At 46.1% G+C, this 576,716-nt stretch overlaps 6 protein-coding genes and 1 pseudogene across 14 annotated transcripts; 3 read left to right on the plus strand and 4 right to left on the minus strand.

Annotated features, from left to right (window-relative positions):
• Positions 1-70,649: 70,649 nt before the first annotated feature.
• Positions 70,650-398,192, plus strand: CACNA1E (calcium voltage-gated channel subunit alpha1 E). Its single transcript, XM_088673714.1, has 46 exons — positions 70,650-71,025; positions 111,878-111,983; positions 116,986-117,125; positions 170,746-170,849; positions 172,485-172,637; positions 175,291-175,472; positions 199,488-199,591; positions 250,717-250,832; positions 252,384-252,437; positions 252,789-252,875; positions 258,016-258,225; positions 264,530-264,642; positions 265,235-265,347; positions 265,695-265,826; positions 267,518-267,590; positions 270,082-270,199; positions 271,957-272,024; positions 276,132-276,229; positions 286,560-287,129; positions 291,538-291,830; positions 300,392-300,554; positions 304,953-305,082; positions 309,439-309,498; positions 313,040-313,146; positions 331,888-331,984; positions 333,447-333,607; positions 337,681-337,818; positions 338,931-339,132; positions 339,734-339,898; positions 341,908-342,018; positions 343,405-343,488; positions 343,723-343,848; positions 347,228-347,293; positions 348,124-348,215; positions 350,388-350,553; positions 351,633-351,760; positions 361,229-361,325; positions 365,698-365,803; positions 367,967-368,074; positions 368,925-369,025; positions 370,905-371,011; positions 375,494-375,602; positions 381,014-381,142; positions 384,435-384,615; positions 392,039-392,229; positions 393,958-398,192. Exons 1-46 carry the CDS (start codon positions 70,760-70,762, stop codon positions 394,495-394,497), a joined length of 6,765 nt encoding a protein of 2,254 aa, XP_088529840.1. The 5' UTR covers positions 70,650-70,759; the 3' UTR covers positions 394,498-398,192.
• Positions 120,761-122,581, plus strand: LOC148684974 (uncharacterized; annotated as a pseudogene). The gene has a single exon (XR_015950912.1). The product of XR_015950912.1 is annotated as an uncharacterized LOC148684974 (transcript).
• Positions 398,193-426,189: 27,997 nt separating the features above from the next.
• On the plus strand, positions 426,190-433,212 carry LOC118089290 (uncharacterized). The gene is made up of 2 exons (XM_035123822.3): positions 426,190-426,493; positions 427,911-433,212. Exon 2 carries the CDS (start codon positions 427,989-427,991, stop codon positions 429,123-429,125), a length of 1,137 nt encoding a protein of 378 aa, XP_034979713.3. The 5' UTR covers positions 426,190-426,493; positions 427,911-427,988; the 3' UTR covers positions 429,126-433,212.
• On the minus strand, positions 429,752-463,693 carry LOC118089056 (flavin-containing monooxygenase 1). 6 transcript variants are annotated; one of them, XM_035123429.3, is made up of 10 exons: positions 463,405-463,693; positions 457,053-457,137; positions 452,068-452,204; positions 449,566-449,754; positions 448,014-448,176; positions 444,630-444,772; positions 440,782-440,981; positions 438,214-438,569; positions 436,487-436,559; positions 429,752-435,080 (listed from the first exon to the last, which is right to left on the minus strand). In XM_035123429.3, exons 2-10 carry the CDS (start codon positions 457,063-457,065, stop codon positions 434,738-434,740), a joined length of 1,617 nt encoding a protein of 538 aa, XP_034979320.3. In that variant the 5' UTR covers positions 457,066-457,137; positions 463,405-463,693; the 3' UTR covers positions 429,752-434,737. The 6 variants fall into 6 exon arrangements, with proteins under 6 accessions (XP_034979320.3, XP_034979319.3, XP_088529841.1 ...); XM_035123428.3 differs by lacking the exon at positions 463,405-463,693 and adding an exon at positions 459,396-460,144; XM_088673715.1 differs by lacking the exon at positions 457,053-457,137 and having other exon boundaries at positions 452,068-452,202.
• A 12,573-nt stretch (positions 463,694-476,266) lies between these two features.
• Positions 476,267-499,660, minus strand: LOC118089176 (dimethylaniline monooxygenase [N-oxide-forming] 2). The gene is made up of 9 exons (XM_035123597.3): positions 499,529-499,660; positions 494,567-494,704; positions 492,563-492,751; positions 491,384-491,546; positions 489,547-489,689; positions 488,128-488,327; positions 481,935-482,290; positions 480,470-480,542; positions 476,267-479,708 (listed from the first exon to the last, which is right to left on the minus strand). Exons 2-9 carry the CDS (start codon positions 494,696-494,698, stop codon positions 479,357-479,359), a joined length of 1,608 nt encoding a protein of 535 aa, XP_034979488.3. The 5' UTR covers positions 494,699-494,704; positions 499,529-499,660; the 3' UTR covers positions 476,267-479,356.
• A 3,985-nt stretch (positions 499,661-503,645) lies between these two features.
• Positions 503,646-524,764, minus strand: LOC118089188 (flavin-containing monooxygenase 3). 3 transcript variants are annotated; one of them, XM_035123627.3, is made up of 9 exons: positions 524,628-524,764; positions 521,998-522,135; positions 517,126-517,314; positions 516,007-516,169; positions 514,696-514,838; positions 511,861-512,060; positions 507,721-508,079; positions 506,128-506,200; positions 503,646-504,667 (listed from the first exon to the last, which is right to left on the minus strand). In XM_035123627.3, the coding sequence occupies exons 2-9, from the start codon at positions 522,127-522,129 to the stop codon at positions 504,325-504,327; spliced, it is 1,602 nt and encodes a 533-aa protein (XP_034979518.2). In that variant the 5' UTR covers positions 522,130-522,135; positions 524,628-524,764; the 3' UTR covers positions 503,646-504,324. The 3 variants fall into 3 exon arrangements, with proteins under 3 accessions (XP_034979518.2, XP_088530989.1, XP_034979519.2); XM_088674863.1 differs by having other exon boundaries at positions 524,633-524,717; XM_035123628.3 differs by lacking the exon at positions 524,628-524,764 and adding an exon at positions 523,738-524,259.
• Positions 524,765-538,818: 14,054 nt separating this feature from the next.
• Positions 538,819-552,161, minus strand: LOC118088642 (flavin-containing monooxygenase 5-like). The gene is made up of 9 exons (XM_035122525.3): positions 552,030-552,161; positions 549,793-549,930; positions 548,403-548,591; positions 545,900-546,062; positions 543,409-543,551; positions 542,669-542,868; positions 541,408-541,763; positions 540,957-541,029; positions 538,819-539,696 (listed from the first exon to the last, which is right to left on the minus strand). The coding sequence occupies exons 2-9, from the start codon at positions 549,922-549,924 to the stop codon at positions 539,342-539,344; spliced, it is 1,611 nt and encodes a 536-aa protein (XP_034978416.1). The 5' UTR covers positions 549,925-549,930; positions 552,030-552,161; the 3' UTR covers positions 538,819-539,341.
• Positions 552,162-576,716: the final 24,555 nt, after the last annotated feature.

Genomic DNA, 576,716 nt, shown 5'->3' on the forward strand with positions numbered 1-576,716 from the left:
CGCAAATAACCCACCTGCTCCTTCTCTCTCACCCTTTGCTAATGCCACATGTTGGGCTGCTAATGTCAAACGGGGCAGTTGATCCTTTGCAGTGAGCCCAAAGCGCCTATTGGCCAAAGGGAAACAAAAAAGAGAAGAAAGCAAGAGCACACCATGCTATCATGTCAGGGGAAACACAGAGTCCTAGGTATGTTCCTAGGTCAGTTCCAGCCTCAGGCCAAGAAGCTCCAAGTTGAAGCCTCAGAGTTGCCCATTGGTAGTGCTGAGTTTGAGAGCAGACCCAAGCAACTTGTGGTCACCTACACACTATCCTTTGCAGTGTTGGGTAGGCACTTATTTAACACCCTCTGTGGCACCTTATATATGGCCAGTGAGGTGTGTTTGACTTGGAGAGTCGCAAGTTGTGTGTACCTGATTTTAGGAAGGGCAAAACAAAAACTGTAGGATTCTACCCTTTAAAGATCTGCAGTGCTGAGCAATCTTATTTGTTGCAAACTCCTGCTGTAATAGAACTAGCTGAGCTTTGCCGGGATGGTTGCCAAGTGTTTGAAACGATAGGGAATGTCTCTATGCTAAAGCAAATGCCAGCTAAATATCTTGCTTCTTTGTTATCCTGTGAGTGCACAACGGCACATTCCCCTGGGATCAGCGACTGACTGCTTACTTGAAGATTGAATTCTGTAAATTTTGAGAATAACCTCCTTGCAAAATAGTAGGGCAGGCCAAAGTTTAATACTGTGCATGTTTTAAGATATGGTGGCCGTTTATCTCTTCACAGAGCTGAATAAATGGGAAAACCAAGGAGAGATAATCTGTTGTAGCATATTATCCAGTTGTCTCTATTTTGCTTAGGACAAGTCTGATTTTTCTGGTGCCTCTCCCTGGTGAATCGCTGTCCCTATATTTTGCTACTTGATTCTTGTGGATGGGGGAATGTGCCTTAAATGTACGGTCTCTTTGCTGCCAAATCAATTTAAAATGGATAACATAGCTAAAGTAACTAGAGGAAATTCAGATGGCTTGTGTGTGGCTTGTCATGTGCAGGGCATGCACCAATATCATTGCCCCACTATGTCATGTGTGCTTCCTGGCCAAAGAAATGCACATGGCAGATAGTTAACTATTGTCAAAGATTGCAATTGCTTCTACAGTCCTGAATACCTACGCTCAGTAATCTAGCATCCAGGCAGCTATTCCCAGGTCTGCGCTCTATGGAGCATGTGGAAAAAACACGGAACCACTTCCCCTCCACCAGTTTATGCACCTTCCGCTGGTGGGCTGTACACTTGCAACTGGAGACTACGCCTGCAGGGAAGCGTCCTCTACTCACCCCTCTTCAATCCCCTCCTGGTTCTGGGCAGCGGCGGAGAAAGCCAATCGGGTGCCTGGGGCGGCACGTGTGCCCTGCGCCCAGGGGTGGGGCCAGATGGGGCAGGAGACTCCACGGGGCCTCCGAGGAGTCTGCCTGCCTCCTTCCCCTCAGCTGCCCTACAGCTTAGGGGGAGGTGGCGGGCAGACCGTTTGGGGCAGCGTGGAGCCTGCGGTTGCCCAAGCCACCCCGTCACTCCCAGGAGTGTGACGCATGGCTACGGTATGCTGCAGGCCCCGCGGTGAGTGCCGCCTGGCATTTTGTCACCCCCCTCAGCCTCAGTGGTGTCACCCGGGGCGACCCACCACCACCGCACCCCTTCCTCCACCCCTGGTTCTGGGAGACAGTGGTGCAGGAGAGGGTGGGGAAGCACCCTGACTGTCACGGTCCGGTCGGCGGGCGGTTGAAGCCCTGACTGGGGACGTCAGGACCAGAGGCAAGATGGTGATGTAGAAGCAGGAACAGGTGCAGGGCTGAGGGTCCAGCAGCAGGCAGTCGCAGGGTCAAGGAGCAAGGCAGAGGCGAAGGTCTGGGAGTTAAGGAGCAAGGCGTCAGCAAGGCAAAGGTCCAAGGGTCGAGGATCAAGGCGTCGGCAAGGCGAGGGTCCAAGGAGCAAGGCGTCGGCAAGGCAAGGGTCCAAGGAGCAAGAGGCCAGAGGCAACCAGGCAGGGGTAGCGTTGCTGTGGCAAAGAGCTGAAGGGAAATGCTGAGCTTTTATCCCTCCCAGCTCCTGCCACCAGGTGCAGTGAGGTATCAAGTGGCCTCACCTGAGTGGCCACTCCTTGCTTCTCCAGTACAAGCTGAGGCAGGCCCCAGTCCTACAAAGCACTACAGGCCCCAGAGCCTGACTCCTGCCCATACTCCTGACACTGACCTTACTTACCTGACCTTCTTCCTCCTCTTCTCCCAACCCATCCTGTGCTCCACCCTCCAGCTCTGAAGCTTCCCCTGCCTCTAAATCTTCTCTCCCAGCTGGTACAGGTCCCTGCAAATTATCGCCCGCCTCTTCTGGGTCAGATTCCAGCTCCCCTTTTCTTGATGCACCCACCAGCACCCTCCCGGTCCCTGACACACGGAGTCTTGCTGGCCTTTGCGACAGCTATGGCCTGCACAGTGGGGATTGATAAGATGTCTGGCGTATTTGGGATTGTTCTGGCTAAAGTTCCCTGATGATTATCCGTCAAAGTGCATGCACGTTTGAGGTCTGTGTGCGGATAAATGGTTTGCTGCTGCTGCCTGCTGCTCCAGGCCACATGCAAATTTATGACATAATCAGTTGCTGAGGGGCTAAAGGCCTTGGCAAAGGATTATTGCAGGGGTGAGAGATATATAATGGAATACGTTTTGGATTAACAGTCTCTCAATCCGGGACAATATTTACCATTAAGCAGAGGTAGCCAACAAGTTAGACTACAACTCCTGTCATACCTGACCATTAGCAACACTGACTGGGGCTGATGGGAATTGTAGTTCAACAATCTCTAGAGGGCACCTCGTTGGCTGTTATGGATACATAGTCAGAAACTTCCAAACCATTTTGGCAGCACCAAAGAAGCTTCCACTTAAGTACGTTGTGTATCATTGAGCGGCTACCCCAGAAGAACCTCAGCATTGTCCCATTATTCATGATGCAGCAGAAGGTGCTGAAGACGGACTCTGGGTGTTGGCATTAGCTTTTTACCTTTGCTGCAGCTACAAATGCTTTGGTTCAAATGGAATTATTATTGCTGAAACGTTGTCTTCTCATGCATATTTATCCCCCCCCCATTTTCGTAGTGAACAAAGCTGAGGATGTGATAAAACTGGGATTGAAGACTCTTTTCTTTTTCAAAAGCCCGAGCTCTTTTTGTATCTGCGTCAGCAGAAAGAACAGAATCCCCTATTCATCAGTGGCAAATTGCACCGAGACAGGAGGGAACGCAACAGGAGGTGGAACAAAGAGAGTGAGAAGGGAAATAAAAGCTGCAAACTTGAGAAGCAGAGTTGCCTAATTGTGTGCATGAGGTTCCATGGTGAGAGATGGAAGAGCAGTAGCCATCCCTTGAAGGGCCAGGGCAAGAATTAGGGGAATGCAGCAGTTGTGTGGCAATGTCCCTCCCTCCCCAGGAAATAAGACACAAGACACAGTGAAATGAATTTAAGTGGGCGAAATGGCCACAACTTTATTGGTTTTGGATGTTGAGCGGTATTGGCTTAGGCATTGGACCCTAACCGGCTATATCCGACTGTAACCCGTGTGTTACAGTCTGGGAGAAATTAACCACCAGAAAGGAGCCCAGTGATGTACATCTACTGGGACACCTCCTGTGGCCACCGTTGGGGGGTGCCATAAGGCCCTGACCTCCGTAGGCTCAGGACAAAGCTACCGCCCCCGGAACCCCTTTAACGGGATTAAATCTCCAATTTCGGGCAGAGGATGACGTAATCTGCCCCCCTTCTTTATTTATGCAAATTTCCAATGCCTAACCGCCAAACCAAGTTGTGACGAATTGCTATGAGGTAGGCGAAAAACCAGTTTGGCTAATCCAAGTGGGAAAAGTCCTACCAGGCCCCCCCAGCCAACCAAGGCGACCAACCGAAGTCCATACCAGCGTCGGCCTAACCTGCCTAACCTAAAGGGCGGGTGGGTGGGTGATCCGATCGCTCTAGGTGCCGGGGTGAAAAGAGGCTGCGTTCCCGCCTCCGACTTGATTTAAAAGAGAGGAAGCCCCGCCTCCCGGCCGACCCTATTGGTCGGCCCGGGAATGACGGAGGCGGGAACTCCCATCCCGCGAGGGGGCTGAGCTCACAGCCCCCATCGCGAGAATTGAGTCGGGCCATGCCCACAACACCACCTCCGTGTAATGCGGAAGTGGTTTTTCCATGGTTGCAATTCTGGAACTGTTATGTTCAGCAGCTGTTCCACTCAGGTCCTTTTTGTGGGCTTCCCAGAGGCATGTGGTTAACCCCTGGGAGAACAGGATGCTGGACGAGATTGGTCTTTGGTCAGATCCAGCAGGGTGTTCCTTGCCTTCTTATGCAGTCGCTAGATCCTATTACTCCAGTTTCCGAAGAAGTCACAAATGGCTGGATTCCCCCTTTAAAAACAAAATAAAAATAATTCATGATTTTCAGGTTTATACATTTCAATAATTTTACAATCATTTTAACATTTCAAAACTCGACTTCCTTCCCCCTCTTTCTGTGCTACCTTAAATTTATTTTTAACATCTTTTGCATATCCAAATTGACTTAATTTGTTCATTCATTCATCTACTTTAAATACATACCGGTACTCTTATGAATCTGCAGTTTATTACAATAATCCCGCTGATGTTCTTACCTGTTTACAATTTGTCTGAAAATATCCAATAAACCATTTCCATTCTTTTTTAAAAAATGTTTGTTATCTTGATTTCTTATTTTTCTGGTAAGTTCTGCCATTTCTGCATATTCCGGACTTACTAGCTGCATTCCCCTTGATATGCAAGCTAGGCTTGCAACTGCAGGTCCTCTTGGCTTCCCAGCAGCCATTATTTTGTCTCTACCACCTCTCTTGTTCATCAGTCCATCCCTTCCTTGCTTCTCTGTTCCTCTGCCTTTCCCGTTATACTCTCTTTTCATTTAACTATCATCAGGGCTCCCCCCCCCCAGCTGGAACCTGCTGGAACTCAGTTCCGGCACCTCTCAGGTGGACGCCATTGCCATCCTAAGAGAGCAAGGGAGATACTCATGGTGAGTTCTGGCACCTTTTTTTCCTGGAAAAATAGCACTGCTTATCATTCTCTAGCTAACTTCAGTTTTCAGGTTCAGCTGGGCTTCCCAGACAAAACTCTTTATGTTCCCTAACTTTCCCATTCTACTCCTTGTATTAATTTTACAGATTTTAAAAAATAACGTATTAGCTAGGTGGCATTTAACACTACCGGTAGTTGGAGAAAGATCTCCCTGAGGATAAGTGATCAGTGTTGGCAATGCCAGGCACCCAGAGCTATTTTTCAGTATTTTATGGGCTGGGTTCAGAGGTCAGCAAATGCTGGGAATCTTTGTAAGCCTAGAAATAAATAAATGAAAATTCTTCCTAGAGATCCCCTTGTAATATTATGCAGGTATCTAATAAACAAAAACATGATATCAAATTAGGACTGTGAAATGACAGCTCATCTGTTGACTGCTGCTAAAATGGCAAGGTGCCAAAACTGTCTCCGATTGATAAGTGGCTGGTTAGAATTTGAGACATGGCACGTATGGTAAAATGAACAAATGTAATCAGGGTGAGGGAGGGAGACAGCAAGATAATTTGTGCATAGAAAAGCAGAGCCTGTTTGGTCTCTGTTGGAAAAACTAGGTAATAGTAAGGTGTCATAACTCATTATTATTATTATTATTATTATTATTATTATTATTATTATTATTATTATTATTTTACCCAGCCTTCGCCCGAAGGTCCCAGGGTGAATCACAAAAATAAAGCAAGTCCTAGAATTCCACGTGGGTGGTGCTGTGGGTTAAACCATAGTGCCTAGGGTTTGCCAATCAGAAGGTTGGCGGTTCGAATCCCCACAACGGGGTAACGGGGTGAACTCCCGTTGCTCGGTCCCAGCTCCTGCCAACCTAGCAGTTCGAAAGCACGTCAAAGTGCAAGTAGATAAATAGCTACCACTCTGACGGGAAGGTAAACAGCGTTTTCGTGTGCTGCTCTGGTTTCAGTTTTCCGTTGTGCCAGAAGCGGCTTAGTCGTGCTGGCCACATGACTTGGAAAAACTGTCTGCGGACAAACGCCGGCTCCCTCGCCAGTAAAGTGAGATGAGCGCTGCAATCCCAGAGTCGTTCATGACTGGACTTAACTGTCAGGGGTCCTTTACCTTTACCTTTAAGGGCTGCCACAAAGAATGCCCTCCCCTCTGTCTTTTCAGGACTCGGCAGGAGAATAAAGTAGACTTGCTTCCCACACCAACTGAATCCCTGTGTACACATCCCTGTATATTAATTCCCTCACACCAGTCACTCCTATGGTAAGAGATAAAGCTGTGTACTTGGAGAACCCTTTTGTAGTGAGAGCAAAATCTGTCTTTGTCCGCCCTTGGGTGCGCATACCCCTCTCTTGTGGGTGTACAGTATACAGACCAGAGTCGGCCCACCCATGAAGCAAGGGGAGGCAACCACCTCAGGCCCCAGTATCCAGAGGGGCAGCAGACCCCAATGTAGATATGTAACTCCCCACTTGTTCCCGATAGAGATCTCGCTCACCCATTCTTCTCTGGGGGGGAGGTGGTGTGCCATTTTGTGGTTCACCTCGGGTGACAAAATCTCTTGGGTCGGCTCTGATACAGACCCTACCTCTGCTATGACCCCTCTCTGTCCATCATAAAGAGAAGCATGTGCCTACCTGCCTTTGAAGGCTGGTGAACTCAACTCTCAAGGGAGGTTCTGCCTTGGTTCCCATGAGATACATGGAACAAAGTCTGCTATCTTTTTATGGAACTTTTGTTCCATGTAAGTGAATGCCTCTCCCGCTGCTCCTTGAAACTTGATAGGCATGGGCCTTTAGTGAGCCTTTTATGAAAAACGCAGGGGATTCTGGAGTAGGGTGGGCCTTTTTACAGATGTCTTCCTGCACAATAAAAGCCTTGTTTGAGAGAAAGATGTGCTCCTCCCAGCACAAACCCCTCTGAGCTTCCGTTTCTATGGGATCCTATTGTTCTAGCCTCTCCAAAGTGTTCTCCTGACTCTTGCGCGCCGAATATGATGTTTGCATGATCTCATAATTGCTTTAGTAGGTCGATTTAAGTAATGACATATATTGTGGCTTGTGAGTCACTGTGGCAAGCGGCAACAATTGCAATGAGAACGTGTCCTAGACGGCTCCGCACAGTTAAATAAGAACTTCGTTATGATGATGGTGATTATTAATTGTGCGAACAGTATGGGAGTCTACCGGGGAAGGAGGCAGACATGAAAAGAGCAGCAAGAAATCCTGGCGGATTAGGAGGACTGCAAGGACGAAGCCTGCAGAACGAAGCCTGAAGGGGTGGTTGGTTTTTCAGAGAGCTTTTGTTCTTGCCAAGGACACGGTTGCTCTCACTCCCAGAGTGTTGCGTGTTTAATTAGAGCCTTAGACTGGATTTTAAAAAGGGGGAAAAATATTCTGAGATTCTGTGTTCTTTATCCCACCCTCCCCTGTTACACTCAAACTTTTTAGATTTTTGTTGGCATCTTTAGGGGGTGGAGTGTGGTGGAGCTAGAGGGAGAAGACGAGAGCTTTGCAGTCGTAGAGGACTATCTCCTGGAAGGAAGGGAGACAGCATCTATTCTACTAAGCAAGTAACACCAGATTATTACCACAGTAGCAGTTAATGAAATGTTTAATGGATGCTTGTATGATAACAAATCATAGAATCATGGAATTGTAGAGCTGGAAGCGAATCCTGAGGGCCATCTAGTCCAGGGGTCAGCAAACTTTTTCAGCAGGGGGCCGGTCCACTGTTCCTCAGACCTGGGGGGGGGGGCAGACTATATATTGGGGGATGAGCGAATTCCTTTGCCCCACAAATAACCCAGAGATGCATTTTAAATAAACAGACACATTCTACTCATGTAAAAACATGCTGATTCCTGGATGGTCTGCAGGCCGGATTTAGAAGGTGATTAGGGCAGATCGGCCCCCGGGCCTTAGTTTGCCTACCCATGATCTTGTCTAACCCCCTGCAATGCCGCAATATGTAGCTGCCCCAAAGAGGGATCAAGCCTGCAACATTGGCATTATCAGCACCATGCAAAAGAAGGCAGGGCTCCTGTACCTTCTCATACTTGTCTGGGAGAAAGAACTTCAGCAAGTGTAGCTTTCCATGCTATATTTCAGGGGTAGCCAACATGGTGCCCTCCAGACTATAACTCCCATCAATCCCAGCCAGCATGGTTACTATTCAGAAATTGAGGGTTTTCCAATGGTCTCTTCCTATCTCTGCTTCCCCTTGAAAATGAGCTAGGGACATCCCTTCTTCTGCTTCACGGGGAAAGGGGAAAGAGGGTCGCTCACTTAGGAATGGCGAAGGCTGGGCGTGCGAGCAAATGCCTGAAGCCCAGACAGTAAATGGCTGGCAGGCTGGGAGCCTCGATGAAGCCCCTATGGAGGCTTCATCCAAGGCAAAAGTCCTTGCTAACCTCCCCCCACCAGCTATGACACTGGGGAGTTCCCAGTTATGCTCATGCAGTGGCCCAGAACAGAACCCCTGCATAAGCCTTGTATCCCTTGTATCCTGTGTTGGGAATTCCATTCCTCCCGTGCTGCAGGTGTGTGGGATTGTTACATGTCACATGTCTGTGTTTACATGACAGCACTGATTGTTGGAATCTTGTGACGGGAAATTGAGAGACGCTGTTTCGTTCTGTATAGCTTTTGCTTTTGCACTTCTCTCTCCGAGGAAGAAAGACACAGAAAGAAGCCATGTTTTCTTTAAAACAAAATTAAAAAATCCTTCCAGTAGCACCTTAGAGACCAACTAAGTTTGTCATAGGTATGAGCTTTCGTGTGCATGCACACTTCTTCAGATACACTGAAACAGAAGTCACCAGACCCTTATGTATAGTCAAAGGGTGGGGAGGGGTATTACTCAGAAGGGTGGTGGGAGGATAAGAGGATTGTAGAGGGTTCTTAATTCTAAGACCCTTGGGTATTATGCCCAGGTTCTTGCATTTAGTCAGAAAGAAGATGTCCATCTGTCCTGTGCAAGTTTCTTAGTGAGGTTGATGGACTTCCATTTCATGCGGCTCAATGTGGTGCCTTCCATAGTACTAGTTACAGGTCTTAGAATTAAGAACCCTCTACAATCCACTTATCCTCCCACCACCCTTCTGAGTAATACCCCTCCCCACCCTTTGACTATACATAAGGGTCTGGTGACTTCTGTTTCAGTGTATCTGAAGAAATGTGCATACACGAAAGCTCATACCTATGACAAACTTAGTTGGTCTCTGTCAGGGTTGTTACGACTACTCCTGAGTAACGACTTTCCACATGCTTGTCTTTCAAAAGTCTTTATTAGTGCACATTATTTACAGTGTAGCGAGCTGCTGGTTTCATGTCTTCTCATTCCGAATCAGAATCCGGCACTGCCCCTTTTCGCGATTTTGACCAACATAAAAGCCTCGGGACAGTGAATCTCCTCCCCTTTCTCCTCCTCCTCAACACCGGTGTCGGGGGGGAAGGGTCTACGGTCTGCCTTCTGCCTGTCCCCCCCCTTCCCGCCTCTCTCTCTCCCTGCCTGTGGAGCAGGGGCTCTCCAATGCGGCCAGAGCCCTGGCACTCCTTCTCCGTCTCCTGACTCACCCCTTCAGACCCCGCGCTTTCATGACTGCTTGGAAACGGGGCTGCTACTGATGAGAGGGGGGGTTCTCTTTAATCCCTCCCCCTTACAGTCTCTAAGGTGCTACTGGAAGGATGTTTTTATTTTGTTTTGACTGCGTCAGACCAACACGGCTACCTACCTGTAACATGTTTTCTTTGTTACGTTACGTTTGATTTTGTGCGCAATAAATTAGGCTTAGATGTTACACCTCAAGGCTCAGCTTCTGTTTGGACTCGGCTAGTTGTGTGCTTAGGAGAGCTGCAGAAAGAATGTGGCTGGTCAAGTGAGCCATGGACTAAAAAAAGCTTGAAAACCTGTTCCATAGGCTATAGACCACTGGGCACAGCACACAACTCGATCTTGCTGGTTCTTAGTACTTCTGGATCAGTGGTGTTAGACTGGGACTGTTCTTGATTGTAGGTGGAAGTATAATAACCAAAGCACTGAACGTGACTGTATTTTGTACCTGGGCAGAACGTGACTGTATTTTGGAGGAAGGGAAGGGCCCAAGCCTCATGATAACCATGGGCAGTTTCAAGGCCCCTGAAGTTATGCTTCACATTTTTTTTTTTAAAAAAAAATAGTTCTTTATCTTTAAGCCAGACTTGGACCAGACAGCCCTTCAAATGGAGGATGTAAAGAATGAAATTGTTGCTTTTTCATTAGAGGTTAAAAGGTTGCAACAGAAGTAAAACCGCAGATGTGCTTAGGAGCTTCTTTTTAGGATGGCTTGTGGTTAGGACTCAGAAAAAACAGGGGGGCTTGCTGCTAGAATGTGGTTTATCTAGACGCTTTAGCAGGATAGAACTCATGTACGTGTGGCTTTATCGCTGGGGTAAATGTGTGAGAGCATAGGAACACGCTTCCTTATTTGGGCAAAAGTAATTGAGGGTGATGATCCCTAAATTCAGGGGAATGGGAGATGTAAACAGGAGCTGAGAGTTTAATATTTTAATTAAGTGGTCGTGATAGATGTGAACCTTGCACATCTCCAACCAACAGAGAGGCAATGGAGGGAACTTTGCACTCAGGGAAGGTGATATAAACTTGTGTTTTACTGTACTGAACTTGGGTTTGCCTGCTTTCAGACAGGCACCCATCCTTACAAGAATGTAAAACCAACAAACTATTTGCTGCCTCACCAACTTTGCTCAGATTTTATTTTAAGGGTCCCAGGACCCCAAGTCTTGGGACCAGTGTTTTATTTACAACAGAGGACACCCTCCAATGGAGGGACGCCCTCAAACGCGTGTCCTATGTAAATTAGGACATGTGGCCATCTTTGGAGACAGATGCCCTCAGGATTGAAGGCAGGAATGTGGCTGGTGTTTCTGGAGTGGTTGCCAAGTGGTTTCGTCGTTGGCTGAGACTGCTCCCTCTATCATCTTACTAGGAACAACTTGTAATAAATGAGGTCTGCATGTTAGTAAGTTTACAGGTAACTGGAAATATATGGTTTCCCCTGGTTAATAGTGCAGGTATGTTTGTGATGTCTCTACTCTTTTCTGGCACCTTTTAAAGTCTTGAGAAATGTCTGCTTTGGCCAGAAAGTGCTCCATGGAGAATAACAAAGGAGGAAATTGAACTGGATTAATTTTTTCTTTATGTCTCAGGCCAGAAGTGTTCATAAGCCAAAGTGAGTGAAAGAAAAAGCTCCAAGGGGAAATATTCTGTCTTGGATGGAAACCCTTGCCTCAAGCATCTAAATGGCTAACTCAAGAAGACTTAGCTCAGTGAGATTTATTGGCGCTGTATTTCTATTTTAAACCGGGGGTGACCAATGGCTCTCTTCTCAGGAACACAAATGTTCTGACGGTGGTCCTAGGGCCAGAAACAGATTTGGTTGCACCGATAGAGTGGTGATCATTACCAGCCCTGCACAGAGCAGACATGGGCGTAGGCGGGGGGGGGGCAGGAGGGGGCAATTGCCCCCCCCCCAGAAGCAAAAGGCTAAGGGGCGCAGCGTGGCAGCCCCAGGCTCCCGCTCCTGGCGTGAAGCTCCAGAGGCGTGCGGGGAGCGTAAGCGGAGGAGCGCTAAGTGGGAGCGGGGAGCGCAAGTGGAGGAGGCAGCCACAGGCTCGCGTTCCCTGTGCGCCTCTGGAGCTTCCCGCTGGGAACGGGAGCCTGGGGCTGCCTCCTCGGAAGACCTGGGAGGCGCGGAGGAGGCAGCCCCAGGCTTGCGTTCCCCGCATGCCTCTGGAGCTCTGCTCCCGGCGCGTGGGGCTGCCTCCTCGAAAGAGCTGAGCGGGCGCAGGCCACGTAGCCCCGCCCACATTCCCACTGTGGCCCCTCCCGCCCCTTGCCCCGCCCCTTGCCCCCCTAATTTTGATCCTGGGTATGCCCCTGAGAGCAGACCCATTGAAGTTAATGGACACATGACTAACTTGATTTCACGATCTCCAACCATAAATCTTGAGGGTGGTCCAGCAACACTTCCTAGCTTACAGAGTAATCCCACAGCTTCGCGTTGAAGGATCAAGTTGTACAAGGCCGATGGCAATGAAACACTCATGGCAGCAGTAAAGCTCAGTCAAGCATTGTTAACTTGAAAGGCAATAGCTATCTTGTCAGTAGAAGACTATTTACAGCTTTACTACCACACAGATAGTAAAGGCACACTTCAGTTCTTCATGCTGTCTGCACACAACTCAGCAGATCCTCCCCTGTAGGCATCGTGCATGTCCCCACATAAGTGCTCCACAGCTATTCATAACTGTTGTAGACTAAACAATCTTACACCTCGATGCTTCAAGAATCTTGAAGAATCTTCTCACAGTTTCTGGAAACGAATGGCTCTTTCTCACTTGCTCTAACCAGTCCATTAATTCCAGGGGGTCTACTATGTGTAGGACTTAGTTGAAGAGAACCCATGGATTCTATAAGATAATAATAATAATAATAATAATAATAATAATAATAATAATAATAATAATTTATTATTTATACCCCGCCCATCTGGCCGGGTTTCCCAAGCCACTCTGGGCGGCTTCCAACAAAACATTAAAATACAGAAATCAAACATTAAAAGCTTCCCTAAACAGGGCTGCCTTGAGATGCCTTCTAAAGGTCTGGTAATTGTTGTTCTCTTTGACCTCTGGTGGGAGGGCATTCCACAGGGTGGGTGCCACTACCGAGAAGGCCCTCTGCCTGGTTCCCTGTAACTTGGCTTCTCGTAGCGAGGGAACAGCCAGAAGACCCTCGGCGCTGGACCTCAGTGTCCGGGCAGAACGATGGGGGTGGAGACGCTCCTTCAGGTATACTGGACTGAGGCCAACAACAAAAAAGTTGTTGCCATCGAGCAGGAAGTACTTTGCGGTTGTGAAACACATACAGCCAAGCACAGCAAATTATTGTTGCATTTAACCTTGTAACAATATTAAATGATAGATTCCTTTCTGCTCTAATCCTGAAATCCCTTCAAATGGTTATTAATTTCCAAAATACAAATTACCCGTAAAATTGTTGATGTAAAAAGTGTTTGATATCGCAAGTACTGGTATCACGGAAGTCTCTGAGAAATGGGTGAGAAGTTACTTTTAATGATCTTCTCGATTTAAATACATTCTTTTGTTCCTCGAGTCTTATTACAAATTTTATAGCCTCTGATGTTGTCTCTGTATTAAATAACTTCCCATGTCGCACATTGAAGGCAAAATAAAAAATATTAATTCAGCCTAAAAAAATCCAAGCACACAGCTAATAAGATAGAAAACAAATTTGCCGTATTGACAAAGCAATTAGGAAGTTAATATATTAATATTCTCATTCAGCTTCCAACATCCAATGTGGCATACAGTCAAAACCGAACAAAAAGTTAATTAAAAACAAAACCAGTACTAACAGTAAAAAACAAAAAAGCCAACAGAAGGTGGCAAAACTATATTCGGCTTGCTTTTTTCTTCCTCCCAGTCTCTCCTTTTCGTTTCTGTCCTGCCTTTTCAGTAGAAAGCCTGCAGGCAGGGACCCTGTCCTTGGCATTTGTAGGCTTGCAGCAATGGAAAAAGTTTTTGCCTCAAAAACAGTATTTTAAAAAATGTTTTAAATGAATATGTAAGAATACCTGAATGATTGCACTGTGGGGTGGGGGGTGGATGGAGCGCGAAAATAATATTTTTATGCCCCACCCTAGGGGCCGGATGCGGCCCAATTGCCTTCTAAATCCGGCCCGTGGACGGTCCGGTAATCAGCATGTTTTTACATGAGTAGAATGTGTCCTTTTATTTAAAATGCATCTCTGGGTTATTTGTGGGGCATAGGAATTCATTCATATTTTTTTTAAAAAATATAGTCCGGCCCCCCACAAGGTCTGAGGGACAGTGGACCGGCCCCCTGCTGAAAAAGTTTGCTGACCCCTGGATAGATGGTTCACTTACACCAGGGGTGCCCAAACTTTTTTCAAAGAGGGCCAGATTTCATGCGTGAGGGCCGACCAAAGTTTTTAAGCTTTTTTTAGGATTGACGTTGTTGAGCTCACAGGATTAACACCCCAAAAGTCTTCTCCCATAGCTACAGCAGCATTAGTTTCAAACACAAAACAAACATGCTTTCCCCACTGCCTCCAGACTTGCAGCCTGCAACTATTTTCCTCCTGTGCACATCATCCCCAACGGCCATCCTAAACTCTCTGCTCTGCTTTGTCTCTGATAACAAACTCAGAGCTCAGGGCAGGGCTTCACTCCTCTGCCATTACAGTCATATCTTGGTTTAAGTATGCTTCGGTTTGAGTACTTTCAGTTTAAGTACTCTGCAGACCCGTCTGGAACGGATTAATCCACTTTCCATTACTTTCAATGGGAAAGTTTGCTTCAGGTTAAGTACACTTCAGATTAACTACGGACTTCCAGAACCAATTGCACTCATACTTCGGGTTAAGTACGCATCAGGTTGAGTACTCCACGGACCCGCCTGGAACGGATTAATTCACTTTCCATTACATACAATGAGAAAGTTTGCCACAGGTTAAGTACGCTTCAGGTTAAGTACAGACTTCCTGAACCAATTGTGTACTTAAACCGAGGTACCACTGTACCTTCCTTTTATTCTCCTTAATGGCTCTTTTCCTGGGTGATTTCTTGAACGCAGGAAGCTGTTTTATTTGTCAACACTCGCTAGATCCTATGTCTGGCACCCAGGTTAAGACTCCAAGCATTGATTAAATTCTAATCCCCACTGCGGGGGGATTCTGGCATCCCAAACTCAATATTATTCCCAATAAAGAAGCAATAGTAAGAGACAACCCTTGAAGTATTTTTTTCTCCACAAATGCTTTTTAAAGAGCTTAGCAGGACTTACTTTTAATACACACACACACACACGCACAAAGTGCTTTTTAAAAAATGTTTAGGGGTATGTGTCCCCCTGCGTCCCCTCCACCCACACCCACCTTGTCTTTTTACTTCTCTCCTCTTTCACCCTTGTTTCACTTTACCCACAGTTTCAACAAAATACTTCTCTTTACACAGTGGAAAATTTCAAAAAATCTTATGCTCTGTCTGAAAGATAGCCCTGCTTTTAAAACTGAATCTGCCGTTACTTGGAAAGAACCCTAGCATTATATTTAGAGACAACCAACCAGCACTAAGACCCCTCAGTCATTTTCTTCTTCATATAAAAAAACAATGTTTCCCCCCAAAGATCACTTGTGCAAAGCGGGTTGTAGATGGACAATGTGAAGATTTCAGTGGTTTCAATTTTAATATGATGTAATAAATTAAAACACCTTCTTTCCTTTCCTTGGCTTTGCTTTAATCATGCCAGGTAGTGGGTGTGGGAGGAAAGTATGAATCCCCATGACCCACATCGGCTGTATGCCCTGGTCTAAACTGACCCCAGTAGCAAAGTTTAAACTCACAAAGTCAAGCAGCACAGTGAAGCTTCACTTCCTCCCTTACTGGGAGTCTAGGAACACAGCTCTACTTTCTTAACCCCTTCATGTACTAACTAACCCTATGCTTGTTAGTTGTATTTGACTGCAATCTCCCACTGTGGGGTCTTCAGAACTAGAGGAAGGAGCTTAAGTCTTTCTTTTGGATTTTTTTCTGAGGTTTGGCAGGTGCCCAAATGCAAGAAAACAGCATGCATGTGTACCAGTGGCCCTCATGTTGCCAAGGCCAGACTCCCGTCTTCTGAGATCTTCCCTTGGCTAATAGTGTTTTGGTCCTTACTGTATGTTAGGGGAGATTTTGTACATTGCTTCACATAGTTTCATGTGCATACACAAGAGCTTCATTTTTCAGCCCCATCCTTCAGGTCTCTGAGTACGGCCTGGATTCAGCCTGACTTTAGTTCATCTAAATGCAAGTGCCACTGTTTCATACAGTGCAGCTGGTTTGTTCTTTTGAATTCATAAGCAGGGCAGCAAATTGTGGGACAATCTGTATTTTTCTAGCATATATTTTATTTAATCAAAAGAACAAATACGCTCTTTGCTTTTAAATTGTGCTATTCATGGCAGCCTGCTCTTAATTTGATTGTTTTACAAGCTACAGACCTAACCACACCTACCTGTAGGGTGTTTCTGCATAAGCATGCATTGGGTTGTACTGTATATCGTCGAAAAACAAAATGCATGTGCCACAAAATAGGTTGTCTTCCATTTCCCCCATAACTGCCTATTCATGTAGGGCTGTGTGCATACATTAGCGTTTACTCCTTTTCAAGTGCACTCTCACTACTGGTGTTCGAAGTTGAGTACGCATGGAATAGCGTTTGGCGTTATTTCAAGTGCAGGAAAACAGGTCAGGTAATGATGGGTACAGCAATGTAAACCATGGCTTGAAACACAGCATGGAGGAAGGGAGGGGGGGGGGAGAAACTTAGTGTTTGGTGCCACTAATGTGCATGCCCTAAGTTGTCCTGTATGGTTTTTGAGTTGCAGCTAAAAATTCATAGAGCATAAACAGTGTGAATTCAATGATTCTCCAGTGTGAGCTGTAAGATTCTATTGCACATTCCTTACGTTGAACAAAGTGTAACCGTTTCACAGTACAATGCTGTTTATGCCTACTCAGAAGTTAATCCCATTGAGTTCCAAAGGGCCCTTGCTGGTATTTGAGCCTACTTGGAGCCTTAGTCAGCTTCATAGCTCATGGGTAGGCAAACTAAGGCGCAGGGGCCGGATCCGGCCCAATCACCTTCTAAATCTGGCCCGCGGACGGTCTGGGAATCAGCATGTTTTTACATGAGTAGAATGTGTCCTTGTATTTAAAATACATCTCTGGGTTATTTGTGGGGCCTGCCTGGTGTTTTTACATGAGTAGAATGTGTGCTTTTATTTAAAATACATCTCTGGGTTATTTGTGGGGCATAGGAATTCGTTCAATTTCTTCTTCTTCAAAATATAGTCCAGGCCCCCACAAGGTCTGAGGGACAGTGGACCGCCCCCCCCCCCCGCTGAAAGAGTTTGCTAATCCCCGTTCATAGCTGAAACAAACATTTGTAAATATTCAAGGAATGGACAATTTCCTAATTTTGTTTGTGCAGCATTTTTTTGACTGAGAAATGTCGAGGCAAATTTGCAACTTCATACCTCGGAATTTAAACTTTGAATGTGTTAGACTTGCTATTTCTCTTGACTGTTTTTACACTGGCAGGTTTCAAATATGACATCTCGTAAGCTGCCAACTGTCAAATGTTAATTACCACTATGTTGCGGTTTGTGTCCAAGACAAATAAATGTGAACTGAATTGTCGCTGCGTGGTATCTATCAAATGTTGTCAAACAGTAAATGCTGCAGAATGTCAGCTTCAAATATGGGCAAGTGTTATTGCATGCCAACCACCAGATATTGCCATACAGTATATTATATGCTACTGGCATAAGTCCCAGGGAATCTGGGATGTTTGGAAGCCTGGAAAGTGTACCTCAAAGAAAGGAATAGCTGAAAGATTGCTAATCTACCACTAATGATCTTCCTCTACAATGTTGACTCTGACATCCTCCTCATGGGTTATGACCATGGGTCGGCAAACTAAGGCCCAGGGGCCAGATCAGGCCCAATTGCCTTCTAGATCTGGCCTGCGGACGGTCCAGGAATCCAGGCAGCTGGCATAGTGATGGTTTTTGCAACTCAGCCAGGTTTGGGGGTCAAAAGTGAGGCAAGCAGCTGCTTAAGACAAGCCCCTTCTCCACCCGTCGCATGCATGCAGCAATCTTTTCTTCCGGGGTGGGGGTGGGGAAGCGGAAAAGTAATACGGTAATAATAATAATAATAATAATAATAATAATAATAATAATAATAATAATATATTATTTATACCCCGCCCATCTGGCCGGGTCTCCCCAGCCACTCTGGGCGGCTTCCAACAGAAGAATAAAACACAATATCTATTAAACATCAAAAGCCTCCCTGAACAGGGCTGCCTTCAGATGTCTTCTAAAAGTCTGGTAGTTTTCCTTTTTGACATCTGTTGGGAGGGCGTTCCACAGGGCAGGTGCCACCACTGAGAAGGCCCTCTGCCTAGTTCCCTGCAACTTGGCTTCTCGCAACGAGGGAACCGCTAGAAGGCCCTCGGTGCTGGACCTCAGTGCCCGGGCAGAATGATGGAGGTGGAGACGCTCCTTCAGGTATACTGGACCAAGGCCATTTAGGGCTTTAAAGGTCAGCACCAACACTTTGAATTGTGCTCGGAAACGTACTGGGAGCCAATGTAGATCTTTTAAGACCGGTGTTATGTGGTCTCGGCGGCCGCTCCCAGTCACCAGTCTAACTGCCGCATTCTGGATTAGTTGTAGTTTCCGAGTCACCTTCAAAGGTAGCCCCACGTAGAGCGCATTGCAGTAGTCCAAGCGGGAGATAACTAGAGCATGCACCACTCTGGCTAGACTGTCTGCAGGCAGGTAGGGTCTCAGCCTGCGTACCAGATGGAGATGATAGACAGCTGTCCTGGACACAGAATTGACCTGCGCCTCCATGGACAGCTGTGAGTCCAAAATGACTCCCAGGCTGCACACCTGGTCTTTCAGGTGCCACAGTTCGGATTCCCACCATGGAGCCGCCGGTGACTGACCTCAGGAAGCGCAGTTGTGGCGACGGGGGTCGGAGGCGCCTCGGGAGCGACGCCTGCCGGCGTCTGTGGCGGCAGTGCTCCACGCCAGAGGAAGTGGGGAGCACCTGGGCGGCTGCACTCCGAAGCAGTTCTGCACTCTGCTGGGGAGGCTGCTTGTTAGCTACACAGTGTGCGGCCCACAGAAAGGTAAACAGCCACCGCCTCGTCGTCGTCCCTCTTGCGGGGAAAAGAACATTTTTGCTTGAGCAGCGCCGGCTTGACTTAGCGTGGCTAATGGCTTTTCCCTTCACACGCTCTCCGGGGCTGACAGGAATGGCGCGCTTACCTCAGCCCCCCACCCCCAAGGTTTTGGTAGAACAGCAGCAAATGGGGTGCGAGTGAATTGCCTTAGGAGTCTCCACTTACTGGGTGCAAACCAAGCATGCCTTAGAATCACTTGCAAATTGCTGGGATCCTATGGCAGACATGCAGAATTCCTTTGGCTTAACATCCATGTGGGAACTGTTCTCTGAAGTAGAAAATCACTGATATCTACTTACACATTGATGTGCTTTCGAACTACTAGGCTGGCAGGAGCTGGGACCGAGCAACGGGAGCTCACCCTGTCGCGGGGATTTGAACTGCCGACCTTCCGATTGGCAATCCCTAGGCTCAGTGGTTTAGACCACAGCGCCACCCTAAGTGTAATAAACCCGCCAGCTTGCCATGTCTGAGAGGGACACCATAAATCCTGACACCCATGTTGGCACATCATGGGGGGCTGGGCCTCGGTGGTGGTAGCCTCTCCTCATCCTCCTGACCCGCTCTCCAGCAGCTGCTACGAACTGCCCAAGGGAGGGGGGTGGCAGCAGCAGCGTCCATGAAGAGGCAACAGGGGAGCGTCCTTGCAGCCACCACTGTTTCTGCTGCAGTCGCTGAGGACAAGCACCAGCAGCCTCTCCTCCTCCCTGAGCTCAATAGCAGTGGCATTGGTGGGGGAAACAGGGATATTCTTGTATCAATCAGAAGCTGGGCTGGCTTTTGTAATTCCAGGACTGTCCATGGGAAATAGGGACACTTGTAAGGTATGATGTCCCTGTTTTTCATCTGCTTTGTCTTTTGTTTTGCTTTTCTGACTGAAAGCACTCGCCAGGTTTAGTCCAATCTGAACTCTTACCTCCGGGCACAGCGGCTGCCTGGGTTCTGGGTTGGTTGTGCAATGAAATAACAGCTTTGCATTTCCAAGTAGCTGTGTGCGTTGTGCTCTGAGCTGCTTCCCTGCTGCTGGAGCCTCCCTAGGAAGCCCAGGCACAACAGGGCAATTTACAACTTGGGAAAATTAAGATAAGAAGTCTAGCAGAACAGTTCTTAGTCAATCAGCCACCTGTTCTTTTGTAGGGGCTTGTTGGACTTAATTCATTCTTATCCGTCTCACCCTTTTGCACACTTTCCCCTCTTATTCTGCATCATTAAATGAGTTCTTCCCTTTCCTCTCACCTGCCTGTGACCAGTGACTAATGTGCTGTATGCTCAAATAGAATGTGCGGGGAGCAGAAAAATAGATTAGCTGCCTTGATAATTACCTGGCCCAAGATATAGTGGAGAAGTGAAGCGATTTAGACAGCTGAGAGACAAGCAGAAATTCTGGAGTGGCAGGAGACAGGTCCAGGCATTCGGAGGGTGAAGGCAGATGTAATGTTTTAAGAGCAGTGACATGTTCTGAGAGTGACATCGCCAGCCTCAAACACATGTGGCTGGCTGGCGCTGATGGGAGTTGTGGTCCGAAACATCCGGAGGGCGCAAGGTTGGCAAAGGCGGATGCAAAGTGTAGTCTAGTAAAGTACAGGGATGGAGTCGAGACCTAGGGCTCCTTCAGACCCTGCGCTTCCATGGCTGCTTGGGGAGGAGCTGCTCCTGATGATAGGGGGAGGTTCTCTATACTCTCTCCCCCTTACAGCAACTTTGGCCATGGCGATGCAGAACAGCACCTTAGCATTTGCAAGAAAGAAAAGAAAAGAAAAGAAAAATATAGCCCTCGTGTTTGAAAGTAGAAGTAACAAGCAGGACTCCCAGGGTGCTGCAGAGCAGGCAAGGGCAGATAATAATTAAAAAGATCTGGAGAGAAATGAGCAGAAGAAGCAGCTTTGGTGGTAGAGTAAATTATTGGGTTGCTATCCAGCAACACTAGGCAAGGGAGGGGGGGGGCAGTCCAGTACCAATTCTTTCCCTACATTTACCTGTTTTGCAATTAGGAAGCCTAATCTAGCATGAAGAAGACAGTTTTGCGTAAACTGTTTAACTGAATTATTAGATTGAAAGATAAGCCGTTCAGCAAATGTGTCTGTTTTTACTCTGCTTGAAGTTCCAGAAACCTGATTTTCCAAATTGTGGCATTTTTCTTTTGAATTGCAGTAAATGAAAGCTGCTCTGTTCGCCCCATTTGCCCCATTATAGGTGATGGATCTGGTACCATCTTGGTTAGCAAGGCTGGGTAATTTGACTGATGACATATTCTCTCTGCTTTGCTATCTTCTTAATCAATCCGTTCCAGCAATCTTCTCTTTCTTTCTTTCTTTCTTTCATTTTTCCTTCCCCAGTTTTAACACTTATCCCTTATTTCCTGACACAGGGTGCCTCTAGGTTGTCAGCATTTTGCGGGAGAATATCAGGCACAGTTTGGAACTCGTGGTTTGTGCAGTGAAAGTGGATTAAAGGGCTCTCCCGCCCAAGCACAACAAATCTGTTTTTTAAAAGAATGGGACTTTTTGAGGTTTGGAAAGTGAAAGCACTGGAAAGCATGGGTCGCACAAATGACTAATGGGGTGATATATGAACACCCCATAGGTAAATGAGGATGAATTTTCATTGTCATATAACCACCCTGAAAACATATCCGAAGGAATGCTTAATACAGACTGGATATAGTCTAACCTCTGTACTGTATAAGCTTTGTGCAAGCCATTCAGGATGAATGCTGAATAAATTGTTTGTCCGGATGTGCCAATAAAGTCCTGACCAGCTATTCCACAACACAGTAGACCATCACCCCTAGGTGTCTGGAGGTAGAGATTGACGCAACCTGTATACAGTGGACGCTCGGGTTGCGAACGTGATCCACGTGGGAGGCACGTTCGCAACCCGCAGCGTTCACAACCCGCAGTGCCACATCTGTGCACGCGCAGGTCGCAATTCGGTGCTTCTGCGCACGCGCAAAAGCGCAATTTAGTGTTTATGCGCATGTGCGAGCGTTGAAACCCAGAAGTAACCTGTTCTGGTACTTCCGGATTTGGCGCAGTGTGCAACCCGAAAACGCACAACCTGAAGCGCCTGTAACCCGAGGTATGACTGTATATAGTTTGTGTACAGGCAAACTGAGGGAATGGCCATTCGCTCTTGCTTCTTTGTACGGTTAATAGCTGGATATTTAATAAGCCTCAGTGGCTAGAAAGATGTTTGCTCTGATGAACACTTGTGGCTGGTAGCTACCAGGTGCTGTACATACCGCAGCTGCTTGCGTAGGGCTGGAGAGCAACCATTTGGCAGTTTGGATTAGCCAGCAAAGGAGACAAAGGTTGAGTTTCTGGAGCAGTGCAGGAAGCCGGAGCAGTCAGTCTTGCTCTTTGCTCTGGGGAGAACTGAGGGTGATTTTATGTCCAGCGTTGTCTGCCTGGCTGCCTGGCTGCTTCTCTATAGCAACTGGGACACGGGTGGTGCTGTTGTCTAAACCACTGAACCTCTTGGGCTTACCAATCGGAAGGTCAGTGGTTCAAATCCCCATGGCGGTGTGAGCTCCCATTGCTCTGTCAACCTAGCAGTTCGAAAACACACCAGTGCAAATAGATAAATAGGCACCACTGCGGCGGGAAAGTAAATGGCATTTCCGTGCGCTCTGGTTTCCATCACAGTGTTACATTGCTCCAGAAGCGGTTTAGTCCTGCTGGCCACATGACCCGGAAAGCTGTCTGTGGACAAATGCCGGCTCCCTCAGCCTGAAAGCGAGATGAGCGCTGCAACCCCATAGTCACCTTTGACTGGACTTCACCATCCAGGGGTCCTTTGCCTTTTTTCTCTTTTCTCTAGCACCTGCATTTGTAAATAAGCAGATATTGCAGGCAGCTCATAAGCCAAGGATGGGGATTTTCAGGCCCAGACCTCTTTCTCTGGTCCTCAGGACTTCTCCCCAGCCACCCACCTCTGTCTAAGCAATGCCCCTCACTAGGCCTTCTTCAAACCCTTCTTGGGAGTTTTTGCCTGGCTGGAATGTCTCCTGGAACTCGGCTTCTTCCTTGCCTGGGTGGAGGATAAAAAAAGGGTGTGCGAGTCCATGTAGGAACAAGCCTACTGTGCAAAGTCAAAAGCCATAGAAACACCTGAAGCCAGCTTATACTGAGTCTGGCCTTTGGTCCATCTCGCTCAATATTATCTACACGGACTGGCAGCAGCTCTCCAAGGTTTCAGTCGTGAGCCTCTCCCAGCCCTACGTGGAGATTCCAGGGGTTGAATCCGGGATGCATGCATCACAGATAATAATTTTTTACTTATACCCCGCCCATCTGGTTGGGCTTCCCCAGCCACTCTGGGCAGCTTCCAACAGGATATTAAAAACACAAAGATCAAACATTAAAAACTTCCCTAAGCAGGGCTGCCTTCAGATGTCTTCTAAAAGTCAGATAGTTGCTTATTTCCTTGACCTCTGATGGGAGGGTGTTCCACAGGGAGCAGGGGCATAGCGAGGCGCCGCGACACCCAGGGCGGCAAGTTGCCATGCCCCCGGGGGTGGGGCGCCGCTACATAACGACGCATGCGTTGCTACGTAGAGGGGGATCGCAACCCCCCGCCAATTCTAAACGGAGCCTGGACGCTCTGTTTGGGCTCCGTTTAGAAGTCGCGGGGGCGATCCCCTCTGTGTTGTACGCATGTGCAGCATCCCGCTGCACATGTGTGCTAGGTAGAGGGGGGGGTCTCCCCCGCGACTTCTAAATGGAGCATCCAGGCTCAGGCGTTGATCGCGGGGCGGGGCCCTGAGTGCCACCCCCCCTCCGGCAGGCACCCGTGCGACACCCAATCACTCGGCCAGCGCGCCTGCAGTTTTCTTAAATTTTGTTCCCCCCCGGCTCCCATGCAGAGGTGAGGGGGGGGCGAGGCCACGAGTGACACCCCCTACAGGGTGAACTGCCCCCCGCTTGCTCCACCCCTGACAGTGAGGGTGCCTCCACTTAGAAGACCCTCTGCTTGGGTCCTTGTAACCTCACTTCTTGCAAGGAGGGAACTGCCAGAAGGCTCCCAGTGCTGGACCACAGTGTCCGAGTGGAACGATGGGGTGGAGACGCTCCTTCAGATGCTCTTTGACTGAACTACAGTCCCCCCCCCCCGCGCGCGCACACACTGTTAGTTCCACCAGAACTATTAGTTGTTGTGGCCAGTTTAGTTTCCTCTGTCTTCCCCTAGCTTTGGCATCTGGCCTTCAGAAAGTAGCCCAGAAGGGAATGTGTCTGGAAAAGGTCCTCTTTCTCTGCCATTAGCCTTCGGGTGCACACACTTATCCCAACGCTGTTAGATCCTGCCCTAGGCTTGCTTCTTTTGGTGTGAGAAATCTCATCCAAGAGGCTGGATTTGCATCTTTGAGGATGGAAATGACTGTGTATTCATCTGTCTCTGTGAAAAATCTGAGCAAGATTAAGCAGCTCTGTTCTGCTAGTGATTGGGCAGCTAATGGTGTTTGTTCCAAAGCCACTTAAGAGAGCCAGAACGGAGAAGGTGGATATCCCTTCTTCAGTTTATGCTGGCTGTTTGGCCGTAATGATAAACATTCAAACCTTCTTCAGTAATTCCCAGGCTGCATGACTGAGGAGAGCTGCCAATGTGCTGCTGCATGAAGAAAATCCATTAAGCGATTTAAAGGTTGTTTTCAGTCCAAAGGAGCGAACCCGCCTCGAGGGGGTGGCAGCCCAGTTTAAGGCAGCGATGTAACAATTGGGGTTTGGCTTTTGCTGCCCAACTCCCCATGGGACTCTGAGTCCCCTAAGTCCATGATCAGTCAGAGAAGAATGGATGGAGGCAGGATCCAGCGGAAAGCAAGGCAGATATTTATTTTTCTGTTGCAACAGAGTTCCCTTCCCTCCTTCCAAGGAGGGAGAGACCCTGTGCAGGAACCTTTAAAGACTTTGGACATTTCCCAATCCCCTTAGCAAAAGACCACCCCAAAATCATCATGCATACATCACAGGAGGTGGGTCTACAACAGAAATCCGGTCTGCCAGGATACCTAAGAATGGTCATGATTGCATTTCCTGGGCAGCCTGGCCATTCTTTGGTGATGGTTCATACTTTAGTTCCTGAATGCAGGTCACAGGTTCACCCGATTCATACACAAATATGCCCTTAAATCAGGATTTGCAAGTTAAAAGACAATGGGAAGGCTTTCCCCATTTGCCTCCCTTACTGCAGAGGAATATTTGAGGTCAAAAGGGCTTCAGGATTGCTCTCCTGTACTACCTATTTAAGACACATGGTTTATATGTATTTAGATATGTGTGCATTTATGAATATTTATTCTATATTTGAGACCTTAAAATTCTTATAACAGTAGCCACGCACAATCAGAGGACAGTCCAGCTGAAAAATAGTGATGCTTAAGAGGGGAGAGCAAGGGGCGCAGGGCCCCCCAGAAGTGAGCAACTGACAGCAAGCTGAGCAGTCGCAATCCTGATCCCAGTCTTTCCCGCTAGGCTGAGATGTATAGGCTGAGATGTATTTCCCCTTAAAGCACAGTAATAATTTCTAAATCTGCAACTCTACCGTATGTATAAATTTAGCATATACGACTGTTGTGCAGTTCTGTGTCCCCTTTTGATGCTGATGCATTTTCTCAGGCAATGCATGAATAGCAACCTTACAGCCTGTTGCATCTATGCATGATAGAGGGTAATTCTGCTGCAACAGGGGATATTGAGTGAACAGAGATGCAACAACGACAGCATCCTCTGAGGAGCCTGTACGTTCTGTATCAGCCTGAATCTCCCTGCCCTGGGATTGCCTCCTTCTGAGGAGGAGTCACATTGTGCGATGAAATTCAGAGAGTGGCCTCCTCTGAAGACTGGTGATTTTTATTCTTATACCCTCGATATGTCAGACTGCAGTTCAGAAACATGTGCCACATATTTCAGACTTTAAGGGGTCTTTTACCCTGGTAAGTGTGTTTAGGGTTGCAACCTTATTGAAATGGCCCAAGCTATGTTCTCGCAAGATGCTTTAAAGCAGTGTTTCCCAACCTTGTGCCTCCAGATGTTTTTGGACTACAACTCCCATCATTCCTGACCACTGGTCTTGCTAGCTAGGGATGATGGGAGTTGTAGTCCCAAAACATCTGGAGGCACAAGGTTGGGAAACACTGCTTTAAAGCACTCTTGCTCCATTCTACATGCTCTGTGCCACATGAATGTGAGAACAGAGAAAGAGCAGAAAGTGAACGTGTGTGCTAAGCTTCTGATAATTCCCTTCTCCTTTCCAAAGCAGATTATTCCATATTGCCAATTCAAAATTCGTTTTGTTCTGATTACCAAGGAAACTCTCTGGCAGATAAGACAATATTCTGGGGACCCACTGGGTGTCTGGACCTGCTATTAGACAACTGCTGTACTCTTTTTGCTCTGCATGACCTGCTGCTCCCACCATTTGTCAGGATACTGTCTGTGGCTCCTGGCTGGTTGCCCAGGAAAGTATAAAGCCAAGGAAAAGTTTCTTACCATCCTTTTTTATTTCAATCTTTACAGAGGGTGGCTATAGAACCCAGCCTCTTGGATAATGGTGTTGTCTCGAGTGATTCTCCACCCCCCGTCTCTCCCACTTCCTCATTTGTCACTTCTATGGGTGCTGCTACGTGCCCTCTGTCTTTGAGCTCTTTGCTCTCCTACTTTTAAGGCTCGCCGGGTTCTGGGAGATGGAGAGTCTGGGATGCTTTCCAATGACAACGTTTCAGCCTCTCCCATGATTTCCCAGCTTTTCCCCTCATCTGCCTCTGAGCTGCGACCTCCCTCAAACCCCCTGTTGTAAATCTATACTGTCTTCTTCCTCTTCCTCCTCCCTGGAAGGGTCAGGATGGGGAGGCGGTCTCCACCATTCCTCCTTTGCCCAGTCCCTGACACCAAGCTTCTAAGTGTTTCATTAACCCCATTGAAAATCTGTTTATTCCAAATGGAAGAGAAAACCTGATGGGATGTAAAGCTATTTCAATTTTCAATGTATCACATGATCTTTGGCATCCATTTTGGAGCCCTGGCAAGGCTGCCCCACAATACTGACTGAGGGAGCCAACTGCCTTTAAGTACCGAGTCAGCTGACTGATGTTCACCATGGACACTTGCAACTAGCCCATGGCATAATGAGTGTTAAGAGGCCCTCTTTGCAATGGACCCCTTAGTCGCCACATTGAGGTTCGCCACCAAAGGGACAGATTGCCACAAAACCTTTTAGGTTCCTCCAGATAATCTAGCTGCCACCCCCAGACCCCCACAGCACAAAAAGTGAAAATTCTGTGCACAGATTGAAAAACGTGAGTGCGAAAACCTGCCTTTGATGGCTGACACACACAAACAACCGCAAGGGGATATTGAGTGGCGCTCTTCCAAGTCCATTTTAGCTTGGCTGTTGTTGCTTCACCACATACCCAGTTTACAGCTCCAGCTGCATTCTCTGTGCCAACGCAAGGAGGTGCAATTCCACAAAGCCACATGGCCCTATTTGAAATTTGGCCGTGGCCCACTTGACCTTTGCATCCACCGAGGCAGTTTCATTGCGTCAGCCAGCTCCGAACCACTGTCATTGCTCCAGTCAATTTGAAGTGGTTCAGAGATACACCAGGCTCCCCCCCCCTATCCGGCATCTGGCTAAGAAATGCAGATGGTGCTGAAACTGTTTTAACTTCTGCCGCTACGCAGGGCGTCTCTTACACAAGAAAGGTGGTGGCGGCTCTCTCAGACCCTCTGCCAATTGTCTCCTGTAGATAACAAGACAGCATCATTAATCCTTTATGGGCTTTGACAGCTAAGCCTGAAGATGCTCAGGGTGTTCCTTTTGGCAAGCGATGCAGCTGTTCTTTAACTGCTTCCTGCCATGCCCCAGAATTCTAGCATGGAGGGGAGAACTTAGCAGGGCTCTGCCTGCTATAAAGAGGAGCTACTGCTGTGCTAGATTGTGGGTTTCCATCGCCAGCTCTTTATTACCCCCTCGGCCACACTGGGTAAGCAGCGGGTGCAATTATATTGTCCTGTCCTTTCTTGTTGCTGCTGCAACTCCTTCTTTCAGCTGTGTTCTGGGAAAGAATGATTCACAACTTTTGCCTATGGCAGGGTTGGGAAAGCCTCTGGCATATTTGGGTATGTGTAGTGTGTGTGTGTGTGTGTGTGTGTGTGTGTGTGTGTGTGTGTGGATAGCCGTGTGAACATGGGGAGGCAATTTTAGCCCGCCATTAGTGGTCACCCTCCCAAAATTAACCTACCTATTCCAAACCCTCCCAGTCTGGATCCCCCGACAAATGGCAGAAAAAAACTACACTCGTTTATTTCCCCACACAAAAACCCCAGGAATAAACTCCAAATACCTACACCTCCCCTCCTCAGTAGGAGGGTGGGGAATCCCCAACATAGAGTTATACAACATCACCAACCAAGTGGCTAAAAAAGCCAATGCAATTCTGGGTTGCATCAATAGGAGTATAGCATCTAGATCTAGGGAAGTAATAGTACCACTGTATTCTGCTCTGGTCAGACCTCACCTGGAGTACTGTGTCCAGTTCTGGGCACCACAGTTCAAGAAGGATATTGACAAGCTGGAACGTGTCCAGAGGAGGGCAACCAAAATGGTCAAAGGCCTGGAAACGATGCCTTATGAGGAACGGCTTAGGGAGCTGGGTATGTTTAGCCTGGAGAAGAGAAGGTTAAGGGTGATATGATAGCCATGTTCAAATATATAAAAGGATGTCATATGGAGGAGAGAGAAAGATTGTTTTCTGCTGCTCCAGAGAAGTGGACACGGAGCAATGGATTCAAACTTCAAGAAAGAAGATTCCACCTAAACATTAGGAAGAACTTCCTGACAGTAAGAGCTGTTCGGCAGTGGAATTTGCTACCAAGGAGTGTGGTGGAGTCTCCTTCTTTGGAGGTCTTTAAGCAGAGGCTTGACAGGCATATGTCAAGAATGCTTTGATGGTGTTTCCTGCTTGGCAGGGGGTTGGACTGGATGGCCCTTGTGGTCTCTTCCAACTCTATGATTCTATGATTCTAAGTGTGCCATCCTAGAAAAAGGTAAAAGGTAAAGGACCCCTGACTGTTAAGTCCAGTTGCAGACGACTCTGGGGTTGCGGTGCTCATCTCGCTTTACAGGCCAAGGGAGCCAGCGTTTGTCCGCAGACAGTCTTCCCGGGTCATGTGGCCAAGATGACTAAGCTGCTTCTGGAAACCAGAGCAGCGCATGGAAACGCCGTTTACCTTCCCGCTGGAGTGGTACCTAGTTATTTACTTGCACTTTTTTGGTGTGCTTTTGAACTGCTAGGTTGGCAGGAGCTGGGACCTAGCAACGGGAGCTCACCCTGTTGCGGGGATTCGAACCGCTGACCTCCTGATTGGCAAGCCCAAGAGGCTCAGTGGTTTAGACCAGTGGTCTTCAACCCCCGGGCCACGGACCGGTAGCGGTCCATGGATCAATTGGTACCGGGCCGCCTAAGGATCATTAAATACAATTAAATTAAAATTATTAAATCAAAACAATCTAAATAAAATATAAACAATAAACGCCCCCCCCCCCAAGCGGGCCACAGTAAAATTATCAAACGTTGACTGGTCCGCGGTGATAAAAAGGTTGGGGAGCACTCGTTTAGACCACAGAGCCACCCGCATCCCTATACATTCTAGAAGGCGAGACAAAACGATAGGTACACCTGGAGAGAGACATAATTGAAAAGACCTCCACCACAGCATGACCATTCCTCCCAAACCAGCTAAGGAAAATCCCCACAACACTAAACAGGTTCACACAGACCATGCTTTAAGCATGGAAGGAAGAAGCAGGTAGACTGTCCCCAACCCCAGCTCCACTAACCCCCTGGCACACCACCCACTATTCCACCACACAGCACAAAACCTCCAGATAAAAACCTGGCAAGCTAAAGGCTTATACCGCCTAGCAGACTTTTACAAAAGCAACAAACCCATATCAACACAAGAAGCAATATAAAGTTCTGATCATGGTGAAAATGATGGCCCACCCGCCCCCATCCAACAACCACCACAACAAATATGACAAAGTAGACTTGTGTTTCCTTAAAGTCTAACAAACGTATTACAGCGTAAGCTTCTATGGAGTACGGCCCACTTCTTAAAATGCATGAATTACAAGTATGGTGGCTATTTTTTGGCATGGGAATTGTAAACAGTGAAGTCAAAAAGAAATGAATTGCAGAAAATACAGAAAGGGTAGGAATTATGGAACTCACAAGGGCAATTCGCAAAACACTTGCTGATAACGCAGACATCCTGGCATAGGCAAGGAAATTAACACAAACAGTTGTACCGATTCAATCGACAAGTGATAGCGCCCAACTTCTTGATCTGTTGAAATTCATATTGCAGTTTCTTTGCAACTGACTTGAAGGTGGTCTTTCTTCAGATTGTCCTGGGCGGTCAAAGTGTTGTGCCACCCCCTCCCTGCAGTTTTTTTTAAATACTGCAATTTATGGTGTCATCTTTGTGTCTGTTTATTCTTTTCTGTAGAGATGAAACAGGGGACCTGGATAGCCCTGTGGAACGAGTGGTGGAGCTTCATTCTCCGGCACTGGGGGGCGGAGAGCAGGCGGGGCGAGGCTGGCGAGCATCCCGGAGGCGTGGTGCACCACCTGCAGGGGTGTGGCGCCCAGCGTGGGCGCGGACGCAGCCGCGATGGCACCCCATTGGGACTGTGCTGCCAGGGGCGGTGCGCTCCCCCCCCCGCACTCCTCTTCCTCCGCCAATGTGTGGAACCACCCTTGAAACAACACCTCCCTGGCAATGGAGTATGATTAAGGGGGAGTTAAAAACTGCACTGCTCAAGTTGTGAGCAGGGAGTTCCGCAGACCCCTAATTGTGAACCACTAATCTAGTGCAACCCCTTGCAATGCAGCAATATGCAGCTGTCCCCTATGGGTATCGCACCTGCAACCCACAATCCAAGCAATTGAGCTACCCTTCCCCCTGTGCTTCCATAGACAGCCCCACCACTCTTTAATGCATCTCCCTCATCCCTCCCTGTCCTTCCAATGGTTGCTTTGGGGAAAAGGGAGGGTGAGCCTCTGAATGAGTTTTTTTTTATGATGAAGATGCAGCAAAGGGACATCAGTATGATAAGATTCCTTCCTCACCAGTGGATCATCCCTAGACATTACCTAACAGACAGTAAAAGTGGTGACAGTGAGACTGGCATATCAGTGTTATCCTTTGGGTTTTGTTCCACTTCTGCTTTTGGGTTAAGTTAGGAGCAACCCTTGTTTACAATGACTCCTGATTCCACATGCTAAAATGTGCAGACTGGACGTCTGAAAGATGAACAGGGCTGGGATGTCAAGTTAGCTAATGACTATGGCAGCACCCACCACCCTCAAACTTCTAAGTAGCCTTTCCTGCATTGCATTGTCTGCCAAGGAATTCCTGGACTGCATTCCACCCACCTGCAGACACAACCTTGGGACTTGAACCAGGAGCCTTCTGGTCTTCATGCAGTGCCTCCTCGTGAGGAGCTAGTTGGACCCTGCAGCTGATCTGGCTTAGTTCCATGACTTCCTTTGGTGGAAAGCTGCCTTATTGCTCAGAGGAGTCCTGCTAGATTCATGCTCCTTGCTCCTTACTCCATTGCACTAAAAATGTGCTCAAATGCCACAGAGAGCCATTCTGCTGCACTTCTTTCCAAAACTTGCTGACTCATTAACAGTCCTGCCCTTGCAAATGTGCTCAGGTGGGGGAATGAGATCACACAGTACACAAGAACCAAAACAAACGCTACAGGTAACAGGGAGAGTTTTGTATCTTGAGGTACAGCACCACCTACTGCTTGAGATACCATCTTGCATCTTTCAACGTTTAAGGTAACTTTGCTACGTCGGAAAGAGTTGGTGTCAGAGAGGCACCAGTAAGGGAGTAAGCAACTATCGCTGGGGAACGTTAGAAAAGTTTTGTTTCAAAAAGTTTTGTTTCAGGTCGCCTGATTTAACTGACCACTTCATCAAACTGAATTTATATGTTCACTGCTGGAACTCTTTATTGTAGGGTGATTATATATGTTTTGCATCAACAGAGGTGATGCAACAGTTCATCAACAGTGGTGGGGCTGTCTATGGAAGCATGGGGGGAAAGGTAGCTCAATTGCTTGGATTATGGGTTGCAGGTGCAATACCTATAGGGGACAGCTGCATATTGCTGCATTGCAAGGGGTTGGACTAGATTAAAAGGTAAAGGTAAAGGGACCCCTGGCCATTAGGTCCAGTCGTGACCGACTCTGGGGTTGCGCGCTCATCTCGCATTATTGGCCGAGGGAGCCGGCGTATAGCTTCCAGGTCATGTGGCCAGCATGACAAAGCCACTTCTGGCAAACCAGAGCAGCACATGGAAATGCCGTTTACCTTCCCGCTGTAGCGGTTCCTATTTATCTACTTGCGCTTTGACGTGCTTTCGAACTGCTAGGTTGGCAGGAGCTGGGACCGAGCAATGGGAGCTCACCCCGTCACAGGGATTCGAACCGCTGACCTTCTGATCAGCAAGCCCTAGGCTCAGTGGTTTAACCCACAGTGCCACATTAGGGGTCTGCGGAACTCACCCAGGGGGTCTGCAGCCCAATCCCTTGCCTCCCCCAACTAAATTTTTGTCATTTCTGATCATCGAAAGGTGACATGCTAATCACCTTATGACATATTAACGGTGCTGTTGCCGCTGATAAGCTGTATCAAACTATGTTTAATGGACCTAAACTAGGGCTTATCCACACTTTCGGATGACCCATATTTGGATTGTATTGTGTACTGATTAATTCCCCTGCCCGTTGTCGTTCTGTGGCTGTGCCTCGCGAAACTCCTATCTCACCCGCTGAATTGAAGCTCACTTAAGCACAAAAAACACATCTGATAAGATTCAGTTCAGCTCCCACAGATCCATTTCCCCCCTCCCACACCCCAAATCCACGTTAGAAAAGGCTGTTGAACTCACTGGGTCACCTCTCCCAGAGAGTTGGAAAATCCTGCCATTCATCAGGCGCAGAAAACATACAGCGGAATGTACAGAAGTTTTATTTTTTTTGGGGGGGGGGAGAAGAAGGTGTGATCATAGCCCCTTCACAAATTCACTGAACCCTGATAGCAGGTTGGTGTGTCATAATCTGTTTCTTCTTCCCTCTGGAGGACAGCTTTCCTCCAGATAACTTAATTGGAGGGAGCAAAACCTGCAGGTGCTGTTGACTTGAAGGAGCCATACATAGTCTCATGAGGAAGCAACTTGCTCTGTAAATGATAATATATGACATTTCCATTGATAATGCTTCTTGCCTACCCGAATGGGGCAGGGGCAGATTTTGGTGGTGTGGTGCGCTGAGTGAGGACGAAATCTGCCCTGTGCCCCTATTTCTTATTTTCACAGTCATTCCTTTTGGTACACGCGGTACTTATGACTGAATACTGCTTTCTGAGTTGAAACTTGCACTCCCTTGGCTCGTCACTCTGAGCAGGAGAACTTCCTGCACCATCCTAAATCTGGTGCTGGATGAAGGATTGAGAGGCATGTGCCAGTGAGGACAAACCAGCCTGCTGTAAAAAGGCAAAATTCACATTTGCTGCTCTGTTCAGGTTCGCCTCTTCTTCCTCCCATCAATGGAATAATAATAATAATAATAATAATAATAATAATAATAATAATACAGTGGTACCTCGGTTTATGAACACAATTGGTTCCAGAAGTCTGTTCATAAACTGAAGCGTTCATAAACTGAAGCGAACTTTCCCGTTGAAAGTAATGGAAAGTGGATTCATCTTTTTCCAGATGGGTCCGCGGAGTACTCAACCTGAAGTGTACTTAACCCGAAGCATGGGTGTAATTGGTTCCAGAAGTCTGTTCATAAACTGAAGCGTTCATAAACTGAAGCAAACTTTCCCATTGAAAGTAATGGAAAGTGAATTAATCCATTCCAGATGGGTCCGCGGTGTTCGTAAACCGAAAATTCGTAAACCGAGGTGTTCATAAACCGAGGTTCCACTGTAATAATAATAATAGATTATTTATACCCCGCCCATCTGGCCGGGTTCCCCCAGCCACTCTGGGCAGCTTCCAACAAAACATTAAAATACAGAAATCCATCAAACATTAAAAGCTCCCCTAAACAGGGCTGCCTTAAGATGCCTTCTAAAGGTCTGGTAATTGTTGTTCTCTTTGACCTCTGGTGGAAGGGCATTCCACAGGGTGGGTGCCACTACCGAGAAGGCCCTCTGCCTGGTTCCCTGTAACTTGGCTTCTCGTAGCGAGGGAACCGCCAGAAGACCCTCGGCACTGGACCTCAGTGTCCGGGCAGAACGTTGGGGGAGGAGACGCTCCTTCAGGTATACTGGACCAAGGCCGTTTAGGGCACGTGGGCCCTGGAAGGAATGGGGCTCTCAGGTGGAGAAAGATGACCTGCCCCTGACTGATGGTGTTGTACAAAGCTGACTTGCACATAATCCGATTCGTGGTCCACCTCACTTGGCATTGCCTGCACTGGCTAGGAGTTCAAGGTTTCAGATAAGGGACCTTCACAACCCGACCTGAAGATGACAATAACAATTTAGTATATATACCCCACCCATCTGGCTGGGTTTCCCCAGCCACTCTTGGCAGCTCCCAACCAAATATTAAAATCATGATACAGCATTAAACATTAAAAACCTTCCCTAAACATTTAAAACCTTCCCTTATTTCCTTGACATCTGATGGGAGGGCGTTCCACAGGGCGAGCGCCACTACCGAGAAGGCCCTCTGCCTGGTTCCCTGTAACCTTACTTCTCACAGCAAGGGAACCAGCAGAAGACCATTGGAAGAGGACCTCAGTGTCCAGGCAGAACGTTGGGGGTGGAGACACTCCTTCAGGTATACTGGGCAGAGACCATTTAGGGCTTTAAAGGTCAGCACCAACACTTTGAATTGTGCTCGGAAACGTACTGGGAGCCAATCTAGGTCTTTCAGGACCGGTGTTATATGGTCTCAGTGGCCACTCCCAGTCACCAGTCTTGCTGCCGCATTCTGGGTTAATTGTAGTTTCCGGGTCACTAGTCCCATGTAGAGTGCATTGCAGGAGTCCCAAGTGGGAGATAACTAGAGCATGCACCACTCTGGCGAGATGCCAGGGGGTTGAACTTGAGCTCTTTTGCATGCAAAACATGGGACGTGGCATACAAGTTCTGTGCTCAACTACATTTGTGGGATGGGGTGTGTGTGTGTGTGCCTGAACCTAACCCTTGCAGGCTAGAGAACAATTCATATGACCCTCCTGGAGGTGCTGGGTAATGACTGTGGCATTTCAACCAAACAGAGCCTTGATCCTTTGTTATTTTCTGCTTTGTGTTGATATTTTTTGAGGGACACAATTTATAAAGATGGCAGCGCCCACTTCCAGTTCTGCAACCTGAATCACACACACACACACACACACACACACACACACACACACACACACACAAAACAGTTCCCAGAAAGAAGCCCGTTGGTAACTTTTCTTGCCCTTTTGTTCCTTGTTCCTAGAGTGATGTTCTGCAGCGGCGTCCATGATGTTCAGCCTTGGCACATGCTCTCTCAGCGCTCACATGCTCCCCGAATCAGGCTCCTACCCTCCCGGCGGCAGCCCTGAACTGGACAGTGACTCGCAGAGGTGCATGCTGGCTTTGCCGGAGGAAGAGGCATGGCGGAAGCACCGGCTGGGTTTGATGCAGCCCGCTCAGTCCTGCAGCCTGCTCGAGCCGGAGACCTTGACGGACACACTCATCTCGCGCACCACCAGCTTCGACGGCCTCTACGAACTGCACTCCCAGGAGAGGGAATCCAGCCTGGGGTTGGAGGGCGGCAGCACGCTGGATGTGGGGCAGAGCCAGCTCATCCCCGTGAGCCCAGAAGTCATCAAGCGCAGGCGAGGGGGCCTGATTGAACAGCGGGATATCATCAAGGCGCACGAAGCCCACAAGATGCAGAGCACGCCGCAGGCGAGGCGGAAGGAGTGGGAGTAAGTACATAGCCGAGCTCACAGACTGTTCCTCCCCGTCCTCTGAGATTGTCAGGGAAATGGGCTCTGGGTCCTCTCCATTCTGGAGGTGAGATTGGTGGTAGCTTGGAGCAGGGCTTTCCCAGTACAGCCGTACCTCAGAAGTCAAATGGAATCTGTTCCAGAAGTCTGTTTGACTTCCACAATGTTCGGAAACCACGGTGCAGCTTCCGATTGGCTGCAGGAAGCTCCTGCAGCCAATCAGAAGTCTCAGAAGCCGCGTCAATCATCTGGGTTCCAAAGAACATCCGCAAACCAGAACACTCACTTCCGGTTTGCGGCGTTTGGGTGCCAAAACTTACGAGTGCCAAGGCGTTCGGCCTCCAAGGTATGACTGCACTAGAAATGGGCGATACCTGGTTTTCAACATCGTGATATATCACCAGCTAAACATCGTGATATATTGATATATCGCCAGGGCTCCCCCCCCAGCTGGAACTCATTGGAACTCAGTTCTGGCACCTCTCAGGTGGGCACCATTGCCATCATACGAGAACAAGGGAGGTGTTCATGTTGAGTTCTGGCACCTCTTTTTCTAGAAAAAAGTACTGTATATCACAATGTCTGAACTAAGGATGGAGCTATGTAGAAACATTGGCTGGTTTCATGGCTTTTCCCACGTTGTGATTTTTGCATAGCATATATACACACACATCATGATTTGCAATATATCACCAGGTTGAAAACTATGAAACTGATATCATGATGCAGATTTCAAACTGGTTTTGGATGATATCTTTCCCAGCCCTTCCCAGTACCTGAACTGGTGCTGCCTGGGAGTGTGGAGAAGAGGCCATGGCACCATTTACAGTGGTACCTCTACTTACGAATAACTCTACTTACGAATGGAGCTCTGTCCGCCATCTTGGATGTGGTTTAGATAGGGTTTTTTTCTACTTACGAATTTTTAGATAGGGTCGCTTCTACTTACGATTTTTTTCTCCCAATGCATTCCTATGGGATTCAACTTACAATTTTTTTCGACTTACAAATGTGCATTCGGAACGCATTAAATTCGTAAGTAGAGGTACCACTGTACTTCCAACTTGACTGTATGGGAGAGAGTTCTTTCACCAGCGTGGGCCATCTGGCTTTGCTTGATATTTCTGCTACAGAGTCACAATATGTTTATTTAGTATTTGGATTGTTAAGTTCTAGTTTTTGTGGAGCACATGCCTTACATGCAAATGATCCCCTGTTCATTCCTGGTCAAATTCAGGCAGGGCTGCCTGAAAACTTGGAGTGGCTATGACAGTCAGTGTTGATGATAGTGAGCTGGATGAGCCAATGGTTTAAGGCACCTTCCTGTGTACTTATTTGATTTTATTGTGTGGTGCCTTGCATTTTGAGTAGAAAAGCATGCAATAAATTTTAAGAATGGTGATAGCAAGGCTGGAGGGAGCAAGAAGCCACTGGAGGACAACTCCTTGTTTTCAGATGATAACCTGCAGCATCGCAAGAGGTTGGACCATTTGGATCCTTCCCAAATCTACAGTTCTATGAACTTCTTCGTTTCAGTGCCTGACCAATGTGGACGTCACATCAAAATTCAACTCTTGTTCCCATCCCCCCACCCAGTCTTCTCTGTCTGCACTCAACCTGGGGTCAGTGATCTCGAAGAAAGCTGTGCCAAAAATATGGCAGCTGGCCAACATCCTCAGGGTGAAGTTGAAGCTCCACCCACAGCTTTCTAAGAGCACCAGAAGCTGCCTTCTACTGAATCTGACCATTGGGCCAGCTAGCTTGGTATTTGTTGTCTGCACTGACTTGACTAGCAGGGGCTCTCCAGGGATTTCTTAGCCCTACCTGGAAGATGCCAAGGATTGAATCTGCCACTTTTCGCATTGCGAGGGCAGGATGCAGAATGTTCTGGTGCCCTATGCTCCCATTTTGAAACAAACAAACAAAAAATGCAAAACATTTCCCAGGCTGGATGGATTTGAGTTCTGATCTGATCTAATGCACTCAACTCTTGGAAGGCTTTGGAGACAGCACGGCCAGCTTCATAAGAGAGGGAAGGAGTATTTTACTGAGTATCAGGGACTCAGTCAGCCACAGCTCTACAGTCCCCTCATTTCTCCTTTGCCTGTCCTCCAATGGTTGGCTAGCATGGACAGTCCTCATGGAGCTGCTTTGGTGTTTACACAAACTTAGGACTTACTTTCCTAAATATTGTTGCACCTTAAGCCTTTTGGCATGCCTAACAACAACAACAACAACAACAACAACAATTTATTTATACCCCGCCCATATGGCTGGGTTCCCCCAGCCACTCTGGGCGGCTTCCAACAAAACATTAAAACACAGAAATCCATCAAACATTAAAAGCTTCCCTAAACAGGGCTGCCTTAAGATGCCTTCTAAAGGTTTGCTAATTGTTGTTCACTTTGACCTCTGGTGGGAGGGCATTCCACAGGGTGGGTGCCACTACCGAGAAGGCCCTCTGCCTGGTTCCCTGTAACTTGGCTTCTCATAGTGAGGGAACCGCCAGAAGGCCCTCTCCGCTGGACCTCAGTCTCCAGGTAGAACAATGGGGGTGGAGACGCTCCTTCAAGTATACTGGACCGAGGCCGTTTAGGGCTTTAAAGGTCAGCACCAACACTTTGATTTGTGCTCGGAAACGTACTGGGAGCCAATGTCGGTCTTTCAGGACCGGTGTTATGTGGTCCCGGCGGCCGCTCCCAGTCACCAGTCTAGCTGCTGCATTCTGGATTAATTGTAGTTTCCGGGTCACCTTCAAAGGTAGCCCCACACAGAGCGCATTGCTGTAGTCCAAGCGAGAGATAACTAGAACATGCCTATTACTAGATCCTGTTTGTGGGGGGTGGCATTCCATTTTGCTTCTATAAGGATCCGTATTCAAAGAACTGACTTTGCCATTCGTATATAGGATGCTTGCTATAATTCTATAATATACATAGGATATATTATATACTAATATATTGATAATTAATATGCTGTAGTTGGGATTCACCTAAGAAGCTCTATAGGCAGAAGCCTGTGCAAGGACTTGCACTTATTCAATCCATCTCTCCCCCTCTCCAAATTGGCTCAAGGAGGGGGTCAAGAGAAACTCCAGAACAGCATACAGGTGGGCAGAGGGGGGTGGGTCATACTGTCTGGTGGGCTGAAATGTCCCTAATAGCATGGCATTGAATTCCACTCTATATCATGATTTCTGAAAGTTTACGCTTCAATAAAGTTGTTGTTTGATCTGCAGGGGGAAACATACAAGTACCCATGAATCCTGTTTTGTTTTTCCCTGCAGGGCAAATGGCACCTTTAGTAGAAGGGAGTTCAGTTGGGAAAATGGTGTGTGTAGAAAAAGGGTAAGTGCCCTTCTCTCTCAGCGCCACAATCCTGATTCATAACTGCCCTCCTGGCATCTTCTCTGATCATAAAAAGACATGCAAGGGATCCTGATCACAGACCTCCCATAACCCGAAGTGGGTGGGGGGTTGGGTTGGGTGCCATTTTCAACTTGACACCTTTCTAGGAGGTGTTGGTGTTGGTGTGGTCTAAGTGCTCCGGTGGGATTGATTCCCGCTTTCGAGAAACCTTTCCAAGGATGCCATGGAATCTGTCTGCTTGCGTTGACATTAGCTGCCAGGCAAGAGACAGTCTCCATGGCAGCTTTGCCTTGAATAAGTCAAGCCTTGAGCAGAAGGGGGGAAAGAGATCCCCCTCTCCCTAACTGAGCCAGAGAACAAATAGAGAGAGTTGCTCCTGAGCACCCCCCACCCCACCCTTCGTCAAGCATTGCTAGGCAACTGGGAACTTGCATTCCTCAACCCCTGGAGACTGTGGCAACTCTTTTCAACAGGGGTTGTGAATACACACACACACACACACACACACAGGCGTAACCGGCTGCTGTAACAAGTCATTCAAGAATTTATAGAGACCATGTAAAATAACATAAATGGCACAACCACGTGTTGCAAAGCATCAGAAAAGGACTTAGTCCAACATACATGCAATGTCCACAGTCATAAGTCGTAGTTCATATGTCATAGTTCATATAAGGTATCCATATGAAAGTAAACCAATTCAAAAGTGCATGCAAATACAGTAGATGTAAATGCTTGAGTTCCACCGTTTAGGTAGGTGGCAACGAAGCTTCCGAATGAAGATCAGGCGGGGCATGGGAATATCCACAGGTGACGACAAGGTTCCTAGGTTTTATACCTTGTTTCGTCACAGTTGGCTTTCTCAGTATGCATGTAGTTATGTATCATAAAGGAGTATCAAGTGACCTACCTAAACGTTGCCATTAAAAATTGTTTAATAGGGGCCTTCCTGATCAGGTTGTAAAGCCCTGTTTTCCAAGAGTTGTTGTTGTTGTTGTTTAGTTGTTTAGTCATGTCCGACTCTTCATGACCCCATGGACCAGAGCACACCAGGCACTCCTGTCTTCCACTGCCTTCCACAGTTTGGTCAGACTTATGTCCATAGCTTCGAGAACACTGTCCAACCATCTCGTTCTCTGCCGTCCCCTTCTTCTTGTGCCCTCAATCTTTCCCAACATCAGGGTCTTTTCCAGGGAGTCTTCTCTTCTCATGAGGTGGCCAAAGTATTGGAGCCTCAGCTTCATGATCTGTCCTTCCAGTGAGCACACAGGGCTGATTCCCTTCAGAATGGATAGGTTTGATCTTCTTGCAGTCCATGGGACTCTCAAGAGTCTCCTCCAGCACCATAATTCAAAAGCATCAATTCTTCGGTGATCAGCCTTCTTTATGGTCCAGCTCTCACTTCCATACATCACTACTGGGAAAACCATAGCTTTAACTATACGGACCTTTGTAGGCAAGGTGATGTCTCTGCTTTTTAAGATGCTGTCTAGGTTTGTCATCGGTTTTCTCCCAAGAATCAGGTGTCTTTTGATTTCGTGACTCCTGTCACCATCTGCAGTGATAGAAGGGCTAAATGTTTCTAATATTCCTCCTTGTCCTAGTTTCATCCTTTACTTGAGAGCTGTTAAGTCATGTGCAGAGCCTCCATGAGGACTTTGGGAGGATCGAAGTGCAAATATCTCCATAATTCTCGTGATTGTACCAAAAATATTTAAACCAGTACTTTTTGAGTGTGGGTTGAATCATTCAGTTTCTGAACACAATAATATGTGGATGTTACTATGCGATAGTAGCAGCTCCTTATATTGTAATTATTGTACTAGGAGGTGGATTGGCACTGTGCCTCCTCGCCCAGCCAGGATTGGGCTGCAGGAAGAGCTGGGAGAAGCTCCTGCCATGCTGGCTTTAGCTTTGTGTTGGAGACCTGCAGGGGCGTAGGAAGATAGGGGCGGTGGGGGCAGGCCTCCCTGAGCGGCGGGCTCCAAGGGGCGCCATCACGGGTGCCCACCCTGCCCCCCAAACGCGCGCCCTGCCCCCGGGAGGCATGCCACGGCCCTCTGGGAGGCACACCGTGTCCCCAGAACGGGCCCCCATGAAGCTCTGCCACTGGAGACCTGCTTTGCAATTCACATGCCGATAACTTTGCAGAATTCATCATGCGAAAGGCTGGACTAGATGAATCCCAAGCAGGAATTAAGATTGCCGGAAGAAATATCAACAACCTCAGATATGCAGATGACACAACCTTGATGGCAGAAAGCGAGGAGGAATTAAAGAACCTTTTAATGAGGGTGAAAGAGGAGAGCGCAAAATATGGTCTAAAGCTCAACATCAAAAAAACCAAGATCATGGCCACTGGTCCCATCACCTCCTGGCGAATAGAAGGGGAAGAAATGGAAGCAGTGAGAGATTTTACTCTCCTGGGCTCCTTGATCACTGCAGATGGTGACAGCAGTCACGAAATTAAAAGACGCCTGCTTCTTGGGAGAAAAGCAATGACAAACCTAGACAGCATCTTAAAAAGCAGAGACATCATCTTGCCGACAAAGGTCCGTATAGTTAAAGCTATGGTTTTCCCAGTAGTGATGTATGGAAGTGAGAGCTGGACCATAAAGAAGGCTGATCGCCGAAGAATTGATGCTTTTGAATTATGGTGCTGGAGGAGACTCTTGAGAGTCCCATGGACTGCTAAATAAAAAAATTCCTTCAGTAGCACCTTAAAGACCAACTAAGTTTATATTTTGGTATGAGCTTTCGTGTGCATGCACACTTCTTCAGATAACTGCTAGAAGATCAAACCTATCCATTCTTAAGGAAATCAGCCCTGAGTGCTCCCTGGAAGGACAGATCGTGAAGCTGAGGCTCCAATACTTTGGCCACCTCATGAGAAGAGAAGAATCCTTGGAAAAGACCCTGATGTTGGGAAAGATTGAGGGCACTAGGAGAAGGGGACGACAGAGGACGAGATGGTTGGACAGTGTTCTCGAAGCTACGAACATAAGTTTGACCAAACTGCGGGAGGCAGTGCAAGACAGGAGTGCCTGGCGTGCTATGGTCCATGGGGTCACGAAGAGTCGGACACGACTAAACGACTAAACAACAACAACAACAAAACTTTGCTCTTGGCATTAGTGGATCAGTGGGAAAGGGCTACTGCTCTGTGATAGAGCTCTCTGCACACAGAAGGTCCCAGTTTTAATCCTAGGCATGCCCCATATCAAACCCTGGAGATCTTGGTTTGAATCAAGATTCAATGGCAAAAATATACCAAGGAGCTGGCTATAGTGGAAACCTCACTTATTCCTTCCACCTGGTTTGGCGTCTGGTTGTGGGGCTGCTTGCAAATCAAGAATGATCCCATAGCCGTGGTGGTACTTCTGTAACACATTGGGTTTTTTTTGGGGGGGGGGTCTCTTTCTTTCTTCATAAAGCCTTGAGGGCCTCTTAAAACATTATAGGTTTTAGGTGTAAAGCTAAATAGAAAAAGTGCATCAGATACTGGTTTGCAGACATAGATATTGTACAGGAAGAACTGGCTGTAGGTCCACACTGTCTGTAACATAAATACCATATACAGTACAGTACTTGGGGCAAACTCAGGTTTGCCTCTGCATAATATGTGAAACGGACCTCAGTGAAAAGCAAACAGAGTTGGTCTTCTTCCTCTTTCAAGCTCATTATATTTATGTATGTAATTGGTATGGTTTTACTTCCCAAGTTTAAGCCTCTCCTTACCCTTTGGCACTAGAAAAAGTGCAATGTGACTTTGAGCACAAGATAGATATGAAATGGAATTGAGCAAGATCAATGCCTTATTACTGGCAGTGAGCCAGGTGTTTTTTGTGTGTGTGTGTGTGTGTGTGTGTGTGCGCACCCCAAATTAATAAATAATTGGCAGGCAGAAGACCGAGGAAAGGGGGTCACTCATTGATATGCAGCTTGATACCTACAGCGGCTGTTTCTCTAATTAACACCCTGTCATCCTGTTTGATACTAATGAGATCTATCAACTGTCTTCGCTGCCTGATCAGGGGCATCGGTTTTGGTGGGATGTGAGATCCATTTGTGCATCTCTGCAGCATGGAAAATGCAGAATCGAAGAACTTGTGATCCACTGACATGAACGTGACTCACCAGGCAGACATAGCAGGCTCCCCAAATATTCAGAAAGTCAGCCTTCGTTGCCATATTTGGTACATGTCTGTGGGGAGGGATATTGTGGTATGTGAGCGACAAACACAATATGTGGCTGGTGTACGGCACTTGGCTTGAGGGCTTGCTGACTTTGCAGGCCAGCTCAAAGATGTGCCTTAGAGAGCAGCTCCTTCATCCTTCGTGTGAAGAAAGGGCAAAGGAGAAGCTTAATTACTGTCTCCAGTGCCCTGGAATGTTTTGTTACTGTGTCGAGTTTGGGGATTGTTGCATAGAAAGCTCTTTTGTCAGGCCATCAAAGCCCTACACCAGGATTTCAGAAACTTGGCTCTTCAGCTTATTTTGGACTACAACTCCCATCATCCCTAGGTAGATCCCAGTGGCCAGAGATGATGGGAATGACCGTTCCCCACATAAAGGGGAGGCGCATTTTGCGCAGTGGCGTGCAGCCCCCTGGGATCCCAGAGGCAGCCCTGGAGGTTTGGAAGCCGGCACTGCCTCCCTGGGGCTGGATACTGGTGTTCTCTGCCCACTTAGTTAGCCGTCCAATCCAGTTTAGGGAGGCGTGCCGGGGGGGATTGGCCAGGTAGGAACAGGTAGCCTTACCTTGCACACAGTGAAGTGGAGCCATTCTTGGGAAGCAGCCGAAGGATTCAGAGCTTTCCCACCCTCCACTCCCTAAATTAATGCTTGCATTACAGGTTATACCCTTCCACAGGCGTACACGCACGCAGGCGCTGCTACGACAAGGCTGCTGTTGAAGGGCCGGAAAGGAATTTCCCTGCATTGGCAGGTTTCGCCTTTCCCGTGGCAATTCGTCACAACTTGGTGGATGCAGGCCTTGGGCGGAATCCTTTAGTCATTTACATAAATGGGCGGGGTGTGGGGGCGGTGACCCCCCACCCCATTGCGGCGGCGATAACAGGGTTCCTGTAAATGGGGCTAAGGGGGAGGCATTGACCATACGCAATAAGCTGCCATTGCCCTCCCCCTCCAGCGGCTGCGATCGAGGGGGGCGGGCTATCTGCTTGAACATATGTTCTCCAGAGTTAGCCCAACCCCCACACATGCTGGACAACCCTGAAAATTACCCCACCCCCGGCTGGGGGCTGGGAGGGATATACGCCCAATGCCTGAGCCAAGGTCTCCCTACAAGTGAACTCTTAATAAAGTTGTGGCCAATTTTAATCCCATCAAACGTGGTCTTGTGTCATCATTCCGCTCGGGGATTGCCCGGGGTTTTGGGGGACTCCGCCTGACTGCGCAATTGTCATCCAAAAACAGCTGGAGACCCAAGTTTGGGAAACCCTGGAGAGCAGCAGGGTGCCAGGGAATGAACTGGGGACGATTTGTATGCAAAGCGGGAATTTAATTCCCTACCACTGAGCAAAGGCCCTTTCAGGTTTTGTAGGGGATGGAGGAGGAGCAGCAAAGGGAATTAAATAGAACCAATGCGCCGTGAAGGAAATAAGACTTGATTTTTGAGGGGCTGGGGGTTAAGCAGTTGGCACCAGTGCATGGTGAAGCAAGAGATACTCGATAACGCAACACACTGCTCGAAAGACCATCTCTGCCTCAGTTAAAATGGATCCCCCCCCCCAGACGTATGTGAAACTTAGAAGATAGATTCCACAAAGAAAACGGCCAGTCTGAGCCAGGGTTTCCTAGAATTTCTAGCTCTCCAGATCATACCTGCCAAGTTCCTCTCTGAAAAATAAGGGTCCAGACCAAAAGTAGCATACCGGAAGTAGCGCGGTGGCCATTTTGGAACTGGGTGGAGCATGCTCAGAAGTGACTTTTGATGCTGCTGTGCCCAGTTCCAAAATGGCCACTGCACCAGAAGTCGCGCTGCAGCCATTTTGGGTTCTTGTAAATGGGACAAGATGGGTTCTTCCAAAATGGCCACCGCGCCAGAATAAACCAGGAAAAAACAAAAAAAATCTGTTTTTCGGCTGGGGACAGCTCGAAAAACGGGGGTTTCCCGGGGAAAACGGGAGACTGGGCAGCTATGCTCCAGACCCATTATGGAAGTTGCGTGCAGGTGGGAATGGAAGTTCACCAAATGCCTAGAGGTCTTACTAGGCCTTCCCAGAGTCATAAAGATCTGTTGCCAGGGCTCACAGGGCTCTGGACAGGCTGTAGCCTGCATAGCATGGGTCAGGTCTTTCTCTGCATCCTTAAAGAATCATTGCTTCGTCTGCCGTAAGGACGGCCATTTTGTAACTTTCAGGATCAGTGCTGTGAAAAGCTGTACCATTTGCGACAAGGATGTTACCTGTTCGTGACAGCAATGTGCCTGTTTATAGTAACTGCATGCAAAAAGAATGTAAAGGCTAGCTATGGCTCTTCTACCGGTGATAAGTTTATTTGTCTGGCCTTCGAGGCTGAAGATGCTTCCCACACCATGTATAAACGTGGTTTTTTTAAAAAATTACATTAATCATGAGCAATTAGCTTTTCTAAAGTATTGGCCTAGATACCTCTCAACTTCAGTAGCTCCATCTGTTCCAAAAAGCAAGCGATTGGCTTAAAAGGAACAATATTTTAAAATAGATTCACATGTGTACACATATTCAGCCTGCTTACACACATCACACTCTCTACATCAGTGTAAGCCCACACAATGTTGTGTTTTTGCAGCATTGGATTATTGTGTTCAGTCCTTTTGATTCTCCTGAATCTCCCAGTGGCTTTAGATGCTATTGACCCCAAAGTATCCTAATGGAGTTGGGGGCACCATTTTATGACACGTTCCCTCCTTATCTACAGGTTCCAGACTGTAATATTGAGTGAATGTATCTTGATCCCCTGGCAGTTGATCTTCAGGGTGCCACAGAGTACAATTTTGTCCCCAGTGCTTTTTAATATCTATACAGTGGAACCTCGGTTTATGAACACCTCGGTTTACGAATTTTCAGTTTACGAACGCCGCAGACCCATCTGGAACGGATTAATTCACTTTCCATTACTTTCAATGGGAAAGTTTGCTTCGGTTTATGAACGCTTCAGTTTATGAACAGACTTCCGGAACCAATTACACCCATGCTTCGGGTTAAGTACGCTTCAGGTTGAGTACTTCGCGGACCCATCTGGAACGGATTAATCCACTTTCCATTACTTTCAATGGGAATGTTTGCTTCAGTTTATGAACGCTTCAGTTTATGAACAGACTTCCGGAACCAATTACACCCATGCTTCGGGTTAAGTACGCTTCAGGTTGAGTACTTCGCGGACCCATCTGGAACGGATTAATCCACTTTCCATTACTTTCAATGGGAAAGTTTGCTTCAGTTTATGAACGCTTCAGTTTATGAACAGACTTCCGGAACCAATTACACCCATGCTTCGGGTTAAGTACGCTTCAGGTTGAGTACTTCGCGGACCCATCTGGAACGGATTGATTCACTTTCCATTACTTTCAATGGGAATGTTTGCTTCAGTTTATGAACGCTTCAGTTTATGAACAGACTTCCGGAACCAATTGTGTTCATAAACCGAGGTACCGCTGTATAAAGCCCCTGTGGGCAGTCATTAGGAGATTTCAGAGAACTAAGCTGTTTGAAAACCAAGGTATGACTGTATGTCAGATAGATGGAAAACAATCCTTTCAATGCTAAGTTCAGTATCCAGGTCATGCGCTTGTACTCTGCTCTTAATGGTCATGGCTATTGTAAATGACCTCATTAATAGAGCAGACCACACTTTCATTATTTAGACAGTAAGTGTCTTTTTGTCTCAGCTACCAAGAGTTATGGCCGTTATATCCTCCCTATTTTGGTATTCATGTCGCTAATGCTCTGCCCATGGTTTCTGAAGACAGAATTTAATCAGCAAAATACTATGTTAAAGTAACGTTTAGCTTGGCTGCAATTCCCGCAGAGCTGGAAAATTCATGGGGAAAGGTACCAAATCTCTCAGTAGAGCTTTTCAGTTCTCTGATTATGATATCAGAACTTACGGATGACATCAGTTTTGTTCTGTGCACTCTGGTCTAGTATGAACAAGCCAGATCAGCTAAACTCCTGATATGTCCACACTTTCAACTGTCCCCTCCCTTTGGATGATTAAAAATGCTCCTTAGTTGCTATTGATTGGTGGCTTACTGTTTTAGGTAACTTCTGCCATCAAAGCAGAAGTCATCAGTTGAAATCAATGGAAACACTCCCGTTCTTCTACATAAAGGGTGGTTGTATACAGTAGAACATTGATTTTTGCTGCTGACTGACTTCTTTGGGTTCTAATAAGTAGCATCTTCTATAACATGCTGCAAGCTCTGCCTTAGGGGTCATACTCTCCCCACTGTTGCAAACTGGCTCTACTGGGGAGGAGGAGTAGTAGTAGTTTGGATTTGATATCCCGCTTTATCACTACCCTAAGGAGTCTCAAAGTGGCTAACATTCTCCTTTCCCTTCCTCCCCCACAACAAACACTCTGTGAGGTGAGAGGGGCTGAGAGACTTCAGAAAAGTGTGACTAGCCCAAGGTCTCCCAGCAGCTGCATGTGGAAGAGCGGAGACGCAAACTTGGTTCCCCAGATTATGAGTCTACCGCTCTTAACCACTACACCACACTGGCTCTGGGACATACAAGAATCTGGATTCTTGTTAGTCTGGATGGATTGCAAGACCTCCTCCAGCCCCAGCCTGCTTGTGAACTTCCCAGGAGCACCTATTTCGTCAATATTATAATTCTCGACCAGCAAGACCTTGCTCAGATCTGAGGAATTCTTATGATTGTTAACTAGTCAGAAAACGGTAGCAACTGATGCTTAAAACATACCCTCCAACATTTCTCCAGTGAAAATAGGGACATCCTAAGAAAAAAGCGGGACATTCTGGGATCAAATCAGAAACCAGGATGGCTTCTGTAAATCTAGGACTGTCTCTGGAAAATAGGGACACTTGGAGGGTCTGTTAATATTGATTTTCTGTTTGTGCGTATTGTTTGCATTAATGGAATATGAAAGAAATGAATGAGTGATGATGAAATGCACTCAGTAGACTTTGGTTGCTTGCAGTCTTGGAATTAGATGAGCATGCTTAGTATGCGAGCTTAGGAAGCAGACTTGTTTCTAAGTCAGAGGATTGGTCTGTCTAGGCCAGGACTGTCTGCTCCAAAGGCCAGCACCTTTCTAGAGTCTCGGTCTGATTTCTCTCCCAGTTCTCTAACCAGTTAGTTGGAGATGCTAGGAGCTGAATCCTGGGACTTTCTGCATGCTAAATGTGTGGTCTCCAAGGAAATCAATTTTGCCTCCACCAACACAAATGCACATGCTGCTAATTGCAATGCGTTACATGGTGTTTAAAACAACAACAACACAAAACCATAGGTGCCGTAGAAAAGGCATAAATATATACTGGCCCTGCCTCCTGTTTGATTTATATGACAACAGTAATGTCAACACTATGCTAAAAATAAAATCTCAAAGCTAGAAACTGGGGGAGGAGGGGAAGGCCAAACATAATTAGACATCCACCAGTTGAAATAAATAAGTCTAGACATTTGTTTCAAAACAGAATCAGTCAAGGATAGCTGCTGGTAAAGAGTTCACATGGAACAATAAGAGAAAAGGCACAACAGTGCAAAACAGAGGAAGAAGTATGGTGTTTAATAAGCAACAAAGTGTCAGAAGGGTGCAAAACCAAGAAAGAGAATATAGAAAAATCAGAGGAGTAAGATCAATAGGGTTAGAGAGCGGACACATTTAAAAGTAATGAACAGAATCTGAAACTAAATGTGGAAAAGAAGAAGCGTCCCAAAGCAAAAAGCATGATTATATTTGCATGTGTAGGGAAATAAGATTGGCACCAGATTGCAAATCTAGTGTGCTGCTGTGGTTAGAGTGTTGAAACTGGTAGACCAGGGTTCATTTCCTACTCAGTTATGTAAGTTGGTGGTGCGTTAGCATTGCGCCAGTCAGGGCGAATCTACATTAGTCAGTTATAATGTTAAGAATGTGTTATAAAAATGTGACACCTGGGGGTGCTGCAGAGCAGTGATCTATCGGCAGTGGGAAATTGCATTGAGAGCCATATAACTTAATAGCCTTTAATGGCGTTTTTACAGATCAGTGTAGCTCCAGCCTCAGTCTCAGCAAAACCACACCATGAGGAGAACATGGGGAGGAAGAGAACCATCTTGTGACAACGGTGGTGTCCCTGGAGGCAAATATACATCTTTCTTTTGCATCATTTGAGAGTCACACTCTCAGGGGTGAATTCAACATTGCAGTAAAGTCCCTTAGCGGTGTACTAGTTGTGCTAGTGAAATGGCTTGCACGAGAGAAGGGCAAGAAGCCAGCACGGTTCTTGTAGCTGGTTGCACAACAGATTGCTGTAGCCCCAACGCCTGCTGTTGCACAACTGGTTGCACAACAAGCTTCCGTTAGTGCAACTGTTGTGTTGGATTTCATATTTATCGCCTTAACGCTGGCAGTCAGAAAACACCGAATCCGAGCCAAAGTGTACAGCTCAGGACATGCTTGTCCTCAGTGTACAGGAATTGTAGTGATCTGATACTGTACAGAGTCTTGCATAAAAACCTTCCTGTTACATAGCTTTTAGAAATCATTTTGGGGACTGTATGTATGGCTGTGGGTATCTGTTAGCAGGACATTCCTAAAATACCAACACCTGTTTCATTTGTGCAGACTGTATCCCCCCCCCCTTCTGAATTTATCGTTCTCGGTATGTATGCATGTGAGTCTCAACAGCAGGTGCATTTCTGAAATTCTATTTAAAGACTGACAGTTTCCACTTTCGAAGCGAAGTACGGGGCATCAGACAATATATTAAATAATGGGTGATTATTTTGTGCCTCCTTGGACCTGGTGCTGAAACACAGTTGCCTAAGGCTTAGCCCAGGAAATTGCCATGTTTTCCAGGAGATGGAGCTGAGAATATTGTGTCAATCAACTGAAATGACAAATATTTTTAGGTGATCGGAGAAGCCATATGCCATCTCTGCGTGAGAACAGCCTTCTGTTATTTCCAGATGGTGGCCATTGACAAATTGTCAGACACTGCAGCCCATACCAAGTCTGACAGAGGCTAGATCCAGATGCCATCCGGTTTGTAACAATGGATTTAGCATCATGATGTTTTTTAGCAGTTTGTGCTGCATGTTTGGTTGTTTGAATTATGGGCTCGTCCTCACTTCCCCTTGCCCTGTGCCTATAAAGCCTGGGTCTGAGAAGTTCCCCACTTCCTGCCCCATGCTTTCTAGGCATGGGCCCAAGTGTCATGGGCTGGTTGGACACAGAGGGAAGGTGGGAGACGTCAGATGGGGAACCCCCAAGGGAAGAAGAAGGCTCAGAGCCCAGGGATTGGTGGTGGGAAGACGATGACTGGTCAGAGGGAGAAGACTGGGAGGTGTCAAAAACTAAAGAGGCAACAGGGCTTAGTGAGAAGGGAGAGTCTGTGGCAGAGAGAAGTCCAGAATCAGAAGATATATATTTTTTTTTAAAAAAAAATAGCTCTGAAATAATATGAGGGTTTTTTTTTAAAGCATCCTGTGAAATTAGAATTATGAAGCAAAGGTTTCTTGCTTTCAGGTCAAATGGCAAGAATGACAGCTTCATGGAAACACAGTCCCCAAATACTGTATTTTGACATTTTCAGAACAGCAAGACTTTCATAGCACCGCTCACCCTTATACTGTGTTATGGCTCACTCTTTACCACTGTGAGCTACACAGGCTGTGATTCTGGATACAAGCATGATTAAAAGGACGCAGGGAGCTACCTGTCTGCAGGTTCATAATTGGAAGCCTCCTTTCCTCCTGTTTGGGAGCCCAGGGTGACAACCCATTATCCCTGCCTGCTGTTTTGTTCCTTGGAATTTAAATGGCATTCGAAGGTGGTAATGATGCCGACTGATGTCCGATTCCCTTTCTTTGAAAGCAAATTAGCTCACATTTGTGGAATAAACGTCTATTGGCTGGTTCATTTTATTGTTCAGCCCTTGGGGAGGGTTCTGGAGGTTCTGGTAGGTGAAATAGTCTCTTATTTAGGGGCACAGTTTCCCCCCAAGAGGCGTGCTCTTCCTCTTTCAAGGAGTGGGCTTCTTAATGCTCCCAGTGCCAGCATTTAACCTGAACTTTCACTACTGATCCTATGATTATTATTATTATTATTTTGGTAGCATGATTCAACTGATCTCGGTGGTTGGGTGGCGGCAGTGTAGAGCAAGTAAGAGACATCTAGATCTGCTTTGATAAGATCACTTCCTAGCTGTGAAAAAGTGTGTAAGCTTTTGAGTCACACACAACTCTTCATCAGGCAGAGCACACACAGAGAGCTTATTTTTGAACATGAATTGTGTTTTGAATTTTCAAGGTATTACAAGTATTGAAGAAATGAACACTAAGTTTGAAAATAAGTAAATTACATGACCCTGGTCCTCCTACAAACACAACCTATCTAGAAGGATGCTGTTGAATCTCATTATAGACATATATATGCCGTTGTAACATTAGTTTATATTCTTCCAGCATTGCTTATTATTCTTACCCAAAGAACTTGGAAAAGGAGCCAGGTATCTAGGAACTGATTTCCACATTTCACATGCTCTGTTGCATAATTGTCACGGCCCAGCAATCGTTTTCCAATTGAGCAATTGTCAGTGGGTGTCTTTCCACCGTTCAGCCATACACAGTTTTACCATCTAGGGAGATACTTGCCCAATAAGTTACTTATGCCATTGCAGTTTGATAATGAGCACTCTCACTTTACATTTCTGGGATCGCGCATGGTGCTAAAATTCCCAGGGAGCTTACTGGCAAACAGGGGTTGGCTTGCCTCTCAGTGTTAATTTTTGGAGGTTCACGCCCAGCCTCAGTAATCAAGTTTCTTGCTGGAAGGTGGGACCAGCCCCATTTATAAATAGGGGGTGGAGCCAACAATAGCCAGGCAGTCGGCTCTGGAGATTCACCCTCCTTACCCTCCCCTTTGTTTAATGTTTCTTGTTTGCAGGTTAACTTTTTCTTCTTGCTTAGTGGGCGCTACTACGGTCTTTGGTTGCTGTTGAAGGACCGGGAAGAAATTTTCCTGCATTGGCAGGTTTTGTCTTCCCCGTAGCAATTTGTCACAACTTTGGTGGTTATGGCCTTGGGTGCTGGGGCACTGTTATACAGTGGTTCCGCTCCTTCCTCCTGGGCTGTGTTCAGAAAGTGGTGGTGGGGGGATGAGTGTTCAGACCCCTGGGCTCTCACTTGTGGGGTGCCTCAGGGTTCTGTCCTCTCCCCCATGCTTTTTAACATCTACATGCAGCCGCTGGGAGAGATCATCGGGGTTTGGGCTGGGTGTTCATCAGTATGCGGATGATACCCAGCTCTACCTCTCTTTCAAATCAGAACCAGTGAAGGCGGTGAAGGTCCTGTGTGAGTGTCTGGAGGCGGTTGGAGGATGGATGGCAGCTAACAGATTGAGGTTGAATCCTGACAAGACAGAAATACTGATTAACTTTGAGATATAAGTGATCCTGTTACCGGTTGTATTTAAACCATAGAACTTGGGGAGCAGATTTTATTTCAGGCTGACAATGTTTTGTTTTTTCAATATCCCTTAATCTAATTTGGATATTGCGATAAATATATATTGCTCACTAGAATTATATCATAATTCCAAGTCAATACCAATAGATCTAATTTTGCTGTGTATGAGCTGGAGCCATTCTGATTTATAGGAGTCCTTAAGTAATTCGGAAAGCAGACTTGAAGGTTGGGAACAAAAATGGCAACGCAGCCAGTGTTTTATAGTGCTGGTCCCTCATGTGTATACCTAATTCTGCACACATTGTCTCGTACGTGATTGAATTGGGAGCCCAAGGATACGTCTCAAGAAACTTGTGTGTATCTTATCTAAATCACAATTTATCTCCTTGACATCTGAAGGCAGGGCGTTCCACAGGGTGGGCGCCACTACCGAGAAGGCCCTGTGAGACTCAAACCTCTGTGCAGACTGCCGCCTGTTTTGCAAGGTGACTGAGCCACAGAGAGTGGATGTAATATGCCTTGAGCACTGCATAAGAGCCTGTTACTGTTGGTGATTCCTCCGGAACCCTGTTTGCTAGGGAGACCAACATAGCTTTTTATGTGTTACCTCAATAGGAATCTAACATAACTGCGTTGTCCGTAGGAGAAAATGGCTGCATTAGTTGTGGTTTGAAAAGTAAAATGGAGGTGGGGAAAAAAAGACTCACCCACAGACTAGCAAGCAGTTCATCTCAATAATCTGTTGTGTTTTAAAAAAACAAAACAAAATCTGGTTTGAGTTTGCTCAGGACTTCAGGCCTGTTTGATTTCACCCACGTAGTTACCAATGGGACATCTGCTGTGTTGAGTTAGGTATATATCACATGCTGGGGCTGGCATATGGAAGTCCTTTAGATTCCGATATGCTGGTTTAAGTATAAGCATAATGCTTTCATACGCCCTTTCAACAGAAGAAATCAGTCCACCAAAGAATATCACATTACTTTCTTTTCACCTGCAGTTGGCAAGGCTGGCTGAATCCATCACAGGAGTGATTGAAATGTGGCATGAGAGCCACAAGCAGCAGCAGCAGTCGTGGCATGCCCAGATAGGGCAAGGAGGGCATAGTCAGACTCCCTGGTTCTGAATGGGGTATCTGTGCCCCTGAAGGACCAGGTGCTCAGCCTGGGAGTCATTTTGAACTCACAGCTGTCCAGGGAGACGCAGGTCAATTCTGTGTCCAGGGCAGCTGTCTACCAGCTCCATCTGGTACGCAGGCTGAGACCCTCCCTGCCCGCAGACTGTCTCTCCATAGTGGTGCATGCTCTAGTTATCTCCCGCTTGGAATACTGCAATGCGCTCTACGTGGGGCTACCTTTGAAGGTGACCCGGAAACTACAACTAACCCAGAATGTGGCAGCTAGACTGGTGACTGGGAGCGGCCGCTGAGACCACATAACACCTGTCTTGACAGACCATCATTGGCTCCCAGTACGTTTCCGAGCACAATTCAAAGTGTTGGTGCTGACCTTTAAAGCCCTAAACTGCCTCGGTCCAGTATACCAGGAGCATCTCCACCCCCATCGTTCTGCCCAGACACTGAGGTCCAGCGCCGAAGGCCTTCTGGCGGTTCCCTCGCTGCAAGAAGCCAAGTTACAGGGGACCAGGCAGAGGGCCTTCTCGGTAGTGGCACCCACCCTGTGGAACACCCTCCCACCAGAGGTCAAAGAGGACAACAATTACCAGACCTTTAGAAGGCATCTCAAGGCAGCCCTGTTTAGGGAAGCTTTTAATGTTTGATGGATTTCTGTATTTTAATGTTTTGTTGGAAGCCGCCCAGAGTGGCTGGGGGGACCCAGCCAGATGGATGGGGTAAAAATAATATTGTTCCCTATCCCTGGCCAGTGCCCTGTGCGATGCCAAAAATCAGCACCCCTCCTTTCACCTTTCATGCTCCACTCTAAATCACAGTTGTGGCGTCCCTGGGGCTCTGAACCAGTCGTGTCCCCCTGTAATCTGCCTCTGGCCTGTCGCAGGGCTCCTTCGAAGCCTTGATCCCTGTTCCTTTTGAGACAAAGGGGGCAAACAAACTCTTTGCCTGGGTTGCGGCTCATGTGGGAATGAGGCAGGTGGCAATCCCAGTTGGGGCCCATTGCCCCTTTAAAACAGGGTCTCTGTTGAAAACTTAATTGAATTGAATTTGAATCATCATCTAGTCCAACCCCCTGCAACGCAGGAATCTCATTCATGACAGATGGCCATCTAACTTCTGCTTTAAAACCTCCAAGGAAGGTCCACCACTTTCCAAGGGAGTCTGTTCCACTGTCAGACAACTCTTACTGTCAGAATGTCATCATCGTCATCATCATCATCATCATAAATTATTATTTGTACCCCCATCCATCTGACTGGGTTGCCTCAGCCACTCTGGGTGGTTTCCAGCATATATAAAAGCATAGTAAAGCCTTAAACCTTAAAAAAAAGGCTTCCCTATATGTACAGGGCTGCCTTCAGCTGTCTCCCAAAATATATTTCATTACTCATCTCCTTGACATCTGATGGGAGGGCATTCCACAGGGGGGGGGGTGCCACTACCAAGAAGGCCCTCTGCCTGGTTCCCTGTAGCTTTGCTTCTCGCAGTGACGGAACCGCCAGAAGGCCCTCAGAGCTGGACCTCAGTGTCTGGGCTGAATGATGGGGGTAGAGAAGCTCCTTCAGGTATACAGGGCCAAAGCCATTTAGGGCTTTAAAGGTCAGCACCAACACTTTGAACTGTGCTCAGAAACTGAAATATACACGGAGTCGAGAGTGAATTTCATGCTCTTTATTCAGCTTGTAGTCATCAAGGAGAAGAAGAGAAGAAGAATGCCCTTTCCCCAAAACCATCTGCTTATATACATTATTTACACAATGGGCTTTTTGTGATTGGCTACTTCAGGGCTACACCTGTGGGCCAATCAGTTTGTGGATTGACTTCTGCCAGCAGCCTGATTGGCTGCTCCTGCAGGCCAATCAGGTTGCGGATTCACTTCTGCCCGCCGCCTGATTGGCTGCTTCTGCAGGCCAATCAGGTTGCAGATTCACTTCCACCTGGAGTTGGATTGGGTGGCTCCTGCGGACCAATCAGACTGTTGATTCTGGATCCTATTGTTCTATGATTCAGCTCAGTACATAACAGAAACGTACTTGGGAGCCAATGTAGGTCTTTCAGGAGTGGTGTCCTGAAATCATCTGTAGGGCATCAAGTTGGCAAAGGCTGCTCTAGGGGGCTGTGCGCAGACTGCTTTCATAGGATCAAGGACTATTTGCCATTCATTTAGGAGCCCTCAGCAGAAACTCCACCTGTTCCGAAGCCCCATTCTGACAGCAGCGCTTCCCATGGGAAACCCTTTCCAGCCTTCAGCAGAGCTAGGACTGCTGTTGTCTGCCTTCTGGGCTTCCTGCATTGCTCGGCTTCTTCCATTCCCCTTTCATTACACCTTCCTCATTCCTTTGTGCCGCCAGGAGAAGATGGGTGGTGCCAGAGGCTGGCAGAGGTGCTGTTGAGCCAGCTGGAAGAGGATTCTCTCTGGGCAGCTGTGACAGCTTTCGGAACAGAAGACGGCCACAATCGCCCAGAGGCTTTTGACCACTTGGATGCTCAATTTAGGACTTGTGTGTCTTACCAGCCCTGTCACCATCTGACCAACAAGATGGTGCCAACGCCTTATATTGCGGGGGGGGGGGATACTGTATTAAGTCTCCCTTCAGCTCTACCTGCTAGTAGGATGATGGCTTCAGGTGTCTTGCATAGATGGATTAGAGAGAAACTGACCCACACCTTTTCAGCTGTGCGATCTACAAATGCCAGGAAAATGTTGTTTATGTCTCAGGGAAGCTGAACTACGGTCAAACCTACCGTGTTCCTTCTTGCTTCTTTTTAGTTCTCTGTGCAGACCCCCAGGCAGCTAGCCATCTGCGCTTTGCTGCTCTCTGTCTACTTCTTCTTTTTTTAAATAGAACGTGTAACAAAATCTGTTGTTTGAATTGCTCGGAAAACCTATGCCTGATGACAATTTCAAGGAGATCAAGCTCGCTGCACTTCTGAAACAATTAGTTGGTCCAATATAATAAGTAACATTTTGCCTGCTGTGTTGCTGACGTCAGCCCTTATGCATCTTAAGAAACATTTCCCCACTGTTACTTTTTAAAAAAAAAAGTGTGACAAAAAGTAGGATTTTGGGGCCGCTTTCCCATCATGCTGGGCTACTTGCACCTCCCTTCTGTTTTGCACTTAGCAACGTTTCTTCAGCCCAGGCATGTCAGTGCGCCCTGGGGTTTGCAGTGCCAACAAGCCTTGGATTCTAATTCTGGAAGCTGGTCACAATCTCAGTTTGGGAAATGTTGCCTTCAGGACATTGTAGCTTATTTTCAAAACAGTGAGATAGTTTGAGTTGTCAAGCCATTGTTCCCCCACCCATCTGCTCCCAAAGCTTTATAGTGTCAAGACTTAAAACTTTCAGCAGATTCTGAACCTGAGAGATACCAGGCTGTGGGAATGGAAATAGGCACTGGGAGAGGATCTGTTATTTAGTTATTATCCTTCCTTGCTGGAGACTGAAAGCTGGACTAGATGAAAGTTTTGGTCCAGTCCAGCTGAGCTCTTTTCATGTGGACATCTCGTGGGAAGGAGAGGATGTCCTCTTCCCATTTTCATTACAGCATTGATCTTTTTACAGCAAAGTTACTAAATTACCCAACCGCTCCTGTTATAAAACTAATCAAACTTGGGTTTCTTAATGGCACAGACTACGTATCGGTTTTGTCTGTTCCTTAGAAAATAATCACTCCCTCTCATAGCAAATTCCGGTGCTGCTGAGGGCCTATGGCCTTGTAACCAAAACAGAGTCACAGAGAAACAAGAAAGAGCTCCCATCCTGCTTTGGGGAAACAACAAGGTTTGTGGAAGTACAAAATATATGGGGGGGGGGGGACGACGACGACCCCAAATGAGGCACCCCTCCCCTGCATTCAAAACAATCCCAAGCAGCTCATTGTGAACTGAGTGTGTTCATTGATCACAGAATGCTGAGTGGCTGTGGGTGCAAGCTGGAAATGAAGAATTCTGGAAGAGGGCTTTTATGTCTGGGACACTAAGCACACCACACTACAACATTTTGTTGCAGTTTATATGGGTGCTTCCTGGGACGAGGGTGGCGCTGTGGGTTAAACCACAGTGCCTAGGGCTTGCCGATCAGAAGGTCGGCGGTTCGAATTCCCATGACAGGGTGAGCTCCCATTGCTTGGTCCCTGCTCCTGCCAACCTAGCAGTTCGAAAGCACCTCAAAGTGCAAGTAGATAAATAGCTACCAGTCTGGCGGGACGGTAAATGGCATTTCTGTGTGCTGCTCTGGTTTGCCAGAAGCGGCTTCGTCCTGCTGGCCACATGACCTGGAAGCTGTATGCCGGCTCCTTCGGCCAATAAAGCAAGATGAGCACCGCAACCCCAGAGTTGGTTACGACTGGACCCAATGGTCAGGGGTTCCTTTACCTTTACCTTTATATGGGTGCTTATTACTCTCTAGGGCCATGATCGCTTTGATAAGATGCTTCATCTGTGTAATGGTTAGCTTTCATTTGTTTGGCGAAATTTCTCTTCTAAGCTTTGGATTTCTATGGTCTCTCCACAATTGTCCATTTCTTGAAGTTTGATGCTGACCCACCCATGCGCCCTGAACTATGTTCACTTCACACATTCATTATCTCCACCCCCCCCCCAGTGCTAACCATTGTGGATGATTGGCTCGCCATGCACAGATTCGAACCAGACTTTCCCCATCATCGCTGTTCCAGCCCTGCCTTCTTCTTGGCACAGGGATATTTTGATGCAGTGCCAAGCCTTTCTTCATGCTGAGATGCCGCAGCTGGGCCACAAGAAGGCCATCTCATGCCTGCAAGTTCCATGAGAATCTTTTCAAGCGAGGTCAGAAAATGCCGTCTCTGCGAGAGACCGATAGGAACAAAGAATGTAAAAATAATGGTCCCGAAATGTTAAATGCAATTGGAGAGATTATTCCATTAGCCTGGGCGAATTATCCAGGGAACAATCTAAAATTGCAACTCTCTAGATTTTGTTCACATCCTTGCATATTATTCAACCCACGTTATGCAAATTGGGCTGGATAATGTGCGCCTGCAAACTCAGCCTCTTTGTTCTGACCTTAGCAGGAGTAGGCAGCATGCTACCACCCAGATGTCGCCAACTCCTAAGATACCGGACCATCAGCAATTTGGTCTTGGGATGATGGAGGTTGTAGTTCAGCGACATCCTGTTGGGGCAGAGGCACAGCTTACTACACACCTCTCAATTAACCAGCATGATCCGTACATTTCCTAGCCATTGGATTTTGCAGGTTGATTTGGATGTCGTTCAGTGATGCTATTGCAAATAGCCAGTAGATGGCACCTTAGTTGCAGGAAGGAAGGAACCAAGACCTTTTGGATTTACAATGGGGTGGAGAGGAGCCTCTTCTTCTTTCACGGTACCTTTGGAAAAACGTCACTGTGTGGGCTTCAGATCTGGATTACTGAATAACGAGAACATCTGCACAAAATTGCAGATTTCAAATGCCCAATTTCCTTTATGAAATGTTAAAGTAATCTATAATAATGCTGTGGTGTGGTACAAATTTGAAAATAACTGATTCTGAAAACTCGATCCAAACGCCTCACTTGGCACGCACAAGTGAATTGTTCCCTCCCTGCTTGCATGACTATGTGACAAATATTAGTGTGGTTGTACATGGAAAATATGGTTTGAAGCTCAACATAAAAAACCCTAAGATCATGGCCGCTGGTCCCATCACCAAATAGAAGGGGAAGTAATGGAGGCAGTGAGAGATTTTACTTTCTTGGGCTCCATGATCACTGCAGATGGTGACATCAATCACGAAATTAAAAGACACTTGCTTCTTGGGAGAAAAGCAATGACAAATCTAGACAGCATCTTAAAAAGCAGAGACATCACCTTGCCTACAAAGGTCCGTATAGTTAAAGCTATGGTTTTCCCAGTAGTGATGTATGGAAGTGAGAGCTGGACCATAAAGAAGGCTGATCGCCGAAGAATTGATGCTTTTGAATTATGGCGCTGGAGGAGACTCTTGAGAGTCCCATGGACTGCAAGAAGATCAAACCTATCCATTCTGAAGGAAATCAGCCCTGAGTGCTCACTGGAAGGACAGATCCTGAAGCTGAGGCTCCAATACTTTGGCCACCTCATGAGAAGAGAAGACTCCCTGGAAAAGACCCTGATGTTGGGAAAGATGGAGGGCACAAGGAGAAGGGGACGACAGAGGACGAGATGGTTGGACAGTGTTGAAGTTACCAACATGAGTTTGACCAAGCTGCGGGAGGCAGTGGAAGACAGGAGTGCCTGGTGTGCTCTGGTCCATGGGGTCACGAAGAGTCGGACACGACTAAACAACAACACAGGTAAAATGCCCTCTGAAGTGGGAAAAGTCAATTCTACTTTCAGATGGGGAGAGTTCCGTTTGGAAGCACCCAATGTAATTGGATATATTTTCCCATGAAGATATATATGTTCAAATGCTTTGTCAAGTTCTGCTGTAAGATGAGCTGCTTGGGAAATAGCAATGCTTGCCATTTCTTTCAGTAGGATGAGTCATATAGGGTCCATACTCATTAAATATATGAGTTGGAGCATCATGGTATTTATGAGACTGAGTTAAATTATGAGCAAAATAAATTTGATGTCATTTATTATGTAGGATTTGCAGTTTTAACTGTAATATATGTTTAAGTAAATTGCAAAACTGAAGTTTTTTGCTGTAATACATTTAATATTTTAGGAGATGGGATTAATATGTTGGTTATGTTGCATGTTAGTATGGGTAATTGTGTGTGTATGGGTAATTTAGATGAAAGGAAATGAATGACCTTGTTCAATGACATATTTTGGGGCTGTAATGGATATAATTAATATTAATGTTCATTTTTTATTAGTCTAATGCTTTTTTATTAGCCTAATGCTTGATCAGATTTGGAATCTCATTTTAGAGAGTTAGACATTGGTTATTAATATGATGTCGTTATTGATATGCATCAATAAAGGAGAAAGTTCCAAAATCCACCATAGGGCAATACATTTATTATGATAAACAAAAAGCACATAATATGGCGAGTAAGCTTTTGAGTTCTTCTGTCAGTCTGGTTGCTTTGCAAGATAGCAGGTTGTGAAGGGAGAGTGAAAAAAAGCTGCTTTTGGTGCTAAAGGTGTAATATTTGCATTGGCCTCAGTCTGAAGCTGGAGCAGAGGGAGAGGTAGAAAACTTGCAGTCCAATCCTATATGCGTCTGCTCAGAAATAAGTCCCATTGAGTTTCATGAGGGTCATTCCCACTGAGGATAGGTTGGCAGCCAAAATCAGATTAGGCCCTCCTAGGTACTGTGCATGTTTTTGGTCACATCTCAGGATGCTAGAATCCCCCACTTTAGAAAACATATAAAATCCAACAGTTAATCAGATCCACCTGCAGCAGAAACCCCGCTGGCAGAATTAGACTGTACCTTGTAAAAATAAATTGCTAGATATTTGTTGGAATCAAAATAAATAATACATATACTACTGTGCAAAAATATAAAGGAAACAGATAAAAAATCAGCAAGTTTAATTGGAAGTCTGTTCAGATTCTGGCGAAGAAGATGCAACGGTGAAAGTAATAGAACAATGTGTTTTTTTAAGATTAGTGTGGGTTTATTTATGTGTTTTGTTATGTGTCGTGTGTTTTGGTGGGGGGAATTTATGTAGGTATGTATGAGTTAGTCAAGTGTTAGAGAGATGTGATTTTTGTGTCTGTAAATGTGAAGTTGCGAAGATGTTTGTCAACATAATAATTGATTGATTGTAGTGGTTCAGTTTGTTTTTGTTTTTAAATAATAAAGATATATATTAATAATAATAAAAGATCCACCTGCAGCATTTAGGTTCCTTGTCGCAGAAAACAGTAACCAAGACAGAGAGAGTTGTAGAACTGAGAGATGAAGCCCCAGGATGCAGAAGTTACTGGGGCCTGCTTGGGTCGTGTTGTAAGGAAGGCAAAGTCAGGTGGAGATGATTCTTATCCTTCCTCCCACCCTCCTTTAGTTTATATACTGTAGTTTATAACACATTATATATCAATGAGTATTCCATGTGGGCTTCTTTCTGCTGTTAGTGACAAACTCTATCTCTGTGTTGGTGGGGATCTAACATCCTGGAGGATGCATGTCATCATATATTTTGGGGAGTCTGACTGGGGCTGATCACCGCTGTCAAGGCGACTTGACAAAAGACTGTCCAGGTTTCTTCATTACCAATCGGGCAATTCCCTGGCAGGAGAGAGAGAGAGAGAAAAGATGAGAAGGCATTTCTGAACGGAGAGAAACAGAGGCAGTGCTTTGGAACTGAGATGGCTGAAGGTCAATCACTTTGAGTTGCAGGTTCTCTCTTTGAGAATCCAATGTAGCAATGGTGGACCTACATTTGGGGGACCTTGAAGCTTGAACTGTTATGGGGGCCCCTTCATAACCAGCAACAAGGTCTGGGTAACCACTGCCAGCAGTGTATCTGATGAAGTGTGCATGCACACGAAAGCTCATACCAAAATAAAAACTTAGTTGCTCTTTAAGGTGCTACTGAAGGATTTTTTTTTATTTTGTTTCGACTCAGACCAACACGGCTACCTACCTGTAATGGGTAACCACTGTTATGGATCTTCTTCAATGGGTTCTTCCAAAACTGATCGCCACAATTTGTGTGTGTGTGACTTTGTGTTTTTCGGTATCTGCTTGAGTACTTTCATGAGCTCATTGTTGTCCCTCTTGACCTCTTTTTAAAAGGGAGGAAACACATTCGCTGCAGCAGAGCAGCCAATATACCATAACATTCCGCCTTTGCAACATCTGTGCTACTGATGCTCAAAATTTGGGATTATTGACGTATATACAACAAAAGATTAATCAATTTGAGTTGTGTGGCTCAAACATGGCCTAGTAGAACCAAACCTTTTAAGCAATGTGGGCGAAAGTCACTTCTGGGTCCCCTCTGTGATTAGGGGCCCTGAAACGTAAGCTTCATCCGTTTCATAGAAGATCCACCCTCGGTGGGAACCTGTGGTCCTCCAGGTGTCGTTGGACTACCTTTTCCATCAGCCCCAGCAAGCACAGTCAGTGGCCAGGCATACTGGAAGTTGCAGCCCAGTGGCATCTAGAGGGCCAAAGGCTCCTCACCCCAGTAATACATGGTTGCTGGACTTGTTGTAGGTATGCCTGCTTGCATCCACCTTGCATTTTTGAAAAGTGTAAGTAAATCTAAGGAAGCCAGCATTAGTTGCCATGTTCCGCCACCTGAAGGACGCAAACAATGTAGGCCTATGTGGTGCAATTGGTGAGTGTGTCTGGCTGCTAACCAGAAGGTTGGTGGTTTGAGCCCACCCAGGAATGGCCTGCATTGCAGTGGGTGGACTAGAGGACCCTTAAGGTACCTTCCAGCTCTACAGTTTTATGATTCTCTCTCTCTAGTTCCATTACATGCAATGGAACTTACTCCCAGGTGAGTGCATAGAGCAGGCTGGTTTAATGCGCAACCCTCAAGGCTTGTTTGGCAGCCCTCTGCAACATTTGACACCCCTTGCAGCCCTCACGCAGCTTTCCCAAAGCCAGTTGAGGCACTGAACTTTGGAAAGGAGGCCCGAGAGCTCTGTCTGGGTCCTAGAGTCCTCGCGCCTCCTTTGCAGCTTCCCAGGTTTGGGGAGGGGTTGGGAGAGCTCTAGGACCCTGCCAGAGCCTCCTTACCAAAGCCTGATTCCTCACTTACCCTGTTTTGGAAAGGCAGTGCGAGGGCTGAGCTGGGGATCAAATTTGGTTGTGTCCCCCTACTTTGGACAAGGCAGTGTGTGGCCCGTGAGCTCCATGGAAAAGTACTCCTGCAGTCCACTTGGTATGAAAAGTTTGGGTTCCCTGGAATGTAGGATTGCAGCCTAAATCTGATGCTTTTGTTGCTGGAACTTTTCACAATATCTTGCTCAGTTGTTAATGCCTGAATGGAACAGAGAATTCCCAAAGCAGTAGGAAGCATGGGGTCACATGCGCTGCCCTGCCACCAATGTTCCTGTGTGTACTGGACCCACCCTGACCCCTTTGCACTGAGTGGGGAAGTCCAAAGGGGGCTTCCAAGGAAGCCTCCATACAGTTGCTATTTGGGGGTGGGATTCAATCCCAGATCAGCAATTAAAGTTGATTTGGCACAACAAACTCTCTCCCCACCCCGCAAAAGCTAGGCTTCTTGTGATATGGAAAGTTATGGGAAACTGTACTGAAAAGTGTGGGATAACAATTGCTTGGCAAGACATTGTAAGGTAAAGGTACGCCTGACCGTTAGGTCCAGTTGCGGACGACTCTGGGGTTGCGCCATACTTTCCAAGTCTCTCGCGGAGAAATCCGGGATCGGCAGCCGCGCGACACCGGAAGTTGCATAGACGCAACTTCCGGTGTCGCTTTGCCCATCTATGGGCACCAAAAATGGCCAGCGCTGGCGCCGAAAGTCGCGTCTACGCATGTCCAGAAGTTCCGGTACTGGCCCCGGCCATTTTCGGTGCCCATAGATGGGCAAAGCGACACCAGAAGTTGCGTCTAGGCACTTCCGGATATGCGTAGACGCGACTTGGTTTAGACCACAGCACCACCTATGTCCCATTTAAGACATTGTATAACCCCCCTAAAAACAAATCAAAAGGAATGCTCAATAAACAGCTGATACCTAAGCTTCCCACAAACTTTGTGCACACAAATTGGGATAAATGCTCGATAAACAGGTCACCTGGAAGCAACCGAAATGCATTCGGGCAAACCCACCTAGGATCCTCCATACAAACAGTAGCACTGGACTCTTGGGGACTCCAGGTTACGTGACGGATCCTCTCTGCAGTCACACAAATCAGAAGGCCCCTTCAGACCTTCCCACCCACTCAATGCGTAAATGCTGAGGATGGAGGGGAGGGAGCTGCTGCAGGAACATTGGGGTGAGAAGGTAGGGAGTGTGCATGACATCACTTTTTCAGACAACGACTCATGCATTGAGATTGGGTGAACTGGGGAACATGAACCAAATAGATTGCTTTCTTCCTAGTAGCTTGAGGTCAGAGTCTTTTATTTCTGGATATTGTAGCCTATGTGCCTCCTTCTTCCCAATTAACCTCCTTGTTTAATGACATGTTTAATGACAAGGTGACATTAATCACAGTAGCTGCCTGCGTATACTGGAGGAAAGGGAAAAAACGTGCAAGATTTCACGGCGGGATGCTAAACCTTTTGAATGCCTTTATTCACTGTCCGTAATTAGAAAGAACTTTTGTGTTTGGATGTGCAACCGTCGGTTATCGCCTTGACCAAAGGCCGTTGCGATTAATAAAACAGAAAGTGTCTGTTGCAGTGGGGGCTGTATTCGCTCCTGGTGCACTGAAATCTTATTTGCTGACTTCAAATGAATGAGGCAGCACTAGCACTGGTGCCTGCTGGCATATCAAGCCAGGGAGACTGGGATGCTATCAGGCTGAAACGAGACTTTGGCTGGGAGTGGGGATCGTTACTTGGCACCTGGCCATGCTACAAGCTTAATTAACATAAATGTTAGGAGTTGCAGCGGCAGGATCTACACCATCATTCTTAATGTGCTGGGCAGAGAGGGAGAGAAGGGGGGGGAGGACCTCTACAGACCACATTTGATTAGTTTACGGCAGCATCTGGGCCCAGAAGGAATAAATCACTCTATTTAGTCATCAGTCGATACTTCCAACCAGCCATATACGTAGCAGAGAACTAGCAACAGCTGGGAGGACTGCAACCGCACCCTTGGTCAGCCTGGACTGCCATGTATGTTTCCCTCAATGCTGGTGGGCATTGGCATTATAATCCAGCAACTCTGGGCACTTGGGCACTACCTAGGGTAGGGATGGAGGCAGAGGAAGAGACACGGGGCTGGTGTCTCTTTGAATCCTAGGCTGCTGTGACTATGGGAGAAGCAGGACCCACTTGGAGTGCGAATGCTGTGGGCCCGACCGTTGTGCACTTAGGCTGCATATATGTGAGAAGAAACCGTGTGTTATAAAGTCTTTGCTGTGCCTCCTTTTCCAAAAGTAAGCCCGGGGCCTGAATAAGCATGCCTGGAACCCTGGAATCTTGGACCACTTGTGGGACCACAATAGGTCGTGAAACTTTAAGAAGCCCTGCAGCAGAGATTCTTTTTGGGTACCTTGTCTTCCAGGACCAGTTGGGTAGCCGCCATGGAGAGCGTCTTTTCTGTGGTGACATCCCACTTATGGAATGCCCTCCTTAGATAAATGAAGGAGTCTCCTAAAGTGACTTAAGTTAGTTGGCAGGTTAAAAGGGTTTTTTGTTTTGTTTTTAATTCAGCAGAGCTATTAGCATCTGGTCTGTAATCCGCTGTTGCCTTATATGATTGCTTTCTATGAAACAGATTCTTTTCCTGCCCCCCCCTTGCTGTTTCTGTTTTATGGGCACAATGGTTGGTTTTCGTGGCTGCGTTGTGATGCAATTGCTTGGTTGTGAGCTGCTTTGCAAAGTGGGAAAGGGGCATATCACTACTTAAATCGTAAATAACATGTGCTTATTCAATTAATATGCAGAGGGATGAGATATGCAGCAGGAGGAAAGGGCATGAATTCCTTTGGTTTTATTCTGTTGGCTTATTTCAGACATTAAATTAGCATCCCACCCACTCTTCTCACCCAGGTACAGATGCCCCTTCTCCACCTAACCCATCCATCCATTCTCCTCTTCACTGGATTATCACTTGAGCTTTTTCATACTCCCCACACTTTATTTATATGCCACCCCCTGACCCCCACCCCAGGAAGAAAGAATGGACTTCTGTGTACCTGTAAGATTATTGCTGCTTGTAAACTCCCACCCCCACCCCACGTGCCCCAATTATGCTCAGGAGAAATGGCTATTAACCAGGGAGGTAGCCTGCAGAAATGAGGCATTTTCAGGAAACCAAGAGGACCTTTGAATTTATCACAAGAGCCAATTAAAACTGCGCTGTGTGAAAGCACCCTGAGAGACACAAGATGTGGTGAAAAGCCGGATTGCAGATTTCACAATACTCTGAGTGGATCTGACACTCCTGCCAAAAAAGGGTGGTTTACTTAGTGGTTTTTTTTTTAAGTGTCATCCGTGTGCATGGTGTGTGCAACCTAATTTAAACAGAGAGGTCTCTGCTTCCCAGGAGCTTACAATGTAAATGTACAGGGACACAGGGTACAAAGGGAAGACTTTGCATCTAGCTCACACACCAGATGCCATTGCACAACTGTTCCTGGATTGCTCCACTTCAGCCTGCAGCTAGGAGGCAACACATCCTTGGGACAGGGGGAGAGTGGGGTGGTGGCAGAATCCCAGCAGGTAGAAATCTAGCATGTCAGGGAGAAGACTCAACTACAGATCTTCTCCATGACATCTAGTTTTGGTTTTGGTTTTGTTTTAGAAAATATGTGTGGAGTTTTATTTGTACAGTATGTAGAGAACAAACTATTATGGGGATCCTTGCTGCAGGCTGTGAACTAGGCTTCAGGCTGTACTTTAAATTAAATTAGAGTAGTGAGGATTAATGGGCTGAGCCAAATGTTTCATGGACAAGGTGATTAGGATGAGCATGATAAAAGCGAGAGAGGTGATCCGATGGAAGTGTTCTGGGACAGAAGGAGTTACAGACTTAAAGGGAACTGAGTTACAGTACTTAAGGGGGCAGAAGAGAGCCCATAGACCACAGTTCTAGATTAACAAAATGGCACACTATCTTTTTCTCCCAGTCCCCCCTCCCCTTATTTACCGCTGTAGCAATAAGTTGTGAAAGTGTGCCTTTTGGGAGTATCAGGCAAAGTGACATGTTTTGTATTGCAGTAGCCAATTGGTGGGTTGGCTGCTGCAAGGATCTCTCTATGGGGTCATCCTTAAAACATTCAGAAGCTTGCATTTCTGCAGAGAATTAGGGGGGGGTGTAATGCAAGTACTTCATGAATTCTTTCTTTTCTTTAAAAAAACCCCAAAGAAACAAGATTGGCAAGCTGTTACTGATTTGTTCCCCCCCCCCCTAACATACATAGGAGCAGTTGGGATGCAGTGGGAGGGAAGTGAGAAATGTTTGTTGTGTGCTTCAAAACACATAGATTTCTCCCCACCATGCTTTTAAGATCATTAAGTCTGTGGTCTAAAATCACCCATTGACTCTGAACCCTATCATCTTGGAGATTTAGCACTAGTTTGCTCTTTTTATTTTTATAGTTTACTTACAGATTTATAACCCGCTTTTCAACCAGCATTCTCACAATGATTTTCATTACACATGGAAACACATGTCACAATATTGTTATAAGACAGGAGGGGGGTTGAGTTAGATGACCTCTCAGGGTCCCTTCCAGTCCTGTGTTAGCTGTCAAATGTCATTCAGCTCCATTCCCCAATCCTGCCTCATCCCAGGATCCTTCGAATCTGTGGGACTGGCTGAGTGTTTTGGTGACCAAATGTTGGCTGCAGTGAGAGGCTCTAAGATGCCAACAGAGGCCGTCTCTTGGCTGACCTCTTTGTACAGAGATCCAGGTTTTCCGTTCTGCCGTTCTACATGCTTCTTGATGTATTACGACATTTATAGACAACCTTCTCCACCTTGCTCAAGGAAGAACTCAGCATTTAGAAGCACAACACAAAAGGCAATTACAAACAGATAAGAACTCCCCCAAAGTTCAAATGCCAAGCACCAGCCCAGACAATAATCAAATGTTAAAATTCACAAGCAGAGCCCAAACTAAAGTTTACTCCACTCCAAGTTAAAATACCAGAGTGCCCCTTTGGAAAGAAGCAGGGGTATCTCTGGGGAAGGGATGGGTTAGGGACCAGAAGGGCATCTTGGCTGTAAACACCGAATTGTCATTTTCAGGAGGAATGCCTCTGTCCCAGGGGTCAGCAAACTTTTTCAGCGGGGGGGGGGGGTTGTCCACTGTCCCTCAGATCTTGTGGGGGGCTGGACTATATTTTGAAGGGGAAAAAAAGAACGAATTCCTATGCCCCACAAATAACCCAGAGATGCATTTTAAATAAAAGGACACATTCTACTCATGTAAAAACAGGCCGATTCCCAGACCCCTCTAAATCTGTGGGCTGGATTTAGAAGGAAATTGAGCTGGATCTGGCCCCCCGGGCCTTAGTTTGCTTACCTATGCTCTATCCCATGTCAGTTTCGCTCCTCCATTTCAGCCACCACTTCCCTAAATACAATAGAAGAGATGACCTTATCCTTATGTTGTGCCTCATGTGAGAGATTGGGGAGGGGCAGCAGCGTGTACCAAACCTATCTTGGAAGGGGATAGTGGTGAAGACCAGCCCCTGAAGGACAACCTCCAGGGAAGCCTGGAGGGAAGATCTGGAGTGTTTCAAAGTTTGTGGGTGCAGAGGAGGGGAGCTGCTCTTCGAATCCCAGTTCTTAACCCAGCTTCCTCTTGAGCTGGATAAGGAGCTTGGGATTTTTCAGATAAGGAACAGGGGAACCAACTCCAGCCTCCTCAAGCGACCAGCTGAGGAGGAAAAACTCTTGACAGGCTGCGTTTTCTTGCTGCTCAGCAATCTTCCGCTGCCACCCAGGGACTCTGAGGTGATGTCTTTGTTCAGTCGTATAGACCCCTCCTTTCTCATCCTCCCTTGGAAGAACTAATTTGGTTGCTCAACAGAAGCAACCCTGTGTGTGTGGGGGGGGGGGGAGCCAACCATTCCTAAAAGCTTGAGGGCATGAAAAGCTTAGTCAAACCCATTGTTAGCACTCCTCTCCCCGCCCCAGCTCCGCAACACAAATGTGATTAATTCTCTTGGGAGAGGTACATATGGAGGAGGGGGAGATGCGAGCACAACTCCTTCTCTCTCTCTCTCTCTCTTCGCGGAAAAAGAAAATGAGATGATCTTTCTCTTTAGGAGGAGAAAGGTGGAGCCGATTGCGAGGAAGTTAAACACTTCTCTCCCTAACTAGGCTGGAGTGGGTTGCAACCTGTTTCTCCACCTCTTCTCATAGGCGCTCGCCCAATTGCAGTCCCCCCCTCCTCTTCCTGATGGGCAGATGGGAGAGCTTGAATCGCTGCCCCTTTGCTGTCTGATTTTGACAAGCACCCCGAGTGCCTGTGGACTGGATCCTTCGAGGTGGTCCAAGCAAGGAGGTGGAGTGTGTGTGTGGGGGGGAGGGGGAGCCCCCCTCTTTTCTTTTCTTTTTTGTTGCCTCTAAACAAAGCCAGGAAAAGGAAGAGGGAGGAGGAGGACGTGTCTGATTTAAAGCCCAGCCTCGGTGCAGAGAGCTCCGCGTAAAAAGAGGCAGAATCTGAGCTCGCCTCCCCAGCAAAAGCATCAGCCAGCACCTGCTTCTTTTTTAGGAGAAACCTGAACATTGCCTGCAAATTACAACATGGCTCTTTTCGCTTGCTGGGTTGGCCGGTTTGGGTTGGGGTGATTTTTTTTTATCATGACTCTTTTGCAACGCCTTGCGTGTTGTGTTAAAAGAAAAGGATTGCATGCCTCTCGGCTAAACGTTGCTTCCAGAGGAATGGAGGAGTCGTTGAACGTGGGGCTTTAAAAGCATCACCGAGAGAGAAAGAGAAAGGAGGAGGTGCTCTGGTGTGAGAACGCCAACCCCCCCTCCCCTCATACACACCTTTCCTGTTGCTTGCTACTTTCTGGAAAGGAGGGGGCCCTGATCGGATCACCTCTCTCTTTTCCTTCCAGGATGGCTCGCTTTGGAGAGGCGATGGCTGGCAGGCTGGGATCCGGAGATGGAGCTGCCGAGCAGAACAGGAACCGCCAGGGAGCCCCTGCCCCTTCAGGGGGGACCCCGGGAGCATACAAGCAAACCAAAGCCCAACGGGCCAGGACTATGGCACTGTACAACCCTATACCCGTCCGTCAGAACTGCTTCACAGTCAACAGATCTCTCTTCATTTTTGGGGAAGACAACATTGTCAGGAAATATGCCAAGAAGCTGATCGATTGGCCATATCCTTTTGCCCTGTGTCCCTTTTTCCATTCGATTCCCAACCCCTCCCCAATGTCTTCCCGTGACTGGTACCTGCTGAGCCAGCAACTGTGGGCAAAGGTAAGCTCCTGTCTCCCATTCCATTATGTAGCTGGAGGACCACACGGAGAAAGAGTGAGACCAAACCGCATGCATGCCCCAAGACTCTTCCTTTCCTTTCCATTCCCACTAGCCCACCTAGGCATGCTTGCAATTCTAGCCTTGCTGCTTGGGGAACCTGTATCCCTCTTCACCTTGCTCCAGCAGTTTGCACTGGGCTGGGCTGCGGCGGACAGGCTGGCTTAGCTCTTTAGAGACAGCCACAGCCCAGCCTGTTGGCTGAAGAGATCTGGAACAGAATGCAATAGGATCCAGCCAACTCTAAAGACTACAAGTTCTCTGGCATCTAGGGGCATGTTCTGATGGCAAAATAATGCCTGAGCAAAGGGGAACTTGAGTTCATATTTAATCGTTAGTTCCATGCAAAAGCCAAGGTTCTCATTTTCTCAAGAAATGGAAGGGTTCCCTGGGACTTAATCAGTGTGCTGCCTCAGTAAAATATTTGGCCTTTTCGTAACAAATACATGCCAAGTGGGCATTGCGGTGCCTTTGATTTTGGTGCGGCGCAAGAGTAGGCAAGCTTTCAAATGGCACAGAATTCTTCATCAGGCAAGGAAATGCATCCCCCCCTTTTTTTGCGCCAATGGAAGTTGACCTGGTTGTAAGAATTGCCTGCCATTGGTTGAAATGGAGATATGTGCAGAACACCCCCCCTTTTTGGACACAAACAGTCCCTTGAGCAGAGTAGAACCCCACTGATTAAATGGGTGAATTATAAAATTTGAAAATAAACAAAAAAATTCCTATCCTTCTCTTTCTCTGCGGCAAATAATTGATTTAAAACAAACAAACAAACCTTATTCTCAATTCACTTTATGCACCATATTCACCATAAGTTAGCACATTGATGACCAACTTGCCATGCGGTTCTTGCCAGACTCTCTTCGTTTGCACCCTGGCTGTTTGGTAACAGCACCCCTATAGAATTGGCTGTGGGAACAGGTGTGCTACTCAGGTGAGGCATGTCCAGCCCCAAACGCTGCATGCCAGCATCGCCACTGATCCTGGGTGGGAGAGGCCATGTGCTCTTCTGTCACCGAATGGACTCCAAAGAGTTAAGAGGCTGGGCTTAGGGCACCTGAACCAGAGTAAGCTGACTGGGAGTTAAATCTGACTGAGTTCCGCACACACACCTTGGCTATTTACAGCATCAGCATTCGCTGATAGTTTGCCATGAACTAATTGGAGCTGGAGCCCTCCGTCCCTCCCCTCCTTTTGGACTCCAAAGCACAAGACACTGATGCATAGCACAAGTGCCTTAACTGCCTCAAGCCCACCCGCCGCCCACCCTTTCTCCCTGCCAGGCTTTTGTATTGCTGATTTCCAGTTCTAGCTATTCCGACAAACAGCTCATTTCACTGCACTTGGCACACCCATGCTGCCAGTTGAGGGGGCTGTGCCCCGCTGTCAAGGGGATTGTCCCTTTGTCTCGTTGAACTGAGCAGCCTAAGCCCTAAGCAATACTGAGGTCGCAATCAACACTGCAGAAGGTAACCCAAAGACCTCCAGCCCTCTCCATTCAGCACTAAGGACAGCTCCCAAGTCTCTCTCTCTCTCTCTCTCTCTCTCTCTCTCTCTCTCTCTCTCTGGCACATGCTCTAGATTTCTTAATGCGGCCTTTGCCAACCTGGTGCCCTCTGGATGTTTTGCACTGCAACTCCCATCAGCCGCAGGCCTGGGCTGGGCACCAGGTTGGCAAAGGCTGTTGTGACACTTAGCACTCTTTTATCTACCTTAGCTGTTGTCGTTGTGGGGTTGGTTAAAGAATATTATCATGGCTAGGTCTTGCCATATCGGAGTATGTCGATATATGCAGCAAGAATTCTATTTAGAGTTACCGATTTCGCCAAATGAGCATATATTCAGAGCGAAGGGGTGTGTGATCTCACGTAAGCTTGGTGTGGACTGCATCGGATGCCTCTTGCTGTTCTTGGCAGCCCTGCCCAGAACTGTGCCTCTCAAAGAGTGGTTGGTTCTTTGGATTTCTCTCTGTGTTTGGCAGAGGATGTGCGTTTGTGTGGAAGGAGGGCCTGCATAGAACAAGCATCCCCGTTCACTAGGCTCACAGAGACATGTTGCATCCTCCTGGTCGTAGAGACTAATCCACCCAGTGTCCAAAGTGGAAGGCAGGTTCTACCTCCACTGCAACTGTTCCCCCAAGTGTAACTGTTCCTTCACAGGCCACCCACATCGAGGAGAAAGTAAAAGGGATGCATTTGGAGACATTCCTGAGATGGGAAGTAACTGCAGCGTTTGGAGCAAGGCTTGTCACCTCTCCACAGTGTTTCAGTTCGCCCCCTGTTTCCTCTCTATAAAACTCAGTGGAAACTACTGAGAATTGATCCTGCTTCTGTCTGCTCCTTCATCCTCATAGCCCCACCCTGGCATTTGTCTCTGGCTTATCCTCAAGTGTGACTCTAGTGTGTGGTCAAATCCAGATACTGACTTTTATAGGAAGCAGGAGGCTTGCACCAATCCTTGGGGGTACCCGGTCCTTTCACGGGGAATTTTGTGGGTGTTCGGGCACCCAGGGCCCCAGGGAGTTAACACTTATGATAGGAAGGTAGATGGCCATTCCTTATTAGCACAATGACATGATTTCTCTTCATTTTTGCCAACACACGTTTTTCAGCACCAACCACTTTTTCAGAAAACAAAATACCCAGAGTGCCTTATTCTGCAGAATCTAGGAGCAGGGTTTCATTGGCCCACAGAGTATTTTCAGGTGCAGGGGACAGTTCCATAAGTTCTTAACCAGGCAACGTAACTATAAGCAAATGACCATATAGCAACATTAGGGGGGGGGAGGGACGACAAGCCCAGGGCAAGAGATACCTACTGTAGCAACAGCTGGAGGTTCCTTGTGGAGACCTCCCTCCTCATACTTTTCAAAACAATGTTCCTAGAGCAGGGGTGCACAACCTGCAGTGCTCCAGATGTTTCTGGACTACAACTCCTATCATAGCCAGCATAGCCAGTGATCAGGGATGATGGGAGTTGTAGTCCAGAAACATCTGGAGGGCCACAGGTTGTGCACCCCTGTCTTAGAGCATTTATTCTCTCCTCTGTCTCTGTACACGATAGCAAGGGAAAGTAAAGGGAGGCACAAGAGAGGCTGATTTTGTGCTACCAAGAGTTGCAGCCATGTTGCAGGCAGAAATTGCCTTCTGCTTTAGATGCCGCATCTGTGCCTGGACACTGGGGCTTGGCCTTCATGGTGGTGGCTTTTGACAGGGGCTTATCCATATCATTTCTCTCTGTCTGTGTGCGCACGTGTCTCAGAGCCTCATCAGACGCAGCAGATAAATTAGAGGGTGCAACATTAGCCTTCGTAGCTGGCAGGTATTCCAAATATAAATTGGAGCCTGCCCAATTTATAAATTGGGAGCCTGTTATAAATGCTAGGAGCTTGCCCATCTGCTTCCAACTAAACAGCAGAGCAATCCCTCCTGCCGGCTGCACATCACACTCTTGCTCCAGCAATTTACCTCGGGGTGCCCTTGCTTGGAGAACTCTGCTCCAAATATGGGTCCAGGAACTGCACTGTTGTTCCGGTTATGTTGTTGTTTGTTGTTTAGTCGTTTAGTCGTGTCCGACTCTTCATGACCCCATGGACCAGAGCACACCAGGCACTCCTGTCTTCCACTGCCTCCCGCAGTTTGGTCAAACTCACGTTGGTAGCTTCAAGAACACTCTCCAACCATCTCGTCCTCTGTCGTCCCCTTCTCCTAGTGCCCTCAATCTTTCCCAACATCAGGGTCTTTTCCAGGGAGTCTTCTCTTCTCATGAGGTGGCCAAAGTATTGGAGCCTCAGCTTCACGATCTGTCCTTCCAGTGAGCACTCAGGGCTGAATTCCCTCAGAATGGATAGGTTTGATCTTCTTGCAGTCCGACCTGGCCAAAGGTGACCTTTATACCTAGATGTGGAGGCTAAGGAGGCTGAGAACCAAAGGGCCATAAAACATACAATGAAGCTGTGCGGAGATTCTTGCTCCTTGAGTCAGCCCACTGACAAGTGCAGCCCACCTGGGAACTGCATGCACGCTCCCCTGACAGAGAAACGTGGGGAACAATGGGCTTATGTGAATGTGTTTGCTTACTAAGTCTCACTCAGTGCATGTCTCCATTTGGTCTGGCCCCTCTGCACTTTCAGCTTCCCGTGGAAGAGTTGGTTCTCCCCCCCCCCTTTTTAATATAAAAAGACTTTATTAAATATTTCAATCGTACACAAAAATAAAAAAATTACAAGAAATTACATCTCCATTACAAATAACAAATTATAATATACATAGTATCTTTCACCCTCCCCCACCCCCCTATTCCCTCCCAATCCCCACCCTTGAAGCTTCTCAGCCTGGACTGGACTTATCTCTGCCTAACCTTCTGTTGACCACACACTGTACTCCTTCCATGCTTATTTAATTTACAATGCAATAAAATAAATTCCTTTAATCTATAATAAAATACTCTGATTTATCAAATATCCCTGTAATATTTGTTTAGCTAATTTAATTTCTAGAACCCTTAAACGTCCAAGAGAAGGGTCGGTTTCTCCACAAATGTATTTACATAATCCATAAAGGATTTCCACTTACTTTCACTTTCTTCCAAATTCATTTCTTTAATAGCCTCATGGTTTTTTTTGCGAGATTATAATATAATAATAACTTTTGCAACCAATCTTCTTTATTCGGAAGAGTTGGTTCTTTGCTTGCTAGGTGCTGGGCCCAGTGGTAAAGGAGATGCGACGCATCAATGTAGTTCCACTTTTCCTGCTTTTGTGTTAGTTAGACTTTGCTCTGCCATATTGAACGGTTTAAAAGCTAAGCACCTCCCTATGGCATTGGTGCTTGAGTTTTATGCTGGTTTCTAAAAATAAAAAATTGGGTGGGGTTCTCCCTGTTGTGATTCATCTTTTTCTGGTTTTAGCATTTTCTTGGAAATTGCATTTTGCTTTTAACGTCTCTGTAAACCACCCGGAGAACCTGGCTGGATGTGTGCACTATGCAATTCAATAAGTACTTACTTTTCCTGACTTGCAGCAATTGGGCAACATCCATTGGGTCTCTCTCCTGCAGGTGCCCCGCTGGAAATAAGCAAGACAAGAAGACAGGTCTGCTCTTTTACAGGTCATCATTTACTTCAGTGGGGCTTGCGGTGAAAATGGTGCCCAGTATGGGAGGGTTGTTCATTGGCAGCGTGCATGAGGCAGATATGCAATATTGCTGGCACTTTCATATTTAGCTGGCTACAAATCTGCTGAAAATATTTAGCTGCTTATTGTATCTGTACAGTTTATGTCCTACAGTTCATGCGTCTTGCGCAATGGCAGATGGGCTTAACTATGCAAAAGCGTTATATATCCTTGCCTAACTTCTTAAATAGGGGACGCGGGTGGCGCTGTGGGTTAAACCACAGAGCCTAGGGCTTGCCAATCAGAAGGTCGGCGGTTCGAATCCCCGCGACGGGGTGAGCTCCTGTTGTTCGGTCCCAGCTCCTGCCAACCTAGCAGTTCGAAAGCATGTCAAAGTGCATGTAGATAAATAGGTACTGCTACAGCGGGAAGGTAAATGGCGTTTCCGTGTGCTGCTCTGGTTCGCCAGAAGCGGCTTTGTCATGCTGGCCACATGACCTGGAAGCTGTACGCCGGCTCCCTTGGCCAATAAAGCAAGATGAGCGCTGCAACCCCAGATTCGGTCACGACTGGTCAGGGGTCCCTTTAACTTCTTAAATGAGGGCTCATCCATGGATTCAATGGATGGAGCAATGGAGCAATGGATTCAAACTTCAACAAAGGCCTGGAAACGATGCCTTATGAGGAACGGCTTAGGGAGCTGGGTATGTTTAGCCTGGAGAAGAGAAGATTAAGGGGTGATATGATAGCCATGTTCAAATATATAAAAGGATGTCATATAGAGGAGGGTGAAAGGTTGTTTTCTGCTGCTCCAGAGAAGCGGACACAGGGCAATGGATTCAAACTACAAGAAAGAAGATTCCACCTAAACATTAGGAAGAACTTCCTGACAGCAAGAGCTGTTCGGCAGTGGAATTTGCTACCAAGGAGTGTGGTGGAGTCTCCTTCTTTGGAGGTCTTTAAGCAGAGGCTTGACAGGCATATGTCAAGAATGCTTTGATGGTGTTTCCTGCTTGGCAGGGGGTTGGACTGGATGGCCCTTGTGGTCTCTTCCAACTCTATGATTCTATGATTCCATCCTTCTGCTTATCATGTGCCTAGAAAACATAGGTTTGAGTAGTTCTCCACTTCTTCCGTGCTTTCTAGGCATGCATCCAAGCAGTTTTGCCTTTGCTCCGCAGCTTTCCCTTGGAAAACGCACACTTCACAGTGAATTGAAACAAACAGCAATCCATGGGAAATCATTTTGGTTTGATTCAGCAGTTTTCAGAGGTGTGGACGAGCCCTTTGTTTAACGCTTGCATGATGTTTAATGGAAACATGTTCATGCAAATAATTATCCATAGGTGTGCATGAGCACACAGTAGGCCATCTGAATCCTAGCCTGTAGTTAAGACCCATTAAGAAGAAAATATCGAAGAATAATTCCCCCACCCACCATAAAGTGAACTTTATAAGAGGGGGGGGGGAACTTCGTTCAAACATTTCTAGCTATTCTTCCTGATCAATATGCTTTTTGATGATGCTGGAACACACTGGAAGGAAGCTGATCAATGCTCCTAGCCATTGCAACTAAATGAAAAGTTTGTGTTCAGAGACAGCCTGCCATTGAATATTTGATGCTGGAACAACCCAGGGGGGATGCTATTGCTTTCCTGCCCTGCTTCCTGGAAGCATCTGGTTTGGTCACTGTTGGAAACAGGATGCAGGACTCAATGGTCCCTTGGTCTGATCCAGCAGGGCTTTACTTTTGTACTCAGAATGAGTTCTGCTTCTGTATTTGGAAATACATTGCAATAGAACGTTTTCAGAATGAAGCTTATAAAAAGAAAACCAGCTCCATTTTCCTCCCTACAGCATGTTGTACATTTACACCGAGAAAGTCATGCTGGCAGGCGTGGGCAAGGGGAAAATGTTTCCATGTGCATTTTCCAAATATATCCATCCTGATTTTGTGAAGGGAAATTTCAAAGGCTGCACATAGTAGCCCAACCTGCACCCCTAAAAGCCTGTAGGTGAAGTCTGGATGTGAGCAGCTTTTCTTTCTGAAACTCTGACAGTTTCAGTCTCCTATGTTCTGGCTCTAAGCAGACACATGCAGAGGATATTATCCTGCAAAAGAGAAAAAGGCACCACCCATGCAATTCTTTTTTGGTGTCTACCATTTATTAGCTTAACGTGTTTCATTGCCAAGAATTTGCCAAGGTATTAGTCATCTTCATTGCTGAAGGGGTTTGTGTCATTAATAGCTTTCCATTTCCTTCCTTCTTTCTTTGGTGATCCAAGTTTGCCTTCCCTGAAAATGGTTTGGGGCTTCCGGTTTTCACTGCGGAACGGGAAGGAGCGCGAGGTGATCTCTAGGGAGAACCTCGAGCCTTGCAGGGGGAAAAAGAGGTTTGAAAAAAATGGTTTGAACAGTGAGTCCATAAGTGACCGTGGAGACCAATTCTGGATCCACATGTCCTTCCACAATGGGAACATAGGTTTCCACGGCAGAAGTTGATTATGGTGTGGGTTTGCCAAGCGTGCCTTCCTCTTAGCACGTTTCTCCCTTTTCTCCTGAGTTTGAGCATCTTCAAAGCCCATGACACCTTTGCTGAAGGCTGTTCTCCAATTGGAGCACTCGCAGGCCACTGTTTCCCAGGTGTCGGTGTTTATGTTACTTTTTAATGATTTGTCTTTAACAGGGGTCAGCAAACTTTTTTAGCAGGGGGCCGGTCCACTGTCCCTCAGACCTTGTGGGGGGGCCGGACTATATTTTGAAAAATAATAATAATGAACGGATACCTATGCCCCGCAAATAACTCAGAGATGCATTTTAAATAAAAGGACACATTCTACTCATGTAAAAATACGCTGATTCCCCAGACCATCCACGGGCTGGATTTAGAAGGCGATTGGGCCGGATCTGGTCCCCGGGTCTTAGTTTGCCTACCCATGGTCTTTAAAGTGGAAGCTATTCTTCTAATTCTTATAGTGGAAGCTATTCTAATTCTTCACAATTCCAATGCATACCAGGGTAGGTTGAATACATTTTGTTGCCTGACGTAGGAAAATTCAGATGGTGCCTCTAAATGTTCTGTGGCACATGATGCTCTGCTGCAGGTCCTTTTCATTTCAGCACTGCTTTGGCAGGAGGACATCCCCTAGGGACTAGAGCTTCCTAGTCCCTCTCTTGGTGCCCTTAATGGAACTCAAAATCTACTACTCCACCTCGTCTCATGGCAGGCCCACCCATACTGCACTAAACACATGCACATAAGCAGGTACCCTACATTCAATGGGCCATCGAGGCAATTACTGCCTATTTCCACCCATGCTAACTGAGATCCTTCACCAGGAGAGGCTGGGGATTGGGGGTGGCCCCATACGCATGAAGAACATGCACTCTACCTCTAGCTATGAGCTTCCCTCCCTCATATTGATTATTGGCATGTCCTCTACAATGAGGAAAAGTGGAGTGTGTGTTTTCAGTTCACTGGCACTCCATCACTCCTTACGGAAGTCAGTCTCGTTGCATTTTCACTGATGGCATCAAGACTATAGGAACATAAACCGTTGTTGGGGAAGAGGTGGGGAACTTCAGAGCCAGTGGTGCAGCCCTCACTATCTTGACCTCAGAACTCTCTCCAAGCCTACGGAGCAGTATCTTATCAAAGGTCTAGTGGCAAAACATGGATGGCAATTTGTCCAAAAATACATACTGAACTGATGGTATTCATTGGCTTGGCCCTGATTTTTGGGGGGGTGGAAGAAGAGGTGCTGCGGCTTAAACCTGGGCAGAAACCATAATATTTGCAAGACCTTTGTCCCTAATATTAGAAATTGTATTTGCAACCAACCAGAGGAGCATCTATGAGCTGTGAGTTCCCTCCCTCCCTTCACACGGTTTTCTCATTTACTCCTATCTTGCAGTTCTTTATTGCCCTTACTTTAGTCAATTCGTAGGATTTATTTCAGTCCTGCAAGTGTCTTTAAACTTCTACAGTTCTTCTCCATATAGTCCACAAATTTGCTCCAGTCTTTTTGGAACCTTGGTTTCGGACCTTGCAAGTCAGTCTTGCTAAGTCTGCATAGTCTATCATTTTCATCTGCCACTCATCATTTCATTTGCCTTCATAGCAGTCCTCTCGTTGTTTGTGAGGCCTGAACAACTTCCTGGAGGGATAACCATGCTAAACTTTTTGCAGCAAAAGGCCAGTAAAGAAGTCTGGTAGGACCATATAGACTTAACAGACTTACTGTGGCATAAGCTTTTGTGGACTAGTGCCCACATAATCTGATGCATGAAATCTTATTCTCGGTTGGGATAAAACAAGTGAGGTTTTTTTTAAAATAAGAAATCTAGACGATGATTAAAAACCTATACACCTTCTGTCCTTCTTGTTTTTCATGGACATTCAGCTTCACCTTCAATCTTCGCCCTGCTGTGCGGGTGCACACGTATGATTTTAGACAGCTGATTAAATGAGCCCTTGTCCACAGAAGCTTATGTCACGACAATAAATCTGTAAAGAACCAGAGGACTTATTTATTGCTTTTGAGCTAGCCCTCTAGTGACTGGTTGAAGGTCACCCAGTAAGATGCATCATAGGTCAACAATGATCTCCTTGGTTGATGTTCAACACACCCAGCCTACCACACAAGGAATAGAGCACCTGCTGAAAAGCATTGTTCCCAAAGCCAAATGTAAAGTTCCAGCTAATGTTTCATAAATGTGAATGAAATATTGAATGAAAGTGGTTAACCATCTACTAAGTATTCATAATGAGCTGGGAATCTGACCTCCTTATTTCTTCAGTCAACATAAGCCCCCATTCTCTGCTCAGATGCCTTTCTGTGTCTTAATTAGAAAGGATGGAACTCTAATTTTCTGCATCCTCATGCAAACTCACTGAGCAGGCACCAACCCCCTTATTTCCAGGGAGCTTTCAAAGAAATTTCTGAACTCTTATTGTATGATACAGGTATCTCTCTTGTACCGATGGTGTCCTATTTATTTAGAAGCACATAGCTCATCAGGGCCCAGCAGGATCCAGGCTTTTAGTGGACCTGGCTTCAGAGTCCTGAGGGGGGTCAAGGCTCAAAGGGTCCTGGGGCAGGTTATGCTGTCCCAGGTGGGCAAGAGGTGAAGTTATAGAGAGATAGCATGAAAGGTCAAGGGGTGGAGGTTTAAGGCAAGTAGCTGTTGAGCTTCCCAAAAACAGCAGAGTAGGATCAGGAGCTTAGCTAGGCAAGGCCATTCTTTTCTGAGATGAATGCCTCAGACTGAGGACTAAGTGTTGAGGCCAGGGCTTTTTAAATTTAGCTGGTTGGTGTTGGGACCCTTGAGATTTGTTGTTGTTTAGTCGTTTAGTCGTTTAATCGTGTCCAACTCTTCGTGACCCCATGGACCAGAGCACGCCTGACACTCCTGTCTTCCACTGCCTCCCGCAGTTTGGTCAAACTCATGTTAGTCGCTTCAAGAACACTGTCCAACCATCTCGTACTCTGTCATCCCCTTCTCCTAGTGCCCTCCATCTTTCCCAACATCAGGGTCTTTTCCAGGGAGTCTTCTCTTCTCATGAGGTGGCCAAAGTATTGGAGCCTCAGCTTCACAATCTGTCCTTCCAGTGAGCACTCAGGGCTGATTTCCTTCAGAATGGATAGGTTTGATCTTCTTGCAGTCCATGGGACTCTCAAGAGTCTCCTCCAGCACCATAATTCAAAAGCATCAATTCTTTGGCGATCAGCCTTCTTTATGGTCCAGCTCTCACTTCCATACACCACTACTGGGAAAACCATAGCTTTAACTAAAAGGACCTTTGTCGGCAAGGTGAGCTTAGTTGACTGTACACTCCATCCCAGTTGCATCATCATGTAACCAGTAATTTGAGCAACTAGGGCACTTTGCAGTATTCCTTGTGACATACAACGACTCATTCAAGATGAAAGAAATCTCCAAGTGTCACTTCTCTCTGGTCCTATGTGTAAAGCAACATGATTGTGTCATTATCAACATGTGATGACTTGGTGATGCAGGGACAAAGGAGCTGAGAGATTCAATGTGACCAGAGCTGACATTTGGCAGGGTGGGGAGCAGCTCCCAGAAACAGATGGGCTGGGATCAGATGCTGTATAAAGTGTGCACCAGGCAGGCAAGGGCATGCTAGCTGTTGCCCAAGTAAGAAGCCCAGGCTAACCTAAAAATAATTATGCCCAGGCCAGTGAGGTAAGATCTTGTGTTGCAGCCAGTGCTTATATGAAGTTGTTACAGTAAGTGCCACACTTTTTAACAACAACAACATAAAGGTGCTGGTACTTCGTACCCTTGCAGTGCCATCTGAAAGAAAACCACTGGTTGCAGCCATGCTTGAGGCTGGCAAAGAGAACGCCACCCCTCTTTCTCCTCTACGTTGCAGCTGGGTGTGGTCAAATCCTGGGGTCTCTGAAACTAGTTTTCACCGGGATGTTTAGAAGGCACATGCCAGCATTGCCTACCTGTCAGTTCCTTTGAACCAAAGCAGAAAGTGGGATGACTTAGGACAGAGCTAACTTTACCAACATTCTTCTAATGAGGGGGCACTGTAATTGCATACTATTATCAGATAATGTAGCATTGCCTACTTATTTTCTCTTTTGTAATTGTACACTGGGGGAATCAGTTTTGGTTGCTTTTAACCACCTCTTGACAACTTGCGCGCTTCTGTCTGAACACCCTTTTGAGGCACTGCAAATCCGAACCCCCCCAGGGCTTTCTTCGTCACCTTCCCTCCGTCATACTTGCTTTGGAGAGGTAACTCATGGATCTAATCAATCTGAAAGGAATCTGCTCTTTTAAATGATGGTTTTTGAAAGGCTGTTTTCTGCAATCAGCAGCATCGGGCAGTGAGGTTTTTCATAAATGGAGCCACTTCAGATGGGAAGGATGGGATGGTGTGTGAGTAAATGCTCTCCTCTAGCAGAAAAACCTCCCTGCGTGTAGGTAGGTAGCAGGTCAAAAGGAATGCTAGGCTGAACCCTTTTTCCTGACAGGTTCATTTCCTGGCATTTAGGGAGGGGTTTTTTTTTGTGGGGAAAGGGCCAAAAACATCTTACCATGCAGCCTGTCATTTGCAGCCTGATGTGGTATAGTCTAGGGAAAAGCTTTGTTGCCTGATTTTGCTAATTCCACAAATCTGCCCTTCCATGGATGACTTAGAAGAAAACCAACTGGTGGAGGAAATATTGGGTTCTTCATCCAAATCCAGTTGACTAGGTAATAAGGATAAAAATAACTAGGAGGTGGTGATTCAGTTCTGCATATCTGCTGGGTAAATGTGTAATTATTCCAGCAGCCTGTGCCGTTTTGCTCTCCAATGTAAATATAGGGTGATGCATAGGTTGGAAATATGAGACAATCGTTTTTTTGTTTCCTGGGAAGCAAGCGGGTCTCTGGGCATTTCAAGCCTAAAAGCCAGATTTAGTGACATCTGAGTGGAGCGGCTCTTTTTGCGGTTAATGTGGGTAGCAACAAACTGCATTTATTTTGGCCATTGCTATGGTATGGAAGCATCTTGGGCAGTTTGGTATAGAAAAGAATTAATCGATTGAACCCTGAGTGAAAATCTAATGCAAACCCAGAGACCGTCAACCTTTGGTCTATCAGCTGAGCAGCAGTCAGTGGCCAGGCCTCCTGCCTTGATTTCATTTACATGGATGCTTGGAAAGTTACAATTTGGTTAGACTGTGAGATGGAAAGCGCAACCCATCAATATCTGCTCAATTCATCTTCTATTAATCATATTTGACCGCAACAAGAGGCCCCAAACAAATGTCCTGGCCTTATAAAGGCTAAGCGTGGAACACTGGATGCTTGGGAGAATTATGCATTGACAGTCCAAGCTCCTGCCAAAATTACGTGGCGTGCAATGCTGACAGGCCAGATCCTTCAGCTGGAGTTGGGGGAGAGGCGTGGGCTTCTTTTGGAGAAATAGCTTCACTTAACCCACTGGAATGACCACGTGTGATGCACACTGTGAGGGAACTGCTGGCTGTGGGCCACTTGGATTCTACAGTTCCGCAAGGCATTGTGTTGCAGAATTCAGATTCTGAGAAACTCAACTTTCAGTGGGAAAAAATGAGAAGGGTATGATCCATCCAAATGCATAACAGAGGATCCCCAAAGGCAGGGCGCAGCAAACATTTTCAGCAGGGGGCCGGGTCTTTTGACCTTTTGGGGGGCCAGACTTTGAAAAAGAAGAAGAATAATGAATTCCTATGCCCCTCAAATAACCCAGAGATGCATTTTAAATAAAAGCACACATTCTCGTCATGTAAAAACACCAGGCAGGCCCCACAAATAACCCAGTGACGCCTTTTAAATAAAAGGACACATTCTACTCATGTAAAAACATGCTGATTCCCGGACGTCCACGGGCTAGATTTAGAAGGCGATTGGGCTGGATCCAGCCCCCGGGCCTTAGTTTGCCTACCCGTGCCCAAGGGCATTATGGAGTTCCTTCATCCAGAGGCGGAGCTAGCTACTCTGGCACCCAGAGCGGCACACATGCTGTGCACCTGTGGGGTGGGGCGGGACTAGCTGCCTGTGGGGGTGGGGTGAGTGTCCCAGGGGGACGCCACCCGCGGTGAGCAGTGAGCATCCCAGGGGATGACACCCGGGGCAGACTGCACCTACTTACCCCTCCAGTGCCTTCATCCCGCCCCTTTTCCTCAGCCACTAACTAGCCACTGTCTGACCACCACCCAGAATGGGAGGCTCATCCACATCTACCATTGGCCGTGCTCTTCAGGGCTCTTTGTGCATGTGTGCAAGCTAGGAGCCTGTGCACCAGAACCCTAGGAAAGAGGAGGCCACTGGATTCCTCAGTGGGAGACACAGATGGGCCTCCCATTCACAGCAATGGTCAGATATAGCGCTATGAGCCCATCATAACATGCATTTGACAAAGGTTGGTTGCAGGCAGGAGAAAGGGCTCCAGAATATTGCCCTATTAGAATTTTGCTGTTTTTTTCAAGGGTGGGAAAGGTTGCACTGAAATTTGCTCAGAGCCTAGGTGCAGCCAGCAATTCCAGGCAGTCACTTACCAGGGTTCAGAAATGTATCCTACAGAGGTAGCACTGTGTTGCCCATTCAAGTACTCTTAACAGTGTGTGATGCAAGGTTGTGGGAACTTGGTCGGTGTCTTAGGAGAATATCACATGGTGCAGCAAAATTGCATAAGAGCATTTGACTGTCCAACAGTTGCACAATATGGGTAGACTTTGGGTATTGCTGCGGTTAATACAGTACAGGGCAAGGGATATATAAAGTGGGGTCCCTGTATGGCTTGACCTAAAGAAGACTTCCAATCTAGTCGGGCCAGGAAAGAGAAGACAACTTGTTGTGGAACAACATTGTGCCGCCTAATTTTCACCACCCTGATCAACTAAAACAGGAAGCACTGACTGTCTCCAGTTGTTCCACAGGCTCCAAGGCCTTTGGAGCCACACACGACATTTGCCGTAGGAGAGCAATCCCACATGCAAAAGCCCTGCCTGATTCAAATCTGGAATGTTCCCCTGATAACAGACCGAGAACATTGGAGGGGATAGAAAATGCACATTCAGAGAGCAAAGGAGGAGTCGCTGGCTTCCTTTCCGAGTTTTCTCTCTCCTCTGCTAATTTCCCCTGTGTGTTGGAGGGTAGGGAGTAACAAGAGAAAATTAGGTACACAGAGGAGAGAGAAGGGAGTGAAAGAATGGAATGAGAAAGCTTTCTGTCCCCTCCAACTTTCTTGCCTGTTAGCCTTCCTAATTCTCAACAGGTAGAGTATTACACATTTACAACACAATCCTGTGCACGTTTACTTAGAAGTAAGTACCACTTAGTCCAAAGAGTCTTATGCTCTAGACACTGGGTTTAGGATTAGAGACTTAGGTTGGTTTTTATACCCTATTAACTGCCCTTGGACATATTCTCTCATTTGGCATAAGAAATGCCTGTAGTTTAGCTGGCAGGGAAGTTTTATTTTCAAAATCAGGTTTTCCTTTTCTTCTAGGCCAATGAATATGTAGCATTCTATGAGTCTGTGAGCTAGTCACTTTTGTGGAGTTGTTTTCAAGGATGGCTTTTAACTACTTTGAGTTGCTTCCAAGCAGAGATATGGGAGCTGTATTCCCTCCAGAGGTTGCTGTACTACAACTCTGATCATCCCGTTGTTGTTGGTTTTTGTTATTATTGTTAATTTGCAAATGTAACCCAGAAGAGAAAATAAAATAAAAACGAAGGAAAGAAAAAGAGTTTCTACGGTATTGATGATGATAACAACCATTGTCAGCTCACATTAAGGTTACAGTAACTGTCAGTACAACTATCTTAGGGTAAAGGTAAAGGTAAAGGGACCCCTGACCATTAGGTCCAGTCGTCAACGACTCTGGGGTTGCAGCGCTCATCTCCCTTTATTGGCCAAGGGATCTGGCATACAGCTTCCGGGTCATGTGGCCAGCATGACTAAGCCGCTTCTGGCGAACCAGAGCAGCGCACGGAAATGCCATTTATCTTCCCACCAGAGTGGTACCTATTTATCTACTTGCACTTTGTGCTTTCGAACTGCTAGGTTGGCAGGAGCTGGGACCGAACAACGGGAGCTCACCCCGTTGCGGGGATTCGAACTGCCGACCTTCTGATCGGCAAGCTCTAGGCTCTGTGGTTTAACCCACAGTGCCACCCGCGTCCCATCTTAGGCTAAGCATATGAATTAATATAAGCTGTCCAGATGCCAAAATAGGTGTCCACTCTAACATCTATAATAAATATATTGAAATGTATCCAGGACAGTAAGGTCGTAAAATCTTTGTGTAATAGCTGATGGTTGTTTATCCTTCCAAGTTCAAAATTCAAGTCTCTTAGCCACCCTAAGGTGTCATTCATGGTCATTGGTCATGCTATCGGGGATATATGACATCATTTGGAGACCACAGGTTCTCCCCCCCCCCCACTTTGAAAGATCTTGGGAATTGTTGTTAGGTAAAGTTCTGTGAATTTCATGAAAGATCCCTACCACTGTTCACAAAACTTAAATTCCCAAGGTGAAGAAGGGATGGGTATTAATGCAGTTTTAATTTCTAGAGCTGTTGCAACGTAAGAGGAAATACATTTCCCCAAAACTAGAGATGACTGATCCAATCAGTGTTCTTGTGCAGCCCATATTCTTTAAATTAGACGTGCACAGCAGGACTTCCTGGTGGATCATGCTCCAAGCTTTAAAACAAATCAATGGTTAGGTTGTGTTGACCCTTGGTTTTACGCAAATAAATGATTGACTGAATTAATGTGCATTTATTTTGCTGCCAGAGGGGCAGGGGAAGAAACAGGATATCGTTGGCCAATGACCGGGATAATTAGATTTTCTGCTTTCTTAGAGAGTGATTTCATTTGTTTGGCATCCCACCCCCAAGGAGCCAGGGAAAGTGTACACAAGTCTTCCTCTTATCCCCTTCATCCTCCCATTAAACTGGTTAGGCTGAGAGTTCACGTCTGACCCCAAAGTAGCCAGCAACCCTCAAGGTGGATGGAATATGGCTGCAGTCCTGGATCCTATCCATTACACCACAGCAGCTCTCCTGTTTCATTTCTTCAATGGGCTTGTGTAGGAGAACACCTTAATGGATAGCACCCTGGAATCTTGAATAACAGAATAACTGAACATATTCAACAACCATCCTTAGCTGATACTTGCACGCATCTCGTGATGCGATAAGATCATGCAACAAAAATATATGGCAATGAAAACCATCTGGGACCAGTTGTCTCTAGCCTGTTGGAATGTTTTTTGTTGTTGTTCTTACACAGTACTGTTTCTTTTGCCTTTCATTCATTAGATTTTAAGCTTTGTTTGGGAATAGGTATGATGGCTGGTCCATCTTTTTGACAGATGAAGCAAACGGAGGGAGGGAGAGAGGTGCCTTGTCAGATGGTGAATTGAAACAGAGGCAGTAGTTGTCATGGAGATGCCAAGTTGCATCCAATTGCTATGGCAACCGAAGCTTGCTTTTTTTAAAAAAAATATCTGATAAGGCAAGTAAGGGGGAAAAAAAACCCCACATGGTATACTTTTGTTTTAATGAGGAATTGGAAATCAGAACGCCTTTTGGGCCAAAAGGACATTTATGTACTGCTGTTTATCTGTGGAAGGTTCATCTTTAAAAAAACCCCGAACCATTTATAATTCCCTGTACAGTTAAGAAACAGATGACGGAATTTGACCAAACACAAACCATGATTTATGCAGAACTGCTGGTGTTGGCATTTGTTTAGATCTGTTATCCCACCCAATCTTAAAGGTTAAAATCAGTTTACTATAGTTAAAAACCTCAGGTGCAAACATGAACATAACATAACAAAGATAACAACAAAGATATCAACAATAAAGATATCAACAATAAAAAGATAACAATAAAAGATAACAACAAAATAAACAAGCACCAACAACCCCAGCTTAAAACTAGCCTTTATTTTTAATTTTATTTTCAAATCCCTTTAAATCAGCCTGGACATGCCTGTCTGTTCCAAACAGCCTGCATTGGTGGTTCCTTAAGGCAGCTGCTGCTTTGACTAGGGAGGTGCAGAAGAATGCCTTTTATTTATTTATTTTTCATTATTTAAAACAACTGTATCCCACTTCATATTTTTTTTCTTTAAAAAGAGCAGCATCAAAGTGCAGGCCGAGTGTTTACTGCCAGACACTCAGCAGGGCAACCCAGAGTAAGGCTCATGCCGTTCCAGTTTATTCGACAAAAAAGCAAACTCAGGTGATGTGCAGGATTGGACACAAAACTCAGGAACAAGAGGGAGGCGGTGGCATGCTCGGGGGGGACGGGACCTTGCAGTTTGCAGGAGCACGTAATTTATTTTTAAAATCACAGAGCCTCCAACCCCCCCTCCCCCACTCGCAGAAAAACAACAGACAGACAAGGATGGAACGTAGCTGCAGAATACAGTGGTGCCTCGGGTTATAAACACCTCAGGTTACAGACGTTTCAGGTTACAGACTCCGCTAACCCAGAAATAGTACCTCGGGTTAAGAACTTTGCTTCAGGATGAGAACAGAAATTGCGTGGTGGCGGCGCGGCGGCAGCAGCAGGAGGCCCCATTAGCTAAAGTGGTGCTTCAGGTTAAGAACAGTTTCAGGTTAAGAACGGACCTCCAGAACAAATTAAGTTCTTAACCTGAGGTACCACTGTATAGTGTGGCGAATGAAAAAATGAAAGATGGGGCAGAGATGGATAGACTGCAACCTTTTGTTGTGGCTTCCACCTGCCTCCTCTGAACAGTCAAAAAGGATGAACTCGGCCAAGTGTCTCCTGCAGGGTCAATGTATGGTTTGTGGGGCTTTAGAAGAAAATAAAGGAGGAATAGATGGTAGCCTGGAGCTTTGTATAAAGAGGGCTTGGATATTCTCAGCCATGTATCAGCATCTGGCTTGGTTTGTTACAGGTTGTGCAGGCCTGACCTAGAACGTTTGACAGCGGAGTGGTGCTTTTTGGGAGCTCCTGTCCGACAGTGATATTTCTTGGTGGTCTAAACCTGGTGGGGTTTTTTTGTTTTGTTTTTACCATGATCCCTTGGCAAATGGACTGCAACAAGCCTTGGAGTGTGGCATGTTGTTGTTGTTGTTTAGTCGTTTAGTCGTGTCCGACTCTTCGTGACCCCATGGACCATAGCACGCCAGGCACTCCTGTCTTGCACTGCCTCCCGCAGTTTGGTCAAACTCATGTTCGTAGCTTCGAGAACACTGTTCAACCATCTTGTCCTCTGTCGTCCCCTTCTCCTAGTGCCCTCAATCTTTCCCAACATCAGGGTCTTTTCCAAGGATTCTTCTCTTCTCATGAGGTGGCCAAAGTATTGGAGCCTCAGCTTCACGATCTGTCCTTCCAGTGAGCACTCAGGGCTGATTTCCTTAAGAATGGATAGGTTTGATCTTCTTGCAGTCCATGGGACTCTCAAGAGTCTCCTCCAGCACCATAATTCAAAAGCATCAATTCTTCGGCGATCAGCCTTCTTTATGGTCCAGCTCTCACTTCCATACATCACTACTGGGAAAACCATAGCTTTAACTATACGGACCTTTGTCGGCAAAGTGATGTCTCTGCTTTTTAAGATGCTGTCTAGGTTTGTCATTGCTTTTCTCCCAAGAAGCAGGCGTCTTTTAATTTCGGGACTGCTGTCACCATCTGCAGTGATCAAGGAGCCCAAGAAAGTAAAATCTCTCACTGCCTCCATTTCTTCCCCTTCTATTTGCCAGGAGGTGATGGGACCAGTGGCCATGATCTTGGTTTTTTTGATGTTGAGCTTCAGACCATATTTTGCGCTCTCCTCTTTCACCCTCATTAAAAGGTTCTTTAATTCCTCCTCGCTTTCTGCCATCAAGGTTGTGTCATCTGCATATCTGAGGTTGTTGATATTTCTTCCGGCAATCTTAATTCCGGCTTGGGATTCATCTAGTCCAGCCTTTCGCATGATGAATTCTGCATATAAGTTAAATAAGCAGGGAGACAATATACAACCTTGTCGTACTCCTTTCCCAATTTTGAACCAATCAGTTGTTCCATATCCAGTTCTAACTGTAGCTTCTTGTCCCACATAGAGATTTCTCAGGAGACAGATGAGGTGATCAGGCACTCCCATTTCTTTAAGAACTTGCCATAGTTTGCTGTGGTCGACACAGTCAAAGGCTTTTGCATAGTCAATGAAGCAGAAGTAGACGTTTTTCTGGAACTCTCTAGCTTTCTCCATAATCCAGCGCATGTTTGCTATTTGGTCTCTGGTTCCTCTGCCCTTTCGAAATCCAGCTTGCACTTCTGGGAGTTCTCGGTCCACATACTGCCTAAGCCTGCCTTGTAGAATTTTAAGCATAACCTTGCTAGCGTGTGAAATGAGCGCAATTGTGCGGTAGTTGGAGCATTCTTTGGCACTGCCCTTCTTTGGAATTGGGATGTAGACTGATCTTCTCCAATCCTCTGGCCATTGCTGAGTTTTCCAAACTTGCTGGCATATTGGGTGTAGCACCTTAACAGCATCATCTTTTAAAATTTTAAATAGTTCAGCTGGAATATCATCACTTCCACTGGCCTTGTTATTAGCAATGCTTTCTAAGGCCCATTTGACTTCACTCTCCAAGATGTCTGGCTCAAGGTCAGCAACCACACTACCTGGGGTGTATGAGACCTCCATATCTTTCTGGTATAATTCCTCTGTGTATTCTTGCCACCTCTTCTTGATGTCTTCTGCTTCTGTTAGGTCCTTACCACTTTTGTCCTTGATTATGGTAATCATAATTATGGAGTGTGGCATATTATGCATATATTCAAATGTATCTGTGAAATGCATATGTATATACAATAGATCAAGGACTCTGTAGTGCATTCGCCTAGGGGGAGCTTTGATGACACAGTGTTTTCAAGTGGCGTTCTCCATTGCCCAATGAAAATGCAAGTCTGTAGGATGATACTCTTTGGAGAGAGAGAAATCCAGAGGGGACTAAGATTTTCAAGCATCGAGGCAGATTGTGGCTTGATAGATAGATGGTTATCAGAGGTTTAAGAGCAGCTGGATCATTATTTAACGTCATGTTCTGAGCTAAAATGCAGAAATGTAGAAAGAGTGTCCTTTCCTCACCCCAGAAGAAGAATTAACTACAACTTACTGCTAAAGTAGCTGAAGCTGATTGGCAATAGTTTCAGGCCTGACACACAATATGAAATTAAGCCACAGAATTCACTGCTACAAGATCCGGCAGTGACCACAGGCTGAGATGACATTTCGGCAATGATTAGATGACTACATGGAAGTAGACCTACCTTTCTATCAGTAATATTTGCCACGATAGCTGAGAAACAGTATGTCTCTAAATACCAGGTAGCCAAGGGCAAACTCTGGGGAAAGCCATTGGCTGCTGTTGGAAGCAAAATGCTGGACTAGATCTGGACCTGAGTGAGGAAGGTGATGTACTTAAGCCAGGAATGGGGATCCTGTATCTCTCCTGTATCGGTCCACTGCATCTCTGACTATTGGCTATGCCACCTGTGATAGATGAGCATTGAAGTCTGACAACATCTGGAGGACCACATCCTCCCCATCCTTGTTTAAAGGAATACAAGCATAGGACTTTACATTTTCTTTGAGGTCTTGTCACATTAAACTTGTCCCAAAGGTTCTTACCTTGTTCTTCGAATAAGGAGGGGCTGATGAAAAGGACAGAGATACCAAGAGTCTCTAGCTCACATCCCTGGTGCATTAAAGCTTTAAGTGGCTGTAGAGGAAGCCAGAATCTTCTCTGCCTGAAGTTCCACTTTGTGGCAGAAGCTGATATTCTGCTGGGCAACTTGTTTTCTTGGCAACTAGGGAAGCGGGCTTTCTTCTCTGCTGTTGAAATGCTCATAGCTGCCAAGTACCCCGTTTTCCCCGGGAAACCCCCGTTTTTGCTTATCTTTTCCCGGTGGTCCCCCGTATCACTTCGTCTCCCATTTTTCTCCATTATTTTCTCCTGCCGGCGGCCATTTTTTCTTTCTGATTTGCCCTTCTATGGGCACCAAAAATGGCCACCGCCGGCTTCAAAAGTCGCATCTACACATGACCGGAAGTGCGTAGATGCGACTTCCGGTGTTGGCGGCGGCCATTTTTGGTGCCCATAGAAGGGCGGGGCGACACCGGAAGTTGCGTCGACGCACTTCCGGTCATGCGTAGAAGCTACTTTTGAAGCCGGCGGCGGCCATTTTTGGTGCCCATAGAAGGGCAAAGCGACACCGGAAGTTACGTCGACGCAACTTCCGGTGTCACATGGCTGCCGGTCCCGGATTCTGCAGTCCGGGACTTGGAAAGTAAGGAAATGCTTGGCTGAGGATGCTGCTGCTACAGTTTGCCTCTGTCCAATTCCACATTGCCTTCCCAATCCTTGTTAGAACCAGTCAACATTTTGGTTGACATCTGTGAGTCTCAAGAGACAATGGAAGAATGAGCCCACAGAGCCTTTCTATTTGGGTGTTCATCACGGATGAACTGTGTGGCCATGAACATCTGGCAAATCAATCCAGAGTCCAAAGGAATGAGAAAATCTGATTAAATGGAGCCCGTACCCAAGATGTCGAGCTCTTCCTGCTGCCCTCCAAGGGAATAGCAGAGACAGGATGATATGTGTAATACAGGCTGGAATCTCCAGGCCAGCAGGATATGACAATTTGGATTGACCCACCCCAGAAGCATCCATGCAGACTGACCCCGACTTGGTTGCAGGCATTGCCAGAAGGAGATGTATAAGGTAACAGCCAACTGTCTTAGGTAGTCCTCTCCAGATTTGTGTGGGGTTTACTCCTTAACCTTTTCTTCTCCCAAAGCTGTCCCACAAGGCAGTGGGTATGGATTTTTCCTTGGGGTTTACTCCCGAAGCCTTTCTAATGGATGAGTGTAGCCACAAGGCAGTGGAGCTTTAGGACCAGGGCTTTTCTTCTCTTACCTTTCCAGGTTGACGAGCCCCATCTGTTCCTCATTTCCTTCTACAGCATGTGCAGAAACCCCCTTCTTGACTGTTGGACCCGCTGTTGGTCTGGTCTGCTCAGTCCACCAGAACATGTCTTGGTATGCAGGGAAGGCTTGAGACCCATCGGTTACCTTCACCTGATTTAGCTGACCAGTCGGAGCAGTTTCCCAGGATGTGGCTGCTGTCACATGCTGAGAGCTTCTAGGAGCCGGTGGCAAGAGTTGAGTGCTGGAGGGACCCTAGGGGGCGAGGTCCCTTTGACCCCATCAATAAAATATTTGACCCCCCCCCCAAGTTGATGGACATTGCCATTCAAATGGTGTGAGTGTGCTGCATCTTGTGATTGACTATGCAGGGCTTGGCTTATCTCTTCCCCCCCCAATATGCTATTCAAGTTGGCACCCCTGGTGGGGACCAAAAGTGGACAAACTGCCCCAGAAGGAACACAATGTAAGATAAGATAAGATATCTTTATTGTCATTGTCCCCTTGCGGGAGCAACGAAATTCCTCGGTTGCTACATCCACTCAGATAAAGCATTCCGCATAATCCAAAATTACAAAACCTAATTAAAAACAGTAAATATAATACAAATAACAAGTAAAATAAGATGACTTCAAAGTCCAGGCTTTCCATTTAAGGCCAAAATCGCTATAGAGAAGAAACTGTTCCTGAGACGACTCGTTTTTGCCTGCATAGTTCTATATCTCTGTCCCGATGGCAGGAGCTGAAAGAAATGGTGACCAGGGTGCGTTGGATCTCTTGATATGTCTAGTGCTTTTCTATGGCACCTGGTGGTATAGATTTGTTCTAAGGTGGAGAGTGAGCAGCCAATAATGCTCTCTGCTGTTTTAATAATTCTACACAGCCCTGCTCTGTCCTGAGAAGTACAGCTTCCGTACCACACACATAAACCGTACGTGAGCACGCTCTGTATGGCACAGTGATAGAAGGTAAGCAGCAGCTTTTGTGAAAGATGGTTTTTCCTTAAAATTCTCAAAAAATACAGTCTCTGCTGCGCCTTCTTCACAAGCCCCCTTGTATTAACACTCCAGGACAGATCCTCCTGTAACTCAATGCCTAGAAATCTAAACGTTGTTACCCTCTCCACACAAATTTCGTCAATCAAAAGTGGCTGGACCTCCTTCTTCTGTCTCCTAAAGTCCACCAGAAGCTCCTTTGTTTTCTTTGTATTTATGAGCATCCTGCCCCCCCCTTCCAGGTTGCCCTAGCCCTGCAAATGCAGTGGCTGCTGCTCTGCTTCTTCCTAAAAGCTGTTCTGGGCTTGAGCCTGCGTCCCTCTGTTCCTTGCCACACACTGTCACTTACAAAACAGCACCTTCCGGCCCATACCACTTCAAAGTGCTAATTTCACACAAGGGAGGTGTTTTGGAGGGATGCTCTGCAGGTAGAGAATCCTCTCCTCCCACAAGAATCCGGAGTGCTTTTCAGTAGGGTTGCGAGACCTTGCCGGACTAGCTTTGGGTAGTCAAAAGGAAGGTTATAAAGAGCTGCCGAGCTACACAATCCAGAAAACGGTCCATGGCTTTTACATGCACAGCTGAAAAGAGAGACAAGGCGGCAGAAGACTCTCCCAGTCTTTTTGCCTCCCCTTCTCTGCCAGCTGTGGAGGAGAGGATCCCAGGCATGGTCTAACCCTGAGCTGATATGGAAGGCTTGGCTTTAACCTAGTTGGGGGTTCTTGCCTAATAAGCGCTTCTTGGCGTCTTGTATGACTCCTTCCAGCAACTCCTTCAGCCAAGCTGGTGCCGAATGTAATTACAGTGGCACCTCGGTTTATGAACACAATTGGTTCCGGATGTCTGTTCATAAACTGAAGCGTTCATAAACTGAAGCGAACTTTCCTATTGAAAGTAATGGAAAGTGGATTAATCTGTTCCAGACGGTCCGTGGAGTACTTAAACTGAAGCGTTCATAAACTGAAGCGAACTTTCCCATTGAAAGTAATGGAAAGTGGATTAATCCGTTCCAGACGGGTCTGCGGAGTACTCAACCTGAAGCGTACTTAACCCGAAGCATGGGTGTAATTGGTTCCAGAAGTCTGTTCATAAATTGAAGCGTTCATAAACTGAAGCAAACTTTCCCATTGAAAGTAATGAAAAGTGAATTAATCCGTTCCAGATGGGTCTGCGGCGTTCATAAACCGAAAATTCATAAACCGAGGTGTTCATAAACCGAGGTTCCACTGTATCTGCTTTCTTTTGGACCACATCAGTGAGGCTGAGAGGGGGGTCTTGTCACCTGGCCATCCCTGGAGGATCTCCATACACACTGCCCAGGCTTGTGCCCTAGAGAGGTCACTTCAGTGTGGCTAAAGCATCAAAAACAAAGTGGGAGGCAGCGGTTAAGAGTTACCGGTCTCTGCAGCCAGTTGCTCTGGTTCTTCCAGCAATTTGACTTCACCCTCCAGAGGTGCACTCCATTGTTTCTTGGGACAGACAGGTGCCGGCAATTGCTTTTATTTTTGTAAGTGTCCTGTTTCCTGAACACGAGGCAAGAGGTGGGCTCAAAATGAACTTAATCCACTAATCTGGATCAGGATCACTGCTCAGTAACTGCTAACACAGCAAGCAAAGAAAATTTTTTTTTTGAGGAAACAAAGGTGTGACTGAAATTGGTATCTATAAAGTACTTCTCCTGGCTGGTGAGCCTACCTGTAGCTAAGGTAATTTAAGGCTATTGGGCTGAGGTCTATAAACCAGAGCAGAACATATTTGCTTTGGGTCTTCTGCTGCCTTGTATTAGAGTTAAGGCTGCAATACTAAACGCATATGGCCCTTTCCCACAGCCTCTCTGGGAAACCGCCAGAGCCAACAACCGATAATGGCCCTGTCCCTTCTGTGCAAGGAGGCTGGGTCTATGAGCTGCCCATCATTTAATTACCCGCATCCTTCCACTTTAGTGGAAACCATTTTAATTTCCCGTAGTATCCTGGGAGCAACAGTACATTGGAGCCATTATCGTGGCTTATCTTGGCAGATCCTCAAACTCGGAAGCTTGGTGAAGAGTGCCAAGCTCTCCCCTAGTTGCACTCACTTTGACCAACTGTGACCGAGAGGCAATGAAAGCATTCATCCCGGTGCCATGAAATGAGCCACCTGCCCATTGCTGCAGGTCCAGTCGCTGTTACAGGAATAGCACCAGGGGCAGTGAAAAGTTGGCAATTCTGCTATTTCAATAGCCAGCTCTGGTGCTGAGTTTTAAAGCCCAGTAGGTATCAGTAGGCTCAGGGGAACCCCAAGGTTTGCAAAAGTAGAAACACACACACACACACACACACACACACACACACACACACACAGTGGTGCCTCACTTAACGAATGCCCTGTAAGACGAAATTTTCGCTTAAAGAAAGGATTTTTCTAGTGGAGGTTGCCTTGCTAGACGAATTTGTTTTACGGAAAATTCGTCTATCGAATCGCGGTTTCCCGTAGGAATGCATTGAAATTCAATTAATGTGTTCCTATGGGCAAAAAGTAAAATAAAATTAATTCAATGCATTCCTATGGGATTCGCTAGACGAATTTTTCGTTATAAGAATAGACCCGTGGAACGAATTTAATTCGTCTAACAATGCACCTCTCTCTCTCTCTCTCTCTCTCTCTCTCTCTCTCTCTCTCTCTCTCTCTCTCTCTCTCTCTCTCTCTCTCTGTGTGTGTGTGTGTATGTGTATATATATATATATATATATATATATATATATATATATATGGGGGCAGTGTTTTTTTCTGGGGGCAATCAAGGGTACGTAGTACTGGCACAATTTTTTTCTAGAAGGAAAGCGCTGGTTGAGGATGGGGGTGGGGGAGAGAAACTAAGATGGTCTACCCCCCTCCCCCACCACAGCACAAAGAGGAATGAGCATGCTGGATGTCTGTGGGGAGGCGGGGGGTGGGAGTGGTGGAGTGGAATATGCTAAAAGGAGGTGTGCCTGGCTGGGTGAACAGTAGCACGGAGTACTGCAACATTTTGTTCCTGATCCCACTCATCATTATTATCTGGCTAGATTCCAGTTCTGATTTAATCTAATCAATTACATATTTTTATCAGGACCTCTCTGTTCAGGAGGGAGCTCGCAGCATCTCGCTGCTTATACATCACTGAAGTATATAGACGCAGATGTTGAAATGGTAGAATTGAATCAGGCAGGGCCCACAGCAGCCCCTTATCCAGAGCTTCCTTACAGCCGCTTGGGTACTATCAGGACCATAAAATGGGTGCTATCAGGACCATAAATCCTTCTGAGCAATCTCATTGTATTAGCAACAGGCTCTGGCCCAGCTCTTATGATCTACTTTCCTTCAGTCAGCTCTTTTACTCATGTATATTCTCTTCTCGAAATGGGCCAATTTTATTTATTTTTTTATTTTATTGCTGCTGCTGCAAGACTGGCCACCATTTTGAATCCTCCATTGTGGCCCAGGCCTAGTGTCTTTCCAGGGTCAGTTGGGGTGGGTAGATGGCAACCATCTGAAAAATATGGTGGATAATACTTGGCAAAATGTTTTTTTGAGTTACAGGTAGGTAGCCGTGTTGGTCTGAGTCAAAGCAAAATTAAAAAAATTCATTCAGTAGCACCTTAAAGACCAACTAAGTTTTTATTTTGGTATGAGCTTTCGTGTGCATGCACACTTCATCAGATACACTGAAACAGAAGTAGCCAGACCCTTATGTATATTCAGAGGGTGGGGGGTGGGGGTGATGGGAATGGGTGATGGGCTGATAGGAGTGGTAAACCTGTTGATGACTGTTAACAACTGTTAATGACTGCAATTGGTCTTGCGGGGGGGGGAGCAAGGGCTGAGGTGCTAAGGAAAGCTTGATCATGTATAATGAGATAAGAATCCTATGTCTCTGTTCATTCCAGGTGGCTCCATGGTTTTAAGCTTGCTAATGAGTTGCAATTCAGCCCCACCCCCACCCTCTGAACATACATAAGGGTCTGGCTACTTCTGTTTCAGTGTATCTGATGAAGTGTGCATGCACACGAAAGCTCATTTTTATTTTGTTTTGTTTTTTGAGGTTAGGGGCGCAAGAAAAATAAACTTTGCAGAAAAATTATCAGAAAAGTCTCTTCTGGGAAATTTTGGCTCACCTTTCTAAGCCTTGCCAACATGTGGTCTGCCAAGCCCACCAGCCACACCTAGGGTTGCCAACTTCGGCACAAAGATGCCTGCCCTTAAATATCTTGATGCAATGGGAGATGAGAGAGCATCCTGCTTCTCCTGATATATGCTTCCTCAGTCCTATTTTCTGTTTCCCCTTCATCTGCTTCCATGCTCAGCACCCAGTGAGGCTCCAGGTGTGCCATGCAGAAAGTTAGGGAGGGTGCCAGACAGCTGCAGGGGAGAGAAGTTGGGTGAGAGGACCCACTGTTTGCTTGTATCCTGCCATAGCAGGTGATTTAAGAATGGTCCTCACCGTGGTGGTGAACCCATATCTGGAGCATAATAGTTCTCGTTGCAGCTGGGGGGGGGGGGCGGTCACTTGACTCAGTGCTCTTCCATTAAAAAAACCCACAACCTTGTGGAAAACTGATACATCAGCACTGCTAGCAGTGTGGGGGTAGGAATTTCGGTTCCATGGGGTCAGGATCGTTAGGGAGTAGAGGTTCTCTCTCTGCCCCCCCACCTCCCCGTGAGCCTGATGCAGCTTATATCGTTTTCAGCAGGAATGCCAGTCTTTTCTCCACTGAGGGGCTGCTTGGCGCTTGACTGGTGGCACAGAATGGTTAAAATGAGCATAGTTAATTAAAAAGAATGATTTATTGTAAACAACAAACAAACAAACAAACAAAAACCAGATAGTTATCTACTTGCACTGGTGTGCTTTTGAACTGCTAGGTTGGCAGGAGCTGGGACCAAACAACGGGAGCTCACCCCATTGCGGGGATTCGAACCTCCGGCCTTCTGATCAGCAAGCCCAAGAAGCTCAGTGGTTTAGACCACAGCGGTGGCACAGTACTATTGAAGCTGGAGAGAAGGGCAGATGTGGTTTCTTCCTCTCTCCTGCACATTTGGTCTTTGGTCAAGTCATTGCATATCTCCCTGTATGGCTGGCACACCTGAAGTCTTGCCTGTTGTAACTGGGGCGGACAGCAGAGCTGTAGCTACAGGGGGGATTACGAGGGGGGTTTTTTGCCCCAGGTGAAGCCTCCAGAGGGGCGCCTTTGAGACTCCCAGCCTGAGTGTGTGTGTACGCAAATGCACGTGGTGTGTGTGTGGGGGGGGGAGGGGAGATGGAGGCAGGGGAAGGAAGTTGGCAGGGCCATTGCTGCCTTTTCTCCCACTCTGCTGGGAGATTCTGTGGTACCCCTGGTGTTGGGGTTGTGAGATGGCAACCCTGTTGATCTTAGTTTGGCCAGATGGAAGAAAGAGGACCGAGCTACTATACTGTACATTTAACCGTTGTGTTGAAGAGAGAATTTCAGCAAGGTTTGTTGCTTCTGCTTGGACTTCGGGGGTGATCTGGAGTGATCTGGCAGTGTGTGCCAGCTGACTGCTTGTTCGACAATAAACTGTGGTTTACGGGTTACTGTGTTGTGGGAAAGTGGCCATCAAATGAGTATTTGGTTTTAAAAAGGCAGGCAGTGAATCAGCTAAAATGCCCATAATTGGTTGACATGGATGTTGGCAAATTGGATTTTTTAAAAGGCAAAATAATATTAGAATTGGAGCTGTGATGCACAAGGGGAAATGTGTTTTAATGCTCAGGAACTTGGCAAAGTCTTCTTTTTTATATTATGGATTTTTATTTTATGGATGTATGTTCTGTATTAGTTTATTAATACAATTGCCTAATACAAGTTTGTACTGTAATTGCCTTTGGCTAGAGCGATACACTTATGAACTTGAAACTATAATTGGTTGACAGCCCTAATTGCAATCTATTTTACCCAGAAATTGCCAGGTTTTCTAAGGCTCAGGGCGTGGTGCCTAGTAGGCATGCAAGTAAGAGTGACCGACCGCTTGGTGGCAGGGGTGGGGCATGATGGTGTCTGGTGAGGGTGGGGAGAATCTGCTTCTGCGAGGTTCTAAAGGCTGTCACTGGATTGACTTGGGGGAAGGAGGAAGCAGATGACAGAAGCTCTCAAGCCAAGCAGGAAAATAGCCTGACCCATTGTCCTAAGAATTCAGTCTTTCTCTTGGAGACCCTGAAGGTTAAACTCAAGAGACTTGGCAACTTAGGAACCTTGTGTAAATTAGAGGTGTACATCATTGGTTGCTTGTTTGTTTTAGGGAGGGATATATATCCTCCCTAAAAGAGGGCACGTGTTGGAGACTGACCTCCTGGTTGTGGGTGGGTCTATTGGATAGCCACATCACCTGATTGGTAGGTCCCTCGTTGCTGGGTGTAATTTGGCCAATGGGTGCAGTCTAAAACGATCAAGGGACCTATATAAACCTATGCACATGTCCCAGAGTCTCTTTCAGCTCGTGTATCGGAACACCCGCCCACCTCTCCCTATTTTTAGGGCATTTTGCTATGCCATCATGTGTTGTCTGTCGTTGGGACAGGGGCATGGCAGCAATTTCCCCCACTTGGCTGATTGGCTGCGGCCATTTGTGTTTTGCCTGTTGCATAGCAATTTGTCACAACTTGTAAGGTTGCGGATAGGCACTGGTTCAGGTGATAGGGATGGGAGAACGGTCTCATCATCCCTATGGGAAGGGTATTCCGTTAAAGGAATCCAGGGACTCAACTTGGTTTAGTCAACCCCTGAAAGAGGGTTGTGCCCGTGTCCGAGTCCAGGGGAGTATCTGGGGAGGGAACAGAGTCTGTTCCCAGGCTTTTCACCTACCTCAGGTGTTCACCCTTGGCTGACCTACAATAGAGTTCTGGGTGCAGGGAGCTAGTCGAAACAGAGCCTATGCAACCACTCACTTTTCTGTAATCAATAAAGTTGCGGCCTAAATTCTGCCAAAAACCAAAACTAAAATTTGAGTCAAATGTGTCTTTATTTAGGGGTGGTGGTCTTTGGGTCTGAACACGCATACACCCACCCATTCACCCACACAAATAAAATTTATTTTCCATTTAATAATATACATTCACATTATTATCCACTTTACCTCACTGGCTCCTTAAGGTAAAGGTAAAGGGACCCCTGACCATTAGGTCCAGTCGTGACCGACTCTGGGGTTGCGCGCTCATCTCGCATTATTGGCTGAGGGAGCCGGCGTATAGCTTCCAGGTCATGTGGCCAGTATGACAAAGCCGCTTCTGGCAAACCAGAGCAGCATATGGAAACCACTGGCTCCTTAGAGCCTGTCAATTTCCTTCTCTCCCGCCTCATGGCTTTCAAAATTAACTTTTGTATCATTGCATTTTGTACGTTTTCCAGTTCTAATTACGCTCATTACTAAATAACTCAAAAATTCAATAAATATAGAAAGGTAGAAAATTTCTCATTACAAGGCTTCAGGCAACCCTACTAGTGATGTTAATTGCTTACAATAATCTTTCAGATGTCATATAAATTGACTCCAGTCCTTTCGGAATACTTGATTACGCTGGTTTTGGATTTTTCCTGTCAGCTCCGTTCTGCAAAGTCCATCACCTGCCACTCTTCTTTTGTTGGTACTCCTTGTTGTTTCCATTTTGGGGCTAAAAGAAAACCACTTCCGCATTTTACGGAGGTGGTGTTGTGGGCGTGGCCCGTCTCGACCCTTGCGAGGGGGCTGAGAGTTCAGCCCTCTCGCGAGATGGGGGTTCCCGCCTCCGTCATTCCCCGGCTGACCAATAGGGTTAGGGTCCAATGCCTAAGCCAATACCGCTCAACATCCTTAACCAATAAAGTTGTGGCCTTTTCACCCACTTAAACTTACTTCACTGTGTCTTGTTCCTTATTTCTGGGGAGGGAGGGACATTGCCACACAATTCTTGCCGCAGTTGTTGCATACGTAAACAGTCTTTTATCTTCCCTTGGAATCCCTTCACCCACTATGCCCAATAAAAAGGCTTCTGGTTTTTCAAGAAAAGTATTTTTTATAACCTTTTCTTTAACTCATTATGGCATATAATGAGTTAAAGAAAATGTTTAGAATATTTATTAACTACCATTTCATTAAAAGATTCCAGGCAGTGTGCAAAAGTGAGAATATAATTAATTCTCACATCTAATAAATAAAATAAAATAAAATATAAATGCAATTTAAAACCAGCAAGTAAGTATTAGAACGAAAATTTTAAAAAATATGAAAAACCGAAAACAGAACAGAGCACAGTTCCAAAAATAGGTACAAGTAGGACCGGCAACTCCTCAGGGTTTATTCCCCCATCCTCAATTTTCTGCAATATTCCTTCTTTCCTGCAACAGACACTAGTATTCTGTGACCAGTGAGCATGCTCAGTCCTTAATGGATTATTTTCGGGTTCCTCCTGCTTTTGTCAGAAGGTTTCCTATCCTTCCCACCCCTCATCCCGCCTGCCTCAGCTACATGGATGGTGCTATAAAGGTAAAGGGACCCCTGACCATTAGGTCCAGTCGTGACCGACTCTGGGGTTGCGGCGCTCATCTCGCTTTATTGGGCAAGGGAGCCGGTGTACAGCTTCCGGATCATGTGGCCAGCATGACTTAAGCCGTTTCTGGCGAACCAGAGCAGCGCACGGAAACACCTTTTACCTTCCCACCGGAGTGGTACCTATTTATCTACTTGCACTTTGACGTGCTTTCAAACTGCTAGGTTGGCAGGAATGGTGCTATATGTTGTGTTTAAAGCGGGGAAATAAAGGACGTTAATAAAATTGAAATTCAAGGAAGAAGCATTAACGTTGAGTGCCTCTTTGCCTGCTCTGCCTTCACTTCTAAGTTAGGAAAGTGCATCTCTTACCCGGAGGGTTCGTCTCACAGCAGCAACGCTAATGAAGTCCTTGTTTCTCTCCTTTTAAGCCAGTGTTAGTTGCTTACAGATTTTTGGGAAATAGAGAAGAGGAAAATGAAACAAAAATATAAATAGGCCAGTGGCTCTAGTTCAAATTATTTGGTTTTCCATGTCTTTGGGGGAAGTTGAAATTTTTGCTGATTATGTGTAGGTACTGGGTTAAATACTTTAAAATGGAAAGCGTCAACAAAAGAGGTATAAATACTGTCTCAAGGCAAATATTTAAAAATGTAGTATAAACACTGGCAACTGGGAAACACTGGCCTGCGAGTACTCCAGTTGGAGAACAGCCTTTACCAAAGGTGTCATGAGCTTTGAAGAAACTCGATCTCAGGACGAAAGGGAGAAATGTACTAAGAGGAAGGCACGCTTGGCAAATCCACACCATGATCAACTCCCACCCGGAAACCAATGTCCCCACTGTGGAAGGATGTGTGGATCCAGAATTGGCCTCCACAGTCACTTAAAGACTCATTGTTAAAACCGTGTTTATGGACGACAATCTTACTTGGCTACGAGTGATCACCAAAGAAAGAAGAAGAAATACTGTACGTATACCATGAATGCCAGCAGTTAGTTTGGATCATCTTGCATGGGAAAGAGAAGTGTTCTGGAAAAAATACTTGGAGAACTGGACGACTTTAACTAATGCACTATCTTTAGTTCAAAGCTGAGTGAGGTTAGATCATGGGGTGCCCCTATAACTACAGCAGGCTCACTCCTGCAAATAGCTGGTTCATCCAGGTCGTCCACACAGGGTAACATGGCTGGATGGCCACCTGTCTTGTGTGATCTAGTCGAGATTCCTGCTTTGCAGGGGGTTGGACTAGAAGACCCTTGGGGTCCCTTCCAACTCAATTGTTCTGTGACACATAGACACCTTTGACAATGCACTATTAACCGGATGGCAAGGCTAAGGTCAGTTTCGACCCTGTTATTACAGAGGCATCTGCCGCGCAATGGGAATATAACCAGTCAGCGCTGGCCCCCTTGTAAGTGATGTGCCAACGTTCGTATTGCTTTCATTGAGGGCGGGAGGGACAGAGGAAAACAACACACTGTGGACTTGCAGCCACTGCTACTTAGCAAGTAATGCAGGGCACTGAGAAAATGTTCAGCCTTGAATCACCCATAATGAGCGTCATCTTCTCTGATGCCGGAAATTGGGTTGATCTTTGTTTCAAGCCTGTGTTACGACAAGCAAAAATGCTGGTTTGCGGAGGCAAAGCAGGCTGCTTGAGTGATGGCCTCCCCCCCGGTTAATATCATGAACCGACTACATGTTGTGTTGGCATGATGTATTTCTCCTCTGTTCTCGAGCAGCTTTTCCTAGCCTCCTATTTAACACCCTCTGGATTCTGATCACTAAATTAAACAAATTCTCTAGCTTTGCTTCAGGGCATACCTTCTGTACAAATATATATTGGTCTTCATTCACTTTAACTGGCATGGCTTCCTAGAGAATCCCGGGAATTGTAGTTTGGTGAAGTGCAAAGGGTTTTTCCATGGAGACCCCCAGCCTCATTCCAGACCACCCGTTTCTGGGATTTCCTGTAGGACAAGTTTAAAGACTGTAGTGTCTTGTTTATGCTCTGGTACCATGCATCTGCCAGAGACAAAGGGCTGCTAGTTTGCATTTGCGTAGATTTTGCTTTACAGTCATACCTCATATTATGTCTGCTTCAGGATGCGTATTTTTGGGATACAGATGTGCCAAAGCCGGAAATCCCGGAACCAGTTACTTCCGGGTTCTGTGCGCATGCGCAGAAGTGCTAAATCCCGCTTTGCGCATATGCAGAAGCACCAGATTACATCACGCACCTGTGCTTCAGGATGCAGCCTTTTCATGTTGCGAATGGCCCTCCGGAATGGATCCCGTTTGTAACCAGAGGTAACACTGTATTACAATCTACTGTAAGCCACCTTGAGGAGACCAGGGTTCAAATCCCCACTCAGCCATGAAGTTCACTGGGCGACCTTGGGCCAAGAGTTGTTGCCAGGTTAATATGGGGAGGGGGAACCATGTTAGCAACCTTGGAGGGAGGGTGGAATATTATATATAATTATTGTTGTTGTTGTTTAGTCGTTTAGTCGTGTCCGACTCTTCGTGATCCCATGGACCATAGCGCGCCAGGCATTCCTGTCTTGCACTGCCTCCCGCAGTTTGGTCAAACTCATGTTTGTAGCTTCGAGAACACTGTCCAACCATCTCATCCTCTGTCGTCCCCTTCTCCTAGTGCCCTCAACCTTTCCCAACATCAGGGTCTTTTCCAAGGATTCTTCTCTTCTCATGAGGTGGCCAAAGTATTAGAGCCTCAGCTTCACGATCTGTCCTTCCAGTGAGCACCCAGGGTTGATTTCCTTCAGAATGGAGAGGTTTGATCTTCTTGCAGTCCATGGGACTCTCAAGAGTCTCCTCCAGCACCATAATTCAAAAGCATCAATTCTTCGGCAATCAGCCTTCTTTATGGTCCAGCTCTCACTTCCATACATCACTACTGGGAAAACCATAGCTTTAACTATATGGACCTTTGTAGGCAAGGTGATGTCTCTGCTTTTTAAGATGCTGTCTAGGTTTGTCATTGCTTTTCTCCCAAGAAGCAGGCGTCTTTTTATATTATAATATAATATAAAAAGGTAAAGGGACCCCTGACCATTAGGTCCAGTCGTGACCGACTCTGGGGTTGTGTGCTCATCTCGCATTATTGGCCGAGGGAGCCGGCGTACAGCTTCCAGGTCATGTGGCCAGCATGACAAAGCCGCTTCTGGCAAACCAGAGCAGCACATGGAAACGCCGTTTACCTTCCCGCTGTAGCGGTTCCTATTTATCTACTTGCATTTTGATGTGCTTTTGAACTGCTAGGTTCGCAGGAGTTGGGACCAAGCAACGGGAGCTCACCCCGTCACAGGGATTCGAACCACCGACCTTCTGATCAGCAAGCCCTAGGCTCAGTGGATTAACCCACAGCGCCACCTGGGTCCATAATATAATATAATATAATATAATATAATATAATATAATATAATATAATATAATATAATATAATATAATATATAATATATAATTATTATGCAAAATAACAAATATACTGTGTGTGAGTGTGTGGTAGCTGCCTTAGATCAGGCATAGGCAAACTCAGCCCTCCAGATGTTTTGAGACTACAATTCCCATCATCCCTGACCACTGGTCCTGTTAGCTAGGGATGATGGGAGTTGTAGTCCCAAAACATCTGGATGTCCGAGTTTGCCTATGCCTGCCTTAGATGGTAGTTTGGGGCGGGGGCATTCAAATAAAACATTACTTTGATTTTTACATCCAGGGTTCCATGCAGTTTAGGATGGTGCCATCAAATAGGTGATTGGATGTGATCCCACGAAAGCCTGTCAAGTTTCCCCTTGTGTCGCCAGCCCTTCACGGCCAATGGTTTTGAAAGCCACAAAATATATGCAACTGGAACAAGCAACAGGTCCTATTCGTTACCAGCTGGAGGTTGTTGGCAGGGTTCATAAGTCCTGTCTCTTCAGCAATTGAGTCACAGACTTATTTTGCTTCTGGTGCACAGAGGCATTGTGGACCGGCCTCTCTAGCAAGAAGAGGGGATTTAGCTTTCTTGGTTTCTCATTATTTCTGAAGCCTCATGATTCTCTACCCCCAAATTATATTGTGACTAAGATTCTATTCTCCTGCTTCCCATCACCATGGCTTTTTTTGGGGGGGGGATGTTTTGCAGGAGGAAGTAATCCTAGCCGTGTCCGATTGTTACTTATAAATTCATGACAATAGTGTTTTGATTGCCAAGAGTTTTTAAAGGTAAAGGAGGGTTAGGGGAATTTTTCTGGTTTGATTGACTTATGGGTGGGCAGTACAGTTAAGCTCTCAATTTCCGTGGGGATTACGTTCCAGGCATCACGCCTAAAGCCAAAATCCGTTATAGTCAAAGGACATTGGGTTCAATGGCAGGTGGGGTTGCCAAAGCCACTTTTTCCTGGAACGCCCCCCCCCTTCTGCTCCCTTTAAAATTTTTATTCGAATTGAATGCACACAAGTTAAATGCACGTAAGTTGCAGGCTTGCTGTATTCATTCTGCTGGGCAATAAGCTAGACATAGCCAGTGAGAACAATTCCTTCATACGTTGGACTTGCTAAATGCTGACGCTAGGAATCAAGGGATCTGGGCCCTGTGTTTCTATCTTAAGGTTACCAGACATCCCTGTTTCCCGGGAACAGTCCCCAAATTTACAAATCAGTGCCCTGTCAAATTCCTGTCATTCCGGCTGAAGTTGAAAAGTGTCCCTGGATTCGTTGAAAAAAATCTGATAACCTTATCTGCTTTTAATAATTGGGAAGTCAATGTTTCCCCTTCCCAAAACTTTACTGAAAGAATAATTATATGTTGATTTTTACGCGGCCCAAAATCAGAAGGTTATAGTAGACTGACTGTCAAATCTATCTACCTTCTGTGATTTGCACCTGTAGTAGCAGGAGGGCGGAGGTGTAACCAGAAGCCCCAACAACCTTTTTTTAAAGCAGTTTTGGAAGGTAGGATTTTAAAAAAAACAGTAATTGAGGCAGACAAAGGATTCCTCCTTTTTCGGTAAGCCTCAATTAATGTTGAGGCAGGACTTCTACCCTGGGTCAGCATTGCCAGATTAGAATCATAGAATCATAGAGTTGGAAGACACCACAAGGGCCATCCAGTCCAACCCCCTGCCAAGCAGGAAACACCATCAAAGCATTCCTGACAGATGGCTGTCAAGCCCCCGCTTAAAGACCTCCAAAGAAGGAGACTCCACCACACTCCTTGGCAGCAAATTCCACTGTCGAACAGCTCTTACTGTCAGGAAGTTCTTCCTAAGATTATCAATCTGGGAGCCACAAATCTTTTAAATGCTTGATTTTTTTGGCTCAGTGCTCTTCCATATGGCTGAGAGGTGTAGATTGCAACTTTGCCCTCCTTCTCTGCCTCTCGACCTCCCTCGTCCCATTCTCCTGCTTCTACTTCTTGGCTTCTCTCTGCCACAGGCTCTGCCAACTCACTAAGCCCTGTTACGACTTCAGCTTCCAACACCTCCTCTTCCCAGTCTCCTCCCTCTTCTCCATCTGGCTACCCATTGTTGTGCCATCACCACCCCGGGTTCTGTGCCTTCTTCCCTTGGTGTTTCCCCAGCTGTTCCACTATTCCTCTGCGTCCAACCAGTCCATGACCACATGAGACCTCTGGATTGATCAGAACTTGTATGAATAGCAGTGGCTTTGCCTTCTGTCTTTGGCTGCCTGGTCGATAAAGCAGTACTTTCTGCCTGCTACACTTCAGTTACTGCCAGAGGTTCTTGCAGCTACTCTTGAGTAACGACGCTCCACACCTGCTTGTCTTTAAGGTGTTCTTATTGTGCATTCTATTTACAGTGCAAAGAGTCTGGAAAACATGTCTGCTTAGTCTGAGTCAGAACCTCGCAATGGCTTCTTTCTGTTTCGTGCCCAACTTAACAGCTTGGGAACACCAAAGCACCTCCCTCTCACCCTATGGGGTGCCATGCACCTCATTTCAGGCGTCCGGGGGGGGGGGGAAGGGCTGCCCTTCTGACTGCTCTCCCGTCATTTCCTCCCCAGCTGCCTCCTTCTCTACTCAGCGTTGAGGCTCTTTCATGTTGTCAGAACCTCTTCCCTCCCTCTCTACTTCCTGACTCCTGTAATCTGATCCGCTACTGGACTTGCTGCTCTGAGAGGAACTCGACCTGATGAGGGGGGGGCTGTTCCCTATAATCCCTCCCCCTTACAGTTACCAATGCCCTCAACCTCTCCTAGGTGACCCTAGGCTGGAGGAGAACACACTCCCTGGCTCCAGATGTATGTATGGCTGCTTAGGGCTCCAGTGTGGTCCTTAGAGATGCATAGCTACAAAGTTATCCCTTTTTTAAAGGGATTTTCCCTTATGCTGAATAGGCTTCCTCGCGAGAAAAGGGAAAACTTGGCAGCTATGGAGATGGCCACATCACACACATGGTCCCCTTGGTGCTGAGTGGACCTTCTCTCTCTCTCTCTCTCTCTCTCTCTCTCTCTCTCTCTCTCTCTCTCTCTCTCTCTCTCTCTCTCTCTCTCTCTCTTGCTGGTGTGTATCCAGACACTTGTACTGTCGTGAATATGCCATGTCTGCTGTACATGTCTGCCATTGGACTGAAAGAGTGCCAACAGGGAATGCCCAGTTGTTGTTGTTGTTGTTGTTTAGTCGTTTAGTTGTGTCCGACTCTTCACGATCCCATGGACCATAGCACGCCAGGCACTCCTGTCTTGCACTGCCTCCCGCAGTTTGGTCAAACTCATGTTCGTAGCTTCGAGAACACTGTCCAACCATCTCGTCCTCTGTCGTCCCCTTCTCCTAGTGCCCTCAATCTTTCCCAACATCAGGTCTTTTCCAGGGAGTCTTCTCTTCTCATGAGGCGGCCAAAGTATTGGAGCCTCAGCTTCAGGATCTGTCCTTCCAGTGAGCACTCAGGGCTGATTTCCTTAAGAATGGATAGGTTTGATCTTCTTGCAGTCCATGGGACTCTCAAGAGTCTCCTCCAGCACCATAATTCAAAAGCATCAATTCTTCGGCGATCAGCCTTCTGTATGGATCAATGCCTTGCCGTGGCGAAGGGGCTTGAATAACTCAGAGAAGCTATGAGCTATGCCATGCAGGGCCACCCAAGATGGACAGGTCATAGTGGAGAGTTTTGACTAAACGTGATCCACCTGGAGAAGGAACTGGCAAGCCACTCCAGTATCCCTGCCAAGAAAACTCCATGGACAAAGACAACAGGAATGCCTATCGTGTTTCTCATATTATAAGACATGTCTTATATTTATTTTTTCCTCAAAAAAACACACTATGGCTTATTTTCAGGGGGTGTCTTATTTTTTTTCTTCCTCCTCCTGCCGCGGCCGGCATTGCTGCTGCACCTATCACTATGTCTTATTATCGGGGTATGGCTTATATTCCTTGAATGCTTAAAAATCCTGCTATGGCTTATTTTATGGGTATGTCTTAAAATATGAGAAACAGGGTAGTACAAGAAACAAATCTGAACTGGCATAGTCTTGAAGATTGTTAAAGTGCTGTGTTGACCGTGTAACAGGAGGAGGGGTGGAAATCAAAATATGTGCAAGATTGGACTTGGGGTGGACGGGGAATGGGCCTTAATGCAGACTTACGGAAAGAGCAAAAGGGTTGGAGGAGGTCAGAAGCGGCTCCTTTTGACTTGAAGTATTAATTGTTTGAGAAATTGGTTCATCCCTGCATTAATGACCCTGGCAACTCTTTAAAGCCACTTTAAAGTCAATCTCCTCCTCCTACGCAGTCAGTCAGGAGTGGAACTCTGCAGCAGGTAATATTAATAACAGCAACAATAATCATATTTTGCAGCTTTCGAAAGCAGTTTTCACAGAGACAACTTCCCTTCCTGCCCACCTTCAAGCAACAATTGAGCTGCCAAGAGCAGAAGGTGACAGATTAGTCTTTTCAGTTGCCCATGCTGGAGCACTTAGTTTAATGCAAAAAAAAAAAAACCCACCACCCTCTTGCATGGCATCAGCATGGGGTGAATGTGAATGCTGATTGGTGCTGTTGCCCTGGGGCCACCACAAAAGGAGATTATTATACACCTTTTCTGTAGAAAAATCTATTTAAAATACAGTCTAGATCTTTGCTAAAACTCATTCACTGATGTTTTATTCCACTCTTCCTCCAAGGATTTCCAGGCTGAATACTTGGAATGATCCTATTTTATCCTCACAACAATTCTGTGAACTTTGGGGCTGAGTAAGGATTTGAACCCGGGTGCTTCCATTTCCCCCCCTGCTGGATGACACTGGCTTTCCAGCAGAACTTGAAACTGCTGAGGTTGCTTGTTAATAACAAGGAACTCGTATCAGTAGAAAGAGACAACTGTCAATATACTAGGCTCGTTCCTCCATCACTCCTGTCGCTTCCAAATAGCTTTATCAGGACACTTCAGGGTATTGCCCACGAAAATGGAAGGCTTAACTTCCTATTGTATGTGAGATTCGTGAAGGTTCATTGAACAACCATGGATGTAGTGACAAAAGGGTTGACCAAGTGATTGAGAAAGGAAGGCAGTGAAACTAGAATCTTGTCATGCTTCTGTTTTGTCTCTGTGTATTCCTTAACCCTTTCATGCACTCCTTTTGAATACATGATTCTGGCAACCATCATTGCAAACTGCATCGTTCTGGCCCTGGAACAGCACCTTCCTGAAGATGACAAGACACCTATGTCTCGGAGATTAGTAAGTTGACTTGGGCGGTGGGGGTGGGGGTTGGTTCTTATGGATTCCACCGCTTCATCTCTTGGATGTAGATTCAAGTAAGTTTCACCACTGTAAACCTTCAGTCTCAAAGGTGACGGGTGTCGGAGTGCCAAAGGAAACTCTGAGACCCAACAGGAAAACCTAATAGGATGTACTTCAGGGCTTCAGTGTTATAATGGTTCAGAAATAGCTCCTCAGTCTTTCAACAAGGGCTGGGACTGGTGTGTCTATAGATCAAGGACATTTGTTGTTTCCAGGTCCAGTCTCTCCATTGAATGGATGGAACATTAGCCCAGGGCACCTAATCAGCAAAAGGCACTCTGATTATATTTATTTACTTAATTTAGCAGATACCCAGTAATTGTCATTCTCTGGGTGACATGCAAACTTGATAGACAATTCTAGGTACAGGTAGGTAGCCGTGTTGGTCTGAGTCGAAGCAAAATAAAAAAAATTCCTTCAGTAGCACCTTAAAGACCAACTACGTTTTTATTTTGGTACGAGCTTTCGTGTGCATGCACACTTCTTCAGATACACTTGAAACAGAAGAGCCAGACCCTTATGTATATACAGAGGGTGGTGGGGGTGGGAATACAACCACCAGACTTAACATGGACACTGGTACCAGAGTCTGCAATAAACCCAGATGCCAACTTTGCTGCCACATACACCCGGACAACACCATTACTGGCCCCAACAACATCCAACATACCATCTCAGGACTATTTAATTGCTCATCTTCTAACTTTGTGTATGCCATCAAATGCCAACAGTGCCCTTCAGCTCTCTATATTGGACAAACAGGCCAAACCCTACGCCAAAGGATAAATGGATATAAATCTGACATCAGGAACCTCAAGACAGAGAAACCAGTAGGAGAACACTTCAATCTCCCAGGGCATTCTATACAAGATCTCAAAGCAGCTGTTTTATTACAAAAAAAAATTAGAAACAGACTGGAAAGAGAAGTTTCTGAATTGGAACTCATTACCAAGCTTAAAACCATGGAGCCACCTGGGATGAACAAAGACATAGGATTCTTATCTCATTATGCATGATCAAGCTTTCTTTTTTTTTTTAAAACATAATTTTTATTGATTTTACAAATTACAAAAGATGGTACATACATATACACCTTTTCCACCTTCTTCCCACCCCCCTCCATGGGTCCTCCCCTGCCACAGAAGTATCCCACGCAGGTGAACAGTCAGAAGTGGTCCATTTTATGATTGGGTTTCTGTCCTCCTCCCCCTCCCCTGCCCCCGAAGCCCCCCCTGCCACCAGGGAGCTCCAGTGAACCAGGGCAGTACGCAGGAGTTCATCCATCCAACCATCTATTGTCATACCAAAAAAAAAAGAAAATACAAAAAGAGAAAAAGAGAAAAAAGAGAAGAAAAAAAAAGACAAAAAGGAAAAAAGACAAAAAAAAATTCATCATAATTGTTAAATTCATAATTGTTAAACCATATTTTGTGGGCTTCCCCACCCTCCCCCCTTCCCCGGTTTTCCTCCCTTATTTATCATCTTCAACAGTTTCATAGTTCATATTTTATAACATACACCTTTATATCTTGTACCACTTTTAAACTAACTATTATCATTTTCGCCTATTGTCCAATCACTGAGAAATCAAACTCCCATTTTTTCTTCCCGTGCCTAATTTTTACCCCTCTATAGGCCTCCATATTTTCACCTTTTCCAGAATCAATTCACTTTTTAAACCTATAATTATTCCCAAACTAACCTTACACCCCCCCGAGTACTGGCTCCACCCCACCAATCCAGCAAGTTCCATAGTCAGCAGTCCAGTTATAGTCCTATTAACCCATCCTTACAATCACAACTTCACTTTCCCTTCACCCCACCCCCTGTTTACAGTCTTTTGCCATCCAGGCCTCCATATCAGACCCCTGAGCTTCTTCTCTTCTCTGCTTAATTTTTCCTTCTTCCCTGTGGTCATTCTGGAGTTCCAGTAAGTCCAATCGTGCCCCCCTCGAAGGGGAGGCACTCCATCCAACTTTTTGTAGAGTAAAATCATCATTTTTTTTCGTGATGGGCTTCATTTTGTGTTAAGTCATCACAGTCCTCATCATTGTCATTCTCACATTCGTCTTCTTCAGTTTCAAAAGCTTCATCTTCTAAGAAATCATATTCTGCCATCATCATCTGGAATTGTTGCTGTAACACTTGCCGTTGTGTCTCCTCTTGACATAGTTCTATTCTTGCTTCCCACATTAAGGTCAAAACAGTCCGCTGAAACTCAGGCGGGTACCTTTTTGTTGACATAGTTCAGTCCTGTCAAGGTCAAAACTTGTCACATGGGGTGGAATATAATCGCAGTCTATTTTCTCGACTCCATTTTAACAAGCTGGCTGCATTCTTAAAAATAAAGTTCGAACTCACATTTCAAAAGTATATAAACCAAAAAAGAATTTCCAAAAAGTCCAGAGATAAAGATAGAAATAGAATTTAACTATAAATCCTGATCAACTCACTGGATTGTCTGGGCTGCCGGCTCCCGAGGAACAGAAAGGTCTTTCTTAGTCTTAACTTCTTTCTGCAGGGCAATCACAACCACAGTCTCTCTCCCCTTTTACCCTGCATTTAGGGGAGATTCTCTTTGATGCCTTTGAGGAATCCTTTTAAGTTGAAATCTTCTGTTTACGGCTTCGGGTTTCTGTTTACTGTCTCTTATGTTACCGTAGGGGGGGGGGTGGCTTCCTCTTTTCCCCTCTCTCCCAGGTCCAAATTGTTGCCTTAATTTACATTCCAAAGAATCCAAATTACTCACAGTCTATTCATTTGCTGAATGTTCTTTGAAGAATTGGCCACCTCCACTTCCCAGACTCGCAGCTTCGCACTCTCAGAGCAGCAATGTCAGCCTGTCCGCCGCGGTTCACCTCCTCGCTCTCGGGGGCTTAAACAAAGCCGATCCGGGGAGGAGAGAGCCCGCTTTTGGCGCCGCCAGGCAAAATCTGTCCCCAAAAAGCTCGATTTGGGGCTTTTAAGGAGGTTTCGCTTCGCTGGAACGATTCCCTCCACCTCTGAAGCGCCGAGGTCCGCTCCGCTGTGCGGACCCCCGTCTGAGCAAGATGGCGTGGTCAACCGGAAGCTGATCAAGCTTTCTTTAGCGCCTCAGCCCTTGCTTTTCCCCCGCAGGACCAATTGCAGTCATCAGCAGTCGTTAACAGCCATCAACAGGTTTACCACTCCCATCAGCCCATAACCCATTCCCATCACCCCCACCACCCTCTGTATATACATAAGGGTCTGGCTCTTCTGTTTCAAGTGTATCTGAAGAAGTGTGCATGCACACGAAAGCTCATACCAAAATAAAAACTTAGTTGGTCTTTAAGGTGCTACTGAAGGAATTTTTTTATTTTGATAGACAATTGTTATCCCGGCTGTGATTTAGTCCAGGGCTAACTTGCCGCTTTGTTGGCTATGAGGCATCGGAAAATGGTAGCACATGTGCAAAACTTCTGGGTCACTAGAACAGTGTTTCATTCATTTAAATACCCCGGGAGCTTTGAGGGCGCGAGGAGTTGAAGAATTTGGAGGTGAGTAGCGTTGCTTTTGAATTACACCTCAACTTTCAAAGAAATTTGAAATTTGAGGTGAGTTTGAAGGTTTCTATCCGGGTAAAGTATTTAGAGTGACTCTAACAATAAATTAGAAAAAAAAAATGTTTTCAGAATGAGAAGATAGGGAAGGGAGTTCCATATATTCCTAGAAGCGTAGAAAGAACTAAAAAAAAAAAGATTGGGTTCCGGGATATAAAATAATACTGAAGCATGCCACATTTCGAAATCTAGTAATATGCATGCATAGATGCCTTCAGAGTAGCACAGGAGCTTGTGAAATAAAGTTTCACTCCTGGTTCCCAGGCTGCAGGGTACCAACTTGAATAAAATATTGGGGGGGGGCAGGTAAGCCTCACCCCACATAATAAATCACAAGACGTGGCACACACACACACACACCATTTGCATGACAATGCCCATCAACTTTGGGGGCCCTGGCCCCTTCTGATATGTTATTGGGGAGGCTGAAGGTACCTCGCCCCCTAGGAGTTGGCTCTGATGCCAGACTGGTAGTACCAACTGCATGTTTAAGGGGAAGCTTGTATGCAGATGGGTGCAGAGGAGGCATGGCCCCGATGAAGCCATAAGTCCACAGGTCAGTGGGATCTTCTCACATGTCAATATTCATGCCTTTATAATGAAGGACTCATGAACCCTGAGCTGTTGGTTGAACATCTCTTCCTGGAAGAACATACTGCATGTATGTAGATAACCAGTTCACTGAGAACTGACCCGTAGACGGCTTAGAAAGAACTATTCCCATATTTGAGTTTGCCTGGTTTTTCCTCTTGTTTAGAGTTTCCACTTAAAAGAGCAGCTTTAGGGATCAGCAGCAGCGACAGCAGCAACAACTGGAATTGGGAGGTTGCTAAGGAACAAACTCCTCCAGTTCACTAGCTCCCTCTTTTTTTGAACTAGGCCCAGACCCCCTCAGAAGTTAGACTTAGTTAAAAAGAGGTGTGGTGCCCTCGCTCTCCATTGCCCAGCTGGCCCCACTTTTCCAAACTTATCGTCTTTGGGAAGACAGGGCAGGCTACTGGGAGAGCTTCCATTTTGGGGGGAAGTGAGTCAGGCTTAATGCTTGAAATATTTGGTCCTAGCACTGGAGTGCAAATCTCTGGATTTGGGATGTGGACTCTGCACTAAGGAAAGCCCTGCAAAATCAGTGGGGCTAGTTAGATTTGATCTAACGGGACTTGGGGACAGCAAACATTGTCCATGAGATTGTGAAGTAAGCATTGAGCAGTAAGATGTACTAAGCTCCGTGGGGCTTCTTTCTGAGTAAGCCTACCGAGGGTCCGGCATCAAGAAGCAACCAGATATTTCCCAACATGTAGGCAGGGTATAATGCTTGTCGATTCCCTTCTCTGAACTGCTCATTTGTTACCTTCCTGTAGGAGAAGACAGAACCTTATTTCATTGGGATCTTTTGCTTTGAAGCCGGCATTAAAATAGTCGCTTTGGGATTCGTTTTCCACAAGGGCTCCTACTTACGGAATGGATGGAATGTCATGGATTTCATTGTGGTCCTGAGCGGGTAAGTTCTTTACATTCCTGGAGGTTGTGTGATGGTGGGGGGGGGGGTAGAGTCTTGTGACATAAATTTTGAACTTGCAGGGTACAGGTCAGCTCTTCTGCTTCCTCCCCCTGGAAACAGGAGGAAAATGTCCTCTGCTACCAACCTGGTGCAGTTCTCATTCTCTAGTGAAAGCTGCTGCTGCTGCTCAGCTCTGAAGGTGGCAATCTGAATTCAGCCGATGGATTTTGCTTGCGAGCATGTCAGGGTGTATGTGTGAAAATGGCACCTTAAAGCAAAAGCAGCTCCAGGTGGCGAACATCTGGAATAGGGATGGGAGGAGGTGTGTTTCATTGTGTTTCATTTTGGTATTTGTTGGAAGCCGCCCAGAGTGGCGGGGGAAACCCAGCCAGATGGGCGGGGTATAAATAATAAATAATAATAATAACATGTTTTCTCTGTCCATCATTCTTCTGTGCCAGTGTGTTGTAGTGGCTAGAAGGTCAGACTAGGACCTGAGAGCATAGCTGCCAAGTTTTCCCTTTTCTCGCGAGGAAGCCTATTCAGCATAAGGGAAAATCCCTTTAAAAAAGGGATAACTTGGCAGCTATGCCTGAGAGACCAGGGTTCGGATCCCCACTCGGCTATGAAACTCACTGGGTGACCTTGGACCAGTCACTGCCTCTCAACCTAACCTACCTCATAGGGTTGTTGTGGGGGTTAAGTGAGGAGTGGGAGAACCAGGCACACCAATTTCAGCTACTTGAGAAGGAAAGGTGGGGTGTAAATGAAAGAAATAAAATAAAATAAAAATCATAAATAAATCAACCCTCAAGCCAACTAAGGAGGATGGATGGATGGATGGAGGATGGATGGCGGCTAACAGATTGAGGCTGAATCCTGACAAGACAGAAGTACTGTTTGTGGGGGACAGGAGACAGGCAGGTGTGGAGGACTCCCTGGTCCTGAATGGGGTAACTGTGCCCCTGAAGGACCAGGTGCGCAGCCTGGGAGTCATTTTGGACTCACAGCTGTCCATGGAGGCACAGGTCAATTCTGTGTCCAGGGCTCCATCTGGTATGCAGGCTGAGACCCTACCTGCCTGCAGACTGTCTCACCAGAGTGGTGCATGCTCTGGTTATCTCCCGCTTGGACTACTGCAATGCACTCTACATGGGGCTACCTTTGAAGGTGACCCGAAAACTACAACTAATCCAGAATGCGGCAGCTAGACTGGTGACTGGGAGCAGCCACCGAGACCACATAACACCGGTCTTGAAAGATCTACATTGGCTCCCAGTACGTTTCCAAGCACAGTTCGAAGTGTTGGTGCTGACCTTTAAAGCCCTAAATGGCCTCGGTCCAGTATACCTGAAGGAGCGTCTCCACCCCCATCGTTCTGCCCGGACACTGAGGTCCAGCACCGAGGGCCTTCTGACGGTTCCCTCGTTGCGAGAAGCCAAGTTGCAGGGAACCAGGCAGAGGGCCTTCTCGGTGGTGGCTCCTGCCCTGTGGAACGCCCTACCATCAGATGTCAAAGAGAAAAACAGCTACCAGATTTTTAGACGACTTCTGAAGGCAGCCCGCCCTGTTTAGAGAGGCTTTTAATGTTTAATTGTTTTATTTCATTTTTCTGTTGTAAGACGCCCAGAGTGGCTGGGGAAACCCAGCCAGATGGGCGGGGTATAAATAAATTATTATTATTATTATTATTATTATTATTATTATTATTATTATTATTATTATTATTACCACCACAGGGTTCCAAAATTTGTGGTCCCTTCCCTTCCCTGCTTCTCAGCTTCAAAAATGACCCCTCCCCAAGCTGTTTTTATTTCAAGAAAAACAAAGGGGTTCTGTTTTGTGCATTCTCATCCCTTCATCCGAAAGCTCGTGGTTGTGAAATTGAGAGCTGCTATTAGTCACAATAGACAATACTGGGGTAGAAGGACCAATGTTCTGACTCATTGTACGGCTGCTTTATGTTTTGACATGTTCATCATATATAGATGGCTTCTAACTGTATTGTGTGTGTGAGTATGTTTGTGTTTGTGTATTCTTCTACTACTGATGGCAGTTTTCTCCGCTCCCCTTTTCCTCACCTGTCTGCCTGGCTGCATCTGGAGGAGGAGGAGGAGGAGGAGGAGGAGGAGGAGGAGGAGGAGGAGGAGGAGGAGGAGATGCTTTGTCCTTCACTTCAGTATGCGAGTATTGTTGGTCCCTCTAGCTTCAGTACCTTCAGAAAACAACAGGATGTTGCTATGGAGATACTGCCCATGATAGGTCAGCGAAGGTAACCAAGCCGTGCTCCTCCAGCCCCCTAACTTGGAATTACAGAAAGTGACTGAAGCAGCAACTGTGTTGAAAGGGAAAGGTGGTGGGTGAAGCCCACCACCAGTATAGACAGTCCTAGTTCCAGGGCATGGGTCTGAAGGCACATGAGGACACCACTTTACTGAAGCTAAGCAGGTCTGGGTGTGATCAGGGCCTGGATTGGCGTCTGCCCAGGAACCATATGAGCACCATCTTGGGTCCCATTGTCATAGCTGCAAAGTCTCCCGTTTTCCCCGGGAAATCCCCGTTTTTCCAGCTGTTCCTAGCTGAAAAAATACAGTTTTTTTTTCTTGGTTCATTCTGGCATGGCAGCCATTTTGGAACTGGGCAAAGCAGCATCAAAAGTCACTTCTGAGCATGCTCCGCCCAGTTCCAAAATGGCGGCAGCACTACTTCCGGCCTGCTATTTCCGGCCCGGTCCCTTATTTCTCTGACAGCAACTTGGCAGGTATGCTCATTGTACAAGAAAAGTGGGATAGAAATATAAGAATATAATAAGAAAGAAATTGTAATTTAGAGGGATGACTCATATTACAATGCAACACTTTTGCTTGTTTTAACTTTCACTTTGGTAGGGAAGGAACTAAGCTGAATTTTACCAAGCTTAATTGCATTAAGAGGTGCCTATCTAGTTTGATTGTGGTGAAATAATGCTCAATATTGAGGATGCATTAAGGGCCAGATGGCAGTTTTTCTGTATTACAGAGTCTGTGCTGTGTTATTTATTAGTTGCTGTCAAACTTTCCGAACTCAGCACCCACCCACCCACGGCCGTCTTTTCAGCACACAAAATTCTAATACAGTTGCATGTTTGCGGCCAAGGACATCTGAGTCTATTGAGAATTGCCTTCCTGAGCTGTGACAGAATCAGAGTCTGCAGGTCAAGATGCAACCAGTCATCGGCCAGGTGAAGCCCAGAAGGAAAGAGCAGAGACTAAAGGTCAGAGTCTTGAAGCAGCTGCTACTGCTGTGGAGGAACAAATGAGCCAGAGGCAAGCAAATAATCTTGATTCCAAGGCTACTGGAGAGTAAAGAGTTGGAACCTAGGAGGCTGATTTGCTCAGAGCAAATGGCAGAAATTGTAAAAAGTCAGAGGAAGTAGCACTGGCTTCTTGGCCACTTGAGGAGGGGGACTTGCAAAGGTCCCTCTGCATATCATGATGTGCTCAGCAACTCCTTCTGCAGAGATGCTATGCTGTGCTGTTGGTGCCAACATGCTGTCTGCTGGAGGTCCTGTTTTGAGATGTCTGCCATGCCATGCCCTGATCTATGCACCCACATCTGTGGGTTGGGTCATGAATCCAACACTTGTCTTATGAAAGATGTGTGTTCCTAGCACTGGGAAATGGGGACAGTTGATTCTGCTGGTTTACCGCCTGCCTCGTTGCCGACAGTCTTCCTGCCTGATCTGACAGAGCTGGTCTCGGGGGCGGTGTTGAAGACTCACAGATTGTGGGTTCTGGGGGATCTCAACAGAGGTGACTGGCTCTGGACTTCATGGCTGCCATGATGACCATGAGACTGTCTCAACAGGTCATTGGCCCAACGCATGTGGCAGGTCACACTCTGGACCCTGTTTTCTCAACTGGGCAGGAAGAGGGTGATCTGAAAGTAGGGGATATTGACATCAGTTCCTTGTAATGAACAGATCACTTTCTGTTGAGATCTAGGCTTTCAGCATCCTTTCCCCTCTGAAGAGGCATGGGACCGATTAGGGTGCTCTGCCTGTGGAGGCTGATGGGTTTCCAGACAACTCTGGGGGATTTTCTGGCTGCTATGACTGGCACACCTGTTAAAGCCCTGGCTAACCTCTGGAACATCTGAATGGCCTGAGCCATTGATATGATCACTCCTGAGTGCCCTCTGCTGCTTTGTGGCACCTGCTTGGCTCCTTGGTGTACTCCAGAGGTTAAGGCAATGAGGCAAGCAGGAAGATAGCTTGAACACAGGTGGGGGAAAATGCCAGTCAAACACTGGTGAGAGCCATAGGTGCCAACACCCAGATTGAAAAATCCGGGATCGGAAGTCGTGCTGTGGCCGGAAGTCGCGCTGTGGCCATTTTGGAACTGGGCAGAGCAGCACCAGAAGTTGCTTCTATGCATGCTCTACCCATTTCCAAAATGGCAGCAGTGCCGGAAGTCATGCTGTGGCTATTTTGGAACTGGGCAGAGCAGCATCGGAAGTTGCTTCTATGCATGCTCTGCCCATTTCCAAAATGGCCGCAGCGCCAGAAATCGCTTCTGTGCATGTACAGAGACTCCAGACATGCGCAGAAGGAGCCTTCCCGGGCCGGTAAGAATCTGGGGGATGTACGGGGTTTTTAAAAAATCCGGGCTGCCAGCGGGAAACGGCTGGAAAAACGGGGGTTTCCCGGGGAATACGGGAGACTTGGCAGCTATGGTGAGAGCTCATCATCAAGCCTACTTCCTGGCAGTGAATGCAGCAGAGAAGGCATACTTTGTTGCCTCCATTGCATCTTCACTATGCCATCTTGCACAGCTTTTCAGGGTAGTACGGGCCCTTATACAGCCTGGCCCAACGGAGGCAGTAGAACTGATGGTAGCTCTCTGTGACTTGTTTGCAAAGCATTTTGAGGATACAATTTCTTGCATCCACTGGGACCTTGACTGCATTGTTCCAGTAGATGAATCTCAGAAGGTATTCAGAGCACTGTCAAGTTCTTTTATGTTGGATGAATTTTAGCTAGTAAGGTACGAGGATGTGGGCAAGGTGCTTGGATCAGTCTGGGCAACTGCTTGCTCTGGCAGACTTCAAGACATCAAGAGTATGATATTGTGGCAGCATTTGGGCCAAACCTTAAGGTTGTACTAGCAATTGCAATCTGTACCATTTGTTGCTGCAATGTAGATATCTTAACAATACCTGTTTTGCTATTGTTTCCTGATCTATAATATTTTTGGCATGCAGGTTAATCTGGCCCTGCTTGTTTGTTTCTCTGCTGTTTTTGCACAGCCTGTTTCAGTCCCAGTGCTTTTTCAAAGGAATTTTCACTGGTGGGAAATGAACTCAGGAGGACGCTTCTAACTATGAGAAAAAGCACTTTTAAACATACATCAAAATACAAACTGCATAGTAAAAGCAATACGATGGTAAATGCATACCATCGTTAAATGTCTTGATAATAACTGAAGAAGAACAAGAAGAAGAAGAAGAGAAGAAGAAGAAGAGTTTGGATTTGATATCCCGCTTTATGACTACCCGAAGGAGTCTCAAAGCAGCTAACAATCTCCTTTCCCCTCCTCCCCCACAACAGACACCCTGTGATGTGAGTGGGGCTGAGAGACTTTGAAGTCACACTTCTTTGAAGTGTGACTAGCCCAAGGTCACCCAACAGCTGCATGTGGAGCAGCGGAGACGCGAACCCGGTTCCCCAGATTACGAGTCTACCGCTCTTAACCACTACACCACACTGGCTCTCCACCAAACTGACTCCATTGGCTGCCAGCCTGGCACCCATGGGTGACATGGTTGGTGTCATGGACTGGCTGGGAGGCACCAGCTGGGGAGCCTCCCAGGGGAAGACAACTTAGAGCTAGGAGACTGGTGGTGGTGGTGGTGGTGGGGACTAGTGGTCAAAGGGAAAAACCAGGGAGGAGGTGGTGTCAGCAGCTGAAAAGGTAACCAGGGTTAGTGAGCAGGAAGAGCCTGTGGCAGAGAGCAATACAATACCGGAGGCAGAAGTGGAGGGTGGAGAGCAGGGTGGGGGTGGGGTGGGGGTTCCAGTGGCAGGGATCAGGCAGGCTGCCGAAGAAGCCAGGGAATCTTCCCCTCCTGCTGTGACCAGCTCCCCTCCCCAGTCTCCCAGAACACAAAAAGCAGAGACAGGCAAGGGAAATAAATCTTAGGTTGTTCGGGGCAGACCTGGGGGTGAGGAAGGAAACTTAGGGAACTGGGGGAAGGCAGGGACCTGCCACATTTGGGCTGTCGCTGTGATCACTCTGCCCGAGCTGCTTCGGTTTCTTTGAGTGGAGAGCTTTATGTTTTATGGCTGACCTGCTGTTGACAGTTGGTGGCTGTGAGACGTTCCTTAATGCCCCTGGGATGAACCACAAGCCCCAGATTCCTAGCTTCCTTCCTTCCTTTTTTCCAAATAAACTTCTCTACCATTATTCTCTCTTTTTGTGCGAGAAAAAAGCTTGCTCTGACCTCTCAATGTTTTACTCTCCTCCTCCTTGGACTCCCCCCCCAAAAAAAATCCTGTGGACTCCCATTTGTGAGAGAGGGGAGGATACACTTGGGCAAGGAGAATGAAATGTGTGTGCACGCCTGTGGTCTGTATGTGGCATTTGTGTGCTTGTGCACAAGAGATTGAATGTGGTGTGACACCTTGTAGGCTTTTCCTTTTTTGGTCTTTTTGGTACTGGGGATTGTTCCTTGTTGCTATTAGACAGCAAAAGCCTCGCTGTGTGTACTTGGGAGAAATCAGCATTGCCTGTTGCCTTTCTTTAAGCTTCCTTTGTGCATTTCTTTTAGCCTTTGGCATCACACACATGTACATCACCCCAAATCTCTTAAACTTTTTGGGTACAGACCTAAATTCACAACTTGGATTGAAACTTTGGGCCTTCCTGTCTCACCATAGAGACAACTTCATTATACACCTTTCGGCGCCAGGCAAAAACGATGCTTTTTAGCCAGGCTTTTGGCTGATCTGATTGGCATCCTATGCTCTTTTAAAATGTGACTCTTTTCTGAGGGGGGGGGGGGGAGAGGGGTGTTATTGGGTTGTTGTTGTTGTTTTAATTATATTTTAGTTTGTATGTTGATCTTTTTCTGTGAACTGCCCTGAGACCTCCCAGTATAGGATGGTATATAAATTCAATCAATAGTAGTAGTAGTAGTAGTAGTACCGGTAGTAAAGGTGAAGGTAAAGGGACCCCTGACCATTAGGTCCAGTCGTGACCGACTCTGGGGTTGCGCGCTCATCTCGCATTATTGGCCGAGGGAGCCGGCGTATAGCTTCCAGGTCATGTGGCCAGCATGACAAAGCCGCTTCTGGCAAACCAGAGCAGCACATGGAAACGCCGTTTACCTTCCCGCTGTAGCGGTTCCTATTTATCTACTTGCACTTTGACGTGCTTTCGAACTGCTAGGTTGGCAGGAGCTGGGACCGAGCAACGGGAGCTCACCCCGTCACAGGGATTCGAACCGGCGACCTTCTGATCAGCAAGCCCTAGGCTCAGTGGTTTAACCCACAGCGCCACCTGGGTCCCCTGTAGGAGTAGTAGTAGTAGTAAACTGTAAACTAAGAAGAAGGAGGAATTGGCAAAGGATTAATCAAATACAGTACATGTAGCCCAAGCCAACTTTCTCATTTCCCCTTTGATGTCCAAAGTCCTCTCTTATTTATTAAGTATTTAACAGGACAGGGTGAGATTCTCCCCAGCACCATCCTCTTTCTAGCAACAGGAACAATGCAGTAAGCTGCAAGGAAATTTTCCAGATGGCCTTCTGTCCATTTGCTGTGCCTAGATAGAAAGCTTTCGAGTGGGCAATCGATATCTCATCAGGTTTTCATCCCATTAACACATCCAGTAGCAATGGTTGTTGCAGCGTGGCAGCTGCGGTCACCTGACCTCCTGCCACCTGTGTTTCTGTGGTGTACCAGGAGGAAGAGTGGTACCTTGCCTCCATCTCATCCCTCCTCCTCGGAAGCAGTGCAGGTGACGAGAGGTCAGGTAAGTGATGCCGCTCGGCTGCCATCAATCCCTGCATTTATTTCCACGAAGCCCAGTCATCTCGCTGATGTTCACAGCTACCGTTACTCCAACAACAGACCTTCAAATAAGGTCCCGTTGTTTTCCACGGGCGTTCTTGACATTTGTTTTGCTCCTGTCCCCTGCCTCTGTCATGCTTTGAGCAACACGCTTTGGTGGGGGCAGTGCAGAAAGGTTGTTTGAGGACGGGCAGTATTGAGTTGACTGAAAAGGGGCACAAGATGATGGGTCAAGGGAGCCAACAAAGAAGCTGAGTGAACTGAAAATGGCACTCCACTTTGAGGGAAGTCTGAGCTCGTTGGGGGAGAATTTCCCCACTACTTTATATGTTTATAAAACCACATTTGAAGGCAGATGAAGACGTCTGGTTGTGCTGCTGCAGGTGGACCATGGTGTTTCTTCTTTCTGTAACAGTAAAGGTAAAGGGACCCCTGACCGTTAAGTCCACTCGCGGACGACTCTGGGGTTGCGGTGCTCATCTCTCTTTACTCACTGAGGGAGCCGGCATTTGTCTGCAGACAGCTTCCGGGTCATGTGGCCAGCATGACTAAGTCACTTCTGGCGAACCAGAGCAGCGCACGGAAACACTGTTTACCTTCCTGCCAGAGCGGTACTTATAAGAGTAAACTTGTGTTTAATCTAATAGCAGAGGTCATATGCTGTTGAAAACCAAGGCTATGTAAAAGAAGGCAGGAACAACTTCTTCTTCTTCTTCTTCTTCTTCTTCTTCTTCTTCTTCTTCTTCTTCTTCTTCTTCTTCTTCTTCTTCTTCTTCTTCTTCTTCCTCCTCCTCCTCCTCCTCCTCCTCCTCCTCTTGCTCCTCCTCCTGCGATCCCTCATAGCCGAGTAAGATTGTCTTCCATGAACACGGTCTTAACAGTGAGTCTGTAAGTGACTGTGGAGGCCAATTCTGGATCCACACGTCCTTCCACAGTGGGGACATAGGTTTCCAGACGGGAGTTGATCACGGTGAAGGTTTGGCAAGCGTGCCTTCCTCTTAGCACGTTTCTCCATTCGTCCTGAGTTTGAACGTTTTCAAAGCTCATTACACCTTTGGTAAAGGCTGTTCTCCAACTGGAGCACTCGCAGGCCGGTGTTTCCCAGTTGTCACGTGTTTATACTACTTTTTTTAGATTCAGGAACATACATTTCTGGAAGATACAAGGCTTCTGTATAACTATTTCTACCAGGACTTTGCTTCCACAAACATCTAATTACCAACTTGTTTTATTATCTATTAAGGCAGGCATCCCCAAACTTCGGCCCTCCAGATGTTTTGGACTACAATTCCCATCTTCCCTGACCACTGGTCCTGCTAGCTAGGGATCATGGGAGTTGTAGGCCAAAACATCTGGATGGCCGCAGTTTGGGGATGCCTGTATTAACGTTTAGTTAAACCAGGAGTTGGGTGCATTTTACAACTATTTTCTGCATTAAAAAGCAACAGGGGATTTTTCCAAGTTTGTGCAGTAGGAACAGGGCTGGCTCTAGGGGTAGGCTGGGTGGCGCGGTGCCGGCAGGAGGTTGTCGTGCGCTGCGCCCGCCCACCAGGGCGAGGGCGCCAGAGCGATCTCCGCACCATGGCGCCCGGGCGCCCGACATGCTTGAGGCGGCCCTGAGTAGGAAAACCCCCAAATACATTCAGGTGGTATCCTTCTCTGGCATTCCTCAGTACTTAACATTTAGATAGTTGCAGAGCTCCAGAGTGACCCCTTTCCAGTTCTGATCAGCTGCTGTTAGGGTACCAATTTTTGAAATGCAAAAATCTGCTTTTTTTTGTTTCCATGGACCTTATTCACGTTGCCAGCTTCTGAACAAAATGCCTTTAAAAACACTGTTCAGAACTGATATGCACCATCTCCCCCTCCCTAGTGTATTGTTCCAAAGTTCCCTGCTCTTTAGAAATTCCGTTATGATTGCACCCTAATTTTCTTAATTTTGAATAATAATCAAATGTAAAGGTGTTCCTGGGGAATAAACGCACTATTCCAAAACAGAGTACAGGTGTTCACCCCTCCCTTTCTAAATGGTACCCTGCTGCTCACCATACTAAAAACAAAAGAAAACACCTTGATGTCTTGAAAGAGTTTGAGAAAAGGGGGAGGATTGTTATTTCCTCTTTGTGGAAAACAACAACTGATTTTGTATGCAGCTCAAAAATGACCAAAACTTTGAAACTTGAACCATTAGCAATCACTGAGTGGGATTAAATATGGGGGGGGGGACACATTAGTTTCTAATTAGCATACTTATCAATAGAAAGTTGCCTCTTAAGCATGCTTGCAGTCATAGCATTCAGTATCTGTGGGAAATAGGACACTATTCTAATTACTTGTATAGTGACTCTAATTACTATATTTTACTTTCAGTCTCAGCAGGAGCAATATCTGAGGAATGAATGGACCTGACTCTTTATGTTTCCCCAAGGAGTAGGATGGGGGTTGTAATATTTCACCCACCAGGCTGTGTGAAAAGCTGCGGGGGACTGTGTTGCATCTTGCAGCAGAGTAGCTAAGACAGCAAGCTATGAAAGGAGAAGACCTCTGGTTCAAAGCTCAGCTCAGAGATGGGGTTAACCAGATAGCCTTTGCAAAGCTCTAACCTCAGCCACCCGAATGTGATGTGGGGTTTGTAGCAGAAGTAGTAAGACTTGCCCATTGGCCTGTTTCCTGCTGGTCTGCTCAGATCTCTCTTAAGTCCCCAGAAAGGGGTGGGCTAATCCTTCCATTTCGGTTTTCCCTCAGTTTTTCACTTTTTCAATCTTGTAAGTACGATCCTCTACATCTCCCCATCAATTTGTGAAGAGGGCCTTCTCGGTAGTGGCACCCACCCCCGTGGAATGCCCTCCCACCAGATGTCAAAGAGAAAAACTACCAGACTTTTAGAAGGCACCTGAAAGCAGCCCTGTTTAAGGAAGCTTGTAATGTTTGACGGACTATTGTATTTTAATATTTTGTTGGAAGCCGCCCAGAGTGGCTGGGGAAACCCAGCCAGATGGGCGGGGTATAAATAATAAATTATTACCCAGATGGGTGGGGTATAAATATATTATTATTATTATTATTATTATTATTATTATTATTATTATTATTATTATTTTAAAGAAAAGGTCCTCATGATAACACACCAGCATTTTGGTGTGAATTTATCCCAGTATACACATTTTTAAATGCAATTTTCGCTGTTATGTACATTTTTGCAAAGCAGTTTTTCCTACTGCAATGCTTTTTGTATGTTATTTTCACTATCATTCATGTGCATTTTAAAGCACACTGGTTCAGCCTGTTATATGCTTTTTTTTTTGCACAAACTGGGCTGGAGCACTGCGTTGCAACATTCAGATTATTGTGAATATTGAACGCTAGCTGTGTTTCAGTTCACACATTATTTCAGAAAGTGTGGATTAGGTAGGTTTGCCTTTAAGAAATGAAGTGAATCAGATTTATTCTTCATTCCTATTCCCAGGGTCAAGAGCAAGTGAGGAAATGCAAAGGTGTGGAAAGAGCAAGGACTATTGCAGGAGGTTTGGGCCCCCACAGAAATGGGGAGAAAGAGACTGTTATAGTTTCAGTGAGCAGGGCTTTAAGAAAGTCTGGGTGGAGTGGTGAGGGGAGACCGAAATGGGGGCAGGATGCAAACTTTGTTGTTGTTCAGTCGTTTAGTCGTGTCCGACTCTTCGTGACCCCATGAACCATAGCACGCCAGGCACTCCTGTCTTCCACTGCCTCCCGCAGTTTGGTCAAACTCATGTTTGTAGCTTCGAGAACACTGTCCAGCCATCTCGTCCTCTGTCGTCCCCTTCTCCTTGTGCCCTCCATCTTTCCCAGCATCAGGGTCTTTTCCAGGGAGTCTTCTCTTCTCATGAGGTGGCCAAAGTATTGGAGCCTCAGCTTCACGATCTGTCCTTCCAGGGAGCACTCAGGGCTGATTTCCTTCAGAATGGATAGGTTTGATCTTCTTGCAGTCCATGGGACTCTCAAGAGTCTCCTCCAGCACCATAATTCAAAAGCATCAATTCTTTGGCGATCAGCCTTCTTTATGGTCCAGCTCTCACTTCCATACATCACTACTGGGAAAACCATAGCTTTAACTATACGGACCTTGTCTGCAAACTAGCGGAGAGAAATAGAGCTGTATTAGGAGCTTCAGCTCCTGGAATAGAAAGGCAGCCAGGAACTGTTTGGGCAGATGGAAACCCCGTGGCAACAAGCCGGCTAGCTTCTCCTTGGCATGGAGGTTGTGGAAGGGACAAAGAGGAACCTTGCTTTAAGTAAGGAGATGCTCGATCTGGAAAGACAGGACACAGGAAGGCAGTTTGCTCACCCAGTGTTGCAGCCTGCGTGTGGGAGAAAGCTTTCCTGTGTGTGAATAACCTTGCTTACCTGAGGGAGTAGAGCATCATCCCACAGGGAGGACACAATGGTGCATGCAGGCCTCATTCCCCTCAGTAACAAAATTGACACGTTACCACGTTAATACGTTTGTGAAGTGCTCACTCAGATGCTTGGGCTGGGGGGTAGCGGAAAGCACAAGAAAAGAGCAAGATTGTCAGTCCATTAATACCTGTAGATGAATCATCTGCTCTTTTAACTGAATCATTAACCAACGGATTAATTAAATTTAAATTTGCATACTATCCAAACCTCAATAGGGGAAACTTTTCGAAGTGTAACTTAAAATACAGTAGACAGGTAGATGCTGCTCATTGTCTGAAGGAAGAACTGCCTTTCCTGTTTTCTATTTCGTTCAGTCTTTCGGAAATACATTGCCAAAAAAATGAACAGGTTTGCATAAAATGTGGATATGTTAATTCATATGTCTAGATGCAGGTGTAGACAGGAAAATGCAATATATGGAAATACAGTTTACCTGTCAGGCTTGAGGAATTCTCTCCCTCCCCCAATGACATCCAGAAGCAGGGAGGAAACAAGAAAGGTCTTACTGATGATTTTATTTAGTCACCACGGTGAAAGACAAAGAACTCAGTCATCCCTCTATGATGGCGTTGCTCACACTGAGTTCCTCCCCTCTCCCTTCTAGCAACAGCGTTTGCCTCTATGGAGTCTGCCCATGGTCAACTGTCTCTGCGCCCTTTGTTCTTGCACTCTTAACAAACGCAGAGTTTTGGGAGAAGGGGGGGGTCTGTTATGCTGTCCAGTGACGTGCCAGCTGGCTGTTCTGACTCACCTCCTCCTCCTCCTAACACCTCGTAACTCTGCTGTTCACCTGCCTCTGATCTGTGATCTCCCTCAAAGCCCTACTGTAATTTGATACTGCCTCCCTTTTCTCTGGAAGGAACAGGAGAAGGGTGTGTGTGTGATCTCCACCATTACCCCTCCTCTTCAATCCAGTCCCTGACATTACCTCACTATAGGATGAATGACCAGGTAACCAATCTCTGCTGTCTATGGTCTGCTGCCTGGGTGCTAACTGTGACTGGGTAACTTTGAGGTCCTTCTTCCTCTCCATAGCTGCCAAGTCTCCCGTATTCCCCGGGAAACCCCCGTTTTTCCGGCTGTTCCCAGCCGAAAAAACATATTCTTTTGTTTCCCCCCAGTTTATTCTGGCGCGGTGGCCATTTTGGAACTGGGCGGAGCATGCTCAGAAGCAACTTTTGATGCTGCTCTGCCCAGTTCCAAAATGGCTGCAGCACGATGTCTGGTGTGGTGGCCATTTTGGAACTGGGCAGAGCATGCTCTGCCCAGTTCCAAAATAGCGGCAGCGCTACCTCCGGTCTGCTACTTCCGGTCCGATCCCTTATTTTTTCGGCAGGAACTTGGCAGGTATGTTCCTCTCCCATCTTATGGTTCTTCATCTTTAGCCTAGACTTGGACTGGACAGCTCTTCAGATAGAAGACCGTTCCCTGTAACATTGGACACATGGCTTCCTTGTGCTTAGGGAGTAGCGTAGCCATGCCTTGAGGGTTTTTCCTTCAAATACAGTCAAACCTCATGTTGCGGCTGCTGCGGGTTGTGTTTTTTCGTGTTACAAACGCGGCGGACCCGAAAGTGTTTACTTCTGGGTTTCGTGCACGCGCATGCACAGAAGCGTTCTGCGCGCTTCATGCATGCGCAGAAGTGCTCTATCGTGCTTTTGCACATGCGCAAAAGCGCCGCTTGGGTTGGAGACTTTTTGGGGTGCAAATGGCACCCCAGAATGGATCGGGTCCGCAACCCAGGGTACCACTGTAGTGGTCCTCTTGTTTCATTCACGAAATGCTTCTGAAACACACCTCTGTTTCAGTGCAGAAATTGCCTAAATGTAGAAATTGTTGTTTGAGTTCAACTCAAAACTCCTTTAAAAAGGTAAATGACCCCTGACAGTTAAGTCCAGTCATGAACGACTCTGGGGTTGCAGCACTCATCTCGCTTTACAGGCCGAAGGAGCTGGCATTTGTCCGCAGACAATTTCTCCAGGTCATGTGGCCAGCATGACTAAGCCGCTTCTGGCAAAACCAGAGCAGCACACGGAAATGCTGTTTACCTTCCTGCCAGAGCAGTACCTATTTATCTACTTGCACTTTGACGTGCTTTCGAACCGCTGGGTGGGCAGGAGCTGGGACCGAACAACGGGAGCTCACCCCATTGCGGGGATTTGAACCGCTGACCTTCTGACCAGCAAGCCCAAGGCTCAGTGGTTTAGACCACAGCGCCACCCGCATCCCAAAAACTCATTTAGGCGTATGAAATTAGAATCATAGAGTTGGAAGGTACCCCAATGGTCATCTAGTCCAATCCCCTGCAATGGGTAGTGTTGAGTCTTCAGGTTTTGGCCCCTACACACAGTAAAGCTTCTATTCTATGGATGTTTACTTTTTGACACCATTCCTCTTACATCAAACATCCTTTTGAGGCAACAAAGTGCTTGCTCAGAATGTTGATATCCTTGGGTATCACAAACATGTATAGTCTCCTTGTAATAATTATAATAATTTGACAGCAGAGGGTGAGAAGCAAGACATTCCTTTTCATCTGAAGGGAAATACGTTTACAAAAATCAAGAATGAGACCGAATCCTGGTTTTGATATGACAGCTGCAAAACGTCAACCTTTTTGCTGCATGTGCTTATTGGGCAAAACTCTTCTGATACGTTAGGTCTTTGGTTTATGTGTCAGAGGCATCGACTGACATTTCACTCCTTTCAGACTTAACAAGTGTCTTCTCAAATGATGGTCTAGGGAGGGGAGGGAGGGAGAGAAGAGAGAGAGAGAGAGAGGGAGAGGGAGAGGGAGAGGGAGAGAGAGAGAGAGAAAGGTATCAAATCAATCCATACAGTAGTAGCAGTAACAACAACAACAACAACAACAACAACAACAACAACAACAACAACAACAATTTATTACTTATACCCTGCCCATCTGGCTGGGCCTCCCCAGCCACACTGGACGGCTCCCAACAGAATATTAAAAACACGATAAAACATCGAACATTAAAAACTCCCTGAAACAGGGCTGCCTTCAGATCTTTCCTAAAAGTCAGGTAGTTGTTTATTTCTGGTAGGACCTCACTGTGGTGAGATGTTTCTAGGTGTGCATGCTGGAAGAAAACAAAGTTACTCGAGGCTCAGAAATGTGTCTTTTCCTTCTTTGCAGAGATGTAGCTGTTGGTTAGATTCTAATCTTCTTTTTGTAGCCAGTGACAGCTTGTGCTCCTTTCCTGGTGGTACATGGGATGAATGCCCCATTTATCCTTTTGACGGGCCACCCATTTGGATTCTGCAGTCAAGGTGTATCTGCTATTTTAGGTCAGATTCAGTTTGCACATATCTTGCAGTAGTAAAAGTCTTCGTGTTGCTTCCTTTGGGGCTTAGTTACCTTCCCACCGATTTCCGCTCCCTCCTTGCATCTTATTTCTGACATTCCTCCTTGCCATAAAAAGCTGTCAAGGTCTTCTGTGGCTGTCCATCTATATTCAGCAGCTTGTGAAGCTGCTGAGGAATGAGCCCATTAAAGTTTGATGTGTTCTCTGGAGCTGCCGAGCAAGCAGAGGTGTGTGTGTGTGTGTGAGAGAGAGACGTTTTGGGTCCTCCCTCTGAATCTGCTCCTGCTCTGAGCAGAGCATCGGCTAGAGTGATGCAGGACTTTCAGCTGAGTTTTTCATTCTGCCTTGGGTTTGCCTTGCTTGTGAGCTTCCGTTACTCCATACCAAAGAAAACTCTCATTGCGTGCTTGGAAATAAATTGTGCAAGTTGGCTCCTGTGCCAATGCGTTTCTTTTGAGAATACATATTTCACTCGATTTACAGAATTGGTGTGAGATGGGTGGCACAGTATAAGCAAGTATAAGGAATTCTAAAGTTGAAAGGGATTTGAGGTGTTATGTAGTCAAACGCTCTTGATGAAAGGTAGAGGTCTATGTCGGTACTATTTCATGGCTTCCCTGTTCTGAAATTAATCTGAATTTTCAGGGCCAACATCAGTTAAGCTATTTCAGAAAGGGGTGTTTTAAAATCATGCTATTTTTGTTTTCTATATAAAACCCAAAATATATATATTTCAGAATTGGGAAGCCACACATATATCTACATGTGTGCACGCACACACACACACACAAGTTGCTTTTAGTTGCTTTACAAAAATGACTCATCCAGTGACTTAAAAAAGTATAAACACTAAAACCAGTTAAAACAAATGATGATGATGAAGAAGAAGAAGAAGAAGCAAAAAAGCCCCCATAGCACAAAAGCCCTAGATCTATACAAACAACACACATCTTGCAAAAACTGCTTCGCTAAAAGAGACCAAAGGGACTCAAAACCCTTCAGATTACAGGCTAAAATCCTCAGCAAAAAGGGAAGTTTTTCCTGCTGCCGAAATATAGATAAAATGGCACTAGGAAAGCCTCTCTGGGGAGAGAATTCCACAAGCAGGGAGTCACCACTGAAAAAGCCCATTATTGTATTGCCACCCTTTAGACCTCCTTTGGATACAATACAATAATGGGCTTTTGGAGGTCTAAAAGAGTTGAATATTGTGGGCAATCAATATGAAAATAAGGATCAAAAGTTGATTGATCCCTTTTAGTTATTTTAGTTTATTTCAAAAAGTTGTGTTTTTTTTAAAAAAAATTTTTAAACATTAATCATGTAAAGTAAATTATTGTGCTGGTCGGTGACCATAATAAAGATTTATCTATCTATCTATCTTGTGGGCAATGGCGTGTGGTGAATTTTTCCGCAGGTGAATAGTTGGGGCCAAAGGTGCCAGCTTGCGAGGACAATGGGGGGGGGAGGCGACATCACATGGGTGAACATCATGCCTCCCTAAACTAGGCAGAATCTTCCAGGGTTTGGGGAAGGTGCCGGAGGACATTTAGGGGACTCGCCCAGTCCCTCTAGTCCACTGACTGCACACCACTGTCCATGGGGCATGCAGGCAGTGGAACTGTGGGCTTCTCAGTGCCACGAAAAGCAATCATCACATATTAGTATATCTCCCCGCTGTGCTTTTTGCAAGCCAGTTGCAAAACTCCGACTGCTATCCCCTTTAGTGGACACATTCCAACTTTCAACCTGCTTCTCTCCAGCCAATCTTTTGAAGGTGGGGTTTGTCTAGCACAGCGGTCAGCAAGGTTGACCTTGCTTGGGCCGGTTCACTCCAGCGGAGATCCCTCTGTGGGCTGGATCGCGTGCGCGCCCGCGATTTCTGGCGTCTGCGCAGACGCGATTTCTGGCACCATGGAAGGGGCTCCCCGCGCTGCGCTGTGCTGCTTCAGCACAGTGCACGGGGACTTGCCGAGCAGGTGGCCTGGTCCGGAGGCAGCTTGTGGGCCAGTTAAACGACCCCTGTGGGTCACTTGTGGGCCATGGGCCTCAGGTTGCCAACCCCTAGTCTAGCAGCTTGTAGCTAACAGCAATCAGAAGCCATCAAACCACATCATAAAGCCTAGAGTACACCATTGTTTAAATATGTCTGCTTTCTTGATTTTTGCAACAATGGCATGGAAACTTTTAGGGAGCAATCATTAGAAATCTATTGCTAATGAATGCGGTTTGCCAGCTTAAGCTTACTATGAAACATCTCTTGCAGAGTTTCCGGTAGGAGATTTGTCCTAATGATTGTCCAAAAACATGCCTCTCAGTTTAAGCCCATTGCTTCTAATCCTGTTCTTGCTCTAATAGATTAATAACTGCTTTCCTTTTCCTGGAGTAGGGAAAACATGTTGGGAAGATCTGCTCTCGGAAAATGAGTCCTTTACAGCTCCTGTTTGTCAAAATACATATCCATAGCTATGCTTTTTCTGTGCTCTGCACTGGCTTTCATCTGTGAATAGTAGGTGGGGAGGCACCAAACACATACATCCCAACACACACCCTAGGGCAGGCCTCCCCAAACTTCGGCCCTCCAGATGTTTTGGACTACAATTCCCATCAACCCTGACCACTGGTTCTCTTAGCTAGGGATCATGGGAGTTGTAGGCCAAAACATCTGGAGGGCCGCAGTTTGGGGATGCCTGCCCTAGGGTACATGCAACCCTACAGATTGGTGCCTGTCATCTTTGTGTGCTTCTTGCTTAAGGGGCAGATCTCCAAACTGCAGCATGCTTTCACACTTCACTTGCAACATATATGTGTGCACAGAATTGCACCAACTCCCCGTGATGTCACTATGAAAGCTTGCTGTGAGGATATAATTTGGGAGGTGGTGGAGAGAATACTTGATGCCATTTTAAGCATTTTGGAGGGAGGGTTGGACCCAGACATAAAAGATTAACTCTTAAGCGTAAAATTGCTCTCCTCCTTTCATGTCTCCCCAAACCCATATTTTGTCTTGTGCACGGATGGGTCTGCTACAGCTTTTTGTAGGGCTGCGAGTCCGGCCCAATCTCCTTCTCAATCCAGCACGCGGACGGTCCGGGAATCAGTGGTTTTTTTTTTCATGAGTAGAATGTGTCCTTTTATTTAAAATGCATCTCTGGGTTATTTGTGGGGCATAGGAATTCATTCTCCCCGCCCTTCAAACTATAGTCCGCCCCCCCCCCACAAGGTCTGAGGGACAGTACACCAGCCCCATGCTGAAAAAAGTTTGCTGACCCCTGACTAGGGCAAGTGACACAGGTTCCAACTGCCTGGTTGTGGTTTCCTTGGGAGTAAGGAAACAGTTGGCTGAATTCCATTTCTCCTGCTTGGCAACTTTAGCCAGTCTCCACTCCTGCTTCCCCAGACACTTGAACAACTAGTAAAGCTTATATTAGAAATAAAGCACTATACCAGACTTTTGGTCTAACTATTCCTACACTAGTCCAAATTTACATTTGCAAAACTTAGGTCTTATCTACATTTATCTTTTGCCCCACTCTTTCCAGCAGAGGTCCACAGTTTAATGTTCAGTCTCTGAGTACTTATATTTTTATTTTACTCTAAGCTTTACCATGAAAACACGCTCTTGAAAGCTGAGCCAACATCAATTTGGGTTTTCCATGGATTGATGTTTACTCTGATTGCACTTTAAATAATGGATTTTTGCAGGGAAAGCTTCAGAGCTAAAAAGGAAAAGGAAAAAGGGGGAAGGGGGTTGTTCTAGGACACAGAGCTTTAAATGCATCCCTGGGAAGAGCAGAGAAAAGGTATGTGTGGATTAGCTTAATACCTGCCAAGTCCCGGACTGCAGAATCCGGGACCAGCAGCCGCGTGACACTGGAAGTTCTGTTGGCGCAACTTCCAGTGTCGCTCTGCCCATCTATGGGCACCAGAAATGGCCACCGCCACCAGAAGTCGCGTCTACGCACTTCCGGACATGTAAAAAGGGCATGTGGGTGTGTCTCCACTTTTCACCAAAACCGCTTTACCGATTGGGGTGAAATTTTGACACAACATCACATGCGAATGTCTGAAGGATCTTATAAAGTTTGCTAAGACAGATGTCACACCTGGGCCAGGTAAACCCCCAAAACCACGTGTTCCAGAATTCATAAATCAGATGAAAGCCCATGCTGGGAGCACAGCAGAGGTTGCAAAATAGCACCCTCTAGCGACGGCTACACTGGTACTACACCTAGGAAAACTTTCCTCTCCACAGCATCTCGGCTCGGCTTTCCATACTGGGCCGGGTGGAGGTGGGGGCTCGCCTGGGTGGGGGATGGGGGGAGGAGGGGGCGGGATAGGTAATGGGTCAGGACAGGGTGGGGCCAATCACAGGGATGAGCCAGGGGGTGGGGAGAGGAGGGGCCGGGATGTAAAACAGGGGGACTCTGAAGGTGAGGGGAGTCTGAAGGTGAGGGGGACTCTGAGGCTCCATTTAACAGACTGAGCCACTGCAGTGCATGGCAGGGCCAGCTAGTATATGTATAATGTCAGCAGAAGTACCACTGCTTTCATCCAAATAATGTTTGATGGTATGCTGCATATCTGATTTCTTTGGAAATATGGTAAATGGGCAAGCAGACTGCCCTACCCTGTCATGGACACAGCAGGCTGAAACATTAGTCGCGGCTACAGAATTAGTTGAGGGTGAAGTGGACCGTCTCTGGTGACAGATTTTGAGTTACCATAAAGCACGGGTGTCAAACACAAGGCCCGGGGGCCTAATCCGGCCCGCCAGACCTCATCATGTGGCCCGCGTAGCCGCTGCTGACAGTAGCTGCTGACAGTAGTTGCTGACAGTAGTTCTGGAGCCTGCGATTGGCCGAGGGTCAAAACCGGAGGCGGGGCTGCAGGTGGAGGCCGGGGCGCTGGAGCCGCGCTGACGGCCTTGGCCAGGGAATTTCAATTTCGAATGAGGCTGAGGGAGGCAGTGGCTCAGCGGCCAGATGGGGAAGTGAGATGCAGGAGGAGGAGGAGGAGGAAGCCCGCCGAGGAGGTAGGAAAGCCCTACAGGCGCCGCTGGCAAAGTTGGTGCCGGGACAGAGCAGCGCTGGATTTTTTTTTGGCGGGCTTTGTTGTTGTCTCTGAGAGCGAGTGAGGCGGCACTGGGGAGCCGCCGCCCGCTGCTTCCCTTCCTCTCCTCGGCTGCATCCGGGAGGTGGGCGAGCGAGCGGGCGAAAGGGACACGGAGTGAGCCTGAGGGGGAAGTAGGCGAAGCGCAACAGTCACTCTCTTGATGGAGCCAGGTTTCTCTTCCCTCTTCCCCCATTTTCTCCTCATAGACACTCGGGAGGGTGCCTGGCTTTTGCTCTGCCCCCCACCCCCGAGCCGCCCTTTGGCTTCTCAGTTCCGGCGGAGCTGCTCCCCAGGGGGCGGCCGGGAGGGAGGCAGCAACGACGGCACAGGTTCCTGCTCTTCCCGCTCTGCCGCCGCCTCCTCTCAGCCCCTCGTGATGTAGGGCTCCAGATGGAGTCGCCTCGCGGTTTGAGTAGGTGGGAGGGGAATTTTTTTTGGGGGGGGGGAGGTTTTCAAGCCTCCTCTGCCTGCAGTCCCGGTAGGGAGAGGCGGCGGCGAAGATGACAACAGCGCGGGTGGGGGGAAGAGCAGCTCTGAGGCGAAGATGCACATCCGCTGGGGCTGCCGCCACCTTCCTCCTCGGGAAATCCGCTGCCCTCCCTCAGCGCGAGGGGAAGGGACTCTGGCGCTGAGGAGGGAGGATGCAAAAGCAAAGCAGGGAGTTGGCGCTGCACCGCATGTTCCTGCCCCTCTCCAAAGCATGGGGTGGGTTGCAGCATGTGGCATCCTGCCTAGCGGGGTTTGGGTGTGCGCAGGGCGGGAGAGGGAAGCCGTCTTTCCATCTGCAGGTTTTCAATCCCAGCAGTGGCTTTCTCCTTCCTGCCGAAGGTTTAGTTGAGCCCCCCCCCCAAGCCGTCGATCCCCACCTTTTGTTCAAATTTCCCTCGTTTACATCCCCTCCCACACACGCGCCACGACGCAGGAATGTGATCCGCATGGGGGTGGGAATGAGCTTACATTATTACAAAAAACAGTAATAATTGAATGCAGTGACAATAATTTATGATAATAAAGAGTGGACACATAGTCCTACAGACACAACCGGCCCTTTGAGGGTGACCAAACTGCTGATGCGGCCCCCGATGAATTTGAGTTTGACACCCCTGCCATAAAGGGACAGCAAAATGGTCGGTTGGCTTTTGGCTTATTGTTTTTACAATTATGGACAGTGCCATTTGAGCTTCCTTCCTCGGGTAGCTTAAGCCACCTTTGGATGGGTCCCCGGCCTCCTTAGGTGGCTATTGCAGTGTGTCGCCCCCTCGCATTAGATATTTAGTGTTATGTTAACCAGCACAGACTGGATCTTCTAGGGGGATCTTTCCTCTGCAGACCGGAATTCAGTTTCCCTACCAATCAATCCCCAGGTGGTTCCTTGGTATTTGCAGCTTTTTGTCTCAGGCTGGGATTCATGTTAGGCTCCCTGCAAAGCAGAAGAAAAAGGATACGGAGCCTCTGAAAGGGTGGGTGGGAGCAGGCCAGAAGGACACAGATGGGAAATTACCCATGGTCCTGAGGAGCAAGGAAGTCATCCAGGATTTTTAGAGTACGGAATTACCAGTGAGGTAGCCCCATAAAGATATGCAGGGCTTCCCAGAGCTCAGCTCCATCTTCTGTTTAAAGACTTGAGCCCTGAGAATACCATACCTGCTGTTTGGCTGCCAACTCGATGGAGGAACAAAACAGAGCCACGAGCTGCCTGGTTTCTTTTGTCCATTGGCCAGATTCCGGGAAAGTTTCACAGAACTCCCTCATGCATCTGACAAAGCGGATTCTGCTCCATGAGAGCTTATATCGCAGCAAATCTGTTAGTTTGCAAGCAAAAACCAGCCTGGCTGCCCCTCCAGAATTTATCATGTCTGATTGGGTCATGAGCCCTCCCTAAATATATGTACCCAGTTGTATAGAGGGGGTTATTTCCTCTGAGCTCAGGTCTCTGAGGATAACAACAGAACCAGGAGGCTGGGAAGAGGCTCTAACATCATAGCCTCGCCAGCTATCAGTTGCTGCACCACCAAACATGAGCTTGGTGTTGGGGCTTCATAAGAATAAGCTTCAGGCTTGAGGGATGGTTCCCTTGGGCTCCATAAGAACAGCTGTTGCTGGGACAGCAGTAGACCAGAGATGGGGGGAGGGAAGGTTTAACCTCACATGTGGGCGTGTGTTTGTGTGTGTGCTATCCCAGCTTCTCTCCTAGTTGTTGCACCACCAAGATAGGGTTGTAAGCCGGGTTAGGGATATTTCAGATCTAAAGGTAGGGTATATATATTTCAAGTATATTCTTTTTACAAATCAAGCCCTGCAAATATGGTCTGCAACAGGGCACCTTGCTCATTCATAGGCACAGTTAACCCTACAGGAGGAGTCAATGGTCCAGTAATCCTAGAATCTACATGTATTGGATTTCTATGTTCTTTATTCCAAGAAAAGAGTTTAGATTTGTCTCTACAGAATGCACTTGCTTGCTTCCACCCACCTTGCTATAGAGATTTGCTTCTTTTGCTATGAAGTGGCTTCTGAGCGGGTTGTGGCTGAAAGGGTGCTGGATGAGCAGAGGAACAAAACGTTTGATAGAATCCAATGATGGAGAAGTAGTTCAAGAACAGACATGTGTCCCAGTTTATAGTAGCAGTTTGGGCATTCAGCCCCTTTGCATGATCATAATTGCATAAAGCGGGACCCAGGTGGCGCTGTGGTTAAACCACTGAGCCTAGGGCTTGCTGATCAGAAGGTCGGCGGTTCAAATCCCTGTGACGGGGTGAGCTCACGTTGCTTGGTCCCAGCTCCTGCCAACCTAGCAGTTCAAAAGCACGTCAAAATGCAAGTAGATAAATAGGAACTGCTACAGCGGGAAGGTAAACTGTGTTTCCATGTGCTGCTCTGGTTTGCCAGAAGCAGCTTTGTCATGCTGGCCACATGACCTGGAAGCTATACGCCGGCTCCCTCGGCCAATAATGCAAGATGAGCGCGCAACCCCAGAGTCGGTCATGACTGGACCTAATGGTCAGGGGTCCCTTTACCTTTACCTTTAGTCAACCATTCTGTTGCCGCAAGGGCTTTGAGTCCGCAGGGTATAACGGCAAAGGCCTCCCGCACGATGGGGACAAACAACAGAGGCAAATGGACAGGCTGTGGTTATTGAATTTCCATTGACTGTTATAGCTAAAAGCTATCCTCCATGAATTAGTAATATCCTTTTTACAAGCCCCATGTGTTTCCCCTTTCATATGCATTTGTACACACAGCCACAGTTTACCTGTGCCATGATATCCATGGGGTGAGGGAGGTATGTGAATGAAGCAGTAGCATATATTAGGGTAAGTATAGCCAAAAACCTACTTCATCAGGTGCATAACATGAGCAGTGAATGTATTCGTTTATTAATAGGATTTCTTATCCACCCTTCGCTGTAAGGCAGGCTACAACGATATAAAAATACAATAGTAGAATTAGCTAAAGCAATTGACATCAAGAGAATAGCATGAGTTCTAAAAAAATATCCCTCAGGTGTCAAAGGCCAGTGTGAAGAAGTGTGTTTTCAGTAAACAATGAAAAAATGAAGGTGTCGGATGCACCTCTGTTGGGAGGGAATTTCACAATTTAGGGCAGGGGTAGGGAAGTTTTCACTGCCGGTAAGTGCCACGTCCCTTGCACTGCCGGTAGGCAAGATCAAATATATTTAAAATAAATAAAAAATTGTCCAGTAGCACCTTAGAGATCAAGGATGCGGGTGGCGCTGTGGTCTAAACCACAGAGCCTAGGGCTTGCCAATCAGAAGATCGGCGGTTCGAATCCCCGCAACGGGATGAGCTCCCGTTGCTCGTTTCCAGCTCCTGCCAACCTAGCAGTTCAAAAGCATGTCAAAGTGCAAGTAAATAAACAGGTACCGCTCTGGCGGGAAGGTAAAAGGCGTTTCTGTGTGTTGCTCTGGTTCGCCAGAAGTGGCTTAGTCATGCTGGCCACATGACCCGGAAGCTGTGTGCAGACAAATGCTGGCTCCCTCGGCCACTAAAGTGAGATGAGCGCTGCAACCCCAGAGTTGTCCACGACTGGACTTAACGGTCAGGGGTACCTTTACCTTTACCTTTACCTTTACCTTTACCGAGACCAACTAAGTTTGTTCTTGGTATAAGCTTTTGTGTGCATGCACACTTCTTCAGATACAGGTTTGTTTGTTTTTCCAGCAACTCCATCCAGTTGAGAGTTGTAAATGGTTTGTCTTTCCTTGTGGAACTCTTGCCAAGCTGGGTGATTCCTTGTACAGTTGTCCAGTACAGAGAGCTTCTCCTTCATTTGCTTCTGTTTAGAGTACAGAACGCTGATAAGATGTTTGAGCAGCTTCTTTGAGAAAGCGCGGCATAGTTTCCTTGCTTATTCAGTAGGATAGGTGGATTGTAGAGGGTTCTTAATGCTAAGACCCTCAGGTAGAATGTCCAGGTTCTTGCATTTAGTCAGAAAGGAGAGATCAGTCTGTATCTGTGCAAGTTTCTTTGTGAGGTTGATGGACTTCCATTTCATGCGGCTCAATGTGGTGCTTTCCATAGTTCTAGATTCAAGTAGGGAGCCGTGTTGGTCTGAGGCAGTCGAAATACATTTTAAAAAATTGTTCAGTAGCACTTTAAAGACCAACTAAGTTTGTTCTTGGTATAAGCTTTCGTGTGCACACTTCTTCAGTAGGCAAGATCATCATCTCCCCAGCTCTGGTGGGCCAAATCTGACCATCAGCTGATGTCACTATGATGCCAGGCGACGCTCCCAATTCTGCCTCAGCTAAGCATTCCACGAGGATACCATGGTTGATGTGTAGTATCAAGTCACTGAGAAATCAATAGGGTTGTACTATACCTGTCCATGCACTAGGCCAACTAACACCTTTCCAGTTCTTAGACCAACCTTAAATCCAAATCAAAAAGAATGTAAATAATCCGTTTCATCCAAGGGCATGTATCAAATCTTGCCATGGATAGGACTAAGAAACTCTTCCTTAGTTGAGGTTGACAGCCCATCCTATTACAGTGGTACCTTGGTTCTCAAACATAATCCATTCCAGGAGTCCATTCAACTCCCGAAACTGTTCGAAAACCAAGGCGCAGCTTCCGATTTGTTGCAGGAGCTTCCTGCACTCAAGCGGAAGCCACACCAGACATTCAGCTTCCGAAAAACGTTCGCAAACTGGAACACTTACTTCTGGGTTTGCAGCATTCGGGAGCTGATTTGTTCAGCAACTAAGCTGTTCAGGCACCAAGATTTGACCGTACTTAGGTTTTGGGTGTGCACCACAACTTTCTACGGTACATCCTGGCAACAACTCTAAATTGTAGGGGTGCTGCTACTCCAGTTTTACAGATGGAGAAGGTGCGGCTGAGAATGCCTTGCCACCTCCTGCCCCCAACCCCATCCTTCCTCCTGCTTATTTAACAACCATCAGAGAAACATAGATTCACAGGTGGAGCTTTCCCTGCATTTTGACGAACTGAGTAATTTTTAAAATAAAGGAGCAACTTGAAAATATTGCTTAGACATTTTTAAAACCATGTTATTATCTGTATGCTGGGAAATATTTCACACCTTTGATTCCTGCATTTCAGACTGTTTCAGGAGGAAGGGGGCTCTCTTATTTTTTTTTTTTGTAGCAAATGACAATCCCTTTCAAAATGCCAGCCCAGGGCACTGTTTGCAAGCTGTGATTTGCATCCAGCAACTCCTCGAGCACTGACTGCATCCCCTGGATCAGGCCAGTTTTCAGCTTGCCCTGGCTTAGCATGCAATGTGGCCCACGTGCAAATAGCTTGTTTTGCTGATGAATGGGGTCTGTCTTAAAAGGCAAACAGTGGACGGCACAAACTAATTATCTAATCAGCTCAGGCAAGACCTTCATTCCTTTCCATACCCCCTGCCCACCCCTTCCTTCTCTCTTTGTGAATCATGACGCCTGCCAGTTACCTACATGAAACCTTCCAGTCCTCTCCCTCTCCCAGACAATTAGCAAAGTGTTTGGTCTTCTGGTTTGGATGAATAATTAATTTGCCCACTTTGTGAATGATTCATAGGCCATATGCTAGGGTGGCAGGATGTGTGTGTGTGTGTGTGTGTGTGTGTGTGAGAGAGAGAGAGAGAGAGAGAGAGAGAGAGAGAGAGAGAGAGAGAGAGAGAGAGAGCCCTTGTGGCATAGAGCACTATTGTTCTCCTTCCACCAAATGGAAGAAGAGTAGAGCGATGGTACTTTGGGTTGCCAACTTCTTTGCCTCCTCCTGCACCAATATCTTTAACAATATCTTGATCAGCAGACATTAGCATCTGATAATGCTTATCTGCTATGCCTTGGGCAGTTTTGCCTGTTGAATTCAAAAGATCAAAGAGCTGCAGTTGCTTTCCTTCTGTTTGTAAGCTTACCACTTGCCTCTGTGTGTTTCTGGGTGGGTGTCTCCTTCTATCCACTTTGGTTGCACTCCTCAAGTGCTCAGGATAGACAAGCTGAACCCACAATTCCCCATTCCAACTCATTTTTTAATTCTCCATTTTATTATTTACTATCAGGGTCAGCCCTGCACTGTCTGGGAATTCAAAGAAACACACACACAGAGGGGGGGGGGGAGAGAGAGAGAGAGAGAGAGAGAGAGAGAGAGAGAGAGAGAGAGAGAGAGAGAGAGAGAGAGAGGTTTGAACAGATAGCGTAATTTGTGAGTTTGTAGACTGTGTGTACACACATACGTGCACAAGCCAGGGCTCTAATCTGACCCAGGGAACACCTAGTTTGGCCCCCAATTATTTTGTGTGGGTTAGAGGGTTGCTAATGTTTAATTACGGCATCTGGCATCTAACACAGATACCTCCTCTACCATGGAAACCCTTGCTCCAAGTTGGGCAGAAATACCTTCAGAGCCATCTAGGTCGGTGCTGGTTGGAACTGTCATGCCATATTTGGCAAAGTCAAGTCAAACTAGATAACAGTAACTTCAAATCAGTGCAGTTTTGGACCCTTAGCACCAAACTGGGCAAACTCATGCCAAAGTCACGTTGTGTCCACTATTTTGATTCAGAATGGTGCCTGGCATTCAAACATAGAAGAAGGCCAGCATCTCCCCCTCATGCCAATAACTTCAGAGGCATCCAAATGAGAGAGTATCATCCCACCAAATATTGCAATAGTATCTTCAAAGCTGTCCAAACTGCCACAAGTTGGGCCTGTCACACTGTTGTAGCCCTATCCAAGTCCCGTTGCTGAACAAACAAGGGCTAGGAGTCTCTGAGGAACACTTTCCTGAGAGCAGAATCCACATACAAAGTCAAATAGTCCACAGGTCAGGGAATTCAGATGATCACAGAGTCAAGTATCTAGATGGAGAGCAGGAAGCAGCAACGTCGGACCAGGAACCACAGGCATTGTTTCCAGCATATGACTGCTGCTGAGAGCTCTGTTTAAAAAGGCGGAAGCCAGCTGGTTCTCACCAGTGCCTTCTCCTCCTGTCCTTGAAACTGCAGGTGGAGTCATTCATTCCACCTTCTCCCCATTCTGGTTGCTCTTCAGCAGGTGAAGCTGACTCATGGCCCATGACACACACCAACTTTGGAGATGCTCTGCCAAATGGAGCACCAATATCTTCAGAGACGTGCAAAACAGTGCAGCTTGGCCTGTTACACCAAAAATCAGGCACAGCCATACCAAAGTTATGTTTTGGATTGCCATCTTGATCTAAAATGGTGACAAGCAGGCCAACATCGATGGAAGCTTCTGCCTCCCCCCCCAACCTGGTAAATTTGTGTGCTATGATAAGCAAAAGTGACAATTGTGTGTAATAACTGGGGATTGGGGAAGACTAGTAGAGTCACTTGAATTGAATGAACTGTATGCTTGAGGCCTAACCGCAGCCCCCAACACACAAAGTGTGTTCTTGGAAGTCTGGATGTCTGATCCAGGTCAGCCATGCACAATTGTGGCTTCAAGTGTGTGAATGACATCTGTTTACAACCATGGTGCCTCTAGTGGTTGGTGCCCATCAAGGTTGGCATGGCAGAATGCAGGGAGTCCAAAAAGTATGTGGAGCCAAAGCCAAGTTTAGGGGATGCTAATGTATCACATTAATGTAATGCAATGTACATTAAAGTAATGTAATGGACACGAGTGGCGCTGTGGTCTAAATCACTGAGCCTAGGGTTTGCCTATTGGAAGGTCGGGAGTTTGAATCCCTGCAACGGGGTGAGCTCCTGTTGCTCAGTCCCTGCTCCTGCCAACCTAGCAGTTTGAAAACACGTCAAAGTACAAGTAGATAAATAGGTACCGCTCCAAGCGGGAAGGTAAATGGTGTTTCCATGTGCTGCTCTGGTTTCGCCAGAAGCTTGCTTAGTCATGCTGGCCACATGATCCAGAAAAACTGTCTGTGGACAAACGTCGGCTCCCTTGGCCAGTAAGGCGAGATGAGTGCCGCAATCCCAGAGTTGTTCGCAACTGGACTTAACTGCCAGGGGTCCTTTACCCATTTTTTAATGTATCTCTAATGAATGGGTAGGCAAACTAAGGCCCGGGGGCCAGATCCGGCCCAATCACCTTCTAAATCCGGCCCACAGACGGTCCGGGAATCAGCGTGTTTTTACCTGAGTAGAAGGTGTCCTTTTATTTAAAACACATTTCTGGGTTATTTGTGGGATATAGGATTTTTTTTCACGCCCCCCCCCAAATAATCCAGCCCCCCACAGGGTCTGAGGGATAGTGGTCCAGCCCCCTGCTGAAAATGTTTGCTGACCCCTGTTCTAATGGCTCAACCTCCACTGCTTTGTGTGTTAGGGGCATTAAACAATGTAACATGCGGCTTCCATATCGATACCCATCTAAAAGGGCCCTTTTTTGTAAGAATTGGGCAATTTGTGAACTGGCCTTGAGGTTCTCATGTAGAAGGTAGAAAGCAAATGCGAAAACTCATTAAATAAGATGCAAAATGAGAGATCAGGATCGGGGTGGAGGGGAAGGGATCTCTCTTCTTTTTCACAGCTCCAGTCACAGCTCAAACAGAACTGTTAATATTTTTTAATTATTTTTTTTAAATAAAAACCTGCTAGAAAAGGTGAGATCAGCTGACACAACTGCAGCATCACACGTCTTGGGTAGAGGTGCCAAAAACTCTTCTGCAGGAAGGGATTTAATGTTGCAGGATGTTACCTGAATTCAAACTTTTCAGGGTGCAAAGAATGTTTGATATTATTATGGGGCTTTTGTTTTGGGTCATATCCAAACTTTCCAAACCCCACAGTTGAAAGCCGGCCTTGCCATATATGTGTGGCATCTGTGCGGTATTCTGTGGCACAGTAGTTCCCTGCTCCCAGAGTCCTGTCTAGTCAAATTGTGTGGGATCAATTCCAATTTGTTACCTTCGAGGATGTGGACAAGCTGCTTCGACGAGTGAATCCGACCACCTGTCTTCTTGGAGAGGCAGTGTGGTGTAGTGGTTAAGAGCGGTAGACTCGTAATCTGGGGAACCGGGTTCACGTCTCCGCTCCTCCACATGCAGCTGCTGGGTGACCTTGGGCTAGTCACACTTCTCTGAAGTCTCTCAGCCCCACCCACCTCACAGAGTGTTTGTTGTGGGGGAGGAAGGGAAAGGAGAATGTTAGCCGCTTTGAGACTCCTTCGGGTAGTGATAAAGCCAGATATCAAATCCAAACTCTTCTTCTTCATCATCTTCTTGATCCTTGCCCATCCTGACATATAAAAGTGAGCCAGGCAGGGCTGGGCGATGGGCTCTGCGGGGTAGTGAATGCTTCCCTCTGTGAGGGAGTCTTCCCAGACCTGCTTAAAGAAGCACTTATTAAACTGCTTCTTAAAAAGCCATCCTTTGACCCGGCCACCATGGCCGATGACTGCGATTGAGCGGGTGGTTGCTGAACAACTCCAGGCATGCTTGGAGGATGCGGACCGTTTGGATCCCTTCCAATCGGGATTCAGACCTCATCATGGGACTGAAACTGCCTTGGTCGTGCTGGTTGATGATCTCTGGTGGACTAGGGACCAGGGCCGTCTCAAGCAGGTCGGGCGCCCTGGCGCCGTGGCGCAGAGATCGCTGGTGGGCGGGAGCAGCGCAAAGCACGGCTTCCGCGCAGCTTTGCCACGCATCTCCCCCCTGCCGGCCCAGCGCCCTGGCGCCCCGCGCCACCGAGACTACCCCTAGAGCCGGGCCTGCTAGGGACAGAGGTGAAAGTTGTTTCCTGGTCTTTATGGATCTCAGCTGCCTTTGATACCATAGATTATGACATTCTTCTGGACTGTCTAGAGAAGCTGGGATCTGAGGGCCCTGTTATACAGTGGATCTGCTTCTTCCTCCTTGGCTGTGTCCAGAAAGTGGTGTTGAGGGATGAGTGCTCAGACCCCTGGGCTCTCGCTTGTGGGGTGCGTCGGGGCTCTGTCCTCTCCCCCATGCTTTCTAACATCTATATGAAGCTGCTGGGAAGATCATCAGGGGTTTGCTGGGTGTCCACCAGTATGCAGATGATACCCAGCTCCACCTCTCTTTTAAATCGGAACCAGTGATGGCAGTGAAGGTCCTGTGTGAGTGCCTGGAGGTGGTTGGAGGATGGATGGCGGCTAACAGATTGAGGTTGAATCCAAACAAGACAGAAATTCTTTTCTTGGGGAATGGGGTGGGTGGGTGTGGAGGACTCCCTGGTCCTGAATTGGGTAACTGCGCACCTGAAGGACCAGGTGCGCAGCCTGGGAGTCATTTTGGACTCACAGCTGTCCATGGAGGCACAGGTCAATTCTGTGTCCAGGGCAACTGTCTACCAGCTCCATCTGGTACGCAGGCTGAGACCCTACCTGCCTGCAGACTGTCTTGCCAGAGTGGTGCCAGAGTAGTTATCTCCCACTTGGACTACTGCAATGCGCTCTACGTGGGGCTACCTTTGAAGGTGACTTGGAAACTGCAATTAATCCAGAATGTGGCAGCTAGACTGGTGACTGGGAGTGGCCGCCGAGACCGTATAACACTGGTCCTGAGAGATCTGCATTGGCTCCCAGTGCGTTTCCGAGCACAATTCAAAGTGTTGGTGCTGATGTTTAAAGCCCTAAACGGCCTCAGCCCAGTATTCCTGAAGGGGCATCTCCATCCCCATTGTTCAGCCCAGACACTGAGGTCCAGTGCCGAGGGCCTTCTGGTGGTTCCCTCACTGAGAGAAGTGAGGTTACAGGGAACCAGGCAGAGGGCCTTCTCGGTAGTGGCGCCCGCCCTGTGGAACGCCCTCCCACCAGATGTCAAGGCAATAAGTAACTATCTTACTTTTAAAATACATCTGAAGGCAGCCCTGTTTAGGGAAGTTTTTAATGTTTAATGCTGTATTGTGTTTTTAATATTCAGTTGGAAGCCGTCCAGCACGGCTGGGGAAATCCTGCCAGATGGGCAGGGTATAAATAAATAAATAAATATATATATATTATTATTATTATTATTATTATTATTATTATTATTATTATTATTATTATTTAGTACCCCTAAACATTTTTTTAGAAAAAAGCACTGGGTGTATATAAATTTCTCTCCCCACCTCTGTCCCCAGGTTCCAAAAGTGTATTTGCTGGTGTAGAATTTCATTTGCTGTCCTCCACAACCCCAAGATCTTATTGACAGTTGTGCTGGAGAGCTCCCTGAAAACATCAACTGAGTGCAAAGCAGATGCGAAAGAGGCTGGAAGTAAAACTTGTGTAGCAATGCCCTCCGATCAGCGTAATAATGACACGTGACACAGAATTTAAAGGTTAATTGGGTGGTTCAGGCCACAACTTTATTGATATGCATGTAGAGCGGAATTGGCTTAGGCGTTGGAACCTATCAGACTAAATCCGACTCCAACCCGTGTGTTGAAGTCCGTGAGAAGTTAACCACCAGTAAGGAACCCGGCGATGCCGATCAACCGGAACTCCTTCTGTGGCCACCGTATGGGGCGTGCCTTACGGCCCTGGCGACTCCAGGCTCTGGACCAAGCCTCGCCCCCGGAATCCTTTAACGGAATTACTTCTCCAAATTTGGGCAGGTGATGACGCAATCTGCCCCTCCTCCATCTTATTGTTATGCAAATTTCCAACGCCTAACCGCCTAACCTAAGTTGTGACGACATGCTACGAGGTAGGCGAAAAACCCATCATGGCTAGCCCAGTATGGGAAAAGTCCTACCCGGTCCACTGACTAACCAGGCAACCGACCAGGTCCGCAGCAGCGCCCCCTATTCTCTTTTTAAGGGGCGGGTGGGCGGGTGCTTCTGTTCGCTCCGGCGAACTGGGAGAAAGAGAACGGGCCCCGGCCGCGCGAAGGGGTTTAAACGCTGCGGCCCCGCCCCCTCATCCCTATTGGACAAGGGGGCGAATGACGCAGGCGGGAACTACCATTGCGTAGGGGCTGACACTGCAGCCCCCACGCAATGGGCTCGTCGGGCTGCCCACAACCCCACCTCCGGCAAAGGCACGGAAGTGGCTTTCCAGTATTGTAATTCCCTTATACAGCTGGATGTTGCAGCCACAGTTGAAATATCATGTACTGTTGTACTGGGTCTTTTCCTAAAAGAAAACTAAAAATTACAAATAGAGGAGATACATGTCAAAATGAGTTTAGACCCATGAAACATGGAATTGGGGGGGGGGGTTGCTGCTGTTAAAAGTTCTGTTTCCAGAACTTCCTACCACATGGGAGGGAGATGACAGCAACAAAACATTATAAAATAAGTTTTCTCCAAATATGGCAACCATATCCATGTATTGCAGCTTCTGAAAAATCTTGTCCTCTTGGCTCTAATCAACATTCAGTCCACTGGAATTCTTGGCATATTCTAGACTCATATCTCATTCTTTGCAATAATGATGATGGCGATGATAATTCTCAAGTGGCTTCTTTTTTAGAATGGAGTTTGAGGAATGTGCATTTTGCTTTGCATTACTTCCCTGTTCTCTTGCTTAAAACATGTCAGCTCTGCTGCCATGGAGTGGTGGAATAACATAAGGCTTTAAGTGCACAACGGAAGATATAAAATGAAGAGGGAAAGTGACCATTATGCAAGACTATGGGGGACAACTTGTTTAAAATGAATACATTTTGGAGAAATCTGAAACGATAGGTGCTGTTTTAGCAGTTTCCCCAACAGTATTAAATGGGGGCGGGGGGCGGGATTACTGCCCAGGACAGAATCCCTATATGGGTCATTACAGCCACTTCATTTTGATTTTAAATATTAATCTGCGGTTAAGCTATTTTCTGGGACGCAGGTGGTGCTGTGGGTTAAACCACAGAGCCTAGGGATTGCTGATCAGAAGGTCGGAGGTTCGAATCCCTACGACGGGGTGAGCCATGAAAAGGCTACTGTGTCCTGTTGTTTATTTTGCAACATCTCACATTCTGAGATATGCTTCTTCTAATCATGTTGTTGGTTAGTCGTTTAGTTGCTCCGACTCTTCGTGACCCCATGGACCAGAGCACGCCAGGCACTCCTGTCTTCCACTGACTCCCGCAGTTTGGTCAGACTCATGTTGGTAGCTTCGAGAACACTGTCCCACCATCTCGTCCTCTGTCGTCCCCTTCTCCTTGTGCCCTCCATCTTTCCCAACATCAGGGTCTTTTCCAGGGAGTCATCTCTTCTCATGAGGTGGCCAAAGTATTGGAGCCTCAGCTTCACGATCTGTCCTTCCAGCGAGCACTCGGGGCTGATTTCCTTCAGAATTGATAGGTTTGATCTTCTTAGAGTCCATGGGACTCACAAGAGTCTCCTCCAGCACCATAATTCAAAAGCATCAATTCTTCGACTATCAGCCTTTCTTTATGGTCCAGCCAAGCCCTATTTGACATCTCATGGCTAATACTGACTGAATTATCTTCCATGAATTTGTGGTGTCCTCTCCCCTTGCACATTGTTTTGTCAGTTCTCCCGACCACCCCTAGAGCCAACTTCGGGAAGAAGTGGAGAAGACCCATTTCACAAGTGGAAATCCTTGAGCTGGGATTCCACTGATCTGGGGCTTGTTAGGTGAATTCTTCCCAGTGTGTCAAGATAAAATAGCCAAAGAAGGAAGTCTTGTAGTTTTTTTTTTTTAAATGTGCATGAATAAAATCACAGCCTAATTTCATGTTCATCATCCTCTTCCCCCCACTCCAACCTTGGTCTTTTGCATCTTTCTTTTTAGTGTGTTTCTCTCCTCCTGCTTCTGTTTTAATTGGCATTTTTGAAATAGATCTTAGTAGCTGTTTTTCTATTTTGATTTCCTTCCTCTCTCATTTTTTCCCTGAAGGAGTTACAATATATCCTTTTACCTACCTGACCTATAAAAATAAAATCCCCCCCCCACTCTTTTAGTGCATATGATGAAAAAGCATGAGATCACTGAGATTTTTTATAGATCAAACCTAGCAGCATTTCCAAATTAAATCGGGTGGTGAGATGCAATTTTAATGTGGGCCTCTTATCTAAAAATAAGAAATAATTTTTCATTATTAATAGAACCAGCCTGTGTAAAGTGAGTTGGTTGTAACTGCTAGGTTGCTGTGGGTGGGTGGAACAGTGGTTAAGTATTCGCAGTACCCCCCTGAGAGATTTTGCAAGTCTTTCTGGAAAGTTTTGTTTTTCTTGAAACTTTTCAGACTTTTCTCCGGAGCGAAGATGTCTAAATCCCAACATTTTGTTTTGGCTAATATTTAGCACTAACTCTAGAGTCCCGTCAATTTTGTCCACCATCTTCAGTCACCCAGGGGGAAATCCAATGGTTTAGGAATCACATTCAGCATTGCCTAGGACAGGCATCCCCAAACTTCGGCCCTCCAGATGTTTTGGACTACAATTCCCATCTTCCCCAACCACTGATCCTGCTAGCTAAGGATCATGGGAGTTGTAGGCCAAAACATCTGGAGGGCCGCAGTTTGGGGATGCCTGGCCTAGGACTTCCATACGTCCGGGATTAGGCCCCACCCCCCCAAAAAACCTCCATATTTTCACTTTTTGACATATGGCAACCCCAGTATTAAAACATATTTTAGGTTGGGTTTGTTAGGGGGTCTTGCAAGACCTTAATGGTCTTGATTCTGGCAATGGTTTTGGTTTCATGATTTTTTAAAAATTGATTTATTGTCCCATTTTCTTTGTGGATTGTTTTTATGTGCGCCACTTAGGAATGTCTAGAAATGTCTTGAATAAAGAAAGGCAGTAGAGCAAGAAATTCCTGCTGCCAGCAACCCAAACAGGGGTTGCTCTTAATCCATAATACTGTTTCATGCTATGAGCCCAGCTTTTCTGCAGGAGTCTGGCAGCAGCTCAGAGATTTGCGAGGCAATTGTGTGGATGCGGAGCTTTTCATAAGCTCCGAGAGTCCTTAATCCTCCCTGTTAATTGTTGGTTTGTATCTGAATCCATATATGCTGTAGAGCAGGCAACCCCAAACTCGGGCCTTCCAGATGTTTTGGGACTACAACTCCCATCATCCCTGACATCTGGAGGGCCGAGTTTGGGGAGGCTGCTGTAAAGGATATTCTCTCTAAATTCCAACCTTCTGCTCAGTATCATTTCAGATTTGTCTGTGTTTTCCCCCTCCTTGCCCTCTCCCTTATTTCATTTTGACGTATTTTGGTATATTTTGCTCAAGTTGGCAGAGGGTTGTGTTTCCCCCCCGAAAAACTGCAAATGTTTTAACATGGAAAAGATGAAAATAGTCAAAAGAACTTGTGAGATTGTGATTTCAGTGTCATATTCCCCGCCCCCTTTGACTGAGATTGTAGGAAACAGAGACCCAAATGCTAGTTGAATGAAAAGAAAAATATTTCATCAATAAATTACAGTTCTGTAGACATAAAAATATGCTAAGTTCAGGCACTGATCCAGTGCCATCTTGTTATGCTAACCAAACTGCTTTGATCTAGGGAAAATATTTAAACAGGGCTTGTGTATGCTATAATTTGATGAGAGTGCAGAAAAGGTGCAGATTCTGGTACTGGGTTTGGTGTAGGATTCATTCAGCTTCCTTATAATCTCCTTCCTTTATTTTAAAGCTATTATTTCTAACCTATTTTAGCTCAAAGAAGCTGTGCAGATTGCTGAAATCTCAGAAGTCAGAGGGTGGTGGCTATGTTTTCCTTTGGTGGCCTGCTACTATTACCTTTGCTCCAAGCATAATGAGAAATATGCAAAATATGAAAATTGAGGAAGATTATGCAAAAGAAGAAATTGTGCAGATTTGCATAATTTATGCACTTAATTGTGGGGCGGTGGTCGTGGTGCAGAATATGGATTTCCAGACATAGGTGCATATTTAAACTTTTTAGTGCTGCGTATGTTTAAACTTCAGATACCAAAAATAAATAAATGCCACCATTCTCTAGGGAGAATTTAAGAGCACTTATGATGCACGTAAGAAAAATGTGCAGCGAGTAAGAAAAGAATCAGCCTCGATAGTGGGCAAATTGCTGAGCTTCCCAAAGGTGCCAAATTGTGTAGACTTCTCCTGGCTCCCAGCACTGCAGTGGGCTTTGCACAATATGACCCCAGACTTTGTCCCCTTGGCTTCAGGGCTGACCAGAGAAAAACTTTGGCTTCATACACACTATAACTTTAGAGCACATTCTCCGCCCCCCCCCACTGAATCCTGGGCAGTGTAGTTTTACTGCCCACAGAATTATAATTCCTAGCAATCTTAACAAGCTACTGTGCCCCAAAATTCTTGTTTGCTCCCAATGGACTTTAAAGGTAAAGTGTTTATACCACCTTCATCTTTGGACTAAGTGTTGAGCACACTACTTTATGGAAGTGAGTCGTGGGCAACTTACGCCCTCCAGGAGCGACGTCTCAATGCCTTCCACATGCGCTGTGTCAGGGAGATTTGGGGCATCGCATGGCAGGGCAGAATCGCAAACAACGATGTGCTCTCCCAAGCCCACATTCCCAGCATGCTTGCATTCCTGTCTCAGTGACATTTACACTGGCTTGGTTATGTCTACAGAATGGAAAATTGCAGGCCTTTCTGCCAGGTGAAGCGTTGCAGTCCTGTGTAGACATGCAAGTTTTTTAGTGTGGTGTCCACAAAATGCCAGCCCATCTCTCTCTCTCTCTCTCTCTCTCTCTCTCTCTCTCTCTCTCTCTCTCTCTCTCTCTCTCTCTCTCACACACACACACACACACACACACACACACCTATTTAGCCTGGGTTTTTTCTTTCTGGGGATGATCAGAAAACTTAAGACCTGTTGCAGATGACCTGTTTTGCAGATTAAGCGCCCTCTCTGAGGCTTACGTTTTGTTCTTCGCAACTTTTTCATGGTACCCCATCATTTATTGTTCTAGTTGAAGTTTAATGGGGTCAACTTTCCTTTTCTCACACTCAATGAACAGGGAAAGCATGAAAACCTTAAGGTGGAGGGCTAGAACGGTGTGGGAGTCTACGTATTTTCCTTTCTGGCTTGAGGGCTTTTGCCTGCATGGACCAGCCAGGTGTTTCCTTCTCAACCCTGCTAGATTCCATTCTGTCCCATCAGGATCTGAGCACCACCTTTCAGCTCTCAGACTTTGCCCCAAGGCTCCATAGGCCTGGTAGCCCTGACTTTTGGACCCTATTCTGCTTCCTTGAATGGCATCGGAAAACTGCCAACTCTCTCATTCCCAACCCTCATGCCTTTGCTTTAAGGCTGCAGTTGCCATTCAAGGGAAGAGGTGAGATTTGCAGAATTAGAGACAGTGGTTGGTGACATTAGAACCAATTAAGCAAAGCACATCTTCTTAGAGCTCTGGGCATTTTGACTTAATTAGACCCCCAGGTCAGCAAGCACTGAAGCTTGTGCCCAGTTGAGATCAATGGAACTCCTTTTGTGCCTAAGCAGGGCACATGCACTGCTCATTTGCACACCAACTGTGCTGTGGCATCAGAGGGAAGCTATCAGTGCCGATGATGACTACCAGTGTCTTTTTTTTAAAAAAAGGACATCTGGATGTACCTTCACTCCAGATTCAACCATCCCCACCAAAGTTTCACAGAAGGAAAGGGGCGAAGAGAAAGCACCACTCCTGTTCTCACACCCAAGACCACACTGTTACAGCAGCCAGTGGCAACCTGGTGCCCTTCAGGTGTAAAAAGGTAAAGGTAAAGGGGCCCCTGACCACCAGGTCCAGTCGTGTCTGACTCTGGGGTTGCGGCGCTCATCTCGCTCTATAGGCCGAGGGAGCCGGCGTTTGTCCGCAGACAGCTTCCGGGTCATGTGGCCAGCATGACAAAGCAGCTTCTGGTGAACCAGAGCAGCGCACGGAAAAACCGTTTACCTTCCCGCCGGAGCGGTCCCTATTTATCTACTTGCACTTTGATGTGCTTTCGAACTGCTAGGTGGGCAGGAGCTGGGACCAAGCAACGGGAGCGCACCCTGTTGCAGGGATTCGAACCGCCGACCTTCTGATCAGCAAGCCCTAGACTCTGTGGTTTAACCCACAGCGCCACCTGGGCCCCTCCCTTCAGGTGTACTGCGCTACAATTCCCAACAGCCTCTGCCAGGCCAGAACATCAGGGGGGGGGAGTGTCAGACTGGCAGAGACTGCCCTAAGTTGTGCACTTCTGAAAGGATTCTGAGTAAATAATTTCCTCTTTTAGAATTAAGAATGACAGAATGTTTAATCTCACAGGGGATCTGGTTATGCTTAATTATAGAGTAGGCTGAGTTACAGCTAGCTCACATACAGTCAGCAAGATTTACTCTGGGCTCTTGCAGATGACCTGTTTATTGAGCATTCATCCGGATAAGCGTTCGTATTTATGGAAGGTGCTTCACATACATTATCCTTTTGTAATCGTCTGGCAGACCAGCAAAGGAAGTCAGTATTCGTACCCCAATATTGCACAACCACTTTTTTGATTTCATGATTACATAGGTGAGATTTGATCCAGGGATTTGTTGAGTCACAGCTCGGTTCATCAGCGCTGCATTGCACCAGCTCGAATTCAAGATTCAAACTCATATTCTGAACTTGAAATGTTACCTCTGAAACGTGGGTCCCTTTTAGTGCCATCCGATATGTCGTGTTGGAAGTAGGTCCCATTGAGTTCCCATAGGGCTTATTCCCAACAGCATTTGTAGCCTTCAAACATACCCTGTTTCTCCAAAAATAAGACGTAGCCATAAAATAAGCCGTAGCAGGATTTTTAAGCATTCAAGGAATATAAGCCATACCCCGAAAATAAGACATAGTAATAGGCACAGTAGCAATGCCAGCCATAGCAGGAGAAGGAGGAAAAAAATAAGACATCCCCTGAAAATAAGCCATAGTGTTTTTTTTTTGAGAAAAAATAAATATAAGACAGTGTCTTATTTTCGGAGAAACATGGTAAGCTGTCAGCTGCCAAAAACGCTCGACACCATCTTTCCAATGTTGTTGGATGACATTGCATGCCAACAATCAAATACTTTAAGCCGTTAATGCTATTGCTTATCAGCTATCAGATATTGACATAAAATACAATGAGATGTGAAATACAGGTATCAAATACGCCGGTAGCAACTATCAAATATTGTGAGTATTCAGTGAACACCTGGAGAATATTTTAGAGATGGACCAAAGATTCTTCAGAGCAACATTTCTCTGAATTCACGAGGTGGAAATGAAAGAGGGAAGTGAAAACTGCTGCCTAGTTGCATGGCAAGGTCCCAAACCCTCCCAGGAAGTGGAATAAAGACACATGAAACAGTATTTTAGGTTAATGGGCGAAAAAGGCCACAACTTTATTGGTTACCTAATGTGAGCGGTATTGGCTGCTTAGGCATTGGAAACCACACAACTATATCTGACTCCTGCCCGCCTGCAGGAAGTCTCTGAATGGTTAACCACCAATAGGGGGAGCCCTGCTGATGCACATCAACTAGGGCAGGCATCCCCAAACTTCAGCCCTCCAGATGTTTTGGACTACAATTCCCATCTTCCCCGACCACTGGTCCTGTTAGCTAGGGATCATGGGAGTTGTAGGCCAAAACATCTGGAGGGCCACAGTTTGCCTGAACTAGGGACTCCCCCAGGGTGGAATAGCCTTGAATTAGGAGAGGTAGGTGATGGCTGCTACCTCCCCTCCCCTTCAACCTAAATCTCCAATGCCTAACCACCAAACCTTACAAAGTTGTGACAATTTGCTACGAGGTAGGCAAAAAGCCCAAATGGCCGGTGCCAATTTGCCAAGTGGAAAAATTCCTACCAGGCCCCTTGGAAAACCAAGTTGACCAACCGAGGGCCATAGCAAGGTCAAGAAATAAAAAAGCCTAACCTGAGGGAGGGAGGGAGGGAGAACTGGCTGAGCAGGGAGAAAAACAGGGGCAAGTCCTCGGCCGCAGGCAGTATAAACATAGCTGCCAAGTCTCCCGTATTCCCCGGGAAACCCCCGTTTTTCCAGCTGTCCCCAGCCAAAAAACCGGGTTTTTTGTTTCCCCCCGGTTTATTCTGGCGCAGCGGCCATTTTGGAACTGGGCAGAGCATGCTCAGAAGTGACTTTTGATGCTGCTTTGCCCAGTTCCAAAATGGCTGCTGCGTGATTTCTCGTGCAGCAATCATTTTGGAACAGGGCAGAGCAGCATCAAAAGTCGCTTCTGAGCATGCTCTGCCCAGTTCCAAAATGGCGGCAGCGCTACTTCCGGTCTGCTACTTCCGGTCCAGTCCCTTATTTCTCAGGCCGGAACTTGGCAGGTATGAGTTTAAATAGCCCGTGCCACGCCCCTGGACCATCTTAATTGGACGTCCTAAGGGTGACGTAGGTGAGGACCATCCAATGGCGCAAGGGCGATCCCGCCCTGCGCGCATGGGGAGGGCTTGCTCCCAGCCCACAACGATATCTCCCCGAGAACGGGAAACGGCTTTGGGAGGAACTCTTAGTATTCTGGAGCAAAGGGCTCACTGGGAGCGGTGGCTGTGTTTTTCTCTCTCAAACGTGGCTCCACCACGGCAAACAGTGACAGAGCTCCAAATCCTGTGAGTCAACACGTCCCCCTGTGCTGCCTGTTCCAACGATGGCTGTTGCATCATCTTGAAGCAGCCATCCCCATCTAGGGATGGCGGAAAAGAAAGGTGGGAATCTCAGGAGTCGTCGGCTGCTACTTGATCTCAGAAGTAAAAGGCAAGTTCTCTGATCCATGACATGATAACTGCCGATGATAATAACCACTAATAGCCCGATCCCAGGCACAGTTAGGTTGCGCCAGTTCCCCTGAAAACAATGGCTTAAGTGCCACTAACTCGGCATAGAACCAGGCCGCCAGTCTTGGCTGTGTGCCTATCTGACACAGGCTCTCTCTGTAATCCGATGTGTCATATAATTAAAGATTGTGGGAGGTAGGAACGAGAGCCAAAGAGGCCCTTGGATACAAAAATCGTATTTGGAAGCTATTTGGACTGAAGCCAGAGGTGGCAAATATCCAGTTCTCCTCCCTGTGCAGCCTGGTCCTGGTGTTTCCCTTCCCAGGATTATTCTCATTTGTTTGTTGCTCAGGTGGTGGTGGTTTCATTTTTGTTTTGTTTTTTGAAAATCCGAACGTGGAAATGATTTGTTGGGGAATGAAGAAATCCTAACTGGCTGGTATAGGCATAAATATGAGAGTTTTAGGAGCCGTCATGCACCAGAAGAATCATTATGGGACGTTACATATCAGGATACAGGTTGTGCATAGCTGCCAAGTCTCCCGTATTCCCCGGGAAACCCCCATTTTCAGCCGTTCCCAGCTGGAAAAACGGATTTTTTTGTTTCCCCCCGGTTTTCTTACCGGCCGGGGGAGGCTCCTTCTGTGCATGTCTGGAGTCTCTGGACATGCGCAGAAGCAATTTCTGGCGCGGTGGCCATTTTGGAACTGGGCAGAGCATGCTCAGAAGCGACTTCCGGTGCTGCTCTGCCCAGTTCCAAAATGGCCGCAGCGCGACTTCTGGTGCGACGGCCATTTTGGAACTGGGCAGAGCATGCTCAGAAGCGACTTCTGGTGCTGCTCTAACCAGTTCCAAAATGGCGGCAGCGCTACTTCCAGTCTGCCGATCCCTTATTTTTCCGGCAGGACCTTGGCAGGTATGCAGGTTGTGTGTTATGATGACTGGATGTTCTCATTTGATGTTTGGGGAAAAAACCTAATCTCCCAAGTCAAACATGTTTTCTTTCCAATTCCTCTCTAGCTCAATCTTCTTGTGATTTGAGATCTTGATAGACCACACTTGCAGCCTCCCCATTCTTCTTCTTCTTAGCTACATGTTTCCGATCCTTACTAATTTTCTCTCTTATTGTTTATTGTTTATTATTTATTGCATAATAACAAAGAATTCAAACAAAACAAAACCACAACAATACGATCTTTTACATATGTATCTAATTAGTTAAATTCATTCTGTACTTTTATCTATATGGTTCTTCTCTTAATTCCTTTTTATAAAACCATGACTTCCCTCCACCCATGTATGGCTTCAGTCCTTTAATTTTGTTTGCTCTTGTTGTGTTATGGATGTATATTTTACCTATTTACCCATTGCACCCATTTCTCTGTTTTACCTTAACTTTGCAAACTGCCATCATTGCATATGAGTGTTTTTTCATGTATTCCTTGGCACTATCCCATTTTGATTTGATTGTCCTCTAACTATTGCTGTTATTTTTGCCAATTCAATGAATTCACAAAATTTATTCTTCCATTCTGATTTTGTAGGGACTTTATCTCCCTTCCAGTTCTTTGCTATACGTATTTTGGCAGCCGCAGTTGCATAGAGGAATACCTTTTTCTTGTCGCTGGGAATGTCTCTTGCTATTATACCCAGGAGAAACACTTCTGGTTTCTTATTCCTTACCAATTTTCTCATACTCCATCAATCCATCTTTGAAAGAGGACTTCTTCTGGGCCTGCTTCCACATGCATTGCTTCTCTGTAATCTTTTCCCCAACCCACTCCTCTCCATATTTTGTGACATGCATAATCCACCCACCACAAAGAGTCACACTTTATTGTATTAATCATCACCAGCTTTTATCTGCTCTTAGCTCGATTGTATCCTATTCCGTAGTTGGATCATGAACAAAATCGCTTCTGACATTGTTTCGGAATTATCCTTGCTAGCTGTATTTTTAAGTGTGGCTCAGAACACAGGTTCCAAGGCTGGGCCTTTCATTGGTTTCTAGTTGAATGGGGAAGGACTGTGTGAGGTAGGTTTCAGATTTGAACCTTTCCCCAGGGACTATGGGCCATCTAATGCTGACAACAAAACAATTGTTTCTCAGCCATCTACATCTAAAATTACTCATAACAAAATTAAAAAATTCCTTCCAGTAGCACCTTAGAGTCCAACTAAATTTGTCATTGGTATGAGCTTTCGTGCGCATAGTGCATGCACACGAAAGCTCATACCAATGACAAACTTAGTTGGTCTCTAAGGTGCTACTGGAAGGATTTTTTTCTCCCCGACTACAGCAGACCAACACGGCTACCTACCTGTAACTAAAATCACTCATGTTTTTCAAATGAAAGTGTATGGGTCCTCCTGGTTTGCCATACATGGAAATGCCTGTGACATTTCTCAGGTCCTGTAATTTCAGTTTCTGTTCTACATTACAAGCATCAGTCCGCTGTACTACATTACAAGCATCAGTCCCTCTCCAAAACCAAACCAAACATTTTGTAATAAAGTTGCTTTTGTTACACATCCTTCTCTTCATGATACTTCACGATACTTTCCATAGAAGTGTGAATAAACTGGCCACCTTTCTTTCTGGGGAAAAAGGCACCCATAGGACCCCTATGTGGAATGTGTGACCTGCTGAGAGGAGTGCCATGCCACCCAATGCCCACCTCCCTTACCCACTGTCATGGGTTAGCAACAGTACAGGACAAATCCCCCTGCAAGTTATTTAGCTCCTGGCCAAGGACCTGGCTTTCTGCATGTTAAGGAAATGTTGGGTTGCCATACATCCAGGAATTCCTCAATGTCCTCAGTGGCGGGACCTAATGCCCATTTTACATTTTAAAGCAAATGTCCTGGATTTAGGGTTTAAATTTTTCTGTGTGTGCATGCAGGTAGCTCTGGTTCAGGCTCTGGTGGGGGTGGTTTGGGTTCAGCGTCGACAGAGAGGCTATTGGCTGATTGCTCCACAAATTTTTGTGTCTGGATTTTCACCTCTTGCAATATGGCAACCCTAGGAAATCTCTCTACACATGCTTTAAGTATCTGTAGTCTTTCCAAGGGGCACCCTTGGCTTAGTGTAAACTCAGGAGCTCCTGGAAATGGGCTCGCGGGCACTTTCCCGAGCCTTTTCGTTACCGCATTGTAGCTTAGCACGTAGCCCAAACCCAGAATTGCAGTTCAGCTCTCCCAAGCTAACCAAGAGGCAAAAGCCAAGAGCAAACCTTGGTTAGAGCTCATGGTTAGCCTGGAGAGGGCTAAATCAGGAGCCCACGTTCAGCCAACTTTTTAAGTCAAACCTTGGTTTAGCATGGTGCAGCAGCAAAAGGGAAACTGGCTGTGAGCCTGCCTGTTCATGTGTTTGTGCTAAACCACACCTTGGTTTAGTGTGCCGTGTGAACCAGGAATATGCAAATGTACCACTTGCATTATAGTTCCAAACATCAAGAAAAAGGGATTACAACTTAGTAAATTTATTTTCATGGCAGAAATATTTGTGGTTGAAAGTATAGATATATATAGGGGTTTTTTCTGCTGCTTTTTTCCTTCTTTTTATTTTTATTGATATTTCACTAAAATTTACACAAAAATTAACCATAATCAACATTGTAACGCACTGTTACAATAAATCGAATTAATCATGAATTTACAAATAAATCAAATTAATCATGAATTTACACAAAATAACTAAAAAAACAATACCCTCAAATTCCTCACCACCACTCAACCCTCCACCCACCCTTTAGTGCTTCCAGCCAATCTCATATTGCGCTTCCCCCCCCTTTTGCTCTTGCGTATACCTGTTTCCTGACTGTTTCAATGATCATTATTTTGAGCCTTCATAGGTCTTTTGAGAGATCGGCATTCTCCCAAAAACTAGTTGTATAATCTTTAAATTTTTCCCAATCTTTGTTCTTATTTCCTTCTTTTATCCCTTTAATTTCTGCTTCTTTTGTAGCCAGATTATAATAAGAAATCATTTTTAGTTGCCAATCTTCTTTTGTTGGTATAGATAAGTATAGATCAGGGGTCACCAAACTTTTTCAGCAGGGGGCCGGTCCACTGTCCCTCAGACCTTGTGGGGGGCCGGACTATATTTTGAAAAAAAAAATAAGAACGAATTCCTGTGCCCCACAAATAACCCAGAGATGCATCTTAAATAAAAGCACACATTCTACTCATGTAAAAACACCAGGCAGGCCCCACAAACAACCCAGAGATGCATTTTAAATAAAAGGACACATTCTACTCATGTAAAAAAATGCTGATTCCTGGACCGTCCGCGGGCCGGATTGAAAAGGCGATTGAGCCGCATCTGGCCCCCGGGCCTTAGTTTGGGCCCCCTGGTATAGGGGTGGCAAGTGGATTCAGGGATATCATTTAGTTGTCTCCACCTGGATGCTTCAGACCACGTTCAATTGGTTTTTGTGAGGATCACATTTGTGCCTGGTTGTTGTGAAATAACCACAATAATGCTTTAAAAAATACACTTGTTTTACAGTTTCATTTTGAGCAGCCGTGTTAATTTGTGGTTATTGATATTACCAGCTTCACACATCCAAGCATATCTTTATGACCGTGAAGGTTAGAAACATGCTGAACAAATTTTTGGAAGCTGTATTTGGGAGTCAAATGCCACAGTTTGTGGCTGTCTGGGACTCCCATAGACTAGGAGCACACTGCACAAACATACACACACACACCCCTGCTTGTATGGAGCTTTTGGCAAGTGTTTTCAGCAAAGGCCAACCGACAAGAACCTCAGCCACAGTCGACTTTCTGGTTAACCTAATGATGGATGGACTAACTACACCTTTCAATTTGCCCCTTTCAAATTTGTCATAATAAACAGGAGGAGGAGAAGGGGAACAAATCTGTTGCCACAGCTTCTTCGGTTGATGTGAAAGAGTTTCCTCCTGTCTCAGTATCCAAGGAAACGGAACTCTTGTTTCTGAACGGAGCCAGATTTTTATCCAACTGTATACTGCAGAGAGGGAAATAATAATAAGAAGAAATAAAGGTGGTTAATTGCCCAGCAAGGGAGACATAGCCAAGAGCTGTGCTGGCCTGTAATTAGGTGAATTAGTAGAACAATGACCCAATTTTGTCTGGTTTCTGGACGGCTGCGCAAAACTGGGAAAGGCTGCTTATCTCTGCCTGATTCTGCTGGTTTCTGTGCTTTTCTCTTTTTGAATCTGGCAGATGTGACCTCCCTACATTTCTCGTAAGCACCCTGTCTGTCAGAATGTCACCATGTGATAGGATGACACCTGGAAGGTCTTCCATCCTTGAGAAGGGCAGGAAAATCTGCTGCGGGATTTGGCAGCTCTTGGTCAATTCATTAAGACGATTACATCCAGACCAGTCGGTATTTTGTGGGAGGAATTTTAGGTTTGGACAATTAAAGGGAATCAATGCGCTCTGCTGCCCCTGCACAATAAATACACAACAGCAGTTGTTTTTTGTTTTGTTTTGTTTTTGCAGTTTGGAAAGTGATGAGAAAATGCATTGAAAAGTGTGGGGTGAAGGATTAGTGGGAAGAATCGCGAGCATCCTGCAAGCTAGTCAGGATGAATGCGCATTGTCATATATCTAAGCAAATCAGAACAAAATGTTCAATAAAGACAGGAAGTAGTCTAAACTCCATGTAAGGTTAGTGCAAGCAAACTGAGATAATGCTGACTTCCCAGGTTGTCCAGAGGAGCTGCCTCTGTAGTCCTACCTATAAAGGTAAAAAGGTAGAGGTAAAGGGACCCCTGACCATTAGGTCCAGTCGTGACCGACTCTGGGGTTGAGGCGCTCATTTTGCTTTACTGGCTGAGGGAGCCAGCGTACAGCTACCAGGTCATGTGGCCAGAATGACAAAGCCGCTTCTGGCGAACCAGAGCAGCGCACGGAAACGCCATTTACCTTCCCACCGGAGCGGTACCTATTTATCTACTTGCACTTTGATGTGCTTTCGAACTGCTAGGTTGGCAGGAGCTGGGGCCGAGCAACGGGAGCTCACCCCGTCACAGGGATTCGAACCGGTGACCTTCTGATCGGCAAGCCCTAGGCTCTGTGGTTTAACCCACAGCGCCACCCGCGTCCCTTGACCCACAGCGCCACCCACATCCTACCTTTATAAAGCGTTCAGAAGCTTCTGCTGGTGCAGAGCATCAACAAAAGACCGCATACACATCCCTCCAGAGCATTTTATACCAGTGATCCGGCATTCATGCTATCTCTCTGTTCTTTTGGAGGCAGAATTCAAGGTGCTTGAGTCCTGACAGCCAAATACATTTTGGGTTCAATACTTAGAGGTGAAATGAAAAATGATATACCAGTTCTGAATGGTCCTGTTCCCGTGTCATCCTGTACTTTGTGTGTGTGGAGGGGTGTTTACACCTTACTTACCCTGTTTCTACAGATATCACTGGCCTTTTCTCTGTGGCTTATCTTCACTGCTCCCCTCCTCTGAACGAGCTTCAGTCTCTGGGACTTGTTTGCCAACCTGGCAGAATATGGTCCTCATCCCAGCTGCTGTGTCTTCTGCCCACTTCCCTTTTGCTAAACTCCTCCTGGCCGATCACTGCAGCTTGTTTACTGGCTTGCGACGTTGATGTCTCAAAGGAGCATGCACCTTCTGATTTGAAGAATATTAATCTTGAGAAGTTGACACTTGTTACCTGGGGAGAGACTTCTGCCTTCCCGGGGCTGTCTCCACGTTGGATTGATTGTGCCCTGCGGGAAGATTAAATTGATGCCATAAAGAAAAGTAGCAATTTTGAAGAGCAACGTCTCGACTGGTTTGGGAGCCTAGGATATAATTACACAGGACGGCACAACTCTGTACTGGCTTGGTGGTGGAAGGCAACTGTAATTGAGTATACCTGGTCCACAGAATTGGGTTTTTTACTCTTGTTCCACTTGGTGTCCCTTAATGACCTTCAGCGAAATTGTGGTATGCACATTGCTTCTGCTCTCTCCTGAATACTCCTGACCTTTGAAGCAGAGGATCTCTATGCCGTTCAGTGCAGAGGAATGAGATACGGTTGTTCTGGAGCAGGGGTCCCCAAACTATGCCCCCCAGGCCGGATGCGGCCCAATCGGCCTCCCAATCCGGCCCACGACGACCCCCGCCTTAAAAATCGGCAAAAAATCGCCGAAAATCCTTTGTGCGCATGCGTATGGGCCTCTCCCGACCCAGAAGAGGTCATTTCCGATGCACCTCCGGGTCGAGGGAGGCCCATACGCATGCGCACAAGCGATTTTCGGCGATTTTTCCCCGCCTGTGTGCGTGTGCGCATGCGCGCGTGTGCGCATGCGCACGGGCGCGCGCTCCCCTGCCCTCCGGCCCGCTGCGCGCGCACTCCCCTGCCCTCCAGCCCGCTGCGCGCGCACTCCCCTGCCCTCCGGCCCGCCGCGCGGTAAATCTGGGGACCCCTGTTCTGGAGCAATTCCAGAGGCATGATTTGGCAAGGACCCGTTGCTTCAGCAGCTTTGCCGTCCTCACTTCGCATGGTGCACTGAGGAGATCAGAAGCCATTTGAGAGATTCCTCACATTCTAGACCCCTCCTATTTTGAGGATAAAGGGGCCAACTGAGGGTGCCTTACTTAAGAGTCCCCAAAATCGGATTCTACAGATTCTTCTCTGCCGCAGACAAAACGAGGGTCCCTAGGTCAGCTCTCTCAAAAGATTTTCCACCAAATAGTGTGGCTTTTTTTAAAAAGAAGATTTTTCAGGGGGGGGGGGACATGCTTCCAAAACAAAATTAGCATCATGGCAGTAGAATCATAGAATTGTAGAATTGTAGTGCAGGAAGGGACCTTGAGGATCATCTAGTCCAACCCCCTGCAATGTAGCAATCTCTACTAAAGCATCCATGACAGATGGCCATCCAACCTCTGCTTAAAAACCTCCAAGGAAAGTCTACCACCTTCCAAGGGAGTCTGTTCCACTGTCAAACAGCTCTTAGTGCCAGAAAGTACTTTCTGATGTTTAGTTGGAATCTCCTTCCTTGTAGCTTGAAGCCATTGGTTCGGGTCCTGCCCTCCAGAGCAGGAAAAAACAAGTGTGGTCCATCTTCCATGGGACAGCCCTTGAGATATTTGAAGATGGCTATCCTCTCTCCTCTCAGTTTCCTCTTTTCCAGGCTAAACATACCTAGCTCCCTCAACCATAACCCATACGGTTTGCTTTCCGAAACTTTGATCACCGTTCTTTGAACAGGGTCCAGGACTTTGGGTGGGATCTGGCCAAGGCAGAATAGAGCAATACAGTCATACCTCAGGTTACGGCCTCTTCAGGTTGCGTCTTTTTGGGTTGCACTCCACGCCAAACTCGGAAGTACCGGAACGGATTACTTCTGGGTTTCGGTGTGCGCGCATGCACAGAAGCACTAAATGCATGTTTAAAGGTAAAGGTAAAGGGACCCCTGACCATTAGGTCCAGTCACGGACGACTCTGGGGTTGCTTGTTTTACTGGCCAAGGGAGCTGGCGTACAGCTTCCGGGTCATGTGCCCAGCATGACTAAGCCGCTTCTGGCGAACCAGAGCAGGGCACGAAAACGCCGTTTACCTTCCCGCCGGAACAGTACCTATTCATCTACTTGCACTTTGAGGTGCTTTCGAACTGCTAGATTGGCAGGAGCAGGGACCGAGCAACGGGAGCTCACCCCATTGTGGGGATTCGAACCACCAACCTTCTGATTAGCAAGCCCTAGGCTCTGTGGTTTAGACCACAGCACCACCCGCGTGTTTACTCAGAAATAAATCCCCCTATGATTTAGAAGGCCTTAAGTGTGTTTAGAATTGCAGGCATACTTTTCTTCCAACACTCTTGAGCTGTCTGCATAAGATCTTTATAGCTTTTACATAACTACAGTGTCTGGTCATATAATTGTCTACACACAAATTTGTTGCTATTAGCAAATGAATGAAAAGTCTTTCGCAAAAACAACATTACATATCTTTTCAACCACCATTCAGCATTCATTTTTGAAATAAAATAGCCTTTCTCCACATCATTGCCAATAAACACCCATTACCTTTTTTGCATATATATCTAATTTACATTGGTTATATACCATTTATTCAATAACCTTATCTTTAACTTCCCAGAGAGAACCACTCTCAATAATGGAACCCTTCTTCATCAGTTCTGTTTCTTAATCCTGCTCCCTTTTAATGCATTAGCAAAACCATAAACACCTGTAAAGTTCTGAAATCCAACCTTTAGAATATATTACAGCTCAGTCCTACATATTATCTACTCAGATAAACCTGTTGGGTTTAGTTGGATTTATTCCCTGTTAATAATAATTGATTGATTAAACCCTTCACACATCTCAGGGCAGTTCACAAAAAAGATTAAAAAACACAAAATACATAATAAAAAACAATGACAATAACACTGTGTGGGGATTGTTTTGCATGTAAAGGTATGTTCATCATCGAACCCCCACCTGCAGCCCAAACACAGGTGCAGAAAGGACCCCCATCAAATCCATTTTTACCTTGTTAAAATGTGTGTGAACATGACAAACTTTCTCATTTGCAGATTTTATGAGTTTTCTTTGCTTAGCTTTACATGCAAGTTTGCATATGTTACAAATTCTCCCCCATCAATAGCGTCTGAAAATGTGTCGAATCAGCAATCTGTTCTTGTATGCATCTTCCCATCTAAAATGAGGAATAAATATAAAACTAATAGATAAATGTTGACACTGGTCCCACATTTGTGGGATGCGATTCTCTGGGCATCAAAACAGCTCCATCACTTTCAGGTTTGAAACCAACCTTAGAGGCCCCTATCTTTGTGGCAAACTTTAGCAGCTAATTAGTTGTGAGTTCCAAAACTGGTATCTCTGGCTGGTTTTGATAATTTTATATATGTCAAAACTTGGTTTTTGGCATTGTTTTGAAATATTTTGAGGCTTTTGGAGTGCTCTAATAAGGTGGTAAATTGTGTTTTATTCTATGACACGTGGCTCGTGAATTGCTTTGAGTTTGTTTTTTCTTGCAAAGAAGGATGAGACTTTATGAAACAACTACATCAAACAAAACTCTAGGGCTCATAGTTTCCCAGCGGTTGTTCCCCTCCTCCCACCCCTCCTTTTGTTAAAATACAGAATTGAAAGTTGTACTTCCCACAGCTGCTTTTCAGGTTTTTTGTTTGTTTGTTTTTTAAGAGTGCAAAGAATGTGGTGTGCATTGCCTAGCTTGGCCCTACATTTTAACAGTTGGGGAGATAGCAGAGGGAGTATACAGAGAGAAGGGGAAGAGAGAGGCTATACACACATGCACGCACGCACACACACATATACAGTGGTGCCTCACAAGACAAAAGTATTTCGTTCTGCAAACGAAAAAATGAAAGGCACAAATCTGCAAAAAAAATGAAAGGCACAAATACAGGATGGGTTACACCTGGCTTGAGAGCATTACATGTGAAAAGGATCTAGGAGTCCTGGTAGACCACAAACTTGACATGAGTCAACAGTGTGATGCAGCAGCTAAAAAAGCCAATGCAATTCTGGGCTGCATCAATAGGAGTATAGCGTCTGGATCAAGGGAAGTAATAGTACCACTGTATTCTGCTCTGGTCAGACCTCACCTGGAGTACTGTGTCCAGTTCTGGGCACCACAGTTCAAGAAGGATACTGACAAGCTGGAACATGTCCAGAGGAGGGCAACCAAAATGGTCAAAGGCCTGGAAATGATGCCTTATGAGGAACGGCTTAGGAAGCTGGGCATGTTTAGCCTGGAGAAGAGAAGGTTAAGGGGTGATATGATAGCCATGTTCAAATATATAAAAGGATGTCATATAGAGGAGGGAGAAAGGTTGTTTTCTGCTGCTCCAGAGAAGCGGACACAGAGCAATGGATTCAAACTACAAGAAAGAAGATTCCACCTAAACATTAGGAAGAACTTCCTGACAGTAAGAGCTGTTCGACAGTGGAACTTGCTGCCAAGGAGTGTGGTGGAGTCTCCTTCTTTGAAGGTCTTTAAGCAGAGGCTTGACAGCCATATGTCAAGAATGCTTTGATGGTGTTTCCTGCTTGGCAGGGGGTTGGACTGGATGGCCCTTGTGGTCTCTTCCAACTCTATGATTCTATGAACTTCGTCTTGCGAAGCGCTGCCATAGAAAACTTCGTCTTGCGAGTTTTTCGTTGCGCGAGGCATTCGTCTTGTGAGGTACCACTGTGTGTGTGTAATGGCTTGGGATGAGGACAAGCAATGCCAGAGGCTCTGCGGAACAGGGGGAGCACAGCCCCAGTTCAAGCCTCCCCCCCCCCCCGTGCAGAGGTCGAGCCCGTGAGTGCTGGTACGAATGCAAGGCTGGCTGGATCAGGCTGAGCAGGAAAATGTGAGTCTCGGCACCAGTGTGTATCTTTAAATTGCTGCTCAGCTTAAGGATGCTAAGTTTAGACCTAGAAATGGCTGTTGACTCACAGTGGAGGGTAAGGTGCACCAGTTCCGGCTGTCAGGTGCCTGGTGTGCGTAACGCCCCCTCCTGCAAGCAGGCAGGCAGGCAGGCAGGCAGATGTGCTTTGCCCAAGATCTATGTTTAGTAACTTTTTTTTCTTGTTTGTCTCCAGCATCCTCGCCACAGCAGGGACACATTTCAACACCCATGTGGACCTGAGGACACTGCGGGCAGTGCGAGTGCTCAGACCCTTGAAGCTTGTCTCAGGCATTCCTAGTAAGCATCTGCTTTCTCCCCATCCCTCCCTCCCTCCCTCCTTCTCCTCCTGCTTCCTCGCTGAGAAGCATTGGTGTTTACAGTGTGAATCCTTCGTATCCCGCTGTGCTGTTCGCAGAAATGCTTTACTCAACCAGGGGGGGTTATTGCAGGAGATGTGCATGAAATGCCCCGGGTTCACACATTCTGGGATGCTGCATGTGGGGTGATTGGTAACAACTGAGTTGCCAGCTCTCATGAACCTGAGGCAGGGGCGTAGCAAGGGGGGGTGATGGGGGCGGGTCGCCCCGGGTTCCAGCCTGGGGGGTGACACTTGGCATGCCCCTCCCCGCCCCTCACCTCCGCCCCCGCACGCCGTATGGACATACACGGTTCGTATGGGCTGCCGCTGGTGCACGAGTGGCATCCCGTTATGGGCCGTTGTATGCAAGTGGCAGCCTGTGGGGCCGCTGTGCACCAGCAGAACCCCGTACGGACTGTGCATGTGCAGCATCCTGCTTATGCACACTCCATACAGGGTGGTGCACATGCCCGGTCCGTACGGGCTGCTGCTGCCGCTACCGTAAGGGTAGCACCCCCCAGTGACTCCAAAGCCAAGTCTCAGCCTCCCGGTAAACAGCGCTGAGCGGGCTGTTTACTGGGAGGCCGGAGGCTCAGTTTTGGAGTCATGGGGGGGCGCGACCCCTCTACGTAGAGCACATGCGTGGCGTCTTTACATAACACCACATGCATAGTGATGCTACGCATGTGCGCTGCGAGTGACGCCCCGCCCCCGGGTGCACAGCAATTTGCCGCCCCCGGTGACGCAGCGGCTTTCTACGCCGCTGACCTGAAGCCCTGGGAGGAGCCTGGTGGGCAAGAGCTTGCTGGATGCTGGAAATGGTTCTGGTGGACAGCCCTTCTTTTGGCTAATGACTGTCCCATTTCTACCAATTCTGTGATGTGCTGCCAGACCAGCACCTACTTTAGTCCGCCGGGTCCCATTCGCCCTGAAACCCCGCATAGACGAGGAAAGGGGTGTTATGTACTGAGCTGAATCATAGAACAATAGGATCCAGAATCAGCAGTCTGATTCTGGGTCCTATTGTTCTATGATTCAGCTCAGTACATAACACTTTACCTCCCTCAGACTTTAGCATTGTAGTAGCCAGCTTTCCAGAAGTTTTTTTTGTAACCACTTCAGTCTTTGGGCTTATTCATACTTACCTTTTCCTCTGCTCTTTCCAGGCATTGTCTGCACTTTAAAGCTCTGTCCCTGAGGCTGAGCACCCTTTGTTTTTGCTCCGGAGCTTTTCCAGAAAAAAAACACCCAAACACCACTCTTTAAAGCTGAATTGAAGCAAATGGCAATATGCAGAAAACCTGAATGTGGGGAAAGCTCTGGGGCAAAAGACATGGAGTTTTAAAGCAGGGACCTATGCCTGGAAAGGGCAGGGCAAAGGGGAAGTGCAGATAAGCCTTAAATTGACTTCTTCATATTGTAATGGCTCTTCCTCCTTCTCCTCCCTCCCTCCCTCCCTCCCTCCCTCCCTCCCGAGCTCCTACATACTGTATAGGAGAGATAAATTGTCCCGACCGCATCTGGCGATGGTACTTCTATTTTTAATTGCATTCTCCCCCTTTCCCTTCATCAAGGTTTACAGATTGTGCTCAAATCCATCATGAAGGCCATGGTGCCTCTCCTGCAGATTGGTCTCCTCCTCTTTTTCGCCATCCTGATGTTTGCAATCATTGGCCTGGAGTTCTATAGCGGAAAGCTTCACCGGGCTTGCTACGTAAACAATTCAGGTGAGGAACGTCGCATGTCCCCTCTCCTTTCCCAGCTCAGTTCTTGCCTTTGACTTCTCAAGTGCAGCCATAGCAAACACAGGAAGCCATCAGGGGCTTCCAGGGTGGCCACCAAAGCACCGATTTTCCCCACGGGATGTTGCATCTTGGTGCCACTGCTGGCGGGAGGCTGCTTCAGTCATTCTTCCCCACCACAACAGGAGGAGGAGGTGAAGGAGTTTTGCCACTGGAGTCGCATCATGCTCGCCTCTGTGCTTTTTGGATATGGGGGGGATTGTGGGCCCCACCCCAAAAAATATTGCAGGGGGGGCAAAAGGGCTTGGCCCCCAGGAGCTGGTGCCCCTTCCCCTGAACCCCACCCTACCCCACCCCAAAAGGCTCAAGGAAGATAACAATAGAAACATTGCTAGCAATAAAAAAAAAACTTATTATTTATACCCTGTCCATCTGGCTCGGTTTCCCCAGCCACTCTGGGCGGCTCCCAACAGAATATTAAAAATATGATAAAACATTAAACATTTAAAACTTCCCTAAACAGGGTTGCCTTCAGATGTCTTCTAAAAGTCAGATAGTTGTTTATTTCCTTGACATCTGACGGGAGGGCATTCCACAGGGTGGGTGCGACTACTGAAAAGGCCCTCTTCCTTGTTCTCTGCAACCTCACTTCTCTCAGTGAGGGAACCACCAGAAGGCCCTTGGAGCTGGACCTCAGTGTCTGGGCAGAATGATGGAGACCAGGGCCGTCTTAAGCACCTCTGGCACCCTGGCACCGTGGTGCGACGGATCCCTCCGCCACCCCCCGCCACCCCCCGCCACCCCGTTTTCCAGTGCCACGGGCAGGCGGGCGGCCGGGCTCAGCACACAGCGCTGCTGCCGAGGGCGCTGCTGCGTGGCGGAGCGGCCGGCGCCACCCAGCCTGGCCGTAGGGCCGGCCCTGATGGAGACACTCCTTCAGGTATACTGGACCGAGGCTGTTTAGGGCTTTAAAGGTCATCACCAACACTTTGAATTGTGCTTGGAAACGTACTGGGAGCCATTGTAGGTCTTTCAGGACTGATGTTATATGGTCTCAACAGCCACTCCCAGTCACCAGTCTCACTGCTGCATTCTGGGTTAGTTGTAGTTTCCGGGTCACCTTCCAAGGTAGCCCCATGTAGAGCACATTGCAGTAGTCCAAGCGGGAGATAACTAGAGCAAAGCCAAATAAAAGTTCATCCAATTAAAATCCTCACGGAAATATCCTTACTCTTTGCTGACCTCACCCTAAAACAGGCATCCCCAAACTGCGGCCCTCCAGATGTTTTGGCCTACAACTCCCATGATCCCTAGCTAACAGGACCAGTGGTCAGGGATGATGGGAATTGTTGTCCAAAACATCTGGAGGGCCGAAGTTTTTGGGGTGCCTGCCCTAAAACATATACATGCACACACATTTTGGAGTTTTATGCCAGATTTCCCAACACCAAAAACAACTACACAGGAGAGGATTTTGCTTTGGGATTTGTGGGATTTTTGCAACGAGGTGCATGGATGTTTGCAAGGCAGCACAGATAAGTTCAGGACACAAACATTAACTGAATCGTTTTGTGATGAGAGGGTGGGGGAGAAATGGAAAGACCCTGAGTTGTTGCAACACCTCCCCACCCAGCACCACCCAGTGGAAACCAGAACACTGCCAGATGGCAGCTGTGGTTGTAAGGTTTTGCATTTCTAAGGCAATGGAGTTATGAGAATGGATATTTTAAATGCTTGGATTCAGAAGCATAAATCACTTACTCTGCTGCATCCCCACATTTTGTGCAGGGTGTGTGTGTGTATGTAATATAGAATTTGCAACACTCTAGTGCCCCTCTTGAATGTGACGAAGAACCTGAACCCAAGGTCAGGCTATGGAGAAGTCGGGTGAAGCTAGTTGGATAGTTGTTGGCCCAGCTCTCTGTTGCACCCGCTCAGTTCTTTGGGGAAAGTAACTAGAATGCAATGGTGAGACCGCGTAAGGAGGGCCAATACTTAGTTCCTCCCACAAGGAACTGGAAGTCTCTAAGAGCAATTGGGCAGTTTTAACCCACCCACCCCAAGAGTCCTCCTGGGTGCATTGCAGTTGGGGATAATGCCCAATGAGGGCAAAATTCTGGTGCTGGGGAGGCCCAGCCTCCTACAGAGAGAGGATGCAGTGTGGACCCATGTGTGCTAACTACACAGAGATGTAGTTCTCTGTGGAAATTCTTGCTGCATGAAAGCTACAACGTCACAACCTTTTTATGGGGCAAACCAAAAGTCACAGAGCTGTGAGCAAGTTTTTTTTTTGAATTCCCTGTAACTTTTCATCAGTTGTCCAGTGAAACAAGAAGTGTGTGTGTGGGGGGGTGGCCCCCTCCTTTTTGGTTGTTTTATTTTGTATCTTGACAGATAAAGAGTTCTGGAGAACTCAGAAGCTTGTCCGCAGCACTGTAACATTTGGTTTGGTTGCAATAAAGGTTATACAATACTGTGGATCTTCCCTGCTCTTGGGGACATTCCTTTTGCTTTCCGTTGATTCACCTGTGTCCTATTGGTTTAATCTGTGTATGATTTCAGGTGAATTGCAAGACATTCCTTTTGCTTTCTGTTGATTCGCCTGTGTCCTATTGGTTTAATCTGTGTGTGATTTCAGGTGAATTGCAAGAGTTGGACCCGCCTCATCCCTGTGGAGTACAAGGATGCCCTACAGGTTATGAGTGCAGAGAGTGGATTGGTCCCAACGACGGGATCACTCAGTTTGACAACATCCTCTTTGCTGTGTTGACTGTCTTCCAGTGCATCACCATGGAAGGATGGACTACAGTGCTGTACAATGTGAGTAAAATCTGCAAGGAACGACTCTGAAGATAATTAGATCTTCAACTTAATCTACATTGTGATGTCTTCAGTTTGCCATTATTGCAGTGTTTTCACTTCTTTTCTCTCCACATCCTATATCATGTAGGTCTTGCCCAGTTCACCTTGCTCAGCATATGCCCACTGCAAGTGAGAATCAGAATCAGAAAATCTTTATTTGCATCAGCCACTAGCCATAACAATAAAATAAAATAAAATGTGCTGCAGATAGAGGTAAAAACTTAACTATACAAAGTACATTTGGGAAGTTTTATATCAATAATCCAATAATAGATCTTATTCTAATTGCCCCCGCTAAAAACCTTGCAGTTTTTTCTGTCACCTGATCATCTTGATCTGCTAATAGAAAGGACACAGTAGCAATGGTTGAGTCAGGTGACATGGACAATAGTAGAGGAGTAATAACCTCACTCCTCAAATCTTTATAAAGATTGCAAGCCAGAAGCACATGAGCCACTGACTCAATACTGCCACCTGCACATGGACACAACCGCTTTTCCAGTGGAATTTTTTTGAAATTGACCCTTAGGTACAGCCAAAGGCAGCATACTCAATCTTATGAAAGTAAAAGCGTGTCTGTATTTTGGAATTGTTAAATTTTGTGAATAGGGTGCCAAAGTGTCAAAATGACTAGGTGGAAAATAATCCTAACCATGGACAAAATTTCCTTATTGTGGCCAAATTGTTCTATCGCTCGATATCATACAGGCGCTGTCTAATTAAATTATGCCTGTTGTCTTTGTCCATGGAGTTTTCTTGGCAAACTACTGGAGTGGTTTGCCAGTTCCTTCTCCAAGTAGATCACATTTAGTCTAAACTCTCAGCTATGACCTGCCCATCTTGGGTGGCCCTGCACGGCATAGCTTGTAGCTTCTCTGAGTTATTCAAGCCCCTACGCCACGACAAGGCATTGACCCATTAACCTGGACCATAAAGAAGGCTGATCGCCAAAGAATTGAAGGCAATGATCCCATTCTGAAGGAAATCAGCCCTGAGTGCTCACTGGAAGAACAGATCCTGAAGCTGAGGCTCCAATACTTTGGCCACCTCATGAGAAGAGAAGACTCCCTGGAAAAGACCCTGATGCTGGGAAGGATTGAGGGCACAAGGGGAAGGGGACGACAGAGGACGAGATGGTTGGACAAAATGGACAGTGTTCTCGAAGCTACGAACATGAGTTTGACCAAGCTGTGGGAGGCAGTGGAATACAGGAGTGCCTGGCTTGCTCTGGTCCATGGGGTCATGAAGAGTCGGACATGACTAAACGACTAAACAACAACAACAAATTAAATTATTTGCTTTACTGAAGCTGAATGTTAATAACTGTTGTGGTGATAAACCAGAAAAGTAAAGCTTTTGGTTGACAATTTTAGTCCAAGCGCTGTCATGGCAATCCTGCGATACTAAGGGTAGTAGACCAGTGGGGTTAAAATTTAGTGAACAAGTAAGCTTGTTTCTACTTTTTCACAGTATTACATCTATTCCCTTCAGTGCTTCTATATTAAATTGTATAATGTGTATGAGTTGTGGGGGTTTGGTACATCCTCAGGCATTATTTTAACAAGTGAGCTGAAGCTGCAGTGTTTTCCTGACTGTGACGCCCCTAGCTTTTGGTACAGTAGCACCATGTTAAACCACACCTGCCTCCCTTTCCCAAGTGTGGACAGTGTGGACAGCAGGCTCGCATAGACTTAATGTGTGGTTGCTATTGAGAAATAATATATATATATATATGTGATAAGAATAATATAGGAGAAAACTGGGTATTGAAACTTGCTTAATCTAAATCATATATCCCAGTTTACAGCGGCCCTTTAAAGTACGCTTCACACAGAGTATACGCAGTCAGAAGTTGACCTGGCTAAGAAAACACTACCAAGAGCGTAGGAAACTATCTCCCTTAAATGAAACCCCTTACTAGCTGTACGCTTGTAAAAGCATACAGAAGAAAATACAAACTGTTGGGTTTCTTTAACTGAAAAACAAACTTACTCTAAAGAGACTTTAAACTAAAGATAAACGCTTTCTCTCTTAGCAACATTCCAACCTTCAACCCATTCCAAACCTCCCACAAACTCCCACATAACTCCCATTAAAAGAATTAACAGTAAACTAGCTTTATAACTAAGCAGCTCTCAAACTAAGATTCAACTAAGGAATCTCTTAAACTGAGAACAACTGAGAGAGTGATCTACTAAGAGATGAATCAAACTGAAAGATCTAACTAAGAGATACAGAAGGCTTTCTGGCAGAGCCTTATATACAAGAAGCAGAGCCCACGCCTGTGAGCAATTAACAGAAACACCGGCACCTGTTTCTCTTAAACAGACAGTATTTACATTAGACCGGCTCTAAAGTAACTTGACTATTCAAAAAATCCAACAGTTGCCTGGAGTGAATAAGTACCTCCAGATTGCTAAGTGAAAAAACTTGAAAATTGGAATAATTTATTTGTTTTCTTCTTGCTGTCTCTTTGTATGTGTGAGTGGGCAGGGTAACTTTCCTTTTTTTTTTTTGTTTCGCAGACTAATAACTTTTTCTTTTTAGGAAAGTTAAGGATTTTTCTTTTTCTTTCTTGAGGAAAAGATCACAATCCGTGATGCGTACTTTTCTCTTACTGTACTTTTAATTCTGGTAAATTTCCCGTGCTTTTGGATTTCAAAAACCTAAACCTGTTGCACCAGAGGCAAGAGAGGAAAAAGTCAAATACTATGTACATCATGGGATGGTATGCTTCTGTCAAACCTCTTACATCTGTTGTGTTTTTCCCCACTGGGGGCCTGTAGGGCAGACCAGAGTTGGACAGGACAGGGAAAAGGTTTCAGAAAATGGAAATTTCAGCTAGATAAAAATGGGATGGTGGTGCAGAAAAAAACTCAAGGGAAACATTTTTTGCCAGATCTTCGGCTGACAGTGTGCTTTGACAACTTCCAAGGCTTTGACAGAGCCAAGGCAAGCAGGCTGTGATGTATGAAGTGATTCACCTCTTTAAATTGTATATGCTGTAGTGTCATGAATGAGCCAGCTCCCAGGGAAAGGTTGCCTTGAAGAAAGCAGCCAAGGACAGAGAGGGTTAACTGCCACGCAGGATGAGCATCGACTAGTGCCAACTCCCCCACCCCTTGTAATGCCGACTGATAAGGGAATGACTGGGAGCAAGCTAGAACACAGTCAAAGTTCGCTGGAAGCACAAAAAGGTGAGAAAAGGTTAAGAGACAGCCTCTCAGAGAATGGGGAAGAGGAGGGAGCTGACCCATTCAGTCCGAGATCTTGACGAATAGGAGGGCTGCAGGATAGGAAGCAAAACAAAAGGCATATGAAGCGGAAGTTCAGTTGCTTCTGGTCACGCCGGAAGCAGTCTTCAGAAGGGTCATCTTGATTGATGGTGGTGGAGGCTGTGTTAAAGCCTCCCAGAGCTATCTGCTTGTTTTGACAAGAAATCAGCCGGGGGCTGGACTTCTGACATCTAGCTTAGAACATGGGACTCATCCAGTGCTCTGTTGGTTTCTCTGCAGGTGCTCAGGCAAGAAGGACTGAACAAATGTAGGGTCATGGCAGGTGGTGGGGCTGACTGCTGAGGGAGCTCCAGCTGGACCCTTGATTTGTGTCTGGTTGTGCTCCTCTCTGGGTGTGTGCTGCTGGATCATCCGGTCTGTGTGGTGCCTCCTAAGCCACATCTTCTCTGTTGGCAACCTGGGTGCATCCTGGCCACCTCCTCCTAACTTTGCAGGGCACTTTCATAGAAAACCACTGTCAATCTCCGCAACTATATTCAACTGCAAGACACTGTTCCAGTGTTCTTTTAGGTTTGTTGCTGCTGCTGCTGAAGATGAATAAAAATAGAATTGGATGAACACCTGCATTTGGGTAGCCTCCCCCCTCTTTTGTGACTTAGCCATATGGCATGATCTGTACACCCATGCAGCTGCTGTCATAACATCAGGCATGGGGGAACCAGCAAGGTATACAAGTTAGAAACAGCGATTAGGCTCCTGACAAAGCAAGTCTTCTGAGGGCAGACACATTTGCTAATTATCTAAAATAAGGCGTCTCAGCAACCCCCATCAAACTCTTCCTGTCCCTTCACATCTCTTCCTCCTCCACCCCCCCCCCCGCCATGAACTGCGGTAGTACATGTATTGAAGCGAAATAATTCCATTATAAGTATGCAATACAACTCCTATAGGAATCTGATCATGTAACCGTGCTTAAAGGCTTGGCAGACTTCCTTCGGTGAGGTAGGCAGCAAGAAAGAACATAGTTCTTAATGATGGTGCCCAACTGCAGGCATGGTGGCTGTGTTCCCCCAGCTGGGAAGTAGCAGAGCAGCTAAGTGCTCAGATTGGTGCCTTCCCCTTTCTGCTGGGAAACAAAGCCCTTGTTTCTTGGTTCCTGTGGCCTGTGCTGCTGTAAATAACTACAAATAGCGACCATCGGTGCCTCAGCAAGGCTACTGTAGAGAATAATTATTAGTGTTTCGTCTCTGAGAGATTGAGAGACTGGACTACTCTCTCAGGAGACCAAAGTTATTTGATGCATTCAGCTGCGAGGGAAGTGAATATCAAGAAATGAATTCATTCATTTCCTTCTATTTTATCCGTTTATTTTTCAATGCCATTCCTTTTTTTTTAAAGCAACCTCAGGGCAGCTGACAACAATTAAACGGGACAACAAATTCTGATCAACACAATTTCAAATGCAGCTTGAACAACAGTGACTTATAAAAATAGCAGCATGTTTTAATAAAGCTTTGGTGGCATTTGGAACAAAAATAATATATTTTCAATTACCTGCCAGGCAAGCACTCCTCCACAGACTGTGTTCTTGCCAGGCCTTGTGTTACCTCTCCTCCTAAGGGGCTGGGGTGAGTCTGGGGTTGGGCCAGGGGTTCAAGCACAACATGAGGGGGGGTGTCTCTGAGGGAGACAGGCAAAGGGTTTTGAGGGGGGGGGAGATTCAGGCATCTTGAATGTGACAGCATGCTCTTCAGGGTCCTTAGTGACATGGAAGGTTTCTGCACAGCCCTAGTCCTGTTCTTCACATAGTCCCCATGGAGTCAAAGCGAGGCTGGACACACACACACACACACAAAACCACTAGAGGTTGTCATGGGGGAGGCTGAGGGCTGTCAGGTCAGGAGGCCATTTCCTATCACTGCACGCTGCCACATCCTTGGTTCCCTTGAGGGTTGACAACAGAGTGTGGGGGTCAAGCACAGGGGCAAGATTCAGCCCAGGAGCTGCCAGTTGCTAACCCCTAAGCTAGAGACAGATACATTTGTGATGAAAGTGATGATCAGTTCCAGGCAAGGTGGTTGTTAGAAACATTCTCTCTTTGGCATGAGTCAGGGGATATGCATGGAGAGAGAACAAGTGACACCTGCTTTCCAAAAGGGAATGCTAACAAGCACCGAGAGAGCAGAAGTTATTCTAATTAAAATGCATGCTCAGGCAGAAAGACAGAATAGAGACCAGATTTGTACCCAAAGGCGCTTAGAGCAGATACAAGGTTGTGGAAAAGGGACCAAGCAGAATGGTGCAATGTTATACGCACAATTAATAAGCTCTCTTGTTTGGGAAAAGCAAAAGTTGCAGGAGAGAGAAATCAGCTAGCATTCCAGAATAATTTACACAAAAAAACCATGTTTCCCTTTTCCACAAAAGAAAATTGAATATGTGAAATATCCATAATAATAATAATTAATAATAATTAATAATAATTTATTATTTATACCCCACCCTTCTGGCTGGGTTTCCTCAGCCACTCTGGGCGGCTTCCAACATAATATTAAAATTCAATAATCTATTAAACATTTAAAGCTTCCCTAAATAGGGCTGTCCACTCTAGGCAACAGGAAAATGTTGCACTTGACTGCTTCAGTGATCATACATCCCACACCTTCTCCCCCTAGACCCCCCACTTTTGTGTGGAATACAGTGGTACCTCGGGTTATAAACACTTCGGGTTACAAACTCCGCTAACCCGGAAGTAGTACTTGGGTTAAGAACTTTACCTCAGGATGAAAACAGAAATCGTGTGGTGGCTGCGCAGCGGCAGCGGGAGACCCCATTAGCTAAAGTGGTACCTCAGGTTAAGAACGGTTTGAAGTTAAGAGCGGACCTCCAGTACGAATTAAGTTTGTAACCAAAAGTACCACTGTATGCTGGAAATTGTGGTGTGACGCCCCTTCCCACTTTAGCAAACCCTCTAAAGGAGAATGGAGGAAGAAAGGAAAATACCCTTGGCTATTCCAAGTTTCCTTTGTGACCTCAGAATGAGGTAGCTCTGAGCCTACCCGCCAGTCTGTAGTTAAGGCGGGCATCATCTGGGTCCTAATCCCTGTGTGAAGTCCAGATTAATAATAGCATAAATAAACCACTGAGCCTAGGGCTTGCTGATCAGAAGGTCGGCGGTTCAAATCCCTGCGGCGGTGTGAGCTCCCGTTGTTCGGTCCCAGCTCCTGCCCACCTAGCAGTTCGAAAGCACATCAAAGTGCAAGTAGATAAATAGGGACCGCTCCGGCGGGAAGGTAAACGGCGTTTACGTGCGCTGCTCTGGTTTGCCAGAAGCAGCCATGTCATGCTGGTCACATGACCCGGAAGCAGTCTGCAGACAAACGCCGGCTCCCTCGGCCTATAGAGCGAGATGAGCGCCGCAACCCCAGAGTTGGACACGACTGGACCTGATGGTCAGGGGCCCCTTTACCTTTACCTAAATGGAAGCAGAAACCAGCCCACCAGCTCCTTTTTGGAACTGTGGACTGAATCCCCAATAGCTCTGCGACAGTGATGGTTTTTATGCGTTTCAGCTTACAGTTTGATTGGGAATATGAGTCATTGTTCAAGTTACAAAGCCTTATCATCCATGAGTAATAAAACGTGTAACATTGGTTCGCCTGAGGCAAACTTACGCCTAGCGGCCCACTTGTGCCAATCACAACTCTAGATTCTTGGTTCCTAGATTTTTCCATCAAACCTGTTGTTGTTGTTGTTGTTGTTGTTGTTGTTGGTGTTGTTGTTGTTGTTGTTTACCAACCTGAAGGCAGTAGCAGGTTGTGACTATCTAGGCAGGTCATCCCAGTAATAGGTCATCGTTGTATTTTAACATATGGAATTGCAGGCTGGTAAGATTAAATGCACATCTGTATATGGCAGGACATGGTGTGCCCTGCAGATCTGACAACCAGAACATATGCCCACCGTGGGCAAGTGGATGACATGCTTGACTCTTGATGCTCGTGTATGTGTGTATATTTCCTTCTAGGATAAAATCTGCAGCCCAAATACATGCTTATTTGAAAGTCGGTTCTAGTAAATTGCAGATGACTCCCAAGCAAGCATAGGATTAAAGCCTAAAAGCTTTCATTATATAATAAGTATCTAAATGTGCAGTTATATATATAGAGAGAGAGCAATCCAGCCAAATTTAAACACTTTTAAATGCAATTTGTATATCCACAGGTGATTCTTAAGCACATGTTTTAACACTTCCATTTAAATCAATGGTGCTTAAAAGTGAATTTTGACTACCGTAGATTGTGCCCACTTGCTTTATAGAAAAGGAAACAGTACATTCACATTATGTGGATAAGTTCACCACAATTTTATTTTATTTTAAATTGGTCAACACATGTTAGTTATTTGTAACACACTGGTGGACAAAAGGGGGAAGACTCAATTGCCTTCCTCTTTTTTAAAACCCCGCCTTATTGTCTGAAGGCCATTCTCGCTTATGTTGACTAGCTGGGTATCTATTTGCAAGCCTGCATTTTGGTACATGAGCAAGCCAAAGCTATGAGTTGCACCATGATAGCTAGGCAAACTCCGGCCCTCCTGATGTTTGGGACTACAATTCCCATCATCCCTGACCACTGGTCCGGTTAGCTAGGGATGATGGGAATTGTAGTCCCAAACATCTGGAGGGACAGAGTTTGCCTATGCCTGAGCTAGTGTCACTGCACACAGTAACCTTTTTTTATTATTATTAAAGAGGGGGGTATTTTCACAATTTACCTTACAAGTCCCATTTTCACAAGGTTGATTACACATAACTAGATTTTACTCTCCCAGGTCTTACTTGCAGAACAGAAGCAAAATACATAAATCGATTTCAAGCCAGCTGAAAAGGTCTACTTAGTCCGCATTCTTGCTTTGCGAAAAATCGATGGAGGATTTGCTATTCATTTTTGTTCCATGTGCAAGCTTGGGTCCTCAGATAACAGACAAGGTGTGGGTACACATTTCGTTCACACCAATGTTTGTTACACCATGTCAGTGAGGAGGCGGAAGCAACGCACACCTATTTAAAAGGGACTGCTGAAATTTTTGCAGTTAGGATAAGGGTTTCTGTTTGTCCCTGCTTCTCTCCCTGGTCGTTTCTCTCTCTGCACTTTGGCACAACAAGAAAGGGAATGTTGTGTTGCGTTTTCCCTTTTTCTGGCAGCCGCCCTTTGATGTTGAAAGAGAAGGCTCCTCTCTCCAGGAGACTTTTGCTGTTATTGGGCTGCCACAGCCTTTGGCTTTTCCAGGACTGCACTGGGGTCCTCTGGGACTGTGGTTGCACACATCAGAGCAACAGTTTCGAGACTTAATTGAATCCATGCTTGCTCAGGGAAGCTGGAGATGTAGACATTTGAAACAAAGAGGGCAGGAACGGGGCAGGCAAAGTGGATTAAGGAAGATTAATCCTTGTTCACAGGCAGTCTGACAAGGGGATAGAAAGTTCAAGAGGACGGTTTCTCAACTGCAATGAGCTAAATGGCCCGAGAAACTTGTGGAAAGCTGATAATGAGCTGGGATTACTAGAGGGGGCAGAGGATACTCCTGCTGACTGTGCACTGACTTTTCATACACAATATACCTTCAAAGCACACTGAAAGCACATTTTAGTGTGTACACAGTCTAAGGCTGCAATCCTGACTGTAATCAGAAGTAAGTTTCACTGAACGGAGTGTATGGAGTTTTAGGGTAGGGGTAGCACCTCTCTTGGGGGACAAATTGTGCTCCTTTTTTGTCCACCTTTGGTCCCCACCCTGCACTCAGCTCTCACCTGTGGCCCCTAGAAGCTGTCAGCATTTGACAGCGGCCACATCCTGGGAAACGGCTTCAACTGGCCAGCTAAACCAGGTGAGGGCACCTGATGGGTCTCAAACCGATGGTGAGTCAGGAACTTCCCATGCAGGTGGCGCTGTCGTCTAAACACCATTCTTCAACATCAGCTTTGTAGGACTGGTCATGTTGTGCAGATGCCTGATGATCATCTTCCAAAGCAACTATTCTATTCCGAACTTTAAAATGGCAAGCGTAATGTTGGTGGTCAACAAAAAAGGTTTAAAGACTGTCTCAAGGCAAATCTAAAAAAATGTAGTATAAACACTGACAACTGGGAAACACTGGCCTGCGAGCGCTCCAGTTGGAGAACAGCCTTTACCAAAGGTGTCATGGGCTTTGAAGACACTCGAACTCAGGACGCAAGGGAGAAACGTGCTTGGCAAATCCACACGGTGATCAACTCCCGCCCGGAAACCAATGTCCCCACTGTGGAAGGACGTGTGGATCCAAAATTGGCCTCCACAGTCACTTACGGACTCATTGTTAAAACCGTGTTTATGGAAGACAATCTTACTCAGCTACAAGTGATCCCCAAAGAAGGGCTAAACCACTGAGCCTCTTGGGCTTGCTGATCAGAAGCTCGGTGGTTCGAATCCCCGTGACAAGGTGAGCTCCCGTTGCTCTGTCTCAGCTCCTGCCAACCTAGCAGTTCGAAAGCACACCCGTGCAAGTAGATAAATAGGTACCACTGTGGAGGGAAAGTAAATGGCATTTCCATGTGCTCTGGTTTCCATCATGGTGTCCTGTTGCGCCAGAAGTGGTTTAGTCCTGCTGGCCACATGACCCGGAAAGCTGTCTGAGGACAAACGCCAGCTCCCTCGGCCTGAAAATGAGATGAGCGCCACAACTCCAGAGTCTCCTTTGACTGGACTTAACCATCAATGGGTCCTTTACCTTTTACCTGCATGTGAAGACAGGCTTTGGTGAATTGAGCAGACAAGACCAATACTGGGTCCAACAGTCGAGAAGTCAGTTTCTGCACATCCTGTAGAGGGAAGTGAGTAGCAGATGGGGCTCGTCAGCCCAGGAAAGTAGCCCATCTAGGAAAAGGAAAAATCTGATCCCAAACGCCCGCTGCCTTGTGGGACAGCTTTGGGAGAGCTAAGGAGTAAAGCCTATACACATCTGGAGTGGAGTCCCTAAGGTGGTTGGATGATGCCTTGTATACCTTCCTTGCAGCAACTTCTGACACCCAGCTGATGCCAAACATATTGCTTTCCTTTCCTTTGAACCACATCAGCGAGGCCAAGGGGGTTGTGTCTTGTCATCTGGGCAATCCAGGACCCCCATAGACACTGCCCAGGCTTGTACCCATGGGAGGGCACTTTGGTACTGCTTATACAGTGGTTTGATTTCACCACCGGAGATGTGCTTCATTGTCTCTCAAGACAGATGGATGCCAACAGCAGCTCCCATGTAAGTGGATTTAAGATTGCAGCCTTGAGTATTTTCAGAGCCAGTTCTACCTGCTGGCTCTCCCTGAACTCCACCTCAAACCATGTGCCCTGCTAGCTCTCCAACTCTCCAAAGCACCCTTCTTTACTGGGTAATAGTGGGAGCAGCAACAACAGCATGTGAAGAAGAGCGACAAAGGGGAGGTCTTTCTGCATTCTAAGACCCTTGGTGACGGCATGCTGGGATAAAAGACCTGGTGATATCATTTGCACAAGGGATGTAGAGATGGATGTCTTCTTGTCAGCATACGGAGAACAACAGGCATGTGATTCACAGCAGTGGTTTGGATCTATGTTGCAACAACAGCCTATCGGTGTTGAGAGATTAGGGCACTGAACATGCAGCATGCAATAAGGCAAATGGTTTCAGACTCTGGGACCCCATTTTCACACACAAAAGTAGTGCATTTCTATTCAGAAGGGTCCAGTGGGGGCTGGGATGGCTCCCAGGGAAATGCAGAATGACAGCGTATAGGAACCTTTGAGTCTTGCTCATGCCATTTGTGTGGATGTTGTTAAAGCGAGGAATAGGTTTGCACCCAAATTAAAGTCCCGGGGGAAAATAGGAACTTTTAATGTCGCATGAAATCACTCTGTATCTGTTACAGCGCTTAAACTTTACATTTAATGCTCTCCCACTCTCTTCCCTGGACAATGGGCGGATTTTGGTGTCCCTTTTCGCCTACCTTGTGACGATGCTATCAGGGATGGATTCGTCACTTAAAGATTCCAGCACTTAGAAGCAGGCAGTAGCTGTTGTGGGGAGAAAAGTTTGGCCCACATAGATGAGGCATGTGTGAGTCACTTGAATCCAAACTTCCTCTCCTCTCAATCTACCCTCAAGGCATATGGGCTCGTACACGCACCTACGTACATACAGCTTTTAATTGGTTCCTGACCTATTTAACAATTATAGCTCCCTGCAAAGCCATCTTATTGTATTGTGACCATTGATCCGCCGTGTCTGGTATGGTCTACTCTTGTCTGGAAGTGACTTTCTAAGTTCTCAGGCCGAGGCCTTTTTCCAGCCCTGACACCTGACAACCTTTTACTTGAGATACTTAGGACTGAAGCTGGGATCTTCCACAGGCAGATCCCATGCTCCATCCATCAGTTATGAATTTTCCAATCAGTTGACATGCAATCATAGTTCTCTGAAGGAGCTTGTGATTCCTAACCAAGAATCCACAGCACCTGTCATGAATGCGCCAGCTCCCAGGGAAAGGTTGCAACCAGCTCCCAGGGAAGGAAAGTAGCCAGGAAGAGAGAGGGTTAATTGCCAGGCAAGATGAGTATAGCTTAGTGCTAACTCCCGCACCATTAGGAATGCCAGTTGATAAGAGAATAAGGGAGGGCAAGCCAGAGCCCTGCCAACGCTCTGGAGAAGTGCAAAAGACAGCGAATAGAGAAGGAAGCAGGCAGGAAAGGGTGAGGAGACAGTCCCTCAGTGAATGAGGAAGAGACGGGGGCTCACCCTCTTAGTCCCAGGTCTTGGTGAATGGGAGGGCTACAAGATAGGAGGCAGGGCAAAAGAAGTCAGAGGAAAAAGTTCAGCTGCTTCAGGTCTCGCAGGAAGCAGTTAGAAGGGTCATCATGATTTATGAGACGGCATGTTAGAGCCATCCGGAGAACACTGTTTGTTTTTGCAATAAATCTTCCTTTTTAATTAGCCATGCTTGCTGTGTTCTCAAGCTGGAAACTGGGACTCCTGACAACACCTTCTCAGAATTTGCTGAGGGTAGCCATGTCGGCAGCTAAATTGGTTTGAGAACAAATTCAAAGTGGTCTTCACTCGTCCATCCACATTCATTTCATTTCTTACTGTCTCTGTTCAAAGGAAGCTCATTTCCTATTGGCTTTTCTTGTTCCCTTCTCTTGCTCCATGGTTGATCCCTTCTGCTGTGATACTTCTCATGTCTGGAGCAAGAGAAGCCTATTCTGGCCTATCCCTATTGAGCCACCTTTCTGTTTCTGCCTTCACATCCCTCCTCAAAAATCTAATTCTTTGACCAAAGTCTTTCCTAGAGCAGAAGTATAGCCCTTCCTGTACTGTACTGTTGGGGCCCCCTTGTTTTATCTCTTCTTTATTTTGGTCTCCTGTTGTTAAGGGACCCAGGTGGTGCTGTGGGTTAAACCACAGAGTCTAGGGATTGCTGATCAGAAGGTCGGTGGTTCGAATCCCTGCAACGGGGTGAGCTCCTGTTGCTCGGTCTCAGCTCCTGCCCACCTAGCAGTTCGAAAGCACATCAAAGTGCAAGTAGATAAATAGGGACCGCTCTGGTGGGAAGGTAAACGGCGTTTTCGTGCACTGCTCTAGTTCGCCAGAAGCAGCTTTGTCATGCTGGCCACATAACCTGGAAGCTGTCTGCGGACAAACGCTGGCTCCCTCGGCCTATAGAGTGAGATGAGCGCCGTAACCCCAGAGTCGGACACAACTGGAACTGATGGTCAGGGGCCCCTTTACCTTTACCTTTTACCTGTTGTTAAGAAACCAAAGTTCTTTAGTACATGTATTTTCATATGGCTAGCGACAGAATTTGTGAAGAGGGTAAATGATGTAAAGGTGGCTCAGTTCAGAGAGAGTGAGAGAGCGCTTAATTGTAAACACACGCACACACACACACACACACACACACACACACCACAAAGTGGTTTACAAAAAGATAAAACAATAAAATTGGGTGTGTGTGTGTCACATACGTGAATCTGTGTATTTGTATTATGAAATCATAGAATTGTAGAGTTGAAAGGGACCCTGAGGGACATCTAGTCTAATTCCTTGCAATTCAGGTATCTCAACTAGATCATATCCAGTAGGACTTCTGGAGCATACTCTTGCAGTTTCGGAAGAATATCAGTATGATGTTACTGTTTTGGCAGATACACAACAATATGCACATTTTTCATAGTCTTTCATTGTATTCTGCTGCTTTGTGATGTTTCTTGCAATCCTTTTGGGGTAGCCCCACTTCCTCTCTTTTGTGATACCGGGAAGTAGCTTACACTGCTGATTCCAGTGGCTGCATGAATATTCCCCGCAAAACCCAAAAATAATGAGAAGTGCAAATGAAAACAAGAGATTTAAAGGATGAGAAGGTGACAGGATCCCAAGCGATCTGGAGTGTGCGCTTGAATTATTAGAGCATGCGGAGAGCTTGTGTGAACAGCTGGAACTGTGCCCTGAAAGTTTTTGAGCTGGCAACATTTGCAAAATAGTCCCATTTCTTGTGTCTTTCCTCCCCTCCCCTCTCTGTTCAATCTGTCAAGATAGGTATGAAAATTTAATCAACACCCTCTGTTGTAAGTGCCAAAAACCTTAAAACACGCACACCACACACAAACCCCTACCACCAACAGCCTTGTTTCCTTTGCAGCTTTTTTCTGTGCAAATCTAGCACTCTCAGCAGCATCTATGCCCAGAATGTGCAAATATCTCAATGCTGACTCCACCAGTAAGAGCAGCAGAGTTGGAGGCCAGCCTGAGAATGCAGCTGGGGATGGGGAGAGGGAGAGGGGTGGCACACAGAGCAGTCACGGAGATTGTTATTAACTGGCGATGCTACTGAAACCCATATTCTCCAGGTTTGGGGTGTAAATCCGCATAGCTAGCCCATAATGTAAAATGAATGGAATGTTATTGTTCTCAAGGTTTAAGGTATTATAACATAGCACAACAGCACTGCAAGTCCATTTTGATCTGTCTCAGGAAAAATGTTGTTTGTTTTTTTGCAAGAGAGAGAGAGAGTTCTCCTAGGAGACTTTTAATTTGTGACCAGTTTCTGAAACAAGCTGACAAGTATTCACCCATGGCAGCAAAACCTAAAATACTTCTGTGAGACTGTGCCATCAACACTTTCACCACTTTTGGAGCAGCGGCTGGACATCCCTTGTTTTCCATCTCGCTGCTAATGCCTAGTAAAATATGTGTGCTCCCTGCCCCACCCTCCATTTCACTTGCAGCTGTCACCTGCAGGAGATTGCCTGGAAACCCAGAGTGAGAAGAGGTGGTTTTCTTTTACTAGATGTTACCAGGGAGCGCTGTGGGTTAAACCACAGAGCCTAGAGCTTGCCGATCAGAAGGTTGGCGGTTCGAATCCCTGCAATGGGGTGAGCTCCCATTGCTCAGTCCCAGCTCCTGCCAACCTAGCAGTTCAAAAGCACGTCAAAGTGCAAGTAGATAAATAGGTACCGCTACAGCGGGAAGGTAAACGGCGTTTCCGTGTGTTGCTCTGGTTCGCCAGAAGCGGCTTTGTCATGCTGGCCACATGACCTGGAAGCTATACGCCGGCTCCCTCGGCCAATAATGCGAGATGAGTGCCACAACCCCAGAGTTGGTCACGACTGGACCTAATGGTCAGGGGTCCCTTTACCTTTACCTTACCAGGGAGAGAGGCACAAAAGCCCAGCAGCCTTACAACTCTCATAGGTACTATTTTGGCTGTAGCCTGCTTCTTAAAAAAAGCATTTAGGATCAAATTCTCCATGGAAGTTTTCAGGATGTGTCCAAAATGCAGACTCGCTCCAAAACACAGAGTGAACTGGAGTTGCCACCATTTTTTTTTTCTTTTGCTGACCCTGCCTACTTCAGCGTTTTATATAACAGGATAAACGCCTGGCATCTTAGCAGATGGAACTTTTCTCCATGCCCAGAAAACCTCTGCTGTCTTTATTCTGCCCCCAGGAGGGTTGGTGTGCTAGTCTGTTGTAGCAAAAGCAACAAAGGGTCTCGCGGCTCCTTAAAGGCTAACACATTTATTAGGACATAAGGTCTTGTGAATTGAGTTAGCCTTTAAGATGACACAAGACTCTGGTTTCCTGCTGTTTGACCTTTGTGTTGGCAGGCTGTTGTAAAATGCACAGGGATAGTTTTTTTTAAAAGGGTGGTGGCAAATGATGGATCCTGGTTGACTGCTTGTTGCATAGAATTATCATGCTGCCATATATCGTGGCAGATTTCAGGGGTGGGATTAGCAGAGCAAGGGAAACACCCCTGTGTGTACATGTCTCAGCATGGGACATGGGTGGCGCTATGGTCTAAACCACTGAGCCTCTTAGGCTTGCCGATCAGAAGGTCAGTGGTTCGAATCTGCATGATGGAGTGAGCTCCTGTTGCTCTGTCCCAGCTTCTGCCAACCTAGCAGTTCGAAAGCACACCAGTGCAAGTAGATAAATAGGTACTGCTTACATTACCTTTTTTACCTTTACATGCCTCACTCAATATGCCTCTCTTAAGGACTGGCAGGGAAGAAATCATGATGCAGGAGTGAAGATGCATATGATTGGAGATTTTTCAGCAGAAGTTGGGTGGCCAACTGTTATTGATGCTTCAGCTGAGATTCCTGCATTGCAGGGGGTTGGACCGGATGACCCTCAGGGTCCCTTCCAACTCTACAGTTCTAGGATTCTGTGATTCAGTGCAAGGTGCAAAGCCTCATCCAGACGTTCTTCTGCATGAACCCCCTTGAAATGAATAGAGCCACATGCCAGGTGGACTCGTGCAGGAAAAGGCCCAAATGGATTGTGCCCCAAAGCTGCAAGCATTATCTTTAACGTAACACTAGTCTCATTGGGCACCTGACAGAAAAGGGATAGCTCTCTGCCTTTACAACACTAGCAGAGTGCTGAATCTGCAGTACATTTCCAGAATGCCTCATTAGCCAGGAATGCATATGTAGTGGCAGAATAATGATAACAGCAACAGCAGCAACAACAGCAATAACAACGTTTTTTGGATTCAGAGCCTGATGTGTATTCTGTTGCACACGTCGAGGTTCCTGTGCATGCTGAATACTCCATTTTCTCCCATGGTTGTGGCAGCCCAAATCTGCATACGGTAATAAATTATAAACTAGAAATTGACTATGCCTGGTTTATAGATTGGACTATCTATTTAGCTTTCGTTGTACACTCGAGTAGGGTGTGTGCCCACTATCCCACTTTTCTTCTCTTAAACTTAAAGCACAGAGCACCATCCTTTGGGGGGGTAGGTGAGTACATTTGGAGGCCATAGAACCCTGAGAGCCAGCGTGGTGTAGTGATTGAGAGAGGTGGACTCGTAATCTGGTGAACCGGGTTCTCTTCCCCGCTCCTCCACATGCAGCTGCTGGGTGACCTTGGGCTAGTCACACTTCTCTGGATTCTCTCAGCCTCACTCACCTCACAGAGTGTTTGTTGTGGGAAAGGAGATTGTGAGCTTTGAGACTCCTTAAGGGGAGTGAAAAGCGGGGTATCAAGTCCAAACTCCTTCCTCCTCCTCCTCCTCCTCCTCCTCCTCCTCCTCCTCCTCCTCCTCCTCCTCCTCCTCCTCCTCCTCCTCCTCCTCTTCTTCTTCTTCTTCTTCTTCTTCTTCTTCTTCTTCTTCTTCTTCTTCTTCTTCTTCTTCTTCTTCTTCTTCTTCTGCATCACACACACTCATCCCAACCATGCACACATGTACACACACAACACAACCACATACACATGCACACATTCCACCCCACCCAAGCAGTTAGAAGAAGAAGAAGAAGAAGAGTTTGGATTTGATATCCCGCTTTATCACTACCCGAAGGAGTCTCAAAGCGGCTAACAATCTCCTTTCCCCTGTGAGGTGGGTGGGGCTGAGAGGAGGAGGAGAGACTTCAGAGAAGTGTGACTAGCCCAAGGTCAACCAGCAGCTGCATGTGGAGGAGCGGAGATGCGAACCCAGTTCCCCAGATTACGAGTCTACCGTTCTTAACCACTTCACCACACTGGCTCTCTTCAAGTTAGTGTTTCTGCTTTTCTCAGGCATCATTTGAGTGGGATGATCTTCCTGGAGACTGCAGCTAGAGAGTGATGGTTTACCTAGCTGCAATGACCAGTAAGATCACCCCTCAAAACCCTGCAACAATTAAACTTGGGAAACAAAAACTTATATTGGAAACAATATGTTGGCCTTAAAGGAATGTGCCTTTCCTTCTCTTGGAAACAATGAATAGTGTTTATTTATTCATTATTTTAAAAAACCCAACCTTACCATTATTTCAGTGTTTTTCTTCAAATTCACGCTAGGAATATATGGGCTCACTGTTGCAGCACTGCAAACCCTCTGCCTTTCTTCAAATCCTAAACTAACCACTATTTCATAGTGATAAAGGCAATGCAAAGTAGAGAAGTGCTTGGGGGCAAGAAGGCATCTGATTCCAAGAGATGTCCTACTTTTCACAAAAGTATGGGTTTGGCTTGAAAGTCAGGACTTGACTTCCCTGTTACGTATTGCAGCAATTCAGCCTCCTCTGAACTGGCTAGCTTTTATTCTGTGAGGGAAGGCTACCAATGTCCTTAATTAAGCATTGTTGAAGAGAGGGTCTGCTGAAACCATCTCTGCATAGTGGAGGGGCGCGAGAAACTGATAGCTGTAATGAAGCACAACCTTAAATGCAATATAACAAATTGAAAAGTCACAAAAGAAAGAGGGGGTTTGACTGGAGGTGCCAATGTCAAGATGAATTTGGGAAGAGGTACTGAAACCAGTATTATACCAGCGGTAGGACACGGGTGGCACTGTGATATAAACCACTGAGCCTCTTGGACTTACCGATCAGAAGGTCAGCGGTTCGAATCCTTGCGATGGGGTGAGCTCCCGTTGCTCTGTCCCAGCTTCTGCCAACCTAGCAGTTCGAAAGTGCAAGTAGATAAGTAGGTACCACTCCAGCGGGAAGGTAAACAGTGTTTCTGTGCACTCTGGTTTCCATCACACTGTCCCATTGTGCCAGAAGCGGTTTAGTCCCTGGTGCCCTGTGCCATTAGCCTCTATGGATAAGAAGCTCCTGAATTTCACTAGGCAAAAGAAGGAAGAAAAGTCTTCTGGCTGTCGAGCCTCAAATGCCCTCTGTACTCACAGGTGGCATCTTTTAACCATGGAATAAGGGTCATGGTTTGATGAATTCCATGGCTAGATCTGTCTTGCCTGGAAATTACTGGTATTATGCAATGATTTGATGGAAATCACATAAAATGGGTTGCAGAGCACCATCAGGCTGGATAGCTAAATCTTAATGGGGTTCATTAGGAAGCTACTACTAAATGGAATTATATATTTTTTCCTGTTTGGCTTAACGCTCCACAGTTTCCCTTATGGTGCCCAAGATTTTGTTTTCCAGAATCTTTTGAGAACCAAGTGGTAATAGTACAAATCTTCTTACAGAGCTTGGATGATGTGCCCTGGCAAAGCTAGCTCTATCTTGGGCAGCCAAGAAGCAGAAGTGGCTCTACTGTTGAGCCAATTAGTTATATTTTATTTCAACAGGGGATAAATAAAGGCTCCTTGGATCAAATATTTGCCATGTGAAAAGTGCTCAGGCTATTGTTAGAAGCCATAGCCCAGAGCTGGAATTATTCCCCCCCCCCCAGTTTTTGAAGTTGGCTGGCTGAGTTTTCAAATTTGGATTCTGATGCCATTAAAAAAAAAAGTATTGAAATTCTGCTAGGGTGTTTGGCTAAATGAAGGGACAATGTTCTCATAGCATTTACTAAATTCTGTTCCAACCGAGTGAAGTTATCTTCCATCAGCGAGGCCCTGTTTCCAGTTTGCTGGTGTTGTAGAGCATGTCCAGGAACATGTGAGCTGGCTGGGGCTGATGGAGTTTGTAGTCCAACAGCATCTAGAGGGCACAAGGTTGGCAAAAGCTGCTTTCTCTCCCCACCCCATATACCGAACTCCTGTGCTTCAGGGACTGACATTTTGAAATACACGTGCTCCCACAAGTCAATCCTATAGCTGGAAATATAACAAGGAAACTATGTGTGTGTGTGCACGCACACACACGCTTGTATATGTATTAGGAAAAAAATAGGTTAAAAGAAGAATTAGATCCTTGAATTGATGAAATGCAGCTGGATATGCTCATCATTCTCACAACATCTGTTTATACACGGGAAAGACAGTCCAGAGTGATTAAATCACTCTGTGGGAAGGAACCCAACACAGCTGTGGGCATGCAGAAACCAAGAGGAGAGTCATGAAAACGTTTAGCATCGTGAAGTGTGGGCTGATTCAGTCTATACCACAGTGAGTAAAAGGTACAATCCATTAAGTTTAGTTAAGTTGTACTGTTGCAGCCAGTACAACTTTATTTTAAGAGCTTGTGTAGAACTGGTTCCGACAGTCTGAAGCCACCTTGAGTCAGACTCTACTGAGCTGCAGAGAGGCTAATTTTAACATTTAGAGGGAAAACAGAATCGTTATTTTGGCTCGTTTCTCAAGTCTGACCGCTGGTGTTCAACAAGAAGCTAATGCCAGGGTCATGTATGCCGTATATGAGAAAGGAAATTGTCATTTTGGTTAACTCAGTAGTAATCTCAAGCAAATGCCCCCCACAAAAATAGGGGTGAAATAGTGTGGTCTGTTGTTGATATTGCATGGTGGATTTTGAACATGAACGTTGGGTGGGGTGGAAGGAATGGAGAATTGTGTGAAGCTCTTAGATCCAAGGGAAGGCTATTCTTCAGGTTCATTAGTTTAATTCATGGCAGACTTATGGAAGGCCAAATGAGGCATGTCAGGAGCAGTTGCTGATGAAACCAGACAGGGCTCTGGGCCTGCCCCATTTTTATGGGAGATAGATTTTTGGATAGTGTAATGATCCAAGTTATAAAGTTCTCATCCCTCAGATAGTGTTTGGGATTGTGTGGGCTCCACAGCCCTCTCAAGGTGCAAAAGAAGTGTCTAATATCAGCATTTTAATTTTTTAAAAAGGTAAAGGACCCCTGACAGACAAGTCCAGCAAACGACTCTGGGGTTGCGGCGCTCATCTCGCTTTACTGGCCGAGGGAGCCGGCGTTTGTCCATAGACAGTTTTTCTGGGTCATGTGGCCAGCATGACTAAGCCGCTTCTGGGGAAACCAGAGCAGTGCATGGGAACGCTGTTTACCTTCCCGCCGGAGCGGTACCTATTTATCTACTTGCACTCTGATGTGCTTTCGAACTGCTAGGTTGGCAGGAGCAGGGACCGAGCAATGGGAGCTCACCCCGTCACGGGGATTTGAACCGCCAACCTTCCAATCAGCAAGCCCTAGGCTCAGTGGTTTAGACCACAGCGCCACCTACATCCCCTAATATCAACATTAGCGGGCAGAAATTCTAGGAGCTTGCTCTGGCCTGGGCAGAGTACAATCACTTTAACCTCCATGCTATCAACAGCTGAGCACGAAGAGCCCCAACTGGAGCCATCTGTCGTCCAACCTGGCTCTGACACAGCTGTTGCCCCAGCAGTCCTCCATTTTTGCACTCAGATGGAGGGAATCTGCCTTGTGTAGGGGCTGCCAGAGCTCTCATGCAAAAGCGGTTTTTCCTTTCTAACCCCTTCCCCTCCCCTCTCCTTGGTCTCTTCCCTCCACCCTCCTTTCTGAGCAATAATGTGATAATTGCCATGTGCGACAATTTAGTTGAGGAGGAGGAAGCAGCAACCCCAGTTAGGCAGGTTCATCTTTGGTGGGGGGCGGGCAGGGACATGTCGCTAGTGCATCAGGCCTTGAATTGCTGGCAATTGAGACTGCTTTCCCCATGCAGGTGTGTGCAGCCGCCTCCAAACTGTTTTCACCATCTGTCGTGATGGTTCTCCCCCCCCCCAACACTCTCCCATTTGTGTGTCTCTTTCTCAACAAGACTCTTACTGAGAGAAAAGCCAGAGAGAACACCAGTTAAAGGTTTGGTTGGTGGCATTTATCCATGCCATTGTTTGTTCTGCCTAGCCAGAAGCAGCCTCTGCTGGAGATGATCCCAAGGACTGGTTTTCAAAGGATACCTAGGAAGAGCCATTTTGTGGTAGTAAGCTATAGGGCGGTTGTGGCCAGGGCCGGCTCACCCATTGACTCCAGTGGCGCGGGGGCGCTGAGGGGCGCCCCAGCAAGTGGAGGAGCTGCGCGGCCACCTCCCTTTTCCCTCCGCCAGCCGCGCCACTCAGGATCTTCGCTCAGGGAGGTAAGCGAGTGGAGCAGGGTCACTAGGACCCTGTTCCGCTCTGCAGCGCCAGGGTTATCCCTCACCCTGGCGCTGCTTTTCATTGGCGTTCCTGTTGGCGGGAAGGCTCGAATGCCTCCCCACAGTCTAGGACTCTCCCCGCCGACCGCTGGCGGCCCGTTGGCGCCCATCTGGCCTCCGCTGCCGGCGGGAGGGCTGCAGGAGCGGGGCTCTCCCTGCTGGCTCCGCAGGGCCGGGCCGCCGGGCCTCTCTGCAGGCTGCGCTCTCCCCTTCCTGGTCCTGCGGCTCTCGGCTCAGCCGAGGCGTTGCCCCGAGGCCTTCCAGCTCAGGGGAGACAGCGAGCTCCTCCAGGGAAGGTAAGAGCTTTCCCTTTTTTAAAAAATGGAGGGGAAGAGCTGGAGGTGCAGAGTTTTGTTTTTTTTTATTAAAAAAAAAGAGTGGGGGTGGGGGTGCCTGAGGGATCCCTGCACCAGGGCACCCGATGCGCTAAAGACGGCCCTGGTTGTGGCAGGTGTGGTTTGGATGGGTGCTCCAGAAAACTGGAGAGCCTTTCACCCACGCTTGCTTGCACATCAACCTTCAGCACCATGGAGAGAGAAAAGAAAATAGCACAAGAGCAAGTCTCTTCTTCCTCTTTAGATCTCCAAATCTGTACACTGCCAGAGGGTGAGGAACCAGGAGAATGTGGATGGCAACAAGGGAAGGGCCACGTTTCCTGACTCGCCTCTTAGTACCACTTTCTGCTATCACCAGCTGGAGGCTTTTCCCTGAAGGTTCTTTGTAGGCTTCTTGGGTGCGGCAGGAAAGCAAGGCCTCTCAAGTGAGGCTCTTTGCAGAGTTGAACCAAGACCAGGCCCTGCCTCTAGCCAGCCCTGATATAGGATGGCCAGAGAATAAGATCATCCCCTGCTTCATCCACATTTGTCCCTCCTCCAAGTTTTCATGCCAGGGCTTTCTTTCCTCTCGGTTGTATTTAAGGACCAACCGTGCTATTTCCGGCTAACTGCTTTGCTGTGAAGGGATGGGAAGAGGAGAGGTCTATATTTGGTTTGCCTCACAATAGTAAAAATATATAAATGCCAGCAATATACAAGGAACTGGAGCTGTTGGAAGGTGGTGAAATTGCAGGTCCCGGACCATAAACAAGGGCACAACCCAAGGGTCCAAAACTACTTAAAGGTTTTTTAAAAACCTTAGCTCTGCTAGTCTTTAGGGGATGGCTTCTTTTAGAAGGCTCAATTTTCGCTCCTGCACTGGACCATTTGGAAGCACCATACTGATGAATCAGTCAAAGATGAGGGCTTAATTAGCGTTAAGGAAAACAAAAGAAGAAGCTTCGTTTGCCGTACGAAGATTGATGCTGCGTCCCCCAGACAGTCACGTTCTGCTGCATCACTGTGCTGTCCGACGTCATGGGCAGACTCCCTGCCAAGCGGACAAATGGGGTCTCTGGAAAGAGCAGGAAAGTAGAGAGGGGGCAAGGCCTTATTAAAAGGCAATAAATAACCATATTACAGTCTTGAGCAATCTTTCCAGAAGCCTTTTAAGCTGTCAGTCTCTGACTTGTCCTTTCCTGGGCATCTGAACTCCTCTAGATTTCAGCTAGGGTGGAATAATGCAATTTTTCTGGGCATAAATAGCCAGGCAAAATTAGCAATGACAGCATTATGCTGCACGTGACCTTGTAATAATAATAATAGTAATAGTAATAGTAATAGTAGTAGTAGTAGTAGTAGTAATACGGGGGGGGGGGAGGGACGAGCATTGCAGTCCATGCCCACAAAAGCATCTAATGTTGTGATCCCACACTCTATCTCCTTATGTAATCCATGCTCTTGATGACTTCAGATGTGGAAACATGGGTGACCATCCTCAGCGTTCTCGTTTTAATCGCCGAAGTGTGAACTATGGGAAAGGCATTTTGTAAAAATGACTTCCATATTAGTTCCTTAGTTCTTGCTTATCAGCATGTAATAAGGCCTGGAAATGATGCCTTATGAGGAACGGCTTAGGGAGCTGGGTATGTTTAGCCTGGAGAAGAGAAGGTTAAGGGGTGATATGATAGCCATGTTCCAATATATAAAAGGATGTCATATAGAGGAGGGAGAAAGGTTGTTTTCCGCTGCTCCAGAGAAGCGGACACGGAGCAATGGATTCAAGCTACAAGAAAGAAGATTCCACCTCAACATTAGGAAGAACTTCCTGACAGTAAGAGCTGTTCGGCAGTGGAATTTGCTACCAAGGAGTGTGGTGGAGTCTCCTTCTTTGGAGGTCTTTAAGCAGAGGCTTGACAGGCATATGTCAATAATGCTTTGATGGTGTTTCCTGCTTGGCAGGGGGCTGGACTTGATGGCCCTTGTGGTCTCTTCCAACTCTATGATTCTATGATTCTAATAACCACATTTGTTACACCAAGGCTGAGTGCCGTGTGACTCTTTGGCTTAATGTTTATTTTGTGTTTTCTTTTCAGACCAATGATGCCTTAGGAGCCACCTGGAACTGGCTGTACTTTATCCCCCTCATCATTATTGGATCTTTCTTTGTTCTCAACCTCGTCCTTGGAGTGCTTTCTGGGTAAGACGAGACCGTCTTCCTCTTTGATTGGAAAAGATTTCAAACAGAAATTCTTTGACGTTTCCTTACTCGATAGGAATTGCTTGTCTCAACCCTTGCTCTCTGCCTGTCTGTTAATTCCTGAACCTGGTTGCTTATCATAATGTGTGAGAAAGCTAGTAAAAGGTTTGATAATAACTTTGCAGAAAAACAAAGTGTCTTGTGGCAATTTAATGAGTAACACTGTCCTAACCCTGCTTATTTGGAAGTGAGCACCCTTGAATTCACTAGAGTTTCTGAGTTGCACCGTGACATATTTATTATGGAATAAAGTTTCATGGATTAGATAGAGTCCACTTGCATCTGACAACCTGTTGTTAATAGGTTGTCTGAATTGTCTGGGTGTCAGGTACTGATCTTTGAAGTATTGTAACTGAGGTTCTTCAGTTGCAGAGGCCCAGAATCCATGGGAAGCAATACAATTGCCCTACCTTTCCTGTTCCATTGTGGAACTCCTTCCCCCCCCCCCCAAATTTTTTTTATTCATTTTATATTAACACGTATCAGAACAAAAATACATAATACAACTAAAAAACAATAACACAATAACCACAAACACAATACAGTCGTACCTCGGGTTACGACCACATCGGTTTGCGAACAGTTTGGGTTACGAACTGCGCAAACCCGGAAGTGTTTTCGCCGCGCCCGCGCGCGCACATAAGCCGCGCGCGCGCGATCGCGCGATTTGCGCATGCGCAAAGCGCAAGAATCGCAAAAATCGCGCTTTGCGCATGCGCAAAATGGCGGCGCCCATCGCACTCGGTTTGCGAACTATTCGGGTTACGAACTGCGATCCGGAACGGATCGCGTTCGTAACCCGAGGTATTACTGTAACAACAAACAGGTCCTTGCTGTCAGGATTCACGATCTCCCTCTCACACCAAGAGACAGCAGGCTGGCAGTTTTATAACATTCAGATTAGTTGGTATTTACACAGTAGCTCAGTCCGAGCACACAGCTCGATCTTCCGCACTCGGTGGGTCAGTTGAGCCCTCTGGAGGGTGGGATCTTTTCCAACAGGAAATCCGCCATCGGCTGCTCCTCCTCTTGTGGGCTTGACGCCAAGCCTGAACTCTGCCCAACCTCCAAGTACGGGGGACTCCAGACCAGATTGTCCAGTTTGCCCCTCCTCCCCTAGGAGCGTGTCTGAAAGCTGAGGCCCCTCTGCCTGCCTCACGCTGTCCTGGGAATTTACGACTTGCATTCAAGGACTGGAGAAGCTCGCTTCACTCTCTGCATGTGAAAAAAGCAAACCATCTCTTTCTGCCTGCCACCGCCCTTGGTCCTCGGAGCCCTCGCTGTCACTCAGGGAAGGAACGTTCCTGACACTTGACTGGATTCCATCCCTTGATCTGAACAAACTCCCTTGATCAGGTGCTTCCTACCTTCCAGAGCAGGAACATCATCTAGTGATACTGCAGCTGTGTTAACACTTTCCTTTAAAAGAATGCAAGCTCAAAGACACCTGACATGTCAAGAGGGAGTTGGGACCACCTCTCCTAGCTCTGTCTAAACCCTGCCATGGCAGTCAGCACCTGTATAGAAATGCACTCTCATCCATGGGAAATGGACAGCCCCTGTATGTATCTCAGAGGGTGCAATCCTGGAATCTGGCGATGGGAAAAAGTGTGGCTTGCTGTATCTCTCTGGGTCGTTTGCCATATGGGTCTTCTGCCCCCCCCCTGTCACCCACACCATAGCTGCCAAGTTTTCCCTTTTCTCGCTAGGAAGCCTATTCAGCATAAGGGAAAATCCCTTTAAAAAAGGGATAACTTGGCAGCTATGACCCACACTTGCAGATCTGCCTTTCCTCTTCTCCCCCCATCCCTAGCGTGCTGATTCTGCCCTTCATCTGAGAGTACTCAGCTGACATGATGCTATATAATTCACAAAAACAAAACCCCTGTGTTGCTCCTGCCAACCTAGCATTTCGAAAGCACGTCAAAGTGCAAGTAGATCAATAGGTACCGCTCCGGCGGGAAGGTAAATGCCGTTTCCGTGTGCTGCTCTGGTTCGCCAGAACCAGCTTAGTCATGCTGACCACATTGTTATGTATTAAGTTAACTGCAGTACTCCTTCTGGCCACCGTGGCTGCAGTTCTTACCCTGCTCACTGTGGCTGCAGTTCTCACTCAGGTCCACAATGGGTGTTATGTATTAAGTTAACTGCAGTACTCCTTCTGGCCACCGTGGCTGCAGTTCTTACCCTGCCCACTGTGGCTGCAGTTCTCACTCAGGTCCACAACATGCAAATGAAGGATTGAGAGTGCTGTTCACGGATTGGGTAGCTAGGGGAAGTTTGTTACTGTTTGCAAGTTACTGAGTACTATATAAGCCAGTTGGCTAAGCTACTGTTCAGTCTGGACTCAGAGCTAGAATAAAGAGCTGGTTGTTTTGAGAGCTGTGTCTTTAGCCTTCTTACCCACTATTCTACACACATGACCCGGAAGCCAGCTCCCTCGGCCAATAAAGCGAGATGAGCGCAGCAACCCCACAGTCTTCTGCAACTGGACCTAACGGTCAGAGGTCCCTTTACCTTTACCTATGATTCACAGCAGCATTGTGATAAGAGGGTGGCCATGATTTGACTAAAATTGGGGGTTTGTGGACTTTATTAAGCTTTCCTTGCACATTGGCTATGATTCAAGCATTACCGGCCTCCAAAGCCCAGTGCCAACCACCTGTTCCACAGCTGATTTGGAGAGCCTTGCAGACCGCCTATGGGTCAGGGAACCAATCTAACACTGGCATTAGAAGAATAAAACAGATTAACTCAGACCCTGAATCCTGAAACTACACAGAAGGATAGAATCATAGAGTTGGAAGAGACCACAAGGGCCATCCAGTCCAACCCCCTGCCAAGCAGGAAACACCATCAAAGCATTCCTGACATATGCCTGTCAAGCCTCCGCTTAAAGACCTCCAAAGAAGGAGACTCCACCACTCTCCTTGGCAGCAAATTCCACTTTCGAACAGCTCCTACTGTCAGGAAGTTCTTCCTAATGTTTAGGTGGAATCTTCTTTCTTGAAGTTTGAATCCATTGCTCCGTGTCCGCTTCTCTGGAGCAGCAGAAAACAATCTTTCTCCCTCCTCCATATGACATCCTTTCATATATTTGAACATGGCTATCATGTTCTTTCCATAGAACAAAGCAGCAGTTCTTCCTAAACTCCCTCATTTTCAAATCATATTGGGATGGTGAATACTGAGGGAACAGTCGCCCCTACATCCCTGTCTTGGCTGGTGAGAGAAGGAAGGCCTCAGCCGACAGGAAGATCTTATTCTAACATTCCTTCGTGGGAAGTCCCACCCCCCTCACAATCTTGGCATTTCATATTCCTCAAAGGGGAAACCATTCCACATTTTGAAAACTGCTGGTGTAAGGCTCTGGCTTCGAGCAGCCGCTGAGGGGAGAGTTGTGGGGGTGAATGATTGCGTGGGCATGACCTGAGTGAATGAGATTAGGATGATGCTTCTTCTGTTTGCATATAGATGGCAGTACTGTAACCTTTATATATATATTTTTTCCACCCCAGGAAATGGGAGTTTAATGCAAACCATCAGTCCGGGGCTGAAAACATGCGGAGCCTCAGGTCTCCATGGCAACCAGCCATGTGGCCACGCAAGCATGTTCTGAAATGCTGTCAGAAGCTCAGAGCATGTGGAAGAGTAAAATGAGAGAACAACAACCCCAAGGAAATCTGACTCTCTCTCTCTCTTTTTCTCTTCTTGCTCTTCCCCCTCCCTCTTTCTCTACTTCCTCAAGACGTACGAAGGTGCACCGGATTGATAACTGGCAATATTGCATCCTGGGCTCAAATTAGCTGTGTTTCCAGATTTCATAATTTAACTTTCTAGAGAGTCATGATTTTCCCTATTAGTGTTAGGGGGAAGAAACCCTTTGAGTGGGATAGAAAATTAGTAATTTTGATAATGAGAAAACATACTACGTGTACAGTTGATTTTGGCCTTGTAGCCACTCCCTTAACTCATGGAACTTATTCCATTTAATGCCTACCTGCTGCCAAGCCAGCTCTTATATAATTGTTGGCATCCGTCTGTCTCGGGAGACAGTGGAAGAGTATGCCATCTGGGTGAAGTCAAACCATTGGAGACTTGCAGTGCCTGCAGTGGCTGTAGAGAGACAAATATGGGAGAGACATGTTTTATTGCAGCTGGGGCAGATGAAGGCGTCTGGTTTTGCTGCAACAAGTGCACCATGACTTTTCTTAATTCTGCAGTCCTCCCAGCAGTAATTTCTCCTTTGTTCAGTGTTGTGTTCACTAGCCATAGAGGCTAGTGGCGCAGCGAACCACGGCGCCGGGTGCTGGACGGCGCTGGAGGGTGCCAGGGAAGTGGTCTGGGGACCACGGCTCGGCAGTGACGAGCCGGGCGCACAGCAGGGCGGGCGAGTGGGCTCCTGAGCTTGCACAGAGTGCCCTTTCTCTCTCCCGGCCTGGCCGGCCTGGCCCTGCCCCTCCCGTGCTGGCCAGGCACGGCAATTGGCTGTGTGGCGGCGGCGCCCTTTGCGATGGGGTCTCCAGCACGCCTCTCGGTGGGCCGCCCCTCAGGCGGCGGCGCCTGGCCGCCCTCCCGCTCGCCCTGTTCTTTGCCTCCCTCCCTCCCACCCGCCACGGGTACAAGTCCTGGCCTTTGCCTGATGGGTCAGGTCAGGGGCATGAGGAGGACGAGAGGCCAGGCGCAGCGCGGCACCGCCACCCCCAGCAGAGGCCTCCGTGCCGGAGGAGGAGACGGCAGCGCCCTGGAGGACGACCAGGCAGCCCGGCCTGCAGACTGTGATGCCCCTGAGCCCGGCCCGCCCTTGGCGCCTGGCCCGCCCATGCCATGTCCCTCCTCTGCGTCCGCGGTGAGTCCGGGGGGGGGGGCAGCAGAGGGACCTGAAGCCAGCTCTATGTAGAGCACGTCTTTGGGGATCCTGCCATCTTCTCTTCTGTGTACTTGACCAAGCCATTTTATACCACCCTGCTGCCGAGCCAGCCCTAATATACAGGTAATGCCTTTATGACTCCAGACTAGAGATTAAAATTCTTAATTTGTACCAGGCTTGTGTCACAGAATCTGTTTATATTGCTAGGGCTGAGCCTTGGAATATAGGAAGTAACAAGTTGATCTGAGTGTGTATATAAATTGCCTTTAGCTTACCAACACAGATTGCAGTTACCCACACATCTAGAACCGAGGAGGAGTAATGGTGTGCTAAGACCCAGTGACCCCGCAGTTCCCTGTTATTTCGATCAATCTGGCATGGCACCCTTCGACAGAATGAGACCCAACAGCAACCTGTTTAGGATTTGTCGCATTTTTGAATAAGTTGTAGCAAACCTTCAGCTCATCCCCATTCTTCCTCCAGAGTGGCAGGAACAGAAGAGTTTGGTAGCTTTGGCTTCTTTTTTTTGTTTTTTGGTTTGCCATAGTTTAGAATTACATCTGACACATAAACTGTGGTTAATCTTTATAGCTTGTTCTCTTATTGTACTAACATCAGATATATTTCTGAATATCACCCTGGAATGCATGTTGGGGTGAAGTCGTGGTTTAGAAATTCTCAGAATAAATAAATAGGGTTTCTTGAAGCTGGCTTGCTTCAAACAAACCATAGGTAAGATCAGGGTCCCCAAACTAAGGCCGGGGGGCTGGATGCGGCCCAATCGCCTTCTAAATCTGGCCCGCGGATGGTCCGGGAATCAGCATGTTTTTACATGAGTAGAATGTGTCCTTTTATTTAAAATGCATCTCTGGGTTATTAGTGGGGCATAGGAATTCATTCTTCTTCTTTTTCAAAATATAGTCCGGCCCCCCGCAAGGATAAGGGACAGTGGACCGGCCCCCTGCTGAAAAAGTTTGCTGACCCCTGGCTAAGATTAACCTCAGTTTGTCAGGTTTGGACGACGCAAAAAGCTGCAGTGAATCAACAGTGGGGGTGGAAGTTTCCAAACTCCTCCAGGGCAAATACACTAGAGGAGAGAAGGAGGGGGTGGGCAGGAGCCTGCAAGTTTGAGATGTTTCATCTTATTCCTTCCCATCATGGTAATGGCTGTGATGTCAAATCATTTAAACTCCATTTAGCCTTTGAGACAAGCGTTTACTTTCTCCAAGCCAACTACATGTCTTGCCATCAAATGTTAATGAAATGCTGTGACGAACTTTATAATAATAAATAAATAAATACTTTATTGCCACTGTACCACTTGTTTACAGTGAGATTAAATGAGGCCCCCACCCCCACCCCGGCCATCTCTCAGTCCTTGTTTCATTCTGTGTGCTATTGTACGACCACCAACCTCAAAAGTCAGCTGCAATGTTGCTGTCTTCCATTCAGCAGCCTCACAGCCCATAGGTAGAAACTGTTCTTTAACCTGTTGGTGCGGCTTATCATGCTTCTATATCCCCTGCCCCAGGGCAGGAGATTTAAAAGGTGCTGGCCAGGGTGTCAGTTATCCCTGAGAATGTCCCTTGCTCTTCTGAGGCAATGGTTTCCCGAGATAACATCTAGCAGACTCGGGACAGCCCACGATATTGTGTGCTGTCTTCACCACCCTCCATAGGGACTCTCTGTCCATGGCTGTCAAACCAGCATACCACACCGTAATGCAGTATGAGAGAACACTTTCTATCGTGGACCGATAGAAGGAAATCATCAATCCAACCTTGTTCTTTCGCAAGACCCTAAGGAAATGAAGTCTCTCTTGGGCCTTCCTAACCACCTGGGCTGTATTGACCTTCCTGGTTAGGTCTTCACTAAGATAGACTTCCCAGGTATTTAAAGGAAGAGAATCTCTCCACACAGCCCCCCCCCTGCTATACAATGGGGCTAGCTCCCCTCTCTTCCTCCGAAAGTCCAACCCCATCTCCTTTGTCTTGCCAATGTTTAGGTGCAGATTGTCCTCTGAGCACCATGTGGATACCTTTTGAACCTCTCCCTGTATGCAGATTTGTCTCCGCCCTGTAATTAAACCCATTATGGTGGTGTCATCAGCAAACTTAATAATTGCAGTAGATGGGTCGGATGAAATGCAATCATATGTATACAACGAATACAGGTTGCTGAGCTTCAGGGAGGTAGATGTAACAGGTCCAATCCTCACTCTTGGTGTTCAGTCTTTAGGTAAAGGTAAAGGGACCCCTGACCATTAGGTCCAGTCGTGACCGACTCTGGGGTTGTGCGCTCATCTCGCATTATTGGCCGAGGGAACCGGTGTACAGCTTCCAGGTCATGTGGCCAGCATGACAAAGCCGCTTCTGGCGAACCAGAGCAGCACATGGAAACACCGTTTACCTTACCGCTGTAGCGGTTCCTATTTATCTACTTGCATTTTGACATGCTTTCGAACTGCTAGGTTGGCAGGAGCTGGGACCAAGCAACGGGAGCTCACCCCATCACAGGGATTCGAACCGCCGACCTTCTGATCAGCAAGCCCTAGGCTCAGTGGTTTAACCCACAGCACCACCTGGGTCCCAATCTTTGGGACCCTGGGTTCGATCTTTACTTTGAGAGTAAACATAAATACCTAAGTGGCTACAGCTGGAGCAAAAGAGCAGTAGGGATGGCTGGATTGTTCCTTCGGTAAGCACCCAATGTCTGCTTAGGTCACGCAGAGGTTTTCATACTTCCAGCTTTTTAATGTCTGGGGAGTGGGGATCAGTCAGCACAACATCAATGACCCACCTTGGTGCATCTAGTGTGAAAAATGCTTTATTTCAGAGGGAACTCTCTAAATTCACCTCAAATAATGGGGTATTAACCAGTCTCCTGACCAACTCTGTAATTATGCTCTGCTTAATGAGTTTCCCCTGGATATGCTATTCTTCGTGGCTTCCTGTTTTTAAAATTGCTGTGGCTGATTTCTGGATCCCGATGCAGAGTGGGGAACTTATTTATCTCCATTTTGTACCTTATCCTTCCTGCAAGGATCTCGGGTTAACATATCTGATTTTATGCTCCAAACATTGCCTGGGAAGGAGCTGAGGGAGCAAGAAGAAGATGGAAAAGCTCGAAACAGAAGGGAGAGGAGATGGAGGTCTGGAAGCAGTGGCCGTTATGGCCGCAGCATCTTATTAAGACAAAGCATGGCTTAGGAAGACCATACAAAGAGGACTTCACAGCTGCTTTGTTCCTCCTCGCACCTTCCTTACTTTTGCCACAGCCACACCTGGCACACAGCCCTTGAAGAGCTGGACAAGAGCAAATCATAGAATCATAGAGTTGGAAGAGACCACAAGGGCCATCCAGTCCAACCCCCTGCCAAGCAGGAAACACCATCAAAGCATTCCTGACAGATGGCTGTCAAGCCTCTGCTTAAAGACCTCCAAAGAAGGAGACTCCACCACACTCCTTGGCAGCAAGTTCCACTGTCAAACAGCTCTTACTGTCAGGAAGTTCTTCCTCATGTTTAGGTGGAATCTTCTTTCTTGTAGATTGAATCCATTGCTCCATGTCCGCTTCTCTGGAGCAGCAGAAAGCAACCTTTCACCCTCTTCTATATGACATCCTTTTATATATTTGAACATGGCTATCATATCACCCCTTAACCTTCTCTTCTCCAGGCTAAGCATACCAGCTCCCTAAGCTCCTCATAAGGCATTGTTTCCAGGCAACCCTTGGGCCAAGAAAGGTTAGCTACTTTTATCGCAGAGGAGCAGAAGAATGAACATATGTGCAGATGGCAATTATGGTTCTATTGCACCATATTAGTGTCCTGAAAAACTCTCTTCTCTGCATAGTCTGAGTCAGCCTAGGGCTGCGCTATTCTTCAGCTCTCAAGTTCCTGTCTTGGATTTTGTTTTGAGCACAGCTTGTCTGGTTGTGTGTGTGAGCAGAGAGTCAGGAAAAATGCCAGGCTGGTTTGTGATCCTTCCAGTTGGCCAGCTTTTTTCTGTAAGAAAGTTTTGAAATTTGACAGACTCCTTCTGCCAGTTTTTGGGAACAGAGTCGTTTTTGTATGTTTTTAATTTGTATGTTTTAAACTTGTTTGGTTGTGTTTTAACATTTCATAAGCTGTCCTGGAAATTGCATTGGTGCCCATAATATAGTTCCCTTCTGTACATACAAGTTGAGTACAAACATATCTAAATACACACCTATTGTTAACACATGTCCTTGATCACAAATGTACCTTCATGCACAAGCAACATACAGAGGTGTGATTTTCAGAAACTTGAGCTTAGAGTTGTGATTCATCATAAGGGTGTTTTCTTGCACAGCAACTACGGGTTGGGGTTGGGGTTGGGGGGTAGGAATAGCAAGATAACACAGACTTTGACTGTAGGTACAAAATAGGTTCCAGATTTATTACAAAATAGAGGGAAGGTTAGTAGATACATGCATCTATTTATGTGAATACTTCACAAAGCCCGCCCTGCGTAAACGAACAACATAGAGTTGGCTATTTCTCTAAGGAGATACAAATGTAGGTGGGAAACAATGATAGGCTGAAATGGGAGCCTAAGTACAAGAGGGCATCTTGAAATGTAAATGGCACAGATTTTGGCCATTGGAGGATAGAAATCAGTGAGTGAGTGAGTGAGTGACAGAGACAGAGACAGAGACAGAGACAGAAATAGAAGGGTTAAAGTGTTCAGAATTTGCCTTTCTTAAAGAAAGGGTAGGAGTGGTTTGTTAGGTATTCACAGTGACAGTGCCGGATTTTGGGCAATGTGGGCAGTTCACCTGCACAGGGCACCGAGCCGAGGGGACTAATAATAATAATAATAATAATAATAATAATAATAATAATACAGGTACCTCCTGAGAAGATCCATAAAAAAGCAACTGTGCCAAAATGAATTATTGTGAAAATAAGAAATATTTGAAGTCGGGAATGAAATTTGGTCCTTGCTCAGGGGCCATATTACCAAAGACCGTCCCTGACAATGTCTTGAGAGTTTAAGTGATATACCAAGGTTCTTTGTGGGTAGGTACAAATTCTTGTGTGGCCAGGCACTCTTGGACTTCAAGGTAGAAAGATGCCTCTGGCTTATCTAGAAACATCCTTGAAAAAGGGTATGATGGGAGTCCAAGCAAGCCTTTAGACGTTTCCTTGAGCCCCACACGGTGCAATTCCCAAGCAAGCCGCCTGGTTCTCCTTTAACCCCCATTCTGATAAAATGTTGGGAAATGGCTTAAAGCTGAGATGGAGAACCACAATCCAGAGGCCCAGTGTGGTCCTCCAGACCTCTCCATCTGGGCCTTCAACCTTGGGACTCCGTCCAGATCCCACAACCTCTTCCTTCTTTGGCCTCTGGCCACACCCACTTTTTGCTCTGGTGTCCCACCCACCACTGGCAATTGCCCAGTAGGGAATGTCACCCTTGGGCAGAAAAAGGTTCCCCAGCCCTGGCTTAAGGGGAGAATAAAGACCTTTGTGCATGTTTTTGGTTCCTAACTGAAACCAAAGGAAAGAACAACAAATAGGGTTCTGACTGTAGTTGGAGCGTTGCAGGATGAATCCAGCAACCGTTGGGCAATGTGGCCTCAAATTCTTGGGCTCTTCTATGTTCTTATGCCTCTTAAGGTTATGCTTGCTGTGCTGTGTATGGGTGTGCATTATCTAATCCCTTCCCGAAATGTTGTTTTATTTATATGCAGACATGCACAGATTTAATTGATTGCTCAATAAATTAAAAGCATGCAATTCACCAAGTGAGGAGTTTCAAACTGAGCAATAGCCCTACAAATTTTGCTTGGTAGCCTCCCACATACTAATATGTAATGCTATGTAAGACCATCCCTGCACATCTCGAGTTTTGATAAGCCAGGTTCGTTGGTTGACTTCTCTAGTAGTGATGGTGTGCCGTTTATCACTTCACTTGGCTGAACAATTTGTTGCTTTGCACTAATAGCTTCTAGATCTGTGTTCCTTCTTTGTGTCTCTTTTCGTAAAGATAATGCCCTGGGGAATGTTTGCCAAGTTGGACCAGACAATGGCACACCAGTCCAAATGCCTGTGATTTAGTATCAGTTCTGACATTCTGCATGGCCAGAGCTGTGCTGCAGGTTATAAGATGTGGATTGTCAGGTGGAATCTGGAAAGTCCAGCAGGATCGTAGAACCTCAGACCCTCTTTATTTTAAGTTTCCTAGCTCACAGAGGCTGCATTCCATGTGTTTAAAGCACATTAAAAGCACATGGCTCCCCCCCCAAAAAAAACCTGGGAACTGTAGCTAGCTTGTTAAGGGTGCTGTGTGACGGATAAACCACTTTCCCCAGGATTTTTGGGGGGGAACCATGTGCTTTAAATCTATGGGATGACTGTGACCTGCTAAAAATCTTCCCAAGGGTATTTAGACATGGCAGTACATAGATTGGAAGTCTTCCTTACATAACTGTTAGCTCTCCCCCCCCCCCCCAGGGATTTCGGAGTTGTTGCAAGACTGTTGTGGTTACTTTTTAAAATCTCAAAATCAATGTAGGACACCATATTCACCCTTTTTGTGAAGCAAAGGGTATTCATGCTTTTGCCATGCATAGCTTGTGTATAAGTAAAGGTAAAGGGGCCCCTGACCATCAGGTCCAGTCGTGTCCGACTCTGGGTTTCGGCGCTCACCTCGCTCTATAGGCCGAGGGAGCCGGCGTTTGTCCGCAGACAGCTTCCGGGTCATGTGGCCAGCATGACAAAGCTGCTTCTGGCGAACCAGATCAGTGCACGGAAACGCCGTTTACCTTCCCGCTGGAGCGGTCCCTATTTATCTACTTGCACTTTGATGTGCTTTCGAACTGCAGGAGCTGGGACCGAGCAACGGGAGCTCACCCCGTTGCGGGGATTCGAACCGCCGACCTTCTGATCAGCAAGCCCTAGGCTCTGTGGTTTAACCCACAGCACCACCTGGGTCCCTTATAGCTTGTGTATGGACCCGTTTAATTTAGTGATTAATGTATATAGTCACTGAGTTGAGCAGAGAGACATGATCCTGAAATGACATGTTGTCTGAAAAAGGAGAGGAGGCTTGGCACCCTCTGCTTTGCCCCAGCAGTGCCCTTGCTTCTGCCAAAGACAACTAAGGTTGGAGTTTTCTGCTACTGCATGTAAAGTTAGCCAACTTTCCTAAGCATCCAAACCTGGTCAAAGTTGAAAGCATCATGATGCTGATTTAGGTGTCTGATGTAGTTGGGTTGTTCTGATGCTCTCAATCTCAATATGCTCAGCGGCTTGCTGCCAAGAAATATGTATTGATTGCCAAGTTCTTCCCTTCCCTGGATAAAACGAATAGGAGCAATGGAAGAGAAGCGTCTGGCTTTCTGGAGCAATATATCAAAGTTGAGAAGAGCCACACACACTTGCTCAGACTTTGAATCAGACACTGCTGGGTTTGGCATAAAGGCAGGGGGTAATACTGCTGGCAGGAAGTGTCTCGAAAGTAAGGTCACATTTCTATTATTGACTTGCGAAGACCTTTGGAATCGCTCGACTTATTCTATAACTGGCTGCTGCTTCCCTGCTTCTTTGAGCCAATTTGGATCCAGAGATGCCATTAAACCTAGAATGAATGGTTTGGGGACCCTGCTTCATGGGACCTGCTCTGGACAAGACGTAAGAACGTAAGAAGTTTGCATAGGATCAGGCCAATGACCCATCTTATCCAGCATCCTGTTTTCACAGTGGCCAACTAGAGGATTTGGGGAAACCTACAAGTAGGATTGGACCCAGGTGGCCCTGTGGTTTAACCACTGAGCCTAGGGCTTGCTGATCAGAAGGTCGGCGGTTCGAATCCCTGTGACGGGGTGAGCTCCCATTGCTTGGTCCCAGCTCCTGCCAACCTAGCAGTTCGAAAGCACGTCAAAATGCAAGTAGATAAATAGGAACCGCTACAGCGGGAAGGTAAACAGCGTTTCCATGTGCTGCTCTGGTTTGCCAGAAGCGGCTTTGTCATGCTGGCCACATGACCTGGAAGCTATACGCCGGCTCCCTCGGCCAATAATGCGAGATGAGCGCGCAACCCCAGAGTTGGCCATGACTGGACCTAATGGTCAGGGGTCCCTTTACCTTACAAGTAGGATTAAAGGGACGTGGGTGGTGCTGTGGTTTAAACCACAGCGCTGCTTGGACTTGCTGATTGGAAGGTCGGCGGTTCGAGGCCCCGCGATGGGGTGAGCTCCCATTGTTCGGTCCCTGCTCCTGCCCACCTAGCAGTTCAAAAGCACGTCAAAGTGCAAGTAGATAAATAGGTACCACTCTGGCGGGAAGGTAAACGCCGTTTCCGTGCACTGCTCTGGTTTGCCAGAAGTGGCTTAGTCATGCTGGCCACATGACCCGGAAAAACTATCTGTGGACAAATATCGGCTCCCTCGGCCAGTAAAGCGAGATGAGCGCCGCAACCCCAGAATCGTTCATGACTGGACTTAACTGTCAGCGGTCCTTTACCTTTACAAGTAGGATTAAAGCACAACGGCTCTCTCCCCACCTGTCATTTCCAGCAACTAGTTTTCAGAAGCATGGCTGTCTCCAGCTGTGGAGGCAGAGCATAGCCTGTTTATAGTAATTTGGTTTCAAAATGGATTATATATTAGAACCTTAATCATTTCAGGAACCAAATTAGGGACCAGAGCCAAGAGTTCTGTGCATCTGTATTTCAACTACTTTTGCACTTCCTTTCAATAAAACACTTTGTATTTTAGGTGAGTGGCAGTTGTGCTTTGCCTGCAGCTCAGTTGGCTGCAGTTTCCTTCAGTGCCCCTCCTTCTGTTTGCCTCTAATCCAGTGCTAAATTGTCAGCCAACTTCCATTTTAGAGTTGGAGCATGTTGTTGTTTGGACATTTCTTTTAAAAAAATTTTTTTTAATGTATTGCTTAGTTTGCATGTGAAAGTTTCTAACAGGATGAATAAGGAATAAGGAATTTAATTTTTGAATATAGATTAAGCTGAGAATAATATTCATTTTTAGAGCATTAATTCTTCCCCAAAGGGTAAAGTGTAATGACTCCCATCTATCAATGTCTAAAGAATCCTCTTTTATCATTCCTATCGCATGATACTAACTAGATTGTGTCACTTGGTACTGAAATACCTAAATATTTAACAGATTCTGAACAAATATGGAACAGATATTTCTTAAATGAATATCAAAGCACCTTTTCATCTATTGGCATCAGCCCAGTTAATAAAGGACCTGGAGATTTGAGCAACGATATCTTTTGCTTGCATTAACCTTGGGACACTAGTGTGATGATTTGTAATAAACAAAAGTATATCATCCCTGTGAGGGACAAGGGATACAGGGAAGTCCCTCCCATCTTAAGTTCCAGCCCATCCCCAAGCGCTGGGGAGAGCAGGGAGAGCTCTGCCTCCAGGGGAGAATCAGGAAGTGGTGTCTGAGGCTCAGGCAAGGTTGCGGAGCCCATGACCCAGGGGGGAAAGGAAGGGGGGAGCCCGGGGGGAAGGCCAATTCCCCCAACTCCGGAATTGCGCCGAAAACGTAGGGGGAAGAGGCTGGGTCTCCCAAAGCTTCTTTGCTGGAAGAAAACGCGCCAATCTCCATTCGGAGGTACTGACACCTCACCGTAAGCATGTATATAGATCGCTCTGAGCACTGTAAATAATCAGCACTTAATAAAAGTCTAAAAGGACTATGCTGCGAGGAGTCGTTACTCTAGAGTAGCCACATCAGCACCTCTGACAATCCCCAAACAAAACCAATTTATATTCAACTGAGTTGTGAAGGTTTTAAGTTTCATGCTCAATACAGTGCGCAGCTGCCACTAAAAGGAAAGAGCATGAAATGATGCTGTCATGCTCCCTCGCTCTCCTCTTCTGTTGGAAGTTGGAAAGGACCTAAAGGATTATCTTGTCCAACCCCCTGCAATGCAGGAATCTTTTGCCCAACGTGGGGCTCGAACCCACAACCCTGAGATTAAGAGTCGCATGCTCTACCAACTGAGCTATCAGTTGTGGCCTTTTCTTAACAGCTCAAGAGGCCAGCTTGTGTGAGCTCCTGACTAGCAGTTGCTGTTGTGAGACAAGAGTGATGACTTGTCAAACCTCCGGAATTGACCCCAGGAGATTCTTGGAGATGAAATTCTACAATGTGCTAAAACCAGAAACTAGTAACTAAAACTAGAAAGGGACCCACTATTGGGAAGATGTGTCCTTCTGCTTGTTTCAAATCAGAGAGTGTGGGAATTTTCAGGGATGCAGAAGAGGATATATTGTTTGATAATATCCTTTCCAACTTGTGTTAACAAGTTCTACAATTTAGAAGAGTAACATTCCCCTTTTTAAACTTGCACAGCGGATGCGTTTGCTCAGGCTCGCTAAAGCCTCTAAAATACGTTTCCTTGGTAATTCCCCATTAGTCCCTCATAAAAAGATAGACATGACACAGTCTTCTATAAAAGTATAAAAAGAGTTTACTCACACACATTCTGTTCACAAATGAATCCCAGAAGACAGACTTAACTTACAAAAGTAATATACATGTGGAAACTATCCCATAAGGAGACAGCGCCTTTGTCCTCTCTTGGCTGCAAGCATCTTAGGCTAAGCAGATGTTGCTTCTTCGACAAATGTGGTCAGAAAGAGAGAGAGAGAGATGGCTGACCAGTCCTGCTCTTTTGTTACCTGGCAGGGGAGGTCACGCCCACCTCTAGTCACATGCAGAGGAAGTCTGTCCCAGCCTAGGAGGAAACAGGAAGTTCTGACTGGCTGGTCTAGACATCCCCTTTTATGTCCACTCTAGGGATGTTGTACTTGACTGCTCTTGTGTTTCACATCCCACAGAGAGTAATTTACACCCCCTTTTAGTCCGCCTGTGCTCTTTCTGATAAAATTAAATCTAACAATCTCCATTTTATAAGCTCTCTCTTCCCCCTTCCACTAAGCCTTTGATTAAAAAAAGGCTAATATTATAATGAAAGGATCAATTTGCCAACAGTTCTTTGTGCTACGTTCTTCCTTCTTTCAGGTTGGCTTTCTCGCATCAAGATTCCATCTCTAGGGAGCCGCCTTCTGCAAATCCAAGAGGCTTTTCAATCAACGCGGTCTCTTTCTGCTTTGCCTAATTTAAGTTTCCCCCCAGCCAATTTTTGAGGCATATGGAGCAAACGGCGGATAAGATTCTGTTCCGGCAATTAATATTAAAAGTGTTTAAAGGCACCAGTGTACATTTTCAATAAAGGACAAGGGGTTTTCTGGCTGCATAAAAAACCTGGAGCTCTTTTGGGGCTGGGATCTAGAAAAGAAATGGCCAAAGAGAGAGTTGTTTACTGAGAAAGAAGGTGGGCGATGTTTGGAGAATCATCCCTGGGCAAATGCAGAAGGGTTGCGTGGAGCGAGGGAGAGGAAGGCTGGAGCTGAAACATATTGCCTTGATTTGTTCCCAAGAGGACTGGGCTTCCTGTTCCTTTAAAGAGCCCAATTCCTGGAGAGGAAATTGTGCTGTTGTGTACAAATTTGTGTACGTGTGTGTGCGTGCGCGCTTTGGGATATGCAGTGCGATATCGGGCGAGGGAGGAAAAATAAACTTTGGAAATAATTCCAGTTGCCATGGCAACGTGGTGAAAGGAGCTGCAGAAGTGGCCTCTTTCAACTCCTTGTGCATTGGAAATCCAAATCCAGGAGCAGCACTGCTGCAGCTCAGAAAAAATGGGGTGGCGAGAGAGAGACGCTTGCTGGAGAAGTTATTTGCGCAGTCCCCCCCAAACCCCGGGCAGCCCCCGAGCGGAATAATGACACAAGACCACATTTTGATGGGATTAAAATTGGCCACAACTTTATTAAGAATTCAGATGTAGGGAGACCTTGGCTCAGGCATTGGGCGTATATCCCTCCCAGCCCCCAGCCGGGGGTGGGGTAATTTTCAGGGTTGTCCAGCATGTGTGGGGGTTGGGCTAACTCTGGAGAACATATGTTCAAGCAGATAGCCCGCCCCCCTTGATCACAGCCGCTGGAGGGGGAGGGCAATGGCAGCCTATTGTGTATGGTCAATGCCTCCCCCTTAGCCCCATTTACAGGAACCCTGTTATCGCCGCCGCAATGGGCCCCCACGCCCCACCCATTTATGTAAATGACTAAAGGATTCCGCCCAAGGCCTGCGTCCGCTAAGTTGTGACGAATTGCTACGGGAAAGGCGAAACCTGCCAATGCAGGGAAATTCCTTTCCGGCCCTTCAACAGCAGCCTTGTCGTAGCAGCGCCTGCGTGCGTGTACACCTGTGGAAGGGTATAACCTGTAATGCAAGCATTAATTTAGGGAGTGGAGGGTGGGAAGGCTCTGAATCCGCCGGCTGCTTCCCAAGAATGGCTCCACTTCCACCGTGTGCAAGGTAAGGTTACCTGTTCCTACCTGGCCAATCCCCCTGGCATGCCTCCCTGAGCTAGATTGGACGGCTAACTGCGTGGGCGGAGAACACCAGTATCCAGCCCAGGTAGGCAGTGGCGGCTTCAAAACCTCCAGGGCTGCCTCAGGGATCCCGGGGGGCTGCACAAAATGTGCCTCCCCTTTATCTGGGGAACGGTCATTTCAGCAGTCCCAGAGCATACTGAGTCGATGGGATGACCGGGGGGGGGAGGGGAGCCAACACAGCCCATCTTTAATTGGAGGTGAAGGGTAGACCCAATAATTCTGTATATTGTGGCTGTCGTGCCATTCACCACAGTCCTCTTTGAACATTTTTCTATAATTGAAGCAACAGAACCTTTGAGTTCCCCCATCTATATTCAGTGCTCAGGTGGACATCCATATTCAAGAGGCTGATCAGAGTGTTTTGCACTTCTGTAGCTCTTTCCCTCTGAAGGTCTCGAGCCCTCTATAAACAGTTCCATGTTCCTTGTTTACCCCCGGAGAATGGAAATAACAATGTGGCTCTTGATGCGGTCTGAATAAATCATAGCAAATAAGGCAAGGAAATAGGGGCCTGTGTGCCTAGCACGTTATTCAGTAGGAGACCTTTAGTCTTCTCGGCCTGTTATTTATTGAGAATGTGTGGCTTGCCTTCTTCCCTACTCAGCACCTGGGATAACAGGATGGTTTGTCTGATTAAGCTTCACAACAGTCATATGAAGGGACTTTTCCCACTGGTGTTGTGGAGGGTTGGGACATAAACCCAGGGGCGTAGGAAGATAGGGGCGGTGGGGCGGCGCGCCCAGAGTGACGCGATCCCAGGGGCACCATCGCCGCTGCCCGCCCTGCCCCAAAACGCGTGCCACGTCATTGGGGGCAGTGCGCCTGCTATCTGCCCCCGGTGGCGGAGCATGAAGCTCCGCCGCTACCTAAACCCCCATCCCTCTGGCCAATTGCGCTGAGGCCATGGGGCACAGGAACAGAATCCATGCCCTTGGCTTCTTTGAAAGGAAGAATGGGACAGACATTTAAATAAAGATAGATAGATAGATGATAGATAGATAGATAGATAGATAGATAGATAGATAGATAGATGATAGATAGATAGATAGATAGATAGATAGATAGATAGATAGATAGATAGATAGATAGATATAGATAGATGATAGATGCTGGTGGAAGGAGTAAAGGAGATTAGGAGGCAGTGTGCTTGAATGTGATGTGCATCCTAAACATATATTTTATTTGCCTTTGTATTTGACCTGTAAGGTACGTCGTTTTCTGTATTAAAAAACCAGTTCTCCTGTTTATCCCAGTTCTGACTATGTTCTTAATTCTCCCAGTTGTTCAAGAGTATGGCAGAGATCTCAAAACACATCATCATCATCATCATCATCATCATCATCATAATATTATTATAATAATTTATTATTTATACCCTGCCTATCTGGCTGGGTTTCCCCAGCCAATCTGGGCGGCTTCCAGCAAAATATTAAAATACAAAAATCCATCAAATATTAAAAGCTTCCTCAAACAGGGCCGCTTTCAGATGTCTTCTAAAAGTCCAATAGTTGTTTATTTCTTTGACATCTGGTGGGAGGGCATTTTACAGGGCGGGCACCACTACCGAGAGGGCCCTCTGCCTGGTTCCCTGTAAGTTCTTTTCTCGCAGTGAGGGAACTGCCAGAAGGCCCTCGGCGCTGGACCTCAGTGTCCGGGCTGAACAATGGGGGTGGAGCCGAGGCCATTTAGGACTTTAAAGGTCAGCACCAACACTTTGAATTGTGCCCAGAAATGTACTGGGAGCCAATGTAGGTCTTTCAGGACCGGTGTTACGTGGTCTCGGCGGCCACTCCCAGTCACCAGTCTAGCTACTGCATTCTGGATTAATTGCAGTTTCCGAGTCACCTTCAAAGGTAGCCCCACGTAGAGCGTGTTGCAGTAGTCCAAGTGGGAGATAACTAGAGCATACACCACTCTGGCGAGACAGTCTGCCGGCAGGTAGGGTCTCTGCCTGCATACCAGATGGAGCTTGAAGACAGCTGCCCTGGACACAGAATTGACCTGCACCTCCATGGACAGCTGTGAGTCCAAAATGACTCCCAGGCTGGTCCTTCAGAGGCACAGTTACCCCATGTAAATGAGATAAGCCAAGGCAGAGGCTATGGCTGAAGTCATGGCTAACTTCTACTTCAGAACCCACTGGAGGTGGTGCCCAAGATTCTGCAGACTAGTCCCACTTGTCCCATGCTCAGAAAGCCCAGGGTGGAGTGGTATTCTCATTTCCCTACCACTTTCCCTGAGAAAACCTGCTCTCTACTGCTGAATCGGAGCAGACATCAATCCATGGAGAACTTGATTGCTCCTATTTAGTGGTAAAAAGCAGGTTTTCCGGTGGGAAAGTGTGGATGAGCCCATGCCAAGAGTTAGTCCTTGCGAGTGTTAAATTAGGACAGAAGAGTATCAGGAAAAAGAAAATAATGTTTACAAGGAAGCACCTTTTGGAGATTTCAGCTTTAAGAACACAGATCTTGTGCCTCAACATGTTGGCACGTAGCAGGAATGTCAAGACTGTACTGGACAGCAATCACTATCATCATCATCATCATCATCATCATCAGGAGAGTTTTCAGGAAAGGGAAGAAGGATGAGCCATCTGGGCAGATCAGGGTTGCTGTTACAATGGTGCCCTTGTATGTAAGACCTTAATTAAGTGAGCTCTTCTGGTTCCCATCATAACCTTTAAATCTGCTATCAATTGCTGTTGGGTCTGTGGATACTTTGGCCTTGCAAATCAAACCACATAGTCATACGAATGCAGTCATATTCAGAGGGCAAGGTTCACTGCCTCCAATGGCTTGATTCATAGGCAAAGCTCACGTGAGATTAGAAATAATCAAGGTAGTTTAGCAGCCATGATATTTGTTGGAAGAGGAAGCGTGCTACTGGGACAGTGAAGAACAGGGCAGTGACATAACCTGGTGTAGGTTTTAAAGCAGGCTGCGTTTTTTTCAGGGTTCTAGTCTTGACTCTAGGACAGTGTTTCCCAACCTTGGGTCTCCAGCTGTTTTCGGACTACAATTCCTATCATCCCTGACCACTGGCCTTGCTAGCGGGATGATGGGAGTTGTAGTGCAAAAACAGCTGAAGACCCAACGTTGGGAAACAGTGCTCTAGGATATGTTTCCATTCTGAAAGTCAGGATCAATCCATCCACTGGTTGAATGTCAGGGGCGGGTGCCAGGACACTCAGGTCACCAATTTATCACGTGGCATCAATGAAGCTAACTCCTTATTCATGCCGACTCTTCCCCAGGGTCTTTTTCAAGCAATCTGAGACTCTGTCAGTGTCTATCTATGCTCCTCCCTCTTAACACCTCTTCTGGTTCTGGGAGACCATGGGCAGGGAGCTGGTCATAGCAGGAGGGAGAGACCCACTGGCTTCTTCACCAGCCTGCCCTATCTCTGCTTTTGCCTCCTCCTCCTTCAGCCTCTGCTTCTACCTCTAAGTCTGGCCTACTCTCTGCAGCACCCTCTCCCTGCTCACTAAGCCCTGTTACCTCTTCAGCTTTTGACACCTTCTCCTCCTAGTCTTCTCTGTCTTCTCCCTGTGACGACTCAGCATTGTCCCACCAACAATCCCCAAGCTCTGAGCCTTCTTCCCTTGGGTTCCTTCCCCAGCTGGTTCCTCCCACCATTCCTCTGCGTCTAACCAGTCCCAGACATATGTAAAGTTTTATTTACAACTCAGCACCGAGAATCTTATTCAGAAAAGTTTGGGAAGAAACTTCACGGGCAGCAGCACTGAGAAGAAGCGTGAAAGAGGTTTTAAAAGCTTTAAAGGGGGGGGGCCTCCAAAATGGCACACAGGAGCTCTCGCTGCTGCAGTGCTAGCCTACTCAACAGCTGTGGGGCAGAAAATTGTATTGCAGTGGGCTCGGATGTGCTGTTCCTTGTCCTTTCTCGATCTGGAGGCAAAGGTACAGCATGGGTTGCTTTTTGTTATGCGAGCTTCTGAAGAGCGGGGGCATGGAACGTAAGCGGGAACAACGAAATTACTCGGTTGCTACATCCACTCCGATAAAGCATTCCGCATAATCCAAAATTACAAAAACCTAATTAAAAACAGTAAATATAATACAAAATAACAAGTAAAATAAGATGACTTCAAAGTCCAGGCTTTCCATTTAAGGCCAAAATCGCTCTAGAGAAGAAACTGTTCCTGAGATGGCTCGTTCTTGCCTGCATTGTTCTATATCTCCGTCCCGATGGCAGGAGCTGAAAGAAATGGTGACCAGGGTGTGTTGGATCTCTTGATATATCTAGTGCTTTTCTATGGCACCTGGTGGTGTAAATTTGTTCTAAGGTGGTGAGTGAGCAGCCAATAATGCTCTCTGCTGTTTTAATAATTCTACACAGCCCTGCTCTGTCCTGGGAAGTACAGCTTCCGTACCACACACATAAACCATATGTGAGCACGCTCTGTATGGCATAGTGATACATTAAATGCTTCACAGACATGGAAAGTATTTTACGAGCATATCCCATTTTAATGTGGAACAAAGGCTCTTTGTCCGCAAGTACTTCGCCGTCCTTATTCTTACTCAGATACAGTACTATCTTCTGAAGAGTTCTTGATCTGACAGTTTCGCCTACCAGCTTTCAGATCACCAGCCTCCACTGCTGCCCTGCTCACTAGTGTGCCTCTTTCAGATGGAATTATTGTTCTTTTGAATAGATTTTAACGTTCTTTTCCTTTTCCTTTTCCTAATGGGCAAAACCAATTAGCTCATCTTAAAAAAGATTAGCAAGCTGCCAAAATTCTTTTTTATTATTATTAAAAAAACACCAGTCGCTTGAAAGAATGTTTCCAACTCAGAGGGTAAGAAACTAGAAACTTTTGGGAACAGTCCCTGCATCAAGGCTTGCGGAGAAGATTTCTACTCCGGGCATGGGAAAAGTTATTAGCTAGTCACTGCAATGCAGTTTTACTCAGCACAGGAGGTTAGGCGAATGACTAATTACAAGCTTATTTTATCCCCCGTAGTGGGAAGAATCTGCCTCTTTTAAAAATGTTGAAGATCAATAGCTTCAAGGTCTTTTCATTCATTCCATGTGCTTTCCTTGCACTGGAGTTACACTTTTGAGAATCAGTCGCTCTTTCAAATGCTTTTGAGAAGGAAAAAACTTCAGGTCCTTGCGTGACGAAGCCCCCAGAAATCCCAATAACTCACAACTGACACAATATTTTAGGTTTGGGTTTTTGGCATTAATTTTGGCCACAACTTTATTTAAAATACATATTAATTCTGAGTGTTGGCTTAGGCTTTGGTTAATCCATCTGTCCACTCTAAGGGACAGGACCTTTTCCATCTGACCCCCGTTGGGTCAGGACCAGCTCTGACTTACCTAATGGTAGGCAAGTCAAGTAAACACGCCAAGGGATTGGAGGAACTGTTCTGCAGGCACTCGCCTCCCCCAAGGAGTGTTCCCCAAGGCTCGGCTCTGTAATGGACACATGGCAGGATGAATGGACTAGAGTCCCTGAGCCCCAGGATTCCTTTAACGGAATACTTCTATAAGGAGCAAGTAAGGGGGGTAGGCATTTTATGCCATGCCCCTCCTATACCAATTTTCACCAAAGCCTAACGGCCAACCTAACAAGTTGTGACAAATTGCTTGTCAGTAGGCAAAAACCAAATGGCAACAGCCAATCAGCCAAGTGGCAAAATTCCTACTGGGCCCCTGAATACAGGTGACCCCCGTGAATGGGCAAGCAGTGTTGTCTAAGCCTAAAAGCAGCGGCGGGCGGGTGGGAGATTCAAGGCTTGCCGAGAGTGAGGGGGAAGCGAAACCGACCTGGCGTTAAGTAGGATGCTGCTGTCAATCAAAATCAGAGACACGCCCCATGACTCAGGCTAACTACAGCCCACCCCCCTCCTAGATTTCTTTTGAGTCTTGTCCGCAATCCCCATTACCCTTTATGAGCGTAATGGGCTTTGTGAGCTCCCGCCAATATAGGCCCCCCAAACTCTTCTTTTCTTATCCCCCTTCTGTAGTTGCTTACCAGAAGCTCAGGCTTCCTGAAAGAGCAGGCATTGCTATTTACTGACTGGGCTTAACTCGCTTAAAAGAAATAATTAAGATGCAATTGAGGCCTAGAGCCTCAACAACAGTGGGCCATAACAAGGGGTGATTCCTTCCATGCTGCCTCAGAAACCGGACGGCATTTCCTACCATTATTATCTCTTCATTCCCCTAGTACTGTTTCATGCATTTTGCCACACTCCTGGCCATTTGTGTCCCAGCTGATACAGGTGTTGGCTGGGTGAATTTTGCTGAAATTGCCAGCAGACAAAATGAAATCAAACATCACAGCATTCTCCTAAGGAGGATAATAAAACTCTAGGTAAGGTTCTCCTATACTGCTCTCTGTCATAAATGACCCCCAGAGTTGTCCCCGTGGCAGTTAAGCAATATCGAAGGACACAAATCAAAACATCAGCAATAGAACAACCATTGATCATAAAATAATGCAAATAGAGACAAAGGACTTTGCCATGTGGCAGAATCCCATCAACGTGGTCCAGAGCCACAACTAATTCCCATCAATAGTGTGATTTTTCAGTGTCTGTTTACAGGGGATAGCTGAAAGTCGTGAATTAATTACAATGACGCTTGCCAGAACAAAGGCTAATGGGCATCCAGCTTTTCTTCTCCTCTAATGGTATAAAGCTATTTCCCTATCGTGTTATTTGTTTAGGCTTTTATTTGCTAATGGGTTATAAAAAAAACCTTGCCTCGTCTCCTTCCTCTTTCGAATCTTCCCTTTGTCCTGTTTTCATCCCCAGCTTTAGCATCTCTCATTCTCTCTTATTTATCTCCCTTTCCCCAGCTCCTTCGCTTCACCTTCCATTCTGTGAATGCAGAAAAATCCCCATTTTCAGTTTGTCATTCATATATTGGGTGGGGAGAGTAATTGAATGGTTGGGGGGGGGAGAGAGAGAGAGAGAGAGAGAGAGAGAGAGAGAACAAAACAGTGGGAGATATCTCCTGAGGTGAAATTAAAGTTCATTGCATCGTCTGGGGATCTCAAACAAGGCATTATGAGAACATTCACATCTTCCCTCTTATATTTGCATGTGCGTGCGCACACTCACACAAATGCCCACACACTGTTTTCAGTGTGTATAGGCTCAGCCTGACTAATAAACTCCCAGTTCCTCCTGGGAGCAGACATGCCAATTCTTTAGAATTCCTTTTGGGTAGGAAAAGTTACCAGCTGAGCTCTCACAGGAGCGAGACATTTTCCTTGTGAAGGAACACGGCCATTTGTTCTTCATAATCGCGCCTCTTTTGCTCCACAATTAGAATTGTGGTGAGGATTGAAAAGCAAACTCTTACCGCCTCCACCCCCAACTCTTCCTCCCCAATGGGGCTTTGTACCAGCTGCAGTATTGTGGCTGAGGTGAACAATGAAAGAAGTCAACATGTGCTCCAATGAGCATATGTAGCACAGGCTTGCAAGGTTTCGCTTAAATGGCATATTGTATGTTTGTGGTCTTGGGGGGAAAATGGGGGCCATCACCCCTGTGGTATTTATTAATGTGGTTTTCAAAGCCTTTATTTGTAGTGGGCTTTGACTTCTATGTACACACTGAGGCTTTCGCCTTCAGAAGTGCAACACATAGCCATAGCTGCCAAATTCCAGCCTGAGAAATAAGGGACTGGGCCGGAAGTAGCAGACCGGAAGTAGCGCTGTTGCCATTTTGGAACTGGGCGGAGCATGCTCAGAAGCTACTTTTGATGCTGCTCTGCCCTGTTCCAAAATGGCCGCCGCACCAGAAGTCGCGCTGCAGCCATTTTGGAACTGGGCAAAGCAGCATCAAAAGTTGCTTCTGAGCATGCTCCGCCCAGTTCCAAAATGGCCGCCGTGCCAGAATAAACCGGGGGAAAACAAAAAAATCTGTTTTTCGGCTGGGAACAGCTGGAAAAACAGGGGTTTCTCGGGGAATACGGGAGACTTGGCAGCTATGCACATAGCTCCTTCACACCTGCCAAGAATTCCCTCATGAGGGATGGAGTCAAGAACAAAGAGGGAGGGATGCAGTGCAAGAGATGCTGAGATGCTCCATTGAGAGAGCCTGGAGGCATCTTCAGTAAGCAAGAGATCCCCGCAGCGCAAGAGAGCCCGTTCTCTTGAGTGTGAACTCCCTGAGCTGCTGCCCAGAGGAAAGGCCCACAGATAATTCCTCTTGCCCCCACATCATGATTTTGTCCAGTTTCGCTCCAGGTCATTTCCAGAAAACTAGATCTTAATGTGAATCAGAGGTGACTTGGGTACCAAATGTGGGCTGCCAGGCCTTTCTCTCAGCCCTTGCAAATCTTCCCAGTCAGGAGTCCAGGTTCCCAGCTTGATAACACAGTAAGCTTAGATAATTAAAAAAGAGGATTTATTGCAAAAACAAACAACTCCTGACGGCTCTAACAGAGCCTCTGCCATCATTACTTAAGATGACCCTTCTGAAGACTCCTTCTGGCGTCGACAGAAGAAATTGAACTTACAAGCCTTTTGTCTCTTGTTTTGCTTCCCATCTAGCAGCCAACTCTTCAGTCTTAGTGGATCAGCTCCAACCTCTTACTGTTCTGAGAGGCTGTGTTCCAGCCTGCTCTCAGCTACTGTCTTATCAGTCTGCCTGTCAAGGTCAGGAGGAGCTGGTGTCTGCAGCTGCTGGCTCTCCCCTGCCTGACTAACATCTAAGCCTCTCTGTTCCTGGCTTTCTACAGTTGACTGCAAACCTTCACTTGGAGCTGGCCCACTCCTGACACTCCCTCACCCAATGGCTACACCCTTTGCCTGCCTTGCTCCCCCTATCCATTGAGGATTATTGCCTGACTAGACTGTGCCTTTGAACTCTGATAAAAATAATAATAATATGGCATTCATTGCACTGTCCAGTTTTGCCTCTGGCCTTCTCCATCACCAGCATGCGACCCGCAGAAGGTATCTCAGAAGGGTTTGTGGTCCTTGGGATGGAAAAAAGGTTCCCTGGGTCAGTGATGATAAGGTAAAGTTGGTTTGCATGGACTTTTGGAGTTCTACCCATGAAGCTATGCTTGCAAGCGTAGGCTGCCCCCTCTGAACCATGGGAAGAGTTCACACTTCAATAGACTACCTGTGAAATGCCCACCAAATGCTAAGAACAAGGGTGGACATAAAAAAAAAAGATAAGTAGCTGTCTTAAGAAGTGTGCACTGCCATCGTGGTACAGTTGTCAATGAGTGTCCATAACATGGGTACCAAATGTGGGCTGCCAGGCCTTTCTCCCAGCCCTTGCAAATCTTCCCAGGCTACACATCCTCCCTGTCAGGAGTCCAGGTTCCCAGCCTGTCAGGAGTCCAGGTTCCCACAATTCCCATGTTATTGAATGAGTGTGGAATTGGCAGTAGTGTGACATGGATCTGGTGCTGCATATAAAAAGCTGTTGGGACTGGGGTGTGTGTGCAAATCTCCAGACTCTTGGCATAGCTGCTAAGTCTCCCGTATTCCCCGGGAAACCCCCATTTTACCAGCTGTCCCCAGCCGAAAAAATGGATTTTTTTTTTGTTTTCCCCGGTTTATTCTGGCGCGGCGGCCATTTTGGAACTGGGCGGAGCATGCTCAGAAGCGACTTTTGATGCTGCTTTGCCCAGTTCCAAAATGGCTGCAGCATGACTTCTGGTGCGGTGGCCATTTTGGAACAGGGCAGAGCAGCATCAAAAGTAGCTTCTGAGCATGCTCCGCCCAGTTCCAAAATGGCGGCAGCGCTACTTCCGGTCTGCTACTTCCGGTCCAGTCCCTTATTTCTCAGGCTGGAACTTGACAGCTATGGACTCTTGGTACAGAGAATGTAAACTTTGCTCCCTGTAACTGAAGTCACTTCTCATCATGGCACATGGTGCATTTGGTGAGAGCAAACCTTGCTGACACCTCTCATTTAAACTTTTAAGTTATTGGGTACAGCAAGGTAAAGGAACCTGAAAGTTATAGGGATTCAATCGAAAGATTACAAATATAAATTTGTGTTGTGAGTGGGTGATGTGGTCATTTCATGGGTAAGCCCAATATACGTCTTCTCAGAACGTGCAGCCAACCCTCTCGAGCAGGAGCGGTGCAGCGAGTGCCAACTAGATTTCTTCACCATCACTTCCTATGATCCACCTCTCTTAAGACCCTGCTTTCTGCATTCCTCCTTCCATTGGGCTCCTCTTCTCTGCCGGCTGCCCCACCTGCCCCCTTCTCTCAAATCTCTCTTGCCTCCTCTGCCTGCTCCCCTTGTCTCTTGCCTCTTCCTCCCCCTCTATTCTTAGGCAACCCAGCTGGTCCTGTCCTGGCTTCCTTTCCCCTGGCCTATTCTTTTTTAAGAACCTCTCTTCTTGGCCATCTGCTTTGCCTCATCCATTTCTTAAGCATATTGGCTTTCTCCTCAGTGACATTTTTTTAATGATGTGTTTGGGGCAAGTGGTTCCCTGGCAGCTGCATGGCTGATTTTAGACTACTTGCCAAGCTGTTGGTTGGTTGGTAGATGATATTTTGTTGTGAATTTAGGGGGCTCGCTCGCAGGATGCCTGAGTCCCTCCTAGTTCCTGGGATCTTGGATCCAGCAAGGGTTAAAATCTAGTGGAGGATTCTGTTGTTGAAGTAGCCCAACAATATCCTTTGTTAGTTAAGGGTCACACTTGTCACTTAAGCATCGCCAAGGAATAATGGCAGTTAGTATAACAAAGGAGCAGGGGCATCTTAGCCATTGTTCTGGAGGGCGCTGGAGGGTGCCACGGAAGAGGCGGAGGCCGGACGCGGTGCCTCCCTGCATCAGCTCGCCACCCTCGCCCACCTCCACCATGCCAAGCGACGCCCGGAGCCTCCGTCCCGGGGGGCTGCCTCTTGACTTTCCCATCTCCCCCTCAGTGACGGGGTCCTCAGGGCATGGCGGTGGGAGCTGCCTAAGTGGCAAGGTCTACCACGACGCGCGCGTGCTTCGCCAAACCCTTGCAGCGCGTGCGGGCTGCCAGAAGGCAGCCGGCTGCCGAGGGCGAGCCCCGGAGCCTCTGCCTCTTCCATGCTGTAAATGGGGGTGGTGGTGGTGAAATGGGGGGGCACCGGAGGGATCTTTGAACCATGGCGCCGGATATCCTTGAGACGGCCCTACAAAGGAGGTTGCTCTGTACCAGAGGGCAAATGGGTGGACATTCTCCCTTTCCTAGCTGGTAGTGAGAAAGACAAAAAGGCAAAGAATTGACTGAAAGGGCTGGGCTGGAAGCAGGCAGAAAGTTTGAATCCAAGGCTGTGACGATGGGAGGAGCAGGGCCTTCTGGGGTGCTAATGCTGTGAGCCCCTCCATTGTAGGCTTGCGTTGTGTTGTTTGCTGGCATCTGTCTCGAGAGTCAATGGAGTGAACCTCTGGGGGGTGGGGGTGGAAGTCAGACCGCTGGAGAATCACAGCGCCTGCTGTAGCTGCAGAGACCAATAACTACCGGTAGTAACGACTGCCTCTTGTGTAGTTTTTGCTGTGTTAGCATCATTGAAGCAATCTCCTCGGGGTGCAACCCTGGGCAGTGTGTATGGATGTCCTAGGCTGCCCAGATGACAAGACCCCCCCCCATCTTGGACTTGCTGATGTGGTCCAAAAGAAAGCAGAGTAATGAATTTGACACCAGTTTGGCTGCAGGAGTTGCCAGCTCAAATTGTATATATGTGATAAACCATGTATCATAAAGACACCCCAGTCTCCGCTGTCCCTCATTCCAAGGAAACCAAACCCTGGGTTAGCACCTGGGACTCCTGGAACAGCCACCCTTTTCACTCAGAGCACGCGGTTTTTAAACGGGGGAAGGGGACAGAAGGAGGGGAATTCGGTCTATTAGCTGCTGAGCTTGCGAAATACAGCCGCCTCGCTGGCTCTTTCTTTACATAGGGCGAATGAGAGCATTTTGAAGGCCCTCTTGTTTCCCTTGCTGCACATTTCTCCAACACGTCCTCCCCTGCCAAGTGCTTCAGGGGGATAAGGCGGACTGGGAAGAAACATGAATGTACTCACAGACATTTATTATTATAGAAGGAAACGAGGCACCTTCCCAAAATGTTTGCCAAAGTAAGGTTGACTTTCCAAATTGCATTATATGCAAAATTGCCGTGGGAAATGCTGCTGAGCCTCTAGGCCAGCTGGTATTTGCTTTGGCAGGGTTGGGGACCAATATACTCGTAGCCAAAACAACAGGCTCCAGGCCTGGCTTGGGTGGAAAACTCTTCATTCTTTTTATAGCTATGACCTGCATTGCTTCGGTGTGAGTGCCAGAAACCTAAACCTTTCAAATGAAGAGGTGGATTCTTTAGCAAGAATGGCCAAACCACAGCTGCTGAGCCATTCACGTGAGATGGGATCCAAAGGCACATGGAGATTTATGGTGTCTCGTTGGCCAACTTGGGAGCAGGATGGTGAATTGTACAAGCCGCCTGTCCAGCAGGTCCTTCTTATGGCTTTTTGCTCCTTGCAGTGTGTCAAGACATTGTGAATGGGCTCCACCAGATATGAGCCGGGAAGAGAAATCTTACATAGATTTGCTCCATGAACAGTTCCAGTCGTCAAGCCAGGGATCCTGGAAACGCATAGGTGCCTGCAAGGCTTGGCTTATGGTTACAGTTACAGACCCCCTTTGGGAATGGACCCTTGGGAACATCCCCCCCCCATGTGTGGTGGACTGGTAAAAGGCTAAAAAGTATTGGGAAATGATCCACAATGAATTGAAAAAATGTTTTAAAATACTTTCTCCCCCCCCAACCCCCCCAAGTCCTCTCTGTTGGGGATAATTCAGACTGAAATTCCCAGTTGTCAATAAAGGTTATTTACTGTATGTATGCCATACATACATACTGTATGCATGCCAAGTCTAGGGCTTGGGTGGTGCTGTGGGTTAAACCACTGAGCCTAGGGCTTGCTGATCAGAAGGTTCGAATCCCTGTGACGGGGTGAGCTCCTGTTGCTTGGTCCCTGCTCCTGCCAACCTAGCAGTTCGAAAGCATGTCAAAGTGCAAGTAGATAAATAGGGACCGCTCCGGCGGGAAGGTAAACGGCGTTTCCATGTGCTGCTCTGGTTCGCCAGAAGCAGCTTTGTCATGCTGGCCAGATGACCTGGAAGCTGTACACCGGCTCCCTCGGCCAATAATGCGAGATGAGCGCCGCAACCCAAGTGTCGGACACGACTGGACCTGATGGTCAGGGGCCCCTTTACCTTTACCTTTACCTTATGCCACTACTGCAGCCGGTGTTGGGTTAGCCCCAATATGGAAAATGATCAAGGTCCCAACCAAAGAAGAGTGGCAGTTTAAGTTGACAGAATATGTGCAGCTTCCAGAGTTAACATACAGAATAAGAGAACAAGAAGAACATACGTTTAAAGAAGATCGGAAAACGTTTATTGAATATATGGGAAATAATTGTGTACAGCTGAAAACACTGGCAGCATTAAGATAAATTCAACAGTGTAAATAAGTTACGATGGATGTAATAATGGAATAATGAATGGTATGGTTTTTGTAAAATATGCAGGGGTTTATGATATGTAAAATGAACCATGGAAAGGGAAGAAGGGAAGTGATTGATATATTAAGGATGTAAAAATGAGTACTGTAAATTGTAAAACTACCGCACAATTGCCCTCATTTCACACGCTAGCAAGGTTATGCTTAAAATTCTACAAGGCAGGCTTAGGCAGTATGTGGACCGAGAACTCCCAGAAGTGCAAGCTGGATTTCGAAAGGGCAGAGGAACCAGAGACCAAATAGCAAACATGCGCTGGATTATGGAGAAAGCTAGAGAGTTCCAGAAAAACGTCTACTTCTGCTTCATTGACTATGCAAAAGCCTTTGACTGTGTCGACCACAGCAAACTATGGCAAGTTCTTAAAGAAATGGGAGTGCCTGATCACCTCATCTGTCTCCTGAGAAATCTCTATGTGGGACAAGAAGCTACAGTTAGAACTGGATATGGAACAACGGATTGGTTCAAAATTGGGAAAGGAGTACGACAAGGTTGTATATTGTCTCCCTGCTTATTTAACTTATATGCAGAATTCATCATGCGAAAGGCTGGACTAGATGAATCCCAAGCAGGAATTAAGATTGCCGGAAGAAATATCAACAACCTCAGATATGCAGATGACACAACCTTGATGGCAGAAAGTGAGGAGGAATTAAAGAACCTTTTAATGAGGGTGAAAGAGGAGAGCGCAAAATATGGTCTGAAGCTCAACATCAAAAAAACCAAGATCATGGCCACTGGTCCCATCACCTCCTGGCAAATAGAAGGGGAAGAAATGGAGGCAGTGAGAGATTTTACTTTCTTGGGCTCCTTGATCACTGCAGATGGTGACAGCAGTCGCGAAATTAAAAGACGCCTGCTTCTTGGGAGAAAAGCAATGACAAACCTAGACAGCATCTTAAAAAGCAGAGACATCACCTTGCCGACAAAGGTCCGTATAGTTAAAGCTATGGTTTTCCCAGTAGTGATGTATGGAAGTGAGAGCTGGACCATAAAGAAGGCTGATCGCCGAAGAATTGATGCTTTTGAATTATGGTGCTGGAGGAGACTCTTGAGAGTCCCATGGACTGCTAGAAGATCAAACCTATCCATTCTTAAGGAAATCAGCCCTGAGTGCTCCCTGGAAGGACAGATCGTGAAGCTGAGGCTCCAATACTTTGGCCACCTCATGAGAAGAGAAGAATCCTTGGAAAAGACCCTGATGTTGGGAAAGATTGAGGGCACTAGGAGAAGGGGACGACAGAGGACAAGATGGTTGGACAGTGTTCTCGAAGCTACGAACATGAGTTTGACCAAACTACGGGAGGCAGTGGAAGACAGGGGTGCCTGGCGTGCTATGGTCCATGGGGTCACGAAGAGTGGGACACGACTAAACGACTAAACAACAACAACAACAAATTGTAAAACAGAAAATTTAATAAAAAATTATATACAGGGAATGGACCTTTTGACTCTCTCCAACTATTCTGAGACAAGTCAGGAGGGCATATTAATTTTATTTTTTAATTAATTTTAAATAAATACATAAACCAGCCAAACCTCCCCCCCCCCCAACTCCCAAGAACAGGCTCCCGGCGGCAGTGGATTCCATAAGGGCCAAAGTGCTGTGTTTAAGGACAGATGTTGCAGTGAGGAGAAGTCTGCCTCATTCCTGTGACGGAAGGCAGAGCAGCCTTCATGGAGATACAAATCTTCTCCATATGTGGAAACGCACTGTGCTTCTATGTGCAGACCTTACCTATACATTGAAAATTGCTATATCATTTCATGTTTAGTCCTTAATATCTATGTATTCTTTACTAATTCTCAAAAGTCTACTAGCTGCTTTCCCAAACTATCAGTCCCTTATAGCAGCTCGCAAACTTCGGGGAAAATAAACCTAAAACAGTAGCAAAATTAGTCATGTCAGCAGCTAACATAAATTGTTGTTGTTGTTGTTGTTGTTTAGTTGTTTAGTCGTGTCCAACTCTTCATGACCCCATGGACCATAGCACGCCAGGCACTCCTGTCTTCCACTGCCTCCCGCAGTTTGGTCAAACTCATGTTCGTAGCTTCGAGAACACTATCCAACCATCTTGTCCTCTGTCATCCCCTTCTCCTAGTGCCCTCAATCTTTCCCAACATCAGGGTCTTTTCCAGGGAGTCTTCTCTTCTCTGGAGGTGGCCAAAGTAATGGAGCCTCAGCTTCACGATCTGTCCTTCCAGGGAGCACTCAGGGCTGATTTCCTTCAGAATGGATAGGTTTGACCTTCTTGCAGTCCATGGGACTCTCAAGAGTCTCCTCCAGCACCCTAATTCAAAAGCATCAATTCTTTGGCGATCAGCCTTCTTTATGGTCCAGCTCTCACTTCCATACATCATTATTGCCAACTTGGAATTGAAATCTGATTTACTTGAGTGAGAACATCAATGAGTTGAGTTGCAACTCAGATCCCAAGATCTGTCTGATGCAGGTTTTCTTAAGTGATTGGTTAGCATATAGATGACCGAAGCCATCACACATCTTTGCTAGTTAATATTGCTGTATGCAGGCTTTAAGGACTTGTGTATCGGCATAATGTATGAATAAACATTTCCGCATTAGCCGTGTCCATGTATGCTAATTCTTGTATGTGTGTACATACACTTAGGCTATAGACATGTATATTTTATAGACCATGCCATCCTGGGAGGCAGGTGTGTGGGTACGTTCTGCCGACTGGGTTGTCATGACAACAGTGAGAGACCCTGAATCTGTAAACAAAGCTTTACGTGAACTAAATCAAAGGAGCATGCTAAACGGAAGGCCCATGCTGGTCCAGTGCCCTCAACAGAACAGAACTTAAATTCTCACACCCAAAAATGTGTTTTTAAGACCCCCTCACCAAAGAACCCTGCAGAAATAAAGTTCCACCCTGTGGTATCTGATTGTAGCTATCAGATTCCCTGCACACACTGTTGTGTGGTCTGTGGAGGACTTAGGTTTCTCACCTTTAAGGGAGGGGCTGTTCCTTGCTAATGGGGAGGTAGAATTCGCACAATGTGTTTGGGTTTTTGAAAGATGCCTGTGTATCAATTGTGTGTAGATCAGTGCACGCTGACCAACACACAAACTTTGCAATAAGGCTGTATTCCGATGGCATGAGTGTCACAGCAACTGGTAGATTCTTATCTGCTGCAGCCTCCATCCGCCTTCACAGCTGTTGTAACATGCCACTTGGTTATCTTCTGCCTGTTCTGCCATTGAGGACTTCTTGAATCGTTCTTTGTCTAGTTCCTCCCCTTTGACCTTACCGCCTTGAGTGACCCTGCTGGGAGTACAAGACTCCCCATGACTTTGCTCACAAGGGTCATAGGAACATGCAAATCTTAAAAAATGTAGTATAAACACAGAAAACTGGGAAACACTGGCCTGCGAGCGCTCCAACTGGAGACCAGCCTTTACCCAAAGGTGTCGTGAACTGTCACAGTGGCCGGAGTGGGCTACTTCAGAGTAACGACGCTACGCAGCTCTGCATTTTATTCTTTTATTGGTGCTGCGTATTTACAGTGCTGAAGTCATTGCTATTTACACGGAGTGATGTGGTCAGTCGGTTCCAGAACCTCCGAATGGCTTTTGGCGCGTCTTTCTCCAACACAAAAGCTTTGGCAGACCCATCCTCTTTCCCCTCCTCTTTCTGCGTAATTCCGGAGTTGGGGGGATGGGTCTCCCCCCCTTATTCGCCCCTTCCTGTCCCACCTGGGACCCTGGCTCCTCTACCTTGCCTGAGCCTCGGACACGACTTCCTGCTTCCCCATTGGAATCGGAACTCTCTCTGCTTTCCCCTGTGCTCGGGGATGGGCTTGAACTCAGGAGGGGAGGGACTTCGCGATATCCCCTGTCCCTCACATCCACCCCCCTCCCAAGCTCTCCGTCACCCCTCCCCAGGTCCCCCCCCAGGTGTCGGTGACGACTGGAAGCCTAAGAACTCAGTGCCTTCCGAGCCCGTTGGTGTGAACACCTCCCCCCAGTCCTGCGAGCCCCCCCCTTCCGCCTGGGAGGACGGGAATCCCAAAAAGTCCGTGGCGTCAGAGCTGGTAGGGGTAAAAATGTTCTGCCAATCTGCTCCTTCCTCTGACTGGGTGGATCTCGGTGACACCCATACCTCATCCTCTGGTTCCTCAAACTCCGCTTCCCAGCGCCATGGTGAACTGCTCTCCCGTGCTTCCTCCCCCTCCCCCTCCCTTTCCATGTGCCAGGGCTTGGGTCTATGGGGAAAGAGGGCGTGAAATTCTTCTACCAGGAATTCCTCCTGTATCTGAGTGGCTGGGACCCATTCATTCTGGGACGGTGGAGCATCCTCCCATGCCATGAGGTACTCCAGGCCCCCCACCCCCCTCCTTGAGTCCAGGATGGCCGTGGCCTCATTGAGTTGCTCCCTGCCTTCTCTCTCCCCCCCCTCCCTCAGGGGTTTGTTCGCTGCCTCGGAGCCTGCTGCTTTCCCTGTACGGCGACAGCAGCGATCTATGAAACACTGGGTGCACCCTCATGTCCTCTGGCAGTGCCAGCCTGTATGCCACCGGGTTGACCTGTTGCGTGACCGTGAAGGGGCCCAACCTTCTGGGCGCCAGCTTTTTGCACCTCCCTCTGATGGGAAGGCCCTCCGAGGACAACCAAACTTTGTCCCCCACCCTAATGACCTCCCCCGGTCGCCTGTGGCGATCTGCCCCCTTCTTGTACGCTTCCTTGGCTCTCTCCAAGTGTTCTCTGAGCTGCTGGTGCACCGTCTCCAGTTCCTCTGCCCAATCCTCAGCCTGTGGGCCCTCCTCCTCCTCCTCCCCCTCCCTCTCTGGGAAAGATCTGAGGTCGCGCCCGTAATTGGCCTTAAAGGGCGACACCCCTGTGGAGACGTGCACCGCATTGTTGTAGGCAAATTCTGCCAGTGGCAGGCGATCCACCCAGTCCGTTTGCCGCTGGCTGACGTAGCATCTCAGGTACTGCTGCAGAATGGCGTTGACCCTCTCCGCCTGTCCATTGGTCTGCGGGTGTCTAGCCGTCGACAAGCTGACCTCCACCTGCAGGAGGTTCATGAGCCGCCGCCAGAACCTGGAAACAAATTGGCGGCCACGATCCGAAATAACCCTTAAAGGTAATCCATGCAGTCGGAATACGTGATCCACAAACAGTTTGGCTGTCTCTTCTGCAGAGACCGCCCTGGCACACGGTATAAAGTGGCACATTTTGGACATGAGGTCCACCACCACCAACACTGCGGTCTTGCCCCTGGAAGAAGGCAGATCTGTGATGAAGTCCATGGACACCACTTCCCACGGCCTGTGTGGCGTGGCTAAGGGCTCCAGCAATCCCGGTGGCGCTGCTCTGACCACCTTTGCCCGCTGGCAGGTGTCACAGCCCCGTACATAGTCTCGAACATCTTCCCGCACCCCTGGCCACCAGAAGTGTCTCATGACTAGGTGAGCGGTTTTGTCCCTCCCAAAATGACCCGCCGTTGGGTTGTCGTGCATCTGCTTGAGGACCGTACGTCTAAGCTGGGTGGTGGGCAGGTACAGTGCACCCTTGTAGAAAAGCAGCCCCCTGCGTTCTGCAAAGTCTTTTGCCTGCTCCCCCCCCCTCTCAGTTCTCTGAAGATGCGGTTGGCAAATTCATCCGCTGCCGTCAGTGCTGTGAGTTCCGCCTCGCTCACCACTGCTGCTCCGCAGGACCATGCTGACGGGGGGAAAATGTGCCTGGGTGCCGGTGGCGCCTCCTCCTCCATGTACTCTGGCTTGCGGGAGAGGGCATCCGCCCTGACATTCTGCTCTCCCGGGATGTAGTGTATGGAGAAGTTGAAGTTCGAGAAGAACTCTGCCCACCGTATCTGCCGCTGGTTGAGCACCCTGGCAGTTCTCCAGAACTCCAGGTTCTTGTGGTCTGTGCACACCTGGATGGGGTGCTTGGCGCCCACCAGGAAGTGTCTCCAGTGCTGGAACGCAGCGTGGATCGCAAGAAGTTCCCGATCAAACACCGTGTAGTTTCGCTCTGGCTGGGTCAACTTCCTGGAGAAGAAGGCACAGGGTCTCCACTCTCTGTTGGCGTCCAGTTGCAACAAAATGGCGCCCACAGCTTTATCAGAAGCATCTGTCTCCACGCGTAGGGGCGCGTCCTGAACCACGTGGAACAGGTTCTGGTCTGAGGCGAACACCCTCTTGAGGCTTTCGAACGCTGCTTGCGCCTCTGGTGTCCACCTGAACTTCTGCTTGCCTCTCAGGCAGTCAGTGATGGGAGCCGTAACGCGAGAGAAGTTCTTGATGAACTTCCTGTAGAAGTTGGCGAAGCCTAGTAGGCGTTGGGCATCTTTGCGCGTCCTGGGGCTGTGCCAGTCCAGGATGGCCTGCACCTTGTCCTTGTCCATCGCCAGCCCCTTGTCTGACAGCTTGTAGCCCAGGAAGTCCACCTCCTTGGTGTGAAACTTGCACTTCTCCAGCTTGACATACAGGTGGTTCTCCTTCAGACGCTGCAACACCTCCCTGACATCTTTCACATGCTGCACTGGGTCATCGGAATAGATAAGGATGTCATCCAGGAAGACCAAGCATTTCCTGAAGAGGAGGGACCCCAGGACGTGGTGCATGAAGGCCTGGAAGCATGCTGAGCCCCCTTGCAACCCGAAGGGCATCACCAGATATTCAAAAGAGCCCAGAGGCGTGAACATCGTGGTTTTCCATTCATCGCCTTCCCGGATCCTGATCAAGTTGTACGCCCCCCTCAGGTCTAGCTTGGTGAAAATCTTGCCCCTGCGTGCCGCTGTCAGGAGATCATCCACTCTGGGCATGGGGAAAGCCACTGGCTCTGTCACTGAATTCAGCCGTCTAAAATCCACCACAAGACGGCGCTGTTGCGTGTCTTTCTTGTCCACCCAGAAGACTGGGCTGCCCCCTGCTGCCTTGCTTTCTCTGATGAACCCCCGCTTGAGGTTCTTGTCGATGAAAGCGCGCAGATCCTCCAGTTCCTGGTCTGACATGGCGTACAGCTTGGCTGGGGGTATAGTTGCCCCTGGCACCAGGTTGATCTGGCAGTCAAAAGGCCTGTGTGGGGGTAGGTGGTCGGACTCCGCTTCGCTGAAGACCTCCTGCAGGTCCCAGTACGGCTTGGGTATCGCCTCACCCCCTTTGACGTGCATGGTGGCCACCGTGGCTATCGGAGGCCCCTCCCCTGGTTGGTGCTGCATGCAATGTTCCAGGCAAAAGTCCGATCCAAAAGTGATGCATCTCTGGTGCCAACTGATGGAGGGGTCGTGGCGCGCCAGCCAGCTCATGCCCAAAACGATGGGGGGGTCTGAGATGGTGGTGACGTTGAATGCCAGCGTCTCTGAGTGCCTTCCCACCGTCATTTTCATGGGGGGGGGTTTGATGAGTGATGGCCCCTCCCAGCAGCTCTCTGCCGTCAATGGTCGCCACGTGCAGAGGAAAATCCAGCTGCAGAAGCTGGATCTGGTGCTCTTCTGCAAAGTTTCTCGAGAAGAAGTTCGCTGACGCCCCACTGTCAATTAGGGCGAGGACCGTCAGGGGATAGCCATTTGGGAGCGTGAGCGTCACTTCTAGAACCACTCCTGCTCTGGGAGGGGTGGGCTGGCTCTGCTCCTCTCTGTGCGGGTGGGTGGGCTGGGGCTGTTGTCTGCTGACTGTGCCTGGCTGCTGCCCCTTGTCTCCTGCAGCCAGGCTTTCCCGTTTCCCTGCTGTGGTGCTGCGTCAGTGGGGGAGGGCACAACCGTTCCCGCCTTTCCTTGCCACTCCCTGCGATGTGGGCAGTCTCTGACGAGATGCTGGGGGGAGTTGCAGAGAAAGCAATTCCCACCCCTTCCCTCCTTGCGTCTTGGCGCCGCTGGGGTTTGAAAAGCCCCCGCGCGCGCGCTATCAATCTGCATGGGTTCCTGGTCCTGGCTGGCCCCAGGCGTGGCTTGAAAGGGTTGTTGGGGGAGTGGCTTCTCCTGCGACCGTGGGAACCAAGCCCGCTTTGCGCGCGTTGCTTGCTTGTCGCTCCACCGGGATTCCTGTCTCACCCCCACCGCCAGAGCCGCTTTGCTCAGCTGATCCATATTACTGGGCTTTGGACCTCTCGAGAGCTCATCCTTCACCTCCTCATGCAACCCCAAGTAGAACGCCGCTTGCATTGGGGGTGACTCCAGTTCCCACCCCAATCTGTGCACCAGCATGGTGAATTTCGCCCAATACGCGCGAACTGTCATATTTCCTTGGCGTAAATTATGAAGTTCCTCCTTAGTCTGGTCCATATGACTATCGGACGAATACATCGTTTTCAAACCTTCTAGAAATAGTTTGACATTCTTCATGCAAGGATTCTTTGTTGCGATTAACGGTCTTAGCCACTCCCTGGCTGCCCCGGTAAGGTGCTCCACAATAAACGCTACCCTGTGCTCATCATCAGGGAACTCATCGTGGTGCAGCTCAAGAGCATACACAATCTCAGTCTCAAAGCCCTTATATTCCCTCGGGTCTCCATTGAACTTGCTTACTAGGGTCCCGGCTCTCCTTCCTGGCAGCACTTGGACTTGGGGTGCCCCTCCCGCCTTGTTTTTCTCTGCATCCAGCTTGTTTTGGAGGTCTACCGCCACCGCCCTTAATTCCTGCTCTCTTTCCTGTAGCGCTCTCACCTGTTCCGCAAGTTGTAGCCGGTCGTCCTGGACCTTCTTAGTCTCTTCTTTAGCTGCCTTCAATTCCCCCTGCGCCTGCAGCAACAGCTGCTGCAGTTCTTGCTGGGCTTGCTCCGCGATCTGCCGCCATCTCTCCGCCTCTGACACGCTCATCCCGGCAACTCCAAAGTAGCCCAAAAAAGGATTCGGAGGTTGCTGTCACAGTGGCCGGAGTGGGCTACTTCAGAGTAACGACGCTACGCAGCTCTGCATTTTATTCTTTTATTGGTGCTGCGTATTTACAGTGCTGAAGTCATTGCTATTTACACGGAGTGATGTGGTCAGTCGGTTCCAGAACCTCCGAATGGCTTTTGGCGCGTCTTTCTCCAACACAAAAGCTTTGGCAGACCCATCCTCTTTCCCCTCCTCTTTCTGCGTAATTCCGGAGTTGGGGGGATGGGTCTCCCCCCCTTATTCGCCCCTTCCTGTCCCACCTGGGACCCTGGCTCCTCTACCTTGCCTGAGCCTCGGACACGACTTCCTGCTTCCCCATTGGAATCGGAACTCTCTCTGCTTTCCCCTGTGCTCGGGGATGGGCTTGAACTCAGGAGGGGAGGGACTTCGCGATATCCCCTGTCCCTCACATGAACTTTCAAGACGCTCGATCTCAGGACAAAAGGGAGAAACGTGCCAAGAGGAAGGCATGTTTGACAAACCCTCGCTGTGATCAACTCCTGCCCAGAAACCTATGTCCCTGGGCATCTTTGTCTCTATCCATCATGCTGCCACGCTGACAACACGTGCAGCTCAGACACCATTTTTGAACTTACATTTTATACATTTGTAACTTAGATAGTTGTTATAAACTTCCCTTCATTTGGCTGCATTAACTGGTGCTTTGAGATATAGATTATGTAAATAAATACTATGTTTATTTATCCACAAAACAATGTTTGTGTGATTGTTGTTTTTAAGGGGGAGAAAAGAGGCAATACCAGGAAAATACAGTCTGCCTTAAAGCATCCTGGATGCTTTCTAGAAGCATTAACTTCTAAAAGGTTTCTAGAAGGTTAACTCAATGTTGACTTGGCTTCCAAGTTTAAGCTGCAAGGGATATCACTTGCTTAAACCATAGATTCTCTCCGAGTGTCTAAATCCATTCCTCCAGGAAGGTGGCCAAGGTGTACAGGAGGATAGGACCTGAGTGAAGACTTATAGCTGAGGCTCACTCACCGAGGCAGAGAAGGGTACAAAGGCTGAGCCATGGAAAGATGTCAGGATGCAGAATAATGGCTCTGGTGTGCTTGCAGGAGATGGTGAGAGAAAGGGTAGCATCAAATTGCAAGCAGATACTTTAGTAAATATTAATGGATTGGAGCAAAGTTTGCATCAATATTACCACAGATTTAGACTATATATAAAGACTTCAAAGAGGATGCTAGTGTGATTAAGCAGAAGTGTAAAGAAAGGCATTAAAAGTCTAGAAGATCCACATTAAAAAGTTATGCTAAAAGCATAAACCCAAGAAATTGTGGGGGTTTCCCCCAAAAAAATAATGCATTGGGATAGCTAAGCTTACCAGGACTGATAGGATGTTGAGACCACAAAAGGTGTACTGAAAGCAGGTTCTGGAGAGGCGAAATGTGTGAGTCTTCATGTGGAAGATAATGGAGACACATTTCCCCATCTGAACTCTTATTTTGTGGGGCAACAGGGAAACTGAGGAGCTATGTCAAGCAGAGGTGACAAATGATGGAGTTTTAAAGCTAATTGACAAATTGCAAGTTAACAAGTCAGCAGAGCCAAATGACATTCACCTGAGAGTTCTCGAAGGATGCAAATGTGAAACTGTTGCTCTTTGAAGGAAAAATATGGATACAGGTCGCTCAATGAAAATGTCAACTCAGTGTGCGGCAGCTTTTTAAGGCTTATTAGGAAATCGGTTGTGGAGGGTGAACTGCCACTGTCTGAATGCTTTTATATAAATTTGTGATGTTGTGGTGCAGCTGCATTTGAAATACAGTACAGTATATCATTCTGGTCTCTGTCAGTGGAGGGTAATCTACTGGAGCCAGTGAGATGCTGCCCTGGTAACCATAGGGCTCGCCCAAACTTACTTTTTGCCCTACACTTTCTAACCAAAATTTTGTGCTTTCCTGGTCTGTTGTCTGAGTGCTTTTTTTTGTTCCTGCCTGTGTTTTAAGATCCACCTCACAGACCTCGCTTATAGGTTTGCTATGAATGTCCATCAAACTGGCAAGAACCAGGGACAGTGTCTTTTCAGAGGTGGCTCCATATCTCCCTAAGGGAACTCAACAGAGAGGAAGACGGGGACAAAACTGGAAATAGTTGGCTCTGTCTGTCCTGTGCTCCGGCTCCGCCTGCCGTTGGGCTTCTTGCCTTCTGCCACACCAGTTTCACTCTTGCTTGTGTGACGAAGCTCCTAGAAATCCCAAAATAACTCACAACTGACACGATATTTTAGGTTTGGGTTTTTGGCATTATTTTGGCCACAACTTTATTCAAAATACATTTTAATTCTGAGTGTTGGCTTAGGCTTTGGTTAATCCATCTGTCCACTCTAAGGGACAGGACCATTTCCATTTGACCCACGTTGGGTCAGGACCATTCCATCTGCCCTGGTTGGGCAGGACCAATTCCATCTGACCCATTTGGGTCAGGACCAATCTCCGACTTACCTAATGGTAGGTAAGTCAAGTAAACACCCCAAGGGATTGGAGGTACTGTTCACAGGCACTCTCCTCCCCCAAGGAATGTTCCCCAAGGCTCGGCTCTGTAATGGCCGCACCATCCTTGCCTATGGCAGGATGAATGGACTAGAGCCCCTGAGCCCCAGGATTCCTTTAACGGAATACTTCTATAAGGAGCAAGTAAGGGGGGTAGGCATTTTTATGCCATGCCCCTCCTATACCAATTTTTAACCAAAGCCTAACGGCCAACCTAACAAGTTGTGACAATTTGCTTGTCAGTAGGCAAAAACCAAATAGCAACAGCCAATCAGCCAAGTGGCAAAATTCCTACTGGGCCCCTGAATACAGGCGACCCCCGCGAACGGGCAAGCAGTGTCGACTAAGCCTAAAAGCAGTGGCGGGCGGGCGGGAGATTCGAAGGCTTTCCGAGAGTGAGGGAAAACGAAAGTAACGTGGGCGTTAAGTAAAAGGCTGCTGTCAATCAAAATCAATGGCACGCCCCATGACTCAGCCTAACTACAGCCCACCGCCTCCCAGATTTCTTTTGAGCTCGCCCGCAACCCCCACTACACTTTATGAGTGTAATGGGCTTTATCTCAAAAGACGTTGTTGAGCAGGAAAAGGTACACAAAAGGGGCAATGAGAATGATCGAGAGGTTGATGTCTTTTTTTTACAAAGAAACTCTAAAGCGTTTTGGATTCTTTTAGATTAGAAAATAAAAACGACACCTAGAAGTGTGTAAGAAATGACACCATGGTGTGGAGAAATGATATCACCCTGTAAAACTAATTGGTAGTAGGTTCTGAACAGACAGCCTGTGCGCTCCCACGACTATTCAGTGCAACATAAAAATTGTTTTCAGAAGGCTAGATGGCTATGCAAAGGAGTGGACACATTCTTGGAAGACAGGTGTATCTGTGGCTAATAGCCGTTAGCTCAATGGAATTTCCATGTTCAGACGTGGTGTTTCTCTTAGTACCAGGTGCTGGGAATAAACAACAGGGGAAAGACTGTTCTGGTTGTTGGCAACCTTTAAATCCTGGCTGTTGGCCATCTGCCCAGAGGTATATATCCCTGACCACAGTTGGAAACAGAATGATGTCCTAGAAGGAACCCTTGTCAGAATCCGCGGGGCTCTTCTGTTTTTCTTGATGATCTCACAACAATACAGGATGGAACTGAACTGTGTGAGAAAGGAAACTCGACTCAGGTTTCATACCTGCTGAGAACAGGACAGGTCCACTGCTATTTTCATCTTCTGCCTTCGATAAGCTGTGGGTGGTCTTTCTGGGACTGGTTTTCTTTGGAGAAAAAAGAACTCAACTTTTAAGGTTCATTTGCACATTCAGAGGCAGGAAGGCTAGGTGTAGCATAGTCTACATGAGCAAAAATGAACTTTAGTATGAAAACTTCACAGGTGCAGTCCAGAGAGCTCAGAGCTTATTGATCCTTGTTTCTGACAGCAAGTCCCTGGATGTCAGCCTGATCTGGCCCTCCTGGTCTGATTTCTCTTACACATCTCTTGTGGTTAGCTAGGCATTTAAGTAAGTAGGAAAGATATTTTGCCTTCATGAAACAACCACCTATTTATCTTGAATTGCTGCCGTTAGTCAGCTTCTTGCTGAACAACTTAGAGCTCAAAGGCGGAGGTGAATCTTCACCGTTATTAATAACAGAATGAACCTGCTCTTAAAAATATCCTCTGAAAGTGCACATGTTAGGCAAAACATCACCTGTGTACGAGCTGCATTGAACTGCATTCAACCTGAGCCAAGCTTCACTGTGAGGTCTTGTTCTCAAAGCCAAAGGGAACTGCAAAACATGAACATATGGATCCATTTGCTTAGCTATGTCCTGTCAAATAAGATCAGTCTTTTCACCCTGCAATTAACACTCTTCCCATCATCGTGCCTCCGTGAGCTAGCTTTGTCAGGAAGGCAGAATGGAGCCCAACAGAGGATGCTCTAGGCATTCTTGACAAATTAAAACTTAACAAATTAGGACATCCAGGTGGTATCCTCTGGATAATTCTTAAAGAGTTTCAAAAGGGATCATGGGGAAATCCGGGAAATTACACATCAGTTCATGTTTGTTCGAAGTCAATTGGTGGAAAGGTTGCAATGTATGCTGCTCCCATTTCTTTCAACATAGACTCTAATTCAGGCATCCCCAAACTTCGGCCCTCCAGATGTTTTGGACTACAATTCCCATCTTCCCCGACCACTGGTCCTGTTAGCTAGGGATCATGGGAGTTGTAGGCCAAAACATCTGGAGGGCCGCAGTTTGGGGATGCCTGCTCTAATTGTATATTGGCCCGGATAAGGGCACACTTGGCTTCCCCCATCCATTCTATATTTGGGAATGATTCCTGAATCAGATTGTGTCCTAACATCAATTTCCAATTAATGTACAGTCCTCTGTCTGGATTCCACTCTGCCTTTTCTGCCAAGATGGCAGAGAAAGACATTAATTTCAGAGTCAAAATTACTGCTTTATGCTATACAACTCCTACAGCCAAGTAAAACATAACAGACCCACCGATGATGCCAGCTAGAGCAAGCATGTATCATTAAAATCATTTTGCTCTTTTTTGTTTTCTTGACTGCAACAATTCTCTCTGTGTTAATAAACTTAACAGAAGGTCCGATCGGAGTGTCTGCTAACTCATCTACTCTCTTCCCACGTTAATACCGTTGTCCCTTTGGTCAAGTTTCCATGCTCTTGCTTTTGCTCTTTTGAGGGCCTGGGGGGGGGTAGAGACTGGAAGGTGGCAGAGTTTCATTTGATATCCTAGTTAAACTTTTCCTCGGCGCAGAAAGCCCCTGTTGCTCTTTCAGCCCATTAGGTGGTGGCAGCTATTGATTTTTCAATATTTTATGGTGAATTTAGCCTCAGTGGTAAAATTGCAGCAACTAGAGCCCTATGCAGCTGTTTAAATGGTGTGTGTGGCAATACCATGAGAGGAAATGTGTTTCCCAGTGCCCCCATTGCCTCTGTTGTGAGCTGAGGCTCAATGCCTAAAGCGGAATTCTTTGTATGTTCAGCTGAATGTGCTGAGAATTCTTCCCACAGCTGGGAACCCTGCACAATCCTGGAGGGGATTCCCAATTGCATCCAGACCCTCATGTGAAGAAGCCCCCTTCAAACCTTCCCACTCAACATGGGGAGGTTGGCATGTAGCTGGCAGGGAAGGGGGCGATGGAGCAGGGCAGGCACCTGTAATCTCTCTGACACATTCCTTGAACTCCTGAATAGGCCTTAGCCATCTGCGACGAACCCCCTCGCCAACGTTACCAATAGATTATGAGACGAAAGCAATCCCCACTCAATTCCTTACGCCTTAAAATAAACCCCTCAATTCTGGGCTTCTCAGTAAAGAGAGTTTAATTCCAGCTTTCGTGGCCTGATCTCACAAACACTCAGGGCTATTTGAATGAACAACCTCTTACAGAACAGGGACTCCCTCAACTCAGATCCCCACTGTATCAGTCTGCCATATAACCCTGGCAAACTTGTGCCACTCTAGGTTTTCACCATACAGTACTGCCCTTCCTGTGTGACTCTAGGACACAAACTATCCCCTTTTCCTTAGGTAAATTTTGCCCTTTGCTGAGTCTCCACCTCTGTGAGTCTTAATACTGTACACTGCTGGAATAACCAAGACGATACTCTTTGGCACAAAAGGAAGATGAATTTTATTTTCTTGAGAACATAGGTTTTTCTTTCCTTAACGATGCATACGTTTACAAGCTTAGTTACAGTTATACATTAACTCTGTCAGACTTTAACTTCAAGTTATCCTAAGCCTAACCTAAACCACCACTATCCTGGCCCCACACCCTTCTTCTTCCCTCTTCATCCCCACACTCCCTCTCTCCCTCTTCCAACTGCCGAAACCCTCCTTTTTAAACCGGGCCTCCTAAAGATGCGCTGTCAGTTAAGCTGGAGGTGGATTAACTCTTTCTAATCCAGGGTGTAATAAATCTTCCATCCTGGGGCTAATCCATTACACCATCCATCTAATCTGGGTTACCAAGTCATTGTTCCGAAGTCAGTGCCAGTTTATTGAAAGTGATAGAGACTCTCTAAAGGACAGCATGGACATCATAGGGAGAGAGTACTCTTTAACTTCAATAGGGGAGGGAACTGCTGTTCTTCAAGGAACTCTCCAATGCAGTGCTGTGAGGAAGCCGTGAAGACGACCAGAAGGTACCCGGAACTCTCTTTTTTCTACAAATACAGGCAGACCAAAGGAGGAAGTGCTTTTCAGATGTGTGGTCTGCTCTTCGTTTTTGACTAGAAACCATAGTCATTCCCACACTCCTGATGGTGAAACTGGTACTGTAGTGCAGCAGGGTTTCTGAACTAGAACTGGGCTTGTAAAAAGCAAATTGTGCTCTTGGGGCAATTGCTCACTTTAATCTTCTGACGGGGTTTATCGCTGCAGCCAATGACACTTAACTTTGCTTTATAAATCCCTCACTGCTATAGACTTGCAAATGGTTTTAACTGGTTGTTTTTACTGATATTTTTACCTGCCTTGTTTTTATGTTTTTTTAGTGTGTATTTGATTGCCTTTTATTGTATGCTGCTTTTATTTTTTAACATTGCTACCAGCTATCATAAGTACCATTATGGTGCAAAGACAGGATACAAATTCAACAAACCAATAAATTAATCTTCCCGTGGTGGGAACCGATAACAGTATCTTTATCCCATGAATCCATCTAGGCCCAAATTAAAGTGCACACTGTAGACTTTGAAAAAAGGAAATGTCATGTGCAGATGAGACAAGTGTATTTTTTGGAAACACATTTACCTAACAGGTATACTATTTAGAAAGGTGGGGTTGATGGTAGCTCTCTGTCAAGCGTCCATTTCATTGGAAAGCATCATGAGTGAAGAGACTGTTTATTTATTTATTTTTAATGCAATTTCCAAAGAAACATTTGTTATACTTGCAACCTGTCCTTATAGACGCCTCCTGGTCAACCTCCTTCCCACCACCATTGAAGAACCCAACCAAGTCTGGTGCGCAGCCTGGGAGTCATTCTGGACTCACAGCTGTCCATGGAGGCACAGGTCAATTCTGTTTCCAGGGCAGCTGTCTACCAGCTCCATCTGGTATGCAGGCTGAGACCCTACCTGCCTGCAGACTGTCTCGCCAGAGTGGTGCATGCTCTGGTTATCTCCCGCTTGGACTACTGCAATGCGCTCTACATGGGGCTACCTTTGAAGGTGACCTGGAAACTACAACTAATCCAGAATGCGGCAGCTAGACTGGTGACTGGGAGCAGCCACCGAGACCACATAACACCGGTCTTGAAAGATCTACATTGGCTCCCAGTACGTTTCCGAGCACAGTTCAAAGTGTTGGTGCTGACCTTTAAAGCCCTAAATGGCCTCGGTCCAGTATACCTGAAGGAGCATCTCCACCTCCATCGTTCTGCCCGGACACTGAGGTCCAGTACCGAGGGCCTTCTGACGGTCCCCTCATTGTGAGAAGCCAAGTTGCAGGGAACCAGGCAGAGGGCCTTCTCAGTGGTGGCCCCTGTCCTGTGGAACGCCCTCCCCTCAGATGTCAAAGAGAAAAACAGCTACCAGATTTTTAGAAGACATCTGAAGGCAGCCCTGTTTAGGGAGGCTTTTAATGTTTAATTGTTTTATTTCATTTTTCTGTTGTAAGCCGCCCAGAGTGGCTGGGGAAACCCAGCCAGATGGGCGGGGTATAAATAATAAATTATTATTATTATTCTAAGTCTATGCCTGCTTTGCATCAGCAGCGCTGTGGGACATTGGCCTGAGCTTTTGTGGGCTGATGCTTAATGTGGGCTTCCTTGTCTTTGTGAACTGGTCATCCTTTCATAGTGTCAGGTTTACTGGAGCTTATTTCAGTGGTTACCAGATTTTTTTTCCCCAATGAATCAGGGGACACTTTTCAAATGCAATGGATTTTGTATGGGGACCGATTTGTAAAACCGGGGACTGTCCCTGGGAAACGAGGACATCTGGTAACCTCAGTCCCAGAGCTGCACAAGCGAAGAGAGAAAGACCGTATGCTCATTTGGGTCATTGGGGGTTGTTTTCCGTGCTGCTGCTGCTTGTTTCCGTGCTGGAGTGTCAGTTTTGCAGATGTGATGGAGAAGAAGACAGAGTGTTGTGTGGGCTCCACAGAGCTTCCTCCTTGCAAGGATTGTGGTTGCCAAGGGAGCCTGGAGTATTACCAGGGGGACCTACATTATGCTCCTTCTCCCTCTCCTGTCTTCCTTTCCACCCACCCTTCCACACCTTCAGAAGATTCTGAGACTCTGCAGCATGGCTGCAGCAAAACACATTTCCTTTGAATAATGCATCCACGCCCCCACCCCATCAGCCTCTGTGTGTGTGTGTGTGTGTGTGTGTGTGTGTGTGTGAGAGAGAGAGAGAGAGAGAGAGAGAGAGAGAGAGAGAGAGAGAGAGAGAGAGAGAGAGAGAGAGAGAGAATCCTTTGCCTGCTGAAAGTCAGTGTGCAGTGAATGTGTGGAATTATAAGCATGTATTGAAGAGAGAGGCTTGGTTTGGACAGCAGGAAGGCAGCAGCCCTGCCCTCTGAATTATGCACAAGGTCTTGCTTTATCGTTCATGCTCTTCCGAATCCCCTGGACCGCAAGCCAAGGTTTTCCGCTTTCAAGCGTGGCTTTCAAAACCCTCCTCCTCTTGCCTGCCTTTGCCAAGCTGGCCTGTTTGGCGCTGCTTCAGCCCTCCTCCCACCTGTGCAACCCACATCATTTAAAGTTGTCTCCTTGGAAAGCTGTGGTCAGCAAAGGTTGCTGGGAGGGAAGGGATGAGTTAGGAAAACATCCTCCCAGCAAATGAGTAAAATAACCAGAAGTTAAAAGTGGAGGCATTGTCTCCTATTTCATACTCCTCATGTGTTCCACCTTCATTTGCGAACTTAAGTCTGCAGGAAGCTGAGACAATGAAAGCAGGTGGGGGAGTCAGGCAGCAAAGACCCCCGCCAATACTGTCACGGTCCGGCGGGTGGTTGAAGCCCTGGCTGAAGACGTCAGGACCAGAGGCAAGATGGTGGTGTAGAAGCAGGAACAGGTGCAGGGCTGAGGCAAGATGGTGGTGTAGAAGCAGGAACAGGTGCAGGGCTGAGGGTCCAGCAGCAGGCAGTCACGGGGTCAAGGAGCAAGGCAGAGGCGAAGGTCTGGGAGTCAAGGAGCAAGGCGTCAGCAAGGCAAAGGTCCAAGGGTCGAGGAGCAAGGCGTCGGCAAGGCGAGGTCCAAGGAGCAAGAGGCCAGATGCAACCAGGCAGGGATAGCATTGCTGTGGCAAAGAGCTGAAGGGAAATGCTGAGCTTTTATCCCTCCCAGCTCCTGCCACCAGGTGCAGTGAGGTATCAAGTGGCCTCACCTGAGTGGCCACTCCTTGCTTCTCCAGCACAAGCTGAGGCCTCACCTGAGTGGCCACTCCTTGCTTCTCCAGCACAAGCTGAGGCCTCACCTGAGTGGCCACTCCTTGCTTCTCCAGCACAAGCTGAGGCAGGCCCCAGTCCTGCAAAGCACTACAGGCCCCAGAGCCTGACTCCTGCCCATACTCCTGACAAATACCCCTTCCCCACACCCAGAGGACTTGCATTTAGTGGTACTTGCTCTCGCTTGCGGTGGGTTTAGAGTGGGGAGGAGCTTTGAGCGAGTGATTCCTTGGCTTGATTTGTTAACACTGAGGCATGGTAGGGGATCGGTTGGCTTTCAGGCGGTGTCAACAGCCTGCTAAAGGCTTCCTCTGAGCCCAATTTGCACAAACACACACACGCACAAGTTTGGAGAGCGGGGCAAAGGTCCTTCTTTCACCTGAGCTCAATCCGCTGTGGTACAGAGGTTAGATGAGATTAGATTATGACCAGGGAGACCTGGCAAAAAACTGGAAAACAGACAAAATACCAGAATTACTAGAATGGAGAGCCTAAATTTGCGAATTTGCGGGAATGGCAAAGTTAACAGCATCAATTAGAGGTTGTCCTAATCTAAAAAAATTATAGAGTGGGAATGTGTAAAGGTCTACATGAAAAGAGTTGGTTTTGGAGCTTAAAAATGAATATGCAATAGCTTAAAGGGCACAAGGAGATAGGATAATATCATAACAAAGATGGAACAACAAATATAAACAGCGGGTAACGCAACAACAACAAAATAACAGTATGTAAAAAAGATCACACATGGGTGGAGGGAAGCAATGGGTCTTGGGGGAGGGAGATGAGGGCACTAATTGAAAAATGGTTAAAGATATATATAGGATTTAAGAGATTGAGGATGAGGATTAAAACAAGGAAACAGACATTAAGGAGTATTAAAATAATGGAATCTGAGAAGAGATTAGTATAAATGAAAACATGAGACTCGAGGTTTTGCCATATATGATTTTATTTTGGATGTGAAGTCTTTTGTTGTAAAGATTGTACACTGAATGAATAAAACAGTAAAAAGAACAAGAACAAGAAAAAAAGATTAGGAGCAGGGAGACCCCGGTTCAAATAACCTGGCTATGAAACTCAGTGGGTAACCTTGAACCAGTCTGCCAAACCTGCTCTGTTGTGAAAATAAGGAGGAGGAGGAATCACGTACCCCACCTTTTGCCCCTTGGAGGAAAAGGTGGGGTGGGAATCTAGTAATGAATAAATAAATACAAACCCCTGGCAATCACTTTCAGCTGACCTCCTCTGAGCTCATTACTTCTCTCTCTCCAGATTCACCTGTATGGGTTTTCTCCCCGCTTCCCCTGTCATGAACTAAGACAGCCTGCCCACCCCTCTGCGCCATGCCTGTGTCCTGCTGTATACAACCCAGTGCTGTAGTGCTGCAGAAAGTCCTTTTCTAACAGGATCTTGGCCCCCTTCCTGCCTCTACAGGGAATTTGCCAAAGAGAGAGAGCGAGTGGAAAATCGCCGGGCCTTCATGAAACTGAGGAGGCAGCAGCAGATTGAACGGGAGCTGAACGGCTACCGGGCTTGGATAGATAAAGCAGGTAAAGTCGGTCTGGGCTGAAGTATCTCCCAGGTCAGGGCAGGATGTGGAGCCAATCCAGCTGCCAGCTTGGAACAACAGCAATCTGTCAGGAGAGAGCCAGAGCTGCCTACAACTGAAAACCCCTCACCCTTCTGTGCCCTGAAACTGCCTTCTTTTAGTGCACAGTTTGTATGTGCTAGGACTTGTAGTGCAAAACCATTTGGGGGGGGGATTAAGTCCTCTTAGCAATACAGTGGTACCTCTACTTACGAATGTTTTTACTTACGAATGGAGCTCCGTCCGCCATCTTGGATGCAGTTTAGATAGGATTTTTTCTACTTACGAATTTTTAGATAGGGTTGCTTCTACTTACGAATTTTTTCTCCCAATGCATTCCTATGGGATTCGACTTACAATTTTTTTCAACTTACAAATGTGCGTTCGGAACGCATTAAATCCGTAAGTAGAGGTACCACTGTATTACAGTATTGCATTCTCATTATAAGTCTGGAATCATTAGCTTAGTAGTTCAAATGAAAACGTGAAGTTAATTCAGAGCGCCATCCTATCACTGTTCCTCCGCCCCACTGCCCCTTAGGATTTCTAGATCACAATGCTGCTGAAATCATAGCTGGCAGAATTGCCCCTTGTTTGCAACTCTCAGTGGCACAAGGGTTTTTCCAGGGTCTAGGTTTGGTAACCCCTATTGACTGCTCCCTAGTCCTAAGACTTGATTTTCCCTTGGGTTCCTGCAGTTCCTCTCCTTCCTTGTCTCTTCCCTTCAGCTAACCTGCCTCCAGGTTACCTGTCCCTTAGGTTTCCCATCTTCTCCGGTGCCTCCTTCAGTTAGTTTCCTTGGCCTGCTCTGCACAGCAGCTCCTAGTGCCTGTTGTGTCAGTGATCCTTTCCCACCTAAACCTATGGTGAATGCTTTGTTGCTGAGCAGTTGGGATGTTTGTGGGCATTCCATAAATTCGTGCTAGCTCATTCGACAAATGCCAGAGGCTTCGCTGCCAGAAATGCAATACCATGTTGGTTGCCATTGAAGTTTTGTTGTGTATGGAATGCAGTTATATTGCAAGCCATAGACATATACTGGGTACAGTTTGGAACATAGGGATAAAACTCTTTCATTTTCAGTCGCATTCCGTGAGTTTCTTGAAGTTTTGTTGTTTGAGGGTGGCTTTTTTCTATTTGTTGGCTGAGTGTTCCCTAACTGTACGCCTCTTGCGTAGGAGTGCACACCTGGCATTTTTTTCTATGTTGCTCAAATATGCTTTGCCATTTTTAAAACTATTATCTTCAGCTTAAAGGACATTTGGAATTCACATAAAACCTACATAACATGCTCTTTTTTAAAAAGAAAAAAGAAAAAAAGAAAAATGCAGGAGAACAAGATTCTTTTTCTCCCCACAAGGTAGAATAGATGTGGACAAATGGCCCTACCCTTGCTATGATGTGATTTGTCTCATATCACCAAATAATATTGTCCCTTTTGTTTTGCTGATTAGATAGTTGACAAATATATTCCTAAACTTTTTTTTAATTATCTTTTTGCATCTTTACATAGAGGAAGTCATGCTGGCTGAAGAGAACAAAAATTCTGGCACATCGGCATTAGAAGGTAATTCCACACCCTGAAATTTGATATCTATGGGGAGATGCAGAATGCTTCTTCCAACTGCTGCTTTTTCCACTAGGCTACTTCCCTCGCATGTACAGCTGTGTTGCCTTGGCAAGTTGGGAAAAATGGGTGGGAATGGGTTGCAAAGAGAAAAAAAAAACAATGGGTGGGGAAAGGGTTAAGCCAAAACATGTTGGGTGTATTGCAAAAATCGGGAACCCGTCCTTTTCCCATGCCATCTGTGAGATGTTTCTCTTTTTTGCCCTTCGTTCTTGGATGTGTCTTGTTTATGGTGTGTCTTTCTTATAGTAGCCCATTAACATGGTGATTGTTATTTTTTGCCTTTCCTAGTTCTCAGGAGGGCGACCATTAAAAGGAATCGGACAGAAGTAATGAATCGTGACTCCAGCGATGAGCGTGTCGATATCTCCTCTGTCGGTAAGATGCAGACAGTCAACGCCTGTCCTTGGGGGCTCTTGCTCCAAACCCAGGTCTTCATTCATCCAAAGATGCCGCTTCCGTGCCTCTGACCAGTGGTGAACGATAATACTTTGCCAAAAAGCAACACCGAAATGAAATCAGAAGGAGCAGGGGCGGAGGTTTAGGGTCCAAGGTTGCTGAAGCTGTCATGCAGTCAAGATGGGCACAGTGCCAGTGGCATGTTCCTCCAACTTCTGCTCCCCTGCAGGGAACTGGGGGAGACAGTGCCGGATTACCAAGTAGGCTGCATGCATAGGCACCAGCCAATGGGTCTCACGCCTTTTAGGTGCCCCGAAACAACGAATCAAAGTAATATTGATTTGATCGTGAAAGAAAATTACAATCAAGCTTTCTTAGTTCAGTATTATCCCACTAGAGCAGGGGTTCCCAACAAAATTTTCTCGAGGACCCCTCATTGAGCCGCTATTGTGACAAGGACCCCCAAGTAATCAGAGTTATGTTTTCTAATTTTTCCAGTAAGCTTAACACTGATCTTGGAAGGGTTAGGTTCAAGGGACGCCGACGATTTAGGTTCAATGGACACTGACAAGATCGGTTCGAGAGTCACTGACTTACTTGCTTGAACATCAAATGCATTATCTTCCTCTTCATCTGTAGGCCTTTGTCGTTTTAGTAGAATGCGCGCGCTGCCTCTTTGCAAAACAGTAGTGTTTGTAAAGCGCCACCTAACGGCATACAGCAGAACTACTGCCTCTATCTAATTCTAGTTTTGCGCTAGACTCTGCTCATGCAGGAAGCGGCCAAAACAAAAAATCTGTTATCATACGAAATATATTTAATATATTTTTTATTCTAATAGCATCTTGCGGACCCCTCTGGCATAGCTCGCGGACCCCTGGGGGTCCGCGGACCACCTGTTGGGAACCACTGCACTAGAGGGTGCACACGGGGTGGAGGGTGGGGTGGGGTAGGGTAAGAGATTCCGGCTGCATAGAGGCCTCCACAGGGTTTAATCCAGCACTGGGGGGAGAAAGTGCATTACCCAGCAGCAGCAGGAACTGTTGTTGTTGTTATATTTATTTATACCCCGCCCATCTGTGTGGGTTTCCCCAGCCACTCTGGGCGGCTTCCAACAAAAGATTAAAAATTCACTAAAACATCAGTCATTAAAAGCTTCCCTAAACAGGGCTGCCTTCAGATGTCTTCTAAAAGTCAGATAGTTGTTTGTTTATTTGACATCTGATGGGAGGGCGTTCCAGAGGGAACAAAACCCTTAACATTTGCAGGCAGGGCAAAGGGAGAGAAGTGCAACAGCATTTGTGCGATGGCCCCCAAAGGTAAGGGGCTTAGATGAGGACATACAGGTGAAACTCAGAAAATTAGAATATCATCAAAAAGTGCATTTATTTCAGTAATGCAACTTATTATTTTTTTCTTTTTCTTTTAATTTTTACAAATGCTTTCTTTTGGAAATTCCACAGTAATGAAACAAATAGTTACAATAATACAAAAATAAACATTGCTGCTACATTTCATTAATTACATTCCATTTATAATTGACCCGCCTAGTGACAAATAATTACAATTACAACAAATAAAGGCTTGACATATCTTGCTTTGCATGCCATGCATCTATCACATATATTGGTTTCACCTTTTAAGTTGCATTACTGAAATAAATGCACTTTTCGATGCTATTCTAATTTTCCAAGTTTCACCTGTAGTTGTAGCCTGGCGGAAGGAGAGGCACAGAAATGGAGTCAAGGGGGAGATCCGGAGCAGGATTTCAAAAGGAAGCTCCAGCGTCAGATATAGGCAATTGCTGTTTTACGTGTGGGTTACACAACTGACCCCACACATTTCAGCAGAGCTCACATAAGCCTGCCCACCACCAGCAGCCCTGTTCTGACCCCTTTTCCGGCCACTTCTGGTGTCTGTATGATGCATACATGCGCAACTGCACATCAGTTGGACGCGTGCATCTAAAACAGTTGTTGCCTGTAGTTGAATTGGAACTAATTACCAAGTAAGAATACATTGGTTTGTGCTTGTAGGAAGACTGTGGTTCGTTGCCTTGCTACAGGTATTATTTTATGCAGCCATGCTCAGTTCATTCTGTTACCACCCATTGCTGTTGCGCATGGTCACTGCTTATTTTACTTACAACCAAACTCCAATGGAATTGTCACGGGCAGTACTTTTTGCACGCCGTGTTGCATTCTGCCGTGTTGTCATCGACACTCTTTCATATACATGCCCTGCCAACTGAGTGTAACGCTTTATGCACCTGGTCCATAAAACAGGTGTAGAATCTTATTCAGCCCAAGGGCTGCATTCCTTTGTGGGCAGCCTTCCAGAGACTGTTTGCCAGTTGTTGGCTCTGCCAGAGATAAAAGTGAGTGGAGCAATGTGTGTGACATTTACCTTTTTCCAGTAGGCTACGTTCCAGCTATTCATGCACATCTCTGTCAATCTAGACAAGTGCAAGGCACAGTTTAGGGACATGATCCAGCCAGGCAAAAGCACTTGAGGGTGTGGGCAAGTTAGAGGCGTGGCCTGCAGAGGGGGCGTGGCCTGGACGGCATTCCAAGGGGGATATTCCTACGCAACTCTTAGAGCAGGCATGCCCAAACTTCGGCCCTCCAGATGTTTTGGACTACAATCCCCATCATCCCTGACCACTAGTCCTGTTAGCTAGGGATCATGGGAGTTGTAGGCCAAAACATCTGGAGGGCCGCAGTTTGGGCATGCCTGTCTTAGAGGTTCAAAAGCTCTGTTCTCTTTTGATGTGGACTCACCCTAGAAAGAAGCATTGGCACAGAATCATCCAGGATTTTGTGACTCCTTCAAGTAAGAAGCAGAACATCTCATTTTCATTCTGTTATCTTGGGGCTGGCAGGAGGACATGCCTTCGTTCTGGAAGAGAGGCACAGAATGAGGGAATAATTGCAAACTCTTGATTGAAATAAGTTAACCGCGCCATGCTTTCCAGTAGCTGCGCCTGACTTGATGAACACAGACAACAAACAATTTCTCTTGCAGTTTTGGGAACGGTGTGTTACGGGCCTGATGCTGTAGATTTGCAACCTTGGATTTTTATTTTCTTAAAACTATTTTTTGTTAGGCAGCTCTCAGCATGGGTATTGCTGCAGAATATAATAAGGTAGGTGTTTTTGTCCCAATATCTGGCGTCCCAGAAAAAGGACTCAAATTCTGCATTGACTTGATAATTGGCACTAATATTCCTTTGGGTTCTTTAGCTTGAAAGTTTGCAGTGTGATTTATTCTTCACTCTTTGGACTACTGTGTGTGTAAACATATGAAAGAGATTCTATCTCTGTTTTGTAATAAATACACGGTTTTGGTGATTAGCTGCATCCTTCTGGGAATGGGAGCAATGTTGTCTGAAGTGCTGTTTAATGCTTTAAAAACTACCAGCTTATTCACACACACACACACTTGAGCTTTCCGGATGAGTTTCAGACTAGTAATTACTCTTTAAAAAAAAAAAAACAGGAAATGATTGTATGCCTACAAGGAAAGGTCTCACAAAGCTCAAGTTGGCCAGGCTCTGCTGGAGATGGTATTTAGGGGTCAATGTGAGCTCAGGTAAGGACCCAGGTGGCGCTGTGGGTTAAACCACAGAGCCTAGGGCTTGCTGATCAGAAGGTCGGCGGTTCAAATCCCTGCAACGGGGTGAGCTCCCGTTGCTCAGTCCCAGCTCCTGCCCACCTAGCAGTTCGAAAGCACGTCAAAGTGCAAGTAGATAAATAGGGACCGCTCCGGTGGGAAGGTAAACGGCATTTCCGTGCGCTGCTCTGGTTCGTGAGAAGCAGCTTTGTCATGCTGGCCACATGACCCGGAAGCTGTCTGTGGACAAACGCCGGCTCCCTCAGCCTATAGAGCGATATGAGCGCCGCAACCCCAGAGTCGGACACGACTGGACCTGATGGTCAGGGGCCCTTTACCTTATGAGCTCAGGTAGCTTCCTGAAATTCATGGCTCCTGTGAGCTCAAACAAATGTTAAGCCGTAAAGCACTGAATGAGGAGAAGCTGGATTCTAAAAAAAATCATAATTTTGTCCTTATTCATTGATATATACACACACCAAAAGGAGGAAGCATCCTGTTCCCTTTGTCCAAAAGGGACAGAACTAAATTTTGCCCAAGCAGGGAGGGAACCTTATTCATTCAACTGCGGCTTGAAGCTTCCTGTGCCTGACATCATATAAATCAGAAAGAGATCAGAAGAATCTTTATTTGCATCAGCCACTAGCCATAACAATAAAATAAAATAAAATGTACCGCAGATAGAGTTAAAAACTTAAATATAAAATGTACATTTTGGAGGGTTACATCCAACAATAGATCTTATTCTAATTGCCCCTGCTAAAAACCTTGCAGTTTTTCCTGTCATCTGATCATCTTGATCTGCTAAAAGAAAAGATACAGTAGCAATGGTTGAGTCAACCAGCATGGACAATAGTAATAACCTCACTCCTCAAATCTTTATAAAAAGTGCAAGCACATGAGCCACTGACTCAGTACTGCCATCTCCACAGGGACATAACCATTTTTTCTGGTGGAAGCTTTTGAAGTTGACCCTCAAGTACAGCCGAAGGCAGTATATTCAATCTTGCAAAAGTGAAAATGTGTCTGTATTTTCAAATTGTTAAATTTTGCAAATAGGGTGCCAAAGTGTCAAAATGCCTAGGTGGAAAATAGTCATACCGTGGACAAAATTTCCTTAGTGTCGCCAAATTATTCTGTCACTCGATATTGTATGGGCACTGTCTAATTAAATTATTTGCTTTACTGAAGCCCCGTGTTAATAACTGTTGTGGTGATAAACTGGAAAAGTAAAGCTTTTGGTTGACAATTTTAGTCAAATTTTAGACATCATGTATGACATCAGGTGCAGGAACAGTGGGCATGGTTCCCCCAAAAAGTCCCGGAGAGCCAGCCGCCAATGACTGGCAGGCCTGAATAGGCCCAACCCTGGCCTATAGCTTCATAGTATTTCCTTGCATGCATAAAGCACTGAGACAACAAGGAGTTTGTCTTTACTTTTGTGAAATGTCTGTGCACCATTTTTCTCTATTGGCATCTCCCGTCTTTCTTTTCCATCCCATTGCAGGCACCCCCCTCGCTCGGGCCAGCATCAAGAGCGCCAAACTGGACGGCGCCTCGTACTTCCGACACAAGGAGCGGCTCCTGCGCATATCTGTCCGCCACATGGTGAAATCCCAGGTGTTCTATTGGCTCGTCTTGAGCATCGTGGCCCTCAACACGGCCTGCGTGGCCATCGTCCATCACAGCCAACCTCCTTGGCTCACACACCTCCTCTGTAAGTGATGGGGTTCTGTGTCATTGATGTGCAACTAATGCAGCAGCAGCAGAAAGTGGAAGAACAAGCCCTTCCCCAGAGCCAAATGCAGGTGTAAGCAAAGGCATGTTTCTTCCAGGAAAATTCAGGCACAGAGCCAGTGTGGTGTAGTGCAGTGTTTCTCAACCAGTGTGCCTCCAGATGTTTTGGGACTACAACTCCCATCATCCCTAGCTAGCAAGACCAGTGGTCAGGAATGATGGGAGTTGTAGTCCCAAAACATCTGGAGGCACACTGGTTGAGAAAACACTGGTGTAGTGGTTAAGAGTGGTGGGCATAGCTGCCAAGTCTCCTGTTTTCCCTGGGAAATCCCCATTTTTCCAGCTGTTCCTAGCTGAAAAAAATGGTTTTTTGTTTTCCCCCGGTTTATTCTGGCGCGGCAGCCATTTTGGAACTGGGCAGAGCATGCTCAGAAGTGACTTTTATGCTGCTCTGCCCAGTTCCAAAATGGCTGCAATGCGACTTCTGGCGCAGCGGCCATTTTGGAACTGGGCAAAGCAGCATCAAAAGTCACTTCTGAGCATGCTCCACCCAGTTCCAAAATGGTGGCAGCGCTACTTCCGGCCTGCTATTTCTGGCCCGGTCCCTTATTTCTCTGACAGCAACTTGGCAGGTATGGCGGTGGGCTCGTAGTCTGGTGAACTGGGTTCGCTTCCCCCTTCCTCCACATGCAGCTGCTGGGTGACCTTGGGCTAGTCACACTTCTCTGAAGTCTCTCAGCCTCACTCACCTCACAGAGTGTTTGTTGTGGGGGAGGAAGGGAAAGGAGAATGTTAGTGCTTTGAGACTCCTCAAGGGAAGTGAAAAAGTGGGATATCAAATCCAAACTCTTCCTCTTCTTCTTCTTCTTCTCTTCTGGGTTCCATGTCTTCAAGGAACTAGCGGCTCCTAACCAGTCCTTGCTGCTTGTGGTGCCTGATTCTGTTCTGACACAGGTTTCAATCAGAAATATACCCCAGTTGTTTTGTTTTTTTAAAAAATGACACAAGGCAGGATAAAAGTCTCCTTTCTATTTTTTTTAAATAGGTTTTTATTTATTTTCTTGTTAAAAACATTAACAAACAACATAATTGCAAACACAAACACAAAACTAGTTACAGGTAGGTAGCCGTGTTGGTCTGAGTCGAAGCAAAATAAAAAAATTCCTTCAGTAGCACCTAAAAGACTACTTTTTTTTCGTGTGCACACGAAAGCTCATACCAAAATATAAACTTAGTTGGTCTTTAAGGTGCTACTGAAGGAATTTTTTTATTTTACAAACACAAAACGTTCTTCATCCACATATTTATTTTGCAAAAAAAAAAGAATACAGGAAGAAGAAAAAAAACAAAAACACACAAAAAACAAACAAAAAAACAACAACACATGAAATATTGAACAAAAACAAAAAATCTTTAAATGCGCATCAATTACACCTCTTTTATTTTGACTTCCAGTTTACCTCCCTGTAGTTTGTAAGCTTTAACCTTATTATATCGCACAATTCTTAACCTATTAAATCATCATCTATTCTTTAATTTGTATTGGGTTCAGTTGTATTCTGCCGATTAGATTTTGGATATCTAATTATTCACTAAAGAATTGTCAAAAATCCTCCAAAAAGTCTCCTTTCTAGCTGCACATTTAATAGTTAGCATGCACCGCAGCAGTGAGTGTCAAAGAGCGCTGGTTGCTTTCAGAGATTTTTTTGACACGTTGCAAATGTATTCACATTGTTGTCTGGCACGTTCGTTCCCTTAGCTGCTCTTTCTGTGCACCATTTTCCTTCTTCTTTCCCCGCACTGCCCTCAACCGCATTTACTGTCACTGCTATTAATCTGAGTGGTTTTGTGGATGATGCCATCATGCTTCTTCTGGCTTGGTGGACGCTTCATGGATGCCTGAAAACCAAAACATGTGGGTCAGCATGGTGCCCAAAGGAAGCAGCAACCAGCAGAATGGAGGGCTGCTGAAAAGCACTGTGAATGCTTGGCAAGGTTAAGTTGTTTTCTTCTTTTGGTTAGTTTGACAGCACGGAATGCGATCATTTAGTGTTTGAAATTGGTGAATATTCAGCACAAATCTGCTCACTATTGAAAGAGTGTTAGACTTGAGCTCTATGCACACAATATATTTTCTGCAGGTCAGTAGCTACTCCACTGTGCCTCTCACTTGCAAGATCTTCTCTGTAGTGTTCCAGTTTTGCCCACATGACTTTAGACGGAAATAGGTGTGTCGTCGTTTTATTTATAATTGTTCTCATGCATAAAGGGTAGCAGTGGCGGTACGCAGAAACAAAAATCTCAAAGTCTACAAATGAAATCAAAAATATAATAGGTAAAAGGTAAAGGACCCCTGGACATAGCTGCCAAGTCTCCCGTTTTCCCCGGGAAACCCCCGTTTTTCCAGCTGTCCCCAGCCGAAAAAACTGATTTTTCCCCCCGGTTTATTCTGGCGCGACGGCCATTTTGGAACTGGGCGGACCATGCTCAGAAGCGATTTTTGATGCTGCTCTGCCCAGTTCCAAAATGGCTGCAGCGCGACTTCTGGTGCGGCGGCCATTTTGGAACTGGGCACAGCAGCATCAAAACTCACTTCTGAGCATGCTCCGCCCAGTTCCAAAATGGCCGCCACGCTACTTCCGGTATGCTACTTCCGGTCCAGTCCCTTATTTTTCAGAGAGGAACTTGGCAGATATGCCCCTGGACGGTTAAGTCCAATCAAAGGTGACTATGGGGTTATGGTGCTCAACTTGCTTTCAGGCCAAGGGAGCCGGCGTTTATCCACAGACAGCTTTCCAGGTCATGTGGCCAGCATGGCTAAACCGCTTCTGGCACAATGGAGTACTGTGATGAAAGCCAAAGTGCATGGTAACACCATTTACCTTCCCGCCGCAGCGGTACCTATTTATCTACTTGAGCTGGTGTGCTTTTGAACAGCTAAGTTGGCAGAGCCTGGGACAGAGCAATGGGAGCTCACCCTGTCATGGGGATTCGAACCACCGACCTTTCGATCAGCAAGCCCAAGAGGCTCATTGGTTTAGACCACAGCGCCACCCACTCCCACAAAATACAATATATGACCACAAAACTGTTATGGAGGGGGTTGAAATGATGCAGCATCTCTCACATACACCAAACCCTACGCCAAAGGATAAATGGACATAAATCTGACATCAGGAATCACAAGACAGAGAAACCAGTAGGAGAACACTTCAATCTCCCAGGACATTCTATACAAGATCCCAAAGTAGCTGTCTTATTACAGAAAAATTTCAGAAACAGACTAGAAAGAGAAGTTGCTGAATTGCAACTCATTACCAAGCTTAATACCATGGAGAGACCTGGTCTGAATAAAGACATTGGATTCTTATCTCATTAGACATGATAAAGCTTTCTTTAGCCATCTCACCCCTTGCTTTTTCCTGCAAGACCAATTGCAGTCATTAACAGTTGTTAACAGTCGTCCACAGGTTTACCACTCCTATCAGCCAATCACCCATTCCCACCACCCTTCTGAGTATTACCCCTCCCTACCCTCTGACTATACATAAGGGTCTGGTGACTTCTGTTTCAGTGTGTCTGAAGAAGTGTGCATGCACACGGAAGCTCATACCAATGACAAACTTAGTTGGTCTCTAAGGTGCTACTGGAAGGATTTTTTTTTTAAAAAAAATTGTTTCGACTACGTCAGACCAACACGGCTACCTACCTGTAACCATCTCTCACATAAATAGCTTGTCTAAATCTTACATTTGGTTCTGTTGTTGTTGTTGTTTAGTCATTTAGTCGTGTCCGACTCTTCGTGACCCCATGGACCATAGCACGCCAGGCACTCCTGTCTTCCACTGCCTCCTGCAGTTTGGTCAAACTCATGTTCGTAGCTTCGAGAACACTGTCCAACCATCTCATCCTCTGTCGTCCCCTTCTCCTTGTGCCCTCAATCTTTCCCAACATCAGGGTATTTTCCAGGGAGTCTTCTCTTCTCATGAGGTGGCCAAAGTATTGGAGCCTCAGCTTCAGGATCTGTCCTTCCAGTGAGCACTCAGGGATGATTTCCTTCAGAATGGATAGGTTTGATCTTCTTGCAGTCCATGAGACTCTCAAGAGTCTCCTCCAGCACCATAATTCAAAAGCATCAATTCTTTGGCGATCAGCCTTCTTTATGGTCCAGCTCTCACTTCCATACATCACTACTGGGAAAACCATAGCTTTAACTATACGGACCCTTGTTGGCAAGGTGATGTCTCTGCTTTTTAAGATGCTGTCCAGGTTTGTCATTGCTTTTCTATTTGGTTCTAAGTGTACTCTAATCAATTGTCTAAGACATCACCCCAACACTTCTTGCCGCTTCTGGTAATGCCTCCTAGTCTCTATTATCAATTGTGCATCAAATAAAGTCCCACCAAACAGCACTAAAATCCTGTGGGTGTGCTTTTCATTGTATCAAACATGTGAATAAAGTGTTTTTTCTCTCTCTGATATTACTATTTGCCATGTGTTTCCCTACCAAATCTTCAAAGACACATTATCCAGGTTTCTCCATTGCCGTGCTATTGTTTTTCTAGCTGCCAACAAAAAATGCTTTATCAGATCCTTAGGTTCTTATGTTCTTATGAGATCCTATAAATATTGATAAGATTTCCAGACAAGATTCCGTGCGTATGTTGGTGCAAAGAACAGAGGATATCTTATAATGGAAAGGTGGTAAAAATGTTATCTGCTGCCTGAGCATATCCTGAATCTATATCTTCTCCCAGTCTCTGGCTGATGGTACGAAATTGGCTATTAATTTGATCCCATTTATTTAAACCCCTCCACAGTGAAGCCTGAAACAACAGTAAACTTTCTTCTGTGGTATTATGTAGATGAATGTTTGAAGCTTTTGTGTTGTTTTAGTTTTGTATCCGTTTCAATTTTAGTGTTATATTTTTGTGTTGTTTGGGTTTGACTTTTCATTTTTTTAAAACCCCCAGCAACTGATAAGCACAATATTGCTGGCCACCATTTTTTACAAGCTTATTCTGAAGGGGAGTTGTTGATTCTGAGCCCAGAAGAAAGGAGCATTAGTAGTATGGCAACTGCCATGTTCCCCCAGACACAAGCACAGCAACAACCTCTTTAATTGCTACAGGTTTGGCTGGGCCAACCGCAACATTGTTTAGAGAGCCCTCACAAAAAGCTGCCGTTGTATAAAATAGCAGGCTGAAGAAATAGTGTCCAGAAGAGGGCAGCCAAAATGGTCAAAGGCCTGGAAACGATGCCTTATGAGGAACGGCTTAGGGAGCTGGGTATGTTTAGCCTGGAGAAGAGAAGGTTAAGGGGTGATATGATAGCCATGTTCAAATATATAAAAGGATGTCATATGGAGGAGGGAGAAAGATTGTTTTCTGCTGCTCCAGAGAAGCGGACACGGAGCAATGGATTCAAACTACAAGAAAGAAGATTCCACCTAAACATTAGGAAGAACTTCCTGACAGCAAGAGCTGTTCGGCAGTGGAATTTACTACCAAGGAGTGTGGTGGAGTCTCCTTCTTTGGAGGTCTTAAAGCAGAGGCTTGACAGGCATATGTCAAGAATGCTTTGATGGTGTTTCCTGCTTGGCAGGGGGTTGGACTGGATGGCCCTTGTGGTCGCTTCCAACTCTATGATTCTAAATAGCTCTAGCAGAACTGACAAGGAGTTTTCCTGGGGAACTGAAGTCCCCAGACTACAGCTTTGCTTCCAGCTTTTCGACCAATTCACACCATCAAACTAATCTCTTGAAGAAAGGTCAGGCTAAGGATGGGCCAACCTCAACCTCATGTGGTCTATTTTCATTTCATTTTATGGACCCTGTGTGGTTTCACCAATGCATTTTTAACTATGGTAAAGAGCTCTCCGCAGAGGCATGATCTGTGTTCAGTGATCTTGAGTGTGCACCGTGGTTAGGAAGGAGTGTAAGAAGCATCTGGTTGGGTCAAAGGTCCAACATTCGTCTCAAGACTTCCCCAGCGAGTACCAGGTGGTCAACTAGAAATTGGTCAGTGGTCTTTCTGTCCCATGCAAGGAAGTTGCCCTACTTCTGTTCTCACCACCACATTTTTCTTAGAAGCTGCAGCTACACAGATGGCAACAAAGTCCTGCTCCTGTGGCCTGGTTCATGTTGCGTGCCTGCATGGGGAGAAATTTCTCAGCATGAACCAGCTCTGGGTGGGTTCATCATGCAGTACTGTGAAGTTTTGCTGCAATAGTGGATGGAGAGAAGCAGAGATCGAATGAACACACCTGAATTTCTTTCTTTTCAGACTATGCAGAGTTTATATTTCTGGGCCTCTTCCTCCTAGAGATGTCCTTGAAGATGTACGGGATGGGGCCCCGTCTTTATTTTCATTCTTCTTTCAACTGCTTTGACTGTGGGGTAAGCACTGTGGCACAGATAAGAAGTGGCACAGAACAAGTGCAAATGACAGAGAGGGGTAGAAGATTCTCTGGGGAAGTGTAGAAGATCCTGGAAGGGGAGAGGGGGTGGAAATGAGGTGTTATTGTAACACCTCCAAGAGCCAAATTACCATCTTGTCAGTGCAGGAATTGGCGGAGGATTACAGGAATTTGAATGAAACAGATTGTTCATTCATATATTCACTTCACAGAGTCCACAAACATGTCATAAGCAGGGCCGGCTCTAGGTAGAGCCCCGGTGGCGCGGTGCGCCAGGGTGCCGAGCTGGTAGGCGTGGAAACCATGCTGCGCCCTGCGAGAGCGGGGGCGCCGGAGCGATCTCCGCCCCTCAGCGCCAGGGCGCCCGACCTGCTCGAGACTGCCCTGGTCATAAGGAGGGCCTTTCTTCCAGTTAAAGTCTCTTGCCAGGGAGACTCTGTCCTTCTGGGATTGCTGAGAGAGGGTAGCTGAGAAGGGGGTTGAGATGTTGGTTGGATTTGGTCATTTACTTCTCCTTTCCATTCATAGCTGATTCATTTTCTTTTTTCATCTGTATGTGTTTGATGACTCAGGTCACAGTGGGAAGCATCTTTGAAGTGGTTTGGACTATCTTCAGACCGGGAACCTCTTTTGGGATTAGCGTCTTACGAGCCCTGCGACTTCTAAGGATATTTAAAATCACAAAGTGAGTAAAACAAACGAGCTCGTCCCCCTAATTTTTCTAAAAATGTTCCCTGAGCAAATGTCACCCCCACTTTTCCTTTTGTCGCCCTGTTGTTCCTCCTTGTTCCATCAACAACCCAGTTTCCCCGTCCCATTTATAACCTGTACTATTGATAGCGTTTAATTCATCTGGCTAAGCAGCTAAACAAAGCTAAATAAATTGGACAACACTGGTCAATAATGGAAACTCCCCTTCTGCCCCCGACACACAGGCATGCATACACCTGCTGGCTAACAAAAGCCAGCCCAAGTTGAAAGATCATTGCAATGCTTTAGGAAGCATGCTACAGTAACATCTGGATTTTCCAGGTATTGGGCTTCCTTGAGGAATTTGGTGGTCTCACTGATGAGTTCTATGAAGTCTATTATCAGCCTCCTCTTCCTCCTTTTCCTCTTCATTGTAGTCTTTGCCCTGCTTGGGATGCAGCTCTTCGGTGGCAGGTAAGCAGATGGCCAGGCCATGTTTGTCTGTTTTTCAAATGCCGACCAGTATCTCAGAATATTTAATAAAGCTGCCTCACTAGCTTTCACCAGGTTGTTTATCCATAAAGCTACTTGCTTCTTCTCAAGCAGCCCAAGGCAATTGCTTGCTCTATTCCTCCAACTTATAGTGGCCTTTTCATACTCAGTGCTTTCTTTTCTGGGGGGACGCATACCCCTGAACATTTTGTGAATCTAAGTTTGGCCTCATTGATGGGCAATATTTCAATATCAGTAGGAAAATGAGAGTACCCCTAAACATTTTTTTGTTAAAGAAAAAAAGCACTGTTTGTACCACCTCGCTTTTGAAGGGTTTATTGCCTTCACTCCTGTAGAGAAAGACTTAAAAATGTGTAGGCCAGGCATAGGCAAACTCTATTGAGAAATAATATATATATATGATAAGAATAATATTGGAGAAAACTGGATATTGAAACCTGCTTAACCTAAATCATATATCCCAGTTTTACAGCGGCCCTTTAAAGTATGCTTCACGCAGAGTATACGCAGTCAGAAGTTGACCTGGCTTAGAAAATACCACCAAGAGCGTAGGGAATTATCTCCCTTATATGAAACCCCTTACTAGCTGCACACTTGTAAAAGTATGCAGATGAAAATACAAACAGTTGGGTTTCTTTAACTGAAAAACAAACTGACTCTAAAGAGACTTTAAACTAAAGATAAATGCTTTCTCTCTTAGCAGTGTTATCTACCCACTTTCCAAACCTCCCACAAAACTCCCATTAAACTACCCAAGAATTAACAGCAAACTAGCATTATAACTAAACAACTCTCATACTAAGATTCAACTAAGGAATCTCTTAAACTGAGTCTCTCTCTTACTAAGATTCAACTTGGAATCTCTTAAACTGAGAACAACTGAGAGAGTGATCTACTAAGAGATGAATCAAACTGAAAGATCTAACTAAGAGATACAGAAGGCTTTCTGGCAGAGCCTTATATACAAGAAGCAGAGCCCACGCCTGTGAGCAATTAACAGAAACACCGGCACCTGTTTTTCTTAAACAGACAGTATTTACTTTAGACCGGATCTAAAGTAACTTGACTATTCAAAAAATCCAACAAACTCGGCCCTCCAGATGTTTTGGGACTACAATTCCTGTCATCCCTGACCACTGGTCCTGTTAGCTAGGGATCATGGGAGTTGTAGTCCCAAAACATCTGAAGGGCCGAGTTTGCCTATGCCTGGTGTAGGCCATGTATCTGATCCCAGGAAAGCAGTGCTAAATCTGGGCAGTGCTATCAGGGATCAGGAAGTGGAACTGGGGGTCATACACAGATCCCTACTGTTCTCTGGGGCTCCTGTTGCTAAATCTTGTTCATCTTTTCTACTATTTGCTCTTAATTTTCCTCCATTCTCTTTTGCCACCTTGTTCCATGCGCAGAAAATACATAGAGAATTATATTGAATCTTGAATCTTGGTTGCAGAATAGAGTATACAAAGTAGATACTGGTAAATATGTGCAGGAGACTGGGATGCAGACATACATACCACTTTCATCATATCTATGTGGAAATGACAAAAATGACAGTGGCAGATGAGATAGAGGGTAGATTAATCTTCTGCTGGTGGGCCAGAAATAGAAGCTTGTTCTAGCGTGTGTGTTTTTTAACTTCTTCTTCTCTACAGATTTAATTTTATGGATGGGACTCCTTCTGCAAACTTCGACACCTTCCCTGCAGCCATCATGACAGTTTTCCAGGTATAACTCTGGGGGCGAGGAGTCTGCAGCTGAAGAAATGAGCTCCGATACCTATGTCCTTTAGTAATGCTTCTGTTTAAGTTGTTGTTGTTGTTGTTTAGTCGTGTCCGACTCTTCGTGACCCCATGGACCAGAGCACGCCAGGCACTCCTGTCTTCCACTACCTCTCGCAGTTTGGTCAGACTCATGTCCGTAGCTTTGAGAACACTGTCCAACCATCTCATCCTTTGTCATCCCCTTCTCCTTGTGCCCTCAATCTTTCCCAACATCAGGGTCTTTTCCAGGGAGTCTTCTCTTCTCATGAGGTGGCCAAAGTATTGGAGCCTCAGCTTCAGGATCTGTCCTTCCAGTGAGCACTCAGGGATGATTTCCTTCAGAATGGATAGATAAGATATCTTTATTGTCATCATCCCCTTGCGGGAACAACAAGATCTAAATTAGGTTTGATCTTCTTGCAGTCCATGGGACTCTCAAGAGTCTCCTCCAGCACCATAATTCAAAAGCATCAATTCTTCGGCGATCAGCCTTCTTTATGGTCCAGCTCTCACTTCCATACATCACTACTGGGAAAACCATAGCTTTAACTATACGGACCTTTGTTGGCAAGGTGATGTCTCTGCTTTTTAAGATGCTGTCTAGGTTTGTCATTGCTTTTCTCCCAAGAAGCCGGCGTATTTTAATTTCGTGACTGCTGTCACCATCTGCAGTGATCAAGGAGCCCAAAAAGTAAAATCTCTCACTGCCTCCATTTCTTCCCCTTCTATTTGCCAGGAGGTGATGGGACCAGTGGCCATGATCTTAGTTTTTTTGATGTTGAGCTTCAGACCATATTTTGTGCTCTCCTCTTTCACCCTCATTAAAAGGTTCTTTAATTCCTCCTCACTTTCTGCCATCAAGGTTGTGTCATCTGCATATCTGAGGTTGTTGAGATTTCTTCCGGCAATCTTAATTCCGGCTTGGGATTCATCCAGTCCAGTGCAAAAACAAAACTATGCCGTGATAAACTAGGATATAGAAAAGACATGTATATCTCATGAGCGGTACCGGTACCTATTTATCTACTTGCACTTTTATGTGCTTTCAAACTGCTAGGTTGGCAAGAGCTGGGACCGAGCAACGGGAGCTCACCCCGTTGTGGGGATTCGAACCTCCAACCTTCTGATCAGCAAGCCCAAGAGGCTCAGTGGTTTAGACCACAGCGGCACCCGCATGTGTAGCAGCCCTCAAATCTGTCCTGAAATCTTCATATATGGTATGGTTAATGCTATTTCAGCCACCTCCTGACTAGAGTAGCAACTCATAATTTCTGGTCATTTCAGAGTACCTCTGTTAAAATAGCCTTTCTTTCACTGCTCTGATCCTGTCACCCACTGACTTCAGTTTCTGCAGTGGCTCTCTTTTGCTTTGACATTCTCCTTTTCTTTATAACAAAGCTCTCCATGCCTCATTCACTCACCATAGTCCCTTCTCATAATCTTCCCCTAATTCTGTGCTCCATAGAAGCTCGGCTGCCCTCTGCTCCTTTCCTTTTCTTGTTCTTTCCTCTGAATCTCCCACAACACCTACACACCTGGCTGGAGCAGCCTAGTCTTCTCTGTTGAGAATTCTTTCCCTTTAAATGAATCCTTCCTCAATAATAACTCATTGAGCCAAAGCTTTCAAGGAACACCACCTTGACATTGCGAAGACTCCTAATGAGAACGAACTCTTCACTGCTTCACTGCTTCTTCCTCAGAGGCAAGGTACACAGCCAACAGCGGGTCCACAAACCCTTTGGACCATATTTTGAAGGTGTGCAGGAGGAGAGGAGAGGAGAGGAGAGGAGAGGGGGCTGTTCAGTTGCACAAGTTTAAGTCTGCTGTGTGAGCAGAACAGTAGCACTGGCATGGACTTTGGTAATCTTTGGTGGTATGGCACCCTAAGCGAGGCCAAATTTGGTTTGATCTTCTCAGTGATGGATCTTCTCAATTTTGTGTCCCCTTGGCTCAGCACCCTGTGTGGGGGAACCACCTACTGGCTTTGTACTGGAAGCTGTGTTTGTACTTTTTCCTTATAAATAAATTGGGAGGACCATTTGGAAATTAGAGTTTCCCCCCATCGGCAGCCTGAAGTTGTTCAGTGCAGCTGATTCTGTAGTTTTGGCTCTCAGTATAATTTTATTGGGCTTTTCTTTGCCCCCACTTCCAACCCGTCTTTTCTAAAATGGGCAGTAGGACAGTAAGGCCTCTGAGGAGGGACTGTACCCCTTTTGTACAGTTCTTACTATTCTTTTGCCTTATTGTTATATAAGAAAGGCAGAATTTGGGGCCAAGGGAAAATGGGTGGTTGGTTAGAAGAAGGAAGGAAAAAGTGCCTTCCTTCTTCATTTCATTCCTTCCTTTTTTTCTTTGTGTCATTTGTTTCAGTGACTTAGTAGGTTCTCCATAACTGAAACAACCTCTTCTGAAGTGTAAAATAAGGACGTCGTTGTAACAGCTGCTTGTTCGTTTAGATTTTGACAGGTGAAGACTGGAATGAAGTGATGTACAATGGAATTCGCTCCCAAGGTGGCGTCAGCTCAGGAATGTGGTCATCCATCTACTTCATCATCCTCACGCTCTTTGGAAACTGTATCCTTCCTATTGCTTTGCCTTGATGGTGGTTCCGATGTGATATTTTGTAAATTTCAGCACCATGGAGAGAAGTAGCGTGAGAGCACTTCTGTCAATGTTGCTGCAAAGGGGAACTGCATTGCCAATCTCTACACTGTGGTTTGTTTGTACCAAAGTCCTGCCATGGTAGGCTGCAAAACAGGAGTAGGGTTGCCAGACTCAACAGAGGACAGGACTTCTATGCCATGAATTGCCCTGCTCTCTTTTGAGTCCGGAAACCTTAAAGAGAAACCAGCAGACCCTTTGCTTGGAAATTAAACAAAGGGTCTGCTGGTTTCTCTTTAAGGTTCCCAGACTCAAAAGAGAGCAGGGCAATTAAAGGCACAGAAGTCCTGTCCTCTATCGAGTCTGGCAACCCTAAACAGGAGGGGGTGGGAGGAAGAGGTGCAATTTCGCCCCAGGCAATTTTTCTAATCCAAATTTCTTATCTCCCACTAGGAGAAAAAAATTCCTTTGTAAAAGTAGCAGGGGAGGCCTAATTTAAAAAATAACAATACTTGGAGGGGGAGGGTTATGCATTCCCCACCCTCCTCCACTTCCCTTGCTCCAGAAGCTGCATTTTAGTTTTTAAAGGCTCTGTGGCGAACTGATAATGTACCTCCTGGCACCTTGTCTAGTTTGAGTTTTATCTTGACTTGCTGCTTGGCCCACATGACTGTCCTTTTAGTCTTAAGCAGCCCATCCCCTTCACTCTGCCATATTCCTGAGTCTAGGAACACACTTGTAGAAGTGGTCCTGCGTTTGAAATCGTAGCCCTTGGATAGGTGAGGCGGTTACCATTTTTCTGTGGTTGGCAGGGCCCCATCCCACACTGATGATATTAGAAGGAAAGATATAAAAGAAAGATCACATGGGATAGAACCACATCAGTATTGCTAAGTTTCAAGCAAAATAAAAAAAATTCCTTCAGTAGCACCTTAAAGACCAACTAAGTTTTTATTTTGGTATGAGCTTTCATGTGCATGCACACTTCTTCAGATACACTGAAACAGAAGAGCCATACCCTTATGTATATTCAGAGGGTGCTGGGGGTGGGTGGGAATGGGTGATGGGCTGATAGGAGTGGTAAACCTGTTGATGGCTGTTAACGACCGCTGATGACTGCAATTAGTCCGGGGGGGGGGGGAAGCAAGGGCTGAGGCGCTAAAGAAAGCTTGATCATGCATAATGAGATAAGAATCCTATGTCTTTGTTCATAGCCCTTGCTTTTCCCCCCGCAGGACCTATTGCAGTCATCAGCGGTCGTTAACAGCCATCAACAGGTTTACCACTCCTATCAGCCCATCACCCATTCCCACCCACCCCCAGCACCCTCTGAATATACATAAGGGTCTGGCTCTTCTGTTTCAAATGTATCTGAAGAAGTGTGCATGCACACGAAAGCTCATACCAAAATAAAAACTTAGTTCGTCTTTAAGGTGCTACTGAAGGAATTTTTTTTATTTTGCTTCGACTCAGACCAACACGGCTACCTACCTGTAACTAGAGCTAAGTTTCAAGTTTGGTGCAGTGAGGATACGGGAAACTCCCCTATGATCATGTGAGAGTCCATCTTTCAACCCACCCTGCTGCAGTATAGGCCCCTAATATGGGGTGGGGGTGGGGTGGTTTTGCAATTGCAGGTGCCATTACCCTCTTCCACAGGGCAGGAATGTCTGCATTATGTCCATCCAGCTGGTCTAATCGGATGCTTCATTCACCCTCAACTCTTTTAGATACCCTGCTTAATGTTTTCTTGGCCATTGCTGTGGATAACCTAGCTAATGCGCAGGAGCTGACAAAGGTAAATCTAGACCTCTTTGGTAAGAGCCACAAGTTCTGTCCAGATCAATATGTTTTTTTTAAAAAAATGAACTTTATTAAAGTTAAAAAACTTGTACAAAATATAAACAACAAACAAACAAACAACAAAGCATAATCAACAAACGGAAAACTAAAAAATTAAGTAAACAATACTAACAAAACTCAAACTCAAATAACAAATATCAAACTCAAATAACAGATATCAAATGACAAAGTAAGAAAATGATACTTTCAACTTAATACAAACTTAATCTTAAATAAACAAAATTTATACCTAATTTTACTTAAAAAATCATAAATAAATTATAAATAAATCATATACATGTGTGTTTCATCTATACATCATATATAATTTCTTATTCCACCTATACTCAAATTAAACCTCTAAATCATTATTCCGTCTAACCACATATATATTTTTAACATCCTGGAATATAACCTGAAATAAAAAGGAAGTCAGTTTTTAGAGGGAGAAGAGGGGGGAGGGGGGCAATAGAGGGAAGAAAGGGGATTTCCAGATCAATATGTGACGCGGATATAATTTTGATGGGACACGATTTGAGCCCCTGCTCACCAGAGCAAAACCACAGAAGATTCTGAATGGCAAGACCTCAGCTCAGGAATATGCGAAAATATTTTTTGAAATACAGACCATTGGTCCATCTAGCCCAGCCTATACTGAGTGGCAGTGAGTATTAAAAATGATAATAGAATACCACTGAAAACAACCCAATTAAAAAAGAGAATAAAAATTTAAAAGAGAATAAAGCAGCAAAGATTCCTGTAAGCAGCACAGTCCAAACAAGCAGTTAAAAGCATCCCTAAAGCTCCAAGGGAGAGGTGCCCCCACAGAGGAGGCCCTGTTCCTAGTTGCAGCCTGGAGTTTTTTTCTCACTGCCTTGAATTCTCAGTACCTATTATTTTCCCTCATTGATTAAATTTCTGTGAGGTGTGCCTGGCCTATCCTTTCTGCAACCATGGCAAAGGCAACTCATCTGTCTGGCTGAGTTTTGTTTTTGATCTCTCAACCTTTCCCTGTGATAGTAGGGCTTGTGGGGCTTGTGCGGGAAAATTTGCCAAGGGATTGTTTCCTTTCAAGGCCAAACCAGACACAACACCATTCATGAAATGACAATTTCTGCAAATGGCTTCTTAAAAGTAAATTGCTGGGGTGGGGACCTCACCAAAGTCCTGATCTGGATTTTTCCCCACCGGCACTTTACTTTTTAAAAAGCCTTTCATACGATTGCTAATTGAATGGATGGCATTGCATCTAGTTTGGCCCTCAGATTACCTGGTCTGTGGCAATGGTCATTCCATTTATTACAAAGGTCAGGGTTTATTACAGTTGGTGCATTGAAAGCACCATGCCCCAAATGTTATTTGTTTTCCTCCAAATCCTCTGCTATCTGACAGTGGCGCAGTTATCATTAACGAACAATTATGAGTTGGGGCCATGCCAAGGAAGGCTTCACTGGGAATTGGTGTGTGACGGTGTTCCAGGAAACCGCACGGGTCACAGTGAGCTAGCTAAGCAACCGGGCCGGTTGCCGCTCTCAGAGTGGGAATGGAATTATCCCATTCCGTATCTCCCATTTCCAACATGGATTCATCAACTTGTACTTCCTGGACTCCGAGCAAGACCCTCCAGTGCAAATGTATCTCTGACATGGCTAATGTGGATGTAACAGAGCGTAGTAATTGATGGCATTGTCTAATTTAACTCTGAAGCAGACAAATACACATCTCCCCAGCAGGTGAGAGAGAGAGAGAGAGGTCGTTCCCCCCCCCCCCAGTATTTTGTGCCCACCTAATTAATAAAAACGACACCTGGAAGGAAGTGGAAGCAGTATGGTGGTGGTAACTTGCCTAATTCAGAAGTAAGCTGTAAATATGCCAGTTGTGGAGAGGGCGATGCCATGCCCTCCTTCTGCATTGCTCCAAGAATCATCTTGAGGTGTGTGACTCAGTTCTAGCTGCCATACAGAAACAAGTAGTGCTGAGGCAAAGCAGGGCAGGTTTGGTAAGGTTTGGCAGGAACTATGCTCCTCTAGCAGGGACGCAGGTGGCGCTGTGGGTTAAACCACAGAGCCTAGAGCTTGCCGATCAGAAGGTCGGCGGTTCGAATCCCTGCGACGGGGTAAGCTCCCGTTGCTCGGTCCCAGCTCCTGCCAACCTAGCAGTTTGAAAGCACCTCAAAGTGCAAGTAGATAAATAGGGACCGCTACAGTGGGAAGGTAAACGGCGTTTCCGTGTTCTGCCCTGGTTCGCCAGAAGCGGGTTTGTCATGCTGGCCACATGACCCGGAAGCTATACGCCAGCTCCCTTGGCCAATAATGCAAGATGAGCGCGCAACCCCAGAGTCGGTCACGACTGGACCTAATGGTCAGGGGTACCTTTACCTTTAAGCTCCTCTAGCAAAGTCAAGGAAAGGAGGCAGGGCAGAGGACAGGCTGGTTGGCTAGCTTATCTCCCCAGCCGTTACCCCCCAGCGATGAGCAGGGCTCCTCTGGTCAGATGGGAAGACAGAGGAAAAGGTCTCCCTGCTGGTGGTGGAAGCCAGAAGCAGCTGCCCTAAGGTCTGAGGGATCTGAGACCCCAAGACTGTGACACTCAGAGGTGTTTGGAGGAGGAGTGGGGTGTAAGTGTGATAAACGATAATAATAACTTCAGAGGTGAAAGTAAATGCACTTCTGCATCTCCTTTCCAGGCCAAAGGACAGTGTCCACTCACCAACCCCAGGGAGCAATGCAAGTTACAGGGAGCTCCCTGTTCAAATAATTTTTGCTATATGTGTATCCATGTGTGAGCAGTCCTTTTTAGAATCCACTCTGCTCACCCCGAAAGGGGGAGGGGCTAGAAAAGGTGCCCTAAACATCGTTTGTCTCCCTTCCCCCCTAACTGGATTGCCGTGCCCAGTGGGGTCACCACCCAGTGGTTGTAAAAGACAATTGAAATTTGGAACGTGGAATATACAGACTTTGTTGGATAACACAGATAATGAGCGTCCTGAATGCAGAACTGCCATCATTGCAATAGAGCTGTGTGCTGAAAATGCTTTTGAGAGCTTAAGATTGGCCCTGCTGGGGCAGACCAAAGATCCATCTAGCTCAGTCACTGGTTTTCAACAATGCCCACCCAGTTACTACTGGGAAGCCCAGAATGGGGCATGAAGGCAACAGCTCCTTCCTGCTGTTATACCCACCTGCACATGCAATTATCTAGTAATAAGGAACTTTCCGGCCACAAACATGGAAATACTGTATGTCTATCATTGCAAAAATCCAGTTGAGAGGCTTATTCTCCCTGAATTTGTCTAATCCGCTTTTAACTCCCCCTAATCCTCTAGTGGCCACCACCGTATCTTGTAGCAGCAAATTCCATAAATCAATTAGGAAGGGTGTGAAGTGTCCTGAGCCTGCTGCCAATTGGGTGACACACACACACACACACACAACTTCTTGTTCTTTGCAAAAGAAAAGCTGGCTAATAGTCAGTTTCTAGCTTCAAAAACAACCGCAGGACTCTCCAAAGCCTGTAAACAGAGATGAAAGTGAAATGTCCATTTGTTTATTGAGTTCCATTTGTGAATCGCTTCGATTTAACAATAGCACATAAAAGCATCTCAGATATAGAACAGTTCAGATTAAATGCAGACGCAACCTGGGATTTAAAAGACAAGCAAACTCCACTTAAAAGGCTTGTTGAAGAAGGAATGTCTTTGACAGGCTCTGAGAAGACGATAAAGACCACATCTGCCTGATATGTAATGGGAGGCAGTTTGAATGGGCAGCTGCCTCCATGAATGTGACTTACTTCCAAGTATCCGTGCTTGGGACTGAGGTCTTAGGACTTGGAAGTCAGTTCCAGTCTGGTCACCTTCGTGTGATGCAGTGTTGTAAAGATTTTTAAAAGCTTTAACTTCCAAGAATTTGATTTCAAAAACAACTGGTTTCAGCTCGAAATTGGAGTCATGACTCTGGTTCCACAGATCTCATCTTGCTCTTATAACAAAGCTCATAACATGTGGGAAAATAGTGAATTCTGCTATGTTCCCTTTTAACCAGCTCCTTTGTCTTTTCTTTAGGATGAGCAGGAAGAAGAAGAGGCTTTTAATCAGAAGCATGCCTTGCAGAAAGCCAAGGAAGTCAGTCCAATGTCTGCCCCCAACATGCCTGCTATAGAGTGAGTGGCCGCCTCGTCTGTCATAGGGCACCCTCTCCTCACCCCCTAAAAACTTGCTGTAGTCGTGACGATTGAGTTCACATTCAAAAGAAAGAGAAGTCCCTCTGTAGAGCCTAAAGCAAATTTGGTGGTTGCCGCTTAGGTGAAAGATTTGAGAGGTTTCAAGGAAAGCCAAAATATTGTTTAGTTGAGGTTTCTGTATTTTTCACCCGGCTTCTGCACATCCTACAGGTGATGCACTCGAGAAACCTTGTGGAAACTCAATGAGGTTTGATCAGAAGAGCAAAATTTCCCCCAAAGGTTTTTGCATATTCTTAGCACTGTGCAGACACCTTAGCAGTGTCAAACTTGCAAGCATTTGTGCAAAGCTAGAAGGGGGGGGGAATGCAGGAATGAAGCACACCTAGCATCACAGATCCATAGGGCTGGAAGAGTTTAGATGGTTAAAAGCAGTGTCAAAACGAAAACGTTCTTAGATCAACAAGTTGTCGGGAAGATTTTCTCCATTCCAACGCCAGCATCTTTAAATAAATAAAAAAAGGGGGGGGAATTGTTCCATCATTGAGGAAATTAATCCTAATCATTTCCACATAGAACTTGGTCTTCAAGTGCCCCTTTTTTACCCTTCTTTCGGCATGTTTGCTTGTCAAATCTCCTAGATCAGCTAGGATTCCTTTAAATGGGATCAAACTTTTCCCGAGGGTACATTGAACTGTTCCATCCCAATGGCTTTCCATTTGGCAGCAGCCACCATGTGCAGGGTTTGTTGGAATATTGGGGTGTAAATCACCAATATTCTTACTACTGCCACTGGCTTCGGTAAAGAAGACAGCAAACAATCGTAGGTGCTAATCTACGTTTATTCAGAGAGTGTGTGTTCAGCCATCACTCTCCAGTTCAGAAGAAAGTGAAAGTAGAAAGAGAACAAAGAACATCACATGACAGGAGATCAGGTTACAGCTTGAGCTCCTGTGTGGGAAAGTTACAGCAATCACATAAAGTAAACATTCATCCACATGCAGCATCTGTGCCATGCAGAGGATTTATGCTAACATCTCCCCTGAATCCTGAAATGGAAAAAGATGCAAATGTGAGAGCATCATTAAGAGAAGTGAACAGACAGTTGTCATAAACAAAATAGGACTTTCCTGCTGTGGAACTCTCTGAGACTGGATTGACCAGCTTTGGCTTCCAGGGGACCAGAGCAGTTGCTCTGTTGACAGAAACAGTGTTGCGTTTGACAACCTGTTGTTGTGGCTTAGCCTGTGTGACTGCTGCCTGTTTTGGAGTTCTAAGCACAGCTAAATTTGCAATTGCTGTGTTGGCAAACTCCTGAGAATACCTCTTGGGTCCTCTTCTAATCCTCTCAGACCTGCGTGAGAGGTGCAAATCCTGTTTACTGAGATTCTCCCCTTCAGGACTTTTGGGAGAACTCATACCAATGGTAAACAGTGGATCTAGTGCTTCAAGCACTTTTTCATCATCCGATGATGGTCTGTTAAAAACAGCATGAGTTCCTTTGTGTATGACTGTCTCCCCTGTGTCAGAGCTACTCGGGGTAGAGCCTTCAGCAAAGGAATCATTATCACTACAACTTGTGTCAGTGTAGGAATCATCAAAATCATTGGCACCTATGGGAAATTCATCAAGAACATATGTTTCTTGTGGCGTAGGAGTGTGTTCTACCTCTTGAGTAAGAATCACCTCATTGGAAGAAAGCAACATAACTCTGTATTGACCTTCCTCAAAACCCAATAGAATGCTTTGGACTGGCTTGCCCTCAAGCGAAGCCACCCACATTTTGGTTCCAAAAACCTTAGTGTTGCTCACATCAGGCTTTTGTTGGAACAGAATCTCATAAGGAGAACGTTTCTGTCCTTTAGGAACCTGTCTGAGCCACTGGTAAAGGAAAAATGAGATGCTTTCAGCCCACAGTTGTTCAGACAATCCTGAACTCAGCAGCTGCGCCTGCATGCCTGCTTCTAACTTAGTGTTAACCTTAACACATAAGCTTTTGTCCCAAGCTGCCTGGGTTTTGGCAAACTTGTGGTGAATGCCTTTGTCATCAAAAAAAGCTTGAAACTCCTGTGAAGTAAAAAGAGGAATGTCATTGGTTAACAAACATTCAATTTTACAACCATGTTTCAGTTCAACCTTAGCATGAAATTCAGAAAATTTCACAATAGCCTGCTGAGGCTTTTGCAGAGGATAAAACCACGTATACTTAGAGAAGTGGTCAGTTATCAGAAGATAATATTTGGCCTTGCCAAGGGACTTCGGCATAGGACCAAAAACATGAGCAGAAACGATCTGGAAACAACGTGTTAGACCTTTCTTGCTTGGTTGCTTCTTTGCCACCTTAGGCTCCTCTGGACCTGTTAAACAATCATCAACAACATTAAAACATGCATCACTTTTATCATAAGATAATCTGAAAAGGTTATCTTTGTCTCTGTGTCCCGTCAAAAGAACTTCTCCATCTTTAGAAATCACACAGGTGCCCCTGTGAAAACACAGCTCAAACCCCTTCTCATCAATTTGAGAAACACTGAAAAGGTTTTGCTTCAGCTCTGGAACAAGATACACATTACTGATACTCAAATTTAGAGATTTCAGAAAAATAGTTCCTTTTCCAATGGATTTCAAAGAATTGCCATCTGCCTGTGACACGATGGAGTCCAGCTTCTCAAAAGTCTGGAACAGTCTCTTGTCGTTCACCATATGGTGCGAAGATCCCGAATCTATGATCAGATAAGACCCGTCGTCTTCTTGGTCATCAAGCTGAGTGAGCATTACAAGCATTTTGCGTGCTGTAGGGCCCTTGCTGCTGCCGCTGCTGCTGCTGCTGCTGCTGCTGCTGCTGCCACTACCGCCGCTGCCTCGCCCCTTAGGCCCAGAAGCCTGTTGTTGACTTCCTGAGTCCTTCTGGGGTCGTCTGCATGTCTTGGCTGTGTGCCCAGGAATATTGCATAACTGGCATCTGACCACAGTTTTAAGGGCTTGTGCAGTCTCTGCAGATACACCAGGTGAGGGTGAGTAGCGCTCCCCGTTGGCCTCCGCCTGTGCGCGGGTCCTGTCCTCCTCATTAAGCAATGAAGCATAAATTCCTGCTGCAGTCATTTGCTGAGGGTCTTGAGCCCCCAGCTGGGCTGCAATAGCATTATAGGACTTGGGAAGGCTATTTAGCACTGTAAAGCAATAAATGTCGTCATCCAAATTGACGTTTCTGTCAGCTAGCTCCTGGCGTAGTTGACGCATCTGATGCAAATGGGCTCTCAAGTCTCCTCCCTCCTTCAGACGCAAATTAATTAATCTCTGAAAGAATAATGTTGTTGATCCGGCGCGCAACCTAAGGTGCTCGTCCCGAAGATGAGTCCAAACATCATAAGCATTATCTAAGTTCCGAATATGAACCAGCTGTGATGGGTCCAAATGCAGAACTATTGTTGCCCTTGCCTGTGCGTTGCGATTCAACCACCTGTGGCCTGGCAAAACGGGCGGTGCGTTCTGAATCAACTCAATAAGTCCTTGCCGGATAAGAACACATTCCATTTTAACACTCCACGTTGCATAATTTGAGTCATTTAACAAAGGACACAAACTCTTGGGTGTTTGATCTGAATCCCCGGCTTTAGCCATCTTGCTTCTGTAAGCGTGCTGCTAGCTTCTGACTTCAAAGTACAAAGAAGCTGCAAATTAGGCTTTCGGCAGGCATCTGCAATTAAGCTGCCGCTTTAGAGGTTTTATTGCCGCTATAAATCAGTCCCGGTTACTCACTGCTCCGGTGATAAGGAACGCAGACTATCCGTGCTCTTCCTCCCCTGGAACGCAGGAACCGGTGACTCCCAAGCAGGCGAAATTCCTCAGGATCAGCTGCTGCAGATTGAGGCCTCCTTGCCAGTTTACGCTTTTCAGAGGTCCGAAGATCGGAACCAGAGCTCTGCCAGAACTCTGCTACCACTGTTGGAATATTGGGGTGTAAATCACCAATATTCTTACTACTGCCACTGGCTTCGGTAAAGAAGACAGCAAACAATCGTAGGTGCTAATCTACGTTTATTCAGAGAGTGTGTGTTCAGCCATCACTCTCCAGTTCAGAAGAAAGTGAAAGTAGAAAGAGAACAAAGAACATCACATGACAGGAGATCAGGTTACAGCTTGAGCTCCTGTGTGGGAAAGTTACAGCAATCACATAAAGTAAACATTCATCCACATGCAGCATCTGTGCCATGCAGAGGATTTATGCTAACAGGGTTTAGCCAGAGAGCAGGCCTAAATACTTTGTCCAGAGAGACCCCGAGTCCATTCATATGTTACTGGGGTGGTAGAGTTGCCCCAGCACACCTTCTCCCTTCTGGCTGCCTCCCACCCTGTGAGAATGTCTTTATTTCACACTTGTAAGCCAGAATGTATTGCATATCTAGCTTCAGTGGCCCTGGTGGGAAAGGGATGCTTCCCTGCAAAGTGCCCACATGATGCAGCCTGCTCATGAAATGCAAATATTTTTACATCAACTGTGAGGTGGGGAAGCCATTAACAAGGCTCCGACTTTGCAGCATCAACTATGTCCCACTGCGAACCTGCTGCCTCTAATGCTTCATGCCTCTAGGGCACAGGGAAAATGCTGAAATTCAGAGTATCTTTGGGAAGAAGCATGAGGGTTGAGAAGAAAGATGCAGTTAGCTAGTTCTATTCCGCTGCAGTAGATCACTCCACCTTTTAAGCACAAATAAAAATGCTGCAAAGTGAATTTGAAGACTATTTAGTGGTGCTGCTTGACTGAAGTCCTCCTTGCTCAGGGGTCAGCTAACTTTTTCAGCAGGGGGCCGGTCCACTGTCCCTCAGACCTTGTGGGGGGCAGGACTATATATATATATTTTTGGGGGGGGGGATAAACCAGAGATGCATTTTTTTAAAATAAAAGCACACATTCTACTCATGTAAAATCACCAGGCAGCCCCCACAAATAACCCAGAGATGCATTTTAAATGAAAGGACATATTTTACTAATGTAAAAACATGCTGATTCTGATTTAGAAGGCGATTGGGCCGGATCCGGCCCCTGGGCCTTAGTTTGCCTGCCCATGTTCTAGCTCTTGGGAACTAGGTGGAGAGCCAAAACTTGAGGTGGGGGTTGGGGTCATAGCTGCCAAGTACCCCGTTTTCCCCGGGAAACCCCCCGTTTTTACTTACCTTTTCCCAGTGGTCCCCCGTATCACTTCGTCTCCTGTTTTTCTCTGTTATTTTCTCCTGCCGGCGGCCATGTTTTTTCTTTCTGATTTGCCCTTCTATGGGCACCAAAAATGGCCGCCGCTGGCTTCAAAAGTCACATCTACGCATGTCCGGAAGTGCATAGACGCGACTTCCGGTGTCGTCGGCGGGCATTTTTGGTGTCCATAGATGGGCGGAGCAACACCGGAAGTTGCGTCGACGCACTTCCTGACATGCGTAGATGTGACTTTCGAAGCCGGCGGCAGCCATTTTTGGTGCCCATAGAAGGGCAAAGCAACACCGGAAGTTACGTCGACACAACATCCGGTGTCACACGGCTGCCGGTCCCGGATTCTGCAGTCCGGGACTTGGAAGGTAAGGTTGGGGTACGCAAAAGCTCCCTTTTCTGACGAGAAGCTCTGAACAACGGCAGCGAAGGAAAGCAGGTCCATTCTTGGTTGCAGCAGCAGAAGTCCCAGAAGTGACAAACATCCCAATCAAATGTTCCACGGCTATGCTAGAGTAAGGGTGCTTGCATGCTGAAAAGTATGGCAGACTGGATGCTGATGTATGAAAGGATAGGAATGTCTGCATCTTGGCGTGTGTGGGCCTGGATATGGGGGAGTGCTGGCCACAAGGATTTGGCACATGGTGATAGTCTTGGGTGCCCACAAGTTTCCATCTCTGGTGCAGGGGAGTGTTTCCAGGTGGCTCTGTTTGCGGTTGGTATGTGGATATGATGTGCTGTATTTGAGAGGCTGACTTTCCTGGGTGGCTCACAGATTAAATGGGTTTTGTGGGCGATGCGTGTAACACAAACACATTACAATATACGTGTGCACATTGCAATATGTCCATGCTATCGTATATTCATAGGTCGGGGGGGGGGAGAGCAGTCACTCCTCCCCCCTCTGCCTCAGAACAGTGTATCTCTAGTTATTATGTGGAATTAAAATGGAATCATAAAAAAATGGTCTTAAAATCCACTATCCTTTTTTTAAAAGTAATGGCTAAGAATCAGCCTTCAAACGTTACACAGGAATTTTACCATATGCATACACACACGTTTTGCTGAAATATACAACCCCCTCACACATATTTTGAATCTTGAAATGATGCCCCTGTTTCTGCCACTCCTAGTACAGAAAAGCCCTGATCACCATGGGCTATGGACTTGTATATAATACAAGATTTTACGCATACTGTATTTGTGTCTTTCTTCACTGTTGATGCTACAGGCGCAGAAGAGATTACTATTCTTTAGTGAATCCTGGTAATTCACCCTCTGTGCATTTTTATTTGCATGTTTGAGGCCTTGATTCTCAAATTTTCAGAAACGTTGTGGTTTCTGCTTCTGATGTCTCCGTTCTATGGTACCCCGCTATTCATGCTATCAAGGGTGGGGGGGGGGAGCTGGGGGGCTTGATTATTCTCTGGTGGCTGCACTCCTTCCATGCATTCTGTATTCTTACGTTTCCAGAATGGCTAGGTTGGAGCCACAGCCAAGTGCCGAGCACATTACTCCCATAGCTTCAAAACTGGGCCTGTTTCCATTTCACATATCTTTTCAGTTTAAATTGTCCTCCAGAGAACCCCTGTGTGTCTACCACACACAGTGCACTGTAGAGTATTCTGGAGTGTGTTCTAGAGCACACAGCTCATACAAAGCATGGGGGCAGCCCTGATCCTTGCCCCCACGTGAACTTGGAGTATACTCAGCAAGAACGCACTTCACGCTTCCGGTGAAGGATCAATTGCAGGTTGTGCGACCTGTGTCTCGAGGCAAGTTGCCAACCCTTCCGTTGAAGAACCCCTGATTCCAAGGAACCCTGGAGTCTCCTATGACACCATTCTGGGTCGATCCCGGGATAGCTTGGTCGCTAGAGCACGAGACTCTTAACCTCGGGGTCATTGGTTTGAGCCCCGCATTGGGCAAAAGATTCCTGTGTTGCAGGTGAAATAAGCAAAAATCTGCCGTTATGGGGTTCTCCATCGGTCGGAGAATGTAACAGAGGCCAACCAGAGAATTTTGAGAAGCAAAGCCTTTTATTTTTGCTGTTGCAACAGGGTCCTTCCCCTCACGCAGGAGAACAAGGAAGGAACCCAGAACAATAGAGAACCTCCACTTTTATCAGTTTTCTCATCACCAAGAAACACCCCCAAAATACATCATTCCTACATCACAGCTACATAATCAATACCTCACAAAAAGGGAAGGTTCAAGGTAGAGGACCCCCCGTGATTCTGCGATCTGTGATCACCGTTTGACTAAGCATTTTGGTATGCAGCGGAGCGTCCTGTTTGCTCCCACATGAAGGAATGCAGGTTATAGTTGCATCGGTTTAGCCTGCTTTTACACCTCTGGGACTTCTGGTGCACAGAGAGACATACTCCCAAGGTTGCAAACACGTTCCTAAGTGTCTACATTTGACAATGAGGTGTGCTCTGCTTCAGTGTCCTAACCCCCTCAGGTAGAAAGGCATGCAAAGAGGGGTTGCTTGTTTCCTTGCCTAATGAATAGGCAATGAAGGAAAGACCATACATGGTATAATTAATATTGTGTTGTAGCTTTAGATTGGAGCAAGTTTATGCATATGTATTGCTTAATAGATAACAGCTATGTATATTAAGCAGGCCCCACCCGTCTGGGCTTGCTCAGCTTTTGGAGAGTGATCTCACTGAGCCATTATTGCTAGCAATAAAAAAACCCTTTGTTTTCTCACCGCCCAGATCTCTTCACCAGCATTGCTGCTTGCCATCCTTATCACCTCAGGTTTCAGGTGGGCAGAAGCACACACCCTCCCACTGAGCTTTGACCCTCTGCGCGCACAGCTCTCTGTGCATATAAGCAAGTGTAGAGCAATTGTTTTCAAGTACCTGGTATTTTGTACACTGGCCATTTCCTACCTGTGCAGAAGAGGATATCCTCGGCTCTCCGGTATTCATATTTAATGTCCTGTACTTGAGTGAGGCGTGGATTATGAATGACATCTGTGCACAAGTGTTAGAGCACCTCTGGCTCTCTGCTTGAGCACCCATGGAATTGTAGGCCCTGGGAGTGGGGAGAACCCCTGACAATGTCATAGACTGAACCCATTCGTTTTTCTTCCCCAGAAGAGACAGGAGGAGGAGACACCACATGTCGATGTGGGAACCGCGCACCAGCAATCTGTATGTGTGCATGTGACTGCTTGTTGTGAGAGGTTTTGTGTGTGTACGTGAAAGACTTGCTTTGTGAGGGGTGTGTGTGTGTGTGTGTTAGTTTGTGTTTGTGTCGTGTGGATATGTGTGTAGATATGTGTGTGGATATGTGTGAATTAGTGTGGGCCTATAATTTGTGCGTGTTATATTTGTACAAGTGTGTGGGTTTGTTCGCATTGTGTGCCTCTGCGTGTTGGTGCGATGTGTACCTACGAAGCATCTTAACATCACTATCAGGGTGTGTGTATGTGTGTACAGTGGTACCTCACAAGACGAATGCCTCGCGCAACAAAAAACTCGCTAGACGAAAGCATCTGGCGATTCTTTGTTGCCTCGCAAGACGAAGCTTTCTATGGCCGCGTCTCGCAAGACAATTTTTTTGCCGCTTTTTTTTTTTTGGCCGTCTGCCGTTTGTTTCTGCAAGACGAAAATTTTCATAAGATGGCATGACCCGCAGAACAAATTATTTTCGTCTTGCGAGGTACCACTGTACATTTGTACAAACACACACACACACTTACTTCTCTATGTATATTTGTGTAGGCAAAATTAAGTTGTACTCTGTGGGAGTGGGTGTGTTCTGACATGTTTCAAGCAGTGTGTGTGTGTGTGTTTTGTGTGTGTATGTATGCCTGCATTGGTACGTCTGTCTGTTCACAGTGTTCCTGTGTGAGTTTTTACAATATTTTATAAACCCAATAAAACACCCTCCGAATAGTCAATGCTACAGACAGTCGTTCTTGTGACAGAAATCTCATCCAAGGGTTTTTGGCCTACAACTCCCATGATCCCTAGCCTAGCAGGACCAGTGGTCAGGGATGATGGGAATTGTAGTCTCAAAACATCTGGAGGGCCGAGGTTGGGGAAGCCTAATCTAGTCAGAGTGGTTTAAATGAGCATTAAATGAGCATTTAAATGAGCACTGCATGCCTCCCCTTTCGCTGTTCCTGCCTGCACCCAGAGCATGGGTCCCCCTGCCCTTCCTTCCCCTGCTGGCTGATCATCACCCTCTGTAGAGCCCTAACGGAGATGTCCCATTTGCTTTCTAGGTGGGCCACCTCTGACTGGCCCCTGCTCTTTTATGCAACAGCACACAAACAAACATGGCTGTTTGCACACATTTCCTTGCTCGACTGAATTGCTAATTTATTTAAAATTAACGTACAGACAGACTGATGCCATGTACTTAGGCTATATGGTGGGAGCGGGGGCAGGTAAAGGGACCCCTGACCACTAAGTCCAGTCGCGGATGACTCTGGGGCTCTGGGCTCATCTCGCTTTACTGGCCGAGGGAGCCGGCGTTTGTCCGCAGACCATTTTTCCGGGTCATGTGGCCAGCATGACTAAGCCGCTTCTGGCAAAACCAGAGCAGCGCACAGAAATGCCGTTTACCTTCCCGCCGGAGTGGTACCTATTTATCTACTTGCACTTTGACATGCTTTCGAACTGCTAGGTTGGCAGGAGCTGGGACTGAGCAACAGGAGCTCAGCCTGTCGCAGGGATTGTAGAAAGAAAGAAAGAAAGAAAGAAAGAAAGAAAGAAAGAAAGAAAGAAAGAAAGAAAGAAAGAAAGGAGCTTCTTGTGTCTTGGTGATTGTGTCCTGTTTCTTTATGTCCATTCCCCTGTTGCTTGGGACTTGTCCCCCCTGTGCCTATTGGAATGTGGGGTGGGGCGGTTTGTAGTTATCTGTGGATCTCATACAAGTGGGCCTGATTCTCTCATGAGCCTGCAGATGGTGTGATTTTTGAAGGGCTAAGAAAGTCCGCTGGCTGGGCTGTCTATCTGTGAAATGCAGGGGAGCAGAGAATCAAGTCTCCGTATGTGATGTCTGAATAGTGGCAGGTGCATGCTGTATGTATTGGTGTGTATTCCTGTGCAGGGTGCAGGTGGACTGACCCCCTTTGTTTTCCTTTCTCAGGAGGGAGAGGAGAAGGAGGCACCATATGTCTGTGTGGGAACAGCGGACCAGCCAGCTGCGCCGCCACATGCAGATGTCCAGCCAGGAGGGCATCAACAAGGACGACCCTTCTCTGCTCAACCCTCATGCCAACGCTTTCCGGAGGAGAAGGCTGCTAGAGAACACCGGCCTCGAAAAGAACGAGGAGGAGCGGACAGAAAGGTCAGAGCGGGCAAACGAAGAAGGGCCGGCCCTGCAAACCCCAGGTTCCAATCCCTGCCCAGGCAGCAAGGAAGACCAGAAGAGCGCGTGGCACCACAAATCCTTCCACGGGAACTGTGATCTGAACGAGCAGGAAGGCGGAGGGAGCGTGACCTTTGAGGACAGGGCCCGGCTCAGGCAAAGCCAGAGGCGTAGCCGTCACCGCAGGGTGAGGACGGAAGCCAAGGAGAACAGGTCAGCCAGCCAAGAGGCCGGCCCCGAAGCGGTCAGCCCCGCAGAGGGAGAGCAGAACCAGGAGCAGAAGAAGAACGAAGAGGAAAAGGAGGGCTTGATCGAAAAGGAGCCGGTGGTCGGCGAGGAGCTGAAAAGGTAAGGGGCACAAGGGGAAACCAAGAACACTCACGTGGGAAATGATATATAATGAATTGAAAAAGATGTTTAAAATAACGTTAGTCAAAAACAAAAACCAGTAGCTTTCCTTTGGGGAATTATGGGAACAGAACTACCCAAGCTGTATAGAAATTTATTCATGTGTGCGACTCCAGCGGCAAGAATGTTATTTGCCCCAAAATGGAAAGAAGAAGAAGAAGTCCCAGCGAAAGAAGAATGGATACAAAAACTTGTGGAATATGCAGAAATGGCAAAACTTACTGGAAAAATAAGAAATCAAGATGATAAACTTTTTAAAATAAATAGATAAAAGAATGGAAATGGTTCCTTGAATATTTACAAACTGTAAACAGATTAGAACATTGGCAGGATTATTGTAATAACCTGCAGTTTTATCAGAGTATATATTTAAAGTAGATGAATAAGTGAGCAAATTGTTAATTTGGATATGCAGAAAATATTAAAGATAAATTTAAGGAGCCGCAGAAAGAGGGGGAAGAAAGTCAAGTTTTGAAATGTTGAAATGATCGTAAAATTATTGAAATATATAAAACTGAAAATCATATTTTTTTTATAAAAAAAGAACACTCACATATCCCACTGCGCACTACCCACCATCTGAAAAGTGATATCCATTATTTTATATATGATTTTCAATTATATACATTACCTGGCAGGGGAGACACCTTGATCATGAAAAGTGATATCCAAACCCCTTGTAGGCGCGTTTTGTGACTTTGGGAAGGAAGTGCCTTTAAATTCAGTGGGAGTTGCAAATAAACACACATAATAATAATAATAATAATAATAATAATAATAATAATAATAATACCACACCCATCTGGCTGGGTTGCCCCAGCTAATCTAGGCGGCTTCCAACACATATAAAAATGTAACAAAATATCAAACATTAAAAGCTTCCTAGCAGTCATTAATGAGCCATGCAAGATCATCATTGGAAGGTGGATAATGAGAATTTTTACATGTTCAGACGATGTAGGAATTACAGCAGTATTAGCTTGGCCATAGTGTGCAGACTGCTGTTTTGGCGTGAGGTTAAGTTGGCTGGAAGCCAGAGCCAAACTACCTGGCACAGAAAATAAGAGGCAGGGGGAAAGCGCTAGGTCCAGAGAGAACATGATAATTCATTTGCAATGTTTTTTAATATATAAAAAAATCAGATATTTTTATTGTCCTATAACAAATAACTTACAACAAAAACATCTCTCTTTCTCTACAGTGCAGAAGCACATGCGTAACTTTTCAAAAAAAGCTGGCAGGCTTATATTATTATAAATCTGTCTTTTGTGTACCAGTCTTCTCTCTTTTGAATTCTCTGCTTGTTTCTTTGTGTGCTAGTTGAATTACTTTCAGAGAATATAATGCTGTTCTGTGCGATTTGACACCTTTTTCTTCTTCTTTTGGCACCTCTTTCTAAGCAAAGTTACATAAACACATTTTTAGTTGGCCATGAAAACAGTGCCCTCTCGGATTCCTAATTATTGGTCTGGCCATGTTACACATTGCAAGCAGTAATTTTTCGCTGCCTGGAGAGGCAGGGATGAAAAGTGTGATAGATGGATCTGTGTGTTTGTTCTTCTCCTCAACAAGCAGCAGCGCCGTCAAACAAAGCTGCTGAACACAGACTCAAATACGCAGCCACCCCTATCTCCTCCTTCTTTTCTCTTGTGCCTGTCGATTATGTATGCTGCAAACCCACTGATGGCCCCTAAGACATGTGATGCCACCAAGCCAAAGTGCCCAGTTACCCTGCATGGGACACGGGTGACACTGTGGTCTAAACCACTGAGCCTCTTGGGCTTGCTGATCAGAAGGTTGGTGGTTCAAATCCCCGCTATGGGGTGAGCTCCCGTTGCTCTGGCCCCAGCTCCTGCCAACCTAGCAGTTCGAAAGCACGCCAGTGCAAGTAGATAAATAGGTACAGCGGGAAGGTAAACGGCGTTTCCGTGCAGTCTGCTTTCCGTCACAGTGTCCGGTTGCGCCAGAAGCGGTTTAGTCCTGCTGGCCACATGTCCCGGAAAGCTGTCTGTGGACAAACGCCGGCTCCCTTGGCCTGAAAGCAGGATGAGTGCCGCAACCCCATTGTTGTTGTTTAGTCGTTTAGTCGTGTCCGACTCTTCATGATCCCATGGACCATAGCACGCCAGGCACTCCTGTCTTGCACTGCCTCCCGCAGTTTGGTCAAAATCATGTTCGTAGCTTCGAGAACACTGTCCAACCATCTCGTCCTCTGTCGTCCCCTTCTCCTTGTGCCCTCAATCTTTCCCAACATCAGGGTCTTTTCCAAGGATTCTTCTCTTCTCATGAGGTGGCCAAAGTATTGGAGCCTCAGCTTCACGATCTGTCCTTCCAGTGAGCACTCAGGGCTGATTTCCTTCAGAATGGATAGGTTTGATCTTCTTGCAGTCCATGGGACTCTCAAGAGTCTCCTCCAGCACCATAATTCAAAAGCATCAATTCTTCGGCGATCAGCCTTCTTTATGGTCCAGCTCTCACTTCCATGCATCACTACTGGGAAAACCATAGCTTTAACTATACGGACCTTTGAAGGCAAGGTGATGTCTCTGCTTTTTAAGATGCTGTCTAGGTTTGTCATTGCTTTTCTCCCAAGAAGCAGGCGTCTTTTAATTTCGTGACTGCTGTCACCATCTGCAGTGATCAAGGAGCCCAAGAAAGTAAAATCTCTCACTGCCTCCATTTCTTCCCCTTCTATTTGCCAGGAGGTGATGGGACCAGTGGCCATGATCTTGGTTTTTTTGATGTTGAGCTTCAGACCATATTTTTTGCTCTCACCTTTGACTGGACTTAACCATCCAGGGGTGGTCCTTTACCTTGCCCAATTACTCAAAGGCCGGGCAAGTTATTTTGGTACACGAGGAGGGAAATTCCACATGCCTCAACCCTCCGCCCCAGCCCCTGGCAGTCAGTGAGGAAAGTTCATTAAGTCTGTAGTTTGTTGTTAAGGCTATCTAATAAGGGCTGAAGGAACCAGAATGGTTTCTGAAGCCACTGCCCTAAAAGCCTCTGCAGTCTTTGAGCCTCACCTGGCAAGCTTCTGAACAGCTGGATTTGGCAAACAGATATTACCGGTAGCAGCTTCCCCTCGAATCTGAATTCTAGAGTTTAGTCAGGTCTGACCTTAAAGGATGGTCCTAGAATCTGGATCCTGGTCAGGTGGCTGGTTGCTTGCAGCACCCACAATTCATCAGCAATATAGTATAGTATTTTTAGGACCCTGGAGATCTTGAAAATGGCAAGTGAGGACAGGTAATGGAAGGGGATTCAGAAGTGGATGGGGTCTCCTCCCAGCTTTGTTTCTGGGACGTTTTGCACATTCGCAGTATGTTAGGACTACTATTCATCCGTATTTTCCCGGACATAATTGGGATTTCAAAGGCAGATATGATGTCCAGGGGGAATTTCAGAAATGTGGCGCTTTGTCCTGGATCTTAGGCAAGTCAATAAAAAAAAAAAGCGTAACAATTTTTTGGGTCTTTCTAGAAACAGTTCAACAACCTTTGGGGTGTCCTGGTTTTTACTTTCAGATTACTTTTAATTTGATTGGTTGTATTCTAACAGACTAAAATTCATCATTAACAATCCAAGCACTTAAGGGGGGGCGTTCTGTGTGTGACTGTTTTTCAATATATGCTTCTGTGTGGAATTATTGTTCCAATTTCTGAGGTGTTAATTATTCTGGTTTTAATTAAGTTTGCAGTCAAATGGTGTGAGCTGAGTGCAGATGTGCCTAAAGTTTCTCGCTCTCCCCTCCTCTATTTTTAAACCAGCCCACAACTTTCTTTGGCAGCTGCTATAGTTTAGGGGCTGTGAGCAATGACATTCCCAGTTCAGATCTTACAGGGCAACATTTGGGAAGCCATGTCAACCCCACCCCAATAGGAACAACATAATAATTTTTTTATTTGTAGTTGCTGCTTTTTTCCTGCAGCAAACTAAGGCTGCTTACATATATACACCCTGCATTTAAATCGCAACCCTCTCGTGAATCCTGGGAGCAGTTACCGGTATTTACACCAATTCCTAGAGCCCTTAACAGAATATGGCTCTCGGGATTCTTTTGTGGGGATGTAGGTGTGCTTTAAATATATGGTTTGTACGCCGCCTACTGCGACTACCCCTCTGGAGGTGTTTATACCACCTGCCCAACAGGATCCTGGCACATCTTGCAGAAGTCCTGCAAGCAGTGCTTTTGCAAGGATTTGTGAGTTGGTGTATCTGGAAATGCTTTGGAAGCGTTATGTAAAGGAACGCTGTAGGCAATGTTTTTATTCTCACTGCCCACCAGCGCAGTTCCTTGGTCTCTGCCGCTTCCTCTCTGTGTCAGCTTGTCTTCTCCTCCATGTAGGACCAATGAAGAAGCCCCAGCAAAAGATGCCGAGTTTGCAGCGGCCCCGCAAGAGCCAAGCCCCTCGGAAGGCCGCCTTGAGCTGGACAAAGGCAAGGATGCTAGTCCAACTGAGCAGGACGGCAGCAGCCTGGATACAAGTGAGCAAGCACTCCTAGGGGACCTGTCCATAGAGACAGGCAGGACTATCAGCAGGAGCGAACCCGATCTCTCCTCCGTCACAGCCAACATGGAGAAAGCCACCGAGAGCACCACCATCATGATTGACGTCCAAGACTCTGCTGTGGTACAGAGTGAGGATCTCTCTCTTTTCCCATTTGACAAAAAAGCTCAGTTTGTTCAAGGGTGATGAGGAATAGTGCCATGTGGGTCTGCGAAACATTTTTTTTTGTGGGATGGAGTATAAGGGCATCTCAAAGGCCTGGTGCACAGCAGCATGTACACCCCTTGATTTTGTGGGAATGTTCAGGGAGGCAGGAGAGGTTATATTGTTTGTTAATATGCTTCCTAACTTGTGCTAGCAAGATCCTTTACTCAGCAGAGTTTTACATTCCCCTTTTTACGCACAGCGGCTAGCTGGTTGCAGGCTTGTGTAAGCCTCTCACTATCATACAATTCGGTATTGAATTGTATGTTCCTGGTGATTTCCCCTTTTATCCCTCTCAAAAGAATAAATGCACAGCAATCTTACTTAAGGTCAATAAAAGAAGTTTACTCACAACATCATCAGTTCACAGTTGGATCCCTGAAGGCAGGCTTAGTTACAAAGTTTATACATGTGGAACTATCCCATATGGGAATAATCCCAGTGTCCTCTATTATTGAGCATCTCTAGCTAAAAAGCTGTTGCTCCTACGACAGAGGAAGTCAAAGAGTAAGAGAGTGCTGCGTGCCTTGTGCTTTTGTTACCTGCACAGGTAAGGTCCCACCCACCTCTAGTCACATGCAAAGGAAGTATGTCCCAGCCCAGGAGGAAAGAGGAAGTTCCGACTGGCTGGACCAAACATCCCCTTGCATGTCCACTCTAGGAAAACAAGGAATGTTGTATTTGACTGCTACTTATGTATCTCATCCCACATATTTCTCTACACGTGGATGATTGTCAGCAGGTTGTATCGATCCAGCTGTACTGAAAAGTGCTGCACTTTGAAGCAGCATGGGGAGATAATTAAAGTTCCTTCTGCGGCATTATATCTAGGTTGGCCCAATTTGCACATGGAAGTCTGCACTTTAAGTCGATACACGACTGTGACAGACAGTGAAAGAGAAACATGTCTGTTTCCTTTTATAACAGGAGGTCAGCAACTGGTGCTGCTGAGGTGCTGCTGAGCCACGCAGCTGCCAACCTGGAAGTGGGACAGGGATGTTCTAGGAAAAATAGCTGCATGGGATGTTTTCTGGACACTCCTTTCGGTGTGAGGGATAGGTTGCAGCTATGGCTTAGTAGGGCCAACCTCCTTGCAAACATGGCCCTGTGGCAAAAGTAGTTGCTGAACAAGGGAACAAGGACATGCCGGCTCTTAGGGGAGGAAGGGCTGCTTGAGCCTTGAAAACAGAGCTGGGGGGTTGTATTTCTCACATCCATGTAGGGAGCTGTTTGTGCGAAGCAGATTTCAATTGTAGCGGCATCACTTGCACAGGGATTGCTGAAGTCAGCACCTGAGATGCCAGCAAACGTCTTCAGATATGAACTCTGGGAACTTGTAGGAAGCCACCTCAAACAATGTATGAGCTTTTAAGGTTCATATTCGTCCCAGGCTCTGATCCAGACATGGGCGTACCCAGCATGGGGCAGGGGGGGAAACTGCCCCCCCAGAAGCCCCCCCAAAAATTCGTCCTGCTTCACGGTAGCTGCAGGTGAGCTGGAGACGCGTCGGGGTCTCGCAAGAAGAGCCTGAAGCGGCTCAGCAAGGCACAGCGGTGTTGCTAGCCTTCTGGGCGGCAAATCGGAAGGCCTTCTGGGCGGCAAATCGGTGTGTCTGGGCAGGGCATCCGTTGCGCGCATAAAGGCTAGCGACGCCACTGGGAGGAAGGGACCCGCACGAAGGGAAAGGAGAAGCAATGGAGACAGGGAAGCGGCTTCCTCCTCCTCTCCATTTCTCCCTCCCCTCCTCAAGCAACAGCGTGAGGGCAGCGCGGGAGCCGCGTCCCTAACCATCCCAGCCCAGTCCTGGCGGCCGCAACCCGATGGCGTGCCCAACCCCACTGGCCCCGACTCCGAGAGCTGCAAATAGGCTGCTCCTGGCGGGTGCAACAATAGCCCATGGCAGTGCAGTGCCTCAGCAGCTCCTGGGTCGGCGCGCCCTCGGAGCGTGCAGCAGACGCCGCCACTGCTTCTGCTTGGGCTGCAGTGGCGGCAGGAGCCGCGGAAAGGGGAGGCAGCTTCGCAGCAGGAGGCGGAGAAGGTGGGAGGGCTCTAAGCCGCAGAGCCAGGCCTTGCCCCCGGGGAGGGACAGAGGGAAAGGAGGGCGGACCTCAACTCGCACCCCCGCCGGGTCTGTGGGAAGCGGAAGCAACTCGAGTGCTCAGCTTCTCAGCTGCTCAGCCAGCCCTCCCTCTCTCTCCTCCTCCTCCTCCTCCTCAGGCGGGGCAGCCGTCAATGGAGGTGGCGAGGAAGCACTGTGCTGCCCCCCACAAAGTGGAGCCCGGGGCCCCCCGCCCCCTATTGCGACGCCCCTGGCCGCACACACACACACACACACTCCCCCCCCGGGGCGGCGCCCAGGATGAAACTTCTTCCTGGAGTCAGTTTCACCTGGGCTCCGTAGCCCCGCCCACATTCCCACTTTGTGGCCCCTCCCCTCCTGTGCCTTGGCCCTGCCACTGAACGACCATGGCTTGCCCCGCCCCTAGTTTTGATCCTGGGTACGCCCCTGGATCCAGACACACTCCCCTCCTTCTGTCAGCTTGCTTGTCGAGCAACAATGGTGAGGGCAGCAGCAAGGGCAGTGAGGAAAGAGCTTTCCCCATTTTCTCCCTTCTTCCCCACCAGCCTGATATGCTGGCTAGCTGCACATTGGAGTGCAAACCCCAGGGGGCCACAATAGAAGTTAGTGCCCCTGGGTGCTGCAACGCTTCCAAGACAATTGGAAATGTAGCAAGAGTGGGGGGGGGGCAGGAAGCAACATCCTCTTTCCACTCAGGCATTCCCTAAAACCTGATCATTTTAACTCCCATTTTTCTCCTCACGTGGTAGAAAAAAAGTAAACTATGTTGTTGTTTTTTCTCGTGGAGAAGGGTTCAGTTCCCTCTTCCCACACATGCTGCATTTTAAATTTCCCCCCACTCTGCCCCATGTCCATTATCAGAAAAATACGGCTGTCACGTCTAGTTACACCCTAAGTCCCAACGACAAAAGATGGAGAACTCGATCTCTTGGCTGTGTAGGCAGAACCGCCCCTCAACATCAAATTCAATCCGTCAGTTTCATTGTTTAGCCATAGAACAATTCAGTGAATGGGCTCCTGAAAGCTGTCCTTCGAGGGAGGGGAAGACAGGAATCCAAAACAATTTTTGTTATGTAAACAACACATGCCAAGTCCTGCCGACTCTCTTTCCTTGCGGAATTTTTCTGATGTATTTCAAGTCTTGTGCTGCAGAGTGCTTTCTTTCTATTCTTGCTATTCTTTCTATTCTATTCTATTCTTGCTTAACTATGAAGTTAAGATGAAACAAGTCGGCTGCGATCCGACGTCGGCTGGTTTCAGCAAACGATACAGTGGTACCTCGCTAGACGAATGCCCTGCTAGACGAAAATTCCGCTTAACGAAAGGATTTTCTGATCAGAGGTTGCCTTGCTATACGCCGAGGTTTTCTATGGCCACCGCTTCGTTTTGCGAAAGTGGCCATAAAAACCTCCGATCAGAAAATTGGGGCATTCATCTAGCGAAAGGGGAACACCGCCGCCTCCCACCTCCGAAGTTGCCTTCCATGTCGGGGGAGGCAGGCGGGAGGCGGCGGTGGTCTCCCTTTCCGCCTCCCACCTGCCTCCCCCGACACGGAAGGCAAGTTCAGAGACGTCCGGAACGCAAGCGGGCAGGCTAGGTGTCCCCCGCTTGCGTTCCCTGAGAAGGCACCCAGCTTTCTCGGCGAAGGCAAGCGGGGGAAACCGATCCCGCCCGCTTGTCTTCGCCGAGAAAGCGCACGGCTTTCTCAGGGAACGCAAGCAGGCGGGCTAGGTGTCCCCCGCTTGTGTTCCATGAGAAGGCACCCAGCTTTCTCGGCAAAGGCAAGTGGGGAACACCTATCCCGCCCGCTTGTCTTCGCTGAGAAAGCGCCCGGCTTTCTCAGGGAACGCAAGCGGGGGACACCTAGCCTGCCCGCTTGCGTTCCCTGAGAAAGCCGAGTGTCGGGGGGAGGCAGGCGGGAGGCGGCGGGAGAAGGTGTTCCCCCCCACCGCCTCCCGCCCCGCACCCCCGACACAGAGCGCAACTTCGGGCGTCTCCGAAGTTGCGTTCCGTGTCAGGGGAGGCAGGCGCTGCGGGGGGCTTTTTGCCATTTGCCTTCCCCGAGCCAAGGGGGAGGCAAACTGCGAAAAGCCCCCGGCCGCAGTGCCACACTTCGGCTCTGGCACTGGCTTGGCGGCGGTGGGGGATAGGCTCAGGATCGTTCCTTTGCCTTTCCCCCACCCCTCCCGACAGAGCCGGATCCGACGAAGCTTCTGAAGCTTCGCCCGATCCGGCTCTGTCGTTGGCAGCAGCGGCGCTTGCTCTCTTGGCTCAGGGAAGCGCCTGCCTGCCTTCCCCGAGCCAAGAGAGCAAGCGCTGCCGCCGCCACCAGTTCCCCCGGAGCCCATAGGAACGCATTAATTGACTTTTAATGCATTCCTATGGGAAACAGTGCCTCGCTATACGAAATTTTCGTAGGACGAATTGAGTCCTGAAACGAATTAATTTCGTCTAGCGAGGCACCACTATAGTTTAAATTCACCAAGGTTTTTGACGAAAATGGCAAGCTGTGGCTTGATCTAAAATGGAAGTGAAAGTTTCCAAGCTCCACCGGAGGAGAGAGGGCAATGTGAGTCAGAGACTGGGGTTCATTCTTGTAACCCTAAACCATAGTTTAGCATTACTTCTATATGGAGCTACTGACCCAGAACCCAGTCCATGTGCTGCCTGTTCAAACAGGTATCGGCTCTACAAGAAGTGGCTTTCTTAGCCCTTCCTTTCTCCTGCCCCACTGCTTTTTGGAGGTGGAAATGCTGAGGGCTGAGCCCAGGGCCTTTTCTGGCATTGAGCTCTGCCCTAATTCCTCATGTAGTTTTCCTCACTAGCCAGCCTTCAGTTCCTTATCCCACCTGCTCCTGATTCCTATCTTCTTGCCTGCTTTGTCGCGTCCTTCCCCCTTTCCCATTCATTTGCTTACTATCTTCCTGTTTCTCTGTCTTTGGTTAAGCTTTATATAAGCATCTTCTGCTCTAAATATAGCTCTCATAGGATGGGCGACAGTAGGCCTTTGTGCAAAGGACTGGCAGCTTTCGTGGGTAGCAAGGAAAGGCATCCACACCAATTCTTGCAGGTGCCCTTAAGCTTCGGAAGGCTAGGGCAGAGCGATGCAACATGAATCTGCCTGTTTCTATTGTTGTGGTTTCTGCGGTGTTTTAAACTTTCTTGGTTTGCCCAACTTTGTCACAGTTATAAGCAGAAGAAGAGCTCTGTGTGGCTCTGAAATTTGTTGTTCTTCCTAAGAACAGGAGAAGAGCCTGCTGGATCAGACCGCTGAGCCAGGATGCTGTTCTCACAGTGGCCAACCTGTGGGAAACCAGGGAGCAGAACATGAGTACAAGAACCCTTTCCTCCATGAAATGGTCTAATCCTTCCCCTTACCAGTAAAAGGCAACGTCCAAATAGGTAAAGGTAAAGGGACCCCTGACCATTAGGTCCAGTCGTGACCGACTCTGGGGTTGTGCGCTCATCTCTCATTATTGGCCGAGGGAGCCGGCGTACAGCTTCCAGGTCATGTGGCCAGCATGACAAAGCCGCTTCTGGCAAACCAGAGCAGCACATGGAAACGCCGTTTACCTTCCTGCTATAGTGGTTTCTATTTATCCACTTGCACTTTGATGTGCTTTCGAACTGCTAGGTTGGCAGGAGCTGGGACCAAGCAATGGGAGCTCACCCCGTCACAGGGATTCAAACCGCCAACCTTCTGATCAGCAAGCCATAGGCTCTGTGGTTTAACCCACAGCACCACCTGGGTCCCATCCAAATACAGTACAGTAATTTGGGAGCTGATAGGTCAGCTTCTCAAAGTAGGTATCTTAGATCTGGCAGCTGTCAGAAACGGGATACTCCACCAAGGAGAGCATTTCTTTAGCATTTGGCCCAGCTGCCTTCTCCTGCCATTCACAAACACCTGGAATACTGTTCTCCTTCACCTTCCAGGTGAAAGATTTTAAATATGGGTATTAATTAATCAGCATCGCCAAAAAGTGCATTGCTAAAGTCACTTTTGTCTCTCTTTCCCTGTGCTTGACAGCCTCTCATGTTCTCTCTATTTTCCTATTTCATCTCCTCCTAATCACCTTCTTACTGACTGCAGAACCAGGAGGTGTGAATGTAAAGCAGCAATCCCTTGCTCACACCTTTTCTGCAGAAATGTCTTCCTCTACCTGCCAGTTCTCCTGTGTTGTCTTTGCATTGCAGCAGCTATGGAAAGAAGTGTTAGACAGACAGAGCTGTAATTAGGCTGCGAATCTTCAGGCAGCGCTGAAGTGCAGTATGAGCCAATGGGCGCACACAAACAGTTCAGCTTAAAAAAAGGTTTCTAGCCCTTATGGAGGGTCCCAGGTGGCGCTGTGGTTAAACCACTGAGCCTAGGGCTTGCTGATCAGAAGGTCGGCGGTTCGAATCCCTGTGACGGGGTGAGCTCCTGTTGCTTGGTCCCAGCTCCTGCCAACCTAGCAGTTCGAAAGCACGTCAAAATGCAAGTAGATAAATAGGAACCGCTACAGCGGGAAGGTAAACGGCGTTTCCATGTGCTGCTCTGGTTTGCCAGAAGCGGCTTTGTCATGCTGGCCACATGACCTGGAAGCTATACGCCGGCTCCCTCGGCCAATAATGCGAGATGAGCGCGCAACCCCAGAGTCGGTCACGACTGGACCTAATGGTCAGGGGTCCCTTTACCTTTACCTTAGCCCTTATGGAGGGGGAGAGATGGTGATATTCCCATTGTTAACTTTCCATGTTATGCACTAGGCTGGTTCTACCAAGTGAATCAGAACTTTGGCCCTTATTTCTGCACCTGATTTGGAGGAGCAAGAGAAATGAAAACATAAGCAGCCATAGGCAAGATCAAGTGATTATGCCTACACCATAAATTCACCCACAGTGTGTGGGCAATATCTCTTGAAATCTCAGAAACTAGAATAATCGCTGAATAAAATGTCAAGTGTTGGGGAGCATGGCTTCCCAGCTTTGCAGAGCTCTTTGCTCTTCCCATGACTAGCTAGACCAGAATGTCTCATGCAAAACAGTAGCAGTTGCAGAATAAATTATGCAAATTACAGGCTGCAGAATTCTATGTTCCTTGGCCTGTAATTGGGATTGCTGGTGCGCAGAATGTTGTTGCTAGTCACATTGTTGCGTGCCACCCCAGTCTCTGAGGGGCACAAGATTCCAGGGGAGTTCCAGGAGCTTACACAGGGTTCGGGTTTCAGAATGAGGGGCAGCAGGGAAGGCAGTGTCTTTATGATATATGGTTTATTTGCACATATGCAGAACCTGAGCCTATGATGAAGGGGCTCACAGCATTAGCACTCCAAGAGGGTCTCGCTTACCCCATAGCCACAGCCTTGGACTCCAAGAGAAATCAGGCATGGATCTCTCTCACTCACTTCCATCCAACCAACCTGCACATACAACTCAAGTCTCCATTTTTGCCTTTGTCTTTCTACCTACCTGCGTGTTGAGGGAGAGCCCCCCTCACTTGTCATCTGATATAGATCCACTTCCTTTGCTACCGGTACTTGAATGGCCCATACGTAGAGGGCAATTCCCTCACCAGGAAGCTAGCTGGGCTGTTCCAGGAATGGAATCCATGCTGGATCCAGGAATTAGAAGGGTCTCGGCAGGGCCGGTGCTAGGGTTTTTGGCGCCCTAGGCGAGGTCACCTTCTGCCCCCCCCCCAGTGTGAATGGCAGGAGGGATGAAAAGGGGCACAGAGCCCGTGTTGCTGGCCTGGGCAGCGGACGCTGTCTCCGTGCCGCTTCCGGCGCCGCTTCCTTCCTGCTCTCGGCAGCTTCTGGCCGCTTCCTCCCTCTCGGCCCAGAGGTGCCCGCAGCTTCTGATTGGCTGCTCTTGCTGCCCAGTGTCTGCCGCCCGGGCCAGCCTCCAGAAGGTGTGCACAGCGGCGGCAGCCACAGAGGAGGATCGCCTCCCGCGTCCTCCTCCCCACAGTGCCTCTGCTCGCCAGGTGCCCTGGCACCCCCCAGCCCGAGCCTAGGGACGGCCCTGCAATTTCAGCGCTCTAGGCAGTGGCCTAGTTTGCCTTTATTAGCGCATTGGCCCTGGGTCTCGGTATCCAGCCTAGCCCCTCCTAACACATAAAAATATTTTTAGCCCACAACAGATACAGTCCTGCTAACAGGACTCGGCATCCATTATTTGCTGTGAGTTTCTGCAAACAGTCATTTTTGCTATGATTGCATCTTTAAGTGTATTCAAGCCCGGTCTTGGCTGGGGAGGGCGGGGTATTATTATTATTATTATTATTATTATTATTATTATTATTATTATTCCCAAACTCTGGGACTATAAGGTAAGTAACACATCCAGTCTACGAACTCCCTTCAGGCTTGGTGTCAAATGCATTTCCCCCCAGTCACAGCAGTAATAGGCCTTGTTCAACTTTCTAGTTAGCAACAAGACAGATGGAGAAGCCAGCCCTTTGAAGGAGGAAGAGGAGGAAGCAGAGGCAGAGAAGAAGAAGAAGCAGAAGAAGCAGAAAAAGAAGAAATCTGCAACGGGCAAACCCATGGTGCCTCACAGCTCGATGTTTATCTTCAGCACCACAAACCCGTGAGATACACCGCCTTAGCTTTTCTGCTTGAACTGCATAATATGTTGGTTTTCAAGATTGCTTTCAAACACTCCTGGGAACCCTTTGCAACATGCCAGGGTTCTGCAGGAAACAAGTTGATTTGGGTAGGTTTCCATACCTGCCAAGTTGCTGTCAGAGAAATAAGGGACCGGACCGGAAATAGCAGACCAGAAGTAGCGCTGCCGCCATTTGGAACTGGGCCGAGCATGCTCAGAAGTGACTTTTGATGCTGCTTTGCCCAGTTTCAAAATGGCCACCGCGCCAGAAGTCACACTGCAGCCATTTTGGAACTGGGCAGAGCAGCATCATAAGTAGCTTCTGAGCATGCTCCACCCAGTTCCAAAATGGCCGCCGTGCCAGAATAAACCGGGAAAAAACAAAAAAATCTGTTTTTTCAGCTAGGAACAGCTGGAAAAATGGGGATTTCCCGGGGAAAACGCGAGACTTGGCAGCTATGTAAGGTTTCCCCACAGAAAGTTCCAAGACCCATCATCGGCTGAGTGGCCTATGAGACTTTTGTGAGTGAAATGGGAACAGTGAGCTGGTTTGTTATCTAGGTGGGAGATCTAAGTTTGAATCACCTTGGTGTGCAAAATGTCATTGTCCTGCCCCCCCCCCAAATAATAATAATCCAGCATTGTTTCTGTCATATTCCAGTGTTACGGCCAAGTTCCAGAATGGATGCTATTTTGAAAGGTAGATAGAGCACATGCAGCAGGCAGGAAGCCTAAGGTCCCATGGCTGACATCTCCCGTTAAAAGGGTCAGGTTGTGGGTGATATGAAAGGCCCAAGAGAGACCACGGGTTAGTTGCTGCCAGTCAAAGTAGACAGTACAGGACTCAGTGGACCCCTTATGGGTCGGGTTCGTATAATGAAAGGAAAGGAATCGCCCTTCTTCCCAAGGTGTCAGGGTGTGAACTAGCAAAGCCTAGCAGGACAGCTTGCTCTATGGTCTTAACCCTTTTATGCCTTAATTAGAGCTGAGCATTTTGGTTATACAAGGCTATATCCATAGCAGCTTCCTCTATTCCCTTCTGTGAATAATATAGAACACCTCCACCCATTGGACAACTGATCTTTTAAATTGTTTTTTTTTTTATTAAAAGCATTGTGATATTACGGTGTTATACCACTGTTACACCATACTACAAAACTTAACATTATAACCTTATGGTGTTGTAGCACTATACCTCTCTTTCATTAAAAACAAAACAAAATCAGCAACGATGTTTTAGCACTAAAAGACTGGTTAAAATAAAATAAATGTGGTCATGAAATGGCACTCGGAGCAAAGGGCACCTAGTGAATGTGTGCTGAGCTTCAGATGGCCTCAGCGTTACACCTTCTGGTGTGGACAGAACCTAATACAGAGCAAAAGTGAATGTTCCCGATAGTGGGCAAAATGGCTTCAGATCTACCTGTAGCTCACAGTAGAAGAGCAATGATTTGTGTGAAAGCAAATTCACTTTCCAGCCTAACCTCTGAACTAAATGAAATGAAATGTTTGCATTTTAATTGGATTCAACCCTACTGAAATCGGTGGAACAGAAGCTGCCAATCTCAGCTGCCAAAGTTGCTGTGATTGTGTTCCCTTCTCTCTGCTTAGCCTGCCTTACAAGGTTGTCGCGTTGATAAAATGTGACATCACCATGCATTCCCCCGAGGAAAGGTTGAGCGTTCGAATGACACATAGCTGCCAAGTCTCCCGTATTCCCCGGGAAACCCCCGTTTTTCTAGCTGTTCTCAGCTGAAAAAACGATTCCCCCCCCCCGGTTTATTCTGGCGCGGCAGCCATTTTAGAACTGGGCGGAGCATGCTCAGAAGTGAATTTTGATGCAGCTCTGCCCAGTTCCAAAATGGCTGCAGTGTGACTTCTGGCGTGGCGGCCATTTTGGAACTGGGCAAAGCAGCATCAAAAGTTGCTTCTGAGCATGCTCCGCCCAGTTCCAAAATGGCGGTAGCGCTACTTCCGGTCTGCTACTTCCGGTCCGGTCCCTTATTTCTCCCACTGGAACTTGGTAGGTATGAGAATGACAACGTAGACATTGCAATCATCCCTGCGATGAGTCACATGGGAAACGAAAGCTTCCCCATGTTGAGTGGAAGGGTCTGAAGTGGGGTTGTAGATTTGTTTGGTTGAACGCGCTTGCAGTCCTCAACACAACTGGGAACACAGGATGACCAGAGATCCCTCTTGCTAGAGGGACTGTAAGTGTATTAAACCAAACATGCTTACACTCCCCCTTCAGGTCTTTCTGCTCCTTGCAGGAGTGGCAGGGCTGAAGGTGGCAGGTCCAGCACACACGCAACCCAGGGATAGGCTTTAACAACACTCGGAAAGCGGTTTTGTTTTGTTTTTGTGAACATATTAGTGGCAAGCAAAAGGGAAGATACCATGGCTGTATTGGACAACCTGATTTGTGCTGTTGGGGGGGGGGGTCTTGCAAAGCAAAACGCTGCAGGATCCACCTAGCTAGCTCCACCCTACAAAATTCAACATGAAGCCAAGTGCTCCAGCTTACCCAGATTCCTGGTTGTGCAGTTTGCAGGCTTCTAGGTGGCGCTGTGGGCTAAACCACTGAGCCTAGGGCTTGCTGATCAGAAGGTCGCCGGTTCGAATCCCTGTGACGGGGTGAGCTCCCGTTGCTTGGTCCCAGCTCCTGCCAACCTAGCAGTTCGAAAGCACGTCAAAATGCAAGTAGATAAATAGGAACCGCTATAGCGGGAAGGTAAACGGCGTTTCCATGTGCTGCTCTGGTTCTCCAGAAGCGGCTTTGTCATGCTGGCCACATGACCTGGAAGCTGTACGCCGGCTCCCTTGGCCAATAATGCGAGATGAGCGCGCAACCCCAGAGTCGGTCACGACTGGACCTAATGGTCAGGGGTCCCTTTACCTTTACCTTTAAGAAAAGATATAGTTGGAACTGGAGCCAAATGAAATGCGTTTAAGTAGTGCTGGCAGAATGTAGTGCGTAGCCGTAGAAGCTGGGAAGTTTGCTAGTTCAAACCTTACTTCAGCAATGATACCAAGGTTCGGCAAACCATATTGTCATTCTCTCTTGGCTATCTGACCAGCCTCTGCGGGAATGCTTGCATTGGAGACCAGGCCCAGGCTGAAATTTTCCTTCATCAGCTGGTACAATTACAGTGGTACCTTGGTTCCCAAACTTAATCTGTTCCGGAAGTCTGCTCCAAAACCAAGGCGCATTTTCCAATAGGAAGGAATGCAAAATGGATTAATCCGTTCCAGACTTTTAAAAACAACCCCGAAAACAGCAATTTAACAGGAATTTTACTATCTAATGAGACCATTGAGCCATAAAATGAAAAGCAATAAGCAATGTACTTATAAATAAATAAGAGAATATTGTAGATGATAAAAGAAAATTAAAAAAAAAATCTTACGTGCAATGATTATAGTCACTGTTTGGACGGGGGGCTTTTATCCATTTCTGAAGTCACAATCAATCAATCAGTAGCTAAACTGGGTTCCACACAAAAACGAAGTCACAAGCCACAGTCACAAGTCAGTCCCATAAAACGAGGGACAAGTCACAGCCCAAAAAAACGGAAAAAGCCGCACAAACAACAATGTAAAAAATAGCAAAAACAACAGCTCCAGAAGGAGCGTCTCCACCCCCATTGTTTAGCCCGGACACTGAGATCCAGCACCGAGGGCCTTCTGGCGGTTCCCTCACTGTGAGAAGCAAAGCTACAGGGAACCAGGCAGAGGGCCTTTTCGGTAGTGGCGCCCGCCCTGTGGAACACCCTCCCATCAGAGGTCAAGGAGATAAACAGCTCTGTATTGTGTGGGTGCTCGGGACTCAACAGCTGACAGACTCAACAGGAAGCCTCTGATTAGCAGCAGGGGACTCAATTTACAAATGGAACACACTCGACAGGAAGCGAAACATGTTCTGCTTCCCGGCAAAGTTCACAAAGCAGAACACCTACTTCCGGGTTTGCAGCGTTCTGTTTCCAAGTTCTTCATAAACTAAGCTGTTCTAAAACCAAGGTACCACTGTATATTTATCGCTAAGACTGCTCCTCCCATCAGGTTGTCCACGGACACTATATTAACACAATTAACAATTAAATTAATGCATATTTTTTTAGTCTGTTGCAGGTATTGATTCGAACCCTGGGAGGAGGGGACTATAATGTTTTCCCTCTTGCAGTGGTGCTAATTCTGTTTGCCTCAGCAGGAATTGGCGCCGATGAGAAAACGCATGTGAAATACTCTAAATGCTTTGAAATGCTCTATGAATGCCAAGCGCACTGGTATAAGTTGGGAGGGCTTTAAAGGATCGGAACTGTGTGTGAGAGATCGCTCGCCATCCATCGCACTGACCGTTCTGTGCTCTTTCCCTGACAGAATCCGAAGAGTCTGCCATTACATCGTCAACCTGCGCTATTTTGAGATGTGCATCCTTCTGGTGATTGCAGCCAGCAGCATTGCCTTGGCAGCGGAGGACCCTGTCTTGACCAACTCGGAGAGGAATAAAGTGATTACCCCGTTGTTGCTTTTCTGACAATGGTTGCCCCACCATGAGAGATGGCGACTAACAGATTGAGGTTGAATCCTGACAAGACAGAAGTACTGTTTTTGGGGGACAGGGGGCGGGCGGGTGTGGGGGACTCCCTGGTCCTGAATGGGATAACTGTGCCCTTGAAGGACCAGGTGCACAGCCTGGGAGTCATTTTGGACTCACAGCTGTCCATGGAGGCACAGGTCGATTCTGTGTCCAGGGCGGCTGTCTATCAGCTCCATCTGGTACGCAGGCTGAGACCCTACCTGCCCGCAGACTGTCTCCACAGAGTGGTGCATGCTCTAGTTATCTCCCGCTTGGACTACTGCAATGCGCTCTACGTGGGGCTACCTTTGAAGGTGAGCCGGAAACTGCAATTAATCCAGAATGCGGCAGCTAGACTGGTGACTGGGAGTGGCCGTCGAGACCACATAACACCGGTCCTAAGAGACCTACATTGGCTCCCAGTACGTTTCTGAGCACAATTCAAAGTGTTGGTGCTGACCTTTAAAGCCCTAAATGGCCTTGGTCCTGTGTACCTGAAGAAGCGTCTCCACCCCCATCGTTTAGCCTGGACACTGAGATCCAGCACCGAGGGCCTTCTGGCGGTTCCCTCACTGTGAGAAGCAAAGCTACAGGGAACTAGGCAGAGGGCCTTCTCGGTAGTGGCGCCCGCCCTGTGGAACGCCCTCCCATCGGAGGTCAAGGAGATAAACAACTACCTGATATTTAGAAAACACCTAAAGGCAGCCCTATTTTAAGAATGTATGCTTTTATTTAAAATGCACCCTGGGTTATTTGTGGGGCCTGCCTGGTGTTTTTACATGAGTAGAATGTGTGCTTTTATTTAAAATGCACTCTGGGTTATTTGTGGGGCATAGGAATTCATTCATTCCCCCCCCCAAAAAAAATATAGTCCAGCCCCCCACAAGGTCTGAGGGACAGTGGACCGGCCCCCTGCTGAAAAAGTTTGCTGACCCCTGCTTTATAGGGACAGGTAGCTGATCTTGATCTTACACACCAATTCAATACCACCCTGGACTCTTTTGGAGTGGACTTGGTCCACAGCCAGCAGAGGTTTGAGTCGTCGTTCCCTCTGACCAAAACAGAGATTAAGTGTGGAGATAAAAACAGATTTTTTTTTTGTGAGCTGCCCAGAGAACACCGGGCAGCACATTTTTAATGGCCAATAGTAGAAGAGTGTCAGCTGTGGCATTTGTAGTTGTCAGACTTGGCTCCTGCTCCTTGGATGACAGAATGAGGCAAAAGCAGAGGTGAAACAAGGGGAAGACTGGGTTGAACAAGGACACACCACAGCCTATTGTTAGAAGGAGGCTTCCTTGGTTGGTGTAGCTTTTCTCCTGGTAGTTGCTCCCTTTTGATGGCTGTATACAGGATGGGCTGCATTCTGACTCTTAATCCTCACATTGGAGAAGTCATGAAGAACTTCCTGACAGTAAGAGCTGTTCGGCAGTGGAATTTGCTACCAAGGAGTGTGGTGGAGTCTCCTTCTTTGGAGGTCTTTAAGCAGAGGCTTGACAGGCATATGATGGTGTTTCCTGCTTGGCAGGGGGTTGGACTGGATGGCCCTTGTGGTCTCTTCCAACTCTATGATTCTATGAATAAATTCTTAACTAAAACTAAGTTGTCTTAAGCAGCAGAGCAGGGACAGGAAGAGAGGCAAAGGAAGAAAAGTCAGTGGTACCTGGGAACCCTGAGAGTTAAAGATGGGGTGAGGGGTGGCTGTGCATCTTATTTTAACTTCCACTCCCGCAGGAGTTTGCATCTTCCGACTTTACTGTGCTTTAAACATTGAAAAGGAGCATTTGTCCCACTGAGGCTGATTAATGCTCGGCCTCAGCTTCCCATCTCCAATCCGATGAATAGTTTTCTCTGGTCCCAGAGGCGGGTAATTAGTTAGCCATTGTGCGTAGCAAATTAGCTGGGAGGGGGGGAAATGATACTTGCAGCGCTGGAGCTTTCATGTCGGAATCGGGGAGTCAGTCATAGCAGTGCTGGGTCCTGAAGCAGAGACTTCCGTGGGTCATCTGTGCCTAGTCACAAGGAGAACCGTATATAGCTTGTCTCCGCTTGGTGACAAGTGGGCCTAGAAGAATAGGCATGTTGTGCGCGGGGGCTATGCTTTTGGCTGTTCCAAGTGGCGCTTTTGTAAACGCTCTGCAGTGATTGCTGTGGTGGGTGGGTGTCGGAGGGAAAGCCAGGGCGTAGGTGGCAATGGGCATAATTTAAGCTCAGGGCAAAGAGGCAGGGAAAAGGCAAGCGGACCAGATGAGAGGCAGCAAGGGAAGCAAAGGGTTTAAGGAGGGCCACGGGCAGCAGAGCCCAGGACAAGGAAAAGCAGGACACATAATAATAATAATAATAATAATAATAATAATAATAATAATAATAAATTTTTATTTATACCCCGCCCTCCCCAGTCAAAACCGGGCTCAGGGCGGCTCACACCAATAAAATTACAATAAAACATAAAAAAGCAATTAATTAAAATACAGATTAAAATACAGTATGAAAATGCAGCCTCATTTTAAGTAGTCCATAAATCCAAGCCACGAGGGAGGAAAACACAGGGGTCAGACTAAGTCCAGCCCAAAGGCCAGGCGGAACATTCCCTGTCTTGCAGGCCCTGCGGAAAGATGTCAAATCCAGCAGGGCCCTGGTGTCCTGTGTGGGAGTGTTCCACCAATTCGGGGCCAATACTGTAAAGGCCCTGGCCCTAGTTGAGGCCAATCTAGCCACCTTATGGCTCGGGATCTCCAGAATATTGTTGTTTGTGGACCTTAAGGTCCTCCGTGGGGCATACCAGGAGAGGCGGTCCCATAGGTACGAGGGTCCCAAGCCGCATAGGGCTTTAAAGGTCAAAACCAGCACCTTAAACCTGATCCTGTACTCCACCAGGAGCCAGTGCAGCTGGTAAAGCACTGGATGAATGCGATCCCGTGGCCGGGACCCCGTAAGGAGCCTCACCGCAGCATTCTGCACCCGCGGCATAAAGAGGCATAAAGCATTGGCAGCCAATGAGGGTTGCCAGCTTTCAAACCAGCTTCTGCAGCTGCCCCTTTGATGGCATGCAGCAGCCAGCCTTTGATGACGCTTAGCTCCGTGACGTTGGCCAGCTTCACTTAACGGCAGAAGTAGAGAATCTGGTGTCCTCCAGAAGTCCTCCCACCATCCCTGGCTGTTGCCCATGCTGGCTGCTTCCCCATCCTCATTCCTCATATTTCTCTGCATATTGATGATGGAAGAAAGAGGCTGGGTCCATTCTGGCATTTTCCTGCTTCCTCTGATAGGGGCTGTTAGGAAGGTGGAGCCAGGGATGCCCCAGGGCACTTGCTTTTCATGGCAGGGTGGGGCCAAGGAGTTATCATTATCATGAATCATTATTAATTAAACTGACAGGCTGTTCTACCGGCCTGCATTTATTTTATTCCTCCTTTGGTGCAAGAATCAGGGCTGTTCTTCGTTCGCATTATTTTTTATAGACACATCATATTTTAGGAGCTTTGCCTATAATAAAATGATTATATATGCATGCAATATGACAGTGTTTGCCCATATCTCCTGTGGAGGCAAAAGAAGGAGGAGGGCCTGAATCTGTTTAAACCAACCTTGCCTTCTGTTTCTCGAAAATATATCTCTGCTTCTGGAGGCAGCAAAAAGCTACATCCAGAATAATTGCAAAAGAAAGAACTTAGAATGGAGAAGTTGTTTCATGCTGCACTATTCAGTTTGATGTGACCCACTTCATTTTTTAAAAAAAAGGAATTTATTGTTGATGATTAAGGAGCAGTAATGGCCAACAGATGTTAGTAGTGTTTGCGTGTTCAGACTCAGAGACCTCCCCCCTAAATAAAGACACATTTGACTCAAATTTAATTTGGGTTTTTGGCAGAATTTAGGCCACAACTTTATTGATTACAGAAAAGTGAGTGGTTGCATAGGCTCTGGTTCGACTAGCTGCCTACCGGTACACCCTTGCAGGTAGCGCTGACCCAGAGCTCCATCATAGGTCAGCCAAGGGTGAACACCTGAGGTGGGTGAAAAGCCCGGGAACAGACTCTGTTCACTGCCCAGATGCTCCCCTGGACTCAGGCATGGGCAGAACCCCTTCTTGGGGGTTGACCAAACCAAGTTGAGTCCCTGGATTCCTTTAACGGAATACCCTTCACATAGGGATGGTGAGACCATTCTCCCATCCCTATCACCTGAACTAGTTGTCGAGTCCTTCGTAAGTCGAGGTACCACTGTTCTTAAATATGTGAGTGTTTTCATCAGAAATATATTCTGCAACTTCTCTTCTTCTCTTTGCAGGTCCTGAGATACTTTGACTATGTTTTCACTGGCGTCTTTACCTTTGAGATGGTTATCAAGGTAAGAAACAAGGGAAAGAATCATGAAATCAATGGAAAGATGGTAGGTTTGATATTCCTACAGAGTGCTTTGCCATCATTCCTTTGCGTGGCAACGCATCCCCACCTCCCTGCCCTTTGGACCACTCAAATTCCAAGAATAAAAGGGCATGCCTACTAGCGTTTGGGTAAAATCAGGCCACAACTACAGATGTAAGAGGTTTGGTGATGTAAAAATTTGGGATTTGTCTTTTGCTGCCCAACTCCCCATGGGACTCTGAGTCCCCTAAGTCCATGATTGGTCAAAGAAGAATGGATGGAGGCAGGATCCAGTGGAAAGCAAGGCAGATACTTATTTTTCTGTTGCAACAGACTTCCCTCTCCTGCTTCCAAGGAGGGAGAGACCCTGAGCAAAAGTGTGCAGGAACCTTTAAAGGCTTTGGACATTGCCCATCCCCCTTAGCCAAAGACCACCCCAGAATCACCATACATCCCTTATAGGAGGCGGGTCTACAGCAGAAATCCTGTCTGCCAGGATACCTGATAATGGTCGCTGGTTGCATTACCTGGGCAGCCTGGCCATTCTTTGGTGATGGTTAATACTTTAGTTCCTGAATCCAGGTCACAGGCTCACCCTAAAGGTAAAGGTAAAGGGGCCCCTGACCATCAGGTCCAGTCGTGTCCAACTCTGGGGTTGCGGCGCTCATCTCGCTCTATAGGCTGAGGGAGCCGGCGTTTGTCTGCAGACAACTTCCGGGTCATGTGCCCAACATGACAAAGCTGCTTCTGGCGAACCAGAGCAGCGCACGGAAACACCGTTTACCTTCCCGCCAGAGCGGTCCCTATTTATCTACTTGCACTTTGATGTGCTTCCGAACTGCTAGGTTGGCAGGAGCTGGGACCGAGCAACGGGAGCTCACCCCGTTGCAGGGATTCGAACCGCCGACCTTCTGATCAGCAAGCCCTAGACTCTGTGGTTTAACCCACAGTGCCACCTGGGTCCCTGGCTCACCCTATTCATACACAAATACGCCCTTAAGACAGGATTTGCAAGCAAAAATACAATGGGAAGGCTTTCCCCATTTGCCTCCCTGACTGCAGAGGAATATTTGAGGTCATTGGGAGAGTCAAAATGGTTTCAGGATTGCTCTCCCATGCTATTTCAGACACATGGTTTATATATTTAGATATGTGTGCATTTGTGGATATTTATTCTACATTTGAGACCTTAAAATTCTTATAACAGGAGGGAAGAATTGGCTGCAGTGCACACTTATATGCAGTGGCCTCCCTTATATGCCAAGGAGTGGGCTGGGCTTGACACCACCTTATGAGGAAGACCCATGAACTTCTGCTGCTGCGTCACCTTTCAAACTATTTGTGCCCACATGCAAACACACACACACACACACACACACACACACTCACACACTCACACACTCACTCCAAGTCTTTTCTTCTGATTCCTTGATATGCTGGAGTCCAGTTCATGAAATTCCTCTACAAGCTGGTGAGGGAATGGGGAAGGAAGTAGAAGGGGCAAAACCGATGAGTTTTCTAGTAAAAAATAAATAAATCCAAGAATAATCTCACTTTCTCAGCACTTGCTGAGTCTGCCAAAATTAGGCATGGCAAGAGAAGTTGTGGGTGTGAGTTGTTGGTGCGATCTCGGTTTACAGTGACAAGTTCTGTGACTTCCTCTTTGTGGGTGATGAGCGTTGGCCTCAGTGGAAGAGAATGTGAAATGGTTTCTCGAGTAGAAAGAGAAAATTGAATACACCCCCCCCACACACACACACTTTTCTCTCTCTCTCTCTCTCTCTCCTTAAAGCAGAACCTTTTGCTCATCTCTGTCATGTTGCAAATGTCACTCCCACAGAGCAGAGCTTCTAAAATTAGGCACCAGATTGGCAGTTGGGAATCTAAATTGGCATTCTGGTTTTCATAAGCTCTTAGTGGGACCGAGGCTTATCTAAATCAGGGCCCTGTGATGAAGCAAGGCCCTTTCCCCTGCTCGGGCACACCATCGAAAGGTGTATTTTGTATGACATGACTGGCCTGAGGAAGGAAACTCAAGGCCCCTCTGCATTGCAAAACTGGCCAGCTGGTTGCTTAAAGGGAAGCTTGCAAGCAAGTCTCCCTTTCCCTTTGCCAATCAGTGAGTGGTGTTCTGAGCCATGCTTCCTCTGAACAGGAGAGATTCCGTTTAGCTATTACGTCTCATAGCTGTTGATAAATGTCCCCCCCCCCAATAAATTCATCCAGTCCTTTTTAAAAATAAGGTCACAGAAGCTAGTGGCTATATCGTCAGCCAGGTGATTCCTTGTACCCAGACCTGGTGGTAGCACCAGTGGTGCAGGAAGAGGTGTGCGGGGGGGAGCGCACCGCTCCCGGCAGCGCGATCCTGTTGGGGTGCCATCGTGGCTGCTTCCCCACCCCCATGCTGGTTGCCATGCCCCCACAGGCAGTGTTAAACACCCCCAGGACGCCTGCCAGCCCCGCCCCTGCCTGCTCTCCGCGCCCCGGTGCCGGAGCATGAAGCTCTGCCACTGGGTAGCACATGGCACCCCATTTGTGTGTATGTTTCTGTAGCACATGACACTGAAGTGGGACACAGCAGACAAGACGGCTGAATCCACCATATTCATTGACTCTGGTGCCTCAACAAATACTATGTAGGTGCCCAGAAATGAAGCAAACTGGCCTTGTGCAGCTCTTCTCAGCAGCAGGGAGGGAAGACTGGGTGGCTGGAGCTCCACTGCTGCAGCCTTTGGTACTGCCACCCACCCCTTTCTCCGCCCCCCCTGTCTTCTACCCCCTCTACCTCTGATATGCTCACTTTGGGGACTGGGTAGGAGAGGGGCTCTGGTTAGGGGGCCTGGAGAGAGCGCCTCACTTGGAGTCCCCTCAGACCTGGCCTTGGCCCTGCCACAATTCAGTCCAGGGTTTTTCTGGACAGGGTGGGCTCTGAGCACTACTCAATCATTGCTTCTGTTGAAAGCTACAAGCAAAATTACCATTGACTTTCTACACTCTCAAGAGGATTGCACATTTTGTGTCTACTGTGTTGCGTCTGCACCAGTGACATAGCTGCCTGTGGAGCTTGGACCACGTCCACTCTGGCCCTTGGGATGGGCGCCATTTTGTGGATCTGGCTGTTTGCTCGAGTCAAGGTTTAAATCAATGTTAAAAGACTCTTCTGACTAGATGTAATATTGCAGCTTTAATAAAATCATGGTATATAAAACAAAAGAGGGGCATAGCATTGTAAAGCCATCATGCTACAATAGTAATTTTCTGCTTAATAAAACGGTGACTTCTCTTTAGAATGTGGTTCTGTGCTGACGAGCTCCTGTTGGAGATTGCATCATTATTGATGGCTAGACAACTATGCTATTTTGTGACTTTTAAAATGGTTCGTTTTGATTATTCGAAGACTATGTGCTCTTCCATTTTACTGATCAGATGCAGAAGCTGTCGTGTAGCAGCACATTTAGTTTACAAAAGTGGCACTTTCCCGTTCCAATGGCTTTATGACTCAGTTGCTTCCACCTTTTCCGCAGATGATAGATCAGGGATTAATCCTGCAAGACGGCTCCTATTTCCGAGATCTCTGGAACATCCTGGACTTCATTGTGGTGGTTGGAGCCTTGATGGCCTTTGCCTTGGCGTAAGTTCCTGCACTTCTAGAGCTTTCCCTGTTAGCGTTCAGACTGTCACCTTTCCAATAGCTCTCGCACAGCTCAGGACTGTGCTGCCAGTGAAACTCTGGCCCAGACACTCCCCAGGTTGGTATCCATGCTCTGTCAATCCAGTGAATGCCTTTGCCTCTGTCACCTGCTTGAGATTTATTTGTGAGGGGGTGGGGGCTGTTTGCAATGATGCAAGGACATTGCAGGAAGGTGGGAGGGGAGGAAATGACACACCCAAAAATGCAATCTGGAAAGTGAAGGGCTAACCCAGGCTGCCCCCAGATTGTTGTGGTTTGCCCCTAGAACATGTGCAATAGAAATAAAGAACAGCCAGACATACATAAGCTGGCCCCATGGTCATGAACTCCTCACCCCCTTCCATTCTCTCAGGCATCTACCCACCCACCCACCCACCCATCCATCCGTCCCCTACCCAACCCAACTCATGAATTCACCCAGGGGCGGCTTGCCCATTGGCCCTAGTGGTGCGGGGCGCCCCAGCAAGTGGGGGAGCTGCGCAGCGGCCTCCGTTCCCCTCCTCCTGGACGCCCATCAGCCGCACCGCTCGGAGGAGAGAGGTAAACAAGCAGAGCAGGGGTACTAGGACCCTGCTCCGCTCTGCAGCGGAGCTTTCCTTTTTTTAAAAAAAAGAGTGGGGGGCGCCCGAGGGATCTGCACCAGGGCGCCCGATGACCTTAAGACGCTACTGCATTCACCCTACAGCACAAGAAAGCTATCCCATCTAAGAGTGCCCAATCTTACATTTTGACATATTTCAAATTTGGTAATATATTCCATTGATTCAATATCAACATGTTTATGATTTTGGCTTCACTGGCCAAGCAGGTAAGACTCCGCCCTGAAAACCCTACAAGTACTTTTTTGTTGATTCAGCCGGTTCTTTTTCTCGGGGCACATGTACACGGGAAGCTTGAAACTTCACGTTACATAGAATCGTAGAGTCGGATGCGACCACGGAGTCATCTGGTCCCCTGTAATCCTTTTGCCCAGTGTGGGGCTCAAACCCACAACCCTGTCTCGTGCTCTACCAACTGAGCTATCGAGGAACCCCGAAGGAATGGCGCTTTCTGAGAGCTCTGAGTCCTGCATTAGGATCCCTACCTGCCCCTCTAGAAACACAGCACTTTGGATAACTTGGGTGAAAACAAACTAGTTTGGGTCTGTAGTGAGGACACATTTCTTCATTACACTGTATATGTAATAGAACACTGGGTCTTGGGTTGCTTTGCTTTGCTTTGTAAAGAATAGCCGTTTCAGGAAAGGGCAATTTGGAGCAAAGCAGTAGCTGGGTGCTGAAGCCCTGAGCCCAGGGCCAGCTCTAGTTAGACTCCTGGTGGCGCGGTGCGCCAGGGCGCTGGGCTGGTAGGTGGGGTGCTGCGCGGCAAAGCCGCGCGGAAACCATGCTGCACCCTGCGAGGGCGGGGGCGCCGGAGCAATCTCTGCCCCTCAGCGCCAGGGCGCCCGACCTGCTCGGGACTGCCCTGCCTTAGCCCAGTTTCTCCTCCAAATTCTCCTCCTCACCCACCAGTCCCTTTTCTGTCCATTATGAGCAACACTATGTTTGGTCCATGCTGCCAGTGCCTGCAGTCTGAACCACTGGTTGATCAGGGCAGTTACTTACTGGGCTTCCTTGTATTCAGGTTGCATAAGCCTGCCCAAAATCATCTTCCATACAAAGCGCCATTGCATATCTGTCCCTTAGGGCTCATGATTAGTGTTTTGTGTTTTTACTAATTAGCTGCCAGGCAGCTGCTCTGGAGATCAGGGAGCTGCAGCCAGCCAGCCAGCCACCCCTTATGAGTCTAACTGTATGGAACATGTGTTTGCAAGTGTATGTTTGATGTGTTCACTCTTCACATTTCTAGGTGTGCTCTTAATTCTAGGGGGGGGGTAGTACAGGGGTGCCTCGCTAGACGAATTTAATTCGTTCCACAGGTCTATTCTTATAACGAAAAATTCGTCTAGCGAATCCCATAGGAATGCATTGCATTTTTTTGAATTTTTTTTTTGCCCATAGGAACGCATTAATTGAATTTCAATGCATTCCTATGGGAAACCGCGATTCGCTAGACGAATTTTTCGTAAAACGAATTCGTCTAGCGAGGCAACCTCCGCTAGAAAAATCCTTTCTTTAAGTGAAAATTTCGTCTTACAGGGCGTTCGTTAAGCGAGGCACCACTGTAATGTTGGCAAATGGAATCAAGGCAAGGGGGGAAAGGGGGGGGTTCTGGGATGGCAGAAGGAATGGAATGTCAGGATAGCAAGGTTGGGAGATGGGATTTCTCCTCTTCTCAGATGCCAATCTTCTTCCTACAGTCTCCTTGTTCCTTTGCTCTCTGGCGATGGCCCATTTCCTGATCTTTTCTGTTTTCTTTCCATCTGTCTATCGATCTGGCTTTTGACTGTACATCCTGGCCCTTACAGGAATGCTTTGGGGTAATTATACTTTTTTTGTTTCTCTTTTGGGGAGTACGGAGTGAGGGAAACATGGCTTGAATGGAAGAACCTGGTTTGCTTATGCCTGTTATGTTCCTATCCATTTACATAGCCGCCTTTTTCATTTGAGAAAAAGTGCTTTGTCCTGTCAGGGCTATCAGAAAGTGCTTTGTAACTGCCATTCAGACTCATTCAGAGAACTCATTCTAGGGCAGGCTCTGATTTCGATTTGTGCTTTCTGGGGACCACATATGAAATATGAAGCTTTGTTTGTGCCAAAAAACCAAAACCCACACTTCCATTAGCACTGGAGAATTGTTCAGCCAATATCAGCCTTGTAACAGCATCTTACTTCAAGTGGTCCTTGTAAAAGATTTGTAAATGTCCAACTCCTGCAATTTTTCACAAACCTTCATACCCAGAATTTTCAAAGCCACTTCACTGAGATATGTGGGTAACTATTAGTCTCAAAGCTGCTTGGGAAAGGAAGAACCAGATGAGGAATGACTTTGTGTCTGTGCTGCAGAGGCAAAAGGATCTTTGAATCATTATTTACTAGCATGGCCAATGGATAAAAAGATCAGCTTGAAGGTAGACTGGTTGATAGACTCATTTCAAGAACGGCACTTTGGCCTTTATGGAAGAAAAGCTATTCTTGTAATTATTGGGAGCGGTTATTGTGTTTGCATATAATACGACAGCTTTTGCCCACCTGGTTGGTAATTTTAGAGCCAAAGTTCTGAAAAGTAACAGCGTTTTTTTGTCAACAGTATGGCATACCCTGTGACATTTCTCCAGAGAAAATAGGGACGTCCCATTCCATAATGATAATTTTACTATTTACACCCCACATATCTCACTGGGTTGCCCCAGTCACTCTGGGCAGCTTCCAACATACATAAAAACAGGCACATACTTCCATATATGGTGGGAATGTCCCAAAATCCAACTCTTCTGAACAGCAATTGTACAAGAAATATGCAAAATAACTAAACAAGTATTAGAAGTCACCCCAGAACTGGCCCTACTAAACATCTTCCGAGGAAATTATGCCCACTCACATCACAAAGAGCTCATAACCCACTTACTCTCAGAAGCATCACAGCCAGACACTGGAGAGACCTGTCAGGAGTAAGCGTAGACCAATGGTATCTAATAATATGGGAAACAGCTTTATTAGAAAAAACAGACCAATAAACTGAAACTGACACGGGGCAAAGAGAAGAAGATTACCCTTGACCACATGCATAGCCCAACAAGACAAGAACAAGAATCCTCTGACAGCATACAAATCAATCTGGCTAACCTAATCCAACACACACACACACACACACACACACACACACACACACACACACACCTCACTCACACACAAAACAAATCTCACTACTGCCAACCAAAGACAGCCAACCACACCCTAGGCCAGGCACGTCCAACAGGTAGATTATGATCTACCAGTAGATCACTGGATGTCTGTGGTAGATCACTGCTACCGTAGATCAATGGCACCCCTAAAAAAAGCTCACCCAAAATTTTCCTCCTCCCTAAAAAAAACTGAACAACTATGACCTGAAGCCCTAAACAAAAATGGGCCTCCCTCCCTCCTAAAAGAAGCTCAACAAGTTTGACCTAAACCCCCCAAAACAGGGCTTCCCTTCCTTAAAAAAACTCAGCAGCTTTGACCTGAACCCCCCAAAAGGGGGTAGATCACTCCCAGTTTTAAACTCTGTGAGTAGATCACAGTCTCTTGGGAGTTGGCCACCCCTGCCCTAGGCCACCCAAACCTCTCTCACCATCAAGGAAATACCACAAGTGAATAGTAAGAGAACCCATACAAGTAATGCTGACATAAAACCCCACACATACACCAAGTAGAAGAATAGAAGCTTAACCACCCGACCCCACCCCACTCACCATTTCCCCTCTTTTTTCTTCCTAATTGTTTAACCTTTTTACACCTACTGCCCACTAATGCATCTTTCTTGATGGTAAAATCTCCTTACCACCCACCAGTGCTCGATGGAAGGAGGATTCAGCTTGTGCCGTAGAACCCCCTACCGTCCACCTAGAATCCTGAAACGCCCACTAGTGGGCGGTAGGGACCAGCTTGACAAGCCCTGGTTTAAACCAATTCATGAACCAAGAACTTAAACATTGGCCACCAACAATGAAACATATGTTGTAAATAATTTTTCCACATTCATCATGCTATTTTTGTGATATACAAATGACATGAGAAACCTAGGTACAGTCATACCTCGGTTTACAACCGCCTCGGTTTACAACCGCCTCGGTTTACAAACACCGTGGACCCATCTGGAACGGATTAATTCACTTTCCATTACTTTCAATGAGAAAGTTCGCTTCAGGTTAAGTACGCTTCAGTTTAAGTACAGACTTCCAGAACCAATTACACTCATAGTTCGGGTTAAGTACGCTTCAGGTTGAGTATTCCACGGACCCGTCTGGAACGGATTCATCTACTTTCCATTACTTTCAATGGGAAAGTTCGCTTCAGGTTAAGTACGCTTCAGTTTAAGTACAGACTTCCGGAACCAATTGTGGTTGTAAACCGAGGTACCACTGTATACTTATTTGTATAACATTATTCTTGTTTATAAAACCCAATAAAAATTTATTAAAAATAATGAAACATCAAATACTAAAAAAAAAAGTCTTCCCTATACAGGAAGGGGGTTCGGGAGTCAGATAACTCTATGCCCTCCAACATTTCTCCAATGAAAAGAGGGACATCCTAAGGAAAAGTGGGATATTTTGGGATCAAATCAGAAACCGGGATGGCTTCTCTAAATCAGGGACATCCCTGGGAAATAGGGACGCTTGGAGGGCCTGATATAGAGAGATCCAATATTGGTCCTGCACAGGGGTGGGGAACCTTTGGCCCTGCAGATGGTGCTGAATGAAGATGCTCCCCATCCCTAGCCATTAAATTAGACCCTGCTTGCTGGAGAGCCAGAGGTTCCCCGCCTTTGCTCTAGCATATGGTTAGGCCTTCAGTGGGTGTCTGCTTCAGGCCACAGAGTTTGGGTACTGTTAATGGACAGCAAATTGTCAGTTGTTTTATGCGTAGCTTTTAAATTATTGGTTTGTTGCAGTGGGGTGAGACGGCAATTGGATTTAACACCGCAGCCAGTCATTCTCGCTCTATTTCCGTACACAGAAACCAGCACACGTCCAAAACAAATGGGAGGCAATTATTTTCTTTTATCTCGCTCCCTTTTGTGAACGAACGGAGGCGACTGGAAGTTGTAAGCCAGAGTAACTCTGTGAGCTGAAACTCAGGGGAAGAGACCTCCCTGCCCCCGGCAGTTTCGAACTCTGCAAAATCGAGAGCAGAGATTACACACTGCTCTTCTTCCCACTCTTCCTGATACCTGAGCTGGGTTTTGAGTCTGTAGCTCATTTTCCGATGTTGTTTAAAAGCCGCCATTAAGAAGACAGAATGTTTTTGTTCTCCGTTTCTATAAAGAATAGAGATGAGATTGCAGGGAGGTTAAGTATTCGGAGAAACATTGTGAGTCAAACTAGACAATAAGGCAATTTTGCCAAAAAAAAGAGCTGTACTGGAAATTCACTGGAAATTTGTAATACGGTAGTTGCTTCTCGTTTTATAATTTAAAGACACAGGAGCACTCCTGAAAAGCTGTTTCCATATCTGAATAACCTTTTGTTTTGTTTTTTAATTCTATGGGTGCGACTGAAGTTTGCTGGCTTATTGGTCAGAGGTGTCGCCTGTTTCTTTAGAAAGCTCACAATGACAGCAGCTCCTCCTGTCTCAATGTCCGTCTTTCCCTTATGACTTCTGCAGCAAGAAGAACTAGTGTGTTAAAATGGGCATAGCTGCCATGTCTCCTGTATTCACCGGGAAATCCCTGTTTTTCCAGCTGGGGACACCTGGCTTACTGTTTTTTGTTTTTCCCCAGTTTATTCTGGCGCGACGGCCATTTTGGAACTGGGTGGAGCATGCTCAGAAGTGACTTTTGATGCTGCTCTGCCCAGTTCCAAAATGGCTGCAGTGCGACTTCTGGCGCCGGGCCATTTTGGAACTGGGCAAAGCAGCATCAAAAGTCACTTCTGAGCATGCTCCGCCCAGTTCCAAAATGGCGACAGCGCTACTTCCGTTCTGCTACTTCCGGTCCAGTCCCTTATTTCTCAGGCCGGAACTTGGAAGGTATGTGATTTCTGCAGCAAGAAGAACTAGTGTGTTAAAATGGGTGTTTAGGGTTGCCCCCTTGTTTCATCCCACAACAGGCAGCAGAGACTAAGTTGTCCTGGAGCTTATAAAGAGAGAAGCGCTATCCGGGATTAATTACAATCTCAACAAAACACACTGGCACTTAAAAGTTGTGTGCCTTTAAATCCAAAGGGACTTTTCCGGAGAGCAGGGCGAATTTGCAGGAGTCCTCATGCATTTTTGCATGGAGCAGGGAATAGTTTGCCCCACCTGTCTTTAGGCATCTTGCCAAAGAATGATTCACCTCTTTTTATCTGCTCCGTGTCCAGCATTGAGTGATTTGCTACTGCTTTGACTGGTTTTATTCAATTGTGCTTCTGTAGTATTTTCCTTTTGCATCAATATTATGTTCCATCTGGTACACAGGCTGAGACCCTACCTGCCCGCGGACTGTCTCCCCAGAGTGGTGCATGCTCTAGTTATCTCTTGCTTGGACTACTGCAATGCACTCTACGTGGGGCTACCTTTGAAGGTGACCCTGAAACTACAACTAATCCAGAATGTGGCAGCTAGACTGGTGACTTGGGGGGGGGGAGTGTGCCAAGACCATATAATACCGGTCCTGAAAGACCTACATTGGCTCCCAGTATGTTTCCAAGCACAATTCAAAGTGTTGACCTTTAAAGCCCTAAACGGCCTCGGCCCTGTATACCTGAAGGAGCGTCTCCACCTCCATCACTCTGCCCGGACACTGAGGTCCAGCGCCGAGGGCCTTCTGGCGGTTCCCTCACTGTGAGAAGCAAAGCTCCAGGGAACCAGGCAGAGGGCTTTCTCAGTAGTGGCGCCCACCCTGTGGAATGCCATCCCATCAGAGGTCAAAGAGATAAACAACTACCTGACATTTAGAAAACATCTGAAGGCAGCCCTGTTTAGGGAAGTTTTTAATGTGTGACATTTTAATGTATTTTAATCTTTGTTGGAAGCCGCCCAGAGTGGCTGGGGAAACCCAGCCAGATGGGCGGGGTACAAATAATAATTTATTGCTATTTATTATTATTATTATTGCGGGACCCAGGTGGCGCTGTGGGTTAAACCACTGAGCCTAGGGCTTGCTGATCAGAAGGTCAGCGGTTCGAATCCCTGTGACAGGGTGAGCTCCCGTTGCTCGGTCCCAGCTCCTGTCAACCTAGCAGTTCGAAAGCACATCAAAATGCAAGTACAGTAGATAAATAGGAACCGCTACAGCGGGAAGGTAAACGGCGTTTCCGTGTGCTGCTCTGGTTCACCAGAAGTGGCTTTGTCATGCTGGCCACATGACCTGGAAGCTATACGCCGGCTCCCTCGGCCAATAATGCGAGATGAGCGCGCAACCCCAGAGTCGGTCACGACTGGACCTAATGGTCAGGGGTCCCTTTACCTTTATTATTATTATTATTATACCTCTAGGCCAAAAAGCAGTATGTAAATAGACCATAATATAAAACATATCCAGGTCACAGTGTGATCTGGAGAGGAGGCTAAGCAGAAATTTGCACTTTCCTCCGAGACCAATCAATATAGCAGGCTCTCCAATCGAAGTTGCAACCAACTTCAATCAAGAGACGTTATAAGCTAGGCTAAAAATATCACTGGGGCTATCTCACTGTATTATGTAACTAGCCCAGTTTAAGGCTGAGGTGAGGATTGCTCATAACCACAAGGGTTGTGCGTTGCATTTCAAAGGGCCTAGAGATCTTCCAGTAGATCCCAATCTACCTTCTCCCCATCCCTGCGTAGAAGAATTCCCTAATGATTGTGCCTAGAGAAGAAGGTCTTTGGCCAACCAAATCTTTTTACAGAAAAAATTGTTCTGGAAGAAGGCAGGGAAGGAGAGTTAGGACCTGGTTGTCATCCGAAAAGCAAGCTGTGTGTAAGGTAAAGTTTTTTTGTTTTGTTTTTACTACTGGACAAGTGGTGAAACAGAAAATTGCCCTAACAGATGTGTAGGGAGGCCTCTTCTATTTAGCATACTAAAGGATCACCTGGAGGTGAGAATTGCTTTGATGAATGCTGGAAAGGATGCCAAATATGAATGTGGAGGAAGAAAACTGTGGAAAAGTTACAGATGAACCTTGCATGCCAAGGTCACTTGAGCAGTAAAAGCAGCGGGTGACACCAGGCACTGATAAGTGTAATGCGCAATGGGGGGAAAATAGCATTAATTATAATTCTAATTATACATTGTACAGTGTTAGATCTGAAACTAGCTGTTACCACTCAGGAATGCAATCTTAAAAGTACACTGAAAACGCCGGGAGAGCATATTGCTGCAGTTTAATGTTAATAATCTCTCGATAAATCCAGTTCCCTCCCGGCATGGTGCTGATTCCAGGGTAAAGTGCCATTCTGACGGGGCCCTGCCCACGGGGTCGGGATCATTTTAAACATTCTTCTACCTAGGGAAGAGCAGCTTGTAGAGAAGCAGCCCCCGAGTGGCTGGAAAGGGTATCTGGAGGGAAGCTCTGGAACAAAAGACCCTGATAAATAATAATACAAAAATGGCGACACCTGCACAGGCAGTATGGCCATTGGCTTCCCACTGTGCTTGCTCAGTATAAGCATTTGCATAACTATTCTTAAAGGTAAAGGTACCCCTAACCTTTAGGTCCAGTTGCACACGACTCTGGGTTTGTGGCGCTCATCTCGCTTTACTGGCCGAAGGAGCCAGTGTTTGTCCACAGACAGCTTCTGGGTCATGTGGCCAGCAGGACTAAGCCACTTCTAGCGAACCAGAGCAGCGCATGGATACGCCGTTTACCTTCCCGCCAGAGTGGTACCTATTTATCTACTTGCACTTTGACGTGCTTTCGAACTGCTAGGTGGGCAGGAGCTGGGACCAAACAACGGGAGCTCACCCTGTCGTGGGGATTCGAACCGCCGACCTTCTGATAGGCAAGTCCTAGGCTCTGTGGTTTAGACCACCTTATTTGATTAAGGCTGCAATCCTGCACCTACTTAAAAGGTAAAGGGACCCCTGACCATTAGGTCCAGTCGCAGACGACTCTGGGGTTGCGGTGCTCATCTCGCTTTACTGGCCAAGGAAGCCGGCATAGAGCTTCTGGGTCATGTGGCCAGCATGAATAAGCCTCTTCTGGTGAACTAGACTTAAAAGGTAAAGGTAAAGGGACCCCTGACCATTAGGTCCAGTCGTGACCGACTCTGGGGTTGCGCGCTCATCTCGCATTATTGGCCGAGGGAGCCAGCGTATAGCTTCCAGGTCATGTGGCCAGCATGACAAAGCCCCTTCTGGCAAACCAGAGCAGCACATGGAAACGCCGTTTACCTTCCCGCTAAAGCGGTTCCTATTTATCTACTTGCACTTTGACGTGCTTTCGAACTGCTAGGTTAGCAGGAGCTGGGACCAAGCAACGGGAGCTCACCCTGTCACAGGGATTTGAACCGCCGACCTTCTGATCAGCAAGCCCTAGGCTCAGTGGTTTAACCCACAGCGCCACTAGACTTGCCTGCTAGCAAATCCCACTCTCTTGCCCACCCCCAAATATACTACTTCTTAATTGTATTTCACTATCAATATACTTCTTCTTAATAGTATTTCAGTTCAACAATTACTTTGATAAAATAGATATTTCGTTATGTGCAAATGGCTTTAGATGCCTATTAGGTCCATAAATTACCATATCATATATTCAACACGAAAAAACGGTGACAATTTGTTGTTGACAAAGGACAGCTGGACATTTAAAGGGCCCCATTACCTTCACTAGCTTAGGGCCTCATCAAACCTAAATCCAGCCCTGCACTGAATAGCTATTATTATTATTATTGATAAAAAATGGTATGTCGCCATTCATCCGATGATCGGAGGGCAGTTCACAGCATAAAACCACAAAATGAGGTCGCAAAATACATCGTAAAACAAACAAACAAACCAATAACCCACCTCCCACAAACTCATTCAAAGGGTGGCCAAAGGCCTGGATACAGATAGGATTGTACTGCACATTACCTGCCTTTTCACCCAGTTGGTCAATGCATTTAAATATATATAGCCCATTTCCTAAAACTCACTATGCATGCCTTTTTCAAGATACTGTGGGAAGTATGTGTGGGCACGCCCAAGGGAGCTTTGGCCAGGAGCCTCTCCATTGGGCGTTCTCTATCCCACCTGGTGAACCACCTTTGAAACAGAGCAGCCTTCCCAAGATGCCTTGTGGCATCGTACAGAGGAAACCTTCTGCTTACAGCAGAAAAGCTCTGAGTGATGTGTGGCAAGAGGTTGGATGATTTCCTATCAGTTCTATCCATCTTCCTTCAAGAGAATTTGAAGTTCTAATTCAGGCATCCCCAAACTGTGGCCCTCCAGATGTTTTGGCCTACAACTCCCATGATCCCTAGCTAGCAGGACCAGTGGTCAGGGATGATGGGGATTGTAGTCCAAAACATCTGGAGGGCTGAGGTTTGGGGATGCCTGTTCTAATTCTTCTTCTTTTCAAACTCCTTAGTAATGCTGAGGTCCCCCCCCCCAATATTTTAACTTCTTTTTTTAAAGATCTACAGTATTTAATGCATACTGAGTTTTTGAGATTGTCAAGTCCTTTATAATAATGTTATGTTTGATTTAAAAACATGTATCTTCCTGGATATCCCCAAGCTATTGCATCCACCTAAAGTAGTTATTTGGATCCCAGTTGATAGAATGAATCTTCTACCAGAGAATGGTCTGAAGGCATGAGACTACTATCTTGCAGAAATCAGGCAGGTCTCTGAGAAGTGCCTAGATGGGTCACAGCTTAGGAACTGCAAATACACCATAATCATAGCTGCCAAGTCTCCCGCTGAAAAATGCGGGATCAGCAGCAGCGCGGCACCGGAAGTCGCTTCTACACATGTCTGGACATGCGTAGAAGCGACTTCCGGTGCCGCTCTGCCCGATTTCCGGTGCCCAGACATGTGCTGAGCGGCCCCCGAAATGGAGCGTCTGGCAGGTAGGAAACCCAGGGCATTTCCGGGATTTTTTTTCCATTCGGGAGAACAACAAGAAACGGATTAAAATCCGGGGGTTTCCTGCTTAAAATGGGAGACTTGGCAGCTATGACCATAATGGGTTACATAATGGAAGAAGGGCAGGATATAAATGCAATAATAAGGAAATAATTTTTTTAAAAAAATATACTTTTCAGCCTTCATTATATTAACTCAGAACTAATAAAGCCTCAAAAGTTCTTTTAACTCACATACTCAGTTATAAAAACAAACTGATTAAATATGTCATCCAGCAATTAACTACTGAAGGTTTAGGTAATTAATCTCTCAATTGAACAAATTAAAGCTTGCAACCCTACTTTATAAGGGTTTTTTGTTTTTGTATTTGTATACGAGTATTAATCTTCTTGTACATACATATGTCCTGTGTTGAGGTCAGGGACCTCTGCAACGTGGACTGTCATGAGAGCCAGAAATTCTCAAACAGAAAATTATGAACATATAACATCTGCAAACACAGTCCAGCAGGTCATGGAAAGGATGAGTCAATGTAAACCCAATGTTCGTTCAAGAGCTTTGAACATGGAGTGTGTGGAGCACGTTTTAATGAATGTTAGGCTAGTTAGCATTATGGTTATGTCTGTTTTTGCTAGATCGGTTATTGTACTTCCTTTACAAAAAGAGTGTGTAATTGTAACAGGATCCTTCAGAGATTTTCAAGGATACTCGATAAAGGGCTTGGTTCTTTCACAGACCTCATATGCTTTGTTTTATTAGCTCAGAACTAGTTCAAAATACAAAGCTCAGATCTCTTGCATAATTCTCTCTCCCTCTCTCTCTAAATTTTAATTTGTCAGCATTATGCTCTGGTTTGCATAGGAGTTGCCTCTCCTGGATATTTGATTTTTCTGAGTGCCCTGAGTCTACTGTATCCCCATTTGGGCATGCTATTGTGTTCTTCATCTGACTCAGCCCTAATCCCTCTCCCTCACTCCTGCTCAGGGTGAGGGAACTACAACTGTGCTTGCTCGGTGGGAGGTGGGAAAATGTGGGCTTGCCAGCCTCATATAACCAACATTGTTAGTTCGTTATTGCATCAATGCATGAAGGAGTTAATGCCATAGAGTAAAATGTCCTGCCAGGCTTATTTCTCGGGTTCCTATACCAAAGGTTTAGGAACTTTTAGCACTTTGTAACTAGGCTGCATTTTACTGCTTGTGCAACTTTTTTGATGTATGGAAAGGCGCATGAATCTGACCTTTGGAGAGTTTGCGAGTAAACCCTTTTTAAAACTTACCAAACATGTGGTCTTTTCCTATGCTAGGGAAAGAGGGAAACTTTGGAATGAACTATTAAAGGGGACAATTTTTGAATGTCTTTATAAATTAATTGGATGAAGGAATTGAGGGGATGCTCATCAAATTTGCAGATGACACGAAACTGGGAGGGGTAGCTAATGCTGCAGAAGACAGAATCAGAATTCAAAATGACCTTAGCAGATTGGAGAACTGGGCCCAGGCTAACAGAATGAATTTCAATAGGGACAAATCTAAGGTTCTACACTTAGACAGGAAAAACCAGATGCACAAATATAGGATGGGGGACATCTGGCTTACTAGTAGTACATGTGTAAAGGATCTAGGGGTCTTGGTGGACCACAAGCTTAACATGAGTCAACAGTGTGATGCAGCAGCAGCAAAAAAAGAGCCAATGCTATTCTAGGCTGCATCAACAAAAGTAGAGTGTCCAGATCAAGGGAAGTAAGAGTACCACTCTATTCTGCCTTGGTCAGACCACACCTGGAATACTGTGTCCAATTGTGGGCACCACAATTTAAGAAAGATGTTGACAACCTGGAATGTGTGCAGAGGACGGTGACCAAGATGACCAAGGTTCTGGATATTAAGCCTTATGAGGAGCGCTTGAAGGAGCTGGGTATGTTTAGCCTGGGAAAGAGGAGAGTGAGAGGAGATATGATAGCCATCTTCAAACATCTAAAGGGCTGTCATGTTTGGAGGAGGGAGCATGATTTTTTTTCTCCTGCTTTGGAAGGTAGGACTTGAACCCATGGCTTCAAGTTACAAGAAAGGAGATTCTGACGAAACATTTGTAAAAACTTTCTGACAGTAAGAGCTGTTCAGCAGTGGAACAGACTCCCACGAGACGTGGTAGACTCTCCTTCCTTGGAGGTTTTTAAACAGAGGTTGGGTGGCCATCTGCCATGGATGCTTTCGCCAAGATTCCTGCATTGCATGGGGTTGGACTAGATGACCCTCGGGTCCCTTCCAGCTCTAAGATTCTGTTTTTCTAACTCACTTGGGTGGGCATATCTTAACGTTTTTGCAGCCTATATTTCCATGCTTTACTTTGCTGCCTATTCTGTGATTTTAAATCTCCGCTGGGGTTCTCTCACCAAAGTATACTTTCCCCAGACTTGGACCTTGGCATCCAGGAATTCTCTTCCTTTTATATTTTTTCCCCTCAAACCAACAGAAAAATGGGGAAGGGAATGGGCTCAGTTGGGCCCCCTTCTCTTTTGCTTCTGGGTTGGGCAGCTCTCACAAAGCTTGTCACAATGTTAGTTGAAGCCATGCAAGGCAAGGGAAAGTTGAGCTGGGGAAGATCGACAACTGCTACTTCTCCTTTGGATTGAGACTGTGGACGGTGTCTTTGCTGCCCAGGCATGAACATGTGGGTGGGCTCTGCCAGGAAGGGCCAGGGTTTATCTGCCCTGCCTCCACTAGAGACTGGATAGCACCTCATATTTCTTCTTCCCTCCTCCCCTATTCACAGACTTTATGGGGAGGGAGGAAACTGGGCAGTGTTGCCAACTTAACCAAACAAATCTAGCTCAATCTGTTCCTCTGTGTGCCCTATTTCACCTCCGCTGAGTCTTTGTTTCCCTCCAAGTGTGTGATGTGTTTGCCATGCCTGTGGACATGTTTGTGTTTTTTGTAAATGAGTCACATCCCATGATTTGCTTCATCATAGTGAGGTGACAGAAGATGAAAAGCTTGAGGTTTTGGATCCATAGTATTTCTTGCCAACACACTGCATATCACAATCTTGACTTTAAACCAGATGTAATCTACACCTCCATGAACTCAAATAGAGAGAACAATGGTATTCGTACCAACCGTTGCAGAAATAATACCCTCTTAAAAGAAGAAAACTCTGCTTTAGCCTCAAAATTGAATGATTGAATTAATTAGCAGATAAATTCAGCTGAATGAGTTTGGAGAAGGTATTTATTACAATATATTTAGATTTTGGTCAACACGGTTGTGGAATCTCCACACATTTAAAAAAAAAGTTGTGAAAATGCTTTTAAAAAATGTTTTGAAAAATACATTGAATTTTGCACCACGCACTGTCGCCATCTAGTGTCATATTTGTGTATTGCACTTTACAACACCGTTAAAATGTTTTATTTGCAGCTCTGTAGTTGAGTCCCAAGTAAGCAAGATTTTTATCTTCCCCTGGGCTATTAGTGCTGGAATTATGCAAGTTTTCAAGTTTCATATAATTCTACATATGCTCCTGAAATAGTGGTACTTGCCCGATAGAGTCCTGTGTAATTCAAAAGCTTTCATATTTCTATACCAAAAGTCCAATTATATTGCCCGGGAAATTTTCTGTTTCTTTTGAATGAGCAGGCCTTGTTTTATAGACTTCTGCCACCTGTTGCAGATGTCAGTTTCAGGAATACAGCTTTCTCAAAGAGGACAGAAACATCTCTCCTTCCCAGCTTCCCTGTCTATTATTGCAGTAGGCAGTTACTTGCTCACAATTTAGTGAATGCGGTGAGATTTGAATGGAGGATTTTGAAGCTCGCGGTCTTGTCTCTGCTTGCATGACTAGTTTTTCTATTCCTGCCTTGCTTCTCCATTCTCGGCATACATGCAGGCCAGTTATGTGCCTGTTTCCTTTAAAGTAAGGCCTGCCGGGCTCAGTGAGATTTAACTGCTAAATCTCTGTCTTTCTCAGAGCTGATGAACAATTTGATCGCCCAGAAGCCTGCATGCAGCTTAAAGTATACTAAATACTTGGCTTTTAATCGAAGTCTGAAGCGAAGCTGCATAACTGCGTTCTCCAAAAGCTTTACTTGATTTCTGGGTTGCCCCCACTGCCGCTGCCGCAGTACTTGGCTTTGAAGCCTGGTATAGAATGTTGACCCCAAATTTATTGTCTGGAGTGGGGCTCTGGGCTCATGTCCCAAACCTTTTAAATACCTAGTAATGCTCTCTCCAGTCAGATGAGAAACGACACTGATCAAGCTGTTCAGATAATGGAAAAAGGGTGGGGCGTGGGTCTGGCATTACGGATCGGCAACCATTTCTGAGGGATGCACACATCACCCGCTGGCACGAGAACTGCGCCCTCTAGAAATGGATCCCTGTCCCCTTGCAAGTATTGCCCTTGCTAAATCATGGTGAAAGGGCTTTGCCTTTCTGGTGGAAATTTGGCATGGCAGGCTGCTGTGAAGAGGAGGAGGAGAGGGCAGGAAATTTCCCCTTAAGCTAACTTAAAGATAACACCCTCTTGTGATCCAAGCCCAGTTGTGGACAATGCCCCACTTTCCCAGCAGTCCTCTCACATGCTCCAGAAAGGCTTTTGGGGAGCTGCCAGGGGAGAGAGGCATAGCTGCCAAGTCTCCCGTTTTCCCTGGGAAATCCCCGTTTTTCCAGCTGTTCCTAGCTGAAAAAACGGTTTTTTTCCCCTGGTTTATTCTGGCGTGACGGTCATTTTGGAACTGGGCGGAGCATGCTCAGAAGCGACTTTTGATGCTGCTCTGCCCAGTTCCAAAATGGCTGCAGTGCGACTTCTGGCGCGGCGGCCATTTTGGTACTGGGCAAAGCGGCATCAAAAGTCACTTGTGAGCATGCTCCGCCCAGTTCCAAAATGGCGGCAGCGCTACTTTTGGTCTGCTATTTCTGGCCCGGTCCCTTATTTCTCTGACAGCAACTTGGCAAGTATGGAGAGAGGGGCAGGAAACTTCCCTTCCGTGAACTTTAAGTCCTCCTCCCCTCTGCACCCCATGAGTAGGTTGGGTTGGAAATGTGTTCAGTTCGGTCATTCTCATGCATGGAAGACTCTAACCACATGCCTCTACTTATCCTTGCATGCCACTATATATAAGAAAGAGGTGGCTATTTATGTGTTATAATCAGTGCTTTTTGCTATTTAAAAAATGTTTAGGGGTACTCTCCTTTTGACTCAAGAAAATCACCATTTTATACTTCAAATCAGGGGAAATAAATACAGTAAATGGACAAAAGTACAAAGAACATGCATTACCTCATATGGCACAGCTGACAGCTCCCACTGACTTCCACATGGGCATGAGGTTGTGAGCATGAGCATCTTCCTGACTTTCATCAGTAAAACACCACACATCCACATCCCACACTGCTTCACACATTAAATGCTCGCTTCCGTCTGAGGCTCAGGAAACACCGGGAAATGAAATGAAGTCATTATTGGAGGTGGTAACAATGAAACTGATCAATCACCGTGCTGGATTCATAGCTGCCAAGTACCCCGTTTTCTCTGGAAAACCCCCGATTTTACTTACCTTTTCCCGGTGGTCCCCCGTATCACTTCGTCTCCCATTTTTCTCCGTTATTTTCTCCTGCCGGCGGCCATTTTTTTTCTTTCCGATTTGCCCTTCTATGGGCACCAAAAATGGCCACCGCCGGTTTCAAAAGTCGCATCTACGCATGTCCGGAAGTGCATAGACGTGACTTCCGGTGTCGGCGGCGGCCATTTTTGGTGCCCATAGATGGGTGGAGCGACACCGGAAGTTGCGTCGACGCACTTCCTGATACGCGTACAAGCGACTTTCGAAGCCGGCGGAGGCCATTTTTGGTGCCCATAGAAGGGCAAAGCGACACCGGAAGTTACTTCAATGCAACTTCTGGTGTCACACGACTGCCGGTCCCGAATTCTGCAGTCCGGGACTTGGAAGGTAAGGCTGGATTCCAACTCCTATTTCACACATTAAACGCTCGCTTCCGTCTGAGACTTGGGAAACACCGTGACAGGAAATGAGGCCGCCATCGGTGGTAGCAATGGAACTCACGATCCACTGTGCTAGAGAAGAAACTAATTTTTTTTAAAAAAAAAAAGTTTCTTCTCCCGTCAGATTCACAAAATATTTAGGGATATGCGTTCCCCCAGAAGAAAAAAGCACTGGTTATAATTATAGATTATTACACCAATAGAACTGTTTTTTAATGCATGCTGGGAAAGAGACATTTTTTACTGCTGCCATTTGATGAAAAGAGAGAGCAAGAGAATTGCTGACCTACCTGGCATGTGAGCTTAGGACACCAAAGCATGGTCGCATGATGCCTTTGCGGCAGATGGCCTAACTCAGCAGGAGTGCAGGTCACCTGTTTTAACCTTGCTTTCTCGCTCTTTTCGCACAATAACAGGCAGTCGTTGCAAGCGTTAAGGGAGCACTAAAAGCTGTTGCCTGGTTTGTTTGCTTTTTAATGGTTTCAGGCTGCCTGATGCTCGTGGACATGGTTTCCATAACTTCGATTTTAAAATCTGTTCCTACTGTATTGTGATTTAAACACTGCCCCGTGGTTTTCACACAGCATTCTGCAAAACCCAGCGATCCTGCAATGAGAGCATCGCTGGGAGCAGGCAAGCTTCCCAGTATGACAGCCTGTTCACCAATACCAGTTTCCAAACTGGCAGCAGCAAAATTGCTGGGAATGTCCCGAGCGGTGGGGTAAATCCCACCAATGCTCGCCAGTGCCATACGTTGCATGAGTTGTGTCCCCTCCAGAATCTCTGGCAACACGCAATGCTTCCTCAACTGGAACATCTGCATGAAAGGTGCTCTCTGTGTTGAAAACCACGGAGTAGTGCAATATTATTAATGTGTTTTCTAACCCCACCCAGAAGGTCAAGTGTGATCCAGTTTTTTCAACCTGTGCACATGTCAGAAAGTAATAATTTGCCGCAGCATCGCACTGAGTTCAGTCTGTGTTTTTGAGGGGTTCATATTGTTCTCTTCCTTTTGTTTTGTTTTATTGTTTTGGGCGGGTTTATTCTCCTCTCAACTGTACAGGTCAAACAAAGGTCGGGACATAAAAACTATTAAGTCTCTGCGTGTTCTACGAGTCTTGAGGCCTTTGAAGACCATCAAGCGGTTGCCCAAACTCAAGGTATTATTGCTTTGACTTGTGATATTCCCTCAGATGAGTCACCTTTGTTCAGAGCAAGATGCCCCCTGAGCAATGTAGGGCAGTCGCTGCCATTGCCAGCTGCCTTTTTCGTTAAGAGAACACTTGTTCTGCTAGCATATATAGCTGCCAAGTCTCCTGTTTTCCCCGGGAAATCCCCGTTTTCCCAGCTGTTCCTAGCTGAAAAAACAGATTTTTTTGTTTTCCCCTGGTTTATTCTGGCGCGGCGGCCATTTTGGAACTGGGCGGAGCATGCTCAGAAGCGACTTTTGATGCTGCTCTGCCCAGTTCCAAAATGGCTGCAGTGCGACTTCTGGCGCAGTGGCCATTTTGGAACTGGGCAAAGCAGCATCAAAAGTCACTTCTAAGCATGCTCCGCCCAGTTCTAAAATGGCGGCAGCGCTACTTCCAGTCTGCTATTTCCGGCCCGGTCCCTTATTTCTCTGACAGCAACTTCGCAGGTATGCTAGCATAACAAAGAGCAGTGGAGAACAGTGATCTTATCCCACTAATGGTTGTGCAGAATAGGAAGATTCGGCAGGTAGAATTCAAGCAGATCTGGATTACCAAGTTTTAGTTGGTGTACATATCATTGTAGCTGCCATGTCTGCTTCCCAACGGAATCCTGGGGACTGTCGTTTGAAGAGGATGTTACAGACCTCTACCCCTGCTTGCAAAACTACAGATCCTTAGATCGCCTTGCAGTGACTGTTTAACATCTGCAGTGAAAAGATACGCCTTTTGTTTTGCAGCGATGAGAGGAGCTTTACCTGCTCAAATAGCTCTTACAGGAGCCTCTGTCACCCTCTGCACTGCCTGAGACACTGGTTAGGCCTGTTCTTCCTTGATTTGCACTTAAGGAGGCTTACAGGAAAGGAGACAGATTTTTGTACAGCCAAACTAGGAATGCACTGACGAAGGAGATTAAAGTGGCAAAACGAACCTATGATTCAGAGTCAATTGTCAACAGGGACTCGGCTACTCTTTGGAAGAATTTACAGAACATTACTGAATATAAAAGGACATCTTCTTCTGCTCCAGAGAGTCAAAAAAATGGCAAACGACCTGAATCAGTTTTATAGCAGGTTCGAAAGTCAAGCATTATCAGCTAGTGCCATTGAGTTGGCGCCAGAGGCACCAATAACCACCTCAACCTGTTCTGAGGTCACTCCGCTGGTGATCTTGAAATAGTGTTCTGCACACTTTGTATAAAGTACTTTTACATTGCAATGTAGCCGAAACAAAATTCCAAGTACTTGAAATTAGTACTTGGAATGAGTACTTGGCCAATAAATTATTATTCTATTCTATTGTATTCTATTCTGTACGTGCTGCTCGCCTTGATGCGGGTGAAGAAAATGCTTTGACAAACGAGGCCATTTGTGTCCATGGTTGTTTTTCCCTATGATTAAATCGCACGCTTTGGGTTTGCCTCCCCTCTCAGGCCGTCTTTGACTGCGTTGTAACTTCGCTGAAGAACGTCTTCAACATCCTCATTGTCTACAAGCTCTTCATGTTCATCTTTGCGGTCATCGCCGTTCAGCTCTTCAAGGGCAAATTCTTCTATTGTACGGACAGTTCAAAAGATACAGAGAAAGACTGCATGTAAGTACAGCACAAAGCATCTAGCATGCATCGCGACACAATGACACTTACCTCTGGTTGGGCGCCTTTGCAGGACGGCACCAGCATCAGCCCAGGATCCGGTGGGTACGCTGGAGGTAAGGGGTTTCCCCCGACCTGGGTGAGCCCTTTGACCAATGGCAGGCAGGTTGTGGTGCTGGCCCCGCCCCTGAGATGGATTGCACTGAGCCACCAGACTTCGCCCCAACCACCCCATGGACATCATATATATTTAGAATGATGTCCACCCCATGGACATCATAAACAGTGGTACCTCTACTTACGAATGTTTCTACTTATGAATGGAGCTCCGTCCGCCATCTTGGGTGTGGTTTAGATAGGATTTTTTTCTACTTACAAATTTTAGATAGGGTTGCTTCGACTTCCTAATTTTTTCTCCCAAGGCATTCCTATGGGATTCGAATTACAATTTTTTTCGACTTACGAATGTGCGTTTGGAATGCATTAAATTCATAAGTAGAGGTACCACTGTATTTACAATTTCAAATACTCATTCTTATTAATCAATGACTTCCCTTCTTCTCTTTCCATGGTTCATTTTACATATCTTAAATCCCTGCATATTTTACAAAAACTATACCAATCAATATTCCATTATTGCATCCATCAAAACTTAATTACACGGTTGATTTTTTCTTAATGCTGCCAGCGTTTTCAGCTGTACACAATTATTTTCCATATATTCAATAAACATTATCCAATCCTCTTTAAAAGTATGTTCTTCTTGTTCTCGTATTCTATTTGTCAAGTCTGCAAGTTGTGCATATTCTGTCAACTTAAGTTGCGATTCTTCTTTGGTTGGGGCTTCACTCGTTTTCCATTTTTGGGCTAGCAAAACACGGGCCACAGTTGTTGTGGGAATGTTCAGGAATGCGGATGAGGAAATATTGTCTAATATGTCCTATCCTAGCTTGTGTTAACAAGCTTCAAACTTAGCAGTTTTACATTCCCCTTCGAAACACAGCAGAAACGGTTGCGCAGGCTTGCTAAAGCCTCTAAAATAGCATATACTCCTGGTATATTCCCCTTTATCCCTCTTAAAAGAAAAGACACAACACAGTGCTCTTTAAAAGTATGGAAAGAGTTTACTCACGAGACATCCTGAGTTAACAGCACAATCTCAGAAGGCAGGCTGGCTTAGAAAAAGTAATATTATACATGTGGAGTCTACTCATATGGAGTGAGACTCCATTTTCCTCTCTTGGCTGGAAGCCGAGAGAGGATCTCTCACTAAGATGTGGTCAGTTTGAGTGCTTAGTCAAAAGAGAGAGAACATGGCCGCTGCCCTGTCCTTATATTTTACCTGGACATGGGTGGAGCCATGTCCATCTCATTTACATGTAGAGGAAGTCAGCCAGAGCAGTAGATAACAGGAAGTTTCAACTCACTGGCTAGACATCCCTTAATGTGGACACTCTAGGAAGTGTTGTGATTTGACTGCCATGAGTAATATATCCCACAGTTGTTGCATACATAAATAACCTTTTCTGACACCTGGGAATTTCAGTCTGGATTATCCCCAACAGAAAGGACTCTGGGTTTTTTGGTAAAGTAATTGTAAACATTTTTTTTCAATTCATTATAGATCATTTCCAAATACTCTTTCACCCTTTCACCCCATGCACATTTAAACCCGGGGGCCTTCTCCAGTTCCTCATCCAGTTCATCCCTTTCAACTCCTCAGTTCTAGGATGCTATGACCCAAGGTCCATAACTGGAGGAAACAGCCTCCAAAACTCCCAGTAGAAGCATGGACTCTTATCCTCATTTTTCTTTATAGCAGGAGGCTTGATCTTGATCTGTCGGTTTTATCTTCCTTCAGGTTGCACTAATCCTGCTGTGGTGGAGCAAGGACGGACACCCAGGTCTTACCTGTAATCTCCCTGCTCTAAACCACACCTGGATGCAAACCCCACTGCAAGACACAGCCTATCTGGGCCTGCCTCAGTTCCAGAGGGCGCTGGAAGGTCTGTTTTTGGAGTGAAAGAGGCTCATGGGGAGGGAAGATGAAGCATCCTGGAATCGGCTGCCTGCCGCCCTGTAGTCCTCTCCTCACTTCCATCGGCACTTCTGCCCCCAACTCAGCACCCTTCCTATACTAAAAGCCTGGGCGGTGTGAAAGTGACTTTGGGAAAAAGACTGTGGGGAGGTGATTGGCAACCAGGGGGAGCATTTAAGAATTTCCTCTCCCTGCGTGATGTGTTTCACACCTGATTACTCTAGGAGTCATCCACCCCCCTGCTTTGGGCAGGACCAGTTGTAACACAGGCTGCCACCACCAACACATAAACATGGGTTCTGCACTTACAGTATTGTCCCACCTTTGGTTGTCTTCTTCCTGCTTCTCCCCTCTCTCACTCTCTTTAATTTTTTATATTGCTTATTTGTTTTTCAAATCAAAGTTTTACAATCCCCATATCCAATATATAACATAGAAACAAGATTCCAAGGAATCTCCTGGACTTCCCTCCTCCCCTTTGTGAGTCCTATTGTTAATCATTTCCTCCTGCATCTTTTATAATGAGCCAAATCTTTTACATCTCCATTACGTCCAAAAGTCACCATTAAACTACAAGTGTTATTCCAGTCCTGCTTACAGTTGTAACTGTTTACAATTGTTTTTAAGAAAAATGGCGCTGTGGGCTAAACCACTGAGCCTAGGGCTTGCTGATGAGAAGGTCGGCGGTTCGAATCCCCGCGATGGGGTGAGCTCCCGTTGCTTGGTCCCAGCTCCTGCCAACCTAGCAGTTCGAAAGCACATCAAAATGCAAGTAGTTAAATAGGAACCACTACAGCGGGAAGGTAAACGGCGTTTCCATGTGCTGCTCTGGTTTGCCAGAAGCGGCTTTGTCATGCTGGCCACATGACCTGGAAGCTGTACGCCGGCTCCCTCGGCCAATAATGCGAGATGAGCGCGCAACCCCAGAGTCGGTCACGACTGGACCTAATTGTCAGGGGTCCCTTTACCTTTATCCAATATATAACATAGAAACAAGATTCCAAGGAATCTCCTGGACGTCCTTCCTCCCCTTTGTAAGTCCTATTGTTAATCATTTCTTCCTGCGTCTTTTATAATAAGCCAAATCTTTTACATCTCCATTATAGTCATACCTCGGTTTAAGTACGCCTCGGTTTGAGTATTTTCAGTTTAAGTACTCCGCGGACCTGTCTGGAACGGATTAATCCACTTTCCATTACTTTCAATAGGAAAGTTCGCTTCAGGTTAAGTACGCTTCAGGTTAAGTACAGACTTCCGGAACCAATTACACTCATACCTCGGGTTAAGTATGCTTCAGGTTGAGTACTCCCGTCTGGAACAGATTAATCCACTTTCCATTACTTTCAATGGGAAAGTTCACTTCACGTTAAGTACGCTTCAGTTTAAGTACTCCATGGACCGTCTGGAATGGATTAATCCACTTTCCATTACTTTCAATAGGAAAGTTCGCTTCAGGTTAAGTACGCTTCGGGTTAAGTACAGACTTCCGGAACCAATTGTGTTTGTAAACCAAGGTACCACTGTATGTCCAAAATTCACCATTAAACTACAAGTGTTATTCCAGTCCTGCTTACAGTTGTAACTGTTTACAACTGTTTTTAAGATAAATTATATTCCCCACCCCACCCCCATTCTTTATTGGTCTTCCTGATTTCTGATTCTTCTGGTCATTTTTTGCCAATTCGGCATAATCCATCCACTTGATCTGCCCTTCTTCTCTGGTAGGGACTTTATTTTCTTTCCATCTCTGGGCCAATAGCATCCAAGCAGCTGTGGTCCTATACATAAAAAGTCTTTTTCTCCTCCCCCGGGATCCTCTTTCTTACTCTTACTTGGCCGAGGCAGGACTTAAGACACCCCTTTCAAGGAATGGAAAGGAAAGAATTAAATTGCCCCATATTATTATTGTCATTATTATTATTTATAAAATCTTATGTACCACGCTTCATCGAAGGATCGCAGGATTGTTTACAGTATCTTTCGCCCTGACAGTGCGGCAGCGAAAGGCTAATCGCCATCTCTCTCTACCTTACAGAGGCCACTATGTGGACCACGAGAAAAACACGATGGAAGTGAAATGCCGGAAATGGAAGCGCCACGAATTCCACTACGACAATATCATGTGGGCTCTTCTTACCCTCTTCACTGTCTCCACCGGAGAGGGGTGGCCACAGTGAGTATTTCCTTTCGCCCTTTCCAGTGTGGTTAGTAGCGGAAGCGTTTGAGCTTAGCCCTAACTCGTCCAAAACATAACGGAATGCCTGGTACATTTATGTTTAAGCGGCAAAATTAGTCGAGAGATTAAATGCTGCTTTCTTTAATTCTTTCATTTATTTGTTTGTGGTAATGAAGCAGGGACAGAACTCTGGATCAAGTTGCCCTCTCGTCCTGCAGAACTTGCAAACAAAAGTCTCCCATATCTACCTGTCCAGCTTAGCTGCCAACAGCATTAACTTTAGTGTCGCCAGCCCAGTCCTGTGGAATGCTCTGCAAACAGAGATTCAACAGGCGCCTTCTGTTTCAACCTTTAAACAGCTAAAATTTTAATGCTGTTTTTATGCTGTTTTTAAGTTGCATTTTAATCAATGTTTTATATTTGCTGTTAGCCGCCCTGAGCCCGGTTTTTAAACCAGGAAGCCCGTGTTATAAATATATTATTATTATTATTATTATTATTATTATTATTATTATTATTATTATTATTAAAAACCTTTCTAAGCCACAAGGTTATGCTGGCGATTCAGGAAACACCTTTCCATAATGGTTAGTTGGTGGGCTCTGGTTTTAAAAATTCTTGACATGTTTTTTATGACCTATAATTATTGTTGTAAACCACAATGGTGTGGTGTTTTTTTTTACACGGCGGCATATAAATATTTTTCGAAAATCAATAGATGTGTAGATAGGCTGTTAAACTGGGCCGCATGTTATTTCTGTGCAGTGTTCTCCTAGGAATGCTCTGAGGATGGTTGAGCCATCAGCAAAGGGTAGATGATCGCTTAATCAGTAGAGCGTGAGACTCTTAATCTCAGGGTCATGCGTTCGAATCCCATGTTGAGCAAAACATTCCTGCATTGCAGGGAGTTGAAATAGATGATTCTCGTGCTCCCTTCCGGTTTTATGATTCTATGTAACCCTTTGTGCTTTCTTTCTTTCTTTCTTTCTTTCTTTCTTTCTTTCTTTCTTTCTTTCTTTCTTTCTTTCTCTCTCTCTCTCTCTCTCTCTCTCTCTCTCTCTCTCTCTCTCTCTCTCTGTGTGTGTGTGTGTGTGTGTGTGTTTTCCCAGGGTTCTGCAGCATTCGGTGGATGTGACTGAGGAGGACCGTGGCCCCAGCCGCAGCAACCGCATGGAGATGTCCATTTTCTATGTGGTGTATTTTGTGGTCTTCCCTTTTTTCTTTGTGAACATCTTTGTGGCTCTCATCATCATCACTTTCCAGGAGCAAGGAGACAAAATGATGGAGGAGTGCAGCCTCGAGAAGAACGAGGTAATGCTACAGCGCAAATGGGGGCAGGCTCGTGGTGAGAGAGGGGTGGCATTGTTATTTATTGCTTGGGAAGCTAGGCAGATACTTCCAAAGCATTTTGAACATCTGGATTCCCACTATTCCAGAAGCTAGAAGTGTCTCATGATAAGTTGGGAAGGGGGTACTTTTGTGAGTTTGCAACAATACAATACAGTGGTGCCTCGCTAGACGGATTTAATTCGTTCTGTGAGTCAATTCGTTTTGCGAAAAATTCGTCTAGCGAATCCCATAAGAATGCATTGACATTTTTTTTGCCCATAGGAACGCATTAATTGAATTTCAATGCATTCCTATGGGAAACCGCGATTTGCTGGATGAATTTTTCACAAAATGAATTCGTCTAGCAAGGCAACCTCCGCTCGAAAAATCTCTTTGTTAAGCGAAAAATTCATCTTACAGGGCATTCGTCTAGCGAGGCACCACTGTAATTAGCAATGGGGGTAATAATTTGGATGCCAACTGACAGTCTTTATTCTTCTTCTTCTTCTTCTTCTTCTTCTTCTTCTTCTTCTTCTTCTTCTTCTTCTTCTTCTTCTTCTTCTTCTTCTTCTTCTTCTTCCAGAGAGCGTGCATTGACTTTGCCATCAGTGCCAAACCCCTCACCCGCTACATGCCGCAAAACCGGCACACCTTTCAGTACCGGGTCTGGCACTTTGTAGTCTCCCCATCGTTTGAGTACACCATTATGGCGATGATAGCGCTGAACACTGTGGTTCTAATGATGAAGGTGAGTGGAACCAGGGGCAACCTTGACCAGCTTCTGGCAATTACAGTGATCTGGCACAACCGGAAAGTTAACTTTTGAGCATGGTTGCCACCTGGGAGATGCCTCCTCTTCCCTCCTGATTCAGCTCCTTGGCTATAAAACAAAGCCATTGAGAATCATGAATGATGGGAAGCTCCCTTATAATGCACCTGAGAAGCATTTCTCTCAGATGGGGAACCTGGTGCCTTCCAGATGTCATTAGACTACAGTTCCCATCAGCCCTGACCATTAGAGCTGGGGATGATGGCAATGGGAAGTCTAGTAACACCTCGGGAGCCAGAGGTTCCCCACCCCTGGTCTAAACTGACTAATCACATCACTCTGTGGTCTTGGGCAAAGGTTCTTTCCCAGCCCTGCTCCCTATGAGTGCCAGGGATGGAAGATGGACCTTCTGCGTGCAACTTTAAGATCAAGAATTGTCCTCTTGTTGATCTTTTGTAAGTTACTCTGGGAGCCTTTGCTGGCTGAAGAGTGGGCTAAAAATGCATTAAATAAAAAGAAAGAAAGAATATGCTCTACCTCCAAGCAATGGTTTTTCCACACTTGGGGATGCAACTAAGGATCACTTTTATCCTATACAGTCATACCTCGGATCTCAAACGCCTTGACTCCCGAACGATCGAAACCCGGAAGTGAGTGTTCCGGTTTTCAAACGTTCTTTTGGAACCCGAATGTCTGACGTGGGTTCTGTGGCTTCTGATTGCCTGCAGGAGCTTTCTGCAGCCAATCAGAAGCCGTGCTTTGGTTTCCGAACGTTTTGGAAGTCAAATGGACTTCCGGAATGGATTCCGTTCGACTTCCAAAGTACAACTGCATTTTGGATGGACGTCTCAAATGATTTAAGCATACATACCTTAACTTAACTTAGGGACCCAGGTGGCGCTGTGGTCTAAACCACAGAGTCTAGGGCTTGCTGATCAGAAGGTCGGCGGTTCGAATCCCTGCAACGGGGTGAGCTCCCGTTGCTCAGTCCCAGCTCCTGCCCACCTAGCAGTTCGAAAGCACATCAAAGTGCAAGTAGATAAATAGGGACCACTCTGACGGGAAGGTAAACGGCGTTTCTGTGCGCTGCTCTGGTTCGCCAGAAGCAGCTTTGTCATGCTGGCCACATGACCCGGAAGCTGTCTGCAGACAAACGCCGGCTCCCTTGGCCTATAGAGCGAGATGAGCGCCGCAACCCCAGAGTCGGACACGACTGGACCTGATGGTCAGGGGCCCCTTTACCTTTACCTTTACCTTAACTTAAATAATTTGCATGTAAATGTGACCAGCACAAAAACATGGACCCTAAACACTTGTATACAGGAAGCCATCACTTCCTATGGGTCCCTATCAAGTGTACAGTTTTTGTTGAACCTGAGCTTGCTGCCATGCAACATGTGAAGTGTCCACCTAAAGCTTTTGCTGTTTGCCAATCTGTTTAGCAATAACATCATAAGACCACATTTGATGTGTTTTAATTGTACTTCCAAGTGTTTTCATAACTTCCCCTCATATGCGCATATTTATATGCGCAAGCGCAAGCGCGCACCCCATCAGTTATATTCTCATAGGTTGTGTAGCAACAGCCTTTCTTCTGTTCTACCAGCACCCTGTGGCAATTAATTCCACGGGCCTTTATCACTTGCCACACTTTGTAATCAGAATGGTTGTCCCATACAACTTCACAGTGAATGAAAAGCCGTGGAGCATCCCGAACTGGGTAAGGATGTTCAAACAAACTAGTTCTGTACAAGCCAGGCATTGTTACTCCAAATCAGAGAACTGTTTGTGCAGACGTTTCACTTGGTTTCTCCAAGATGTGTGGAGTTTTGTTTTTCTTTAGTTGCTAACTGAATTTTGCATCCAAATTACGCATGGGGAAATATAACTCTTGCAGGGGCCGGGAGACCTATTGGGTGGATGTTTTAATACAAGTGGGACCCAGGATATGATGACTTTTCCTTCTCTTTCTCTCTCCCTCTTGGCAGTACTATTCTGCTCCCTACACCTATGAACTAGCTCTGAAGTACCTGAACATTGCTTTTACCATGGTTTTCTCACTGGAATGTGTCCTGAAAATTATAGCTTTTGGCTTTCTGGTGAGTTACAGAGTTTGTAGGGGGTGGGGTGGGGATTGGGTTTTTGGTGATGGGCAACCTCATTTGCATCAAATAAAAATGCCCTGTACTGCTGGATCATATCAATTGTTTTTATCAAGTTAGTTAAGTATCATTTCTCCAACTTGCCCAAGTTTCCAGAAGTTTGAAGGAAAGCTACAAGAGATGTGGCTCTTGTTTGATCCCTGGGTATCCTACAAACTGGATGCCAGATTCTGGAGAGATATAGTTGACAAGGCCCCTGTAGAGCAAGTTATGTTTATGATCCATTGTACAATATATTTGACATGCATTTAGTAACTGGAATCTGTTAATGAGAATGTATGTGGTTTGACAGTGTTGAACTAGGATCTGTATGACCTCAATAAAAATCCCAGCTTTGTTTTAAGACAGGCTTCCTCAACCTCGGCCCTCCAGATGTTTTTGGCCTACAACTCCCATGATCCCTATCTACCAGGACCAGTGGTGAGGGATGATAGGAATTGTAGTCTCAAAACATCTGGAGGGCCGAGGTTGAGGAAGCCTGTTTTAAGATATTCCTTTAATCCAGGCATCCCCAAACTTTGGCCCTCCAGATGTTTTGGCCTACAACTCCCATGATCCCTATCTACCAGGACCAGTGGTGAGGGATGATAGGAATTGTAGTCTCAAAACATCTGGAGGGCCGAGGTTGAGGAAGCCTGTTTTAAGATATTCCTTTAATCCAGGCATCCCCAAACTTTGGCCCTCCAGATGTTTTGGCCTACAACTCCCATGATCCCTAGCTAAAAGGACCAGTGGTCAGGGATGATGGGAATTGTAGTCCAAAACATCTGGAGGGCCGAAGTTTGGGGATGCCTGCTTTAATCTCTTGTCTATTTCTTCTTTATTTCTCTCTCTTTCCCCCTGCTTTTCTTTCTCTCTCTCTTTTTCCTGTGTTCTTAGTGTATGTAGATCAATGTTTTAGTTTTGGACCCCACTTCCCCCCAAAAAAGATATTTGATATTAAGCTTTGCATGTCTCTTTATAAATCCTAATAATTCCCCCCCCCCATTTTTTAAAAAATTCCTTATGTTGCCTTGGCAAAAATGGGTGGCATATCCATTCTGACCCTTAGGTTTGGGGTGAATGTTGTGCCATGCCCCTCTTTGATGTGGGTCCAAGGTAGAACAGGAGGTGTCTGTTCCTTGAAGGCAGCCACCAACTAGAGTGAGTGCAAACCTGCCAAGAATGTGAATTCCATCGATAAATATAAACCACTTATAGTGAATGTACCTCATACAAATGTATGCTGTCCCTTGTTCATGGGATTGATTTCAGCTTCTCTTTGTATTTGCTGTTACTTGGATGTTCACTCCACTGTTTATTCTTCCCCCGATCTTCCCTCAGAATTATTTTCGTGACACCTGGAACATCTTTGATTTCATCACCGTGATTGGCAGCATTACAGAAATTATCTTGACGGACAGCAAGGTGAAATTCTCCTTCTTTCTATTGCCCCTCCTTTGAGGGAAAGTTTTTAATGACTGAGAGTGGCTGGGGAATGGGCCAGATGGGGCATGGTATAAATAATAATATATTATTATTGTTGTTGTTATTGTTGTCATTATTATTATTATTATTATTATTGGAATTCAGGGCACAGAGATAGGTGTGATGCTTTTGTTTAAATTGTTTGATCTCTCTTTCTCTCTGTATATTTTAAAGCTGGTCAATACCAGCAGCTTCAACATGAGCTTTCTGAAGTTGTTCCGGGCTGCCCGTCTCATCAAATTGCTCCGCCAAGGTTACACCATCCGCATTCTGCTGTGGACTTTTGTGCAGTCCTTCAAGGTAAAAAAAAAAAAGGCTGACCTCTCGTCTCCTTCCCAAGATTTGCGAATTAAAAACTCAGACTTGACATACACCTTCTCAGGGCACCTTTTGCGCAAAAGGTGGTCTGTGCTGCAAACCAGAGAATCCATCGTCCGCTAAGCGCATGTTTTGGGAGGGGAGGAGCTGTTCCTATGGAGTGCCCGATTTACATATAAGCTAAACAAGCTATAGCTTAGGGCCCCACTCGTTTGGCCTCCCCCACCCCAAAAAAAAAATTAAAGGAAAAAACCTGGACGTACATTTCCAAAATATAAGTTAAAAAACAAATAAAATAAAACCTACATACAGCAACAGTGTTTTGTGTTGTGTAGGCTCATGTTATGTAAGTAATGGGCCCCGCCTGCTAGCCTGCTCCCTAAAATATCACTGGTTTGCTCATTTCTATATACCGTATAAAGGCAAAGGTAAAGTGACCCCTGACCATTAGGTCCAGTTGTGACCGACCCTGGGGTTGCGCGCTCATCTCACATTATTGGCCGAGGGAGCCGGCGTACAGCTTCCAGGTCATGTGGCCAGCATGACAAAGCCGCTTCTGGCGAACCAGAGCAGCACACAGAAACACCGTTTACCTTCCCGCTGTAGCGGTCCCTATTTATCTACTTGCACTTTGACGTGCTTTCGAACTGCTAGGTTGGCAGGAGCTGGGACCGAATAACAGGAGCTCACCCCGTTGCAGGGATTCGAACCACCGACCTTCTGATCAGCAAGCCCTAGGCTCTGTGGTTTAGCCCACAGCGCCACCTGTGTCCCTTACCTTCCCACTGTAGCGGTTCCTATTTATCTACTTGCATTTTGACGTGCTTTCGAACTGCTAGGTTGGCAGGAGCTGGGACCGAGCAACGGGAGCTCACCCCGTCACAGGGATTCGAACCGCTGACCTTCTGATCAGCAAGCCCTAGGCTCAGTGGTTTAACCCGCAGCGCCACCTAGGGTGCCTATATTCTGCATGTGCAAGTGGCTTTAGATACCTACTAGATCCATAAATTGCCACATAGCATATATTCAACACAAAAAAACCAGTGAGAATTTGTTGTTGACAAAGGACAGCTGGACATATAAAGGGCCCCATTACCTTCAGTAGCTTAGGGCCTCATCAAACCGAAATCCGGCCCTGTTCCTATGCCAGCTAGCCCACACAACCTGGCAGGATTAACATGGGAGAATGAGATGTTATGTTGTGATACAGCAATTGTAGCTCTAACCTCTTCGGCTTTCTCAAGTTGCTTGAGTCATTCCTGGAAGCTTGCTGTGGAAAGATTTCCAGGAGGGTGACCAAGAATTCTGCCCAGACCTCCTCACTGTCTGTCCTGTGTTATGTGGTCCAAAAAGGATGCAGGATTCACTTGGAATAGCAGTTCCTTTTGCTCTCCCGTAACTGCAGAGAATGCCTCTCACACAGTCTTCCTCTGTCTTTGGTATGGATCAAAAAGACTTGATCCTTAGTCACATCCACCTGAACTAATGTTGCCTCCTTGCCCTATTCTCCCTGGCCTGTCCTGCAGCAAAGCTATCCTGCTGTAATTCGCAACAGGCCTCCTTTTCTACATATTTTAAGCTCTTGGGTGGTCGTGGTGGTGGGGGTTGTTTAGGGGGGGTTGTAAGGGGGAGGGGTTGTTGCTGTTTTTTATATCTTTTTATCTTTTTTAGATTTTATTATTATTATGTGGAAATTGTTTAATTTGGTTGTGATATATATATAATTTCTGTTTTACAATTTAGAATACTCATTTAAACATCCTTAAAAGATCGATGACTTCCATTCTTCTCTTTCCATGGTTCATTTTTGCATAGCATAAGTCCCTGCATATTTTACATAAACTAAACCATTCAGTATTCCATTATTACATCCATCAAAATTTATTTACACCGTTGAATTTATCTTAATGCTGCCAGCATTTTCAAGTGTACACAATCCCACCCCATACATTCAATAAAAAAATTCCAATCTTCTCTAAACATATTTGGCTGTGTGTTTTGATGTTTTGCTAGATTTGTAATGATGCAATTTATGTTATAAGCTGCCTTGGGCATGGGTTTTAGCTATGGAAAGGCAGCATACAAATAAAATTATGTATGTATGGAATGTATGTAAAATGAGAGACATACAGGGCTGGAAAGGATCAGAAAGCTTTTTCTTTCTTTCTTTTGCAATACTGTATAACCCCCTAGTTTATATGTTAGTAGTTGCCGCTTTTCCAATATGTTGCATCTGGAACACTCACTTCCAGATTTGCGGCGTTCGGGAGCCAAAACATTCGAGAACTAGCAGCAACAAACAGACAACACGGTAATGTTAGCAAAACAATGAAAAGGTAAACCACCGTGAAGTGCAAATATTTAAAAATATATGCACCGACAACCTTAACATATACAAGGAGTGGCCAGCTTCTTCCACGTTTCACAGGAATGGTTTCCTCAGGGGGCGGACTCTTTCTTAAGTAATAAATTTGTATAAATTTATATGATGCACCATAAATACTTATACATTTCTTTAAAACATTGTACAGAAATGCAACAGTTACTTACAAGGTTACAAGGTTAAATACAAGGTTACTGATTTACTGATTGAACCTTGTATTTAACCTTGTAAGTAACTGTTGCATTTTCATCATTCTTTGAGAATTGTGAGCTTCGGTAGTCTTGTTAAGCTTTTCCACATGAACCTTTGGTGAGTATTTTAAACATTTCTGTACAATGTATTAAAGAAATGTATAAGTATTTATGGCGCATCATATAAATTTATACAAATTTATTACTTAAGAAAGAGTCCGCCCCCTGAGGAAACCATTCCTGTGAAACGGGGAAGAAGCTGGCCACCCGTCAGATGAGATAAGAACGCATGGAAAGAGATAAGAATGCATGATACATCATAGCACTTTACTATCGGACTTGATTATTGCACTTTATACTGTACTTTTAAGACTTTGACCATGAGATTTTGTACACATTTTTGAAACTCCTTGTATATGTGAAGGTTGTTGGTGCATATATTTTTAAAAACATTCGAGAACTAAGCTGGTCAAAAAGCAAGGTTTGACTGTATATGCCACCTTGAGTTCTTTGGTGGAAAGGTGGGATATAAATGCAATAAATAATAATAACAATAAAAGCCACCATTTTGCTGTAGATCGAAGTGAGCTAACTCACCAGATTTCAAAGGAAAACAAAATGCTTGCCTTTTTGTTTGTTTGAGCTTATTATTTGAATGATTTTTTTTTAAAAAAATGCCGGTGTTAAACAACTTGGGCACCTCAATGTCCAGGCAAAAATACAAGATACTTTAAATAACTGCTGTGCATTTAATACAACAGAACCTTTCATTGTTTGCATCTTTCAGGCCCTCCCCTATGTCTGTCTCCTGATTGCAATGCTCTTCTTCATTTATGCCATCATTGGGATGCAGGTAAGGCCCCATCTGAAAGACCCAAGACTCTGCGTTTGGCAGGTAAAGGAGCTAGAGGCTGTTTATGAGATTTGAGGACAGAATATATCGCTAATGAATGCTGTAATAATAGTTACCATCAGGTGCTCAATTTATTTATTCAATCATAATAATAAGAATATATTTATACCCTGCCCATCTGTCTGGGTTTCCCCAGCCACTCTGGGCGGTTCCCAACAGAATATTAAAAACATGATAAAACATCAAACATTAAAAACTTCCCTAAACAGGGCTGCCTTCAGATGTCTTCTAAAAGTAAGGTAGTTGTTTATTTCCTTGACATCTGTTGGTAGGACATTCCACTAATGAGAAGGCCCTCTGCCTCCCCCCCCCCGTAACCTCACTTCTCGCAGGGAGGGAACTGCCAGAAGGCCCTCGGAGCTGGACCTCAGTGTCCAGGCTGAACGATGGGGGTGGAGACGCTCCTTCAGGTATACTGGACGGAGGCTGTTTAGGGCTTTAAAGGTCAGCACCAACACTTTGAATTGTGCCCAGAAATGTACTGGGAGCCAATGTAGGTCTTTCAAGACCGGTGTTATGTGGTCTCGGCAGCCACTCCCAGGTAAAAACTCCCAAGTAAAACTCGGCAGCCACTCCCAAGTAAAAACGGGGGTTTCCCGGGGAAAACGGGGTACTTGGCAGCTATGGCCCTAGTGCCATGGGACTTCGGAGGAAATGAAATAAAGAGGTGGTCAGGACTTTGTACACTTCATATTAACCCAACTGGGAGATTGCTGTATTTGTCATTGTCAAATCTTCTCTACTAGATTGTCATTTCTCTGTGCTTTCAGGTTTTTGGGAATATCAAACTAGATGAAGAAAGCCACATTAATCGTCACAACAATTTCCGCAGCTTTCTGGGCTCACTGATGCTTCTTTTCAGGTAAATGGACTTTTAACACTCATACAAGGATTCATTCCAATGTTTTAGGTTGAAATGTGACATTGCCTTTACTGGTATGATTTCAAAAAGTTTTTGGAATCTGATCTGAAAAATAACTGCCTATCCGTCTACTTGCTGCCAAGCCTAAGGAGGGGATCGGTAAAGTTCCCCTTTGGGCCCAGCTTACCTAGAAAGGACAGTTTGACCCCAAAGGGCTTTGTGGACAATATGTACTGTTTCTTCTAGCTGAACTAACAGGCAGGACTTACAAGAGTTTGGATCTCTTAATGAGTTTGTAGCTGTAGTCACTTCCTAACTTTTGACTCCAATTAACTCGAGTGGCGATGTGGTCTAAACCACCAAGCCTCTCGGGCTTGCTGATCAGAAGGTCGGCGGTTTGAATCCCCACGGCAGGGTGAGCTCTCATTGTTCGGTCCCTGCTCCTGCCAACCTAGCAGCTTGAAAGCACGTCAAAGTGCAAGTAGATAAATAGGTACCGCTCCGGCGGGAAGGTAAATGGCGTTTCTGTGCGCTCTGGCTTCCGTTACGGTGTCCCATTGCGCCAGAAGCGGTTTAGTCTTGCTGGCCACATGACCCGGAAAGCTGTCTGTGGACAAACGCCGGCTCCCTTGGCCTGAAAGCGTGATGAGCACGGCAACCCCATAGTTGCCTTTGACTGGACTTAACCGTCCAGGGCTCCTTTACCATTTCTTTACCTTAATGCCAATACATGGTAAAACCTTTCATTGCCAAAGTTGGAGACACAGCTATCCTGCTAGAATGACCACCACTACATATAATTAGCATCCCATGCACAACCCGCCTCCGCCCCCGATTGGATCTAATTATCCATTATGTCAAGTGTCCTCCCTCTCTTCTTTCTAATTGAATGTAATCAAATCAATAAGATAATAATGACATAATGACATCCTATGCTCAATTTTACATTGACTATTTTGAAATGGCATTTGCACCAGCTTTGGAAGGCATCCTGATAATTGATGAGCACACCCACCCACACCCTGGGGGTCCCTGGTCAGCATAAAAGACTTCCAAATAACTTACCAGCTTCACTGGATGTGGAATCAAATATGGGATCTTCATAAACTATCTGAATAAAGTAGTTTAATTGGTCCAGCAGTGCAGACTGTCCTTGTGTGGGTTACAGTGGTGCCTCGCAAGATGAATTTAATTCATTCCGCGAGTCAATTCGATTTGTGAAAAATTCATTTTGCGATACGCGGTTTCCCATAGGAACGCATTGAAATTTCTTTTTTTGCCCATAGGAACGCATTAATTAAATTTCAATGCATATGACGAAACATGACAAGTGGATAAATTCATAGGATACATGAGAAATGGCAGAAACTTGAATATAGAAATCTGAAATAAGGTTGAAGAGACTGACAATAGTAGACTTATGGCTTTAAGCGTAAAGAAAGATAAACTGCATAAGTATAAAATTAGAACTCAAAAAGACGGGTGAAGGTAAGGTGGAAGTCAAATTTTAAAAACAAATAGTGTAAAGATGAATGATGCGATTCCCCCCCCCTAGTTTTTGTGTAGTGATTCCCGATGTTTGTTTTCTCCCTTTCCCTTTTCCTTTTCCTTTTTTTTCTTCTTTTTTTCTTTTTGAAGTATGAAAAAAGTGAATGGAAATGTAATATATACAAAATGTAATTGAAATACTGTTTCTTAGATATTAATATTGAAAACTGAATAAAAATTATTTGAAAAAAAAATTCAATGCATTCTTATGGGAAACCGCGATTTGCAGGACGAATTTTTCACAAATCGAATTCGTCTTGCGAGTCTCCATCAGATCGCAAGACGCATTCGTCTTGCGAAAAATTCGTCTTGCAGGGCATTCGTCTTGCGAGGTACCACTGTAATTGTCGCTCTCCTTCCCTGCCACTAATGCCCCTATTTGTGTGACACTACATGGTGCATGAACTAGGACCACTGCTTTTTTGGGACAGCAGATCCTACAGTATCCCCCCACACACACACACACCTGCCACACACAGACACTCTAAACTACTGCTGGAATCAAATCACAGTCTGCTCCGATGTGGCTATGTCTTCCTCTGATGCAAGAAGCAATTACTGTAATTGCGAGGGATTTGGTGAACGAAGCAGTAAACCTGGAAGATGTGTTTGTTCTGCGTGCAGGAGCGCCACAGGGGAAGCATGGCAGGAGATCATGCTTTCATGCCTGGAAGGTAAAGGATGTGAGTCGGACACCACAGCGACATCTGGGCAGAACGAGAACGAGCGATGTGGCACAAATCTGGCATACGTATACTTTGTCTCCTTTATCTTCTTCTGCTCCTTTTTGGTGAGTTCCACTTTCCTTCCCCTTTACCCCTAATGGAATCAGGAAGGATCCTCCACATGGAACAGAGAGAAAGGATTTCGCTGTCATTGTGCCACATGCAGGAACCAACTTGGCAGTATTTTTCTTTTCTTTTTCTCCATCTATTTACTTTCCCCTCTGCTCTCTTCTGTCTCCGCTTAAATTTTGGTTTCTCTCAGTTTCTCATCTTTCCAAACTTAAAACTCGGATTGCAATATTTCCACATAGGTTTGCAGTGGTGTTTTTTTTAAGGGTCTCGTGAAAATAGGTCAGGATCCTAGTGCACATTTCTCCCAACAGACACATGTTTGTTTGCAACTTTGCCTGATGCACACAGTTTTTTTTGCAAGCGATTTCCTCTAATAACATACCTTTCTCTATGTCGTTTTCACTAATATATGGAATTTAACCACATGTTCCCCCAATGTGTGAATTGGTTGGAGAACTGCATCACAAAATAAATTATGGAATATGAATTTCATTTTTTTAAAGATAATTTTTATTAAATTTTCCAGATAAACAAACCCAAACAAAAAAACAAATTTTTTTTTTACATTTCATCTTATATTCACCCATCTCAGTTCATTTTGCCCTGCCGAGCTGTGACTTCCCTCCCTCCCATCATTTGGTTTTCTTTCCCACTCTTATCTTGCAGTTCCTTTTAGTCCATCTAGTTAAAACCAATTCGTAGGGTTTGTTTCAGTCCTGCAAGTGTCTTTAAACTTCTACAGTTCTTCTCCATATAGTCCACGAATTTACTCCATTCCTTTTGGAACTTTGTCTCTCCCTGGTTTTGGATCCCGCAGGTCAACGTTGGCAACTCTGCATAGTCAATTATTTCCGTCTGCCACTCCTCAATTGTCAGTATCTCTTGTAGCTTCCATTTTGGGGCTAATAAAGTCCTAGCCGTGGTTGTAGCCTACATTGAAGTATGAATTTCAAAGGATGGCCCATATTGTTTGGGGACTTATAAATTAGGTAGGCTTGCATTAAAATATGAACTGTGCCAATTTCTCTCCAGACTCTCCTTGTTACACATTCTTGTTTCCTCCCTGTTTAAGATGCTCAATCTCTTTGTGGCTGTCATCATGGACAATTTTGAATACCTGACTCGAGATTCCTCCATCTTGGGACCGCATCACCTTGACGAATTTGTCCGGATTTGGGCAGAGTATGACAGAGCTGCGTGGTATGTAGGCACCCCGTTTTTAAGCCCTCTGTAAAATCTGTTTAGAAATGATCCCCAAGACAAACAGAATGGAAGGGAATTAACCCTTCAGACTCCCAATGTGCCTATGAGAAGCCCCATAGAAGTGGCATTGGAAGACGTTTTGCTTACCCAAACAATGCGGAGTTTGAGATGGTTTGAATTAAGGGTTAAAGCTCTGGTTTTATTTATTAATATTTTCTAAGGTCAGGGTTTTCTGTGAGTCCTATAGTAATGGTTTTGTGAGCTGCCTCTGGGAATCCCGTGAATAAAGAGCAGCTCCCCATTTCATGAAGCAGTTGGGTCTGCGAGAGATGCACCCATGTTTCTTGCAGCAAACATGCCTGATGTGAATGGCAAACAAATATCCTATCCTAAGCGCACTGAGGATGAGCCGTGGTGTGATCAGAGCTCTGGTGTGTTTAAGATCGTTTGTGTGTGTGTGTGTTTTTGCTTTTATTGTGGCATCTTTTTTTTGTCTGCAGCATGGAGGTTGCAAACAACTCCTTGCACACACTACTTCCACATCTGAGTGGCCACCCTCTGGCTGGTGGTCTTCACTACTCCCCCCCCATCACCCCCCCAAAAAGTTTCAGGCGTGCTTCAGAAAATATTGTTTTCTAGAATGTCTCCCATGGGTGTTTGAACATACTTGCCTGACCCCAGTGTTCCAGTAGGATAGTGCTGAGCCTGAAATGGCATTGACATTTGTTTGCCACTACAAGTAAGCTTTTGAGATCTTAGATTTCCCATCAGAGAACTTGAAAGCCTTTTTATGTTGATCTTTCTCCAATAACTGGCTTTGGACCATCCTGAGATTCCAATCCTTTTTTTTTTTTTGACCAGTACATTTTTATTCAATTATACAACGATACAATGATACAACTATACAACACAAATCCAATACATTGTGACTTCCCTCCTCCCACCAAATGGTAAATTATTTCAATCCTCTCTTGTATTATCTACATTAATTACAATCTCAACAATATAGGAGTTATGTCATTACCGCTAGCAATTTCATTCCCTTGTAATTGTCCTTAGTGTAATCAATAAATTTACTCCACTCTATCCGAAATTTCTCATCGTCCTGATCCCGGACTCTATGGGTTAATTTGGCCATTTCCATATAGTCTAGTACCTTTGTTTGCCACTCTGTTATAGAAGGGATCTCCTGTGTTTTCCATTTCTGGGCAATTAATATTCTAGCAGCCACAGTGGCGTACATAAAGAATCTTTGGTCTACTTTTGAGATTTCTTTATCTAATAACCCCAATAAAAAGGCCTCTGGCTTTTTTTTTGGAAAAGTATATCTCAATATATTTTTTTAGCTCATTGTACACTGATTCCCAAAATGTTTTGATCCTATCGCACTCCCACCACATGTGGTAAAATTCCCTAACTTTCCTATCCTTTTAAAATCAGTGTGAATGTTCACAGCTCTAGAAAAGTGATGGCCGCTCTCTGGAGCCTTTGCAATTCTGGAATCTCCCTAATTGCCATGAATCTGCCTTTGCCTACCTGAAACCTCACTTTATCGTTTTACCTGAATTCAGCTAGTTTGCTGTTATCCTGATACGGTGTGTGACCTTTTGTATTTTTTCAGCCATAGTTCTATATTCCTTTGCAATGATGTCAAGCCTTGAATGTAACACAGAATATGGTTTGTAAAGAGCAGTTGATGTTGATTATCAGCTTTGAAATCAGAGCTGAGACACACAATCAGGAAAATTTCTCAGCACTGTAGCTCTCATTAGGCTACTCCATTTTGCCATACACATTGGAGGTTGTATCTTTTAAATGTTCCTATATATCAAAGATTTCTGCACATAGAAATCTGGAATATCAGGAACTGTTGCCTTAATATGCTACATTTGTGTATGTAGCTATATTATTATTATTATGGAGGATCATTCAAACACACATTCCCTTACCATCAGCCTGAAGTGGTAAATACCAGCAAAACCCATCACACACAATGAAGGATGCTTGAGCCCACCTTTAAAAGTAAACTAACCCGATTTACATTTCCTGAACTAATTCATGAATTGGAATGCAGCTATCCTATGGTTTTTGCACTTCTCCAAATATTTAGTCTCAAGAAAGTGCCAAAAATTGTATTTTAGACTCAAAGGCATATAAAAATGTGCATTTTGAATTAAGATGTGTACCAAAAAATGCATGTCTTAAAACTTGTGGTGGTTTTTTTTTATTTAAAAAAGCAGAATATTTCAGTAATGGAAAGCACTTTGCATAGGCAATTTGGACAGGCATATTTTTAGACCAGTCAAAAAATGTTTTTAAATAAGTAAGTGAACAAATATTGTGGCATTGGGTACTCATTGGCAAGAGCCGACTTATCAAATAGCACAGCCACAGGGAACCTCCAGTCCATATGCCTAAATCAGGTGTGGCAAGGATCTTAAGCCACACCCACCTGTCCCACACGTGACATCATATGTGATTTCATAGATGACATCATAGTAGCTGATTGGGAGCAGCTGCAGACCCAACTTGCGCAGTTAATAATGATTGTGCAACCCGTACAGCACATAGGCGGCAATTATTCACACAATTAATATTAATACAATTCACACAATTAATATTCTTGTTCAAAAACAATTTTTCACCATTTATCAAGTTTGTGTGAATAAGACAACTACTTACAAAGTGCCATGAAAACTTACAAGCTATCTAAAATAAAGGGAACTTGCAATGTCAGATTTTACTACCATAAGTTCTTACAACTTCTTGACTCAATTTTTGTTTTTCCTTGTTTTTGCACTCAATTCAATGGCTACAATTGGCGCCAACTTACCTTAATGGCTACAATTGGCGCCAACTGCAAGCCCCACTTTGGGCAGGGATCTGCTCGGCTTGAGAGCGCGAGTCTCAGAAGGGCTTTCCTGGGGGCGCTCAGGACCTAGCTGAGCAGCTTTATTCTGTTCCCCACTCCTGAAATAGCTTGTGAATAGTTAGGAATTAAACATTGGTATTTAAGGTCCCACAGGCAAGCATATTTACTCTTCCGAACTCTGTATCTGCTTTTAGTAGCATCAGACTGTTCTTTTCATGGCGCAAGCTCATTTTGAGCAGGAAAGTCAAAGTTCTTTTCTTGAACAATTAAGGAGTTGATAGGCTTAGTTAGGGTTTAGACCAGGCATCCCCAAACTTTGGCCCTCCAGATGTTTTGGACTACAATTCCCATCTTCCCCGACCACTGGTCCTGTTAGCTAGGGATCATGGGAGTTGTAGGCCAAAACATCTGGAGGGCCGCAGTTTGGGGATGCCTGGTTTAGACAAAAGGGGAAATAATAATTGGCTTTTTCTTGGGGGAGGGGTAATTGGGGTGTAAATTTAAAAAATGGTTTACCTTTTCTTACCTTGCCTCATCAGACTCTGAATTTCCTACTTCTATTGCCCTAGCAGTCTTGCACTTTGCTAAGACTGTCTTTTTGAAAGTTAGCATTGCTTTGAAAAATCAGGATTATTGCATATCCGCCTTCTTTTTGGCACGTGTTTGCATAATCATAATTTAAAAAACAATGTGACGATTGTGTTTCTGAATTAAAGTGGTAATTTTAAGAAACAACAAACAGGGCTGAGGAGCCTGCAGCCAAATTTCCATCCTCCCTGACCATTGTCTACATTGGCAGGGGCTGATGGGAGCTGAGACCACAGGTTCTGCACCTCGCAAGCCACGATAGGCCAATTCTGCAACCCGTGGCTGGAAATTTGGTTCTCTCTGGGGTGATACAATTGCCTTTGGGCTGTAACATGTCCCTTGACTCTGTCCCCGCATCCACAAAATGTATCTCTGCATAGAAAACTAGCATATCAGTGAGAATGGCTCTGTAGCCTAGTTTTCTTCCTGATATTCTGGCTTTCTGTCTAGTCATATACAGATATATTTGTATGGGCAATTTTTCACGGGAGAATCAGGGCACAGATTTATCACCTCGGTGAGAAACAGGCCAAAGTGGGGAAACAGGATTAAATAGGAGCTCCATTGTGAACTTATTCACACCTCTCCTATAGTTCTCCTCGGAGAAGCAAATGGGTTGTTTGCCAGTTAGAAAAACTGTTGAAGGAATGGGAAGAGAATGAAAAGATTAAAGTCAGCTTTCACTATGAAGCGTGGAAAGGGTAGGGATCTCCTCCTTGCACATCTCAAAAAAGCTTTTTATTGGGCCAGTGATTTGGCCTGCAGTGGCCTCATCCCCCACCATTAAATAGATTTGCTACGTTCTGATAATTTTGATCTGTGGATCCTTGTCAGGAATTATGGGGCGCCATTAGATTGTTCCGTTACTGCACAATACTGTCTAGCTGCGTTGGACTGCAAGTTTGGATTCGGTCTCATATTTCTCACGGTGCAACTCTGAGCAACTCATTGACGTTTCCTCACAGAACTTTCCGCTTTTGGGAAATGGGAACGAAACCAATTTAGCACCTCCAGAAAGTTGTTGTTTTAATAATAATAATAATAATAATAATAATAATAATAATAATAAAGTGTGTTGACTTTATTTAAATAACCAGCTTTGCAAAACTCTTCTGGCTTATCCATGGATAAGGGTCTGAATGCGGGCTAAGATCTGCTAATTAACGGCAGACTGCTGCATCTTTTCTCAGCCTCAGATCGAGACAACTTTGACCCTTTCGTACTCACTTTGTTGACAAATGGGATGGGACCCAACACTGTAGAACGAACCTTCCCAGTGAGAGCAGTAGCTATCTTTTCCGCAGGCCGCTCAGAGCTTTTTTCCGAGCTGGAGACGGAAGGGGAAAAGTTGCACACCTCTGGTGCCATCCGTTAGTTACGCACTTGCACCCTCTTGCCCATTTCCTGAGCAGCCCTATTAACGCACCTGTGCTTCCTTTCCAGTGGCAGGATCCTGTATAAGGATATGTACACATTAGTACGGGTGATCTCGCCTCCTCTGGGCCTGGGAGAGAACTGCCCCTACAGGGTGGCGTACAAGGTTTGCCCTCCCAACCCCCAGCCACAACCCGGCAATAGGAACATCCTGTTAAACCCCTCCTTCCCCACCCCCTGCTCTGCCACCACTGCACCTCATCAGGGAACCCTGGCATTGCTTTAACCTGAGTTTAAAGAGATCCACACCCTTTCAGAACCAGCAGCTGTTGGGGCCAGGAAGGGATGGGGGGATGAAATATACTCAGAGACGAGAGTGAATTTCATGCTCTTTATTCAGCTCGTAGTCATCAAGGAGAAGAGGAGAAGAATGGGTCTTTTCCCAAAACCATCTGCTTATATACATTACCTACACAATGGGCCTTGCGTGATTGGCTACTTCAGGGCTACACCTGTGGACCAATCAGGTTGTGGATTGACTTCTGCCTGCAGCCTGATTGGCTGCTCCTACAGGCCAATCAGGTTGCAGATTCACTTCTGCCAGCCGCCTGATTGGCTGCTCCTGCAGGCCAATCAGGTTGCGTATTCACTTCCACCTGGAGTTGGATTGGGTAACTCCTGCGGACCAATCAGACTGCTGATTCTGAATCCTATTGTTCTAGGATTCAGCTCAGTACATAACAGGGGAGAAGGCTTTGGTTTGTCCGCCCAAGTTGCAAATTCATTCTGGTCCTCTAAAGGTTTTCCTTCCTTTTTCTTTTCTTTTCTGGGTTGTGTTTCCTGCGCACCGATAATATACCCAGAAAGCACAACCTTTGGCTCTCGGATCAGAGGCCTCTCTGGCAGCACATCTTTTATCTTTTGGGTATTGCTCTTTAACCAGTGCGGCTACAAAAAAAAATGCAGAAGAAAATGAGAAGCAAGGGGTTGAGGGACAAAAAGCAAAGCGAGTAAGACATGGGGAGAAAGATGTCGTCACCAGAGACTCGGTTGTGAAGGTGTCACACTTTTAGGCATGGGAGCTCTGGTTATCGAATCTTGCACTGTTTCCCACCCTCCAGAGTAATGCCGTTGGGGTTCACGATGTATCTCCTAGCAGTGCTATTCAGTTTGCCCGACTCAACATCCTGATTTATGCCCAGCTCTCGGTGGCATCTGCTGTGCCCTAAGAGCTCACACAGCTGACTACTCCTCAGCCAAAAAGTTTTAAAACCCCGCTCAATAAAGAAAACTAGCATGTCAGATAAAAGGCTAATCTAGAAGAACCCTTGCCCCCAATATCTAATTTTCTATGTGGAAGGAATATTATTTTTCTATGAAAGAACATTCCATCTCCCATGCACTTGCTGACAATTGCTCACCACAAAATTATATATAATTCCCAGTTTGAAATGTTTCTCTCAGGGCTACAGACCTAATATCTGGGGGAGGGCGAAGTAAATCAAGATTTCAAAGTATCTGTCTTACTTTGAAACTAGCAGTTTTTAGGGAGGGAGAGAATTTCAAGGCCTGTCCTTGGATAAAAACATCAAGAAGCCAAGCCCCCCTCGAATGCAGAAGTTCCCGTAAAAACTGTTTTCATGATGACAAGCCACCAGAAGGACAGCCTAGACATCATAAATAAAGGGCCCATGTTTAAAAGAAAGTGGGAAAGTGGACAATATGAGGAAACTGAGAGAACAGCATACAAGTTATCAAGTACAAGACAAACAAAAAACAAGAAAACAAGAAATTAAGAGACTTCAGAGTCCCATGGACTGCAAGAAGATCAAACCTATCCATTTTGAAGGAAATCAGCCCTGAGTGCTCACTGGAAGGACAGATCCTGAAGCTGAGGCTCCAATACTTTGGCCACCTCATGAGAAGAGAAGACTCCCTGAAAAAGACCCTGATGTTGGGAAAGATTGAGGGCACTAGGAGAAGGGGACGACAGAGGACGAGATGGTTGGACAGTGTTCTCGAAGCTACGAACATGAGTCTGACCAAACTGCGGGAGGCAGGAGTGCCTGGCATGCTCTGGTCCATGAAGAAGACAGGAGTGCCTGGCGTGCTCTGGTCCATGGGGTCATGAAGAGTTGGACACGACTAAACGACAACAAATGACCTCTACAAATAATACAGTTAATGTAGATGTAGCTCTTAATGTGCTCATATTTGTTTAGTTCAAAGATAAAAAGGAAGGCCTTTGGAACAAGTTCAAAGACCTGACTTAGGAAGTAGGAGGCAAGTGTCCAGTAGCAAAAGTTCCCAATGTCTCTTTCTGGGAATAAAGGAGAAAAGCCTAGCCTTCCACTTTGAGAAGCCCTTTCTAAGCACCTTGGGATAGTTTTCTCCTGTATCATTCTTTCTTTTTCTGTCTGTCTGTCTCTCATCTGCAAGCTAGTAAGAGCATCCATGATGAGAATATGGAGAAGTGGTCTTTATTATTCTTCACCACTGATCCCCATACTTAGAACCATAGAACCACAGCATTGTAGAGTTTCAAGGTACCCTGAGGGGTCATCTAGTCCAACCCCTGCAATGCAAGAATATCAACTAAAGCATCCATGACAGATGGCCATCCGACCATCCATGGAAGGAGGGTCTACCACCTTCCAAGGGAGTCTGTTCTACTGTCAAACAGCTTTTACAGTCAGAAAGTTCTTCCTGACGCTTAGTCAGAAACTCCTTTCTTGTAACTTGAAGCCATTGGTTCAGGTCCTACCCTCCAGAGCAGGAGAAAAAGAAGCTTTCTCCATCTTCCATGTGGCAGCCGCTTGGATATTTGAAGACGGCTATCACATCTTCTCTCAGTCTCCTGGAAAAATACATACCGAACTGCCTCAACCGTTCTGTATAAGGCTTGGTTTATAGACCCTTGATCAACTTGGTTGCCTTCCTCTGCACAATATCCTTCTTAAATTATGGTGCCCAAAACTGAACACAGTACTCCAGGTGTGGTCTGACCAAGGCAGAATAGAGTGGTACTCTTACTTCCCTTGATCTGGACACTAGACTTCTGTTGATACAACCTAGAATAGCATTAGCCTTTTTTGCTGCTGCATCACACTGTTGCCTCATGTGAAGCTACTAAGACCCCTAGATCCTTTTCACATGCACTACTGGCAAGCTAGGTGTCCCTCATCTTATATCTGTGCAATTGGGTCTTCCTGCCTAAATGTAGAACCTTACATTTGTCCCTGTTGTTAGGCTGGGCTCAGTCCTTCAATCTGTTGAGTACATATTGTGTCCCAATTCTGTCTTCTGCAGTATTAGATGCACCTCCCATTTGCGGTGTCATCCGCAAATTTGTTGAGCGTCTTCTCAATTCCTTCATCCGAGTCGTTTATAGAGACATTGAACAACAACAACTAGCCCAGGGCATGTGTCACTTTTTCCCAGGAATTGTGAGGAGGAGCTTAAATATTCCAAACAAAGCCCCCAAGTCAATTGTTGTGCCTTTTCTACTGGATTCTAAGTCCACGTAGCTGTTCTCCATGAAACTCTTATGCATAGGCTGATGAGACGCTGCAATGAGAAAGTTACAAAACAGGGAGTACTAGCCAGGGAGTAGATTCAGGTAGGTAGCCGTGTTGGTCTGACGCAGTCAAAATATATAAAAAAATAAGAAACAATTGTCCAGTAGCACCTTAGAGACCAACTAAGTTTGTTCTTGGTATAAGCTTTCGTGTGCACACACACTTATTCAGATAGCCAGGGAGTGTCCGTTACGGTTACTTTAGAATACGGGGAGCACAAACGAACCCTGAACCTCAGAAGTCCAAAACAGCTGCCTCTGCCAAGACTCTTTAAACTCCGACCAGGTGAAATGTGAAGCCGCATGTGAGAAGGAACCGGGGGCGGGAAGAGCATGGCATGTAGAATTTTCTTCCCGCTTTTCTTTTCTTAGCCACTTAGCATGCCTTTGCACCAGTGCATGGTGGGAAAGTTCTCCATCCCCAGGGCTGGATGGAAGCGAAAGAACACATTCCTTTGAGCCTGGTTCACTAACCCTCCTATGCAAGGTGATGCTTTCCGGTTGCATAGGCACCGCCAGAGTACATGCCGCTTCAGCCACGGGTTATGCCACAACGTGAATCTCAGGGCAGGACTTGGTGGGGGAAGAAAGCAGGCGCCGGGGCTCTGCCGACAGCTCAGGTCCTGCTCATTCTCTGAAGTCTGCACCACCATATCCCGAATAACCCCTTGTTGGAGTGTTGTGTACCTTGATTTATATACCACTTGCACACAGCCCTGGGAATGAGGTGGGGCAATGGCACGGCACCTGTAAGGGAAAACCGGCCATCAGAAACAATGTGTATGGAGAAGGCTGGCAAAACGCACCGGTGTCATTCTTGGGTCTGTGCGAGGGGCAATATAAATCCACATCAGCGCAGGCTGTCATGTATGGTTTGCATTGATTAATGGGTTTCCTGTTCTTTTCCTGTTTTGTCTGTTCTTTTCTCTCTTCTGTTCCCTGTATTCTGTTTTGTTTGGGGGCATTTTTGGGGTCTCTGGGAATGCCTTTTCCTTCTTCCGTCCCTCTGCATCTCCCTCCCCTTCCCGTTGTCCTCTTTCCCCTCCATGACCAGTGGCCGCATCCATTACACTGAGATGTATGAAATGCTGACTCTCATGTCCCCACCACTAGGCCTCGGGAAGAGATGTCCCTCCAAAGTTGCTTATAAGGTAGAACAAACCCTTCTTTCCTTTATGGGCTACTGGTCAGCGAGAAATGGGGGGGGCGCATTAGCATGGGACGGGAGTGCGGGTGGCTGACAGTATGGGGGGGGGGAAAGGAAGGACGATTGGGTTTTTGATGGGTATCGAACGCTCACAAACCATTAAGTACTGATCTGCTTGCACACTACGAAATACTTACCTGCCACACAAGGTGCGATACTCTGCAACGGAAGCATGGCTGTGATAGGAGAGGAATCTATGCAATGTCAGTGTAACTAAAGTGAGCCTGAAATCTAAGGCGACCCCTTTTCAGTGTAGGAGACACACAGTATAACTCCTAGAGATAAAAATGTAGTTACTGTAATATAATGGAGGAGGAATCTCTAGAATCAAGCTCTTGCAAATACCGTATTTTTCCGTGTATATGACTAGGTTTTCCCCCTAAAAAACTATGTAAAAAATTAGGGGGTGTCTTATACATGGATACATCTCCCCCCATTTTCTTAAATCTGACTCCCCCAAAATAGGGGGCGTCTTATACTTGGGGGCATCTTATAGACGGGAAAATATGGTAATTTTTAGCTAGTTATGCTGTTGGTTCCAAAGAACAGAGAGATTCACAATAAAGGATGAGAGGCTTTAGATTAGCGGTAGAGCAAATGTTTTGTGGGCAGAGTTCCATCTGCCCCCTCTGGTTCAAAGCACCTTGCGTTATGAGATCATAGAAACCCACTGCCACACAGAGTGGATGTTACTCATACCTGCCAAGTTGCTGTCAGAGAAATAAGGGACCGGGCGGAAGTAGCAGACCGGAAGTAGCCCTGCCGCCATTTTGGAACTGGGCGGAGCATGCTCAGAAGTGACTTTTGATGCTGCTTTGCCCAGTTCCAAAATGGCCGCCACGCCAGAAGTCGCACTGCAGCCATTTTGGAACTGGGCAGAGCAGCATCAAAAGTCGCTTCTGAGCATGCTCCGCCCAGTTCCAAAATGGCCGTCGTGCCACAATAAACCGGGGCGGGGAAAAACAAAAAAATTCCGTTTTTTCCAGCTAGGAACAGCTGGAAAAACGGGGATTTCCCGGGGAATACTGGAGACTTGGCAGCTATGATGTTACTGGGTTAATGGGCCAGAGGGTCTGACTTTGTAAAAGGTTCACACAAATCCTTCTCTGTATTAAAAACCATGTGGAAGAGGTCACAGGTCTAGGTAGGCCCACTTCTGCCACACTCCTCCAACATCTCTTGTTTAACAGATGTCAGAAGGTGTTTTATATGCATACAGGTGTACATGAGCAGAAACTCTCCAAGCAAGGAAGGACGCTGCTCAGTCGTTTCATCTGTACCTGCTTAGAACACCTTCTGACGTCTGATGGGTAGATGTGTTTTTCAGGACATTTATGAGGCATTTATGTTAACTCTCTGAAAATAAGTCAGCTTGCAGCAAGATGGTTCATTATATTAGAAGAAGTTCTGGTTATGCAACGTTCGTTAAGCAATTTAGGGCAGTGATCCTCAGCATGCTTGCATAGGAATAAGTCCTGTCAAGCTCATCGGGACTTAATTCTGAATGTACATGCATAGCAAGAAGGCGAGAACCTGCAGCCTTCTAGATTTGTTCCAATAAACCCCAACTAGCTTGACCAATGAACAAGGATGATGGGAACTGTAGTCCCACGACATCTGGAGAGCCACAGATTCCCCACCTCTGGTGAGTAGGATTGCATAGTTCTTGGCATCCATCTGTCTCAAGTGACAATGGAGTGCGCCTCCCTCCAGGGGTAAAGTCAAACAGCAAGAGAATCACAGCGCCTGCTGTGGCTGCAGAGACCGGTAACTTGTCACTGCTGCCTCCTGTCTCGTTTCCCAGTATGTTTCCGAGCACAATTCAAAGTGTTGGTGCCGACCTTTAAAGCCCTAAACAGTTTCGGCCCAGTATACCGGAAGGAGCGTCTCCACCCCCATCGTTCTGCCCGGACACTGAGGTCCAGCGCCGAGGGCCTTTTGGTGGTTCCCTCACTGCAAGAAGTGAGGTTACAGGGAACCAGGTAGAGGGCCTTCTCGGTAGTGGCACCTGCCCTGTGGAACGCCCTCCCATCAGATGTCAAAGGAAAAAACAACTACCAGACTTTTAGAAGACATCTGAGGGCAGCCCTGTTTAGGGAAGCTTTTAATATTTGATGAATCATTGTAATTTAATATTCTGCTGGAAGCCGCCCAGTGTGGCTGGGGAAACCCAGCCAGATGGGCAGGGTACAAATAAATTATTATTATTATTATTATTATTATTATTATTATTATTATTATTATTCTGTATTAGCAGCACTGAAGTGACCTCTCTAGGGTACAAGCCTGGACAATGTGTATGGAGGTCCTGGGCTGCCCAGAAGACAAGACCTCACTGATGTGGTCCAAAGGAAAGCAGAGCAATACCGTGTTTCTCCAAAAATAAGACACCATCTTATATTTATTTTTCCTCAAAAACAAAACAAAACAAAACACTATGGCTTATTTTCAGAGGATGTCTTATTTTTTAATTAAGTATGGTACAGTTTAACCCACCCACCTACAAGGTTAAACTGCCTATCACTATGGCTTATTTCCGGGGTGTGGCTTATATTCCTTGAATGCTTAAAAATCCTGCTATGGCTTATTTTATGGCTATGTCTTATTTTCGGAGAAACAGGGTACATTTGACACTAGCTGGGTTGCAAGAGTTGTGAGAAGGAGGCGCACAAGGTGTCACCGAACTGTCTTAGGGACTGCACTTCAGATTTCTGCAGGGTTTACTCCTTAACCTGTTCCTCTCCCAGAGATGTCTGACAAGGCAGCAACTATCTGCCCGATAGAGTTGAAAACTGAAACCTTCCAGAACATGGCCCTTCCAACTCTCCCATTCTATGATAACCAGCTAGCTCAATAAAATATGCCATCTTTTGCAGTCCTGAATGGAATATATTCAGTTCCCTTGTGTTGGAAAACTAACTGTAAAGATTATAGGCGAGCACTCTAAAAACGTGCCACTCAATCTGTGCTGACTAATGGAAATACAAGGAAGGAAGGCTGAAGGCTGTAGAAGGAGCATGAAATATTCACCAAGCTGAAATGTCTTCAGTGGAGCTTATGACTTAACAATTGCATGGTTCACTCATGCAGCCTAGGTGGCAAGAAACACCCTCCTCTGAAGCTGAGCCAGGGAGGGTTCTGTGATGTTTAGAGTGCTGTGGTTGGCTGCACTGAGAAGCAGTCCTTCAATCCTTGTTAGCAACAGAAGGAATTTGCAGACCAGGTTCTTGGAGGCCATGGTCTGGCGAGAGAATGCACCATTCTGGAAATCCTGGCATCCTGTGTGCATTCTGTGACAGGGTTGCAGCCAAAGCTTCAGGACTTAGACACCTTTGAGTTCAGATTGTGCGAGAGAGGACTGCTGAAAACATATCCTTTCGCCATTCAGGTTTGCCAGTTTGTGGCATTTTCCAGGATTTTAGCAAAGGACAGCTTCTGTTCACGGCAGCGCTTACTTGCACACACACTCACCTGTTTCTAGAAGTACACAAAGGGGGGGGGGGACAACAGATTACACAAATGGAAGCATGTTTACTACTTTTGAGCCTGAATTTCACCTAATGATTTTGGGTGGGTGGTGGCTCCCAAAGGATCAGAACGAGGTTGGGTGAATACTGTAGGTGAGGCAGAAGGAGCACAGTATGTACACTCTGGGAAGTGGATTTGGCCATTTCACTTTCCTTTCCTGGGGGTAAATGGAGCATGACCTGCCCACTCCTGCCCTGGTCATCAGTTTTTCTGCATTTGCACCCGCGCTCGCTCGCTCGCTCTCCTCCCGCTTCAGACTCGAGATGAGTCCAAGCCATTGCATGGGCAATCATGTGCTGCCGAGCATAATCTTTCTTCTTAAATCAATTAAACGCAAACTCAAAAAGGGGGCGCCAGGATGTAGCTGGGTAGCACGTTTATCACAGAGAGGCCTGAGTTTGTATCCTGGGATGCAAGATTAAAAAAACAAAACAAACCGGGGGAGGGGGCAGGAGACAAAATGGCTCTGAAAAATGGAGATACAGATCCCCTGGGGCTGTCTCTCCTTGCAAAGTCCTATTTCTTGCTCAAAGTCAGTAAAACGTCATGTAGGCTTGACGAGATGAATAAAAATGGCAAAAGACAGCAAGCAGGCACACTGAGGGGGGGGGACACAATGTGATACCAGCTGGGGGGGATGGAGGGGGCGGTCCTTGCCCTCCTTTTTGGCTATCCTACTTGATGCATTCAAAGCCCCTTTTTCTCGTGTCTCCCTGATACGTTTTTCGATATTGTTTTCTGCCTGCTTCCCCCGCCCCCCCGCTTCCCCCCCCAACTCTTTTGTGCAGAGGCTGGTCCTGATGAATATGCCGGTGGCCGAGGACAACACAGTCCATTTCAGCTCCACCTTGATGGCTCTCATTCGAACAGCTTTGGACATTAAGATTGCTAAAGGTAAAGCAGTGGGGGCCGGAAGCTGAGATGGAACAGCCAAAGGGGCCAGTGGTTGGGAATCTTGCCAATCATCGAACTCCTGAGAATCCTGCCTGCAGAAAAGGAGCTGTTTTGGCAGTCTACTCCATATCCCACACACTCCTGAAATGGCTGGGTGAACATAAAGGCCGTGTACACACTGTACCTTTAAAGCACACAACCTCCCTCAAAGAATCGTGGGAACTGTAGTTTGCCCACCACTGAGCTACAGTTCCGAGCATCCTTAACAAACTGCACTTCCCAGGATTATTTATGACCATTAAATATGTGGTATGTACACACCCATTTTAAGAGCAGCAAAGTATATTCCCTGCCCCTGTGACATACAGTGGTACCTCGGTTTATGAACACAATTGGTTCCGGAAGTCTGTTCATAAACTGAAGCGTTCATAAACTAAAGCGAACTTTCCCATTGAAAGCAATGGAAAGGGGATTAATCCGTTCCAGAGGGTCCGCGGAGTACTTAAACTGAAGCGTTCATAAACTGAAGTGAACTTTCCCATTGAAAGTAATGGAAAGTGGATTAATCCGTTCCAGACGGGTCCGCGGAGTACTCAACCTGAAGCGTACTTAACCCGAAGCATGGGTGTAATTGGTTCCGGAAGTCTGTTCATAAACTGAAGCGTTCATAAACTGAAGCGAACTTTCCCATTGAAAGTAATGGAAAGTGAATTAATCCGTTCCAGATGGGTCCGCGGCATTCGTAAACCGAAAATTCATAAACCGAGGTGTTTATAAACCGAGGTTCCACTGTACTGAGAAGGGAAGAGTTCAATACAGAACTGAATGCAAACATCAACAGAGGCCCATCATTGCACTGGGGCAACCATATATATTTAATCTAGAGCTTCTGCTGTCAACACTGGGCCTTGGAGGCACTCAGAAGCAGCATTGCTGATTTCTGGTACCTCCAAAGCTCAGAGCCTCAAAGACAAGACTCCTCCCTTCTCTTGATGAAGAGGAGGGTGGAGAGCCAGCCCAAGACATGTTGCTTCTTGAGGTACAACAGCAAATGTCCCACTCTGCAAGATAAGGTACCCAGTGTTGGCCAAGTTGTTTTGGCACGAGAAGCAGAAAATCTCAGAAGCACCTCTCCCTGCAACAACAACAAATTAAATAGCTAAAAAATGTATTATCCTTGAATGACACCTAAAATCAGATGTCTCACTCAGCCCTCATCGTCCTGGAAGAGATACACCCACAGATTCTAACTGGGTACCAAGGTCAGCCAAAATGAATGGACTCCTGGCATCAAGGTTTGGCACAGTTACCATTTTTCCTCCCATTGTGAGACTGTTGGCACAAGGACATGGTAACTTGTCTTCATTTAGCAACGGTCTGGCAAGTTTAGCTCTGCAGCGGTCAAGTCCCTGCATCCCTGCCAAAACTAATTTCCACCTCCCAACCTGGAGGGCAGAAATGTCCCCACCCCACCCCACCCCCACCCCAGATTAGATCCTTTCACATACAGAAAAGCTTCGGAAAGCTACAAGAGGTATCAAAACCAACAGTTCTTTCAGAGTTGCAAGTAAAATTCAAATGGTTGGGAATTAAGACACATTGGTGTCAATAATGCAGGAAATCTACTCCCCCCCTACATAAGTCCTACATACAACTTTCGAAATTGTCTTATTATACTCACTACCAGTCCTTCATTTAAGATACCAGGCCTACTTCAACCCACACAAGCCTTCTGTTAATCCCAAAAACTGATCCTGGTGGCTCCATTCAGATTCTGAATCCTAAAGCCATCCCACACAGACCTGCCGTCACCAGCCACCAGGACCGTCCGGAACAGATTAATCCACTTTCCATTACTTTCAATGGGAAAGTTCGCTTCAGTTTATGAACGCCTCAGGTTATGAACAGACTTCCAGGACCAATTGTGTTCATAAACCGAGGTACCACTGTAGTTCTGTATTTCTTCCTGCTGAGGCACTGTGATATAGTGGACCAGAGGTCTACATTTGGACCAGGTATTCTGGTGTTTAAATCAATGTACAGTCATGAAGCTGAATGTGTGGCCTTTGGGCAAGTCACGTGCTCTCAGCCTCACATATTTCACTGTTGTTGTCAGGATAAAAAAAAAATATGACAGTTTCATTTTGACCTGCTTTCCCCTAGGTGGTGCAGACTGGCAGCAGCTGGACTCCGAGCTCCAGAAAGAGATTTTGACCATCTGGCCTCACCTCTCACAGAAGATGCTGGACCTATTGGTGCCTATGCCGAAAAGTGAGTTATTGTTTAGGCATTGCGGCTGCCAGGTCCCTATGCGATGACAAGACTGGGATGGGAAAGACTGGAAGAATTAAGAAACTGTAGATGGTTGGAAGGATGGATGGAGGCATAGATAGATATGCTTGGTTGCCAAAGGGTGAAAAAGGAAAGGGATATAAACAATCACATTTACCTCCTGATTCCTGGCCATTTACTTTGCAGATATTTTATATGACCACTGAGTGCTTTTTTCTGGGGGTACGCACGGACACACACCCCTAAACATTTTGCTAATCTAAGTTTGGCCTCATTGAGGGGCAGTATTTCAATATGAGTAGGAAAATGAGAGCACCCCTAAACATTTTTTTATAGGAAAAAAGCACTGTGACCATCTATCCTCCATCTTTAGGTCCCAGGCATAAACATGAGGATGAAATTCTGAAGTATTTTCCTGCTAAGTCTCACCTCCAAGTAGCCAACCTTTGGAGCAATTCTCTCTCTCTCTCTCTCTCTCTCTCTCTCTCTCTCTCTCTCTCTCTCTCTCTCTCTCTCTCACACACACACACACACACACACACACACACACACACACACACCTGCAAGAGAAGTATTCTGTGCACTTTTTAATTCATTGCATGAAAAATTAGGCCTGAGCAGAAAGACACATTTTTCAGGAGGTGCCTCAAGCAGATAGCCGATGGCACCTCAAGATTCACAGAGCAAAGGGCGTTCCTTTGTGAACTTGTGTGGTTGCTTCAAAGCCATGCAATGATTGACATGCCCCTGATCCAACTTCCTACACACCTGCTATTGCACCTGAAGAGCGTCGTTTCTGTTAACATAGAACTCTGCCTTTTACTTCCAGCTACGGACCTGACAATTGGAAAAATCTATGCAGCCATGATGATAATGGACTATTATAAGCAGAGTAAAGCTAAAAAACAAAGGCAGCAACTGGAAGAACAGGTACAGATCCACTGCAGCAAGTAACAGCAATCCTACTGCATTGAGGGTTGAAAGCTTATGGAAATGATATTTGCACGAGAAATATCAACATGGGGAGCTGGGGGTTATTTGCGCAGGAGTTAACAAATGACTTCCAACCTATTGATGCATTCCCGTATTTGGTTTTTCTTGATTGCCTTATCTGTTAGGCTTGTTTTCTGATGTTTCTCCAAGGAGCTCATCTTGACCTATGTATGGTTCCCAGCTAGCCTCCCTTTCAGGCAATTTACAAGGCAATGGTGGCCCTAGGAATAAACGGGCAGGGGGCAACACAGAAGGGGTCAACTGTGTATCCCATACTGGATTCCAGAAGGAACAAGCCATAGCATATGTCACATTAATGCTATTGGAAATAATATATATATGATAAGAATAATATTGGAGAAAACTGGATATTGAAACCTGCTTAACCTACTGTATATTCCGGCATATAAAACGACTGGGCTTATAAGACGACCCCCAACTTTTCCAGTTAAAATACAGAGTTTGGGATATACTTGCCATATAAGAAATATGACCCGGCATATAAGACGACCCCCAACTTTTGAGAAGATTTTCCTGGGTTAAAAAGTAGTCTTATACGCAGGAATATACAGTAAATCATATATCCCAGTTTTACAGTGGCCCTTTAAAGTACGCTTCACGCAGAGTATACGCAGTCAGAAGTTGACCTGGCTAAGAAAACGCCACCAAGAGCGTAGTGAATTATCTCCCTTATATGAAACCCCTTACTAGCTGCACACTTGTAAAAGTATGCAGATGAAAATATAAACGGTTGGGTTTCTTTAACTGAAATACAAACTGACTCTAAAGAGACTTTAAACTAAAGATAAATGCTTTCTCTCTTAGCAACATTCCAACCTTCAACCCATTCCAAACCTCCCACAAACTCCCACATAACTCCCATTAAACTACCCAAGAATTAACAGCAAACTAGCTTCATAACTAAGCAACTCTCATACTAAGATTCAACTAAGGAATCTCTTAAACTGAGAGTCTCTCTCAATAAGATTCAACTTGGAATCTCTTAAACTGAGAACAACTGAGAGAGTGATCTACTAAGAGATGAATCAAACTGAAAGATCTAACTTAGAAATGCAGAAGGCTTTCTGGCAGAGCCTTATATACAAGAAGCAGAGCCCACGCCTGTGAGCAAATAACAGAAACACCGGCACCTGTTTCTCTTAAACAGACAGTATTAACATTAGACCGGTTCTAAAGTAACTTGACTATTCAAAAAAATCCAACAAATGCCTCCATCCCCGGGGGGTGCATTCCCTGAAATGAATGCCATCGATTGTGACATCCCACTCCACCCCATATAAACCATGCTTACAGCCTTGCTGTAGTTCATGAGCAATGGAGAAGGCATGATTTGTCTTATAAGTAACCACAAAGGCTTAGAAATCCCCCCCAGTGCAGCTCATCTTACAGGACCAGGTCAGATTGGGGAAAACTCTAGCGGTTCCCCTCTCCTTTCCCCTGCAGTGGTACCCATTTATCTACTTGCACTGGTGTGCTTTTGAACTGCTAGGTTGGCAGGAGCTGGGACAGAGCAATGGGAGCTCACCCCGTCATGGGGATTCGAACCGCCGACCTTCTGATCGGCAAGCCCAAGAGGCTCGGTGGTTTTAGACCACAGTGCCACCCGCGCTTTCGCTCACTTAGTTGTAAGATACACACATCCAACCGACTTCAGATGCGCATGCCGAAGAGGTGCCGTTCCCCATCAAAACTAGATTCACCATTAAGAAACACTGTGTTGTTGTTTATTTACCAATCTGTATTTTGAACTGAGATTATTTTCCCCTCCCCTTTTTTATCATTATTTTGAATCCAGAAAAATGCCCCAATGTTCCAGCGCATGGAGCCTTCCTCTCTTCCTCAGGAGATCATTTCTAATGCCAAAGCTTTGCCTTACCTCCAGCAAGATACCCTTTCAGGACTGTAAGTGCAGATGTTTGAGTAAAACGACATGTCCATGCGGGCGTATCTGCATATTCGGGCTGCAATTGTGTTGTTCTTTAGAATGGCACTAAAGATATAAAGCGCTTTTCCCGGCTAAGGGTGGGAGAGAACTAATAAATTTGGACTTCCTGTGATCGGCAAGGGAGGAGAGCATCTGTGGAGGGGTTGTCCCCTCCTGCTTGCTCCGATGCAGTTTAGCAAGGGGGAGGGACAACAGATACACTGTTTCTCCTCCTCCACTGCAGGAAAAAACCATCCAGTTTACATTTTAACGTGGGCCTACTTAATTTGCACTCCACAACCAATACAAGAATCGTAATTCAGCTGTCCTTCACAATATGCATTTTGTGAGCCAGCTCTCCAACAAATATATGCATGCAAAATGTGACTATGAAGAGGAAGTGCACACAAAAAATGCATTATGTGCTCGAAAATTGCTTGCAAAAGTGTGTGTGTGTGTGTGTGTGTTAGTCACCATTGATAGCTCAGTTGGTAGAGCGTGATGCTCTTAATCTCAAGTGGGTTTGAGCCCCCCCCCTTTGGGCGAAAGATTCCTGCATCGCAAGGGGTTGGACTTGATGACCCTCATTCTCCCTTCCAAGTCTACAACTCTGTGATTCTACGTGAGGCAAAACTGCATATGCTGGGAGTGTGCAGATCTTTGTGATACTGCAAACTGATGCAGGAATTGGGCAAAAATGACTGAAGAATGGAAAAACGAGAAGCGGAGGAACCATAATTGACATAAACATCTTTCCATATTCCAAATGAGGCACTATACAAATGAGGCAACTGAGTTTACAGGTGATGTAAAAATTGGGGTTTGGCTTTTGCTGCCCAACTCCCCATAGGACTCTGAGTCCCCTAAGTCCATGATCGGTCAGAGAAGAATGGATAGAGGCAGGATCCAGTGGAAAGCAAGGCAGATCTTTATTTTTCTGTTGCAGCAGACTTCCCTCCCCTGCTTCCAAGGAGGAAGAGACCCTGAACAAAAGAGTGCAGGAACCTTTAAAGACTTTGGACATTGCCCAACCGCCTTAGCCAAAGACCACCCCAAAATCATCATACATACATCACAGAAGGAGGTGGTCTACAGCAGAAATCCTGTCTGCCAGGATACCTGAGAATGGTCACTTATTGCATTACTTGGGCAGCCTGGCCATTTTTTGGTGATGGTTAATATTTTAGTTCCTGAATCCAGGTCACAGGCTCATCCTGTCCATACACAAATACACCCTTAAGACAGGATTTGTAGGCGAAAAGACAATGGGAAGGCTTTCCCCATTTGCCTCCCTTACTGCAGAGGAATATTTTGAGGTCAATGGGAGAGTCAAAATAGCTTCAGGATTGCTCTCCTGTTCAGTTATGTGATTTACCAGTATATATTTAGATATATGTGCATTTTTGAATATTTATTCTATATTTGAGGCCTTAGAATTCTTGCAACACAGGCAGTACAGACAATATTTCCCATCCCCTTGTAGAATCAGCCAATGTTTTACCAGCGACTGCTGCCTGTTTTTCCCTACCATGGAAAATCCAATTTGAAAAGAATGGAACCTTAGCAGAAACTCCACAGGTGTGGCTGTTCATTGTGGCTATTTCCCCTTATTTTTCTTCAAGCTCCTCCTGCTGGTTTCTGCCTGATTAATTGCTTCCTCTTTCTACTGCTGCTAATCTGACACACACACACACCCAAATTAGAGAATTCCTGTTGCTTCGTCTCTCTCTCTCTCTCTCTCTCTCTCTCTCTCTCTCTCTCTCTCTCCCTCTCTCTCTCTCTGTGTGTGTGTGTGTGTGTTTAATTACTCTTGCTGCAATGGGGAAAGGAATTACAGTTTCTCAGAAAGGGCAGAACATTAACTTTTCTTTTAGCGGAGAAAATTCACAACCGGAGAGAAAGTCACTCTGCATTAAGTCCTTTACTGTTTTCTGCCGGGGGTGGGTGGGGTGTTTGTGTGTGTGTGTGTGTGGCAGGGGGGTGGGTGGAGAAGGAACAACTTGTAGAAATGATTAAGTAACCACGAAGAGGAGTTGGGAGAAGGCTGAGGAGGCTCGCGCCTGCTATGTAACCAAAACATAACAGAATGTGCATGCCAGGAAACAGCATAGATTCTCTGCTGCAAAATAAAAGGAGAACGCAACAGTTAAGAGAATGCTACCAGCTCTCCATCTGAAAGCGCCAAAAGACGTAACAGAAATAACAAATAAATGGGAGACAAATCTGAATTGGGTCTTACCATAACCTGGCAAGTGCATCATTCTAGGGAACAGAGGCAATCAGGGGTACAGTGCTTTTTTGCACTACTGAGAGACTCAGCATGCCCCCAATATACAGTCCACAGAAGATGCAGAATTGCAAAGAAACCAGCCCTGATCATGAAGGCTGACTGGGAGAAATGGCCAGAATAGCCTCTTGTTCCTTTTCCATTCCTCCTCCAAAGTTTCCAAAATCCTGTGCTATGTCAAGGCATACCCTTTCTCCCTGCCATCCCAAGTCTGAATGGGAGGGGGGCATTGATAGCATTTTTCAAACTCTACATGAAGTCTAGAAATAACTTGGAGTGAAAATATTATTCAAAGAAACCCCCCAAAGAAACAGGTGGTATTTAACACCAGTAAAATTAGCCAAGATGTATAGGATGAGTAGTAAAACATGCTGGAAATGTAAAGAGAAGGATGGTGAATTTTATCATATGTGGTGGACTTGCGAAAAAGTTAAAAGATTTTGGGAAATGATATACAATGAACTGAAAAAGATTTTAAAATATACCTTTCCCCAAAAAACGGAGGCTTTTTTATTGGGTCATATAGGAAAAGAGATTGTAAAAGAGGATCAAGTATTGTTTATGTATGCGACAACCGCAGCAAGGACTTTGTTAGCCCAAAAATGGAAAACTCAGGAGTTACCGACGATTGAAGAGTGGCAGACAAAAATGATAGACTATGCAGAATTAGCAAGACTGACTAGCAGGATCCGAAACCAGGGAGAGGCAAAGTTCCAAAAAGACTGGAGTAAATTTGTGGACTATATGGAGAGGAATTGTAGAAGTTTAAAGACACTTGCAGGACTGAAATAAATCCTACGAAATGACTTTAAGTAGGAGGAGTAAAGGAACTGCGAGATAAGAGTTGATAAGAAAACCAGATGAGGGGAGGGAGGGAAGTCAAAGCTTGACAGAGCATTGGGAATTCGAGATAGATGAAGAGATGTTAAAAAGAGAAAAATTTTGTGTGTTGTGTTTATTGTTGAATGTTTTGTTTTGTTTAATGTGTTTAATGTGTCTATTTGAAAAACTTAATAAATTGCTTTTTAAAACAAACAAACACAAAGAAACCCCCTGCATGTACAAAACATTATTCCAGGAACAGATAGGCCACTGTGGAAAAGGCTTTCTCTGATTCAGCCCTTGTTAAATCACTTTTGGCTTGTCAACCAACTGTACATGTTCCATAAGGACTACATTTACTTATGCATATTTATTTGGAAGAAGAAGAAGTGTTTGGATTTGATATCCTGCTTTATCACTACCTGAAGGAGTCTCAAAGCGGCTAACAATCTCCTCCCCCTCCCCCCCACAACAAACACTCTGTGAGGTGAGTGGGGCTGAGAGACTTCAGAGAAGTGTGACTAGCCCAAGTCACCCAGCAGCTGTATGTGGAGGAGCAGAGATGCGAACCTGGTTCCCCAGATTACGAGTCTACCGCTCTTAACCACTACACCACACTGATGGTACAGCCGTAGGGTGACACTATTGATTAAAGAAACAAAACAGCTGATGGCGCAGGTTTGAAGGCGTTGTTGTTGTTTTTTATCTTTTGCTGCTGTGTGCAGATTAAAATTGGCTTTCTTCTCCTTCCTGCACAATCCAGGTTCATAAGCCCATTGAGTTTAACAGGACAGAGTTAAGTTGTGTGTGTAACCTTTCCCCTTGGAATAAATAGGATTAAAGTGGACTTAACTTTGGCTGGATCATGCTCCTTGTTTTTATTATCATATGGTTATCTTAACAATAGTAATAGAACAATAACGCCTTAAAAGGACCAGCAGCTTCTCCCAAAGAGAACTCCACAAACTCCCCACAGAGAAGGCCCCGTTTCTCCTATAAATGAACATTTACTTCTAATGGCAGTGGCCTCTGAACTGGAGATCTTTGTAGAATCATAGAATTGTAGAGTTGGACGGGACCATGAGGATCATCTAGTCCAACCCCCTGCAATGCAGGAATCTTTTGCCCAATGTGGGGCTCGAACTCATGACCCTGAGATCAAGAGTCTCATGCTCTACTGGCTGAGCTATCCACTGTGCCCCGAGATGGCGTGTTGTTCATCGTGGAGTGAGGCTCTTAATGAAATGCTGCAAGATCTTCTGTTTGGCGGGAGTCAAAGAAATAACCAACAGGAGTTGGACCATCAGAGTTTTGTGTTCTCCTTTCATTTGAAGCTAGGTTAACTTTACAGGAGCAGCCGGAGTGGGTTCCCTTCCCTGAGCCCACTCTCTCCCCAAGAGATATTCCAGCTGGCTTGCATGGATCCATCCCAAGGGGAATATCAAGAGCAGCAATCTCTGGTAAGTCCATTTATGAATGTTTCTCGTGCTATTCTGTTCTGTTCTGTTCATGTGAAATCCTGGCACTTTGGGTTGCCATCTGGAGTTCAAGCATCAGTGTGCTTGCCTATATAGATGGCTTTACTAATCTTACCTCTTCTCTCCTTCTAGACCTTTATTCCCAGGACATATTCTGACAGTCTTTCCCAAAGCCATCCTGTGGGATGTTGTATTGAAACTGAGCCAGGTTTAATTCCCTCCCCTTTGTTTATTTATATCCTCCAAAATTCTGTTTTGTCACACCCTGAGCCGTTCTCGTTGATGGTTACGTGCAAGGGTGCCATTTCTGTTAGAGAAAAGGAGAAGAGCTGTTGGCCAACCCCTGTGATGATTGTTGGGCACATGCGCCGCCATTCCTGGATTCATCTCTGATAGGATCATTGGGAAGCCAAGAGCAGCTGACTTGAAGAAGATTAGACTGCAGAGTACAATCAGGATCAGCCTTGAATATTGGGCAGGCTTTACAAGAAGAAGAGCGAACATTTCTGTACGCCAGGCGAGGCTCAATTGTCTAACTGAGCAACAGTATTCGTCTGGGAAATATCCGCTCCGTGTCTCTCCTCTTAGAGACCTGTCAAGGGATGCTAATGTCATAGTTGCACAACTATGATAGGGCTAATGAAGGAGCCTAACTACTCTCTGAGTACCACCAACCATAGCTGCCAAGTCTCCCGTATTCCCCGGGAAACCCCCGTTTTTCCAGCTGTTCCCAGCGGAAAAAACAGATTTTTTTTGTTTTCCCCTGGTTTACTTACCAGCTGGGGGAGGCTCCTTCTGCGGATGTCTGGAGTCTCTGGACATGCGCAGAAACGTTTTCTGGCACGCAGCCATTTTGGAACTGAGCGGAGCATGCTCAGAAGCGACTTTTGATGATGCTCTGCCCAGTTCCAAAATGGCTGCAGCGTGACTTTCGGCGCGGTGGCCATTTTGGAACTGGGCAGAGCAGCATCAAAAGTCGCTTCTGAGCATGCTCCGCCCAGTTCCAAAATGGCGGCAGCGCTACTTCCGGTCTGCTACTTCCGGTCCGGTCCCTTATTTTTCCGGCAGGAACTTGGCAGGTATGCCACCAACATACTCAGCCATCATGGTTTGCTGCTGTCCTACAACCACCTAGAAAAGAGATTTCTGGTAGGCAGAACCTCTTGTCTGTTCCCGAAAGGAATCAGGGTACTACATGGTATCTTTACTATGGCTCTCATGAGGTATACAAAAGTAAAAACAGATGCTCACAAAATATATTCCATTGTCCTTATTTTAATCCGAAATGTATTCAAAAGCTTGAACATCACTGGATGTTGCCTTCCCTTCCTCTTCCAAACCCAAATAAAACACGGCACAGTGGTACCTCTGGTTACGAACGCTTCCGGTTACGAGCTCCACTAATCCGGAAGTAGCTGCTCCTGGTTGCAAACTTTGCCCCAGGATGCGAACGGAAATTGCTCACCAGAGGCACACATGCAGCGGGAGGCCCCATTAGCGAAAGCGTGCCTCAGGATAAAAACGTTTTCCGCTTAAGAACGGACCTCCGGAACGAATTAAGTTTGTAACCAGAGGTACCACTGTATCTCTGCATTGTGTGCAATCAGACTGGTTTTTCTTTTCAAAAGCAGCAGTTCCTTCAACACTATTTTATACTTATTCATATTCATTGGATTATTTCCCTGCCCTTCTCCGTAAGGCCTCGGGGCGGGTTACACAATAGAATACACAATTATAAAAATACATAATCTTAGAATTTTGAAGTGTCAGGCATAGCTCTAGTGGCTTTAGCCCAAACGTAGCAGAGTTCTCCTGCACAGCGCAGAAGCTAGTTGAGGTGGAAATGACTAGTCGGCTAGACGCAGAATAACTATTTACAGGATTTATTAAAAGAAAATAAAACCAGCAGAGTTTCTGCATACAAAGCAAAGCAAAATAAATCCTCTCTGTCTCTCTCTCTTCAACCATATACACAGCACTTCTACTCCTAACACTCAACAAGGTACAACAGTGCTAGCATTCCTAGATAACAGAGTTCAGTGCTAGTCATTAACCAATCAGAGAGTAGTTTCCAGGTCAGGCAGACCTTGGCTTTCTGCCAAGAGTAAATTGACACTGCCTTGAGTTAATTGTGTGAAGCAAGAATCTGTAAGTTTCCCATGAAAACCAATTAACAGAAACTGAACACATAAAACCGTTGCTTTCCACTGTTTCTTAGAGATTCCAAGAGACTTTTTTTAACCATAATGAATGTTCAATGACAATTCTAGCAACTAGAGAATCAGTGAATGGGTAAGCACTGCTGGAAGGTACAATCATTCTGTAAATCCTTTAAGCTACAGACAGACATGTTTTGCAGAAGTTTAGAAATGCAAAATGTATGCAAACTACCGATTAATAACCAAGTCAGATCTTTGGGGTGCTATCAGTGGTTACTTCTGGCTTAAGCTAGTTTTAAAAAAATTCACTGTTCATTGCAGCTGTTGACGATGCCGGTCTTTTCACAGGTTGGTTTCCTCTCATTTTGTAGCCATTTCATCAAGTGGTTTACCCAGTTTACCCAGTTTAAAAACAACAACAACCACGGTATCCAGTGCTTCTGGGTTTGTGTCCATCATGTCTTCACTGCTGGTGTCCATGCTGCAAAATGAAACTGTTTAGTCACATCACACAAATGTGAACATATGCCCCTGACCCAAAACATACACTCAACTTTTCAGTCAGCAGCACTAGTGTCTGTGTGTGTGTGTATGATTGTGCGTGTGTGCACATCGGTGTGCCACCCCTGACACTTGTTGCACTGCAGTGCTATATAAGTGTGCCTCTCCAGTCTGCTCTGTGTGCTTCTCAAAGTGTAAAGTTTGTATCCTCGGGCTCTTTCCCACTTCAGCCTGAAACAAGAAACTGCAGGCAATCTTTTGCCAGACTCTTCTGTGTGATGTCATCCCTACCAGTGACATACATAGCTGCCAAGTCTCCCGTATTCCCCGGGAAACCCCTGTTTTTCCAGCTGTTCCCAGCCGAAAAAAACAGATTAGGGGTTTTTCCCCCGGGTTATTCTTGCGCGGCGGCCATTTTGGAACTGGGTGGAGCATGCTCAGAAGCGACTTTTGATGTTGCTTTGCCCAGTTCCAAAATGGCTGCAGCACGACTTCTGGTGCGGCGGCCATTTTGGAACAGGGCAGAGCAGCATCAAAAGTAGCTTCTGAGCATGCTCCGCCCAGTTCCAAAATGGCAGCAGCGCTACTTCCGGTCTGCTACTTCCAGTCCAGTCCCTTATTTCTCAGGCCGGAACTTGGTAGCTATGACTGGGCTGGTTTGTATAAGGCTAGGTGAGCCTTAGGCTTCAAGAAGGAATTCAGATGGTGTCCCTTCTCTTTTTCATGATCTTACCATGTCGTATGAACCAGTGCCAAATTTACGTATAAGCTAAACAAGCTATAGCTTAGGGCCCCACTCTCTTGCCCCCCCCCCAAAAAAAAATTAAAGGAAAAAACTGGGTGTACATTTCCAAAATATAAGATAAGTTCAACAATTACTTTGATAAAATACATATTTTGTTATGTGCAAATGGCTTTACTGTAGATACCTATTAGGTCCATAAATTACCATATATTCAACACGGACGCAGGTGGTGCTGTGGGTTAAACCACAGAGCCTAGGGCTTGCTGATCAGAAGGTTGGCGGTTCGAACCCCTGCGACGGGGTGAGCTTCTGCGATCCCAGCTCCTGCCAACCTAGCAGTTCGAAAGCACGTCAAAGTGCAAGTAGATAAATAGAGACCGCTACAACGGGAAGGTAAACGGCATTTCTGTGTGCTGCTCTGGTTCACCAGAAGCGGCTTTGTCATGCTGGCCACATGACCTGGAAGCTGTACGCCGGCTCCCTCAGCCAATAATGTGAGATGAGCGCGCAACCCCAGAGTCGGTCATGACTGGACCTAATGGTCTGGGGTCCCTTTACCTTTTTATATGTTTAACACACACACACACACACACAAAAAAAAAAAAAACAGTGACAATTTGTTGTTGACAAAGGACAGCCCCATTACTTTCAGTAGCTTAGGGCCTCATCAAGCCTAAATCCGGCCCTAGTCTGAACCTGGACAAACTGTGGTTAATCTTAACCATGGTTTATGGAATTCTAACCATGGTTTATTGAAACAGGCCAACTTCAAACCATAGTTTGTGATTCTAGCTTGTTCTCACTAACCATAGTTAAGATTAACTATAGTTTGAGGACTGGGTGACATGTTGAACTATGGTTTATCTAAAAATGGAAGCTGAAGTCTCCCCACTGCAGCCATGCTGGAAGGGGGGAGGAAAGGTGTAACATGTTAACCGAGGGCACGCTGCCTCTCCATAGCTGCCAAGTCTCCCGTATTCCCCGGGAAACCCCCGTTTTTCCAGCTGTTCCCAGCAAAAAAATGGATTTTTTTGTTTTTTCCCAGTTTATTCTGGCGTGGTGGCCATTTTGGAACTGGGCGGAGCATGCTCAGAAGTGACTTTTGATGCTGCTCTGCCCAGTTCCAAAATGGCTGCAGCGGCGGCCATTTTGGAACAGGGCAGAGCAGCATCAAAAGTCGCTTCTGAGCATGCTCCTCCCAGTTCCAAAATGGCGGCAGCGCTACTTCCGGTCTGCTACTTCCGGTCCAGTCCCTTATTTCTCAGGCAGGGACTTGGCAGGTATGTGCCTCTCACCCTCATAAGGCTAAACAGTGGTTACATGCAACCTGAGCCACTGTTCCCCAATCTTCCCCCCCCAATAAAATAATTATATTATTTATCATTGTTGCCCCTAACAAAAAGAGAAATAATGAAAATGGGCATCAAACAAAAATATCCCAACACTTTGTGCATGTCCAGTAAAGTCATTACTAATTGATCAGATAGGGAGAAAGACACAGAATCCGCCAGGCTTAAAAAAATATCGAAGAACAGATCTCACAGAGTGCATATATCTGGCACCGAGAGCATTTCTGCCAGTGAAAGTGCTTTGAGAATTGCAGCTGGAGATAAACCAGAAAGGCACAGAAATCCAGCCCAGTCGTTCCCTTTGAATGTCATTGATTTAAATCCAAACTGATGTCCAAAGAAACCTATCCAATAAGAAGAAAAACCTGTGCTGGATTTCTACACTCAGATATTCTGGAACCAATACACCTGCTTTCCAGTCAAACAACAATTGCTGTTAAACATTCCTAAGCCCACTTCCTTCCTTGCTAGAGAGTCCCAATGTGCTTAGGAGTTCAAGTCTCCTACCCCCTTTCTCGCCAGCATAAAGCACTGTGTTTTAAGCATTCCTAACGCACTCATGAAAAAGCCATTGGCAGCAGATGGCAACCTATGTGATCAAGCGAAACCCCATGAGCTTGGCTGTGTGTTTATTTCCAGGAGCCAGAGGTTAGAGAGTTTAAAAGAGTGCGGCCCCCTAACTGTGGCAGCTACCTCCCGGTGGATACTCAGGAACGAGCTGTATCTGGGAGGGCCTCTTCCATGCCACGCCTGACTGTGGATCCCCAGGTAAAACCAAGTGAAACGATGCCTGAACAAACAGGAATATAGCATGGCATGAGATGTATGAACCTTTCCCACAGGAGGTTGTTGCTTAGCTTTAGTGTGCACAGGCTACAATCTGCCATTTGAGTTGGCCCCCCTACGAGGCAGTCCTCCATCCCCTTCGACAAAAGAGTTGGAACGCTCTGCGGTGTCCCACCGAGATGGAGAATATACTCTCCAACCCGCCCACTTTGCAGGTGGAGAGCTGGAATGCAGAATTAGTCACTTGTCCAAAGGGAATCAACCCTTCCGTTGCTCAGCTTTCACACTAATGCTTCCTAATGCCACCTTCTTCCAAGTCTGCAGTGAAACGTAGCAGGTTTGTGCTTTGGGGGAAACCACCTTCCGGCTCTCCTTCAACCAAGACTGTTGCTGGTGGCAGCAAGAATGGCGACAGTTTGGAAGAGCCCTTCTCCCAGCCGGAAAGTATTTATTTATTTTCTCGACATAGCCACCTCCTCTTTCAAGTCTATTCCCATTGTCCTAAGACACTTGTCTACATGGCCGCCACCAAGCATCCTGTCCAATCAGTCGTGGCCATACTTCATCTCTTTGTCTGTTGAGCCAGGGTTGTGTTTTTTTCCCTGTCTGTCCGTCTCGTAATCATTTTTGATTAACGGAGAGAGATACACTTTCCCAGGTTTGTACTCTTCAGCCTATGCTGCTTTGCAGTAATTAAACTCTCACTCTCAGCTTGTCCCACAGTGAAGAAGGGCCCTTGTTTGCAAAAGTTCTTGTCAACGTCTGTTGTGTCAGCCTGGCCGTGCTTGCATAAGCAAATTGTGAGGGAAGCGGGGACTTCTCATTCTGCTGAGAAATCTGTGCTTGACAACAATGGCAACGTAACAGCTGAGTTCTGCTGTTGCTCCCTTGCACAACGATTCCCAGTTCCAGAAAATCACACCCTAAAGTGTCGTTGTCCCCCCTCGATTCTAGACACAGAGAGGGGTGTCCAGTAACAGCTGGCTGAGCCCACAGGAGGGAGAGCAAGAGAAAGCAAAACCAGAGTTTTACAGGAAGGCAGCAGCTTCCAGATGGAAGGGTAGAATGAATCAGTGGGAAGGGAAGGGAATCTCAAAAGTAATGAAATAAGCCTAGGAGCAAACGGGGAAAGGGGGCAGGAAGTAGGCTGAGAATGGACTTGGTGGAAAGGCAAAAGATGAGTAAGTGAATTAGGAAATTCACTTAAGGACTGGATTTATAAATAAGAAAGAGCAAACTGCCAGAAGAGGGTTGTTTGTTTGTTTTTTAATGATGGCTATGGGAATTAAATGGCGAATTTGACATTGCAGTGGTACCTCGGTTTAAGTACACAATTGGTTCTGGAAGTCTGTACTTAACCTGAAATGTACTTAACCTGAAGCGAACTTTCCCATTGAAAGTAATGGAAAGTGGATTAATCTGTTCCAGACGGGTCCGCGGAGTACTCAACCTGAAGCGTACTTAACCCGAGGTATGAGTGTAATTGGTTCCGGAAGTCCATACTTAACCTGAAGCGTACTTAACCTGAAGCGAACTTTCCCATTGAAAGTAATGGAAAGTGGATTAATCCGTTCCAGGCGGGTCCGCGGAGTACTTAAACTGAAAATACTCAAACCGAAGCGTACTTAAACCGAGGTATGACTGTATTCAAATTCAAGGCCTCATTCTCGCAGGTGAAGCTATATCTGGGCTGCCTTGCTTCAGACTGCAAGGGTGCACTCCTGTGAATTAGTGTTCCTTCATACAAAAGAAACAGCCAGGATATACGACACCAGCATGTCAGAGGGAAAGAGGACAGTGTTGTTCACCCAAGGAATTTTTAAGTGAGGGAAAGCATTCAGCCCCCCAGCGACTGAAATAGTAGGGCTCAGACTATCATTTACCATTTCAGTGGAAAACAGGCCACAGATTCAAAACAGACCCAGACAGATAATCTGAAGCTGGGATATACTGAGTGTTGCTGGCAATAGCAGTATTTGCAGGTGGACGTACCAACAAAATGCAAGATTTGGCTATTGGAGGTTCTGCTCCTCCTTTAATAGCCTCCTCCACCCCTTTCTCTGCTTCTCCCCTCTGAAACCCCTTCTAGCTCTCAGCTCTCCGTTCTTCCAATTGCAATTCTTCCCACAGTTCCATTTTTGTTCCAAGGCAGAATTTCAACTAGCCATCAACCTTCTTGAGCAAACCAGAGCAAGCCATCCAGAGCCCAAACTCCTTTTCTAAGATGAGGAGAATGGCCAGAGTCTATTGGAAGGCGAAGATGCTCGCGCTCCCCCTTTCAAACTCCCATGTATTCCCCCCCCCTTAACCATTAGGTTTTGTTCTGCCATTGACAACCCTAGCCCTCCCTCAAAAGAGAGAGCCCAGAGTGCTTCAGGAGGTACTTGAAATGAACTACCAGCACCCAGTAGATAAAATACAGTGGTGCCTCGCTTAACAAATGCCCTGCTTAACGAAATTTCTGCTTAACGAAAGGATTTTTCGAGCGGAGCTTGCCTCGCTAGACAAATGCGTTTTACAAAAAATTCGTCTAGCGAATCGCGGTTTCCCATAGGAATGCATTGAAATTCAATTAATGCGTTTCTATGGGCAAAAAAAAATTCAAAAAAAATCAAATGCATTCCTATGGGATTCGCTAGACGAATTTTTTCTCTATAAGAAAAGACCCGTGGAACGAATTAATTTCGTCTAGCGAGGCACCACTGTATGCTATTGCTTAATAATATAGCATCTCCCATATTCACCCATTTCTACCTGCCAAGTCCGGATTCTGTGCAAGTTTTCAGTCTGACTCTGAAACAGCAGTTGATGTGATTTGGCACAGCAGATTTCAGGAGCTGGTCCATCCATGTAAGTTGAGGAGGACATCCTGTAATAGATGGATCTACACAGACTCGCCAGATAGGAGTTCCAGTAGTTGCCATCAGGAATTGGGCGGAACAGGGTCTTATTCGATCCTTGAATCTAGAATTCTAGTCTGTCACTACTTACGAGGAAGCCTGGGACATCAGTGGGGCAGTTGCTGTCATTCTACCAGTAGGCTAATTCTGTTAACATAATCATAATTAGAGGTACACGCCCGCCACAAAATTCAGTGGGAAGGGCTCCTCCAAGCACACCTGCTGTTAAGTGTCTTTACAACTTTCCCGAACTAGGTAAATCCTTGTGACATTATATACCGGTATTCTGAATTGGTAATAGCAAATCTGCCTCCTGAACTGCAGCAGGCCCTTGCTAACCATCCTGCCCCCACCCCCATGGGATACATTTCCAGGTGGTTACAGATCCAGGCTCCATGAGACGGTCCTTTTCTACGATTCGAGACAAGCGGACAAACACCTCCTGGTTAGATGAGTTCTCCATGGAAAGGAGCAGCGAAAACACCTACAAGTCCCGCCGGCGCAGTTACCATTCTGCACTGCACCTGTCTTCAAGGCGCCTCAACACAGATTCAGGTAAATGGGAGTGAAATGGAGCTTTTTTTTAAAAAAAAAAAGTCATATATTGATTTGTAATAACACTTGAGGCTGGAGACTCTGAGATCGCATGGTCTCAATTCCTTCCCCAGTCAAGGCCAGGAGGTTTACCTTTGTATTAGAAAATGAATGTGGCCCATTAGCATTGGCTCAGGTTGTATAGCTCACTTCTAAAATGAGAGTGGCAGTGTTCACACATCGCGGTAAACTCCTCTCCTGCTACAAACCATGACCCCTGGCTTAGCGTCACCGGGAAATTGCTTTTACCTGGATCTTGGGGAAACTAACCTATTTCCAAGGGATGTAGTGAGAGGTGTTTTACACCTCTCCCAAGCCCTATGCGGCTTGGGACCCTTGTACCTACGGGACCGCCTCTCCTGGTATGCCCCACGGAGGACCTTAAGGTCCACAAAAAACAATATTCTGGAGATCCCGAGCCATAAGATGGCTAGATTGGCCTCTACTAGAGCCAGGGCCTTTTCAGTACTGGCCCCAACTTGGTGGAACGCTCTTTCCCAGGAGACCAGGGCCCTGCAGGATTTGTCATCTTTCCGCAGGGCCTGCAAGACAGAGCTGTTCCGCCTGGCCTTTGGGTTGGATTCAGCCTGACCCCTGTGTTTTCCTTCCTCATGGCTTGGACTTATGGACTACTTGAAATGAGGCTGCATTTTAAATTTTAATACTGTATTTTAATCTGTATTTTAATTAATTGTTTTTATGTTTTATTGTAATTCTGTTGACGTGAGCCGCCCTGAGCCCGGTTTTTGACTGGGGAGGGCGGGGTATAAATAAAATTTATTATTATTATTATTATTATTATTATTATTATTTATCATACGGAACTGGCATACTCCAAGGGAAAGGAAACACATTGACAATGGAGGTACAGAGTGCTTATCAATATTTAACATGAAAAAAATTACTTTGGGACACCGTGAAGCTAATATGCCCATTTTTGGTGCACCTGCCTTTTTAACCTTGGCTGGTGGAGTCAAAGGAAATTTGGCAAGCTTATTCAGAAGATTCCCCTAACAGGCTAAATCACTTTTTACTATCTTTTTCTACAAAATCTTACAGTGTTGTGCCCACCATGAAATACAGCTATCCATGATAATTTAGCTGGTGCCTAGCTACCACTAAATAAAGTTAAAGGTAAAGGGACCCCTGACCATTAGGTCCAGTCGTGACCGACTCTGGGGTTGTGGCGCTCATCTCGTGTTATTGGCCGAGGGAGCCGGCGTACAGCTTCCGGGTCATGTGGCCAGAATGACAAAGCCGCTTCTGGCGAACCAGAGCAGCACACGGATACGCCATTTACCTTCCCGCTGTAGCGGTACCTATTTATCTACTTGCACTTTGACATGCTTTCAAACTGCTAGGTTGGCAGGAGCTGGGACCGAACAACGGGAGCTCACCCCGTTGCGGGGATTTGAACCGCCGACCTTCCGATCGGCAAGCCCTAGGCTCTGTGGTTTAACCCACAGCTTCACCCACGTCCCTAAATAAAGCTGAACAATTGGCTGTCTACATTTGCTCGGCGCATCCCGAAATGGTTATCTACCTCACTGAGTCTCTTCTAGTTTATTTCCAATGTCCTCACCGAGCTTGTTTTCTGTAATGCAGGTATCAAGTGGACTTTCTTCACTTCCCCACTTTTGTGTATGTGTGTTGCATTCGTATTTCTTGTGTGTGGATATTGCAGGTTCGTCACTGGTGAATTCCATCTTATTATTTGCAGCCAACTCCTCTTGAATTATTCTATTGCCAACACCTGTAAACTTTGTATTAACCGCAGATTTTGGGCAAGCCTACCTTATTGTTTTGTCCAAGTTGTTAATTATATTTTTTAACGATGGCACCGCCAAGATAACCTCTTGTTGCTCTGCTTATTGTTACTGTCAAATGCCTATTTTGAATTCTGTTCTATAACAGTTCTGTATATATCAGGCATCCCCAAACTTCGGCCCTCCAGATGTTTTGGACTACAATTCCCACCATCCCTGACCACTGGTCCTGTTAGCTAGGGATCATGGGAGTTGTAGGCCAAAACATCTGGAGGGCCGCAGTTTGGGGATGCCTGGTATATATCATACAAACGTTTCAACTGAAGTTGTCTTAACTGAAGTTAATCCTTATAAAAGACTCTGCTTTCTTTTTATCTGCCAAAAGCAATTCATCAAAGAGGAGGCTTGATTTAGTATGAATTGTTCGCAATTCAACTCACTGCCATTTAACGCCTTTTTATTCTCCATAACTAGAAGGGCTAACCCAGGCATCCCCAAACTTCAGCCCTCCAGATGTTTTGGACTATGTTTTCCCATCATCCCTGACCACTGGTCCTGTTAGCTAGGGATCATGGGAGTTGTAGGCCAAAACATCTGGAGGGCCGCAGTTTGGGGATGCCTGGGCTAACCTTTCAACCTCCAGATGTTGAGGGATGACATTCCCCATCATCCTTGACCACTGTCTATGTCGGCTGGGATTGATGATCTAACAACACAGTGAAGGCCAGAGGTTATTCGCCCCTGTTCTGCTTTGAACCTCGTCAGGTGTCACTGTATGTTTTCCAGAATCTCCACGTGTCTTTTGTTAAGAGAAAAACCTTATCATTCACTGGTTTTGACTTACTCAAAAATATTCACTTTTTTAAAAAAGACATTGCTTTCTCATAACATGGATTTGTCTGTTATGTGTAAGTACTAAGCCAATTTAGCTGAAGATAGAGGGAGAGAATGAGGGGATTTCCGCCTTAATATAAGAAGTGGGAATGGTCTTTTTGTTTTTTCAAGAGGAAAATTCCTCAAGAAACAACTGGCCACATCAGCCTGCTTTGGCTTGTTCCCTATATCCGCAAAACGCACCCAAACTTTATTTATGTGTACTTACTTCCAATATTTATGCATCACCTTGTAGGGCAAAACTCGTCTGCGGCAGCTGACACCAGAATAGTAATACATAGGTAATCCAAAATTTAAAAAACCATAATCCCCAACTAACATTATAACATTAAAACAAAAGCAGCTAAAGCAATATTCAGCACATTTTGAAAAACAGCTAGAATTAAAAGAAAAAATCTGGGTCCATTTTTAAAGTCAGTAAAGTCAGAGCTATATGTATTTAAGGAGGGAATTTCATCCATTTGGGGGCCACCATCCAAAAGGCCCTGTCTCGCATACATATTCACCTTTCTGTTGCCTGGTGGGCAGGGGGCCGAAACAACCGCACCTGGCTTTGCACTCGAGTCACCAATACAGGTTAGGTTACAGATCTATGTGCATTTCAACTGTGCAGATATTTCAGTTCTGGCTACAATTAATCCCACTGAGTACACAGGGGTAAGCTTTGGCTGTGATTTAAAGGGATAGCTCATCTTCCTTAAGTTTATGCCTTCGGACAACTGAAGTTTGAAGGTATGCAGCTTTAATTTTGCATGCCCAGCTTTCCTAACTGATGAGTTCAACTTATATTGAAGTAGAAAGATTTTGCAGAGAATGGGCATGGAAACAAGATAGCAGCAAACAGCCAATTTAAGGCTAGAACAGGTTGGAGTAAACCCAAAGAGGGCTTGGCGAGTAAAGTATCATTTGGAACATGCTCATGGAATGAATGCAGAGCCTTAGTTGCTGAATGTAGGATTGTGGGTGTTGTAGACTCACTTCTTTGTATATGTGAGAAGAAGTGGGTTGCAACATTCTGTGCATCTAGTTGCAGGCAAGCTGCAGTTTGGTACAGCTATACAGAAGGGAGCGGAGAAGTTCAGGCAAGGGTGTATCAATACTAAAGCGCTGCTCTCTCCAAGGCTATGCTGAAGGAGGGGAAATTGGCAGATCTGCCATGACCAAGGGGAGAGGAAATGAGAAGCCCCCTGGGAAACTGCATTACCTCCTTCAAAAAGCTGTACTGGGAGCTTTGCAAATACGATCCCAAGACAAAAGGATGCTTAGGGAGACTGACCTCTGGTTTCCATGACTTCCATTCCATACTCACTTTGAACATGGGCCTTATCTGCCATTTTAGAAGTGGCAAATGACCCACTATTCAAACTGTGTTACAACAACAACAACAACAACAACAACAACAACAACAACAACAACAACAACAATTTATTATTTATACCCCGCCCATCTGGCTGGGTCCCCCCTGCCACTCTGGGCAGCTTCCAACAAAATATTAAAATACAATAGTCCGTCAAACATTAAAAGCTTCCCTAAACAGGGCTGCCTTCAGATGTCTTCTAAAAGTCTGGTAGTTGTTTTTCTCTTTGACATCTGGGGGGGGGCGTTCCACAGGGAGGGTGCCACAACCGAGAAGTCCCTCTGCCCTGGTTCCCTGTAGCTTTGCTTCTCTCAGTGAGGGAACCACCAGAAGGCCCTTGGAGCTGGACCTCAGTGTTTGGGCTGAATGATGGGGGGGACGCTCCCTTGGGTATACTGGACCGAGGCCGTTTAGGGCTTTTAAAGGTCAGCACCAACACTTTGAATTGTGCCCAGAAACATACTGGGAGCCAATATAGGTCTTTCAAGAACAGTGTTATGTGGTCTCAGCGGCCGCTCCCAGTCACCAGTCTAGCTGCCACATTCTGGATTAGTTATCGTTTCTGGGTCACCTTCAAAGGTAGCGCCACATAGAGCGCATTGCAGTAGTCCAAGCGAGAGATAACTAGAGCATGCATCACTCTGGTGAGACAGTCTGCAGGCAGGTAGGGTCTCAGCCTGCGTACCAGATGGAGCTGGTAAACAGGTGCCCTGGACACAGAATTGACCTGTGCCTCCGTGGACAGCTGCGAGTCCAAAATGATTCCCAGGCTGCGCACCTGGGGCACAGTTACCCCATTCAGGGCCAGGGAATCCTCCACACCTGCCCGCCTTCTGTCCCCCAAAAACAGTACTTCTATCTTGTCAGGATTCAACCTCAATCTGTTAGCTGCCATCCATCTGTCACCCAGCAGGTGTCGCAAGAAAATAAGGCTTTTGGTGCTGCTTCATTTTGACCTTTTTAACCCTGTTGCAGAAGTGGGGGGGGGGAGAGAGAATTGACACAATTGCCTTGTTCCCTCAGGTAGATGTGAAGAAGTCCTGGAGTGCTGGAGCGTGGAAAGGTTCCCGTCAGTCTTTTGTTCCACTGCTACAGCTCCCAGTGCAGTCTATGCCCAGAAAAAATGTGGGATACTTTAGGTTGCATGTGTGGCCTCTTACCTGTGTGTTAACTAGCCCCCAAGCCAACAGGCAATGCCAAGGAAAGGGGCAGAAGACATGCTTTTCCTGGCATGTTTTGGATGCTTTTAGTAACTGCATGTCTGGAGATGGTTGAGCAAGGTTCTGGTGCTGTTGTCACGACATCTATTAGAAAAGTACTGTTAAGGAACTTCCACCAGGAAAGGGACTTTGAGGAGAAGACCCAGGTGAAGTTACTTATGCAAATTAAGGAAATTTTTTTGGGGGGTGTCAAAAATCTGTTTTTTTATTTAAATCAGATTTTTTAATTTATATTAGATTTTTTAAAAAATAATAATCGGATTTTTAAAATGAAATGCTTTTGAAGGAAAAATCTTTCTAAAGATAGTTTTCTATTTAAGTTACATTATAGTGCAAAGGCTATTCATCAGGAAATAAGGATTTGTTTTAAGTTTTTCATGTGTGCTAAAACTCTGTTTTCTCCTTTAAATTGTTTAACCACATCAGTTAACAAACATGGATACATGTGCTATAATGTTATTCTTTTAGTTAAATAAATTGTTTAAATTGTTATTAAGGAAATGATTTTTTTTCTCCTTCCAATAAAGTACAGCAGAAAAGTTCCCCAAATATAAACAGTCATTTCATAAATATCTGTCTATGTATTTCTAATAGTAGAACCAAATCAGTAATTTTTTCATATAACTGTAAAAACTACTCTGAAAATTTATCATTCCAAAAATGAAACCTTCATCTGGTTGTAAATATTAAGATTATACCAGCAAGAATGAGTCTTTCTGTAAAAAGAAGAAGAAGATTTAAATCAAGTCTTACTGACTAGTGATTAAAATCATGATTAAAATCTATTTGATTTCAATCAAATCCACCCTGGTACTAATGCACCCATCAGATTGACCTGTAAAATCACTGCTCTGGTATCTGCACGGGTTCAAAACAGTTAAGTGCAGGGAACTCTCTCACCACCACAATCGCTGAAGAGACGCTGGATTTGGCGTCTCCGGGTCACCTGTTATTCAGGGTTCGTCCTGATCTGCTTGCATAAGACATACACAGGGCTTCATCAGTACCACTGTTTTCCCCCCAGGGAAACCCGCTGCTTACCACACAATTGGAACAAATGGCATTTGGCTATTCAGCAGACTGAGGTTTCTGTGGGATGCAGTGGGAGAAGCGGAAAACCTCTCGGACTCGTGCTTCCTCGGCATTGTGGATGATCCCGTGGTGACTAGACTATGTTTAGTCACCACTGAGTATTTCTCCTGATCTGGTTATGACATTATATGAGCATTCACAAAAAGAAAAAGCGGGGGTGGGGTGGGGGTTAGGACAACAAGCATTCACTTTTCATTCATCCTAATTTGTTTCTACAGCGTTTACATGTCTTCCCACTAACGATTCATTCACCCCACACTTTCCAGACTGCAAAAAAAAATTATAAATCTGTCTGTGTGTTTTTAAATGGATTCTCCCTGCTAGGGTATTTTAATCCGCTTTAATTGCACTAGTAGTGTGCACTTTAATCCCTCCCACCACCACCACCGCAAAAAAAGCCTGGGAGGCATCCCTAGTCCATTTCTGTTTTCCAGAGCAGCATGTTCTGGCATAGACAGAGCTGGACCGAATTTTCAGAGGGAGGCGAAGCACGTCATTTGCCCTGACTGGCCTATCCACATAACCCACTGTAATTGGCTCCATGATGGCCTCGTGCTTACTTTAGGATCCCTGCTTGGCTGGGATTAGACAATGAAAAAGAAATACTTTTATTGACGTATTGCATATAATTCAGCTTTTCGGCTAAGGAGCTTAAGATAGCATGCATTGTTCTCTCACCTCCATTCCACCCACATGTTTTGTCCTCACACAAAAAGGCTAAGTGTGAGGAATAACAACTAGGCTGAGGACAGCGCTTGAACTTTGTAACCGAGTTGTGATTTGAAACTGAGTTCCTTACCGCTAATCTGACAGAAGGGGAGGCCATAAAACAGCAAAGGGCTGAAAAAATAGGGCTGTGTGCAGGATAGGTTTTGGCTACGCTGCAGAGGAGCAGGAAAAAAAGGTCCAAAGGTTATTCAGAAGGATAAAGAAGACATCCTACAATTGCTAGATAGATACTGGTTTGGGGTTGAAGACAAAGCAATGAGGACCTTCTTGTAAACCCTTTGTCCTTCTTGTAAACTTTCTTGTAAACCTGGCTTTGTCCTCTGCAGGCCATCGATCCGACACACATCGGTCAGGAGGCAGAGAGCGAGGCCGATCCAAGGAACGCAAACATCTACTATCCCCAGACATTTCCCGCTGCAACTCAGAGGAAAGGAGTCCACAGGCAGATGGCGACTCTCCAGAACGACATCAGTCCAGGTCTCCCAGTGAAGGCAGGTCACAAACTCCCAACATACAGGTGAGTTGGGAAGCTTGCAAAATAATGTAGGTAAGAGGGAAATGAAGCAAACAGCCCTGCTCCCTTCCCAATATTTAGGGCCAGTTCGCATGTGCTTGTACATCATTCAGTATCTCACCCCTCGTTTCAATTGCAACCTTGGCCAGGGAATGCCAACAAATGGGGCCGCACTGAGAAACAACAGGAGGAAGGAGCAAAATGTACAGCAGAAGTACAAAAAGTATTTGGGAAGGAAAAAAATCTAAATGGGAAGGAGATGACCCCAAACCTCATGGGATGCTGACTATTTAGGGGGCAAACAGTGGGGTGAGGAAAGGTGAAATATACTCGGAGTCGAGAGTGAATTTCATGCTCTTTATTCAGCTCGTAGTCATCAGGGAGAAGAAGAGAAGAATGCCCTTTTCCCAAAACCATCTGCTTATATACATTATTTACACAATGGGCTTTGTGTGATTGGCTACTTCAGGGCTACACCTGTGGGCCAATCAGTTTGTGGATTGACTTCTGCCAGCAGCCTGATTGGCTGCTCCTGCAGGCCAATCAGGTTGCGGATTCACTTACACCTGGAGTTGGATTGGGTGGCTCCTGCGGACCAATCAGACTGCTGATTCTGGATCCTATTGTTCTAGGATTCAGCTCAGTACATAACAAAAGGGATGCAAGATCCTGGAGGAAGGCACACCCGGCTGAGACACTGAACGGCAGGCATTCCACATTGCAGCCCGTCCCTTCGTGATTCATGCTTGAATGTGTGAAATGACTTCTCTTACAAGCTTTGTATTTGAGATGATGACTGTGATATGATCACTCAGTCCTTTGATCTGCAGTGGCTGATTCCTACCATTCGGGAATACAGTCATCAAGTTATAAATTTCCATGTATACTTAGAATTACAGAGTTGGACCACGAGGATTATCTTGCAGACTTCCATAGGCTCAAAGGTAGTTTGGCACTGCTTGCAAACAGGAACATTATCATGATGTTAGGGTTAAAGGTAAAGGGACCCCTGACCGTTAGGTCCAGTCACGGAGGACTCTGGGGTTGCGGCGCTCATCTCGCTTTACTGGCCGAGGGAGCCGGCGTACAGCTTCCAGGTCATGTGGCCAGCATGGCTAAAAGCCACTTCTGGTGAGTGAGGTGAGTGACGCTGAGAGACTTCAGAGAAGTGTGACTAGCCCAAGGTCACCCAGCAGCTGCATGTGGAGGAGAGGGAATCGAACCCAGTTCACCAGATTACAATTATGCTGCTCTTAACCACTAGACCAGGGACCCAAGTGGCACTGTGGTTAAACCACTGAGCCTAGGGCTTGCTGATCAGAAGGTCGGTGGTTCGAATCCCTGTGACGGGGTGAGCTCCTGTTGCTTGGTCCCAGCTCCTGCCAACCTAGCAGTTCGAAAGCACCTCAAAATGCAAGTAGATAAATAGGAACCGCTACAGCGGGAAGGTAAACGGCGTTTCCATGTGCTGCTCTGGTTTGCCAGAAGCAGCTTTGTCATGCTGGCCACATGACCTGGAAGCTGTACGTCGGCTCCCTCGGCCAATAATGCGAGATGAGCACGCAACCCCAGAGTCGGTCACGACTGGACCTAATGGTCAGGGGTCCCTTTACCTTTACCTTTAACCACTACACCACACTGGCTCTCTGCACCCCTGCACTAGACTGTATAAGCTCTTTACCATTATAAAAAGGCCTTTTGCCTCACAGCCTCTTCTCTTCTTCTTTGCAGGGCACTGGCTCCTTGAGCGAGAGTTCCATCCCGTCGCTATCTGACACCAGCACGCCAAGGCGAAGCCGCCGCCAGCTCCCTCCGGTGCCACCAAAGCCACGCCCCCTCGTCTCCTATGCTGCCATGATGCAGCACTGTGGAGACACCTCCCCACAGCCTGACGATAGCGAGGGTGGCTCTCCTCTGCTTTCCGGGGTTCTGGAGACAAACAACACCTGCTTGACTGAGTCTTCCAGCTCCCCGCAAGGAAAGCAGAGCCTTCTCTCGACCCCTCAGCGCTATATCTCGGAGCCTTATCTGATGCTCCAGGATGACTCCCACGCTTCAGACTGTGGTGAGGAGGAGACGCTCACCTTTGAGGCTGCCGTGGCCACCAGCCTTGGCCGCTCCAACACGATTGCGGTAGGCCCTCGCTCAAGGCACAGCTGGCAGATGCCAAATGGGCACTACCGGAGGAGGAGGAGAGGGGCGTCGCAGGGGGTGATGTGCGGGGCTGGCATCGACGTACTAAGCGATACGGAAGAAGATGACAAGTGCTAGAGGCTGCCTGCCCCTCCTCCCCTGCTCTCCTCTGACGCATGCTGTTTGCCACATTTGGAACGGAATGAAACGGAAATCAGATGCAGCAGAAACAGACCCTCTGTGCAACCACAACAAAAAAGCCCAAAGCTCCTGTTCTTTGTCCTCTCTACTTCCCTTTTGTTTTAATTGCACAGGGAAGCATTTGATAAGCTCCTGCAACCATGGACCCAGCAGAGGTGCACCTGTTCGTTGAGTGAGAGCGAGCTATGGCAACAGCAGCCTTCAACCCAACAGCCACATGGGTCTCCGTCCCCCCAAAAAATCCTAAGAGTGTGTGCCGAGGAAGGCCTGAAGTTACTCGAGAGGCACAGCAAGGGATACTAGGGTGGGGTGGGGATTAAAAAGAAGAAGATTGTTGTTTTGCCTCTTTGACACTTGGCAAAAAAAAGAAAAGGAGACCAGAGAAGGAAGTCAAGTTGGTGGCTTGAAGTGCATGTGGTTATTCCCATGAGATGTCCACCTTCAGGTGACCCCTCTTACGCCGTTCAACCAATGGGATGAGTCAAGATTGAGGGATTTGTCCAGAGTGGAAGTCACAGCATTCGGCCCTCCTGCAGTACCTGCGGTTTTGGGGTGGTTCTTCGTATCGATCTTCGGGCGAAGCTGAAGGACAGAGTGCGGGGAAAGAGGGGGACCACATAGTGAGAAGGGCTTGGCTTGTGTGAAACCGACTCTGAGTGTTTCATACCAAGACCAGTGGGTTAAGGATGGGGAAAGGGCAGGACTACTGATGAGATGTGTCTTTATATTCTGAGTTTGGAATGTATGGAAAGTATATATGAACATGCACACATGCAGAGATTTATTTTAATAAGCTGGCATGTACTAGCACCGAGGCCATATCTTCCCTGACCCTAAAAAATAGGGAGCATCTTGTCTTAGGGAGCCGTAAAATATCAGAGATGCTAGTTACAGAAGCCACTAAATTCTGACCCCTCTTTCCCCTCAATCATCTTTACTTTGGCATTGCATTGCCCACCCTAAGTAGCAGAAAGAGCTTCATGCAGAGGTGTGGTGCTGCTTGTTCATTGAGCCATATTTTGATTAGAAATTGATGAGTCAACGAAGAGGGGTATGTATGCCATCCTCATACATTTGTTTCCCGTGGGATTGTTACGGCTCTGGAATAAGACAACTTTTGAACCCAACAACACCTTAGATCTGGCGGCTTTGCGAATGGTTCTAGGTGTAGGTTTGGTCCAATCCAGCAGGGAAGTCCTTATGTGTTTGTAGGAATGGCCCTTCAAGTAAGGATCAGCAGCAGACACCAGTTGGTAGCCAGTGGCATATGCCAATAAGCACAGAGCAGGGTTCTTGTTCCATCTCTCTCTCTCTCTCTCTGCAGCATCTCAGTTTGCGGGGTGGGATGGGGGGTAGGCAGCAGATCTTTCCTTTCCTCAGTTTGGAAGACAGTAGGCTTGTTGATGGGGGGTGGGTTGAATCATTGCTTCATCATCTCCCCTGGAATACTTTTTGCAGGTGGCATTTTGATTGGTAAGCTTATGTTCCCACATACGGTTTTGTCAGAAAGCAAAGTAAAACACCAGAAGGAGAGGAAAGGTGAGAGTGGAGGAAAGTAGGTGAGGCAAAATGGCCTTTACTTGAGAGTAAGGCAGTGTCCCAAAAGATGCTGGCAGACATCTCCCAAACTCACAAGGTATGAAACAACAGGCCAGTAGCCATAAGCTTCTGCGGAACAGCCTAACAGTCTCTTGAGAGCCGGGAGCTCTCAAAGCTGGCAGGCATATTCAATGGATGGAAATATGCAGCAGTAAAAGGTCAAGCTCAAAAATCAATCTGGTAGGCTAGGGGAATGTGGATGCTGTAAGGTTCTTACAGTTGGTTGTAAATGCAGAAAGGTATGAACAAGATTTTCTGCAGAGCTTGCAACGTTTCAAACAAAAAACCACATATGGAACTGTTTTGTGGCTACATTCCAGCTTGTAATTGATCTGGTAATTACATTTGCCTAGCATAAATTTCCTCTGCGCTGTGCTTCTTTACTTGGACCGGTTCTAGCGTTAATAGTTGTTAAAATGTGCCTCTGCCACTCACTATCCAATTCCATAGGGGAGTATGGGGAAAGGAATCACTTTTTACAGAGCCACCACAGGATGTGACCTCCAATGCTTCCCTTGCTATGGCAGATGCGGTAAGCGCTGATCCATTTCAAAAAGGGCAGCTTTTTGGAGAAATGTTAAGAGCCTGCCTTATGCCCAATCAGTGCAGAAGCTCTCCAGGATTCTAGACAGGAGCCTTTCGCAACCCTACCTGGAGGCGCCAGTGCGAATTCTGAAGAATGGCTGTGTTTCGGTCTGCAAATTGTGTTGGAAAGCGTGACTCGAGATAGGTTTGCCTCTGAATGCTAACTACATCAGATTTATCCCATCTCTACCCCAGAAGTAAGCAAAGGCCTCTTCAGTTAAAGAGGAGAGCTGCAGAAGGATTTGGCAAGGAGTGCTGCCTTTCTCAGACGTCAGTTTGGAAACTAAAATACCGGTAACACACACACACCCGTTCCCTCCTCCCCAGGCAGGCTCCCAGTTTAACTGGAAGAGGATACTCCTTGACACCAAAACCCACTTTCTACCTCCTCCCTAGTCATTCATGACTGCCATTCATCTCTCTGCTAGGGAACGGGTATCTGTCTCTGAGCTACAGATCTAGAGAGGTTAGGCTGAACAATTCTGACAAGGTCAAGATCACCAGTGAGCTTCATGGCTGTGCGGGGATTTGAGCCCAGGCCATCACCTTTGGCCAAGATGTATTTCCCCATGATAAAAGCTTACGGGAGGAAGTGGTGCTGGCTTGCCATGAAATGCCAGCGTGAGGGGCTCTGCTCCACCCCCACCCCCAAATGGGCTGTAAATAAAAGAGTTGGCATCTCGAGCTTCTAACTGCAAAGGGTTTTCCGATAATTAGCCAAGCTTTCTGTAAATATACAACGGGGGCTGAGTTCATGTAAGGAAGGAGTTTCTTTGTGCGTACTGGGGTGGGAGGGGGGAAATGCAGAGAAGATCCTTGTTCTCTGAAGAATATCTCAATTATGCCTTTTTTATTTGGAGACCAGCAAGTGTGCTATGAAGTTTATATAAGAATTTTGAAATATTTCTACCTTTTTAGGGTGTATGTGTGCAGAGTGGACCCTATCTTTCATGTTTTATATCACTTCAGCCTATGATCTAGAGATCGCTTGTATGAAAGCTTGGCTTTGGTGGCTCTCAGCTCCCGAGCTACAGATGAGACATTGTGCAGCCTTTTAGCTCAAGAACCTTGATGGACATATCTGTGATTACATAAGTGGAACTATACTGGACCTCAGAACTTCTAGTTAGCTATGTAATTGCTAGTTTCATGGTTCGTTGTTGTATATTGGAACTGGGATGTAGCCTTGATTTGCTGGTTTTACTCTGAGTAGAAAGCACTTGACGAGTCAGCTGGTTCTCCTAGGAGTGAGAGCTCATCTGCTTGAGTTAGGGGGCTGTTTGATGTACCCCTCTCTCCTCCTCAGCAGCTGAATTGTGGCCAATGAACTAGTAAGACTTTCTCCATGATCTGTGGGTACTCTATTTTTTACATGTTACATGTTAGTGTGGAAGGCAGGCAAGGAAGGGAACAAACGATCAAAAACAACAATTAAAGTACAGTACCATAAAAAATAAAGAAGGAAGAAAAGGAGGGGGTCCCTATCTCTGAGTTCAGTAAAATTGAAAGCTCTCAATCCAGGAAATGGACTAATCATCTCTAAATCATATTGAATGCAATGGGACATAATTTAGTTGTCACTGAATTCAGTGATTGGAATGAACTAGTTTAGTTGAACAAAGTTCACTGAACTAGTTTTAAAATCTGTGAACTATACCTGAAAGCAGTTCCCAGAATTGCTGATTGAAGTAAAGGTGAATTAAGTTGATTTGGAGTAGAACTTTGTATGCTTTCTAGTTCACCTTCACATTCATTCTCTTACCTCGACTCCAAGCAGGAGGCCCAGAGTCTTTGCTTTCATTTTTAAAAAATAAACATAAGTTAGAAATCTCTAGAGAAAGTTATAAATCAAAATATGGAGGCAATGTTCTAAGGCTTTTTAAGCAGATACACAGGCACTGTTGTTGCTAAGGACACTTGCCACTTAATCACTACTGCTTTACTGCTAAGCCATCAGAAGAAAGGAATGTGAGGCATTCCTGTATCCTCCCTAAATAAATTTGCTTCCTCCCAACAGAAGCACCTTGCAGCAAGAAGTACAGGCGGGAATGAAGCGAATGATGCCTTGTGCCTTTAACAGCTGTGTGGCTGCCACAAATTATCCAGGGTGAGCCTTTTCTAGTACGGAAATACTTGAAAATTCTACTAGATTCTACTAGAAATACTAGAAATTTTAATAGGGAAAGTTTCACCTGTTAACAGTCTGCTTGTAAGACATCTTATTACTTGTGTTTGGCCCCTGATTTAGTTTTGAGTGCTATGCTTCAGCACAGCAGCACATAATATTCTGGAGGCTGGAAAAATGTTTCTGAGAATGAACTTCCTATCAGCTAAAAAGTTCATTCTGAAGGCTGCAAAAAAAGTTTCTGAGAACGACCTTTCTATCAGTTAAAAAGTTAATTTGGATGAACTTGTTTGTTTTGTGAAATGGTAAACCGGAACTAGTTCCTTTTTGGATAGGACACTACTAGTTCCATTTTTAAATGACCTTTCCAAGCACTTATCAGCAAGACTTAAGTGCAATTAACTATATATATATATATATATATATATATATATATATATATATATGCTCAGTGTGCTTCCTAATCTTGAGTTCAACATGTCACTTAATAGGCTACAGACATTCATACTAGACTAACCTATTTTAATAAACATAGTGGCATATATTATTGCAGTAGCCCTTGAATAGCTGGGTCACATTATAATTGGTCAGGGGTAAACCACAAATGTCAACAAGTCCTAAGATTTACTAAAGTTGTGGCATGTTGCACTGGAGACCACCCCCGCCCCCGCTCCATACTACTGAGTCGTTAACACGAAATAAGCTATTTATACAAAGTTAGACTAAACTGCAAGGCTGGGAGTTCTTGCTTCCATGTGGCAATGTGAACATTTATGGATTCCATTCTTATAGGGTTGTTTGCTTATATTTCTTCAACTTGCACCCATCATGGGGTATGTGCATGTGCAACATTACTGACATGCATCACAAATACAACAGTGTGTTCAGTCCAGGACTGGTCATCACACACAACCTAGTGTTGGATGGGAGCCAGTGGGTGTTGGGAGGATGAAACCATAGAATCAGGGCCGTCTCAAGTATATCTGTCGCCGTGGTGCAAAGATCCTTCCAGCGCCCCATCCCCTCCCCTGTTTCCCAGAGTTGCCGGCCTTTTTGCGGCACTGCCGGCAGCTTTGCAGGGCTGGAGGAGGCGGGCAGAGGCTGGGGGGTGGCTCCTCCAGCGGGGAAGAGGCAGAGGCTCCGGGCGCTGCGCTGTTTCAGCAAAGCGGGCGAGCTGATGCTGGGTGGCGTCGTGCTCAGCCTCTGCCTCTTCCCTAGCGCCCATGCCGCAGTGGCCACAGCAGGCAGAGGCTCCGGGCACATGGCGGAGGCGGGCGAGGGCAGCGAGCTGATGCCGGGAGGCACCGCGTCCAGCCTCCGTCTCTTCCCTGGCGCCCTCCAGAACTTGGCGCCCTGGTGCCCGCCGCCACTTACCTCTATGGGCAAAACATCCCTGCATAGAATTCTAGAGTTGGAAAGGGACCCTGAATGCCATCTAGTCCAACCCCCTGTAATGCAGGGATCCTGCCCTCAGCCATCACTCGGTGGGCTTGAACCACCAACCTTCTGGTTAATAGGCAGACGTGCTGAATAATAGGCTGCAAAGGAAAATTGTGCATGCGCCTGTAAACCTTCCTAAAGAAAAAAAATAAAGAGGAGGCACCCTACAAAAAAAGAAGGGCGGTTTGAGCATTCTTGGTTGTTGGGGTTTTTTTTAAGTATTGGTATTAGAGTTATTTCTGACGGTGCATTTCATGACCTAAAGAAAGGCACTCAAATCACCAAACTATTTTCTGCTATGAAGCTCTCAGTCTGCTGTCAAGTGCCAAGAATATTTGTGCCTCAAAGCATTCTGCAAAGGAGGGGAATTGGATTTTAAAACTGCCCAAAGACAATCGCTACGAACACTTCAACATAGCAGGTGCACAACAGGGGGAGAGGGAATAACTTATTCCAAGGGAGAGGGAGCAATTAGGAAACGGTTTCCGCTTAAACTACATGAAGAGGGGGAGACCCGTTTTGCCTACAAATTGAGATGAAACCAAACTGAAAGGGCGCCAATTAATGCGTGTGGACGGCAAACGAAGACTGATTTGGCGCCCTGAGGCAAGTAGCTGCACCGAGTCTCCCATAAGCGCCTGAAGCCGCCGTCCATCTCAATTTCACAGGAAGACCAGCGAAACACAATACGGAGGCTGTGGTGGACCTTACTGCTGCTGTGCTGACGCACATTAAGCCGGACGTCACCCTACAGCCCTTGCCTTGCTCTCCTCAGCGTGAAACTTCTGGCCAGTCTGTGCTCTTCCTAGAAGTAGCCAGGTATCAGCTCCCTGGGGTGGTTTCAGGGCAACTCGCCCAAAGCCAAATACCGCACTCAGCGCTGCATGTTGATGAGGTGGATATATTGTAACATAAGTGCTTGTTTGGATCCAAAATAAAACCACAAAAAAATTACAAATCTGTAAAACTTAAATGTTTTTTTTTGTCAAGGAAAAAAATAAAATAAAACCTTGTTGTAAAGAATTACTCTAGCCCAGAGTTATTTTTCCCCTCTTTGAACTGCCGTTTATTTCAGTTCCTACCCTCCAGATTTTACAATTCTGAAAATAATCCTTAGCTTATTTTTCAGCACGTTTCAAGTGTCTCTAGCACTTCAACTAATTATGTTAGCTCTGTTATCCATTCAAACTGAGTTTTCCAGATGTTCATTACAGTGGTACCTCGGTTTACAAACACAATTGGTTCTGGAAGTCTGTACTTAACCTGAAGCGTACTTAACCTGAAGCGAACTTTCCCATTGAAAGTAATGGAAAGTGGATTAATCTGTTCCAGATGGGTCCGCGGAGTTGTTGTTGTTGTTGTTGTTGTTGTTTAGTCATTTAGTCGTGTCCGACTCTTCGTGACCCCATGGACCATAGCACGCCAGGCACTCCTGTCTTGCACTGCCTCCCGCAGTTTGGTCAAACTCATGTTCGTAGCTTCGAGAACACTGTCCAACCATCTCGTCCTCTGTTGTCCCCTTCTCCTTGTGCCCTCCATCTTTCCCAACATCAGGGTCTTTTCCAGGGAGTCTTCTCTTCTCATGAGGTGGCCAAAGTATTGGAGCCTCAGCTTCAGGATCTGTCCGCGGAGTACTTTGGCTCCCCCCAAAGAAGCTGAACAACTGTGGCTCCCCTTAAGAAAGCTCAACATTTTACCTCCTCCCTGAAAAACTCCCTGAAAAACAACTTTGACCCAACCCCCCCCCAAAATAGGCCTCCCTCCTTCCTTAAAAAAACTCAACAACTTTGACCTGAACCCCCCAAAAAGGGGTTATTTACTCTGTGAGTAGATCACAGTCTCTTGGGAGTTGGCCGCCCCTGATATAGGGGGATAGAGGGCAATTTTAACAACTCATTTTGGGCAAAGGGAAAAGAGAGGAAATTTTCTAAACACCCAAAATAGGAGGGACGTTTTGAGTTAGGCTTTCCCGGAAAACCTGTGCACTGCAATAGCTGAAGAAAGGCAAACAGGCAAAAATTGCCTACAGTTGAATTCAGATCGTGCAATTACCTACCCCGGATAGGGAGCTTCCCAAAAGATGGGGCTTTCTGCAATAAGGAAAGTGAGGGGGAAAGGCTTTGAAAAGTGCAAGATAAGACTTCCCTTGACAATACGTCATCTCCCCGTAAACAAATCGGGATGAATGCTCGCTCAGCAAACAGTTTGACTGGAGGCAACCTACTGCGTCACTCAGCTCTAGGGCTATGGGCTTGACCTCGGGGCCCAAATCTAGGGCCACACAGCTCAGGAGGCACTCAAATGATGTTCTAAAAGGCAACTGCTGGAGGCAACAGCAAAAAAGTCCCACATCAGCTCCTGGGACAGGATGGGCATGCTGTGGGGCACAGGGGTTATATTGCTCCTCCTCCTCCTCACAGAATGCTTTCGTCTTATTTTAAAAGACATTTTATAATAGGGGCGGTGGCAGGTGCATTGGTGGTTGTAGGTACTCGTTTTATTATTTTTACTTTAAGCGTATATCCTTTTCTCCCACAAAATGGTGCTTCATCCAAAGTAAATGTGTTTAGCATTAAGGCAGAAGCAGCGAGCCCCATTGTTTTCCTGCAGTCATAATGACGGTGTGGTTTTAATGAGGTTAAGATGCAGAACTGCACGTGCTCAAAAGTATTCCCCCCCCCCCCTTTCAGGCTTGCAAACTGTTTTTGTTTGCATTTTGCTCTAACAAATCAGAAATGTAAAAGAGGGCCCCTTAAGACCACCAAGCCCAGTTATCTGCATCCACTGTCCAGTTTGCTTGCCAGAATGTTTGGCAAATGTGTTGCGGAAGCAGGAGAAAGCAGGATTCAAGCTGTGGAAGGGAGGAAGAACAGGGTCCTGATTAGTTATATCTATGCAACGCAACCTTAGATCATGCAGAAAACAGCCCCGAGAACCATTCTCCAATCAGCAGTCTATTGTTAGTCTATGTTGAAATTAGAACTGTTTAATACAATGGGGTTTTGCGTAGGAATGGCACTAATAAGGGAACTTGATACCAGACAAAGGAAATGGCTCAACTCATCTTAGAACTTTTTTATTTAAAATAAATAAATTAAAAACCAGATAGGATCTTCAAGTCCGGCTGCTGCTAGAAAAAGCTTGAAGGAGACATGATAAATGGAAGTGTGCCTATGAAGGCGAATGAGGGCAATATGGATCTCATTAGCGGTAATTGAGGTCGTGGTAAGTGGTAATGGGCTGGAACAGGAGGAGACAAGGTGAAGATTCGAAGTTCCCAGCAAAAAAATAAACTTAGTATTTTGCCATGCAGTATAATACCCCTATGGGACACGGGTGGCGCTGTGGTCTAAACCACAGAGCCTAGGGCTTGCCGATCAGAAGGTCGGTGGTTCGAATCCACACGACGGGGGCAGCTCCCATTGCTTGGTCCCTGCTCCTGCCCACCTAGCAGTTTGAAAGCATGTCAAAGTGCAATTAGATAAATAGGTGCACTCCAGCGGGAAGGTAAACGGCGTTTCCGTGCGCTGCTCTGGTTTCGCCAGAAGCGGCTTAGTCATGCTGGCCACATGACCCAGAAAAACTGTCTGCGGGCAAACGTTGGCTCCCTCGGCCAGTAAAGCGAGATGAGCGCCACAACCCTAGAGTTGTCTGCAACTGGACTTAACTATCAGGGGTCCTTTACCTTTATAATACCTCCTAGAGGTCAGCTAGAACAAGTTCTTGTCCCTTCTCCTGCTGAGTGTTGTGCAGTCATTTCCCCTAAGCATTTTTTTTTTAAGATTGGTCTTGAGAGAGTCTTTAAACCTCTTTTGTTGACCACCAGCATTACGCTTTCCATTTTTAAGTTCGGAATACAGTAGTTGCTTTGGAAGGCGATAATCGGGCATCAGAACAACATGATCAGTCCAACGAAGTTGATGTTGAAGAATCATGGCTTCAACACTGGTGATCTTTGTTTCTTCCAGTACACTGGCATTAGTTCGCCTGTCTTCCCAAGTGATGTGTAAAAAATTTCGGAGTCACTGTTGATGGAATCTTTGAAGGAGTTGGAGATGGTGTTTATAAGTGGTCCACGTTCCACAAGCATATGGCCACCATTTATCACTGCATTGGTGATGTGCTTTTTGGAAAGGGGCTCCACCCCAAGCTAGCACCCCTAAAAGATTAGATACTTTTGGAAAGCTTGCATATAATAGCTGAGGCAGGAATCATTGGCAGGGGAGGTGGTATGATGAAACAGGGAGAACCTCCCATTCAGAGGGTTTCCATTGCACCAAATCCTCAGCCCTATTGTTTGATATCTCAGAGGAGCTGACAAGAGTCTGAGTCATCACCGCATCATGATAGATGGGGGGGAATGCAAACTACACTGGGGACAATAGAAATGCAGATTATTCCTCTTCATAATAGTTCTGCGGGGAGGAGGAAGCATATAAATATAGAAAAGCCGAGGCTTCAGAACAGGTACTTCAGGAATGCTATTTATGAGACAGGAAAATCAACGTGGGTTCTGTTGGTCCAAAGATTAAGCAGCAGTATGACAGACAATGTGATTTATAAAGATGAGAAAAAGTTGCTTTACAACTAGCAATGGTGCTTACCCGTAATCCGGACAGAGTGCTGGATTTATGTAAACAAGCTATAGTTTAGGGCCCCCCCATATACTTCTTCTTAATTGTAAGGTAAAGGTAAAGGGACCCCTGACCATTAGGTCCAGTCGTGACCGACTCTGGGGTTGCGGCACTCATCTCGCTTTACTGGCCAAGGGAGCCGGCGTACAGCTTCCAGGTCATGTGGCCAGCATGACAAAGCCGCTTCTGGCGAACCAGAGCAGCATACGGAAACACCATTTACTTTCCCGCTATAGCGGTACCTATTTATCTACTTGCACTTTGACATGCTTTCGAACTGCTAGGTTGGCAGGAGCTGGGACCAAGCAACGGGAGCTCACCCCGTCACAGGGATTCGAACCGCTGACCTTCTGATCAGCAAGCCCTAGCCTAGGCACTGTGGTTTAGCCCACAGCGCCACCTGGGTCCCTGGAAATCCAGCCCTGTCTGGACAGCTTCCAAACCGCTTGTTTGCTAGCACAAAAGTCAGACAAGGTTGGCTGTGGAATGCCCCTTTATTCCAGTCTGTTTGTGGCAAGGTTAGATGCTGTTGCACTGAGCATGTGTTACCCATTGCTTTTCAGTGAATTTCCTTGAATGGGTATTTAGCAATGTATCCCTCAAATAAAATGAGCTGCCAGAAGAACAATCTTCCCCCACTCTGTAAAAGTGTGTGTTTCTCTCTAGAGGCATATTCATCTGCCGTCCACTGTCATGGCGACCCCCAGCAAGCGGCAAAGAAGGCTGCTGGTTTTTTTATATATATAAAATAGTAGCAGCCATTTTGAATTTCCCAAAATTCATAAAACTACCACAGGACAGGGTTTCCATGGGGAAACCAAAGGGCGGCCACTCCTAGTCTCTTCACCACACCTTGCCCCCTAAATATTGCCGGAACAAAAAAGCCAGTTTCGAGGTGGCTGGAAAATTGTCCATGTCAGTTTGGGCCAGCCCTTTTTGAAATACACAAGTCCCACTCGTCTGGCTATTCTGTGTTGACCTTCCTTCCGTCAGCGTCACCCAGGAATGCCAGCAGTGCGAACTTCTTCACAGCAGTTGTGTCCTTGGCGCCAGCAACGAGCCACTTCTCACAGAAGAAGAAGCAGTTGCTTGTCACCGCAAGGCTAGAAATTGCGCGCAAATTATAAGAGGTGGTTTTGAACAAGACCCCTGAAAGAAAAACAACTACCGTAAATTGTCCTCCTGTGTGTTGGAGGGGAGCGAGGTCTTGCGTGTGTTGTGTGTTTGTGCGTGTTGTGATGGCGAAGGAGAATAAAAGAAGATTGTGTTGAGTACTTGTCATTTCATCTCTTTTGTTCCCTGGGAACACAGTGGAGTACAGTAAGTGAATTGAGGGCAAGTACATACTCAGAAGCTAAAGTGAAAGAGAATAGCCTCAGCCAGCACCATTAGGGAGGATAGAGTCATTTAACTAATGGGGCCCTGTGAATAGCTCCTCAATACAAATGTACCTTTTCAGCCTGGACTGACTTGACATGACTAGGACAGAGATGGAGATGGAGAAGCAGGACATGATGCTTTCATCCAAGGCCTCCTCTTGCCAGATTTTGCACTGGGATCTATGCCACTATTTCAGCATGTGACTGTCTTCCCCATGGTGTAAAAAAATGGGGTTTGTCTTTTGCTGCCCAACTCCCCATAGGACTCTGAGTCCCCTAAGTCCATGATCGGTCAGAGAAGAATGGATGGAGGCAGGATCCAGTGGAAAGCAAGGCAGATCTTTATTTTTCTGTTGCAACAGACTTCCCTCCCCTCCTTCCAAGGAGGGAGAGGCCCTGAACAAAAGTGTGCAGGAACCTTTAAAGACTTTGGACATTGCCCAACTGCCTTAGCCAAAGACCACCCCAAAATCCTCAGCCATACATCATTGGAGGTGGGTCTACAGCAGAAATCCTGTCTGCCAGGATACCTGATAATGGTCGCTGGTTGCATTACCTGGGCAGCCTGGCCATTCTTTGGTGATGGTTAATACTTTAGTTCCTGAATCCAGGTCACTGGCTCACCCTATTCATACACAAATACGCCCTTAAGACAGGATTTGCAAGCAAAAATACAATGGGAAGGCTTTCCCCATTTGCTTCCCTGACTGCAGAGGAATATTTGAGGTCATTGGGAGAGTCAAAATGGCTTCAGGATTGCTCTCCCATACTATTTCAGACACATGGTTTATATATTCAGATCATAGAATCATAGAATCATAGAGTTGGAAGAGACCACAAGGGCCATCCAGTCCAACCCCCTGCCAAGCAGGAAACACCATCAAAGCATTCTTGACATATGCCTGTCAAGCCTCTGCTTAAAGACCTCCAAAGGAGGAGACTCCACAACACTCCTTGGTAGCAAATTCCACTGCCGAACAGCTCTTACTGTTCATTCTGTAACAATTTGTAGATTTTTGAGATAGTCTTTTGATTATTGTATAATATTTCCTTTTCCCGTACCGATTTTTTTAAAAATCAAAGCCCTTTGATTTTTTTATCCTTCTTGAACGTTGCTGTTAGCTGGTAGTATTCTTCAAAAATTTTCACTTTTGGGCAATAATTTATCTCCTCCACGAGGTCCCTATATGTTAGCCAATTATCTTTCATGTTATTTCTATGAATAGCTGATGATTCTATGGGCGATAGCCACCAGGGAGTTTTAGTTGTTACTATTGCTTTGATCCTTTCCCAGACTTCAAATAGGGCCTTCCTCACCAAATGGTTAGTACAGCCTCTATGTGCTTTTATTTTGTCACGTCCTAAGTAGCCATGCCACCCAAAGACTTTGTCCATAGCTGCCAAGTTTCCCCTTTTCTCGCGAGGAAGCCTATTCAGCATAAGGGAAAATCCCTGTAAAAAAAGGGATAACTTGGCAGCTATGACTTTGTCCCAGCCCGCCAAATCCAGAACCTCAGTATCCTTAAGTAACATCCAATCTTTCAACCATATCATGCATTTGGCCTCAAAATATATTCCTAAATCCAGATATGTCTGCACTTATGAATATTTATTCTATATTTGAGACCTTAAAATTCTTATAACACCCGCTTTCTCTCCAAGAATGGTACGTGGAAGTACAATTTTTCCTGCTGCCCTTACGAACATGCCTAATGCCAAGTTAGACTTTTCGGATCACAATAACCCAATAAATGCTTAAAGCTATCCTGCTATGGCTGGGAGCATCCCTGGGTGCTTAAAGGGGTAGGTGTGAGATAATTTAAGGGACTTTTGAGGAAGCTTCTCATTATACACAGGGAGAAAAGCTTCCAGATATTAAAATAACTGAGGCTTGGCAACAGGGTTAGGGGAATTTCTGGCGGTTATGGGGAACTGCTGGCTTTCCACCCAGCCTCCCCAGGTGAAGAGCAGAGCCTTGGCCACCAGCCCTCAAGTTGTCCTGATCCCAGCCGCACGACAAGAGCATTTTAAGTGCTGGGAACTGGTTTTTCCACTGCTTGTTAAAGAATATGCTTCATGGGCAGGGTTCCTCTGCCCATGAAGCAACCTCAGCTCTTGCTCAAAGGGGGGCACATCTGGATACTGTTAACATATAGAAGAAATCTTGCTATATAAGATTGGTGGCCAAGCTTCTGTCAACCAAACAGGCATTGCTGGCCAAGGCTGTGGGAGGGAGGGGGGGGCATGTCGTTGCCACAGCGCTTGCCTACAAACTGAATGCAGGCTGCCGTTCCTCTATATACTGTGCTTTGTGCGAGAATTTATACAGAGCATTTATATAATCTGAAGTTCCGTTCTATTCTAGTCATTTTAACAATGCAATGATGTGGGCAGGCTTTGTGCCACAGAAGCAAGAGGGTGGAAGGGAGAGAATGCAGTATTTTCTCAGTTGCGGGCTAGGTCTAAAAGCTGTGCTGGCAGGCCGGATCCGTCCCCGGGGATACGGCTGACGCATGGCCCCCCAAGGTAATGCAGATTCACAGGCAGTCATGGAATAGATTCCAAACCCACACTTGAAGCTTCTCTGAAGGGCTAGTAGGTTGCACACTACACACACTGTCAGGGGCTGGTGAGGAGGAATGGCGGGGGCCAGCCCAGAACCCCCCTTCTCCTGAACCTTCCTGAGAATAGGAGGACAGTATAGATTTAGAACAGTGGTTTGCAGAAGGGTATGTTCAGAGGGCTGCAGAGGGGGGGTCCTCTAATTCAGGGCATCCTCCTCATCAACCCACAGTCCAACTTTTTGGCTGTATGGGTGGGAGCAAATAGCCAGCAGGGTTGAACATGCTTTTCCCTTGGTTTTTTGGCAGTGCCTGCATACAGGGACGGCCCTACAATGAGGTAGAATGTGGCAGCTGCCTCAGGCAACAGGTGCTGAGGGGCAGGGAGTGGCCAGCGCTGTGATTGCCATGTGGCTTTCATTTCTGGCAGCAAAATGTCTTGCGCTGGGCCCTGCCTACAGGCAGGGTTGGAATTGGCTAGGTACACAAGACATCACCATGGCATCAAAGCAGCCCGGGGTCAAGGAAACAGTACAACAAACAAGGTAAATGTTTGTATTATTTTGGAGCGGAGGGGGCAAAAATAATGCCCCTATATTTAAACACAGGTACGCACATTAGGAATGTGGCATAGGTTTCCTCTCGCCTCTTTGGGAATGTTGCCAGTCCTAGATCTGGGATCACGAGTGACTAATCGCTGAGTTAAATTGTTCCTCAATACATCTGTTTTCCTCTGCTAAGTGGATTATCTATAGGCAGGGCGTTCAATCCAAGCCTTCAAGTGGCGGCTGTCTTCCAAACTGCATTTTTGCCTACGGTCCTCGCCCACAACCTTAACGCCTCAGGGAGTCACTAAATAGGACAATTTAAATGGGTTTCCATTTGCTCCAGCTTTACTATAGGGATTAAAGACCATTTTAAGTAGAGCAGTGAATCACTAGCTCAGGATCTAGTATCGGGGGTTGGTGTCAAAATCCACCTGCAGAAGCCCACATCTCTGCCGGGGGACCCCAGGCAACTCTTACAGCTTTCCAGTTACGGAGGGAGGGGCCCACTAAGCCACTTGTCTAATACCTCCCCCCCCCAAAAAAAAAGCACACACAGATTTTAGGGGGCTGCTCCATGACTCACCCATCCACACATCCTTGGAGGAAACATCAAAGGCTCTGGTTGGCTTGGATACCAGGTTCAAAGCCCATGACACATTCGGTGTTCTCCAACTGGAGTGCTCACAGGCCAGTGTTTCCCAGTTGTTGGTGTTTATACTACCTTTTCTTTATTTGCCGAGAGTCTTTAAATCTCTTTTGTTGACCACCAGCATTACGCTTTCCATTTTTAAGTTGGGGATAGAGTAGCTGCTTTGGAAGATGGTAATCAGGCATCCGCACAACATGACCAGTCCAACGAAGTTGATGTTAAACTCTTTGGGGGTGTGGGGATGAAGAAGATGGACCTTCCCACATAGTGACAATCGCTTGATATCATGGACGTAGGGAAACGGGTGCTGCTTATTGCCCCATGAACTGCGCTCAAGGGTCAGTGTCTGTTACATTATGGCAATTTCCCAATGATGGAAAACAGGCTGGGATGTGAGGGGGTAAAGATGGAGAGAGAACACTGGCCAGAGATTACAGGACATGCTTTGCACATACCCTCCAACATTTCTCCAATGAAAATAGGGACGTTCTATTCTATCATCATTGTTGTTGTTTAGTCGTTTAGTCGTGTCCGACTCTTCGTGACCCCATGGACCATAGCACGCCAGGCACTCCTGTCTTGCACTGCCTCCCGCAGTTTGGTCAAACTCATGTTCGTAGCCTCGAGAACACTGTCCAACCATCTCGTCCTCTGTCGTCCCCTTCTCCTAGTGCCCTCAATCTTTCCCAACATCAGGGTCTTTTCCAATGATTCTTCTCTTCTTATGAGGTGGCCGAAGTATTTTTCATCATTACCATATTTTTCATCATTACCATAATTTTATTGTTTCTATCCCACACATCAGACTGGGTTGGCCCAGCTATTCTTCCAATGTAGTATATAAAAACGAACAAAACATTAAATGTCTTCAGATATATTCTAAAGGTTGTATAGTTACTTATCCCCTTGGCTTGGGGGTCACGTGATATACCCTCCAACATTTCTACTAATGAAAATAGGGACAGGGCATCCTAAGGAAAAGCGGGGCATTCTGGGGTCAAATCAGAAACTGGAGTGGCTTCTGTAAATCCGGGACTGTCCTTAGAAAATATCTGGGATGCAGGTGGCGCTGTGGTCTAAACCAGTGTTTCTCAACCAGTGTGCCTCCAGATGTTTTGGGACTACAACTCCCATCATCCCTAACTAGCAAGACCAGTGGTCAGGAATGATGGGAGTTGTAGTCCCAAAACATCTGGAGGCACACTGGTTGAGAAACACTGGTCTAAACCACTGAGCCTAGGGCTTGCCGATCAGAAGGTCAGGAGTTCAAATCCCTGCAACGGGGTGAGCTTCTGTTGCTCAGTCCCAACTCCTAGCAGTTCGAAAGCACATCAAAGTGCAAGTAGATAAATTGGTACCGCTCCGGCAGGAAGGTAAATGGCGTTTCCGTGTGTGCCAAAAGCGGCTTAGTCATGCTGGCCACATGACCTGGAAGCTGTACACCGGCTCCCTCGGCCATTAACGCGAGATGAGCGCCACAACCCCAGAGCCATCCGTGACTGGACCTAACGGTCAGGGGTACCTTTTTAAGTTTTTATCTTACTACTTTTAAACAGGGTCTCAGGTAGCAAAGGTGGGAAAGACCTATGCTAAGTTGAGACCCTGGAAAACTGCTGGCAGTTATCCAAGGCAATGCTGAGAGACTGATTGAAAGAAGACAGCTTTTACCAACAAAAGAAAAGTGGAAGCTGAAAATGATGGACTTTGCAAAACTGGAGAAACTGAAGGGGAAGAATCCGGAACCAGCGAGATCTAGTATTCCAAAAAATAAATTTATATTATATTTGAAAGACAACTGTAAGCAATTAACATCATTAGCAGGGTTATGTGAAGATTAGTAAGATGAATTGATTAATTAATTAATTAGGGACACAGGTGGCACTGTGGTCTAAACCACTGAGCCTAGGGCTTGTTGATTGGAAGGTTGGTGGTTTGAATCTCCGTGGCGGGGTGAGCTCCCATTGTTTGGTCCCTGCTCCTGCCCACCTAGGAGTTTGAAAGCATGTCAAAGTGGAAGTAGATAAATAGTATTGCTCCGGTGGGAGGGTAAACGGCATTTCCATGTGCTGCTCTGGTTCTCCAGAAGCGGCTTTGTCTTGCTGGCCACATGACCCGGAAAAACTGTCTGCGGACAAACGCCAGCTCCTTTGGCCTGTAAAACGAGATGAGCGCCGCAACCCCAGAGTCGTTTGCGACTGGACTTGACTGTCAGGGGTCCTTTACCTTTTAAAGATGAATCAATAACCTATTCAGGTTGAGTAGTTTAATATTTTAAGTAATGATATAACAAGAATAGGAAACGAAATGCAAAAAAGTAAAATTTAATATTGTAAACCATTAGGTGGGAGGGAGGGAAGTCATTTAGGCTCGGTTGAGCCAAGAGATTTAATAAGAGGATACGATGTTACGTATTGTGATTATATGTAAAACTAATAAAAATCATTTTGAAAAAGAAAGAAAGAAGGCAGCTTTAATATGCTGATACCTATGAACCCTATTCACTTTAACTCTGTGTACGTTACAAGCTCTCTTTTATGATTTTGCTGAAATGCTAAGTATGTTACTAGGACAACAATGGCATTGACATTTTTGGTATAATTGGCAGATAATGCTGACTGATAGAAGCTCATATTGGAATGAACCGTGCTACCCATTCTTCCATAAGGCTTTCCTCTCTCATAGTTAATAAGTTGACTAGATCCTACAAAAGGGGAAGGAAAGTAGGTTGTTAATGCCGCAGATGTGCTGGACATGATTGGCTGTGGTCTAAACCACTAAACCTCTTGGGCAGGCCAATCAGAAGGTCGGCGGTTCGAATCCCCGTGACGGGGTGAGCTCCCGTTGCTCTGTCCCAGCTCCTGCCAACCTAGCAGTTTGAAAGCATGCCAGTGCAAGTACCTGTAGATAAATAGGTACCACTGTGGTGGGAAGGTAAACGGCGTTTCTGTGCACTCGTTTCCGTCACAGTGTCCCTTTCCACTAGAAGCGGCTTAGTCATGCTGGCCACATGACCTGGAAAGCTATGGACAAACGCCGGCTCCCTCGGCCTGAAAGCGCCACAACCCCATACAGTGGTACCTCGGTTTATGAACACAATTGGTTCCGGAAGTCTGTTCATAAACTGAAGTGAACTTTCCCATTGAAAGTAATGGAAAGTGGATTAATCTGTTCCAGACGGGTCCGCGGAGTACTCAACTTGAAGCGTACTTAACCCAAAGCATGGGTGTAATTGGTTCCGGAAGTCTATTCATAAACTGAAGCGTTCATAAAGTGAACTTTCCCATTGAAAGTAATGTAAAGTGAATTAATCTGTTACAGATGGGTCCGCGGCGTTCGTAAACCGAAAATTCGTAAACCGAGGTGTTCATAAACCGAGGTTCCACTGTAGTACCTTTGACTGGACTCAACCATCCAGGGGTCCTTTACCTTTTACCTTTACCCAGTGCTGGATTTACGTATAAGCTAAACAAGCTATAGCTTAGGGCCCCACTCTCCCCCCACCCAAAAAAAGAATTCACTATTAATATACTTCTTCTCAATTGTATTTCAGTTCAACAATTACTTTGATAACATACATATTTTGTTATGTGCAAATGGCTTTAGATACCTATTAGGTCCATCAATCACCATATAGCATGTATTCAACACAAAAAACAGTGACAATTTGTTGTTGACAAAGGACAGCTGGACATTATCTTTAGTAGCTTAGGGCCTCATCAAACCTAAATCCGGCCCTGCCTTTACCTATACCCAAATATTTGTGCATTGCTTTGTGGACTAAGGGCTATTCTTCAGAACGGGAATGGCCAAGTGGCACCAATTTTATCTGCCCCCTACCATCTGATGCACTTACCTGCATGCCAAGAAAAGTTTTGTCAGCTTCCTTTCTACATGTCAGGAGAAGGGGGAAGGGACAACTCTAGATGGAAGCCAAAGGAAGGAAAACCTGGAACTGCGTATTCTCCAACTGCTTGGGCGTTGCAAAGTTGCCTGCAGCCGGATGCCTGGCCAATGAGAGAGAACTTGCTCCATATGAGGCAGCTTGTCACATCGGATGCTCCTCGTTTTTGCCGCTAGGCAACACTGCTTTTCCGTTATTGGTAGACAAAGCACTCTGGCCCTCTGCCTCCTCCATGCCTCTCATGGGCATGGGGTTTTGGTCAAAAGTTTCATAGGGTTGCCATATTTGAGAGAGCAAAAAAGAGCACAGGCAGCGGGCGGGTGGAAGAGGGTGTGTATGTATGAATGTGGCCAGGCCTGGGGGCCACAGAGGAGGAGGAGGAGGAGGAGGAGGAGGAGGAGGAGGAGGAGGAGGAGGAGGAGGAGGAGGAGGAGGAGGAGGAGGAGGAGGGAGGCCTAACACAGCTCTTAACTGGGGGATGGGGAGAAGCTGGGCGCATTCAGGCAGTCTGAACAATGGCGTCACAACATCACAACTAGGAGAGCTTTTATAGCCCTTTAGAGTGGTACCTTGGTTTATGAACACAATTGGTTCCGGAAGTCTGTTCATAAACTGAAGCATTCATAAACTGAAGCGAACTTTCCCATTGAAAGTAATGGAAAGTGGATTAATCTGTTCCAGACGGCCCGCGGAGTACTTAAACTGAAGCGTTCATAAACTGAAGCAAACTTTCCCATTGAAAGTAATGGAAAGTGGATTAATCCGTTCCAGACGGGTCCGCGGAGTACTCAACCTGAAGCGTACTTAACCCGAAGCATGGGTGTAATTGGTTCCGGAAGTCTGTTCCTAAACTGAAGCGTTCATAAACTGAAGCAAACTTTCCCATTGAAAGTAATGGAAAGTGAATTAATCTGCTCCAGATGGGTCCGCGACGTTCGTAAACCGAAAATTCGTAAACCGAGGTGTTCATAAACCGAAGTTCCACTGTACTTAATCTTTTCCTAAGAGCAATGATATTCATTAGTTGAATTGTTCCGTAGGTTAGCTAACCTTTAGTTTAAACAACTATAGTCTTATCCTGGGGACATTTATCCCTGACTGCTATGTAATTTTCAATTCTTCTCAGAGTTTATAGCTCCTGTTTAGTTTTTGATTATAAGGAAACCTCAACCCCTAAACATTTTCCAGTGAAATGAGTCACTTAGCCGGCACCTCATCAAGGATTACTTTATTTAGAGGTTACTTTGGGAAATTCATGTCTTTTCTATACCAAGTTTCTTTTGGGAAGTTTAAACCTATTATGTTTCTTTGAGTAATCATTAGTTGAGTTTTAGTATTATTCACTTCATCAATCTCGTTTCAGGGATTTATCACGGCATAGTTTTGTTTTTGTTTTTGCTCTGGGTGCATTCAGGCAGGCAGGCAGCCGCCCACCAGACTGACGGACGGACAAACTGCTCGACCACTCCCTGAGCATGTGCAAAAGAAAAAAAACCAGGATCCCCCCCCTCCTCAAAATTTTAAAAATCTGCCCAGTTGTTGATTTCACCTTTGGAATCCCAGGCATGTCCAGGGAAATCTGGAAGTATGGCAACCCTAAAATAAATACACAAGCGTTTGAATCCACTTACCGTAATTTTCCGTGTATAAGACGATATTTTTTTCCTACATTTTTGAAGTTTAAAATAAGGGGTCATCTTATACACGGATAGTGCATAGTGCATTTTCTTAATTTTGAGTCCCCCAAATTAGGGGGCGTCTTATACACAGGGGCGTGTTATACACAGGAAAATACGGCAATTATAATGTGAGGCTTTTTCGCCAAATAAAAGAATTAGTTGTGAAGAGGAGCAAAATTATAAACATGAAAGCTATTCTCTCTGTGATAATGACAGTGCTCTCTGGCACTCTCAAGAGTGCGTTGCAAGTGATTTTCAATTGCAAACGAAAACAAACAATCCCTCTGCTAGTTTTCCAGGGCGCAAAACGCTAATTCACAGATGGAGTAACAGCACCATCTTGTGAATATGTTTGCTTTCAACAGGGCATTTACTAACCTTTCCCCCCTCCCTTTTGGCCCAACTCCAAGCTGCAAGGGGAGGGACTTTGTTGTTGTTTAGTCGTTTAGTCGTGTCCGACTCTTCGTGACCCCATGGACCATAGCATGCCAGGCACTCCTGTCTTCCACTGCCTCCCGCAGTTTGGTCAAACTCATGTTCGTAGCTTCGAGAACACTGTCCAACCATCTCGTCCTCTGTCGTCCCCTTCTCCTAGTGCCCTCAATCTCTCCCAACATCAGGGTCTTTTGCAAGGATTCTTCTCTTCTCATGAGGTGGCCAAAGTATTGGAGCCTCAGCTTCACGATCTGTCCTTCCAGTGAGCACTCAGGGCTGATTTCCTTCAGAATGGATAGGTTTGATCTTCTTGCAGTCCATGGGACTCTCAAGAGTCTCCTCCAGCACCATAATTCAAAAGCATCAATTCTTCGGTGATCAGCCTTCTTTATGGTCCAGCTCTCACTTCCATACATCACTCCTGGGAAAACCATAGATCCATACATCACTACTGGGAGGGACTTAGCATGCACCAATTGTTTCCCCTCCATAAAACTGCCATTTAAAACTGTTTTTACTTAAAGGTGGGAAAGGAAATCATCATTTGTATTGGTCTAGCTTGGGGGACTAAGAGACTGAACTACAATCAGGAAGTTCTGGGTTCAAATCTCACCTCTGCCATGAAATTACTAGGTACCCATTACAGTGGGCAGGCCTGTTCAGGCCTGTTCAGACATAGCAATAAACATGGTGTGATTATATGCTCTTGCTGGCATGAGCCTTAACCTTGTGTGCTTGCAGTGCCTACGCCTTCGCACATGACAAGATGGGGTTTAAAGTTTCCACTTGCAGATAGGAGCAAATGACAGTTTGTCATTGCATCTAAAGACGGCAACTGGTGCCTTGTTCAGATCAGTTTGTGAATGAGCCAGGATATCAAGGCAAACCCCCTGCCCCCAGAAGCTGCATTTAGTCCCATCATGAAAATAAGTGGGATTTAATTAGGCACGACTCACTTAAGTCCCATTGTGAAAAGGATCTAGGAGTCTTGGTAGACCACAAACTTGACATGAGTAAGCAGTGTGATGCAGCAGCTAAAAAAGCCAATGCAATTCTGGGCTGCATCAATAGGAGTATAGCATCTAGATCAAGGGATGTAATAGTACCACTGTATTCTGCTCTGGTCAGACCTCACCTGGAGTACTGTGTCCAGTTCTGGGCACCACAGTTCAAAAAGGATATTGACATGCTGGAACGTGTCCAGAAGAGGGCAACCAAAATGGTCAAAGGCCTGGAAACGATGCCTTATGAGGAACGGCTTAGGGAGCTGGGTATGTTTAGCCTGGAGAAGAGAAGGTTAAGGGGTGATACGATAGCCATGTTCAAATATATGAAAGGATGTCATATGGAGGAGGGAGAAAGATTGTTTTCTGCTGCTCCAGAGAAGCGGACACGGAGCAATGGATTCAAGCTACAAGAAAGAAGATTCCACCTAAACATTAGGAAGAACTTCCTGACAGTAAGAGCTGTTCGGCTGTGGAATTTGCTACCAAGGAGTGTGGTGGAGTCTCCTTCTTTGGAGGTCTTTAAGCAGAGGCTTGACAGGCATATGTCAAGAATGCTTTGATGGTGTTTCCTGCTTGGCAGGGGGTTGGACTGGATGACCCTTGTGGTCTCTTCCAACTCTATGATTCTATGATTCCAATAGGTTTGGCTTCAAACCAATATGGTTGGGTAAAAACTGGTGGTTGGCAACCCGAGGTTTTGTTTTTGTTTTTTAAAGGCTGCTGAAGGTCTGTGCCTTTAACAGGTATGCAAGGCAGGGATAAATTTGTCTGATCACAAAAATAATAGCAGAATGAAAAGTGTCCCGGACCCCCCCAAAAAGTATGTTTAAGACCCCACACTGAATAAATTTGCAAAAATGAGCCGCCCGTCTGTTAAACATGTAGGAGCCACAGGGCTTTTCCTTACAACACAGGGAGGGATGGTTTCACTCACCAAGTCTCAGACGCACGTATGAGAGAATGTATTTTCAGTGTAGCCTTGGTTTCAGAAATATGTTTGGAAACATCCTCTCAGTGCCTGCGAAGTGCTGTGGCATTAAATGGTGGCAAAAAGCCTCTATGGCAGGTATCCCCAAACTGCGGCCCTCCAGATGTTTTGGCCTACAACTTCCATGATCCCTAGCTAAGAGGACCAGTGGTCAGGGATGATGGGAATTGTAGTCCAAAACATCTGGAGGGCCGAAGTTTGGGGATGCCTGCTCTATGGCAAGAGTTTCCCAAACTCAGTTCTCCGGCTGTTTTTGGACAACATTTCCCATCATCCCTGACCACTGGTCCTGTTAGCTAGGGATGATGGGAGTTGTAGTCCAACAACAATAAGGGACCCAAGTTTGTTGGCGTACTTAAGCAACAAAAAGCGTTTTGAGGAGACTGCAACGTATAATCAGGAGTGGATTTAATTAAAGAAAAATAACAGAAGTTACACTAATCATAAGAACATTACAGAAACATGGCCCACCACCCAGGGTACTGAGCGAGGTACGCAGACCTCCTCATATACTGTATGCAATTGTCATCTGGGCAGCCCAGGACCTCCATGCACACTGCTCAGGCTTGCACCCCAGGGAGGTGAAGCAATGTGGCAGGCAGCAGTGACAAGATACCAGTCTCTGCAGCGACAGCGGGGGCTGTGATTCTCCAGCGGTTTGACTTACCCCTAGAAGCACACTCCTCCATTGTCCCCCGAGACAGGTGACACATATATTCAACCTGAGTCTATGAGGGAGGGGTCTTGCAGGCAGTTTGCCAACAACATCTGCAAAGCCACAGGTTAGCCAGCCCCAGTCCACTGTTTGGCTCCAACTGCTGCCTCTCATTTATGTCTCTTCTTCCAGGCCGGGTGTCACAAGTTCTGGCCCATCCAGTGGAATAGAGCCCAGCAATCATGCTTTGTGGCTTGCCAGGTATATGACAACCCACCTGTTTCTGTGGTCCCAGGAGGTTTTTCTATCCTCTGAAACATGCACTAATGGTGGGGTGCATTTGGTTCAGTTGTGCACACCTGCCTTCATTGACACACACACACACACACACACACACACACACACACACACACACACACACAAAGTTCCTCCTCCACTCCCACCTTGTGCTAAATAAGACAAGCAGGGATGGGAGCTGTTAATTGTGACGTTAATAGATGGCTTGCTCAACTGAAGGGTGATTTTCACTAGATATTTTTACATGGGGGAAGAATGAAAGTGGCAGCTGGGTTTAATCAATAATGCAAAAATAGGAAGCGTTAAAGGGCACCAAGATGTGAGCCAATGTATATTGTTGCATAAATAATTTCGTTAAAAGTTTTATTTATGACTCAGTGTTCATCTCATAGGTTTTCGAGCCAAGCGACTCAGCCTGCCAAAGCCCATCGACTTCTTTGTAAAAAAATAACAGTAAATGACAGCTGAGTACAAGAAAGGCCAAATTGGACAATCGGCCGTTGATGGAGTTTGTTTCGCCGACCCATCAATGGGTGTAGAAGCCAGGTGGAGAAAATGGCCAGTTGTGACCCAGCTGGGTTTGGCTGCTCTAAAACACAGGTGTTCTTTCTAACCAGAAGCAGCTGCTTGAGATGGTGGTGGGTTTGATGCTCCTTTAAGGGTCTTCAGAGAGAAAGATGGACACATCTCGCTCCAGTCACCATGAAGTGATGCTGTGAAGACCATTAAAATGAACAAGTGCTTTGCCGGAGGGTCTAATGCAGGCATCCCCAAAGTGCGGCCCTCCATATGTTTTGGCCTACAACTCCCATGATCCCTAGCTAACAGGACCAGTGGTCAGGGATGATGGGAACTGTAGTCCAAAACATCTGGAGGGCCAGAGTTTGGGGATGCCTGTTTTAATGTATTTTAATCTTTTGTTGGAAGCCGCCCAGAGTGCCTGGGGAAACCCAGCCAGATGGGTGGGGTAGGGATATTACATTATTATTATTATTATTATTATTATTATTAAACCTGATTCAAAAATACACACTCACACCCCACTCACACACAAAATCAATTCTCACTACAGCCAACCAAAAACAAGCAATCACACCCTAGGCCACCCCCAACATTTCTCACCACCAAAGAAATACAACAAGCAAATACAAGTGAAGCTGACACAAAACCCCACACATACGGATGCCATCCCCCTCCCCCTCTTTTCTTCCTAACACTGTATGTAACATTAATGCATAGCTGCCAAGTACCCCGTTTTCCCCGGGAAACTCCTGTTTTTTCTTACCTTTTTCCCGCGGTCCCTGTATCACTTCGTCTCCCGTTATTCTCCCTTATATTCTCCTGCCAGCGGCCATCCCCCCCCCCAATTTGCCCTTCTATGGGCACCAAAAATGGCCGCCGCTGGCTTCAAAAGTCACGTCTACACATGTTCGGAAGTGCATAGACGCGACTTCCGGTGTTGGCGGCAGCCATTTTTGGTGCCCATAGATGGGCAGAGCGACACCGGAAGTTGCGTCTACGCACTTCTGGACATGCGTAGATGCGACTTTTGAAGCCAGCGGCGGCCATTTTTGGTGCCCATAGATGGGCAAAACAACTCCAGAAGTTGCGTCTACGCAACTTCCGGTGTCACACGGCTGCCGGTCCCGGACTGCAGTCCAGGACTTGGCAGATATGCATTAATATCTCACACCAAATGAAACTGATCTGTAGGGTTCCGGTTTCCGCCGGCAGGAATGGCGGACCTGTTTTCCATCCCTCTGACCTTCGTAAGGAATTTGGCGGTTGCTAGGGGAGTAAATGGCAACCCCCTACCCTCTCCGGGGGTTACGGAGAGGGGCCGCTGGCCCGCGATGCCCCCAGACCCACTCCGACTGTTTATGGAGTGGGGGGAGCTTGGGCTGAAAAGCACTTACGAGGGCCAGGACTCCCGGACGCTAATCTGCATGGCGGGGATTTCCATGGTTAAAGAAGATAATTAGGCTTAAAACTATGGACATACTTCAGAAGGAGGGGAAGAAGCGCTGTTTACTGCTGAGAAATTTATGCTGCTGAGGGAGAGGAGTCAAAGGCTGTATATCATCTGGAAGAAGGATTGATGGGGACGGAGCGATAAGGGAATTGAGTTTTTTTTTATTTTTCTTCATACTTCGTACCTTCCCAGACGCGATGTCCTGGCTTGTTTGGAGTGAAAGAGAAGCAAAAGACTGTGTGAGTTGAACTTTATAAACTGTTGTTACTGAGCATATTTTTTAAAGATGTGGAGTTGCCGATGAGAAAAGCCCCCCCCCCTAGTCGGACGGAAGGAGTCCTGGACGCGTTCGGAGGATTTATGAGCTGTGACGCACTTTGAATTGGAGCAGCGACCTGAAGCTAAGTTCAGCTATAGGGCAAGGAGATCCATTAATTTACCAAGAGTTTATGGTTTGATGTTTGGGTCTTCTGCCTGGAAAAGCTGTAAACTCTATAAAGATCGTTAATCTTCATGGCTATGAGAGAAAACGAAAGTGATTTGAGTTTTTTTAAGATGGCGCTGCTTCGTGTTGAGAGTCGACGCAACAGGGAGCTCCAGACCAAGAAGATTTATGGGGAGGCTGGACTGATTAACCCACACAGGAGAAAGAACATCTGTGAAACCTTGTTTGATATTTATCTCAGCAGCTGGGAAACAATCGGTTGAAAGTGGAAAACATCTATGTGACTATAAGGGGAAGATCTGGATTATTATGATCTTGGAGGACGATTTGAACTTTAGAAAAAAGACGGCAGTGGACGGTTGCGAGGAATCCCCAATTTCTTGAAGCATGGGAACCCAAATAAAAAATTCTCTAGATGATTTGGCATAACATTCGGTTTGATTGATATATATATGTGTATAATTTGAAATAATGAATGTGATATAATTGGTTTTAATTGGAAAATTAATAAAAATATATTTAAAAAAAAAATGAAACTGATCTGTAGAAAACACAACTTGAAAAAAGAGACAACACATGTATTTTTGTAAACTAAGAAATCTTTAGTTTTATATATATATATATATATATATATATATATATATATATATATATTACCCTTCCATCCCCCATTCCCTCCCCCACCCACAGCTTGCTGAACATCACTTAACACCTTAACTCCCTTTTAATTACCTTGCAAAAACAGCAGTCAAAAGTGGGCCATTTGCCATCCTTTCCATTTATCCTTCTCGGTGAAATGGGAATGCAAATCAATGTTAACAGTGAACACAGAGCCTTCGGAGTGCTAGTTTTTTCTGATTAAAGGTGCGTGGATTTGTGCGGACAATTTTGGGGCACGAGATTTACTTTTGAGGGGGGGCAGATAGGAAAAGGTGGGGGAAGCAAAGAATTTAAAAAAATGTGAACCATAAAGTGTCTCAGTCTGGAAGGGCAAAAGTACAAAGATTCAGCACAGCTGCAAAGGGATAATAAAGTATTAATAACTCATACATGGGGGACCCAGGTGGTGCTGTGGGTTAAACTACTGAGCCTAGGGCTTGCTGATCATAAGGTCAGCGGTTCGAATCCCTGTGACAGGGTGAGCTCCCATTGCTTGGTCCCAGCTCCTGCCAACCTAGCAGTTCGAAAGCACGTCAAAATGCAAGTAGATAAATAGGAACCGCTACAGCGGGAAGGTAAACGGCGTTTCCATGTGCTGCTCTGGTTTTCCAGAAGCGGCTTTGTCATGCTGGCCACATGACCTGGAAGCTATACGCCGGCTCCCTCGGCTAATAATGCGAGATGAGCGCGCAACCCCAGAGTCGGTCACCTAATAGTCAGGAGTCCCTTTACCTTTACCTAACTCATACATAGAGTCTCTTGACAAATCATAAAGATATTTAAAAATAAAAGTATTCTCCACCTACAAGATCCATCATTTACATGTCCTTATCTTAGAATTTGGGTATTTGCAACATCCCTGCCTTCACTGCACCAGCTGAAATTGTACCAGTTGAAATACAGTGGTACCTTGGTTCTCAAACTTAATCCATTCCAGAAGCCCGTTCCAAAACCAAAGCGTTCCAAAACCAAGGCACACTTTCCCGTAGAAAGTAATGCAAAATGGATTAATCCGTTCCAGACTTTAAAAACAATCCATAAAACAGCAGTTCAACATTTATTTTGCTATGTAACGAGACCATTGATTCATAAAATGAAAGCAATAAACAATGTACTGCAGTCACAAAATCAATCCATCAGTAGCTGAACTGGGTTCCACACAGTCACAAAAACAAAACAAAAAAGCCACAAAAACACAAATGCAAAATAAGTAGCAAAAACAGACAGACCTCAGCGTCACACTCAAAACGGAAGTGTGGCACTCAAAACAGAAGCATAATACTCAAAACAGAGCACATTCAGCTTCCGAAAAAAGTTTTCAAACCAGAACACGTCCAGGTTTGCGGTGTTTGGGTTCCAAGTTGTTTGAGTACGAAGGCGTTTGAGAACCAAGGTACCACTGTAATATGTTGTTGTTGTTGTTGTTGTTGTTGTTGTTGTTGTTGTTGTTGTTGTTGAGCAAAGGGAACAAATGCTGGCTGATCATCAATTCACCAACAGACCTTTTGAGCATGATTTTAGAGCCAGCCTCTCATTCACCTTAACTCCACCTACTGCGGCTGTTTTGTTTTGTGGACCTTTTTGGCTTCAGATGTTCTTCAAGAAGCACGCCGCTTTCTGACGTTCACTCCCTCTTCTCAGGCTGGTCCTGCAGCAGAAGAGCAGCTGCACCCAGCAAATGAGCAACCAGCAGAACTGTGCAAAAACACCGAGAGGTTTTAAAGGCAAAAGTTCAGCTCTTCGGCAAACATCTCCATAGCAACGGAAGAAGGTACAAAAACTCCCTGCAAACATAAGGCTGCGAGTTCAGGCCCTTGAAGAAGAGAACAATTGGCTCTTGCTGTCTGCATTGAGATAGCTCATCATGTGGCTTTCAGACCCTTGACTTTGATGGGTTAATAAGGGCACTTGCCCGGGCTTCAACCACATGGGTAGGAATCCCAAGTGGACTTCAAAGTCCATGTTATCATGTTGTCAGCAGACCAGATACCTGCCTGCTCAGAGAGGCTAAGACGAAGGCAGACCTTGAGAGCCAAAAGACTACTATTTAGTTCCCATGGTGAAATGTCACCTCTAATTTGCCTAGTGGTAGAATATGCCAGGCTAGATTTCAAGCCTGTCAAACCTATCTTTAAGAATCAAGAACCACTGAGCTGGAGACATTTTTCTCCCTCTCGTAATGCTAGAAGCCACAATCATTCAATAAAGCTGATTATTGGAACGTGCAAAAGAGACAAAAGGATGGGATTCTTCACACAGAATATTGTCCGAAAGGAGTATTGCACGTCATTTCAATGAGGTCATGTCACCCTCCATCTCGGATGTTGATGACATTTGGTGTACACCCTTCCCTTATGGTTGAAAGAAACCCCCTTAAATTTTTTTCCTCTATCTCAAACAATTTTAATTTTATATCAATTTGAAGTTTCGTTAAATCTGTGTTGTCTGTCCCTCTTGAGACCCTCGGCACAAGATACCCTTGTGTACATTTTATTTTATTTTCCTCCACAACCAATAATCAGATCTCTTTGAAATTTTACACAGAGCTCAATAAAATGGTGAGGATTTCAGGAAAAAATACACCAGCTCTCAAAAGATTTTATAAATGCCTTTAAAAAAAATTATAAATATATGTGGCCTAGTTTTTTTGGTGTAAAAACTAGGTTTAGAAAACCTGAATTTACAGTGTGTGGGCATGATGGAACCAAATGTTTTGATGTTGAAAATTATGGCAAAGACATGCTCTCTCTCAACAAAGAATGAAATTTATGGTTTTTTTATTCCTTGTAACAAAAAAATTGGGTGGGGGATAAAATGTACACAAGGGTACACCTCCCATGATGGAAGAAAGATGGCGTATAAATGCAAGATGGAATATAAATATAAATCAAATAATTAAAACTAGGGAATTTGCTGCCATTAGAAACATAGATGGGCAGTAACCTGGACAACTTTAAACGAAAAACTCGTAGATGATCAGGAAGAGAAGCCCAGGCAGGAGAGCTGGTACCATCAGCTCCTGAAGTTGGTCTGGAAATGTTTCGTACCCTTTCTTTGTGTCAATATTTTAAACCGTAAAGCGCCTTGGTTGCCTTGGTTGAAATGTGGCATGTAAATGCAATAAAAAGAATAACCGCTACACCACACTGTTTCTCTAAAGCTACATTGCCAAGCACATTTACTCCCTAATAAGTCCTACTAAACTCAGTGAAATTTGTTTCTAAGTAAGTATGCACAGCATTGGGCTGCACAAATGCAATCTCATGCGCACTTGGAAATGAGGACAGCTCAGCAAGAGACTCTTAATCTCAGGGTTGTGGGTTCAAGCCCCACGTTGGGCAAAACATTCCTGCATTGCAGGGGGTTGGACTAGATGACCCTCCTGTTCCCTTCCAACTCCACAATTCTGATTCTATTATTCTAAACCCTGGCGAAATCAGCTTGCATCCAAGTAAATGTGCATAAGATTGGGTTGCAAATGTGTTTAAGAAGAACCCCTGTTGGATCAGGCCAATGGCCCATTCAATCCAGCATCCCGGACAGAAGAGGTTTAAAGACTGTCTCAAGGCAAATCTTTTTTAAAAAAAAGTAGTATAAACACTGACAACTGGGAAACACTGGCCTGCGAGCGCTCCAATTGGAGAACAGCCTTTACCAAAGGTGCTATGGCCTTTGAAGACGCTCGAACTCGGGACGAAAGGGAGAAACGTGCTAAGAGGAAGGCGCGCTTGGCAAACCCTCACCGCGATCAACTCCTGCCAGCAAACCTATGTCCCCAGTGTGGAAGGACGTGTGGATCCAGAATTGGCCTCCGCAGTCAGTTGTGGAGTCACTGTTAAAACCGTGTTCATGATGGAAGACAATCTTAGTCGGCTACGAGTGATCGCCACCATGGAACACCCCATTGTAACGCGAGATGGCACTGCGTCGTCGGACAAGGGAAAACATCTATTTTTTTATTTTATTTTAATGCACAGGTCTCGGTAGGTGGCACACGCGAGAGCGGACTTTAAAGGGAAGGGGGGAGGAGGAGCCGGTCTCGCCAGGCAGCCCTGGGGGGGGGGGAGCAGGATGTGGGCAGGGCGAGCATCGGGCGCCCGGCGGGCACGGGGATGAGGATTGGACCTTGACTTTGTCAATCAAGAAAGGGTTGGGGGAGAAAACGGGGGGGGGTGTTGTTGTTGTGGCCGAGGGTCTTTTCCTTGCTGGTGGTGGGGTGGAAGGACGCAAGCCATCATTGGAAAACGGGGCAAGGGGTGCCTCGATGCGCACTGCGCGCTCTTGACTTCTGCACGGAGCGGGGGAAAGAAAGGGCTAAAGCCGGAGAGGAAGCCTTTCCCGGGATGAACGGGGAGCCGCCGAGACGAACAGCTGGTAAATAAGAACTTGCATCGGCCAGTACCGCAGGTTAACACAGCCCCCCGCCCGGGCGCCGCTTCTTCCATGCATCACTTTGCGCCAAAGCGGGGTCAAGTCTTGCCTCTATTTGGAGGGAGGGGTTGAAGGGGGGAGGCTCTGCAATGTGTTTTGTTCCCTCGGGCCCCCCACCTGTTCCTTGTATCTGCTTTGTGCATAAACATTATTTTAAAACGTGAAACTAGGCAGGCTCTTACTTCCCCTTTCAGGAGTTCATTCATTCGCTGCTCCCACCTGATAACTATGGTGAGGGAATAAGGAGTCCTATCTGGGTGCAAATCACATCTAAAAGACCTTTATAGAAATGGTTACAGGTAGGTAGCTGTGTTGGTCTGACGCAGTCAAAACAAAATTAAAAAAATCCTTCCAGTAGCACCTGGAAGTGTATCTGAAGAAGTGTGCATGCACACAAAAGCTCATACCTATGACAAACTTAGTTGGTCTCTAAGGTGCTACTGGAAGGATTTTTTAAATTTTGTTTTGACTTTATAGAAATGGTGATTCAATCGTTCCTGCTGTGGCCTTTCTCTGTCTCCCCGCCCCAGTATGGAATAATTAAGACTGCGTACCCCTCACCCCAGTTAACTGGGAGTAAGCCCCATGAATACAGCTTCTGAGCTGTAAGAGGGTGACACAGGTACATCATGAAACCCTGCAGCCTGATTACCTGTGGGAAGTTGCCTTACACCAGATGAGACTACTCTTCCCGCCAACCCAGTGTTCTGACTGCTAAAGGTAAAGGTAAAGGGCCCCTGACCATCAGGTCCAGTCGTGTCCGACTCTGGGGTTGCGGCGCTCATCTCGCTCTATAGGCCAAGGGAGCCGACGTTTGTCCGCAGACAGCTTCCGGGTCATGTGGCCAGCATGACAAAGCTGCTTCTGGCGAACCAGAGCAGCGCACGGAAACGCCGTTTACCTTCCCGCCGGAGCGGTCCCTATTTATCTACTTGCACTTTGATGTGCTTTCGAACTGCTAGGTGGGCAGGAGCTGGGACCGAGCAACAGGAGCTCACCCCGTTGCAGGGATTCGAACCGCCGACCTTCTGATCAGCAAGCCCTAGGCTCTGGTTTAACCCACAGCGCCACCTGGGTCCCAGTGTTCTGACTGCTACCCAATCCTTAAAAAACAAAAACAAAAAAACTAGCAGTGCTTTGCTGCAGCCTGTACCCTTGCCATTTGGATATAGCATGCAGGCTTAGTTCCCACAAAGGATAATGAAGAGTAGCGGTTGCCATGGCAGCAGGTAGCCAGTGGGGTACCCATTGGATGTTGCAATACTGCAACTCCTGGAAACATCTGGCACCATATTGACAACCCCTATAGTGTACAGGGCTTTGGATTGCTTGGAAATAAAGCCTATCTCCCCTTTTGCAGGCTTGGCTGCGGCCAGAGCTCAAACAGAGGAGACCTCTGTGCTTCACCGTATGTGAGCTGTCCCTAAGATGCTGAAGGATGGACGTGGAAGTGAGCTGGGAGTCCGACAATGACACTTGCGGCACAGGGGAAGATCGCTCGGATGACTGCATTCCTGAGTGCGTGGGTCGGGATGGGGGCCTCCGGCTAGACATAGATGAAGACTACTCTCTGTCTCCCAGCCCCGAGGGCAGCCTTGACGGACCTTCCAGCCGTCAGGATATCCCTGTAGACCTGCACTGCGAAGCAGAGGAAAGGAATGGCACATACGGTCAGTGGAGCAATTCAACCACAGCCAGTGTCTTCATGACCACTAGCACCAACTTTGACCTGCAGTGTGAAGGTGAAGACCCGGAGCTCTGTTCTTCTGCGCACGCTGGAGGCGCTCAGGAGAGGATGAGCAAGGTTTGTGAGGATATTGTCATCATCAGTTCTTTAGATGAGGAGGAGCCGGTCCTGACCTACCGACACAAGGAAAGTGGAGAGGTCTTTTGCCATCTTGGCAGGTTGCAGGAACGCCAGCGGCCCCACATGGCTGAGCGTCCGTACCGGTGCCCTGTGTGTGGGAAAGGGTTCTTCCGTACGACCAACCTGAGAACGCACAAGCTCATCCATTCGAGCGACAGGCCGAACAAGTGCCCAGAGTGCGACAAAGGGTTCCTTCACAAAGTCGACCTCTGGAGACACCTGCGGAACGTGCATAAGATAGAACATTCGAAGGCATTGAGGAAGGGGTCTTTAATCGTACTGCCTTCGAAGGCTCAGAGCCAAAGCAGCAAGGGCTTGACCTCTTCCCAGGTCGATCCAGGAGAACCAGAGAGAGAACAGCCTAAACCATACGTATGCCCCACTTGCGGCAAGGGTTTCCGTACGTCCAACTTGCTGTCCAAACACAAGGTGATTCACCGGCAGGATAAACCGTACGAATGCCAAGAATGCGGGAAAGCCTTTGTCCAGCTGCTCCGCTTGAAAAGGCACCAGAAAATTCATACTGGGGAGCGCCCTTTCCATTGTGAAGAATGTGGTGGGGCATTCACACGCCTGACTTCACTGCATCGGCACCAGCGGATCCATACCGGAGAGAAGCCCTACTCCTGCGCGTACTGTGCTCAGGACTTCACAGAGTCAGGCTCCTTGAGGAGGCACGAGCGCATTCACCAAATGAAAACTTCATAGGGCCATGGCACATGTTGCATTTGTGGATGGGGGGCGGGGAAAACAACTGTACACTTAAGAAGGCCTGTGTGTGCACTTGGAAGTGTAAAGTATAAATGTAACAAACATGTGTCTCGTACAGGTATGCTTGTCAGGGAATCGCCACTCAGTGCAGCTCACTTGGTGGAAATCCTAGGTTTTTCTCTGGGTAATGTGTGAAACGGCCCATAAACTAATGCTTGGAGGCATCAAACCATTTCTTTCTTCACCTGTGCAAAATCACTTGGCAACTGCTGTTTGTTCGTATAGCACAAAATATATGCGACGTCCTTTAAATCTCACTTGTCCTTGCAGCAGCCTTCTAAGCTAAGTTGTTCATAACTTCATCTGGGGAAATGTCAGACTTGACTCAGCTCCAGTCCATGTTTGGCTGTCCCAAGTAACTCACTGCACAACATGGCAGGTCTTTCCCAGCATCCTCTGTGGTGTTGCAAAGGATTCTGGGGAACATCTCTTGGTGTGATCGCTGGGGACTCGCTGGCATTTGAAGAGATTTCTGTCCCAGGGCTGGCTTGGGTTAGAGTCTGACTCTGCTAAGTAACTGAAAAAGGTGCGGCATCAGTCGACAAAATATGTGACAAAGCACATAGGTACACAGATATTCAATATGACATACAAGATAGCATTTCCTGAAACTTCCTGGCATTACTTGATCTGCTAATGCTCTTACTGGATGGACATGATTTAATGTTCTCTAGAGGACATGATTTAATGTTGTCTCTTATTAAGTTAAGTGAACATCATGCACATCAGAGGCCGTTTCAATAATAATAAGGTGTGAGCGAGGCCAAACAGCAGATCGGGACATCACTTTTGGAGCCCCTCGTTGATTCAGGGATGCGGGCAGCTGGGGATTCCCACCTCTGCCCCCAGGTGGCCTCACTGAGGGGAGCTCACATTCAACAAGGAGGCAAACGCAAAGGTCCATCTGGCGCCAGCCGTCTGCCAAGTCTGGGTAAGCGACGAGGGCGTCATGTGTGCATAGGGTTGCCACCTGCTCCTTACAATAAGGGATTGTCCCTTATTCCAAGGAAAAATCCTGCATCCCTTAAGGGAATGTGTGTGGCACTAGCAGCTACAGTGGTACCTCGCAAGACGAACGCCTCGGGCAACAAAAAAAATCGCAAGACAAAAGCGTTTTGCGATTTTTGTGAAGACTCGCAAAACGAAGTCGTCTACGGCCGTGCTTCGCAAGACGAAGTAGCCTCGCCACCCTGTGCTCCAGAGGAGGCCGCGGTTTGGATTCCGATGGCGACGGGAAGTGAAGCTGCCGCTGCTGCCGCCGGCTAGCCCTCCGTCCAGCCTGGGTGGGCAGCGCAGCCGGCAGCAGGCCTCGTCCACGCCTCCCCACTGACGGGAAGAGCCTTAAAAACATCTGGCCGTGGCTGGTGAGTCGGCGCCTTTTATGAGCTTTTTTTTGCCCATAGGAATGCATTAATTAAATTTCAATGCGTTCCTAAAGGAAACTCATAGAATCATAGAGTTGGAAGAGACCACAAGGGCTATCCAGTCCAACCCCCTGCCAAGCAGGAAACACCATCAAAGCATTCTTGACATATGCCTGTCAAGCCTTTGCTTAAAGACCCCCAAAGAAGGAGACTCCACCACACTTCTTGGCAGCAAATTCCACTGTCAAACAGCTCTTACTGTCAGGAAGTTCTTCCTAATGTTTAGATGGAATCTTCTTTCTTGTAGTTTGAATCCATTGCTCTTTTGAAACTGCGCTTCACAAGATGAAATTTCCGCAATACGAAATGACTCGTGGAACGAATTAATTTCGTCTGGCGAGGTACCACTGTATATGGAAAGGGATGTTGGAGGCAAAGCATTGTGAGGAAGAGAAACAGAATTTGTTGCTATCTTCACCCCTCTTTCTTTTTGGGGCTGGGTTTCTACATTTGCCATTCTTCTGAGAAGCAGAAATTCAGCAGGTGGGGAGGATGTGAGTCATTGAAATTAATGTGCATTGCTAACTTAGATCCGTAAATTCCCTCCTCTATGAACATGGCCAGCACTGGAAACAACCCATTGTAATGGATTGCTTTGAAGTCGTTTCTGCACCAGGTAAAGCAGGCATAGGCAGATGTTTTGGGACCTCAACTCCCATCATCCCTAGCTAACAGGACCAGTGGCCAGGGATGATGGGAGTTGTAGTCCCAAAACATCTGGAGGGCCAAGTTTCCCTATGCCTGAGGTAAAGTAATGGTTAGCCTCCCAATTCCTGCCTCCCAACTTGCCCCATATTTTGCGTGACCTGTGCTTTATTTTGCCTGACCAAAGGTGGCAACTGTAGCAGTAGACCTCTGCATATGGGGGGGGGCACATGGTTGCCCCTCATTTCCTGCAAGTCGCCTTCCCAGAAGTACTTAGATGACCCCTACTGGAAACTATATTGTTGGTCTATGTCAGGCATCCCCAAACTGCGGCCCTCCAGATGTTTTGGCCTACAACTCCCATGATCCCTAGCTAACAGGACCAGTGGTCGGTGAAGATGGGAATTGTAGTCCAAAACATCTGGAGGGCCGAAGTTTGGGGATGGCTGGTCTATGTGAAGATAAGTTCACAAAGGGCAGCTTACAAAGCAGCAAGCTGAGTAGAAGACTCCCTTGATCTGAGACCTATCAGTTTCTGCTGAAACATCTGTTTTACAGAAGGCAAACAAGCAAAGCTAATAGGAAAGTAATTGATCCTAGACCACAAACAGTACTGCAGAGACTGGGTTTGAGTTCCAAGCATGAAACCCCCAAAGCAATGAACCCCCACCACGCTCATTTGCTTTCCCCATGAGATTCCCCTGAATGCATTTACTTTGTGCCCCTCAGTCCCCCAAAGAAATATGCCTCCTTTTTCTCTAAGTTGAGCCTGCCCAACAGATCTCCTTGCTGCAGCCTAAATTAATAGTTTCTCCCTTTTCTCTTCCCTTAGCTGCAACTAAAGGGGACTGGATTCACAAAGCAAATAAAGTTCACACTTTTTAAATGTGCAATTGCTGTGCAATCAGAACGCCTGGAATCCTCCAGCTCCAAAAAAATACCTGGAAAACAATAATGTTATGTGGGGTGTGTGTGCTCAACTCTCCTAAATTTCTGGATCCAGGAATGTAAATCATGTTCAACATTTTTAATAGATTTAATATATTATTTTCTCTCTCCAGGATAACAGAATATAGTTTGGTTAAAAAAAAAGAAAAAAAGAACTGGCACTGCTATACCAGTGGCTGATGGTGATTTTAATTTATATATATTTGATTTATATACAGTGGAACCTCGGTTTATGAACACCTCGGTTTATGAATTTTCGGTTTATGAACACCGCGGACCCATCTGGAATGGATTAATTCATTTTCCATTACTTTCAATGGGAAAGTTCGCTTCAGTTTATGAACGCTTCAGTTTATGAACAGACTTCCGGAACCAATTACACCCATGCTTCAGTTTATGAACGCTTCAGTTTAAGTACTCCACAGACCCATCTGGAACGGATTAATCCACTTTCCATTATTTTCAATGGGAAAGTTCGCTTCAGTTTATGAATGCTTCAGTTTAAGTACCCCGCGGACCGTCTGGAACAGATTAATCCACTTTCCATTACTTTCAATGGGAAAGTTCGCTTCAGTTTATGAATGCTTCAGTTTATGAACAGACTTCCGGAACCAATTGTGTTCATAAACCGAGGTACCACTGTATATCAAAAAACATGAGTGCTGAAAGAAAAAACAGCTTCTGTAAGGGTTAAGGATGATTATATCCCCCATTGAATCCATTAAAATATTTTGCTGTGAAATTTAAACATATTTATAAAATCAGCAAGTCCTGCTTTGAAACTTCTTAACATATGCAATTAGTTGTTGCTAAATGGCATGTTCCTGTGGTTCCTACCCCCAAAGGAGACATAAACCACATAAAATTGCTGAAGTGACCAGTTAAGGCAGGGGAAAAGGAAAGCAAACCTTTGAATTATATTCATTGCCATTTATTGATCGATGGAAATATCAATATAATTTAAACAAGCGTAATTCTTTTGACTATATAATAAAATAATCTGTTTTAACATCTGGTTTTTCTATGTAGTAATATATTAAGCCCCATTATTTTTTTCATTCTGTACCTGTCATTTTGAACTGAAGCTGAAATATCTGCGATAGAACATGTTATTATGATATTCAAAGTTGTCAATACTTTTTCTCTTTTTTTTACAGAGCAAATTTGCAAAGGCATAGCTGTATAATTGACAAGCCCTAGTGCTATGAATCCACCAGGGCTATGATATTTGGTTTGGGTGAAAGAGGACTCGGGTGCAAATCTCAGATAATCATGCACCTTGCTCTCTAAGATGTTTCGGGTGACTTTTAAAAAATGATTAGACAAATTCACGGAGGAGAGGCCTGTGAATGGGTGCTTCCAGACTGTCCCTATTTTCAAGTGGGATTCGATCACATACTGGCAAATTCAGGTCACACGGTGGAAGTTGATTTGGAAGTCTTGCACAACATACCTGCTTCCTCAAAAGATCAAACTTTGCAAATAAGGAAAGTGATCGGGAATTGCCCTGGAAAGTGTGCAGTGACATCTGCTTTGACGTAACGTCATCTAAGCTTCCTTCAAAATAATAATAATAAATCAGAATGTTGTTTAGTCGTTTAGTCGTGCCTGACTCTTCGTGACCCCATGGACCATAGTGCGCCAGACACTCCTGTCTTCCACTGCCTCCCGCAGTTTGGTCAGACTCATGTTCGTAGCTTCGAGAACACTGTCCAACCATCTCATCCTCTGTCATCCCCTTCTCCTTGTGCCCTCAGTCTTTCCCAACATCAGGGTCTTTTCCAGGGAGTCTTCTCTTCTCATCAGGTGGCCAAAGTACTGGAGCCTCAGCTTCAGGATCAGAATGAAGGTTCATTAAATAGCTAACGATGCCTAATCTCCTTACGAATAGATCAGAATGAATGTTCAATAAACAGGTTCTGTGGAAGCACCCAGGGACTATTAAGCAGAATACTTAAAGAAAACCTTCACCACAGAGACAGCATAAATACCATTTGCAGGGAAGGCAGGAATCCACAGGGAGGGTTTCTACCTTTGGGACCTGAGTGTGGGCTTTCCAGAGGCGTCTGAGGCACTGTTGAAAACCAGATTCTGGACTAAATGGACTTTTGACCTCCTCTAGTAGGGATCTACTTATACCCTCAATGTAAGGAGCAGCATAACTTTGATAAAGAGCACTATGTCTCACTGAGTAAATGAATGTCCAGATGATAATAATTCTGTGCATTTATAATAGCCAAGCATGTAGAGCCGATTTCTTTGTGCATTGCACACAGCAGCGTGCAAATAGTACACCAACAAGAGCACATTTTCATGTTCAGGTGTCAAAAGATTTGTGCTTCCATTTTAATTTTATATATATATTTTTAACCCTCAGGTATAAAAAATGTCAAATTGTCCACATTTAGATTTGAGTATGTACTTAAGAAAAGGCCCTTCTTTCTTTTCTTCCTTCTGCAAGGTGAAGTATCATGTAGGCAGAACATTTGCATCTGGAAAGATACAGGTAATAATGCTGTAGAGCTGGCAGAACTAATTGAAGCTGAAGAAAATCCCGACAAAAATAGCAAAGAGAGCAAGGACTTTCAGCAGGTATGTGAGGAAATTTCCAGAGTCTTCCACCACTCGAATTCTTGTGGGCTTCACTGTCCGCTCCCACTGAGTCATGATGGCTTTTCTGGCTCCGTCCCACTTCCCCGGTCCAGTCAGGCGGAATTGGTAGGCGGAGCAGGGACCGAAGAAGATCTTCAGGGCCAGTTCTGGATCTTGGAGAAGGAGGGCTGGCACACTCGGTTTTATGCCAATGTAGGAAGCAAGTTGGTCCATGTATACAAGGCAATCTGTTTTCAAAACCTCGTCAAAGGACAAGCCAAACCTGAACGAAACAATATACAAGAGGGAAATGGGGAGGAGTGGTGAAATTGTTTGAAGCTGCTCTTAACACAAGTGTGGACAAGCCCTCGCTCCTGTTGTATATTCATTGGCTTTGCGGAGGGACGTTACAGTGGCGCCCGTCCTGTGGAACACCCTCCCCTCAGACGTCAAGAAAATAAACAACTATCTGACGCTTAGAAGACATCTGATCTGAAGGGAAGTTTTTTATGACTGATGTTTTAATGTATTTTTAATTTTTTGTTGGAAGCCGCCCAGAGTGGCTGGGAAAACCTAGCCAGATGGGTGGAGGATAAATAATACATTATTATTATTATTATTATTATTATTATTATTATTAGCTTTTCTCCCACCCAACTGCACAGCAGCTGTAAGGTAAAGGACCCCTGGACGGTTAAGTCCAGTCAAATGTTGACTATGGAGTTGCGGCGCTTATCTCGCTTTCAGATGAACACTGTGACCAGGGCAGTCTCGAGCAGGTCGGCCGCCCTGGCTCTGAGGGGCGGGGATCGCTCTGGCGCCCCCGCCCTTGCAGGGCTCAGCATGGTTTCCATGTGGCTTTGCTGCGCAGTGCCCTGCCTACTGGCCTGTCGCCCTGGCACCCCACGCCACCGGGACTCTACCTAGAGCTGGCCCTGACAAGAGTGCACAGAAATGCTGTTTACCTTCCCACTGCAGCAGTACCTATCGGGCGTAGCAAGGGGGTGCGTTGGGGGCAGGCCACCCCAGGTGCCGCCCTGGACACTTGGCGCACCCCCCGTGACTCCCAAGCCAAGCCCCGTTGCTTCAAGGGCACGGCATCCAAATGGGTTACTGCTCTCGGGCGCCGTCCGTACGGGATGCCGCCCACGTGGCAGCCTATATGGCCGCTGTGCGAGAATGGCAGCCCGTACAGACTGTGCATGTGTGGCACCCCATACGGAGTGCGCACACGCGGGATGCCACACATGCGCAGTCCATCTGGGCTTGCTACACCACTGGTACCTATTTATCTACTTGCACCAGTGTGCTTTCAAACTGCTAGGTTGGCAGGAGCTGGGACAGAGCAATGGGAGCTCACCCCGTTGCGGGGATTCGAAATGCCGACCTGATCGGCAAGCCCAAGAGGCTCAGTGCTTCAGACCACAGAGCCAGTCTCCAGCTCACAGCAGCTGTAGCTGGGTCTGTTACAGGCTTCGTCAAACATGCCTTTAGCTGTGGCACATTGGGCAGACATTCACATATTTACGTCTGTAATGTGAAAATCTCCACCCCCTATTTCCTAAAGATCAGCTGAAGGCCCAAGGAATATCTCATGCTTTCTTTCTGATCAGCTGGCATCCCTCATGCGCCTCCATCCGACCAGTGAAGATTTGGCTCAATGTCGTCAGGTCATATGTAGGAGCTTACCAGTTGAGCTTGTTTTTCTTCTTTTCATTGACCTCCTCCATCATTTCGGTCACTGGAGGCAACTTACACAAGCCTAGAAGACAGGGATGATTTTTCAGTGAGTCACCTTTTTTGAGGTTCATCAAAAGGGACTTTCTTTTTGCAGGGGAGTCAAAACTGAGCAGGTGCCTTCCAAGCAGAAGTACAGGCTGTCCAACTATTAGTGGCATCCATTTCTGCCTGGTGTGGGACGAAGCAGGGTTTCAAACACAATACATTGCATGTGTGAGAGCCCCCTTCAAATAGAGACAATCGTGGTACTGTCCACCGATGGGGTGAGAATCCTGATTAGCCTCGAAACTGGGCTAGGAAAACTAGTCTATTTCCCTCAAAATGCTTCAAAGTTTTATACAGTGGGGAAGGGCTCTAGCATCTGCTTCGCAAACAGGGCGCCCCAGATTTAATCCCAAGCATCTCCACTGGTCCATTTAGATCAGCATTATCAACAGCAACCTTCGCCAACTGGGTGCCCTCCAGAGGTTTTGGACTATACCTCCCATCAACCCCCAGCCAGCAACTGGAGGGCACCCAGTTGGTGAAGGTTGGTGTTGATAATGCTGATCTAAATGGACCAATGCTTTGTTTCAACGTAAGGTGGCTTTCAATTGCCCTATGAAAGTAGGTTTTTTAGCCAAACCGTGCTCTTATTACACAAAGCATCTGGAGGGAGCAACAGCACTAAACCAAGTTGAAGATTATTGCCCCAGTCTACATTATGGAACTCTCATTGCAGTAGAGTGAGGCATTCTGTGAATTTTGAAGAATAATACGTGCTTTAAGAAAAAGAGAGAGAGAGAGAGAGAGAGAGAGAGAGAGAGAGAGAGAGAGAGAGAAGGCATAGGTTGAGGACACATGATGCAGGTCTAAAGTCAGTACAGTAATGAAGTAATATGACTTTATTGACAGTACAGTCAATAAAGTAATATTACTACCATCACCACCAATAACACCCTTGGGTGTCCCTGAGCTCTGCTGAGCTGCAGTACTTCACTCTAGCCCTCTGGAGTGGTGGGTAATTGTTCTGCCAGCAAGGTAGGGCTTATCCACACTCATCTTCTGGGCTTTCCAGAAGTGGTCTGTGTCTGAGTGCTCTTTCTCTCGCCCCAGAGCTTTCCCAGCGAAAACCCGCTCTTTACTGCTGAATGGGAGCAAATGGCAATCTGCAGAAAACCTGAATACTGTAGATGTTTGTTTGTTCTGATCGAGTGTTTAAAAGCAGATTTTCCTGGGGGAATTGGCAAGACAGAAGCAAAAGAAAGGAAGGAAGGAAGGAAGGAAGGAAGGAAGGAAGGAAGGAAGGAAGGAAGGAAGGAAGGAAGGAAGGAAGGAGGAGGAGGAGGAGGAGGAGGAGGAGGAGGAGGAGGAGGAGAAGTGCTTGGACATGTGCCTAGAAATTGCTGGGCAATTTGGTGGATAATCCCTTACTGGCATAGCACAGAGATGACTTTCTGTGGCCCTCCAGATTTCTTGGCCTAAAATTCTCATACGCTCTGGCCATTGGCTATGCTACTTAGGGCCAATAGGAGGGTGAGCCCAACAACATCTTGAAGGGCCACATGTCCCCCCTACCCATGGCACCGAGAGTAAGTACCTGGTCCAGCTGCTAGGCTGAGATTCCCCATGATTTCGCACACACATACAAACACCCCCTGGCCTCCTTAGGGTGCTTGTATCTCCCCCTTTCCTACCATTAAAGATGCGTGTGACCCAGCGCGCTTGAGTTTCCACAACAGGCATCACCGCCCCAAGCGGCCTAAGGAAGCCGATGAAGGCGAGGGTCGGTTTCTCCAGCCGAGGGGGGAAGATGTATTTGTACAAGGAAGCCTGCTGGTTTTCCACCTTGACAATCGACTCGTCAATGAAAGGGAAAGAAGCTTTGTATCCCGTGGCGAAGACGACGACGTCCACTTCTTCTGCCCCAGGAGCATTCACAAACACGACAGCGTTTTCCCTGAACTCCTTCACCTCGGGCCTAACAGAGAGCTTCCCGGTGATGATGCAAGATGGGAGCTCGTCATTCAACAAGGGTTCTCTCATCACCCTCCTACAGAGAGGAGGAAGAATGAAAAAGATTGCCAAATAAGTAAGCTGCAGACAAAAGAGAGCGGTTCAGCGTGTTGTTGCCAGTGTTTTTTCTTCCTGGAAAAAAAGGTGTTGGTCTTTGAGTACCCCCAGAAGAAAAGCACTGGTTGTTGCCATGCTGGTTTTACAAAATGAGAAGCAAAGAGAGGTAAACCCCCCCCATTACTCGCTTTCCTTCTCTGCCCTTCATTTTATTACAACCCCATCAGCAGCCAAATGCTCCTGGGAAGCCCAGAAGCAGCATATAAGGACAGCCACCCGTCACCTGTTGTCTCCTGCATCTGTTATTCAAAGGTACCCTTTGCCTGAACCTGGAGGGTTCATGTACCTCTCATGGCCAACAGCTCATCCTCCACAAATGTGGCAGCTAAGCTAGTAGACATCACCACAACTGGTGGCCAGAGGTGGAGCTAGCTGCTCCGGCACCCGGAGCGGCACACATGCTGTGCACCCGAGGGCGGGGCCGTGGGGGCAGGGACGAGCAACCCAGGGGGCAAGAATCCCATGGGGGTGGAGTGAGCCATCTATGGCGGGCTGCTGCCTGGGCGGGGGGGGGATGGAGCCGCGCCGCTTTGCCAGCAGCCTTCTTCCCTTCTCTCTTCCTTTTCACAGCTTGGGGGAGGCTCCCCCCCCCCAGGAAGCAGCCCAGGATCGGGGGGTGACGGCATGCCACCCGCCCACAATTCCCAAGCGTCCCCAAAGCTGTCAAAACAAAGGGGGAAGGCCGCCGGCAAGGCTGCGCAGCTCCACCCCTTCCCCCGACAGCTCGGGACACGGGCGCGTCAAATTTCACCCCCCTCAGTGATGACACCTGGGGCGGCCCACCCCCCACCGCCCCCTTTCCTCTGCCCCTGCTTGTGGCAATGAGACCCAGATGCATTGTGCCTAAAAAAAAGTCATAAAAATTTTATTTGGTATTTGCTGAAACTACAGCCCATCAGTTTCGCTGTGACAGGGGACAACACAATAATCTCTTGTCCACTTCATCCGTACCATGCATACATTTTTTGTCTCTAAGGTTATTAGGTAAAGGGACCCCTGACTATTAGGTCCAGTCGTGACCGACTTTGGGGTTGCACGCTCATCTTGCATTATTGGCCGAGGGAGCCGGCGTACAGCTTCCAGGTCATGTGGCCAGCATGACAAAGCCGCTTCTGGCAAACCAGAGCAGCACATGGAAACGCCGTTTACCTTCCCGCTGTAGCAGTTCCTATTTATCTACTTGCACTTTGATGTGCTTTCGAACTGCTAGGTTGGCAGGAGCTGGGACCAAGCAACAGGAGCTCACCCCGTCACAGGGATTCGAACCACCGACCTTCTGATCAGCAAGCCCTAGGCTCAGTGGTTTAACCACAGCGCCACCTGGATCCATTTATTAAATTTGTATACTGCCCTAACCCCGTAGATCTCAGGGCAGTTCGGAACACAAAATCACAATATGAAAAACTCAAAAGGTTATGTCAGGGCTGGATTTAGGGCGGTGTGGGTGCTTCTCCCACACAGGGTGCCGAGCCGAGGGGGCACATGCCTGAGAAATTCCATAACTGAGAAGATCCATTTGGGGGCACCAAATGTAGTCCTTTCTCAGGGTGCCATATTACCCAAGATTACCCAAGCTTGCCCCTGGTTATGTCAATATAACCACAGGGAAAGTTCTGTTATCTATCACAAGAAAGGAATCAATTCCCAGGGGCGCAGGGAAGCATGGAAGCATGTCTATGCGTGGCGGTGGGAATCTCCTTTTTTCTGCTTGAGATGGAGAATTTTTTTTTCTAGTCAGCTACAGCTAGGAAGCGTACAAATAATGTATCAAGCTACGCAGCTTGGAACTTTGCTCTGAAAGGAAACTAGCAACCCCCTGGAGGTGGGGTTTTGGTCCCTTTCAGGGGGGCAGATCAGATCCATGGGGCAGGAAGGGTAGCCACGCAGTCCAGCTCCCATTCATTTGAATGAGGCTTGTGGAGCGAGAAGGATGTGTGGGGAGAGGGACCCCGACTTCCTGCCACAGTCCATTTCTTGAACCACATATCTGCCTGTACTTTTATGGATGCTGGCATCTCCCTTTCTTCCCACCTCTCTTTATTTGGGCTTCTTAGAAAATGCTTATGGTTCTGTTTCTTGGGGGGAAGATATGTGTTTCTTTCCCCTTACAACCCTGTGTTGACCCAACGTACCTGTCCTTTGGAATTAAGCCATAGTTCGCGTGGTTAAACCACCGGCTCACTCGGCTCTCAATCAACCATCCCGTGAAGCGCCCGGGAAGGATGTTTCGAACAATGTTCATAAAACGAGTTAGAAACACCATGTCCCATGGGTAGCCATTGTCAAAGACACGGCTTATCACCCAAGCACCTCTTTCTGTGCTGAGCGTCACCTAGAAGGAAAACAGCCCGGTATAGTTTATGGAGCAGACCCAGTTTTTTTTTAAAAAAAGAAAGTTTGGTGCTTAGAGCAAGGAGCAATGGAGATCTCAGAGAATTCCAACTAAAGCAGAAGAGGAAATTACTGATGTTCATGTCCCAAGCCTGAAACGGGCATCTATCCAGTAAATGCCAATCAGCAATGCTTCCTTTCTGGTAATGGTAATAATAATAATAATAATAATAATAATAATAATAATAATAATAATAATAATATGGTAATAATAATAATAATTCATTTATGCCCCACCCATCTGGCTGGGTTTCCCTAGCCACTCTGGGCGGCTCCCAACACAATATTAAAAACACGATAAAACATCAAACATTAAAAATTTCCCGATACAGGGAACATTTAGATGTTTTCTAAAAGTCAGATAGTTGTTTATTTCCTTGACGTCTGATGGGAGGGTGTTCCACAGGGTAGGTGCTGAGAAGGCCCTCTGCCTGGTTCCCTGTAACTTCAATTCTCACAGTGAGAAGGCCCTCTGTGCTAGACCTCAGTGTCCGGGCTGGACAATGGGGGTGGAGACGCTCCTTCAGGTATATTGGGCCAAGGCCGTTTATGGGTTTAAAGGTCAGCACAGACACTTTGAATTGTGCTTGGAAACATACTGGGAGCCAATGTAGGTCTTTCAGGACCCGTGTTATATGGTCTTGGCAGCCACTCCCAGACTCCAGTCTATCTGCCGCATTCTGGATTAGTTGCAGTTTCTGGGTCACCTTCAAAGGTAGCCCCACATAGAGCGCGTTGCAGGTGGTCTAAGCGGGAGATAAGTAGAGCATGCACCACTCTGGCAAGACACATAGCTGCCAAGTTATCCCTTTTTTTTAAAGGGAAATTCCCTTATGCTGAATAGGCTTCCTCGTGAGTAAAGGGAAAACTTGGCAGCTATGGCAACAAGACAGTCTGCGGGCAGGTAGGGTCTCAGCCTGCGTACCAGATGGAGCTGGTACACACAAAAATGTGGTCCTACCCTTATCTTGATAAAAGTGCCACGGGCACCGAAACAAAGAGGCAATGGCCCTGTGTATCAGTGAGCACTGTCAAAAAAGCACATTTTCCTCCATTTAAATTGCCCTTCCTTTCCCTTGATGTGAATGATGTGGGAATAATTGTGTTAAATCCGTGATCTGGGTAAATTACAAAGTGAATAATGTGGCAGAAACAGTACTGCAGTGGAAAGGAAACAATGCTGATTGAGATAAAGGTGCGTTGGAGCAACAGTTTCTTCCCTTCATCCACCCTTATAAGCTGGATATACAGTATGTCAGGGAATCACCAGGGGTCAGCGGAGAGCCTGGTGGATCGGAGCGAGGGCTCTTGAACGCTGCCAGAGCCCCAGCGCCTAGCGCCTGGCAGCTTCCTCCGGAAGGTGGGACTGAGGCTCATGAGGAGTTGCAAACCCTTAGGGACTTTGACCTAAGCACTCGAGAGGAGGAGGCTCCAAGAGCCACAGCGCCGGCCCCTCAACTGACCAGCTCTAGTGGAGAGGGTGCTCAACCAGCACCCTCACCCCAACAGAGGAGGGGGAGAAATACCTGCCAAGTTGCTGTCAGAGAAATAAGGGACCGGGCCGGAAATAGACCGGAAGTAGCGCTGCCACCATTTTGGAACTGGGCGGAGCATGCTCAGAAGTGACTTTTGATGCTGCTTTTCCCAGTTCCAAAATGGCCGCCGCACCAGAAGTCACACTGCAGCCATTTTGGAACTGGGCAGAGCAGCATCAAAAGTCGCTTCTGAGCATGCTCCTCCCAGTTCCAAAATGGCCACCGCGCCAGAATAAACCGGGGAAAAACAAAAAAATCCGTTTTTTCAGCTAGGAACAGCTGGAAAAACGGAGATTTCCCGGGGAAAATGGGAGACTTGGCAGCTATGGGGGGGGGAGAGGAGGGATCAACGGAGGAGGTTCCTGGTGCCCCGGGGGTTATGCTGGCGTAAATCACGAAGGGAGGCGCTTCCAGATTCTGAATCTGATTAGTACAGTCATGTTTTTTGATGCTCTGTCTTGTACATATGTATATAATAAAACCCTGTAAAAACCAAGCATGGGGTTTGGAGCTGCTTACTCGTGGGGAAGCTACACACACCATTACAATATATATAAAATTGAAAGATAGCCCAAGATCAAATAGGCCAGACACAGGACCAAAATGTCACTGAATATGTTGTTCAGGGTTTTAAGAAATGTAATACTAAGAGAGATTTTCATCATGGCTAAGGGGAGCCTTAACTACTCCCTCTTCAACCACGATCCCAAAGACACCCTCACACAAACACTGCTTTACGAAAAAGCTCCCACGGGTGCCAATGAGCGTCTTCCCCCCCCCCCCCAATACTAGCATCACAAGGAGGCGAATTTAACTTGGATTGTGAGGGTGAACATCCATCCAGCAAGCAAGCCAGGACAAATGCAACATGAAGGTTCATTGTCATATAATCTCCTCTGCAAACAAATCGGAAGAAACAGTGATTACCTAACTTCCACATAAACTTTGTGCAAGCAGAAGCAGATGAATGCTGAACAAGGCTCCCCATATCTCTGGACTAACTACGGAAACGAAGTAATATTTACAGTGCCATACCCAACTTTTCCCACTAGGTGGGGCCACCACATCTCCAGATGAGCTTTCAAGCTGTGCTTTCCTTACAGCATGGGTAGGCAAACTAAGGCCCGGGGGCCGGATGCAGCCCAATCGCCTTCTCAATCCGGCCCGCGGCAGTCCGTGAATCAGCGTGTTTTTACATGAGTAGAATGTGTGCTTTTATTAACAGGTAGGTAGCCGTGTCGGTCTGAGTCGAAGCAAAAATAAAAATAAAATCCTTCAGTAGCACCTTAAAGACCAACTAAGTTTTTATTTTGGTATGAGCTTTCGTGTGCATGCACACTTCTTCAGATACCACTTCTGAAGAAGTGTGCATGCACACGAAAGCTCATACCAAAATAAAAACTTAGTTGGTCTTTAAGGTGCTACTGAAGGAATTTTTTTTATTTTTGCTTTTATTAAAAAATTCATCTCTGGGTTATTTGTGGGGCATAGGAATTTGTCTGTCCCCCCCCAAAAAATATATAGTCGCCCCCCCCCCCGGTCTGAGGGACAGTGGACCAGCCCCCTGCTGAAAATTTGCTGACCCCCTGCCTTACAGCAATAAAAAATTATATAACCCCGTTGCAAAGCTTAATTGACTAAAATAAGAGTATTTTACTGGCTGGAAAAAGTTAGCATCAGAAATGTCTAATTTGAATAAGAACAGCAATTCTATACAGTGGTCCCTCGACTTACGAACGACTCAACAACCGAATTTTTCGACTTATGAATGGGGGGTAATGGCCGCGTGCTCACGAATGTCTCGACATCCGAAAGAAAACCACGGCGGTTTTAGATAGGGATTTTTCGACTTACGAATTTTTAGATAGAGTTACTTCGACTTATGATTTTTCCGTTTCCAATGCATTCCTATGGGCATTTTTCGACTTACAAATTTTTCGACTTACGAAGGTGCCTTCGGAACAGATTAAATTCGTAAGTCGAGGCACCACTGTATTTAAAAGGTGAGTGAAGGTGCGCAGTTTAAAAGGTGCAACTGGTCTCCGGGATGCTACCTTTTTTGCTGTCCGAGTTGCTTCCACGGCGATGTCGGTCCCAGAATTCCCCATGCCAATCACAAGGACTCTCTTACCCTTGAAGACCTCTGGGCTTTTGTAGTAGCGGCTGTGGAAATACTGCCCCTTGAACTTGTCTAGACCTGTGTGGAAATGAGGACATGCCCCAACAAATAATAACTGAAACAGCACCTATACCTCAGTCCTCTGCATGTTTGTTCAGAAGTCAACCCCGTGGATGAAGTTTACTCTCAAGGAGGGAGAGCAGGTTCCTGGCAAAAACAACCAAGCTGTGTCCACGAACAAAGAGGTGGCCTGGATTCAAACCTCCTTAGTGAGAGAAGGGAGGCAAGAACCAGGCAAAGAACTTGCTAAATGGGGGGGGGGGTAAGAAAAAGAGGAAACTGGAGGGTGGTTGGCAGAGGGGCTGTTGGAGAGAGGAAGCTGGGCTGGAGTGGTCGAGAGACGGAGTGGGTTGAGATTTAGGGTACAGTATATTCCTGCGTATAAGACTACTTTTTAACCCAGGAAAATCTTTTCGAAAGTCGGGAGTCGTCTTACACGCCGGGTCGTTTTATTAATATGGCGAGTATATCCCAAACTCTATATTTTAACTGGAAAAGTTGGGGGTCGTCTTATACGCCCAGTCGTCTTATACGCCGGAATATACGGTAATTAAGGGACTGATTAAATGGTTTGAAACTGGAACTGTATACAGGAGCTGGTTGGGACATCCAGGGGAATGTCACCCGGTGGAGGAGGGGGGATTTAGAAATCAATTTGATAAATGTGAGAGGCTAGAATTGATAGAATGTATAAATGAGAATATTTTTAGTGGAAATTAATAGGCTAAAGGGAATAATTAGAGGAATAAGTAGTTTATTATTTGGATTAAAGAATTTTATATAAGGTATTATTTTAAGATTGAAATTGTTGATTTTGGAATCGCTTAATTATGAAAATTGCTAAGATGGGGTATAATTAGACTCAGGAAGGGAGGAACGGGGAAGTTGAAGTTATGACAAAGTTATTAATACAAGATTGGTTCATAGCTGCCAAGTTTTTCCTTTTCTCGCGAGGAAGCCTATTCAGCATAAGGGAATTTCCCTTTAAAAAAGGGAGAACTTGGCAGCTATGTTGGTTTTTTCTTTTTTTCTTTTTCTTTTTTGTAATTTCTTTTTTCTTTTTTCTCTTTTTTTCTACGTTTTTCCCCTACATTGTATTATGATGTAACATGGTGACGTGAATGTAATTTTAAGTTGAAAATGTCAATAAATATATATATATTTTTTTTAAAAAAGATGAAGTTTACTCTCAAGTACATGTGCCCATAACTGCACTTTGAACTTAATTTAATCATTTATACCCTGCCCACCAGACTGGGTTGCCTCAGCCACTCTGGGCAGCTTCCAGCACATATTAAAACATTATAAAATGTCAAACATTAAGAAATTCCCAATATAGGGCTGCCTTCAGATGTCTTCTAAAAGTTGTGTAGCTCCTTATCGCCTTGACATCTGACGGGAGGGCGTTCCACAGGGCGGGCACCACTACCAACCAAGACGGCCCTCTGCCTGGTTCCCTGTAACCTCACTTCTTGCAGTGAGGGAACTGCCAGAAGGCCCTTGGAGCTGGACCTCAGTGTCCGGGCTGAACGATGGGGGTGGAGACGCTCCTTCAGGTATACTGGGCCAAGGCCGTTTAGGGCAGTGTTTCTCAACCTTTTTTGGGCCAAGGCACACTTGTTCCATGAAAAAAATCACGAGGCACACCACCATTTAAAAAGTTAAAAAAATTAACTCTGTGCCGCCGTATATTGACTATATAATTATGACTGTAAGAAACACTTGCCAATTGCTGTGTTGGTTGCAATCTCCTGTAATAAGGCTTCACAAGCCGCTGATTTCTCTGCCAGCACAATCCTTTCCTTAGCAAGTTTCAGGTTGAGCTCATCCAGCCAGCTTCTTTAAGTTTGTCTAAATTTTAGTTTAGTTTGTCTAAATTTTGCCGCAACGTGCGGTGACGAGAAGGGCGATTTGCATTGTCACGTGCGTCGTGACCCGGCCGGCTTCCTTTCCGGCGGGTCAGTGTAGTTTATTGGCGGCCGCCAGGCATGTGACAATGCAAATCGCCCTTCTCGTCGCCGCACGTCGCAGCACACCAGCCAGCGTCTCGCGGCACTCTAGTGTGCCGCGGAACAGCGGTTGAGAAACGCTGCTTTAGGGCTTAAAAGGTCAGCACCAACACTTTGAATTGTGCTCAGAAATGTTACTGGGAGCCAGTGAAGATCCTTTAGGACCGGTATTATATGGTCCCAGCAGTCACTCCCATTCACCCGTCTAGTTGCCGCATTCTGGATTAGTTGCAGTTTCTGGGTCAACTTCAAAGGTAGCCCCATGTAGAGTGCATTGCAGTAGATAACTAGAGCATGCACCACTCTGGGGAGACAGTTCATGGGCAGGTAGGGTATCAGCCAGGGTACCAGATGGAGCTGGTAGACAGCTGCGCTGGACACAGAATTGACCCGCACCTCCATGGACAGCTGTGAGTCCAAAATGACTCCCAGGCTGCACACTTGGAATTTATGCAGTGCATGTCTAGTGTATGAAGTGCTAAATATACATTATTTTTTATTACAGCAGAGCCACACTTGCCTTTTGCCCTGCTCCATGTCCGAGTGCCCGCCGAGCTTCCCCCCCCCCAAACCCGCTCTTTAAAGCTAAATTGGTGCAAACTGCAATTCAGGGTTTCCAGAGATTGCTGTCTGCTCCAATTCAACTTTAAAGAGTGGGTTCTTGCGGGGAAAAGGTTCCCTCATGCTATCATGGAAGAAACATGCTGCTTTTCTGCATCCAGGAATCATTTTTGTTGGAGATGGTGCTTCAAAAATCCTGAAATGTATGTAATAAATAACTTTGCACTGTTGTCCCGAGAGGGGCATGTGCAGTTTTGCTTGTATTTATACTTCAAAATATCTCTTTTAGGAAGACAAACGCATCCTTGGACCCTTGGATACATGGGAACAATATGAACATTGCTTCTGCATGTGTTCCTTTTCTTGCCGAGCACCATACCTGCCAAGTTGCTGTCAGAGAAATAAGGGACCGGGCCGGAAATAGCAGACTGGAAGTAGCGCTGCCGCCATTTTGGAACTGGGCGGAGCAGCATCAAAAGTCGCTTCTGAGCATGCTCCGCCCAGTTCCAAAATGGCCGCCGTGCCAGAATAAACTGGGAAAAAACAAAAAAATCTGTTTTTTCAGCTAGGAACAGCTGGAAAAATGGGGATTTCCCGGGGAAAACGGGAGACTTGGCAGCTATGCCGAACACATGCAAGAGCTTTATAAAGCAAGCACTAAACAGAAAGAAACTCCAGATCAGCTATACCAGGGAAAGACTTTAGAGGCACTGAGGGATCGGCAAGATAACCAATGCAAACCATGACAGCATCAAAGATGGCAGAGTTCTGTTTCCCATCAGTCTCTGTGACAACATCCCACTGGCCGGTGGCAGAGAAGTCGGGGCACTTCCTTACGCTGATCACGGTACTCTGAAATATTTCAAGGAAAGAACCAAGAGACTAGTGGACTTGAAAATAAGAACAAGATTTTTCCTTTACTAAGATCATAGGCATCTGTTCGAACTAGAAACAAATACAATTTTCTGATTAAGCAGTGCAGGGTAAAAGATTGGAGTCTTCAACTAAACATCTGGAAGAACTTTCTGACAGTCATAGAATCATAGAATCGTAGAGTTGGAAGAGACCACAAGGGCCATCCAGTCCAACCCCCTGCCAAGCAGGAAACACCATCAAAGCATTCTTGACACGTGCCTGTCAAGCCTCTGCTTAAAGACCTCCAAAGAAGGAGACTCCACCACACTCCTTGGTAAAAAAAATTCCACTGCCGAACAGCTCTTAATGTCAGGAAGTTCTTCCTAATGTTTAGGTGGAATCTTCTTTCTTCTAGTTTGAATCCATTGCTCCGTGTCCACTTCTCTGGAGCAGCAGAAAACAACCTTTCACCCTCCTCTTTTGAACATGGCTATCATATCACCCCTTAACCTTCTCTTCTCCAGGCTAAACATACCCAGCTCCCTAAGCCGTTCCTCATAAGGCATCGTTTCCAGGCCTTTGACCATTTTGGTTGCCCTCTTCTGGACACGTTCCAGCTTGTCAGTATCCTTCTTGAACTGTGGTGCCCAGAACTGGACACAGTACTCCAGGTGAGGTCTGACCAGAGCAGAATACAGTGGTACTATTACTTCCCTTGATCTAGATGCTATACTCCTATTGATGCAGCCCAGAATTGCATTGGCTTTTTTAGCTGCTGCATCACACTGCTGACTCATGTCAAGTTTGTGGTCTACCAAGACTCCTAGATCCTTTTCACATGTACTGCTCTCAAGCCAGGTGTCATCCATCCTGTATTTGTGCCTTTCATTTTTTTTTGCCCAAGTGTAGTACTTTACATTTCTCCTTGTTAAAATTCATCTTGTTTGCTTTGGCCCAGTTGTCTAATCTGTTAAGGTCATTTTGAAGTGTGATCCTGTCCTCTGGGGTATTAGCCACCCCTCCCAATTTGGTGTCATCTGCAAACATGCTCAGGATGCCCTCAATAAGAGCCATTGGACAGTGGAAGGACTCTCTCTCTCATTGGAAGTTTTTAAACAGAGGTTGGATGGCCATCTGTTGGAGATCCTTTAGATGTGATCCCTGCTTTTCAGGGGTCAGACTAGATGAGCCTTCGGGTTCCTTCCAACACTACAATTCTATGATTCGAGCCAGGTTTGTTGCATACTCTGGCAATTTCTCAGCCTGTTTCAGGTGCTTTGGTTTTGAGTTGTAAAAGAAAAAAAAACCAAAGGTCCTTACATATAAATATTCTGAAATGTTAACACGTTAATTTCAGCAGTTCATTTGGGGAGGGGGAAATCTTACCTTGAACTGAATGTGCCTCCGAAGATCAAAATGTTTTGTATACATCCTAAGATATTCCAGGAGCTTGGCGTGTGGTAAAAAGACGGGAAAGTCTTCTGGGTATGGAAAGTCAGCAAAAGCCGACATCTCTTTACATGTGTTACTGACCACTGATCTGTAGAGGCTGGCTCTCCCTTCCTCGACATCCTCCTGGGCCACACAACAGCACAAGAACATTTCCCGTTATTTATTAATTGCCTTATTATGCAGAAATCAACACGACAGTGTTGGAAGCACTGTTAAATAGATAACTTTCTTTTCATCCACCCCACATACCAAAAGTTGTATATACTGTATTACAAGATTGCCAAGATATCCAAAGCTGTGGACCAAATGCGGTCCTAAAAGATCAGAAACTATAGGCATACTTAACCTCCCCACACAGACACACACACATCCTGGGAACTATAGTTTGGTGAGCATGCTCAGAATTCAGGTGGAGATCCATCTGGATGTGTGCACAAGGCAGTTCAAAGTGGACTCAATTCACTTCAGGTGTGCATGTTCTTCCTGTCCTCCTCATCTAAGTGGCAGCCTGCACTTTCTCCCCATTTAATTCAGATTTCTCCAATAATAATAATAATAATAATAATAATAATTTATTTATTTACACCCCGCCCATCTGGCTGGGTTTCCCCAGTCACTCTGGGTGGCTCCCAACAGAATTAAAAACACAATAAAACATCAAACATTTAAAAACCTCCCTAAACAGGGCTGCCTTCAGATGTCTTCTAAAAGTTGTTTATTTCCTTGACATCTGGTGGGATGGGTTCCATAAGGCGGGTGCCACTACCAAGAAGGCCCTCTGCCTGGTTCCCTGTAACTTCTCTTCTCGCAGTGAAGGAACTGCCAGAAGGCCCTCGGAGCTGGACCTCAGTGTCCGGGCAGAATGATGGGTGTGGACACGCTCCTTCAGGTATACTGGGCCAAGGCCGTTTAGGGGTTTGAAGATCAGCACCAACACTTTGAATTGTGCTCGGAAACGTACTGGGAGCCAATGTAGGTCATATATATATATATATATATATATATATATATATATATATATATAATATTTTTATTAGTGTTTTCAGAAAAATAACAACAATACATAAGAAAAAAGGGGAAAAGAAAAAAAGGCACATAAAGTAAAAAAGAAAAGTAAAAACATATCTAGTAACAATTCTCATATCATCTCACATGGTTTAATGGGACCTCCTCGGGCTTCCCTCCCTGTGGTTCTTTAACACATATATAGTTAGCAAATTCTAAATCCTTTTCATCACCTTACCTAACCTTATTTTCTAACTTTCATATCACATATTCCTAAATTCCACAGTTTGTTTACAACTTAATTTCTGATCTAATATGTTACTTTAGCATATTTTTTTAGATACAGTTTGAAATCTTTCCATTCTTCTTCCATCGCTTCCTCTCCAAATGTAGGTCTTTTGAGACCGGTGTTATGTGGGCTCAGCAGCCGCTCCCAGTCACCAGTCTAGCTGCCGCATTCTGGATTAGTTAGTGTTTCCGAGTCACCTTCAAAGGTAGCCCCACGTAGAGCGCATTGCAGTAGTCCAGGCGGGAGATAACCAGAGCATGCACCACTCTAAAGGCAGTCTGCGGGCAGGTAGGGTACCAGATAGAGCTGGTAGACAGCTGCCCTGGACACAGAATTGACTTGCGCCTCCATGGACAGCTGTGAGTCCAAAATGACTCCCAGGCTGCGCACCTGGTCCTTCAGGTACACTGTTACCCCATTCAGGATCCAACCATCCCATCAAGCACCACTGTGAGGAATGATAATGTTGCTCATTCACCAGAAAGCCAAAATGCTGCAACTGCTAGATAACCACAGACAGCACAGACTTGCTTGCACTTATATTTAGAATGGCTTGTGGTTAGGATGCTCATAAATAAGACAGCTGGCAGCTGGAATACAGTGAAGAGAATTTGTATGTACACATATTTCACAGCCCATAAGAAAGGATTGTTAAATAACTGAAATGTCCAATTTAGATGGTTGATCTATTTCATGATATTTTTATTCCATAGGCTGCATTTATCGTATTTAGGCAAATCGAATCTAATGCGCATCTCAATTTTTAAACAAAAAAAAAGTATTTGCTGGCGCCATCAAATTTAATGTGCACCCTAATTTTTGCAACATAATTTGGCCCCAAAAAGGTGCACATTGCATTCGAGTAAACACAGTATTAGGGTATGATTATTTTAATCAGTTAAGTAAAAATCAACAGACGCCAAATGCAAATATTAAATATTTGGCTGCTATTTTGGAATCATTGGCAGGGGAAACATGCTGAATAGTCACCAGAATTTGCAGAGGATTTCGCTCAATTAGTTCATTTATTTTGAATATGATTATTACTGACAACTGACTAGCCCCGCTTAACCCAAATGTGAGTTTCTTCAGTTGAGCAACCCTAGTCAGAGATCAAGCCATTTTGCCCCTCCTCAATTTACCGTGAATCGCCACACCCCCCCAATGTCATCGCTCCTCTCGAAGCAGGTGGGCTGCAGCCCCTCATCCAGGCAACATTTGATGGAGGTCAGTCCACTCACTCCTGCCCCAACAATCGCTACTTTCTTGGCCATGGTCTCTTGAGGTAGAAAAGAACAAAAACACAGAAAGAAAGTTTTTAAAGGGTGAGTTTGCTTTATTGAATTTAGATTTTAAAGCTACACCTTTAAAGGCTGTTTCCTGACACATACTTAAATATATGTACACAATGGTGCAGTTAGATAATATAAGACTCTGGACTTAATGGTCTTACGGGGGGGGGGGTCATCCTTCCATTCTATATTCCTGTTATGTTACAGCAAACACTAAAAACAAAAGAAACTGCTTGCCAACTCTGATAAAAAATAAAAAATACTCTGAGCACGTGCAGTTTCACATTTTAAGCTCACTTAAATCATAGCACCATCTATAGGCCTGCAGAAATAAAATACAGTTGTACCTTGGTTTTCTAACAGCTTAGTTCACGAACAAGTTGGAACTCGAATGCCGTAAACCCGGATGTAGGTGTTCCAGTTTGCGAACTTTGCCTCGGAAGCCGAATTTCTGGCACAGCTTCCGTGGCTTCCAATTGGCTGCAGGACACTTGGTTTCCAAACGTTTCGGAAGTCGAATGGACTTCCGGAACGCATTTTGTTCGAAAACCAAGGTACAGTACAACTGTAGAGCTTGCTTCTGCTGCCCCAATACTAAACCCATTTGCTTGGGAATAAGTATGCTTTTGGCGTCCAGTGGGTAAAGTAAGAAAAAAATAACAACACAATGAGCCTCAGTAACCATGTGCATGTTCTGAAGAGATAGATGTCAACAGTGGCAGTTGGGGCACTGAATAGCACAGGATTAAGAGTAGAACATGGTTGTGCTCTGAATCTGAGGATTGAGCTTGGTGAGCATGGCAAGGGAAGGAAGCAAATGGCAAGACTTCTTAAGCCAAGCTGGAAAGAGGTTGTCCTTACCCTTAAATACAGTACACAGGCAAAAGACCTACCCATGTGATGCTGACACAACCCTCTACACTAAGAATAGGCAATAGAATGAAAGAACAATATCCTCATCTCTCTTCCCCAACAGCAAGATGTCTATGACAAAAGTGCCTCTCACCAAACGTAAATGAACTGTGAAAAACACTAAGAATTGAAAATGGAGACAACAGATGTACCACTCCCTGTTTATCTGTTTGCTTTTGTAACACAAAAAAACCTCAATAAAAACTAATTTAACAAACAGAAAAAGAAAACACAGCACAAAAGGAAGTCTACATGGGCCCTAAATGTGAATGCAATAGAATTTCTCCTCCATCCCTAGTCCTAACAACCCTGTTTGTGAAAGGATTCCACTAGCACTTCATGCCACAGGCTGACTGCAATCTGTAAGTACAGATCAGATTGCAACCCTACAACCCACAAAGTGCACAATTATTATTATTATTATTATTATTATTATTAGCTCAGATGGAAAACTGGGCCAGGTGCCTATTTGACCTGTTATGATTTATCATAAAGTGTTATTTTTTAAATGCTCTGATGTGACATAGCTAAGGGTGCTGTTGCTGGAGGCAAAACTAAGCTTTATTCCACCTGGGTCAAAGACCTATATGCATTTGCGTACAAACCCACTCACCCTACCTACAGGCTGTGAGCTCCCTTTGGAGGCTTTATCTGGGGCAAAAAACCTGGATAGCCCTTCCGTACCTACGGCTCTGGCTGTTGTTGCCATGCTCTGGAGTATTCACTTCACAAGGGCAGAACTTTTGGTTGCACAAGTGTTCTTGCTGATCAGGCCAGAAGTGGTAGTCAGAGACTTCCCATCCTATAGCATGCATTGTTTGGTCATGTAAGTGAATGTGATGTGCTGAAAATTGAATCTGTGCAGCTTCTATCTCCCAGTAGTATAGAGCAGGGATGCCCCAGATGTTGTTAGGTTCCAATTCCCTTCATCCCTGATCATTGTCCATGTTTGTTGGGGCTGATGGGAGTTGCAACCCAACAGCCTCTAGATATGCACAGGCTTCGCCAATGCTCAGCCTTGGCTGACTTCCCACTTAATTGTTAAACACAGCCTGATTTGGAAGACAGTGGCATAGCATGGGTTGCCAGTGCCCAGGGCCATGCTGAAATAGGAGGGAGTGGAACGAATGGAGTATGCTTATGCATTCAACTGGCTAATGGCATCTGCATCACCCAGGAGATTGCAGCCACAGAGAAACGAAAAGAAGAGTCATTCTGTTGTTTGGAGAAGTCATTTGCTGGTTCACATGGAGAAGCCATTTTCAACAGCCCAGTGATGCAAGCACACAGCTGCATTGAGGCAGCACTGGTTGTTGAAATTTTGTGGCCCTAACAAATTTGCACACGGGGCAACCGCAATGCCACTGATGGAAGAGACAGAAGACATGAATGACATGATGATGTAGGAGAAAAAAACCCTGCTTGTATCCAGCTACCACATCACATAAGTCACTAATATGACACTGTAAACTAGGAGTACCCCCCCCCCTGGATTGGGCAGGAAAATGGAAGGAAGAGCTTGTGAAATACAGTGGAACCTCGGTTTACGAACACCTCGGTTTACGGATTTTCGGGTTACACACACTGCGGACCCATCTGGAACGGATTAATTCACTTTCCATTACTTTCAATGGGAAAGTTCGCTTCAGTTTATGAACGCTTCAGTTTATGAACAGACTTCTGGGGCCATTTACACCCATGCTTCGGGTTAAGTATGCTTCAGGTTGAGTACTCCGCGGACCCGTCTGGAACGGATTAACCCACTTTCCATTACTTTCAATGGGAAAGTTCGCTTCAGCTTATGAACGCTTCAGTTTATGAACAGACTTCTGGAACCAATTGTGTTCATAAACCGAGGTACCACTGTAGTTGAATGAAGAGAGTTACATGGTCATGGTTGCAGATGCTCCAGGGGCATGTATTTTGAAATTTAATAGTTTCCCATCCCGTAAGCATGAGGGCTAGAAATGTGCTATTTCTGTCCCTCTAATACTGTCATGAATAAATATAGGATTAGGGCATGCACCAGCAGCCTAAGAGCAGAGGTTGGTCAGGAGACATGGAGGCTAGGACTCCTGGAACTTTAAGAGTTAAGAACTCAAGAAATTTCAGCGGTTGCAACTTGCTTCTCTCTCCTAGATAACAAAGGCTGTATAACCTGTCTGTATAATCATTTCCCTCTGGTCCCCCTATCTCACTTATCATATTCATAGCTGCCAAGTTTTCCCTTTTCTCGCGAGGAAGCCTATTCAGCATAATGGAAAATCCCTTTAAAAAAGGGATAACTTGGCAGCTATGATCATATTGGGTAGATGCTGTACAGTGGTTGCCTGATAGGAGAGCTCTGGAGACTGACATGACAGGCATTTCCACATTTTCGCCTACTGAAATTACCACCATCAATGTTCTTAAGTGAGTCCTATTTCAACATCCAATTATTTCACCTGAATGTTGACAGACTTTTCATGTCCAGTTGAAATTGGATTGTTCCCAGCCTTATGTAATGTCCTTCATGAAGGAATGCCTTGAGTGAAGGTCCTTGAGTTCTTGGGCATGACCTATTCAAGCCTGTGGACTTTAAAATATGTCAAGTAGATTGGCCAAAGTGCTCATGGCACTGGGGTCTTTCTGCCAGCAGATATGCATTTTATCAACTTTCTCAACAGAGAAAGTAAATATTCCCTCCAAACTTTGGTATCTAATTGCTCCCTTCAAGATAGGAATCTCCGAAGGCCAGGCAGGCATCTACAGAACTGAAAATGGTTTGTGGGAAAGTCATAAACACGATTACCCCATGTCTGGTATTTGTTCATCCTTAAAAAGAGTCTACTTGCATTTGCCAAACTTTCTCTTGCAGAACTTGTGGATCAGAATATGGAGCCACTCTGGAATCTACAATCCTCTGAATTCTGTGAGATGGCCTAAGCCATGGTTCCATCATTGCAAGTATTTCCACTTCCACAATGAGACTTCCCCCTCTTCTTTTCCTATGTGAGCCCCACTCAAATCTGCTCCAGAGATCGATGGAGCCCCCAGAACAGATTTGGGGGCACAAGGCAGAAGGCAGACAGAAAGAGTCAATGGCACAAACACAAATCTTTGTGCTGAAGGGACCATGTGATACAGGCCAAATTTATTCTTCCTTTTGCAGGAAAGAACTGTTTCGAGCGGCTAGAAAGCACATAGCTTTGCTACAGTTCACACTTGAATGTGACTCTACTTAATCCACACATCTGAAAACAATCCTCATTGAAACCACAGCTATCCTTTGAAACCTGTAGTTCTCCAACAACAACAAAAAGTGGACAGAAATGTACATATTAGGGGAAGCACACATAAAATGCATGCTCTCAATTAAAAGTACATAAAAATGCATTGGTATTATTTTTAATATTTTTAATCAATTTAGATTGCAGAAAAAGACAAAAGAAATGAACAGATAGCCAGGTCTGAAAACATGCAACAAACTTCCATACCAGAATCAGGACCCAGCATATAGAAATCACGAGGTTCCAAGTAATATACTGTATATATGAATCGTTAAGCTTGTTACATCAGTAAACACTCGTTACTAAAGCTGTGTTCTCTTTCATCTGCTGAACAAAGACATGATTGCTTTTTGAGTCTTACAACATGCCAACAAGAGTTAAATTGCTATGCAATCAATGTAAGGTGCAATCCTGTACATACATTTGGAAATAAACTGTTGAACTCAGTTGGGCTTACTTTTGACTTAAGATAAATATTTCATACAATTTTATTTATCAGGAGCTGAAAAGTGTAGTGAAGACCCCCTCCAATGTCAATAGGCGGGGAGTTCCACAGTGTAGGTGCTCCCACACTAAACGATTGATATCTTGCAGATGCAGAACAAGTAGTATGCAATAGTTCCAGAATGTTATTTAATCAATTAATAGACCCACCCTTCAGTAACATGACTCTCAGGCTGGTGTCCAGTTTAATCACAGTATTCCTCGCTCTAGGATGCAGATTCCTGGGTAACGGGAGCTGGAAGTAACGCAATAAAAGCAGCCCGGTTTCTCACAAGCAGGGGGTAGTGGGTGGGTTGTAAGACCAGCCGGCCATGAATGCCAGCACAGTTGCAAGTTTTGAGAAATGTGGCAAGGAGGACTGGAAAACCACAGTACAGGCATGTTCAAGCAGCACCAAAAGGCGCCCGCAGGAGACCTTGTGAGAGCAGGGGACAATCCTGGAAGCATCGTATACTTACAGAGCTTACTTTAAAAGACAGGGTAGCGGGGCCAATGAGGCAGTGCAGCAAACCCCTGATTTTGTAGGATTCCTATAAAAGATACTTTCAGTTCACCCTCTTCCTGCCCAGTTGAGAAAACTAGGTCCAGAGTGTGGCCTGCCACATTAGGGTGGGTCATAAAAAACTTTTTTTGGAAAATGTTTCCTCCCTTGATCTTATATCAGGCGTATGGTAAAACATAGTCAAATTTCAAATTTGGGACAAATCGGTTAATATTTAGACCCTGCTCCTACAGATTGAAATTTTGCCTCACTATGAGTGATGAAAACATAGGAATTTGACTCATTTATTCTCAGTATGTTAAATTGTGAACTAATAGACATAAATTTTAGATTTTATGTAGAGCAATAATAGTTGCATACTATTATTTTATACAATATTTATTTATTTAAGATAAAACATGTTGATAATTTACATGAAAAACCAATGGTTTTGAACAAATTATATTATATACTGCCACATGCGTTGGGCCAATGACCTGTTGAGACAACCCCATGGTCGTTACGGCAGCCATGAAGTTGTAAGCCACCCCAAAGCCAGTGGCCATGGCATGGATGTTGAAGTCCCCCAGAACCAGCAGTCTGGGACTCCTCAACACCGCCTCCGAGACCAGCCTTGTCTCTTTTTTTAAAAAAAAGAATTATTTATACTTTCCAAGTTTATACATTTCACTAATTTTACAATCATTTTGACATTTTAAAGCTTGACTTCCTTCCCCCTCTTTCTGCGGTTCCTTAAATTTATTTTTAATATCTTCTGCATATCCAAATTAACTCAATTTGCCCATTTATTCATCTTCTTTAAATAGATACTCCTATGAAGCGGCAGGTTATCACAACAATCCTGCCCATGTTCTTATTGGTTTACAAATGATCTGTAAATATTCAATAACACATTTCCATTCTTTTATTTAGAAAATGGGGAATTATAGGGACAGAACTACCTAAACTGTATAGAAACTTATCCATGTATGCTACTATAGCAGCAAGAACATTACTTGCCCCAAAATGGAATCAAAGCAGAAGTCCCAGCAAAGGAAGAATGGATGCATAAACTTACAGAATATGCAGAAATGTTGAAACTTATCAGCAGAAGAAATCAAAATAACAAACTTTTTATAAAAGGATGGAAATGGTTTATTGAACATTGACAGACAAATTGTAAACAGATAAGAACATTTGCGAGATTATGGTAACAACCTGCAGTTTTATAACAGTGTGTGTGTGTGTGTGTGTGTGTGTGTGTGTGTGTGTATATCGTGTTTCTCCGAAAATAAGACATACCCCAAAAATAAGCCATAGTGATAGGCAGTTTAACTCTTTTTTTTACCTTAAGAAATGAAGGAAACGAGAACCTTTTAGGGTGGGTGGCTCCCAATTCCTGCTAGCAGGGATTCCTCACTTTCGGGTGGGGTGTGTGTTAAACGTGGACCCTCTCCAGGGCTGGCTGCCTGGCTTGGTTTTTTTTTTATGGGAGAGAAAAACTCCTAGCTGGATTTGTGGGAGGGGGTCCCCTGGAAAACCTAAAGGGGAGGGGGGTTAACCTTGTAGGTTAAACTGTACCATACTTAATATAAAAAAAATTAGACATCCCCTGAAAATAAGCCACCGTGTTGTTTTTTTTGAGGAAAAATAAATATAAGACGGTGTCTTATTTTTGGAGAAACATGGTATTTAAAGCAGATGAATAAATGAGCAAATTGAGTTAATTTGGATTTGCAGAAGATATTAAAAATAAATTTAAGGAACTGCAGAAAGAAGGAAGCCAAGTTTTGAAATGTTAAAATGATTGTAAAATTAGTGAAATGTATAAATCTGAAAAGCATAAATATATTTTTTTTAAAAAAAGTGATATAGACCATATCAAGTCTCCTCACCCACAAATCAGATCACGATGGAGGTCTTATTCAGAGCCGAGCTGACCTTCTGCCCCAGCAACAGCACAACTCACAACTGTGAGCTCAGTGCAACCCACTCTTCTTCCCATGACTTACCTGGTTAAACAGTTACAGCACACTTCCAGAAGTCTTTGCTATGGGTTTCCCCAGGGTGGGGGAGGACAAGGAGGATATGGCAAACCAGTTGGCTCTCTCTTAACTATCTTTTCAAGTTCTCAGAGTCATCATTTAAATGTTACAGTCCACATCACGCTATGTCAATAGTCTAAACTGAGCATGCGTTCAATGTAATCCTGTTGTCACGGGCAGAGTGCCACCTGATTTCAGAAGGACCAGGCTAGCAGCCACCGTTTAAGCCAATGGTACTTGTTTTTTTCCAACCAGTGCTAATGCCTGCCCTTGTTGAACCAGACCCGCCTGTCCTTTAATTAAAGATTTACAGTGTCTGCTCATCTACTAGATTCTTTAAGGAGCGGAAGTGGCATCGGAAGGAAGAACATAAACCTTTTGATGTGTACCCAGCTTAACATTCCTTCACATCTATTCCAGGGGAATAACTTAAACAACCCTGTTATGCAGGTTATGAGTCACTGCCTGAATTAGGAGTTTTCATAGGCTGGAATTAAATTTGCGAGTGTCCTGAGTATAAACTTCATTCATTCATTATACCATGCTAGTTCTCATTTTGGCTCCCCTTTGCTTCAGTCCTGATGTTGCTTCTGTGGTGTTAGAAGTAGACACATCTTTGGAATGCATGCGCATTTCAATGTCAGGTTTGGATGGCAAAAATGGTCTGCTCTGTTGTTGATAAAGTGAGCTTAACGGTAGCAATAAGTGCTTAGATTCTGCAGCCTCCACGACGATCGAAGAGTGGCAGACAAAAATGATAGACTATGCAGAATTAGCAAGACTGACTAGCAGGATCCGAAACCAGGGAGAGGCAAAGTTCCAAAAAGATTGGAGTAAATTTGTGGACTATATGGAGAGGAATTGTAGAAGTTTAAAGACACTTGCAGGACTGAAATAAATCCTGCGAAATGACTTTAAGTAGAAGGAGTAAAGGAACTGCGAGATAAGAGTTGATAAGAAAACCAGATGAGGGGAGGGAGGGAAGTCAAAGCTCGGCAGAGCATTGGGAATTTGAGATAGATGAATAGGTGTTAAAAAGAGAAAAATTGTGTGTGTTGTGTTTGTTGTTGAATGTTTTGTTTTGTTTAATGTGTTTATTTGAAAAATCTAATAAATTGCTTTTAAAATAATAATAATAAAAGATTCTGCAGTCTCCAGTAGTAATAGTAATAATCATCATAGTAACCTAGCAGTTCGAAAGCACGTCAAAGTGCAAGTAGATAAATAGGAACCGCTACAGCGGGAAGGTAAACGGCGTTTCCATGTGCTGCTCTGGTTTGCCAGAAGCGGCTTTGTCATGCTGGCCACATGACCCGGAAGCTATACGCCGGCTCCCTCGGCCAATAATGCGAGATGAGCGCGCAACCCCAGAGTCGGCCACGACTGGACCTAATGGTCAGGGGTCCCTTTACCTTTACCTTTAGCAGTAAGAAAAACCTAGATGCTATGCAACAGCCTGTCTCAAACTGGCATTGGGTAGGACTGATGGGAGTTGTAGTCCCATCTGGAGGGCACCAGGTTGGGGACAGCTGCTATGCAAACACTCAGAACAGAGGTTCCCAACCTTTTTGAGGTCCACTGCTCCCTTGATCAACTGCATTCTTTCTGCGGCACCCCTCAGGAGCCCAGCTATGTCACCCCTTGCCTGCAGAGCTAGCAGCCTCTCACCCTTTGTCGAACACCCTCCCATGCAGAGTGTTCCCTCAGTCTCCTCTCCTCTCCCCTCCCCTCTCCTTGGGAGTCCTCTGGGCAGCCGCTGCTGCCGCCCCTGGTCTCTAAGCCCCCCACCCAAAGAGAGGTGCCTCTTCACACTGCCCTACATAGGTCTGGGACTTGCCTGTCCATTCCCAACAGCAAGGGCTGGTGGACTGGCTGGGCTCCCTGGCCTGCTTGCTTGCTTGTTTACTTCAAGGCCACCTCACCTCCTGGCAACTAGCACCCCTGGCCAGCCCCAGAGGCACCATTCGCATGCAGAGCTTGTAGGCAGGGCTGCTGCAACAAAGAGCTATGCAAGCCATTGGGGGGAAGAAACCCAAGAAGATATCAGAGGAGAGAGGGAAGGGAAGAGGGACAGAGGCCAGTGTTGCCCGCGGCAGCCCTGACCATCTTTCAAGGCACCCCATGGCACACTGGTTGAAAGCCACTGACTTAGAAAGACCGGTCCTGTTCAAATGGGCTTTGAAAAACAGTGAAAGACTGCGAGACCAGGGAGAAGAAGCGGTGGAAGAAGATTGGAAAAAACTTAAAGTTTATTTTTTTTAAATATTGTAGAATAGAAGTTGAGAAATAGATATGCAAGTGCATAGAAAATGCAGATTTTGAATTATGACAGAAAGAGTGAAAAATTTAGTGTAAATTGAATGAGTTAAGCTAAGATATAGAATTTGCTGGAAAAATTAGTAATGAAACGCAGAGGGGGGGACTCTGAGGAAGTCACTATTGGAAAATGATATGAAATGTTTAAATGTTGAAAATTTATTGAATTATTGAATTATGTTTAAATGTTGTTTTTATTTTTAGTTTTTATTTTATTGTTTGTTTTTTGAATGAATAATGTTATGTGCATTATGGCTGATTTTTATGTACTTATTTGTTTATATATAAAATTAATTTTAAAAAGCATTACAAGAAAAAAGAAAGAAAAACAGTGAAACACAAAATGATGAAAACTTGTAGGAAGGGAGTGTGAAGCTTAAAACCACATAAGCATGCTGAAATACACAAGTCAGGCAACTGCTTTGAAGAGAATCAACTAACTGAAAATCAACTAGCAAAAAGGACTGTTTGAATAACCCATAAGAGAAAGATGCAAAGCAGAAGGGAATCATCAAAACTTAGAGATGGAGAAGATGAATGCTAAGCAAGAGCTAAAGAATAGACAAATTTAAATAACATAACTATGAATTGAAACCATGATTTTTAAATTTAAAGTGGAGAAATATAGACATATGCATTTGTGGAGAACTTCAGGCAAGAGAAGGCAAGATAGAAATAGGAGAAGACTTGCATTCGTCTTGTACATTTCTACTTAAGAGTAAGAAGATATATAATAATAATAATTTATAATAATAATTTATTATTTATACCCCGCCCATCTGGCTGGGTTTCCCCAGCCACTCTGGGCGGCTTCCAACAGAAACATTAAAATACACTAAATATTCCCACTGCATTCAACAGGATTTACTTCCAAGTAGTAAAGGGGGAGAAATTCGATTCAGTTTACATTTAAAGCTGCATTTTTTCAGATTTTCACATTCAGAAACATATTGTACCAAAATGCAGCCCTCCAAAATGTGCACTTATCCAAATTTTGCAATGCATTTTCCAATCAAATTATGGTTTTTTTAATTTAAAAATTGATACATTAGGGGGAAAGTGCATAACAGTGAACATAACAAACAAAAATGCATGCTATTAGGAGGAAATACTTGCAGAAAATGTGCATATTCGTCAAAACTGCATACGACAGTGTTTATTAAGAGAAAATTTCATTGCAATGAATTGTCATGAGGATTTTTTTAAATCACAAAACCCTGCAGAAATGTGGAGAGCTGGATTTAAGCTTGGAAAGATGAGAAACAGAGATAACCCAAACGGCCAGGTCTTTCTATCCCTCAGGACCTCTCTTTCCCCCAAATAAAATATTGCTGTATCACCCACCAAACTCTCCCAAATTCTAGAACCATTTCGAAAAGTAAAAAGCTCCCTCGGAATTGGGCATGGGCTGCTAGGCTCATTTCAGCCAATGTTGGAACAAGAGACCTTTTCCTATGACAGCAATTGGAGACAAAAAAAGAGGCTGCTCTTCTTGTTCAGATGGCAACCTTAGTTCCCTCTTTTCATTATACCCCTGAGGATGCAGCTCCTAACTCTATACATAGAGTTTGAAGCAGCATTTGACCATATTCCTCCTAGGCTCACTTCCCTCCTCTGAACTGTCTACACTGAAAGACCAACAGGTTGTCCCCTCTCTTACCTCAACGTTACAACCTGCACTGGAATATGCAGAAATTTCATAAACTTCCCCAGGCACCTGCGGAGGGATTTGTTCCTGATCCTAGCCGATCAACTTTTGAGAAGCATATGAACAACATCCCTCGTGCACAAAAATCCTTTTGGAGAGCATTACATAAGCAGGCTCTGTTGACTGGCTTTGTTGGGACGTGGAAAGGGAACCCTTTGATCGCTGTCCAGATTTAACATGACGAAAGGCATCTGCAAAACCCAAGTGTTAAAAACAAACAAATAAAAATTAGCATCACTTAAGTTGTTTCCTTGTGGTTTCGATGGGAAGACCAAATACTGCTTTAACCAGAGCTTAGAACCAGAGGGGCAGGCTGCTGTTGCGAAACATATTGTTGTGACATCTTAAAATCTAAATAACAACGTGTCTGGCTGGGAGGGATGATCTCCAAACTAGTCCTGCAAGTTATTTGATTCCCAGGAGCTGCCAAGTTCTGTTACTGGTTTTTGTGCAGAACCTCTTGTGCAGAACCTTAAAGAATAGACGTTAGAGACATTAGTACTTACCTCCACACTGCGAATATATTCACCCCTGACAGCCAAACAAAACCTACGATGGAGATGGATGTGTTGACATGTTCCCCTCACAGCTGTGGCAAGTAGCAGCTGAGGCAAGATTTTCAGTGCTGAAATGGTTCAAGGGTGTTGGTCACCTCCCTCTCCCCAAGCTATTGCCCTGAACACTTCTATGGCTGTTGTTTAAAGAGGAAAAAATAATTGAAGATGCTAGAGATGCTAGAGATGCATATAGGGACCCAGGTGGCGCTGTGGTTAAACCACTGAGCCTAGGGCTTGCTGATCAGAAGGTCGGTGGTTCGAATCCCTGCAATGGGATGAGCTCCTGTTGCTTGGTCCCAGCTCCTGCCAACCTAGCAGTTTGAAAGCACGTCAAAGTGCAAGTAGATAAGTAGGAACCGCTACAGCGGGAAGGTAAACGGCGTTTCCATGTGCTGCTCTGGTTTGCCAGAAGCAGCTTTGTCATGCTGGCCACATGACCTGGAAGCTATACGCCGGCTCCCTCGGCCAATAATGCGAGATGAGCGCGCAACCCCAGAGTCGGTCACGACTGGACCTAATGGTCAGGGGTCCCTTTACCCTTTACCTAGAGATGCATATAAGCACTTCCATCATCATTTGGAATTTAGCCTATTGCTGTTCAAAGAGGAACCCAATCCAATTTTTCACCAGTCCAGCTTGCATTTATAACCGTAGGAATCCCAGCCTTCCTGAAAGAAAGATCGAAGCACCATGTGACCAGCTGTGCAATCCCAATTAATTTTGGAGTTATGTTTCTCAAACAGCAGCCTTGATCCTGCATGACATGTAGTTTTGCCAACTGACCAGAAAAATGGCCTCACCTTTGCATCTTCAGCAGCTGCATGATCCATAGGCACCAGTAGGTGAAGTTTTTTGGATGGAGGTGACTATCACCTGCTAAGGTTTGCAGATCAAGCTATTTGTAGTGTTGCCGAATGTCCTCCCCCCCCCCCCCGACACACTCTTTTTCAGGTCTGGTTGCCGTATGTCCTCTTTCCCTCGGATATGTTCTCTTTTTCAGGATTAAAATTTCTGTCTGGGCGGATTTTTAAAATTTGGCAAATGTCCAGGGTTGTGGGGGGGGGGGGTTGGTTTGGTTGTGTGTGTGTGTGTGTGTGTGTGTGTTTTGTTTGTTTGCTTGCTTGTTTACAGTAACCCAAGAAATTTTTTCTAGTGCATTGTTGTTGTTGTTTAGTCGTTTAGTCGTGTCCGACTCTTCGTGACCCCATGGACCAGAGCACGCCAGGCACTCCTGTCTTGCACTGCCTCCCGCAGTTTGGTCAAACTCATGTTTGTAGCTTCGAGAACACTGTCCAACCATCTCGTCCTCTGTTGTCCCCTTCTCCTAGTGCCCTCCATCTTTCCCAACATCAGGGTCTTTTCCAGGGAGTCTTCTCTTCTCATGAGGTGGCCAAAGTATTGGAGCCTCAGTGCATTAGCTTCAGTTTAAGGCACCCAGCTAAGCTAGTCTGCAGCAGAGAATCACAACAGAGCATCTTAAACTAGCTACATACTGTATAAATCTGTTCTCCTGTGGCTGAACTAAAAGGACTCTGGCTCAGCTACAAAATCTTAGAGACGGAGTCTGGGAGGGCAAGAGTTAACATCCACCTGCCCTTAAGGAGAGTCCATATGTACATGTTAAACAGTTTAATAAATTGTTTTGTACACACTTATGTTCACAAAGATGTGAACATGAGCCCAAATACTTTCCTGCGGCAAGTGAGGGAGCAATATGTACTATTATTATTTTGTTGTTGAAAGCTAAGAACATTGCTACTAGCAATATATCACAGCTTCTATCGCCTACATATAGTAGGGGTATTTAAACTGAGAGTCGTCATAGTGTAGTGATCCGTAGTTACAGAAGTCAACAAATGTGTCTTCTTTTTTGCTCTTCAAAATTTGGCAACCCTAACTACTGTTAAAGACCCCATTATAGGTGTAAGGGGAAGAGAATACAGGGATCCTCCTCCCACCATCAAGAGCAGCTCCTCCAATAGCAGCAATGCCAGCAGGGAGGGGGAGGAGTCCAGTGAGGAAGGAGGAAGAGGGATGCAGGGCTCCGGCAACACAGAAGAGCCCCTGCTACACGTGAGGGAGGAAGAGAGAGAGGGGGAAAGGGGGGAGAAGGAAAACATGGAGCGTAGATCCTTTTTTCCCCGGTTCCGGAATTACGCAGGAGAAGGAGGGGAAGAAGGTTTGCCGTCCCGAGACTCTTATGCTGGAAGAAGTCGAGGGGCGGTCCATTGCCGGATTCTGCATCGGACTAAGCAGACATGTTCTACACACCAGTTCCACTGTAAATAGACTGCACTAAATAAAACTGTCTAAAGACAAGAATGTGGAGCGTCATTACTCTAGAGTAGTCGCAACAACATCCTCTGACAATAGGGACTGGATAATCTTTTCCATATTAAAAAGCATTACTGCCATGGAGTTGAGTAACCTTCCCCAGTACTGTCCTTTAGAATCAGCCATCCAGACAGGAGTCGAACCACCACCTGGTGCTACTGAAAACTTCAGAGAGGTCCAAAAGAATCAACAGGATCATACTTCCCCTGTCTCCTCCTAGGCAAAGGCAGGTTCCACCAAAACAAGCCTGAAGCTTGACTGAAATGAATCTAGAAAATCAGTTTCAATCAGGATCACCTGTATTGGGCCAGCCACCATTCTTTTAAGCAACTTGCCCAAGGCCTATATGTTTATATATATTCTGGGTCCAAACTAGTTTTCTTCAGGGATGGTAAAATAATTTCTTCAAAAAAATCTGGAACCGTTCTCTCTTTCAAGGAGGCATTTACAACCTCCCTTCCATATTAGATTTAATAAGCTGTGATGGACAAGGGTAGGCATACACATAGTCAGGGGGACTTGTCCAAGCACTCAAACAATTGAAAATCATACAAAAAACCCCCAGACCAGATGTCACTCTGAATACCTCCATTAACACTGAGAGGATGCAATATTGGTGGCAACAAAAAAATGCTTCCTCACCGCTGTCATTGTCAGAGTATGCAAACAAGCTGAGGGAACAATGTACCACATGTGGTGGGGCTGTAAAAAAAAAAATTAAAAACTTTTCGGATACTAAATAAAGGTAAAGGGATCCCTGATTATTAGGTCCAGTCGTGACCGACTCTGGGGTTGGAGCGCTCATCTTGCGTTATTGGCCAAGGGAGGCGGGTGTACAGCTTCCAGGTCATGTGGCCAGCATGACAAAGCCGCGTCGGGCGAACCAGAGCAGCACACGGAAACGCCGTTTACCTTCCTGCTGTAGCGGTACCTATTTATCTACTTGCACTTTGACATGCTTTCCAACTGCTAGGTTAGCAGGAGCAGGGACCGAGCAACAGGAGCTCACCCTGTCGCGGGGATTCGAACCACGGACCTTCTGATCAGCAAGCCCTAGGCTCAGTGGTTTAACCCATAAGCTAACCCACAGTGCCATCCGCAAGGAGCTTAAAAAATTGTTCAAACAGACATTTGCAATAAAACCCGGAAGCTTTCCTTCTAGGCATTCTAACAACAGATATCCCAAGTGACAAAAGGAGGGTATTCTTGTATGCGACAACAGCTGCAAGAATGTTGATTGCCAAAAACTGGAAGGGGGAGAAAATCCCAGCAAAGGAGGAACGGCAAATAAATGTATTTGAGTCCTTAGAACAGGCATCCCCAAACTTCGGCCCTCCAGATGTTTTGGACTACAATTCCCATCTTCCCCAACCACTGGTCCTGTTAGCTAGGGATCATGGGAGTTGTAGGCCAAAACATCTGGAGGGCCGCAGTTTGGGGATGCCTGACTAGAACTTGCAAAGATGACAGATGTAACCAGGAATCAAACAAATCAAAAGTTTAAAAAGAAGAGTGGGAGTGTTACAGAGTAAACTTGGAAAAACATTGTTCCCAAGTAAAATCCTTAATGTGCTTTGATTAATTTTCACAAACCATATAACAGACAGCTAACGTATATCATACAATACTGGTGAATTACAAGGTGATAAAGGAAGCAGTTTTAAAAAAGGAGAAAGGACCTGTAGTGAGGTGGATGGAAGTCACATTTAAAGAGTAGAAGGTTACTTATCTGTGATGTAATATATCAGCAACATTTGATGTTGAATTGTTTTTTCCTTTTTTATCATATTTTATTTTGAATAACAAATCATATTTTATCATATTTTATTTTGAATAATGAATGGAGTAACTGTAATACTTATTACAGGGAGCCATTGTGGTGTAGTGGTTAAGAGCGGTAGACTCGTAATCTGGGGAACCGGGTTCGCGTCTCCGCTTCTCCACATGCAGCTGCTTGGGCTAGTCACACTTCTCTGAAGTCTCTCAGCCCCACTCACCTCGCAGAGTGTTTGTTGTGGGTGAGGAAGGGAAAAGGAGATTGTTAGCTGCTTTGAGACTCCTTCGGGTAGTGATAAAGCAGGATATCAAATCCAAACTCTTCTTCTTCTTATTAAAATAAATAAAGAGCAGAGTATGCCCAATGAGCTCTAACAAGAGTTTTCCTCCATTTGTGTTCCAGCCATCTTGCTTCATTGCCTTCAGCTCAAGTATATCCCAAGGGAGAAGGTGGTTGGGCATGATCATGTCAACTACCCAAGTGATCTGTCATGTCTCAGCTGCGGTCCTCATCAAAGGAAGACCAAGAGCCCTCAAGCTTACAGAAAGATGTGAGTCAGGCTCCATCTGTGCTAAGGCTGAGACAGGGTTATCCACATGTTGAGGAGGAGGAGGGGGAGGAGGAAGAGGAGGAGTTTGGCTTTGAAATCCTGCTTTATCACTACCCAAAGGAGTCTCAAAGCGGCTAACATTCTCCTTTCCCTTCCTCCCCCACAACAAACACTCTGTGAGGTGAGTGGGGCTGAGAGACTTCAAAGAAGTGTGACTAGCCCAAGGTCACCCAGCAGCTGCATGTGGAGGAGTGGAGATGCGAACCCGGTTCACCAGATTACGAGTCATCCTAAGCCTCAGGGCAAGGCAAGTGCCTTAAATGCCAGGTGGAAACTTAGTCCTGTTTGGAGAGGTGTCTAATTATAGGCAAGGACTTCCCAGAAGTAAAGGTTTTCTTGAGAGTAAGGCACTCCTCTCAAGAAGTGCTCTGCAAAGAAGGAGTCATCCGAGGTTGGGTGTAGGACAGGCCCAGCAGCTCCAGCTCAAAAAGGCCAGTGTGTTGGGCTGGGAGAACTGCTGGAAAAACATCTGCATACCAGCTTTGTGCCTTGCCTGGGGGTAGAGTGCTTCCCAATGCCAAATGTGACCACAGACTGCTCTGACCTTATCTCTTGCCTGACCCTTTGTTGCAGATTGTGCTCGCTTGGACTGTGACCTTGGACCAGGCCTGGATGCTGCTCTGATTTCTGTCCCATTGATGTTGCCGCCCCCTGTTTACTAAAGAGCCCAATGTAATGCTCTGTTTTTATAATGCTGCAATTGGATGGAAGCCCTGCACTTATTTTCTTTCATTACTGTCTGTTCTGTTAAATGTGGTTTACTGATGTGTTTTAGCACAAGGCAAACAGGCCAATGCACATTGTCATCTTGAAGTCCTCTGCTGTTCCCAGTTTCCAGGGGGGGTGCAATTGAGCATGCTCAGCATTTTACTAAGACAATTAAATCAGGCCAGAACTCGCAATTCTGAGAGAATAAAACACATTGGGATGGAAGATGCACAAAAGTGTGTTGCGGTATATATCAGTAGACAAAAAATGAAATGAACCCACACCTGTGAGCAAGGCCCACTGAATACAGCAGAATGGAGGGGAATGGAGTATGAGCAGCAAAACCATCAGTGACGCCTCATCCACACTTACCTTTTGCCATGAACTTTCCTGGTCCCAGCATGCACTTCTACCCTGCCCCCATCACTTTCCCCAGGAAAACCGGCTCTTTAACACTGCAGCAGAGCAATAACTGGGATAAGTTTGGCGAGTACATGAAAAGACAGTGCCCCACGATAAAACCCTGGGTTTATTTTTAGGTCTCGTACTGAACAGCTTTGAATCTATTTTATGCCGAGAAAGTCGATGGAGGATGCATTTATATATAAATAATAATAATAATAATAATAATAATAATAATAATAATAATAATTTTTATTTATACCCCGCCCTTCCCAGTCAAGACCGGGCTCAGGGCGGCTAACAACAAATAATATCAACACAAATATAAAAGAAACATTTCAGTTAAAACAACAGAATAATACAATGTTAAAATTCAATTTTAAAATTAAAAATCTACGAATAAGATAAAACCATTATAAATAAAACCTTAGGGGAGGGTAACCGTGGTGTCAGACTGCGTCAGTCCGAAGGCCAAACGAAACAGTTCTGTCTTGCAGGCCCTACGAAAAGATGACAAATCCCGCAGGGCCCTAGTCTCCTGAGACAGAGCGTTCCACCAGGTCGGGGCCAGTACTGAGAAGGCCCTGGTCCTGGTCGAGGCCAGCCTAACCACCTTGTGACTCGGGATCTCCAGTATGTTATTATTTGTGGACCGTAATGTCCTCTGTGGGTCATACCGGGAGAGGCGGTCCCGTAGGTACGAGGGTCCTAAGCCGCATAAGGCTTTAAAGGTCAAAACCAGCACCTTGAACCTGATCCTGATAAAGGATATTTTAGGATATATATTTGTTGAAATATGGGGAAGCAGTATTGTAACATAGTACTTGTCGAATCGGAGAGAGAGATGAAATGGAAGTCAAATAGGAGGGGAGGAGATAAAGGGAAACAATTAAAGGGGATTAGAGGTGGAAAGTACTTGGAGTACCATGTTTATAACAATTTTGGGTTTGAATGACTGAAGGATTTTTTTTCTGTATTTTCTTTTTCTTTTTTCTTTTTCTTCTCTTTTTCTTTTTTTCCTTTTATTTTGTTTTTACTCGTAATTCTTTTAGGGTTACGGGTATCATAATTTAAGTTGGATTTAAGATGAATGTACGAATTTAATTTTCAAGTTATACCCTTATTGTCAGTATGGTTGTTATTTGATTCTTTTTTTATAATATATGATTTTGTGTGTTATTATTGTTATTTCAAGTGTGTGTATGTGTTTATGTGTGTGTTTATTTTAATTTGAATTTCAATAAAGGCTATTTGTGTGGCAATGCCCCTCCCTCCACGTGAAATAAGACACGAGACACAGTGAATAAATTTAAGTGGGCGAATAGGCCACAACTTTATTGGTTACGAATGATGAGCGGTATTGGCTTAGGCATTGGAACCTAACCGACTATATCCGACTGTAACCCGTGTGTTACAGTCTGGGAGAAATTAACCACCAGAAAGGAGCCCGGTGATGTACATCTACTGGAACACCTCCTGTGGCCACCGTTGGGGGGTGCCATAAGGCCCTGTCCTCCGCAGGCCCAGGACAAAGCTACCACCCCCGGAATCCCTTTAACGGAATTACTTCTCCAACTTCTGGGCAGAGGATGACGCGATCTGCCCCCTCCTCCTTTTATGCAAATTTCCAATGCCTAACAACAAAACCAAGTTGTGACGAATTGCTATGAGGTAGGCGAAAAAACCAGCTTGGCTAGCCCCAAGTGGAAAAAGTCCTACCAGACCCCCCGGCCAACCGAGGCGACCAACCGAAGTCCATAGCAGCATCGGCCTAACCTGCCTAGCCTACAGGGTGGGTGGGCGGGTGATCCGATCGTGTTGGGAGCCGGGGCAGGAAAGGCTGAGTTCCCGCCTCCGGCCGGTTTAAAAGATGCTAAGCCCCGCCTCCCGGCCGACCCTATTGGCCGGCCAGGGTCTGACAGAGGCGGGAACTCCCTCCTCGCGAGGGGGCTGCTCTCAGCCCCCATCGCGAGAGTTCGCTCGGGGCAAGCCCACAACACCACCTCCGTGGAGATGCAGAAGTGGCTTTAAAAACAAAACAAAACACTGCAGCAGAGCAAACAGCAATTCTGGTTTTCTGCAGATTGCCATTTGATCTGATTTAGGTTTACAGAGTGGGTTTTTTGCAGAGGTGGGTGCTGGGCATGCTTTTGGCTCAGGCTCAGTTTTTGGGGGAGGTGCAGGGTGTTGTGAGCTGCTGCGTCCTTCTTGGCCACCCAAGAAAGACGCAGCAGCCCAGGTGCCCTCAAGAGCCCAGTGCCGGCCCTGCAAGTGGGTGCTTGGCTCACAGGGCCCTCGAGCCGCTGCATCCTTCCCAACCGCCCTCCAACTGGAGGCCACCCGAGAAGGACGCAGACACTCTGACAGCACATCCCACCCCCACGGTGCAGTGTGCACACCTTGGTGCACGTGTACCCACACCGGCAGGGCACTCTCCACCACTGGGTTTTTGCAATGAAAGCAGCAGGGCAGAGAGAGGGGGGAGGGGGGAGCACTCAGACAGAGACCTGGAAAGCCAGGACCTGTGCTTAGAAATTTGACTTCCTGGGATGAATCCCTTCTCCTTAACTGTATATGCTGCAGTCAGGGACGCAGGTGGTACTGTAGTTGGCGGTTCAAATCCCCACAACGGAGTGAGCTCCCATTGCTCTGTCCCAGCTCCTGCCAACCTAGCAGTTCAAAAGCATGCCAGTGCAAGTAGATAAATAGGTATCACTGTGGCGGGAAGGCAAACAGTGTTTCTGTGAGCTCCGTCACAGTGTCCCGTTGCGCAAGAGGCAATTCAGTCCTGCTGGCCTCATGACCCAGAAAGCTGTCTGTGGACAAACACTGGGTCCCTTGGTCTGAGACCCTGTTCTGGGCTGCATCAATAGGAGTATATAGCATCTAGATCAAGGGAAGTAATAGTAGCACTGTATTCTGCTCTGGTCAGACCTCACCTGGAGTACTGTGTCCAGTTCTGGGCACCACAGTTCAAGAAGGATACTGACAAGCTCATAGCTGCCAAGTTATCCCTTTTTTAAAGGGATGTTCCCTTATGCTGAATAGGCTTCCTCGCAAGAAAAGGGAAAACTTGGCAGCTATGGACAAGCTGGAACATGTCCAGAGGAGGGCAGCCAAAATGGTCAAAGGCCTGGAAATGATGGCTTATGAGGAACGGCTTAGGGAGCTGGGTATGTTTAGCCTGGAGAAGAGAAGGTTAGGGGGTGATATGATAGTCATAACTTTTATATGCCTGTTGTCTTTGTCCATGGAGTTTTCTTGGCAGGGTTACTGGAGTGGCTTGCCAGTTCCTTCTCCAGGTGGATCACGTTTAGTCAAAACTCTCCACTATGACCTGTCCATCTTGGGTGGCCCTGCATGGCATAGCTCATAGCTTCTCTGAGTTATTCAAGCCCCTTCGCCACGACAAGGCATTGATCCATGAAGGGCACCTAGACAGCATCTTAAAAAGCAGAGACATCACCTTGCCGACAAAGGTCCGTATAGTTAATGCTATGGTTTTCCCAGTAGTGATGTATGGAAGTGAGAGCTGGACCATAAAGAAGGCTGATCGCCGAAGAATTGATGCTTTTGAATTATGGTGCTGGAGGAGACTCCCATGGACTGCAAGAAGATCAAACCTATCCATTCTTAAGGAAATCAGCCCTGAGTGCTCCCTGGAAGGACAGATCATGAAGCTCAGGCTCCAATACTTTGGCCACCTCATGAGAAGAGAAGAATCCTTGGAAAAGACCCTGATGTTGGGAAAGATTGAGGGCACTAGGAGAAGGGGACGACAGAGGACAAGATGGTTGGACAGTGTTCTCGAAGCTACGAACATGAGTTTGACCAAATTGCGGGAGGCAGTGCAAGACAGGAGTGCCTGGCGTGCTATGGTCCATGGGGTCACGAAGAGTCGGACACGACTAAACGACTAAACAACAACAACAACATGATAGTCATGTTCAAATATATAAAAGGATGTCATGTAGAGGAGGGAGAAAGGTTGTTTTCTGCTGCTCCAGAGAAGCGGACACGGAGGAATGGATTCAAACTACAAGAAAGAAGATTCCACCTAAACATTAGGCAGACCTTCCTGACAGTAAGAGCTGTTCGACAGTGGAATTTGCTGCCAAGGAGTGTGGTGGAGTCTCCTTCTTTGGGGGTCTTTAAGCAGAGGCTTGACAGGCACGTGTCAAGAATGTTTTGATGGTGTTTCCTGCTTGGCAGGGGGTTGGACTGGATGGCCCTTGTGGTCTCTTCCAACTCTATGATTCTATGAGAAGCAAGATGAGCACCACAACCCCATAGCTGTCTTTGACTGGACTTAACCGTCCAGGGGTCCTTTACCTTACCCATTTATCTTTATGCTGCAGTTGCTCAGCAGAGGGAGACAGGCACATGGGACATGTGTGGAAATACATTTCTTTTTTATATTCATACCAATTACTTTCTACCTTTAAAGATGGGATTGGTTATGTGTGAGAGGAGGCAGATGATCTAAATATAGGCAAAAGGAGATGGCGAAACATGGAGATACAGTTCTAGAACTTCTGGTCTAGGTGATTCATCCTGAGTACCTGTTTTGCCTCATTGATACGTTTCTTTTTCACTTCATTAGGCGGATATTGTTGCTTTAAGAATGCCTGATATGATTTTCAAATGTTTGTCTTTAAAGTGCCAGAGGTACCTTTTGTTAGTTTTGTTTCAACGCAGCAACATCTCTGGAATGCAAATGTTTAGTTCCTCAGGGGCAAAACTAAGAACTTGGCTGCTTCTCCCCTCATTCTTTTACTTACAAGTGCCCCAAACTAGGCTTCTTTAGCTGCCAAGAATTTGTTTCCCAGGTGGGAAGGAGAGTATCAGCTTTTAGCTTTGAAAGGAGGTGTTTGGCAATGTTACAGATGGGCAAAAAATGGAGGATTTTAAATGGAAGAAAACCCACACACTCTGACCTTTGTGCTAAGCCCAGGAGTACAAAAACTGGACTAACTACACTGTTCTGTCCCCCCCCCCCTTCCTGGAAAGTGATTCCAAAGTTAATTATCGGTCGCTGGTGGAAGTATTTACTTTTGCATTATTCTAGTAAGCCAAGGAAGTCAACAGCACATCAATCTAAGGGTGAAAACTAAGCTTTCCATTGACAGCAGAGGACTCACAACAACCCATGTCCAACCTGTAATGCTAATGTCAGTGTACTGATGGGAGTTTATTTCTATCAGAGAATGGCAATTGTCCTCTAGAAACTTCTAAGCAGACCTGCATTTGAATGCATGGAATGAAATTTGATCCCCACATCACCAGTGTGGTGTAGTGGTTTGGAGCGGTGGACTCGTAATCTGGAGAACGAGGTTCGCTTCCCCGCTCCTCCACATGCAGCTGCTGGGTGACCTTGGGCTAGTCACACTTCTCTGAAGTCTCTCAGCCCCACTCACCTCACAGAGTGTTTGTTGTGGGGGAGGAAGGGAAAGGAGAATGTTAGCCGCTTTGAGACTCCTTCAGGTAGTGATAAAGTGGGATATCAAATCCAAACTCTTCTTCTTCTCTTCTTTACAGAGGATGGCAGAAGGGGAAATGCACAATAATGCAGTGTAATCTCAAGTTGATTGAACATTAGGAGGTGTGGAGGGGAGTTTAAGAGAGGGAAGAGGCTGTTTACCCCCCTTTTTTTCTCCTTCCTCCATCACAAACCTATTATAAAAGGATCAAGAAACATGGAGAATGCATTGTGGTCTTGCCCTTGAAGACTGGGGTATCAGATCACAGATTTGTAGTAACATAAAGTATGATATAACACACCAAATAAATGAAACCCATCTATCAAGCCTAATAATAATAATAATAATAATAATAATAATAATAATAATAATAATAATTTATTATTTATACCCCACCCATCTGGCCGGGTTCCCCCAGCCACTCCAACAAAACATTAAAATACAGAAATCCATCAGACATTAAAAGCTTCCCTGAACAGGGCTGCCTTGAGATGCCTTCTAAAGGTCTGGTAGTTGTTGTTCTCTTTGACCTCTAGTGGGAGGGCATTCCACAGGGTGGGTGCCACTACCGAGAAGGCCCTCTGCCTAGTTCCCTGTAACTTGGCTTCTCGTAGCGAGGGAACCGCCAGAAGGCCCTCGGCGCTGGACCTCAGTGTCCGGGCAGAATAATCATAACAACAACAACAACAACAACAACAACAACAACAACAACAACAACAACAACAACATAATTTATTACTTATACCCCACCCATCTGGCTGGGTTCCAACAGGTTTACCACACCTATCAGCCAATCATCCACTCCCACCACCCTTCTGAGTAATACCCCTCCCCACCCTCTGACTATACATAAGGGTCTGGTGACTTCTGTTTCAGTGTATCTGAAGAAGTGTGCATGCACACGAAAGCTCATACCAATGACAAACTTAGTTGGTCTCTAACGTGCTACTGGAAAGAACTTTTTTATTTTGTTTCAACAGGAGATTAAAAATACATTAAAACATCAGTCATTAAAAGAAAAGGAAAAAAAAACCTTCCCTAAAAAGGACTGCCTTTAGATATCTTCTAAACTAGGGTTACCAAATGTCCGTGCTTCCTGGGGACAGTCCCCGGATTCATCAATCTGTCCCTGAACAAAATCCCCAGCCACAATCTGTCCCCAACCACTCTGGGCGACTTCCAACAGAAAAATAAAACACAGTAATCTATTAACCATTAAAAGCCTCCCTGAACAGGGCTGCCTTCAGATGTCTTCTAAAAGTCTGGTAGTTGTTTTCCTCTTTGACATCTGTTGGGAGGGCGTTCCACAGGGTGGGTGCCACCACCGAGAAGGCCCTCTGCCTGGTTCCCTGTAACTTCGCTTCTCGCAGCGAGGGAACCGCCAGAAGGCCCTCGGAGCTGGACCTCAGTGTCCGGGCAGAACGATGGGGGTGGAGACGCTCCTTCAGGTATACTGGGCTGAGGCCGTTTAGGGCTTTAAAGGTCAGCACCTGCCACCAACACTTTGAATTGTGCTCGGAAACGTGCTGGGAGCCCTGTCTTCATAGCAAGAGTAACAAAGCATAGTCCTTGACGCTCTGCATGAAATAAACTTGAAGGAACCAGGGGCTCAGCTCCTATAGAACAGAACGATGCACTGGTCTGAACTGCAAATGTGTGGTTAAAAACACATACAGTTTTCTTTGTGCATGATTTATTTGTAAACTCTTGCATTTTAGGCATGTCTCAGGCATGCAGATGGTTTTAGTGGCACAGCCCAATGGGTAACTAGAGCTCAGGGGGGCTCACGAGAAAGAGGGGAGCAGCACACAAGAGATTCACCCTCACCAACTCTCTGAAGCCTTACATAGACCACACCATGGGTAGGCAATAGGGTGATGACTTTTTCAATTTTTTCCCTCAAAAATTATTTCCTGTAGCACAAATGGATGAACTTTTGCCTATTAATGACTAAAATGAGGTATATTCCATTGAAATATTTAAAAAGGTCACGCACAAACCATTTTTAATTTTTTGTATGCCGTTTTACCATTTCATAAAATTGTATTAATTCTATATATATATTTCATATCAAATTTGGACACAACACCACATTCCACAATGGGGAGTGTTCTTAGCAACATAGGGTATACAAATGTCACACCTGCGCAAGGTAAAAGCCCCTTTTTGGGACCTCAAAACTCAGCCAGCAGACCCTGCCAGACATGCTGGGAAAAGAACCTACGGGAGAGGTAGCAAAACATCGTCCTCTAGCGGCATCTATACTGTTACTGCATCTAAAAAAAGCTTCCTTGTGTGTTTGATGACCCTATATAATGTTGCATATATGTGACTCTAAAGCTTGGGTTCAATTTTATATCTGCTTACAGTGACTACAAAAATGGTCAAAAAGCTGATAAATAAAATTTTTAAAATCATTTTGTGCGTGAGGTTTTTTTTAATCAAATCTCTTTGAAAGTAAGATTTTATCTAATCTTTAATGTAAGCTCATCAAATTATGATACAGGAAAATGAGGTTGTAAAAAAGTCATCACCCTAGTAGGCAAACTAAGGCCCAGGGGCTGGGGCCGGCCCAATCGCCTTTTAAATCCGGCCCGCGGAAGATCCAGGAATCAGTGTATTTTTACATGAGTAGAATGTGTGCTTTTATTTAAAATGCATCTCTGAGTTATTTGTGGGGCATAGGAATTCATTCATTCCCCCCCCCCAAAAAAAATAGTCTGCCCCCCCACAAGGACTGAGGGACAATGAACCGGCCCCCTGCTGAAAAAGTTTGCTGACCCCTGGACCACACAGTTCAAATGTCGCTTCAAAGGACCAGAAACATACTTTCCTAAAAATAAAAAGCTACAATTCTAAGTAGCACCCAAAAGGCACAAGACCTTGCTGATCTTGTCAGCTGGTTTACTAGCCCATTCTCTCTCTCTCTCTCTCTCTCTCTCTCTCTCTCTCTCTCTCTCTCTCTCTCTCTCTGTGTGTGTGTGTGTGTGTGTGTGTGTTCATTCCTGACTTCACATTAGAAATGGGAAGGAAGCCCATTCAGTTCACATTTTCAGGCAAACCTGCCTAATTTGTGGGTCCTGAAACAGCTATCCTTCGAAATTCCCGCTTCTCCTAATATATGCCCCTTTGTTCACTTTGCTGTTCTTGTTGGAAAACAACACCATTGGGAGAAGGTGCACATTAAAATGCATATATTTGCGGAAATAGCATAGGGGAAAATCCTAGCAAAAATGTATTAGGAGGAATGCTCACAAAAATACTGATGAATTTTCATGAGACACTTTTTTTTAAAGCAAATTGATCGGGATATGCGCAAAGTAAACTTGATAGGAAAGCATGAGAAATCAAGAGAAACCAAAATTGACAGATTTGCCCTTCCATACTTTGCCTGTATGTTCCCATTTCATTGTTTCCCAGACGTTTCCTCCTTTCCGTTTGCTAAGTTTGTAGGAAACAGGAGACCCTAAGCGAGACACAAGTTTGAGAGTGCAAATATACCTACGGGACCGCCTCTCCTGGTATGCCCCGCGGAGGACCTTAAGGTCCACAAACAACAATATTCTGGAGATCCCGAGCCATAAGGTGGTTAGATTGGCCTCTACTAGGGCCAGGGCCTTTTCAGTATTGGCCCCAACTTGGTGGAACGCTCTCTCACAGGAGACCAGGGCCCTGCGGGATTTGTCATCTTTCCGCAGGGCCTGCAAGACAGAGCTGTCCCGCCTGGCCTTTGGGTTGGACTTAGTCTGACCCCTGTGTTTTCCTCCCTCATGGCTTGGATTTATGGACTACTTAAAATCAGGCTGCATTTTAAATTTTAATCTTGTATTTTAATCTGTATTTTAATTAATTGCTTTTTATGTTTTATTGTAATTTTATTGGTGTGAGCCGCCCTGAGCCCGGTTTTGACTGGGGAGGGCGGGGTTATTATTATTATTTATTAAAGTTGCCCCCGTGTGACCCCTATAGATGCATTGAAGAGTAGGCAGACATCAGTAAAGCAGCAATTTGCCATTGCTGCATCATTGGGTAGAGCTCAGCGCTGACCAATGGATAGGAAAACTGCAACCAAGAGAGCAAGAAAGCCGAGGATTTTAAGCAGGGAGAGCAGAGCATTACTCGAAGAATTGCCCACTGTTCGAGTTTTTGTGGGCTTGATGACCCGCTGTGTCTGGGTAAGGATGGCGTTCCTGGCTCCAGCCCACTTCCCTGGTCCAATCAGGCGGAACTGGAATGGGCTGCAGGGTCCAAAGAAGGCGGTCAAGGCCAGCTTGGGATCTGTCAGCAGGAGCGTGAACAGGTGTGGCTTTGCTCCTGTGAGAGCAGCAAGCTCGTCCAGGTACTCAATGAAATCTGTTTGGATTGACTGGCTGCGGCTGGTGCCAAACCTTTGAAATGTGAAGAAAGACATAAATCACACCAATATCTAAGGCGGAGAAGGCATAACATGATTTTATCTAGAGCACATAACTTAGGCAAGAACAAGTCTAGTAGCAGAAAAGCGGAGGCGGGGGCACTCATCTTGAACCTGGCGGATGGAGGCTATCTATAGTTGTTCCCCAAGCCCTTGTAGCCTATCTTTCTTACATACTTCATTCAAATGCTGGTATTGTATCCATGTTGTTAATTTCCCTGATGATTCCCTAATTTCCCTGATTATTCCTTAAATTCTTTCAGTTGATACTCTCCTCCCTCTTGTTTTAATAAATTTCTATAGGTCGCCCACCTTTCTATTATATTCTTTTCCCACCCCCATCATTCAGCCCTGAGGTCCACTTCCAAGGGCCTTCTGGCAGTTCCTTTCCTGAGAGAAGTGAGGTTACAGGGAACCAGGCAGAGGGCCTTCTCGGTGGTGGCACCCACCCTGTGGAACACCCTCCCATCAGATGTCAAGGAGATAAGGAACTATCTGACTCTTAGAAGAAGACATCTGAAGGGAGCCCTGTTTAGGGAAGTTTTTAATGTTTGATGTTTTATCGTGTTTTTAATATTCTGTTGTGAGCCGCCCAGAGTGGCTAGTGAAACCCAGCCAGATGGCGGGGTAGAAATATATTATTATTATTATTATTATTATTATTATTATTATTATTATTATTAACATGTGATCTGGAGCTGATATTAACCATAAAGCGTTGGATGTTTCTCTTACCATTTGATCCTCTTTTCATTCCTCTTGGTGGTGTCAGCCACCATAGTGCTCTCTGAAGGCAGCAAACTTAGCCCTAAAAAGATTAAGAGTTGGGGCTGAGGTCATGTCTACAATATATATTCTTGGGGGGAGGGGAGTTATGACAGAGGAGACCAGCTCTTTCTAACACCTAGACCCAACAAGTCTTGAAATACGGTATAAGCCAGGCTAACTTTCTGATGAGGTCATTGCCTGGGGTGATGAGCCATTAAGAAAGCAAGAAGAGGTGGGCTGTGTGCTGGATAGCAAATGGGTGGGGCCCCTCCTTCAACGCTTACAGCAGTGAGAAGGACAAAAACCAGAGTTTAGGATTGAAAGCAGGGCCGTCTTAAGCCCACCCAGCGCCCTGGCGCTATGTCCCTCCAGCGCCCCCCTCCAGAGCCTCTCCAAGGGCCCGGGAGTGCCAAGTGCACCGCGGCAGCAGCGGGAGGCCACCTCCGAGGACTCCGCGCTGCGCCTCCTTCTCGTTTCCCCAGCGCTGGGTTCCGCTCAGTCAAGCTTGGCCACCAGCACGCGCACCGCGGGACCAGCAAGAGCTTCTTGGGTGCTGTGCGAGCGCTGGTGGCGAAGCTCGACTGAGCGGAACCCAGCGCTGGGGAAACGAGGAGGCGGCGCAGCGCGGAGTCCTCAGAGAAGGAGTGCAGTCCTGGCCAGATCGCCGGAACCCTGCGCTCACTTGGCACCCTTCCAGCGCCCTCCAGCGCCTGGCACCGTGGTTCTCCGCGCCACTAGCCTCTATGGCTAGGATGGGCCTGATTGAAAGAGTTGGGTTTTGTGAGCTAGAAGCTGGATAGGAAAGCGGAAGGCTGAAAAGGCAGAGGCATAGCACAATGTCTGAAGTCTGCTGCAGCTATGGGAAAAGCAAGACCCTTTAGGGGGGATAGTGCTATCAACCTCTTCATTGTAGGCTCAGGTTGTTTGTTTGTTTGTTTGTTTGTTTGTTTGATTGATTGATTTATATACCTCCCTTTATTGCCAGATCTCAGGGTCCAAATACATGTGTAAATAACCCATATATCCTAAAGACACCACTGTCCCCACTGTGTCTCATTCCCAGAAGGAAACACAGAGCCTAAGTTCCTAGAATCCCTGGAATCTCACTCCACCCAGAGACTGGAGTGGCGTGCAACCCTATTTTGCTTTTATATACTTATTTAATAAGAATGATGTGTAGCTTTCCCCACCTTCATAAAATGCTTCTCCGGAATATTATTACTGATTTCCTTAACTCTGGTAATGGAAGGTTGATATACTGCAAAGCAGTTACATTTGCAAAGACTCCTGGGAACTGGGAGCTGTGTGAGGGGTGAGCTATAGTTCCCACAATTCTTGGGAGGAGGGAACCATGTGCTTTGAAATCTTTGTTGTGGTTTGACCATAGATTGGAATGCTTTTTTTAACCTGTGTAGCGAATATAATGAGTTACCCTTAAAGACTCTGGTTGCCCAGCGAGCTTGCAGCTCTGCAGTGGGCATGATAGGCCCAAGGGGCTGGATGAGGCCAATAACAGCCAGCGTTGGCTTCTCCAGATGAAGAGGAAAGATGTGTTTATACAACGGGACCCGATTGTCTTCCACCTTGATCACCGACTTGTCCAGAAAAGGGAACGCAACGCTGTAGCCTGTTGCAAAGATGGCAATATCCACATTCTCCTCTACAGTTCCATCTTCAAAAATGACGGAGCTCTCGGTGAACTCCTGGACGAGTGGTTTCACCATCACAGCACCACAGAGGATACGGCTAGGCAAGTCATCATTGAACACTGGCTCTTTCATCAGGGATCTGGAAGGCAAAAGAGAGTGCAACAGAAACTGGAAGGGATAACACCATTCTTATTCTCACCAGTAATACAGTAAAGCCAGCAACCTCTGTGCATGTGACCAGTGTGGCGTAGTGTGGCGTTGGTGCATGGTGCAGCCAGTGTGGCGTAGCGGTTAAGAGCGGTGGACTCCTAATCTGGTGAACTGGGTTCGCGTCTCTGCTCCTCCACATGCAGCTGCTGGGTGACCTTGGGCTAGTCACATTTTTCTGAAGTCTCTCAGCCCCACCCACCTCACAGAGTGTTTGTTGTGGGGGAGGAAGGGAAAGGAGATTGTTAGCCACTTTGACACTCCTTAAGGGGAGTGATAAAGTGGGATATCAAATCCAAACTCCTCCTCCTCCTCCTCCTCCTCCTCTTTTTTTAATATTAAAAAAGACTTTATTTGTTTCCAAAAATAAAATACACAATAACAATACAATAGTTTGTTTCCTCTTACATCATTCTGCCAGGATCAAACAAACCTTTTCCGACATGTTTTCCAGATATCCAAAAGGATAAATAAAACCAGTTCCCATAGTACTGCCCATTTAAACACTTTGTTTTCTCTACATTTTCAAGTTTTTAACAGAAAAATAAGAACAAAAAAGAAGCCTAGTCCCCCTTTGGCTTCCTAACAAACCCGAAAGTATATTCCAAGCCTACCTGTGCGTAGGATCCAATTCATTACCCTATCTTTGAACATTTTAGATACGCTCTTGCTTTACTATATCTCCATCGATGTCTATTTTTTCTTAATTATTCAAGTACTGGTGTGATCAGCTGATTTCTGCTGTACTTCTGTACGTATATAATAATAATAATAATAATAATAATAATAATAATAATAATAATAATAATATATTATTTATACCCCGCCCATCTGGCCGGGTTCCCCCAGCCACTCTGGGCGGCTTCCAACAAAACAGAAATTCTAAAATACAAAAATCCATCAAACATTAAAATACAGAAATCCATCAAACATTAAAAGCTTCCCTAAACAGGGCTGCCTTGAGATGCCTTCTAAAGGTCTGGTAATTGTTGTTCTCTTTGACCTCTAGTGGGAGGGCATTCCACAGGGTGGGTGCCACTACCGAGAAGGCCCTCTGCCTGGTTCCCTGTAACTTGGCTTCTCGTAGTGAGGGAACCGCCAGAAGGCCCTCGGAGCTGGACCTCAGTGTCCGGGCAGTACGATGGGGGTGGAGACGCTCCTTCAGGTATACCGGACCGAGGCCGTTTAGGGCTTTAAAGGTCAACACCAACACTTTGAATTGTGCTCGGAAACGTACTGGGAGCCAATGTAGGTCTTTCAGGACCGGTGTTATGTGGTCTCGGCGGCCGCTCCCAGTCACCAGTCTAGCTGCCGCATTCTGGATTAGTTGTAGTTTCCGGGTCACCTTCAAAGGTAGCCCCACGTAGAGCGCATTACAGTAGTCCAAGCGAGAGATAACTAGAGCATGCACCACTCTGGAGAGACAGTCAGCGGGCAGGTAGGGACTCAGCCTGCGTACCAGATGGAGCTGATAAACAGCTGCCTTGGACACAGAGTTGACCTGTGCCTCCATGGACAGCTGTGAGTCTAAAATGACTCCCAGGCTGCGCACCTGGTCTTTCAGGGGCACAGTTACCCCATTCAGGACCAGGGAGTCCTCCACACCCACCCGCCTCCTGTCCCCCACAAACAGTACTTCTGTCTTGTCAGGATTCAATCTCAATCTGTTAGCCGCCATCCATCCTCCAACCGCCTCCAAGCACTCACACAGGACCTTCACCGCCTTCACTGGTTCTGATTTAAAAGAGAGGTAGAGCTGGGTATCATCAGCATACTGATGGACACCCAGCCCAAACCCCCTGATGATCTCTCCCAGTGGCTGCATATAGATGTTAAAAAGCATGGGGGAGAGGACAGAACCCTGAGGCACCCCACAAGTGAGAGCCCAGGGGTCTGAACACTCATCCCCCACCACCACTTTCTGAACACGGCCCAGGAGGAAGGAGCGGAACCACTGCATGACAGTGCCCCCAGCTCCCAAGCCCTCTAGACGGTCCAGAAGGATGTTATGGTCGATGGTGTCAAAAGCCGCTGAGAGATCCAGCAGAACAAGGAAACAGCTGTTACCTTTGTCCCTAGCCCGCCGGAGATCATCGACCAGTGCGACCAAGGCAGTTTCAGTCCCATGATGAGGCCTGAATCCTGACTGGAAAGGATCCAAATGGTCCGCTTCTTCCAGGCGTGCCTGAAGTTGTTCGGCAACCACTCGCTCAATCACCTTGCCCAAGAATGGAAGATTTGAGACTGGGCGATAGTTGGCCATATTGGCCGGATCTAAAGATGGTTTTTTAAGAAGCGGTTTAATAACCGCCTCTTTCAGCGGGTCTGGGAAGGCTCCTTCATGGAGAGAAGCATTTACCAACCCGCGAAGCCCATCGCCCAGCCCTTCCCGGCTAGCTTTTATAAGCCAGGATGGGCAAGGATCAAGGAGACAGGTGGTTGGTTTCACTCGTCGAAGCAGCCTGTCCACATCCTCGGAGGTAACAGATTGAAATTGATCCCACAAAACTTGACTAGACAGGACTCTAGCACTCCCCCGCCCCGGCCCTGCTCCCACGGTGGAGTCTACCTCTTCCCGAATCTGAGCGACTTTATCTGCAAAAAACTTTGCAAAATCATTGCAGGAGATCATGTGGCCCGTACTGGGCCCGGATGGAGCAGGTGGTTCCGCTAAATTGCGAACCACCTGGAAGAGTCTCCTGCTGCTGTTTTCTGCAGATGCGATGGAGACGGCGAAGAAGGTCCTCTTCGCCGTCGCCATTGCCACTTGGTAGGCTCGAAGTTGAGCTCTAGCCCGTGTCCGGTCTGATTCAAAATGAGTTTTCCGCCACCGGCGCTCTAGCCGTCTCAACGACTGTTTCATCGCCCTCAGCGCCGGGGAGAACCACGGGGCTGTCCGGGCTCCATGCAATCTGAGAGGGCGCTTCGGAGCCAGACAGTCAATAGCGCTGGTTAACTCCGCATTCCAGCGGGCCACCAGGGAATCAGCTGAAAGGCCATCGACATGGGATAAAACATCCCCTACCACTCTCTGGAAGCCAATTGGATCCATTAAGTAGCGGGGGCGGACCATCCGAATCGGTCCCACCTCCCTGCAGAGGGGAAGGGTTGCGGAGAAGTCCAGTTGCACCAGAAAGTGATCTGACCATGGCACTTCTTTTGTTTCGCTTTTACTTAATGTCAGATCACCAACATCCATAGAGGTAAACACCAAGTCCAAGGCATGTCCGCGGCTATGAGTTGGGCCAGACTTATTCAGGGACAGCCCCATGGTGGCCATGCTTTCCACGAAGTCCCGAGCGGCTCCTTGTAAGGTCGTGTCGGCATGGATGTTAAAATCCCCTAAGACAACCAAGCTAGGTGTCTCCAGGAGCACATCCGACACGACCTGAAGCAGCTCGGGCAGGGAATCCTTGGTGCAGCGGGGAGGTCGGTACACCAAAAGGAATCCTGTACTGCCCCTATTGCCCAACTTCCAGAACATGCACTCAGAAAACTCCGTCTTACCAATAGGACGCCTGGTGCAAACTAATGACTTCCTAAAAATCACTGCAACCCCCCCTCCCCGCCCAGATGGCCTGGGTTGCTGTGCATAAGAGAAACCTGGTGGACAAGCAGCGCCAAGAACGGGCCCATCGGCTTCATCCAACCAGGTCTCTGTCACACATGCCAGGTCAAATCCTCCATTCACAATCAGGTCGTGAATGGCAGTGGTCTTATTCATCATCGACCTGGCATTGCACAGCAGCACCTTCAGGTCATGTGGGATATTTTGTATCTTGACCACTTTTCCTGAAATTTTTGTTTTGATTCTCCTCTTAGGCTACCTGTTAATTGGGCCATTTCTAGATATTTTTGGAGCTTGCCTTGCCATTCGATTTTTGTCGGGGGTTCTACCTCTTTCCATTTTTTGGCTATGAGGGTTCGGGCAGCCGCTGTTCCATATAGAAACATCTCTTTCAAATTTTGGGGGATTTCTTTATCAAAAATGCTCAAAAGAAATAATTCAGGTTTTTTAAGAAAAGTAATTCCTAAAAGTTTTTTTAACTCATCATAAATTTGTCCCCAAAAGATTTTTATCTTCTTACACAGCCACCACATGTGGTAGAGGTCACCGTTATTTTCCCCACATTGCCAGCATATATAGGTTATCTTCTTCTTCTTCTTCTTCTTCTTCTTCTTCTTCTTCTTCTTCTTCTTCTTCTTCTTCTTCTTCTTCTTCTTCTTCTTCTTCTTCTTCTTCAGGGGTGGAAAGAGGGCAGGCGTCCCTAAAGTGTCATGAAGACATCATGAAAAGGGGCAGGGTTGGAATGGGGTTGAATGGGCTTATGTGCGCTCCACCGAAGGGGTGCCTGGAATGGAACCCACATGTAAAACAAGGATTGCTTGTATATGCAATTTTGGCTTTAGGTGGAATCCTTGGAACATAACTCCTGTACATTGCTTCATAGGGTTCAAAGTGCTTCACATACCATACTTTTCCGTGTATTAGATGAGGTTTCTTTCTTTAAAAAAAAAGTTATAAATTTTGTGTCGTCTTATACACGGACAGTCAAATGGCGGGATGGTCAATTGGTTGCTGTGACGGTCCAGAGATTGCCAGCGGTGATTGGGTGTGTGAGTGGTGACTGCGTCAATGGCTGCTGTTGATTGGCTGCCGCTGCTGCTATTGGGTGGCCAATTGGAGGCTGCTGGTGGCGAGCGGGTACACGATTGGTGTGTTTGGCAACACGTGTGGTCATGCGGGTGAGCGATTTCCATCAATTCCCCCCCCAAAAAACTCAACAACTCTGGCCAATCCTCCCCCCAAAAAGCTTAACAACTCTTGGTAATCTCCCCCCCCCATTTTCTTAATTTGGAGTCCCCGAAAATAGGGGGGTGTCTTACACACAGGGGCGTGTTATACATGGAAAAATACGGTACTTGCATTTCCCAAAGTGTTGGGGCAAGTTGCAAACTTTTTCCTTGACTTCAAATTAGAATGGACCTGTTACACTTACACCCCTAAACATGTAAAGTGGTACCTCTACTTATGAATAACTCTACTTACGAATGTTTCTACTTACGAATGGAGCTCCGTCCGCCATCTTGGATGCAGTTAAGATAGGATTTTTTCTACTTACGAATTTTTAGATAGGATTTTTCTACTTACGAATTTTTTTCTCCCAATGCTTTCCTATGGGATTCGACTTACAATTTTTTTCTACTTACAAATGTGCGTTTGGAACACATTAAATTCGTAAGTAGAGGTAACACTGTACTTTTTATAAGAATGCTTATAAGAAGTAAGGATCACCTGTCCTCAAAGGAGCCCAGTTTCTGTATTTCTGCGTGTGAATCTATTTTAGGTTTACTCTGCTGGCTGGAAGGAAGGTGGGAAGCCCAGATCAGCGATCCACGCAGAGGCACAACAGGCAGCAGCACCCTCAGATGGTGCGAATCTCTTCTTACAGATTTCCCAGTCTAAACACAGGGACTGCCTGCCTTTTCAAAAAGGAGATGGGTGGAAGCATAGGACCGACAAAATTTGTGTCCAACTGCCACAAGCTGCTTTTCTTCTCTTGTTATGTCTTGCAATAACCACGGCAACAAACCCAGGTCACATCAACCCCCTTTTGAAGCAAAATGATCAACTATAGCAGGCATAGGCATGTTTTGAGACTACAATTCCCACCATCCCTGACCACTGTTCCTGTTAGCTAGGGTTGATGGGAGTTGTAGTCCCAAAGCATCTGGAGTACCGAGTTTGCCTATGCCTGAACGATATACCTGTTTCGAGGCACCAAGCCATAGTTCTCGTGGCTAAACCACTGGTTCATTTTCCGTTCTGTCATCCATTGCAAAAGGAACCAAGGGACAGAATTTCGGATCATGTCATTGAAGCGAGTGTGAAAGATAGTGTCCCAAGGATAGCCATTGTCATACACTCGGCTCATCACCCAGGTGCCTCCCCTTGTGCTGAGGAACACCTGCGGGGCAGCAAGAGAAGCCAATGAGCCTCCAGAACTCTCTCAAAACTTCCTCTCTCCTCCACCAATCCAGTAGTGTAGCGTGGGTTGCAAGAGTCCCGGGCCACACAGAGGGGGAGAGGGAGAGGGAGAGAGGAAAATGGACTTAGTATGCATGCAACTTCAACTGCCTAGCCTAACAGCGTCTGCATCACCCAGGAGCATAGCTGCCAAGTACCCCGTTTTCCCCGGGAAACCCCCGTTTTTTCATACCGTTTCCCGGTGGTCCCCCGTATCTCTTCATCTCCTGTTATTCTCCCTTATTATTTTCCTGCCGGCGGCCATTTTTTCCCTGTTTTGCCCATCTATGGGCACCGAAAATGGCCGGGGCTGGCATCAAAAGTCACGTCTACGCATGTCCGGAAGTGCGTAGATGCGACTTCCGGTGTCGGCGGCGGCCATTTTTGGTGCCCATAGATGGGCAAAGTGACACCGGAAGTTGCATCTACGTACTTCCGGACATGCGTAGACACGACTTCCATTGCCGGCGCTGGCCATTTTTGGTGCCCATAGATGGGCAAAGCGACACCAGAAGTTGCGTTTACGCAACTTCCGGTGTCACACGGCTGCCGGTCCCGGATTCTGCAGTCCGGGACTTGGCAGGTATGCCCAGGAGATTGCAGCTGCAGAGATAAGAAAAGAAGAGTTGTTTTGTTGTCTGGAGAGGTCGCTTCCTGGTTCACAGGGGAGATGCTGTGTTCAACAGAGCCCTGTGCTGGAAGAGCACAGCTGTATTGAAGCAGCACGGGGTGTTGAAATCTTGTGCCCCTAACAATTTTGCGCCTGGGACATATTTATATATGTTTTTGTATGTTTAGTTGGTAAGGCTTCTTCTACTACATGTTTAGTTGCTTTTTAATGATTTCCCTCGCTGTGCTCTTAGCTGTTCTTACTTTCCCTGCAAACGGACTTGAGTCCTTGACAGGCAGGGTATATATAAAATAATGTTTGCTGTTACAATATCTGTCTACATCTATCCTCCTCTTTCTTACCGTAAATCTTCTTCCCATTCCTTCTCCTCCCTCTCTGCTCCTTCCTTCAGTCAGTGGGTGCTGCTACTGACCATCACGTGGGTAAGTCCACTTTAGGTTGGATTCCATCTATTTTATTTTATAATCCATGCCTATCAAGAAGATTTCTAAATCTTCGCATCACCCCTCTCCCCAAACAGCCTCTTTACCTTCTTTGCCTTCCTGCAGATCTCCACAGCGATGTCAGCAGCCGAATTCCCCATCCCAATGATCACAACAGTCTTCCCATTGAACCCATCAGGGTTTTTGTAATTTCGGCTATGGAAATAGTTTCCCCGGAACTTTTCAAAACCTGCCAAGAAGCAAAGAGTTGCTACAGCACTTGCAGAATAACTTAATAGTTGCAAAAAGTTCTTTTTGGGTAGATTCCAGATTGGGATATCACGGCATTCAGGTACAAGACAAACTTTGCTTGGCTCATCTGCAGCGGAAGAATGCTATTCCCTCAAATCTATCTTCTCATGAGAGGAAAAAACTGGTAAAAACAATATACCTTTAGCCAAGTGACTACCTGTTTTGTGATCAAACATTGGTGCAGTATGCAGTACAAGAAAGTAGCCTTTTAGAATATGAAAGTCAATGACTTTAAATCAGTATATATTTGTAGAGTCAGTGATCTAGTGGAGCTATGGTATTTTTTTTATTCCTATTTTTATTTTACATCCAAAGAGCATGCTTAGGACAAAAACATGTTAAGTATGGCCTCTTCTAAGAAAAGCAGAGTAGAGGGTTGTTGTTGTTTTTCTGGCAGCAGAAGGAAGAGCTTGATTCTTTCTCCCTCTGAGCCATCATTTCCTGCCAAATCTTCTATCCGTGGATCCCCTCCCTCCCCTAGGAATTCCAAGAGTGAGTTGGCTAATAGAAATACGGCCTCGGTCCGGTATACCTGAAGGAGCGTCTCCACCCCCATTGTTCTGCCCGGACACTGAGGTCCAGCTCCGAGGGCCTTCTGGCGGTTCCCTCACTACGAGAAGCCAAGTTACAGAGAACCAGGCAGAGGGCCTTCTCGGTAGTGGCACCCACCCTGTGGAATGCCCTCCCACTAGAGGTCAAAGACCTTACCAGACCTTTAGAAGGCATCTCAAGGCAGCCCTGTTTAGGGAAGCTTTTAATGTTTGATGGATTTCTGTATTTTAATGTTTGATGGATTTCTGTATTTTAGAATTTCTGTTTTGTTGGAAGCCGCCCAGAGTGGCTGGGGGAACCCGGCCAGATGGGCGGGGTATAAATAATATATTATTATTATTATTATTATTATTATTATTATTATTATTATTATTATTATTATAATACATTTGGAGCTCTGATATGGGTGGGGAGAAATCCAGAATTTGGAACAAATTATGCAAAAGTTGAACAAATTAGGCAACAATGCATGATTTGTTCTCATCACAAAGCACAATTGGGGATGAAGAGACATGTCAAAATCATATATTTGAGGGAATGAGATAGGAAAAGACTTCTCATGCGGACTTGTGGGGGTGTAAGGGCAAGAGAATGAGGATATTCATCTGGACAGGCATATGAAAGATCACCTTAATCCCTGCCCAGGGCTGACCTGAAATTTTCTTTTGCTTATTCCCAGCCCTTCCCCCTGCAGAGAATAACTACAGCACATTCAATAAGAGTTGACGGAGAACCCGTTTTCTTGTTTACATTTGTCATTTTTGTCGCTTCCTTTCTCCCCCTCCTTCAACTTACAGCTGTCTGTGCCTGAGGCAAATTGTGGAGATCAGAATGCTCTTGATCTTATCATCCCCCCTGAAATGGTGCTGATCTGCTCAGCTGCTCTCTCCTAGCAAGCTCATATAGCTAAGGTGAGAAGAGTCTCTTGAATTCTGGATGCTTGCCTCACTTGCCTCTTCCAGTTGGTCCAGCAGGACCTCATGCCTGGTCACTGAACCTCACAAACCCAACCAGACGGTGTGTTGGCAACTGAAATAAGTTCAGGGTTTTCAACTCTCCGTTAGGCTGAAGAAGCCTTACCAGGAAAAGACTCCACTGGGGTGTACGCTTCTATCTGGTGGCCAGTGCAGATCATGACAGCATCGAAGATGAATGACTCGTGTTTTCCATCTGTCTCTGTGACCATGGTCCATTGGCCAGTGGTAGTGTAATCTTGGCTTTTTTCTAAACTGATGACGGTGGTCTACCATGAAGCCAGGAAAAAATGACACTATTACTTTGCAACCAGTTCTCTCTGACACCACGTTCTTCGCTCCCCACTTCGTCAAACAGCGGGAAGTTCTGAGGGGGGGGGATTTTGAAGAGCTTTTGAAGGATATTGACAAGCTGGAAGAGGAGGGTGACCAAGATGATCAAGGGACTGGAAACCCAGGAACTACTTATGAAGAACAGTTGAGAGAATTGAGTATGTTTAGCCTGGATAAGAGGAGATGAAGAGGAGATATGATAGCCATCTTCAAATGAAGGTGGTGGAGTCTCCTTCCTTGGAGGTTTTTAAGCAGAGATTGGATGGCCATCTGTCATGGGTGGTTTAGTTGAGATTACTACATTGCAGGGGTTTGGACTACATGGTTGTAACTGCAAATAAGTAGTACTGCATGAAAAAAAAAAGCAGACTCGTTCCATGTGTGGTGGACGTTCTACAGACATCAAACATTTTGAAAAAGAATTGTCCAAGCAACAACACTAAAGCTAATACAGTGGTACCTCGGTTTATGAACACAATTGGTTCCGGAAGTCTGTTCATAAACTGAAGCGTTCATAAACTGAAGCGAACTTTCCCATTGAAAGTAATGGAAAGAGGATTAATCCATTCCAGACGGTCCGCGGAGTAACCGTTCATAAACTGAAGCGAACTTTTCCATTGAAAGTAATGGATAGTGGATTAATCCGTTCCAGACGGGTCCGCGGAGTACTTAAACTGAAGCGTTCATAAACTGAAACATGGGTGTAATTGGTTCCGGAAGTCTGTTCATAAACTGAAGCGTTCATAAACTGAAGCGAACTTTCCCATTGAAAGTAATGGAAAGTGAATTAATCCGTTCCAGATGGGTCCGCGGAGTTCATAAACCGAAAATTCATAAACCGAGGTGTTCATAAACCGAGGTTCCACTGTAGATTATCTTGTCTTGACGTTATTCTGAATGTAGTTCCCAGAAAGAAACAGGAGATAGTATGGGGTGAATTAAATCAACATACCTTGAACCTGATATACTTCAGCAGACCAAAGTGCTTTGCATACAGTCGCAAATATTCCAGGAACTTGGAGTTGTGCAGAAAGTTTGGGAAGTGGTCAGGCATTGGAAAGTCGCTGAAGCAGGACATCTCTTTGGAGGAATTGGTGATGACAGAGTTGTAGATGCTAGCCCTGTTTTCCTCCACCTTTTCCTAGGGAGCAATAAGAAGACCCATGCTTGATCAGACCCTAGTTCCATTTTGTCCAGCGTCCCAATTCCAGTGAAGGTGAGGGAGATGCCTCCAGGAATCCCACACACATAGCATGAAGGCAAAAGCTCTTCACCCTTGTTTGCTTCTCAATCAACTGTTGCCAGGTGGTTCACTCTCTCTGAACATGGAGGCGCCATTACCAAAAGGGAATCCAGCTCATCCTCAGTTGAAAGCTGTTTACATACAATAAAGAAATGGAATGGGGCGCCCCCAATGTTCTTAGGATGCCATTATTCCAAAAAGCACAGTAGAGGGTAAATAATCCACATGACCAGGGCCGGTGCTAGGGTTTTTGGCGCCCAGGTGAGGTCACCTTCTGCCCCCCCCCCCAGTGTGAATGGCAGGAGGGATGAAAAGGGGCACAGAGCCCATGCTGCTGGCCTGGGCAGCGGACACTGTCTCCGTGCCGCTGCCGGCGCCACTTCCTTTCTGCTCTCGGCCACTACTGGCCGCTTCCTCCCGCTGGGCCCAGAGGTGCCCGCAGCTTCTGATTGGCTGCTCGCTAGCCCGCCCCTCGCCCGGCAACATCAGGAGAAGAAAAAATAAGAAAGGAAGCTGCAGCCAGGAGCCTCACTCGGCCGGCAGCTTCCTTTCTTATTTTTTCTTCTCCCCACGTTGCCGGGCGAGGGGAGGGCCAGTGAGGAAGGGTGTCATGCCAGTCAGCTAGTCCGCCCCTCGCCCGGCCATGGCGGGAGAAGAAAAAAATAAGAAAGGATGCCACAGGCGAGGGCGGCGGCGGGGGGCAGTGGCGGGCGGTGGCTGGGGGGTTTGGGGGGCAGGCTGGGCAGCGCCCCCTCTATTTGGGTGCCCTAGGCGATGGCCTAGTTCGCCTAAATGGACGTGCCGGCCCTGCACATGACTGCAATCAATTGGTCACAGATTTTCCAGTTCTAGGAGGGAGGGTGAAACAATCCACCTAGTTATGTTCAGCAAAAGTGGAGGGCATTTATTAAACCAGGTACATCCAACAGGTAGATCGTGATCTACCAGTAGATCATTGGACGTCTCTGGTAGATCACTGGTAGATCACCGGCTCCCCCCAAAGCAGCTGAACAACATTGCATTTTCCCCTGCACCCCCAAAAAATTGGCCTTTCCTCCTCCCCCCAAAAAAAACTCACCACTGGTTTTTAACTCTGTGAGTAGATCGCGGTCCCTTGGGAGTTGGCCACCCCTGTATTAAACCATCGGCACATTGTTTGGTTTGTGACTGCTGAGGGACAAGCCAATTTTATCTTGGCACAATTCAAGATGAAAAGCAGCTGTGTCATAAGGCAAGATGAAATTTCTACCTCAGGCAGATCTGCCTGCCCCCTCCCCTCACAAAAAATCCTGGCTACACCCATGTGGAAGACATGAATGGTATGAAACTATTAACATTATTGAAAATATATTTCACACCTGGTTTGGCTCATAGTGACCAACGCAGGATGAGGACGAGTCTGGCAGTATATTCTGTCATGCAATGTCCCGGCACCTATGCACACAATTTCAGCTACCTCCTTTCTGGAGCACTGCAACACAGCCAGAAACTTGAGTGCTGGTGAAGGTGAGGACAACTACCAGTTGATGCAGACATTTAGAACTAGGTGCCTTCTGACATATTGGTGGAAGCTGAGGTTGAAAGGAGCTTAGCCACAGAACACAACTACTGTATCAGAATCAGGGCGTGTCCCTCTGTGGGTTGTAGTGGAAGATTCCCAAGATACATTCATTCAGTGTTCTAACCTTTCAAGCGACAAGTCTCCGGACTTACTGTGAATCTCCATAGTCCCCCGATGTCACTGCTTTGCTCAAAGCAAGTGGGCTCAAGGCCTTCCTCCAAGCAGCCTTTGATGGATGTCAAGCCGCTCACTCCAGCACCGATAATGGCAACTTTCTTAGCCATGGTCCTCTACGCGGGAAGGAAAGATCAAAGGCACAGCTTAAAATTTCTCCCTTGATTCAGAAGGCCACTTCTGTCCTTTGATTAATGCTGGGAGTGTGCTACCTTTGCTCAGAGGCTTGGACAGACACTGTGCTTCACCCCAGATCCGCGGTCAGCAGTCATTTCCCAAAGCCTTAGATGTCTTTCCCATTGACTGGAATGGGGACACCAAAAAAAGGCATGTAACTTTTGATTTGTTGGCAAATTTGGATGAAATGTGTTTGCGTTGATGCCCCTTCTGGGGAGTGTTTGCCAAGAAGAACACAGTTAAGAATAGTGACATTGTGCCAATCCGGGCAGATGATTCGAGCAATGCTCACATCACATTGCAAGCAGCATGACCCGAGAAACATCCATATCACATTTCAAATGACCCGAGCACATGACCCTTCACACTGGCTTTCTTTGCATAGGGGAGAGGGAAGTGAAGGGCAGATGTTCCAAGCAGCGTTCACATGACTCTCCCCACAGTGATCCAAGTAGTAGCCACATCACATCTTAAACTCACCGGACTCTGACCTGACAATTTAGAAAGCACATTCACACTAGAATCATAGAATCATAGAGTTGGAAGAGACCACAAGGGCCATCCAGTCGAACCCCCTGCCAAGCAGGAAACACCATCAAAGCATTACTGACAGATGGCTGTCAAGCCTCCGCTTAAAGACCTCCAAAGAAGGAGACTCCACCACACTCCTTGGCAGCAAATTCCACTGTCGAACAGCTCTTACTGTCAGGAAGTTCTGCCTAATGTTTAGGTGGAATCTTCTTTCTTGTAGTTTGAATCCATTGCTCTGTGTCCGCTTCTCTGGAGCAGCAGAAAAAACATTTCTCCCTCCTCTATATGACATCCTTTTATATATTTGAACATGGCTATCATATCACCCCTTAACCTTCTCTTCTCCAGGCTAAACATACTCAGCTCCCTAAGCTGTTCCTCATAAGGCATCATTTCCAGGCCTTTGACCATTTTGGTTGCCCTCTTCTGGACACGTTCCAGCTTGTCAGTATCCTTCTTGAACTGTGGTGTCCAGAACTGGACACAGTACTCCAGGTGAGGTCTGACCAGAGCAGAATACAGTGGTACTATTACTTCCCTTGATCTAGATGCTATACTCCTATTGATGCAGCCCAGAATCGCATTGGCTTTTTTAGCTGCTGCATCACACTGCTGACTCATGTCAAGTTTGTGGTCTACCAAGACTCCTAGATCCTTTTCACATGTACTGCTCTCAAGCCAGGTGTCACCCATCCTGTATTTGTGCCTTTCATTTTTTTTGCCGAAGTGTAGTACCTTACATTTCTCCCTGTTAAAATTCATCTTCTTTGCTTTGGCCCAGTTGTCTAATCTGTTAAGGTCATTTTGAAGTGTGATCCTGTCCTCTGGGGTATTAGCCACCCCTCCCAATTTGGTGTCATCGGCAAACTTGCTCAGGATGCCTTCAAGACCATCATCCAAGTCATTGATAAAGATGTTGAATAAGACAGGGCCCAAGACAGAACCCTGTGGCACCCCACTAGTCACTACTCTCCAGGATGAAGAGGAGCCATTGATGAGCACCCTTTGGGTTTGGTCAGCCAGCCAGTTACAAATCCACTGAATGGTAGCATTGTCTAGCCCGCATTTTACCAGCTTCTTTACAAGAATCTCATGGGGCACCTTGTCAAAGGCCTTGCTGAAATCAAGATAGTGGTTTAACAAAAGCTTAATGGTATTGGAAAGTGCTCCAAGCTACTAAAATCAGAAGCGTTGCAAGGGGGGTGCGGAGGGTGTGGCCACCCCAGCTGTCATGCCTTGCGGGGGTGACAACCCCCCCCCCAGGCAGATCATCATGGCGGTGCTCGCACCCCCAGCGGGCGGGTTTTTGTGATTGGCATGATCGTCATAGTGAAAATCCGCCCACTAATCCCACAAATGTGCCCAGCGATCAGCCTGGCACCCCCAGGCTGGCCAGCACTGCCCGCCAATCACAAAAATCCGACCGCCGATCACGCAAGCTACTGCCTTGTCTGATATACAGCAACTAAAGGAGACTGTGCAACTTGCAACAAGAAAGTTTTTGCCATTAACTTGTATTAATTTTATACCCACTTCTCCCATTGGTGAGAAATTTACAGTGCAAAGCTGCACATGTCTGCTCTGAGGCAAGTGTGCATGCTTACAGGCAGGGCTTTTTATTGGTCGGAACTCAGTTTCGGCACATCTCAGGTGAGCACCACTGCCATGATTTATATTCAGCTAATATTTATACAGCTTGGATATTTGAAGGAAGATGTTTTGCAGCAGTACCCAGAATTAATCTGGACTCCTAGCCAACAGCCAGTATACTAATAGCCACATAGTGAGAGCAGCATTAAAAACTAGTTGATGAAACCAAGGGAAAATAGCTATAATGACAAAATGAACATATTTGTCATAGTAAAAAAGAGGAGAGGATAACCTTTTATAAAAGTCATTGACCCAAATAAAAACAGAAGAAATATAAAATGAGTTTCCCTGGGTTGGGAAGGAAATGAAGGAGAAATATGGAATGATTTAATCTGTATCATGTAAATTATGTAAGTCAGATAATGCAAATGAGATATTAAGAAAGTGAGTATAAAATCTGCTTAAAGGAAGAGCAGATAAGATTAAAGTATAGCTGGTTTTGGAGAATTATGATCTGTTTTGTCGTTCTTTATTTGAAAAATGTAACCAATGTGATATTTTTATATTTCCTTATGGGAAAAAAGAAAGAAAATTAATGAAATTTTGTGTGATGGGTCAGCTTAGTAGAGTTTGCCAAATATTGATTTCTGAAATGTAGATAGGAAATAGGAATTGGAATTATGACAGTAGTACCCCTTAATAGTAAATATTGGTAGCACTTTAAGAATCTATGAGGGTGCAAGAGAGACATCTCAGATTTTGAAGTGGTTGCTGTCCAAGAAAGCTCATGATTGAGGAGTTTGAAAACGTAAGTTATATGACTTAAGTTTGTACTTTACATAATAGTGTATAGTAGATATATTTGTACAATACTCATAAATGTCTCTTAAAATCATTCAAGTAAACTTTCTAATGTTACTTCAACTTGTCATGCAGAAATTATTATTAACTTTTGGCTGCCAGGTGTGTTTACTTGGGACTTTGGGAAAGGTTGACATTTGGATCGTTTTTATGATATCATTTTTATCAGCTGCTTTCATGCACTGCTGATGTTCTGTATTTTAGTATTGTGAAATGTTTGTAGTTCATTGTTTAATGATTTCGATTGTGAGCTGTATCTGCTCTGGTACCATATGAGATAAAATAATGACCTAAATCAAACAATGGCTATAAATCAGAGTACTTCAGGACACACAAGACAGAAATTCCCCATTCTCTCTTCGGAAAACAGAAAAAGCAAAACCATTTTTATATGCTCAACGGGGGCACAGAAATCCTAACTAAGCATTCAGAAAGAAAGGGTCAAACCACACATGTGGTGAGAGATTTGTGACCAGATCTCCCCTTCATTAAATTTGATTGGCGCAGCAGTACTGCTGAATGGGTTTCTAAGAGATTACAGGTGTTTGTATTTGACGGAGGAAGCAGAGAGTGTGAGCGTTGTAGGTGCGAGAGGTAGATCTGGAAAATAGCACAATGGGGGGGGGAGTTAAATACTTCTGCCCCCAGCATTGCTGCTCTGACGAGAGAGAGAGAGAGAGAGAGAGAGAGAGAGAGAGAGAGAGAGAGAGAGAGAGAGAGAGAGAATGACTGATCTGGTCACAGATTTCTCAAATATGCAGTTTGACTTGAAGAGTCAAGAGATAAAAAGATTGAAGAGCCAAAGTCGAATAGAATAGAATAGAATAGAATAGATCTTTATTGTCATTGTCCCCTTGTGGGAACAACAAAATTTCTCAGTTGCTGTATCAACTCAGATAAGAGACTCCACATGAATTAAAATACAGTGGTGCCTCGCAAGAAGAAATTAATTTGTTCCGTGGGTCGCTTCATCTTGCGATAATTTCATCTTGCGATGCACAGATTGCCATGGGGGGAGGGGGAACCGCCGAAAACATTCGTCTTGCGAAGCGCGGCCATAGAAAACTTCGTCTTGCGAGTCACCAAAAACATCACAAGACGCTTTCGTCTTGCGAGTTTTTTTGTTGCCCGAGGCATTAGTCTTGTGAGGTACCACTGTACTAATAAGCACAATACAATACAGAACAATAAACAAATAAAATAAAATGACTTCAAAGTCCAGAATTTCCATTTAAGGCCAAAATTGCTCTAGGAAAGAAACTGTTCTTGAGACAGCTCGTTCTCGCCTTCATTGTTCTATATCTCTGTCCCGATGGCAGGAGCTCAAAGAAACGATGACCAGGATGCGATGAATCTCTTTCTATGTCTAGTGCCTTTCTATGGCACCTGATGGTATAGATATGTTCTAACTTAGGGAGAGAACAACCAATGATACTCTCTGCTGTTTTGATAACTCTACGCGACACTGTCCTATCCTGACAAGTGCAGCTTCCGTACCACACACATAAGCCATAAGTGAGCACGCTCTCAATGGCACAGTGATAGAAAGCAAGCAGCAACTTTTGCGGAAGGTGGTTTTTCCTTAAAATTCTCAAACAATACAGTCTGTACTGCGCCTTCTTTGCAATCCCCCTTATATTGATCAATCATTCCAGGACAAATCCTCCTGTATCTCAATGACCAGGAATCTGAACGTTGTCACCCTCTCCACACAGGTTCCATCAATCAAAAGCGGCTGGACATCGATTTTCTGCTTACCGTAGGCAAATGGCACTTCTTACCTGTCTTCCTCTGTTGCCTGGGTTAAGCAGATTGTCCCTTCACTGTCTAGAGGGAAATCCACACTCCAGCTGAGCTCCAGGGACTTTTGACAAGCAGGCAGTACTGTACATGCTCACGTGGTTCTTTATCTCTCAGGCACAGAGCGCTAGGACTTAACTTGTTGTTGCAGATAGATGCCCCTTTCCCCTGGAACTGCCTTTAGGGGTATTGGGGTGTGCCTGCGTGATAAACAGAGTTGCCTTAAAATGTCCTGTGGATGTTTGCAAGCAACATTGTTTGAAAACACAAGGAGTTTGGCAGTCTTTGCCAAGGGCTAAGGTTACACAATCCCTTGGAATGTGAGACTGTGCATTTGGGCTTATATCTTCTCGCTTTAATGACAGCTATAGGTAGTGGAGCAGTGGAAGCTGAACTCGCTGGCTTCCCTTGAAAAGACAACAGGACAATTGAGAAGCAGCTGCCGTGTCTTTGCTCTGCCTACAGCTTGGAAGAACAGCCTGCGCCAAACAAAGGACATTCAACTTAGGCGAGTTCCAGCTGGTAGCAAAGTAACTGTGGTTTTAGTCAACCAGAACCCAGCCTCTCCAAGAATAAATATTGATTCATTCCCTTGCACCAGGGCTGCCTAGCAAGCAAGCCAGCCAGCTTCTGAATTCCCTTTGTCCCTGGGGTTCTTGGCACAGCCTCAATGCACTTCTTCCTAGCTGACTCACTTTTGCAGGTAGAACCAGGAGCAAGAGGAAGCTGGCGTCGCAGGGCACCTTTTCCATGCAGCTGTATTGATTAAGCAATATCTGCTCTTGTATCTTAGGTGCTGAGCACAGGAAGCAGGGAACAGGTAGGGAAAGGCGCCTCTTGCTTCTCCCTGTAGTACAGCATCCTATGGTCAAACACAGGATTTACTAGTTGTTTACAATAATTAATAATTATTTATACCCCGCCCATCTGGCCGGGTCTCCCCAGCCACTCTGGGCGGCTTCCAACAAAAGAATAAAACACAATAATCTATTAAACATTAAAAGCCTTCAGATGTCTTCTAAAAGTCTGGTAGTTGTTTTCCTTTTTGACATCTGTTGGGAGGGCATTCCACAGGGTAGGCACCACCACCGAGAAGGCCCTCTGCCTAGTTCCCTGCAACTTGGCTTCTCGCAACGAGGGAACCGCCAGGAGGCCCTCGGTGCTGGACCTCAGTGTCCGGGCAGAATGATGGAGGTGGAGACGCTCCTTCAGGTATACTGGACCGAGGCCATTTAGGGCTTTAAAGGTCAGCACCAACACTTTGAATTGTGCTCGGAAACGTACTGGGAGCCAATGTAGATCTTTCAAGATCGGTGTTATGTGGTCTCGGCGGCCGCTCCCAGTCACCAGTCTAGCTGCCGCATTCTGGATTAGTTGTAGTTTCCGAGTCACCTTCAAAGGTAGCCCCACGTAGAGCACATTGCAGTAGTCCAAGTGGGAGATAACTAGAGCATGCACTACTCTGGCTAGACAGTCTGCAGGCAGGTAGGGTCTCAGCCTGTGTACCAGATGGAGCTGATAGACAGCTGCCCTGGACACAGAATTGACCTGCACCTCCATGGACAGCTGTGAGTCCAAAATGACTCCCAGGCTGCGCACCTGGTCCTTCAGGGGCACAGTTACCCCATTCAGGACCAGGGAGTCCTCCACACCCGCCCGCCTCCTGTCCCCCACAAACAGTACCTCTGTCTTGTCAGGATTCAATCTCAATCTGTTAGCCGCCATCCATCCTCCAATTGCCTCCAGGCACTCACACAGGACCTTCACTGCCTTCACTGGTTCTGATTTGAAAGAGAGGTAGAGCTGGGTATCATCCACATACTGATGGACACCCAGCCCAAACCCCCTGTTGATCTCTCCCAGTGGCTGCATATAGATGTTAAAACGCATGGGGGAGAGGGCAGAACCCTGAGGCACCCCACAAGTGAGAGGCCAGGGGTCTGAACACTCATCCCCCACCACCACTTTCTGAACACGGCCCAGGAGGAAGGAGTGGAACCACTGTATAACAGTGCCCCCAGCTCCCAACCCCTCTAGACGGTCCAGAAGGATGTCATGGTCGCTGGTGTCAAAAGCCGCTGAGAGATCCAGCAGGATAAGCTCAGTTTGTAAGGCTGCCCCCTTCCCAGGTTGGGGCGGGGGGTGGCAGCGATGCCACCTGCATCACTGGGAATCCCGGCAGCGTCACGCCCCCTGGCCAACCACGTGAAGCTTTGTAGAGGAGCCATAGAAATATGAGCCCTGCGCCTCGGAATGGTGTGCTTTGGTGCTTTAACACATCTGTTCCTTTCCTGCCGCAGCTTGAATCAAACTTTTCAAAACTTTCCATGCCGGCAGTGATTTATTGGTTTTTTGAGTCTGCCCAAGAACTTTGCTACAACTTCATGAATCCAGTGCTGCTCTTGGAATCCAGTGATGTGCTTATAGAGCAGGCATCCCCAAACTGTGGCCCTCCAGATGTTTTGGCCTACAACTCCCATGATCCCTAGCTAAGAGGACCAGTGATCAGGGATGGTGGGAATTGTAGTCCAAAACATCTGGAGGGCCGAAGTCTGGGGATGCCTGTTATAGAGGATAGGCCCTCTTGGGATGTGAATGCTGTCTATACCATTTGGACACCAGTCTCCACTGTGCCTCACTGTCCAATAGGAAACTCAGACCCTTGTAAGTACACCTGACCCCCCCCCCGAATCTTGCACCTCTCAGACACTAGGGTGCTGTGTAGCAGTATTCAGGCCCCACAGTATTTGGTATAGCATTATTGTATTAGTTTTTGGGGTGGATAGAATATGCCCTCAATGAATTTCAGTGATCTTGGGAGATGAGTGGGCAATCTGAAGAATGTGTGGGCAGCGGGTGGACGTGTTTTAAAATCTGAGGTAGCTGAGAGTCCTGCCCCACCCCCCCCTTTTTGTTTAACTACGCAAAAGCCTTATCACTACTTTGTGACAACTCAACTCCTCTCGCCACGTTGTTGAGCTGATGTCGGGGGCAGCTTCACCCCTAATAATACCCCTAGGAATTATGCTATGGCATATTGTGTTGCCACTCCAAGGGGTATTCTGCCCCCAAAACGTGGCTGGAGCACCCACGCTGTGGCTTGAAGTTGTGACAAGGCTGCTGCTGCTGCTGCTGCTTCTCTGGTAGGTTGAAGAGAATAACCTCAGCCGTAGGTCAAAGCACGAACCTTTCTCCTCAAATTCTTAAAATTTGCCCTTCCCGACTCCTGAAAATATCTCTTTCACAAGGGACAAATAGTTCTCCAAATGGAGAGAGGATGTTCAGCCCATACGGAATGGTCAGATAAAATACATAGCTGCCAAGTTTTCACTTTTCTCGCGAGGAAGCCTATTCAGCATAAGGGAAAATCCCTGTAAAAAAAGGGATAACTTGGCAGCTATGAAAATATGGAAAGTTGGCAACCCCAAAAGGATATAATAGTTCATGTTTGGTTTCTGTGGCATGCTGACATTTTATACCTGCTATAATCTAAGATGCTGCCTCTTTTCTGACAAATTATGTGTCGGTACCAGAGAGGTACAAGGCTTAAACAGAGAAAGATTACAGAGAAACAAGGCGGAAGCATTTTGAGTATGTGTGCAAAATTGCATAAAATGGGGAGTTGCTTGTATCAGTTCAGCTGAGAGCTGTCCCTCCAGCTTGCATGCATGAGAATAATGAGAATAATTGTAAAATAATAAAGAATACAGACTCCCCGTCAATGATTTACCTTTGAGCAGCTTCTGTCCCCAAATTCTTTTCTCCTCAGACCAGCTGGGAATGTTCTGAGCAGGGAAAAAGGTACTTGACAAGTAGGAGGGATGCCTTATTTATTACTACTACTATTATTACTATTACCATACTATTGTTAGCCTTCTTTCCCGCCTTTCCTATGTGGCTTCACGTTTAACATCATGCGCATTGCGCACTGATTTATGTATCTTCCCTATCATGCTCCACTTATGTTTATGCGTTAGGGTGATGACTTTTTTTACAACCTCATTTCCCTGTATCATAATTTGATGGGCTTACATTAAAGATTAGATAAAATATTACTCTCAAAGAGATTTGATTAAAAAAAAAACCTCACGCACAAAATGATTTTTAAAAAATTATTTATCAGTTTTTTGACCATTTTTGAAGTCACTGTAAGCAGATATAAAATTGAACCCAAGCTTTAGAGTCACATATATACAACATTATATAGGGTCATCAAACACACAAGGAAGCTTTTTTTAGCTGCAGTAACAGTATAGACGCCGCTAGAGGACGATGTTTTGCTACCTCTCCCGTAGGTTCTTTTCCCAGCATGTCTGGCAGGGTATGCTGGCTGAGTTTTGAGGTCCCAAAAAGGGGCTTTTACCTTGCGCAGGTGTGACATTTGTATACCCTATGTTGCTAAGAACACTCCCCATTGTGGAATGTGGTGTTGTGTCCAAATTTGATACAATATATATATATAGAATTGTTAATACAATTTTATGAAATAGTAAAACGGCATACAAAATTTTTTAAAATGGTTTGTGCGTAACCTTTTTAAATATTTCAATGGAATATGCCTCATTTTAGTCATTAATAGGCAAAAGTTCATCCATTTGTGCTACAGGAAATATTTTTTGAGAAAAAAATTGTAAAAGTCATCACCCTATTATGCATGCTATTTGCTTTGGGTTTTTTCCCCTCTTGCACGAAAAAGTTTACATCTTCAATAAAAACGCAGCTTTTTCAATAAAAACCACACAGCATTCTGTCACGTATATTTTGGCACTGAGGTCGCTCAGTTGAACATCATGAAAATGGCAAGAAGGAGAAGGGCGAGTGCGAGTATTTTGAGCATAGAAAAGAGCGGGAAAGAATTCTGATTGCCCTTTACGGCACGGGTTCTTGTGGCCTTCAGCGTTCGGTCCCACTGTGTCAAGATGGCTTCTCTGGCTCCGGCCCACTTCCCTGGTCCCGACAAACGGAACTGATATGGACTGCAGGGGCCAAAATAGACTTGCAGAGCCAGCTTGGGGTCCGTCAGGAAGAGGACTGGAATGTTGGGCTTCACACCGATACCAGAGGCAAGTTCATCCATGTAGACAACGTAATCTGTTTGTATGGTATCGCTCTGGCCGTACCTTAAAGGAAAGGAAAGGGGACGTTTGGTGGATGTATTTCTAAGCAGAGCAGGAAAAGGGGGAAAGAATACTGTCGTGAAACTTTATTCCCATCTGGCTAAATTGTGCCATCTAGAACGTCTGGGGTTTTACACACCCCGCAGTGAAGCCTAGATAGACAGCTATCCAGTCCTTTGCCTCTGAGTAAGCAGGAGAGAAGCTCATTGAAAGAACTCTACGTCTAGCTAGAATTGGCTACCTCTTTTGACACGTGCATGCAAAATCATTTAGGAGATAACTATCTTTTTTCATAATTTTCTGATTGGCCGTGGATACCACTCATGCAATGGAGTAGTGTCTGTGACTGGGGTAAAAATCCAACATAGCTAAATGAAAGCATAAAAGCCAACAAAACCAAACAACATATTAATCGTAAAACCAGAGCAGCAGCCTAAAACACTCAACAACAGTGATTATCCCCCTTCAAAAGCTCTGATACCTGGGGTTACGGAGCTTCACAACACAGGGGCTGCTGTTGAAAAGTACCTCTCCTTTGTGTCTGCTGACGGCTTCTCCATACTTTCCCTTCCTCTGCTTTTTCCAGGCAAGGCCCACGATTTAAAGCTCCATGTCCAAGAACACCCCCCCCCTTCTTTCTTTTTTGTTCCGGAGCTTTCCTCACGAAAACCCGCTCTTTAAAGCTCAATTGGAGCAAAAGTCAGTTTGCGGAAAACCCCAATTGCTGTTTGCTCCGACTGAGCTCCAAAGAGCGGTTTTCGCCAGGGGAAAGCAGTGGGACAGGTGGGGGTGAGCCCTTCACCTCACATAGAGTTGGGACCTAAGCATACAGGAGCAGCTGGTCCTTCAGGGTTGATGCTGTCACAGCTTAAAATTTGCCGCTGTTTCTTTAATACAAAAGGAACTGAGTCGGCATGAGTCAGCGGCCTATAATGAATTGGCAAAGCCTGCATGACTCATGCAACCTTTCACCTACATATATATAGGATGGTCTGTTTGTGGTTTGGTTTGGTTTGGTTTGGTTTGGTAGGTAGAAAGTTGGCTGAGTTTGGTGTGTATAAAAGCTGTCAGTTGTGGTTGGAGAAGAAGACTTTTTAAGAATAAAAGCAGCATTCTACAAAGTACTCTTTTTCAAGGACTCTTTGTGCCGAATAGGGTCTGAAGACCAGGCAAAGGAGGCAAAGGAGATCAGAACCTTTTCTTTTTCAAATACTGACAGATGCTTTTAATATTTCCAAGAACGTTTTTGTGATCTGCTTGGAGAATAAGCTGGGGCAACTGTAGCATATATACGTGTGGACAACAGACTGATTGAAGCATATTGTAAATTTTAGCACAGAATCGTCAAACCACCTGATTGCAAAGAATCCTTTAAAATGCAGGAAGAATAAGACGTTTCCTCCTATGTGAGCAGAAAGCAAAAAAAACCCCCAAAAAATCTAATACATGTACTTAAAACTCACCATTTGAGCTTTTTCCCCATTTTCTCATCTATGTCATCCATCATGCTGCTCTTCGGGGGCAGCTTATATAAACCTGAACAATAAGAAAGAACTAATGATCCCCTGTGTCCCTTGTAACTCACTTTCCCAAATGCATAACAAACATATGCACAAAAGCACATGCAATCTGGAATACCCAGGTGAAGAAGCATAAGAGGTTACTGGAACATAGGAAGGTCCCTTATTATATTGAATCAGACCACCAGGCTATTTTTTGTAGCGAGGGGAAATAAAATGCAGACTTTTTGTGGGGGAGGGGGGCTGTTAAAAGTCCCTTCTCAGTGCTGCCTGCCCAAATTGGTTTGGTGGCTACTTTTAACTTTAAGCAAGCAAATAAACATGGGAGATCTTGATCATGGATCTCCAATTTAAACCCTCAGTTTAAGTCAGCTTCCTATGTTCATATTAAGATGGGAGATAGAGGCTTGTTTATTGCCACCTAGTATATGTGGGATGTGATACATAAGTAGCAGTCAGGTACAACATTCCTTGTTTTCCTAGAGTGGACATGCAGGGGGATGTTTGGTCCAGCCAGTAGAAAACTTCCTGTTTCCTCCTGGCTGGGACATACTTCCTTTGCACATGACTAGAGGTGGGTGTGACCTTACCTGTCCAGGTAACAAAAAGGACAAGGCACGCAGCACTCTCTCTCTCTCTAACTCCTCTGTCGTTCGACCAGCTTTTTATCTAGAAATGCTCTGTTGGCTTTCAGCCAACAGAGGACACTGGGATTATCCCCATGTGGGATAGATCCACATGTATATACTTGGTAACTAAGTCTGCCTTTAGGGATCCAACTGTGAACTGATGTTGTGAGTAAACTTCTTTTATAATTTTAAACAAGATTATCGTGTGTTTATTCTTTTAAGAGGGATATAAGGGAACTTACCAGGAACCTAATAGTGAGAGGCTTACACAAGCCTGCAACCAACTACCCACTGTGCATTTAGAAGGGGAATCGAAAACTCTGCTAAGTATAGGAATTTCCTAGCACAAGTTAGGAAGGATATTAATAAACAATACAGTGGAACCTCGGTTTATGAACACCTCGGTTTATGAATTTTCGGTTTATGAACGCTGCGGACCCATCTGGAACGGATTAATTCATTTTCCATTACTTTCAATGGGAAAGTTTGCTTCAGTTTATGAACGCTTCAGTTTATGAACAGACTTCCGGAACCAAGTACACCCATGCTTCAGTTTATGAACGCTTCAGTTTAAGTACTCCGCGGACCCGTCTGGAACGGATTAATCCACTTTCCATTACTTTCAATGGGAAAGTTCGCTTCAGTTTATGAACGCTTACTCCGCGGACCGTCTGGAACGGATTAATTCACTTTCCATTACTTTCAATGGGAAAGTTCGCTTCAGTTTATGAACGCTTCAGTTTATGAACAGACTTCCGGAACCAATTGTGTTCATAAACCGAGGTACCACTGTATATCCTCTCCTTCCTCCCTGAACATTCCCACAGTATGGTAATGGAAACATTGAGATTTGAACCAGGGGCTTCCCGATCACAGGCCCATTACTTCGCCATGATGCCATGCTCACCTTTAAACACTCTCACGGCCCACCGAGCCTGAAGGTCTGCGGTTGGGATAGCTGCCCCAAGGGACTGCACTAAGCCAATAACCGCCAGGGTGGGTTTTTCCAGCAGAGGAGGGACAATGCTTTTGTACAAGGTGACTTGGTCATTCCTGCACTTGATGATGGACTCGTCCTCCATGAATGGGTAGGCAAAGCTGTAGCCCGTTGCAAAAATGACATAGTCAAGGCCTTCCTGCGCAGTCCCGTCTTGAAATATCGCAGACGTTTCCGTGAACTCCTTCACGTTCGGCTTCACCACCACGGTTCCACATGCGATGCGGCTTGGGAGGTCATCGTTGAAGACAGGCTCCTTGCGCAAGGTTCTGGGGTGGGGGGAGAGAGAGAGAGAAACCAGAGCCAGGGCTGTAGGCTGCCTCCTGGAAAGCGACATTTTCCACTGTAAGGGAGAGAGGCATTGTGCTGCTCCATTGTTCCATAGAAGATGGCCTTTTAGTGCTCCCAGACGTCAGCTCCACCTTTTGGGAGGGGCTGTTTTGTTAGCGGGAATCCGGGTCCACTCAGCAACCCAGGAGTGGGCGGAGGAATGCTGCCCACATCAGCAGGTTCCCCGGCTGCATCATGTCCCCAGCCGGCCAATTGGGTTTGGCTGGGGGCGTGGCTACGCCTGTTTAAATTGTGGCGCAGCTGGGGAAGCAGCCTCCTTTTGCCTCCATTCGTGGTTGTTCCTCCGCCTGCCCCTCCACGTTAAGGGTATCCCGTTAAAGGGATCCAGGGGTGTGGTTCCTGTCCGAAGCCTGGGCATGGGCTAGGGCCATGCCATGTCCCCAACGGTGACCAGGGGGCTCAATTGATGTACCCCATAGGGCTCCCCCTTCCGGTGGTTAACCCTTAAGAGACTTCCTGCAGTCGGGCAGGAGTCAGGATATAGTTTGCTTCATCCAATTGCCTAAGCCAAACCGATCACATCTGTAACCAATATAGTTGTGGCCTAATTCATCCCATTAACCAATATACTTGTGTTTGTGTATTTATTTCTGGGGAAGCTAGGGGTTCCGGGGCTCAAGCTTTCTTTCTCCCAGTAAAAAGTGATTTTATTTTTTTTACTTTTAAAGAGATCAATGAAAAAGGGGCTTAAAAGCAAAATCCAGACAGGCTCTCTTCTCCCCCCAACCCAGGTTAAGAAGCCACCTGGTGCTTGGTGGTTGTGGAAAGGAGTGGACTGCAGCTGACCTCACACCCTGGGAAATTTCTCTTTTGTCCAGAGAATATGTAGGTACTGAAGAAATCGAGTATCTTTTGCAATTTGGCTGCAGTTTATTCCTACATCTGTGCTGTGGCTCATGCAAAAGGCCCAAGAACTAATGTGGCACAGAATCCTACTCTTCTGCCTCGGGATTATCTTGGAAGGAACAGGTCCCAACCACCCAGAAAGCATTCCTAAAATCACTCGAGATTTTTGCCTAGGGTCATGGATCCGGAAAACAAGTTCTGAGAAAAACAAAAACAGTGGTCCTCCTCTAGCAGTTTGGGATTGAAGTGAGCTTTGTGGCTGATTTGAGCTATGTTGGCTTCTTGGGGTTTGGCAAGTCAGTCTTAAGACATTGCTTGTAGGGCATGTTTTCCTGGTTGGGTTCTGGCCAAGATGATTTTTTTCTTCTTCAAAAGTTTCTGTGAGCACTGGCTATTCTCTTCTAATCTCAAAGTTTGTATAAAGTTAACAGTATGTACAAATCAAATTCACTTCAGACGAGTATTTGAAATATTTTGCAGTTCTGCCACACCTCTTACTTGGCTATTTACATAAGAAAAATAATTCCTAATGTCTTTCCAGGAAAAGATAGATGTTTGCTGCTTGATCCCATAAATGTTCTTGGCTAGAATATTGGTTGAATATTTTGTTTGTTAACAACTATATTTTTTTCTAGATAGTATGAAGGTTATAATTGCCCGTAGCATAAAACCTGGGTCCCCGCCCCCATGTCCTTTCATGGTTTCTGATTTGGCAGACCTTTGTCTTGCTTTATCATTTTTATTTTCATTGAATAGATATGTAATCAAGTTTTCGAGAATACAGGTGACAAGACTCCAACCAGACTGAAAGCGGCCTCTGGGCATCAAAAGTTTGCAACAGGACAAAATACATCAACTTTCCTGAGTTGTTCTCTTATGGGCACATCTCTTTCTGCACCAATTATCTGCTACTGCACTTTTGCACTTACAGTATAATGCAGTTTTAATTAATGTATTGTTATAAAGTGGGGGCAAGACTCCCCTAAAAGTATCAAGAGGTATATATCAGAATGACTCAGCCATTAACCCATTAAAGGGTAAAAGGTAAAGGGGCCCCTGACCATCAGGTCCAGTCGTGTCCGACTCTGGGGTTGCGGCGCTCATCTCGCTCTATAGGCCGAGGGAGCCGGCGTTTGTCCGCAGACAACTTCCAGGTCATGTGGCCAGTATGACTAAGCCCCTTCTGGCGAACCAGAGCAGCGCACGGAAACGCCGTTTACCTTCCCGCCGGAGCGGTCCCTATTTATCTACTTGCACTTTGAGGTGCTTTCGAACTGCTAGGTGGGCAGGAGCTGGGACCGAACAACGGGAGCTCACCCTGTTGCAGGGATTCGAACCGCCGACCTTCTGATCAGCAAGCCCTAGACTCTGTGGTTTAACCCACAGCGCCACCTGGGTCCCATTAAGAATGCCATTGACAAAGACTCTCTGGGCCAGGCAGAAAACAGGGAAAGCCCTTCCCTGAGGTGAGAGATACCGGTAGTTAGCAGAGACAAAAGGCCAGAGTTCCGGGATTGATGGACAGAATTGCAGTGTGGGCGGGGGCGGGTGAGGTAACTGAGCAGGAAGAAAAGGTGTTGCTTTTGAAGTCTGTTTTATGATGTTTGGAGCCTCTTGGAATCTGAGGCTGCAGCAATGGGAGGAACAGGACCCTCTTGGGATGTGAATGTGCTGAACTCTCTCCAACTAGACACAAGCTCTCTCTCTCTCTCTCTCTCTCTCTCTCTCTCTCTCTGTGTGTGTGTGTGTGTGTGTAAATAAGCCATATACATAGCTGCCAAGTCTCCCGTTTTCCCCGGGAAATCCCCGTTTTTCCAGCTGTTCCTACCTGAAAAAACGGATTTTTTTGTTTTTCCCCGGTTTATTCTGGCACGGCGGCCATTTTGGAACTGGGCAGAGCATGCTCAGAAGCGACTTTTGATGCTGCTCTGCCCAGTTCCAAAATGGCTGCAGTGCGACTTCTGGCGCGGTGGCCATTTTGGAACTGGGCAAAGCAGCATCAAAAGTCACTTCTGAGCATGCTCCGCCCAGTTCCAAAATGGTGGCAGCGCTACGTCCGGTCTGCTATTTCCGGCCCGGTCCCTTATTTCTCTGACAGCAACTTGGCAGGTATGCATATATCATAAAGACACTACAGACTCCACTGTGCCTCGCTGTGCACAACCAATGCACTTCAGAGAAAAAGTTACAAATCAGATAAGCCACATCCAAAAACCCATCTCTTCAACTGCCTTTCTGTCTGATGGATGAAAAGAAACAGATTTACGTATCTCTCGGGGAGGAAAGTAGCTAGGGGAAGATTTTGAACAAAACAATGGGTGGCAAAGAAAGCGTTTCCCATGCCTCTTCCAGTCCTGCCACTCAACCTGAAGCTACAAACACCTCCTTTAGAGGACATCCCTCAGGGACGCACAGCCACAAAGCTGCGTTTAACAAGCTGCTGTGGTTTAACTTGCTTTGCAGGTTGTTGTAAAGAGTTTATCACAAGATCCTGTATGTGAAGTGCTCTGCACATTCAAAAGCGGCATTCAAATGCTCCAGGTTATTTCATTTGCCCACCAACATGGGGTTTGGCTCCAAAGGGTTTGCGTTTTCAAAGCCAATCAACCTACAGCCTCTTTAGTTTCCCAGATTACCATAGCTGCCAAGCCTCCCCTTTTTTGCGGGAAACTCCCTTATTCCAAGCCACAGCTGTCAGCCTTCCCTTTTTTTGATGGAAATTCCCTTATTCCAGTGCCGTTTCTCACTGCTATCCTGGATTGTTAGATATACCGTAGATAGACTGTCCCCGGGACAGGTGAGGCTGCTGATCCCTTATTTTCAAATACGAAAGTTGACAGCTATGCAGATTACCTATGCAGTGGCATCAGGCCATAATTCTCATGTTTGAACCATCTGTTCATTTGCTTCACATACAACCAGTCACTGATGGCTGTTGGGAGGATGTGCCTGAGGAAGGTTTCAAAGCGACTGATGACCACCATGTCCCAGGGATAGCCGTTGTCCCAAACACGACTCATTACCCAGGATCCACTTCTAGAGCTGAGATAAACCTTAAAAAAGCAACAGGTAAGAGACAAGGCAAGAGACACAAGCAAAAGAGGCTCACGCTAACCAAACATCATTCTAGTTTAACATCTTCCTCACTCCATTCAACGGAGCTTGCACATGAGCGGGCGCAGATTATTGCGTCCCGGTAAAGTGGGCCCAAAGGTTGCAAAATGACTGCAACAGAAGTCTCCCAAGACTCTTCTATTTCAGTGCTCTAGCATGAACATATTTTGCCCGCTTCAAGAGACGGATGACGGTATAAACCACACATGGGAAACCTGTGCTCATCCAGTTGTTTTGGGACTCCAACTCCCCTCTGGGCCTAACCAGCATGGCCAGGGGTTGGGAATCGTGGGGATTTAGTCCAACAGTGTCTCAATGACATCAAGCTGGCTAACTCAGTAGGCAATTCTGGGCTAGACACATGGGCGTACCCAGCATGGGGCAGGGGGGGCAGCTGCCCCCCCTAGAAGCAGGGCAGCTGGAGAGGACAGGCAGGGACGCTGCCTGCTGTGCTCCGCTTCGGCCTGCTTGGCTGAAGTGAAACGGCAGCAGTGGCAGCGAACCTGGCTCCGTTGAAAAAAACCTGGACCTGGACCTGGGCTAACTTCAGCCCACACTCCTTCAAGTCACAGCGAGCACAGCACAGAAAGTGCTGCCCCACAATGCTCCATGGCACTTCATTTGCATGTATGCTCACTGTGATTGAAAGAGTGTGGGCTGAAGTTAGCCCAGGTCCAGGTCCAGGTTTCCTTTAACGGAGGCAGCTTTGCTGCTGCTGCCTCGTTTTAGTCACCGCTGCCATTAAAGGAGCGGGCGAGGCAGGAGTGCAAGTGCGGGTGGCTCTGTGTGCTGCCTTGCAAATGACCCCCTTTCCTCTGGGGGGCGTGGAGGTTGACCATGCCTCCTGGGGAGATCCTGGTCATGTCATTGCCAGCTAGCCAATCGGATGGCTGGGGGCGTGGCTGGGGGCGTGGCTGGTGTGCCCCCACTAGCTTTGATCCTGGGTACGCCCATGGCTAGACACACATACCGGTAGTCTGACCTGGTATAAGATAGAGTCCCAAGTTCCTTCCTATAGTTGAGGCCTATTCCCCCACCTGCTTTACAGTTCTGTAGCACAAATATGCTCTTCATTTGAGCACCCCCCTAAAACTCTTCTGCAGCTTCTCCTACCCTCTGGAGCAGACTTGGAGAGGGGAGGAAAGGCCCATGGCTCCAAAGTAAAATCTTGTGCTGACAGGATGCTACACTGGGTACAAGCTTCCGTTCAGGGATCTGGAATGAGGAACCTGTGGCTTTTCAGATCGTCTCGTTCTACAGCTTTGATCATCCCTGGCCATTGGCCATGTTGACTAGGGCTGAGGGAAGCTGGAAGTGTAACGGCATTTAGAGCGCCACGAGTTTCCCATCTCTGTTTTAAACATTCGTTTCAGTATGAATTTATAACCTTTCAGTCTGACAGGGAATAGATATAAGGAACAGTCCTTACCCTGAGCCAAAGCAAACCCAGTATTGCCTACTTTGCCCCCAGTCTTTCCAGTACAGTGGAACCTCGGTTTATGAACACCTCGGTTTATGAATTTTCGGTTTATGAACGCGGCTGACCCATCTGGAACGGATTAATTTACTTTCCATTACTTTTAATGGGAAAGTTCACTTCAGTTTATGAACGCTTCAGTTTATGAACAGACTTCCGGAACCAATTACACCCATGTTTCAGTTTATGAACGCTTCAGTTTAAGTACTTTGCGGACCCGTCTGGAACGGATTAATCCACTTTCCATTACTTTCAATGGAAAAGTTCGCTTCAGTTTATGAACAGTTACTCCGCGGACCGTCTGGAACGGATTAATCCACTTTCCATTACTTTCAATGGGAAAGTTCGCTTCAGTTTATGAACGCTTCAGTTTATGAACAGACTTCCGGAACCAATTGTGTTCATAAACCGAGGTACCACTGTACTTCCTGAGATCTCTTAAAGCTGGAGGTGCTGGCGATTGCACTCCAGACCTTACGTACCTGCATAGATAAAAAAGGTAAACGAATCCTGGAGGTTAAGTCCAGTCAAAGGCAACTATGGGGTTGCAGCGCTCATCTCGCTTTCAGGCCAAGGGAGCTGGCGTTTGTCCGCGGACAGCTTTCCGGGTCATGTGGCCAGCATGACTTAACTGCTTCTGGTTCAACGGGACACCGTGATGGAAACCAGAGCACACAGAAATGCCGTTTAACCCCCTCCCCCTGCAGTGGTACCTATTTATTTACTTGCACTGGTGTGCTTTCGAACTTCTAGGTTGACAGGAGCTGGGACAGCAACAAGAGCTCACCACATCACGGAGATTTGAACCGCCGACCTTCTGATCAGCAAGCCCAAGAGGCTCAGTGGTTTAGACCACAGCGCCACCAGTGTCCTGCATGCAAGACATAGGATTCATCCCTTCCCTATAACCCCACATTTCCCCCCCACCAGTTAGAGCCTCCACAGCATCCAAAACCTAAGCATTTCCAAGTCCATTAGACTCAAATGGGGCACTTAATATCTCTCCCACTGAAATCGACGGGACTTAAAAGTGCTTACCCTTTGGCTGCCGATTATTAAGCAGAAGGAGAATTCCCAAGGGATGCGGGAGAAGGTACCTGCGAGGCTGTGGCACTCAGCTCCACAGCAATGTCACAGCCGGAATTCCCAAGGCCAATCACCAGGACTTTCTTCCCCTTGAACTTTTCAGGCCCCTTGTAATCTCGGCTGTGGAAAACGCTGCCCTTGAACTTCTCTATCCCTACACAGAAAAGTGGAAAACGAACAAATGTTTTAGGGGAATAAAGACTTATAAATGCATCTCATTGGCATTAAGGCACTGTGTACTGCAAGACTTGATTGTCTGGGCTCTTGATGACTTTGGTAGCAAAACTGTTAATTTCACAAGTCCTGCAAACTGACCTTGTAATAAACTCTAGGCTGTATTTGTTTGTCATAGAATCATAGAGTTGGAAGAGACCACAAGGGCCATCCAGTCCAACCCCCTGCCATGCAGGAAACTCCATCAAAGCATTCTTGACATGTGCCTGTCAAGCCTCTGCTTAAAGACCTCCAAAGAAGGAGACTCCACCACACTCCTTGGTAGCAAATTCCACTGCCGAACAGCTCTTACTGTCAGGAAGTTCTGCCTAATGTTTAGGTGGAATCTTCTTTCTTGTAGTTTGAATCCATTGCTCCGTGTCCGCTTCTCTGGAGCAGCAGAAAACAACCTTTCTCCCTCCTCTATATGACATCCTTTAATATATTTGAACATGGCTATCATATCACCCCTTAACCTTCTCTTCTCCAGGCTAAACATACCCAGCTCCCTAAGCCGTTCCTCATTAGGCATTGTTTCCAGGCCTTTGACCATTTTGGTTGCCCTCTTCTGGACACGTTCCAGCTTGTCAGTATCCTTCTTGAAGTGTGGTGCCCAGAACTGGACACAGTACTCCAGGTGAGGCCTGACCAGAGCAGAATACAGTGGTACTATTACTTGCCTTGATCTAGATGCTATACTCCTATTGATGCAGCCCAAAATTGCATTGGCTTTTTTAGCTGCTGCATCACACTGTTGACTCACCTCCTGTTATTAGCCTAACTTGAATCCTTCTCAGTGACTGCCACTCTTTACATTTTCTTGAGGTGGGGTGGGGGTGTGGCCAGACTTGAACATTTGGGCACCTGAGGTGGGAAATCTGAAACAGTGCCATTGCTGTGGCAAAATATAGCAGCAAACAAAACTGACCCACTGAATGTGCTCCATGAGGTGACCACTTCATTGTTCCTCACCCTTAACCCAGAGGAAGCTACAATAATGCCTTCTGTCATGTATGATAGTAAAAAGCATAGAGGCCTCTCACACCCCAGCAGTTCGTGAACTGGAGATCGCATTATGTTTAATCATATATTTTTGTACAGTCACTTACCAGGAAAGCTATTTGTTGGAATATTCGGATAAACATGATGTCCGGAGCAAATCATAACAGCATCGAATACAACTGATTCCACCTTCCCATCCTTTTCTATGACGACTTCCCATTGGCCAGTAACAGGGTAATCCGGGCGTTTCCTAATTTTACTCACAAGAGCCTTTGAGGAAATGTTCAAGAAAGTGTATCAGTGTGGTTTGGGCTTGAAAGATAGACATCATTAAGTTGTGAGTCCAGGGTCTGATTTACCAGAAAGGGCCGTATCAGGCAGGTCTTGTATGAATGTTACCTGATTGGAGTAAGGGATTTGACAAAATACAGTAATCCTGCATCGAGATCCACACTCTCTTCCTAGTCCTGCACAAGCTAAAATGCAAAGCCCTTTGGCAGAAAGGCCAAAAGCAGCAGGACAGAGGAGAAGAGCACATAGACACAAAAGTTTAGCCCATGGCAACCATGCTGATGGATTACAGGCTTAACTTGCTCTTTCTGCCTCCATACACGGAACTTCTGGAACCATGTAAACACAGCTTCCTGTGGAGAGATTGCTCCAGTCTCCAGATATTTCTAATTTGGATGCTGCTTGTTTGTAGGTCTGCTGCTTCTAAAGTAACCTCAACTTAGGCCTTTACTCCATGCTTTCCAGGCACTTTAAAGCTCCATGTCCAAGCATGCTCCCCCCCCCTTTTTTTTTTTGCTCCGGAGATCTCACAAAAACCTGCTCTTTACTGCCGAATTGGAGCAAACGGCAAACTGTGGAAAAACCCACATTGCCATTGGCTGCGCTTCAGCTTTAATGTGCTCCAGGGAAAAAAAGAAAAAAAGAATGGTCCAACATGGAGCTTTAAAGCATGTGTTTGCAAAGAGCAATAGCTTACATGTGGATAAGCCCTTAGCAATTGTCCCATCGAGCACTGCTTTTCAGCACCCTGGACCTGAAGAAGAGAGCCCAGATCACGGGTGCTGACATTTTCAAATGCTCTGCAGGACCTTTTTGCACTCTTGCAAAACGATTTGCCTTGCTGGGGCCAATTCTTGTATCCACAGATAATTGTCATGACACACAAGTCCCATACATAGCCACAATCTCCTGTCACTTAGATTGCAATTTCTTACCTTGAACTTTATGTATTTTACAAGATCGAAATGTTTGGCATACAACTGGATATATTCTTGAAGCTTGGAGTTGTGCATGTAATTTGGGAATTCCTCTGGGAAGGGGAAGTCTGGATAGCACATCATTTCTTTGCAAGAGTTGGTGAACACAGAGTGGTAAATACTGGCTCTGCCTTCCTCTGCAGACTCCTAATGGGGAAGGCAAGACAAAGCATGAACAATAGAAAATAAGCACAGCTTCAGGAGGTGAAAATCCTTACCATTAATGTGCAACTGGGATGTTACATGCCCAGCTTTCCTTCCAATACAATACAGTGGATTTCTCATCTCTACTTATGAATGTTTCTGCTTACGAATGGAGCTCCGTCCGCCATCTTAGATGCGGTTTAGATAGGATTTTTTCTACTTACGAATTTTTAGAAAGGGTTGCTTCGACTTACGATTTTTTTCTCCCAATGCATTCCTATGGGATTCGACTTACAAATCTTTTCAACTTACGAATGTGTGTTCGGAACGCATTAAATTCGTAAGTAGAGGTACCACTATAATGCTATTCTAGGCTGTGTCAACAGATGTTGTGAACCACCCTGAGATCTATGGATGAACAGCAATACACAAATTTAATATATAAGATATATAATAAAAGGACTAAGTTGAGTATGTTTAGCCTGGGAAACAGGAGACTGAGAGGAGATATGACAGCCATCTTCAAATATCTAAAGCGTTGCCCTTTTGGAAGATGGACCAAGTTTGTTTTCTCCTCCTCCAGTGGGTAAGACCCAAACCAGTGGCTTCAGGTTACAAGAAAGGAGATTCCGACTAAACATCAGGAAGAACTTTCTGATAGTAAGAGCTGTTCAACAGTAGAACCGGCACCCAGAAGAGGCGGCAGACTCTCCTTCCTTGGAGGTTTTTAGCAGAGGCTGGATGGCCATCTGTCAGGTATGATGTAGTTGAGATTCTTGCCTTGCAATGGTTGGACTAGAGCAGGCATCCCCAAACTTCGGCCCTCCAGATGTTTTGGACTACAATTCCCATCTTCCCCAAACACTGGTCCTGTTAGCTAGGGATCATGGGAGCTGTAGGCCAAAACATCTGGAGGGCCGCAGTTTGGGGATGCCTCAACTAGAGGACTCTTGGCATAGCTGCCAAGTCTCCCGTATTCCCCGGGAAACCCCCGTTTTTCCAGCTGTTTCCAGCCGAAAAAATGGATTTTTTTTGTTTTTCCCCGGTTTATTCTGGCACGGTGGCCATTTTGGAACTGGGCGGAGCATGCTCAGAAGCGACTTTTGATGCTGCTTTGCCCAGTTCCAAAATGGCTGCAGCGCAACTTCTGGTGCGGCGGCCATTTTGGAACAAGGCAGAGCAGCATCAAAAGTAGCTTCTGAGCATGCTCCGCCCAGTTCCAAAATGGCGGCAGCGCTACTTCCGGTCCAGTCCCTTATTTCTCAGGCCGGAACTTGGCAGCTATGGACTCTTGGATCCCTTCCAACTCTACAGTTCTACCGTATGTTTCTAACATTCTATGCTGCCCACCTCCTTTCAAATGTCCGGAACACACCAGTGGTGAATGGTTGGGGTTACATGACACTTTCCATAATTTTTTCTATAAATGCCCCAGGCAATTGGGCACCTTGCTTTTTGGAAAGTCTCAGGTTGTATGTAGAGAGCCTGCACATGCCCAGCTTGCATATATTCCAGGGATGCACAATGGTCAAGTCAGGGGCGGGAACAGCAGGCACCACCCCCTGCTTCCCCTGTGTGCCTACAGTTCACACCATGCTGCCACTTTGTAAGCACTCTAAAGATTATGGCAGGCTATTGTCTAGGCAGGCAGTTTTTCCGTGTTCTCTGTTCTAGGATTACTCTTCTGTAAATAGTTCAGAATGGTTATATAACAGACAAAAAACAGCAGCCTATTCACAAGCAATGAAAAAGGAGGAACCCAAGTGCTTCTTGGCTGCTTCTTAACTACACGCTTAAAGGCAGGTAAAGAGGCTTATGTGGTTTCTATGGCCTCTCGGGGTGGGCTGCATGTATACAAACGTACGTCAGCTCCCTGCACACCTGCCCTGCAAGAATTTCATTTTGGCGTCGTGCCATTCCAAGGTCAGTGGGTAAAGGGGACCTTAAATGAGGAGCAGCTGGTTTGAGGGAACATGCACCATGTGGGTTTTTGGCTGACATCATGAGCACGTGGTTTTAAACACCAGCAGTGGGAGCACACTGGAGCCAGAGTAAATGGTAAATGGTAATGTGTACACAGCCTAGGATTTTTCGTTCTTTACACTTGCTCACCTTGAACTGCATTTGGGATTTTACTGTCCATTCACCCAGTTTGGAGCAATACTCTTGGAGCTCCACCTCAGAACAGACTTTATGCAAACCAGCCTGCAATTTTCAGGTTCCTCCACTATTATTATTATTATTATTATTATTATTATTATTATTATTATTAGCCACCCATCTGACTGGATTGCCCCAGCCACTCTGGGCATCTGAACCCCTAGATTCACTTAAAGAATAAATGAATTGGTTGCTATATTGATATATTGAACACATTTCAATTTCTAGTATATGCAGGTTAATCTTAGGGACAAGTTTATTATTCTTGTTAGAAGATCAACCATTTCACATTTGACTACTTTTAGAACTCTTGGGTGAATGCCTTCTGGACCTGATGATTTGTCTTTTTTATTTTGTTTTGTTAATATGGTCTAGGACGTCATCTCCCTGTTGCCACTATTTGACTCCATGGAGGAGAGAGAAGTATGTTTAACACATCACAATACCCTAACCTATAAATATCCTCTTTTACTTTTTTGCTATTGAAATGGAAGGGTACATTTTAGAAACAGTTCGTGAAACAGCTGCTCAAAATGCTTGCTTATAAGAATTTGTGGAACGACTCTGGTCATGCTGAGATGGTCAACTTTTATTGCAAACCATTCCATTTTAGATGTCAGGTTGGGGCCGCACATGTGAATACTTCTCTGCTGCTAAAATCCAATTCACACAGAAAACTACTAGGAAGAAGAGGTCCCACCGAGTCTTCTCCCTGACATACTAGCTTTCTATGAGCAGGGACTTTTTGTATACTGGGGATCCTGCAGCCTGGACCCCTGACACAGGTTTAAAATGAAGACCTAGATTGTAAATGTTGATAGAGATGGATGAAATGGAATGGTCCTATACTGGTATGTTATATGGATTTCGCTGCAAACTCTTGGGAAAACCTGGATCTGGGGGAAGGGGGGGAGTTATGTGTTTATTATGGTTTGAAATAATATTTGATATAAGAGTTAATATTAGAATGATGATTCGTTGTTAATAAAAATTATAGGCAGAAGGGAAAATATTTATAGAATGAACAAAGGGAATTAGAAAGATTTGGCTTGAAATATTAGATTAAAGGTGTTGGCAATAGAATTTGGAAGAAGAGTTGAAAGTAAGAATAAAGGATCGAGAGAATAATATTTAAGATAAGCAAAATTACAATGAATACTGTTTAAATAATATTGTAATAGGGACCCAAGGTGGGGGGGTTTGAGGGAGTCCAAAGGGTGATGATTAAGATTTAAGTTAGAATTTTTGTTTTTGATATTTTTGTATTTTGTATTTTGTATTTTTGTTTTTGTATTTTGTATTTCTGTGGTTTGTATTTTTGTATGTGTGTGTGTTTGAAAATTTTCAATATATTTTAAAAATAAAATAAAATGGAGACCTAGGCTTATTTCAGGTGGAGAGAGGCAACAGTTGTTTTCAGAAAGTTGAAGGTAGTTTGAAAGAAGGATTATTGCTTGTATACCAATCCCACTTTCTTGCATGCTAAACAAGTTTTGCAGGGGCTTCAACTGTCTGTAAAAGAAAGCATGAGAAGCAATGCCTCTCTTAAACTGCAAAATGCCTTAAAACCACATGATTAGCAGCAATAAAGGTTATTTCGGGTTTTGCAACAACCAGCCTTGAGGGCAATAGTCACATTGGCAATGCTATGAAATTTCCCGAACTTATTAACTGTTCTCAGTTGATGCCTGACCAGTTATGCATTTGACTGTGGCTGAACTGCTGGACTGCAGCAAAGGTCTTTTGTGTTTGCAGACTAAACTGACTCCTTGTGCCTTTTTCATTCCCACCAAAAATTGTCAGATGAATCTGGCACATAGCACAATAGATGGCAAAGGAACTCATACGGACAGAACAAGCAACACTAAGAAGTTTATTCCATGGGTTCATCCCCCACAATAATTTTTGGAAGCCAAATGAGTTTTTTGTAATCATCAAGTTGACACATTTTTACAACTAGATATCTGTGGCGCTGTGGTCTAAACCACCAAGCCTCTTGGGCTTGCCGATCAGAAGGTCAGTGGTTCGGATCTGCGTAATGGAGTGAGCTCCCGTTGCTCTGTCCCAACTCCTGCCAGCCTAGCAGTTCGAAAGCGCACCAATGCAAGTAGATAAATAGGTACCGCTGTGGCGGGAAGGTAAACAGTGTTTCCTTGCGCTCTGCTTTCCGCCACGGTGTTCCGTTGCACCAGAAGTGATTTAGTCCTGCTGGCCACATGACCCGGAAAGCTGTTTGTGGACAAACGCTGGCTCCCTTGGCCTGAAAGCGAGATGAGCGCTGCACCCCTTTGACTAGACTTAACTGTCCAGGGGTCCTTTACCTTTACAAGTCAAAATCTCTAAGCATGATTGCAGCTCTCCATGTCTTGTGCTTAGATCCAAGACCAAATCACATCAGGTCAGATCCTGCCAGCCAAATAGGTTGGGATTGCATGCTTCAGTCATAAGGAGGGAATTATGTAACAAGCTACAAGACCAGCACATTCAGTGGACAGGTGGGACATTTGTCCCTGAATACACACTCACCATGAACCGCCACAGTCCCCCAATGCCATCACTCCTCTCAAAGCAGGTAGGCTCCAGTCCTTCTTCTAGGCAGCATTTGATGGATGCCAGACCACTCACTCCTGCTCCAATAACTGCTACTGTTTTTACCATGGTCACCTAGAACAGGGGGAATTGTACAGATCCTTCCTCAGAACCAGTTATAATAATAATAATAATAATAATAATAATAATAATAATAATAATAATTCCATTCTTAAGAAATCAGCCCTGAGTGCTCACTGAAAGAACAGATCCTGAAGCTGAGGCTCCAATACTTTGGCCACCTCATGAGAAGAGAAGACTCCCTGGAAAAGACCCTGATGTTGGGAAAGATTGAGGGCACCAGGAGAAGGGGACGACAGAGGATGAGATGGTTGGACAGTGTTCTCGAAGCTACGAACATGAGTTTGACAAAACTGCAGGAGGCAGTGGAAGACAGGAGTGCCTGGTGTGCTATGGTCCATGGGATCACGAGGAGTCGGACATGACTAAATGACTAAACAACAAGGGTCCTCTTTAGGGTGTCCTTGCAGAATAAAAAGGTTGCTCCCACACCCAAAAATATGACTCCAAGGAAAATGCTCAAGGTCACAACCGCACACTTTCAGACTCAGGTTAGAAATACCGGTAAGAACAGCTTATAAACGTAGAGGGGGGATGCAATCAAAAATAGTAGTTAAAAAACCCAAGAATCTGTCCCCAAGGAAAGTGCTCAAGGTAACTACTGCTTCCTTTCAGACCCAATCTCCTCCTGGGGCAGCCGTGTTTTGTTACCTCATGGAGCACATTATGGTGCTGGAGGAGACTCTTGAGAGTCCCATGGACTGCAAGAAGATCAAATCTATCCATTCTTAAGGAAATCAGCCCTGAGTGCTCACTGGAAGGACAGATCGTGAAGCTGAGGCTCCAATACTTTGGCCACCTCATGAGAAGAGAAGAATGCTTGGATAAGACCTTGATGTTGGGAAAGATGGAGGGCACAAGGAGAAGGGGACGACAGAGGACGAGATGGTTGGACAGTGTTCTCGAAACCACGAACATGAGTTTGACCAAACTGGGAGGCGTGGAAGACAGGAGTGCCTGGCGTGCTCTGGTCCATGGGGTCACGAAGAGTCAGACACGACTAAACGACTAAACAGCAATAAGAGTAATAATAATAATAATCAACACCTTCCCCCTTTATTTCATTAAAAATAGTACAATAAAAGGGCTTTGAAACAACGACTTTAGCACATTCCGCCTGCCCCAGTGTTACCCACTCACCATTATGACTCATTTGGTGTACCTGTGTAAACTCCCCATGAACCACCCACCCACCCCTCTCTGTTTTTCCCCACCCCCAAGGACTACTCGAGGACATTGGGAACCAATAAATCTAAAACAGATGAAATAGAAAAAAAGATAAAAAAAATAAGGGGAGGCAAAAATACAGAGAAAAGAAACGAAAGCGTTTCTCCTTTGCCACTTTATGTTTTTAGTCTCCAAAGACCCACCCCCACCCCCCCAAAAAAGGATCTTGGGCTCCCAAAAAGCTCGTCCTTGCCTTTGTGAGCATTCACACACACTCTTGCAAACCGGGACCATCATAGCTGCCAAGTTTTCACTTTTCTCGCGAGGAAGCCTATTCAGCATAAGGGAAAATCCCTGTAAAAAAGGGATAACTTGGCAGCTATGGGGACCATACACTCACAGCATGCATGCAAAGTTTCCCCACCTCACCTCCTGACTCGAGAGCGACCAGCAATAGTTGGCATTCCCAGTCTGGCTAGGCTCCCACAGCTGCAAACATGTCCTGCACCATTTCTTTAAAACATTTCTTAGGTTGCAAAAAGGTTACATGCATCGTCTCTTTTCTTTTCAGGTCTTTTCTGCAGATCAGTTCCATTCAATGTGAGAAAAGGAGGACACGGCCGCTGGAAAGTGCCTCAAAAAGTCCGCAGCAGAGCAAGCCTTGTACTCCCACCACATTTTTGGTATTAGGGTTAGGCTGTGGGTTAACGCGGGTGGCGCCGTGGGTTAAACCACAGAGCCTAGGGCTTGCCGATCAGAAGGTCGGTGGTTCGAATCCCCACGACGGAGTGAGCTCCCGTTGCTCGGTCCCTGCTCCTGCCAACCTAGCAGTTCGAAAGCACGTCAAAGTGCAAGTAGATAAATAGGTATCGCTCCAGCGGGAAGGTAAACGGCGTTTCCATGTGCTGCTCTGGTTCGCCAGAAGCAGCTTTGTCATGCTGGCCACATGACCTGGAAACTGTACGCCGGCTCCCTTGGCCAATAATGCGAGATGAGCACTGCAACCCCAGAGTCGGTCACGACTGGACCTAATGGTCAGGGGTCCCTTCACTTTACCTTTAACCCTATTCAAGGCCTAGAGATGCCGTGGGCTTGCAGAAACCCCTGTGGCTACAGGGCTTTGAAACACGAACATCTGTACGAGTAGCAGAACTGCTTACATGAACCTTGCCCTTTCCTCCAGCTGCAGCCTGTTAGGGCTGTAACTACAAGAGAATGAGGATTTGGCAGATACAGACTCAATGAGCCTGGGGAAAGATGCTGTGATTCTCCCCCTTGCATTCTAGCTCTACTTTCCCTTGTGTTACCGCTAGTCTCACCTTACTTGTCCTTGTTTGCTGCTCCTCTTCTTCCAGTCCTGCCAGCTCCCTGTCTGCAGGCAAGTGTGATTTGCAAGAGAAGGCGAAGCTTCTCCCTCTTAGCTTTGGAAATGTGGGAGGAGTTCATTTGAAAGCCAGGAGGCACACATTATTATCTGGGCTGACTCTGGTCCTATATCCATTCCCTGTCCTCAGGAAAATGTTGGTTTAGGTTCCACCTAAAGTCCTGTACAGGCGTGTTCTAGCACTGCCATATTTTGAAGAGCAAAAAAAGAGGGCAGGTCAGATGTGCCAGGACACATTTATAGGTGGGCAGGGGGGAGCGGGGAGAAAGGGGGGGGAAAGCAGTACTAGCGTGTGTGTGCAGTAAAAGACAAAGGTGTATGGAAATGTTTAATAAGGGTAATGAAAATGATAGTTAAAAATAAAAATGGGGCGGCAATAATTAAGAGGTGTCAATGAAAGTAGAGTAGAAAGAGAAATGGAGAAAGGGATGTGTGGCAATGTCCCTCCCTCCCCGTGAGAATAATACACAAGACAGAAATGATAGATTTTAAGTGGGCGAATAAGGCCGCAACTTTATTGGTTACGGATGTTGAGCGGTATTGGCTTAGGCATTGGAACCTAACCGACTATATCTGACACCAACCTGTGTGTTGGAGTCTGGGAGAAATTAACCACCAGTAAGGAGCCCTGTGGTGTACATCTACCGGAACTCCTCCTGTGGCCACCGTTGGGTCGTGCCTTACGGCCCTGACCTCTCGAGGCTCAGGACCAAGTTTTGCCCCCGGCAGGGCCGGCCCTACGGCCAGGCTGGGTGGCGCAGGGCACCACAGCGCCAGCCCGCCAGGTGGGCGCCACGAGCTGCGCCCGCCCGCTGGCGGGCCGGTCCGCCGCGCAGCAGCGCCTGTGGCAGCCGCGCTGCGCCCGCCCGCCGTGCTGGAAAACGGGGCGGGGGGCGCCGGAGGGATCCGGCGCACCACGGCACCAGGGGCTCTTAAGACGGCCCTGGCCCCCGGGCACCTTTAACGGAATACTTCTCCATTTGCTGGGCAGGTGATGACGTAACCTGCCCCCCTTCTTCTTTTTATGCAAATTTCCAATGCCTACCGCCAAACCAAAAGTTGTGACGGATTGCTACGAGGTAGGCGAAAAAACCATCATGGCTAGCCCATGTGGGAAAAGTCCTACCCGGCCCCTGGCCAACCAGGCGACCGACCAAAGTCCATAGCAGCGTCAGCCTAACCTAAAGGGTGGGCGGGCGGGTGAACCGATTGCGCTGGCGAGCAGGGGCAAAGAGGCCGAGTTCCCGCCTCCGGGCTGTTTAAAAGGAGACAAGCCCCGCCCCCTGGCCGACCTCATTGGTCGGCTTGGGACTGACGGAGGCAGGGACGGCCAATCGCGAAGGGGCTGAGCTCTCAGCCCCCATCGCGAGAGTTTGGTCGGGCCTGCCCACAACACCACCTCCGTCGCAGGCGCGGAAGTGGTTTAAAGAGAAAAGGAAGGGGGGAAATGGCTAAAAATACAAAAACGGATGCAAAAAGGGGGAGAGTTACACACACACACACAAAAAATCAGGATGAGAATGGTTATCGCCATCTTTGGAGGTTGGAGCCGTTCCTGAGGGCTAGGATTGCATCATCAAGGGGAAGCTCTCGTCAACTCAGGCCTCCCCAGCAGTGGCGGAGGAAGGGGTGTGTGGTAGGCACGGTGTGCCCCGGGTGTCACCACTGAGGGGGGTGACTAAATGCAGGGCGGCAATCACCGCGGGGCCTGCAGCGTGCCCGAGCCATGCATCTCTCCTTGAAAGGCACGGTGGCTTCGGCTCATGCAGGCTCCGCACTGCCCAAACAGTCCGCCCGCTGCCCACCCCCCACCCCCAGCTGTGGGGCGGTTGAGTGGGGAGAGGCAGGCAGATTCCCGAGGCCCTGCAGTGCGCCCCGCCGCTGGGCACGCCGCCCCAGGCGCCCAAGCGGCTTCCTCCGCCACTGCTCCCCCATGGGTGCTGCCATTTTCAGTCTCCTCTGCACTCACTCACCCACCTAAATAAATAAATAAATGGGACCAAACCAAGCAACCCAAGGCAAAGCAAAACAAATTACTCATCGGATGGGCTTGGGGAGGTGGGACTAATCTGCAGTAGCAGGCTCCTGGGGCCATACCTGCCAAGTCCGGGATGTAAAGATCCGGGACCGGCAGCGCGCGCATGACCGGAAGTTGCGTGACGCAACTTCCGGTGGCGCTTTGCCCTTCTATGGGCACCAGAAAATGGCGGCACCGGCGCCGCAAGTCGCTTCCGCGCATGATCGGAAACACGTAAAAGCAACTTCCGGTGCCTGCGCCACCATTTTCTGATGCCCATAGAAGGGCAAAGCGCCACCGGAAGTCGCGTCACGCAACTTCCGGTCATGCGCGGAAGCGACTTCCGGCGCCGCCATTTTCTGGTGCCCATAGAAGGGCAAAGCGGCACCAGAAAAATGGCCGCCGGGCAGAAGCCAATTTAAGGGACAATACCGGGATTTTTCACTAAACGGGAGACCGCCGGGAAACGGTAAGAAAAAAGGGGTTTTCCCGGCGGAAATGGGATACTTGGCAGCTATGCTTAGCTGTCCGGGGATTGATGCAACAGCTGCAGTCCTGGGGGAACACAGGTGGCACTGTGATCTAAACCACTCATCCTCTTGGGCTTACCAATCAGAAGGTGGGCAGTTCGAAACCCCACGATGGGGTGAGCTCCCATTGCTCTGTCCCAGCTTCTGCCCTCCTAGCTGTTCGAAAGCACGCCAATGCAAGTAGATGAACAGGTACCGCTGTGGCGGGAAGGTAAATGGCGTTTCCGTGCGCTCTGGTTTCCATCACGGTGTTCCGTTGCACCAGAAGCAGTTAAGTCATGCTGGCCACATGACCTGGAAAGCTGTCTGTGGACAAACGCCAGCTCCATCGACCTGAAGCGAGATGAACGCTGCATCCCAGAGTCTCCTTTGACTTAACTTAACTGTTCAGGGGTCCTTTGCCTTACCTTTGCCTGGGGGGGAGCAGCACCAGGAGCCCCCGTGCTCCCTCTCCCATACATCACAGGTCTCAGCTCTCGGCCCCTGGCTTCGTGGCAGTGGGTTGGCAACCCAAGCTGTTCACATCTTTCTTTACTATGTCGTAGGAGGGACGCAGGTGGCGCTGTGGTTAAACCACTGAGCCTAGGGCTTGCCGATCAGAAGGTCGGTGGTTCGAATCCCTGTGACGGGGTGAGCTCCCGTTGCTTGGTCCCAGCTCCTGCCAACCTAGCAGTTCGAAAGCACGTCAAAATGCAAGTAGATAAATAGGAACCACTACAGCGGGAAGGTAAACAGCGTTTCCATGTGCTGCTCTGGTTTGCCAGAAGCGGCTTTGTCATGCTGGCCACATGACCTGGAAGCTGTACGCTGGCTCCCTCGGCCAATAATGCGAGATGAGCGCGCAACCCCAGAGTCGGTCATGACTGGACCTAATGGTCAGGGGTCCCTTTACCTTTACCTTTAGGATATAGGTAGAAACATAGATACATAAAAATTGTTGTGGCATCTTTCTGTTCGTTTGCTTAAAGAAGGTTGAATTCCAGTAGGTCACTGAGTATTTTTTCTTTCTTTCTGAAAATGGGGCGGTAGGCCAAAGAAGTTTGGGACCCTCTAGGCCACATGATGGCAGCTAGGGGGTGACATTTCAGAGGAGGGGTGACATTGGTCTGGATAATGAAGCATATTTGACCAGACTGTTTTGCTAAATTGCCTGCCTCAGCAGCCTGATTCTCACCCTAAGGTGGATAAAATAGGAACCTGAGGTGGCAAGCTGGTCAAAGGCTGGTGGCAAGCTGGTCAAAGGCAATACAGTGGTACCTTGGGTTAAGAACTTAATTCGTTCTGGAGCTCCGATCTTAACCTGAAACTGTTTTTAACCTGAGGCACCGCTTTAGCTAATGGGGCCTCCTGTTCTCATCCTGAAGCAAAGTTCTTAACCTGAGGTACTATTTCTGGGTTAGCAGAGTCTGTAACCTGAAGCAACTGTAACCCGAGGTACCACTGTATATATTAATTGCATTCTTTACAGCATTTTCCTCCCAACTCAACCCCAAAACCATTCACTTTATCCTACATTGGGACCCAGTTCCCCTTTGTTCAGGCTTGCTAGGCTTTGAGTGAACAAAATACGATTGCTTTTCTTGGCCGTGCGTTTGGTATGTCTTGGCCTCAGCTTTGGGCTAAAGGTTCAGAACTTTTAGAATGGAAATTAATGGTGAAAAAGGCAAAGCAAATGTTTTGCATAAGAGTTAGCCTATGGCAGATGTTTATGCTGACCTAGCTGCCTTCTCTAAATCAAGGAAAGTTTCTACTAGGGTACTACAGGACTCCTCTGATTCAGTGGTTGAGAATGAGCTGAGTGAATTCAGTCTGGGCAATTCAGACCTGACCCTTGAATCCAAATCAGAATTCAGAAACCCAAATCATAGCTGCCAAGTACCCCGTTTTCCCCGGGAAACCCCCGTTTTTACTTACCTTTTCCCGGTGGTCCCCCGTATCACTTCGTCTCCCGTTTTTCTCCGTTATTTTCTCCTGCCGGCGGCCATTTTTTTCTTTCCGATTTGCCCTTCTATGGGCACCAAAAATGGCCGCCGCCGGCTTCGAAAGTCGCTTGTACGCATGTCAGGAAGTGCGTCGGCGCAACTTCCGGTGTCGCTCCGCCCATCTATGGGCACCAAAAATGGCTGCCGCTGACACCAGAAGTCGCGTCTATGCACTTCCGGACATGTGTAGATGCGACTTTTGAAGCCGACGGCGGCCATTTTTGGTGCCCATAGAAGGGCAAAGCGACACCGGAAGTTACGTCGACACAACTTCCGGTGTCACACGGTTGCCGGTCCCGGATTCTGCAGTCCGGGACTTGGAAGGTAAGATGCAAATGGGAAAGCAAAATGGCTGTAACTTTTTTTCTAACACAATGAAGGAATACAGGATTGGGGACAAGTTCTTGTTGTAGTGCTTCCAGTGAAATCTATTTCTGTGTTTGGGCATCCAGTAACTAATTCTATGTATGAAGTTTCAGATCAATCAGAACATTAACTGAAGAGGTATGCATGAAAACCCTGAAAACTATCCCAGGAAACTTCAGCTTCCTTCACTTCCCGTTGTGGCTTTCCAGCTGAGAACGAATCTTTTCTTCCTTATGCAAAAGTTCAAATCTGTCCACTTGTTTTTCAGTAAGCATTGATTGAGTGATTATTTAATTTTAGTTTCCATACCACTTAAATATATTTAAAATGTCTCCAAGCAGAGTACAAAAAAGAAGCAATGACAGGCAACTTAAACAAAACATTGCAAAAATATTACAGTTTTATTTGCTTGGGACTTTATCGCTTTTCCATTTTTTATTTTTATTTTTGCTATCAGGAGTCTCTAAGCTACAGTAGCATACATCAAAACACATCTGTCTTTTGCTTTAATCTCTTCTTTTAACATCCCCAAAAGAAATATTTCTGCATCTTTTCTGAAGGAATATTTGACTATCTTTTTTAATTCTTTATAAATTTCATTCCAAAATGAAATGGCTTACAAAATTAATAATGTAACAAAAATTGGCTATTAAAGTTGGGGTAGCAAAGGGCTTGAGTGAAGAAAAAGTAGATAAAGATTGGGTCTCCTTTAAGCAATATTTAAAGAAACAGGTGGAAAAAGCAAATCTTATAGCAGAAATATGAAGGGTACAAAATTTAAAAATAACAGGAAATTATAGGGAAATAAGGTATGCAATTAGCTAAGTAGATATAAAGCAGAGTGTAGGAGAGGCTGGAAGTCACAGATGGTGGAGGGGGGTGGGGAAAGGGATTTATCTTGGAAAAAGTTTGTTTGGAATTATTTTGAGAAGGCAGATTTTGGTTTATTGTTAGTTTTTGTTTATATTTTATCGTTAATTTAGTTGATTATTAATTTGTGTTTATATTCTATTGTTAATTTAGTTTATTGTTAATTTGTGTTTATATTTTCTTTGTATTTTGGCTATTTTTGCTTCTTGCTTTTTTGTTCTATTTCTATTTTTGTATATGCTTTTAATGAATAAATAAACTTTATTTAAAAAACAAGCAAAACAAAAATATTACAGTTACATATAAAAAAGTTACATTAATACAAAGTTACTAATATATATATATAAATAAATATTATTTCATTTTTCCTTCTGACATACCCACTCTCTCAGCCTCCAGGTTCTCCCCCAGGGTCCAAAAAAACTTTCCACTCACCCACAAAAGTCTCACAATGAGAAGATTTCCTGGGAACAGCGGTGTCTCACTCTGAACTTGCTTTTTATGGGCAGGCTCAAGGTGGGTGATGCTCAGGTTGCCCTCAGCTGTGTTCCAGGTACACCAAGTTTATTGAGGTTCTCAGGTGGTCCAAAGGATGGGGAAAGGGTTCCCCTCCACTCACAGCTCTTTCTTCGCCCTCTGTTATCTCCTCCTCCTCTTCCTCCTCCAGCCACACACCACCACCCAAACATACATACTTCACTAAATTAGTGATTAAAAACAGCAGCATAAAAACACCAAAGCCATTTAACCTTTTCATAAGGACTTGCTGCTCAACAATATATCAATAGCTTGACTTTAACATTTAATGTGTACAGAATTACACAACCATATCCACTAAAAGTGGGACCCTGGTGGCGCTGTGGTTAAACCACTGAGCCTGGGGCTTGCCGCTCAGAAAGTCGGCGGTTCGAATCCCTGTGACGGGGTGAGCTCCTGTTGCTTGGTCCCTGCTCCTGCCAACCTAGCAGTTCGAAAGCACGTCAAAATGCAAGTAGATAAATAGGAACCGCTACAGCGGGAAGGTAAACGGCGTTTCCATGCGCTGCTCTGGTTCACCAGAAGTGGCTTTGTCATGCTGGCCACATGACCTGGAAGCTATACGTCGGCTCCCTCGGCCAATAATGCGAGATGAGCGCGCAACCCCAGAGTCGGTCACGACTGGACCTAATGGTCAGGGGTCCCTTTACCTTTACCTTTATCCACTAAAAGGTGGCCTTGATGGAAAGGGAGAAGGCAACAGTCATCAGACCCTTTGGAAAAGGTAAGAATGTGTAGTCCTTACTCCCCCCCCCCCAAGCTCTTCAGAATGATCTGGTCAGCAAATCACATTGCCAATGAGGGGTTTTTATCCCATTTTTGCTTCCAGGGAGAAGCATCAGGAATGTGACTTTTGCTGTTTCGTGCATGACATACTAATTCAATACGTGTTCAAGCCTTTGGCATCAAGTATAGGATTGGGAGCTGATTTTTATCAATGCTCCTTTATTTTCCTCTCTTTCTAGTTGTACTCGATGCTACCATTGAACCGTCAAACGTGCAAATTTAAGAACATCCAACACATCTAAATATAGCTTGTGACAGGAAAACTGAAGGGCTTGATGGGCAAGAGAAAGACAAGTTCTCAAAGCACTTACACCCCAGTAGTCTTTCTGAGTTGAGTGTTACTACTCTGGTGTAAGGAGTAGCTTTGCGTTGCCAGGCCCAGTTACATAAACAGGGCTAGTAAACAAAAATGTTCCCTCTATCCTAATTAGATGCAGACATTTCCCTTGCAGAGACTTAAATCTTCTGGAATGAAGTTCAAAACATTTTTTGGAAACATTAAAATCGTTTGTTTCCAGCTTCTTCTTTTTTTGGACTACTCTTTATTTATCATCGTAACCCATAGAAATTGGATATTAGACTGAAGGGGAAGCCTGGGAAATGGACTCACTTTCTGCATGGTTCTTCCACTAAACTACAGTTTTGACCAGGGCTGCTTTCATGGAGCTTGTGGCTCTGCACAACTCCTCCAACCACACTGACTTAACAAACATTTCCAATTCCAAGAGCTGTGCTGAGTACCTGTGAAGACCTGAAAGGACCAAGTTGTTTGAAGAACCATCTCCTCCCACATGATCCTACCTATCTACTCAAGCTTTTGAAGGAGTCTCTGCTCTGTGTCCATCGTCACCATCAAAGGTGCAGTTGGTGGGCATGTGAAGGAGAAGTTTCTCTGTCATGCAACTGAAGTTGTGGAACTTCCTGTACCTGGAGATCAAATTGGTCCCGTTTCTCATCTCATCTAGATTCCTGGTGAAAGTGTTACAACTTTCACCTGAAGGAGCGTCTCCACCTCCATCGTTTTGCCCAGACACTGAGGTCCAGCACCGAGGGCCTTCTGGCGGTTCCCTCATTGCGAGAAGCCAAGTTGCAGGGAACTAGGCAGAGGGCCTTCTCGGTAGTGGCGCCCGCCCTGTGGAACGCCCTCCCATCAAATGTCAAAGAGAAAAACAACTACCAGACTTTTAGAAGACATCTGAAGGCAGCCCTGTTTAGGGAGGCTTTTAATGTTTAATCCATTATTGTATTTTATTTTTCTGTTGGAAGCCGCCCAGAGTGGCTGGGGAAACCCAGCTAGCTGGGCGGGGTATAAATAATAAATTATTATTATTATTATTATTATTATTATTATTATTATTATTATTTTAGTCTGATAGGCTTTTTAACTAACTGTTGCTAACTCATGCTGCTTTGTTATCTGAATTGTAGTGTTGAGGGAGTTGGAGAAGGCAAGACTTATGGGGAACAGTTGAAGGAGCTGGGTATTTTTAGCCTGGGAAGGAGGAGACTGAGAGGAGATATGATAGCCATCTTCAAATATATCAAGGGCTGTCACATGGAGGATGGAGCAAGCTTGTTTTCTCCTGTTCTAGAGGGTAGGACCCAAACCAATGGATTCAAGTTGCAAGTAAGGAGATTCCAACTAAGCATCAGGGAAAACTTTCAGACAGTAAGAGCTATTCAACAGTGGAACGTTCTCTCTCCAGAGGTGGTGGATTCTCCTTCCTGTCAGTATTTTCATTCTCTCTCATTGCTGGATGTGTGATTGTTATATCACATGTCTGTGTTTACATTCCATGCTTGGAAAGTGTGGGAAACGGAAGCCAGTCCTATCTCTTCCATTGTATTGTGCTTTCTTCTCTCTCTCTCTCTCTCTCTCACTCTCTCTCTCTCTCGGAGAAGATGTGAGAGGAAGCCATTATTGCTTTGTCCTGTATATATTGCTTAATAAATTACTTAGATGACACACCTCATAGCCTCAGCTTCCAGCTTTACTCTGCTATTTGACATACCTGCCAAGTTCCTGCCGGAAAAATAAGGGATCGGCAGACCGGAAGTAGCGCTGCCGCCATTTTGGAACTGGGCAGAGCAGCACCAGAAGTCGCTTCTGAGCATGCTCCGCCCAGTTCCAAAATGGCCGCCGCGCCAGAAATCGCTTCTGCGCATGTCCAGAGATTCCAGACATGCGCAGAAGGAACCTCCCTCGGTCGGTAAGTAAACCGGGGGAAAACAAAAAACCCAGTTTTTCCAGCTGGGAACGGCTGGAAAAACGGGGGTTTCCCGGGGAATACGGGAGACTTGGTAGCTATGCTATCTGAATGTGCACATATTTTGGGAATGCTGCACAATGGGACTAAAGAGTTATGACCGTCTCATACTGTGTTCCATAGGAAAACTCCTGGAGAGGCTTATCTTGATCTGGGGGCTGTGCGGTGCCCCCCAGTGCTTCCGGCACTTTCTTGGAAGTTTTCAAGCAGAGGTTGGATGGCCATCTGTCAGGGATTCTTTAGCTGCAATTCCTGCATTGCAGAGGGCTGGAATAGAGGACCATTTTGGGTCACTTCCAACCCTACAATTCTATGATTAGTCTGTTGTATGGCTATAATCTTTTACTCTTTTTTTCTAAACATATGTTATTAGCCACTTCTGAGCATCTCAGTATGGCCATTCTGAACCCTTTTGTTCCTCTACCCAAAATCTCCTTTAACCTAAACAACTTTGCCAAAGTTTGCAGCCATGCCTTCTTTCACCATACTTGGATGGGAGCAGTTATCATAAGTTCAGCAGTGTTTCCAGTTGAGCAACCACCCCCAGACAATATTTGGAACGTGCCCAGTTTCCTATTTTTGAAGAATAGGCACATCAGTGCAAATACGTAGAATCACAGAACCCAACATTTGTGGGTGTCTCTTTCTGAAAGATATTGGAAAATGAGCATTAAACCTGCTGTAAAGGTAAAGGGTAAAGGGACCCCTGACCATTAGGTCCAGTCGTGACCGACTCTGGGGTTGCGCACTCATCTCACATTATTAGCCGAGGGAGCCGGCGTATAGCTTCCAGGTCATGTGGCCAGCATGACAAAGCCCCTTCTGGCGAACCAGAGCAGCACATGGAAACGCCGTTTACCTTCCCGCTGTAGCGGTTCCTATTTATCTACTTGCATTTTGACGTGCTTTCGAACTGCTAGGTTGGCAGGAGCTGGGACCAAGCAACGGGAGCTCACCCCGTCACAGGGATTCGAACCGCCGACCTTCTGATCAGCAAGCCCTAGGCTCAGTGGTTTAACCACAGCGCCACCTGGGTCCTGCTGTATCTCAAGCCAAATAGACATTTTTGTAAAGTCAACTGGCCAACATTAATGCTGCAGTACAGGAAGAAACATCACGGACAGAATAATTGCCACACACAGGTAGAATAAGGACATAGGTTGAGTGCCTCACCTGTAGTTCCATAAATCACTTAATGTGTTAATACAAATGGAAGTCGTTAATATTGCAGTTGTTATATAAGGGATTGCTATCTTGACTGGAGTGTAATTGAAATTAATAAGAATTTGGAATGCAGAAATAAAGAAAACCACCAAGCCATCAATTCTAGCACGTGGGGGGCCACCTAAATTATATAATTTGGTATCTGAATGATTGGTGTTAGCAATTGTATTATAATTTGGCATTGTTATAATGAGGCTATTATTGGACTATAATTGAAAACTAATAAAATTATTATTAAAAAAACACATTAATGCTGCAGTTTGCACTTATGAAACACAGGTAGGAATCTGCGCAAAAATGAATAACATGGATATAAATTGCTCATCCACAGCTCATAAAATCGCCAGCCCTCTTATTGGGCAGCTTCCCTCAGGTGGTGGATATAAGGCAACATTATAAGCTAGCAAATGGTCAGTTATTTTGTTTACGTGTTTAACAACATGGGGGCAATTCGATTCCACAAGTCTTTGATTACACACTGGAGCAGGTTGAAGATAATATGTGAAAACCAAGCCACGAAACATGTGATGTGACCCATAAAATCTCTGCCTTGTAAAGCTATAATCTTTTCCAGCTCCATATACTCTTGTTATTGAATACCTACAAAAAAAGAGCTCTCACTTTATTTGCAGACATGAACTTGTTTATACTTCCCCAAAACTAAAATTACTCAATTATGGGTTTAACCGAGTTAATGCAATTAATTGTGGGAGCTAATTGCTAGGTCTGGTAGAAATTATAGGTGGCCATTGGGGCAGTTGGCAATTACTCCGTTGCGACTATGTGCTTGGTGATTAAATCTCAGCTGTGTTGTGAATAGATCCCACGAATAACATAATCTTGCAAAAGCAGCAGTTTACAGCAGACAGATCTGACCTCTGCTGCTCTGCAAAGGGGTTTTGGGAAGGGAAACATAAAATCAAACAAACAAACAAGCAAACAAACAAACAAACAGGGAGTTTCCTGTGCAAAAAGCAAGGACTTGAACTGTTAAGGACCAAGTTGCTTGAACACCAAGATGTGGAATCACCACATTTTAGCCTTAATTGTATTGTGGATAGGCTGTGGCAAGCTACTCAGCTACATAGCTGCCAAGTTTTCCCTTTTCTCGCGAGGAAGCCTATTCAGCATAAGGGAAAATCCCTTTAAAAAAGGGATAACTTGGCAGCTATGCTCAGCTATTCAGTTGTGTCTCTCTGTCTCTCTCTGTGTGTGAGACACACACACACACACACATCGGTATATATATATATATATATATATTTTCCTTGCACAACATCTACAAAGGCATATGTGAAATGCCTGCAAGACAACCTGCCACTTGACAGTATGGTTCCATTTCCAGGGGCATGTCATAATTTTGCGCTTACCATTGAGAACCACAGCAGAATTGGAGCTTTACAATGGTGCTACTGCTCAAGGTCCCTAAATTGGGAGCCGTGGCAGTAAATGGCATAGCTATAGTCTATGCAGATGTGTCTATTGTATGTGTAGCACCAATCACTAAACATGCAGAAAAATGAAGCCTCACCCCCTGCAAGCATTTGTTTGTTTGTTTGTTTGTTTTTGCCTGGACACCTATGCTTGAGTGCAAATGGATTTGTAAAGGAATCGGCTCTGTAATATATGACTTAATCTCCAGACTCATTCACATTACCATTATTCAAAATACTGTCATCAGTGTAATTTGGCTTTTTGAGCTGTGGATGTACAGTATGTGTTTTCTATCAATCCTGGGAGCAATTCAGTACTGGGCCAATTCAGTAAACGTGCAATCAAATATAAATTTCAAAGTTATTTCAACAGACATAAATCTCTCTTTTTTAAAAAAAAACACTCGACCAAGATTTAACTCAATGTCAGACCGTATAACTGCCACATCTGAGCAAATTGTGGCAGAGAGGCTCCAAGTGTTGGTTCCTACATCTGATCTCTGCCTGGCCGCAAACCTGTGAGCAGGGCTAGGACCACCAACTCTCTGCATCAGACTTAAAGAGTTCCTGGAAAACGCCTGGAAGCATTTTTTTCCCCATGGATGTAAGTTAAAGGTGTATCTCTATGTGGCCAACTGAACGTTACAAAGCAGTGTGCAAATGTTTGTGTTCCCTAGAACTCCAGACTGGATATTAACAATGAAAGCGGGGATTTTTCATCAGAAAGAGCCCAATCTGTTGTGGATCTCAGACGACACCTTGTGGAAGGCAGAAGAATGGATGGGTTTAATTCTCAAGCCCTTCCCTGGGCCTGGACCTCTGGCGCTCGTGAGAACTGTAGTTCTCTGAGGAGTGTAGAAGCAGCTCTCAGAGAATTCTCAATTGCAGGATGCAGAGACCAACTTTTGCTCCTCTCCCATTCTGCACATTTCATTCTCTCTAACTTTCAAGCTCGGGGCTTACAGAGCGCCTGGCAACCAGCTTATTGTTGGGCATTTGGGATGTGCGTCGCAAAGCGCTATGGTCTGACCAGCCCCGGCGCTTCCATTAAGGTGAACTAGGCCACGGCCTAGGGCGCCAAAATGGAGGGGGCGCTGACCAGGCCGCCCACCGCCCACCGCCGGTGCTGCCTCAGGCCGCTATCCGGAGGCGCGCGGGCCTGGGGCCGCCTCCTCTGAACAGCTGAAAGGCGGGCGAGGCGGCCCCAGGCTTGCACTCCCGGCGAAAAGTTCAGGAGGTGCGCGGGGAGCGGCAGAGAAGCGGCAGCAGGGCCCGCCAGCCAGCATGATCAGCAGGGTCTTGCAGGCTGCAGCGGAGCAGAGAGCAGGAGGAGGCAGCCCCGCCCCCAGGCTCGCGCTCCCAGCGATCCCCGCGCACCTCCGGAGCTTCGCGCAGGGAGCGGCAGCCTGGGGCCGCCTCATCTGAACAGCTGAGAGGCATGGCGAGGCGGCCCCAAGCTCGCGCTCCGGGCGCGAAGCTCCGGAGGCGCACGGGGGAAGCGTGAGCCTGGGGCCACCTCGCTGCACCTCTCAGCTGTTCAGTTGAGGCGGCCTCGGCCTCCCACTCCCCACGCAAAGCTCCGCAGGCACGCTGGGGCGTGCGTGCGTCATGATGCATGCACGGGGGGGGGGGGCAGAAAGTGTTTTGCTTAGGGCGCAAAAAGCCCTAGCACCGCGCCTGGGTCTGACACATGGCAACCACCTGCTGTCATTATGACATCAGATGATCATGGCATCAGGAGATTGACAAGTGTGTGCTCCCCACCCCTGGGGTGCAGGGAAATTTAGGGAGGGATTCAGCATTCCGCTATTAGAAATGTCTGCCTGCTTAAGCACTTCTGCTTGCCCAGTGGAATAATCTCCCCTCTCCTCTTCTGTATGCTATCCTGCGATTCTCCTCTCACACACACCCCAATTTTGGCCCAAATGGGGGGGGGGGAGGAAGTGGAAAGAAGTGGCACTGCTCTAGCAGAAGTATTTGTGTAGGCTTCTGCTAAGTGGGACTAGCAAGCTGAATCTGGTCCCATGTACTAGCCCCCAAAAGGTTGCCCATCCCTGCTTTATATCTTGCTGATAATGTTTCATTTCATGCACTTCAGTAAACAGTCACTGTGATTAGCTCAGCATGTTGTATGTTTTATTTCTTAGAAATTCTACAGACCTCCAGTTTTGACATTTCTCTGTCTCACAGAAGCTTAAGCTGATAGAGTTGCTCAGGGCCTTGTAACATCTTAAAAGACGGACAGATTTATTGTGTTATAAGCTGTTGTAGACTGACAGCTGCATGAATAAAATATTGACGTGGCTATTGCTCTGTAATTTCAAAAACTGTTTATCCTCACTTCTAAGCAGTTCAAAAGCCTGATCTGTGGAGGAAAAGATGGGGGATGTTCATAGAACTCATACAAGTCAGAGGGTAGATTTTTATGATCTTCCATCATAACAAGGTTTTCTTTCCTTGGGAACTTTTGAATGTGAGAGTCCTCAGATTAGGGTGCTGGACACATTGAGATGTACAATGTAACAGATATGTAACATGTAACAGATTCTGCTCTCTTTAATGCCACATCTGTTCTTCCCAGCATCCTAGATGTTTGCCAGGTACAAGAGTATACAGGTACAAGGAAATGGCGCCAATCTACAGGTAAGCTACTAGGATGGCAAAGAAGGCAAAACAGCCAAGCACTTTGATGAAGAAACAAGGAGTCGAAGGCAGACTGGTGCCCACGCAGGTCTGCAGGCCTCGGGTCTTGGTGGCCTTGACAATCCTCTCCTTCTGGGTGAGGATGGCGTTTCTGGCCCCCTCCCACTTCCCAGGCCCGCTCAGACGGAACTGCACCGGAGAGCAGGGCCCAAAGAACACCTCCCAGGCCAGCTTTGGGTCCGTCAGGATGAGGCGCGACAGGTTGGGCTTCACTCCCGACAGGGAGGCCAGTTCGTCCATGTGATCAACGTACTGCACCTGGAGCATGGTATGCTGGCTTGGCACATATCTGAGGAGAGAGGAAGGGAATCAGCAGGCATTAGTTAGACCATGAGGAGACCTTAAACGCAGCTCCGGCTTGGTCTCCCTACAGCCACCCCCTCCCCCCTTTGCCAAGTTTGGCCCATTTGGCTGCTTTTAATCCCCGGGAGCAAGACCCATCATTTCCAGTGGCAACACACTTCCTGAGACTTCAGGACAGCAGTGGAGGGCAGGACCGTCTTGACCATATCTGGCGCCCTGGTGCCAAGATCCCTCCAGTGCCCCCGTGAGTGAAGCGGGCAGGAGGGGCGCGCGGGAGCTGAGAGGCGCAAAGGAGGCAGCCCCAGGTTTGCGCTCCCTGCTGCCTTCGGAGAGCGGCCTGAAGCCGCTCAGAAACTGAGAGGTGCGGAGGAGGCGGCCCCAGGCTCCCGCTCCCCGCACGAAGCTCCGGAGGCGTGCGGGGAGCGCAAGCCTGGGGCCGCCGCGCTGCGCCTCTCAGCTGTTCAGGCGGCCCCAGGCCAGCGCTCCCCACGCACCTCCGGAGAGCTGCCTGAAGCCGCTCAACAGCAGAGGTGCATGAAGGCAGACATCAGCATTCAGCACCCCTTCTGTGCCCCTGATGGCCAGGCGCCCTGGCGCCTTGTGCCACCCAGCCCGGACCTAGGTACAGCCCTGGTGGAGGGTTCACCTTCCTGTGGATGAGAGAGCACTGGAGACTTATCATCTCTTGCGTATATTTGCTTTGCTTACAAATATCCAGGCTGGGCAGAGCAGAAATAGATGCACTCCTTAGCAGGTAGCAAAGCTAGTAATTATGCATCAGGTTGCCAAAGAGCAACTGTGGACCAGAAGGATGCTTCAACCTCAGTCAACTCTTTCTGCTTCTCTGACTCCCAGTTTAAAATGGAAACTAGCCCCAAACTGTTCCTCTGCCCCACATCCTATTGCTCAAGGGATGCTAGTCTTCCCAAATTGGTGGTCAAAGGTCACACACACACACACACACACTTGCCACCCTATTCAAACACGGGGGAATGCTGCAGGGAAAAAAGCTTGTACACTGGCACAAATATTGCTTTTCTGCCGCATTTTATCAATGTGCCCACCAGCAATGTAGAGGTGTAAAATGACATGAACTAATGGGAAGCTCTGGCAAACTACACATTTGAAGAACACTCTACAAAGCTAGAAATAAGAAGTAAGCTTCCAAGACCAGGAAATTCAGCATGCTGAAGTCCCGAGAGAAATCAGCACCCCTCACCGTAAGTATGGAAAGACGGCAACCTACCGTTTCTCATTATACTTGATCTTCTCAGTTATGTCAGCCATCATTTCATCCTCTGAAGGCAACTTGAGCAGGCCTGAAAAATAACACACACATATGTACCAGTTAAGCATTTCAAATAAAGGATCGGCTGCCCAATTGTTTCACAGCGCTCTTTCTCCTGCAAAAAGCTGCTCATTCCTTTCCTGTCCTCTTAGGTAAAACGCTGGTTTGGTTCAAGCCCTGGTCTCCTTGCCTACTGCAACCCCTCTCATAACTCAGTCCTCTCCCAGACACAGCTATAGAAATGTATGGTTGGATTAGAAATCACATTTTCACCCCCATGAGAATCGACCCATAACTCTTTGTCATTCCAGCATGGATCGGGGAGTTCATTATACAGAACAGAGCCCAAGCTGGAGACCTTAGCAGAGCAGTAGCTCAGGAATCCACAGTGTATTCCTCTCTTCCTTACCCTTGAAGATTCTTGTGGCCCAGCGAGCTTGGAGTTCAGCTATTGGCATGATGGCGCCCAAAGGTTGGAGGAGGCCAATGATTGCCAGTGTGGGCTTTTCCAGCTGTGGTGGGAAGACAAACTTATATAGCGGGATCCCATTGTCCCTTGTCTTGATGACTCCCTCCTCAAAGAAGGCAAAGGAGTAGTTGTAGCCTGTGGCAAAGATCACCACGTCAATCTCTTCCTCTCTGCTGCCATCTTCGAAAATCACTCCTCTCTCAGTGAACTCCTTCACGTTTGGCTTCATGAGCACCCTACCAGAAATTATGGCGTTTGGAAGGTCGTCAGCTGCAATGGGATACCTACTGAGGAACCTACGGGGCAAAGAAGGAAATAGATGTTGAAGTGCTGCAACCTCTGGATGGGTTGGGGGGGGGGGTTGTTCTGTGCTTGCAGAAGTTTATTAAGATTTATTCCTTGGTTGTTTGTCACCCCCAGTGTTCATGGCTCTTTACGGAGCACAAGAGGAGAAGCCTTTGCTTCTCTGTGTGTATGTGTCAGGGACTGGACTGAGAAGGAATGGTGGGGACCGCCCCCTTCTTCCTGAATCTTCCCGAGAACAGGAGGACAGTATAGATTTATAACAGTGGTTTGCAGTTATTGGTTAACAGTTATTGGTTAAAATATAAATATGGAAGCATGGGGACGATCATGGAATATGAATATAAAATTTACAGCATGTTATGGTCTAAGAGAAAATTATATGAAAGTGTTATATTGATGGTACCTAACACCGAATAAATGGCAAAAATGTATAAATCAATATCAAATAAGTGTTGGAAGTGTAAAGAGAAAGAAGGTTCTTTTTTACCATATGTGGTGGACTTGTAGTAAGGTTAAAGCTTAACTGGGAAATGATATATAATGAATTGAAAAAGATGTTTAAAATAATGTTTGTGGGGAAAGCCAAAAGCTTTCCTTTGGGGAATTATAGGCACAGAGCTTACCCAAACTGTATTGAAATTTATTACTTGCCCAAAAATGGAAAGAAGAAGTCCCAGAAAAAGAAGAATGGATACAAAAACTTATGGAATATGCAGAAATGGCAAAACTTACCGGAAAAATAAGAAATCAAGATAACAAAATTTTAATAGAAGAATGGAAATGGTTCCTTGCATATTTACATGAAAAAGGAAAAAAATGCTAAAAACAGCAAAGAAAGGAAGAATTCCCCACCCTTCACAATTCTCCAAGATTAAAAAAAAGACTCCTGCCTTACCTGTGCTGGGGTTTTATACCATAGTTCTCATGATTAAACCTCATGTTCAGCTTCTTCTCTCCCCACAGGTTCACCAGAGTGCAAGGAAGCATATTGCGAAGGAGGTTTTTGAAACGTGTAAAATGAACCACGTCTAAGGGGTACCCGTCATCGGAGACACGATTCACCACCCAGGTGCCAGTTCTGGTGCTCAGAAAGATCTATCCAGAGGAGACAGGGGCAGGTTAAGGAAGAAAAACCCACCACAGATGCCTACTGAGAGCCAAGTGTAATGGAATCACATGTTCACATGTTCAGGCATAACCAACACATACTAGAATGTGCTGGCAGGGTACTTTGTAGGGGTTTGATACACTATCCTTTGGTATACTGCAGGTGGGGAATACCATTTTGGAATATTATCCTACAGGGGGAACTCCAGTATATTTCCCTCTGTGGGTGAAAAGGCAGCTAAGGGACTCTGTGGGTCCATTGCTCAACCTCGAAGCCCCCCATGAATTGCTTTGTGTTTTGTTTTTAAATTGCATATTTAGGAAAAAGATTCTGAGGCATCAAGTCCCATTGAATTAAGTGGGACTTCCTTACAAGTAAACACGTGCAGAATTAAGCAGTTAAGTGTCACCTCTTCTGTTGGTTTTAGTGGCACTACAGGGCCCAAAGCTTGATAAAGGTGCCCCAGAAAGGTGTTTAGGAGAATATAAGGCAAATGATTGATTTGCTTTTTCTTAAGTGAGCAGAACCTGCTTAGTGACATGGCTGAGGTCCACGGAGATGTCTGCTCCAGAATTTCCCAAGCCTATCACGAGGATTCGCTGGTCCCGAAATTTTTCAGGGTGCTTATATTCTCGGCTGTGCATAATTTTCCCCTTAAACTTCTCAATACCTGTGAAAAGGAGAAATAAGCCAATTTGCATGGTGCTGGGCAAGGTGTATCCTTGTTGCTTTGACTGTCAAGGGAAAGCCTCAGATTTAAACATCCGTACAGGTTTCACAGAGTTTTATCCGTGCCCCTAGCAGGGATTGTCAAGACCGACATCGCCCCAGGTATGAAATGTTCTTCCTCCGAGCAGAGATGGGGCACCTGCAAACCCTCCAGGTGTTCCTGGACTCCAGCTCCCATCAGGCTGCATTTCTTTCTCTTTCATACTGCTTGGAGCTTTACTGCTGCATCTATTTAGAGTTTTTGTTCTTTCAGCTAAATTGTATTTCCTTTAACTAAGCTCTTCTGTAAACCACCGTGATGGTTTCATAATGGGCGATGTATAAATGCCATAAGCGGTGGGGAACCTTTGGCCTTCCAAATGTTCCTGAACCAAAACTCTCACCAGGCCCAGCAAGTGTGGCCAATAGCCAGAGATGATGGGAGTTGTAGTTTAGCAACTTCTGGAGTGTGAAGGTTTCCACACACCTACCATAATCAGCCAATTTGTATCCTTCACCCATATATATTCACTGCATGCTACCTAGCATATCCCAACACCAGTTTCTACATCCTGGGATAGGTGTTGTTGTTGTTGTTGTTGTTGTTGTTGCTGCTGCTGTTGCTGTTGTTTAGTCGTTTAGTCCTGTCCAACTCTTCGTGACCCCATGGACCATAGCACGCCAGGCACTCCTGTCTTCCACTGCCTCCCGCAGTTTGGTCAAACTCATGTTGGTAGCTTCAAGAACACTGTCCAACCATCTCATCCTTGTGCCCTCAATCTTTCCCAACATCAGGGTATTTTCCAGGAACTCTTCTCATGAGGTGGCCAACGTACTGGAGCCTCAGCTTCACGATCTGTCCTTCCAGTGAGCACTCAGGGTTGATTTCCTTAAGAATGGATAGGTTTGATCTTCTTGCAGTCCATGGGACTCTCAAGAGTCTCCTCCAGCACCCTAATTCAAAAGCATCAATTCTTCGATGATCAGCCTTCTTTATGGTCCAGCTCTCACTTCCATACATCACTACTGGGAAAACCATAGCTTTAACTATACAGACCTTTGTCGGCAAGGTGATGTCTCTGCTTTTTAAGATGCTGTCTAGGTTTGTCATCGCTTTTCTCCCAAGAAGCAAGGGACAGATAGGGCTAAATAGACACTAGATGAGATGAAGATGAACCACCTTTTCTTGCAGCCCCTACAGCCAAAGAGAGGCAGTGGGCAGCAGAGTCTAAACCAGCCTTTCTCATTCTTGGGTCCCCAGATGTTGTTGGACTACGACTCACATCATCCCTGACCACTGGTCCTGCTAGTTAGGGTTGATGGGAGCTGTAGGCCAGCAACATGTGGGGACCCAAGGTTGAGAAAGGTTGGCCCAGACCGTCAGGCTTGGGGTGGAAAACATGGGTTGCATCCTAGCTCACATGTAGCTAAGTTGGGGAGCAGGAATTGACCATTGGGAGGTAATATGGAGAAAGAAGGTTTGGGTCTCCTTCATTTTCTTCTTTCTGTGTGTCATAGTTGGATCCTTCTAAACCCTCCACCTTTTATGTGACTGGGATATACAAGGGATTAAAAATATATATGGATGTCATCTGGTTCAACTCTTTAAGTCACTGTAGGCAGGTCACTGACTCTCAGCCCAACCAACTGAACAGGATCCTTGTGAGATTTTAACACACTTGTGTTCTAAATGAAACGAAACAATTGCAGCTTTATGGGCAGCACCGCGTGGTTCCAAAGTGCCAAATCTATTTCCCCAGGTCTCCTCTTTTTGCCTAGCAAACTTGTTCTCATCTTGATATCTGGCTTGGGTCCCAAATTAGGACAAAAAGTAAACTAACACTAGTTGGGCTAGTGCCATTCGTTTAAATCCTAGAACCAGATCTCTTCCCAACAGACACAATGCATCTGAAGCAGCTTAACCAAAAGCAAACCTTCTCTGTTGGAATTTGAACCCGGGTCTTTTACACCCATGTCACATATAAAAACTTCCCCTGGGATCATGCAGATCCCCTGTCATTTTAGGCTAAGCATCGCATGTGTCCTTTGCATGGGCAAAACCCAAGTTGCCTAGAAATTTGCTCTTAAATGTTGGCGTCCTAATAATCTCAGCTGCATTGTAAACTGTTCCTACACATAGTGCCTTAAATATTTGAGGTTGTCGGTGTTACTATATGTATTATTCTAAGACACCCAAATACCCTAAAAAGAATAGCGGGGTGAACCATATTCATGCCACACGGATTCTGCTTTCATATGGGTTCCCCAGAATTCTCAAGCAATTGACCACATCAGAAAAATCCCACCTACCAGGAAACAAATCCAGTGGAAAATAAGGATCTATGTGGTGTCCAGTGCAGACCAGGACAGCATCAAAGATGGCAGACTCCTGCTTCCCATATATTTCACTTACAACCTCCCATTGGCCAGTAATGGGGAAATCTGGCCGTTTCTTTATGCTGCAGACACAGGCCTTGAAAGACAAGGTAAATGATTTATGTTTGGCTTTATATGCACATTTCACAGCGACGAAGCACATGAATTAAAAAGTATGCTCACAAAGGCCAGTGGGTGGGGTTGCATTGATGTTGCACCCTCAGGTTGGGCGGTCGTTCAGGGCCGGCCCTACGGCCAGGCTGGGTGGCGCAGGGCACCACGGCACTGGCCCGCCAGGAGGGCGCTGCAAGCTGTGCTCGCCCGCTGGCCGGCCGGTCCGCCGGTCCGCCGCGCAGCTGCGCCCATGGCACCCGCGCTGTGTCTGCCCGCCCACTGCGCAGCAGCGCCTGTGGCAACCGCGCTGCGCACTGCACCTGCCCGCCCGCCGCGCTGGGAAATGGGGCGGGGGGCGCCGGAGGGATCCGTCGCTCCACGACGCCAGGGGCGCTTAAGACGGCCCTGATGACGTTCCTTTGAATCATTTTGGGAACTGCTCATACAATGAATATCTGGACGCAGGGCCGGATTTCGGTTTGATGAGGCCCTCAGCTACTGAAGGTAATGAGGCCCTTTATATGTCCAGCTGTCCTTTGTCAACAACAAATTGTCGCTGTTTCTTGTGTTGAATATATACTATATGGTAATTTATAGACCTAATAGGTATCTAAAGCCATTTGCACATGCAGAATGTAGGCACCCTATATATAGAAATCAGCAAACCAGTGATATTTTAGTGAGCAGGCTATTAGCTGGGGCCCATTACTTACATCACAGGAGCCTACACAACACAAAGCACTGTTGCGGTATGTAGGTATTATTTAATTTGTTTTTATCTTATATTTTGGAAATGTACATCCATTTTTTCCTTTAATTTTTTTCGGGGGCCCCAAGAGAGTGGGGCCCTAAGCTATAGCTTGTTTAGCTTATACGTAAATCTGTCACTGTCTAGACATACAGGCTCCCCCCCCCCCCCCGGCTCCTCAATGAGGTGTTATAAACCTGTTCTTGGATAAGACCAGATCAGGTTCCAGGTGGGAGCTTACATGGCTAAATTGTGGTCCGCACAGAAAACAAGAACAGCCATTCTATAAGTTTCCAATGTGCGGGAGCCTTATAAAGACTGTACCGCTTGAGAAAAGATCGAACGTCCACATAAAATCATGTGAGCCCTCAGCTACAATCTCAAGTGGTACGACCCATACTAGAGGGAGTTTACAAAGCATGATTGTAGTTGCTGTGCACATTCAGAAGGCCCTGGTGCAAATTACTTGACACTTCCAGGAGGGGAGGGAAACTGCTCCCGCCCGAAGCTCCCGCCCGAAGGAGCGCTGCTTACCAGTCAGAGCTGATGAGAAGGCTGAACTGGATGGGCCAATAATATATCATACATGATGAAATCATAAAACATATACGTATAATAAAATATAATGGCTTGAAATATCAAGTTCATACCTCAAACAAATCTGGGAGGTTGTGGTGGGGTGTCAAAATGTCCCCACCTCAACCACTCCAAAAGTGCTTTTAGTTTATTATATCAGAGACTGTCTTTTTAGAGCCTAAGCAAAATAAAAAAATTCCTTCAGTAGCACCTTAAAGACCAACTAAGTTTTTATTTTGGTATGAGCTTTCGTGTGCATGCACACTTCGTCAGATACACTGAAACAGAATCAACCAGACCCTTATTTATATTCAGAGGGTGGGGGGTGGGGGGGTGGGAATGGGTGATGGGCTGATAGGAGTGGTGAACCTGTTGATGGCTATTAACAACTGCTGATGACTGCAATTGGTCCTGGGGGGGGGAAGCAAGGCACAAAAGAAAGCTAGATCATGCATAATGAGGCACAAAAGAAAGCTAGATCATGCATAATGAGATAAGAATCTGATATCTCTGTTCATCCCAGGTGGCTCCGTGGTTTTAAGCTTGGTAATGAGTCCCAATTCAGCAATTTCTCTTTCTTGTCTGTTTCTGAAATTTTTCTGTAAGAAAACTGTTTTTAGAGCCTGTAACTTTGTGTCTCTTTAGAGTATATAATTTGTGTTGTTTTTACAAATTTCCCTTGAAACATGTTGAAAAATGCCTTTGTAGCATTTTATTTGTTTGCTTGTTTATATCTTGCCTTTTCCCCAAGGCAGCTCGTGACACGAAAACAGTTCAAAAACACACAAAAGATACACACACACACACACAATTAAATAAAACATAAAATCTTATTAAAAGCATCATTTAAATTTAAAATCATTTAAAGGTAAGAAAGTGGGAGGCAGGGGGCAAGGAGAATCTGTTTCTGTTTTCCGTCCCCAGCTGTTTTCCACCATCCCTTCTGTGATCATGCTCGGTGCTGCCTCGGTAGCCAAAGAACGAGGTCCGGCTTCTTACCTTGAAACGTATGTGTCTGAGCAAGTCAAAGTGTTCTGCATACATCCTGAAGTACTCCAGCACTTTGCTGTGGTGCATGTAGTTTGGGTACTCAGCGGGGATGGGGAAATCACTGTAGCTCATCATCTCCTTTGAGGTATTGATGGTTAGAGATTTATAAATGCTGGCCTGGCCCCCAATATCGTGCTCCTGAAGGAAATTGCAGAATTAAGAACAGGGCTTCTAAAGCTGAGCATAGATAATGGTTTTTTTTTCTCCAGGTACTTAGTACAGTACAGATATTGTTGGATCATGGCTTCAGATTTTGGTTTCTGATCTAGCACATTTTCCAGGTTTCCATAGTGCTTCAAAAACCTGTTTGACCATAGACCCGTAGTGAGTAGCTCGTTTTCAAGGCTCTGGGAAAATGTGCAGTTTGTCTTAAATTAGGAGCTTAGGTAAAGGGACCCCTGACCATTAGGTCCAGTCGTGACTGACTCTGGGGTTGCGGCGCTCATCTCGCGTTACTGGCTGAGGAAGCCGGCGTACAGCTTCCAGGTCATGTGGCCAGCAACCTAAGCTGCTTCTGGCGAACACAGGAATGCCGTTTACCTTCCCGCTGGAGTGGTACCTATTTATCTACTTGCACTTTAGCGTGCTTTCGAACTGCTAGGTTGGCTAGGAGCAGGGAACGGGCAACAGGAGCTTACCCCGTCGCGGGAGTTCAAACCGCCAACCTTCTGATCGGCAAGCCCTAGGCTCTGTGGTTTAACCCACAGCGCCACCCACAATGTGTATATCATTATTCTATATCTTATTGGCTTCATAAAAACAAATACTCAGAATCTGCAAAATATTATTCTGTGATTCACATTTTGAGAAACTTGTGTTTCAAAATGCAAAGTATTTTTCTCTTTGAAATCTTATGGGAGGGCGTTCCACAGGGCGGGGGCCACCGCCCACCGAGAAGGCCCTCTGCCTGGTTCCCTGTAAGTTTGCTTCTTGCAGCAAGGGAACTGCCAGAAGGCCCTCAGCACTGGACCTCAGTGTCCGGGCAGAACTATGGGGGTGGAGACGCTCCTTCAGGTATACAGGACCGAGGCCGTTTAGGGCTTTAAAGGTCAGCACCAACACTTTGAATTGAATTGAATTGAACACTTTGGAAACGAAGTTTTTATAGGAGCTTCCAATGATTAGCAATCCCTCCCCCATCCAAATTTAACTTTGATCTCCCAGCCTCTTTTTCTCCCCCCCCCATATTCTTTAAGGAGATACAGGTGGACAAAGCAGAAACAAAACACCATTCTCTTTGCTAGGTGCTGATCCTGACGCAAGGGGCAATATTGCTGTTTGCACATGGACATTTTGCCATTCCCTTGTAAATAAACAACAAAGCCAGACTTCGACGTACCTGGAACCTCCACAGCCCACCAATGTCGTCACTTCTTTCAAAACATGTTGGCTGGAGACCTTCATCCAAGCAGCATTTAATAGCAGTTAGGCCACTGGCCCCGGCTCCAATGACAGCAACCCTTTTCGCCATGCCAGCCTGCCACAACGACAACAATAATACTAATGATAATTGTATTATTTGTACCCCACCTCAGCCATTCTGGGTGGCTTCCAACATATATAAAAACATAATGAAACATCACACAGTAAACAGCTTTCCTATACAGGGCTTGATACAAGGAGGCAGCAGGCCATCAGTTTTCTCCAGTTAATTGTACAAATGATTGACCCCCAAAAGAGTCTCCAGCAGCGCCTCCCCCATTAAAGCCAATTGAGAAGACGATGGATGTAAAAGGTATTCAGTTCACTGAGAGATGGTTCAATCAAGACATGGGGTGAATAAGATCACAAAGCCCACATGCCAAGCATTGGGGGAAGCAGATACTTATTATATTATATTATATTATGTTCGAAAGCACGTCAAAATGCAAGTAGATAAATAGGAACCGCTATAGCGGGAAGGTAAACGGCGTTTCCATGTGCTGCTCTGGTTTGCCAGAAGCGGCTTTGTCATGCTGGCCACATGACCTGGAAGCTATACGCCGGCTCCCTCAGCCAATAATGCGAGATGAGCGCGCAACCCCAGAGTCGGTCACGACTGGACCTAATGGTCAGGGGTCCCTTTACCTTTACCATTATATTATATTATATTATATTATATTATATTATATTATACATACATTATATTGCAAAAATACCTGATCTCTATGAGCGTCCTAATCAGCTGTAACTGGTGGATTTCATGTTTGTTCCCTGCTTGCATTAGCAGTTTCATATAAACATTTTTGCCAAAAAAAAAGCTCAACAATGTTCACTTTTTGAAATATGGCAACCCGAGGTTTCAGTACGGATGTACTTTCCAGACCCTAAAGATCACATTTACTGCATTTTGCTAAGCTGGTAGATTCTTATCTCTATTACTGGAGTAGTTTGCAAAGTCATGCAAGCATAAAAAGGCTTCTGCTATACCAGGGGTTCCCAAACTAAGGCCTGGGGGCCGGATGTGCCCCAATCGCCTTCTAAATCTGGCCCGCGGACAGTCCGGGAATCAGTGTGTTTTTACATGAGTAGAATCTTTTTATTTAAAATGCACCTCTGGGTTATTTGTGGGGCCTGCCTGGTGTTTTTACATGAACAGAATGTATGCTTTTATTTAAAATGCATCTCTGGGTTATTTGTGGGGCATAGGAATTTGTTCATATATTTTTTTCAAAATATAGTCCGACCCCCACAAGGTCTGAGGGACAGTGGACCGGCCCCCTGCTGAAAAAGTTTGCTGACCCCTGTGATATACCATAAAGGAGGGTGGGGGGAGTTACAGAAAAGCAAAAGAAAACGTCATGTTAGAAATGTCCTAGTGATAATGATTGTCCATGATTGTCCACCTAGGCCTGGATCCCTTGTGGGCTGGCAAACAGACACATTATTCTCATTACAAGGCATTCAACCCCTGCAAAAATAGGCAGCAGCATTTTACACTGATTTATCAGCTTTTTAAAAAATTCCGCCTCATGTGATTCATCAAAAAGCATAAGTCCACATTTTATATAATCTATCTCTTCCATTAAAGATACTGAGGGAGTTTTTGAAGTGTGCATGTACGATTATCTTTAAATGGTATCGTAGGTTTTTTAACCGTATTACAGAAAGTGGTAGCCTATTGCAGCCTATTGCAATTTGTGTAATACATTCTCTGGTGTCCAGTGGTATGATGTTTGTGGTTTTTGTTTTATTAAGCCTGTAGAAATCAACTGCCTGACTTATTCTAATGTTTGAGTCTATAGCTACCATGTTTCCAATAAGCTCGGTGTTACAATGTGCCAGAGCACAAAAAATTCTGTTATACATTGACAAAAAAAGCTATGGCAGAGATACTCAGTAGAGCTTTGCCCACTCTGACTTTGTAACCAAGGGGAATTATATTGAACTTCTGCTTAGCCTCTATATTTAAAACAATCACCTGATGAACAGGTAGCAGGGGACCTTGTAGTCTGATCCTACGAGGGATTCTTTCTGCTGCAGACAATACAGCAGTCCTTACACATGTTGACTGAGATAGACTTGGTGTAGGGGGGCAGCTGTGTGAATCTACTGTGTGGGCATTAATTAACAGAGATGCCATCTATCTCTACTTACTTGTTTCCTGTTGGCTGCTATTGAGAACCTCTTATTTCTCTCTTCAACAGCTCTTAGCAGACGTTTCTCTTAGAAGTTGTATGTGAAGAAGGAACCCCTCCGAGGACTTCTCTGTTCCTGACTTCCACCAATTGTAGGAGGCAGTGTTCTAAATGGGTAACGGTGGGGCTGTCTTGATGTCTTATAAAAACCACCTGACAATCAGGCCAGCCTACTATATCAGGATTAATGACCCCACCGCTGCCTCCGCCTCTCGCTCCTCATGACATTTTTATGGTGGGCATCCCTATCCCAATGGCAGACTACTAAATCACCCAAAGGTTAAATAATCAGAGCACATTGCTTAGCAAGGTTAGATAATATCTGCTTGTATATGCTCCAGCAATTTCTAGTAATCAATTACATCAGAGAATTTCTTCATTTGATAACAATTTGTGGCTCTTCTGAAGACAGACTGTTTACATCTCCAAAAGCTTAGATTATCCCTTAAAGTCAGGTATCTGCTTGTATACTTTCCATTAACCTGCAGTGATCAATTATGTATGATAAGCAGCTAAGACAAGCCCTTACCATTCTTATGAGGCAACAGATTTTGTTTATTGTTATGTACTGAGCTGGATCCTAGAACAATAGGATCCAGAATGCAGCAGTCTGATTGGTCTGCAGGAGCCAACCAATCCAGCTCCAGGTGGAAGTGAATCAGCGACCTGATTGGCCTGCAGGAGCAGCCAATCAGGCTCCTGGATGAAGTGAATCAGCAATGTGATTGGCCTGCAGAAGCAGCCAATCAGGCTTCTAGGGGAAGTGAATCCGCAACCTGATTGGCCTACAGGAGCAGGTCGGAATTAGCCAATCACGCAGGGTTCATTGTGTAAATAATGTATATTATTATTATTATTATTATTATTATTATTATTATTATAATATTTATTTATACTGGGGAAGTACAGCACTATTTAAATAATCTCACTCTTCCAAAATTAACACCGGACCACCAAAAATATATGGATAGACCCTTTTCATTAGAAGAGGTCCAAGCTGGAATAAACAGAATGAAACTTCATAAACAGCCTTCATTGGCATTATTTATAAGACCATTTCTGAACAACTGGCTCCTTTTCTTCTAAAGCTTTTTTAAAGACTTACAAAACAAGGGGCAAATCCCAGAAACATTAAAAACCTGCCCTATAAGATTGTTGCCTAAACCATATCAAGACTGTGAACAAGTAGATTCCTTCTCTGTTCTCCTGGATCCCCTCCGAAGCGAAGGGTTATGTGAAGATGTATGTGCTTGGACAGAAAGATGAGAAGTCTGCCACCCTATTGGGGGAACATGTGTAATGTCTGCTGCCTGGCGGCCTTAGAACACAAACTGGGCAAATGGGAAGGGAAGGGAATAGTGAGAAGAACAGTAAGAGCAAAATCCACAAACCATTGACACATGCTTTGGATAAGACCTGGAATTGTGGATAGAGAAAGTCCAAGCCATTTATGCTTACATCTACAGTGGTACCTCGGTTTATGAACACAATTGGTTCATAAACTGAAGTGTTCATAAACTGAAGCGAACTTTCCCATTGAAAGTAATGGAAAGTGAATTAATCCGTTCCAGGTGGGTCTGCGGCGTTCGTAAACTGAAAGTTCATAAACCGAGGTGTTCATAAACTGGGGTTACACTGTATAGACAGTTTAAACCACGGGAAGGCAAACTAAGGCCCGTGGGCCGGATGCGACCCAATCGCCTACTCAATCCGGCCCACGGGCGGTCCGGGAATCAGCGTGTTTTTACATGAGTAGAATGTGTGCTTTTATTTAAAATGCATCTCTGGGTTATTTGTGGGGCATAGGAATGTGTTCTTTCTCTCCCCCCCCCCCGAAAAAAATAAAATATAGGGGGACATTGGACCAGCCCCGTGCTGAAAAAGTTTGCTGACCCTTGGTTTAAACTGACATCCCAGTTGAAAGGAAAATCGTGGGCTGAATCCATGGGCTGAAAATCTGGCACGGTGTTTCTTCACAATTTGGGGGCTGTGTTACTGGGTGTTTAAACATTCCTGACAAACATTGGTGAGAAATTATGGATCTCTCTTGCCTGTTAATATTAAGGAGTCAACTCAAAAAAAATCAGAGTCATTCATTCTTACGAAAGCATGCTTGTTGGTTTAAAATAAATAAATAAATAAATAAAAGTTATTGATTTATGCTTGCATGGAGAGCCTTGAGTGTATTTCAGAAAAATAAATCAATACATTTCTGCTCCCCGTAAATATATGAAAATGTATTCCAGGGCTCTATAGTTCACTTTAATCCACAACTCAGGGATGCAGAATTAATTGTTTAATAAATACCGTACTTTGCCGTGTATAAGACTAGGGTTGTGGGTTTTTTTTTACTAAAAAAATAATGATTAAAAGGGGGTTTAGTCATATACACAGGGGCAATCTCCCCCCATTTTCTTAATTTTGAGTCCCCCCCAAAAAAAATTTTTTTCTTATACACAGAAAAATACAGTAATTCAGGCAGCTTATTCATTGCTTGGGTGAGGCTTCGTGGGGTACTTTCTCCCTACATTGGGTCAATATGTGTAAAATAAACCATATTTCTTAAAGACCCAGCAGTCTCTCCCCCATCCTGATTCCCAATGGAAACACAACCACGGGTAAGTGCCTGGAACCCCCTGAAATCTTGCTACCACTCCATGGGCGTACCCAGCATGGGGCAGGGGGGGCAGCTGCCCCCCTAGAAGCAGGGCAGCTGTTGAGGACAGGCAGGGACGCTGCCTGCTGTGCTCCGCCTCAGCCTGCTTGGCTGAAGTGAAACGGCAGCAGCGGCAGCAAAGCTGCCTCTGTTGAAAAAAACCTGGACCTGGGCTAAGTGCCATGAAGTGCCCTGGAGCATTGTGGGGCAGCACTTTCTGTGCTGTGCTTCGCTGTGACTTGAAAGAGTGTGGGCTGAAGTTAGCCCAGGTCCAGGTCTCCTTCAATGGAGGCAGCTTCGCTGCTGCTGCCTCGTTTTAGTCACCGCTGCCATTAAAGTAGCGGGCGAGGCAGGAGTGCAAGCGTGGTTGGCTCCGTGTGCTGCCTTGCAAACGGCCCCCTTTCCTCTGGGGGGCGTGGAGGTTGACCATGCCTCCTAGGGGGATCCTGGCCCCGTCATTGGCAGCTAGCCAATCGGGTGGCTGGGTGTGTGGCTGGTGTGACCCCCCTAGCTTTGATCCTGGGTACGCCCATGTACCACTCGGCAGAGATTGGGGGGGTGGCATGCAACCTCTTACCGCATCAAGGCAAGCCTCTTGCCTCTGAATCGTGAAAGGACAGCTTGAGCATTGACTTTGCTTTATGATCCTGTTATGAGAAAAAACTGCTCCCTTTCCCTTATGGGGTATTCCAGAGCCCGTATAGAGTCCTTAAGTGTGTTCCCTATTGGGAGGAGAAAATAACAGAGGCCAACCAGAGTATATTGAGAAGCAAAGCGGCTAGTAAGCCTGATCTTTATTCAAGGAACTGTTGCAACAGGGTCCCCACTCACCACACGCAGGAGGGAGGAGAACCCTGAACAATGGTGCGCAAGCCCTGATATAGACTTTTGAAATTGTCCACCCTGTAGTCCAAGACCACCACCACCACCCCAAAAAACATCATACATACATCACATACATCTACAGCAGAAATCCTGTCTGCCAGGGTACCTGATAATGGTCACTGATTGCATTATCTGGGCAGCCTGGCCATTCTTTTGTGATGGTAAATACTTTAGCTCCTGAATTCAGGTCGCAGGCTCACCCTCCCGCATGCTGCTTATAGTATTATCCAATGCTTTAGTAAATTAAATAAACAAATGGGTGGTGCTTACCCTCTCCTTTCAGTGGCCTAACCTTTTTTTTTAACCTTGACACTTCATCACTAGGGTGGAGATGCCTTGTCAGCTAAAAAAGCCTCTCATACGTGACTAAACTCCTGGTTTTCTCAAGGACTCCAGAACCGAAGGCAATGTTATGCTTCCCAAGTTGAAAAAGGGCTTCTGAGTCCTTAGGCAAATATCTTTGTGGGAACCACAGCAGGCAGGCCTCTAGCAAAGCTCTTCTCAACACGAGGTTAACAGGGCCAAGTGGGCGATCACATGCACACATTTGCAGCTCTACTCTAAAATACACCCCCCCATCATAGCTGCCAAGTTATCCCTTATTTTAAGGGATTTTCCCTTATGCTGAATAGGCTTCCTCGCGAGAAAAGGGAAAACTTGGCAGCTATGCCCCCAATAAAACTTCCTTTAATAAGATAAACATTTTGTTTCGACAGGCCAATTTTTATTATCTGCTTACATGCAGCTTGCTGACAACAATTCTTGGAGTCAGAACAAAAATCCCTATCAAAACCTAAGCGGTAAAACCATTGACGTACACGCGCGAAGAAAGGCTGGCTCTTGGGCTACTCCCCTGCTTGTTCTTTGCAAATGCTGATCCATCATTCTCGGTAGCTCGGCTATGCGGGAAGGAGCTTCTTGGAAGACACTTGCCTCGAACATGCGAATGGGGCTGCATTGACCAGCTGCCCCTTGGGCATTGCATAGGCCAGCTTGCCACTGCTCCTGGACACCTGCACAGGGAGGAGGCCTTCCTAGAAATGCCAGAAATTGAACCTGACATCTCTAGGAAAAGTTGCTCCATGTGCAAGTGGCATGTGTGATGTCAAAGGTGGGGAGCACTAGTCAGTGTAGCCCTGCTCACTGTGGGAACGTTGAGGATAGTAGAAGAGGAGACTACATTCCCCTGTAAATTGCAGGAAGATATTTGGTAGATTCGTTTGAATCTCTTGAGTTAAGCAATCCAGTCTGGCTTGTCCAGATCGGATTTGTTCCTGGTAAATCAGTGGGATGTGAAACACAGAGCAGTCAAGTACAACATCCCTAGAGTGGACATAAAAAGGGGATGTCTGGACCAGCCAGTTGGAACTTCCTGTTTCCTCCTAGGCTGAGACAGACTTCCTCTACATGTGACCAGAGGTGGGTGTGGCCTCACCTGTGCAGGTAACAAAAGCATAGGACTGGCCGCCATCTCTCTCTCTCTGACTACATTCATCATCTGCTTAGCCTAAGATGCTCTCTTGGCTTCCAGCAAGAGGACAAAGGAGCTGTCTCATTATGGGATAGTTTCCAGGTGTATATTACTTTTGTAACTTAAGTCTGCCTTCTGGGATCCATCTGTGAACAGAATGTGAGTGAGTAAACTCTTTTTATACTTTTATAGAAGACTGTGGAAATTACCAGGTAACTTATTTTAGAGGCTTTAGCGAGCCTGAGCAAACACATCCGCTGTGCAAGTTTAAAAAGGGGGGATGTTACTCTGCTAAATTGTAGAACTTGTTAACACAAGTTGGAAAGGATATAATCAAACAATATATCCTCTCCTGCATCCCTGAAAATTTCCACAAAATCCCCTTTGTTCCCTGTTAAAAAAAATAAAGACACAACACTCTTCTCTTAAAAGTAATAAGTTTACTTACAGTGGTACCTCGGTTTACGAATTTTCGGTTTACGAACACTCCTAACCTGGAAGTTAGTAAACCGAGGTGTCTGAGGCCTATTTAGCGTCCGATGCCTTCGGGGAGGCCGGGCCTTCGCTCCGATGGCTCCTGGAGGCCCGGAGCGAAGGCCCGGTCTCCCCGAAGGCATCAGAGCGAAGGCCAAACCTCCCCGAAGACACCAGAGCGTACGATACCTTCGGGGAGGCCGGGCCTTCGTTCCGATGCCTCCCAGAGGCCGGGGAGCGCTTCTGTGACTGGGCTGCAGCCATGGAAGCACTCCCCGGCCTCTGTGAAGGCATGGAAGCACTCCCCAGCCTCCGCGAAGGCATCGGAGCCGGGACTTTGTTCCGATGCCTCCCAGAGGCCGGGGAGCGCTTTCACGACTGGCTGCAGCAACGGAAGCGCTCCATTAAATTGCTGCTTTAGGGGTTCTTTTCATCATCTAGAATGGATTAATCCACTTTCCATTACTTTCAATGGGAAAGTTTGCTTCGGTTTATGAACGCTTTGGTTTATGAACAGACTTCCGGAACCAATTGTGTTCATAAACCGAGGTACCACGGTACATTCAGTTCACAGTATGATCCTGAAGGCAGGCTTTAGCTTAGAGTTACGGAAGAGAGTGTGGGTTCATCCCATCATCATCATCACCATCATTTTATTTGTATGCCGCCTTTCCACAGTTAAAACAATACTCAAGGCGGCTTACAATATGAAAAGATTTACTTAGTTACAAACATAGCAATGTAGTCATAAAAATAAATAAAACACATCAAAAACTACATAACCAAACCGAACAATTTCCACATAAAAATAAAGATAGAAAAATTAATATCAATAACAGCAAAAACTCCTGACAAAACTTCCCCCAAAATACCCCAGTCCTTGCTGGGCAGCAGCAGTTCTTATGAAGCCTGTCAGGCCCCACCCCCTAGGCCAGGTGGAGAGAGGCAGGCATAGGGCTCTCCAGCTCCCAGCAGTTCAGACTTCCCATATGGGGATTGAGCCCAAGTGCTGCTGGCTGAGAGCCAGCAGACAGCAAAAGCATCAAGAGAGAAGCATCAAGAGAAAAGGAATGTCATCCAGAGAAGATGGCTGCATGACCAGCCCTTTTATGCGGTCTCACAGGGTCACGCCCATCTACCCAGTCACACGCAGGGGGAGGATGCTCCAGACAGGTGTGACAGGAAGTCCTCCCTGTTGGAGTAACATCCTCCTGTGTGTCCACTCTGGGCAAACAGGAAATGTACTTGACTGCTACAGTGATGTTACATCCCACATTCACATGTTGATTCAAGGCATGTACAAATTGCATGGATGTCTACCTGCATCGATGATGCATGTATGGATGCCAAGGAATGGAGCAAGCCAGCATGTGTGATGTTGGAGACGGGGATTCTTTTACACACACTAATAGAGTCATTTGCTTCTTAAAGGGGAGGCAAAAGAGGCTGGAAGGGCAAAGAGTGGTTGTTTGGGGTGGTTGGGAGCCCATCCACTGTGGGCTCTCTGCAGAAGATGGGCTACTGTTTCGCTGTTCTTGCCCTCAAGGTTTCTTTATTTCCAATAATAATAATAATATTTCTACCCCGCCCATCTGGCTGGGTTTCCCCAGCCACTCTGGGCAGCTTCCAACAAAAAATTAAGAATACATTAAAACATCAGTCATTAAAAACTTCCGTAAACAGGGCTGCCCTCAGATGTCTTCTAAATGTCATATAGTTGTTTATTACTTTGACTTCTGATGGGAGGGCATCCCAATTAGAGTGGTACCTCCGGTTGCGAATGGGATCTGTTCCAGAGCTCCAGTCGCATCCCGAGGAATTCGCAACTGGAGGTGCTGCTTCTGCCACGTGCGCACGTTGCGGTTTAGCGCTTCTGCGCATGCGCACGCAGCAAATCCCAGAAAAATACTTCCAGGTTTGCCGCGTACGTATCCCGAAGGATACGTAACTGGAGGTGAACGCAGGTAGAGGTACCACTGTACATAGGTATTAATTGTTATGGAGCAGCCTCTCTTACCTTGCTCCCTCAGAGCAATCTTTATCTCCCTCCCCAGAAAGAGCAAGTGATTTATTCACACACCCCACTACATAAATGAATTATCTGGTTCGCATCCAGTTCATGCTCTGAACAACATCATTTGCAGGCCAGCAATAATTAGGGGCTAAAGCAAGTGTACACAGTGATTCACTAAACCGAATGCGTCCCTCCGGCCAAGTCAGATTCCTGACATATCCACCCACCTACTTTGTTTTTGCTGTCCCAGGCAAACAGCTAAAGCTAGCTGTTTATCAAACCCCTGATAGCTAGAATGGCTAGAATGCTGTGCTGAGTTCATTTGTACAAACTTAGACTGATGCCTCTGTGAGGGCGTGGAAGGCAACTTCCCATTAGATTTAAACACACACGCTAGAAAAATACACATGCCGTAATTCAGCAACAGCTAATCTGATAGAGAAGTCATATTCTCAGATTTAGTTGTTGGCCTTTTTGAATCTACTTGCCAAATGTAGGAATGGCAGACTCTGAGAGAATACGTATTCTGTGAAATAGTTTTGTTTTGTTAAATATGTTTCAGTAAAAGAGTACAACCGGCTTCCTCCATCAATTCATTCAGCCTTACGTAGGGATATTGAAGGGGTTGCCTGAGTTAATTTGCCCCCTCTTCTGTTTATATTCGGCAAGCTGAATACTTCTATGGTGGTTCCCTAATTGCTTCACTTAATGTTTATTTCTATAAGCATTAGGATTGTATATTTGTGGGAGGTTTTATGTTGTCTGCTTGTTTTGCTCCTACAATTGTTGTAACCAAATGTGTAGGTATGTTCCGAGTTTTTGTTGTTTCTTTGCTTTTTTTTTAACATGGAAATTCTTAATAAACTGTTCTTAAATAACATTAAGTACTGGCTGAGAAATGCCTTTCCAAAATGAGGTCCAGTGGTGCCTCTAGTTACGAACTTAATTCATTCCAGAGGTCTGTTCTTAACCTGAAACTGTTCTTAACTTGAGGCGTGGTTTCGCTGCGCCGCCGGCACATGATTTCCGTTCTCATCCTGGGGCAAAGTTCTCAACTTGAGGTAACTCTTCCAGGTTAATGAGATAAGAATCCAATGTATTTGTTCATTCCAGTCTGTTCCTGAAATTTTTCTGTAATAAAACAGCTGTAGACTGGAAAGAGAAGTTGCTGAATTGGAACTCATTACCAAGCTTAAAACCATGGAACCACCTGGGATGAATAAAGACATTGGATTCTTATCTCATTATGCATGATCAAGCTTTCTTTAGTGCCTCAGCCCTTGCTTTTTCCCTGCAGGACCAATTGCAGTCATCAGCAGTCATTAACAGCCATCTACAGGTTTACCACTCCCATCAGCCCATCACCCATTCCCACCCACCCCACCACCACCCTCTGTATATACATAAGGGTCTGACTTCTGTTTCAAGTGTATCTGAAGAAGTGTGCATGCACACGAAAGCTCATACCAAAATAAAAACTTAGTTGGTCTTTAACAGGGGTCCCCAGACTATGGCCCGGGGGCTGGATGCGGCCCAATTGGCCTGCCAATCCAGCCCATGACGACCCCCGCCGCCACCCGCCGCTGCCCGCCGCCCGCCCGCTCTTCCAGGTCGGGAAAAAAGCGCCGAAAATCCTTTGTGCGCATGCGTATGGGCCTCTCCCGACCCGGAAGAGGTCATTTCTGGTGCACTTCCGGGTCGGGGGAGGCCCATACGCATGCGCACAACGGATTTTCGGCGCTTTTTCCACCCTGGAAGTGCGCCGCTGTGCCAGTAAGCGTCCGTGCGCATGCGCACGGGCACGCACTCCCCCGCCCGCCGGCCCGCACAGGCGCGCGCTCCCCCGTCCTCCAGCCCGCCGCGCGATCGGCGCGGTGGGAACCGGCCCAAACGCCGGTAAGTCTGGGGACCCCTGGTCTTTAAGGTGCTACTGAAAGAATTTCTTCCAGGTTAGCAAAGTTTGTAACCTGAAGCGTTTGTAACTCGAGGTACCACTGTACTGATTTTTCAGATGCAGCTCCATGAACGGTTGCCTGGAAGTGGTGGCACAACACATAGAGGCTTGCGCCTTTTTTTTTTGCAACTGTTTCCTTAGGAAGCAGCAAATGTTTGAACCGTACTCAACAATTGGTTCCTAGTGTATTGGATAACTTTAGCATATTCAGGAAGTTTTGGGTCTCCTTTGTAGGAAATGTTTACTTTTTGGTGCATTCAGCAATTTCCTGACTAGTAACCTGCATTGACACTACGGTAGAAGTTTGGAGATATTCCTTGCTATTATGCACTGTTCCTGATTGTCCTGTGGGCTTGCAAACAGAACAAAATCTGATGTTCTGATGTAGCCACGATGACAGAAGAATGCTGCTTCGCTAAGGCATTGCAATGTGTTGCTCCAAACCCCACAATCAGGTGATGTGGACCAGGGTCCCTGGAAGAAGCGTCATATACTAAACACACCAACGTCTTTGCCTTTTTGAGATAGCCCAGGCCTGCACATATCCCAAGATGGAAAACAAATCTGAAAAGGATATATTTGTAAAGCCAATTTGCTTCAACAATGTCACAGAAAGAAAAATGTTTTCTTTCTTTGATTCCAACCTACTTAAGGACAAATCTGCTTTTCATAAGATCCATAACCGCAAGCAGAGAGGGCCTTCCCATTTGGAAGCAGACAGCGCGTGGGTACTGTATAATTCATATATACACTACACTACAATACACACACACAAAATAATTAAAGAAATATGTGCCGGCATCGTCAAATGCTGTTTTCAATTACAGCCGTGGCCAGAACATTAAGGAGAAATGTTTTAAACAAGGCCACTGCAAAAATAGATTTTGTTTGTCATTAGCTTTGAAACAACGTTTGAGCTAAAGGGCTGAAATTTCCATATGCCAAGTTTCCTGATTGGCCATCGGGAGAATGTGATTTGTTCCGGTACTGAAGTTCTGAGCAGATCTTCCTATATAAGGACTTATTTTTGAGACTTGCTCAGTCTTTCTGGGTCCAATGGGAATTAAATTATGGCCTTGTGATATTATTCTTAACTAAGCAATCTGGCTAGCTAGTAATATAATAAAAGTGCGGGTGGGTTTTTGCTCCCCCCCCCCAAAAAAACACAGCCCTACCACAAGGCAACATGAAATGGCCTCACCTCTCACGGAGCGAATTTGGGCTGCATTAAAGGTGAGCCAATGGGAGACTGGTCTGACCCGCTGGGATGGCGGTCTACAATGCAATCCCCATTTAAATGACAGAGTGCTGTGCAAGAGCATGACTGGACTCTTGTAGAACATCACCCCAGGAGAGAGAACAAGTGGTGGTGGCAGTGGTTCCTCCTTCTCAGTGGCAGCAGGTCAAGGGATGGCGATGGATCTCCTCACTGTACAGGAGCCTCAGCAGTTGCATGAAGACGCCAGTCCCTGACTCTGTTAACGGAAAAATCTGAGGGCTCCCTTGGACAAAATGAGACTCCAGCCAAGACTAACAGAGCAAAACAGCAGCCAGTAGGCTTGGCCTTTATTAAAGAAAGTACTGTCGTGACAGGGCCCCACCTGCAACCATGTGAAGCAAGATGGAGACCCCGAACAAAGGGGGTCTTCCACTTTTATTAGCATCCCACCACCAAGGTACACCCCTAAAGATACATCACTAATATGTCATTGATACATCACAAAAAGGAGGGGTCCAGAGGTAGAAATTTGAGTACCTGGCCAGCTGCTCCTGGTCTCTTCTCACCCCCTCCCTGTTACATTCCACGGGACAAAGGGAAGTTTCACAGTCATTATGAAGGTGATAGCTGTTCTTTTATTTGATCCTGAGTCAATCCAGTTTGGGAGGAAAATCCATTGTGTAGATAAGATAGTCGGCTGTCTGGCACAGTTGGAGGTGGAAATTCCCTTGTCAGAGGAGGCTGCATATGTGAACCCCCCAAGATCCCCCCTTTGATAGTGAACCTATGTATTATAAGAATAATGAACGGGGGGGGGGGGTTGTTTCCCCCTTCCCTAAGGATTTATGCCTAGAGGTTGTGGAACAAGCAGAAGAAGACCCTGTCAGCCTCTAAGCAGTTACTTTACGATCCATTCGGCCTTTAGCCCCATGAGGTCCTTGAGTTTATTGTAGATTGTCTCCTCTGTGTGGATCCAGGATTGGCCTCCACAATCACTTACGGACTCACTTTTAAAACCGTGTTTATGGAAGACAATCTTACTCGGCTATGCGTGATCGGAAAAGAAGAAGAAGAAGACCGACGGGTTAGAATTAGATTCCGGATTAGTTTAAATTTGATGTAATATGCCTTTTCCCCCTCCCGGTGGAGCTCTGATAGAATTCCCTCAGAATAGCTATGGCATTTCTGCACGCAGCCATCTTCATCCTGCTATTTTCTGGTTCTTTGTCCACAGGGTGGTGCTGCAGGCTGTCACTGCAACCCTGTAGAAAACAGGAGATCTAAGCACTTCCCTTGATGCTCATTCAAAAAACAGGGCTCCCTCCACACAAGTATTAACTTTTGTAGGCTATGCACATAGGATGATGTGCGATGGGCCAGGTGCTTCTTTCCGGAAAGTCCACGGGTAGGGCACAAAGGCAGAAGCTTTCATCTTCCACTTGCCTCCAGCATATGATATTCAGGGGTGCACAGCCTCTGAATGTGGTGGTTCTGGTTAGCTATTATGGCTAATTGCTGTGGGTAGATCTACTTTGCTATACAGTGGTGCCTCGCTTAACGAATGCCCTGCTTAACGAAATTTCCGCTTAACGAAAGGATTTTTCGAGCGGAGGTTGCCTCGCTAGATGAATTCATTTTATGAAAAAAATTGTCTAGCGAATCGCGGTTTCCCATAGAAATGCATTGAAATTCAATTAATGTGTTCCTATGGGCAAAAAAAATTTCAATTTTTTTTCCAATGCATTCTTATGGGATTCACTAGACGAATTTTTCGTTATGAGAAAAGACCCGTGGAACGAATTAAATTCATCTAGCGAGGCACCACTGTATTAATCTGCCCATTTAAAGCCTTCCAAGGCACCAACCTTCATCTTGCAGCCATGAGCTCCAAACATTGGATGTATATTTGTCCTTCCTGGATCTAATGCTAGTCGGTTTCCTTGACGGTGATTTCTGATATGATGAAATCACAGAGTCTTCAAATTGTAGCATTAGAAGGGACCCTGAGAATCTTCTAGTAAGTGAGGGGGGAAAAATCCCTCTTTCTCTACATAAGGAATAGTTTTATACTGTGCCTTTTTTCTTTTTTAAAAAATACTCTCATTTCACTCGAGAAAATCACCATTTTGTAGTTCAAATGGGGGGGGGGATACAGTTAATGGACAAAAGTACAAAGATTCACAAAATGTTTAGGGGTTTGCGTACCCCTGCTTCCCCCCAGAAAAAAATGCGCTGGTTTTCTAAACCTCTTATCAATTTACACCCTGATCTCAAAAATTCATAAACCTCAATTAAATCCAGAAGCTTTGATTCAGCAGCAGAGCTGCTGTATCTCATCTTCGTGTAATGTAATGAAAAGAAGACGAACGTTCTCCTTTCTTCTATCTCAGATGAAAATGACCTGAGAACAACAAAAGTTGCCAGATTCATCGAGGGTGCAATGACACTAAGGGCTACCTTTTAAACGATAATCATAGTCATATGATCCTTTTATCCATGTTGTTTTTAATTTTATATTGCGTGTATTCTGTTGCTATGGCTGTTGGCTATGCAAATAAAGTTTATTGATTGATTGATTGATGAACGTTCTCCACTTTGGGGGGAAAAGACCTGGACATGGACGGTAGACTTGCTAAGAGATGGTAGTAAAATGCTACTGAAATGTCTTTGCTACTGTGGTTGCCAGCTGGGAACATGAATTCCCCCACATAAAAGAGTATTCATCCAGGATAAGAGTTTGTTTGTTTTTGAAACAGGTATAAAGATGGGGAGCGAGCTCTGGTGCATCTGATCAAATGTGATCATGGAAGGTGGAATATAGTAGCTTACATACCACAATTTGGTGCATTTGTGACAATGGAAAGGTTTGACCTATGGGTGTTGTGGTTTGCGGTCCTCTTTTTTGACCACTACATTATAAGAGCTCTGTAACTAGCATAGTTGGGCTCCTTGATCACTGCAGATGGTGACAGCAGTCACGAAATTAAAAGAAGCCTGCTTCTTGGGAGAAAAGCAAAGACAAACCTAGACAGCATCTTAAAAAGCAGAGACATCACCTTGCCTACAAAGGTCCGTATAGTTAAAGCTATGGTTTTCCCAGTAGTGATGTATGGAAGTGAGAGCTGGACCATAAAGAAGGCTGATCGCCAAAGAATTGGTGCTTTTGAATTATGGTGCTGGAGGAGATTCTTGAGAGTCCCATGGACTGCAAGAAGATCAAACCTATCCATTCTGAAGGAAATCAGCCCTGAGCGCTCACTGGAGGGACAGATCGTGAAGCTGAGGCTCCAATACTTTGGCCACCTCATGAGAAGAGAAGACTCCCTGGAAAAGACCCTGATGTTGGGAAAGATTGGGGGCACAAGGAGAAGGGGACGACAGAGGACGAGATGGTTGGACAGTGTTCTCGAAGCTACAAACATGAGTTTGACCAAACTGTGGGAGGCAGTGGAAGACAGGAGTGCCTGGCGTGCTCTGGTCCATGGGGTCACGAAGAGTTGGACACGACTAAACGACTAAACAACAACAACAACAACAACAAGCATAGTTAATAAAGCTCTCCCAATAGCAATCAAGCTGCAGTGGAAAACGCAGCAAATGAAACATATCAGTGTACAGAAACACCAGCAGTTCCTGCACTCAATGCCTCTAGAGACGGCATGATTTTCAATCAGATCCAGGTCTCGCAACATCTCTCCCAGACGCTTGCTGTAACCCTGCCTCCCATGGGCCAAAGAAACTTTTCTCAGATTGCCGTGGGACATAAATCTTTCTGAGGAACCACCTGACACTTAAGGAACATTATTGTATTATTGAGGCATAAATCCCATGTCATCGCAGCAAAAAAGTCTCTGGCTGTTGGGTTAAATGAATCAAGATGGACACTTAACTATTCCCAAACATGATTGGAGGCAAGTTGCACATGATAAGCCAAAAGAAGGGAGGGTTCTGAACAGGCAGCTATCATGTTTCCTCACATCATAAACTGATCTGCTGAACTGTAAATCAGAAAGCTGACAGTGGTCCCCAAGGTCGTCTAGTCGAACGATGCCTCCCTCCAACTATGGCATTATTTTCCAAATCAGAGGATATTTTTCATTGTATTCTGTGGAATATATTTAAGGCCTCAGCGATGGTTGACCACTTTCCCCTGAAATTCAGCTCCCCTTCCCTTCTCCCTGCCCTGCAATTGTGCCTCCCATTTGGCTGAATGTGCAGCTTCAAACATTTCCCAGAATTCTCTGCAGTACACTGTGGTTCTTTTTTTTCTAAAGACATTTTATTAAATTTTGCAATTAAACACATTTAAACAATAACAAAACAAACCACAACAAACACAACATAAACATAATAAACACAAAAATTTTCTTCTAAACATCTTATCAATTATTACCATTTTCTTTGCTCTGCTGAGCTTTGACTTCCCTCCCTCCCCCCCAATCGGTTTTTTTTCTGTCCATTCCTGTCTCACAGTTTCTTTATTCCTTCTATTTAAAGTCAATTCGTAGGATTTATTTAAGTCCTGCAAGTGTCTTTAAACTTCTACAGTTCTTCTCCATATAATCCACAAATTTACTCCAGTCCTTTTGGAACCTTGACTCTCCCTGGTTTCGGATCCTGCTAGTCAGTCTTGCTAATTCTGCATAATCCATCATTTTTGACTGCCACTCTTCAATCGTCGGTAACTCCTGAATTTTCCATTTTTGGGCTAACAAAGTCCTAGCCGTGGTTGTCGCATACATAAATAATACTTGGTCTTCTTTCACAATCTCCTGTCCTATAAGTCCTAATAAAAAGGCTTCAGTTTTTTTGGGAAAGGTATATTTAAAAATCTTTTTCAGTTCATTGTATATCATTTCCCAAAATCTTTTAACTTTTTTGCATGTCCACCACATATGATAAAATTCACCATCCTTCTCTTTACATTTCCATCAGTACACTGTGGTTCTGTGGCAACTGTATAGGGGTTCCTTGGCAGATAATTTGACATTGAGTCTTTGGGGGCAATCCAAACCCCTGACTGGCAATGCTGGGGCGTAATGGAAAGGGGTAGCTGCCAAAAATCCACATCCACATCTCCACCTTTCATGGCAGCTAGGGCAGAAAGGTTACAGGGGCAGGAGAACACAGAAAAATCCCCTTTGCTGCACCAGCTTCGAAACTGGCACAGAAAAGAGACCTGTATCTGCAAGCCCATTGCCATCAATAGACAATGGCAGCAGGGCTGGCTCAGGATCCCTTAAGTTCCCTGATCCTAACCCACCTCAAAATGTCCCATTTTGGCAGTTTCTGGTGGCTACTGCTGTTTGTTGAGGCGCATGATGTCACACAATGTGACAGACCCCGTCAGGCCCTCCCATGGCTGCAACAAGCCCCGTCGGTCCTCGGTGCATTAAGTGACATCACACACACGATGCATTGTGTTGCCCAGGCAGGCACCCTCAGTGAAAAATTTGTGGGTGCCTTGGTACCCAGGGCCCCCCAGAGATGGCGCCTAGGTCCTATACCAATAATTTAGGAACCTTCACCACTGCAACCAAGCCAAGTTTTACTGCCTGCACAACTTTTTCTGAATGCAGTATGGAAAAGCACATGAATCTGACCTTTGGAGAGTTTGTAAGTCAACCATTGTTAACTTGATCTTTTTCTATGCTAGGGGAAGAGGGAAGTTTTGGAACTCAAAATGGCATGTTTTAAAGATCTAACAGATTGTATTTCCACACTTTAATTTGCGCATGTTTTGTAATTTTAAATCTCTGCTGGGGTTCTCTCATCCAAGCGTACTTGTCCCAGACTTGGATCTTGGCATCCAAGGAATTCTCCTTTTATACCTTTTTTCTTTTAATACTTTATTGACAATCTTATACAACAAATATAGTATACATCTTCTTTAACTAGACATGAGTATAAATCTTATCAACCATATACAAGTAATACTCCATTTGTTAACAAACAATAAACTTAATTTATATTTCTACTGTCTCTTGTTTTCTTCTCTATTAACATAGATTAAAAAAAAACATAATTGGATTTCCTATCATTTTCCGATGTGTATTTTCTTTCTGATGGTGAATATACCTAACATTATTAGCTTATCCTTTGTTTCCTTTCTAAAACATTCTTAGAACAGTACTTAACCTTTGACTTATTTCATTTATATTTCATTAATCCAGGGTCAATCAAATGCTGCCATAGACTTTATACCACTGTTGTGATTTTGTAAATCTCTCTTATCTTTTCCCCATTTTCGCACGAATGCTTGGCTTGTGTTGCCTCTCAAACTGCTAGTCAATTGCACCATTTCTACATATTCCTGTAACTTTTTTTGCCAATCCATTTTAGTTGGAACATTTTCCCCTTTCCAGGTCATTGCTATCAATGTTCGGGCTGCTGCTGTGGCATATAAAAACATTTCTCTTAATTTTTTTGGAATATCATTGCCTATGGTGCTTAGTAAAAAGGCCTCTGGCTTTTTTAGAAAGGTTAACCATCATAAACAAGACACCAGAACTTTCTAATCTTCCTACATGTCCACCACATGTGGTACATGTCTCCATTACTTCCCCAACACCGCCAACAATTGTTTGTGATGTTTTTGTACATTTTAGAGAACTTTGATGGGGTAAGGTACCATCTATATTGCATCTTTAGCCTTTTTTATGTTATAACATGCTGTGAACTTCATAGTTGTTTTCCCAAAAATTCCCCACTCACTCAGCAATATAGGGTGACCAATACCTTGCACCCACCTAATCATTAATTCATTGATCTCCTCCTCCTTGGCTTTCCAGTCAAGGAGGATTTGGTACATCTTCGATATAATCTTAATTTTATTATTTACTAGTTCCTTTTCAAATTTGGAGGGCTCTTTAGATAATCCATTCTTATTGTGTACGTTGCAGGTTATGAAATAAGAGAAAGAAACTTAAAATATAGATTAGAATGTGATAACGGAAAGTAAAGTGTAAGAAAAAATTGCAATAAGTGTAATAATTATAGAAAATATGAGTAGAACCTGCGAAGAAAGATATGCAATGAACCGTTAGAAAAGGAGCTCGGGGAAGTCTATGATTGATTTTGAAAATGAGTTGTTAAATTAGATTTATTTGGTGTTATGATGTTTAATGTTTTCTTTTCTTTTTTTTCTTTTTTTCTTTTTTGGCTGATATGAAGGTGTGAATATGTGTGAATATGGTGTTAGATACAGATGTAATTAATTGTTCTTTTCTTTATATAATAGAAAATCCTAATAAATTATTTTTTTTAAAAAAAAATAGATAATCCATTCTTTTTGTCTTGTTTAAATGTTTTGTGGAGTTTTATACAGTACCTATATTTTCCTTCACACCAACCGGCTTGCCATGAAGCCTGCATTCCGTCAATTCCAAGCGATTGTACTGCGTTTCATCTGTTACATATTTAACTGTGCACTTAAAAACCACAAATACACACACACACACACCCCAAAACATAATGTATAAAGTGATGTTCTTGTGTCCTGAGAACACTGTCTGGTCCATTTCCTAACCCTGGTGTTAATGTCTTCATATTGCGATGGGAAGCATGGAGTTGCACTGTGGAGCCAATATAAACCAACATATTTTCACTAATACGAAAGTTCCTATTTTAATAACCTTTTCACATTTGTGGTGTTTGGAGAAGATCCTTGGGGAAATGGCCTGCCAGTTGAAGCACAGTTACCAGCTTCATGTTACACTTTACTTTTGGGCTCATAGAAGGTTAAGGAACTGTGTGTGAGCTGTAGGACCAGTCCTTGCCATTTTCGCAAGCTTCATCTCCTCAATTTGCTCTTCCTTGTTTCCACATTAACATGCATTTTTAAAAAAATCCACATGAAATTTTGTATTTTGTATTTAAATGAAGGTCCTCAGCCTGCCCAGAACCAACAGCCGGTTAAAAAAATACGCATTCCAGACTACAATTCATCTGGTGTGTTTCATTTTTGTTGGCTTATTAACATTCTATGTCCTTTTAAATGTGTTTTTTTGGGGGGGGGTATTGGTTTGTTTTTGCTTTTGTTCTTTTTTTGGGGGGGGTAGGTTGTGACCCATCCTGTGATCTTCAGAGGAAGGGTGGTATACAACTTTAATTACTTAATTAATAATCCCGTAATGCTCTGAGTGCAGGGGCAACACCCCCCTGTATCACTGCTTGAGGCAAAATAGGGAATGTTGTTAATTAATTAATTATTATTATTATTATTATTATTAATATTATTTATACCCCACTCATCTGGCTGCGTTTCCCCAGCCAGATGGGTGGCTCCCAACCAAATATTAAAAACACGATAAAACATCAAACATTAAAAACTTCCCTAAACACAGCTGCCTTCAGATGTCTTCTAAAAGTCAGATAGTTGTTTACTTCCTTGACATCTGATAGTAGGGCGTTCCACAGGGTGGGCGCCACCACCGAGAAGGCCCTCTGCCTGGTTCCCTGTAAGCTCACTTCTTGCAGTGAGTGAACTGCCAGAAGGCCCTCAGCGCTGGACCTCAGTGTCTGGGCTGAACGATGGAGGTAGAGACGCTCCTTCAAGTATACTGAGCCGAGGCCATTTAGGGCTTTAGGTCCCTTCCAACTTGATTCTATGATTCAATGACTATATGAGTCTTTCCCCTGATCCAGCAGGGATCTCCTTGTGTTCTTTAAAATGTCGCATCTGGGTAACGGCAGGGCTTTCTGTTTTCCAGAATGGGGATCTGCCATTGCTTCTTGGTGTAACCTGATACCTGCAAGAGGCTAATCCAGTCCGCAGTCTCCATCCTCATACTTGGGCCACTTTTAGATTGTTGCTCTTTTGCAGGTAGGGTTCGGTCGCATGCCGGCAAATTCAGATTGTGCAATCAAATTAGATTTGATACTGTTCCAACCTACGTTTTCTATCCCCTGCTTCACTACTCTTGAGCATGATTGTATTGTGATACTCTTTTGAACTCCTTTGAGAGCCTCTTGGTGCTCTACAAAGGGATGTCAAGTGTGTGTGTGTGTGTGTGTGTGTGTGTGTGTGTGTTGGGAATTGGGCAGCAGTGAGATCACAAGAGGAGAACCTAACTAAATATATTATATTTCAGAATGTCCTGAAGTCTAGAATATCGTATTATACAGTAGTACCTCTACTTACGAATTTAATGCGTTCCCATAGGAATGCATTGGGAGAAAAAATTCGTAAGTCGAAGCAACCCTATCTAAAAATTTGTAAGTAGAAAAAATCCTATCTAAACCGCATCCAAGATGGCGGACAGAGCTCCATTCGTAAGTAGAGTTATTCATAAGTAGAGGTACCACTGTATTTCAAACCTTCTTGTTAGCTGGAATACTAAAAGGGCAAGAGAAAAATCACCTCTATTCTCTAATTGTTACTTGGCATCCAATCTTCATCCCATGTCATTATATGAAGAAAAACACATGGGCCTCTGATTCTGGAGAGGTTTCCGTTTCCCCGCTCCATATTATTTATATGGCTAGTTTTATATAAAATAGAAATACACTTACTGAAATGTGAAGGCTCTTTTTCTCATATTCTGCCTGGGAACTTCTAGCTTTCAGAAGCTTTAGGGTATCATACCAATTCATTGGCATCGGAAATTTTCCTCTACCACTGCATCAGGGGAATGATGATTAAAATAGAAAGAGACAACCCTCGCAAAAGTCTGTAGTCCATTTAAGTATTCAGGCGGTAATGGAAGAAGCTTCTGGAAACTTAGATTAGGATTTTGCCTTGGGCAAAGGATCTCAGGTTACATAGAAACATAATGGGACACATAGACAAACGGAAAATCCCCTTCTGGAAACAAAACAAAACAAAACGTCTCCAGTGATCTTGGCTACCTGCTGGAGTTTGTATTTCCAAAGGAGAGGTAGACAGGACCAAGGTAAAAGGTATAGGTAAAGGACCCCTGGACAGTTAAAGGTAAAGGTAAAGGGACCCCTGACCGTAAGGTCCAGTCGCGGACGACTCTGGAGTTGTGGTGCTCATCTCGCTCTATAGGCCAAAGGAGCCGGCGTACAGCTTCCGGGTCATGTGGCCAGCATGACTAAGCCGCTTCTGGCGAACCAGAGCAGCGCATGCAATGATGTAAATGCCGTTTACCTTCCCGCTGGAGCCTTCCCTATTTATCTACTTACACTTTGATGTGCTTTCAAACTGCTAGATTGGCAGGAGCTGGGACCGAGCAACGGGAGCTCACCCCGTTGTGGGGATTCGAACCGCCAACCTTCTGATCGGCAAGCCCTAGGCTCTGTGGTTTAACCCACAGCGCCACCTGCATCCCAGTACAAGGGTAGATGAGTCTAAAAAGCCAGCTTTTAAATGGAAGGGGTATGTGTGAAGGTTTTATGGTCATATTTGCAAGGTTGGACTCGATGACCCTTGGGGTCCCTTCCAACTCTACTCTTCTATGATTCCATAGTATTTTGTGGGGAGGGGATAATCCTGATGTATAGTTTGGTCAGAATTGAGCATACACTTCCAGAATTAATGCTAAATACATTACTTCTGGTAAATGAGCCACCATAGCCGACAGAAGGCCTTGAAATGTTTTGTCCTAGGCTTTTTAGACTCATCTATGCAAGACCTTCTGATTGGCAAACCCAAGAGGCTCAGTGGTTTAGACCAGTGGTCCTCAACCTTGGGCCTCCAGATGTTTTTGGCCTACAACTCCCATGATCCCTAGCTAGTAGGACCAGTGGTGAGGGATGATGGGAATTGTAGTCTCAAAACATCTGGAGGCCCAAGGTTGAGGACCACTGGTTTAGACCACAGCACCACCCGCGTCCCTAATATTATTATCAGGTACCCATTTGACACTTTTATCTTAATGACAGCAGCAACAGACACACAACTCTCTGGTGATCATTTCCTTAACCCCAAAATGACAAGGGCACAGCATAATTCCAGGTCAAATATATATATATATAAAAGATCAGACACCACAAAGACACAGCAGTTGCCAGCAGAGGCTGCCATGTTTTTCAGTGGTCATCGTGTTTTTGATTCAAAATGCTTTGGAACTGTGCTACATCCAGTCCTTTTGGAGTGAAGGAAGGAAGGAAGGAAGGAAGGAAGGAAGGAAGGAAGGAAGGAAGGAAGGAAGGAAGGAAGGAAGGAAGGAAGGAAGAAAGGAAGAAGCCACCCCAGCCAGTGGTGCAAAACATAAGGGGTGAATTTTAGCCCCCAGCCTCAGAGAAATAGCCCCCGATTTTGCAGCCTGCAAACAGGGCTGCAATATATGTTGGCAATTGTAGCACAACCGTAATATTACAGAGACATTCTGTTCCTGCACCATTGTGACCCCAAGCCAGCAAAACCAGGGGAGGGGCTGAAATTCATATTTATGTTAATTAACCATCCAGTTTATATGCTGCTGGCGTCTCGGTTTGGGTGTGTTTGTGGTTTTTAAAGTGTGTTTGTTTGTTTGTTTGTTTGTTTTTGGCATGGAACATTCCTGGCATATGCAACAGAAGTTTCTGTAAAACTTAACATAATGGTTGTGCCCAGGATTCTGTAGATTTCTCCTAGATCAAACCCATCCATGCCTTGTGGGAGCGAAAGTGTGCAGTACGCAGTAGCAGCTGTGTACAATAAAGGCCCAAATGGTGCTTTCTCTGTTGCAAAGCAGGTTGGAGAGGAAGCGCTTTGCACTGGGGAAGGGGTGAGGAAGATGTTAACCCTTCCCTTGTCCACTCGGAGCGTTTTTCACACACACTTACACACCCACCAGTGTCCTGGACTCTCTCACCTTCCCCCTCCTTCTCCAATGCAAATCACTCTCTCCCACGGGCTGCATTCCAGGTATGGGATGTAATAATTTTGAAATGCATTGCTTTCCCTTCTTCTGGAATGTTTTCCCTCTTGTATTCCAAACAAAGTACTCTTCCAGTTCATTCCAGCAATAGATTTGATGAAGGATGTAGAGGCTGCAGCCCCGCCTATTCCTTCTCCCTTGTCAAACAATTGCCTTTCACACTCGGCTTTTCTCTCTGGTGAGAAGAAACGGAGCCTTTTGCAAATTCCTGCATGAAAGTGTTAGCTGAAAGCTTCTGCAGTCGCAGCAACTGAAGGGAAATAGCTCAGGCTTTGATGTAAATGTCTGAAATGTCCGATGACAGAACAGATTGGCCAAAAGTATTTCTTTCAACAATAAACTGTAGGAGCTTAGAAGAAACTATACGTTTTAGAAGTATACCATTTCAACCTTTGGACACAAGGAACCTGTTGCAGATGTTGCCTGCATAATTCCAAATGACTTCCACTTGGAGCACTAGAAACTAGACGTCACACGCCGCAAATCCCTATGATTTTCCATTCCCAAACTAAAAATTACTGTTATGGATGAGTGTCTCAAACAAGCTACAAATCTGTGAATAGTTTGCACAGATCACAGGGCAGGGGAAGGATTGGTGAGCGAGACACCGAGCAATGAAGGCAGACCTGTGGTTTTTAAAATAAGGAATAATGTACAAGCGAGACAAGCATGCCTTCGATGTACAACAAATATTCATAAGAAATTAGGAAATGACTTCATGATTTAATTCATATGTATTTATTTCATAAAAATTACACACCGTTTGACTGTAAAACAACTCAAAGCAGTTTACAAAAGACAAAACAGTAAAATCGAGGTGGGAAACCACAACCCTGCTTTAAAACATACAGAAGTTAAAATACTAAAACGGATTAAAGTGACCTCGACTATCTAAGCATCTTAGCTTGTCTGAAAAGGAATGTTTTTGGCAGGTGCTCGACAGGCAGGGAGTTCCAAAGTGCAGATGCGGCCACACCAAACAATTGAGTTATGACAAATGTGGAACCGGTCTTATGTGGCACCTGTAGCAGTGCCAGTTTTGACAATCAAAGCAGTCAAGAGTGTGGGATGTGATCCATGAGAGGCAGTCAAGTACAACATTCCTTGTAATGCTAGAGAAGACATGCGAGGGAATTTTTGGTCCAGCCAGTCGAAACATCCTGTTCCTCCTGCCTGGACATCCTTCCTTTTGCATGTGATAGAAGGTAGGTGTGACCTAACCTGTCCAGGTAACAAAAGGACAAGTCCCACAGCACACCTCTCTCTTTTTGACTTCCTTCTTCTTCTCAGCTAGCAGAAGCACCGGGATTATTCCCCCATATGGGGTAGATCCACATGTACAGATTTGTAACTAAGTCTGCCTTCAGGAATCCAAGTGTGAACTGATGTGAGTAAATTTCTTTTATTGACTTTGAATAAGTTTGTCATGTCTTTATTCTTTTAAGAGGGATACAAGGGAATTCACCAGGAATAGTGAGAGGCTCACACGAGCCTGCAACCAGCTATCTGCTGTGCATATAAAAAGGGGGAATGTAACTCAGCTACATAAAGGAACTTGCTAGTGCAAGTTAGGAAGGATATTAATAAACAATATATCCTCTCCTGCCTCCCTGAACATTCCCACAAAGAGGGTACAAGTGGGGTGAGACGATCTTGCAGGCAAACTGGACCCAAGTTGTTAAGGGCTTTGTACAAATAGTAACACCTTGAACCTGGCCCAGTAGCAAATCAGTGCAGATCTCTGAGCCCAGGGATGGACCTACACTCATGGTTTTTGACATTAAGGAAGGGTTATAGAATGGTTTCCAAAACGCAGATGGACACATGATGTCCTACTTTTAATGTTCATAGTGCGTTATTAAAATGTGACACCAGAAGGAGCTGCAGATGTCAGGGATCAAGACTCAAGAGGGTGAGATGGAGGAGGAGGAATAGTGGCGATCACACATACACACATACCCATCTCCTGACGCTGCAGGAGAAGAGGGAGGCAGCCTTGATTTACAGCAGGTCTTTGAGGGGTTTGAGCAAAGTCACAGCTCAGAGATAGATGAACAGAAAAGTGTTAGAAGAAGGACAGACAGATGACACATTGTCACTGGAGAGTATATTTGATTCCCCGTCTCCCAGAACTCGGTGTTCGTTAAA

The sequence above is a fragment of the Zootoca vivipara genome, chromosome 7 (genome assembly GCF_965207765.1).
Source record: "Zootoca vivipara chromosome 7, rZooViv2.hap1.1, whole genome shotgun sequence".
In the NCBI taxonomy this organism is placed as follows: Eukaryota; Metazoa; Chordata; class Lepidosauria; order Squamata; family Lacertidae; genus Zootoca; species Zootoca vivipara.

Excerpts from the sequence above, each read along its gene's own strand:
- LOC118089188 (XM_035123627.3), bottom strand. The coding sequence starts at position 522,129 with ATGGTAAAAACAGTAGCAGTTATTGGAGCAGGAGTGAGTGGTCTGGCA. Across the intron at positions 516,170-517,125 it reads TAAAATACATAAAGTTCAAG|GCTCTTGTGAGTAAAATTAG; the intron begins GTAAGAAATTGC and ends ATTTCCTCAAAG. Across the intron at positions 504,668-506,127 it reads ATGGGGAAAAAGCTCAAATG|GTACGGCCAGAGCGATACCA; the intron begins GTGAGTTTTAAG and ends CTTTCCTTTAAG.
- LOC118089176 (XM_035123597.3), bottom strand. The coding sequence starts at position 494,698 with ATGGCTAAGAAAGTTGCCATTATCGGTGCTGGAGTGAGCGGCTTGACA. Across the intron at positions 488,328-489,546 it reads TCTGCAGGAAGGCAAAGAAG|GTGTTCCTCAGCACAAGGGG; the intron begins GTAAAGAGGCTG and ends GCTGCCCCGCAG. Across the intron at positions 480,543-481,934 it reads GGCAACCAGAGTCTTTAAGG|GGCTAAGTTTGCTGCCTTCA; the intron begins GTAACTCATTAT and ends TAATCTTTTTAG.
- LOC118088642 (XM_035122525.3), bottom strand. The coding sequence starts at position 549,924 with ATGGCGAAAAGGGTTGCTGTCATTGGAGCCGGGGCCAGTGGCCTAACT. Across the intron at positions 542,869-543,408 it reads TCAGCCATGTCACTAAGCAG|ATCTTTCTGAGCACCAGAAC; the intron begins GTTCTGCTCACT and ends TCCTCTGGATAG. Across the intron at positions 541,764-542,668 it reads GGTATAAAACCCCAGCACAG|GTTCCTCAGTAGGTATCCCA; the intron begins GTAAGGCAGGAG and ends TTTGCCCCGTAG.
- CACNA1E (XM_088673714.1), top strand. The coding sequence starts at position 70,760 with ATGGCTCGCTTTGGAGAGGCGATGGCTGGCAGGCTGGGATCCGGAGAT. Across the intron at positions 270,200-271,956 it reads CCTCACGCTCTTTGGAAACT|ATACCCTGCTTAATGTTTTC; the intron begins GTATCCTTCCTA and ends CAACTCTTTTAG. Across the intron at positions 384,616-392,038 it reads GCGCCTCAACACAGATTCAG|GCCATCGATCCGACACACAT; the intron begins GTAAATGGGAGT and ends TGTCCTCTGCAG.
- LOC118089056 (XM_035123429.3), bottom strand. Across the intron at positions 449,755-452,067 it reads GGGGGGTGTGGCGATTCACG|GAGGATGTCGAGGAAGGGAG; the intron begins GTAAATTGAGGA and ends TGTGTGGCCCAG. Across the intron at positions 438,570-440,781 it reads GGCTTAATTCCAAAGGACAG|GAGGGTGATGAGAGAACCCT; the intron begins GTACGTTGGGTC and ends TCCTCTCTGTAG.
- LOC118089290 (XM_035123822.3), top strand. The coding sequence starts at position 427,989 with ATGGACGTGGAAGTGAGCTGGGAGTCCGACAATGACACTTGCGGCACA.